At 43.7% G+C, this 576716-nt stretch overlaps 3 protein-coding genes and 1 pseudogene across 6 annotated transcripts; 1 reads left to right on the top strand and 3 right to left on the bottom strand.

Annotated features, from left to right (window-relative positions):
• Positions 1 to 95791: 95791 nt before the first annotated feature.
• On the bottom strand, positions 95792 to 346659 carry KIFAP3 (kinesin associated protein 3). Of its 4 annotated transcripts, none has more exons than XM_083156696.1 (20): positions 346435 to 346659; positions 345303 to 345434; positions 331476 to 331630; positions 290794 to 290855; positions 284841 to 284982; positions 268315 to 268414; positions 257234 to 257358; positions 255711 to 255809; positions 252779 to 252957; positions 223280 to 223442; positions 216339 to 216439; positions 188297 to 188405; positions 182594 to 182706; positions 163727 to 163892; positions 147396 to 147521; positions 146735 to 146833; positions 143999 to 144084; positions 143241 to 143430; positions 128424 to 128523; positions 95792 to 97338 (listed from the first exon to the last, which is right to left on the bottom strand). In XM_083156696.1, the coding sequence occupies exons 1-20, from the start codon at positions 346464 to 346466 to the stop codon at positions 97230 to 97232; spliced, it is 2388 nt and encodes a 795-aa protein (XP_083012822.1). In that variant the 5' UTR covers positions 346467 to 346659; the 3' UTR covers positions 95792 to 97229. The 4 variants fall into 4 exon arrangements, with proteins under 4 accessions (XP_083012822.1, XP_083012825.1, XP_083012824.1 ...); XM_083156699.1 differs by having other exon boundaries at positions 128424 to 128520; XM_083156698.1 differs by having other exon boundaries at positions 290794 to 290852.
• LOC146026230 (uncharacterized) lies at positions 303835 to 312559 on the bottom strand. The gene is made up of 3 exons (XM_083156695.1): positions 311781 to 312559; positions 311582 to 311699; positions 303835 to 311494 (listed from the first exon to the last, which is right to left on the bottom strand). The coding sequence occupies exon 3, from the start codon at positions 307846 to 307848 to the stop codon at positions 304114 to 304116; it is 3735 nt and encodes a 1244-aa protein (XP_083012821.1). The 5' UTR covers positions 307849 to 311494; positions 311582 to 311699; positions 311781 to 312559; the 3' UTR covers positions 303835 to 304113.
• LOC146029941 (U2 spliceosomal RNA) lies at positions 342802 to 342960 on the bottom strand (annotated as a pseudogene).
• A 76272-nt stretch (positions 346660 to 422931) lies between the features above and the next one.
• On the top strand, positions 422932 to 566659 carry NTMT2 (N-terminal Xaa-Pro-Lys N-methyltransferase 2). The gene is made up of 4 exons (XM_083158040.1): positions 422932 to 423131; positions 514017 to 514192; positions 547587 to 547836; positions 564814 to 566659. The coding sequence occupies exons 1-4, from the start codon at positions 422960 to 422962 to the stop codon at positions 565068 to 565070; spliced, it is 855 nt and encodes a 284-aa protein (XP_083014166.1). The 5' UTR covers positions 422932 to 422959; the 3' UTR covers positions 565071 to 566659.
• The last annotated feature ends 10057 nt before the right edge of the window (positions 566660 to 576716 follow it).

The following is a 576716-nucleotide window of genomic DNA, read 5'->3' as shown; positions in this document are numbered from 1 at the left end:
ACAGGTGGTGACCTGTTGATCAGAGAGGGAGTCCAGGTACACCCTAGCACGGTACCGACGAGAAGCACGGAGTGGTCGGGGTACCTGGATCTGGTGGGCAGCATCATCCCTCCTGCATAGCTCCTCCAAACGCCCCAGCTCACACACTAGCACCTCCAGTCCACTCTGCAAAATCTCCATCTCAAACAGCCTCACAGGTGTCCATAATCATGTGGGGGTATATGTAGGGGAGTAAGTAAGTGCTATGTGGGTCACCTGTGAGACATTTAACCTTTTCTACGCTCAAACGCTGGCGATTTTGAGCAAATCGCCACCCTCTACTTGGTCTATTTTTTTGGGGGGGGAAAATCGCATTTTGCTGCCGATTTCCAAATGCGGCAGACATTAAATTAGCGATTTGTATCTTTTTCAATGGGAAAACATCTGGATGCGATGTTGTAAATCGCCACTTCAGAAAGTGCGAATTAGCAGCAAAAAGTGCGATTTATGCCGCAAATCGCCACCCATTAAGTAGTCGATTTGGGAAAAAAATGAAAAAACTGCCGTTTTTGTGATAAAAATCGCCAAAAACCCAACATCGATCTCTAATAAATGTCACCCCATATGTCCACAGCTGGACTATTTCTAGTGCTGATCTATGACATAATTTCCTCTAGTTCCATATAGGTTGGACCCATTATTGGAGTTATTACAACTTCTAAAAAAAAGACACAATGCTAAGAATGCCCTAATTCCCATAATCAACGTTAAGATGCAAATTTTCAAATAAAAATGGGCTCTAGTTATAGATATTAAACAGCATGGGTTCCAGCATGCCCTGCTGGTGCCCATACTGCACTGTGCCATCTACTGCTATAAAGAATTTTTGTTTTATCTGTTGGTGGATAATGGATTACAATTATAATTACTTCAGGAACGGATCACGATGGACGGAGGGCTACCTGCAGACTCAAGATAGGTAAGTATCTGTATGCAAGGGCTCAGTATGTAATAAAGTTTTATTTTTATTTGGTGTATGTGTGTTTATTTAACTATTTGTATTGCTGTGGAACTACATGTTCCAGCAGGCCCTTTAATGCCCCACATGCTGTACCTTCTGGTTCTCCAAGTCCCTGCATGCAGGGGAGGCTTGCTGGGACTCATAGTTCCACAGCAATATACAATAGGTTCATTCTATTTTTTTTTACACCATTTTATCAGCCCGATGCCCACCGCTCCAGGGGCATCGGGGACAGCACCAGGCTTCAACCTGAGTAGGGTAGTTCTGGAGGGGGGGGGGGGCATTCATTAGGGGGGGGTCCTCACTCCCCTAGCCCAGGCTGACCAGTCAGGGGTTAATACTTTGGCTGGGGGGAACTTGTATAAAAAGTCTCCCCCCAGCTGTGGCATTGGCTTGGGCCTGGTTCTTAAAATACGGGGGACCTCTAGTAATTTTGGTAACCAGGACCGGCCCTTGAACCCTGTGCTGGTTGTAAAAAATAAGGAAACCCCTATTTCAATTGTTCCCTGATTTTTTTACAACCAGGACCGTCTCTTTGAGCCTGGGGCTGGTTACGGCCATGAGGGAGGGGGGACGGACCGCACGCTGTTTTTTTATTATTTATTTATCTATGTTTTACACACTGAAGCCTGCACGGATCTGACTGATCCGAGCAGGCTTCTGCCAAATACGCCAGGAAAATTAAGTATATTTTCCTGGCATATTTGGCTGGCAATCAGCGGCCATTCACCGCTAATTAGCGGCTGTATTAGTATATTAGGAATCACCATTCTTTTGAATGATGATTCCTAATCGTATCGTATCGATGGCGTATCCATTCGTATTTGTATATGCAAATATGAACGTGCCATCAATACGAATATGAGTTTACGTATTTTCAGGATAGTAAATCCTGAAAATACGTATACGCATCAAAAATTCATATTTCACTATACAAATACGAATTTTTATATGATTTTACCTTAGTCAATTTCCCCCAAGTTGTCCAGGATAAAGATCAAGTAGGATTCCCTCCTCGACAAGGTCAGATCTCTATCGCCTCCTCTGACATCTGGTTTATCGTGTTCTAGTATGGAAATGTGTGGGGAGACTGATTCTGCACCTTTTCACATTCTTGAGGTGTTCTTGTATTCTAAGTTTAATGCACTTATTAGTTTTGCCCACATATTTAAGGTTGCATTGCATCTGATCAAATATACCACATAGTTTGTATCACACATGATCAGTTCATAAATGTTTGTGTTTGTATTCTTCCACTTATGATCAATGTGTTTACAACAGCTGCATTTATTACATGGGACCAGGCCCTGTTTACCTACAAGGAATCATTCTATTCTCTGCATTGTATCAATAGGTCTTAATTTGATTGGAGCCAACATCATTTTAAGATTAGAGGCTTTTCTAAAGATCACATTGGGTGTTAATCTATATTTACAAGGGTAAATGTAGATTTATAAGGGTACCTGATAGACATTACTGTGTTTAATGTAAAATGTATGCTGTAAAGTGATGGCAAGGTTTAGAAGGACATGAGGATATCTATAGGGGTTTTATATTTAATTTGACTATAGACGCTTGATCATTTTCATTATATTACATCAGCGGTTCTCAAACTGTGGGTCCTGACCCCAAAGTGAGTCCCGACCTTCTCAGTATGGTGCGACTCCATGTTGCTAACCATCATTCTGATGACTTTTCTAATCTCAGTCAGTAATTCAAGGAGTCTGAAATAACAGACAATTCAATAGATTTTTCAGACTCCTCACATAATTTTGTGCCTCCAGAGGACTTCCGGTGGGCGGAGCATCTGGAATGGCCGCTTTTTACCAGCTCCCCAGGCAGAGATCCAAAGAATCAAACAACATCCACTGAGATTGTTAAAACTTTGGAGAACTATCTACAACATCTGAAAGCCCTAACAACAAGGTTTCTGTGGATACCACTATCGAGCCTGGGGACCAAGATTTCACCGAAGTCTGTCCACAACCAGTGGATACTGGCTGGCGGGCCACGCTACTGGCGTGAAAACTGGCGCGGCGCCTCACCCGCCAACAACCAAGCCTCCACAGCGGCGACAGAAAGGCAAATATACTGCTGTGCACCCCGCATACCTACCACGAACATCCCCTTCACCTGATACCTTCATCCCGCGGACGGTGAATGAGCGGCGGCGGGAGTTGCGGCCGTGACTGAAGGTGAGAGACCCGTTGTACTGGACCCCCCCTGCCCGCTGCGCTCCCGGCGAACACAGACTCTCCGCCCGATCCCCGATACGAGCCCCGCTACGAGCCCCGCTACGAGCCCCGCAAATCAACACCGGCATACCTGTTAACGCCGTCCCCTGCCTGTCAGCGGAGAGGAGGCGGTGCGGAGGCCGGAGGTAGAGGCTTTGCCCGGCTGCCAGATAGCTTCTCCCTCCTTCTGCCCGTCACTCCGGCCACTTGGAAATCGGAGGGGACTCCCGACAGAAGCGAGGAATCTGCCAGACCATAAGGCAGCTGCGGCCAGATCGCAGGACAGCGCTAATACTGCAGCGCTGGTAGCTGGGGGGAGGCATAAGAAAATCCAAGTCGCGCACACCCACCTGCACAAAACCCGCAGTAACACCAGCGACACAGACTGTCAGCCTCCGCAGCCATTCACCTGATTGAGGGGGTTCCCGCCATACGGGTCCCCCTTGGGGTGAGTTAGTGGTGTCCCCACGGCACCTAAGTGAAGTCTGCCGCTTCCCTGCTCCTCTCCATACCGCTGTCACAATCTTGGGAAAAGGGGTGACAAAATCCAGAAATCACCAGACCCTACCGCGGGGTTAATAGGATGCCCAGACGGAACCCAACAGAGCAGCTATAGTTTCAGAAGAACTGATATAAAAAGCCAGCGACCCTGCCAACACGCAAGTTTTGGATCCTGAACCCTCGACTGGTGGCCCTGACAGGAGAAAGAACATAAAGCATCGCAGCTCTGACCTGACCAAGCGTCCACACACTGCAACTCGTCCTCCAGAAACAGCTGAAAAGACCAGAAAACCTGGCACTGCTGCTTCCAAATCCAACACCCGGTACTAAACTTGTTTGTGACGTTGTCCCCCTCTACTAATTCCTTACTACCTGCTACATACTCTTTCCCCCCAGCTTCTTCCCTACCCTCCTAGTGTGTTCCCCTCTCCCCCCCAAACAATACCCTCCTGCTTATACCGTCCCACTATCTGTGCTCCCTCTTCACATACCAAACGCAGACTTACTGCCCTGCCAGAATTCTTCTACATACAGCCAACAAAAACGAACTCACTTCAGACTGGACTTCTACAATCAGAACATTTATAACTGCTGTTACCTTGAACATTCTAACATGCACTTGTCTTTCCAAATGGCTATGTAAGTACACTACATGTACACTGTACACTTTATGCTGGCTGTCGTTTTCCTGCATGTTGCTGCCATCTGGTGGCCAAACTCATATCACACAAATACTTGTTCTATCCTTTCCGCAATCCTTAGCTGATAGATATCCAGATTTAACATTGTACTAGCCATCCCACATAGAACAGCACTATACTTCTAGGGGGGAAAGATAATATAGATAAAAAAAAAAAAAAAATATACAATAAAAAAACAACAACATACTATTGAGAGGGAACTTGTATATTGCTTCTTACCCTTTGACTTTGAAGTTTGATATCATAAATGTAAGGTTTCGGTCCACTTGAGAGCGCCGCTCCTGGAACACCATCTCATAACCATTTGAGCATCTTCTTTGTTACATATAGAGTACTTTATTCCAATTTCTCTGATTGATGAATCTGTGACACTATACCACAAATATTCTGTCTGAAACACATAACCAAGTGTACTCACACCTGGGTATGGACAAATTTCTCCGCAGTTCTACCCCAGTTAAATCAACACCCAATTCCAAATCCGCAAACATGGGGAAAAACAAACCCACTCAGGGGAGGCCATCCCCTCCCTCTCCCCCATCCACGGACACAATGCAATCCAGCTCTGAAGGCCCTTCACACTCAGAGTACACTCTGCCTGGTCCCACGGCCATTTCAGAAATGGCACAGGAAATCTCAAAAATAATAATGCCTCAGCTAGATAAGAAGTTAGATTCTCTTCAGTCATCCTTTGATGCAGCACTTGCTAAAATAGACTCTAACTCAACAAGAATAACCAATGTTGAGCAACGAGTCAGTGATGTAGAGGATCAATTTCAAGGTATACAACAAAGTGTAAGATCACACACTGATACTACTCAAGCCCTGTTGGCAAAAATAGACGATTTGGAAAATCGTACTAGAAGATGTAACCTCAGATTTATAGGAATCCCAGAGCAGATATCCGGTCAATCCCTAAATGACCTTATCACACATACTATTCCTAGAGCACTCAACATCCAGACTGATACCGTGCTACCCCACATAGAGAGAGTGCATAGGATAGGACCAGATAGAGCAATCGCAAACGCCAGATCTAGACCGGTGATTGCAAAATACCTAGACTTCCGAATGAAGGAAAAGGTCCTATTGGCATTTAGGAAATTACCCTCACTGGAGATAGATGGTTATAGAGTCCTGATATTCCAGGACTTTTCGGCCGCAGTCTCACAGAAGAGAAGAGATTTCTCGGAAATCTGTAAATGGCTCAATGACCATAATGTAAGATTTGCCTTGCTGTACCCAGCAAAACTTAGAGCTGAAGACAATGGTAACACTTTGTACTTCACGGATCCTAAGGCAGCAAAAACTCATTTTGGTATTGATAACAATCGAGACAGATCTCCCAATAGATAAAATGTGGCTTGGAAAGATGTTCACATTATAGAAAGCTCATACTTGTTTTTAGGAGTAGCGCTTCTCTCACAAAGGTTCTTTTGATTGAAACAATGCTTTTTTGTTGGTATATATGTATGACTGTGTTTTTCACTGTCCCAGACACGTATCGCAATATTCTTGCGATGCCTGTCTCAGGACTCTCGTTAGGAGGAAAATTTAGAAAAAGGAGGTTAAGGTACTGTGTAGTTTACCAAATATTGTGTGTTTTTGCTCTCTCTCTCTCTCTCCCCCTCTCCCCTGGCTGCGGGAGAGCCCACCGGGATCTAGATGCATGCACCCTGCTAGCTGGGACGGGGTCTAGCATGCTTTATTCTCATTCAGCTAAGAACAAACCCGCCAACAAAGCAGGAATTGGATAGGTATGTCAACATCAAACAATGCTAGTCCTGATACCATTCTGAACAACAAACTAAAACTCATATCATGGAACGTTGGAGGTCTGAACTCCCCTGTTAAAAGAAAAAGAGTAGTTACCCACCTTAAACGTTTTCGCCCAGACATTATATTCCTCCAGGAGACACACTGGGCAAACGACTCCAGTGCCGCGCTCAGAGCGCCATGGCTAGGTGAATGTGTGGCTGCCAATTACTGCAGAAAGGTCAGGGGTGTAGCCATTCTTTTTAATAAAAACCTAAACTACACTATATTACACACAACAGCTGACCCAAATGGGCGATACTTGATTATAGACATAGAAATATGGGGAACAAAATACACACTTGTAAACGTATATGCTCCAAATACTTTGCCCCAAGAATTTTTAGGTCAATTAATAGGGTCGCTAGCACAACGAACAAATTTTCCCCTAATAATAACAGGTGACTTTAACGCAGTAGAAACTCCATCACTGGACAGACAGCCCACCCCCCCCTCCTTTTCCTCCGCGATCTGGCGGCAATTCCAAAATCTTAAGTCCACCCTTCAAGTGGTAGACATCTGGCGACTCTTAAATGCCACGGACAAAACTTTTACCTTTTATTCAGCTGTACATCATTCATGGTCACGCATAGACGCTTTTTTTGTAGGAAACCAGTTAATACCCCAAATACACAACGCAGACATCCACTCAATAATAATTTCGGACCATGCGCCTATAACACTAACACTTACACTCCCCAACAAAACCAATGGCCCGGGAATGTGGCGATTCCCAGCATATCTATACAAATCTGACAACTTCAAACAATTTCTCATAACTCAATGGATGAACTTCCAAGACGATAATATAGAGGCCTGGGATAATCCCACTATATTTTGGGGTACGTCTAAAACAGTGTTAAGGGGACAAATCATTGACTATGTTTCCAGACAACGCAGGAAAATGTCAGAAATATATAAAAACCTATCTCTTGCCCTAACAAAAGCCCTTCAGGATTACACAACAAATCCTAATCCCTCCACTCAGAACACATACACTCAAGCTAGACAACTTCTGGACACTCATCTATCAACCCAAGCAAAAAAAGACGTGTTATATACTAAGCATAAATTTTATAGATGGGGTAATAAATCCGGAAAACTCCTAGCCTCCCTATCCAGACCCAAACATAAAAGGCCATACATCGCGGCAATCAAACACCCAACCAACCATAATCTAGTAACATCCACCACAGACATAGTCCATTTATTTCAAGAATATTACACCAATCTGTACAGGGACCAACCGTTTGATCCGCAGAAACACACAAAGTTTATACAAAATATAACATTACCCACACTATCCTCGGACCAACTAGAACAACTCAATACACCCATCAACTTAACTGAGATACTCGATGCAATCTCTAAGTTACAACTAGGCAAATCTCCGGGCCCTGATGGGCTCTCAAACGAATACTATAAGTTAGTACAACAGCAAATAGCTCCGGCCCTAGTAGACCTGTTTAATGATCTAGTAACCAATCATACTCCCTTTCCATATTTCACAGACACAGCTACCATATTACTCCCCAAACCCAACAAAGACCAGGCACTACTAGAATCCTACAGACCAATAAGTCTGCTCAACACAGACGTAAAACTCTTAGCCAAAATAATGGCAGATAGACTGCAAAAAATCATGCCAGATTTAATTACTCACCACCAATTGGGATTTGTGAGAGGACGCCACTCTGTCCTGGGAATCAGAACTGCTATAGCAGCAGTGGCAGCTTCATCCATGGCAAGGCAACACAGCAATGTGTTGCTAAGCCTAGATACTGTCAAAGCCTTTGACACTGTTCTATGGCCCCATCTATTTACAATATTACGTGAGCGAGGCTTCGGTCCCTTTTTCATAAACATTATAAAATATTTATACACATCTCCCAAGACAAACATAATAGTAAACGGCGTAAACAGCAACCCAATAGAACTACAACGAGGCACTCGACAAGGATGCCCCCTATCGCCGTTGCTGTTTAATATAGCTATAGACCCCCTGATTCGGGCACTATCGTCAGATACCATATTTAAGGGCATACTTATAGGCTCTAAAGAAGTTAAGCTGACAGCATTCGCAGACGACATATTACTTTATATATCTAACCCGACTGACTCACTGCCTCATATTCTAAAAATTTTAAAGAACTTTGAGGAAATCTCAGGGTTCGCAATTAATCTAAACAAATCCACAGCCTTACTTCTTGGTAACGTAATCAGAATGAGTCAATTTATGACCAACATATCGATGCAATGGACAAAAAACAGCTTTACATACCTAGGAGTGAAAATCCCTAGCCAAATCGCAAAATTATATATGCTCAACTACACACCCCTAATTAAACAAATATCAGACGAGTTAGAAAGCTGGAAAAATCTGCCGATATCATTCCTAGGCCGTATAAACCTAATAAAGATGATCTCCTTCCCGAGATTGATGTATCTCATCCAGGCCCTTCCGCTACATATAACCACAAAAGACTTACAATATATATACAAACTCTTCAGACACTTTATTTGGCACGGTAAGCGACAAAAAATCAGCCTGGTAAAATTACAACAAACGAAGGAGAATGGAGGAGTAGGTTTCCCAAACATACAGCTTTACAACAATGCTGCAATGTTTCGATACCTTGCAGATTGGGTCTCTGGACAAAACAATTACGCAAACACCACATTAGAAAAGGAATTCCTAGAAGGCGGCAGTCTGGTGTCTTTTTTACATCTCCATGACCAAGAAGTCCCAACGCATATACAAAACAACCCTTTATTATGGAATATTAAGAGAACCTGGCACTGGGTTAGACATAAAGCAGGCCTGAATTCTCACAAGTCCCTCCTACTTCCCTTTATTGACAACCCTGAATTCCAAAATGGGCTAGCCTCATACCCCTTCACGATATGGAGAGTGGGAGGAATAGCTAATCTGGGCTGCTTAGTTGACAAAGACTCACAACAGGCCCTAACCTTTACATCCGCAGTTGAGAAATTTGGCACCTTGGAGGCGTATCCCCTGGCCTTTCTGCAGGCGCGGCACTACATATCTTCGGTAATCAGATCCTTCTCTAACAAAGACTGGATAAATCCAATAGACGCACTATTAAATAAACCCCCCATCTTACAAAAAGCCATCTCCCTTTATTATAGATACTTTAGAACAGACTTAGACTACACAAAACTAAATGGCGGAATGTCAAAATGGTTGTCCAAATTCCCGGACTATGAAATTGAAGATCTACTGAAAGCACTTGTAAAATCCTGCAAAATTTTGTCCTCTACCACTTACACAGAAATGTTTTTAAACATCTTCCATGGTGCATATTTATCCCCACACAGAAGCTTCCTGATGGGCCGTACCACATCCCATACATGCTATAGATGCGGGGAACCATACGCAGATTTATACCATAGTTTTTGGTCATGCGCAGTAGTCCGAACATTTTGGCTACAGATTAAACAGTACGCAGAAGCATCTTTAGTCAACTACATCCCATTTACGCCAGACTGGGCAATTCTTGGCATTGTCCCGCCCTCTCTGAGGACTTCGAGGGGAGGTAAACGTCTATTACTAGCAATTAGCGCAGCTGCCCGGAAGACCATTCTTCATGAGTGGATCTCTCAAGCACCTCCAACGTTCTCCTTATTTAAATGCAAACTATTTCACCTGTTCAGGATGGACTGGATAGAAGTCAGCCTGGACAAGGAACACAAAATTAAGGCATTCTTTGCAGCGTGGGAAAGCTACATTACCACACTATCAGCAAATATGAGACAACAAATCCACCAAAGTTTGCAAAACACATCCTGGTACTTACTACGCCTAGCAGCTAACGACCCTCCCATTGTAATTGAGGGGATGTGACCTAACCTCTTGTCGTTCGGGGGCTGGGGCCTGGGGGGGGGGGATTTGGAGGGAGAGGAGAGAGAGTAGCACATTAATTTCAGCTAATTGCTACAAAACTATATCCATTTTTGGAACTATGTTATACTAAATACAAGTTTTATATGTTTGCATTATAGACGCAGGCGGTTGTTACAAAATTATATAGCCTATCTCAACTGTTACATATAATTAGTACTGTCATGCTGATCACTTGACCTGTTATTGTAAAACTCTGAAGAATACTATGTTACATTATGGTAAAGCATCAGACCATGTTTACAAATGTATAAGGACATTAACCTTGTTTGATTGAAATGAAAAACGAAACATGACCTGCGTGTCTAAAAGTTGTATTTTATTGCACAGTGCCTTAATAAAAACATTTTTAAAAAAAAAAAAAAATTTGTGCCTCCACAATGCTGCCATGCAAGTGCTGTCTGCTGACTACACATGTAATGACGTTCTGCGCAAAGGAAGTGACCTGTCAACTAATGACCCTGTATCTGTGTGGAAAGGAATGCAATCTATAACAAGAAAACACCCAAACCCACCACCATGTACCAAAACCTAGCTGATGAGCTGAACAACTTCTATTGCAGGTTTGAAAAAGTAGTCCACTGTGAACCAAACCATACCCTCTGTGCTGCCCCAAATGTCGACAGCCAACTCCAGTCACTCCAGGTAACCCAAGTAGAGGTGGAGCAGATGTTCAAGAGGGCCAAACAAAGGAAAGCACCAGGTCCTGACGAGGTGTCACCATCTGCCCTGAGAGTATGTGCGGGTCAACTTTCCCCCATATTCACCAGGATCTTCAAAAATCAGTGGAGCTACGCAGGTAACCCTCCAGTTTGCCTACCGATCTAATCGATACATTGTGGATGCAGTCAACCTGGGCCTGCACTACATTCTGCAGCACCTGGATATGCCTGGTACCTATGCAAGGGTCCTGTTTGTCAACTTCAGCTCGGCTTTCAACACAATCATCCCCAACATCCTCCACCCCAAACTACTCCTGAAGCTATGTGTTCTATGATTGTGGACTTGCTGACTGATAGAAAACAAAGTTGTGAAAGCGGGGAAATTCACCTCCCAAGTGCAGTCCATCAGCACAGGAGCCCCCCAGGGCTGTGTACTCTCACACCCGCTCTTCTTCCTGTACACCAACGACTGCACCTCAGAGGTGCAATCAGTAAAGATAATCAAATTCACGATGACACTACCGTCATTGGCCTTTTCAAGGATGGGGACGAATTATGCAGCAGAAACCATCTAGAGCTCAACCCACTCAAAACCGTTGAGATGGTAGTGGACTTTAAGAAGAAGGCTGTGTTCTTCCACTAACAATTGCTGACAGTGTGGTGTCGCTAGTGGACTCCTTTCAAGTTCCTAGGAACCACAATCTCCCGGGACCTTAAATAAGGGCCCAACACTGATACTATTGTTGGACAAGCGCAGCAGAGGCTATTATTTCTTAGGCAACTGAGGGAGTTCAACATACCACAGAAGCTTTTGCTCCTCTTCTACTCCACAATTGTGGAGTCTGTAATGTGCTTTTAATGCTGGGCTGGTACGGCTCTGCCAGCGAGAGAGACAAATGCAGTCTCCAAAAGGTCAGAACTGCAGAGAAGATAATCGGGACGGACCTTCCCTCTGTCCAGGACCTGTACCTGCCCAGAGCAAAAAAGCAGGCAATGAAGATAGCCAAGCACCAACTACATCCTTGCAATGGATTGTCTAACGTGCTGCCATCAGGCAGACGCTACAGGGCTATTCCCACCAGGTCCACCAGAAGCCTAAAAAGTTTGTTCCCTCAAGCAGTTCACCTGTTGACACGTGAACTCATAAACACCACACTGTCTAGTCGCGCCATAACCCTTTGCACATAATCTAACACGTTGTCCCCTCGGCATAACTTTCTGTATGACTGTACATGTTCCCCCACCTGTTTATATTATTTATTGTTTATACTGTATGCTGTTTACTTGTTACCTGGCTGCTGCACAGCAAAGCGAAACCAAATTCCTAGTATACGCAAGTATACCTGGCCAATAAAGCTGATTCTGTTTGACCTCGCTGGGGTCCTGTAATTATTTCTATTGTCTGATTGGGTCCCAAAGCAAAATACTTTGAAGACCCATGTATTACATATTATTTGATGTGAATTAATTTACACATATTCATGACCAAAAATCACACCAAATCACATTTCTGCCCTTAGACTTGCATTCTACTACATTTGTGAATTGGTCAAAAAATTCTAAATTTTTAGACATGTGATTTAGGACATGTGCAATTTTGGAACTTTACCAAAAATCGCACCCTATTACATATCCCCCAGTCTATGTTTACAAATTATTAACAACAACTTGCCCCCCAGGAGTCTTACAGTTTTGGGAAAAAATTATGTGCTGATGACTACATCAGTAACTGAACTGATTATTTTCTTTGATTAAAGTATTGCCCAAGAGTCAATCCCCAGGACCTGATGATTTTGGGACAGAATATTATCAAATCTTGTCAACACACGGTCTCACATCTAGCGTGACATTTATTAGAGATCGATGTTGGGTTTTTGGCGATTTTTCCCCAAATCGACAACTTAATGGGAGGCGATTTGCGGCATAAATCACACTTTTTGCCGCTAATTCGCACTTTCTGAAGTGCCGATTTCCAACATCGCATCCAGATGTTTTCCCATTGAAAAAGATACAAATCGCTGATTTAATGGGTAGCAAGTTTGGAAATCGCCCGCAAAATGCGATTTTTTCCTAAAAAAAAAATAGACCAAGTAGAGGGTGGCGATTTCAGAAAAATTGCCAGCGTTTGAATGTGGAAATGGTTAAATCTGTCACAGGTGACCCACATAGCAATTACTAAGTCCCCTACATATACCCAAAAATGATTATGGACACCTGTGAGGGTGTTTGATATGGAGATTTTGCAGAGTGGACTGGAGGTGTTAGTGTGTGAGCTGGCCCGTTTGGAGGATATACGCAGCAGGTATGATGCTGCCCACCAGATCCAGGTACCCCAACCACTCCGTGCTTCTCGTCGGTACCGTGCTAGGGTGTACCTGGACTCCCTCTCAGATCAACAGGTGGTGGACATGTTTAGGTTGAACCGACAGAACCTGTTGAACTTATATGAGAAGGTGAGAGATGATTTGGACCCTTGTGGGGGGACAACTATGCAGTGTCTGGGCTGCAGAAATTAATGTGTGCCCTCCACTTGTTTGCCACAGGCTCCACTTAGTCTGTGAGCTCATGGGCCTGGCGGTGTCACAAGCCACTTTCTCAAATCATTTTTCTCAGGTGTTAAATGCATTAAAGAAGCTGTGGCTGACATATATCACATTCCCATGTTGTGAGTCCGAGTGGCAGGACCTGAAGGTGGCATTCTATCGTCTCTCAGCATTTCCAAATGTGCTGGGAGCCATAGACTGCACCCACATTGGGATTCGGGCCCTGCACGTGAGGGAGCATGTCTATGTGAATCGCAGGGGCAGACATTCCCTCAATGTGCAGGTGGTCTGCGATGTCAACCTCAGAATTCTCAGTGTGGTTGCAGGCTATCCTGGGAACTGCCATGATGCCTATATCCTGCGGCACTCAGCTCTCTGGGACCGTTTCCACAACCACACCACGCCAGAGGGCTGGCTAATTGGTAAGTCACTTAGCACTGTTTACATGATGTTTGCTAACCTATGTCTTGCCCTTTAAGATCCATGTTTGTAACCTTATATTAAAGAGTCATTTTTGTTTTAATTGTTTATACCAGCCCTAAAAATATATTGTGTCCTGCTGCTATTATGTGCAAATTACCCACATGATATGTGACCACACAAATCCCTTTACATGTTTGATGACTCAGGATATGGGTGTCAATCGTGGCTCATGACACCTCTGCGGGGGATGCGGTCATCTATTAGAATGAACTTAGGTCTACAGTCATTAGGTCGACCCCACTAGGTCGATTGGCAGGAAGGTCGACCTGACTTAAGGTCGACATGGGCCAAGGTCGACATGACTTAAGGTCGAATTTGCATAAAGGTCGACATGAGGAAGGTCGACTGGTCATAAGGTCGACATGGGTTTTTCACTGTTTTTTGAGCTGACATGTGCCGACAGGCGGTATTTCATGCCCTACCATCCACTAGGGCGTGGTGGGAGAATAAAATAGTGTGCCGAGCGCAGCGAGGCACCATGCCCGAAGCATCGCGAGCGAAGCGAGCGATGCGAGGGTTAGATTCTCATTGCCAACTGTGTCCATGTCGACTGTGTCGACATTCGGATCAAAAAACTGTGAAAAACCCATGTCGACCTTAGGACCAGTCGACCTTCCTCATGTCGACCTTTATGCAAATTCTACCTTAAGTCATGTCGACCTTGGCCCATGTCGACCTTAAGTCAGGTCGACCTTCCTGCCAGTCGACCTAGTGGTTGCAGCAAGGTTGCTGGCTGCAAATAATTTTTACTTGCGGAAAAATTTAGGCTTTGCCCATTGCATAGAAACATTACAGAGTAACAAACACAGCATGACTGTAGAAGGATAAAACAGCACATGTTAAATGTAAATGCACACAACATTACTCATTTTTTCCTTGAGGACGGGTGCCACATCCACCCCTAGTACGGATACTACGACGTGGGGGAGTAGTGGGGGACCCACTAATGGGTGTGGAGGACACTCTACTATTTTGCATAGATGTGGTTTGGTGCTGACCTAACAAACTAGTAGCACTGAGGCTGATTTGGGTTTGTAGGGACATCAACGCAGTTGTTTGCCCATTAATAGCTTGGGTCTGTTCCACCATATTAGCATTTAGTGATCGGAAATTAGTAGTTTGGCCCTGAATGGCTTGTCCAATCTCGGCTAAGCATGTGTCTAATGTGGAGACAAGACAAATTTGTGTCCCTACATTAGCACACCTACTTTGGGAAATTCATCTCATTTGTTGACCTATGTTATGCACATACCTCTTAATGGTTTCAATTTGGGTGGTCTGCATCTCCATAAAAGAGATTTGTTTCCCTTTAAAGATATGGATGGATTGATCCAACTCCTCCGCATTAGCGGGGGTGTTGGTGGCTGGACTGATTGGGGGCTGCTGGCTATGTGACTGCGTATAGGGGGCCACATTGACTGGGTGTGCTTTGTGTTGTGCAGGATCCAACGATGACACCGGCTCCAGGATAATTTCACTCATGTCCTCCATTGCTTGAATGGGATCAGTGGGTTCTGGCATCGGTTGTGAAGGTCCTACAAATGAGATAACAGTGGTAAGTATGCTATGCAGAATGCTGTTTGGTGGGTCATGGTAACTTATTTGGAATGTTGATGTTTCGCTCATGCATTGTGCATGCAGGGGGTGGTTTTCAACTTATTTCCCTGAGCAATTATTGCTGTTTTGGTTTCTGAGTCCTTTGTGTGGTGTCCATGCATCCAAACAATCATCATGTGTGGTAAGGTCATTTTTTAAGGTAAACATTGTTAACTCTATCATCGGCCACTGCAATGTAATGTGATGTGACATCACATTATAGGCATAGCAGTCATATGCATGTGTTAGGCAGTTTACATGGCTGAGTACATATTATTTTTCCTTTGGAATTTGATTCGTGTGGAGCTGCCTGTGTTTTGTTACAGGCTACTGTGTTGGCGGCAGGCATGTGTGAAATGTGCAATATCTTTGTGTAACAGTATGATATCTCACCTGCAGACTGGACATTGGGAACAATCGGATGCGGGTGATGGCGCACAACAGCTGGCTGGGACTCCACAGATGCTGCTGTTTGAAAGAGAAAGACATTTTGCAGTGTTAACATTGGCACCTAACTGGTACTATTACAAAAATGTGGATAATACATTAAAACCAAGACATAGTTCTCTTGTGATATTTTGAAATAAGGGTTTTGACATATTTGAACTTAAGAGCTCATTTAAGTATTTGGACAGTGCAGGATCTTTGTCCTCCATTTAGGAACACACAGGAAAGAGCATCAGGTTACACATGTAAAAGTGTCTGTAAATTGATTGTTCAACTACCCTGAGGATTGATGTGGATTAACAATCATCTACACTGCAGGCCTACAGTGATAAGGACAGCACACATGAATTGGTTGTGTGGAACTACAAAACCCAGCAAAATGCCCAGTCCATTAGTTAGCAACCCTAGCTAGAAACATGTGGTTTTGCTCGGATATGTAGTTCCACAGACACAAATCAATTGGACACATAAACCATTTCCCCATAATTGCATGCGCACATGACATAGCAAAATGTGTAGTTGACATGTGTGGACACTTACCAGTTGGCGGCGGAGTGGGGGGCCTGTCTGTGTTGGCAATGTGAATGCTGGGAAGCACCTCCGGTGGGATGATTCTGCGAAGCAGCCTCTCATAGGCCTTAAAGCGGACTTCCTGCCTAGGTCCACCTCCTGTGCGACAGGTCTCTTTCTTCTCCAGGACAAGCTTGGCTTTGAGGAGGCGCTTGATGTCATTATATCGCTTCTTGACGTTGCGCACACTCCTCTTGTGTGTGCTGACTGCATTGACCGCGGACGTTATATTGTCCCACATCCCCTTCTTCCTTGCCACACTTGTGCGGTGGTCATACAGGGGCAAGAGTGCAAGCACCAGGGCCATATTCTCCTCGTATGAGAACCTGACTTTACTAACACTAGCTGTACGAGCTGCATCATCCTCCTCCTCCACATTTTCCGGGCCACCATCCTCCTCCTTCTGTCCTGCTTCTTCCCCCATCACCTCCAAGTCTGCTTCATCTTCCTCCTGCAGAGGCCAGTCCACCTCAGAATAATCTCCCTCCTGCAGCTCCTCCTCTGTGTGCCTGGCACTCTGTTCCTCCTGTGAGGACACATGGCTTGTGCCTGCTTCCTCCTCATCCTCCATAGCCACCTGCTCAGCTTCCACCATGTGGCCTCTCCCTGGCGCAGCTCTTCCTGGGAGCATGCTGGTTCTCCATGTCCTGCCTCTGACAATACTGCCTCTCACTTCCCTACCTCTCCCAGTGGTTGGGGTATTTGGGCCCAAGCTGGCTGTCCCTCTGCCTCCTCTGCACCTTAGCACTCCTCCTCTCCTGTCCATATGAAACGCCTTACTCCCTTTCAAAGGGTAAAATGGAGCCTGTGCCCCTTTATATAGGGAGTGTGATGCGTATTGCAAGGGACTAAGGTGGGCCAATAGGTTTGCATGTTGTATGAGCTGATCAGGTGTAAATCGCATTCCGGTTGGCCGCAAATACGCACATGACTTAACCCGGAAATCGCACTTTTATGGCGTATTACTGCGGCTCAATTCGCACAATATCGCCGTTTATCGCCATATATCGCACTTTTCGAGCGGCATTACGCCAGCCATTAAATATGCGATTTCTGACAAAAAATGTGATTTGAAAAAACGGCGATATAGGGCGATTTGTGAAAAAATCGCATTTTTCTGCAAAAACGGTAAACCCACTAAATCTCACCCCTACTTTCCCTTTTTTAACTCAATAATGAAAGGTATTGGTCCCCCTCCCAGTGTTGAAGACCCCAGAATGTTTTTTCCAAAACCTTGGAAGGACCACAGACGAATGCAGTCATATATAATTATCTCAATCTTCAACAGGTCCTAAAATTATTTACTAAATTGTTAGGCCTTCAATGTACAGTATCCTCCCCAAGCTGCCTCACCTGACACAAAAAAAATTGTTAAAAATTGCTATTAGCTGCTATGGCCTGCATCAAATGAGAAGACATCATAGTCAGCTACAATGCTGACAAAGCTGGTCAGATATTTTGTATATCTTAAGGCCCATATACACTTGAAGATTTTCAGCTGAAAATCGGTCAAAGCAGCCAGTTTGTATGTCCCAAAGATTGCCTATTAGCGATGATGCACACTCCCGCATCATCGCTAGTTAAGTGGTTCATCTGCTGGGTTTTATCAGCAGATCTGGCAATGATGGATGATTTTTCATCCATCATCGCCATGTGTGTACGCTGCCGGGCTGAAAGCCACTTTCAGCCTGGCGGACCATACCGCTGCCTACCCCTGCCCCCCCCCCCGCCTGTCATGCTCATCCTGTGCTAGTCCACACCGCTCCACTCATTACCAGGCTCCGTCTGGCTGGCTGCTGCAGAGCCCTGCTCCCCCAACCAGCTAAACACCAGGCTTTCCCCACCCTGCTCAACATGGAGCAGATAGCACAGCTCCCCTCTCTGCCAGGCAACACGACCTGCTGGCCCTGCCCCCCACCCTGCTCAACAGCTGGCCACCAATGTGTAATATTTAAGCCAGTAATATATACATTGCTGTCACAGGCCAGCAATTTATATATTATTGGCACCACTGCCCACCAATGTTTATATTTTTATATGCCCATTGCGACCAATGTGTTCATTTAAATGCCAGTGAATATATATATTCACTGAGGTGGATCCAAGCTGTATGCACGTTCCCTCTGGACTTCACTGTTGTGTGGGTCTCATTTAGTTGAGCCTATCACCTTTTGTTTCTGGAGAAAATCAAGCTCTTTGGCTACTGTTGGAATTTGCCTATCTGGTTATCAATGAGAAATTCATTCTGGAAATTTTTTGACTTCATCAGGAGCAACGGAGCAACTGATACAGCTATGTTAAATAGCTGTATCAGTTGCTCCGTTGCTCCTGATGAAGTTGCCCCTGATGAAGTCATGAACATGACGAAACGCGTTGGGTATTCCGCTATCAACCCACCAGAGTTGTGCATTTATTTGTGAACATCTTTTGAGCAATCTATCTATCCACCTAAGCTGTATATTTGTATAATACTTGTGTTTATTTGCTACACCCGATTTAGGGTGATTTTTATGTGAAATTACATTCTTTTTTGTATTAAATACAATTCTTTTATCAAAGTTGATGTGTTACTCTAACCTCAATAATGCATTACCCCTGTCACCACCCTGCTTCAATGGTGGTACGTGATCGATTAATTTACTCTGCAGGCTTGCCACTGAGTGTCCCATTACGGCACAATGCTGGGCTACCGGCTGGTCACTAGACCCCACTGCTATCACCGCCCAAATGGCAAATCTATGATTGGCCATCCTTTCATGAAAGGTGGTCTCAGTTTTGCCAACGTAAATATATCCACACGGGCGGTATATCAAATACACCACATACTTTGTGGTACACGTAAGGACATGATTGATGTATAATTTCTTTCAAGTATATGGATGTGTAAAGAAATCACCCGTTAATAATGACCCACATGTGGTGCAGCCAATGCACCTATAACACCTGTTAGGTCTGGTCATAAAATTGACTGGAATTTTAGGTTTTGTTAGATCACTAGCGTCAATTTTAACCAGTCTATCACGGAGGTTGCGACCCCGCGTGTAAGCTGGCATTAAATGGTTACATAGGGCAGGTAGATCTCGGTCAATGTTTACAAGCGGCCATAAATTTGTAATATATCGATTGGTATTGGTGCTATTAACAGTAAATTTATTGATCCATGGGTTTACTTTATTAGTCTTTTTGTTATCTGTCGGTATGAGGCATTGTTGTCGGGTACGTCCCAATACCTTATTTTTGGCTGCCACTAAATCAGTATAATGGTAGCCACGTTGTTCAAAGCGTCCAATCATATCATCCAGGGCATCTGATGCGTAACATCTGTGAAAATGGCAACCCTCTACGCAGTGGTAGTGGATGGCAACTATCATGCAATAATACAAAATTGAGGTCAGTGTCTTTAATAAACAATCCCGTCCTGATTTTTCCATTCATGAGTCTAATCCTAACATCCAAAAAAGCAGACCATTTCAGCACTAGTCACAAAGGTGAATTGTACCCCATGTCCCGTCATGTTTATGTCTGTGGATCAGGCCAGTCAATTCTTCTATAGGGTATTTTCAAGAGAAGAGGGGAAAGACTCTCTCTTTGTTGGGGCACTCTTTGTACAATAGTTTGTAAAATTGTAAGAAAAAGTTTATAGATCAATTGTTTAAGGGTGACACGGAAGGTCCTCAAATATGCAAGGGTTGTTAGGTTTAGTAATACATTTTTGGCATATTTAGGGAACTTACCCTGGTGTGAAATAAACATTTAATAAAATTTAACTTTTAATTAGGATATCTTTAAAATAAGCACTAGACACACAAACAAATAACATAAAGAAGTTGTGAAAAAGGTATTCTTATACTTATTACCCCAAAATTTACAAATGTCTATGGGATAGAGTCCCTCTGATATAACTTCAGGGGATGCGCTCTCTCTGACAATGATGAGTATCTTATCCCCACACACTGGGAACAATCACGCATACAGATCCTATGTAAGGAAGGAAAAAATGCTGTGGCTGAGATGCCTATTGTAATGAAACATTCAATACATAGTTGTTTGTAGAGATACTAATGTTGCAATTTCCCCAGTATAGGATCAAGTAAGTATATCCATTTTAGCTGTATACATTAGTGTCCCTGACATCAGTAACAGATAACGTGTGTGTGTTCGAACTGATCATCCAATCTACTTCAGAATGATCAGATTAATCAGTTAGAGAGAATAATAGTAATAGCAATACTTTTTAGCATGATTATTATCACAGTGATAGTAAGAGTATTTTTAAGTATAATAATTTTCACAGTGAACAATTCCTGTAAAGATTAGTGAAATATGGGTAGCTCTATGTTTGTAAATACTATTGCCTCAAAGGCAATAAGATAGAGATTTTTTGGTCTCCACCCTCAGACAAGGGAGAGAGAGGAAAGAGAAAGGGTTGTAGGAGCAGAAAGCCAAACAAAACTCCTAGGTGACGGTTCACAGACTGTATATACCTATAGTATGGAGGTGAACACGATTATTCATATTCAGGTCTCCCTGAATGTTACTGGTCGTGTTCAGCCATACCAGTTACCACTTGATGTATTCAGTGGACTTTTAGAGGTATTGTGGGAAGTCAACCTAAATTCCCTATTGATCCCCTTGAGGTGGCTGCTGCCCAGCTATATATACCTATAACAATTTTAGGGGTACAATGATTTCCTACAGTGGGGTCACCCCCTCTGTGTACTCAAAAGGCCCAAGTTTTGTTAGCTTCCGTCAGCACATAATCATGCTGAGGGGCTTTTAGGTATTGGGGGTGAGCGGACCTCAAAATTGGCCTAGGGGTCTAGGAGGGATGGAGGGGGGGTGGCTGCTGCCCAGCTACATATACCTACAACAGTGTTCTGGGGATCATAGGTTTCCTTCAGAGGGGTCACCCCCTCTGTGTACTTGAATGGCCCAGATTTCTGTCAGCTTCCGTTAGTGTCAATTGACACTGAGGGGCCTTAAGGTATAGCGGGTGAGCGGACCCCCCAGATTGTTGGTTTGGAAATGAAGAGGAAGAAAAGGTTCAGTAGAAAATAATATAAAGACAAGCAAATAGCCACGGATTACAGGTGTTATGTTTATAATTCCATTTTTTTAGACATATATCTAGGTAATATATGGTCGATACTTAATCTATGTTTCCCCAGCTGTTAGTATAATATAATTAGGTACGTAGGAGAAAGTAAAAGGGTAGAAAGAAAGAGGATTGGAAACGGAGGGGGGCAGGGAGGAGGAGACCAAGGTTACCTCACTTTTTCACCCCGGGGGTCAGGTTCTAATACCTCGCCCGGGTATGCCGCTGTAGGGTTGCTATCAGCATTTTGGACTTAGTCCACAGGTTGCTGTAGCAGAAGTATATCTCCGGAGCTCTGCTGTAGACCAGCGTGTCAGTTTATATCAGGACTGCAGCGGGAGTGTGTCTCAGGAGTCTGCTATGGCTCAACGTATCGGCGAGGCTGCTAGAGCAGGAGAGTGTCTCCGGAGCCCTGCTGTAGTCCAGCGTGTCGGCTTGTATCCGGGCTGCAGCGGGTGTCTTACGGCAGCGTGTCTCATACATGCCGCTGTCGGGTTTCACCGTCGGGTTTCAAAATGTTGCTGTCAGCGTCTCTGTAACACAGACGATCGTTTCGCCGTCGGGCTTTTTCAATGTGTAAGGGTAGGGGAGGTTTGTTGCACTTAAATGGCATGCTATTGCAGGTAGATCTAGTGCTGATTGGTTGGATGGGGGGAAGGGGGAGTATGCCATTTTCACCTACACCTGATTTACTGGGAGGGAGGGGTGTGTACGCCATACAGATTGTAAGGGAGAGATAGTCTAATTTGCAGATTGGTGTAGTCCATATTATAAAGCTGGAAGGATGTTCCATAGAAGCGTTTGATAATAATATAATATTAGGTAGATGGAATCCCTAATTAAATAGCTCAACACCTGATTCTATGCGCATGCGTATTCAGGAGTGGGAGGAATAAATTTCCTCAATTGTATTAATGAACGTGTTGTACTCAAAAGGAGGAAAAGGGGCATCATAATTGGAAGAGAAATATAATAAAGTATATTGAGATCATTTAAGCTAACGAAATGTCTTAGTGCGGGAGACATGGTGTCCCGTTTTTATAGCATAAACTTCTTCATGAAGAGATTAGACTCGTTGGGGCAGCTGATGAATAAAGACATAGATATATGTCCCATTATGTCAGTAAACAGAAGAGATAATATGTAATTGATACCTGTGTGGCTTACAGGTACTGATGAAAAGGAACTTATTTTTTTCGGATAATAAGTAGGTATCTGAGGTATGATAGAGCCAGGGGAATGATGTTCCCTGGTATATTCTAGACCTGCTACCACCTATGGGGAAAAAAACCCTGTCACTTATATCGGCAAAATAGGTAAGACGCATTATTGTATGTGTATTATGAACAAGTTTAATAGCTGTTTATCTGAGTCTTAACTCAGAGAAGAATAAGACCTTAACTGGATGTTATTGAAGCCAGTGGGTTATAGGGGGATTAAGTAATTGATGATGAAGATTATCGTTCCGATAAATCTTGTGGTGTATTGAGGTTTATTAGATGTGTATAACAATATTTAGAGATGGGTCTGACCGTGCTACCAAGGTTATCAAATTACTGAGCTAATGTTAGCTATCTAGAACCTCTCCGAATATTGAATTCCATTGGAATTGGTGGGGGACAGTTAACAAAAGATGAGGGGCGGTGACAGGTATCCATGGTTATTTCTGAAGGATAGAAGGAGGTAACAAAGGTAACAGCTGATAATAGTAATCAGGGACATAGAAGAGAGAGGTGTCTGTCAGAGAATCCACTGTCCTTGTAGAGGAATGTGAGTTACTGAGTGTTTTAGAAAAAGCAGTGAATGTGTCCGATAATTAATGGAAGTTTTCACTCCAGAAATGATCCAAATGTGTTATTTTCATTAAGTCCCCAAGGATTGGTGGTGTTCAATTCAAAAATCCATTTGCATTCCTTTCTGAGGAGTTCCTTTGTGATGTCCCCACCTCGAATTCCACGTCTTATACTCTCCAGACCAAATATTTTCAATCCCTGAGGGGATCCTCCATAATTGGTCAGAAAATGTCTGGCTACCGAGGTTAGTTTCTTCATTTTGCGTCTGTCCGACTCTGCATTGCGGATGTTGCCTACATGCTCTAGGAGTCTTTGTTTAAGTTTTGGGCTGTTCATGCCAACGTAGTTCATTCCACATGGGCATTCCAGACAGTACGCTACTCCTAGAATAGAAAAATGGGAAACAACCAGCGCAGGATAACTCCGGAACTTGCGTTGTGAGCAGGAGACAGAGGCAGAACTCTGGGAGGCAATGGAGTCATCTGCCGCCGGGCTCCTGCTCCCAAGGGGGCACCTCTCCTCCCCATGCAAGTTTAAGTCAGTTATTTAAAAGCCAACGTATTGCTTCTGTGGCTAAGTTCTGAAATATATATGTGTTCTCTATGTCTCTATATTTATTAAAATAAATGTATATTTTATATAAGGTTACTGTATATAGGGTTGTGTGTGAGTGTGTGTGTTTGGGGGGGGGGCACCAATATATATTTTGCCTCCGGGCAACTAGATCGAACTTACGCCACTGGCAGGAGACATAGGGTACAGATGAGGCAACTTGGTGGGCTGTAAGAACCACACTTATTTAGTACTCCATTCTTGTGTTCACATAGCAGTTTCTTTAACAGGGATCAGTGCCCTCACGTACATCCATATACCTCGCAGTATAAGTGGAAAACCAGAACTTACTTTATAATACTGTCACGCGTACCCGTAACAGTATCTTTAAATCCACAGTCCAAAGTCCAGAAAAACGGGTTTATTCACGATATCCAACAGACAGGTAAAACAAGTAAAAACAGCAAACAGGACTTCCGGCTCCGCCCCCGAATGCTGCGGTAGTGGGAGAGGAGAGCTCCGCTGCCAGGGCGCCCCCACGCTGGATTAAACGCGGCTACACAGTGCCGCAAAGCCCGCCCGCCACCTCCTACCTTCTCCCCCAGCGTCGCGCCGCATGAAGCGCTACTTGGACGCCATGCCCAGCACCTCCAGCCGGCAAAAGAGAGAAAGAGAGCGGGCAGCCCCGGGATCCAAGATGGCGCCGGACGCCATACCCCGGAAGGCTCCCCCTGCTTCACCCTCCACAGCTGCAAAATCCACTGCTGCAAGCAGCAATCCCTGCTCCCCTCTGGCTGCCATGGACGATGAGCACAGTGAGTACTCTCCCCCTGATGCCCCACTGCCCCCGCTTACAGCCCCAGTCACCTATGGAGACATGCCCGCCCGCCACCTCCTACCTTCTCCCCCAGCGTCGCGCCGCATGAAGCGCTACTTGGACGCCATGCCCAGCACCTCCAGCCGGCAAAAGAGAGAAAGAGAGTGGGCAGCCCCGGGATCCAAGATGGCGCCGGACGCCATACCCCGGAAGGCTCCCCCTGCTTCACCCTCCACAGCTGCAAAATCCACTGCTGCAAGCAGCAATCCCTGCTCCCCTCTGGCTGCCATGGACGATCAGCACAGTGAGTACTCTCCCCCTGACGCCCCACTGCCCCCGCTAACAGCCCCAGTCACCTATGGAGACATGGTGATGGCCATAAGGGCAGCCATAGGCCCCCTCCTGAAGGAGCAGACGGCTGACATTAACAGGCAGATCTCCCAGCTGCAGCAGAGGGCACAGATTACAGAGCAGACTGTTGGAGCTAATTTTGCAGACATTGCTGAGCTGAAAGAAACTGTGCAAAACGCCCATAAAGAAATTTCATACCTGCACAATAAAGTACAAGACTTGGAGAATCGCTCCCGCAGATGTAATCTGCGTATCATTGGACTCTCTGAGAAAGTGCAGGGCCAGGAACTATTTGACTTTATTAGAGTGACACTCTCCGAACTTCTGCAGATTGCTGACAAATGTGAGGATCTGGTCATAGAAAGGGCTCACAGGCTAGGCTCCATTAAACCACAAGATGGGGCTAAACCACGTGCAGTCATTTTCAAACCCTTAAACTTTCTCCACAAAGAACTGATTTGGTCAGCTTCCAGGAAACAGAGAGACATCACGTGGCAAGACCACAAAATTCAGATTTTCCAAGATTTCTCTGCGGAGCTCTCCAAAGCCCGGAGAGACTTTGCCCCTACCTGTGCAAAACTTATAAGAGATGGAGTGAAATTCGCCATGATATATCTAGCCAGGCAATACCTTCAAAGACTTCAATTCCCACCTGGACGCTGAAGCCTACCTCACTGATTTAGAAGAAGAATCCAGACCGACCCACTCATGGGCTGACGATGTCTCCTGAATTCATCTGTTTAACACACCTACCACAAGTTACCCTGAAAGTTGTTATGTTCGCAACATTTTCACAGCCGTGAATTTTCCCCCCTCCCTTCCTCCCACTATGATCACTGGATGATCAATCCCCTTTCCCCCCTCATACCCCGAAACCGAAGTGCCCTCAGCCACGAATATCGATGGTGACTCACCTCTACCTTATACTCTGCAACCCCTTTGCTTCCGCCAGTTCCCACCCCATGTCTCCACAGACACTTTCCACCTGATGCAGGAAGACTTCCCCCCAAGCAAGACAAGACCATCAGTTGCTTATAGCAACAGAAAATGATTAACAGAAAGGTTGCATTAGTGTACCCTAAAAGCAGAACTCCAAGGGGTCACCAACTATCCCATCGCTACGAGGACACTCCCCAAAGTTACTACTATTCCTCCCCCCTCATACCTGACCCGACCCCCCCTCTTTTTACGCCTATGGCGGGCGTGGTATTTGCTACCGTTTACCATTTATGTAAAAATGATAGTTGCTGTTATAACCCAATTGTTATGTTTTGTGGAGCCAGCGCCCTGGTGGAGGCGCCTCTCCAGCTTCCCCCGTTCACTGACCAGAGCCTCCTGATGTTTGACAGGACTGCTTGGTCCCCTTATCTGGAAGTCCATATGACACTGTGTTCCCCCTCCCCCCACCCCCTCTCCCCACCCCCTTCCTCCCACTATTTTGCAGTTGCGAAAGTGTTACAGTAAAATCTCCACTGGTTAGAAATGTACTTACTATACAACGTCTGCTTCCGCCCACTCCAGCCGCGCACCAATGTCTACTTTGACGGTGGGTAGCTGGAATGTGGGCAGGATAAACTCGCCTCAGAAGAGGAAACGCATTTTAATGTATATTAACAAATTGCATGTTGATGTTATGTGCCTGCAGGAAACCCATCTTACACAACCAGAAACGGCCAAGCTCCGGATGCTCAACTGGCAGGTCCTTTCATCAGCCTCCTTCAACTCCAAATCCAGGGGTGTTGTGATCCTCGCGAGGAGACAGATCCCACTAACAGCTGAACCTCTACTCTCAGACCCACAAGGTAGATACACACTATGCAAAATAACACTGGCCCAAACCCAATACATAATACTCAATGTCTACGCCCCCAATGTCTACTCTAGAAAAAAATTTCTAGACATCATCCATACACTCTCCCCCCACCTCCATCTACCGATTATCCTCTGTGGTGATCTAAATTTAATCTCCGACCCTGACATGGACAAACAATTCCCGACTAAGAGATCCCTCCCCAAATTGGGGGTCCCGGCCTTGGCGGAGAGACTTCAACTGATGGACATCTGGAGAATTTTTCACCCTGTGGACAGGGAATTTACCTGTCTCTCCGCCTCGGCCAGAACCCTCTCTCGGATAGACTACATCCTCTTATCCTCCTCCCTTTTCAATAAGATAGAGACATCGTTCATTGAACCTATAGCCTTGTCAGACCATGCGGTTACATGGATCAAGATCCGCCTATGCCCTGAAAAAAGTCCTATAGTCTCCTGGAGATGCCCATCACATCTTCCGGTTTCCCCCTCCTTAAAGAAAGTCATACAAGATACTTGGGACGATTATGGCTCCCACAACCACTCAGTGGCACAGACTAACCCAGCTCTCTATTGGCAGGCTTCTAAGGCCACAGTGAGAGGAGCTATAATTTCACATACTTCCTTTCAGAAAAAATCTATAGCCAAAGATTTTGCTCAAGCACAAGCTGATCTCTCTGCCAAATACATATTGTATAAAAACAACCCCTCTACCTGTTCCAAATCAGAATACCAACAAGCCCAGTTAACATTTGAAGGCCTTTTTATCAAATCTGAAGCTCTCCACACGTTTGCCTCCAACGCCCGTTTTTACAAATATGGGAACAAATCCAGTAAGCTTCTCTCAAATCTGCTTAAGGGACACCAGGCCCCCTCGATAATACACCCTCTAAAATGCCCAGATGGTACTACCACCACTTTAAACGAGCAAATCGCTAAAACACTATGTTCCTTTTACTCCACACTATGGCCCTTATTCTGAATCGGACGGTACGGCCCGCGTGCGGCCGTACCGCCGATGTTTTTAGTCTGCACATGCGCTGAGGTCAATCTGCGCATGTGCAGCCCCATTCGCCGCAGACGTATTTCGTCCGCCGCAAAGGGGGCGTATAGGGGCGTGAGGGGCTTCATACCCTCATTTCCCTATGTATACGCCCCGCGTTTCATGGGCGTTCCCATGCAAACGCGGGGCGTATGCATGCTAATCAGGGTATGACGCCACTGATGGGGGCGGAAAGCTGACGTCGCCGGATGTCAGCTCTCAGCCCCCATACAAGCTATCACACGGACGATTGTCCGTGTGGTCTCAGCTTGCGGGAGCTGCTGTGGCGTGCGGCCCTGCCTTCGATGGTCGACGACCATCGAATGCAGGGGGCAGCTCCCACCATGGTGGAGGCGTACGCCCCACCATTTTTATGCGGATCGCCAGCCGTCCGTGTACGGACGGCCGTGGCGATCCGTCTCGTGGGCGGGGATTGGTTTGTGCGGCCGGAGCACCGTGTGCGGCTCCGGCCGCCCCAACCAGAATAAGGGCCTATATGCAGCCCCACAACCAGATAATGTACAAGCCAGAATTTTCTGGGAAAACCTGACCATCCCCCAACTATCTAACAAACAAGCGGATACCCTCTCCAGCCCAATCACCCTAGACAAAGTTCAAAAGGCTATATCAGGCCTACACTCTGGGAAAGCCCCGGGCCCAGATGGCTTCACCCCAGACTATTATAAACTTCTATCCCCAAAAATCTCCCCTATCCTAGTTGAAGTGTATAACCAAATCATAGATACAAGAAGGTCCCCCCCCCATTTCAACTTAGCCACCATTAAGGTACTCCCAAAGGCAGGTAGAGACCTAACAGACCCCGGGTCATACAGACCCATATCCCTATTGGATTTAGATTACAAGATCCTAACCAAAATCCTAGCCGAGCGATTAAAAATATTAATGCCAACATTAATACACCCAGACCAAACTGGATTCATATCAGGTAGGAATCCGGTAACGAATATTAAAAAGGTGCTCGCTGCTCTTCAAGTCTCCCAGGGGACTATGTCGGACGCCACTCTTGCAATCTTATCTTTAGATGCGGAAAAGGCGTTTGACATGGTCCTCTGGGACCACCTATTTGACACTCTCCACAGATTCGCCATCCCAGAAACTTTTATTAACCTAATACGATCTATATATAAAGATTCATCCTCATGAATTATGTGTAACGAAACAATTTCTGAACCCTTCCCCATATCCAGAGGTACTAGACAAGGCTTCCCCTTATCTCCCCTTCTCTTTGCCCACAGCCTTTCGCCAAACCCCCACCTTTAGAGGCATTCAGATCGGAGAAAAAGACTTACGTGTCTCGCTCTTTGCCGATGACATGCTCCTTTTCCTTACCTCCCCAGAACATTCCCTACCTGAAGCCTTGGAAATTATTCAGCGTTTCAGCTCATTTTCAGGGTACAAAATAAACATTACAAAATCTGAGCTTATGATGCTAAGAGGCCCCCCTCCGCTCTTCCCTGCAGGTTCAGACCTACACTCGATTAAAAGGCAAAACTCCCAGATAAAATATTTGGGAATACAAATCCCAAACCGTATAGACCGACTATACTCTAGCAATTTTGAACCGCTGATGACATCCATGACAAATTCCATGGAGGCATGGGCGAACTTACCACTGTCCCTGCTGGGAAGAGCGGATGTAACCAAGTCAGTCATAATTCCAAGACTGCTTTACGTCCTTCAGATGCTTCCCATGAAAATATCAAACCCGGACGTCAAAAAGATTAACTCCGGTATCTCCAAATTTCTATGGAATGGGAAAAAAGCTAAAATTGCCCTCCACAAACTTCACCTCCCTAAGGCCCTAGGTGGCCTCAACATACCCGATCTTAAACTATACTCTAAAACACTGCTATGCAGATTTGCCCTGGGCTGGTTGACTGAATTAGGAACCTACTCTGACTACACCCTTGACTGCGCACTACTCGCTCCCTTTTCCCCTAGTGCCCTCCTACATACCCCGAAAACAAAACTACCAAAACATATTTCTCAAAATACACTCTTCATGGATATCCACACGGCGTGGTGGTCTGTCTCCTCAGCGCTGGGTCACACCCCCTCAATATCCCCTTGGATGCCCCTATGGGGTAATCCCATGCTACCCCCAGGCCTGGACTGCACAGGCTTTAGAAGATTGTTCCACAAAGGACTAAAAAGCATATCCCAGGTATTCGATCCTGGAGGACGTCCATATTCCATTGCTGAGCTACAACTCAAATTCAACTTGCCACAATCCTCCTCATTTCCACTCCTCCAGCTCAGCCACTTTACTCGCTCCCTTCCCCCAATCAACGCCAAAGGACCTGCCATGTTGCTGTTAACCGGAGCTGCGGCCAAACTCCAAAAGGGTAAGTTCAAATCTAAAATGTTCTATGACCCATTAGTGACCCTGCCAGGAGCTAAAATCCAGAAACAAATGGAGGACACGTGGGTAAAAGATATTAATTTATTAGAAAACACGCACAGCATATTTAAATACCACAACAAAACTATAAAAATACTGAAATCTTCTGTACTGCAGGAGGTTCACATAAAATGTATTCACAAGGCATATGTATCCCAACATCAGCGCAGCTTCTACGTCCCTGACGAAGATGGCACCTGCCTGAAATGCCGCTCTCCGAAGGCCTCTCTGGTTCGTAACTTTTGGTCCTGCAGGCACATAGCCAGGTTCTGGAACAAGATGGTAACATATATTAGACAACATTTTCATTTTCATGTTACCCTTGACCCCCTACCCCTGCTATTCGCCAACTTTGATCCATGGCCTATACCCTCCCCGGCCTCCAGGCTAATCCCCATCCTCACGCTTATGGTCACTGTGGCCAAAAAGATCATCCTTAATGCCTGGATCAAACCCCATCTGCCCAAGGTATCGGAGATGAAGACATTACTACTGAAGTAATTATTCTATGACAAATATGACCTTCAGAGGCACTCCACCCCCTCCTCCACCTCAAAATTCTTGGCGACTTGGGGCCCATTCATAAACACCCGCCCTCACCACCAAAAAAACGAAATATGCAAACACTTGGAAATCGCGGTGACCCCGTCTTAATCTCAACCAGGTAGAAGAAATTCCTCATACAATTTCCTTGGTTTACCCTAGAAGAGTTTAACTGGTAGCAACTGCATTCCCCATTCCCCCCCCCCCCCCCCCTCTTTCCCTTTCCACTCCACCATTTATGTATAAGGAAAAATAGAAAAGATTAGGATAAGAAATGTATAGTTGTATGCTACCAGTTGCAAATCTGAAAAATATATAGTTCATATATGCTTAGAGATCCCTAAATTCCGAGGCAACTGGAATACTATTTGAACCATATATCTGTAAGTTGTGCTTAACCTTCCACATGTTATGGTTCCCTCGGAAATGGGAGAATTGTGAGTCTATGCAAATGTTCAGTTGCAGCTGTTTTATTCTGACTGTAAATTCATTTCTTGTTCGAATAAACATATTTAAAAAAAAAAAACAGCAAACAGAAAAGTTCCAGAGTCCCTTCAAAGAGCTGATGTTACCGTCTCCTATTCGGCGCTGCAGACGCTAGGCAGGAGGGCTCTGTTCCGGGACCTGGTACACACGCAGACCACTGGCGGGGAGTGACGCCAGGGATACGTCACGTCAACGTGTTTCAGAAATGATTCCTTTGTCAAGACGTGCTGTTTCTTCTCCACGGGCCGGTATTTGAGGTCTCAATTCTAATCACCTGGTTGGTTTTCACCAATCAGGGTTAAAACCTAAGAAAACCCGGCTAATACTTCTACTAAAAGGCTGTACAAATACATGCTACATAATATAATAAAATAGCAACTATATGATACATGCTTTTGTTCATTCAATTACAAATAAAGTGCTGAAATTTATTTAAATATAATAAAATACTTAAACATAGTTATAAAAAATTCATTAACAATCCAAATAAAAAAATATATGATAATAGATACATGTTTAAAAAGCATAGCTATCAATTGGTCTAAAGTGCCTCAAACCGGGGATAAAAAAGAGGACAGACAAACATAATAAAAACAGAGATTAGTACAAATCCATACATAAAGTAATCACCTACGGAGAAAAATATTATTGTAAAAATTAGGCATATGAGGGCATAAGGTCACCCACTACAGAGATCAATATATTATGGAAAAACAATGGGAAAAGTATCTAATATCAGTAAAGTGCAATAATGTGGGATGAATTAAATAAACCATTTGTATTCAAAATCTACGTTAAGTCCTCTTGGGACCAACATTTTCAATTTGAATATAGTTTTCATTTCTAGCCTGGCTAGATCTTGTTCAGTGTTTTTTACTATCCATTTTTTATTGCAGACTTTAATACCACAGAAATCTCTCAAACTCTTGGTTTCACATGCATGGCTATTTCTAAAATGAAGGGACACATTGTGTAACTCGTAACCCTTTTTAATATTAGGCACATGCTCCCCCAGGCGTTCTTTGAGCATCCTCCCTGTCCTTCCCACATATTGTGCTCCGCAAGCACACTCTAATAGATATATCACATTTTTGGTCCCGCATGTGATGAAATCTCTGATTTGATATTCCTGATTAGTAACATTGGATTTATATTTAGTTATTTTTTTTTTTTTCAAATATATTTATTGGGTTTTTTAGCAAGTATTACATGAATTTTCTAAGCACAAGGTGTCTATTTGGCGTACATGACAATAACAACGCCGGAACGAGCATCGTCTGTAAAAACCATAACAATAACAACAGGGCATGGTTTCCACTAAAAAGGGGGGGGATATCTTCTGGGTCGTTCATGCCCAACGTCGTCCTGCCCGTACTCCAGTATTCTTGTAAGTAGGAACTTGCTTTTAGTTTTACATAACTTAACACAATAAAAGACATGACATACAAATATATATATATGGGGGGGGGGGGGGGAGGCAGAGGGTGGAAGTGGGGGGGGGTACCTTTTTGCTATTTGTCTATATTAGACAGTAGGTGTTATAGGAAGTGCACTTTATCATGGTGCGGCATCACTTCATGGTAGTAGGGTTATAGATCTTGCTGGAAGGTGATGCTTGAGTTGGGGGTGCTGTTACTTATGGGTAATGTTGCATGATGTTATCTATACCCTTGCTATGAGCATTCAATTGTGGTGTTTGTGGTTTCTTCAGACGTCACCTCCTCCCAGAGTGGTCCCCATCTTGCGGATAGTGTAGGTCGTATAGCAGTTTGTAATTGAGCATCATACAGTTCATAATTCATTGTGCGTGTTAGAAAAGTGATAAGGTATTCTAGCGAAGGTGATGATTTGCTCAACCAATTTTTCATTATAAGCTTTTTTGCAGCTGTAACTGTCAATGTCAAAAAGGGAATGAATTTGGTATCTGTGTTTTGCAGGTCCCATATTTCAAAGTTAGCAAAAAGTAAGGGGAATGGGTGTATGTGTATTTTTGTGTTTAGTATAGATGAGATATAATTGGTTACTTTGTGCCAAAACTTTTTTATTTTTCCACAGGACCAGACATTGTGGAAGAAGGTGGCTGGAGACAGTCCGCACTTTTTGCAGGCTCCTGACTCTTCAGGGACGAAGTGTTTCCTTTGAGCAGGAGATATATATGCTCTTTGCATGATTTTCACATGTGTTTCCTGCAACAAGGCAGACTTTAAAATACGTAAAGTGGAGTCATAGTATTTGAAAAGTGTGTCACATGACAGTAATAAAGGAATATCTCCAAGCCACTGTCTCCTTGTCTTTTCTGTTATCTTGGGGGCTTGTAATTTTATGAGTTCTCTGTAGAGAGTTTTAATTTTGTAGTTTGGCCTTTCAAATCGAAGTATAAGTTGATGTAGTGTATTCGTTTGTGAGGTGAAGTGGGACCTATCTGGGAGGGACGCTGCATAGTGTGATAGTTGAATAAGAGGGAATGTACTGATAGGGGATAGATTATATTGTAATGTTAGCTGAGCTGACGTGAGTTGTGTGCCTCCGGGGTCAAACACTTGTGACACTAGCTTCAGGCCCCTGTTGAAGAAGTGTTTGAAAACTGGGTTATCCATACCGGGGGAAAACATGGGGTTTCCCCAGATAGGCAGTGTGTGTGTGGGCGTTTTCAGGGATTTACATATGGCCTTCCATGCCAGGTTGGTGTCTTTAAAAAGTAGATTTTGGGCGATATTTTTGGGGATTTTGGGAGTCGGTGTATGGAGGAGGGCCCCTGGGGAGAAAGGGTGGAATAAGGCACAATCCAGTTCATATACAACAAATCTACTGGTTTCGAGAAGCCAATCCATAGCATATCTGGAGTGAAGTGCTCTGGAATATTGTGGCAGGTTGGGAAGACCCAGTCCGCCCACCGGTCTAGGCAACTGTAGTTTTGCCATTGATATTCTTGGCTTCCCCGATTTCCAGATAAACTTGGTGCATGATTGCATGAATTGGTGAGTGTCTTGGGTGGTAAGTTTCAGGGCCCAACACTGATGTCAGACATGGGGCAATTTTGTTTTGCAACAATTTGTAGTATTCTGATGTGAGGCCATCAGGTCCCGGTGCTTTGTTGGGTTTTAATGAAGAAATTGCCTCCTGCACCTCTTTTTGGGTAATGTCTGAGGTCAGCGCAACTCCCATCTCTGTTTGTAATTGGGGAAGATGTAGGTCTTCCCAAAAAGCCTTTGATTGGTGTGTATCTGACACTGGTTGGGAATATAGGTGTAGGTAGAATTTTTGTAATTCTTGGGCTATTTCTGTGTTTGATGAAGTCATAGTGTCGTTTGATTTTTTAAGAGGATGGATGACCGCTGGGGGTCTCTGTCCTTTTAATAAATTGGAGAGAAGGCGGCTAGATTTATTTCCATATTTATGGTAGCGTGCCTCTTTTTTGAAAGAGTACCAGGACTCCAATTGTGACACTATGGCTCCATGATTGGTGCGGGCTCTAGTGTACTGGGTTTTGGACGTGGGGTTAGGTGAGACTGTATAGTTTTGGTACGCTTCTGTGAGTAATCTTTGTGATTCTACATAAGTATTAGTGAGGCCCCGTTTCTGGGACGAGGAAAAGGAGATTATCTCACCTCTGATTGTGGCTTTTGATGCCTGCCAAAATAGAATAGGATCTGTTGCAATAGTGGCCTTATTGTCATTGTGGTAGTGGTCCCATGAGGCCATAATCTTTTCTTTTAATTTTGGGGAGGTAGAGAGGGCGGACGGGCATCGCCATGAGATGTAAGTGGATTGTTCCTGTGTTAGTCTTAGTGTGAATCGTAGTACTGCGTGATCTGAGATCGTGATCGGTTCTTAACATTTTCAACCCGTGGAAGAAGTGTGTGGGACAACAGAATATAATCTATTCTAGATAGCTGTCCTGTGGAAGCGGATAAGCAGGTAAAGTCTCTCTCTGTGGGGTTGAGTACCCTCCACAGGTCAACTAACTGTAGATGAGCTGCTAGGGCCTGTACTCCCAGTTTCGGCAGTTTCTGTCTGTTTTTGTTGGGGATTTGTCTGTCTAGCACTGGGGATGATATTAGGTTAAGGTCCCCGCCCAATATCACCGGTTCATTGAGGTGGGGTGTCAGCATTGAGATTATTTTTGTAAAGAATGATTTAGAATATATATTAGGTGCATAGACATTCATGCATATAAAGGATTGGGAGCCATGTTCCATTCTGCACATACCAAATATCGGCCTTCTGGATCTGCTATCACATTAGTTACTTGTATGGATATATTAGCTTTAACTAGGATTACCAAGCCAGTAGCTTTTGAGGTGTAGGGGGCTGCCGCCGTCACCTTCCAGCCCATTGCGTTTAGTTTAAGGGTTTCTGGTTCGGTCAGGTGGGTCTCTTGCATAAGGGCTATATCTAGACGTAATTTGTTTAAATAAATCAGTACATTTTTGCGTTGTTTTGGGGGAGTTAATTCCCCCAATGTTCCAGCTACCTAAAGTTAATGCCATCTGTCATGTCTGTGTAAACGTATTCTGTCAACATGAAATGAAAACCATCATATTAAATTCATCACTTAAATTCAAGCAATATCTACATCCTGTGGGTGCTTTTCCTATACACGGTCTCAAAGTAGGTTGGGAGGGTTTGGGTAAGGCAGAGGGTAAGGGGGGAGGGGGGGAAAAGAACAAATATAACAGTGAAATTAACTTCCGAATTATAATAATTCTGTTGGTAAAGGTCTGGCTCCTAGGGCCTTATTTTGGTTCATTCTTTCTGACAAAATCCTTCTTAGATGGGCAAAACCATGTGCACTGCAGGTGGGGCAGATGTAACATGTGCAGAGAGAATTAGATTTGGGTGGGGTTTTACTTCAAAGTGAGATCTATATTGCAGTGTAAAAATAAAGCAGTCAGTATTTTCCCTGCACAGAAACAAAATAACTCACTCAAATCTAATTCTCTCTGCACATGTTACATCTGCCCCCCTGCAGTGCACATGGTTTTGTCCATCTAAGAAGGATTTTGTCAGAAAGAATGAACCAAAATAAGGCCCCTAGAGTCAGCCGCCCTTATACTACCATTTAATTTAGTAGAAAGACAATATACAACTATTAATAGTGCAGGTGCAAGCTCAGCTAACTCGCTCGGCATAAACTAAATATGAACAAGTGTAACATATTGCGAATGAGATAAGGCAAAGTTATGGATCTCTCTTATAACTTTCGGGTGTTAAGGATATAAGTCCTCGCATCCCCATCTGTGGCCTTGGACCAATTCTGGGGACTAGCCCCGAGTTCTTGCAGGAGGGTGGGTTTGCTAGTGGTGCCGTTTTGAGGAGTAACTGTTAGAGTTAACACTGTGATTATCTTGGTGGAAAGGGAATGGTGGTGGAGGGGGTCCCTCTTGTGGGGGAATCTGGAACTGCGGAGATTAATTGTAATTTAGCATACACTGGTGAAAATAGTTAAGTGGACTTGGACTAGTCACATTCTGACATGTTTCTGGGGCTGTGTTGTTGGAAATTGGCTTCCTTCAGATATTCCTCAGCATCACAAACATTCATAAAGTCCTTATATGAAGAACCATCAAAGATCCTGAGACGTGCTGGGTACAGTAGTTCAAACTTGCGGCCATCGCGGATCAGGGCAGAGCAAACTGGTGAAAAATCTTTCCTTGCCTTACTCAGTTCCGCTGAATAGTCCTGAAATAACAGGATTTTGTTTCCTTCCCATGTTATATCTTTAAGTTTGCGGGACGCTGACCAGAATAGCTCTTTGTGCAGGTAATTCAGAGTGTGAGTCTAATGAAATCATATAGTTCCTGGCCTCTTACTGCTTCTGGGAGGCCTATTATGCGGAGGTTATTCCGACGGGACCTGTTTTCAAGGTCTTGGACCTTATTCTGTAATTGCTGGATGGTTTTAGTGTGGTCTGCCGTTACTTGTTTTAATTCACACACTTCCCCAAAGGTCTCCACCACCCTCTGCTCCGTTTCCAGCACTTTCTGCAGTAATTGGGATAACTGCTTGTTGATGTCTGCAGTTTGTGCTTGCAGTAGGGGCTTCATAGCTGTGCGCATTGCCTCTACCAATTCCCCATATAGTACTGGGGAAGTTAGGGTCTGGCGATTTGCGGGGCTTGGGAGCATGGGTGAGGGGGGACCTAGAGCCCGGGGGTACCTGTGTGTCATCGATGTTGTCCTCGTCTGAGGCGTATGTGCTGTGTGAGGGCGATCCTGGTAGGGACACGCTGGAGTTGCCGGTCGGCGCCATCTTGGACGCGCGGTCTCCTCTGCTTTTGTTGCGCTGGCCACGTGGTTTAGCGCTGGGCATGTCAGGGCACTTCTCTCTCTCCGGTCAGGTGCTGGGGTCTTTCTGCGAGGCTTGGTGCCTTGATAAAAGGTGATAAGGGCGGATGGTAGAGCGGAGCCAGCTCTCCTAGCTGCTGCTCACCAAGCCGCCGGAACTGGAAGTCTTAGTTATTTTTTTTATCAGTAGTAACTTCTTTACAGATAGCGCATTGACCACATCGATAAAACCCTTTTGAGGTGATCCTCGATGGTCTGGTATCCATCGGTATGGCACTCTGAACCAACATACTGCGTAGATTGTCGGCTCATCTGTAGACAAATTTCGGACATGTGCCCAGATAAGGTTGGAGTACAGGGTCTTTAGTTAGGACATTCCAATGTCTATTAATTATTTTTTCTATCATTTTATGATGTGAAGTAAATTTGGTGATAAACATGACTTCATTAACATTAGTATCTGTCTTCTTCTCCTTTTCTACTAACAGTATATCTCTTGGTAATTCCTCACATCCTTTTAGGGTTTCCTCTATTACATTAGGACAGTACCCCTTCTCCAAAAAATTCCCTTTCATTCTTTGGGCTTGTTCTTTATATACTGTCACTTCTGTGCAGTTCCGACGTAGTCTTTGGAACTGCCCCTTCGGGATGCTGCGAGTCCAATTTTTGTGGTGGTTGCTATCACAGCTAATGTATGAATTACAATCTGTATGTTTTATAAAATTTTTGGTTTTTAAAATATCATTTTCAACATAAATTGTGAGGTCCAAAAAATGTATTTCTGTGTTACTGATAGTAAAGGTAAGATCAATATTGATTGGATTGTCATTAAGATATATGCAAAAACTTTGTAAGGATTCCATATCACCCCTCCACACAAACAAAATATCGTCTATGTAGCCGGTCCAGAGTGCCAAACTGGCAATCCAGGGATGTCCTGTCCAAACCCACTCATCCTCCCAATGGGCCATGAAAAGATTTGCGTATCCAAGTGCCAGTTTGGCACCCATTGCTGAACCCGCTACCTGAAGAAAAACTCTCCTTCGTACCAGAAAAAATTGTTGTTTAACACAAACTCTATACCTTCTGTAATAAAACTTTTTGTTTTTTCAGTGGTATGATTTTTTTCCAAGTGGTAATTTACTGCCTTGATGCCATCTTTATGCTGAATGATAGTAGAAAGAGACTTCACGTCTGCTGTTACCAAAATAAAGCTGGATTCCCACTCCACTCTACTAAGTTTGTTAATAACTGAGATGGTATCTTTTGCATAAGACTGGGTTTCCTTTACTAAGGGTTGGATTTTGTGATCCAAAAAACAAGACAAGTTGGATGTGATAGACCCTATACTCGCCACTATAGGTCTCCCTGGTGGGTTGGTGGTAGATTTATGTACCTTAGGTAGCATATAAATGACAGGAATGGCGGGATTCTCAATTTTCAAATATTCTGCTTCCTTTTTGGTGATGACTTCAAGAGATAAATATAGGTGAATAAAGGCATCTAGTTTTTTTTGTATCTTTCCACTTGGATCTGGTGTCTTTTAATTGTCTCATTACCTCGGCGTGATAGTCATCCCTATTCAGGATGACTATCCCTCCGCCCTTATCGTCCGGCTTCACAACAATCTGGCTATTATTTTTCAAAGAGTCTATAGCTTTCCTTTGTGCTTTTGTTATATTAGGATCCCTAATTTTATTAAATGACGCTTTTTCAAGGTCTTCTTTGACTAGGTTTTCAAATACGTCTATGAAACATCCCTTTTTAAATCTGGATAAAAAGTTGATTTTTTCTTGAAAACCTTCACCTGCTCCCCTATTACAGTGGGACCGGTGTTGGCATCTTCTGTTTCCGCAAAAAACTTTTTTAAAGTCAGCTTGCGGATAAATTTTTGTAAATCAACGAATATTTCGTATTCATTCGCATGATTGGAAGGAGAAAATTTAAGGCCCTTTTCCAATACATTCTCCTCCTCCTTAGTTAGGACATAGCTGCTAAGATTGAATATATTAGATTTTTTCTCTATTTGTATATCCTCAATTGTTGGGTCATTATTTTCATTACTTTTGATTTTATTTCGTTTCTTTTTTGACACATTAAGGTGGGTCCCACCCCTTTTACCCCTTTTACGGGAACGGTCTATTTGAGGATGTTTTTTCTCCAACTTCTCTCTAAAAAATGACTCTCATCCTGTCTTTTAGATGTATTTGGAGTATTTTGGGGGGTTTTAATTTCCCGACGGGTACTAGGCACCCTCAGTTGCTATCTCTCTCTAGATTTTTCTCCCGCCTAATTATGGGATGGGTATCATTATCTGATGGATGGGAATATTTAAAGTTACGGTATCTGTCGTAGTTGTCCCATTTATTAAAACCTCCTCGATATCTCCCGTCATGAGATTTATCGGGTATATCCCACCTATTGTCTCTTACTTGAGGATTATTCTCATATCTATATCCTGAGTTATGATAGGGTCTATCACGGAAAGAAAGAAAAAAAAATGTTTTTTTTATAAAACCTACAGATTGTAATTCATACATTAGCTGTGATAGCAACCACCACAAAAAATTGGACTCGCAGCATCCCGAAGGGGCAGTTCCAAAGACTACGTCGGAACTGCACAGAAGTGACAGTATATAAAGAACAAGCCCAAAGAATGAAAGGGAATTTTTTGGAGAAGGGGTACTGTCCTAATGTAATAGAGGAAACCCTAAAAGGATGTGAGGAATTACCAAGAGATATACTGTTAGTAGAAAAAGAGAAGAAGACAGATACTAATGTTAATGAAGTCATGTTTATCACCAAATTTACTTCACATCATAAAATGATAGAAAAAATAATTATTAGACATTGGAATGTCCTAACTAAAGACCCTGTACTCCAACCTTATCTGGGCACATGTCCGAAATTTGTCTACAGACGAGCCGACAATCTACGCAGTATGTTGGTTCAGAGTGCCATACCGATGGATACCAGACCATCGAGGATCACCTCAAAAGGGTTTTATCGATGTGGTCAATGCGCTATCTGTAAAGAAGTTACTACTGATAAAAAAAATAACTAAATATAAATCCAATGTTACAAATCAGGAATATCAAATCAGAGATTTCATCACATGCGGGACCAAAAATGTGATATGCGGAGCACAATATGTGGGAAGGACAGGGAGGATGCTCAAAGAACGCCTGGGGGAGCATGTGCATAATATTAAAAAGGGTTACGAGTTACACAATGTGTCCCTTCATTTTAGAAATAGCCATGCATGTGAAACCAAGAGTTTGAGAAATTTCTGTGGTATTAAAGTCTGCAATAAAAAATGGAGAGTAAAAAACACTGAACAAGATCTAGCCAGGCTAGAAATGAAAACTATATTCGAATTGAAAACGTTGGTCCCAAGAGGACTTAACGTAGATTTTGAATACAAATGGTTTATTTAATTCATCCCACATTATTGCACTTTACTGATATTGGATACTTTTCCCATTGTTTTTCCATAATATATTGATCTCTGTAGTGGGTGACCTTATGCCCTCATATGCCTAATTTTTACAATAATATTTTTCTCCGTAGGTGATTACTTTATGTATGGATTTGTACTAATCTCTGTTTTTATTATGTTTGTCTGTCCTCTTTTTTATCCCCGGTTTGAGGCACTTTAGACTAATTGATAGCTATGCTTTTTAAACATGTATCTATTATCCTATATTTTATTTATTGGGATTGTTAATGAATTTTTTATAACTATGTTTAAGTATTTTATTATATTTAAATAAATTTCAGCACTTTATTTGTAATTGAATGAACATAAGCATGTATCATATAGTTGCTATTTTATTATATTATGTAGCATGTATTTGTACAGCCTGTTAGTAGAAGTATTAGCCGGGTTTTCTTAGGTATTAACCCTGATTGGTGAAAACCAACCAGGTGATTAGAATTGAGACCTCAAATACCGGCCCGTGGAGAAGAAATAGCATGCCTTGACAAAGGAATCATTTCCGAAACGCGTTGACGTGACGTATCCCTGGCGTCACTCCCCGCCAGTGGTCTGCGTGTGTACCAGGTCCCGGAACAGAGCCCTCCTGCCTAGCGTCTGCAGCACCGAATAGGAGACGGTAACATCAGCTCTTTGAAGGGACTCTGGAACTTTTCTGTTTGCTGTTTTTACTTGTTTTACCTGTCTGTTGGATGTCGTGAATAAACCCGTTTTTCTGGACTTTGGAGTGTGGATTTAAAGATACTGTTACGGGTACGCGTGACAGTATTATAAAGTAAGTTCTGGTTTTCCACTTATACTGCGAGGTATATGGATGTACGTGAGGGCACTGATCCCTGTTAAAGAAACTGCTATGTGAACACGAGAATGGAGTACTAAGTAAGTGTGGTTCTTACAGCCCACCAAGTTGCCTCATCTGTACCCTATGTCTCCTGCTCACAACGCAAGTTCCTGAGTTATCCTGCGCTGGTTGTTTCCCATTTTTCTATTTGAAGTTCCCGATTTATGCTGGACGATTGATGGTCTCCGGGGGAATAACCTAGCTGCATATGTGATAGAAGCGCCAATTGCAGATCTAAATACAAATTGTATAGTACACTACTCCTAGTGTTTCACAGCTCATGAAACTTTGGATTTTCAGAGTTTTTCCGAATCGATTGGTGACACTATTCTTTTTTTGTAATGTAGCTGCATCCTTTGCATTTGCCGCATGGGAAGGTTCCGGTTATTTTGGGTATAAATTTAGAGCCTTTTGAGTACACAGAGGGGGTGACCCCACTGTAGGAAATCATTGTACCCCTAAAATTGTTATAGGTATATATAGCTGGGCAGCAGCCACCTCAAGGGGATCAATAGGGAATTTAGGTTGACTTCCCACAATACCTCTAAAAGTCCACTGAATACATCAAGTGGTAACTGGTATGGCTGAACACGACCAGTAACATTCAGGGAGACCTGAATATGAATAATCGTGTTCACCTCCATACTATAGGTATATACAGTCGGTGAACCGTCACCTAGGAGATTTGTTTGGCTTTCTGCTCCTACAACCCTTTCTCTTTCCTCTCTCTCCCTTGTCTGAGGGTGGAGACCAAAAAATCTCTATCTTATTGCCTTTGAGGCAATAGTATTTACAAATATAGAGCTACCCATATTTCACTAAGCTTTACAGGAATTGTTCACTGTGAAAATTATTATACTTAAAAATACTCTTACTATCACTATGATAATAATCATGCTCAAAAGTATTGCTATTACTATTATCCTCTCTAAGGCCCTTATTCTGATCTGTGCGGAAATTCCCGCATTCTTACGGAGCGGTCCGCACGCCACGGTGTTTTGCCGCATGCGGCCATCGTCCGTAGAAACGCCCACGTGTCCTCCGCATTCGGACGGACTCACTCTTTAAGAACAGGGCGTGTTTACGGACGACATACAAAGCATGCGTGTGCGGGAGAAACACTCCGATTCGGCACGGTATTACAGAGTATTACAGTGTATGCTCGGGAATACCGCATCCGAACGGGAGCCAAGCGGTGCTACCGCACGTAAGCGGAGTATTTACGCCAAACAACCCACTATGAAGTATCTTCTGCAATACATCACATGACCCACTTATTCAATTACCTATCCTCAGAAAAAACAGCTTATTTGGAATTGGAATCAATTAGATTCCAATATATCCTTACAAGCATGCCTAACACATGCATTGCACACATTAACCCTTACAGCAATTGAAGTGCAATGGTTTCAATTAAAGCACTGACAAGCGTCCTATTAGTGAGTAATGAGTAAAGGAGTCGATTCTATTGGGTTCAGGTGTTAATGGTTGTAGTCATTAGGCGTACGTTCGCCTACCGCATGAACGAGTGGTGTCCGCAAAGCAATAGTACACTTGTGGACACCGCACATTTCTGCCCTTTTTGATCGCGTGCATTCGGAGTGGTTTCCGAATGTACGCCCCCCAACATAAGTGTACTCCCCCGTGTCCGCCCATGTTTCCGCCCCGTTTTGCCCACTTTGAAACTACGCCCATGTGTCATTCCGCATGACGCCCATAATACGCCCCTATTTCCCGACTGATAGCGGTGAACAGTTTTGGACGGGATTTGGCCGAACTGGTACCGAGTCAAGGCGTGGCACATGCGCGTTGCGTTCTCCACGCATGCGCAGACGCCATAAAGACGCGATCCGTAAGTACGCGGTAAAGTCCGCGTCAATCAGAATAAGGGCCTAACTGATTAATCTGATCATTCTGAAGTAGATTGGATGATCAGTTCGAACACGCACACGTTATCTGTTACTGCTGTCAGGGACACTAATGTATACAGCTAAAACGGATATACTTACTTGATCCTATACTGGGGAAATGGCAACATTAGTATATCTACAAACAACTATGTATTGAATGTTTCATAGTTACAATAGGCATCTCAGCCACAGCATTTTTTCCAGGATCTGTATGCGTGATTGTTCCCAGTGTGTATAAGATACTCATCAGAGGGACTCTATCCCATAGACATTTGTAAATTTTGGGGTAATAAGTATAAGAATATCTTTTTCACAACTTCTTTATGTTATTTGTTTGTGTGTCCGTGTCTAGTGCTTATTTTAAAGATATCCTAATTAAAAGTTAAATTTTATTAAATCTTTATTTCACACCAGGGTAAATTCCCTGAAAATGCCAAAAATGTATTACTAAACCTAACAACCCTTGCATATTTGAGGACCTTCCTTGTCACCCTTAAACATTTGATCTATAAACTTTTTCTTACAATTTTACAAACTATTGTACAAAGAGTGCCCCAACAAAGAGAGAGTCTTTCCTCTCTTCTCTTGAAAATACCCTATGTTTACTCTCTAGGGAGCACCTCCACATTTCTAATTAAAACAAGTTTTTTTACTTGCATTTGTATCCTGACCATATTGTGGATTTGAACATACATAGTTACATAGTTACATAGTAGGTAAGGCTGAAAAAAGACTTGCGTCCATCTAGTTCAACCTGGTATAGATATCCATTGCTGATTTGGTAGGTTCTGGTATTTTACAGACAAATTATATTTCTTATTTGTACCCATGGATGTTTTTCTCCAGTAAATGTTTGTCCAACTTTGCCTTAAACGCATTTAATGAGCCAGCCGTTACCACCTCTCTGGGAAGAGAGTTCCAGAGTTTGACTGTTCTGACCGTAAAGAAATTCTTTCTACTAGCTGAATGAAATCTTTTTTCTTCTAATCTATACTCATGCCCTCGTGTCCTAGATTCCTTTCTAGTAGAAAAGAGGGTATGTGACAGTTCCTTATATTGGCCCTTGATATACTTGTACATGTTGAGCATGTCCCCCTTAAACGTCTCTCTCTTTTAATGTAAATAGTCCCAAATTGCTTAATCTCTCTCCGTAGCTTAAATTCTCCATTCCCCTAATGAGCTTTGTTGCTCGCCTTTGGACTTTTTCTAATCTATGATGTCCTTTTTATAGTGTGGGTCCCAGAACTGCACTCCGTACTCGAGGTGAGGTCTCACCAATGCTTTATACAGTGGCATAATTACCCTTGAGTCCCTAGTTTCCATTCCCCTCTTAATACATGCCAGAATTTTGTTGGCCTTTTTTGTAGCTGCATTACAATGGGCACTACATCCCAGTTTGCTGTCTATTTGGACTCCTAGATCCTTTTCAAGTATGGAATTACCCAGTTCCTCTCCGCTAAGGTTGTAACTTGCACACTGGTTGTGTCTCCCAAGGTGCATAACCTTACATTTATCTACATTGAACCTCATCTTCCATTTTTTTGCCCACTCATCTAGAATTGCAAGATCATTTTGAAGCATGGTGACATCTTCTGATGATTTGATGACTTTGCTAAGTTTTGTATCGTCCGCAAAGATGGATACATTGCTGAGTAACCCTATCCCAATATCGTTAATAAAAATGTTAAACAAAATGGGCCCCAAAACCGAACCCTGGGGCACTCCACTTAGTACCGGTATCATATCTGATACGGCACCATTCACAACCACTCTTTGTTCTCTATTACATAGCCAATTCCCTACCCATCTGCACATATTTTCACCCAATCCTAGGTTCTCCATTTTATTAATCAATCTCTTGTGTGGAACAGTATCAAATGCTTTAGCGAAATCTAGGAAAATCACATCTACAGCATTTCCATTATCAAGGTTTTTGCTAACCTCTTCATAGAACTCTAGTAGATTAGTTTGGCATGAACGATTTTTCACGAACCCATGTTGGTTAGTACTGAGTAGACGGTGATGGTCTAAATATTCCTGGATACCATCTCTTAAAAATCCTTCAAATAGTTTCCCACAATTGATGTTAAACTAACTGGTCTGTAATTAGCGGGATCCTCCTTTTTTCCTTTTTCCAGCAATGGCACTACCTCGGCTATTCTCCAATCTTTTGGTACTATACATGACGATAGTGACTTGCTAAAGATATATTGTAGGGGGGTAGCTAGTTCATCCCTTAATTCCATTAATACCCTCGGATGAATCCCATCTGGCCCTGGTGATTTATTTGTTTTGAGTTTGCTTAGCCTCAGTGTTATTTCCTTCGGCGTGAAATCCACAATGAGATCTGGCTTATTTGTCCCGTTTGGTAAATGTTCGTTCCACAGTCTGCTCTCCCTTAGTAAATACTGATGAAAAGAACTCATTTAGCAGTTTTGCTTTTCCCTTGTCCTCAGTAACACTTTTTCCACTAGTATCAGTTAGTGGGCCTATGTTTTCCTTAATTAAACATTTACTATTTATGGATTTAAAAAACTTCTTTGGGTTGGTTTTGCTTTCAGTGGCTATGCACTCTTCATATAATATTTTAGCTGCTTTAATTACCCCTTTACAAGTTTTGTTTGATTCTTTGTATTTTGCGAACGCCTCCTCATTCAAGTTATTTTTATAGAATTTAAAGGCTCTGGTTTTATTGTTGATAGCTGACCTTACTTCTTTGTCCAACCATGGTGGCTTTTTTTTGTTGAATTTACCTTTAGTTACTTTAGGAATGTATTCAATAGTTAGTGAATCAAGCACCACCTTTTTATAGGCTTCCCTGAATAATTCAAAGTTTGCTTTTCTGAAGCTTAGTATTTTTGCAGATCCTTTTTGATGTAATTTACTGAAGTTGATTTCCAGTGAAACCATATTGTGATCACTGTTCCCTAATTGTTCAATTACTTTTGTGTTTGAAACTAAGTCTGTGTTATTTGTTAATACTAAGTCCAAGAGTGTCTCATCACGAGTTGGAGTTTCTACCGTTTGTGTAATAAACTGGTCTTTAAGTAAGCTTAAGAACCCATTGCTTCTTGCTGATTTACCTGTTTCGTTTTCCCAATCAATGTCATACTACACTTTACTATCTATAATTCTACACCAGTGCACTGGTTTATCCCCATATCCCCTTTTCCCTTACAGCAAAATTCTTGTATAGGCCCTGACCAAATAAATAGTAAATCGTCAATGAAACATACGTACATTAACAGGTGGCCTTGGTCTTGAAGGGGAGCAAACAATTGGCTCTCAAGGGCCCACATAAAGAGTTGTACTTTCATCAATACCATCAATAGTCTGTAACTTAAGCAGCAAGTCATTGGTATCTTTAATATATGAACTTATAGCCTGCACACATGGGTTTAACAAACTGTCCAGGTACACCGAGATTGGCTGAATCAATGACCTCCTGGCGGAGATAATCGGCCAACCAGGGGGATCAGCCAACCCCTTGTGCACCTTGGGCGGAGTGTAAAACAAAGGAGCGATAGGGTATTGCACCGTGAGTGCCATCAACAATTCCTGTGAGATTAAGCCATCAGTAAATGCCTGTGAGAATACACAATCAAGTTCGTTTTTATATTGCATAACTGGATCAATATCCAATAGACTATAGACTGTGCGATCATTCAACTGTAGATGACATTCAATTATATATACTTGGGTGGATTGGACTACAATCCAGTACAGTAGTTGCATCGCAACTATATTATATATACTTGGGTGATTTGGACTACAATCCAGACAGTAGTTGCATCGCAAACTACTGTCCTTGCACTCACTTAACGATTGAAGTGCAGATCTCTCATCTTTGGACAAATTAGAATGGAATCTGTCGTTTGTAGGACAGTCCTCCACAGCAGTGGACATCATGTGCATGTTTGTAACTTGTTCCCTGATGATGGTACTACACCGAAACATATTGTAATAAAAGACTGGTTTTGTCACAAACTTGTGAAGACTGACGAGTGCCATCTTCTTTCTGAGGTTTATATTTATTTATATTACTGCCATTTAAATAAATACATAGAAGGGCAGTTTGCATTTAAATAAATATACATTGGTGGCAGTGGGCATATAAATATATAAACATTGGTGTGCAGTGTTGTCGGGAACGTATACATTGCTGGTCTGTGCCAGCAATGCATAAATTAGTGCCAACACTGCCCACCAATGTTTATATATTTATATGCCCACTGCCACCAATGTATATTTAGTTAAATGCTCACTGCCCATCAATGTTGCTCGCCAGAATGCCCCTGCTGGCAGTGAGTCGGGAAGGGTTGGGAGTGGGGAGGTGGGGGACGGGCGGGAACTGGCGACGTGGACCCGGAGGGAGCTCCATTAGCAGGAGATGTGTGTGCGTCTCGTGCGCGTGCATCCCCTCCTGGTGGCGGGTGATCCATGCCGCTAAAAGGTGATAAAATTGCTGGTGCAAGCCAGCAATGAATACGTCATGTGCCAGCAATGTATATATGGAACCCTTGGAATTTAAACCCAGACCATTATGTAAATAGCCTTTTATAATGAAAGATTTTCAGCAAAGTCTTTAGGCCCATACACACTTGAAGATTTTCATTTCAAAAGACTTTGTGCCAAAATCTTTGATAGCTATATCTTTCACCAAAGTAGTGCGTACACACTGAGCTATTTTCCCCAAAGAGCAAGAGATTTTCAGGAGACGAAAGACTTTGCTGAAAATCTTTCATTATAAATGGGCTGGGTTTGAATTCCAAGGGTTCCATATATACAGTACATTGGTGGCAGTGGGCATATAAATATATAAACATTGGTGGGCAGTGTTGATGCTAATTTATGATTTATGCATTGCTGGCACAGACCAGCAATGTATACGTTACTGCCAACACTGCCCACCAATGTTTATATATTTATATACCCACTGCCACAAATGTATATTTATTTAAATGCAAATCCCCCCCCCATGTGCCCCTGGAGCGACTCGGCGGCCATCACCGCATCCCCCTCCAGCCCCTTCCCTCCCTCGGTGAGATGTGGCCGCATAGTTCCCCTGTGGAGCAAAGCGGGTAAGTGCCAAAGCGACCTCCCTCCCCGCCTGGGGCGCCCCGTGCCCTACACTATCCATAGCCGTCCCCAGTAGATAGCGACGCACACAGCTGCCCACCAATGTTTATATTTTATATGCCCACTGCCACCATTAAATGCACCAACAAAATATTATAATATATTATCAAACCCCCTGGACGTCCCATCGTTGCTGGGATTAAATCGGCTACTTCATCTTTGTCAGAATATATCGATCTTCATATACAAAAATATGTGATAAAACTTAGCTCTTATACTAAGGATTCTACCCAGATCCTCATGATGCTAGAGGGTCTTGAGTGGAAACATACTTATAGATGGTGTACTATAGATGTAGAGGCGCTTTACACCTCTATTCCCCATGAGGGAGGCCTCCAGGCTATTAAATATTACCTTGATAATGACACCTCTTTAAATGAAGGTTTTTGTACATTTATTCTAGACAGTATTAAACTAGTTATGAGTAATAATACCTTTGTCTTCCAAAATGAATACTATCTCCAGTTATGCAGGGTTGCAATGGTGACTCCTTATGCTCCCAGCCTCGCTAACTTATACTTAGGACAATGGGAAGAATGTAATCCTGAGATTAACCTGACTTATAAGAAGAACATCATTCGATATAATCGTTATATAGATGATATCATCATCGTGTGGGATGGTGATGAAAATATTTTTAATGACTTTGTAATTGTTAATGTTAATATCTCTCACAATCTTAGATTTACTTCTAAAACTAATAAAAATAAGATTGAGTTCCTTGATCTGCTGCTTGACACGACTGAATGGTCCGAAGAAAATAAAATGATAGAGACCAGCACATATATAAAGCAGGTTGATAGTAACAGCTATGTTCACTATAATAGTTGTCATCTTAAAAAATGGATCAATAATATACCATATTCTCAATTTATACGTGTGCGCAGAAATTGTGCGAATGTAGCTAAGTTTGAGGAACAGGCTAACATATATAGCAAAAGGTTTTGTGAAAAAGAATACCCTTGCGAACTCGTTCGTAGTTGTAAGGAGAAAGCACTTAAGCGTGATAGAAAGGATTTACTTAAATATAAGGAGAAAATAAGTGACCAAAGATCTATGGTCCCTTTTGTCACGAAATTTAATAGTGACAGTATTAAGATCAGACAAATCCTTACCCAACATTGGGATGTACTTCTATTAGATCCTATCTTAAAACCTCTGTTGCCTGTAAAACCACAGGTTATATTTAAGAAAGCCTCCTCCTTAAAAAATGCGTTAGCTCCTAGTATGTTGAGAAATGTTGAAGATCATAAAGAAGGCTGGTTAAAAACTGCTAATGGCTTTTTTCCCTGCAGCTTTTTTCTTTGCTGACAAAGAGAGATCCACGTTTTGGAATGCTGAACACACCAAATCCTTTAAGATTAAAAGTAGGATGTCTTGCCTTACCACACACGTGATTTATATGCTTAAGATGTGGTAAGAAGATTACCTTAAAAAACATCGGCTCATTAAAAGGCAAGAGGATACTCAGGATATATCAGACATTGTGACAGACTGAGAGGCTATTATTACTTTAGTGACAATGTTGATTGTCACGATGTTTCCCCATAATTTCTGTAGCCTATGCAGGACAAAAAGGGTTTTAAAATTGCGTATATTGGAGCATACCAGGAGCATTACCAATAAAGTGCTTTCACACAGTGTCCCGAGGCACTTTGCTACATGCTGTTCTTCAGATCTTCAACACTTCTCCTTTAAGGCATTAGAACACATAAGCCTAGATGAAAGAGGTGGCGACATCCTGATAAAACTCAGTAAAAGGGAGACATTCTGGATATACACTCTAAATACCATGTCCCCTATGGGTTTGAATGAGGGGGTGGACATTGTACCCTTTTTGCACTAATGGCTGTGTGTTTGGATCTCTTGCACTGGTCCCGTGTTGTTGTTGGGTTGCGGCCCCTTCACGGTACCTATAGTGCTGAGGTCCCGACACTAGGTCTGTGCAGTTCATGGTACACCTGCCTCATTAACCATTGCTGCTTTATTATTATTATAATCTTTATTGCTGCTAATTGTATGTTTGTATCTCTCTATTTATAAAGTTATGAAAATTTGCTGCTATGTGATATTTAATAATATCGAAAATGGGGACTTCCGGTTCCGGCATGGAGGAGTGAAGAGCTTCTCCGTGTAGCTCCGTCTCCCCTAACAGCATTTAAAACCTTAAAGCTGTCGGGCACACATAGAGGTCGCTCCCGCTCTCCCCGCAGGAAGGCACACGCCATGGAGAGAGAATCTGGAATACCTGCTGCCGTCAAACAACCTCCGATGCCTCAGCCACAAAGGCAGGAGAAGAGACGCGTCGAACAGAACATGGCGCCGGGAACCAGCAACGCCCCAGGAACGCCTGCAGCTAAAAAGCCCATAACGGAGCTTAGCCCAGCTGAAGCAAGCAGCGCTACAGGTTCTGCAGGTATTTACCACTATCAGCACGAGGAGCTGATCTCTATTATACAAAAATCCATGTCCCCCCTCATTCAGAAAGCTGTTACGGACATAACAGTCCAAATCAGCCGTCTCACTGACAGAATGTCCATTGCTGAACAAAAGATCAGCGATAACGCTGATGAAATCACAACCCTGACAAAATCCGTGCAAAACCTAGAGTCTGACAATAAAAGACTAGCTGACAGGCTAGAAAATATTGAGAACAGGACACGAAGAAACAACTTAAGAATCACAGGAGTACCTGAACATATTAAGGGGTCACAGCTAGAATTTTTTGTGCGCAACACCATACCAAAGCTGCTCAATATTGAATCTGCTTGTGCAGACATGGCAGTGGAAAGGGTCCATAGGATGGGAACCCTAAATCCTCAATCTCAACACAGACCCAGAGTAGTAATACTTAAAATTCTAAATTACCTACACAAACAACTAATTTGGAAGGCGTCACGCAAAGTTAACCCCCTAATGTGGGAGGAACACACGCTAAGAGTATTCCAAGATTACTCAAGTGAGGTATCAAAGGCAAGACGTGCTTTTTCCCCTATATGCTCAGCCATGATTAGATCTGACTGCAAGTTTTATATGTTATTCCCAGCCCGCTTGAGAATAATAACTGACAACGGTTCTCGAGACTTCACTAAGGTGAGTGAAGCAGAAGATTACCTTAAAAAACATCGGCTCATTACAAGGCAAGAGGATACTCAGGATATATCAGACATTGTGACAGACTGAGAGGCTATTATTACTTTAGTGACAATGTTGATTGTCACGATGTTTCCCCATAATTTCTGTAGAGGATTGGGATATATTGACTAAACTGAAGCATATGCCGACTGGCTATTCAAAAAGTTCAGTTCAAGTTTACTTGAATGTGTTTATGATTTTTGCTGAAGGGGAGGGAAGTTATGCTGGTAAGCATATATTGTTCTAACTTTAAAATTAAAACACCACTGCTATGGCAGAAGGCCATTAGCAGCGGATTACTGCTGGAAGCCCACAAGTTAGCTCTTATAGGTTTTTTCTTAAGGTTTTTTCTTAGTATAGTTGTAGGTTTATGTTTAGGTTTATGTCGTATGTGTATGTCATGTCATACCCCTGTCTTTGTGTTGAATGTTTTCCTCCTGTGTCCCATGTACCAGAATGAAGGTGATTTAGAAGCAAGGGTTTCCTTAATATCCATAAAGCAATTAAGTAATGTATATCACGGTTGGATCACTTAATGTTCGGGGAATCCACACACCAGCCAAAAGGCGGAAAGTATTAACATACCTCAATAAGCAGGAAGTAGATATTGCATGTTTACAAGAGTCCCATTTATTATCAGGAGAGATAAAAAAGCTTAACATGCTCAATTGGACCGTATTAGGTTCTGCCTCTTTTAATTCAAAGTCGTGTGGAGTAGTGATCTTGGCGAAAAAGTCTTTGGCTGTGAGTGTGGTTTCCTTAACTAGTGACCCTAAGGGAAGATATGTGATTGTTAATATTATTTTAGAAGGACAGATGTTTAATATTTGTAACTTATATGCCCCTACCCCATATAAGAAAGCATTTTTTATTGAACTCCTGACCCATTTGTATAAGCTAGATCCAACTACATTATTATTGTGCGGAGACTTTAATTTAATTGTATCAGATATGCTAGATAGGACCCCCCCTCCCAAAAAACATACTACTCCTCCGAAGATAGGTATTCCCTATTTAATGCAAACATTAAACCTAATAGACACATGGAGAGCGCTCCATCCTCTTGAAAGGGAATTTACATGCACTTCCATGACTCATAACACTTGTTCTAGACTGGATCATATTTTGTTGGCTGAACCAATGTTCCCAAGAGTAAAAGGGGCATGCATAGAAATCCCCTTTCTGTCGGATCATGGTCTGATCACGATAAAAGTGGAATTAAAAGCCTCTAGTGCTTTGAGACCTACTTGGAAATTCCCATCCCATATGTCCCAAAACAAAGGTCTCCAAGATAAAATCAGACAGACGTGGGAAAAATATTGTATAGAGAATTCAACTACTAGATCTGAAAACCCTATTCTCTTTTGGCAGGCTGCGAAAGCAGTTCTGAGAGGGGAAATTATAGCTTATATCGCCAGCATAAAGAAAAAAAGAAATAACAAATACCTGGAATTACAAAGTAAATTAACAGAAGCATATCACCAATATAAACTCAAACCCAGCCCAATAAATAAATCAGATTTTCAAAAAGCTAAAGTTCATTTTGAGGAGCTTATTCAAATGGACGGAGATAAATACCTTTTTAATGTAGAATCTAAATTTTACAAATTTGGAAATAAGATTGGACCCATGCTTACCAATTTGCTGAGAGGATCAAGGCATCGTACTGTAATACATCCACTAAAAACAGAAACAAATAAACTCACCGAATCAGACGAGCAAATAGCCGAAGTTATGCAGGTTTATTATAAAAAATTATATACCCCTCCTATGGCCTCCTCGGACGAGTCGATTGGCACAGAAGGGTCCCCTTCCCAACCTCTAGGCCCAAATACTATACCGCTACCTTCCTCTTTTTGGAGCTCTATTAGGCTGCCGCAGGTCCCAGATTATTTAAAACAGTCTCTTGATGTGCCAATTACCACAGATGAAGTATCCTGGGCTATTGGCCAGCTAAAACTGGCCAAGGCACCGGGTCCAGATGGATACTCAAACGAATTCTATAAAATCATGAAAAGTGAAGTGGCTGAGCCAATAAGAGACTGTTTTAACTGTATCATAGAACAGGGTACCCTCCCAGCTTTCTTCTCAGATGCCATAATCAAAGTACTGCCGAAGGCAGGACGAGATTTGAATCTGGCAGGTTCATACAGGCCAATCTCTCTGCTAAATATAGACTATAAGCTTTTTACCAAGATTTTAGCAGAGAGATTGAAACCTGTGATGCCTGTCATTATTCATAAGGACCAATCTGGCTTTATATCCGGAAGACACTCGGTTGTGAACGTGAGGCGGGTCCTTGCCGCTATACAGCACGTGGAGGGGCTCTCTGCGGATCAGCGTGGGCAGCACATGGTGCTCACGTTGGACGCAGAGAAAGCTTTTGATTTGGTTTTGTGGCCACATCTGTTTAATACTTTGCATAATTTTGGTTTCCCCCCCCTTTTTGTAGATATAATAAAGTCCCTATATCAGGCACCTAGGTCAGCAGTGGCATGCAATGGAATATTATCAGATTTCTTTACCCTTGGGAGGGGGACGAGACAAGGTTGCCCTCTCTCCCCCATGTTATTTGATCTAGCAATAGAACCTTTAGCTGAAGCTATAAGAATATCACCTCAAATACATGGAATCCGCATTAGATCAGAGGAACTAAAAATCGCTCTGTTTGCGGATGATACTCTTATTTTTATCTCACAACCTTCACAAACTATCCCAGCCCTGATGTGTCTGATCGGCTCGTTCGGTGAGGCCTCTGGATATAAAATAAACACTGCAAAATCAGAGCTACTTTTGTTGGGAAATAATGACCCACTCGAAATTTCTGAGCTCAATATCCCATTTACTATAACAAGGTCTAAATTTAAATACTTAGGCATTTACGTTAGCGCAGATTTAAGTAAATTATACTCTTTAAATTATACCCCAATTATAAGTTCCATAGCAACCAAGTTGGAGGCATGGAAAGACCTTCCAATTTCAACGCTGGGTAGATTGGCGGTAATACAAGCTATCATTTTTCCAAAAATTTTTTACCCCATGCAGATGTTGCCCCTAGCCTTGCAGAAAAAAGATATACAGCAGTTGGAAACTCTCTTTTCGAAATTCATTTGGCGAAACAAACCGCCTCGTATAGCTAAAATTAAACTCCAGAGCCCAAAGGCAAGGGGAGGTATGGGTTTTCCCAATATAGGAAATTATTCTGCATCTATCTTCTTTAGATACATTGCTGATTGGATACTTGGTGGGTCAGCATATACAGATACATCATTGGAACATGATATATTTTATCCTTACGCCTTGGGGGCATTGGTTCAGTCAGGGAAATCACTGATTCCAGTACAAATAAGATCACATATTCTGTTCAGAGATATGTATGAGACATGGACTTTGATAAATAAGAAATTTAATAGGAATCTATGTGTCTCTCAATTTATCCCATTATGGGGAAACCCATCATTTACACCATCCCTGTCAAATTCTCTTTTTAAAACGTGGAGGGCCAAAGGCTTAGATTTATCAAACAAGATGTTTGACCCTGGAGGAACTATTGACTCCTTCTCCAACCTGGCAATAAAATATGCATTACCTAATAGTCACCAATTTATGTTTTTTCAAGCTAGACACTATCTGAACTCAATTAAAGCCCCTGGTTTGGATACCTCACCTTCTCCACCGATAGCTCGGATAGCTTCGATAGACCAACTCTTAAAATATTTACTATGCAAAAAGTATAAAGTTAAATATATGTATACAATGTTATCGGAAATGGAGCATCAAGACTGAGATTAATGGGCCTTACTCACGGAGAAATGGAAAAAAGATCTCCCAGAGATATCCGCACAGGAGGATTTAATGAGCCTGCACTTACTATCATTAAAAGTCCTGCATTCGACTTATCTCAAAGAAGTATATATACTAACTTTGAACCGGGCATATATCACCCCTTACAGAAGAAGACACATGGTCCCAGAGGAGACGGGCCAATGTATGAAATGTAGATGCACGGTTGCAGACTTTAAACACTGTATGTGGGACTGCTTTAAATTGAGACATTTCTGGCATAAAGTAGCTCACTATCTTTCCCAAATCTTTCACGTAAATATTCCTCCTGATCCTCTCGCGATTATGGGACTCAGTTTTGAAAACTGGCCGATGGATACTATTGAAAAAAGCACATTGCCACTCCTTATCATCATAATCACAATTGCAAGAAAATGCGTACTTATATACTGGACCAAAAAATCCGCTCCACAGCTGTCTTTAGTTCAACAAAAACTTTTAAGGACTCTATATTTCGAAAGAAAATACGCCAAGATGGATCTGATAAATGGTGCTAAAACATTTTATAAGAGATGGTCACTCTTTATCGATTCACAGGATTTACCGACAAGAAATCTTATTATGTCAGTGTTTGATACCGCTTAGCCATATTGAGTTGATAAGTCTGTGTGTCAAGAGACTACAAAAGTCTCTAGGGTATATGCGATAAGGTGGGACCATAATAATTATAGTCTGTTGACCCAGGTCTAGATATTAAATGCATAGCATGTTAAGGTATAAGATGTATCACATGGTAACCTAAAGAAATTGATTAATTCAATGTCTGGGGAGCCCTTGAATCATTGAATCATCGAATCACTGTTTCCTCTCACTTTTATATGATACTGGTATTTCCCCCCCCCCTTCCCTCCCTCCTCACCATTATCTCCCCTTCCCAACCCTTGCTTGTTATCCTATTGTATCTGTCTATGTCTTTGTTTATGTCCTTGTATTTGTCTCTGTTTATGTTTTAAAATATTCATATTTTAGAGTATATGTTAGCATCTTAGGTTTAAGCCTAGAGGAATTTAGACCTCAGAAGTAAGGGGATTGTTCCCCGCAGTAAATTGTGGATTGTGGGATACGCATTGGCCGGTTACCCGACTCTACCTGATTTTTACAAATTGAAGTTAAGGACATGCGGCACATTTAGACATTAAGCGTCAAGATGCTATTTATTCTCATACATCTAGCACATGTAAATAAGGAGGGGGTCAATGCGTGACCTACAACTCATTTCTATAAGCATATATTTGAACTTGATAGTACATGCTGCGGAGAATTGTAACATAATTCTGGTTTCAAGCATGAGGTCCATAAAACAGGCTCACACATGTTGATTTTTATTTGAATTTTATTCATTACTGCATTTACAACCATATACTCTGTATTCAATAATCAATACTCTATACTGTTGTTACATTTAAAAATGCAATAAAAAGATTTAAAAAAAAAAAAATAATATCGAAAATGTTACGTTATACTAACATATGCATTCTTTCATTTATTTTTCTCCATCATAGTTTGCCTCTTATCTCCGCTAATAGTAATCATCCAGTCATCTTTTAATATGTATTTTTGTATCTTATGTAGATATAGTATACGCATTTATTCGTGTATATATATATAGATATTTTTAACTATAAATATTTTAATTGTCTTTATATATTTTGTACTTTGTATATTTTTTGTATATTTCTTTTTTCATATTGTATATTTATTATTAAATAATATTATTGTCTAATGAAATGTATGTAATTCCAACTGGGGCGTATATTTGTTTTTGCTGCCAGTTTGGATACTGTTAATTTTATGTGCCTTCACTCTGTCTCTCCTTTGTGCATGAATATTACGTGCAATTAGTATCAGCTGTTTGCTTTTTATTGATTGAGCCGGCGTAGATAAAAACCCCTACCATACGTACCTTAGACACGCCTCCTGACGAAGTCATCAGTGACGAAACGCGTTGGGGCGTGGTCACCCGACGTATCAGATTCTGATCTTGTGTTACCTGTCCGTCTTGAGTCCGTGTGCCGAGAACGCCGCCGCCGCCGCTGTGTCCATCTTGCCGGTCTTCTGGATGTCCTCTGGGGTCCGTGCTATCCGACGATGTATTGACGGTGATTCCCGCATATGCTGACTATTGTTTTCTATCATGTATGTGAGCCTGCACTTTTCCCAGTAAACGCTGTTTCATATCTTGCTCACCTGTGATATATATATATATATATATATATATATATATATATATATATATATATATATAAAAAGTAATATATATATATTATAATTATATATATATATTATATAACATATATATTATATATATATTTTTTTATATATATATATATATATTTTATATATATATATATATATTTATATATATATATATATATATATATATATATATATATATATATATATTTTATATATATATATACAGTCCAAACTCCGGCACTCCCCAATCTGCTGCTAGCGTTTCTTACCCCGGTGCCTTCCTTGGGAATAAATTCCCTATGTAGACGGTGATTGTAGGCAAATAAGGCGTCACTCAGGGATTTGGTGCAAAAGATCAAGACGGCAATTTATTCTTCCGACATGTTTCGAGCGCACAGGCTCGTCCTCCCTGAGGACGAGCCTGTGCGCTCGAAACATGTCGGAAGAATAAATTGCCGTCTTGATCTTTTGCACCAAATCCCTGAGTGACGCCTTATTTGCCTACAATCACCGTATATATATATATATATATATATATATATATATATATATATATATATATATATATATATATTATATTGGTGCATTTAATGAATACATTGGTGGCAGTGGGCAGAATAATATAACCATTGGTGACCAGCAGGGTGTTAGCAAGGAGCAGTGCTGTCTGCTCCGTGTGTTTAGCAAGACTGGGGGCGGGGCTAGCCTGGCCGGGGAGCAGGTCTCTGCAGCAGCAGCATCCAGCCGGCCAGCCAGACGGAGCACAGGGTGAGTATGACGGGCGAGGGGGCGGGCGGGCGGTCCGCCGGGCTGAAAGTGGTTAATCTTTCAGCCCGGCAGGCGTACACACACAGCGATGATGGATGGAAAACCATCCATCATCGCCACATCTGCTGGTAAAACCAGCAGATGACCCACTTTCCTAGCGATGATGCGGGAGCATCATCGCTAGTCTGCAATCTCCGGTGCATACACACTGGACGATTTTCGGCCGAAAATCGCTCAAAACGGCTGTTTTGACCGATTTTCAGCTGAAAATCGTTAAGTGTGTATGGGCCTTTTGACCTCCTTGCTCTTTGGGGAAAATAGCTTAGTGTGTACGCACTACTTTGGTGACAGATATACTGTATCTATCACAGATTTTGACAAAGTCTTTTGAAATGAAAATCTTGTAGTGTGTATGGGCCTTGAAGTACAGGGTTTTGGCTCAGAATGTATTAATATATTTTGTAGGCATGTGCGCCAGTAATTTGGGTCTGGATTTCTGACCGTGTTTTGTATCTGTCTTGAACCACCACCCTTCCGTGTTTTGTATCTGGATTTTGGGGAAAAAAAACAAAAAACAAAAAACGCTAAAATTGCAGAATTTCGTTTTTTCCCCTCCTACGCTTATACAATGCTAATTTCCAGTCTATCCTGAACATCTCCCATATTGCTTTTAGGCCAAAAGGTTGCACCGAGTTAGCTCGATGACTATGCTAAGTGACAAAAGTGGACAGCACAAACATGTGGCCCATCTAGGAGTGGCACTGCAGTGGCAAACAGAATGGCAGTTTGAATAATTAGGCCCCAAAGAGCACATAATGCAAAAAAAAAAGGTGCAAGATGGATTTGGCCTTGGGCCCTCCCATTCACCCTTATGGTGTATAGTAAACAGGACATGCACACTCTCTTTAACAAATCAATCACTCCAGCGACAGGGTCTGCCACATGACTGTGGCTGAAATTATTGGTTTGCTTGGGCCCCCACAAAAAAAGAAGCATATTCAAGGAAGGACGCTCTCTTCATTACAAACCTGCCAGACGCTGAGCCGACAATCTACACTCCCTCCAAGCCGCTAATTATACCACCATCCACGGACGCTGTGGCAGAGCGCCGTGTGAGCCTCCAAGCGGAGGAGACTGCAGGAGGAAAACGGCTATCGCTATAACAAATTACCGGCTGACCGGCAACATTCACTCTTAAGCCGAGCGGAGAGCAGAGAGAGCGGGCGCTGCAGTGCTGATTTATCCTTCCAGCGCAAGTTTGTGGATTAACCAGCAGATAACGACTGGTAAGAACCTGCAAAGGGACAGGACGGACACTGTTTTTTTCACGCTGCTTTTTAAAACAGAAGTCCTTGTTCCCTCATTTGTTTTCACTATACTGACGCTTATGCCAAGCTTTATCTGCAAACTTTATTTAGTGTGCACACTAGCTACTTTATATCAATTGGTCTCAGTCACAACTCCTGGACACTTAAAACCTTAAATAAGGAACTGTACTCCTATATTCTTATATATCCACCTGCTAGACCCTAACAAGGGGCTAAGAAGAATTTACATTGGTGGAATACGCTGAGCTGATGTGCTGCTATATACCTATTGTGTAGTCAATATATACGCACTTTTTATTCTTTAAATTACCATCCATTGCAATTCTTTTTATTCCTTTATTTTTTATTTTTATTTTTTATTTTTATTTTTAATATTATTTTTTTGTGTGTTTTTTATGCATTAATGTGTATTAATTATGTATACCTTTTAAATTATGTGTGTTGAATAAAACTTTTTTCATCCTGATATCCAAGAGCGCCCCACATCTCTGTTTGTATTTTTTGTAATTTTGGAGGTTGGCAACCCTCTTACGTGGTGGCTGCTGGGTATTCAGTTACACCCCAGTCATCTCCAGCGCCTAAGGCACATTCTCTCCTGCAAACAGAATGGCAGTTTGAATAATTAGGCCCCAAAGAGCACATAATGCAAAAAAAAAAGGTGCAAGATGGATTTGGCCTTGGGCCCTCCCATTCACCCTTATGGTGTATAGTAAACAGGACATGCACACTCTCTTTAACAAATCAATCACTCCAGCGACAGGGTCTGCCACATGACTGTGGCTGAAATTATTGGTTTGCTTGGGCCCCCACAAAAAAAGAAGCAAATAATCTCTCCCTATACAAACTGGCTCTACAGAGGCAAGATGTTGTCCTCATCCTCCAATTCCTCACCCCCTTCAGTGTGTATATCCTCATCCTCATAGATTATCAATTCATCCAACTGGGCACCACAATCATATGTTCCTCTGTTGTCTCTGGAGGCAATTGCTGGTCTTCATTGTAGAATTAGTGGTACTTGTTTCCTAGCAGGCGCCCATTGCATCGCATACCATAAGCCATACAATGGTATGCGATGCGATGTTACACGATGGCAGCCGATGTTATACAATTTTAAATCATATACCATCGAATTGTATGCCATTGTATGCCATATACAATAGTATACGATTTAAAATTGTATATGCACTCTAATGGGTGTTTTCAATGTTAAATGGGCCCCCTACAAGATTATTAATTGTATAAGCACCGTAATGGGTGCTTACAATGTTAAAATATAGAATAGAGATAGAATAAGATAGGGAATAATTTCTGCTTTATATAATTTAATAATACACTTGTCAGAAGCCCCTGCTCCCATTTTTGAACATCAATGGGAAATAGATCTAGGGGATCCCCCAGATGAAAATTTTTGATCCCTTATTCGTGAGAGATTATCTAAAAATTCAATCTCTACTCTGATTAAAGAGGATGCATACAAAGTTTATCATCGATGGTATTTAGTTCCAGCTAAATTACATAGAATGTATAGCTCTGCTTCACCTATGTGCTGGAGAGGCTGAGGAGAGTTGGGCACTTTTTTACATGTATGGTGGTCTTGTCCCAAAATTGCAGCTTATTGGGAAGAAGTGGCAAATTTACTGGGTAAAGTGTTACTTACTAAAGTAAATAGGGACCCGTGGTCCTTTCTTCTAGGACATCCCATAACTTCCCTAGACCCACTTTTAGAAAAATTGGCATCCCAGATACTCAGCGCTGCTAGGTGTCTGGTTGCCTCGCACTGGAAAAACCAGAACCCCCCTTCTCCACAATCATTGATTAATAAGATATGGTTTATAGCTTCAATGGAAAAAATAACAGCATAACAAAACCATAAAATTTATTCAAATATGGAATCCATGGTTTGACTTTACCCAAACTCTTTGTGATAGAAAAAACTCTGAGCATCCACAGAATTGTGTATTCTAAAATTTTAATTTGAGAACATGTCTACGGTATTTCTATAAAAAATACATTTCTAATCCCCCCCGGGCAAATATAAATAAGTATATGCATATGTATACAGGTTGAGTATCCCGTATCCAAAATGCTCGGGACCAGGAGAATTTTGGATAACGGATTATTCCGCATTTTGGAATATTTTAATATTTCAATTATGTATTTTGAAGTATCTTGCATGTATGCTGTATAAACACATAAAATACACACAAATATATTTTATTACCACATAAAATACACACAAATATATTTTATTTGTTCAAAAAACAAGGTTTCAAAACATGAAACAAAATTTGTGTACTATCTCAGATATTGAATTTGAATGCCAAGCAATCATTTTCTTGCACATATATAGTGCCAGTTACATATCATGTCACCAGTAGTGCTGTTACAAATGTCCCCAGTGAGTTTTTAGCAAAAAAAAAATTTTTTTTCACTTTCTGGAATGTATGGTTTTCGGAATAATTCGGATAACGGATACTCGGATACGGGATACTCAACCTGTATATATATATATATATATATATATTTATATTATTGTTTTTTTATCTTTTTTTTTTATTATTTACACCTTTATAATTAAAAATGTTAAGTAAGAGTAAATATGTTTGTAAAGATTTGGACAATTTTGGGGAACATGTCTAAAAACATATAGTATAGGGTTAAGACTGGTGTCTTTCCGCAATTTTAGCTTTAAAAAAAAAAAGTTGGATTTAGGAACTTAAAGCTCGATCCTCTTGTTCTAGATTTTGAATAGTCACTGTGTACTTAGTAATATTTGGAAGGACAGTGTCCCTTTAACAATAAATTTACGTATTACTTGAAACTCTTGTATTGTAAACTATATGTCAAAAGTTGAATAAAATATATTAAACAGAATAATAATTTATTGTCACTACAACATTAAAAATGTAAAGTGAAATTCACAAGGAAGAAAAGTAGAGAAGAAGGGAATACTCATATTCAACATTCATATATCACAATTCAAACACAAAATAACAGATGGGAAAAAACTGTTCCGCAACCTACTAGTGCGGCAACTTAAGCACCTGTAACGCTTCCCAGAGGGCAACAGGGAGAAAAGAGAATAGCAGGGATGACTAGGGTCTAAAATGATTTTTTTAGCCTTTGCTTTCCCCCTTCTTAAAAAAATGTCTGCCATCCTAGGCAAAGGTTGGCCAATGACCTTTTCAGCAGCCTTAATTATCCTATCTAGGGATCTACGATCAGATCACTTTGAATTCCCATACCATACCGCAATGGCATAAGTCAACAGACTCTTGATTACGCAGCAGTAAAAGTTCTTAAGCATAGGCCTAGATAGGCCGGCTGCCCGTAATCTTCGCAGAAAAAAAAGGCGTTGCTGAGCCTTAACAACTGCTATTGCGGTATTTGTGGACCAGGACAGATCTTCTGAGAATGTAATGACCAAGAATTTTGTATTTGTAACCCTCTCCACCTCTTCACCATTTAAAATCAACGGATTAATAATCAACCTTCTTGATCTTCTAAAGTCAATAACCACCTCCTTGGTCTTTTTACCATTTAGGAGAAGGTTATTAACCTCACCCCATTCAATTAATTTCTGCACCTCTAACCTATAGCTGTCTTCCTTTCCTCCACTGATCAAACCCACCTGACAATGAGGTTAGACTCTGAATTTGAGAAACAATCTGAGGTATACAAAGAGTACAAAAAAGGACTTAGAACACACCCTTGAGGGACACCTATGTTTAGGACAAGTTCTGACGAAGAAGTGGAACCCACCCTAACTGACTGAGGATGATTCGTCAGAAAGTCCAACAGCCAGTCACATATGGGAGGATTGTAACCTATCTCCCGAAGCTTCGTGATCAATACCGCAGGAACGACGGTATTAAAAGCGGAGCTATAGTCCACAAATAATAATCTAACATAGGAGTCCTTAGTTTCCAAATGACAGAGAATCTTATGAAGGACAGTAAGAGCAGCATCCTCGGTGGATCGATTTGACCTATACGCAAATTGATAACGGTCAAATTCCACCTGGATTACATCCTTTAGGTGATGCAAGACCACTCTCTCAAAACACTTCATCACTAATGAAGTGAGGGCAATCGGGCGGAAGTCGTTCAAACAGGATACTCCCGCCGATTTAGGGACAGGAATAATTGTAGTGACCTTAAAACATTGTGGAACAACACAATAGACTAATGATAAATTAAAGATCTTTGTAAAAATTCTTGCTAATTGATCATCACAGGCACGTAAGACCCTACCTGGGATACCGTCTGGGCCAGGGGCTTTCCTAACATTAGTTTGCCTTAGGCACAACCTGACTTCAGATTTTGTTAACTCCAATGGGAAATCTGACCGCTCAAAATTTTTAACTGCAGGGATCAGATTCTCCTCCTCAAACCTGGCATAAAATTGATTAAACTCGTTCGCAGAAGGCCCATTGGATTTACAAGCACCAGAGCTAGAACCACTACGATTTGCAATATGTTTAATCCCCTGCCACATTGCTCTAGCATCCCCAGATTCTTTAAAATGGCCTTCTATTTTTGCCAAATAGGCCTTTTTTGCTGCCCGGATGCCCCTCCTTAAATTAGAAGGGGCAACTATGTATGCTGCTGTATCTTTAGATTTAAATGCCCTATCTCTTGATCTTAACAGGGAAAGGACCTCACTGTTCATCCATGGCTTCTCATTAGGAAATAAACGTATTCTCTTTTCCCTAGTAACACCCTCTATACAAAATTTGATGTACATCAACACCATGGAAGCCAGTGAGTCTACATCAATGCTGGAACCACGGATTGCCTCCTCAACAAATAGGTCCCAATTCGTGCATTCCAAACACCCCTGCAGACTCAACAAAGCCCCCTCAGGCCAGACCGTAACATTCTTAATAACTGGCCTAGACTTCTTAAGCACTGATAGATATTTTGGGACTAGGAATAATGAAGAGTGATCCGACTGCCCAATATGAGGACACAAAACAGTCTTGTAAGCGTATCTGATGTTAGTATACACATGGTCCAAGATGTTGTTGCCACGCGTCGGGACCTTCACATTTTGAACAAATTTAGGGAGCACCAATTTTAAATTAGCCTGATTAAAGTCACCGGCAACAATGAAGGCGCACTCCGGATGAGAAGACAGTAGTTTGGAAATAACATTGAACAAGGAATCCAGTGCTATTGAAAGATTGGCCTGGGGCGGGATATATACTGCGGCTACAAAGACCACAGAAAACTTCCGGGGCAGGTAGAATGGTCTACACCTTAATACGATGAATTCCAGATCAACTGAACAATAAGATTTAATCAAACATACATCCAAACACCAGTTGTTATGAGTGTATATACATAGGCCACCTCCTTTCTTTTTGCCCAATTCAGATGTTCTATCGGCTCTAAACAAAGTCCTCCCAGGTAACTCAAATGGGCCGACAGGGTCATTCATACCCAGTCAAGTCTCAGTGAAAATCAGTAGGGAGCAGTTACTTAGCGGCTGATAGCAGTCTATCCTCAGCCTAATTTCATCTAATTTGTTAGCAAGCAATCTAACATTAGCTAAGAACACACTAGGCAGGGAGGGTTTAAATGGCTGACACCGCAATCTAGCCACAGTGCCAGACCTCTTACACCTCTTCTGCCTTCTTAGCCTCCGTGGGTGCCGTGGGCAGTGCAAATGGTGGAATAGTTGCCTCCTCTGATCACCAGCTCCACTCCGGAATGGAGCTTTCCGCCCCCTGCCATCGCCATGTTGGCTTCCTCTGCTGCCGCCTCTGTCTCCCAATCTCCAGGCCCCCTGCTCGGCGCCAGAGACAGCAAGCCAACCACAGCCTCCGTTTCTCTATATGGGACCCGGCATGCAGCCCGATGACCTCATCTCCCCATGTGTCACCACACAGCGACACGCCAGGAAAGCCGCCGAGGAAGCCCGATGGACCCGCCGAGCCACCAGCACTCCACCGCAGCCGCTCATGCCGGGAGTAGAAGATCCGGCCAAGGCACCCCTGGACTCCAAGAAGTACGAGGATCGTCCACTGCAACACCCGCCAGCTCGTCCGCACGGAGCCTCTCACACACAGCCTCTCGCACACAGGTGAGTAGGTTTTCTCCCCCTCCTCCTTCCACAGCCACTGCAACATAGTGCGCCGCCTATTGGCCGCATATCGCTGGTGGCTGCAGGAAGCTACAGGCAGGGTACTGTGGTATTCCACAGTACCCTGCCTGTAGCTTCCTGCAGCCACCAGCGATCCTTATCATGCCAGTGTTCAAAAAAGCACCCCTACACCACCCCCACTATCAACGCCAACCTGAAGTGTGGCGAGTGCAGCGAGCCGGCGGTACGTGTCCTCCGACCTTTTCATACCCCCACCATCCACGTCGGCATGGAGTTGATTTTATATAGTGTGGTGAGCACAGCGTGCCACCGAGCCCAAAGCGTGGTGACCACAGCGAGCCCCGCGAGGGGACGCGGAATACATGTAAAGTAATATGCATGCGCTCGCCATGCTTCGGGCGCGGTGGCTCGCCACACTAGATAAAAATGAACTCCACGCCGACGTGGATAGTGGGGGTATGAAATGGTCGGAGGACATGTACCGCCACCCCTCGCGGGCTCGCTGCACTTGCCATGCTTCGTGTTGGCGTTGATAGTGGGGGTGGCGTGGGGGTGCATTTAACATTGTAAGCACCCATTAGGGTGCTTATACAATTAAAAATTGTATTGGGGGGCCATTTAACATTGAAAAAACCCATTAGCGTGCTTATACAATTTAAAATCGCATCGATGCGATACAATGCATAAGATGCCATACGACTGAATATCGTTGGCGCCGTGCTAGGAAACAAGTACCGAATTAGTAATTAATTATGATGAACATCATCTTCTCAAAAAAGCAACCTCCCACGCTGCTCGATGTCCAGGTTCCCGGCTGCACTGCTCTTTCAGAGTACACACTGGAGGGGAGACAAAATAAAGCCTGTTGTCCACGGTCCTCCAAATTGCCTCTTTTTCTTGCCAGTACCGACTGTCTGACATGCCTACTTGGATGGAAATTTAGTTCTTTGAAATACCACAGCTGCGGCACGTAGACCTTGTCTGAACCAGCCCCCGACCTCTTTGGCTCCTAGATCTTGCAGTTCTCTTTTATGAACCCTTATTTATTTACAGTTCCTTATATAGCGCAGCAGATTCCGTTTTACTTATGGACTTTTTTACGAACACCTACAACCCCCTGGATTTTTTTAATGCTTATTTATATTACAGTTCCATCAATATTAACCAAATTACTAATATAGTGTTATCAACTCAAACATAATAAAAAAATTAGAACAATAGTTGTAGGTCTAGCGCTAATAAGGTACGACGACAGCACACTTGATGGTATATGTGCTGATTAATTCATTTAAAGTACTCTAACCAGTGCTGCTGTTTGTGTGGGATCGCCAGTGGTGCAAGTAGGAATAATGTTATAGTGGTACTGTGCCGCGCAACGAAAAATGGGCGTGGTCATGGCCATATGACACTAGTGGGAGTGGCTACGTGACAAAGGGGGCATGCATAACCAAATTTACAGCCCCTTTTCTTTGCAAACTGGACTATGCAGAGAGGTATTTTATGTACTTTGTGATTTACCATCCCTGAGGATTTACATCCAATATTTTTGTTATTGATATCTGAATTAAGAAAAAACACAAGACACATCAATTGCAGGTGCTCAATATCTGGGAGTGAAATCCCAGGTATACCCTTTCAGACATACGCTAGTCCCGTGTTTGGGCGTGTTGATGTGAAAAAACCCGGGATTTTCGCGTATGTCTGAAAGGGGTATGAGCAAAAGGTCAGTCCACACAGCCTTGAGCGCTCTTTCCCCTGCAGCTGTTAAATCCCAATCACAAATATTCAATCCTGGTCAATTTCAAAAGCGAGTTAAAAATTAATTTTGCAAGCAGGGATTGTCTACAGCGCTGGGTCAATATGTTGCTTAATTTTTATAGGGTTCACAAGGTTAATTATTTCTCTTGGGCACCACAGAAAATGACTTTCATAGATTCCTTTTTAAAAAATTTGTAAAAAATACAGTACAAAAACAAATAAAAAGGGATCCCCTTATACGTCTCTCTATTTGCTCTAGGGATCCCCTTCACATCTCCTATCCACCAGGTCACTGGTGGATTCAGGGGGGGGGGGGGGGTGCCCCCGGGCACGTGCCCCCCCTGTCATTTCAGACGGTTTTTTTTTCTGCTGCCAGCTCCCCCGCTGTGCCCGCTCCCCCACTGTGCCCGGCCGGGAGAGAGATGTGCTACTGTATAAAATTCACTTCTCCTGCTGGACCGCTAGCCAATGGGCGCTTGCGGTCCAGCAGCCAATCAACTGGACCGCGAGCGCCTATTGGCTAGCGGTCCAGCGGGAGAAATGAATTTTACATAGGATAGGAGCACATTTATCTCCGGGCAGGGCACACTGTGGAGCGGGCGAGCGGGGAGACGCGGGCGAGCGGAGCGGTGCGAGGGGGGGATGGCTGGCTGGCTGTCAGCACAGGCGGGGGGGGGGGGTGCACACACAACCCTCCCACCCTACTGCACCCACCCTGCTGCAAGCACACTCCCACCCTGCTGCACCCAAGCAGATTCAGTCGAGCATGAAGCCCCTTGGCATCGAGCATGAACCCCCTTGGCATCGACCATGTAGGTAAGTGGCACTTATGTGTCAAATGTGTAATGGGCATAATGGTGTAATATATAGTATGTAATGGGCATTATGGTGTGTTATATGGGCATTATGGTGTGATATATAGTATGTGATGGGCATTACGCTGTGTTATATAGTATGTCATGGGCATTACAGTGTGTTATATGGTATGTAATGGGCATTATGCAGTGTGTTATATAGTATGTAATGGGCATTATAGTACTGTATGTAATGGGCATTACGGTGTGTTATATAGTATGTAATGGGCATTACGGTATGTTATATAGTATGTAATGGGCATTACGGTATGTTATATAGTATGTGATGGACATTACGGTGTGTTATATAGTATGTAATGGACATTACTGTGTGTTATATAGTATGTCATGGGCATTGCGGTGTGTTATATAGTATGTGACGGGCATTACGGTGTTTTATATAGTATGTAATGGGCATTATGGTGTTATATAGTATGTAATGGGCATTACGGTGTGTTATATAGTATGTAATGGGCAGTACTATGGGGTTTATTCTAGTTCATTCTCTCTGACAAAATCCTTCTTAGATGGACAAAACCATGTGCACTGCAGGGGGGCAGATGTAAAATGTGCAGAGAGAATTAGATTTGGGTGAGTTATTTTGTTTCTGTGCAGGGAAAATACTGACTGCATGATTTTACACTGCAATATAGATCTCACTTTGAAGAAAAACCCCACCCAAATCTAACTCTCTCTGCACATGTTACATCTGCCCCACCTGTAGTGCACATGGTTTTGTCCATCTAAGAAGGATTTTGTAAGAAAGAATGAACTAGAATAATCCCCTATGTGTTATATAGTATGTAATGGGAATTGCGGTGTGTTATATTGTATGTGACGGACGTTACGGTGTGTTATATAGTATGTAATGGGCATTACGGTGTGTTATATAGTATGTAATGGGCAATACAGTGTGTTATATAGTATGTTATGGGGATTACGGTGTTATATAGTATGTAATGGACATCATGTGTGGGCTTATGTGTAATTGGAATTACAAAGTTCACTAAAATGTGCAATGGGCATTACGGTGTGTGGTATAATGTTGGTCCATGCCCACTTTTAACTGAGCAGGAGCCTCACCTACTACAAATTGATAGGGAGGGGGGCGCAAAACATGCCCTTGCTCCGGGCACCTAGCTACACCACTGCCGCCGCCTTATAGGAGACAGACACTAGAGGTACTGCTATACCTCTAGTGTTTGTCAGAACAGAAGAGTGCGGCCAGCGCTACCCGGAACTGTGGATTTGGGTAGCGCTGGCACGCTATTTAAATGGAACCCTTCACAAGCATGCACCCTGGCTCCCCCCTGGCAAAAAAAAAATACCAATCCCATGGCATGGCAACAAGAATAAAACCCCTGGCAAGAAGCATGTAACCCCTGGCAACAAGTGATATTCCTCTGACAATAAGTATGTAGGTAAGCAGCAATTAAATGGTATAATATGTAATAGGCATTATTATGTTTAATGGGCATTTTGGTATTGGCATTATGTTTAATGGGCATCACAACGTATGGCATTGTGTTTTATGGGCATTACTTTGTTGCCATTATGTGTAATGGCCATTACAGTGTGTGACATTATATTTAATTGGTATTACGGTGTGTGACATTATGTGTAATGGACATTACTGTGTACATTTTTGGCTCGCCGACGGCAATGTCCCTATTTATACATCATTATCTATACTATGGCTTAATCCATGTGGCATTATGGAATTTTGTCTCATTCTTTTTGGCATCATGTGTAAGCGGCAAGTATAATAGGGTCCACTATTTTGTTGCATAATGTGTAAAAGTGGTATATGGTGTGGTACACTACACTCAAGGACACGCCCCCTTTGGAATGGCCACGCCCCCTTAAAAATCGACGACTCCATCCTTCACTTCACTCCACAGTGGGCCTGTGGACTTAAAATGTCAGGGCCTATTTCTAATCCCATTCCTTCCCTCTCTCTCTGCTCTCCTCCTTTCTATCTTGCTTCACTCTGTGAGAATGCACACTGGCACTACTAACACCGCTCACTCCCATCCTCCCTGTCATGGTGCCCCCCCTGTCATTTTCTCCTGGATCCGCCCCTGCACCAGGTAATACTTTCTCCAACACAGGGAAAACCCGAAGGGGTACCACAGTGGCAGTGTGGTGCCCTAAGGGAAGAGTACCAGTGAAGGAGCAGCAGTTGTCCTGAAGTAGAAATCCCACTGAAACATCTAAGTGGAGGAGATATCTGTCCTTGAGAGTTCAGGTGAGCCTATCTATCTATTTCTTTCTGCAAGGAACTATTTTTTTGTATTTTATTTTTTAGATATTTTTGCATTTTTTTTACACACATTGATTTTTTTAAAATAAAATAACTGTTTTAAAAAGGAATCTATGAAAGTCATTTTCTGTGGAGCCCAGGAGAAATAATTAACCTTGTGTACCCTATAAAAATTAAGCAACATATTGACCCAGCGCGGTAGACCAGTGGTTCCCAAGCCTGGTTCTCAAGTACCCCCAACAGTGGACGTTTTCCAGGTCACCCTGCAGGCGCATAGATTATTCAGACACATTTTAAAAGATCCACAGGTGGAGTTAATTATATCACTTGTGATTCTGTGTGGAGACCTGGAAAACGTGCACTGTTGGGGATACTTGAGGACCAGGGTTGGGAACCACTGCTGTAGAAATTCCCTGCTTGCAAAAAGAATTGTACAGAATGTGTCTATATTTATATAGAGATCCTTCTTTAGATTATCAGCTACATAAACTCTGTGTCATGTACTTGATCACATCTCCCCACACAAATGAGTCATATTAATAGTGAATGTGGATTAGGGATGCAGTGTAAATCCCGGCGGTCGGGATCCCGGTGTTAAAAATCCCGACGCCGGAATCCCGACCGCCGAAATCCCGACACTTTCTCCCTCCGGGGGTGTCCACGACACCCCCGGAGGGAGAATAAATTAGTGTGCCGAGCGTAGCGAGGCACCGGGCCCGCTGCGTGGCGAGCGCATCGAGCCCGCAAGGGGGGGGGGGGGCGGCAATCCCTGCCCCCCCCCCCCCGTCGGGATTTCGGCGGTAGGGATTCCGGCGTCGGGATCTAATACTGAATCCGTGGATTATATGTGTGGATATACATAGTGTGGTACATATACTGCAGCTGGATCCCATGGAGTGTTATGGTTGGCTGTATACATCATCCTCCACTTGCTGCCTGACTGTACATGCACAGTGCACAGTGCACATTGAACCCTTAAAGGCATTACCCTGATGTTATACCCAACTCCTAATATGCCAGTCAGTGACAGTAGTATGCACCAGGCATTACCCTGATATTATACACCACTCTTATATACCAGTCAGTGACAGTAGGATGCACCAGGCATTAATACACAACTCCTATACCTCAGTCTGTGACAGTAGTATGCACCGGGCATTACCCTAATTAGCATATAGCATACACCAGGCTACTGTGACAACAGTATACACCAGGCATTAACCCTTGTCCATAGCAGTGATTTGTTCTGCTTTCCCATGATCTATGAGATTATACCACAGATAGTATGGGTTAGCTTTGTGGCTCTCCCTGATTCAGTGTACATCCCAGCACTGTGTGCAAGCGTTTCCAGCACTTATTTTTTTTTAAATTGTGTAGTTTTTTATTGCATAAAAAATGTACATTAAGCACAAGCATACAGTTATAACAGAGGTACATTAATATCTGTTAGGAACAATGATAATAAAGCATCTCATTCTCAATAAACATTTCCTGTGTATTTCTTGTATAGTCCATCCGAAAGATTGAGTGCTTAAATAATATATTTGTACACTTCGTGCTTTGCATATGAGATCCAAATTATTTATTTTTTCAACTTTATATCTAGATAGCTAAACTGCTTTAAGAGCTTACTTTCTCCTTTAAGGAGGAGAGAGAGATAGAGGGAAAATAAGGTATTAGAGGAGAGAAGAGGAAGGAGAAAGAGAAAAAAAAAAAAAAAAAAGGGAAGAGAGGGAAAAAAATAAATAAAAAGAGAACAATTGAAAATCCTAGGATAGTATCATGCATATGGCAGTTGTGCACTATCATGATTGAAAGATGTGCATAGTCGAGGGTGAATGGAGGTGCTGAGTCATCTTTATACTTGACACACTAATAGCCAGCTTTATCAGTTAATTCAGCCGTTATTGAGATTGTGTTGAACGTCAATGGCTGTGGCAAATCTAGATGACGTCCATCTGCTCCACTTGTTCAGGTATGAGGCAGGAGAGCCCCTAGATTTGTAGGTGAATCTCTCGTGCCCGGAGACCTCATTCACCAAGGCTCTCCAATTATAGATATTTGGACACGTAACATCGAACCACTTCCTGGCGATGAGGACCTTAGCCAGAGTTGTTAGACAGAGGACATATTTATATATTGCGGGCGATAGATTTTCTTCAAGGTCAAGGGCGAACATGCAGTATTTGGGATCAAAGGCTGGGATTGAGGGTTCAGTGGTACCTATATCTGTCCAAACCGCTTCCCAGAATGCATAGATCTGTGGGCAGGACCAGAGCATGTGCCAGAAGTCAGCCGCAGGTGAGGTACATCTAGGGCACATGTCATCTGATCTAAGCCCCACTCTGAACATGGATACAGGGGAGCGGTAGGCTCTATGTAGCACATAGAATGAGATTTGTTGGTATCTCATACATGGTGTAGTATATTTGACAGAACTAAGAATCTGTAACCATTGCTCATTTTCTAAGGTTCCTATATTGGGTTCCCACTTAGTTTTCAGGGAGTCCAGACTGTCACACTCTATTTGTCCGATAAGGTAGCTGTATATAGCAGACACCTGGCCCTTTGTAGACAAGTTGTTAAGAAGGGTTTTAATTGGGGATGTGGAGGTGGGGGGAGGGAGATTACTAAACTGGGCCTGAGCGGCATGTCTCAGCTGTAGGTATCGGAAGAAAAGCCTGTTTGACAGCTGGAATTCTTCAGACAGCTGTTGGAATGTTTTAATAGATCCCTCCAGAAACAGCTGGGAAACAGATTTTAGACCCACCCCCATCCAAAAACCCTCAGACGAGAGTCTCCTGAATTCAGGGTAAGTTCTGTTATACCACAGAGGGGTCTCCACCTCCACACCGCCCCAGCCGCACATCTTATGTGCCTGTCGCCACACCATTAGCGCCTGTCGAAAAAGAGGAGAAGTGAAAGGACAGGAGAGGAGGAATTGAATTGGAGAAAGACGGGACCCCACACACTCGGCATAGGCGCACTCAAAGGTAGACCCACATCGTCCCAGGATCCAGTCTGAGAGGTGCGCTAGTTGGGCTGCTATATAATATGCTTGGATATTCGGAAGACCCAGGCCTCCATCCACTCTTGATTTAGTTAGTGTTCGGAATGCAATTCTAGGTGGTCTATTCCCCCAAATAAAAGATGAGATTAGGCTATTTATACTCATAAAGGTATGCTTGGGTATATGTACCGGGGAATGTTGCAGCAAATATAGATACTTGGGGAGTATTGTCATTTTGATAAGATTGACTCGTCCCATAACTATGAGGGGGAGTTTCCTCCATTGGTGAATATGCCCCTTAAGTTCAGTAGTGACCGGGTCAATATTAAGCGATCTGAAGTCAGTCACCCTAGGGGTGACCCAGACCCCCAGATATTTGAATTTTAGGACCCACTGGAGGGGGGAGGAGGAAATCAATTCATTTGGAATTATGCCTGATATAGGAAGGATGCTAGATTTCCCCCAGTTTATCAGGAGGCCCGAGAACGCCCCAAATGTCTCTACAATTTCCAACATAGCCTGGAGGGAGGTTTCAGCGTCATTAAGAAAAAGGAGAGTATCGTCTGCAGACATCAGTCTGTCCCCCCAGGGGGATACCTTTAATCAGTGGGGATGTACGGAGCAAGATAGCCAATGGTTCTATAGCTAAGGCAAAGAGGGTGGGGGATAGAGGGCATCCCTGTCTAGTCCCTCTGTGAAGTGTAAATGCCGATGTCACGAACCCATTGACCAACATACGGGCCTTCGGGGAGGAATAGAGGAGACGGACCCAATTAATAAAAACAGGACCAAAAGCGAAACGCTGCAGGACCTCCCATAGGTAACCCCATTCAACGGAGTCGAAGGCTTTGGCCGCATCAAGTGACACTACCACCGCCCCCTCCCCGCAGTTCGTACCCCCCCGCAAATGACAAAAGAGCCGCCTAAGATTTCGGGTTGTGGACCGCCCCGGCATAAAGCCCGATTGGTCTTTGTGTATCACCGTGGTGATCACTGCGTTGAGTCTAATTGCTAGAATCTTTGCTAGTATCTTCACGTCTGTTTGGAGGAGTGAGATAGGGCGATAGGAATCTGGGAGGGTAGGGTCCTTTCCAGGTTTTGGGATCACCACTATTATTGCCTCTGACATAGATGGGGGGAGACCACCACACCGTATAAGATCGTTATATAACTGGAGGAGATAAGGGATGAAATATTCCTTGTGTTTTTTGTACACCTCTAATCGGGATGCCATCGCTACCGGGGGATTTTTTGTTTGGGAAAGAGGCAATAGCTGCCTCAACCTCCGAGGCTGTAATATCCGCTTCTAAGAGGTCAATAGAATTCTGGGAGAGGGTGGGGATTGGGATCTGTGAGAGGTATTGGGTTAGTTGGCTCGGGGTGTATGTCGCCCGAGACAAGTACAGCGAGGAATAGAATGACAAGAAGGTCTGAGCGATGTCAGGGGTAGTGAAGTATTCCATACCCCGAGGATTGCAGATTTTTTGAACACAGTTCATTGTCCTGTCATCTCGGGCTAGATATGCCAAGTAGGTGCCACTTACATCCGACTGGGAGTATCTAGCATGCGAGGAAAAGAGGAGGCTACGTTTGGACTTATCTAGTAGGTAGTCAGTCCAAGCCTTACGTGCCCCATCCCACCTTTCCCTATCCCCAAGTAGTCCTGACTCTAAATATGTGGCCTCACTCTGGGAGCATATTTTCTCCAGCTTCACTTCCTCCGCCCTACTAGCTTTTTTAATGACTGCTATATTTTTTATAAGGGATCCCCGCATAACGGCTTTAAACGTGTCATGTCGTATACCAGAGTCTGTACAGGAGACATTATTCTCCTGGAAATCCCTCCACTCCCCAACCAATCTCTCATCATCCGCCATGAGGGTAAGCCAGAAGGGATTCAGTCTCCAAGTAGCAGCACCCTTTGGTGGCATAAGATCAAGGGTAATCACTATAGGAGAGTGGTCTGATATCCCTCTTTGTAGGTATTCAATTGCCATCGTTTTATGTGTAAGGTCTGGAGAGACAAGTGCCAGGTCTATTCTGGAGAATGCCTGATGTCCCGCTGAGTAACAGGAGAATTGTGTTTGCTTTGGGTGTCTATATCTCCAAGCGTCGACCAGATTGAGTTCGTTAAGAAGTTTTGCAAACGGGGTGGGGGAAGGGGCAGAGGGGAGTGCAGGGCGCTCTGAGCCTGATAGTTTGTCCAAGTGTTTATCTAAAATATTATTGAAGTCCCCTATACAGACAATTGGGAAAGAGGCCAAAAACGTTACCGCCTTCCTGAGCACCTCATTACTATAGGGGGGGGGGGGGGGGGATATATACAGCAAGTATGTTCATAAGGGTATGGTTTATGTGTGCCCTAAGGAAAATATATCTACCATATTGGTCTATTTGGTGGTGAGTGAGGTGAAAATTAATGGTTTTCTTGACCAAAATAGATACGCCTCTAGCATTGGGCGAAAAGGTGGAGTGGAACATGTGGCCCACCGAGGGTTTTTTAAGTGACATGGACCTAGTTCCCACCAAATGGGTTTCCGATAGGCACACTATGTCTGCCCCGTGTTTTTTAATCTCTGAGAGGACCAGGGAACGCTTGATGCGGTCATTAAGTCCACGGACGTTCCAGCCGAGTATGCGGAGCCCCGCTAAAGGTTGAGACTGAGACATTTGTAGTGTAGAGCAGATGGAATAAAGGGATGAAGAAAGACATGTTAGCTAGAAAAGAAGATGAGTCTTTTCGGGCCATAAGGATATGGAAGAGGGAATACACCCATAGTCTAAGTCCCTTTGCTTTAAATTTCGTTAATGCTAGTGTATCTTTTGTGAGAGTCGTCAACACCCGATGTCTATACCTGCACGTATATTCATTTTTGCAAGCACATCTTAGTAAAATTGTATAGATTGCCATTTCACATTTTAAAATAAATAATGGAGAAAAGAAAAAGGAAAGGAGAAAGAGTACAGGGAGAAAAAACAACCCCAACATCCCAGCCCGCCCGGTATACCTATCGAACATTAGATATACTTTGGATCCCTAGTAACCTAAACAAATAACCTAACTAACAAATAACTATAAAAAGAGAGAAGATGAGAAAAAAAGAAAACCCTCGGGGTATAGAGACCAGCGGTCACCTATCTGTTAACTATTTCCTAGCATTAAGCTCCATTTGGGAACACATTTCCTGTATGAGGATTAGATTTAGAAAAAAAAAGATTAGATAGCCTGAGTTGCTTGCATAGAACACAATTAAGCATTGATATGACAAAAGTCCACCTCTTAGAGAAAACAGAACATTTATGCTCACATGTGGAAGGTCAGTCAGAGCGTTATGGCCTACGATCAAGCCAGTGTTCAGCCTCTTGTGGAGTGTTAAAGAAGTGAGAGTCTCCATCCAATACAACCCGCAGACGCGCCGGGAAAAGCATGGAGTATTGGATCTGGCGGTCTCGGAGTTTTCTCTTGACCTGGAGAAACTGGGCTCTTGTCTTCTGGATGTCTGCGGCGAAATCTGGATACGCTGCCACGACTTGGTTGTCAAACTTTAGGGGACCCTGTACACGGGCAAGACGGAGGACGGCATCTCTGTCCCTGTAGTGCAAGAAGCGGGCGATGAATGTACGTGGGGGTGCACCCGGAGGTGGGGCCCTAGCAGGGAGATGATGGGCCCTTTCGACCGCGAAGTGTTGGCTAAAGTCTCCATCTGGAAACAGGTCCCGGAGCCACCTCTCGAGGAACTTCTCAGGGGCAGAACCCTCCGCTCTCTCGGGGAGGCCCACAAAGCGTACATTGTTGCGACGCAGCCGCCCCTCCATATCCGAGAGCTTAGACTTGACAGCTGACATCTGTGTGGTTAAGTCAGCGACCGCAGTCTTAAGGGGGTTGGTTGTATCTTCCAGGTCAGATATGCGATGTTCCGCTTCTCCCACTCTCTCTCTCATTTTTTGCATATCATGACGAATGAGGGAGATGTCTGACTGCACCTGGCCAATCTTATCGGTGACTCTCTGTTCAGACGCCGATATGGCCAGCAGGATCTGTTGCGTGGATTGGGCAGGATTCTCAGGAGGCGGTGGTTCATCTTCTGCCTGTGTGTCAGCGCAGGCGGGTTTTGTGTTCCCGGCTGTGACCGTGGTGGACCAGTGGAGGGCGCTGGAGAGCCAAAGGCAGAAGGTTTGATGTAGGACATACACGGGGAGATCAGGGCACAGCGAACCAGAGAGTTGACGGAGACCAGGGACAGGGGCGCGGAGTCTAACCTGCCAGCGGTATTCACCAGGGAGCCCCGCAAGGAACTTTGGACTTAGCTGCGTCTGACAGGCAGGTCGCGGCCCCCTGCCCTGGTCCTCTGGACGCAGGCAAGGGAGATGATACTGGAGAAGGAAAGGCAATCTGGAAACTGCGGAGGACTGCACAGGATGTCGACAACTGAGGTAGACTGTGGTGCCGACAATGGTGCCGACGGCTGGTAGATGGCTCAGGTATATGCTGGAGCAATAGGACGTGGGTGGTAAAGTCTCTATAGAGCACAGCAGCTGAATGTCGACGCTGGTGTCGACGGAGCCAGTCGCTAGTTCAGGACAAGATGGAGAATGTCGCTGAAAGGCTTGGAAGCCAATGGTGGTAATGGCGAGGCACCTGTACTCGACTGCAGATGTGGAAAGGCAGGAGTCTTCTGGAGATGGATAACCCAGGAAGGTATAGCGGGTGCAGGTAACGCTGGAGAGAATCACAGGGGAGCCTGGAGATCTCGGAGTCTTGGGAACTTCTCTGTCACAGGAGAATACTGAGAGCAGGTAAGCAATTGTTCAAGACAAGGAAGGAAGGCCGCAGGCCGGCTTTATCCCCCTTGCTTGTCTGTGATTGGCTGCCAGCTGTAGCACCAATCAATGCTGGGAAAGGAGCACACACCTTGATCCAGGTACAGGTGTGTGGGTCAGAGGTGACGTGGATGGACAGCGGGGATTGGTCTGGGGAATCAGCTGACTTGAGAGTGTCATGGCGGCACCCATGCTGCCCGGGAACGGTGTGCGCTTGGCAGGGAACTATGGCAACTGACCGCGGGGACACAGGGGACATCGCGCCACACATCAGAAGCCATGCGGATGACAGGCCTCTCACGCAGTACCGACCATCGAGATGGTAATGAGCGATGTTTCCGATGGTAAGATCTGCGGTTTGTGACAGTACCCCCTCCTTTTAGGGTGGGCACCGAACACCCTTTGGGCTTGGAAGGATGTTCCTGATGGAACTTTTCCCTTAGACGAGGAGCATGAACGTCTTCAGCATTGGTCCAACTTCTCTCCTCAGGACCATATCCCTTCCAGTCAATGAGATACTGAAGGCGTCCATAACGATGGCGAGAATCCACGATCTTTTTTATCTCAAACTCCACTCCTCGCTCAGTTCTGACTTGTGGTGATACCGGGGATGAAGACTGGAAGCGATTAAGAATTAGAGGTCGTAGCAAGGAGACATGAAAGGAGTTGGGAATGCGTAAAGACTTGGGTAATTTTATTTTGTATGCTACCGGGTTGATCTTCTGTTCGACAATATATGGACCTATGAATCGAGGCGCAAATTTCATTGAGGGGACCCTCAGTCGTATGTTTCGGGTAGACAGCCATACTTTGTCACCAGGACGGAATTCTGGTACTGCACGTCTCTTACGATCCGCAAAGAACTTGTAACGAACCGAAGCTTTCTTTAGATTGAAGTGCACTTTTTTCCAGATTTGTGAAAAGTGTCTCAGGGCTGCGGTAGCTGCTGGCACTTCGATGGTTGCTAATGCCTCGAAGGTGGGTGGCCTGGGATGTTGGCCATAAACAATGAAGAAGGGGGAGTGACCTGTGGATGAATGGTACCTGTAATTATGGGCAAACTCAGCCCAATGGAGTAGCTTGGACCAATCATCCTGGGAAGATGAGATGTACAGCCGTAGGAATGTCTCGAGGTCCTGATTGACTCTTTCTGTCTGGCCATTGGACTGCGGATGATAAGCAGATGAAAACTTCAATTTAATTTGAAGGGCTGAAGACAGGGCTCTCCAAAAGCGTGCCACAAATTGCACTCCTCGGTCAGAGACGATTTCTGTAGGCAGGCCATGGCTTTTGAAGATGTGCTGCACGAATAACTGCGCCAAAGTAGGAGCGGAGGGTAACCCGGAGAGAGGTATGAATCGGGCCATCTTCGAAAAACGGTCAACTACCACCCAGACGGTGTTGTATTCTTGGGACTTGGGTAACTCTGTGATGAAGTCCATTGAAATGTTCGTCCATGGACGCGTTGGAATAGATAAGGGGCAAAGTTTTCCAGCAGGAATTTGACGAGGGGTTTTATGCTGGGTACAGACAGTACACGATGCCACAAAGTCTTTGACGTCTTTTCTCATCTGGGGCCACCAGTAAGAACGTTGGAGGATTTCAAAAGTGCCCTGAATGCCAGGGTGTCCGGAGAATAAGGACTTGTGAGCCCAGGACAGCAGTCTTTGGCGGAGCTCAGGGGGTACAAGAGTTTTGCCAGGAGGAGGTACCGGAGAAAGTTGCGTGGGAGCAAATGCGATGGGGTCAATGATGGGATGATTCTCGGGTACTAGAGGATCCTCTTCCATGGAGCGAGATAAGGCATCGGCCTTTACATTTTGAGAACCAGGACGGTACAGGATCTTGAAAGAAAATCTGGAAAAGAATAAAGACCACCGGGCCTGACGAGGATTCATACACTGAGCTGACTGCAAGTACAGGAGATTTTTATGATCAGTGTATATGATGACTGGAAACTTGGCGCCTTCCAGGAGATACCTCCATTCTTCGAGTGCTAATTTAATAGCCAGTAACTCCTGATCGCCTATGGAATAATTTCTCTCTGCTGGTAAGAATTTGCGTGAGAAAAAACCACAGGGATGCTGTTTCCCATCCTCGGATGTCTGAGACAGTACTGCACCTACCCCTATGTTGGAGGCATCGACTTCTAGGGAAAAAGGTCGTTCCATATCAGGCTGGGACAGAATGGGTGCAGAGATGAATGACTGTTTCAGCAACTGGAATGCCGACAAGGCCTCTGGGGACCAGACAGACGGGTTGCTACCCTTGCGGGTGAGAGCTGTAATAGGAGCAATCAGAGTGGAGAAACCCCGGATGAATTTTCGGTAATAGTTGGCGAAGCCAATAAAGCGTTGTACGGCTTTCAATGTAGTGGGTTGAGACCACCCAGTGATGGCTTCCAATTTCTCGGGGTCCATGCTCAATTGTGACCCGGAAATTAGGTATCCTAGAAATGGGACTGAGGGTACCTCAAATGTGCATTTGGAGATCTTGCCGTAGAGTCGATTTTTTCTGAGACGGAGGAGGACCTCTTTGACTTGGGAGCGGTGTGAATGTAAGTCTCTGGAGAATATTAGAATGTCATCCAAATAGACCACAAGACAGATGTACAGCATGTCCCGGAAGACCTCATTAACGAATTGTTGAAAGACAGCTGGGGCATTGCAGAGGCCGAAGGGCATCACTAAATACTCGTAGTGACCATCCCTCGTATTGAATGCAGTCTTCCACTCATCACCCTTGCGGATACGTATCAAGTTGTATGCCCCACGGAGGTCCAGCTTGGTGAAGACGGTGGCACCTTTCACTCGATCGAATAATTCTGTGATCAAGGGGAGCGGATAGCTGTTTTTGACTGTGATGTTATTTAACCCTCTGTAATCAATACAAGGTCGCAGACCACCATCTTTTTTTTTTACAAAAAAGAATCCTGCGCCCGCTGGGGACTTTGAGGGCCTGATGAAGCCTTTCTGTAAGTTCTCACGAATATATGTAGACATGGCTTGAGTCTCAGGAACCGATAGAGGGTATGTACGTCCCTTGGGAGGAGTCTTTCCAGGAAGGAGGTCAATTGGACAATCCCACTGACGGTGGGGCGGCAGTGTGTCGGCTGATTGTTCACAGAACACATCAGCAAAGTCTCTGTAAACTTCGGGGAGGCCAGGCACAGAGGTGGCCACGGCAGAGCGCACAGGTATCACAGGGTTAATGCAATGCTGATGACAATGATGACTCCATTGCTCTAATTGTAAAAGCGACCAGTTGATGGTGGGGTTGTGGAGCCTGAGCCAGGGAAGGCCCAATACAATATCATAAGACGCCTTAGGAATGACAAAAAATTTAATGTGCTCTTGATGTAAAGTGCCTACTTTCAGCAGAACCGGTTCGGTACTGGCACGTACCTCACTGCCCGGAATTTTACTGCCATCCACTGCTGTGACAATGAGATGAGGATGTAGAGGCATCACGGGAATTTGTAACTTGGTAACAAGATGCTGAGAAATGAAATTTCCTGCCGACCCGGAGTCGACCAAAGCGGAGCTTGATCTGAGTCCAGCAGGGGTCTCTAAGGACACTGGAAGGGTAAAGTCAGTACAGGGAGGAGACTTTGAGACATGACCTAACCTAACTCCTCCGTTACAGGTTAGGCCCTGGAGTTTCCTGACCGCTCGGGACAATCATTGATGAAGTGACTGGGAGCAGCACAGTAAATGCAGAGTTTGTTGTGCTGTCGACGGGAACGCTCTTCAGGAGTCAGGCGTGATCTACCTATTTGCATTGGTTCTTCACTCGCAGGGGACTCTGAGCGTACTCGAGGAGTAAACTTGGGAATTAACTTCTTTTGTTTCTCTAGACCTCTTTCTCTGATGCGGAGATCAATCTTTACACACAGAGAGATTAAGTCTTCCAAGGAATCAGGAAGATCGCGGGTGGCCAGTTCGTCTTTAATGCGGTCTGATACCCCTAGCCAGAACGCGGCTGTCAGGGCTTCATTATTCCATTGTAACTCAGAGGCCAAAGTCTGGAACTGGATCACATATTGTCCCATGGATCGGGACCCTTGTTTGACCCGTAGTAAATCTGTGGATGCTGAAGTAGTGCGTCCAGGTACATCAAATATACGGCGGAAAGTCTGTAGGAATTTGCCATAGTCTGACAAGAGGGGATCAGATCTCTCCCATAACGGTGATACCCAATTGAGGGCGGAGCCAGTTAGCAAAGACACCATGTAAGCTATCTTAATTCTGGCGGTAGGGAAATTGTGTGGAAGAAGTTCAAACTGGATCTGACACTGGTTGATAAACCCCCGGCAGAGTTTAGGATCGCCGTCATATTTGCTGGGGACTGGTAGCTGGAGACGGGAAGGTAAAGCAGCGGGTGGAGATAGATTCCCCTGGGTAGTTGACACAGGAGTCGGCAATGACTGCTGCAATGTGTCCAAGCGATTGGATACTTCTTGAAGGAATTTTATCACTCGCTGCTGCGTGGCTTCTTGAGTCTCTATTCGGGCGGTAACATTTTGAATGACCGCTGGTCCCACACTGGGGTCTTGAGCCGAGTCCATCGGTCTTGAACAAACTGTCAGCGCAGGCGGGTTTTGTGTTCCCGGCTGTGACCGTGGTGGACCAGTGGAGGGCGCTGGAGAGCCAAAGGCAGAAGGTTTGATGTAGGACATACACGGGGAGATCAGGGCACAGCGAACCAGAGAGTTGACGGAGACCAGGGACAGGGGCGCGGAGTCTAACCTGCCAGCGGTATTCACCAGGGAGCCCCGCAAGGAACTTTGGACTTAGCTGCGTCTGACAGGCAGGTCGCGGCCCCCTGCCCTGGTCCTCTGGACGCAGGCAAGGGAGATGATACTGGAGAAGGAAAGGCAATCTGGAAACTGCGGAGGACTGCACAGGATGTCGACAACTGAGGTAGACTGTGGTGCCGACAATGGTGCCGACGGCTGGTAGATGGCTCAGGTATATGCTGGAGCAATAGGACGTGGGTGGTAAAGTCTCTATAGAGCACAGCAGCTGAATGTCGACGCTGGTGTCGACGGAGCCAGTCGCTAGTTCAGGACAAGATGGAGAATGTCGCTGAAAGGCTTGGAAGCCAATGGTGGTAATGGCGAGGCACCTGTACTCGACTGCAGATGTGGAAAGGCAGGAGTCTTCTGGAGATGGATAACCCAGGAAGGTATAGCGGGTGCAGGTAACGCTGGAGAGAATCACAGGGGAGCCTGGAGATCTCGGAGTCTTGGGAACTTCTCTGTCACAGGAGAATACTGAGAGCAGGTAAGCAATTGTTCAAGACAAGGAAGGAAGGCCGCAGGCCGGCTTTATCCCCCTTGCTTGTCTGTGATTGGCTGCCAGCTGTAGCACCAATCAATGCTGGGAAAGGAGCACACACCTTGATCCAGGTACAGGTGTGTGGGTCAGAGGTGACGTGGATGGACAGCGGGGATTGGTCTGGGGAATCAGCTGACTTGAGAGTGTCATGGCGGCACCCATGCTGCCCGGGAACGGCGTGCGCTTGGCAGGGAACTATGGCAACTGACCGCGGGGACACAGGGGACATCGCGCCACACATCAGAAGCCATGCGGATGACAGGCCTCTCACGCAGTACCGACCATCGAGATGGTAATGAGCGATGTTTCCGATGGTAAGATCTGCGGTTTGTGACACTGTGAAGGTGGAGGGGGGTTAGGGGTCTGGGGGGGCTGAGCTGAGGATGAGGCTTGGGAAGGGCGGGCATATTTTTCCAGTTTAGCCGCAGCTGTTGCAGCAGTAGATTTTCCCATTGCTGCTGGGATGTCTGGAGCTTGGAGTGTAATTTCTTAGAAGACCAGCAGGGGGAGCAAGCTGTGCAGATAATTGGGAGTACCCCGTGCCTCCAAAATGGCTCCTCTTGAAAAAAGAGCAATAATGGGGAGGGTGAGAAAAAAAAAAAGGCCAGGAGTTTCAGGCCCAGTCTCAGGTGTATAGGGCTTAGGACCTGGAGTGTATACAGGGCTCCCAGACAGATAAGAGTGTCCAAGGCAGGGGTTTAGGAGAGGTGTTGGTTCTGGAGGTTAGAGTAGGGCGTTGGGTATGTTTCAGCCAGAGGAAGGGATCTGGGGTGAGGGATAGGGGGAGGATGCCGCCTCTATGTCCTACCCCGCTTCCTCCCGTATCGTCTCCAAGCTGTCCAGTGGCACTGGCAGGCTCACCCGTCTCTCCGCCGATTCTCCTGAGGGAGCCGCCACCTCCCGCGGGGTGTTGAAATGGAGGGCGGCTAGCTCCCACGTCCAGCCGGCCGCTCCAGGCTGTGTACGCCGAGCGGGGGGACGGAGCTGCGGACGCACGTCACACCCGCTCTCCGGGTTCCGTGCAGAGCAGTCAGGCGGGGAGATGGGGTGAGTCTCACCCCGCCGCTGTTGTCTGTGGACGTCGGGAGGGGAAGAGGGTCCCGTCGCAGGCACTGAGTGTGTCAGGATGCAAGATGGCGGGTCCTGTCTCGGGGTGAGTGTCCGAGGCTGCACTGAGATCAGGTGCAGGAGTTCTTTTGGAGCCTTCAAGCTGGCACAAACGATGTCTCTATGCAGCGGTGGGGCTCTGTGCTTGGTTTGGGGGCAACCCAGGCGTGTATAGGGTGCAGGAATAAGGATTTTCAGGAGGATTATTAGGGAGCTCACGGAGTCAGCGTCTACTCACATGCCCGGCCAAGCCCGCGTTTCCAGCACTTATTAATAAAATATTATATTTTATAGCTATATAATACCACGTGGTTGCTTTAAATCAATTAACCATCCCTGCTATTCTCACTGCTACATCCATACATAGCATACAGGCTGTTCCTGAGCAGTGCACTGCCCCATAGAACAGACCTGGGCACAGAATGGATGGATGGAGATCCCCCCCACACCTGATTATACAGCACATTATAAATTGCTGTGATGTAAATTAATATACATACAGGCAGTGGTCGAAGTGGAAATTTTGAAGTGGGGGTATGGAAATTTTGAAGTGGGGGTATGGAAAAGTAAAGAGTGAATATAGTGCGCACCTTCGGACACCCCCCTGTCCATCAACGTCCCCTGCCAGACTGCCCCGTTGTACAGGGGTATTACAAAAGCACAATATGCGCTGCTGAGTGATCAGAGAGCATCCTGAGGGGGAAAAAAAACTTTTTTTTTTATCTTCAGATTAAAGTGGCGGTATGGCATACCCCCGTATACCGCCCCACTTCGACCACTGCATACAGGTACATCTGTACATATCACCATATCTGTACATATCACCGCTCCATACACTATGGGGAGAGTGCACTCAGCTCTGCATAAACTCTACATTCACTCACTTACACACACTTAAATGACCTTTGCAAATGAGTTGTAACTGTACTTTAACCTATTCATTGACAAAGTTGGGTGTAAGGGTTGAATTGAGGTGGTAGAGTGGGTGGCTACACTGAAATACTATGGGTTAATTTTAAGATAATATAAAGTTCACTGTTTATAACCTTAATTGAATTTCTTTTTGTTTATTCCGGTATAATAACAGGACTCAAGGTGGCCAAAAAAATAAAATATAAAATAAAAACAAATTTCATAAAACATCTGCTTTTGGAATTACATTTATTTTGGCACAAAGTTTTTTCCCCTTTGCCCAAGGCATGAAGTACCAATGCCGATTCTGTACCTGTAATCAGCCCTGCCCCTCAGATGTATGTACTGGCCCAGAAGTGTGGTGAAGGCATCGTTGCAGAAATGTTTAAGACAGATATATTTCTGGGCTTACTGGTAAAGGCACTAGGCTAGCACTGCAGCCTAGCCTATTACATACTAATATACTAAGCGTGGCACACACTCCGGGGGCCACAGGCTGCGTCACAGGCTGCGTCTGCAGTGGATTCCCGTCGGCGCCAAATGGTCTGGCCGCGGTGACGTCCTCCGAAGATGTTAAGCGCCGATGCGGCACGCAGGCCGCGCCGGTGCAATGACGTCATTGCGCATTCTGGCGCATGCGCAGTCAGCGCTGCCCGTGATTTTCTTATGGCGGTACGGGGTACCGGCGGTTTATGATATAGCGGTACGCTGTACCACCCCGTACCGCCTCAATTGCACCACTGGGGATCGCTCAAAAAAATCCCCAAAAAAGAAAGCAAGAAATAGTAGTAACAAACTGCTTTTTAAAGGAATAAATACAAATTTAATTGATTTAAAGCAAAACAAAACCTAATAATATATTTACAATAATATTGTGGCCACAATTGATATATAAAATTAATTCAGAAAAAAGACAGACAGACACATAATATATAATAAAAAATCCTTCTGGATAAAAAACAAAAATGCACTACGAATTAGATGCTTGTTAGCATATGGCGATTAGTAGTTAGCAGCTCCTCCAGTTTTCAAATAAGGCACATATTAGTAAGTTGGTCCATAATCGAACCGATGACAGTATGAAACAGTCTTATATTGTCACTGCTGTGACATAATCCTGATATTAGTAATTATGGCGAATGCTTTTTTGCATGCAGATGTTAATAGCAAGCTACAGATTACCTTATTACAGGTGCAATATGTTCGTGTCTGGCCAGACCATATAGTCCAAATACCTCACAAGGTTCTGATGTAGGTAGTGAACCTCCGTGCCTCCCAGCTGCTGACGCTGATAGTCTTTATACTGGCAACTTTATCCGGACACAGGGTCCACACACAGGGTATTCATCAAATTCATCAGATGCAAATTTTGCAGATTATATAGCAATAGGCTTTGATGTAACTGTGAAAGATGTCCTTTTTAGCACTAACGCATTTCCCCGCCTTCTGCTAGCATCAGCGGCTTCCTCAGAGAGCAATTCAAATAGTGCAAACTGCAGTTTACCATGTATATATATAGTGTATTGACTTCTCATTCACGTGGACGTGCGCACAGCGCACAAAAAAGGGATTTTTTAAAGAATTTACCATTCGAATCCCTTTCTCTGATATGGTCCTGGTGACACAGCTTCACATTGGTATGTAGTAGAGTCCACAGGAGCCAGGCACCTATACCAAAGCTTTAGAGAGGTAGGCTCCTCCCACTGCATCCCAGATTCCTCAGTTCAACTTTCAAAGCCACTGGAATACATTAACTCGTATAAAACGCCTGAACATATTATATGCACAAACGATTTAATTTTACCATCATAACATGACACATCATGAAAACAGCAATACCTACTGAGCGTAAGGGAGGGATCGCTGTGTCACCAGGACCATATCAGAGAAAGGGATTCGAACGGTAAGTTCTTACAAAAATCCCTTTTTCTCTTTCAGTGGTCCTCGTGGCACAGCTTCACATTGGGACGTTCAAGAGCCGGTACTTTGGGAGGGTACGCTCAGGTCTGCAGCTCTCATCACTGATCACCGAATGAAGCGTCCTCCGACGCGAACTCATAGAACCTATAGAATTTGGCAAAAGTGTGAACAGATGACCAAGTGGCAGCCCTGCATACTTGCTCAGCTGTAGCCCCAGGGCGCACCGCCCAAGAGGTAGCAACAGACCTGATGGTATGTGCGTTTATTCTGGCCGGTACAGGGAAATGCAATAACTGATCTCAGGCACCTAGCAATGGTCTGCTTTGAAGCAGGCCAGCCTATCTTGTGTACATCATACAAAACTAGTCAAGTATCCGTCTTCCGAAAAACTTTCAGTCTGTCCACATAAATGCGCAGAGCGCGAACCACATCCAAATTTCTCAATTTGTCCTTTTTCTTAGACCCCTCAGGGGGTTGAAACACAGGAAGAACAATATCCTGATTTAAATGGAAAGAAGAAACCACTTTCAGTAAAAATTTAGGTACTGTTCTCAGCACAGCACATAGTTACATAGTTTAGGTACTGTTCTCAGCACAGCACATAGTTACATAGGTAAGGCTGAAAAAAGACTTGCGTCCATCTAGTTCAAACTGGTATAGATATCCATTGCTGATTTGGTAGGTTCTGGTATTTTACAGACAAATTATATTTCTTATTTGTACCCATGGATGTTTTTCTCCAGTAAATGTTTGTCCAACTTTGCCTTGAACGCATTTAATGAGCCAGCCGTTACCACCTCTCTGGGAAGAGAGTTCCAGAGTTTGACTGTTCTGACCGTAAAGAAATTCTTTCTACTAGCTGAATGAAATCTTTTTTCTTCTAATCTATACTCATGCCCTCGCGTCCTAGATTCCTTTCTAGTAGAAAATAGGGTGTGTGACAGTTCCTTATATTGGCCCTTGATATACTTGTACATGTTGAGCATGTCCCCCCTTAAACGTCTCTTTTCTAATGTAAATAGTCCCAAATTGCTTAATCTCTCCCCGTAGCTTAAATTCTCCATTCCCCTAATAAGCTTTGTTGCTCGCCTTTGGACTTTTTCTAATTCTATGATGTCCTTTTTATAGTGTGGGGCCCAGAACTGTACTCCGTACTCTAGGTGAGGTCTCACCAATGCTTTATATAGTGGCATAATTACCCTTGAGTCCCTAGTTTCCATTCCCCTCTTAATACATGCCAGAATTTTGTTGGCCTTTTTTGTAGCTACATTACAATGGGCACTACATCCTAGATTGCTGTCTATTTGGACTCCTAGATCCTTTTCAAGTATGGAATTACCCAGTTCCTCTCCGCTAAGGTTGTAACTTGCACACTGGTTGTGTCTCCCAAGGTGCATAACCTTACATTTATCTACATTGAACCTCATCTTCCATTTTTTTGCCCACTCATCTAGAATTGCAAGATCATTTTAAAGCATGGTGACATCTTCTGGTGATTTGATGACTTTGCTAAGTTTTGTATCGTCCGCAAAGATGGATACATTGCTGAGTAACCCTATCCCAATATCGTTAATAAAAATGTTAAACAAAATGGGCCCCAAAACCGAACCCTGGGGCACTCCACTTAGTACCGGTATCATATCTGATACGGCACCATTCACAAACACTCTTTGTTCTCTATTACATAGCCAATTCCCTACCCATCTGCAGATATTTTCACCCAATCCTAGGTTCTCCATTTTATTAATCAATCTCTTGTGTGGGACAGTATCAAATGCTTTAGCGAAATCTAGGAAAATCACATCTACAGCATTTCCATTATCGAGGTTTTTGCTAACCTCTTCATAGAACCCTAGTAGATTAGTTTGGCATGAACGAATTTTCACGAACCCATGTTGGTTAGTACTGAGTAGACGGTGATGATCTAAATATTCCTGGATACCATCCCTTAAAAATCCTTCAAATAGTTTACCCACAATTGATGTTAAACTAACGGGTCTGTAATTAGCGGGATCTTCCTTTTTTCCTTTTTTGAATATTGGCACTACCTCTGCTACAGATGGGGCAGGTCCCATCTTGGCAGGGGATGGCGCTGGCATCGCCAGCCGCCATCCCCCGCCAGCGCCATGGCGATGGTGAGAAGGGGACGCGCGCGCACGAGAGGCGCGCGCGTCCCCTTCCGACGGCGCTTCCATCCGTTTCCCCGGGTCCCCGCCGCCTGCCCGCATCCCCCCTAACCCCCCCTAACCCTGTCCGTCTCCCTGAGGCGGAGACGGACAGGGTTTCCGTCGCGCTGGCGACGGAGACTGAGACGCGCGTGCGCGTGAGACGCACGCGCGTCTCAGTGTATTCGCTGGCGCGGCGGCTGGCGGGTCGCCAGGGCGGTCGTTCTGGCGATCCGCCAGCCAGGATGGGACCTGCCCCATCTGTATTCTCCAATCTTTTGGTACTATACCTGACGATAGTGACTTGCTAAAGATATAATGTAGGGGGGTAGCTAGTTCATCCCTTAATTCCATTAATACCCTCGGATGAATCCCATCTGGCCCTGGTGACTTATTTGTTTTGAGTTTGCTTAGCCTCAGTATTATTTCCTTCGGGGTGAAATCCACAATGAGATCTGGCTTATTTGTCCTGTTTGTGGTAAATGTTCCACAATCTGCTCTCCCTTAGTAAATACTGATGAGAAGAACTCATTTAACAGTTTTGCTTTTCCCTTGTCCTCAGTAACACTTTTTCCACTAGTATCAGTTAGTGGGCCTATGTTTTCCTTAATTAAATGTTTACTATTTATGTATTTAAAAAACTTCTTTGGGTTGGTTTTGCTTTCAGTGGCTATGATCTCTTTATATAATATTTTAGCTGCTTTGATTACCCCTTTACAACATCATGAAAAATTAAGAAAGGAGGCTTACAAGACAACGCTCCCAACTCTGAAACCCTCTTTGCAGAGGAAACAGCCAACAAAAATACCAACTTCCAAGTAGAAACTTGAGGTCAGCCGACCTTAACGGTTCAAAAGGAGGTTTTTGAAGGATCTCCAACACCAGAGACAAATCCCATGGTGCCACCGGTTGTTTGTATGGAGGTTTTAACCTAGTAACTCCCTAAAGGAAGTATTGCACCTCCAGAATCAAAATTCTCTAAAAGAAAATTGATAAAGCCGATATTTGGACTTTAAGAGACTGGAGACTCAGTCCCAAAGAAAAAACGTCCTGAAGGAAATCAAGCAAATTAGATAGCCTGAATTTAGATGTGTGAGACTTCTGGCGTTCACACCACCGAATATAAGTCTTCTAGACCCTTTAGTAATTAGCAGACGACACCGACTTTCTAGCCTTGATCATCGTATTCACGACTGCCTCCGAAAATCCTTTATTCTTCAAAATGGCGGTCTCAATAGCCAAGCCGTCAAAGTTAGTCGAGCTAAATCCTGATGGAAAAATGGACCTTGACTTAGAAGGTCTGGCCTTAGAGGTAGACGCCACGACTCTACTGACAGTCTCTGAACACTGGAATTTATACATGTATTTAAGTGCATATGCCATCAGGCTATTGCTGCATAAGGTATACATTGTCTGCCCATTTACATATAATACAGAACTGGACAATAGTATCAGCGTCAAAAATACGTAGTGCAATACTCACTGATATGAACTGTGTGCCTGACCCCGCCCACTTACCGGAGCCAGGGATCTGAAGCCAATCACCATTTCAAATCACTAACCAATGAAATAGAACCCTCAGGAACTGACCCCCATACCTGGCCCCACCCTCGTGCCAGAGTCAACACTGATGAACCAATAAGCATCCAGAACCCGCAACCAATCAGGAGGAGGGTCACTGAATTTAAAGACAGTCCTGACACCGGCACTGACATCCTTGAAAAAGGCTCCGAAGAGAGCCGAAACGCGTTGGTTATCCACTCACCCATTATAATACATCGCACCCTAAAGCCATCATTGACAAGCCGGCACCAGCCTGTAACCAGGGGCCGTAGCGTATGCAAGCACAGTTGCGGCTGAAACCGCGGCATCCCGACGTCCAGCTCCCCATCTGACGGTGACGTCATCCATCGGCGCCCCGCAGACGGAGTGAGAAGGCCGGAGAACGCCGGGACACAGCCGCCTGGGAGGCCGGATCTGGGGACACCAGAAAGAAAGGTCTGGGTTATAACGAGCGGTGAACGGAGGAACTCCCCACCAGGAGCCCTGCGAGTCTTCCGCCGTGGTAGCTAGCAGCCTTCCAGGTGAAACCCATTCCGTGCGCAAACCCCAGTGTACCTCCACCCACCCCGCTGAACACAAGCGTACACCTAGAGACATCCCACTCCACCAGAAGAGTGGCATCGTGGGACCGAGCAGCTACGTGGGACTTTTACGGAAAAGACTTTACCCCAAGAACTGTGAGTGCTGAGAGGGACCTGTGCACTGAGAGGGGACGGGACGCCAGCCCCTCTCACCACAGTACCCCCCTCATAACATCTGCAATATATGGACTAAGAGATGTCAATTTAGACATAACATATACATATATTTGCCCAATAATCAAGTTTGTTTTGCATGCACTATTTTTACTATTAAATCTCTTTATGCACTTATCTTATATACATCTATTTGATTTGCTAACATTACCCTTCAGGCAGGCAGCGCCAAATTGCACAGTATTACTGGAATACCAAGACCTGCTCAGCCAATCTGGTGCTATCAGTATTACCGGAATCCCTTGGGATTTGATCCTCTTCAGTACCCTGGCAATCATTGGAAATGGTGGAAAAATGTAGGCTAGACTCCCTGACCAAGGCTTCGTCATTGCATCCACTGCTGATGCCAGAGGATCCCTTGTCCTGGAAAAGAATCTGGGAACCTGACGGTTGAACCTGGATGCCATTAAATCCACCTCCGGGAGCCCCCACCGAGACACAATCTCCTGGAATATCTGTGGATTCAAAGCCCACTCCCCTTCCAGCAGTTCTTCCCTGCTCAAGAAGTCGGCCTCCACATTCCGCACTCCTGGTATAAATACCCAGGGACAAAGCAAAGCCTTCCTCACTGCACGAAGTTCTAGGACATTGATCGGGAGAGTTGACTCCACTCTGGTCCACAGGCCCTGAAGCCTTAAGTCCAGGACTACTGCCCCCCAGCCCCTGAGACTGGCATCGGTAGTAACTACCAGCCAGTCCCAAGACTGAGGAGACCGACCCCACTGAAGGGAATTCACATCCATCCACCATTTTAGAGAGGACCTGGTTTCCAAAGTCAGCTTCACCAATTCTGTTTTCATGGTCTGCGTGTTCCCTGACCAGGATATCAAAATGTTCCACTGAAAGGCTCAAGAATGGAATCTGGCGTACTGCAGGTTCTCGAAAGTCGCCACCATCTTGCCCAGCAACTTCAGACATTTCCAGACCGACGGGTCCGGTAATTCCAGAATCGATGATACCAGAAGACAAATGTGCATGGCTTTCATCTCTGGGAGGAACTCTCGATGTAAATGTGTATCCAGCAGGACTCCCAGGAATTGTATCCTTTGGGCAGGCACCAGTTGTGACTTTTGAAAATTCAACAGCCATCCGTGAGCTTGCAAAAACCGAATGGCCTCTGTTAAATGCTGTTGTAATGTTTCTGCTGATTCCGCCCCTTCGAAATCATTATCAAATCTATCCAGCAGAGCATTAAACCTGCTGATACCTTTTGCAGTATCCTGCATTACCTGCAGCAAACCAGGATCTGCTTGAGTTAATGGCAAGGAACCTGAGGAATGTTGAGAGGATGACATATGTCTAGGGGAAGAAACCACAACATCTCTCTGCTTGTCCAACAATTGCACTAAGGCATTCACTGACCTGCCAAGGGCACTAGCCCACGCAGGCTCTGTCTACTCAACCCTCTGAGGTACACTTTCCATGGGTCTCACAGCTGCGCAAGCAGGGCACAATCGCCCTTGGCCACCTGTTCAGGGGTAATTTGGAGTGCACAAATACTGCACGCGCTCAATGTAAATGGGGCTCGCTCCCCCAAAGCCACAGACTGTTGCTCTGTCATGATAAAAGCAATTCACACAGTGCAAAATGACAGGCGTTTTGTACTGAATCAATATATCACAGCACTTATCTGTCTGAAGCTCCGGAATTCTCCTCCAGATGATAGGGGTAGCGATGCCCAGGAAAATCCACCACTCAGCCAGAAACAGCGCTTTAGCACCGCAGTCAGCATCTCCCAAAGCGGCACCAAGCAGAGTGAGGGAAGAGACCAACTGTTCCTGCTAATGTGGGGTCCATGGAGTTTTGGTGTCAAACAACCCCCAGTAGCCACTCCCACTTCTGGATCTCCTATTCCTAGTGTCTCCCCTTCGAATGGGGACCACTTGGAATCGCCCGCAGGCCCTGTGACAAGCTGCTGTCTTTTTGTATAAAGAGCTCAGCTTGTAAGCCCCATTAAAATGGCCGCCGCCATAATGGAGTGCCCACCCCCCCATGACCCTCACCTGTGTGAAGCCATTTCAGGGACACCCCGGGGCCCAGGCAGCCTCATAAAAGAAGCTGAAAGCACCGCACAGAGAGAGCAGAGAGTGTCTCCTCCGTGTGCAGTCAGCCCCTGCTGCGCTGGCAGTGTGAGGATTCTATGAGAATCCTCAACACTGCTTCCTACGTAATAAGTGTAAAATTAATAAAATAAAAAACACCTATCTCTAATCTTCGACTGCACAGCAGCCTCTTCAGTATAGCACCCACTCCGGTGGGCACCTAAAACGAACTGAGGATTCTGGAATGCAGTGGGAGGAGCCTACCTCTCTAAAGCTTTGGGATGTAGGAGGGTCCGCAGGAGCCAGGCACCTATACCAATGTGAAGCTGTGTCACCAGGACCATTAAAAGAGAAAAATTGTTTATGTTTGAAAGACATATGGAAGGGCTTTTTGAGTGAAAAGTTGTCAACAAATACTCATAATGAAAATCATAACTAACTGAGCAGTGAAAGCTCATTAAGAATGCAGTGTTTGAAAAATGTTGGTTAGGAGTTAGTTCTTTATTGCTGTCCATTTTTTGGGGTATTCAATCTCGACCACGATTTCTGCTTTCTGACACTCAACAGCCAGACCATTGAATTACGGCTCTCGAGTTACAGTCGAGCTGAGCAAACACTGCCTGGGATTGTTCTATAGGGTGAGCCTTATTTTGGTTTAATGTTACATCTGCCCCACCTGCAGTGCACATGGTTTTGTCCATTTTTAGAACAAATTTGTACTGCGATCAGATCTGAATAAGGACCCTTATCTATATATTTATTTAAATATTTTCATTAATGTTAGGATTATGCCATGTAAGATTACTTTGCAGATAATTGGGACAAATAATTCAAACATCACAGTATATACTTGGTGAATATTTTATTCCAGGAATGTGATGATACAGAATGTTATGCTATTTATACAATATATATTCCTATTGTAAACGTTAATCTGCACAAACACATATACACAAGACACTTGGAAGTTCATGAAGAAGTATCTCCATCTTACATTTTATTTTAATTTTGTTATGTTACTGTAGCTCATGAAGCAAATTAGTTTCCAAATTAAAAATGATTGTTAAAGACTTAACCTGGGACTGGCAGCTAGCCGTGTTTGTACTGCATGTTGCCAAGACATCAACATATGGGTCTCTGTGAAATTGAATACATTGGCCAGTATTCAATGCCTCTGATTCGCCATATTTTCTGGGGAATCAGGCAATTCGCCGGGTTTACAGGGAATTCAATGGACACAATTCTCTGCAAATGAAGAGCGAATGTCTGGCGATTCTCTGTTTGTGATTCTCCGCGATTCGCCAGTGGTTTTCAATGGGGTTTTTAGTGGAATTTGCCGAGAGTGTATTCAATGCTGAAGTGGAGAACTGCTTTCTCCAGTGATTTTCCCCCAGATTCTCCATTTTACATTTGTCATCTTTTTCTGGAGAACTGGAATGTGATTTTTTTTTCTGTGAAGGGGCATCCTATTTTTATTAATGTGCTTGCAGCACATGAATATATAAAAAAAAAAATTTTTAAACAATATATATATATATTTTATTTACACATTCACCAGCAGGGGGCCGAGCCGGGAGCCGCTCATTAATATTCATAGATTCACTGCACACTGATCCCGATCATTACACATGCACGATCGGGACCAGTGTGTAGCGGCTCCCTAACACAGCCCACTGCCAGCTCTGGGGGGCTCTCTCTGTGTCCCCCCAGCCCTCCTTCACCCCCACAGTGTCCGGCGCAGGCAGAGAGCCCCTGACGCGTTGAATAGGGCGAACGGGCGGCTGCCCGGCGAAATCGCCCTGCAGGGAGAATTGGGGTGAAAGTGCAGCGAATCCTACACAGGATTCGCTGCCTCCCCCCAATACAAGCATTGAATACCTGCCATTGTCTGAAGAAAGTAGAATAAAGTACGAAGCCATTCACTATTCAAATATTTTACACGTCTGAATAAAAGGTTGAGATATTTAAATAATACAGGAATCTTTCATGAGAATTAAGTCAGTGAGATATAAATATGAAACAAACAGCCTGGCAAAAGTTATTCTGTTACAATAATTATTCAGAATTTTTAGTCTCCAGAAGAACCTACCGTTACTTATTACAACTCCTGTGTTCAAGTTATTCATGTCTGTCATGAAAACCAAATGGTTTGGTAATATATGGCAAGTTTAGGTATCATTTATTAAACTTAAACAATTCTCATAAGGACTGCACATGGTTGCTTAATAACAGATCTTAGGCTGTTGTTAGCTTTAGCAGGATCCAGAGGTTTGGGTTATTAGTCACTATCGTGTCCCGTGTCCATAATAGTAGGGTTCATCTGGACGATATCCATATGCTGTTGCAGGTCGCCCAGTAATACTGGCAGCTTGCCCAAAACTATCAATGCCAATCCTATGGAAAAAAAAATACAGTCTGTTATACACTATGTGCAATGAAAGAGACATTAAAGCGGTATAGAAACATAACTTTTCACTTTTTGCAATAGTTTTGTTTCACTAATGCTACGTAGGAGCATGAAAAATTAGGTAGCGTTCATTTTTAAAGCCTACACCTAATCACTATTACCCCTTTTACATTGCAAATGCCGGGTCGCATCCGGGATTTGGACACAAGTCGGTCCCTGGACCAACCCGGCACCCGGTATTTGTGATGTAAGTCCCCGACAGCGACCTGGCAATAAACTGGGTTGCTGATGTCAGGAGGGGGGGCAGAGTTGTGGTGCTTCATCGCGGGGTGGGGGAGGAGGCAGCACTTAGAGCCGAAGCTGCCTCCTCCCTATAGTGTGAACGGGACCTGGGTCCCGCAACCCAGTATTCTGACCCAGGTTAAAAGAAGGGTTAATTCCAAATTGGACCCTGGTTAATCCCAGGTCAGACCCGATCCGGGTCCTGTTCACACTGCACAACTCCCAGGGTCCAGCCTGGGATTAACCCTTCTTTTAACTGGTGTGGGAATGCTGGGCTGCTGGACCTGTGAAATGACTCTTTCAGACCGCATGTGGACCTGTCAACAACTCTGGTTGGACCTGGGTTAATTGTGCGATGTAAAAAGAGTATATAAGAGCCAGAGAGCTTCACACATGCTACAGAGAAGAAAACAAATGGATAACAACACTTAATGAATTGACAGTGAGTTCCCGAATGGAGTTCTGCCATCATACAAGGAACTGTCTGTCAATTCATAACCAAAATCGTATGGGTGAATTAATAATGGAAGTACAGTTCTTTCAATATAAACCATTTGTTAGAAATCTCTCCAGTGACGGAACTTGTGAGTGGTTGGTCCAGGTGCAAAAATATGCTTTGGAACCCCTCCACATGTTCATAATATGCTGCATGGCAGAGGGGGACAGCAGTGGGTGACAGGGAGAGGGTGATGCCAGAGTGACAGCACTGGGTAATAGGGAGGCGGTGACGCCATGGAGGGACAGGCAGAGGGTTTTATAGACAGAAGGGGATGCCAGGAACAGATGACAGCAGTGGGTGATGCCAGGGAGAGGGTGACAGCAGTGGATTACACTATGAAGAGGATGCAGCATGGGGAAAAGCAGCTACTTTCTGGGTTTAATACCGAAGACGGTTACAAGATTGTGATGTGAGATCCCCAGCAACAAGGAAGGAAGGTTGCAGGGTTTTGTCTGTGTCCTCTTCAGTAAATGTAGCCGCATAGGGAATCAGACCAGGTGAACCATGGGACTATCCAGGTCACCATCTATTTCCTTGCTGCGCTTTCCACTGAGCCTAAAGCATGGCAAAAGTAGCAAGTCAATCAGGGTACACTTTGGGTCCCATGAAATAGATGGTGACCTGGATAGTAAAACTACTAGCCCATCAACTTTGCTCAATAATATATCCTGTAGGTCACGTGGCCTGATGACATTAGAGCCTACATTCAGTGAAGGGATTGTAGCTGCTTCCAAAGCAAGGGTCTGAACAAATGAGAGAGGTATGGACTCAGCTCAGTCTCAGGCAGCTGCTATACATTACTAGGGGATGGGCAGGAGCCATACAATATCAGGTCGGCGAGACCCGATGTATTGCACCAGCAGCACAATAGCTACAGTGCTTCAGCCTCTGAATCTCCCTTTTGCAATAAAACTCCACTTTGAAAAGATTATCTGACATGGATTTTCAACAAATCATTTCTTAATTAAAACAATGTTTAATTGCACATTTATAACATGCAGAGTTATTATCTACCCCTTGCTTTGCACTTGTGATAGAGTTTTCTGTAAAGCTCTTTGCTTTATAAGCATGTGTGAATTACAAGTGTGTTCTGGAAAGGATTATAGTTCCATATGTACACAGTTACTCAATTGTTAATATTATACAATGGATACCTACCATATATTTGGCAAAGTTACTAACTAAAAAGTATTTATTGTTGCTGTCTGCTCAGCTACTGTAGTTAATTTGATTTTACAATGCCACCAACATCCACAAGATGGCACTATGTAATGACTAATCATTATTACCAATGTCAAGACTGAATTACCATTAGATCATTTAGAATATATTTTTCAAGCACATGACATTAGAAGAAGCACATTTCTGCTGATTAGAAACACTCTTGTAAACTTCAGACATGTTTTCATGAGTGTTTACGTGTTTTTTTTTTTTATTCTGCTACAGAAAATACTTAACGTACCATCCCTACAAGCAGCATGTAATTACAGACTGTGTGACAGGCTATGATATTTAACATTTATTTCAATATAACTAGATTTCAAGACACTTTGTAAACAATTATTGTGCAAGTAAATACAAATGCAAGAGACTAGATATAATAAGATGTAGCCAGGTCAGGGTGCCGGCGTTCAGTATACTGAGGTCGGCATCCTGAATGCAGTCAAAACACTGACACCAGAACTTTGAAAGAACCCATATGGCGGCAGGTGGAATCCTGATTGGTAAGAATGCAGGCTGGGTTAGGGTCAGAACGGGAAAGGGTGTGTTCAGGCCCAGGGCACTTAAGACAGAGGCCCTCATGTCAGCACCGCACCCCTGGCTGGGCCAACTTTGAAGAGATTTTAATGTAAACAGTAAATGACAACTAAGTTGCCCATACAGTGTTTAAAATCCTGACGAAGTCCCAGTGGACGAAACGCATTAAGGATATTGAATGAGGGACGGTGACTGACCTAATTTATGCTATGTAAAAATGCACCAGATAAGCACATTTGATTTTAAACACTGTAAGGGCAACTTATGCTGCTTTCCCACTGCAGACCCGTTTTAAATTACAGGTAATCTTAAACGGTATTTAGCATTCCCACTGCAGCAGATTACAGTTTTAAATGCCATTTAAGTACCATTCCCATTGCAGGTAAAACGTTTTAGCTCTTCAAAACGTTTTTACAACACAAATGAGTGCCTGTGACTTTAATGGGCTTTTCAGGGATAAAAAGGTGCACACCCACAGTTGTTTTCACATAATAAAAGGTGGGGGAGGGGCCAGTGGTGCGTACAAATCCCGCAGCCGTCGACATTTGTGCTATGTGTCGGCTCAATTTAACCCATGGTGGACAGTAATATATACATTGGTGCCCAGTGGTGCCTGCAATATATAGATTGCTGGCATGTGCCAGCAATCTATATATTACTGGCTTATGAATGTCATTGGTGCCCAGTGGTTCCAGAAATATATAGATTGCTGGCATGTGCCAGCAATCTATATATTACTGGCTTAGGTTTGTCATTGGTGCCCAGTGGTTCCAGAAATATATAGATTGCTGGCATGTGCCAGCAATCTATATATTACTGGCTTAGGTTTGTCATTGGTGCCCAGTGGTTCCAGAAATATATAGATTGCTGGCATGTGCCAGCAATCTATATATTACTGGCTTACAAAATAAAACATTGGTGGCCAGTGCTGCTCCGTGTGGAGCAGGACGGAGGGAGGCGGGGCATGTGGCCGGACCAGCGTCGCTAACGGCATCCAGCCGCAGCAGCAGCCAGACGGATACAGCGGGGCAGCGTGGACAAGTGAGTATAACAGGAGGGGAGGGGGGGGGGGGGGGGGGGCAGCGGGGCGTACCGCCGGGCTGAAAGTGGTTAATCTTTCAGCCCGGCAGCGTACACACACGGAGATGATGGCTGAAAAAATCAGCCATCGTCTCTACCGTTTAAGATGCATTCCCATTGCCTCTTAAACGGTAGATTACCGTGTAAAACTCTGCTTTGGAAACGGGTTGAAATACCGTTTAACTTTAAACGGTATTTCAACTCTGGCGCTTTCCCACTGCAGCCTTAAACAGTATTTTGCCCTCAAAAATCGGCAATATACCGTTTTAAGGCTGCAGTGGGAAAGGGGCATTAGTTGTCATTTGCTGTTTACAATACAATTGTCTAGCGGTATTTCACTAGACTGTTCTTTTATTTTTCTTCTCTTATTTGCTATTATTGGATGAGTTGTGGAGGAGATGACAAACTACTTGTGAGGAATGAAAGAAGATCCTGGGTACTTGTGTATTATCACGGCGCCCACCTTTTCCATCATAGGGCATTGTACAACAAAAAATTGCGTCGCAGCGAGGGGCCGCAGATGACCACACATATATTCCGCTGCGCTCGCCATGCTTCGGGCTCGGTGGCTCGCCACACTATATGAAATCAACTCCACCCCGTAGTGGATAGTGGGGGTATGAAAATGTCGGAGGACGCGTACCGCCGCCCCTTGCTTTCGGGTTGGCGTTGATAGTGGGGTGGCGTTAACAATGGGGGGCATTTAACATGGTCATTACCCATCAGAGTGGGTATACAATTAAAAATCGGGTCTGGGGGGGCATTTAACATGGGAATAAGCCCAAATCGGGCATGATCGCATCGCATCGCATGCCATTATAATGGCATGCGATGCGACACGATATTAAAATTGTATGCTCACGTTTGGGGAAAGGCTCAAATCGCGTCCCATCACATACCCTAATTAGTGGCATGCGATGCGATGGGCGCCGTGATAATATACAAGTACCAGTTCCTGTTATCCAAAGATATTAGAGACTCATTACATACTGGTTGGGAACTACTATATATGGTACTCCTTTAATTCTTGGGGTGCTATTCAACTGGTGAAGGGCATCACTTGTTGTTATAATTAAAATACTACACTGGGAGGTATATATCTTCATATTATAGATAGATAGACAATATTTCCCCTCCCAGAGCAACTCATCCACATCCATTCCTTATATATTAATTCCCCCCCCCCCCCCCCAAATTTGGCTCACCCCTAACTCATATATAATCCCCAAGCCTTAAATATGTATGGATCCCACTCACCTCCCACCCTTTATATATATTTCACTAACTTTTCCCACTCCACCTTATAAAATATATTTAATGATCCACCTTAAAAAATATATTTAATGATTCGGTACTTGTGTATTATCTGGGCGCCCGATTTAAAGTAAATTGCATACGATATCGCATATGATTTATCGGCCGATCTGATCCGTGATGCGAATTAGCGGCTGATTTTTTGCCATTTCCTGACGATTTGCATGCTTTTCCATCCTTGCACATACCCAGGTACTTGTTTCCTAGCACGGCACCCATCGCATAATATGGCATAACATATGCCATGGTATGCGATGGTATGCGATGTGATTTTCGGGAAAATGCCCCTGATTGTACAATTAAATATCGCATATCATCGCATGCCTGCAAGTGGCATGTGATGCGATGCAATTAGACGTTTAATTACTTTACATGTATTCCGCTCGCTACACTTCGGGCTCGGTGGCTCGCTGGCTCGCTGTGCTCGCCACACTAACTAAAATCAACTACACGCCGACGTGGATAGTGGGGGTATGAAAAGGTCGGAGGACGCGTACTGCCGACCCTCGCGGGCTCGCCAAGCTTCGGGTTGGCGTTGATAGTGGGGGTGGCGTTGACAATGGGGGTGCATTTAACATTGTAAGCACCCATCAGGGTGCTTCTACAATTAAAAATCGCATCACATCGCATGCCGCTATATTGCATGCGATGCGATGCACTATGATGGAAATCGGGGGAGCCATGCTAGGAAACATGTACCCACCCCCATTATCCAAGTCAGCCCAAAGCATGGCGAGCGGACGCGGAAAACGATCCCGAAGCGTGGCGAGGGGACACGGAATACACGTCAAGTCACGCCACGCTTTGGGCTTGGGGGCTCGCTGCGCTCGCCACACTTTGTAAAATCAACTCCACGCCGACGTGGATAGTGGGGATATAAACCAGTCGGGAGGACGCGTACCGCGTCCGCTTGCCAAGCATCGGGCTGACTTGGATAGTGGGAGTGTGCAATGACGGAATAGCATGCAAATCGGCCATAAAACGCAGAAAATCGGACGCAAATCGGCCAAAAATCGGACGCTAAATCGCATCCGATTTTTGCATGCAATTTGCGGCCGATTTCGCGGGCGCCCTGATAATACACAAGTACCAATGATTCCTCCCCACCACCTGCTATGTCTTTAGAAAAGGACCTTTCCGACAGCTTCCCTTCGACCTCCAGCTCCCCCAGCAGCCCCAGTGGCAACGTCTATAGTAAACACCAGCTTCTATGTGTCTCAGCAGCCCCAGTGCATATATTAGCAGCAGGAGCTTCCCACCGACCTCCAGCTCCTCAGTAGCCCCAGTGCCCAGTCCTGGCATCTATTCGTAATAACCAGCAGCAGGAGCTTCCCGCCAGCCTCCTGCTCCTCGGTGTATCAGCAGCCCCAGTGCTGGCATCTATTAGTAATAACCAGTAGCAGGAGCTTCCCACCAACCTCCAGCTCCTCAGTGTCTCAGTAGCCCCAGTGCTGGCATCTATTAGTAATAACCAGCAGCAGCAGGAGCTTCCCGACAACCTCTAGCTCCTCGGCGTGTCAGCAGTCCCAGTGTTTTACTTTTCCCCGAGCATCGTTATCAGCAGCGCTGCTTGCTCCTGTACTGCAAGGTCAGCAGAAATCTACTGCTGCTGGAGACAGCAGCTGCGGTGAGGGATCCATTGTGACAGACGGGGCTGGATGTAGTAACCCTCTGCCCCCCCCCCCTTTAATCCAGGAGGAGTAGAAGGTTAGGGTTAGGCTGTGGGAAGGGAGTTTAGGTTTGGCCACTTAGAAGGTTGGGTGCGGTGGTTAGGCTTAGGCTGCAGGAGGAGGGGATCAGGGTGTTATTCTGTAAATGAACAAAATATATTTTTCTAAATAATTGGAAAATTTGAATAACTAGAAAACAAGTTTGTGAAGTGTGAAAGTATATTTCACTTTATAAAGCAATGGAATTATATATCGAGATACTGTATATCTGCCATAATGCTTACTCAATGTATGTATATTTCAAGCACTACTGCAGTGGTTTCCAAATCTGTCCCCAAGGCACCCCCTCAGTTCAGGGAATTTGTAAGGGCAGTGATTTGCTGGAGTCACTCTATGGTGGAAAATGACTAAAGCATCTAAAAAATGAAAAAAGGTGATATGCACATAGTAACCAATCAAATTCTGTCTATCATTTCTTAATTGCATCCTGAAAAATCATATGGTTGCTATGAGCAACATCCTTTGTTTACTTTTAGAAGCTTTAGTAAATGTACTCCTATGCTATCTGAGCACAGCAGTCCCTAATGTCGACTCTCAGCAACCCAATATTGAAGGCAACAATGTTATTATCAATACTTGGTAAATTGACCAAAATATAGTTAATAAGAAGCTTTAAAGTAAATATGGTACTTGTGTACTAGCACGGCGCCCACGATAATTAGTTGCCCGATTTTTTATCGCATGCCATACACCCGATGGCATGCGATGCGATTTTGCCCCATATATGATGTTAAATTGAATAAGCACCCTAATGGGTTAAATTGAAATTAAAACCTAATGGGTTAAATTGAATAAGCACCCCCACGCCACCCCCAAGTATAAACGTGAACCCGAAGTGTGGCGAGCTTGCGAGGGGCGGCGGTACGCGTCCTACAACCTTTTCATACCCCCACTATCCACGTCGGCGTGGCGTTTATTTAATAAAGTGTGGCGAGCGCAGCGAGCCATCGTGCCCGAAGCGTGGCAAGCGCAGCGAGCCCCGCGAGGGGACACGTATACCTGTGAAGTTCTGCACGTCCCCCTCTCGGGGCACGCTGCGCTCGCCACGCTTCGGGCTTGGTGGCTCGCCACACTTTATATAATTCATTCCACGCCGACGTGGATAGTGGAGGTATAAAAAGGTCGTAGGACGCGTTCCGCCGCACCTCGGGGGCTCGCTGCGCTCGCCACGCTTCGGGTTCACGTTTATACTTGGGGGGTGGCGTGGGGGTGCATTTAACATTGTAAGCAATACAAGTTATAATCGCATTTCATTGTATGGCATTATATGCCATATACAATGCCATGCAATTTTAAAATTGTATGACATTGTGGAACACAATGCGATATGGTCTGCGATGCGATGGGCGCCGTGATAGTACACAAGTACCGTAAATATCCACCCATATATGGAACTAGACACACCCTTTGGGTGGAGCATGACACATCCCCTCAACGCTAAAATGTCCAAAATGTACAAACTATAATCTCCCTGAAACGATTTTTTAAAAGAAGTACCTATACGGAAAATACAGATTATATACAAAGTTATTTGATGTCAAAGGAATCATATACCTATAGTATATTGTTGTGCTTTTATCAGGTCGCAGTGCTAATCTGTGACTTCCAATGTCTACTTTATGTAATTTACAGAAGGGAATACATCTTCCATTACCGCTCTAACCTACATATGGAGTTGCTCTCATTAGAGCGGCTCCTTGTGATCTGATCACCATCCCCCACCAACAGGTGCCACCCCATCCGCTACAATGGTGTGCGTTTGCGCGTCCCCATCCGGTGGGTAAGCACCCACCAATGCTATGGCAGCGCTGGCAGGCTGGCTCCAACTGTATTCATTTTCATTTATGTGGGAAAAGTAAGAAATGTATTTTGGCAGTCACTCAGCGCTATAGCAAAAACTATGGGGGTTATTCTGATTCACTCGGAAAGGCACAATCACACTCTAATGGACAAAACCATATGCACTGCAGGTGGGGCTGAGTTGAGCTGCATGTGCAGAGAGAGTTAGATTTGGGTGTTTTATTGTTTCTGTGCAGGGTAAATACTGGCTGCTTTATTTTTACACTGCAATATAGATATCAGTTTGAAGTACACCCCCACCCAAATCTAACTCTCTCTGCACATGTTACATCAGCCCCACCTGCAGTGCATATGGTTCTGTCCATTAGAAAGTGATTGTGCCTTTCCGAGTGAATCAGAATAACCCCCAATATGTGAATAAAAACATTGTTTAAATATATTGTGCAACAATGAAAAAAAGAGTTAACAAGACAGAAGTCCTAGTGAGCAGACACGATAACAGAGAATCTCTGATTACATATCCTCCACTGATTTGTAAAATTAATAGAAAAGAGAAATCATTTTTGCATTGAGTACATAGTTTCATAAAGAGTAAAAGTGATATGTGCCAAACTGCTTACTCAATTTATATATACAGTATTGCAAGCATTACTGCAGTGGCTCCCAAACTCTGTCCTGAATGCAACCCAGAGTCCAGGTTGTATATATATCCATGCTTAAGCACAAGCACACGTAATATAATCAGTATCTTGGTAAATTTACCTGCATTACATGAGAAGTATAGTAATTGTGTGTAACATACTTCAGCACAACATACAAGTCAACAAGGGTACTTCAAAAACAACTATCAAAACTTGTCATATATGTTTGAAAGGAATAGGTTCAGTCTGCACTAAAATGAACATAGGCAATCAATTACAATGTAAAACAAACCCTCGGGTGTACTAGTTAGTTTTGAGTTCCTATAAAATGGAAGCTGTGTGCTCTAAACCTCTGCAATTTCATTCAGTTGTTGTTTTTTTGTACTGAAATCATTTCCAGGCATCAGTAATACACACAAGCCCTTGCATATGTACTTCTAAAAGCCCAAATATTTATTTTTCCCATTGGCTTACCAGACCTGTCAGAGTAGATTTCACTTGAGATGCTGTGGCACTTAAACGTTCTTGGATTACCCTGGCTGATGCAGTGATCTGTGACCTTCATGGAGTGGCAGCTGAACTTGCAGCATGTTTATATTCTGGGAGGGGTTTGTGGACCAGATGTAAAGAGAGAATATATCCGAGGTACATATTTTGTTCGATTTTCAGTAAAGAAACACAATCAGGCAAATGCCATATGCCATTGTGTTCACTAAAACTAAAAATGATTAAGTGCATGTATATTTTGCATGAACTGTCCTATCAAGATAAATTAAGTTCCTTCACTGACAGATGCCATTGGACCTTGACTCCCATACTGTATGTTTGACCCTAGTTAATAAGCCTAACATATGGGTTTACCACTGTACACTACATAGAAGTGTACATAGAAAGTTAAATTAATTCACAGCAGGGGGTGTAACCAAGATTAAAGTCCCATGACACAATGGATCTAACACAGGATAACATACGTTTACTAGACTATATACGTACTAAGGCTCTCAAGAATGAATGAAGGTTGGCCACAATTTACCCGCAACACTGACATGTTCAGCAATAAATGTATGTAGGTCAGTACGCCAGAATAAGGATACATATGTTATAATCACAAGATATCCAAGAGATTCCATAAAGCTTTCAAAGAAACTGGTAGCTAAAATGAGAGAAAAAAAGCTTTGAGAGAAGATTTTGCCAATGGCCTGTCAGTTGGACAGCACTGGATAGGAAGGGATAGTCCTATGGCAAACAACACAGACATGAGCTACACATTGGCCCTTATTCTGGTTCAAGAAGGCAAATTCCTTCTCAAATAGACAAAGCCATGTACACTGCAGGTGGGGCAGATGTAACTTGTGCAGAGATAATTCGATTTGGGTGGGGTTTGCTTCAAAGTGCGATATACTGTGTATTGCAGTGTAAAAATAAAGCAGTCAGTATTCACCCTGCGCTGAAACAAAATAACTCTCCCAAACCTAACTCTCTCTGAACATGTTACATCTGCCCCACCTGCAGTGCACATGGTTTTGTCCATTTGAGAAGGAATTTTTATTTGCGAGTGAACCAGAATAGTCCAGATTCCCAGCCTGTTACAGAGAGCCGGCACCTTCCTTCCTTGCCGATGCTTAATTTGGTTGCTAATTGACTTGTCAGCTCTGAGTGTGACAACAATGTATATATTTTATAATGTATAGAATTTAAATCTGTATCTGTGAAAAGTTGATTTTATTTGCAATGTTTTATACATAATTTTGTATTAATCACATGAAAGTGTTTCTATTTTATAATGGATGATGATGATCTCAGAAGAATGTTTTTTTAAAGAAAAAGTGGTAAAAGGAATTAATGGATTATCCGCATCATTAAATTAAATACTTTTAAATTACAAATTCATTATTATTATTAATTATTATTAACAGTTTCTTATATAGCGCACACATATTCCGTAGCGCTTTACAGAGAATATTTTTGAACATTCACGAGTCCCTGCCCCAGTAGAGCTTACAATCTATATTCCCTACCATATGTACATGCACACACATTCTAGGGTTAATTGTGTTGGGAGCCAATTAACCTACCAGTATATTTTTGGATTGTGGGAGGAAACCGGAGTACCCGGAGGAAACCCACGCAAGTATGGTGAGAATATACAAACTCCACACAGTTAGGGCCATGGTGGGAATCGAACCCATGACCTCAGTGCTGTGAAGCAGTAATGCTAACCATTACACCATCTGTAATGCCCGACACCATCCGTACTGCGCCAAATGATAGGAGATTAACATCAATAAGGTTTGGCGCTCCCCAAAAATGAATGTGTCTATACACGCATGCATGCATGCACGCACACACACACACACTAAACTCTGTTGTTCCCTTATGACATTTGACTATATGCTAAAGAGGACACTATACATGGCACGTTTGAGCATCCACTTCATCAAGAAATAGTGAGCTACAACACTCTTATATGGTAAAGGGCCATTTAAAACGGGATGCAGTTTAAATCCCGGCGTTCAAAATCCCGACGCCGGAATCCTGAACGCCGAAATCCCGACACTTTCTCCCCCCGTGGGTGTCCACGACACTCTTGGAGGGAGAATAAATTAGTGTGCCGAGCGTAGCGAGGCACCGGGCCCACTGCGTGGCGATCCACGTCCCCCCCTTGTCGGGATTTCGGCGTTCGGGATTTCGGCCTTCGGGATTTTGAACGCCGGGATCCCGACCGCCGGCTTTTCATGCCGAATCCATTTAAAACACATCAGAATACTATGAGTGTCTTTGAGGACAAATTGAGTCACGAGGTCAGGAACAGCTGTTCAATTTTGCTCTGATTATTTTGAAAAGCCTTCTCCAACTTTCCATTAGTTCTGTTACGGTTTAGCTTTTAATAGTTTGCCAAGAAGGTGAGTGTATGAAACTGAACTGGTGACTCTGTTTAGGTTGCTATGTTGAACAGAATCATTTTAAAAGTCAATGATCTTTCTAATGGTTGCTATTATTATAGTTTTACTTTAAAAAGCATCTTGCTTTAATAGAAATGGTCTTCCCGTGTGAACATACTCTACTATGTGATAAAGGAATGCCTTAAAGGAAGGTCACAGCAAAAATTCCCATGTCTGCCTCAGAGCAGCAGGATGACAATGCTGGTATCATTAATTTCTTGTTACCAACTTGGATGATATTACATTCAGATTATTGAAACCATATTTTATTTTTAATAGCTTTAAACATGGAGAGGCAGTTGTAATCACTGATCCCAGTGCTGATTTGAAAATACACATCACGTGATCATGTTTCTTTAGACATAATGTCTGGAGAATTGAATTTCAAGCTTTTTATTAAAGGAACATTAAACAAATGTATTGGCAGCAGACAAGAGGTTTGTTGCATGATAGCTGGATTCCACCTGACTGGAGCTTAGGTCAGTCCTCTGTTTAATAGCAAAATAACTGGTTCAGAGAACACCTCAGTAATACAAATCTATGTATTTTTCTTAGACGTGACACTAATGTAAAAGTGAAGAGCAGCCTCTGGTTAAAAAAGACAAGATGTGATGACGAATACTGAATCGGGGCGAGGGAGTATATTTAATAACAATAAGGTTTACAAAGTCACCAATGACCGATTAAGTTGAAAGGGCAAGAATCATTTCTGTTAAATATTATTTTGCTGTAAAGCTGTGGATTTCAGTTTTACAGTATTACTATATGTGACAAAATATAAATATGACAAAATGCGTTGGGTAGGCGCCAAGCGTTCGTGGAGTCCAGGAGATTGCAATCAGCTCCAAGGGTAAAAGGTGCAGTGCACCGATATTTTATGCTGTATGAATGCGGTGATCTGAACTGTGGCACTTGACCACAACTTCTTATGCAATTTATGTAGAAGATTTTTATTTTTAAACTGGTACTTGCACTATGGAATGCTTGATCTTGTTCCTACTAGATACAGTTGTGCTCATAAGTTTACATACCCTAGCAGAATTTGTGATTTTCTGGCCATCTGTCAGAGAATATGAATGATAACTCACAAACTTTTCTTTAAATAATGGTTAATGGTTGGTTGAAGCCATTTATTGTCAAACAATTGTGTTTACTCTTTTTAAATCATAATGACTACTCAAATGACCTTGATCAAAAGTTTACATACCCCAGTTCTTAATACCGTGTATTGCCCCCTTTAACATCAATGACAGCTTCAAGTCTTTTGTGGTAGTTGTGGATGAGGCTCTTATTTTCTCAGATGGTAAAGCTGCCCATTCTTCTTGGCAAAAAGCCTCCAGCTCCTGTAAATTCTAGGGCTGCCTTGCATGAACTGCACATTTCAGATCTCCCCAGAGTGGCTCAATGATATTGAGGTCAGGAGACTGAGATGGCCACTCCAGAACCTTCATTTTATTCTGCTGTAGCCAATGACAGGTCGACTTGGCCTTGTGTTTTGGATCAAGTACGTCCCATGCACAGCTTCCAGGCTGATGAGTGCAAATTTTCCTCCAGTGTTTTCTGATAACATGCTGCATTCATCTTGCCATCAATTTTGACCAAGTTTCCAGTGCCTTTGTAGCTCACACATCCCTAAAACATCAGCGATCCACTTCCGTGTTTCACAGTAGGAATGGTGTACCTTTCATCATAGGCCTTGTTGTCTCCTCTCCCAATGTAACGTTTATGGTTGTGGCCAAAAAGTTAATTTTTGGTCTCATCACTCCAAATGACTTTGGGCCTTGTTCTGGTTGGATCGGGCGGATGCGTGTGCGTACGGACCGTCCGAACGGATCCAGCACTCTTTCGGTGAGTGTGAGTCCGCCCACAGAACATCCACACGCGGACGGTGGGATAAGCAGACAATGGGTAGTGGCGTGCATATGAGCGTATGCTACCGTGCTCGGACGGTTCTCAGCCTTTTCGCACGGAGAGTGAGCTTGTTTTTCCGATCGTGAGAGGAAGCGTACGTTCGAGGACAGTGGCGTACGCTTCACATATATGGTCCTGCAATTACTCCCTTTGAAGTTACCTTCTGATGATTTTTTTTTGAATAAAGTCTTTTTTATTAGACAATAGAAAAAATAATTGTACAGAACAATATAGCACATTAGTTAATCATATACAAAATGAATCACACATATCCAAGTTGAAATACAGATGTAATTCACATACAAATGCAACAAATATATTATGCTATACTCTGGATATGAACAAATAAAAAGATATATCAAACCTTTAATGGCTGAGTCCTGTACTTGTTAATTATCTAAACCGTAATATCATTTTATATTACTTAAAAAAGAGAAGAAAAATGGAAGAAAGGAAAAGAGAGAAAATAATAGGAAAAGAGGTATCATGCAAATACAAATTAGGGGGTATAACCCACATATATGAGAAGCATCGCTTTGATATAACATCCTCTAACATACAATAGGCAGTAAATAGTCGACACAAAACAGCATATAATACTTCTAAGACACATCCCTATTTCAGTTTCACATCCCCAAAGTGGACTCTAGAGATCAGACCCATTAAAATTATGAAGGAGAGGAGGAGTGTGGGGACTCCAACCATCTATTCCAAATTTTGCCAAACTTAGGCATGTATACATAATTTTCATGCTGTACAGTAGTATTTACCAGGGCCCTCCACTCCACCAACGTAGGTCCCGAATTAGCCATCCAATGCCTAGCTATCACTACCTTAGCAAGAGAGCAGAGGTTTATGACATACTGGTATTCTGTGTTATTAAGAGGAGTGTTTTCCTTATTCCTAGCATGCATACTTTGGGCGTCAGTGCCTGACCAGGTATCCCAGTGGAGACTATGGTCACCTTGACACTCGCCCAGGAGGAGGAGACCAGAGGGCAATCCCATAAAAGATGCCAAAAACTCCCTTGCAGGGAGTAGCATTTAGGACAGTCCGGAGTAGCTTGTCCTCCAAAACTCACAAGCTTAATTGGGGTCAGGAACCTCGCAGAGACCGTAGCATGTCTTGGAAGTGCCACCGCCTCCTCCCACTCCTCATCCTCAATTTGCCCAATATCTGCCTCCCATTTGGACTTCAGAGTGGGCAGGGAATCTTTATGTAAGTAGGACAGTAAAAGTGAGTATGTCAAGGAAATAGCTTTAGTCTGACCCAGGTTGCTTACAAAGTTCTTTGTTGGGGAGGGTGTCAATACAGGGGGACTGTTGTAAAAATTGCATGCCAACAGTCCCCCCCCCTCCCGAGAAGACCAGAGCCGCCTACCTGATAAATAGGTGGTTTCAAGTAATTGCATGGAGTGCCAGAGGGGAGTCTCCGGGTCAACACCAGTGTAACCCATTAATCGCTGAACCTCTTGCCAAATCTTGACAGCCTGGACAACCAGTGGGGGAGCACATCTGGGTAATTTGCCACCTAGCAACAACTGTAGAGGTGTCACCATTGGGCAAATATGATGTAGGAATACAACAGGGAGTGATGACTGATCATTATCTTGTACCCACAGTCTAATATGGGAAAGCTGACAGGAGTGATAATAAAGTCTAAACTGTGGCAAGGCCAATCCTCCATCTGTTCTAGGCCTGGTGAGTGTACCAATGCTAATCCTAGGGCGTTTGTTTGCCCATATCAGAGAGGGCAACAAACTGTTCAGATGTCTAAAAAAAGAGTCTGAGACATAAACTGGTGCCTGCTGCAACAAATACAGTACCTAAGGTTGTATGATCATTTTAATCAGACTAACCCTACCAAGAACGTTTAAGGGCAATCTACTCCATACTAGGGTTTTGTCTTTAATGTAGGATAAGATCGGAGTTAAGTTCTGGGGAATAAAATCACGGCTACTATTAGTAATAAGGATCCCTAAATATTTGAACTGGGAAACCCAGCACAGTGGGAGAGGGATTCCCGGGTCAAGAGGCGGGGAACCCCGCAGGGGCATAATAGATGACTTGGACCAATTCATGGTAAGGCCTGAAAATTTACCAAATTCCCCCATCACTTGTAGGATAATTGGCATAGATGACCTATAGTCCTTTAGAAACAACAACAGGTCGTCTGCATAAAGTGCCACAGTATCAGTTCTTTGTCCCAGTGTTAGCCTAATTATATCAGAATGATTTCTGAGCACACATGCCAACCAGGGCTGGCTCTACCATTAGGCAGCTTTAGGTAGCTGCCTAGGGCACCGGAATCTTGGGGGGCGCCATTAAGTCTGCCTATCAAAAAAAATCAAGGCTGTCTATGAGGATCCTTGTACTTAATGCGGGTGGCTGCTGTGGGACTTCTAAGACTTCACCCCCATACTTTCCCTTGAGGCATGCTGCTCCCTCTTCCTTGTACTCTGTTGTGGATGCCAAATAGGAGAATGTAGAGGGCTCCAGGGAAAGCAGGGGACTACCCAATTTTGGGAGCATCCCTGCCATTCCAGAATGTTAGGCAAGTAGACATTAAGAGGTTACAAAGTAGGTATTGGTGGCAGTATGGGGGTGCAGTAGGTTGAAGTTTTGCCTAGGGTGCTGAGAAGCCTTAGGCTGGTTTCACACACTCCGGCTCCTGCCGGACGGTGAAATCCCGCACGGCCAGGGAGCCCAATAAACTCTGAGGACAATTAAGTAATAACTACCAGTACAAGCAAGGGAGCCCCCCCAGACACATATTTGTATACGTAAGGTCCCTAACCCCCCCCCTTTTCAGAGGATATATTGTAAAGTACTCTAAACCCCCCCAACATATAACATATCACTCAAATAATGCAGATTCATAAGAGCAATACCAAAAATATATATAAGGCAATGTCCATGGCAACTATTCTTGAAAGCCATTCCAGACTATTGGCATAGAAAGTAAAGCTTTGTAACACTTTCCAAATGTTGTAACCACACTTTACCACATAATCAACACGAAGAATCAGGCTGGGGCCAGCTGTCTAGCACCGGGTGCAAAGCGATCCAGCCATGCTGCCGCCTCGCTGAAGAATTTCGTTTCGCCTTCTGCCACCACCCGCAATCTGTCCGGAAACAACATGGAGTAAGGAAGGTTCAGATCCCTCAGCCTGTGTTTCACGGGCACAAATAAAGCCCTTTCCTTTTGCACCTCCATGGCGAAGTCAGGGAATGTAGAGATAGTCACTCCATTTCTGGTCATAGGGCCCTTAGTGCGGTTCAACCGAGGAGGAGCCCCAGGTGGAAGTAGGGACCCTATGTGCTCTCTCGACCACTCGATACTGTGGAGTAAAGGATTCTTTGCCATAGGTTGCCAGGAGACAATCTTCCAGGAACGTTTCTGTTGCGGAGCCTTCCTCCTTCTCTGGCAGACCGACAAATCGCACATTGTTTCTTCTCAAACGGCCCTCCATGTCCATTAACTTGCTCTGAATAGTGGTGACTTTTTGCGTCAGAGTAGACACCGTGGCCTTTAAGGGGTCAATCGCATGTTCAACTGTAGATACACGAGTCTCAACCTCCCCCAATCGTTCACGAATGCGTTGCACATCTTGTCGGAGCAGTGACAGATCGGTGCATCAGCATTAAGGTCTTTGGGGTCAGCTGAATCGCCAGAGTCGGGCGGGGTCTCTGCATTAGTTGCGGACTGATTCTGCACCTCAGAGCCCCTTGCATATTTTGCAAGCTTGGCTGCAGGAGTATGGTGATGTTGTTTCACCATGGTAGATGGAGATAATAATAAAAATCTCCTGTATGATCACTGGACAGCTTCCACAGCAGCAAGTAGAAGGAGGCTAAGTTGTAGTGGTATGCGGTGCAGCACAGGGTCCAATGTAGTAGATAGAGTGTGCTGAGTGACAGTGATCTTACAAATTTGTATGGTAGGGATATGCCGGGGTTAATGCCTTTTCACTCACAACAGCAAGCGGCCAGACAGCAGGTAACAGCCAAGCAGTATGCCACCCCTCACCTTTCACAGCCGCGTGGTGTGAGGCTTCCTCATGCAGTGTCCCGCAATCTGCCTCCTCCAATATGGCCGTCGGAGTGCCAGCGTCTATGAGGGCCTGTATCTAGTCCAGATATGGGGTCACCACCTGGTTGTCGCTGGATAGAAAGCTGCCACTCACCGGGAGGAGGATTCCGGCACACTCCCATCGACCCGCTGCTCACTCCAATCCGTCCGGCACCAGCAGCAGGGAGCGCGCCCAACCGGAAGTACCGGGGACGCCCGTGAAGCTAGGCCGCAGACTGCCCACCCGCTCCACAGGCAGCGTCCGTGGGTCACAAGTGGTGCGAAGGGCACAGCGGGTATCAAGACAGGCTTGTGCGGGCACAGGAGAGTGCCACCCCGGGCACAGGAGGTAAAGTCAGGATGGGTGTCCAGGGAGCTCCGGCTCCACACGTCTAGTCCCTTGCCGCCGTAGCTACGCCCCCCTACCTTCTGACAATTAACCAATTTTCCTAAGTGTGATTTTTGAATTGCTTTCTATTACCTCATTTGTCTACCTTAATAAATCTACAAATGAAACCCTCATTACATGTATATTTCTTCTGTTCTAATGTGCCACTTTCCTCACTATCTGTGTGTACCTCCATTGGTTTTTGGTTATATTAAATTGATGTGTGTGTTTGTGTGCATGCTGTAAATAATGTGATTAATTAATATGTTCCTATTTATTTACATGTCTCGCTACCCTAAAGATATGTGTGATGTTTTACTACACCAACAACTAACATTCATGCATTTACATTATTTGTTATTTAACCTTAAAACCCACACAACATTCATTCCTTAACCTTCACTTTAAATTACAAATAGAAGTTACATTACACAAGTTACATGTACCTACAGTATGTCCACCTGCCCTCAGAAACACTCTAACATGTTACTAGAAAAACCACATACAACTTTAACTTTTCAAAAACTTTTATTTGAAATTATAAATTTTTACAGAGGAAGGCAGAGGAGCGGAGGAGGAGGAGAGAGAGCCGTGGCCAAATGACCCAGTCAGCCCAATGGTCAGCCTCACAGCCAGAGCCAGGCCCAAGTTCTGTGGCTCAACCAAGGCCAAGTGACCAGGCATAACAAGATGTGCCATTACTTGAAACATCTGAGACCCAGCAGGTGTGTGCTGAGGTGACTGGTCACCCCAGCAATCGGCCTGCATCATCTAGGAAGCATGCTAGCCAGGATCCCAGCAAAAAACACAAGAACCCTGCATTTCAGGAGTGTGAATTACAGATTTTGGTACCCCGAGCATGGGAATGGATAGAGTTAACCACCAGGAAGCTGACCCCCTCTGCAAAGGAGAAGATTTGGGAACACATTACAGATGAAGTCAATAAGGTGGCACCACTGCAGAGGTATGTGAAGTCTGTGCGCAAAAGGCAAGCGTCTTGTTTCACTTGATATGTAGTTAATTCTCTTAATCTATACAATTTTTAGATACCATTTAGTACTTAGGTGTGCTTGTTGATATATCATTACTTCATTGACACATGTAAGCACATTTATAGAGGGGAGTGGTGGCCCGGTGGTGTCATTATCACACCTGGCACCATAGACAATAATTGTAGATGTCATTGGTTTCCAAAGGTGCTCCTCAAGGCAGCCCAATGTTCCAGGTATTAAGTATATTCATGCTTGGGCAGAGGTCATTTTAAAATAATTTAGTCAGATTTAACCATCTGTGCTGTGTATAGGTAAAACCTGGACCGTTGGGGTAAGTTGAGGGCCGCGTTTGAGTTCTTGTGGTGTATGTGATGGTTCAACCATAATTGTGCTTCACAAAAACAACAAAACAAAAATGTGTGGCATGAATACTCTTACTGAAACTTGTTCAAACATGTTGATGTCATGTTCCCTTCAATAGCGGGAAATATGTGATAGTGTGATGCTGTTTTATGGATGTAAAAATGTGTCAGCTGTAAACTTATAAAGATTTATACCATACCAGCCACAATGATTAATTTTCACTAGTAAAGCTGTGTGGTAGCAGAGCCCATGAGATATGTAGTAATTATACATTATTGTCTTTGGCTTTTTTAGGTGGCAGGACTTTAAATCTGGCCTGAAGAGGAAGCTGAGTGACAGGAGGATCCACAGCATGACCACCGGGAGTGGCCCTATGCCATCACACCTGGAGATTACCCCCCTGGAGCATACTGCCTTAGATGTCATCGATGAGGTAGAGATCAGGGGAGTAGCTAACATGGATAGTGAGCTCCCGGAGGAGGTTTTTGCTTCAGAGTTAGCAGGTAAATGTGGCAAATGCATTGTTGTTGTTAACATACATTGGGGCAGATGTATTAAGCCTTAACAAGAGATAAATGCAAGGGTGATAAAGAGAGATAAATGTGTAGATGGTTACAAGAGACCTAATTCCACATATTCTAACATGTGTATTTGGCTTAACAAACAATCCAAATAATCATACCTTGGTGACATGTGTAGAAAGTGAACCTTCCAATGTGTTTCAGGGCTGTGCATGGCTTGCAGGTACTCAAATTAGCTATTTAACTAAATTTCCTGCAGCATTGCTTAATATTGCGTTCAGGTGTAAGTATTTTAGGTGTGTTTCATGTTAATTAGCCAACCGTGTGAGGCCGGACTCAGACAGAAGAATATTGCAATAAAAGTAGCTACTTGGGTCTGGATGCAATATCATCATGACGGAAAAATATCCATCCAAAATATATGTGCCAATGGGATCATGGGGCCCTTGTCAAACCACGAGTGTGGACCAATGGGAAGTGAAATAGTCAATCTAGTAAGCAGCTCCTAACCCTTTTGAGTGTCAACGTTGCTGTTAGAAATCCTCAAAATATCTTCTAAAAACGCCAGCATCGCTCACAGCGACTGTTCTTTTTTTGGGTGCAATCTTTAACTAAACTTCACTTAATTAACTTGACTTGTATTTATTTCTACTGAATAAACAGTCGCTGTGAGCGATGCTGGTATTTTTAGTGAATAGTTTGAGGATCTCTCACATCAGCGGTAGTATTTAAAGGGTTAAAAATTTACAGACACAGATTGTAGAAAAATACCATTAAAAAGAACAGATCGAAATCTCCCAGAATAATTGACAGTAGGTGAAATATAAAAAGCTACAATGGGGAGAAAGAACAGCCCACAAAATAATTAAATAAGTCAGCTGCACCACACAGATGCAGTTTTCGGAGTTGGACAAAGGTACACATCCTGATGGCACACATCCAAATGTCTACCACTGGCAGCGGCGTAGCTAGGGTGGAGCCGGCGGAGCACAAGCTCCGGGCGCAGAAATATCACAAGGTGCCAGAGCCTTGCACTCTGATGCCGGCTCCCTTGCCCTGCTCGCCCGCTCCCCCTGCTCACCCCGCCGGCGCCACAGTCTCTGTTGGTCTCTGCCAGCTCAGGCGAGCAGAGCAGGGGCCGGACGCACTTGCAGGGCTGGCAGAGCGGCGTGTCATTTCCTGGCTTCTAATCTTTTACACTGACACAGGCCGCTGGGCTGCCTGTAGGGAGAGCTCCAACGCACAGCTCCTCCGGCATTACTGCGCTCTCTGCACTGGCTGGGTGAAGCGTTTGACACTGAAAGTATGTGAAAATGCTGGAGGGAGGGGGGCTGTATCTATAAGAAAGAATACTGGGCTGGCCCAGTGAGCCCTCTCCATGACTTTCTGTCTGGGGGCTCTGGAAGCCAGGAGATTTATGTGCTGTAATAAATGATGCTGGTTTTCATTTGTATGTGAAGCAGGTGTGTGTGTTACTTATGTGTATGTATACTGTGCATGTGTGTGTATGTATGTATACTGTGCATTTGTGTGTAGGCTGTGTGTATACCTTGTCTGTGTGACAACTGTGTGTATACCATTTGTGTGTTTTTGTTAGCATTGTTTGTATACAGTGTGTGTTCTTAGCTGTTTGTATGTATACTAATATGTGTGGGTGTGTCAGCTGTCTGTATGTATTCTATATGTGTGTCACCTGTATGTATACTATGTGTTTGTGTGTGTCAGCTATGTGTATGTATACTATATGTGTTTGTGTGTGTGTAGGCTATGTGTATGTATACTATGAGTGTGGCTGTAAATTGGTGACACTCACATACTCTTAAATCACTTATACTGTATATAAGGACCAGTGCAGCATAAGTTGCGGTCATATCTGAAGATGGTAAACTAGGCAAAATGCTGCGACATAATTTTAGAATAACTTTAATGCGGGTTTTTTTATGAGAGTGTGGACAGAACCCCCCCCCCTCACGAAAATCCTGCATTTGCTCCTGTTGCCTGCAGTGGCCACTCCAAAGATGGCCTCCACCTTGCACTTGACAGACACTACGGTTGGTTATAGAGTATGTAATGGGCATAATGTGTTCATGTGTGGCCTTACGTGTAATTGGCATTATGGCATGTGGCTTTATGTGTAATGGGTATTACAAAGTTTGCAAAAATGTACAATGGGCATTACGGTGTGTGGTATAGTGTTAGGCAGCTCCCCCCTTTCGCTGCGCAAGAGCCCCACCTACTACAAATCAAGGGGGGGGGGCGAAGCATGCCGAGGGCACCGGGCACCGTGGGACCTAGCTACACCACTGACCACTGGTGGACTCAAAACTGCATGGAGATCCTGGCAATTGTGTTCTGCTTTTCTGGGGAAACACAGGGAGTGGGGTGGGGCCATGACTACAAGTTGCGGATGTGTCTGCGACTGTGTCTAAAGACATCACTGCACTAACATTGGAAGCTATGCCGAGTTGGACATTTCGCTCCTGCAGGTACAATGACTGATGGTCAGGCCAATAGTCTTTGTATGCACATCAGTGAAATTTCGCTGCCTTGTAAATCCACCAGACGTCGCCCCCTCTTGGAGGCTGCGATCCCCGCACGGCTGCGAATGGATGATTTGCATAATCATCCATTCGCAGCTGGGGAGGAATCATTCGATGGTCGCCGACCATCTATTGATTTCTCCATCGCTCACAGATTAGTAACACCTCTATGGTGCCTCTGGTCTCCGAGCACCCTGTGCGGGAAGCAGGTGGGTAGCTGACATCAGGTGATGTCAGCTGCCCACCCGCATCACCGGGTGATTACCACGGGAGCACCCAGCATTTTCATGGGAAGGCCCATGAAATGCTAGCCTTTCCCATGGGCCGTGTCCCCCAACGCTGACCCGTGCTGCTAGGTGTGAGCAGGACAGTGAACAGGTAGTTCATGGTGTCCGCTCGCACCCTGCATCTTCATGCGCAGGAGCAAATCATCGTTCCCCCGTGTGAACGATTATTATTCATAAGTGCTTATGCTATGCACCACCCACAGAATATATGGTACTTATATGTTAGTTGGGCGGTAACGTAGGGAAATCGCATCGCATGGGCCATTTTAAGGGCATGCGATGCGATGCGATTTTTTTCATGTAAAATTATCATTTTTATTTTGCACCACAACATCGCATTGCATCACACCTCCCGCAAAATCGCATGCGATTTTATCGGGTGTGCGATGCCATTACATTAGGTATACAATAATATGATTGTATGTACTAAAAATAGCTTTAACGCAACCCCCCACTTCCACACCACCCCGAAGCGTGGCGAGCCCCGCGGGTGGCGGAGGAACGTGTCCTTCGACCTGTTCATACCGCCACTATCCACGGCGTGGAGTTGAATTTATATAGTGTGGCGAGCGCAGCGAGCCCGAAGCATGGCGAGCCCCGCGAGGGGACGCAGATTACTTTACATGTATTCCGCGTCCCCTCGCTGCGCTCGCCATGCTTCAGGGTGGCGTGGATAGTGGGGGGGTGCGTTAAACCTATTTTTGGGACATACAATCATATTATTGTATACCTAATGTCATGGCATCAAACATCCTATAAAATGACATGCGATCGTATGAGATTTTAAATCGCATGCGATTTTGCGGTAGATACGATGCGATGGCCCGGGGCTGAGAGAGCAGTGAATAAATTACATAGGAAAATCGCATCGCATATCGCATGGCCCATGCGATGCGATGCAATTTCCCTACGCAGAATAGCCCACTAAGCAAATTGTGTAGTGGGCGCCCAACTAACATATAAGTACCGAATATATATTTCCATTAATGAATGCACTTCAAATAAAGGAAAAAAAGCGCTGAACTAGTGAATGCCTACCCCACATTAATGTTGATGGAGAATAGTACTGTGTAATGTCTGCACTTTAAATTATCATTGTTCTCCCAAATCTTACACAAATCTTTGGATATATTAGTCTGCTAAGTAACAGTATCTGTTGATCCAATTACAAGTACACATGACTACATTATACCTAACCAGTTTAGGTAATCCCTTAATGCATTGTACAGGAAAGGCTGAACATTTAAAAAACACAAGACAAAAAATCCCACATGAATAAGCTTTCATTTTAGAATTCCCAGTGTTGGCATTAAACAAAAGTTATGACCCCTTTATTTTGTGAGGGTCTTAAATCTATCCACAAATGTTGGCGTTTAACCACTTCTCTTTAATAAAGTGGGTCATGTTAAAAAAACGAAGGGGAGGTGGTGGAGGAATACAATAAATTACAAAGACAACAAGATCAAAACTGGACACTGTGCTTTTAAGCTTTAAAATTTGAGCCTTTAAGGACTTGACTGGCTTAACATTTCACAGTGTGCCAGTGGTGAAAAAGGAGGAAATTTTGTTCTCATTAACTGCAGCGAAAAAGCGCTATGTAATTCGAGAATTGACAGAGCCATGAGATCAAAGTCTGCTCAATCTGGAAAGCCAAATAAACCCCTCTGGCTACTTCCTGCAAGGAAAATTCACTTTGACAAAATAAAACAGTAGAGGAAAGAAAAAAATATCTAGGCTTGGTTTTATGGGCTGTCATAGTAACTCACGTTATTGGAATGCCTAAATTCTGAACATTAGTATTTGTTTTTAGCCTATGTGCCTTTAACTTTTCCAATGTAAAAAGTATATCTTACCATCAATATGTCTGAGGTGTGTTTAACGAATATAAAATTTAGCTTATTATTTACAAAGCAAAAAAATGTTAGTTTAATACGGAAAGTAGCTGAAGGGGCAGATCAAGACACCTGTGGCCCAATCAGCAGGGCTAATGTACCTAGAGACTGTCAGCAATAGCAATAATGCATTTTTAATAACGTCCTGATAAGATGTTCACCAGGATTATGCAGAATAACAGGTGCTTCTGCAGTTGAAAAAAAAGGTGGTAGGCAGAATTCCTGTAATATTTTATACCAAATGTCCCACAGATAAGCAATAGCTGCGCATTTCATGGGACAAATACAGTTTTCCTACCTGGACATCAAGATCCCATCCTCCCCCCTGGGAGCTAATACATACAATTCTAAATAATAGAAATTAAGGGGGACATTTACCAAAATGGATTCGTAGAAAAAAAGTGTATTCGTAGGGAGAAATACACCTTTTTTTTACGAATTTGTATTTTCGGGATTTACAATCCCAAAAATACAACAATTCGTAGTCCTAAAGATGGAACATTCGTATTTGTATTTACAAATACGAATGTCCTACACCATCGATAGGATACGACAGAAATCACCATTCAAAAGAATGGTGATTCCTGATGTACTAAGCAGCCGTACTGATAATACGGCTGCTAAGTGGTGTGAAAATCAGGGAGCCCGACAAATAGGGGTTCCCCGATTTTTAACAACCAGCCCCAGGCTCCTGCTCTGGGGCTGGTTCCCAAAATACGGGGGACAAAATGACTAGGGGTCCCCCGTATTTCAAGAACCAGTCCCAGGCACAACCAGCCAGCAGGGTAATGTCACAGCCGGGGGGAGACTTTTTATACAAGTCCCCCCGGCCAAAACATTAACCCCCTGACCGGTCAGCCTGGCCAGGGGCCCTGGGGGAGTGGGGACCCCCCAATGAAGGGGTCCCCCCCCTCCAGGACTTACCTGACCAGGCTGAAGCCTGGTACTGTCCCCGATGCCCCTGGGCGGTGGGCATCGGGCTGATTATGGTGTAAAAAAAAAGACTAATCTATTGTTTTTTACTGTGGCACTACAAGTGCCAGCAAGCCTCCCCAGCAAGCTGGGACTTGGAGAACCACAAGTCCCAGCCTGCTGGGCATTAAAGGGCCCGCTGGCACTTGTAGTTCCACAGTTAAAAAAATAGTACACAAAACACACTGACACACATTTGAAATAAAACTTTAATACATACATTACACACATACTAATACTTACCTATCTTCTTTCCGTAGGTAGCCCTGGTCCTGATGTCCTCCAGTCCTGTGTCGGCATTCCTCTTCATGTCGACGTCCTTCTTCAAGTCGACGTCCCTGTCGGCGATGGCGTCCGGTGTCCGGGTCGGACGAAATCCATGGAGGAAGCTGTGGAAGGAAACCATACTCACATGTCCCAGCGCAACGTAGTCCAGGTAAGTGTCTTGTCAAAAAAACAAACCGAACACCCGAAACCAGACCGAACAGCTGAGCCGCACGGTGTTTGTTTACATCGTGCGGCTCCGCCTCCCGAATGCCGCTATTGGCCGCCTTGCGGCCAATAGCGGCCAATAGCGGCAAGGCGGCCAATAGCGGCATTCGGGAGGTAGAGCCGCACGTTTTGGCCGGGGGGACTTGTATAAAAAGTCTCCCCCCGGCTGTGACATTACCCTGCTGGCTGGTTGTGCCTGGGACTGGTTCTTGAAATACGGGGGACCCCTAGTCATTTTGTCCCCCGTATTTTGGGAACCAGCCCCGGACCTGGAGCCTGGGGCTGGTTGTTAAAAATCGGGGAACCCCTATTTGTCGGGTTCCCTGATTTTTAATTACCGGCTCCAGGCTCTGTCAGCCTGGTGCTGGTTTCGGCTGTGGGGGGGACCCCACGCCGTTTTTTTTATTTATTTATTTTTCTATTTTTTTTTACACTCTGCAGCCTGCACGGATCTGACTGATCCGTGCAGACTGCTAGAAATAATTCGTATTAGCAGCCGTATATATGGCCAGCTAATACGAATGGTTACACAATCGGAGGGTTACAAAGCAGTCGTATCTGACTGCTTTGTAATTTCCCCTCCGGAACACGACTTTGCATACGACTAAAACAGTCATATGCAGTCGGAGGGGAAATACCAATACGAAAAACTAGGTTTTTCATATTGGTAAATTTCCCCCTAAGTTTCAAAAGCAACACCAATTCATGAGATCATGGGCAAATATACGGAAACTGGTAAACTTGTGGTTTGTGTAAATCCTCTGGGCACTAAGGGCCTTATTCTAGTTCACTCTTAGAGGCAAATTCCTTCTTAGCTGGACAAAACCATGTGCACTGCAGGTGGGGCAGATGTAACATGTGCAGAGAGAATTAGATTTGGATGGGGTTTTTCTTCATAGTGAGATCTATATTGTGTAAAAATAAAGCAGTCAGAATTACTCCCTCTATGGGTGTCCACGACACCCATAGAGGGAGAATAAAATAGTGTGCCGAGCGTTGCGAGGCACCAAACCCGCTGCACGTTGAGCGCAGTGAGCCCGCAAGCGGGGGCGCTCCACGGCACCCTTTGTCGGTATTTCGGCGGTCGGGATTCCGGCTTCAGTATTTCGACTGCCGGGATTCCGGCCGCCGGGATTTCGTACTGAATCCTTCAGTAGAGGGTGTTGCAGTGATATAGCAGATCACTGCATAATAAAACAAGTTCCATTTATAATCAAATTGGAGAAAAGAATTGACAGTAGTGTCTAATCGTACCCAGTATGTGCTGATGGTGTAAAGCAGATTGTTCTCTAGCGTGACACCCAGCTGGGCTTCAAAGCTTTTGATGAGCGAAAGGTAGGATGTTCTGGTGAATGAAGTCACTGCAGGCATTCTGGTGTCTTACCTTTCTCCTGGTTACAAGCTAATACTGTAAATCTCACTGTGGTAGGTCCAAATTACATGAGTTTTGAGGTTTTCATTAATTTTAAAGGAAATAAACAAACACTTGAGGATCTGCACAGATTTGTAATAAAAAAGGATGAAACACTGTATTCTGAAAAAATGATGGGCCTCATTCAGAGAAGGACACAGTGCAGCTACTACATCTTTAGATTCCCCATCCCAACAAGCTGCAACTCAGGGGTCACTGTATGCGACTATGTAGGATGCATTGAAGATGCAGCAGAATGGGCCCTGTGCATGCTCAAGTTCCCAACCATCAAGTATGTACGCAAACCAGAATTAGAAGAACCACAGCAGCTCTTTGCCTGTGATATATTTGCATTAATAGGAATAAATTAAGATTCAATTTTTTGTGATTATGAAATTGAGTTCCTAAACCAAACACAAAATCACTAGTTAAAACCAAACCAAATTGATTTCAAATTTGATGGATTTCATGAGTGAATAAGAAAGTCAATTTGATTTGATTTCATTCAATATTTAATATTTAATCAAATTAAAACTTTATATTCACCCTTATATATCATAAGGGGGTATGCAATCTGCCGCTGCTATTTCCAACGGGGAAATAGCAGCGGCTCCCTATACACTGCTGTCTTTAGTGACAGCATTGAAGCGGGATCACGGCAGAACGGGCCCGACTTTAGTAGCTGTTGGGCCCATTCTGCCAATAACGGCCATGGATTGTCGCGATCCCAGCCACAGATCGCCAATCCATGGACGTTTTCGTGGCCACGCCTCCTTTGCGCTGATCGGCAGGCGGGACATTGAATCCCGTCTGTCGTTCTGCAGTCCATCAGACCACAAACGGGACAGGATCACAGCTGTCGGGAGGGATCGACAGCCGTGATTCTGGATTGCATACCCCCTAAGTATCTTATACTTTATTTTAAGTATTTTGGAAAGTGTTTATGTGTAAGTTCAATGTATCGCAATTGGTATCGCTGTCTCTGCTGACTACTAAGTACTGTAAAAACAGTATTACAAGGGACTAGAAATTAAGAGTGCCTATCACTAAATAGGGTAGTCCCCAAGGCTGGGGGAAGATTATGGGTGACATTCTATGGGATAAGATTTGTGTTTTTTGGCGAAATTTTTGCAAAAGACGGCCGAAATCCCATTTTCGCATATTGAATGAGATGCGAAAAAATGGCAAAAATCGCAGATTTTGCCGCGAAATTGCACTTTTACAAAGTGCGATTTTAACTCACGCCGGAACTCGCATCCAGATGTTTTCCCATTGAAAAGTATACAAATCGCATATTTAATGAGATGCGAATTTGGGAAATGGGTCTTAAAATCGCCAAAAAATCAGACCAGGTTCTGATATGCGAGTTGGCCAGAACCCTGCATAGATCATTGAGATCTGTGCATGGTTCTGTGGTAAAAAATGTGTTTAGTTTTTTTGAAAAAAATTGCGTGGGGTCCCCCCTCCTGAGCATAACCAGCCCCGGGCTCATTGAGCCGGACCTGGTTCCAAAAATACGGAGGACAAAAAGCGTAGGGGTCCCCCATATTTCTGAAACCAGCCCCGGACTCTTGGACCGGTCCTGGTTCCAAAAATACGGGGGACAAAAAATCAGGGGGTCCCCCGTATTTTGAAACCAGCACCGGGCTCCAACACCCCGCAGTATCATGCCACAGCCGGGGGACACTTTTTACATAAGGTCCCCCGGCCGTACCATGAGCACCATGGCTGGTCAGTCTTGGACGGGGTACCTGGAGGAGTGGGGACCCCCCAATAAAGGGGTCCCCCCCCAGGCTTCACCCGTCCAGGGCTGAAGCCCGGGGCTGTCACCGGCGTCCCTGGCCAGTGGACGCCGGCCTGATGGGGTAAAATCTTTCAATCCTAACATTGCTTTATACAGGAGAACTACAAGTACCAGCAGACCTCCCCCGCAGGCTGGGACTTGGAGAACCACAAGTCCCAGCATGCGGGGCATTAATGGGCCCGCTGGGACTTGTAGTCCACCTGTAAAAAGAATGTTAAAAGAAAACACACACACACAGAGAAGTATAACTTTATTACATACACACACATCTCACTTTTACACCAAACCGATCCAGGATCCAGTGCCGGTCTCCCTTCTGCAGCAGAGCCGGCTACCCCCGCACTGACAGCGGGGACAACCTGCTTTCTCCGATGGAGCTAACAGCTTCTGTCGCGCTGTCCCAGCGCGACACAGGCTGAGAGGGTGATTGGGCGATGCGTCTCCATGGAGACGCATAGCTCAGCCCTGATTGGCTGAGCTATGCATCTCCATGGACACACATAAGCCGAAGACGCTCTCAGCCTGTGTAGCGCAGGGAGTCAGCGCGACAGAAGCTGTTAGCTGTAGTTTTTTTTTTTTTATACAAACACAAAATCGCACATAACCTCAAATTCGCACATTTTCATGCCTAAAAATCGCACATTTTCATGCCGGAAATTCGCCCATTATCGCACTCAATCGCACTTTTCTTGCCGGAACACGCACCTCATTAAATATGCGAATCCAAGGCAAAAATGCGATTTGAAAAGTGTGATAATGGGCGAAAAACTGACGTGCGAAAAACGCTCATCCCATAGAATGTCACCCTATATGTCTTAAGATTGACAGCCAAAAGGTTTTTCACGTTTTTTTTTAACCGACTAGGGTGTGGTGGGAGAATAAAATAGTGTGCCGAGGGTAGCGATGCACCAAGACTGAAGTACGGCGAGTGCAGGGAGCCATTCGAGGGGATGCGGTTCTACGTTTCAGTGTCCATGTCGAATGTATCCACATACCGGACAGAAAACCCCCGTGAAAAAATCCATGCCGACCTTTTGATTGTCGACCTTCCCCATGCCGGGCTAATGCTTATGTCGACCTAATGACTTTGTCGACCTAACCCATGTCAACTTTCAGTCATGTCGACCTAGTGGTGTCGACCTAATGCTTGTCAACCTAGTTGCTGTCTATCCAATGATCCATACCCGAGAAAAATATATTAAGCTTTACTATTGCATTACGCTATGTATTCCAATGACATAGCACTACATTCAGTAATTTATGATAAGGAAGTTACCCATCCATAACATGAGCAACATGGAACTCCCCACATTCTGTAAGAGCTGAATCCAGGGAAGGGCACAAATCAAAATAAAAAAAATATATAAAGTATATATAGTTACCCTGTGCTGAAAGAGTGTTGCCCAATAAGGTCACCATTTTGAAGTTGATAGTCATTGAAAAAGTCTGGGCTCACTGCGCCTTCAGGTGGTATCAGTCCTTCTAGGAGGAATGCATGAAAAGTGATCATTTAGTTGTACAATATTTACAGATTTCATAATTAACACATTATAAAGCTTATTTACTCACACGTTTAGTTTAAAAAGAGAATTAATTTGGGAATATGACAGGATACTACAGAAACTACCTAGAAAGGCAAAACACTTGATTTATTGCAATGCAAAAAGAAACAGTACTTATGTATTATCTGGGCTCCCATGTTAAATGCACCCCATTTTTTCATACCCCTACTATCCAACTACGCATGGAGTTGATTTTATACCTACATTGTCCACATGACCACCCAGTGCCTCCTACACTGTCCACATGGCCACCTAGAGCCTCCTACATTGTCCATATGGGATCTAACAATCTCCTACACTGTCCATATGGCCACTAACAGCCTCCTACACAGTCCATATGGCCACTAACAGCCTCCTACACTGTGCTTAGGGCCATGCTATCTTATCTACCATGGGGGGGAGGGGGGGATTCAGTGCAATATCACCACTCTTTTTTACGCAAAACACATACTGTAGTTTTCAGACTGAAGAGTTAATGAATCGCAGTTGCAACCGGGCATTTGTTATTGGATTGTGCAAGACTTTTTTTACCCAAAAATATCATGTGTTCATTTTATCTGACACTTGGTAGGTTAATATTAGTAATGTGACTTAAATGTTGGATAAATTCCATTACAATTTTAATTCTGTGGAGAATATATATAAAATCAGTGTAAAAAATGTAACCCGGGAGGCCCCCGAAGGGAGGAGGCTCCAGCAACTGTGGGGCAGTGGACCTCAAACCAGACTCCGCCCCCGGCCTCACTGACTATCCCCCCCCACCTTACTGACTCTCTCCCCTCGTCCTCCCCCCTGCACTGGCTCTCCCTCCAGCTGCAGCCAGGGCCCCTGACACGCTGGCCCACCCCCAGCCCTACAGCAGGTCAGCCTCTGGATCCATCCATGCTGGCCATGGTGTACTGAAGGGGAGATGGCCTGTTGAGCCCTTCCACTGCTGCCTTGTGAGTAGCAAAGTCAAGATGACGCTGCTAATAACTGCCTAGTACATGTGTCACCCAGCCAAAAGTATGTACCCTGTGTCCCCTGTCGTGTTTTGTTTTTTACTTGTTTAACTAGCTGGCTGTTGCACCGTTGAATTGCTGCCTGGGTGCTCTGTAGCTCAGAAAATATATGTACCCTGTGTCTCCCCTGTCATGTTTCATATTTGTACTATTTTACTTGTTTACCTAGCTGGCTGTTGCAATGATCAAGTGGCGCCGCTGAATGGCTCAGCAAATATATGTTCCCCATGTCCGTGTTCATCATCACCCTCAACAGGACACATCTAGCGCATTCATTAATTTAATATGGGGTGGCTGTGTATTATGTAATATGGGGGGTTGTGTATTAGGTAATATGGGGTGAGATGTGTATAATTTAATATGGGGTGGCTGTGTATAATGAATTATGGGACTGATTCAGACACTTTCGGTAAGGTCTGAATGCGGCCACATTTTCGTTGGTGGGGGTCTGTGCATTTGCAAGTATGAATGCACATACTATAAGGTGTTCCCTCTATAAGGGTAAGGAAGGAGGTAGGCAGGGTTCTGGAGCAGGGGAATGGCAAGCGATTTATGGGCATTCCCATAAAAATGCTGGGTGTTCCCCTGAGAATGCAGGCGATGCCTGCTTGGGGCATGAGGCTGACATCAGGTGATGTCAGCTCCAGCTCCGAATTCAGCAGATTGCTGCTGTAGTAGAAGTCAGTCTAGACTGACTTTTATTACAGAAGGGTAGAAAAATCATTAGATGATCAGAGACCATCGAACAATTTCTGCCTCATGTTAGGGGATGTGTTCACGTACAAATCCCCACGCATGCCGAGCGAGGGAAAATAGAAGGTGGCCGTCGGGAACCCGGCTGTCGGTGTTTTGACAGTCAGGATCCCGACGTCGGGTAAATGCCTGCCAGGATCCCGACTGTCGGGACCCCGTCCGGCACCCGACTGTTGTCTCACAAACCGGATTTATACATTGAACAAAACAAATGTACTAAAACTTGTCTATACTCTTGTCAACGCATTGGTTGTATGCAAAAATCGGCAACGCATTTAAAATGTGTTCAATCCTGTCTCATATATCATTTCAGTACAGCTAAGAAGATGCTTGGGACACACTGCTCTAATAAAATGTGGTTGAATATATGTTTGTTGCTATTATAATCTTAACTGATGGTGATAAAACTTAATATGTCTTAACCTTGTACTATCAGAAATTCCTTACAATTCCTTGGTATTCCCTTCAAAAGCAAGAACCCTAAGAAGAAGAATTAATTCCACACAAACTTATTTGTCAACATATGTATCAAATAAAAGCAATGCAGAATAGAGTACATCAACATGATACAGATTCATTTATGTCACACACGCAGCAGTGTAGCTAGGTGCCGTGGTGCCCGGAGCAAGGGCATATTTCGCGACCCCCCCCCCCCCGGTAATGAATTGGGGGCGTGGCCAACATGTGTTGGCATGTTACATTTGAAAAGAAAAAATTTAAAAAAATCTAAATGGATGAAAGGGTCCATTCTTTTTTTATTATGCAGAAATACAACAGTGAGGTGCAGTAACAAGAAATACAATAACAATAGTGCAGTGCGTAGTATAAATGGGCTCAAAACAATTTGTGAACAGCTGTATGTATGTATCTACATATACACACACACACGCACGCACACACACACACACACACACACACATATGCTCACAGATCCCAACGTATTGGAAAAACCAGCACCAGTCCAATTGCAAAAAAATTAATACATGTTTATTGTCCAACAGACAACAAAAAATCAGCCATGATCATGTCAGAATAACAAATACCCAACAGGCTTAATTGAGGCTATACTTAGCATCGTCAGCATAATCAGGCAGCGTCTCCTCGACGGCCGTTTCGGTGCTTCCGCACCTTTATCAAGAGGGGTGACCAACCAGCGGGTCCAATCACGTCGCATCGCATGCGATATGATCGCATGAGATGCGACCATTTTTTTTGTTGTACAATGCCCTAAGATTAAAAAATCGGGCGCCCAGATAATACACAAATACCTTTTGTTCTGTGCAGGGTAAATACTGGCTGCATTATTTTTACACTGCAAATTAGATTTCAGTTTCAACACATCCCACCCAAATTTAACTCTCTCTGCACATGTTACATCTGCCCCACCTGAAGTGCCCATTTTTGTCCATTAGAGAGAAAATTTGCTTTTTAAAGTGAACCAGAATCAGGCCCATAATATAGTTTATAGTTTCTAAAGTGCTGACATATTACACAACACTGCACATTGAGAGGATCACAACACAAGAAAACTATATACATTAATATAAAACACAAAGCAATAACATTACAATCTAGTAGAATTGGAAACACTTCATACATAAGAAAGTAGAATAACAATTGAAGCAACTAGGCTCCCCCAAATGCAATGGAGAGATTTCCACAAAATAAAGTAGACAGCACAGTGCAGCTAATGTGTGTGTGTGTGTGTGTGTGTGTGTGTGTGTGTGTGTGGTACCAATTGTGTGTCTTGAGCCAGACTCAAATGGGCACAAGGACAATTTGAAAAACTAGGCCCCAAAGAGCACATAATACCACCCAAAAAAGGAGGTGCAAGATGGAATTGTCCTCCCATCCTTATGTTGCGTCAATAGGACATGCACACTGTCTTTAACAAACCAATCCTTTCAGCGACAGGGTCTGCCACAACTGCGGCTGAAATGATTGGTTTATTTGGGCCCCCACAAAAAAAAGAAGCAAATCATCTTTCGGTGTACAAACTGGCTCTAAAAGGGCAAGATGTTGTCCTCATTCTCATTTTCCGATTCCTCACTCCCTTCAGTACGTACATCCTCATCCTGAAAGATTATGAATACATCCATGCTGGAATCCACCATCACATTCTTCATTGAAGAATTGATCATTCATTTTGATTAACATCTTCTTCACATTTTGTGGAAGCAACCTCCTATGCCACTCGCTGACTAGGTTCTCGACCGCACTAAAAACTATTTCAGAGTACACACTGAAGGGAGGACAACTAAGGTGGCCTCAGGTGGCCTCCAAACTGCCTTTTTTTCCTGCCAGTACAGGTATGGACTGCTTGATATGTCTACTTGGATGCTGTCACCAAAGTAATCCTAGACCATTTTTTCAATGGTGACAGCATCCAATGCAGCGACAGTAGACATGCCGGCAATCGTTGGCAGGTCCTTCAGTCTGGACCAGATGTCCAAACTCGCTCCTGCATCACCGCCGGCAGGTTTGGTAAGAAATTTGAGCTGTTTCCTTGCAGCCACAGGTGTGGGAGAAAATTAAGAAGGAGCTGTTGCCATGTCACTGACCACTTCAGATGACAATCTCCTGACCAGCAGGTCTTTGCAACGATGTAGACTTATGTCCGCAGGAAACAGAGACACAACATATGCTTTAAACCGAGGATAGAGCACGGTGGTCAGAATGTATTCCTCTGACATTAATAAAGAAAAGGACCAGTGGGCGCCTTCTGTACACTAAAACAATTTATTAAACAAATAACAAAAGAGCATAAGATAATAAAACAATAAATTTGCATGCATGCAAAACCACAATTATATATTAAAAAGCCATTTTAATGCAATTGCATAGTGGTAAGAATGTAACTTATAGTTACCAAGTCCTGATTGGACAAATTGGTTGCGTGAATTGGATAGATGTTTCAGTCACACGATTGGAGGGATATTTTTCAAAGCACAATTGTGGGGTGGGCGATGATTGGTAAGTCCTCTCAAACAGAACAGATGGTAGGCAAATGGATCCCTTGCTATCTGTCAGATGTGAAGTGACCAATAATGGTTAGTAGTGTTGGTCATTTGATGATAATCGGCACTGTCTCCCACAATCTTCACGGTGTGTGCCAAATTGCTTGGTGTGTACACTTTGCCAATCGCCTTGCGGCGTCAAGTGCTCATCCAGCTACTGCACCGGCCAGCGAGCCGACTGTAGGCTGAAGTGCACAAGCTCCGGCGGGTGTAGACTCCTGTTGGAATTCAGGTGTACACTGCTCCTGTTTGCAATGCCGTTGAACACAGTCCTCCGTATATGCGGCAGCTGCTGGGGAGCGCTCTGTGCCGACTGTGGATGCCTGTAAAGGGGACCAGATTGCCGGGGGGAAGATTCAGCCAGAAATCAAATCTTATGTCACAGATCAGATGCCGTAAGTGTGCCCCTCAGGTCCTCAGCTACCAGTGCTCATAAGACTCCTCACAAAGACGCGTTTCGCCGCGCTCAGGCGGCTTTGTCAATTTAGGAATCGTACAGCAATCTGTACACAGCACGGCACACCTGTCCCTAGCGCTCATATCTTGCTACCACCTCTGACATTAATAGACTGATCACCCCGGTATCCTGGCAAAGCGCATGAAGATCATCATCCACAAGAGCTGCATGCTTTATATAATCGCAGCGCTTTAGCCCCTCCTGCATGTTCTCGAGCTGCTTCTGCAACAGCCTGACCAGGGGAATAACCTGACTCAAGCTGGCAGTGTCGGAACTGACTTTATGTGTGGCAAGTTTAAACAGCTGGAGAGTCTTGCACAACTCGGAAATAGGTCTGCACTGTGCTTGAGTCAGGTGCATCCCCTCTCCTTGTCTCTGCCTATGTAGTAGGTGGCTGTGTAGGCTTGAATGGCCTTCTGCTGCTCCTCCATGCTCTGCAGCATATAGAGGGTGGAGTTCCAGCGCATCACAACCTCTTGTTTGAGGTGATGGCAGTGCAGGTTCAGGAGTATTTTATGGCGCTCCAGTCTTCGGTAGACAGTGGCAGAATGGCGAAAGTGTCCCGCAATTTTGCGGGCCACTGCAAGCATCTCCTGCACACCCCTGTCACTTTTAAGAAATGCTGCACCACCAAATATATGGTGTGGGCAAAACATGGCAATGTTGGAATTTCCCCATATGTAATGCCCACACAATGTTACTGCTGTTGTCCTATACCACAAATCCCCAGGAGAGTCTTAGTGGGGTAAGCCACTGCTTTATGATTTCCCTCAGTTTCTCTAAGAGGTTGTTGGCACGCAGCAGTGTAGCTAGGTGCCGTGGTGCCCGGAGCAAGGGCATATTTCGCGACACCCCCCCCCCCGGTAATGAATTGGGGGCGTGGCCAACATGTGTTGGCATGTTACATTTGAAAAGAAAAAACTTAAAAAAATCTAAATGGATGAAAGGGTCCATTCTTTTTTTATTATGCAGAAATACAACAGTGAGGTGCAGTAACAAGAAATACAATAACAATAGTGCAGTGCGTAGTATAAATGGGCTAAAAACAATTTGTGAACAGCTGTATGTATGTATCTACATATACACACACGCACGCACGCACGCACGCACACACACACACACACACACACACACATATGCTCACAGATCCCAACGTATTGGAAAAACCAGCACCAGTCCAATTGCAAAAAAATTAATACATGTTTATTGTCCAACAGACAACAAAAAATCAGCCATGATCATGTCAGAATAACAAATACCCAACAGGCTTAATTGAGGCTATACTTAGCATCGTCAGCATAATCAGGCAGCGTCTCCACGACGGCCGTTTCGGTGCCTCCGCACCTTTATCAAGAGGGGTGACCAACCAGCGGGTCCAATCACGTCGCATCGCATGCGATATGATCGCATGAGATGCGACCGGTTTTTTTGTTGTACAATGCCCTAAGATTAAAAAATCGGGCGCCCAGATAATACACAAATACCTTTTGTTCTGTGCAGGGTAAATACTGGCTGCATTATTTTTACACTGCAAATTAGATTTCAGTTTCAACACATCCCACCCAAATTTAACTCTCTCTGCACATGTTACATCTGCCCCACCTGAAGTGCCCATTTTTGTCCATTAGAGAGAAAATTTGCTTTTTAAAGTGAACCAGAATCAGGCCCATAATATAGTTTATAGTTTCTAAAGTGCTGACATATTACACAACACTGCACATTGAGAGGATCACAACACAAGAAAACTATATACATTAATATAAAACACAAAGCAATAACATTACAATCTAGTAGAATTGGAAACACTTCATACATAAGAAAGTAGAACAACAATTGAAGCAACTAGGCTCCCCCAAATGCAATGGAGAGATTTCCACAAAATAAAGTAGACAGCACAGTGCAGCTAATGTGTGTGTGTGTGTGTGGTACCAATTGTGTGTCTTGAGCCAGACTCAAATGGGCACAAGGACAATTTGAAAAACTAGGCCCCAAAGAGCACATAATACCACCCAAAAAAGGAGGTGCAAGATGGAATTGTCCTCCCATCCTTATGTTGCGTCAATAGGACATGCACACTGTCTTTAACAAACCAATCCTTTCAGCGACAGGGTCTGACACAACTGCGGCTGAAATGATTGGTTTATTTGGGCCCCCACAAAAAAAAGAAGCAAATCATCTTTCGGTGTACAAACTGGCTCTAAAAGGGCAAGATGTTGTCCTCATTCTCATTTTCCGATTCCTCACTCCCTTCAGTACGTACATCCTCATCCTGAAAGATTATGAATACATCCATGCTGGAATCCACCATCACATTCTTCATTGAAGAATTGATCATTCATTTTGATTAACATCTTCTTCACATTTTGTGGAAGCAACCTCCTATGCCACTCGCTGACTAGGTTCTCGACCGCACTAAAAACTATTTCAGAGTACACACTGAAGGGAGGACAACTAAGGTGGCCTCAGGTGGCCTCCAAACTGCCTTTTTTTCCTGCCAGTACAGGTATGGACTGCTTGATATGTCTACTTGGATGCTGTCACCAAAGTAATCCTAGACCATTTTTTCAATGGTGACAGCATCCAATGCAGCGACAGTAGACATGCCGGCAATCGTTGGCAGGTCCTTCAGTCTGGACCAGATGTCCAAACTCGCTCCTGCATCACCGCCGGCAGGTTTGGTAAGAAATTTGAGCTGTTTCCTTGCAGCCACAGGTGTGGGAGAAAATTAAGAAGGAGCTGTTGCCATGTCACTGACCACTTCAGATGACAATCTCCTGACCAGCAGGTCTTTGCAACGATGTAGACTTATGTCCGCAGGAAACAGAGACACAACATATGCTTTAAACCGAGGATAGAGCACGGTGGTCAGAATGTATTCCTCTGACATTAATAAAGAAAAGGACCAGTGGGCGCCTTCTGTACACTAAAACAATTTATTAAACAAATAACAAAAGAGCATAAGATAATAAAACAATAAATTTGCATGCATGCAAAACCACAATTATATATTAAAAAGCCATTTTAATGCAATTGCATAGTGGTAAGAATGTAACTTATAGTTACCAAGTCCTGATTGGACAAATTGGTTGCGTGAATTGGATAGATGTTTCAGTCACACGATTGGAGGGATATTTCCCAAAGCACAATTGTGGGGTGGGCGATGATTGGTAAGTCCTCTCAAACAGAACAGATGGTAGGCAAATAGATCCCTTGCTATCTGTCAGATGTGAAGTGACCAATAATGGTTAGTAGTGTTGGTCATTTGATGATAATCGGCACTGTCTCCCACAATCTTCACGGTGTGTGCCAAATTGCTTGGTGTGTACACTTTGCCAATCGCCTTGCGGCGTCAAGTGCTCATCCAGCTACTGCACCGGCCAGCGAGCCGACTGTAGGCTGAAGTGCACAAGCTCCGGCGGGTGTAGACTCCTGTTGGAATTCAGGTGTACACTGCTCCTGTTTGCAATGCCGTTGAACACAGTCCTCCGTATATGCGGCAGCTGCTGGGGAGCGCTCTGTGCCGACTGTGGATGCCTGTAGAGGGGACCAGATTGCCGGGGGGAAGATTCAGCCAGAAATCAAATCTTATGTCACAGATCAGATGCCGTAAGTGTGCCCCTCAGGTCCTCAGCTACCAGTGCTCATAAGACTCCTCACAAAGACGCGTTTCGCCGCGCTCAGGCGGCTTTGTCAATTTAGGAATCGTACAGCAATCTGTACACAGCACGGCACACCTGTCCCTAGCGCTCATATCTTGCTACCACCTCTGACATTAATAGACTGATCACCCCGGTATCCTGGCAAAGCGCATGAAGATCATCATCCACAAGAGCTGCATGCTTTATATAATCGCAGCGCTTTAGCTCCTCCTGCATGTTCTCGAGCTGCTTCTGCAACAGCCTGACCAGGGGAATAACCTGACTCAAGCTGGCAGTGTCGGAACTGACTTTATGTGTGGCAAGTTTAAACAGCTGGAGAGTCTTGCACAACTCGGAAATAGGTCTGCACTGTGCTTGAGTCAGGTGCATCCCCTCTCCTTGTCTCTGCCTATGTCGTAGGTGGCTGTGTAGGCTTGAATGGCCTTCTGCTGCTCCTCCATGCTCTGCAGCATATAGAGGGTGGAGTTCCAGTGCATCACAACCTCTTGTTTGAGGTGATGGCAGTGCAGGTTCAGGAGTATTTTATGGCGCTCCAGTCTTCGGTAGACAGTGGCAGAATGGCGAAAGTGTCCCGCAATTTTGCGGGCCACTGCAAGCATCTCCTGCACACCCCTGTCACTTTTAAGAAATGCTGCACCACCAAATATATGGTGTGGGCAAAACATGGCAATGTTGGAATTTCCCCATATGTAATGCCCACACAATGTTACTGCTGTTGTCCTATACCACAAATCCCCAGGAGAGTCTTAGTGGGGTAAGCCACTGCTTTATGATTTCCCTCAGTTTCTCTAAGAGGTTGTTGGCATTGTGCCTCTTAGTGAAACCGGTGATATGCAACATTGTCTGCCTTGGAACGAGCTGGCGTTCTGGAGATGCTGCTACTGGTGCTGCTGCAACGGAAGGTTATGCATCTACCCAATAGGCTGTCACAGTCATATAGTCCTTAGTTTGCCCTGTACCACTTGTCCACATGTCTGTGGTTATTTGAATAGTGGGTACAACCCCATTTTTCAGGGCACTAAGGAAAATTTTTCAGCAGTCGGGATCCCGACAGTCGTTTACCCCGACGTCGGGATCCCGACAGTCGTTTACCCCGACGTCGGGATCCCGACAGTCGTTTACCCCGACGTCGGGATCCCGACAGTCGTTTACCCCGACGTCGGGATCCCGACAGTCGTTTACCCCGACGTCGGGATACCGACAGTCGTTTACCCCGACAGTCGTTTACCCCGACGTCGGGATCCCGACAGTCGTTTACCCCGACGTCGGGATCCCGACAGACGTTTACCCCGACAGTCGTTTACCCCGACAGTCGTTTACCCCGACAGTCGTTTACCCCGACGGCGGGATCCCGACAGTCGTTTACCCCGACGTCGGGATCCCGACAGTCGTTTACCCCGACAGTCGTTTACCCCGACGTCGGGATCCCGACAGTCGTTTACCCCGACGTCGGGATCCCGACAGTCGTTTACCCCGACGTCGGGATCCCGACGTCGGGATCCCGACAGTCGTTTACCCCGACGTCGGGATCCCGACAGTCGTTTACCCGACGTCGGGATCCCGACTGTCGAAATGCCGACAGCCGGGTGCCCGACGGCCACCCGCTATTTTCCCTCGTGGGGGTCCACGACCCCCATAGAGGGAGAATAGTATAGGTGGCTCACGTAGCGAGCCACTGTGCACGCAGCATGGCGAGCGCAGCGAGCCTGCAAGGGGCTTTATGCGCTCGCCATGCTGTCTGACTCCGGGCAGTCGGGATAATGACTGTCGGGATCCCTACTTTCGGAGTCCCGTACCACACCCATCGCCTGCCTAGTGAAGTGGAATCTAGATGGAATTTGGTATCAGGGACAAAATTCTTCCATCAATTGTCTAAATCCCAATACACTGATGGCCGATACCAGATGCACATCTAACACCAGGGCCGCATTTATCCTCTTTGCCATAGGATGACCGATGTCGTACTTAGTCTTCATTGCAAACAACTGTTGGACAGTCAATTGCTGACGTAGTGGTGTTCCGACTTCCCCTCTGGGGTGATGAATGACTCCCAGCAGCAGCAGTAATAGGCGTAGCACTGCAGGATAGTCTGGAGGAATCCCGGATAAAAGAGAAGTCAGTCATGTCGGTGACATGGCCTGCAGGACTACCTCTGATCCGGATCGAGGAGGAAATTGACGAGGAGTGACTTACTGGCAGGGCCGGTGCTAGGGTGTTCGGCGCCCCCCTGCAAACTAAAAATTTGCGCCCTCAATGCCTGCTGAAGGCGCACAATCAAAAAACACATAATGGGCTTAATAGCAGCAATTCCATATGTAGATATGTAGACATTTTGATTCCCTGTGTTAGAAAACGAATTGGTACCCCCCCACCACACACACATACACCAAAACCAGTGATAGTGATGTAGGCGCGCAGCAAAATTTACACCGTAAATCCTATTACACACGATTGCCACACACCGTAGCGCCCATAACACATTGGCAACCACCATAATTCCTATTACATGTTTTAACCCACTGCAATGCCTATTACACATTATGCCACAAACTTGAGTATAGGAGAGCTGTGAGTAAATGTGAAGAGAAGAGGACTTGACAACAAGAGGGAAGAGGGTCCTGCTCGGAGGAGCTTACAATCTAGGGGAGACAGACAGATTACAAGAGGTACAAGCAAGTGGGTGGTGGCTAGATAGCAGGATATAAACAGACAAGGGGTCGAAATACCAGCTAGTTCATGCAGTGGAAGGGTATGCTTTGATGAATAGGTGAGTTTTCAGTACAGGAGGCACCGTGTCCCGGCAGAAGCAGAGTGCCTTCGGTCTGGCGCCTCTTCAGTGTGCCTTCAGAAGCTTGAGCGCCTCTTCAGTCTGGCGCCTCCCTGCACTGGACTGCTTATGGTCCTAGCCACAGATTCTGAACTAAACAGTGATTTATGAACGAACTTCAGGTGACATATAAGCGAGAATGTCCCTAATTTGCCAAAAGCCTTACCCCTGCTTATTGCAACTATACATAAGACAATTGTTGTCCGGATCTGGATAAAAATAATTCCAGAGCAAAGAGTTGGATTTTTTGATCTTCTGCCCAGGCTTGGCGATGGCCTTTTACATACCACGGACAACAACTGTCTCGCTCATGTCTCATTTAAGAAACCACATCACCATCAGCAGCATCCTCCTCGTCAACTTCCTCTTCAGCGCCAGCTACATCAATACCCTGCTCCTTATGTACAACATTGACACCTTCAATCAAATTCAGGAATTGGGCTGTGGGTGATCCCTCCAGCATATGCAGAGAGTGTGCAAATGGTGGAAGGAGCTACCTCTTTCCGTACAGTGATGGGAAGGTCACGGAACGCAACCTCCAACACCATTGGACTCTTCTTGGGGATTTGCGATACCATGTCTTTAGAAGGCACAGATGTTTGTGTTTTTGATGACAGTTTAACTCTCTTAAATTTTGTAGCGGGGGGGTGGGGGGCTTAGATCATCATGTGAAGCTGAACCACTATTCATGATGAACATAGCTCAGGGTCTTGGCCGTTCGTTGCCACTCTGTGTCGTAAATGGCATATTGACAAGCTTAAGCTTCTCTTCAACCGATTTACATTTTTTTTTTTTTTCTTCAAGTTACTGAACGTGACATTGGGTATCGGCCTTGGCAGACAACATTGATGGCATTTCATGTTCTATGTCATCATGACTAGTGGCAGCAGCTTCAGCACAAGGAGGAAGTGGTTCTTGTTCTTTTGCTAGTTTATCCTCCAAATTTTGGTTATCCATAATCTTTAAAGGCAGTATCATTGGACTGGACTTATGCAGTATAATGGACTTTGACGTCAGTGCCACTGGACTGGACTTGTGCAGCAATATCATTGGACTTTAACGGCAGTATTACTGGACTTTTGCAGCAGTAGCAATGGACTTTAACGCCAGGGCTACTGGACTTGATGCTAATGAGATCAGACAAACATTATTTAGACACAAATCTTTGCATATGCAGTTCAATATAATTGTGGCAGAGAGGATCTCTTCCACAGGGCCAAAGCTAGGTCATACAAGTGGTGCCACCACACAGATCTCTGTTGATAGCACAGTCACTGCTTTACAATCCCTGCATCTGGCTAGGGGATACAGTCACTACGTCACCAACCATTAGGTCACCAACTGAAGGTTGACATGGGTTAGGTCTACAGGTCATTAGGTCGACAGAATCGTTAGTCCGGCATGGGGAAGGCCAACATGTGGTTTTTCCCTTTTTTTTTTTTTTGAACCGACATGTGCTGACGGGCGGTATTTCATGCCCTACTATCCACTAGGGCAGGCATGTTCAAACTATGGCCCACCAGCTGTTGTGAAACAAGTCCCATCATGCCTTTCCAGAGTTTTGCTATTAGGGAATGCTAAAACTATGGCAAGGCATGATGGGACTTGTAGTTTCACAACAGCTGGAGGGCCATAGTTTGGACATGCCTGCACTAGGGTGTGGTGGCAGAATAAAATAGTGTGCCGAGCGTATTGAGGCACCATGCCTTAAGCTTGGTGAGCGTAGCGAGCCAGGCGAGCAGACGCAGTGCCCATGTTGACATTCGGGACAAAAAAGTGAAAAACCTCATGTTGACATTTTGACTGTCGATCTTACCCATGTCGACTTAATGACCTGTCGACCTAACCCATGGCAACCTTAGATGATGACCAGGCCTAGCTAGTAATGTTTTATGTGAATCATTTTCCCTTTGGAGAGGAAGAAAAATTGAAGGTGTCTGCAAAGTTGTTGGTGATAATAGCAGTGGTGGAAAAGCAATGTGCAGTTAGCAAAAGGTTAAATAGAGGAAAACCCAGGTTTGTTCCCTCGGAAAACAAGTGTTTGAATCTGCATAACCAAAGTAGGAAAGCAAAAAAATAAACAAAAGGACAGTTCTAGTGGGTACACACAGTGCGATTTGTCTTGCGATTCAACCAAAATTCGATTGGGATCGATTCAGGATCGTATCGAATGGTACCCAAAATGCAGATCTGTACTATATAGTCTTGCCTGCCAAGACTATTTTTCTATTTGATTTACACTACAAAGGAGCGCGCAGTGGGATCGAATCTGCATCGAATGTAGAAAAAACATTCGATTTTCTTTTCGATTTTGCTTCTAGAAGCAAAATTGAATAGAAAAATAGTGCATATCTCACCATGTGAGATACTCTACTACTACTGTGATACATGTTGGTATTTGTAATCCCAGAGCTGATGTGTTAAGTAAAGTTTTGTTGTTTTGAGAAGATGCCTGCTAAGGCTGATTTAAGAAGGATCAAGGGAAAAGCCCTTGTCAAAATGAGGTCTAAAAAAATGTACTTTCCATACAGGGTGTCATGATGTTGCCCCCCATAAAATGAAAGCAATATATCCCTATTCTGTATTGCTAAAAGCCCCCTAAATCCACCACTGGGGGTCATGTTTTAGCAGTTAGTGATGCCTAACTCCTTCAAAAGGACAATGGCAAAGTGACTGTCTCATGTTCCTTGAATCCCTGCCCAATAGTAGGGGTCCCCATTCATAAAACAGTGGCTACTTAAAGGGGGCCATAAGGTCCCAATAGGCTTTCAAGTGAAATTGGGCCTCAGGTGATGTAGAATTTTACTGTAATGTGAAGCAATTTAGTCTCCAGTGGTCACTTGATATCTATTTGTTACAATATTTTAATTTAAGCTTTATAATGGAAGAATAATTTCAGATGAATAGCACACTATATTATCACCTGCACTGTAATACAAGTCAGGTCTTTCCAGTAAGTCTCCTTCGTGGATAAATGGTTCAATAGGTTCATCTCCATAAAGATACTGCTCCTTTTCATCCATTTGTCGGCTCTCAACCATTTCAAGCCACTGAGAGTTGTGCCAGCGGAATTTCTCACTCTGTATCTTTTTTGCCCATTCTTCATCATATTCCTGCAAGGAAAACTATTAAAGTTTAAATCTATAACAAAGAACATGTGTAGGGAAAAAACACATTGGAATACTATATAACAGGGGTGGGGACCCTTTTTTGTGCCAAGGGCCGTTTGTATGGGGAAAAAATCCTTCGGGGGCCATATGTAAAAATGTCTCTTACAAATTGTCCTGCTGCAGCCGTCCCACGCTCCGGCGGCTGCCGCTGAATAGGACTGACAGTCTCCGGGTGCTGTTGATTAAGAGGAATCTCGCGAGAACTACCGACCTATCGCTAGAATTCCCCTGTACTTGACTCCCGGCAAAGCCGCTGTGCGGGTGGGAGGGCCACTCAGACCGGCTACGGGGGCCGCATATGGCCCCCGGGCCTGAGGTTCCCCACCCCTGCTATATAATATGGTCAGTTTAATTTTTGTATGTCCAACTTGAACACCTTCATTAATGCATGGAAATAATTTACAATATCAAAATCTAAAAAACTCATTTGGAACCAGAATTCTCATTTTCCAATTTTTTCCTTTTCAGAAATAAAATACAAGATGGGCAAAAATGAGGCATTTTAACTTACCGCTATAATATCAAGGGTGTTATCACACACTTTTCGGATCTCTGCATTTTTATCATGCATTAAATCTATCAAATAAGCAGGAGCCTCTTCAATGGAGGGATTAAGGAAAATACATAAAATGGTCTGTTTTTTCTTTCATAGAGAACAAAAAATATGATTAACTACATGGGCCGGACTGGCCATCTGGTCACACAGGGCTGAGCGATCACTTGCACTGCAAGACCAGGCCCCCTGATTTATAGTATAACCCCTCAGCCATTTTTAAAAAGTGGAATCTGCATGGAGGAAAGACATCTGAAAACGGCTGAGATTGAATAGATGTGCATCAATATTTCCGACTGTTGGAAATATTGGCTCATTGAATACCCCAATAGTCAGGATTGAGCTGCATGTACAGACAACAGGGGAAGTCGCTGACTGTGTGTATGTACCTTAAGATACCCACTTTTAGTGCCATCCTTAAAACACCAATATCGGTCGCTCAACCCAAATTTGAGTTTGGGATCAATCTTCCTGAAATGTTCACCCTTGTTTCTTCTTCAGCACCCTGGTAGATGGCAGAAGATTTTTCCATCCATCCTTCCTTCAGTTACATAGGTATGCCAGTACCGTATGCTGAAAAACAGGCACATACCATGGTCTTCCCACCTCCAAACTTCACTGTTGGTATGGTGTATTTGGGTTGATTTGCAGTGCCAATCCTACTCCAAACATGGGGCCAAATGTAGTAGGGTGTGAGAATCAGAAACTGAGAGATTTTGGGAGAGTTTTCCCATTCTTTTAAAGTGGCTATCATTTACACAGCAAAATCAGGTTGATTTTGCCATGTAATTAATTGCCGCTTTAAAAAAGTGGAAAACCGCTCCAAAAATCTCTCATTTTCTGATTCTCACACCTTATTACATTTGGCCTATGGTGTGTATTATGGCATCCAAAGAGTTACATTTTGTTCTCATGTGACCAATGGCCTCTTGTGTGTTGAGCGTGTATACAGGCCATGGCAGCTGAGTACCTGCTAATTCCACATCTTTCTGAATCTCTCCACAAGTGGTCCTTGGCTCTTGGACAACTTTTTTGTTACATATTTTCACTCAGAAATCTTGCAAAGAGCTTCTGGTCGTATCTAATGTATGATTCAAAACTGTTCACTAAGCTGCGTATACTCATCAGTGAAAACAGAGTTTTATTTCAGGTGGAGATGACCGAAGAGGGAGCGGACGCTGATGTCATGTGACATCAGCTGCCCAGCCCGAGCAGGCATCTGTGGTCCAAGGGGAACGCCCAGCATTTTCTTGGGGACGCCCTTGAAACACCCAGCGTTTCCCTGCTCCAGCTCTATGTCCACACCACATAAAAGGGGTTTCCACATGCACATAAACATGCATGCGCAAACCTCAAACATCAGGGAAGAGGCCGACTTGGCCCCTTAATTGAGAAGCACTCTTGCTCTACAGTTGAATACTTGCAATTTCTGGGCAGTAATTTTTGGCTATGGTAGAGGATCGGCTTCTCCTCGCCAATGCCGTTCTTTCCCGGGGTTTGCACATGCTTTGGTAGGTCGACACAAGCATTAGGTCGACAATGGCAAGGTTGACAGTCAAAAGGTGGAAGTGCGTTTTTCATATTTTTGCCCCGAATGTCGACATGGGCAACATGAATACTGTCAAAGTGAAATGAGTCCCTTACATGACTCGCTGCTCTCAGCATGCTTCGGGCACACTATTTTGTTCTCCCACCATGCCATAATGGATGGTAGGGCATGAAATACCGCCTGTGGGCACGTTGGCTAAAAAATGAAAACATGAAAAACTCATGTCAACCTTTTGACATTGTCGACCTAATGCTTGTGTCGACCTTCCAACCCTGCCGACTTTAGCCATGTCAACCTATTTCAGGTGTCCACTTTCCAAAGCATGTCAACCTAAACAGGGTCAACTTAGTGACCGTATCCCCTCTATACAGGGGCTCACATTATAAAGATACTAGATTTAAGGCTACTTTAAGCAGCAATTTAATTTATTTTTCCTTTTTAACAAATTTTCTTCCCCACCCTTTAAATAACAAGTAATAATTTGAGGACATTTTAAAAATGTAAATGCTACTCATTGTTCTTCTGATAATATAATATATAGGCAATTATGGCTGCAACAGACTCACATATCTCAGTAGGTCATGTGAAGGAAGAGTCAAACTGTTCAGAATTTGACTACCAGACATAGACACAATCGGTGTATTATAAAGATATTATACGCTAACAGTCTAAAAGCTCCCTGTTAAAATGGAGCTGAAAGGGGTGTTCCAAAGCTGCTCTGCTCACTACACCAAATGCTAAGTGACAGTAGTTGACATGCAAACACATAACAGTGTAATAATCAGCAGAATTATCATTCAGTAAAATACGTTTGAAAAAACAAACTAACAAGATGAGGTAATGACCAAGCGGTTTCCTATAGTCTGTCACAATGATTTCTGTTAATACAATATTGAAAAATGAGAATTCGTTTTTTTTTTTAAGTATTCACCTTAAATGTAAATTACATTTATGCGGTGTATTTCTAGATGAAAATGAACACTGGCTTAAGGTATGAAAAAAAAATTAACCCTAGAGTGAATGTGTGTGCGTGTACATGTGTTAGGGAATTTAGATTGAATGTTCAACTATTCTTTGTAAAGCACTAAGGAATGTGTGTGTGCTATATAAATAATGGTTAATAATAATTAAGATAAAAAGGATACGTGTTTCTTTTATGATGACATCCCTTGTTGCTTGGTGGAAAACCATTTGGTAAAAGACGTAAACAATTTGGCATACAAACTCATCATCTTCTTGCTGGGCTGTAAAGGAGAACAACTATTTAATTATATTTACAAACCATATTTGGCATACTAGAATACCATGTCTACATAAAAAACATAATTTATCTTTGGTTTTTACACTTTTGTGTTTTTCTCAGTTCAATTTCAATTTGTACTGATTTTTTTTACTTTCTGCAGAATGCTACAGATGAAAAAAAGAAACAAACTTGAAATTGCAATAAAGGAAATTATAACCGTCTTACAAAAAGAACTTGCCCCTATATCTTTATCTACATCTAATGTACATTAACAAACCTTAAGTAGTATGCGGCTTATCTTAACACCTGTTGAAAATTATTATGTACTGCAAACATCAATCGCATATGTTTGTTTCCAATTAATGCTAATGCTATAATTTATTTTACAAATTAAAATACATTGTGGATTTTAAAGCATCATAAAAATCTGTATTTCAGTGTACAAATTCAGAATATCACAAAAAAGTGTAGAAATAAAAAAAATAATGTGGAATACTACTAATATTGTAGAAACAAAAAAGGGCAATTTATGTGATTTTATTTAGAATAATGTTAACACTTACCATTCAGTAGCTCAATAAGTGCTGGAATAATTCCAGATTTTGCCAGTAGGGCAGCACAGGAGTCATCCATGGACACAGTTCCTATCATTATAACCACTTCCAGCACAAGATCATCCTCTGCAGATCCTGAATCAAACAAGTGAAAACAGTTGAAAATAAAACTGACTGAAAAGACTGATACAAAGATTATAAAGAGAAATCCTGCATAAAATGAGTGAACTAACATACAGCAACTTAAACAATTACAAAACAGAAAAAATTATTGTATTTCAAAACGTTGTGCTAAAAGCTGCCCCTTAAGGCACATACACACTAGGCGACTTTGAGCTGAAAGCCGCTCAAAACTGCCTGTCCATACCAGTGTGTATGGACCTTTAATTCTCTTTAGTTCTGGAAAAACAGGTTTACACTGATGTTCATCATTGTGAATGGGGAATTGCCACTTCTTGATCTTGATCCACATCATTAATTTACACTTCTATGAACACTTCTTTTCTGAAAGATTTTTTGTGACTTTACTACACATTGTTTGTTTACAATTTCTGCTTCATATACACTAAGGAGATAATCTTTCCGACTGAAAAATGTAATTCAAGAAAAAAATCTCTGGGACATTTACACCATCAACATCACGAGGGATGTATTGTATAATTTTTTTTAATGTATTATTGTAGATTACGTGCCTAAGTTTGTTTCTATTGTTTATTTTTGTTGTACAACTTCAATAATTACAATTGTAAAACTAGAGCAGTAAATGTTACGCAACATGCACGGCACATTAGAAATAAAGTGTGGGTTACAATACGGGGTGTATTCAATGCCTATGGCGAGCTGTGACAGCGAGCACTGCTGATAGCTTACCTTCACAGCTCACAGGTCAGTATTCAACTGACTCACTCACCGTTTCGAATTCCCTGGGTTTTGCCAGCGAGATGGAAACGGCAAATGTGTGGCCATCAAAAAATGGCGAGGGTTGCCGTTACATGCAGCAGGCTGACTTCATTAGCAGCGGACCTTGCCGTTCGGGGAATCCTCGCCGGCGAGGATTCCAACAGTACATAGAATAGGGTGAGGGGCCGGTGAGGGGTTAGATGGTAAGGATGGCTTGTTTTTGGTGATTCTCGATGGAAACCAGTCGCCCTCGCCACAGAACCTCACTCTCCGGTCGCATTGATTACTGTGAAGATAGTCTCAATGGAATGGTGAGCCAGTATGGTCCTCTTAGGAATCACTGAGAAGTTATAAAAGCACACTCATTATATGGAAAATGTGTGGAGAAGTAAAAATGATAACTGTAGTTATCATTTATACTTCTTTTCACTGCTAGGTTGAAACAAAACTATGAAACATCCCACAAAAAAAAAAAAAATCAAGTGGACAAATATATTACCTTACTAACTTATTTAGCACATCACATTGGAGGAGAGATGTATCAAACCTTCTAAATAATGGAGAAGAGGACATGTGGAGAATTTGCATACTGGCAGAAATCGCTATTGGGCTGTTTCTGCACTTCTGTGCAAGTGTGAGCCTAAATCACAGACAGTAGCGGTTTCAGAGCCGGAATATTTAGCTATTTTGCAGGACATCACAGGGAGGGACCCAGCAAGCGAAACAGCCTTGCCCTCATAGCCTAGCGCCAGCAGTTTCGGCTTGTACCTCTCAGTTAATAGAATGAACTTAATAAATGTTAGCTAGAATCTGAATGGTTGCTCATCCTTTCTTAAAGAGTAATACATTTTCCCCATACGTATCTGTCTGTGTGCTTCACATACCTAAGGATACTGGTGGTGGTCTTGTTGTAAACCCATTCCGGTACCGTTAGCTCCTGGGATCCTTACTCCTACAGACATGTATACAGGTAATGCCCCGACAGCTGTTTACTCACAAGCAAGTCCCCAGGTCCGGAGCCCCCAGTAACCCTGCACCCATATACTATCTAAACCCATAAGCCAGACACAACCTCGGCAGTTACGACAATAAGAACACCGTTGCCACGTACTATCCGGCCCACAACAAGGCTCAGGAATTAATCTCACCAAAGGGCGAGAGTAGTAGGACGCCACACTCCAGCAACAACTTGCGGTTTTTAAGATTCGGGGGAAATTTACTAGGATTACGGCTGATCCTTGGTACAATAGGCCCAAAAATATGACCTAAGAATTCGGCAATTTACAAAGTTGACGAATTCTTAGGATTTGTATTTTCTGATGGAGAAGTGATTCGTATTTGGTTGCCAAGTTTCCTGGCAGTGAAATACTGACAAGCACGAAGTTTGCACGGGGCTTCTCTGTGTACAAAATAGAGAAGTAATGAAATTATTATAAAAAACTGCATGAGTTCCCCCCATGAGTATAAACGGCCCTGGGAACTTTGAGCCTGTGCTGTTTGCAGAAATTCGGCTGAAGTTGCCATTTGTAAAAACGGCAAATCAGCTGAATTTGGCTGATAGTAAATTAGCCGAAAGTAGTAAATTAGCCGAAATTAGCCGAAATTATCCGGCACTCAGACAAAACTTGAACACTTGAACGGGTGCCCCCAGTATATACCGCACAAAGTCTTGTTTGCCCAGCAATTACATAAACCAATTTTCAAAGTGGCACTCACGTTACTGAAGAATAGACAAGGACTACTGTAGTTAGGTCATCTACAGTACGTTTCGGTTATTTATTAACCGTCATCAGGATACAGTGTATACAAATGTAAGTTACCTTAAATAGAAGAACACCCTGTGGATTCAGTCTGACGGACCAACCACGCTGACGCCGCTCAATTGTGGTGGCGGGATAGCGATACGGTGTCTTAGACAAGACACAAAGTAACCGCTAGCGCAACATAAACGGTCGCTATGATACACAGCGTCCGCGGCGCTCATAGACTACTGATTGTACGTGTCGGCACAAATGTCGATCAGTCAGACCAAAGAGATTTATATCAAATAAGTGACATGCATATATATTACAGTGTAAAGCATATAATTAAAAAAAGAAAGTGCAACATCTGCAAATCAATATACAAGTAGAGAACACAAAAATAAATCATGTGTATATGTGATAAAAATCAAACACACACAATGAATCATTAGGGATGCGTTAAATATGCATATCAATTAATAAAGAGAAATTACAGATAGTCAAATACACATAGGGGGGAATTTACTAAAGGAAATTTAAAAAAAAATAGGTGTATTTGTATCCAGAAATACACTTATTTTTGACATTTACTATACCGAAAATACGGCAATTCGTAGTCGTATTGATGTGCTATCAATACGAATATGAATTGCCGTATTTTCGGGATAGTAAATGTAAAAAATAAGTATTTCTGTATACAAATACACCTATTTTTTACAAATTTCCTTTAGTAAATTTCCCCCATAATGTTTTAAGAAATTACTAAAGATGTATGCCAGTCGGCTGCATAAATGTAATCCTTGATCAGTTATCTAAGGCATTATGTACTAAACTTTACAGATGGCAAGTAAGTGACAGATACTCATTCAGCCCTTTCGGACTGATGGTATCCATTCTAGCAATCCACAAGCTTTCCAATTTTAACAGAGCTTTATTGCGGTCACCTCCTCTTTTCATAGGAGGTACGCAATCAATCATACGATATTTAAGACTATTCAAAGGATGTTTATGAGCCATAAAATGGCGTGCAACAGGTTGCTCACTAGAGCCACTAATAAGGGCTGCTTTTATCGCAGAGCGATGGGCGGCCATCCGCTCCTTGAATTTACATTGGGTCTTTCCAATGTAGGAAAGCCCACAGGGGCACATTATTTGATATACAGTATATGAACTATTACAATCAAATCTGTGTTTGATTTTGTACATTTTCCCTGAGTATGGATGGAAAAATTGATCTCCTGTTATTAATTATTTGCACATAACACATGAGCATCTGAAACATCCCATTCTATTTTTGGTCAAAAAGGTTTCACGTTCTCTTTTATCAAAGCCTGTAATGTCGGATTTGACAAGATAATCTCTTAAATTTTTGTTTCTTTTGTAGCAGGGCATGATTGAATGGTCAGTGAGACCAATTGAAGGATCCGTTTTAATCATTGGCCATGATTTCTTTATGGCCCTAGTGATGTCTTCAGATTGAGTATTATATCTAGAGACAAAAGGTAAATGTTTATTCAATGTTTTCTTATCCTGCTGTTTAAGAAGCTGCTCTCTAGGGATTGCTAATGCCTTGGATTTATTTTTTAATAATTCTTTTTTGTCGTAACCTCGATCACAACAATTATCAATAAATTCATCAATTTGTATACCTGCTTTAATGGGGTCACTATTAATGCGACACATTCTCACCATCTGGGAATATGGTAATCCTGCTTTTAATTTAATAGGATGGCAACTTGTTTTATGCAGGAATGTATTCCTGTCTGTGTTTTTGGAATGGACCGTAGTGGAAATAATACCCTCATCGCAAATCACCAGGACATCTAGAAAACTAATTTGATGCTGTTGCATATTGATGGAAAATTTGACTGTACTTGAAGATGCATTTTGTTTATCTATGATCGACATCAGTGCTTCCTTGGAGTCATTCCAAATTATAAACAAATCATCGATAAATCGACAAAAGAAAATAATTTTAGATCTTATAGCCGGATCTGAGAAAAAAATATATTTTTCGACATCAAACATAAAGCAATTAGCATAGCTGGGGGCCACAGAGCTACCCATAGCACACCCAGCTTGCTGTAAATAATATTTACCATCAAATAAAAAATAATTTTTGGTAAGAACAAAGGTAAGCAACTGTAATAGAAATTCAACAAAAGCAGAAGTAATGTTATCACTTTTCATAAGGATATTTCTGACCGATCTTATGCCCAATTGATGAGGGATTACTGTGTAAAGACTTGTAACATCTAAACACACAAGCCATGCCCCTGTGGGTATTGTACCTGCCATTTTTAATTTAATCAAAAAGGTCGTGGTATCTAATAAATAGGATTCTTCTTGTTGGATCAAAGGTTGTAACACAGAATCAACCATTACTGAACCCGGTTGAAAGAAGCGACCCACGGGCCGAGATGATCGGGCGTCCTGGGGGAGGGGTTAAACCCTTATGAATTTTAGGGAGAGTATACATGAGGGGGGTAATAGGAAACTCCGGGAGTAGAACATCGAACAGTTCTTCAGTAATAACTTTCATATCCCGGGCTTGTACCAAAAATTCATGAAGTTCTTTTTTGAAAGAAATAGTAGGATCTCCCTGTAGCAACAAGTAATTTGTAGTGTCCGATAACTGACGATATATTTCACTTTTGTAGTCTGTTAGATCTTGGAGCACGATGGCGCCGCCTTTGTCGGCAGGTCTTATGATTAGGTTTTTGTTATCTGATAACCTTTTAATCGCATATCAATTAATAAAGAGAAACTACAGATAGTCAAACACACATAAAGTTTTAAGAAATTACTAAAAATGTATGCCAGTCGGCTGCATAAATATAATCCTTGACCAGTTATCTAAGGCATTATGTACTAAACTTTACAGATGGCAAGTAAGTGACAGATACTCATTCAGCCCTTTCGGACTGATGGTATCCATTCTAGCAATCCAAAAGCTTTCCAATTTTAACAGAGCTTTATTGCGGTCACCTCCTCTTTTCATAGGAGGTACGCAATCAATCATACGATATTTAAGACTATTCAAAGGATGTTTATGAGCCATAAAATGGCGTGCAACAGGTTGCTCACTAGAGCCACTAATAAGGGCTGCTTTTATCGCAGAGCGATGGGCGGCCATCCGCTCCTTGAATTTACATTGGGTCTTTCCAATGTAGATCTCTTTGGTCTGACTGATCGACATTTGTGCCGACACGTACAATCAGTAGTCTATGAGCGCCGCGGACGCTGTGTATCACAGCGACCGTTCATGTTGCGCTAGCGGTTACTTTGTGTCTTGTCTAAGACACCATAGCGCTATCAGGCCTCCACAATTGAGCGGCGTCGGCGTGGTTGGTCCGTCAGACTGAATCCACAGGGTGTTCTTCTGTTTAAGGTAACTTACATTTGTATACACTGTATCCTGATGACGGTTAATAAATAACCGAAACGTAGATGACCTAACTACAAAAGTCCTTGTCTATTCTTCAGTAACGTGAGTGCCACTTTGGAAATTGGTTTATGTAATTGCTGGGCAAACAAGACTTTGTGCGGTATATACTGGGGGCACCCGTTCAAGTATTCAAGTTTTGTCTGAGTGCCGGATATATCACTTTGCTATATTTGGATATATTGCTTGGGACATGTGTTTTAAGTGATTGTTCTATCAAGGCACCTCTACGATATTGTGTTCCAGGAATCACCCGCTGGTATAAGGGACTATTTCCACTCTACATCTGTGCAATCAACTATAGGGTGTGGACACAATTGTGGCTGCTTTATGTGAATGGACTTCACTATGGCAGAAATAACAGGAGATGAAATTCCCTTTAACCCTCTACTTTTCTCTGTCAGTGACACCTTTGGGTTCTCTGATACCGATATTGAAGGTATACTGAATAAACAATGTTTGAGTGATGCAGCAGAGAGTACACCTGCTGATCTAATCTTCCGTGAGCTTACCAATCTAAAAAAGAAGGAAGTGGACTTTTTGGATCATGCCATATCGCTAAGCGATTATTATAAATCTAAAAAAATCCCACGGGGGTTTCGCATTAAAAACTGCCCCACAATTGGCAGATATGATCCAGCCTTCTGTAAAAAATGGATAGGTATTTTAAATCGCTGTTCATATGACCTAATCTTGTTAGTGATAGACCAGTCAAACAAAGAACTGGCTATCCTACAAGAGAAAATTGAATCATATGGAAAAAATCCATTTGCCTGCATTGTCCATAGATACTGAAACAGATTGGATCGATAAATTGAACAGGTCGATTGCTACACATAAGAAAGATTTGATCAGATTCAAGAAAGAAAAACTTCATAAAGTAGAGCTTGATTATGAACATCATCGTGTGTACTCCTGGCTGACTGGGGCTCCCCAAGGCGAACAACGTCGGGTACCCCATAATAAGAAATACTGGCAGAACAGGAACCGCTTTGACACAGATTCATCTCAAGATCTCAACAGCTCGGCCAGTGGCTCAGACTCTAAAGGCAAAAGAAACAAATATAAGGGTGCCCCTTTGGATCCATTGCCCAGAATTACACGCAAAAACGCTACTGGAGTGAGAGAAGAACAAGGGGCCTTATTTTGGTTCATTCTTTCTGACAAAATCCTTCTTAGATGGGCAAAACCATGTGCACTGCAGGTGGGGCAGATGTAACATGTGCAGAGAGAATTAGATTTGGGTGGGGTTTTACTTCAAAGTGAGATCTATATTGCAGTGTAAAAATAAAGCAGTCAGTATTTTCCCTGCACAGAAACAAAATTACTCACCCAAATCTAATTCTCTCTGCACATGTTACATCTGCCCCCCCTGCAGTGCACATGGTTTTGTCCATCTAAGAAGGATTTTGTCAGAAAGAATGAACCAAAATAAGGCCCAAGGAGAGGTGGCCAAGGGAAAAGGCAGAGGAAGAGGGAACAAACCTCCACTGCCACAGAAGAATTAATCTTAAATTTATCGTCCTATGACTTATCGGATTGTGAAACCAGCCTGCTGCAAAAAGGGTTATCCTTTGTACCGTCGGTGCCTATGGATGACTTTGAATGGCAAATTGATGAATTCAAACTAGTGCGGCAATTGAAATGAAAGGAATATTACCACAATAAACCAGCAACAACATCTGCACTAGTGGTTAAACCTAGTATACCTCTGCAAATGAAAAAATTTAAACCCAGCTCAACTTTTGATCCCCACTCTACCAATGCCTCTATCAGGACTTTTGGGCGAATGGTAAATCAGGATGTGAAACGTATTTCTGCATCACGTAAATCTACACAGAATTATTCTAATCTATCTAAATTGGAGCGTTGTGCGATTAAAAGGTTATCAGATGACAAAAAACCTAATCATAAGACCTGCCGACAAAGGCGGCGCCATCGTGCTCCAAGATCTAGCAGACTACAAAAGTGAAATATATCGTCAGTTATCGGACACTACAACTTACTTGTTGCTACAGGGAGATCCTACTATTTCTTTCAAAAAATAACTTCATGAATTTTTGGTACAAGCCCGGGATATGAAAGTTATTACTGAAGAACTGTTCGATTTTCTACTCCCGGAGTTTCCTATTACCCCCCTCATGTATACTCTCCCTAAAATTCATAAGGGTTTAACCCCTCCCCCAGGACGCCCGATCATCTCGGCCCGTGGGTCGCTATTTCAACCGGCTTCAGTACTGGTTGATTCTGTGTTACAACCTGGTCCTAAGGACGAGCAGTCATCCAACACATATGAAAACATTGCTTAGGGTCCGTACCCTTACTACGGTGTCTTTCCTGCATACCTCCAACGGTTTTTGCGCCACTCAACCCCTTTCTTCGTTATGCCGAAGAGCAACAAGAAGCAACAGGGGGCGGATGTAACCCAAAGCCTTAAAAAATACGCTTTCTCCTCGGACAAACCTCCAGCTGACTCCACTCCTTCACTTTTAGACGCCTCGGACTCTGAGGATTCCGACCACTCCCCTCTAACCCGAAAAGACCTACATTCCTTCTTCCGAGAGATTCAGGAGACAAGAAAATCAGTACAAGCCGTGCAATCCGAGGTTCGTACAGCAATTAACTCTATGAAAGCGGACCTAAACGACTCGGGCTCCAGAACTGACCACCTTGAATCAAAAACAGATGAGATCGTTACCGCTCAACAAGATCTAGGTGATGACCTCCAAGCATTAAAACAGGAGGTGCAAGACATAAAGGACCGCCAGGAAGATCAAGACAACAGAGCGAGACGTAATAATCTCCGCATCAGAGGTATTCCAGAAGAGGTGGAGCTCACCTCTCTAAACGACTATCTCAAAAAATTATTCACATACATTTCCCCGTCTACTCCTGAAGATCATCTTTTACTGGATAGAGCCCACAGGGGTCTCCGCCCCCGCTCTCAAGATTCCACTCAGCCTAGAGATGTCATACTACGCTGCCACTACTACACAGCCAAAGAAGACATCATGAGAGAATCCAGGAAAATGCCAAATCTACAATTCCAAGGCCACACACTTCAAATTTACCAGGACTTGGCACCGGCTACTCTTCTCAAAAGGAAAGACTTTAAACTGATTACCTCAATCCTCCGTGAAAAGGGTATTCGGTATAGATGGGGATTTCCTTTTCGTATTCTTGTATGGCATCAAAGTCGTCTACACTCAGCCAAATCGCTGGAGGAAGCTAAACAACTCTTAATCAACTTGGAATGCCCTCTACCTTCATTGATGTCTACCCCTCCACCTCAACCACGTAACGCTTCATCGTCAGACCCGTCTGTCACCCCGAGACTTGAACCTTGACTGGACGAAGATACCGAATTCCAGAACGGCCTCATCGGTACATTCACCGACCTGAGACTAACAGACATTACATCTATGTATCACTTTCCTTTTCATCCTCAGGATGAAATTTATGAAGGGTCTGGTAAAGTATTATTCCATACTGTTTATACTTTTCCATGTTGCCAATAATGTATCTTACCAAGGCCCCAATACCGTTAGACATAATTACCATTGGAAGTTGTCTTAAAAATACTATTTTTACATACAGCTTTAATGTTCTCCCTATGTTATCGAGGAACTAGTTATTTTAACTTTTCACTAGTTTTCATTGTTTTCCAATTACAAATTGGACCCGGGGTAATAGCCCCTTCTACATTCACCCGACAGGATGTCGGCAGATGGCCCAGGCCATGCCCCTCCCATTGGGCGCTGTGCCCACGGTCGGTCACGGTCACTAGGTGGCACTCCCTTTTCCTCCCCCGACCGACATGCTAGACCAGAGTTACATTCCTCTGGTCCCCAACTTCCCCCTATCCCCCTCATTACGAAATACCTCCCCCCCATTCCTTTAGTCTGTTCTTATTCTTTTGGACGATTGTTTAATGCAGAGTCGATATACTATCTCTCTATACATTATTTATGCATGGTCCCATATGTTAAATGTGGATTTCGAGGGTTCACGAACAGCATCCCATTCTTAATATTCCATGGCTCTTAAAATCCTTTCCTTAAATGTTAAGGGTTTAAACACCCCTACTAAACGAACAAAACTCTTCATTACCCTTAAGCAATCCAAGTGTGACCTAGTTTTTTTGCAGGAGACCCATTTTAAGAAAGCTCTCCACCCAGAGTTAAAATCAAAATATTATCCTCTTACTTTTCATGCCTGTGATTCCAAACAAAAGAAAAGGGGCGTCTCCATCCTGTTAGCCTCCCATCTTACATTTGATCTTATCGATTCTCAAGTAGATAAAGAAGGTAGATGGCTTATCTTAGTGGGGAAAATTAACCAAACCCTATGTACATTGGTAAATGTGTACGCTCCTAACCAGAACCAAACAAATTTTTTAGGAAGATTGGACTCTCTCCTTTCCAAACACCATAAAGGAGAACTAATAGTAGCAGGTGGCTTTAATGAGGTCTTAGACCCTTTAATAGACAGGTCTACCCCCACTTTACCCTCTCCACCTAGAGCCACATCGCCGGCCTCTGTAGCTTTAGCCTCCTTGCTAGTAAATCACTTACTATTCGACTCCTATAGGTTACTAGAACCTTTGACCAGAGACTACACATTTTATTCTAATGTCCATAATTCCTATTCCAGGATTGATATGGTTCTGCTCAGCCGGGGTCTGTCCTATCAACTTAACTCTGTAAATATAGGCCCTATGGTGTGGACTGATCATTGCCCAATCACATTGGAACTAAAATCCCTTGCCTCTCGCCCACCTCCTGCCACCTGGAGATTGAACGACTCCCTCCTGCACTCACTAGAATTCTCAGACCTAATTAAAACCTGCCTTACAGACTACTTTCTTCTTAACGATCTACCTGAGACGTCTCCCACCACATTATGGGAAGCCCATAAGGCTGTCCTACGCGGTCATTTGATTAGTTATGCCTCCAGACTTAGAAAGACACAGGAATCTCGCTTCCTCTCATTATCAGTAAAACTTCAACAACTTGAACGCCAACATAAATTAACCCCTACACAAGCCAACCTAGAACTTTTGCAGAAAGCTAAATCAGAAACAGCTATTTTTCTCTCCGAACGCACAGCAAACACTCTGAAAAAGCTTAATCAGACTTTCTATGAAAAAGGGGACAAAGCAGACAAATTACTTGCAAATAGGCTTCGTTCTAAACTATCTCAAAACAATATTCTGGCCGTTAACACCAAATCAGGGGGGGTCTCTTATGACACCGATACTATAAATAAGGAATTCCAGGATTTCTACTCTTCACTCTATAATCTAAAAGAGGGGGTGGGGGAGCGAGCCTCTCCTGAGGCTCTGATCTCTGACTTCCTACAGCGCGCCAATCTGCCTAAACTGTCGTTTTAGGTCTCTGATGACTTAAACAAAGATATATCAGAAGAGGAAATCACTGCAGTCCTGAAAGGGTTAAAGACCTCCAAAGCCCCGGCCCTGACGGGTTCACTGCTGCGTACTATAAAAAATGTGCCACTATATTGACACCGCATCTTAGACGTCTATATAACGCAGTACTACATGGAACCCCCTTTCCCAGTACCATGTTAGAAGCCAAAATAATTGTAATCCACAAGGCGGGAAAAGACCCTCAAAATTGTGCTAGCTACAGGCCAATATCACTACTCAACCTGGACATAAAACTCTATGTGAAAATCCTAGCCAATAGACTCAACGATGTTCTCCCTGGTCTGATCCATTATGATCAAGTCGGTTTCATACCAGGACGCCAGGCCAGGGACAACACCAGAAGAACAATCGATCTCATACAAATCCTTAACAATAGACATACACCATCCATCATTCTATCTCTAGACGCCGAAAAGGCATTTGATCGTATCTCATGGCCTTTTTTATTTCGCACACTTCAGGCATTCGGCCTCACAGCAGAATTCCTAACAGGCATATCAGCCCTGTATTCATCCCCCATTGCTAGAGTTATGACCAATGGAATTATGTCCAACCCTTTCCCACTGACCAATGGGACCCGTCAGGGATGCCCCCTGTCGCCATTAATATTTTCGATGGTCATAGAACCCCTGGCAGCTCTAGTTAGAGCTTCAGATAAAATTCATGGCGTCCCTGTGGGCCCCCATAATTATAAAATTTCCTTGTTTGCTGACGACGTTCTACTAACCCTTAATGACCCGCAATTATCCCTCCCAACTCTATTTGATATTATAGCGGAGTATGGAAGAATCTCGGGCTACAAAATCAATTATTCTAAATGTGAAGCTATGCTATTGCACGCTCCTGATAACCTGAGACGCACTCTACACTCCTCTTACAATCTTACCTGGCAAGAGAATAAGATTAAATACCTGGGAATTTCTATTACCTCAAACTATAAATCTCTGTATTCAGAGAACTTCCCACGGCTCTTTCAAAAACTTAAACTGGACTTAGTTAAATGGAAATCCCATATCATCTCCTGGCTGGGCAGAATCATAGCAATAAGAATGACACTTATGCCCCAGCTCCTTTACCGCTTTCAAACCCTGCCCATTAACGTTCCGGATATAGCCCTTAGGGACATTCAAACTTCCATCAAAAAATGTATATGGAAAGACAAACCTCCGAGACTAGCATTTCATATACTTAGACGCCCGCGCTCGGGCGGTGGCAGAGGCCTCCCCGATGTTAAATTTTACTTTCTAGCATCTCACCTGAGTCAAATAGCTGCCTCTTTTGCACCACAGGGCCATACATCATGGTTAGACCTGGAGACTTCCTACTTAAGGATTAACTCCTTAGCCTCCTTATGGGGCCTGCCCAATCCAACACGAAGCTCCCGGGGGAACTCTCTCCCATCTCTCAGCTTCCACCTCTCTCTCTGGACTAAATTCCTAGGGAAATATAAACTGTCCTCACCTCGCTCACCCCTTACCCCTTTATGGGACAATCCCAAATTCCCTCCAGGAATTTCACCCCTTCGATTCCAGCAGTGGAGATCGGCTGGAGTGTATAAGGTCTGCGACCTTAGATCTGGCAATTCTTGGGCTTCCCTAGATGAAATTAAAAATAAGTTTCATTCTCTATCCCCTCCCCTTTTCAAATTTTTCCAGATACGCCACTTTCTGCTTTCACTTCCGCAAGCAGAGGTTAACCGAGAGCTTACCCCTTTTGAAAAACTATGTAATGATAACCCATCAAAGCGGGGCATGATTTCTTCTATTTATTCTATGCTAGTGGAAACCTCCTCTGCCCCTTCCCCCCGCCATGAGCGGGAATGGGAGACAGACCTGGGCCCCCCCGCCGGACGACTCATGCTGGGAGGAGATCAGAGAAAATATTGCAAAAAGTTCCATCTCTACCAGGCTTAAGGAGACCTCCTACAAGCTATATTATAGATGGTATTATACCCCCGACAGGTTATCTAAGATGTTTCCCTCTTCCTCCTCTGTTTGCTGGCGAGGATGTGGGCAGCGTGGAACCCTGCTCCATATCTGGTGGAACTGCCCCCAGATTACCCCATTCTGGCAAAAAGTTCTGGACATACTGAAGTCCCTATCTGGGATATCATTGCCACTAGACCCGTGGTCGTTCCTACTATCTCGCCCCTTCCCTAACCTAGATCCATCTATGAATAAACTCTTATCCCATGTACTAACAGCAGCTAAATCGCTAATTGCCAAAAACTGGAAGTCTCCAGCAGCCCCAACCATCCCCGCTTTGAATAATTATATATGGTTTGTCGCAAGTATGGAAAAGATCACGTACTACTTACATGACCACCCCCGCAAATTTGACTTAATATGGGAACCCTGGCTCCTCACTAAGGATGACCACACCCCACCCTCACATTCACTCAGCAGTTAACCCCTCTCCTTTTGGAAATCTCTAGCTATGTATTTACCCCTCAATGCCTTGCATAACAACAATACAAATGTTTACTGCATTAATAATTTCTGTATTCCTTCTCATTGGTAAACGCTCTGCTCAATCTCAACCCCCCCTACCCCCCTCAACCCCAATGTTTTCTTCTTTTTTTGTTTCTCTCTTATGTTACACATTTGATTGTAAAATATGTGGAGAAATGCATTTGTCTCTTTTATATTGATGCCGTCTGTTTATGTTACTGTTTATTCTACAATGCGCTCTCCTTGAAATAAATAAAGAGTTTAAAAAAAAGAAAGTGAGAGATTTGATAAAAAACTGGAACAGGGGATCAATTCATACAACGTGGTATGGGTTAATAGTTAATGGAAACAACATGCATAAGGGTATGCATGTTGTTTCCATTAACTATTAACCCTGTGCACCGTTAAATCATACAATGTGTCAACTGTAACTGCTGAATAAGGGTTCATGAAATATATATAGAATATATATATATATATATATATATATATAGATATATATATATATATAGAGAGAGAGAGAGAGAGGGGGGGAGATAGAGAGGGGGAGAGAGAGAGATACTAAAGTACCAACACACTCGCCATTCCTACGAATGGGGTGCAAACAGCACCCACACTTCCCAGGTTGGGGTGCAGTGGCCTGTGACCACACACTCTAGTAAATACAAATACAGGGGGCCCAGCAATCACTACAACAATCTAACTCACCTTAACATTCAAATAATCAATTAAATAAATAATGGGGTTTTAGTTCATGAATTGATCAATGCATTTAAGCTTGCAGCCCATTGCCAAGGGACCCCATTTCATTGCAAGTCCTACACTAACAACTGGTTTTCTTAGGAACCTGGCAATTATATATATTCTTTTTATATTTCATGAACCCTTATTCACCAGTTACAGTTGACACATTGTATGATTTAACAGTGCACAGGGTTAATAGTTAATGGAAACAACATGCATAAGGGTTCCCATACCACATTGTATGTATTGATCCCCTGTTCCAGTTTTTTGCTAATAAATAACTTTTTTTTAAATTATTGACCTACTGTACATCTTTGACTTTACTAATAATGCATAGAGCAGGTAAAACTGGTCATTGAGATCTACCAAGTTTTCCAAATCACCTAGCTGGTGCAGAGGTGTAGTCATTACAAACTGACACATTTTCAAACATGTGCTGCATTCATTCCTAACTGACACATTCCACAGATCCACAGGTTGCCTGAAAAACATGAACTGTTGGTAAATCTTGAGGACTGGTTTGGCCACTCCTGAAATAGAGAGAGAGACACCCCTTTCATGACCCCCATCTGCTTGCTGGAACTGCACCCCCCAAATACTACAGTTAAATCCCTTGGAGCCCCAATATTCATGCCCTTTCTTTTCTTTTCAATAGAATATATATCTTCCCCTAAATCCTTTTGTTATTACTACGTGCTGCAGTCAAACTCTTCATTCCAAGCCAGACTGCTACTCTCCAGTCCAAATTTATGGAGTTATGTGTTACTTGTGGTGCAATAGGGTTTGATCAAATGACCAGCCCTAAATTCTACTTCAAATAGTACTGTGTTACTACACTTACATTCAATACATGTAGTTTCCTCACTGCATCTGTTATTTACAGAATGAAAGGATTTGTTGAAGGTCCCTTGAATCCTAGTGCTCTCCCCTACATGACCTCTTGAGTAAAGGGAGTAGTGCAAGGGTTCCCAAACTTTTTGGAATCACAGCACACTGGCGTATCCGAATTTTTTTTGTTGGCACCCCTAGGCCATAAGTTTCTTAATGAGTACTTTAAAAAAAAATTATATTAAATAAAATAAATTGTGTTATATGTGATCCTTAGGTCCAGTTATATTGTGAGGAACAGTGTTCACTTCGGTTTGTTCAGATATTGTATGATTGGAAGCCACAAGCACTGATTTTCCCTATTACATTGACCATAAATAAAATAAATTGGTCCTGGACCACCACCCCAGGGTGCCACGGCACACAGTTTGGGAACCACTGCAGTAGTGGCATTAAAAGAAATGGCGGCACATAGAGCACCACTCAGCAGAGAAGTGAGAAGAAATGTTCCTTAGAAAGGAAATGGTATACAGTTTCTGATGAAGTATAATTAGGCATAGCTAGGGCCATTCATATTGAGCCCTACTTGTGTACTTTTTCCTGCTACTTTTTCTTCAATGTTGCATCTTAAGTAACAAAGTCTGTGGCACAATAAACGGTAAGACTGCATGATGACCTTACAAACTGCTGCTGGGTTGAATGTTTGACAACAGATAATAAATAGCCATATTGTATAATGTGCATTTTCTTTTTTTTTGTAATCATTGTATTATTATAAATACCTGGCTTCAGTTTATCCTTGAGGTATGGCACAAGCTTGTATTCTTTAAGAACCAGTTCCCAGTCCAAATCACTAATAGTGAGGTTTGCAAGTGTTCCAAGACATTCTATCACAAATTCTTCTTCTTCATCATTTGATATCTGAGCCGCTAAATCTCCAACATAGTCCTGTGGTAACCATTAAAATTGCTTAAATTATTCAATTATAGAGGCATACTAAGACTCCCAAGATACTTCCTATAAGAGAGCAACTTAATATATGCAGGGGAGGCTCCAGAGAAGAGGCTGCAGCACAATTCAAAATTCAAACAGGGGAGCCACACCAATTGCCACCAACTGCCATTCCAAACTGTCTCACTGGCGATTTGAATTTTGAACTGCGCTGCAGCCCCAGCTCTGGAGCCGCCCTGAAGAGATCTGTTTATCATACTGTACATCAGGGGGAAAAACATTCACTTAAATTGAATTCTGAAGCAGAGCTGATGCAGAATTGAATACATTGAATTAAAAGTCATTACATTCATGTTTTTTAAAAGTAATTACATTAATGGTTTAGCAGAGTTGAATGTAAATGAAGTGTATATATTGGGTAACTGTGCCTGTAACTTTGGGATTTTTACATAACAAAATTTAATAACAGTCAAGAGGTCTCTTGCATCGGACATGCCCTTTTTTAATTCAAATCAAGGAGGAATCGATTACAGCCAAATACGATTTCACTCAGTATCAAACCTTGGATTGAGATAAAGTGGAGAGATAAAGTACTAATAAAACAAGCTCGTCATTTTTCAAACACAATATGTAACCTGGCATTTAGAGGCTGACTGGTTGGTACTTTGGGCCTAATTCAGACCTGATCCCATAGCACTTTTTTTCTCAAATGGACAAATCCATGCTGCAGTGCCTGGGCGAGTTGCATTCAAATGAAAATCTAAATTGCAGCGTAAAAAAAAGGATGCCAGTATTTACCCTGCACAGAAATGAAATAAATCACCCAATCTAACTCTCTTTGCACATGTTACATTTGCCCCACCTGTAGTGCACATCGTTTTGTCCACAGACCCCAAAGTACCAACCAAGCAGCACCTAACTTCCACTATAGCAGGATGTCTGAAAAATGAAAGTTACAAACAGATTGGTTGGAACTTTTATCGCTGAGCACTTTATGGTATATATTCAATTGATGCTGGATCCATTGCAAAATTCTTTGCCTGAATGGATCCTTCATCCAATATTCAATGCAGCGTGCAAATCCGACATCGGATTTGGCCGGTGATTGATGCTCACCCAGATGGCATGGGGACCGGGTAAGCGCACCGGTGGGAGGCAGCGGAAACATGAAGGTGGCTGGGTGAGCTTCTCTCATCCAGCAGGTGGAAACATTTTGACTTGCCGAAAAAAACCCAGCTAGCATTGAATAGATCGGAACCCCGACCCTTTTCGTCAAGACGGCAGTTTCGACATGCATTGACTATACCCCTATGTCTCTACTAGCTTTGATATACTGTACACTGCCCTCCCCATGATGTGTATAGAATCTTATGGATGGATAACATATATACTGTACATTCTGGACACATACACATTTTACTATGATCTGCTAATGGAACATACACAGAGAAGATTTGGAGGTAAAATGAAAATCTGGAAGGGAGGCAAAGTCCTAGGATAGGGGGGCGGGGTCACGACGGCGTGTGCATAGAGGAGGAGGTCTGTGCTCTCCGGCGGCTCCATGCTTGATTGATAGCCTCCCACGCTCCCTCCCCGCTGGTGAATTATGATCCCGGGGTTACTGCTCTGACCGGCGTTACCTGGTTCCCTAGCTCCTCTTTCTCGCCGGACTCTCGCTCTCCCTCCTTGGAGCTGGTGCGAGGTGGACCTGCTGCTGTGTGAAGGGCGGCTGTACGGCGTGCCAGGAAGGAAGGAAGGGGGTGACGTCAGAAAAACCTCCTGCCCCGCTGTATCCTGGGTGCCGGGACGCGCGGCTGGACTCGACTGAGCGGCGTTTGGAGCCCTCTCAGGAGAGAGAGAATAAGTGCGCGCTGATCAACCCCCCTCGCAAAATCCCCGGCACCGCAGACCGAGCAGAGAGGCTGTGGGTGGCAAGTGGTCGGTGGCCTCCAGCTAGCAGGGACTGCCTGTATGAAGAAAGGCTGTCAGTGCTGATTTGTGTTTGGCCCCCTATTGACCTCACATAAGCTTGGAATTGTAGTTTCACAACATCTGGAGGGCCGCAGTTTGAGGACCCATGCCCTAAGCTATCTGGGTAATTGCCGGCAGGGTGGCATAAGCACCAGAAGAGTTATATGGAAAGGCTGGCTGGAGAAGTCAAAGGAAGGATTGTGCGTGATTCAACATCCACACTGCTGGTAAGTCCACACACACTTGAATAAGTAAATGGACTGTTCGCTGATTAGATAAGAAATCGGGGCAAACTGAGCTGCTCCTTTTGTTGTGACTGTCCACTAAGGGTAAAACAGATCCTGTTATGCTCTGAAAGGAGTTCTTATACCGAGCCTAATTGTCTGTCTATGCTGGTTAAAACAGCTGAAAGAGCTGTGAGCAGTTGAATTGGATGAAGTGACAACCATTCAGGGAATATTCTGTCACTGAAGCACGCCAGGGGTTTAGACCAGTCTTTTTGCTAGAGGTACTAGCATCTTGGTAAACGGTATTAGATTTTCTGTAACATCTATCAAGTGTGTGTGGTGAAGTGCAGTATAGTAGATTCCTTCAGACATTTTACTAAGCACATTTCAGAAGCATCCTCATGGTACAAACTAAGTCTTTATAAAACTTTCTTATATGCGGGACAGTGCATTGCCTCTACACAATACCTGGTAGCGGAAAAAATTAAAGTATAAACTCTTCTAAAGTAGCCACCGCTGTAAGTGCAAACTCAGAATTTTGGTACATCTCCCGCATGAGTATGGGAAAAACAGGCGAGAACACAGCAGCCGCTAGGCTGGAGAAGTATGCACGTACGCAAGCAAAAAATCCGAGTGATTCCCAGGAAAATACTCCACAATGTACCCCCACAAAGAGGGGGGGGGGGGGGGGGGGAGTCCCCCCGAACAGCAAAAAGAGGTCACTTTACAACAAGTTCTGGAAGCAGTTAATGCTTGTGAGACTCGTTTATCTGAACAGCTCAATAAAGTCCAGTAGGACATCATGCTTCTGCGAGATGACGTGCAAAAAATGCGAGTCAGGGTATCTGAGGTGGAAACCCGAGTATTGGAGCTTGAGGACACGATTGGCCCGATACAGACACAGGTTAAAACCATGGCGGGTAAACTATCGGAGATCCAAAATAAGATGTCAGACATGGAGGGGTGGCTGTGTCGCAACTAGGGTGGCCAATCCCGGGATCGGGAACGGCGGGATCCCGGGATTTGGCCCCCAAAACGCCGGGATTTCAATCCCGGGATTGGAGTTTCCAATCCCGGGATTTCGGGATTAGATTGCGCATGTGCAGTCTAATGCCGGGCAGCGTCTGAGCGGGTGCTCAGCAGCTGCCCGGCTTCTCCCATCCCGGGCAGCGCGGCTCTGCGCAGCGTGTCGACGTCAGAGGTCACGCTGCGCAGGCCGCATAGGATTTCTCCATGTTGTCTGTGAGCTGTGACTGACCCCGGGCACGAACACCCGCCCAGCCACAGACCAGACCGCCGGCGCCCACCCGCCCAGCAGCAGACCAGCCCGCTCCCCATCATCAACACAGCTCGTCCTCCCACCCGGCTCCATCTCCTCTGCTCGCCCACCCACCCGGCCGCACCACGCAGTAAGTACATATGTGGGGCGGCCGAGGCATGTTTTTTATATTAGGGAAGCCAATCCCGGGAATCCCGGGATTGGGCATTTTTCAATCCCGAATTCCGGGATTGAAAAAATGCCCCGGGATTGGCTTCCCTAGTCGCAACAATATCCGCTTTGTAGGGTTCGAGGAAAGAGTGGAGGCAAGCTCACCAGAAAAATTCATCGAAGAGTGGGTAAAACAAAATCTGGGGACAGAGGCTCTCTCCCCCTTCTTCACAATCGAAAGGGCACATAGGGGCCCATCCAGGGCCACGATACCTGGAGGTCCTCCACATACTCAATTCGCAAAGATATTGCACTTCAGAGATCGAGACAATATTCTGAGATTAGCGAGAACCGCTGGCAATCTTTCCCACAATGGAAAAAAAATCTCTTTATTCCCCGACCTCCCATATGAGGTGCAAAAGGAGAGAGCTAGATATCGAGATATAAAAGCGAGATTCAGAGAACTGAATATAAAATATTCTATGCTCTATCCCACAAAATTAAGGATCGTGACCCAAGATGAGACCAAGGTCTTCCTAGCACCTGGGGAAGCCGCGGCCTGGTTCGATAAGAATCATCCATCCACCAGACAACTGGCAACTAGCTAATACATCGGGGTGAGGTACAGTTCGGAGCTTGAGGTCGGAGATAAGAAAAGAACTGATCCATTTTCGGACACTATGCTACAGTCCTTATAATTGATACGGTCGTTTTTGAATAATAGCCAGGGAACGTAAAATGGCTAAGAATGTTCATTCGTACACTATGCTACAGTCTTTATAATCGATATTGTAGTTTTGAATAATAGCCAGGGAACGTAAAATGGTTAATAATGTTCATTCTTATACACGGGCAGAGGAAGGGGGGAGGGGGGTAGGGGCTGGGTATAACTAAACTAAATAACAATAATAAGTAAGGAGCCCCCGGAGGGCTGGGCCAGCCTAAGGTAAATGTGACCAAAAGTAAATTGCCCCTAGTGAAAGTTGGAGGGATGAAAGGATCATTTGCTTGGGAGGGGGGCGAATTCAGTATGCCTAGCTGGGTAGGCTATACAGGGTGGGGGACGGTCAGTGGGTATATGTTATATGTTGTGTGTTTATGTGTTTGTGTACTTTGCATGCAGCCTTGTGAAATTGTGGACCGAAATATACAACAACCATGCTACCATAGCTGGATTCAAACAGATCTTGCGGTGCAACTATCACTGAAGTCTTGCGGGACATGGAAACCCCCAGATGAAATACCGGGAAATCCGTTAGAAATTGTACTTGAGACGAAATGGTGACATTTTTTACTTGGAATGTGCGTGGGCTAAATGAGAAGGTGCAGCGTTCCTTGGTACTTAAACAATGTAAGGCCTTAGCGGCCGATATAATCTGTCTTCAAGAGACGCATCTATATGGGGATAAAGTATTGGCGCTGCGGCGTCCTTGGATTGGAACGTCTTTTCATTCTCTTTTTTCCCCTTCCTCTAGAGGGGTCTCCATATTTATTTGGAAGAATATTGTGTTTGAACGTATTGCATCTAAAATAGGGGTAAATATACCGGTGGACGGACACTATAGCACGCTTCTGAAGCAGGAAACCATTTCCGAAACGCGTTAAGCATGCTTTTATGGACTCGTGGATCCTGAAGGGCTGACCTGGAGAGTGGGAACCCCGTCTGTGGCTGCTTTTTCCGGACTAAGGAACCCAGAAGGGAGCTCTTGGAAACCATCACTTGCCTGCTGTTTGCCATTTGGGACACCTGTCTAATGCTCTTTTAAAAGTCACTTGATTGTAAGTGCAATAATTGTATTAAATCTTTTTAAATGTTATTGACCTGCACTATGGTGTATTCTATTGTTTCTCCCCTGCTTGTACAATAGGGGAAAGGAAGGAAGCTGTTGAATATACAGGATTATGATCTTTCCAACAATTGGTCAAATTGGGGTTTGTTATCCCCTGATGTAAGGTTTTATACACCTTCTCACATTGTTACCTATGAGAGCTACCATTTGAATTCACCTCTTTCTATTTACCTGCATTTCTTCAGTAGTTATTGGTGTTTCTACTGGGTGTATTCAAGTGTGGCTGCATTTAGGTTTAATTGCGCACCTCTATAGTCAATATTTTTCTGCTTTTCTGCAATTCAGTAATACACAGGAATTGAGTGTTGAAACCAATGAGTTTTTTAAGGTGAATACAGAGTCTGCAAGCCCCATAGTGTTCTCGGATGCGTATAAGGCAGTCCTTAGAGGAAGTCTCATGAAAAAAAATAGCAATAGTAAAAAGGAAAACTTGAGAAATAGCTTCAACATTGGAAACTAAAATGGTAGAGATGGAACAGAGATACTCATCTGAAAAAACTGAACCAATAAGATTAGAATGGCTGGCGGCACAACGAGGGTGGGTTGAACACCTCCAAATCATGACTAATCAAAGATTACTTAAACAGTCACATCAGTTCTATGGGAATATCGATAGAGCAGGTAGATACATGGCCTACCTCTCCAAAATAGATAAATCCTCAAATATAGTAGCCAAAATATATTCAGATAATGGAGAATTGCGGATAACCTCATCCGAAATAGCGGAGACATTCAAGGCCCATTTTAGTAAAGTATATCAATCTAGATTAAACTATGGGAGTAATGATATTGAGAACTATTTAGGTAATATCGACCTGCCCACGTTGTCACCAGAAGATAGTACTCTATTGGAGTCTCCGTTCACCATTCAGGAGGTGGAGGATGTGATTAAGTCGCTTCCGTCTAATAAAGCCCCAGGGATAGATGGGATACTGGGAGAGATATATAAACAATCGGGAGGGACCCTTGCCCCAAGGTTAATACATCTTTTCCAAGCAATGGAACTTGAGGGTAAATTAGCAAACTCAATGTCGGAAGCCATCATCACTGTCATTCCTAAAAGCGGTAAGGACCCTGCAATGGTCGACTCTTACAGGCCAATTTCCCTGATTACTGTTGATGCCAAGATCTACGCCAAGGTCTTGGCAAACAGACTTAATAGTGTAATCAGCAAAATTGTACATCCGGACCAAAACGGATTTATGAGTGGAAAATCCACTGCCATTAATCTGCGTTGAGTTTTTACATATCTCCAGATATACAGGCAGAGATGTACGGTAGGAACGCAGCGATAGCATAATTCGATGCCAATAAGGCATTTGATTCGGTGGAATGGCCTTATTTGAGACAAGTTCTGATGGCTTTCAAATTGGGTCCTAAGTTTATAGACCGGGTATTTCTGTTATATAAATCTCCTACGGCAAGAATTCTTTGTAAGTAACATTCTCAAATCCTTTTTGCAACTACAGAGTGAATTTGACCTCCCTAAAGAGATGTTTTATAGATATCTCCAGTTGAGGAGTGCAATAGGGCAAAATAATAATAAAATAATATGGATAAACAATCAAATTAAATAAAAAAAATAGGGATAAACCTATTAGTATAAGTGAGTCCCCGATTAAAAAATTCATTAAAAAACTGAGCTGTAATAAACGATTATCAAATTGCTACAAATTTTTGTTAGAAAATTCTCAAAGCGAGGATCTGGGTGGTTTAATCCTGAGATGGTCCAATGATATACCCAAACTGAATGAAATAAACTCGAGGCTAGCACTGTCGGCTCCCGGGCAGGCTACAAGCTCGGCTAAAATCCAGCAGATACAATTAAATATCTTATATAGAACATATCTAAATGCCTGTGATAGATGCCCAAAATGTAAGAACAGGTGGTGCAACTTCTGGCACCTTATATGGGATTGTCAAAAATTGCAAGCATATTGGTTTGAAATAGGGAAAATATTGTACAATATGGGGGTTCCAAGGCAGTGCATACAACCCTTAGCGCTCATTATGGGGGTCTGGCCCATTAATACAATGACTTTAGAGCTTAGAAAGCTTGCAATAAACCTTTGTGCAATAGCTAAGGTGGTGGTTGCCCGTTCTTGGATGGCCCAAAAGGGCCCGAGAATCCAAGATTGCATTAGCTTAGTAAATAGCATTATGGAGCATGAGAAGAACATGTCCCTATCAAGGAAATCAATTACTAAATTCTATGGGATTTGGGGGAAATGGTATTACTCAAAATATAATAATGCACTTTAGCACTTTAAAATGGCACACCTCTTTGAGGATCTGATACTTATGAATAGGCACTTGGATTTTTTTTTTTTTTTATGTGTGGTTTATTTTTTGTAAAGTATTTTTGTTGATATGTGTTATGTAACTCGGTGTGAAACTCACAGTGTGGAACTACTGTAGTTGTTCTGCACCTCTAAAGAAGATTAACCACTGAACTTAACTTGATGTGAAATTCACAATGTGGAGACACTATAGTTACTCATCACCCTTTAAACAAGTCTAATCACTAAATGGTAATGAGTAAGAAGAGACATTTTTGATATATTACATTTATTTAGATTTTGAATCACAAAACTTTTGATACGATAAACTGAGATGTTTAAAGGAAAGAAGTATGGGTCTAGTGGTGGGCCTAAGCTCCCCTTCTACACGAATATAAATTGGGATTATAATGGTAATGCAACATTTAATTGACACATAATTGGTACGATGTACAACCCACCCCCCAACCCCCCGAAAAAGTATAACAGTAGGAATTGATGAGAATATGCGGTACCATGGAGGATAATGTCTAGAACGTAAAGAAGGAAAATTGAAAAGTCCACAATAGTAAACTGGCTGCTGCTTTAATGTATATGTATGTTTGTAGGTATGTTAGGTATGTCATATGTCATGTCTCTATGTCAAAGTTTTGTGTAATTTTATATGAAATTTCAATCTACTAGAAAGGAATCTAGGACGCGAGGGCATGAGTATAGATTAGAAGAAAAAAAGATTTCATTCAGCTAGTAGAAAGAATGGTACTTGTTTCCTAGCACGGCCACAATCTTATGGATCGTGTACCTTTAAGTTAAGGTACACGATCCATAAGATGGACCCGATTTCCTTTGAAATCATGTCCATTTTGCCGGCTAGGACACAATATCGGGGGCATCGCGTCGGTCGGGACCATTAACATTGGTCCCGACGCTATGCCCCCGATTTTTCCATAGGCTTCAATGTTAAAATATTTTTTAACATTGAAATCGTGAAAAAATTTGAAAAATGTGAAATGGGCCAATATGACCCATTTCACATTATAGATGTCCCCGTCGTCACCCCACGATAGACGCCAACCCGAAGCGTGGCGAGCGCAGCGAGCCCGCGAGGGGCGGCGGTGCGCGTCCTCCGACCTTTTCATTCCCCTACTATCCACGTCGGCGTGGAGTTGAGAATAGAATAGTGTGGCGAGCGCAGCGAGCCACCGAGCCCGAAGCGTGGCGAGCGCAGCGAGCCCCGCGAGGGGACGCGTATAACTTCACAGGTATACGCGTCCCCTCGCGGGGCTCGCTGCGCTCGCCTCGCTGCGCTCGCCTCGCTGCGCTCGCCACACTATTCTATTCTCAACTCCACGCCGACGTGGATAGTAGGGGAATGAAAAGGTCGGAGGACGCGCACCGCCGCCCCTCGCGGGCTCGCTGCGCTCGCCACGCTTCGGGTTGGCGTCTATCGTGGGGTGGGGTGTACGCCGTTAAATTTGGGGGGGTTGGGAATATTTTACATTGAATCCAATGTAAAATCGGGTCCCAGGGACCCGATTTACATTTCATTCAATGAAAAAATCGGGTCGAAAATCGGTCGGTCGCGTCGATCGCATCGCATGCGACCAAATCGCATGCGATGCGATCGACCCGATTTTTCCGACACGACCACTCCGATGTAAATCGGTGTGGCCGTGCTAGGAAACAAGTACCGAAAGAATTTCTTTACGGTCAGAACAGTCAAACTCTGGAACTCTCTTCCCAGAGAGGTGGTAACGGCTGGCTCATTAAATGCGTTCAAGGCAAAGTTGGACAAACATTTACTGGAGAAAAACCTCCATGGGTACAAATAAGAAATATAATTTGTCTGTAAAATACCAGAACCTAACAAATCAGCAATGGATATCTATACCAGGTTGAACTAGATGGACGCAAGTCTTTTTTCAGCCTTACCTACTATGTAACTATGTAACTATGTAATAAAGATGAATAGAAAAAAAAATGAAAATCTAAAGGTCAGAATTCGCCTTTTGTTCAGCTACAGTAAGTCACCACATGTACATGTTTATATTTGTGAAATGTGGATGTAAATGGCTAGCAGTATGGCCGAATATCCCAGCAACGTTTCTGTTTCCTCCTCCCCAAGTTCTATACTAATCAGAAATGATTACATTTAGAGTTTAGACTATATTTAATCACAACACAATAATTGGCATATATTCACATTGTACAATAGCTAGAACTCATTCATTACAGCTAACTAATGTTCTCACAAAAACTATAATCAATTAACTATGTTGATTCTGTTTGAAACTGGTGCATGTATTGTATTGCATGTATTGGTAGAAAAAATACCCTCTCCAAAAAAAAAGATATCTGTATTTAGTTAATTCCTATTCATTCGGTGCTCCTATTTGTCAGAAATTGTGACTATTATATCAGCATATAATATTGCATGTTCATAGGTTTACGAGTTGTAAAAATCTTTGAATCATTATAGTAAAACAAAAAAGTATATGCCTTTAGTCATTAGAACATAAAGCTTTCAAGAAATACTTAAAAGCATATGTGGAATATAGATTTTTTTTTCATTTTAGATTTGTCTTTCAATTGTAATATGCTTTACCACCATGTTTTAATCCTTAACAGTAAGGTGCATTCTTAATTTATAGGCATTCTAGTTTTGACTTTAAAGTTTCCCTGTTGACAGTTAAACCATTATATTTTATTTATTTATTAACAGTTTCTTATATAGCACAGCATATTCCGTTGCGCTTTACAAAGGGAGACAGTGATACAACAAACAGGGTATTTACAGACAGCCAAAAGGTACGAGGGCCCTGCTCGCAAGCTTACAATCTATAGGGAAACAGGTGTTGATACATAAGGATAGATACTGTATTCTTTATTGCATAGATTCCACCAGAATGCAAAGTTCCGTGAGTGGTTCTGGAATTTGATAAGCTTGCCTGAAGAGATGAGTTCTCAGGGAACGCTTATAGGTTTGGAGACTGGAGGAGAGTCTTTTTTTGCTTGGGGGGGCATTCCACAGAGTGGAAGAAAGAAGGTGCAGGCTGAAGAAAGTCCTGCAAACAGGAATGGGAGCGAGTAATGAGTGTGGATGAGAGACGCAGATCTTAGGAGTAGCATAGAGGTCGGGTTGGAAGATATTTTGAGATAAGAGACGACATGTATGTTGGTAGTTCGGTTTATGGCTTTGTGTGTAAGTAATATAATTTTGTATTGAATATGGTAGAATACAGGTAACCAATGAAGTGACTGACAGAGTAGCTTTACAGATGATGAATGTCTGGCTAGGAAGATTAGCTTCGCAGCTGCATTCATGATGGATGACTATTGCAATAATCAATGTGTGAGATGATGAGAGCATGGATTAGAATTTTTGCAGTGTCTTGTGTAAGGTAAGGGTGAATTTTGAATATGTTTTTTAGGTGCATGTGGCATGATTTTGAGACAGATTGAATGTGGGGTACAAAGGAAAGTTCACAGTCAAGGATAACACCTAGGCAGCGAGCTGGAAAGGTAGGAGTGATTGTCATATTCTCAAAAGCAATTGAGATATCAGGTTGGTAACTACTATTTATTGGCGGAAATATAATTAATTCTGTTTTCGAAATATAAAGTTTGAGGTGGCGAGATGACATCCAGGATGAAATAGCAGAAAGGCATTCAGAGACACGGCTCAATACAGATGGGGACAGGTCTGGGGAGGATAGGTAGAGCTGAGTATCATCCGCATACAGATGATACTGAAATACAAAAGAGCTGATGAGGTATAGATTGAGAAAAGGAGAACCTAAAACTGAACACTAAGGTACTCCAACTGAAAAAGGTAGCGAAGAGGAGGTAGAATCAGAGAAATAAACACTAAAGCAGCGGTTAGATATATAGGATGAGAACCAAGAGGGGGCTGTGTCTTTAAGACCTAGGGATTGTAATGTTTGTATGAGAAGTGTGTAGTCAACAGTGTCAAAAGCAGCAGAGAGATCTAGAAGAATTAGTAGTGAATAGTGGACTTTAGACTTAGCAGTGACCAGATCATCCACAACTTTAGTCAGTGCTGCCACTGTGGAGTGTTAGGCATGAAAGCCTAGCTGATGCAGATCCAGTAAGTTGTGCGAGTTAGGAAAGTGTGTGAGGTGAGTTTAGGCAAGTCTTTCAAGTAGTTTGGAGGTGCATGGAAATTGAGAGATTGGACGGTAGTTTGAGAGAGAGCTTGGGTCAGAATTCTGTTTTTTTTTTTTTTAGAATTGGAGTAATAACTGCATGTTTGAACAATGAAGGAAAGACACCAGTAGAGAATGGTTATAGATTTTAGTTACTACAGTACATCTTCATTTGTGGGATCAAATTAAGTAAATGCATCAGAGGGCTACGGTATAGAATTGAGCAGATCACTAACTGAGTTGGAGCATACCAATGCATATCTGATCTTGTCAATCTTATCCCTGAAGTAGGACGCAAGATCTTGTGCATGGATAGTGGCTGGTGGCTTGGGTGAGAGAGGTTTGAGAAGGGATTTAAAAGTATTAAAAATACGTTTTGGGTTAGAAGCTTGAGCAGAAATGAGAGTTTGGAAATATGTTTGTTTGGCAGTTTCCAGGGCATAACTATAGGACTGGTAGATAGTCTTATATGTAAAGAAATCCATTCAACTGTGAGATTTATGCCATTTACGCTCAACTTTGCATGAGAGATTTTGTAGGTGTCTTGTTAATTTAAAGTGCCACGGTTGGCGTCTAGGCATATGTGGAGTGTGGTGGGTAACTGGAGCCACTTCATCCAGGGCTGTTTTGACAGTTAGATTTAGGTGTGATACAGCCATCTAAGGAATAGTGAATGCAGAAATAGGAGCAAGCTGTTGTTGCAGAGAGGAGAGTGCTTAATAACATTAATATTTCTGCGGGCTTGACGTGGATTAAGGGATTTCAGTGTTTTTGAAGTACTAGAGGACAGCATGCAGGTGATAAGGTTGTGATCTGAGAAAGGGAAAGTAATATTGGTGAATTCAGACACTGAGCACAGCTTAGTGAATACAAGATCAAGGCAGTGGCCCTCCCAATGAGTAGAGGAGTCAGTCCATTGAGAGAGGCCGAGAGAGGAGGTTAGAGAGAGAAGTTTGGAGGCATGAACAGAAGATTTTGGACTATCAATAGCAATGTTGAAGTCACCCATGATGATGGTTGAGATGTCAGAGGAAAGGAAGTGAGGGAGCCAGTTAGAAAAATCTTCCAGAAATCATGCTGGTTGCCCAGGAGGGCGATAGATAGCTGCAACACGCAGTGATAAAGGAGTGTAAGTTCTGATGGAATGTACTTCAAATGATGTGAATGTGAGTGATGGAAGAACTATGGAAGAACTGTGTATGTGAAGGATTGGGATAGTAATATTCCAACCCCACCTCCTCTGCTGTCACCAGGCCTGGAGGTGTGTGTGAATTGGAGACCACCGTGTCACAGGGCTGCAGGCGAGGCCATCTCTTATTGTGAGAGCCATGTTTCTGTTATAGCCAGCAGGTTGAAGTTGTTTGAAATGAAGAGGTCATGGATAGAAGTTAATTTGTTGCCAACAGAGCGTGAATTCCATAACGCACATTGTGATTTGGGGGGTGAAGGGAGGCAATGATTTTTATTAAATTAGCTGGATTACTACGTTCCTGAGAGTTAGATGTCTGCGAGCAGGGCAAGCAGCTGGGGCCTGGATTAAGTGAAATGTCACCAGCTAATAGAAGCAGTACAGAGAGATAGGTATAGCTGCAGCTGGAAACATCAAACTCACCTACCAAACCCTGTCCACCATGTCACATGCAGAGAGGAGCAGGAATTCCTGTAGACCAGGGGTCCTCAAGCTATTTTGCTCTGGGACCCCAGCAGACAATAAAATTAATAACAGGACCCCAGCAAGTTACAGCAGAAGGTCATCACATCACATGTTGTCAGCAGACAGCACATGCATGGCAGCATTGTGGAGGCACAAAATAATGTACAGAGTCTGAAGTAACAGACAATTCAACAAATGTTTCAGACTCCTTGAATCACTGATTGATTTTAGAAACATGGAGTCATGACCCCATACTGAGAAGGTCAGGACCCACAGTATGAGAACCGCTGCTGAAGGCTAACCTCACCTTAACATAAAAAAGTTGTAGTGACAGCATACACAGGAGCATCAGCCTGCAACTGACAACATAAACATTCCACTGAAGCACAGACCTTGTGGAGAAATGCCACAAATTACACCTCCTACTCTTCATCACATTGCTGCAGGTCACTGCAATGGACCCCCTTTACCCACATACTATTCAAGTTACTTTCTGAAAATGAATGTTGTTTCACCCTTCGTGCTACACAGAAGCAGTTTAGAGTTTTGGTTTCTTTTATCAACCAACTTGATAGTCTTAAGGCCCATACACACTGGGCGACTTTGAGCTGAAAGCTGCTCAAAACAGCCTGTTTGAGCGGCTTTCAGTTCAAAGCCGCCCAGTGTGTATGCCCCAGCGGTGAGCGCTGCTGCGCGCTTCCGCATCATTGCCGGGAAAGCCGCTCATCTGCTGGTTATATCAGCAGATGAGCGGCATTGAGGACGGCTTTGCATAGCTCTGCACTATGCAAAGCCGTCATCCCCCCTCCGTCAACGACGGGCAGGGGGGAAGCCACTCAGTGTGTATGCACTGAGCGGCTTTCCCCGCATCGGTGATTGACATCTTCGCTGTCCATACACGCTGGGCATAGTCGCCCAGTGTGTATGGACCTTTAGCTTCCCTTCCCACCTCTCCCACCACCACATATGGCCTCTCTCATTCCTGAAGTCCAGAATTGTTTACTAAACACTTTCTCTTGGCCGATATTTCCACATAGCCCTTTCAGAACACCTGACCATTTTACCTCAACTCCATCCCCTACTTCTACATACACTACAAACTTACAGTATGTATCTCTTACAGTTTTATAAGTCTCTTACAGTGTTAATCATTGTAGTCTTGTATAGCGTTTTTGTTGCAACTTATCGTGTTAAAGACGTGCATTCAGGCAAAAAAAAAAAAACTCAGTCACTGCCAAGTCGCAAGGGGTTTGCACAACTGCAGCAATAGTGTATGTGGTCACAACTGTAGTAAGAGATTGAAGAGTAGTAACTGGTGATGATCAGCTTTGTCTACCTGTATTGTTCCTTTGTACGGCGCTGCAAAACACTTGTGGCGCCTTATAAATAAAATTATAATAATAATAATAATGATGTTCAGGATATCATTTACATGATAAAGCATTTTGTCTGAACCAATTGTTATGAAATACCAGCAGTCCAGATTCTAACAGTCAGAGGACCTACAGCAGGATACTGATGGCCGGAATCCCATCACTTCCCTAACTTTAACCTTCCCCGCTGTCTAGCCCTCCCAATAGTGTCAGAATTTTAACCACATTTCTCCTGAAAGACCAATGTCTATATTAGTTTAAGTACATATTTCTGTCCCTTTACGTTCGTATTTTTTAGAAATCCATATTTTTTCAGGTTTTAAAATAGAACACGTTTTTGATGAGAGGTTCAAATGTGAACCAAATGAACAATCATGTGTGCTCAAGTGTCCTGCCTATATGAGGCCATTAAGCACAGAAATACCTTACTCTTGCCTTTTAAGCAGAGCACCAAGCACATAGCATGTCAAATGTATTAATGTATAAAGTGTACCACAAATGTATTTTAAAAGTAAAATGCACTTTGTCAATTATGAATCCAGCAGCTTCTGTGACGAGGAGATGAGATGCTAATTGTCATTTCCCAGCAGAATGACCACTGCATGGTAGGTAGCGGGCTGGGAGTTTGCTAGCCTGTGTGCAAAGTGTTATTAGTAACAGGAGACTATTGTGTTTCTTTATTTAAGGTGTCCAAGATATAATCAAATGATCTCCAGCTTTCTTGGAAGTTAAATATTCTAAGGAAATTGGATTAATCTTTTTGTCATGTAATCTTGATTTAGTTATGCATTGCAAGTAAGATAGTATTTATATGCGAACGCCTAAGGTATATGGGGGAGGCCCTGATTGGGTGGAGAGAACAGGGTGGAATTACCCCCTGCGAGATTGTGTGTGGAATTGGGATAAAAGGCACAAGTTTTACCTGTAAAGTTGTACATCTACCTGTATCTGATTGCTGTAATATCTTCTATATGCTGTGCCTTCTAGAGATAGGAGATGAGTTATTTTCAGAACTTTGAGCAAATAAACACCTTTTGCCTCAAGACAACCTTTTTTCATCTTGCGACCAATGGGATTATTGCAATAATCCCGTTCTGTGGCTGTACTGGGTAAAGGATCCAGCGTCTCCAAGCTCCGGTCAGTGACCAGTGGGGAACCAGCCGACGCCAGTCGTGGGGGGTGTCAGCACCGTGTCAATGTATACACCCTAGCAGGTAGTACTCAGGTGCCCTTGAACTGCCCAGGAGCTTCCAAGGCAGCAAGATCACATACGATAAATCGTATGCAGTCATTTTGCATATTATGTATGATAAGCAACCCCAGCAAGGGCTGCGGGATCAAGAAATCTATAGTACAGGCCTTGCACTCTCCGATCCAATATGCACAGGGCTGTGCATTGGATCGGAATCAGAGGTTAAACGTATGCGATCTGGCACTTTTTATCAGATTTTTCAGCTTGATCTCTCTGAATTGGATGAAAAGGGTCCAAATCACACTGGTATATGGGCACATACGGTCATTAGGTCTACAAGCATTAGGTCGACACCACTTGGTCCACATGCAGTAGGGTCAACATGACTGATGGTTGACATGCAGGAAGGTCGACATGACTGAAGGTCAACAGGGTCATTAGGTCGACAGGGTCATTAGGTCGACAGGGTCATTAGGTCAACAGGGTCATTAGGTCGACATGGGGTTTTTCACTTTGGATCAAATAATGTGCAGAGCGTAGCGAAGCATGGCGAACGCAACAAGCCATAAGAGGGGACGCAATGCTACATTTCAGTGTCCACGTCAACCAAAAAAAAGTGAATGACAACAAACGAAAAACGAATACTTAGTAAACTTACCCCTTAGTGTCCTCACTACATGCATTGGAACATAGAGCAGCTACAGTACCAGGAAGAAAAGACTGAAGCCTTAAGGTGGCCAGATTTGGGCCCTTTTTACCTGACTCCAAGGCATTGGGACTAGAAATCAGGTGAAAAGTGCAAAATTGTATGTGCCTAACCTCCAGTTCTGATCCGATGTGCAGTCCCATTGGATGCAGCACAGTGGATCCCATGAACTCTCACGCCACCGGCCCCCAGGCTCTCCTGATCACTGACTGGGCTGAAACACAGCGCAACTCCAGGAACACCCTGCGCCATCGGCCCCTGGGCTCTACTGCTCGGCAGCACAGCATGTCCTCAGGGACCCACCCATTTTGTAAAATTAAGTCCTGGCACTCAACTGAGGGTAAAATACATGCTACAGCATGTATTTCGCGTTTGAAAAATAGTTTTTTTCCAAGCGGCAGTTATCGATTTTAATCAAAATTGTTAATTTGCATTTCGCTGTGACTAAGAATATAATTTTGTTGTTTTACAATTTCTTTGTTGTTTCACAATGACAATGACAATAAACTATTATGTTATCTCATCTATAGTGTTGGATATTAAAACTGTATTCCATATAGTATCCAGTGTATAAAAGACCAGTGTTTAGATTAATGTCCAGAGTTGTTATTATGTTCTTGTACCGCTCCCCCAGACTCCTGCACTTGCTCCATTTTTCCACAGAATGGGAGATTGTAGATTCAATTTAAGAACACCTTCTAGATATCCTGTGTTTGCCACTGCCTGTAGTTATTATTCTGAGCCAGATGCTGCAGCATTATTTACAAATGTTTAGAAAGCTTTCTATAATAACATGGGTGTCATTTTAGTGTTACCAGAAAGAAAAGAAAAAACAAGGACTTTATATCATATTGCCATTATTTCTTAATCTGTGCGACCTGTAAAAGAACAACAGAAGTCGGAACAAGGGACTCCATTTAAAAACAGCTAAAAAAGCTAGCACACAAAGTCCCTGATTCAGGTTCACTCGTAAAGCACATTTGGTTTGCTAATGTACAAAACCATGTGCACAAGGTGGGGCAGATGTAACATGTGCAGAAAGAGTTAGATTTGGATGAGTTATTTTGTTTCTGTGCAGGGTAAATACTGGCTGCTTTGTTTTGACATTGCAATATAAATATCAGTATGAAGTACAAACCCCACCCAAATCTAATGGTATGTACACACGGCCGACATGATGCCGTGCGATGCGAGTCCCGATGCGACCTGATCGCATCGGGACTCGCATCGCACGGCATGAAGGAGAGAAGAGGAGCTGGACAGTACCTGTCACTAGGTGCCGGGCAATGGCAGATAGCAGCGTGCTGCGACACACGGGGCCGCGGCACAGCAACAGCTTCCTCCCCACCGTGCCTACATCAGAGGCCACACCCCTTCCCTCCTCTTTAGGGCAGACTTCCGGGTCATCAGCCTTGCAGCGTGCAGCCCCAGGAGAAGCCCCCTCGCCGCCGGAGCTATAGTGAGTATTTAGGCACAAAGACTATATAGTGCAGATCTGCACTATATAGTCTTGGCTGCCCTCACTAGGTCGCTGACGATTTGCGCTCACTCGGGAGCACGCATCGGCAGCGCATCGGGCTCGCAAGCCCTACAAAGTACACAATCGGCTTGCGATATGGCTTCCGATGTGCACTATATCGGCAACATCGGAAGCCATATCGCCCCCGTGTGTACACATAACTCTCTCTGCACATGTTACATCTGGGGATGTGGCCATTGGGGCGGGGCTTGGTGATGTCCGCCTCATCCAGCCCCCCTTACATGAAAAGTAGGCAAGTATGTCTTAGGTTAGAATACTACCAATGACATTTGTACATAGAAATGGGAGCAAAAATAATATAAAAAACTTACAATGAACAACAATTTTGTTGGTCCATCATGCTGAGAAATATTCCTGATCATCTTCATCAGCAATGGATCCTTAAATTTCAGAGCTTTTTTCATCAGCATTTTCAGACCATTTCCTAAAATACATATTTAATTATTACAGATAGGCAAATATTAAAATATTTATAAAAAAAATTATAAAAAAAATTATAAAACCAAGATATATGTTTCACAAGCACCTAATTAAATGTTAACTCCATTAAATCAATATGCTCCTTAATAATAATTATGAAAAAAGATCGGTACTTGTTTCCTAGCACGGCGCCACCGATTTTGATTGTGAGCATCGCGTCGGAAAAAATCGCGTCGATCACATCGCATGCCAACCAAATCGCATGCGATGCGATCGACGTGATTTTGCATTAATTTTAATGTGAAATGACCCAAAACACCCCATTGTAATAGAACCCCCCCCTGATGTTTGAAATGGCCCCCAATTTTAATGCCACCCCGCTATAGACGCCAACCTGAAGCGTGGCGAGCGCAGCGAGGGGCGGCGGTACGCGTCCTCCGACCTTTCATACCCCTACTATCCACGGCGGCGTGGAGTTGAGAACAGAAAGTGTGGCGAGCGCAGCGAGCCACCGAGCCCAAAGTGTGGCGAGCCCCGCGAGGGGACACGGATACCTTCACAGGTATCGCGGCCTTCACAGGTATCCGCGTCCCCTCGCGGGGCTTGCCACGCTTCGGGTTGGCGTCAATAGCGGGGTGGCGTTTAAAATTGGGGGAGCCATTAACCATGCTTTTTACACATATTTAATGTTGGGCCATATTGGCCCATTTAACATTGTCACCTATGTGAAATCGGGTTGATCGCATCGCGGGCCATTATAATGGTCCGCGACGGACGCGATCAACATGATTTTCACTTTAACATTGCTCCCTATGGGGAAATCGCGTTTATCGCGTCGGTCGCATCGCGGCCCCTTATTAGGGTCCGCGATGGACACGATCAACGCGATTTTCACTTTTACCGGCAATTGAGCCAGTTAAAGACAGAAAATCGGGTCCATCGCGTCCATCACATGCCTTAAGTACCTTAACTTAAGGCATGCGATGTACCACGACGGGCGCCGTGCTAGGAAACAAGTACCAAAAAATCTTTGATTTATTGAAACTTACTTTTAAATAATGGAAGCATACCGTTGTTTGCTATTATTATTACTAGAGACAGGATTATATGCATTTGCATATTTGCATATGCATTTGCATATTTTGCCCATTCTCACTGGTTATTGCATATTTTACCTAAAATCTAGTAATGGTGCATATTTTAGGCCCCGCTACTTTGCACTACTGGTGCTGGCCAGGTAGTGGTAGTGTGTGCAGCCTGGGGCAATATGTGCACAGAGTGGGGAACCTTGGATGTACGCTATGTCTGACACTGCTCTAGGCTGCCAACCCATGTTGATAAAAGTCAGTCGGGGCGGATGCCATTACCAAGCTCCTGAACCTTTGCCTGCCCCTGACCTGGGACTTTACACCAAGAGACAGACTTCTGCAGCAGAGGAGGCGGGCACAAGGGTTGTGACATCACGCGGCGCGGAGAAAATGCTGTGACACAGTGAGTATGTGGCGCAGGGAGGAAGCCTTCCACTGCGCTGCCCTCACATGCTATGCTAACATTTGATCCATCTGCGCTGGAGATGAGGGTCCGTGCAGTTGATGCAAGAAGAGCTTTGGATGCTGCAGTATGCTGTAGCAGCCAGCATACTGACATCTGCAGATGCTGTGGGCCTATTTTTGAGGTTTATTTGCAACTAATTGTATGCTGATTTTTAAATAAATAAGTTAAAATTACTGTTTTTAAATTATTTAATGTAGCATATTTTAACACTTTTCATGCATATTTTAAGTATTTTTCATGCATATTTGCAGCTTTTTTCATTGCATATAATCCTGTCTCTAATTATTACTACATGTCAGTGGTCGAAGTGGGCCGGTATGCGGTGGTTTGGCATACCGGCACTTCTTCCACAGTCCTGAAAATGTTGTGCAGCATCCTGCTGCATGTGCAGGATGATGCTATGGGGTGCTGCCGCTGGTTAGTGCTGCCGCCAATCTCCCAAGCCGCCGGGGCCCTACTGGACGGCTCTCATTCCCGCGTTCTTTGTACCTCTTTGTTATCTATGCTGCCGCCGGGCAGCTCTCACCCCTGCTGTGGCCGGACTAGGATGGAAGGAGCGCCCGGCTGTATGCCACACTTGACACCTTGGCGGGTGTAAGCAGCAGCGGGCAGAGCGGGGGAGGATGGCGCAGCAGGAGGCACCGGCTGGGAAGGAATGGGAGCGGCAGTTGGCACAGGAGTCTCAGGCACGGAGGTCAGCAGCGCCTCTACTTTCAGTGCTAGGGACCCAGCTGATGTCAGCTGCCGGCGCTTTGTGTTACTCCGGCTGACGCTGTCTGAGCAGGAACAGGCCATGTACAGGTCAGATTTAGGTAATGAAATCTTGACAATTTTATTGTTATTACAGAGGAGATGTGTGATTTCATGCTCTCTGTGGGCACAGGGGCTGGTGAGAACGGCAAGTGGAGGTACAGGGGTGGTTGACTGGCAGGGAGAGGTGCGGTGGGTACTCGGGCTGGTGACTGGCAGGGACAAGTGCGGTAGGGACAGGTGCAGAGGGTACAGGGGCAGGTGACTGTCAGGGACAGGTGCGGTGGGGACAGGTGCAGTGGGTACAGGTTCTGGTGACCGGCAGGGACAGGTGCAGTGGATGCAGGGATGGGTACAGGGGTGAGTGACTGACAGGGACAGGTGCGGTGGGTAAAGGGGCAGTTGACTGGCAGGGACAGGTGCGGTGGGTACAGGGGCGGGTGACCGGCAGGGACAGGTGCAGTGGGTACAGGGGCGGGTGACCGGCAGGGACAGGTGCAGTGGGTACAGGGGTGGGTAACCGGCAGGGACAGGTGCAGTGGGTACAGGGGTGGGTAACTGGCAGGGACAGGTGTGGTGGGTACAGGTTCTGGTGACCGGCAGGGACAGATGCAGTGGGTGCAGGGATGGGTACAGGGGTGAGTGACTGACAGGGACAGGTGTGGTGGGTACAGGGGCGGTTGACTGGCAGGGACATGGTGCGGTGGGTACAGGTTCTGGTATGATGGGTACAGGGGCGTGTGACTGACAGTGAGCACTATTGTGTGGTGTAATGTGAATTGGTACTATTATATTGCCACGACCCTTCCCCACAAAGCCATAACCTAAATTTTTCGGCGCGCAACTGTCTCAGTTTCCATATTGTCTTTTCTAGAACATGTGTATCTTACTTTATGTGAGTGGGCTATTTGATACTCCTCCCCCCCCCCCCCTCGATCCCCAATAGCCACAGTGAGGGGCACCCAAATCTGTGTTTGCTTACCCCCCAAAAAATAGGCTCAGACCCGCCCTCAACTCAGGGTATATGCCATGTGGGGGAGAAGAGTCTGTATGTGCCATGCTGGGGGGAAGGGGAGAGACATTGCATTGGGACCCAGAAAAGGGGTCAGGTAGGACCCCAAGTTTTGTAAGCGACGGGTCCCAGGGACCAACTATGTTTTTGGGTTTTCTTGATCACTGCATGCACAATGCTTGCTACTTTAGCACACCGCATACGTTTTTAACTAGATGCGATGCAATCTAGTTCAAAATGTATGGAGCACATCACTACGTGTATGGGCACCTTGAAGTGAATTTTTGCTCCATCCGGGTGGTATAATTATTATGGTATAAATAATTTTTGGCTCATTCCATTTTAATTTTGTCTCATTCCGTGTGGTGTAATGTGAGTATGGGTCACTTTGTGTGGTGTAGTGCAATTGACCACGCCCCTTTTCTGGAGCGCGCGCATGATTTCTACCTTTATTTTTCCCTACCCCCACTTTAAAATTTCCACTTTGAGCACTGCTACATGTTATTTATAACCAGAGTTCCTTAGCAAATATAACTACAAAAACAAACTGTGGGCAACATTGTTTCTATGATTATAGTTACCAAGAACAATAATCTGACAATTGTCTGCAATAGTTTATCATGTTAAAGAGATTTTTCCCCGGTAAAATACTAGTAACACAGCATAAGGATTTTAAACAGAAAAAATATTTTTAAACAGAGACATCTAAAGTATTTCCATCTGAGCATAACCATATTCAACTGTATACATTTTAAAAAAAACATTTTAATAAAAATTATTGTGGTTGTTTAGGAACTGGTAAGAGGAAAAAATGAATCAAATCCTAAAACAGAAAAGCATTACAATTGTTTATTTAATTTGAGCGACCCCTTAGACCAGTGTTTTTCAACCAGTGTGCCGTGGCACACTAGTGTGCCTTGAGCTGTTCTCAAGTGTGCCCCCAGATCTAGAGATGCCCAAACCCATTTACAGCCACCACCAGTTCAAATGTTATTTACTGGTCTCTTCTTTTCATGTAAAGGACCAATGTATTTTATTTTTGTTACCTATGGGGATCAGTGTGATTGTTTTTAATGTGGGGGCCAATAGGTTTGTTTTTTTCCTGTGGTGGCCAATGTGTTTTGCCCTGTGGGGATCTCATGGTATGCCTTGGCAATTTTAAAGTCCTATTTAGTGTGCCGCAAGGTAAAAAGGTTGAAAATCACTGCCTTAGACAATGTGCTCATTATGACATGAAGTTGTTTATTTACAAAGAAGGTATTGTATTCAATCCCCATTGCTATTTGACAGGGGAATTAGCGGCAGGCGCCTACTCAATGCTGTCATTCCTGACAGCATTGAAGAGGCAGCATGATAGAAAGGACTCAACTGCAGTCGGGTCCATTTCGGCGAAAATGGCCGTGGACTGTTGAGATCACTGCCGGATCTCAACAATCTACATCCGTTTTTCGCCTACATGCCCCCTTTTGACCCCATTAATTTACACCTGCCGATAAACTGGCGAGCGGACCGAAAACTTGAATACCCCACTTAATGGGGTATAACTTTCTGAACTTTCCGACAGTCGGAACCCTGGCACATTCGTACGGGGATCAATGTTTTCCGTGTCCCCATGCGCATTTCCAAGTCCCCCGTCCCGTTCGCACGTACCAGTGTGGGCAGTGGGGTGGCGGCGATGGGCTGCGCACATGGGAACGTCTAGCGTTTCATGGGTGTTCCCATAAAAAGCCTGGGTGCTCCCAAGCAAATGTCACCGTGACGCGGGTGCCAGGGGTGGGCAGCTGACGTCACCAGATGTCAGCTGCCCGCCCACTTTCCATACAGGGAGCACACAAAGCTGGCACCAGTCTTAAGGTGCCTATAAACTAGTAAGATTTATCTTCAGATCTGACTGATTGGAACAAAATCATGGTTATGGATGAGTGACAGTTTGTCAGTTTTCCAGCATTTCCAAGCACATGGTCAACTGTCATTTGCTCTCAGCCATAACCATGTTTTTGTTACAACCAGCCAGATCTGAAGATAAATCTTCATGTGTATGGCCACCTTAAGTTTTGCGTTCACCTTCCAAATCATTCGCTGGTCGGCGACCATCAAATGATTTGGCCCTCACACGCAAGTGCCAGAATAAGGCCCAATATGTATACATAGGGTATACACATTTCACAGCAGATTAAGTAGTTAAAAGTGATAGGAAATTCATGTATAAATTAGTCCATTACATTTCAGTATTCAATAATTGGCTTCTGATAATAAATCTTAAGTGATTGGTTCTTACCTTCAGAGATTAACTGAGCATTTCTTTTATTGGCAGCAAGGTTTATGCAGAAAGAAATTAGTTCAAGGTCAATGCGTTCATCAGAACTCTCAAACAGCATCTTCATTAACTAAAAAAAAGAAAAATGTTTACAAATGATTGTCTATAAAAAGGAAACGTGCAAATTTCCACTGCATCTACAAAAGCGGCTGTAAACCATACATCACAAGTAGGGATGGGAAATAGTAAATAAATAAAAAAAACGCAACAAATCCCAACTAATACACCCCCAATCCTCCCTGCACTGCACTGTCACTTACACATCATTGGTGACAGGCAGCAGGACCATCTCTGGTCTTCACAGCAGGCTGAGTCGGGTGTCTGGGAGCGGCACAGCAACGGGGCGGGGGGCATGGCGACTGAATACAGCAGAGCTCAGCAGACACAGAAACGGCATGCCGGCGGCTGGGCTGCGCAGCGTGACCCTTGACCTCACATCATGCTGCACTGCTCTCTGTGCACAGCCGTACCACCGGGGGGGGGGGGGGGGGGGGGGTCAGTAATAGCAGCCGGGCAGCACATCTGAGGTATGTATTAAAAAATAGGTTAATTTTGCATTGCCGCAGTAATCCCGGAATTAAGAGCTTCAAATCCCGCCTATTTTAGGCCAAAATCCCGGGATTCCGCCGATCCCGGGATTGGCCTCCCTAATCACAAATCAGGTCAATTTTCTTCCCATAACGATCAGTTCATAAGTATGTGGTCTATTTACTAAACCTTGGAGAGAAAATGGATTTAAATAATGTACCAACCAACCAGCTTCTTTTATTTTTTAAACACAGTCTATAACATGAACAGCACAAACCAAGTGGCGCTTAAAAATACATCACACAAATTTAGATAGTGGAATATTTATTAATATAATCTGAAAAAAAGCGGGAATAGTAAAAGTAAGTGAGACTCAGGATTAAAGAAGAATCAGGATTAAATCCATCATATCCTCCTAAACCATTTCCTTTGAATAAGGACACAGTGAAATTAAGAGAACTTCCAACTATCCACATCACATTGGTGAGCTATTTCAATCAAATACCACTCACCTATACACTTGGGTGCCAAATTATAGGTATACCTTGGTCGGCCTGCCTTCATAAATATTCTAATAAACTACTTGGTTTGTGCGGTTTATTTTTTCTGATTGGGGGCTGGTATCATTGCCACAAGTCTCTGCTAATATAGATATACATCTTAGACCACCATCCACTCAAGCGCTGAAGACACAACATACAGGTGAAACTCAAAAACAAACAAAAGTTCATTTATTTCAGTTATTCAACTTAAAAGATGAAACTAATACATTATATAGACTCATTACATGCAAAGTGAGATATTTCAAGCCTTTATTTGTTATGATTTTGATGATTACAGTTTATGAAAACCCCAAATAAAAAATCTCAAAAAATTTGAATATTAAATGGTCAATAAAAAAAAAGAATTTAAATACAGAAATGTCAGCAATCTGAAAAGTATAATCATGTACTCAGTACTTCGTTCGGGCTCCTTTTGCACAAATTACTACCTCAACGTGGTGTGGCATGGATGCAATCAGCCTGTGGAACTGCTGAGGCGTTATGGAAGACTTGAAAGCTCCAACTGCGGCCTTCAGCTCTTCTTCAGTGTTCGGTCTCATGTCTCTCATCTTGCTCTTGGCAATGCCCCATAGATTCTCTATGGGATTTAGGTCAGGCGAGTTTGCTGGCCAATCCAGCAAAGTAATCCCAGAGTCATTGAACCAGGTTTTGGTACTTTTGTCAGAATAGGCAGGTGCCAAGTCCTGCTGGAAAATTTAGTCAGCACCTCCATAAAGCTTGTCTGCTGAAGGAAGCAAGAAGTGCTCTAAAATGTCCTGGGAGACAGCTGCATTGACACTGGATTTAATAAAGCACAGTGGACCAACAACAGCAGATGACATGTTTGTTGTTCAGGAGCGGCTTGACAAGAGAAATTTGACATTTGAAGCCCATATCCAGGATCAGTCTCTGTGTTGTGGCTCTTGATTAAATACCTCCAGCCTCAGTCCACTCTTTGTGAAGCTCATCCACACTTTTGAATGGCCTTTTCCTGACAATCCTCTGCAGGCTGCGGTCATCCCTGCTGCTCGTGCACCTTTATCTTCCACACTTTTCCCATCCACTTAACTTTCTATTAGTGTGCTATGATACAGCACTTTGAGAACATTCAACTTCTTTTCCAATTTCCTCCTTGTGGAGGGTGTCCATGATGGTTTTCAGCACAACTGTCAGGTCAGCAGTCATCCCCATGATTGTGAATTTTACTGAACAAGACTGAGAGACCATTTAAAGGCTCAGTAACACTTTTCAGGTGTTTTGGATTAATTAGCTGATTAGAGTGTGACACTTGCACCAGCAATATTGGACCTGTTCACAATATTCTAATTTTCTGATATCTTCAATTTGGGGTTTTCATAAGCTGTAAGTCATAATCATCAAAATTAATGCTTGAACTACCTCACGTTGCATGTAATGAGTGTTTACAATATAATTGTTTCACCTTTTCAGTTGATCTATTGAAATAAATTAACGTTTGCACAATATTAAAAATTTTTGTGTTTCACTTGTATACAGAGTTGTTTTGCTGACATTTTATCTGCATCCACTTTCTCTCTCTCCAAGGCTTAGTAAATACATCCATATGTCCCTATTCAAAATGAAGCACCCACTTTTGTCATAAACTCTGCCCCTGTAATGGCCCAATAAATTAAACTGTCCTACAAAAATCAATTTGGATGTACAGTTAAAAGCATACCAAAAGCTTTTACAGAGGGCCTAATTCAGACATGATCGCAAAGCACATTTTTTCTTAAATGGACAAAGCCATGTTGCTCTGAAGGTTGTTCAAGTGTAACATGTGCAGAGAGTGTAGTATAACTGCATAAGCAGTTATACTACACAAAGGTGCAGCAAGATGGCCAAATCCACAGGCTGTTAGCAGATGGGAGGAAATGATGGTATAAGTGAGGGGGGAAAAAGCTTCCAATCTAAAGGGAGTGGGAGACAGGGATGGCACAGAGTGGAGAGACAGTGATCAAGGAGCATGTATTGGTGGGTTAGGCCAGTAGTTAGAAAGCTTTGATAAAGAAGTGGGTCTTGAGGGAGAGAGTTCCAGTGGAAGAGAGTAGCTCGGGCAAAATCTTGGAGGTGTATATGGGATTAATGAATTAGTTGTTGAGTGAAATGGGCATCCAGGAGTTCTGAGATGTAAATTGTAAATATATGTATTGGAGTTAGTTTTAGGAATTGAATTGGGTTTTGAAGGGGAGCCAGTGATGGGTTTGTAGGAGAGAGGAGGCATATGAACTGTTTTTGCAAAGGAACATGATGCGGGCACCAGCTTATAGGACAGAGCAGAGTGGAGAGAGGTGTTAAGCCAACTAAGAGGAGGTTTTAGGTCCAGTCTAGAGATGACCAGTGAGTAGATGAGAATCCAGTGTGAGAAAATCTGGTTTTGGATATATTTTTTATAGACGGAAAAGGCAGGACTATTAAAGATGCTGAATCTGAGATTTGAAGAAAAGGGAGGGGTCACTGCAAACTCCAACACTTGCGGGCTAAAGGATATTGTGGTGCTGTCAATAGAAAGTGAGATTGGTAGATTTCATGGTATTTGTAAGGTTGGGAAAAACAATAACTCAGACAGGTTATACAGTTGTGCTCATAAGTTGACATACCCTAGCAGAATTTGTGATTTTCTGGCCATTTGTCAGAGAATATGAATGATAAATCACAAACTTTTCTTTCACACTGGTTGGGTGAAGCCATTTATTCTCAAGCAAATGTGTGTACTCTCTTTAAATCATAATGACAACAGAAACTACCCAAATGACCCTCATCATTCATATTATCTGACAAATGGCCAGAAAATCACAGATTCTGCTAGGGTATGTAAATTTATGAGCACAACTGTATGTAAGAAAGCGCTGGGAAATTCCCCCCAAAAAAATAGGAGACAGCAGAATATACGAGTGAGGAGAGAAGGGCAAAGGTCAGGGGAGAATAGCTAAATCTAAATGTGATAAGCACAGAATATATTAGATCCCAAAGGAGCTGTTGAGTTCACCTAAATGGAATGCATAAAGGGAGAATAGAAGTTGTCCATGAACGGAATATTGGGGAACACATACCGATCGTGAAAGTGGGAGCAAGTAGAATCATGAGAGAGAAAAATAATGGTCAGAGAGGTAGGAGGACAGGCAGGTGAGGAAAGTGCTACACAGATCAAGGAAGTGATGGATCTGCATGGGGGGAAGGGGAGTCAAAAAGAACAGGACGTTCATCCAGCGATAAATTTCTGAAGCATGCTTGCCTTCAGCGTGAAGAAATTGGATAACAGCTCTTTGCGCTGATCTGAAGGAATCCATCATGCATCTGACCACACAAATCAACTTTCCAAGGCAATGCCGTTTACTACACATGTGTAACTGTGAAAAATGCCCCGTCATCTATCTGCAAACGAATTAAACCACTGCATTTAGATACAATGCCACTTCAACAGTCTCCTTTTCATATGGGCACAAATTATATATGGAGACAAAATTGATTTAACATTTAAAAAAAATAAACACTGCAGCACATATTAAACTACAGTTACAAGGGCAAACTTGCACTTGTAGTTCTCCAAGTGCCAGCTTGCCTTTGCAGCCAGACATGTTGAGATTTCTCTGTAGAAAAAAAAAAGATAGAAATATAGCCCACTTTTATTGAAATAGACATACAAATGTTTAAAACTTTTACGACAACAACATTGTCAGCCTACTTCTATGATAACACCACAAGAGAAGTTGGCTGGTCTGCTGAAAAGTTGGCTGGTTGGATGCTCTAATAAAAAAGTTGGTTAGGGGTGTGGGACAGCGTTTTTTTGGACAGAGAAAAGTTGGCCTAGTGTATGGCCAGCATATAGGCCCCCGTACACTATACCAAGGTATGTCATGCAGCCTCGCATGGGATACCTTGGCAAATGGACCACATAAAATACACTGCATGGGGTCCTTTAGCATAAAATGTAACCCCAGAAAGAGCTGCTGAATCAAAAAAACCTTACATGCAGCACATGCAATCTCCACATCGGATGCTCACGGGACCACACTTTGGATCGGAATGAAAGGTTAAGCACATACAATTTGGGCACACTTTAACCTATTTCTCAGCCCAATCCATCAGAATCAGGTGAAAAGGGCCCAAATTATATGTTTATGGCTAAGATTTTCTGTTGAGAGAATTTAGGCCAAGGGTCAGGGAACTTTTTAACCTTTTATCCCAAAATATATTTAGATACGCTGATGTTACCCCCTTGATTTGAAAGGAAGGAAATAATATAATTGTAATATATACGCTATACCCCAGAAATTGATGATATAGCCTGCTAGTACTGTCTCCTTTTGTAAAGCGCAACGGAATATGCTGTGCTACATAAGAAACTGTTAATAAATAAATAAATAGTACGGTACACAGCCTAGCCGCAATTGATGATGATGATGATGATTACCATGTATGGCTGTGTGTGGTGCAAACTTTGTACCACACACAGTGGCAGTTCAGACTGCGTGCTGACAGTACAGACAGACTGCCACAGCGGCAGTACAGACTGCACGATGCCGAGATGGCGCACCAACTAGTTGACTCGCAGACTTGAAGGCGGGGAATCACACAGGGAACTGTGTTGTACACAAGGGCCTGACGCCCTGCACTGCACAGCGTCAGGTCCTTGTACAGTACAGTACTGTAGCACACACAGCCGGGCATGCATATATATAATCTATATATAGATTCTATATGCAATTAAATGAAATTCCTTAGGGTAATGGACGGTCACGCTGCCGAGACACAGCCAGGCATGCATATAGATTCATATGCATGCCCGGCTGTGTCTCAGCAGCGCGACCGTCCACTGCCACCAGGAATTTAATTTTTACCTCATTTGGGGTAATTTACCACAGTTCCCTGACCACTGATTTAGGCTGTATGTTCCAATCAGGCAGTTACTAATGTGAAATAATACATTTTTACCTCAACTGGTGCATAAGATCAGTAACACTGTAGAAATGTGAGCATAAATGCCTAAGGCAGTGGTTCCCAAACTGTGCGCCTAGGCTCCCTGGGGTGCCTCGGAGCGCTTGCAGGGGTGCCTCGGTTTGGTTGTCCAAATCCAATTCAAATAATTTATGGTCAATGTAATAGGCAAAATCAGTGCTGGTGGCTTCCAGTTTTAAAATATGTGGATAAACAGAAGTGAAGTTTGTCCCTCACCACATAACTGGACCTAAGGCTGACATATAAGCACAACTTATTTAATATAATATTGTTTTCTGAAATTCTCGGTAGCAAAATTTGCACCTAGGGTGCCTTGACAAATATTCTGATAATCTAGTGTGCCGTGATGCAAAAAAGTTTGGGAACCACTGGCCTAAGGTTTTGCATATTTAGGTTGTTTGACACACACAAAAAATGCTGTATCTTTATTTTCTTTTATTTATTACTGTTTCTGGCATGTCATTATACATTTATAGAAAATAGTTTAGAATACTAAACTGCTAAAATTAAGCTTTGCCTGAATAAGTGCAGTGAGATGAACAAAACAAGCAGTAATTAGCTAGATTTAGCTGAAATTGCAATGCATATATTAAAGGAAAAAAGTCCATTTAATCATATAAGCCTGATTTTACAACCTGGTGCAAATTTAAAGTGCTAGGTATGGTCTTTGCGTTACTTATTACATACTTATTTAAAATAATTGGAAACCATGGCACATCAAAAGCAGCAATAATTTTCACCCAATAGGAAATATTAACATTAAATTTGTTCTGCTTTAACGGTACCCACTGTCATCTTTTACTAATTTAGCAGGAAGGCATTAAAAAGGGCTGCAGGCATTCTGAAGATGTAAGAAGGCGCTTAATCAGACAAGTCCCATATTGAGTATCAGATAGCACAAGGGCTGCTCTAAAAATCACTGTGTCTAGACTGTCTGGCACCTGACTTCACGTATTTACCAGTGACCAGAGGCTAACCACTAAAGCTCTCTCTCTATGCACACACACCTCTTCCCTCCTCTATCCTGAACATCTTTAAGTGATTATGTTGTGGTTCTGCCTGGCTTAAGAATCAGTCCACAAACCAACTTGAAGTTCTGCTCTCTGCCAAAAAAAAGAGTATGGAAAGCAAAAGGGTCCAAACTGAGAGAGATGCTGAGACAGAGTTAGCCTTAAAAAGTCTGACAAACAAAAAAAAACAGAAAGCTGCAGAAAAATACAAACTACCCATGGAATCCTTTGACAATGTTTAGGTATACAATTATATTGAAATCACAGCATTGCTATGTTGTTTATAAATGTTAGAAGAGCATCTGGTTGGCATTTGCATTTATTTAAAGAGAACACAACATGCATTTTCCAGAGGTAAAATTAACAATTAAGTGTTAATGTTTTAACTGTGCTTAGGATAATGTTATTCTTGTTTGACCTCTGGTACTTCTGTTCCCTTTCAGAAAGTTAAAAACATCAAACTAGATCACACTTTGAAACAAACCAAAACATAAAACTGTTAGTAGCAATACTGACGGTAGCTGGTGCTGTATACAGAGTGAAATGCAAGCACTTAATAACAGCATGGTTACTTTATTACAAATACTCAATATACTATATATGGTTCTATCCAATTAGGACACTTTTTTACATTTAATATAGATGTGTCTATTCATGCCCCACAATGGTGGAAACAGGGTGTGGCCTCGCGAGAGCCGCGAGTATAGGTCACAGGCCCTTTTCTCTAGGCCATGCCCCCAAAATTTCCAAAGCGGCTTCTGCGCACATGCGGGCATTCCTCCTACCCCTGCTTGAAAGTTGGAAGGTATTATGCTACATACCAAACTCTAGGGAAGTACCACCAGGTATATTATTACTTAATCACAGATAGACAATAATTTTATAGCTATTCTGTTTCTATATTACATTAATCTGTGCAGCAAACTATCCTGTACTACTATCTTGTTTCCTCTTCCAGCTTTGTCTGTTATTATATAGTCTTTTGTTTTATTACTGTTCTAGTACAGTGTTGTTCACAACTGTAAAGTGCAACAGAATATGCTGGCACTACAGAAGTAATATACTAACAGAACAGACAGAATTAATCTATACTTCTTCCTAAGCACACAGCTGTTGAAATGACAACTGAGGCCTTCCCGGATGTGTGGCCATTGACTGTATGACATCCCTGAATTAACCACCCGAAGTTGAGAGTCTAATAAATCAATTATGTATAAGTCAACTGCTGTGCATCAGCACCGGAGAATTTTGTGTTCCCGGCTGTGACCAGGGTGGGCCAGTGGGGGGCACTAGGTGGTTTGAGGAAGTGTGAAGACATACACTGGTACACCAGGGAACAGCTGGACCAGAGGGTTGGCAGAGACCAGGAACAGGGGCACGGAGACTAACTCGCCGGTGGTTTTCACCAGGGAGTCCCACAAGGAGCTTTGGACTTTTTATCAGGTTGTGGCCCCCTGCCCTAGTCCTCTGGATTTGGCTGACTGGTGAGGGAGAGCACACTGGGGAGTGTATACTGCAGATCTTGAGAATGACAAGACTAAGAGTTCAGTGAGTGTCAGTCTGGGGACGGAGAGTATCAATGGTCATTGGCCTGGAAGCTGGTGATGACATGAGGCAGCGGCCTGGAAGCCAGAGATGTTTACTGATGGCCTGGGTGCTGGAGGTAAGTGTCGAAAGCCTGGAAGCCGGAGATGAATATTGGCGGCCTGGGAGCCAGTGATAGTTGTCGATGGCCTGGGAGCCGGATATGAGTATTGGCGGCCTGGGAGCCGGTGATGGTTTTCGACGGCTTTGGGAGCCGGAGATGAGGTGTCTGTCAGGATGCAGATGGTATTAGACACTGACTTGGCACAATAGTGGGTAGTTGGCCTGGGAGCCAATGGTGGGCAGATGGCCTGGGAGGCAGTAAGAGGTAGCTGGCCTTGGAGCCAGTGGTGACCACTGAATGGATGAGACTGGATGAGACTCAACAGCTGAAATGGAATTGGCAATTTGTCTATGGCCTTACTAGGGGCATTTTGTCTATGGCAGGGGTTCCCAAACTTTTTGGAATCACGGCACACTGGAGTATCTGAATTTTTTCGTGGCATCCCTAGGCCAAAAGTTTCTCATTGAGTAATTTAAAAATATATATATTAAATTAAATAAATTGTGTTTATATGTGATCTTCAGGTCCAGTTATGTTGTGAGGGACAGTATTCACTTTGGTTTATTCACATATTGTATAACCATACAATATGTGAATAAACCAAAGTGAATACTGTCCCTCACAACATAACTGGACCTGAAGATCACATATAAACACAATTTATTTAATTTAATATATATATTTTTAAATTACTCAATGAGAAACTTTTGGCCTAGGGATGCCACGAAAAAATTCAGATACTCCAGTGTGCCGTGATTCCACAAAGTTTGGGAACCCCTGCCATAGACAAAATGCCCCTAGTAAGGCCATAGACAAATTGCCAATTCCATTTCAGCTGTTGAGTCTCATCCAGTCTCATCCATTCAGTGGTCACCACTGGCTCCAAGGCCAGCTACCTCTTACTGCCTCCCAGGCCATCTGCCCACCATTGGCTCCCAGGCCAACTACCCACTATTGTGCCAAGTCAGTGTCTAATACCATCTGCATCCTGACAGACACCTCATCTCCGGCTCCCAAAGCCGTCGAAAACCATCACCGGCTCCCAGGCCGCCAATACTCATATCCGGCTCCCAGGCCATCGACAACTATCACTGGCTCCCAGGCCGCCAATATTCATCTCCGGCTTCCAGGCTTTCGACACTTACCTCCAGCAAGACCCAAGCTAAAATATTATATGAAGAGTGCATAGCCACTGAAAGCAAAACCAACCCAAAGAAGTTTTTTAAATACATAAATAGTAAACGTTTAATTAAGGAAAACAAAGGCCCACTAACTGATACTAGTGGAAAAAGTGTTACTGAGGACAAGGGAAAAGCAAAACTGTTAAATGAGTTCTTCTCATCAGTATTTACTAAGGGAGAGCAGACTGTGGAACGAACATTTACCACAAACGGGACAAATAAGCCAGATCTCATTGTGGATTTCACGCCGAAGGAAATAATACTGAGGCTAAACAAACTCAAAACAAATAAGTCACCAGGGCCAGATGGGATTCATCCGAGGGTATTAATGGAATTAAGCGATGAACTAGCTACCCCCCTACATTATATCTTTAGCAAGTCACTATCGTCAGGTATAGTACCAAAAGATTGGAGAATAGCAGAGGTAGTGCCAATATTCAAAAAAGGAAAAAAGGAAGATCCCGCTAATTACAGACCCGTTAGTTTAACATCAATTGTGGGTAAACTATTTGAAGGATTTTTAAGGGATGGTATCCAGGAATATTTAGATCATCACCGTCTACTCAGTACTAACCAACATGGGTTCGTGAAAAATCGTTCATGCCAAACTAATCTACTAGGGTTCTATGAAGAGGTTAGCAAAAACCTCGATAATGGAAACGCTGTAGATGTGATTTTCCTAGATTTCGCTAAAGCATTTGATACTGTCCCACACAAGAGATTGATTAATAAAATGGAGAACCTAGGATTGGGTGAAAATATCTGCAGATGGGTAGGGAATTGGCTATGTAATAGAGAACAAAGAGTGGTTGTGAATGGTGCCGTATCAGATATGATACCGGTACTAAGTGGAGTGCCCCAGGGTTCGGTTTTGGGGCCCATTTTGTTTAACATTTTTATTAACGATATTGGGATAGGGTTACTCAGCAATGTATCCATCTTTGCGGACGATACAAAACTTAGCAAAGTCATCAAATCACCAGAAGATGTCACCATGCTTCAAAATGATCTTGCAATTCTAGATGAGTGGGCAAAAAAATGGAAGATGAGGTTCAATGTAGATAAATGTAAGGTCATGCACCTTGGGACACACAACCAGTGTGCAAGTTACAACCTTAGCGGAGAGGAACTGGGTAATTCCATACTTGAAAAGGATCTAGGAGTCCAAATAGACAGCAATCTAGGATGTAGTGCCCATTGTAATGTAGCTACAAAAAAGGCCAACAAAATTCTGGCATGTATTAAGAGGGGAATGGAAACTAGGGACTCAAGGGTAATTATGCCACTATATAAAGCATTGGTGAGACCTCACCTAGAGTACGGAGTACAGTTCTGGGCCCCACACTATAAAAAGGACATCATAGAATTGGAAAAAGTCCAAAGGCGAGCAACAAAGCTTATTAGGGGAATGGAGAATTTAAGCTACGGGGAGAGATTAAGCAATTTGGGACTATTTACATTAGAAAAGAGACGTTTAAGGGGGGACATGCTCAACATGTACAAGTATATCAAGGGCCAATATAAGGAACTGTCACACACCCTCTTTTCTACTAGAAAGGAATCTAGGACACGAGGGCATGAGTATAGATTAGAAGAAAAAAGATTTCATTCAGCTAGTAGAAAGAATTTCTTTACGGTCAGAACAGTCAAACTCTGGAACTCTCTTCCCAGAGAGGTGGTAACGGCTGGCTCATTAAATGCGTTCAAGGCAAAGTTGGACAAACATTTACTGGAGAAAAACATCCATGGGTACAAATAAGAAATATAATTTGTCTGTAAAATACCAGAACCTAACAAAACAGCAATGGATATCTATACCAGGTTGAACTAGATGGACGCAAGTCTTTTTTCAGCCTTACCTACTATGTAACTATGATTTCCCCTATTACATTGACCATACGCACTTAGGGGGAAATTTACTAAAGGAAATTTGTAAAAAAAATAGATGTATTTGTATCCAGCAATACACTTATTTTTGACATTTACTATCCCGAAAATACGGCAATTCGTATTCGTATTGATAGCACATCAATACAAATACGAATTGCCGTATTTTCGGGATAGTAAATGTCAAAAATAAGTGTATTTCTGGATACAAATACACCTATTTCTTTTACAAATTTCCTTTAGCAAATTTCCCCCTAAGTGCGTATACTGTATAATTAATGGTATTGCAATTCTTTCAACAGAGCGCTCTTTATTTTTAAATCAAACTATATTATCTAAATATAGGCAATTATTATTTTTTTATTATTATTTATCATCATCATGATGTACAGTAGGGAATCCTAACAGGGGTCAGGTAAGTATAACTACCTTTCCCCTGACCCCCCGCCACTTAACCAAACCCTTCCTCCTGGCAGCCTGATCCTAACTCCCTGCAAGCTAACCTTAACCCTCCACGCTGGTGCTTCACACTAACCCCCCCCCCCCCCTTCACTGCAGCCTAACCCTAAGCTTCCCCATCACCCGAAACCTGAATCCCCCCCTTAGTGCCTAAACCTAACCTTACCACTCGCCGCATGCTTGAGTTCAGGATGGCGGTAGTCTGGATGCAAGTGTCGGTATTGTAACTCCTGGCATCCTGTCCGCCGGAATGCTAAACACATCCCTTATATACCACAAATGAAACCAAGATTTTTTTTTAGATCACAATAATATAGTCTGTAGAAGAGCATACTTATATCATTTTTGGGGATTTAGATTACAAAGGAAGTGATGCAAATGAAAACCAATTTACAATCTTAAGGTGCCCATACACTAGTAAGATTTATCTGCAGATTTGGCTGGTTGGAACAAAAACATGGTTATGGATGAGTGACAGTTTGTCAGTTTTCCAGCATTTCCAAGCAAATGGTCAACTGTGATTTGCTCTCATCCATAACCATGTTTTTGTTCCAACCAGGCAGATCTGCAGATAAATCTGCGTGTGTATGGCCACCTTAAATATTCAAATCTCTCAAATTTTGAGATTGGAAATAGGCCTAAAACAAATTAAGGGCCTCAATAAATAAACTTTGTTTTTATAGTAATGCTTTACTTTCAAGTAGAAGTATGGGTCATTCATCACTACCTAATATAGGGGTTTATTCTAGTTCATTCTTTCTGACAAAATCCTTCTTAGATGGACAAAACCATGTGCACTGCAGGGGGGCAGATGTAACATGTGCAGAGAGAATTAGATCTGGGTGAGTTTTTTTGTTTCTGTGCAGGGAAAATACTGACTGCATGATTTTACACTGCAATATAGATCTCACTTTGAAGAAAAACCCCACCCAAATCTAATTCTCTCTGCACAAGTTACATCTGCCCCACCCGCAGTGCACATGGTTTTGTCCATCTAAGAAGGATTTTGTCAGAAAGAATGAACTAGAATAACCCCCATAGTAACAGCTGCAATGGTGCTGCAATTTATGCTATTACAAGTGCAAATGGAAAAGTATTTTATATTGGGTACATGTAACTTATGAAAGTGAACAGACTGCATGTGTAAAGCTAAAGTATCATGTTAAATCAACATAAATATCCCATAATCATTTAAAACATAGCTAAGACCAGAAAATCGGCGTCAGACAATGCAAACATCTTATGCCACTAGTGGGGTTATGCTAAAAATTTGGTGCTGTGTGTGTGTGTGGAGGTCTATTACCACCAGTGTGATGCAGGATGATAATGCAGGGGAGCATCTTGGGCCTTATTCTGCTTCACTCTCAGAGGCAAATTCCTTCTCAAATGGACAAAACCATGTGCACTGCAGGTGGGGCAAATGTAATTTGTGCAGAGAGAATGAGATTTGGGTGGAGTAGGATCTATATTGCAGTACACAAATAAAGCAGCCAGTATTTTCCCTGCACAGAAACAAAATAAGTCACCCAAATTAAATCTTTCTGCACATGTTACATCTGCCCCCCCCCCCCCTGCAGCACACATGGTTTTGTCCATTTGAAAAGGAATTTGCCTCTGAGAGTGAACCAGAATAGGGCTCCCTATGCCACTAGGTAGAATATTTTTAATCAGAGTGGGAAGGAAAATTACAATGGAAGCCTATAGACACCGAAAATGGGGGTGTGGAGAGCAAAAATCCCTTATATAAATAAACTATTTAAATATATTTAAAAAAAAAACTTTTTAAACAATTTCTGCATGTTTTTAGCAGAAAATAATAAGGTGTTAACTGCCATTTTTTCAGACATACATTGTAACATTCCAGATAATAGTTGATTTATTTCTATTGTTGCTATTTCTATATTGTTTCTTATACAGGTTCACAAAATCCATAACAAAAAATTTAAGCAAATTGTATCTCAATTTATAAAAACAAAGTAGAATAATTACGGCTAAATTCCAAAAAAAGATGCACAGGTTAGCTGATGTTAATATGGGATACATACAGATGACAGTGTTCAAAATACCAATGCTGGCATCCCGATTAAGGGAATCACGACAAGAGTCAGTAAACGGACATCCTTATCCTTACCCACATACTAACATTCTGCATCCCAGCAGTCAAGATTCTAGCTTCTGGAACCAAGGTTCTCTGGTGTGCCAGGGGTGGGTGCCAGGAGAGCACCCACCCCTGGCACACCAGAGAACCTTGGTTATAGCTCCAATTAACTCCTTGGCAGATCTATTTTCTCCAATTGTGACTACATCTCCAATTACATCATTGCTGGAAACTTGGCCTCACACCAACAGGCCCACCTATTGCTTAAGTGTAATTGAATCATCTGGAAATTTGCTCCCTTAACCATTGGCGTTTGGGACCTCACAATCATTTAGACTGGATCCCATGTACCCACCTACTAACGAGGACCCCTAGTGCCATCTATTATCCTCCAGCAGTGTCACAGTTTTCACATCTTCATACGGATTCCAGTGGTGAAGACGATAATGGCATATCAGCACCGTATACAGACTCCAGTGGTGAGGACAATAATTGTTTATCAGCACTTTATCTCATGTCCATAGGCGAATTTAGAATTATGGTAATGGGTGGTCCCAGATCTAGACATAACAGCTGCAAAAGGGGGCGTGGTCTCATGGGAAGGAGGTGTGTCATCACAAAAAGGGGTGTGGTATTACACTTTAGACCATACACAGTAATGCCCATTATACATTTTAGCAAACTCCGTAATACCCATTACACATAAAGCCACACGCCGTAATGCCAATTACACATAAGGCCACACACCATAATAGTAAAACTATAAGAACAACAATCGGGCGCAATGACACTAATTATGCTCCGCTAATTAGTCTCTATACCAATTTGTGTTGGTTTCTATGTAAAGAATATTATGGCTGCTCCCAAAGGCAATTCTCGAGATTGCCACTTGAAAATGGAGATTTAGTTGGGAGTTTAACAATCAGTTAGCTTTATGTATAGGAATATACTATAATATTACTAACTCAAAAGAGAGCGCCACACATCTGAATTGTAATATCAAATACATATAAAAAAAAAATTATTATATAGAAGAGAAGAAAAACAATAAAATTACATAAAAAATCATAAAACACAATATCGCAATAAAATTAAGCCTCAATAGGATGCAATAAAGGCAAAAGCCAATAATAACTTTTGTTAGTATTCTGGTATAACCCAACTCTGGATGATATTTCTGCACAAATATATACTATTTGATATGTAAACAAAGTCAATTGGTATCGGCCCTTTTAACTCCAAAGGGTTAAATTGATTTAGGATGGTTTTTAGTTGAAGGATAAGTATCCAATACAATGGAGTATTCCTTATTTTGTGAAAAGGGCTTGTAGGAGATGTTCTGCACCGATGGAAATAATAATAGGAACAGTACCTCTTGTAATGTACACAGCAATTTGTGTGATCTCCGCCGCGGACCTCTGTGTGGGTTCGCTTCTACCCGCCCGGCTCCAGCTGATGACAGCGAGCCTTTGATGTTTGTAGTACGGCGGGGAGCAACCTCACTGACCTGTGTTGTTTATGCAGGTTCTCCGTGTCCAGCTTCTCAATTAAGCAGATTTCTATGGCCGGCTGTGTGCTGCTTGTAAAAAGGAGGTGCTTTCGTTCCAAATATCTAGATAATAAAATGATTCCTAGAGGACTAAGAATTTTTAAATCTTGTTCCTTCCAAGATAATGTAGAACTGACCTCCAAGTGGAATGAAACATTAGACGATTGTTCCTTCAACTTAATTAAATTGCTGATTTCATATAGAGATACTAAAGTCTCTGAAGCAGCTAACGAGATTAATTCAATTCAAACTCAACTTAAATCTTTCAAATCTTACCCAGAATTCTCTGATCTGGATACAAGATTGAACCAGAAAGTTGAAGAATATGAACAATCGCTGATTAATTCCAAAAATGGCAAACTTTCCAGAGATGTGGCCGATTACAAAACTAACCAAGTTAGGACATACAATAGAAAGATTAGAAACCCAAGCCAAACACCAAACAAGTTTGGATACCAATATTCATCCCCAAATAGGGGTAGATTTCAGAACAGAGACAATAGCAATTCCAGGTATCAAAATAGAGATGATAGTAATCCTAGATACCAAAACAGAGAATATAGTCATAATAGACAGTACAGAGGGAGAAGAAACTCCTCTAACAGATCTAATAGATTCCACAATAGATCAGAAAACACTAATTCAACACAAGGATCATTTAAAACGAACTCAGATTACGGACAAGAAGGGGCCATACCAAAACAGTATCCTAATAAAAGTGCCAACCTCCCCTCACAGGTTAGTTTTTTAGGGAAAGATCTTTTTCCTCTTTGGAAAACTCAGAACCGTTACGAGCTATTACAAACAGAATCCCCAAAAATAAAAGGTTTAGAATGCGAGGAACAAGAGGAGGGGTCAAGAAATCAATCCAAAATAATAAGAAAAGACTGAGGAACAAAGGTCTTTTCAACCTTTCATCTAAAATCTTAACCGAAAGTGAAAAGGCTATAATAGCGAAAGGCCTTAAATTCGCACCCTCTAAACCACCCAAATTATTTGATCTATATGTGGAGCTAAACCGTTATACACGTGATCTGTGCAGACAGAGACATTTCATCTCCAAAAATTATAGAGACACCAATTGTATTAGCACTCCAATTGCTTTGGATGGAGATGATAGGAGGATGGTATCCATACTGGAGGACCTGGAAAATGAAAGCAATGTAGATTCTGTCACAGTTCCCCTGTATGACGTTTTGGCTCCTAGTGTTAACAAATTAAGAAAAAAATCAGAGTTCTATCCGATCCAACAAAAGGATGGCTGCATTGAAGCCTTCTATTCTCTAACACTTAGCGATTTTAAAATATTGTGCGAAAAAGCTAATGATAAAACCACCAAATTTAAATATGACAATCTTCACCCAAATGAGAGGGCTGCATTGAAAAACCTGATGGAAGATAATTCCATAATAATTAAAACAGCGGACAAAGGGGGGGGGGGGCACCGTAATACAGGATAAAACGGATTACCTTGAGGAAGCGTTACGGCAGCTTAATGATAAAAAATTCTATCAAATCCTCAAACAAGATCCCACCCCCTATTACTCTAAGAAACACACAGGACAAAAACAACATAAATATGGTGTGTTTAAAAACGGTGGTTCACTCTCTCAGCAAAGTGTTAAATTTATTTTTATGATACACTGTCGACAGGTACTTTCCGTCAACACCTGTATTTATTTTATGTGATTTGGATAAATTTCCATGTACAGGTGTTTTAATTCGGACTCCAGGGTAGGGTGTGTGTCAAATTTTGTGAGGTATAGAAATTATGCTAAGCACGGATTTTATTAAGTCCAGACAAATTTGAGTGGCTGGTATTCCCCAACCAATTCAATATTTGTCACCCACCATCGATCATCACACTGAATTATATTACAGCAGTGTGTTTATTATGGATTCTAGGTATTTATAATTATATAATTTCTCTTAGGTGCGGCCGCACTTTATTCAAGAAATACCCAAAAAACACACATATAATATTTCTGGGTGGGTTTAAAGCTGTGTGCCAGATACCATGTGCATTAAAATTTAGTAGTCACCCAGAATTATACAAGAACACTGTTACTCATATGTTGTTTATTTCAAAATCAATTGTGGCCTTGAAAAAGCTAATAGCGAAGCGTACGCCGGCTAGCGGTGACGCTCACTTAAACTCAGCATTTAGGATGTATTTTTGATCTGTATTAACTTAAACGGGTACAACCAGGGGGGAGCGCGGTGTCATACTGTGTGATCGCTCATCTAGTTGGAAGCTATAGTAGCTTAGCCACGCTGTATTAACTGTCACTACCATACCATGTGCAGACAGAGTACATAGTCATTGACTCTGCCTGCTGCTATTGGTCCATAACCACTGTGCACTATAAGGAGTGATTACTCCTGTGTAAAACTGCCTGACCGATTTAGCAACTAATAACTGTAGCTAGTCTATATAATAGATACAGTCACGCCAATTATTACAATACTGTCTGATGCCAGCATACCGACAGTAATTGTCATTGCTTATATACTTTGTTACATATTAGCCAGCGCTGATCTATGCGGATAGCGCTGACTCCATATACTGCATCTGCAGAGAAAAAATAAGCAATCCAAGAACCCAACATATGAGTGTGGACACAAAGGTCGACATTCAATCTGGTGATCCTCCAAACTTCATACGTAGCATTTAAGCGAATATGTATACACAATTGATTTTGAAATAAACAACATATGAGTAACAGTGTTCTTGTATAATTCTGGGTGACTACTAAATTTTAATGCACATGGTATCTGGCACACAGCTTTAAACCCACCCAGAAATATTATATGTGTGTTTTTTTTGGGTATTTCTTGAATAAAGTGCGGCCGCACCTAAGAGAAATTATATAATTATAAATACCTAGAATCCATAATAAACACACTGCTGTAATATAATTCAGTGTGATGATCGATGGTGGGTGACAAATATTGAATTGGTTGGGGAATACCAGCCACTCAAATTTGTCTGGACTTAATAAAATCCGTGCTTAGCATAATTTCTATACCTCACAAAATTTGACACACACCCTACCCTGGAGTCCGAATTAAAACACCTGTACATGGAAATTTATCCAAATCACATAAAATAAATACAGGTGTTGACGGAAAGTACCTGTCGACAGTGTATCATAAAAATAAATTTAACACTTTGCTGAGAGAGTGAACCACCGTTTTTAAACACACCATATTTATGTTGTTGTTTTTGTCCTGTGTGTTTTTATATTTCGCCTGTTTTATACTACATAATAAAAGTTAATTTTTATGTGTAAAAATTCTTAAAGGTGCACCACACCGAGACACTTCTTTTTTCTTCTGTTGTTTGTATATTCTGTAATGTGTCCAGTGGTAGCACACCTCCCGTAAACTTATTTACCAGGAAGTTTCCAATATATTGATATTCCTGGGGGGTCCAAAAATTTTCCTCAAATACTAATGAGGGTCCTGTGCGACTGACCAACCTTTTCTGTGGTTACTCTAAGAAACTGAAACATATGTTGGATAACGCATTAGCCGGTGGTGCAATATCCAAGAAAGAGTTTCTTTTCTTACACAACCCATTTCCAGTCACTCCCACGTATTATCATTTACCTAAAATCCACAAATCCATCACATCACCCCCTGGCCGTCCTATTATTTCAGGTGTTGGGTCCCTCACATCCAATCTATCTGCTTTCGTTGACACTCATTTACAAAAGTATGTGGTATCGCTGAGGTCATATATCAAAGATACCACCCAGTTTTTGAGTAGAATTAAAGATCTTAACTGGAGTCAGGAATATCTTTTTCTGACTTGCGATGTTGAATCGCTTTACAGTAATATTCCTCATGAGGGTGGCATCGAGTCCTTGCGATACCATCTCTCCAGGGACAGTGGCCTCAGTGATACCACATGCGATTTCCTAATTAATTCTGTTCACTTTATTCTTTCTCACAATTATTTCACATTTAATGGTGGTTATTATTTACAGATTCTGGGTACCGCCATGGGCACCAAGTTCGCCCCCAGCTTTGCCAACCTGTATATGGGCCGCCTAGAGGATGAATTGATCTGGGGCGGTCCATATGGGGCGAATTTGGTGTACTATGGGCGGTACATAGATGATTTATTTTTTGTTTGGAAAGGGGATTCTTCTTCAGCTCAAAATTTTGTTTCATTTCTTAACATGAACCAATATGGCTTAAAATTCACCAGCACCCTTCACCCCAAGGAGATTATTTTCTTGGATGTTGCACTTTCGGCTGAAGATAATTCTATACGCACAACATCATTTAAAAAGGAAGTAGACTGTCAAAATTTTCTTAGTTTTACCAGTGGACATCATCGCCCCTGGATTACCAATATCCCTAAGAGTCAATACATTAGAATTAGGCGCAATTGTTCGGAAGACTCTGACTTCATTAGACAGGCGGAAGACCTGACTACAGCATTTCTTGAGTCAGGCTACCCAAGTCAACTTCTATGGGAAGCCAGAGAGGAAGCTATGACTTACACACAGACATCCATTCTTAATAAAACAAGAGATAAAGGTGAACCGAAGAGTCTAGTCTTTGCGGATAGTTCTACACCCATTTTTGTCTCCAAATACAATACTCATTCAAGACAATTAAGAAACATTATAACAAAGAACCATGAAATTCTTAAAAAGGACAAATTTTTAAAAGACACATTATTGGAACATCCAAAAATAGTCTTTAAGAAAAATACCACTCTAAAAAATTCCCTGGCACCCAGCCATTTTTCAAATAAAACCTCTGTGAATAACCCATTACTGACCCTAAATAAAAATAAAAATAAAGGATGCTTCCATTGCTCAAGACCTAAATGTATTACCTGTAAGTTTTTGAAGATTGGTACTCAATTTGTATCCACAGCCACAGGAACAACTTATACTATCAATCATCATACAGATTGTATGTCAACCTTCGTCATCTATTTAGTTACCTGTATCTGTGGGGCACAGTACGTCGGCCGTACAACCCGTACTCTAAACACAAGATTCCTAGAACATAGGAGGAATGTGCTAAAAGGTGTTTTGACACACAGCTTATCCCGTCATGTAAAAACTAAACATCAGGGAGACGTTAACTACTTAAAAGTACAAGGAATAGAGAGAATACAAATTACCCCGAGAGGAGGAGATAGATTTAACCATCTTTGCAAAAAAGAAGCATACTGGATTTTTGCTTTAAATACATTACATCCTGCTGGTCTTAATGAGTGCATAGAATTAAATAATGTTCACTAAGTATATATAAAAATTATCTATTTATTTATTCAAACATTTTTTCTCTCTTTTCTCTTGATAGAGGGAGGGTGAGGGGAGGGGGGGGGGGGGGGTTTGATTGGGAGGAGGAGGAGGAGAGAGGGGGGTTTTCTTTTTTTGGGGGGGGGGGGGGTTTTCCTAAAAAAAAAAAAAAGGGAGATAATTATGTACTAGGAATTATAATTATAATTATTATTATTATTATTTTATAACTTATAATCCTTTGCTGATTTCTGCTAATTAGGAAGATCTAATATGATCTAAATCTTGAGATATTTATATATCATAGCTCTTTATTTTCACTTATTTTTTATTTCCCATCTATTCATGAATAATGTACACATTTCACAAACCTTACATACCAACAATTGTTCCTTGTACATACAATATGTCTATTCTCTCTATGTAAAAGCATCTGCACTATACAGATACATATTCTGCTGATTATGCCTTATTTCTGTATTCCTAATCCCTTAAGGAGTATGTTTGGTCTTCTAAAAAATGTTTCTTTTTTTTCACTTTGTCTTTCTTTAGACTTAAGAGTACAAATAAGTAATTTAGAAACCATACAAAAAATAAAAAACCTAATCTAATTTTCAGACTCCTTCTGGACTCGAACTCACACTACTGTGGACCCACTGGTTTTCTAGGCAGACGCCTTACCATATGAGCCACAGATCTATACCAGTACATAGACAGTCATTTCTATGTTATTTATCTTTCTAAAGGACAAGTCTTGTCATGAATATACAAATGTAGCGATGCCATTCCTTATCAGCGAGTATTTCTCCATGCTGTTTTAATATGTCTGATACTTAGATGTTTGAAATATAATGTATCAACTCATTTTAATCTAAATTGATTTGCACACTCATTGCCTAAACCTATGCTCCGTTTCTGATACCTTAGCTCTTGATGAGTTAATGACACATCTGAATATACTAATGAAGTCTCCACAAGTAAGAAATCCGATTGGTTGCTTAGCCTTTTAAATATTGGAGACACCTCTCCACTATCATGCTCCTTCTGAAGAAACCGCCGTGTGTAATTTGCGGAGAAACGCGTCAAGGATCCGATATCTGGACACTCATTAACCCAACTACTATCTGCAGAGATTCCCTCATACCCCGGGAGATTGCAAGCTAAAGGAACGAAAGCACCTCCTTTTTACAAGCAGCACACAGCCGGCCGTAGAAATCTGCTTAATTGAGAAGCTGGACACGGAGAACCTGCATAAACAACACAGGTCAGTGAGGTTGCTCCCCGCCGTACTACAAACATCAAAGGCTCGCTGTCATCAGCTGGAGCCGGGCGGGTAGAAGCGAACCCACACAGAGGTCCGCGGCGGAGATCACACAAATTGCTGTGTACATTACAAGAGGTACTGTTCCTATTATTATTTCCATCGGTGCAGAACATCTCCTACAAGCCCTTTTCACAAAATAAGGAATACTCCATTGTATTGGATACTTATCCTTCAACTAAAAACCATCCTAAATCAATTTAACCCTTTGGAGTTAAAAGGGCCGATACCAATTGACTTTGTTTACATATCAAATAGTATATATTTGTGCAGAAATATCATCCAGAGTTGGGTTATACCAGAATACTAACAAAAGTTATTATTGGCTTTTGCCTTTATTGCATCCTATTGAGGCTTAATTTTATTGCGATATTGTGTTTTATGATTTTTTATGTAATTTTATTGTTTTTCTTCTCTTCTATATAATAAAATTTTTTTTATATGTATTTGATATTACAATTCAGATGTGTGGCGCTCTCTTTTGAGTTAGTAATATTATAGTATATTCCTATACATAAAGCTAACTGATTGTTAAACTCCCAACTAAATCTCCACACACCATAATGCCTATTACACATTGTGCCACACATCATGATGCCCATTACATACTATATAACAAACCGTAATGCCCATTACATATTTGCCACATAAGTGCTGCTTACCTACGTGCTCATTGCTAGGGGGTTCTTGCTTGATGGCAATATAGTACCCATTACACATGATGCCGCACACCATAGTACCCATTACACATGATGCCGCACACCATAGTACCCATTACACATGATGCCGCGCACCATAGTACCCATTACACATGATGCTGCACATATAATGTCCCTTACACATGATGCTGCACACATAATGCCCCTGACACATGATGCTGCACACATAATGCCCCTTACACATGATGCTGCACACTGTAATGCCCCTTACACATTAAGCCACACATTATGCGTAATGCCCCCACATACCGCCACTTGTAGCATCCCTTAAGCAACGCCCCCAAAAGTGCCACTTACTGTAAATTGTTATATGAGCCTTCGCTGCTGCTGCTGCAGGGAGAGATGGAGAGCGGTGCAGCTGCTTCTATGGGGAGAGGAGCAGAGCGCAGTGCAGAACACACTCCCACTCCCCTCCTGGGAAATATTATGTGCGCTGTTGTTGTGCGTGATGTCGGGGGAGCAAGCCACGTGCCGGCACTACACGATTAAAGGGGGGGTGGGCTGAGGTGAAAGGGGGGAGAAGAATTGGAGCAGAAGCTGCAGGGGTGACAGTCATTGACAACTGGGCAGAGAGCAAGGGGCTGCCCGGCTGTATTCAGAGCACTGCAGGTCACAGCTGTTTGACATAATACCCCTTTCACAACAGAAAATGCAGGGAATATGGTCCCAGGATCATTCAGGGACATTCCCAGGCTGACCCCTTATACACCAGCCTAGTCCCTGCATTTTCTGGTGTGAGGGGGAGAGACAACCACTCCCCTCTCCCTACCCCCCCCCCCTTTAACCAACCAGCTATATCTTCGGAACCAACTGACCCATTTACATGAGACCAGTATCATATTGAAGAACTTTTGAGTTGGCTTCGAATGATTTTGGTCCCGTGAAACTGGGCTGTTTGGTTCCAGAGAAATCTGCCCATAAAGTACATAAACAGTCATGAAATTACATTTAAGAAATGAAAAAAAAAAAAAACGGTTTAACCTCAATATCCCTGGAACCAATTAACCCATATGGATCCAGCCTGGTATCAGATTAAAGGCCCAGTGATTTGGGTTCAACTGAGATCAAGCTCTAGCTTCAGTGATGCCAAAGGGGGAACTGGCAGCCGTTGAACTGGGTGGGGGTCGGAATTAGCGGGTCCCATGTTATCCTATAGGGAAAATGTTCCAGCTTTGCCTGGCAGTATCTCAAGTTCCCAGGGGGCTGGGCTAGTTGGAAAGCCCCATCCCTCAGCTACAAAATGGGCTAATGGGTGGTCCGGTGCACCCCCGGACCACCCCCTAGATTCTACTATGCTCATGTCACAATCCTTAACCCAGGACTGAGCACTTCTTATATAACCATAGGACTTTAAATATTTATCGAAGTGTGCCACATTTGTTTTTATGTTACATATATAATATTTTATCATATATTTGCATGTCTAAAATTGATCCAACCACTTCATTTCATTAGCGCTGTCTTTTCATGCTTCTTTTTGTGTTTCTGGATCAGGGAACTGACCCTTCCCTGTGACTAGCTGCTTTTTTTGCAAAGTAGACCCACAGGCGCCTGGTCTTTAGGTTGTTCAAACCCCCTCTCTGCAAAGACCAGTCTTTTCATTGGAAAAACAATCAAGCAACAGCACATATCTTTGCAGTCTATTACTGAGATCCAGATGACAAAAAATACAATTATTTAATATCAATTGCGGAATTCAACTCTTTCATAGATTCTGTGTGTTAATGCCCATTAACCCATGTTGGCACCCATTGACAGGCTACTTTACAGGTGCTACCAAGGCTATTGGTAAAAGGCATCCAACTGAGTAGCACTGGGTATTTAAGTCTGAGCATACATCCATTTTTTTTTATCTGTGGCAATTTAACATTGATAATTGATTACCAGCACAAAGGTGCCCATAAACTAGTGTGATTTGGGCCTTTTCACATGATTCTGATGCATTGCGCCTAACAAAATCAGTAACACAGAAGAAAAAAATGACTCTCTTTGTTGGGGCACAACTGATTAAAATACTGTATATTAATCTTTTAATGATATGCATTAAAATTAGAGCTCACAGGTATACATCAAAACTGTCACTCAGCAAAGGAAATAGAGAAGCTTAATTAGCTTTGTCTGAAGTTTTATTAATAAAGGATATTAATAGTGGAAAGTTATTATTGATGATAAATTATTATAAGTGAAGAATTATAAGTGAAAAATTATATATGTGTCAGAAATGGTCTCAATATGGGGATATTCTCCCATGAGGCATTGTAATAGCCTGGGCTGATGTTTATTTGAAGTGACAAAGGTGTAAAAAGTTATATATAATTAACAACTATCAATTGTGTGCAACTAAAATTTTGGCGAAATATAACAGATGATATTCAGGTGACTATCACGGATGGGTTAACACAGCATATGATCCTATGTTATTTTTAAGCACATACTTGTAAGATTATCCGGTGCTATGTAAATACATATGAAACTTAGAGATACAATTAAACAAAATGGCGACAGAGAGGAATACAGTAAAAAAAAAAGCTGCTCTTGATTCTCAAATCATTCCTGCTTTCCGGCCGTGTGTCTCTCGGACAGTGAACGAACCGGATGAGGGGGTGATTTTTATTGAGATCAAATGTTGAGAGCAGTGGAAGAAAGATATATAGGGATCTGCTGTTGAAGTTCAGCATCCAGTATCACCCCTGTTGGTTATATCCAGTGCAGGGGATTAATCAGGAGCTGAACACAATGAGAGTCCCTTAAATGAAGATAATAAGAATCCCTTAGTAGGGAATGTTAGTGGAAGATATATCTTTTTAATACCATATGCACATATATTCTATTGTAAACAGATAGATTCTTATATAATAACAAGCCTCTTCTTCCGAAAAAGATAACACATATAGTCAATAGATCCCTTTTTCTCAATATATATCTGCACTTTCAAAGATACAGCCTATGCCAATATGCATTGCGCCTAAAGAAATCAGGTGAACAGTGTGGATTTGCATGTATTTGACCTCAGATTCTGATCCGATGCACAGTCCCATGCGCATCAGATCGGGGCAGGAAATTGCAAGGGCTGCCATAAAGATTTGGCTGGGACTGCAGGAAATACATTGAATGCAAAAGGACTGAATACAGTGTATCGTATGCGACCCTGCCATCCGAGAAGTTGCATAAGTGTATGGGGGCCTCAAGTCTTCTTCATTTTATTAGAAATCAGTTTTCACGTTTGTGGCCAAATGTAATCTTCCACAAACCTAGGCATGCAGTGTATCAATTAGTCGCTTACATTCTGAAAACAATGTTGTCTTTTTTAATCTTTGCATGAGAAAATAAGGTTTATTTTAAATACAAACTTAGCAAAATCTTGAAACAATCATAAGCTAAGCAAAAATAATAATAATAATAATAATAATAGTATTAATAGAAAACCCCCTATAAATGTCTGCACAGGATAAAAGCAATAGAAAATGTAATTTGCATTGGATTACATCACATAAAATGACCCAACCAATATTACCTCATTCCCACCAAAATGTATTATTATTATCGTTTACAAGGGTTCCGCAGTGCCTGACAATGCATAGATGATCAAAAGAAAGTTGCAGCAGCGGACACTGAGGCAATTATAACAGTGGCAGAGATATATTCTTAGAAAACCACATGAGGAGAGAGGGCCCTGCTCCTTAGAGCTTACATCTTAAGGGAAGGGAAGGGGCAGACAAACTGGGGTGACACAGCAGGGATAGAAGTGAGCATAATAACAGGGTTAGGATTAGAAATGGTTAGATTTAATGAAGAGTTGGGTCTTGAGAGCCCATTTAAAGTTGGCAAGTCTGATCGGGAAACCTATGGAGCACAATGAGCAAAATCCTGGAGGCCTGAATGGGAGGAAGTAACCAGTTTGCAGGAGAAGCGACGAGCATTTGTGGAGCGGAGAGGGCGGGTGGGCGTGTAAAGAGAGACAAGGTCAGATATGTAGGTGGGAGAGGAATGGGTGATGGCTTTGTAAGTGAATATAAGGAGCTTGAATGATATTCTGAAGGGAAATGGGAGCCAGTGCAGGGCTTGTAAGAGAGGGGAGGTGGACATAGTACATTTATAGAGGAAGATGAGCCGTGCAACAGCATTGAGGATAGATTGCAGTGGAGAGAGGTGTTTTACAGGGAGGCCAGAAAGTAGGAGATTACAGTATCCAATCTGGATATGTGTGACAAAACCTTAAAGTTGCTCTAACATATGCTGCAGATAGTTCAACTACGTACTGACGACTGTATATTGTATTTCAGTCTTTTAAATACTTCATGATTTACCATTATATTTTTGGGAACTACACTAAAGATAAATAAGTATTTGAGAGAAAAGTAAAATGTTATTCAACATGTAGGCTGTTTAGCATAAATCTGGAAGTGCAATACCAAAGTACATACTGTTTCTATGCATTTCATTAGCAACCACAGATGCACTTTTCTTTTTTTAGGTGTCGCTCACTATGGAAGTATTCATATTTCTCTGCATGTTTATAATGACAAACTGCAAGCTAGAGTACAGCATATTGCAGGTTTACTTTTCAGGAACACATCTTTAGGGCTAGGACACATTAACCAAAAGAAATAAACAGCGTCAACTGTACAATAGATTTCCAATGCTACTGGCTTTGCACATTGGTCTTCAAAATCCCCAGGCAAAAATGCAGAACAAAATGGCTAGATTAATCTATCATTGACATAAAATCAATATATTTTTACTTCTAAATGTATGAGTGGATTTGTAAATTTTCAATCAAAGGGAGGAAATGTACAGAGATCAATAACATTTACCTGAGGTATGCAGTCCGTGTAAGCAAACATAGATTTACAGCGATCCTCCATACTTATATGATAAAGAATACACATAACAACTTGCTTGTAGTTTTCATTTTCTAGCAAAATAAAATCAAGTATTATACACTGGCTTAATATATATATATATATATATATATATATATATATATATATATATATATATACACACATACACATATATATATACACACACACACACAAGTTATTAAAATGTTTATGAACCCAATCAACTTGAATTTATACTAGAATAATGGCAGGTATCTCAGAGACCAAAGTTTTTACTGTCTTTCATTTGAACAATAAAATATCGGATGTGATACAGGAAAAACAAAAACACTTGATTTGGGTTTAAACAATTGTATTGTTCACAAAAAAACAAAAACACCAGCTGTATAGATAGAATGAATTGAGACAAACAGGGTATTCACAAAGAACTATTAAAAGCATATGGTCATATAGATCTCCAGTACGGAACTCCTCAATTTAATTGAGTAAGCACGAGGAAGCATACATTTTACTGTCTGTAATAACTGCAAGCAATGCCGTTAAAGCTTTCAGTTAAGTTTGCCGGCAGGACATGTGCTTCTCATTTGGTCTTCTGCCCTGTTTGACCTTCATGCTTTACTCAACTGATCAGGAATTAAAGACCAACTGTGGATAGTTTCAGTCAAAGCAGGGTAAAATATGCTGTACAAAATTTCTACTGTACATTGGATTTCCTATAAACTGGCTAAAACCATTAGTTCAATCTACAATAGCCAAAGTAACTCAGTTTGTCATTTTGAAATACGAATGGAATGTAATTAGATGTTCATTTATTCTACTGTGACATAATACAGGTATACTGTAGTTTGTAAAAACGTGTATTTGAAAACACTGCCAACTACAGATGTATCCTCATACTGTATATCTAGCCTCAATATGTCACTTGAGATGCCTAGCATGAGTGACATGCTAGGTTCCATTCAACTCTATTAAGATCAGATATTGTTGATGAAAATACATTTTAGCCACTACACAATGTGAGACTGTGCTGATTAATTTGCAATTTGGCCCTTATATATTTGAATGCGACTTAGGAGAGTATCCTATTAATTTATGGCATGGTTGAAACAGGCTTTTTTTGTGTGATAATACTATTGGGCTATCCATTTACAGCCCATTTTTTACCATGAGGTAAATCACTCATTATCTGGCAAAAACTTATGGAATCCAGAGTAAGTTCCAGCATGAGATATCAGAAGAAAGACAAGTCTCCTGGGGTTGCTTATCGGAAATGTCTTTAGCTGCAGTAATAGGATAGGATAATATAGCAAATTGGATACCACCCTTAAGCCTTATACACACTAAGCGATATTACAACATCAATTGCTAATTTTGGTACATCTGAGCGACACTGTTGTAATATCGTCTAGCGTGTATAATCAGTATCATTTGGCTATGTCGTTGAAGACTGTATGTGTGGAGTGGGGGCATTGGGGGCGTTCAGTGTGTTTGCACTATATAGATTGCAAGCAGGTTCTGAGGAAATTGTTACCGATATCGCTTGTGGAGTGAATCAACTAGTGTGTAAAGGGCTTTAGTCTCTGAATCTGTATATGAAGTGATTAAATGTAGCAGCCATATATTTTTTCCAATACAAGATCTGTTACACTTAGTCACAAGTGTCATATGAAAATAATCAGCCGTCCTGGTCGCATTGCATGGTCAGGTTTTTGCACCTGATGTTTCTTCGCACGTACGGCATGATTTAGACCAGATAGCTGGGCTGCTAATGTTCTGAGCCCAGTAATCAGGTAAATGCTGTACCCACCCCTGTGCAAGACTGCGAATGCGGTCACAGTCGTGCACACAGGGGAAAACCATTCGCAATCATTCACCATCTAATGGTTTTCCTCCATGTTCTCAGCCAATGATGGCAAGTTTATTGCTGGCTTCGTTCGCAGGGGACCCTGTGCATGTGCACTGCGTTCCGTGCATATGCGGGTTGTTCAATAATAGCTTGGGCTGTGAATTCGCAGCCAAGCTATTGTATGTATCAGGTACTTAATTGAATACCATCTGAAACATCCTGCAATAAATTATACCCTGTAAGTATTGGACTCAGATTTAAAGCAGTTACACATATTCATTTTAGGCAGCAGATGTCACTATTAACCAAGAAAAAAACAAGAACAAATTTAATGCATTGTCTAAACATAGTTCATCCATTTTGTTCACTGCTTTTTTTCAAAGATTTTTATATGTACGACTGCTACACATATATACTTTTGTGAGGTTTAACGGAGGAGCAGTTCCTGTCTGCACAATCATGTTACTTTAGAAAACGTTTTACTGCACACAGTTTTTTTTTTTTAAAAGAAACTCCTTACTCTACTGTACAGTATATTGTTAAAATGTCTAAATAACATTTAAGTTATATTAATTATTACTAATAAGAGGGACTGTACACACTAGAAGATAAAGTGAAAGATATCTTTCACTTTATCTTCTAGCGTGTATGGGGCTTACATTTAGGGCCTAATTCAGGCTGGCTGTTTAGGCACCGGTTGTTCGCAGCCTAGCGAGCCCATAAATGCCGTCCAACCCCCAGGCGGATGCCTCCCCAAATTTCCTTGGTACTGTGCGAAGGGATGTGTACACGAACACATCTCCTCTCATGCGGCTGACGGGGATAGAAAACATTTTACTTTTATTTCAGTCGTAGTCCACTGAAGAGGGGCCGGGTGTTTTTATGGGGATGCACATAAAATGCTGGTTGTTAACCAGCTTCTGCCCCCTGCACTCCCTCGCCCTACAGTGAACGGTCCAGTGAGTGTGTGACTCGCCGAAGCTGCTCGCTGCTGGGGTTTGCATGTGCACAGAAATGTGCCCCAACCATTGGGGCTGGGGCCGAATTTGGAATGCAATGAGTTATCCTGAATCAGCCCCTTAATGTAGATTTCCACTAACTAAAAAGAAGTTCCCCAAAAAATAGCATGCAGCTAAAATGAGAGAACTGCAACTTGAAATTAGTAGTAAAATTAATTTGTAGGTGACCTAATGTAAATGATTATTTTTTTCTTAACATTTATTTATGTACTAATTACTATCTTACTATACTATTTTGCCCTTACAAAAATTGATACCAATTTAAAGATGTATTATGCAATAAACATCAAATGTGAGTTTAGATTTATTCTACCATGCATAATAAATATAAAAAGTAATGACTTGAATAACGGACACACACTACTTTAGTTGTATATGTCATCTTCATTTAACCTAAAAGATGCACAAGATTTCTCATGCCACAAAAAAAAAAAAACGTTTGTGGGCAGCCCTATGGCTGCAGAATAAACATTATAAAAGGATAATTGGGTTGGCCAGATGTGCACCAGTTAGAGACAGTGTATAGAGTATGAAGGGAAAGCAAACATTTGGCTGACTATTTTTGAAGTAGTGAATAAAGCAATTATCAGGTTACACTGTGTGTATATGTGTATATGTTACCATTACAATACTATTTAGTCTAGGAGACATACTTCTGGAAGCAGGATTATTTTAACCTGGGTACCATACTGGTTTTTCTTTAGTAATTAAGTAGGTCAACATGTAGAGACAGTTACTGTTTTGTGTACCATAAATTACATATATGGAAGCGTACAGTATATTAGTTTGGAATACATATGGATGACCGGTGGACAGGATGCCCGGTATCATGATCATGGTCAGAAATTGACATGCTCCTAACCCTAACTAACCCCTAACTCCCCTCAACCAGCAGCTTAAAAATAACCCTTTCATTTAGTGCCTAATCATAACATCCTACCCAGCAACTTAATCCTGAACCTTCTGCCCCATAGCTTAACCCAACCCCCCCCCCCCCCTCTAAGTGCCTATCCCTAACTATTCCTTTTCATAGCCTAAATCCACCCTTCCAGCCTAACCCTAAGCCCCCAAATCCTGGGATATTTACACTCAGAATGCCAGCATTAACTTCGCCATTGATGTTGGGATTCTGGTGGAAGTATTCTGACTGCTGGCATTCCGATGACTGGGCAGTTAACCGTATCCCATTGGGATACGGTTGCTAGGACAACATTCATTAGGCCTACCACTGATGGTCGACAGGGCTTAGGTCAACAAATTAAATAGTTCGAAATGCCTAAGGTTGAGACAACCGTTATGTCGACAATGGTAAAGTTGACAGTCAAAAGGCCAACATGAGTTTAAAAAAAGATGTTTTTCTTACCCTACCATTTACTAGGGAGTGGAGGAAGAATATACTAGTGCCCGAAGCATGCATGTTACTAATACGGTGTCCATGTCAAAAATGCGGGACAAAAAATTGCGAAAAACTCATGTCGACCTAATGCTTGGGTTGACCTTCTGACCTTAGCCATGTCGACTTTCATAGTGTTGACCCTATGCCTCATACCCATCTGACAAGCCTATAATAAAATCTAAGAAGGATAAACACTACATATCCAGCATTCTAGACAGTATGTACAGCTCTCTGCTTTCACATTTAATTATTGCAGGTTGGGAGATTTGTTCATCATAGAGGATAATAACATGCAGTATAAGTAAATACAACAAAGAGCCCCTTACTGTAGACACTGCTGTTCCCAGGAGGTGGCTGCCTAGTGTAATCTGAAGTTCTCATCCTAATCCATCCAGCAGAAGACCCTGAACATGCTCCCCATGCCCACTGTGTGTCCGGCATACAACGATTTGAGGTCGGCTCCTGGATCTGCCCACATTTTTTTCTTAAACCCTATGTCTTCTACCTACTCTGTGTTATGCAACTTTGTCATATCTTGCTTCCCTAACCTACTTTGTGTAGTGGATGGACCCTTTTTGGTTCCTGGGATCCCCACGGGGTCAGGATTGGGTGGCCGTGAACCTAATCTGGACCAAATCATGTCACTTAGCATTGGTTTTGTCCAAAACAGTCCAACAGTGTCCGAATACAAAGAGACAAATTACAGACCTCAAATATGTAAGAGATACTGGGGGAAACTTACTAAGATGGGAGTTTTATTTCACATGGCATATTGCTATGGACAACCAATCAGATACTATTTATTATCTTCTAGAAGGTGCTAAATGAGTACGAAGTAGATTCTGATTGGTTGCCCATAGCAACATCCCATGTGAAATAGAACTCCCATCTTTGTAAATTTCCCCAACCAGGTGTTATCACAGAATGTGGATTGGGGAAAATCCCACTTTGTATCAATGCAAGTTGAAATATGAATCAAATCATCCTACTAGTAACTCCTGTGATGCTTTTTGTGATGAAGGAGTCTTTTTCTTTTCTTTTCCTTTCTTTTCTTTTTTTTTCTTCTTTCTACTTTATCTCTCTTTTCACTATATTTTTTGCCCTGCAAATGTGACTAAATACTTCTATATATCATCTAGTATAACTGATCTTATATTAATCAAGTGTGTAAACAAGTCGCAATATATGGCACGCTACCTATAATCAATAGAGAGGGAGTTTTTCACTATGTCCCAAACAAGAAAAATGGATAATTGATTAACAGGCATTTTGTGTACTGATGCCATAATTAGTTAATCTCTCCTGCATATCTTGTACTGTGATATTCAATCAATCAGCAAGAGGGATAACCTTAATAAGAGATTCACAGTAATGTGTCTCTTGATTGAGTGTCTTGGTGCTAATGAAATATGAATACTCTTCCTACACAATGTGTATATTGCTATTTTACTAAGACAATTAGTTAAGGAAATTATTCAATTAAAGGTCTTGTATTTACAATGATTGGCTTATAACAAAGCCGTTTGTATAGGAACAGTTGGACACTGCACTGCAGGTTTAATTGCAACATTAATAGAACTGTTTGATAAAATTGTTGCAAAAGAGACTACTAACCAACAGTGTTTCTTTCACTCTACTTGATACATTGCAAGTGTAAGAAAATCACCTTATAGCACGCCAGACACCACACCAGCAAGGTGATATTTTTGCTAGTTTGCTATCAATTTGATTGCGCCCCTCTGCTCCAGACTATATTTGAAGCAAGGGCAATCTTATTTTACAATTGTTTTGTTTGTCCTGTCAAAGAAAACCCCCCTTTTTTCTTGACAACTTTTGCACGTTCAATGTGATGTTTGTCGAAATATTTATGTACTCACAGTTGGCTCCTCCATATTTTAATTAAATAACCAAATAAAAGATACATTTTAATACTATCAATTTTTCAAGTTGTGCCCCCAAAAAAGAGAGCGTTCTTTTCTTTCTTTTTTACTTTTACTTGTCTCATATCACTCTCTAGGGAGCACCTCCACTTTCAAATAAGATCGACATGTTAGTATCAATTATTTCTGTTATTGTGGAACCAAATATATTAACAAATAAAATTCTTATAAAATTTCCCTTTCCCCCTTCCCCAATACTACTAACTCCTGTGATGCCTCAGAACATAGTAGTTTGGTCTGAAGTCCTATTGAGAGATGCACACTACAAAAGTGTGACTTTTTGGTATGGATAGAAAAATGGGTACTTATGTATTATCTGGGCTCCCATGTTAAATGCACCCCATTTTTTCATACCCCTACTATCCAACTATGCATGGAGTTGATTTTATATAGTGTGGCAAGCGCAGAGAGCCACCGTGCCCGAAGCGTGGCGAGTGTAGCGAGCCCCCCGAGGGGACGCGGTCTCATAAGAAAAACGGGAGCCCAGATATTACATAAGTACCGAAAAATGTTTCTTTCTGATATGTACTAGAAGGCAGCAGAGAAAAATACCAAATCACCAACTGATAAAACTAGATAAATAATACGAACTTTCAATAGTTTAAATAGACACAAAAAAAGTTTGCATGAAAAACCTTTTAAAAAGTCCAGCATAAAAAAAATATATATTTTGTACACTATCTTGTACAAAAACATGTCAACATATTTACCTAAAAGCACGGTGAGCTTGGGGAGAAGTCCAACTTGCACCATTTTGTTTCTCAGGCCAGTGTCAAAGGAGAGGTTCAAAAGAAGCCGCAAGGTAATGTTCAGCAGGTCTTCATGCTCACATGGTACCATTTTAGACAATTTTTCTATAATATCCATTTCAGCCTTTTTCGGGAAATAGAAGGAAAAATAATCACATTTCAAAACAGTATTTATTTCGCATCAGATATATTGCATGCAATTTATCAACCTGTGACAAATTGCATGCAATTTAACTTACTGCATAAGGCCCCCAAACATTGATTAGTCCTGCTAGTCCCGGCAGCTCCCCGGGAGGGATCACATGCTATTAAGCACTTCATGTGCCAAGTTTTGCATGTGATAAAATCGCACGGGACCTTGCAACAGGTCGGGATGTCTAGATGTGCGATTTGGGGCAATTTCACAGCCCGATTCATTCGAATCCGATGAAATCGTGCCCAAATCGCATATTGTATGGGGGCCTGTACAGTTGTACCATACAATTTATCTAACAGGCTGTACTACAGGGTGTTAGGGGCACAGGCATAAATAGTGCTATTTAAAGCTATGTAGAAGAGACTAGTAGCTACCCTACCCATGGGATTCGGGATTGAAAAATGCTCAATCCCGGGATTGGCCTTCCTAAAAAAATAAATAATGACCCAGTCCCCAAATGTCACTATAAATGCCCCCCCCCCCATGTCATTATAACGCCACCGCCAATTCTCCTTTCCCTGTCCTGTAATTTACGGCGGTGGTGGTGCTGGACCATCTCCAGTGGGCAGGCGGCTGGTAGCGGAGCAGCACAGCGTGCGTGAGGCCAAGCGTCTGGGTTTGGGACAGTGTGCTCTGCTGAAAGGCATGTGGTGGCTGGGCTGCACAGCTTGAAGTGATGGTGGCTGGGTTGCACAGCCTGGGCGCCACCTTGCCTATCAGCAGCACAGTACACTGCCCCGAACAGCGGCGGCAGCAGTCAGCCGTGCAGCAATATACTAAGGTGCTCAGGCACGGGGGTACTAAACCTGAGATTGGAAGCTTCAATCCCGGGATTCAAATCCCTGCTAAATATGGCTGGTAATTCAGCAGAAAATACGACTGGAAATTACTTCTCATTTTCAAAGCGTATTTGGCTGAAGCCTGCACGGATCAGGCAGATCCATGTAGGCTTCTCTGTGTAATAAAATAGAAAAATAAATAAAGGTACTCTTTACCTAGAACGGCGCCCATCGCGACCATCGAATGCACTAAAAAACGGGTGCGATGCGATGGCCGCGATTTCCCATAGGGATCAATGTTAAAAGTGAGATTGGACGCGATTTTAGTGTTCAATGCCTCAATGCCCGCGATTTTTACATAGGAATCAATGTTAAATGGGCCACAGAGCCCTAATAGTGCCCTTGAAGTCTGAAATGGCCCCCACAATTGTTAACGCCACCCCACCATCAACGTCAACCCGAAGCGTGGCGAGCGCAGCGAGCCCGCGAGGGGCGGCGGTATGCGTCCTCCGACCTTTTCATACCCCCACTATCCACGTCGGCGTGGAGTTGAGAATAGAATAGTGTGGCGAGCGCAGCGAGCCCGAAGCGTGGCGAGCGCAGCGAGCCCCGCGAGGGGACGCGGATACCTTCACAGTTATACGCGTCCCCTCGCGGGCTTCCCAGGTGTCCATGGCGACGCGGACACCTGTGAAGCCCGCGAAGGGACGCGTTTACCTGTGAAGGTATCCGCGTCCCCTCGCCACGCTTCGGGCTCGGTGGCTCGCTGCGCTCGCCACACTATTCTATTCTCAACTCCACGCCGACGTGGATAGTGGGGGTATGAAAAGGTCGGAGGACGCGTACCGCCGCCCCTCGCGAGCTTGCCACGCTTCGGGTTGACGTTGATGGTGGGGTGGCGTTAACAATTGTGGGGGCCATTTTAGACTTCAAGGGCACTATTAGGGCTCTGTGGCCCATTTAACATTGATTCCTATGGGCAAATCGCGGGCATTGAGGCATTTAACAGTCAAATCGCGACCAATCACAGTTTTAACATTGATCCCTATGGGAAAATCGCGGGCATCGCGTCGCACCCGTTTTTTATGTGCCCGCGATGCCCGCGATTTTTTACCCCCGACGCCCGCGATGCCAATCGCGGGCGCCGTTCTAGGTAAAGAGTACCTAAATAAATAATAAAGAAAACGGCGTGGGGTCCCCCTGCCCAGCTATAACCAACCCCAGGCCTATTGAGCTGGTTCTGGTTACAGAAATACAGGTGGAAAAAAAGCAGGGGATCCCCTTTATATATATAACCAGCACAAGCCTCTTGGCCCGGTCCAGGCTCACAATATACAGGGGACAAAAGGAGTAGGGGTCCCCCGTATTTCAGAAACCCCTACCGGGCTCAAACAATCAGTGGTGTCATGCCACAGTTGGGGGACACTTTTTACATAAGATCCCCCGACTAAAGCAGGATCACCATGGCTGGGCAGCCCAGGCAAGTTCCCTGGGGGAGTGGGGACTCCACCCAATAAATGGGTCCCCCTCTCCATGGGAAGCCTGGGGCTGTACCCGCCACCCCTGGGCTGTGAGTTGCGGGTTGATGCCATTGTAATAAAAATATAAAAGCATTGTTGGGCAGTGGAAGCAGCAGCCTCATGAGAATTTTCTACTGTGTCTGAGAATGCTGCTGCCGCTGGGTAGTCGGAGACACGGCCACTGAGCAGGGAAGGAGGAAGGCGCAGGAGAGAAGGTGGCTGGACTCGGGGGAGACCTCGCAGCAGCAGCAGCAATGTTTCGCCCAGCCAGCTGCAGATGTCTGATGACCGGTGGCCTGCAATGGATTTCACCGACTGCAGGTGCGACCTAGAAGGTGAGATGCAAAGCACACAGGAACTTGCAGTGCATCGCACCAAAATCTGGCCACTGTACATGTGATTTATCACTGAAATCACTTGTAAATTTCCCAAACTGCATGTATATCGCCCTAGTGTATGGGGGCCTTTAGTCTCTGGCATGTTATTTTTTATTGTACTCAGCAATAGTAAATGTATTCCTATCATGCATTCACAAGCTAATGGTTCACAGCTTTCAGACTGCTAACAGTAACAATAAAAATATTCTATACATTAGAACATACTTTTATAGAATAATTACTAAAATTGTTGTCATGTTTCAGCCAAGTTTTTTGTGCATAAGGTTATGAAATGGTCCATATGCCACTAAAAATATTTTTTTTAACGTAAACAATGAGTTTAAAGTGAACAGAACTTTAGGTTTGATAATAGAGAACTCTAGATCACATGCCAAAGGCAACATTTAGTAAAGGCAATAAATCTATTCTTGGCACAGGTGGAGCACTGATTTTTTCAGCCCTACAAATTTAAATCCAGAATACACTTGTGTTGACCTTCATACACTTACAACAATCCAAAAAGTCATCTTCTACTTACTGCAGTGGTGTGCCCACCAGCTTAAGTAAATTAACATCTCCTGATACCACAATTTGGGCCAGATTCTCTAAGCATGGCGAGCGCAGCGAGCCCCGCGAGGGGACACGAATGTTGTTTCAAAGCAAGTCACCAATATCGTGTGCCATTTGCATGCAATTCCATAAAATACATTCAGTGTATGCTCGCCATGCTTCGGGCTCGGTGGCTCGCTGCGCTCGCCACGCTATATAAAATCAATTCCACGCCCTAGTGGATAGTGGGGTAATGAAATGGATAGTAAATCTTATACTATATCTTATGCGATATCTTATGTCAAATTGCATACTAAATCGTATACGATCTAGTATCCTATCTATCCTATCTAGTGGCACCGTGAAACTACACAAGTACCGAAAAAAGTTACCAGTACTATGAAAGAAAAGGTACAGTACTAGTTTAGTGTCTCCTAAGTCTATTAAGAGGATATGATACATACAGATGACTGGATACTGAAGCTGGCATCCAGATGAAGGTAATTCAGCAGGGGTAAAGTAAGTAGGTACTTATGTAATATCTGGGCTCCCGTTTTTTCTTATGAGACCGCGTGCGCTTGCCACGCTTCGGGCACGGTGGCTCGCTGCGCTCGCCACACGATATAAAATAATAATAAAATAATAAAAATCTCACTGTAACTTCCCCTTAAATGTGCTTAACCCTATCCCTTGCAGCCCCCCACCCCCCAGCAGCATAACCCTAATTCCCCCACTAGTTCCTAAACCTAACCCCCTAATCCAGTACAGCCATGGTAACATAGAAACATAGAAACATAGAATTTGACGGCAGATAAGAACCACTTGGCCCATCTAGTCTGCCCCTTTTTTAAACATGTTACCTCAAACCATATTTGATCCTTATTTTTTTGTAAGGATATCAATATGCCTATCCCAAGCATGTTTAAATTGTACTACTGTATTTGCCTCTACCACCTCTGATGGGAGGCTATTCCACTTATCTACTACTCTTTCTGTGAAGTAATTCTTCCTCAAATTTCCCCTGAATCTTCCTCCTTCTAGTTTCAGTGCATGTCCTCGTGTTCTGCTGCTCCTCTTCCTGTGAAGAATGTCTCCCACCTGTACCTTGTTAAAACTTTGATATATTTGAAAGTTTCTATCATGTCCCCCCTTTCCCTTCTCTGCTCTAAAGTATACATATTAAGATCTTTTAGTCTTTCCTGGTACGTTTTGTGATGTAGGCCATGCACCATTTTAGTTGCCCTTCTTTGTACAGTCTCTAATGTATGTATATCCTTCTGGAGATATGGCCTCCAGAACTGAACACAATACTCTAGATGAGGTCGTACCAATGACCTATACAGTGGCATTATTACTTCTTTCTTTCTACTGCTGATACCTCTCCCTATGCAACCAAGCATCTGACTTGCCTTCTTCATTGCTTTGTTACATTGCCTACCTGCCTTTAAGTCCCCTGAAATAGTGACAGCCAATATCCCATCTGTCGGAATGCTGATCGCATCCCCTATTATAAATCTGAAATGGACTACTCTGGTGAAACAAATTCCATCATGTAGCATTAAAATATACCAGAAAGGACAAAGAATAAAAAGTGCCAGTGCACAACAATATATATTAAACTTGTAGACTGTCCCAAAAAAACAACTTTAAATTGCAATTGGATCTCATTAATAATATAAGATGAAATCTAATACAATCAAATAAATCTTTGAAACTTCAACTAAACAATTACGTTTAACCTATGGTTGAACAGAACCAGGTGTAGTTAGACACCTATCATACAGTCAGTAAGGAGCACCTACTTCTGAACCCATCTTTTAAAAAAAAAAAAAAAACACAACATTTAGGAAGTCACTCAGAAATATTTAGCATTGTCGTATTGTGGATTACAAGCCTTTCTGGTAGCAATATTGTTTTCACAATTTTTGTTTTCTCTCCCCGCCCCCAGGAGCGTACGCATTCACAGCACATAGGGGGAAAATTATTCACTATTGCATGATTTTTTCCCCCTGCTCACAGCACTGAGTAAATGCCCATACACACTAGAAGATTTTCATTTCACAAGACTTTGCCAAAATCTTTAAAAGATATATCTGTCACCAAAGTAGTGCGTACACACTGAGCTATTTTTCCAAAGAGCAAGAGATTTGCAGGAGGTGAAAGACTTTGCTGAAAATCTTTCATATAAAAGGCTATTTACATAATGGTCTGGGTTTGAATTCCAAGGGCAAGGGCCATTTTATTCATTGCATTTCTGCTCTGATTCAGAACTGATCGCTGGGCTGCATATATTTGGAGCCCAGCAATCAGGTAAACGCCACCCCACCCAGTGCGAAATGCTTCCCATGTGCACAGCTGGAACTTCATTTGCAGCCGTGCATGTAGGGAGAAACCATTCACCATCAAATGACTTTCCCCCTGCACCAAGTAAGCCAGGAATAACTTAGCACTGTGATGGCCATGGGGGGAGGGGGGTGGAGGTGGGCACTGATGATGGGCACTGGTGACTCTGAATCGCTGGGGAACACCTGCATTTTCTGGTGAACTCCCAGAAAATGGTAATGGCATGCCCCAAAATGTCTGTCTGCAAACGACCAGGGATCACTGGCGTTTGACAGTGGCGGCGGTAACGCATATATTGCTGACGCAGACCAGCAATGCATGTGTTACCCCTATAACATAATGGGTAGTATTCAATGCCGCTCGCCGCGGCCGGCGAGGGCGTTAAACAGCGAGGATCGCAGAAAACCCGCGATCCTCGCTGTTTAACCCCCTCGCCGGCTGCTCGCCCTATTCAACATTCCGGGGGAATCCTCGCCATCACAGGACGGTAAGGATTCCCCCAAACAGCGATACCTGTGGCTAATGCAGCGAACCCGCTGTATTTAGCAGCGAATCTCGCTGCTTCTGCAGCCGCATACACCAATTCCCCCTCGCTCAAAAAATGGAGCGAGCGGGAATAGGCGTGTATGAGGGGGGTGAGTTGAATACTGACAGGGCGAGCGGTGATAGCGAGCAGGAAGCCCTAGAAATATATACATTGCTGGCATGTGCCTGCAATGTATATATTACCAGCTAATAAATAGTCATTGGTGGGCAGGGCTACCAGAAACATATACATTGCTGGCATGTGCCAGCAATGTACTGTATATATTAACAGCTAATAAATATTGGTACTTGTTTCCTAGCACGGCGCCCGTCGGGGTTGATCGCATGCTTTAAGTTAAGGTACTTAAGGCATGCGATCGACACGATGGACGCGATTTTCTGTCAATTACCAGCTTTAATTGGCCGTAAAGAGAAAATCGCGTTGATCGCGTCCATCGCGGGCCATTATAATGGCCCGCGATGCGACCGACGCGATTTTCCCATAGAGTACAATGTTAAATGAGTTAAAGTTAAAATTGCGTTGATCGCGTCGGTCGCATGCCATTATATTGACGCGCTCAACGCTATTTTACATAGGGAAAAATGGGAAAAGGGCCAATATGGGCAATTTCTCATTGTATATGCCCCCTCATGGGTATTAAGTATGGTTAATGCCCCCTCATTGTTAACGCCACCCCACTATTGACGCCAACCCGAAGCGTGGCGAGCGCAGCGAGCCCGTGAGGGGTGGCGGTACGTGTCCTCCGACCTTTTCATACCCCCACTATCCACATCGGCGTGGAGATGATTTTATAAAGTGCCCGAAGTGTGGCGAGCCCCGCGAGGGGACGCGTATACCTGTGAAATTATGCGCGTCCGCTCACCACGCTTCGGGCTCGGTGGCTCGCTGCGCTCGCCACACTTTATAAAATCAACTCCACGCCGACGTCAATAGTGGGGGTATGAAAAGGTCAGAGGACGCATACCGCCGCCCCTCGCGGGCTCGCTGCACTCACCACGCTTCGGGTTGGTGTCAATAGTGGGGTGGCATTAACAATGGAGGGCCATTTCACTCATCGAGGGGGGGGGGGGGGTTGCTATGAAAATGGGGGTTTTGGGGGCTTTTTACATTGAAATCAATGTAAAATTGGGTCTCAGGGACCATTTTACATTTATTTCAATGTAAAAATCGCGTCGAGCGCATCGCATGCGATTTGGTTGGCATGCGATGCAATCAACGCGATTTTTGTGGCCGCGATCAATACAATTAAAATCTGTAGCGCCGTGCTAGGAAACAAGTACCTAAATATTCATTGGTGGGCATTGGTACAAGTAATATATACATTGCTGGCATGTGCCAGCAATGTATATATTACCAGCTAATAAATATTCATTGGTGTGCAGGGCTACCAGAAATATATACATTGCTGGCATGTGCCAGCAATGTATATATTACTGGCTAATCAATAGCGCTCCTGCGGGCAGGGGAGTCGGAGAGCAGGCAGGCAGGCGGGTGGGCGGCTTTTTCTCCCTGCTCCATGAATATACAGAGCAGGGGGAGAGAGAAGGGAAGCAGGCGCCGGCGTACTGACAGGGGGACACGGAGCTGCTGCAGATAGCTGCTCGAGTGAGTATACCGAGCAGAGTAAGCTGGGGAGGGAGAAGGGGACTAGAGGTGCTGGCGCTAATGCGGATGGGGCGGGGTGACGGCAGCGGCTTTTACCTCCCTGCGGCGCTATATGGAGCTGATAAAACCAGCCATCATCACTGGCATGCTGGTAAAACCAGCAGATTAGAGATTTTGCTAGCGATGATATGGGATCGCGCATCATCGCTAGTCTACCATCTGTGGCCCATACATACTGGGCGATTTTCAGCTGAAAATCGCTCAGAATGGCCAAAATGAGCGATTTTCAGCTGAAAATCGTCTAGTGTGTATGGGCCTTGAATCAGGACTCATTCGGTGATGCGAAAGCTGTGGGGAGGAGGCCGCTGATGACGTTAGGTGCCTTACCTCCCAAAGGCCGGAAATGCCTGCATTTTCAGGGGGCCGCCCAGAAAACACTGGCAGCATGCCTCCAAATGCCTGAAGGGTGTCAATCACCCTGTGAGCAGTGAGTGAAGGCTAGCCTTCGGGCAAATGGCTCACGCATGTGCACTGTGTACCACGCACATGCACGGTCATTCGATAATTGCATTCTGAATGACCCCTTCGGTTGTCCAAACTACCAATGTGTGTCAGTTATTTTCACTGTATTTAACAATATGTAATATTCTCAAAAAGTTCTTCTTTAGACTTCTTTGGGTTGGGGGAGACTTCCTATACTAAACACGTTAAGAATCATCACCTTGAACTCATCAAACATTTAATTCTTTATTTTATGTCACTCCAGAGGGTTTGGGTTGGGTTGGCTTGGCTTGGGCCAGTGTTGGATGTTGAATCTGAGAAAACTGGTGAATAGAGGTAGCATGGATGATTAATCCAACTCTTGCTCAAAAATAGACATACACAATAGAGATAGATTGATAAAGCACTTTAGTATTCATGTTGGTGCTCTAGTGGTAGCAGACATGAAGGCATGAGAATGGAAGATAAACTTTATTACACAGTAGAAGACTGCTTGATTGAGCAGACACTTCAGCTGGGACAGAGTTTAACTGCCAAATACCTTATGGCTTTTAAATGTGAAACAATCACCAACACAACTCTCATGCACCTTAGGTAAGCTAATTTATCCTAAACCTGTGACAGCTGCTCCCTTAGTGCTAATTCAAGAGTTGTGTTGGTGATTGTCTCACTTTTAAAAGCCATTTTCTTTAAGAGACTGGTTGTTGGGGGCATGGCTTTTATACTTTATTTGCACTAGTTTTGGCAGCCCATCTTCTGCTGAGTGTGGCGGTATGTGGTGATCATTTATTTGGTCACTGCGGGTGGAAGCCTGCCGTTACTGCTGAGCCAGGACATAAAGTTTAAGGCCGAACTGTCCATCGAGCTCCGCGGCGCTCCCACGCACTTCTCAAGGTCCCCGCGGGAGTATTCTAGCCTGCCGCATCCTCACCCTACGGGGTAGCCACTACTCCTGAACGCAAGTTCCTGTGCAGCGGCAGTGCTGCTAAGTGCTGTAGCAGCGCTGCCGCTGTAGTCTTCTCCCAATGCCACCAATGCCTGCTTAACATAGGCACAGTCTAACAGACGCACCGAGAGATCTCAGCCCTTGCCGCCCTACTGATTACAAGGCCACTAGTGGGCACCCGTTCCTCCCCTATATCTCAGCCACTGCCTGCTGCCGTCCTTCATTGAGCTTGAACCTCCCACTTTGCAGAGCCGCAGCTTCCAGTATGTGCCAGAAACCCGCTGTGCCCCCTACTGCAAGCAGCTAGCATCTCACTTCCACACTCTCCCACTTGGCTGATGAGGTGCTTGGACACCTGTCCTGGACCCCACACATAGCAAAAGAGCCTATACGCTGCAGCTGCTGTTGGGTACATGGGTTCCACCTGCTTTTTTTAGGTTTTTGACCCAAGTCAGCCCCACACAGGACTGTGGATATAGTCCTGGTCTCTAACTTCTTCTCTACTCCAAGTACAGCTCCTGGAAGCCCCCTCTCATGACCTGTAGCTATAATCCCTGGCACTGATCTTCCCTGCCAGAAATACCCCTCTCCTCACTTACTACATTTGCCTGGCATTAGCTGCTGCTGTTATGGGCTCTCTCCTATAAAGCTCTCTGCTACATGCTTCTATTCCACTAACTGACCCTACTGACTGTTATGCTGGTCCATATACAGCTCCTGGGTCTGCTAACACTGGTTGTTTATTGGAGGCACCATGGCTACCCATTTACCTCTCCCTTGCTGGAGCCATCATTGCTGCCCCAGTACTAGTAGCCATCGCTGATCCCTGTTCTCCGTCAAAACACAGTGATTTGGCTGATAGTCAACAGCGTGGGCTTTGGGATGAATGTGAAATCAAAGAGAAGACGTACACCACATTTCACCTTCAGCCATTGAGCTCAAGACAATGATTATGTAGCCGATTGCCACTGGGGATCTGTGCACATGGTTGTCTCCCTGCTTTAACACTTAACACTCGAGTCCTGAGAAACCAGAATCCTCACCTGCTTCTTCTAATCCTCAAGACCTCCCACAATGGAAGGTCCTCACTCTTCTTTGTCCAACAAAGTAGGTAAGGAAATTCAAGTAATTCTGACATGCATCAAAACCTTGCCCACCAAGGAAGACATCCAAACCACCATCAGGTAAGAGATTGTTTCTGTTAAACAAAGATCTCTCTACTCTCTCTGACTGTCTTGTTGAATTATAAAACCATCAGGAATCAACTGACACAGCCTTCTACAAACTGACTAACATTATCACTTTCAATCTACAGAGATAAGATCTATGAAAGCTAAGATTGAAGATCTAGACAACAGAGGGAGAAGAAACAACATAAGGATTAGAGGCCTCCCAGAGGATGTACAGCCCCCATGATCCCAGCATTAATGAAAGTCTTCAACGAAACTCTTGAAAAAGGATCCGAATGAGGATGTGGTCTTTGACAGAGCTCATAGGGCCCTCCATCCCAGAGGTGCTCCCACTGACAAGCCAAGCGATGTCATCTGCAGACTACACCACTACTAACAAAAAGAGCAGATCATGCAGAAGGAGCGACAGCTCAATGACTTCAACGGAAGACTTGTCATGGTCCACCTTACAGCAGCGTAGTCCACCAACCGATGAGCTCCGCAAGTGCCAAATTAAATACAGATAGAAACATAGAATTTGACGGCAGATAAGAACCACTTGGTCCATCTAGTCTGCCCCCTTTTTTTAAACATGTTACCTCAAACCATATTTGATCCTTATTTTTTTGTAAGGATATTAATATGCTTATCCCAAGCATGTTTAATAGGGCGGAGTGAAAAAACTGAAATTGAGAAATTCAAAATCGGCTAGTGTGGGAAAGTTGTGACTTGACCTGAATAAGAAACGTGCAAAAGCATTTTGATCTGAGTCAACATCTTCTGTTCTGGCAAGAGGCCTAAAGTTTCACTTTTTAGGTGAACATAGTGAAACCTATGAAGATGCTCCGATCTAGTTATAATTATGTCAGGATGTCTTAAGAGTGGTTCATTAATATACTTTAGCATAGTAAAAAACAGTACGAGCTTGTCCTAGTGCAAAGTGACTGACTGGCGGGAGAAAAAAATCCCTAATAATTGACCCATTTTCATGGTCACAATTGTGAATATTGTGTGTTTTCTCCTGAACGTGTTTATAATAGAAGAAGCACAAATACTGTAAATGGAATTTCAATGCCACTGTGTGAAATATAACACCGCATAATAGCCCTTAATCAGACCTGATCGCAGTACAAATTTGTTCTCAAAATGGGCAAAACAAATGCTGCATTGCAGGTGGGGCAGATGTAACGTGCTGAGAGAGTTACATTTGGGTGGGGTGTGTTGAAACTGAAATCTAAATTGCAGTGTAAAAATAATGCAGCAGGTATTTACCCTGCACAGAAACAAAATAACTCAACACAAATCTAAAGGTGGCCATACATCTACAGATCGATTGTCAGATCTGGCTGGTTGGAACAAATACCTGGTAATATCTGAATGACAGTTTTTTGCAGTTTTCCAGCATTTCAAAGCAAAGTGCTCTCATCCATTACCAGTATTGTGTTCCAAACAGACAGATCGGACAATGAATCTGTAGATGTATAGCCACATTAACTCCCTCTGCACATGTTACATCTGCCCCACCTGCAGCTGCATTACAGCATATAATTATGCCAAAGATAAGCCAATATATTAACAGTTAAATACATTAAAGTGCATTATGCTGTAATAAGTATTGCTGATCAATCCGGCCGTCTTTTTGTAAGGGCTTACTGGGCACTTGCCCAGGGGCCCCAGGCGTATAAGGGCTCTATGTTGATAGCTGTGGATCCCCTTTTTCCAGGGATACCAGAATTTTGAAAATCGGCAATGGGGAACTGCAGATATCCAACTTCAAAGCAGCAGTCCACATCCGACCTGTTAATTACAATTTCCAGTCATATTTCTCAGGTTCTCTCTGACACTAGCGGCTTGTCTCTATCATGCCCAGAACCAGAGATATCAGCCTTTAGGCAGCCGGTCCCTGCTCCAGCTCCAAACGTCTGGTGTAGTTTTATATTTTTGTCAATGGATTGCTCTGGCTCCTGATCTCTGATACCCAAGTTCCCAGCACCTCCTGAAAGTTGGGACTCTAGGTTTTTATCCTAGGCTAAGAAATCTATTTACAGATAATGGCGATATCTGCAGTCAAACAAGCTGCCCTTCCACCGGAAAATGACGAATATTAAGCCCACTCCATTATCCAACCATCCCCTGTGTATAAAACACCCATTACCTCCCTGGAAGTCATTTACAAGGGACCCTTTATACAGCTCAGTGCCCCCTTCCACACGTTAGTGTTCACCCTCCCACCACCTGTGCAGTAAAGGAGTAATTAGCAGAAGTTACTGCTCCAGGTCCTACATGTTAAATGGAAGATAGAGCACCCCTGCCACCCGTGGGACATCAAAGCTGCTGCTGATACCACCCCCCACCCCTAGGAGGGGAGAATGGGTAAAGGCCCCAGTGCATTGCTTTGCCCAGGTGCCCACACTGCTGTTAAGACGGCCCTGCTACCTAGAAATGAACACAGTGATTGGCATATATGTACTGCTGGACACCACTCATAGAATGATTAACCTGTTATTTTTTGAATCAATGTTCTTGTTTTTTTTCCCCTAAACATTAGATGTATTTATTTATTTACTTACAGTTTCTTATATAGCTCAGCAGATTCCGTTGCGCTTTACAATAGTAGACAGTGATAAAACAAACTGGGTAATGACAGACAGACTTGGGGGTTAGAGGGCCCTGCTGCAAGCTTACAATTTATTACATCATAATACACTTCAACGTATTTAACAGTTAATATATTGGCTTATCTTTGGCATAATTATATGCTGTAATGCAGCCCAATCATGTTCCCAGTATAGGGGATGCAACACTCTTTTTCTGTCAATAAACAGAAGTGAAATGTAAAATGATACATTAGCCAGTTTACACTTACTTGTAATACTTATTGTAACAGTTACTGTTTTTCAATAACCGACTGCAACAGTTATTTCTTATTTATGTACACAGGATTGTCTATCTTTGTATATGCACTGCAAAGAGAGCAGCATAAATCCAATTTCATGTATTTCAGTGACACTGTGTGAAATATAACACTGCATAGTGGCCCTTAATCAGACCTGATTGCAGTACAATTTTGTTCTCAAAATGGGCAAAAAAATGCTGGACTGCAGGTGGGGCAGATGTAACATGTGCAGAGAGATTTAAGGTGGCCATACATCTACAGATTTATTGTCCGATCTGTCTGGATGGAACAAAATCCTGGTAAAAGATGAGAGCAAATGACAGTTGACCATTTGCTTTGACCATTTGACAAAATGCTGAAAAACTGTCATTCAGATATTACCAGCTGTTTGTTCCAACCGGCCCAATCTGACAATCGATCTGTAGATGTATGGCCACCTTTAGATTTGTGTGAGTTATTTTGTTTCTGTGCAAGGTAAATACCGGCTGCATTATTTTTACACTGTAATTTAGATTTCAGTTTCAACACACCCCACCCAAATTTAACTCTCTCAGCACGTTACATCTGCCCCACCTGCAATGCAGCATTTGTTTTGCCCATTTTGAGAACAAATTTGTACTGGGATCAGGTCTGATTAAGGGCTATTATGCAGTGTTATATTTCATACAGTGTCACCGAAATTCCATTTAGAGTATTTGTGCTTCTTCTATTATAAACACGTTCAGGAGAAAACACACAATATTCACAATTGTGACCATGAAAATGGGTCAATTATTAGGGATTTTTTTCTCCCACCGAAGTCATTCACTTTGCACTAGGACAATCTCGTACTCTCTTTTACTAAGCTAAAGTATATTAATGAACCACTCTAAGACATCCTGACATAATTTTAACTAGATCGGAGCATCTTCATAGTTTTCGTAATTTTCACCAAAAAAGTGAAACTTCAGGCCTCTTGCCAGAACAGAAGATGTTGACTCAGATCAAAATGCTTTTGCACGTTTCTTATTCAGGTCAAGTCACAACTTTTCCACACTAGCCGATTTTGAATTTCTCAATTTCAGTTTTTTCACTCCGCCCTAATGTTTAAATTGTACTACTGTATTTGCCTCTACCACCTCTTATGGGAGGTTATTTCACTTATCTACTACTCTTTCTGTGAAGTAATTCTTCCTCACATTTCCCCTGAATCTTCCTCCCTCTAGTTTCAGTGCATGTCCTCGTGTTCTGTTGCTCCTCTTCCTGTGAAGAATGTCTCCCACCTGTACCTTGTTAAAACCCTTGACATATTTGAAAGTTTCTATCATGTCACATATTTAGATCTTTTAGTCTTTCCTGGTACGTTTTGTGATGTAGGCCATGCACCATTTTAGTTGCCCTTCTTTGTACAGTCTCTAATGTATTTATATCCTTCTGGAGATATGGCCTCCAGAACTGAACACAATACTCTAGGTGAGGTCGTACCAATGACCTATACAGTGGCATTATTACTTCTTTATTTCTACTGCTGATACCTCTCCCTATGCAACCAAGCATCTGACTTGCCTTCTTCATTGCTTTGTTACATTGCCTACCTGCTTTTAAGTCCCCTGAAATAGTGACACCTAGATCCCTCTCTTCCTCAGTAGTTTCCACTATAGTGCCATTTATACTATATTTAGTATTTGGATTTCTGAGACCCAAGTGCATGATTTTGCATTTTTTGGCATTAAACTGTAGTTGCCATGCTCTTGACCATTTCTCTAATCTACCTAGATCCTCAATCATTTGTTTTAGCCCTCCTGGAGTGTCTACCTTGTTGCATACCTTTGTGTCATCTGCAAAATGGCACATTTTACCCTCAATTCCATTTGCAATATCACCAATAAAGATATTAAAAAGCACTGGTCCAAGTACAGATCCCTGGGGTACTCCACTTGTAACCTTTCCCTCCTTTGACTGTACTCCATTTACTACAACTCTCTGTTTTCTGTCCTGCAACCATGCTCTTATCCATTCAACTATCTTAGAATCCAATCCCAAGCTTTCAAGTTTATTTAACAGTCTGCGATGTGGGACAGTGTCAAAAGCTTTACTAAAGTCTAGATAAGCTACATCTACAGCCCCACCTTGATCTATTACTTTAGTCACCCAGTCAAAAAAGTCAATAAGATTTGTTTGACATGATCTTCCCCCAGTTTTGGATCCTGTAAATTGCTGGTTTTAAGATATTCTACAACTCTTTGTTTTAAGAGTGTTCCTATCAATTTCCCTACTACTGATGTAAGGCTCACTGTTCGATAGTTGCTTACCTCTTCCTTGCTTCCACTTTTGTGCAGTGGGACTACATTTGCTGTTTTCCAGTCCTCTGGGATTACTCCAGTAGCTAGTGACTGGTTGAATAATTCTGTTATTGGTTTTACCAGCTCCCCTTTAAGCTCTTTTAGTATCCTTGGATGTATCCCATCTGGCCCCATTGATTTATCCACTTTCAGTTTTAAAAGTTCTGTGAGGACTTTCTCCTCTGTAAATGTACTTGTCTCTCCCTCAGTTTTCTGACTATACTTGCAACTTAACTGTGGCCCCTTCCCCTCTCTTTCAGCAGTGAATACTGAGCAGAAATAATTATTAATAGTATCTGCTATTACATTGTCCCCCTCAAGAAAACTTCCACTCTCTGTCTTCAGTCTAATTATTCCACTTTTTGCTTTTATCCTTTCACTTATATACCTAAAAAAAGTTCCCCCCCCCCCCCTTTACTCACTGACTGGGCCATTTTCTCTTCAGCCTGTGCTTTTGCACATCTGATTACCTTCTTAGCCTCCTTCTGTCTAACAAGATACACCTCTTTGTCCTCATTCTTCTGTGTCGGCTTAAATTTCTTAAAGGCCAACTTTTTTGCTTTCACAATACTTGCTACTTCTTTTGCAAACCATAATGGCTTTCTTTTTCTTGTGTTTTTCCTAACTCTTTTGACACAAAGTTCTGTTGCTTTTAGAATTGCACTTTTTAATTTTTCCCACTTATCCTTCACTCCTTCCAAGTTCTTCCACTCTGCCAAAGAATCCCTTACAGAGTTTCCCATCTCTACAAAATCAACCTTCCTAAAATCTAACACCTTTGTTTTTGTGTGCGATTAGTCAGTCTCTGTCTTTATTTTGAACCAAGAAAGAGACAGAAAAGGATTGTCTTTTTGGCTGGAGCACTGAAGAGAAGATATGAATATTATTTAAAAAATTAACTTTTAATAATGTCGATAAAAAGAAGGCCATTAAAGTGAAATATAAGCTACGTACATGACTGACAAAAACATTGAACAATTATTTAAAATGCACGTGCTGTGTGTGTGTCCTATGTTAATAGGTCGTGGCGTGAGATTCCTCCTCTTGATTGTCACTACAACAAGTGGTGAATTATGTCGTATCTTTGCAATGTATGTTGCAATTGGGTACTTTTATAGGGGAGATTGGATGGGTGGTCTGACCATGTGTATGCAGTCAGATACCTCTATTGGGTTCCAATTAATCTTAGATCGTGTACCCTGAAGCCATATCTATTCAAATATATGTTACCATTGGGTGTGTTCACAGGAGAGATTGGATGGGTGATCTGTCCGTGTGTATGCGGTCAGATACCTCTATTGGGTTCCAATTAATCCTGGATCATATGCCCTCAGAGTGTATCGCTGTTATGCACTATTGTTAGAAAGATTGGGGTGGTGTGTATACAGTACTATGTTTTGCTGTAAAAACACCTAGACAGGCGTACGGGCCGTACCTTCCGGTGTTGTAAACAACCGTAATTTAGTAATGTGCACAGGTAGAATTCCGTGCTATACAAAAATTACTATAGGGAGGATTGCATGGGTGATCCGACAATATTTGTAGTTGGATCCCTCTATTGAATTTCCAATCCACAGGTATCAAAAATGCGTAATTGTTGCAATATTTGGCAGTTTATGTTACTGATATACGCTTCCTACCCGTTAGCACAAAATAGAACATGCAGCGATTCGTGTGATGTTTATAATGTCACATTGGGCTTTATTTTGGTTCATTCTTTCTGACAAAATCCTTCTTAGATGGGCAAAACCATGTGCACTGCAGGTGGGGCAGATGTAACATGTGCAGAGAGAATTAGATTTGGGTGGGGTTTTACTTCAAAGTGAGATCTATATTGCAGTGTAAAAATAAAGCAGTCAGTATTTTCCCTGCACAGAAACAAAATTACACACCCAAATCTAATTCACTCTGCACATGTTACATCTGCCCCCCCTGCAGTGCACATGGTTTTGTCCATCTAAGAAGGATTTTGTCAGAAAGAATGAACCAAAATAAGGCCCATTATTAGGTGATGAGGGGATTCTAGGAAAAATTGCATGGGTGATCTGGCGGTGTGTGCAGCCAGGTCCCTCTATTTATTTGCAGTTTATCCTTTCAGACGGTGGATATTTAAATAGGCAACTGTTATATTATATTAGATAGGCTCCTGTTAATCTGATAATTGCAAATACATGATTGATACAATTGGTTGATGTACAGTTGTTGTAGTTTATGGGAATATCACGCTGTTGTTTAAAGTATGTACCATGCAAGTGGTTATTCGTGTTATTTTACATTATAATCCTTCGCTTATCTGGGGTACATATAGAGAGGTCTCAGGAGGAGTTTCTTCTGTTGAATTACAGGCTCAGTTACGGGGACGGGGATTTTTATTACAGTTCCAATGGTGGTTACACTGTGTCCAATCGTCCGGTGCTCTATCTGTCAGAGCACATGTCACATTTGACTGGGTACAGACGGAGAGATTATGTGTTGTCTCTGCCTGCTATGTCGACTGGTCTGCTAGGTTTCAGACCTCATTCCCTGCTGATGACAGGTATATGTGGGCGAAGTATAACACAGTGCGCACTTATATTGAACATGCCCTGTATTTCGCTGAGCGGTGCAGCCTGCTACATGAAATGTAAGTTACAGCGCTACTTTTAAGACTCACTGATTATGTATGCGGTCTGTGTGCTGTCAAAATCTAGTGACCGGCATAAGCGATATATGGCACACATCCAGGTTGGACAACTGTGAGAACTCACGCTAGACAGTGTTTTACACTGTATGGTGATTGTACTAACTATGGCTTGTGCAGTACACACAGCAGGATAAGCAACTGTTGAGTCCCGCTGAGCGGTATGTTACAATGTACGATAGTTGTGCTAATAATAGCTTGTGCGATACACATCCAAGTTAGACAATCATTAAACCCCGCTGAGCGGTGTGTTGCACTGTATATAGATTATGCTAGTTATAGCTTGTGCAAGTACACATCTGAATTAAATAACCGTTAGGGCTCTGCTAAGCGGTATATTACTTTGCATAATAATTATGCTAGTTGCAGCTTTCCTTCGTGGGACTAAGCGAACCTCCGCTGAGCGGTATATTGGTACTGCACAATAATTGTGCTAATTTACGGTTACAGCTCCATGAGACTAAACAATTTCATTAGTTAATACACAATATTGACACACATTTTTAACAGCACGTGCATACGGCCGTATGCACGTGCTGTTAAAAATGTGTGTCAATATTGTGTATTAACTAATGAAATTGTTTAGTCTCATGGAGCTGTAACCGTAAATTAGCACAATTATTGTGCAGTACCAATATACCGCTCAGCGGAGGTTCGCTTAGTCCCACGGAGGAAAGCTGCAACCAGCATAATTATTATTAGCAAATTTTCTGCTTGTGAGACAAATAATCATACCACTCAAAATAGTTAATAACTAACAAAGACCATATGTCTACTTTATGTTGCCATCATTATTTCAACCTCCTTTTAATTTTTTTGGACACTAGGAGGCTTAAAATATGAATAGCAAATTCTCAAATTTTCAAGAAAATTTCCAACACTGATTTTTTTAGGGACCAGTTCAGTTCTGATGTGACTTTGAGGGACTTGTATGTGAGACACCCCCATAAATGATGCCATTTCAAAAACTACACCCCTCACAGTATTCAAAACAGCATTTTGGAAGTTTGTTAACCCTTTAGGTGTTTCACAGGAATTAAAACAAAGTGTAGGTGAAATTTCAAAATTTTATTTTTTTAGCAGATTTTCAATTTTAATACATTTTTCTAAGGAACACAGTAGATTTTACTAGAGAAATGTGACTAAAAATTGATTCCCCCAATTCTTTTGTTTTCATAAATATCCTATATGTGGCCCTAGTGTGCACGTTGACCAAACCACAGGCTTCATAATAGAAGGAGCACCTACTTGATTTTGGAGCCTCCTTTTTATGAGATTATTTTTTAGGCACCATGTAGGTTTCTAGGCACCATAAGATGCTAAAAGTTAGGAACCTCCCCCACAAGTGACCCCATTTTGCAAACAACACCCCTCAGGGAATTCATCTAGGGGTATAGTGTACATTTCAAACCTCCAGGGGTTTCAGCAATTTTGGTACAACTGGGCTGTGAAAATTAAAAATTACATTTTTTACACAAAAATGCAGTTCTGGCTCAAAATTTTTCATTTTCACAAGGAATGAAGGAGACAAAGCACCCCAAAATCTGTGCCGCAATTTCTCCCGAGTACGGCAATGCCTCATATGTGACCAAAAAATACCATTTGGGTGCATGGCAGGACTCCGAAGGGAAGGAGTGATATTTGGATTTTGCAGCACAGATTCTGGTGGAATGAATGGTGGGTGCTATGTCGCATTAGCAAGACCCCCGAAGCACGGTGAAATGATGAACCTAATAATCCATAGATGTGTGGTATATTTTAAAACACTCCTTCATACATAGGCCGGGTTTGTCGGGGCAAGTTTCACAGTGGAAAATAGTTTGCTTTCTTATTCCCTTTTTATAGCAAACTTTGCACCTTTTTTGTGTCCTGCCCTTTTTTCCAGTGGAGGGGATTTCGGAAAATGCTGCCCTGATACAATACGGGGGCCAGTACTAGAAGTACTGGGGCCCTCTGCCTGCTGGTTCCCAAATATTAGGCCCTTTATGACTTCCTCTTGAAAGTGCATAAATGTCCCCGTCTGGCTGGTAGAACGGAATAGTACGTAAGCGTTATAAAGTGCCATCTGGATGATATACACGGCCAGCTTCTTATACCATATTTTTGTTTTCCGCAGGGCACTGTACGGCTTCAGTACCTGATCTGAAAGATCCACTCCGCCCATGTACTTATTGTAATCTAGGATACAAATAGGTTTTGAGGTGTGGGTACTGGTACCTCGTACAGGGACGGAGGTGGTACTGTCTCCGTGAATTGTTGTCAGTATAAGGACATCCCTCTTGTCCTTATATTTGACCAACAACATATTTTCGGTGGATTGTGCCCTGCTTTCACCCTTTCTCAGTAATTGGGCAACGTGCGTTTTTGGGAGGCCTCTTTGGTTCTTGCGCACAGTACTGCAAGCTGCTGTACCTCTTGAACCAAGGGCCTTAAACAGGGGGATGCTGGTGTAAAAGTTATCCACATAGAGGTGATAACCCTTATCCAGGAAGGGGTGCACTAAATCCCAGACAGTCTTTCCACTAACACCTACGAGGGAGGGGGGGCATTCTGGCGGTTCAATTCTTGTGTCCTTCCCTTCATATACCCTAAACCTGTGGGTGTACCCTGAGGTACTTTCGCACAGCTTATTCATTTTTATGCCATACCTTGCCCTCTTATTGGGAAGGTACTGGCGGAATTTAACCCTTCCTTTAAAATGTATAAGTGACTCGTCTACACAAATGAATTTTTCGGGGATGTACATCTCAGCAAATTTGGCACTTAAATGATCAATGACCGGCCTGACTTTGAATAGCCGGTCAAAGGTGGGATCATCTCTGGGCATCATCTCTACTGCATCTACAGGGGTCCACCTAGCAAATGATGACGTGGGGTTTTGGGCAATAAACTGCTGGGCATATAAATTACTTTGGTCCACCATTAAATTTATAAAATCATCAGAGAAAAAGACTTTGAAAAAGTCAATTTCTTTGAGGCCTGTAGTATCAAATTGGATTCCTGGGTTGGCCAAAAACTCAGGGGCTCAAAATTGTCTGGTGGTGGGGTCCATACGGGATCAATCATTTGAGGGGGGGGGGGGGTCTCAGCTGCTCTACGGGGGCGTCTTTGAGGGGGTCCCTCATCACTAGAGGAGGAAGAGGAGCTTAAGACGAATGCAAATTCATCGCTTACATCACTGGCTGTGTCAGTGTCAGAGGCAATAAGGGCATATGCCTCCTCCGCTGAAAACAGTTTTTGGAATGATTGGGACATTTTTATTATTTTTGTGTTTGTGTAAGTGTAGTGTTTCAACACGTGTATAGTGTAGGGGGGGGTACAAACTTTATTTCAACACGGGGGGTATGTAGTGTGTATGTAGTGCTTTAACACGTGTAAGTGCAGCAGCTTCAAGGCAGCTTTTGGTACAACCTTGAAGGGGTTAAAAGAAAAAAAGCTCCTGCGCCAAAAATTGAGCACAGATGTTGGTCAGTAACGTCCGTCACTGATCAGCGCTCAGCGGCCACAGGACACCCACAAAATCACCATGGGTGTAAAAAAAAATTTAAAAAAAGACCCCACAACACCCTCCAAAAAAAACTGCTGATGAGTCAAAGGCAACAGGAATTTGATCCAAAAAAAAAAAATTAGATCAACCCTGTGCCAAAAATGCTGATCAGTGATGTACGTCACTGATCAGCCCTCAGCGGCCACAGGACACCCACAAAATCACCGTGGGTGTAAAAAAAAGACCCCACAGCACCCTCAAAAAAAATAAAAAAAACTGCTGATCAGTGATGCAACACTGATTAGCAGTGAGGGGCAGCAGGCACACAACTTTTGGTGCAACCTGACGGGGTATATATTAAAAAAAAAAAACCTGCACCCAAAAAAAGTTGCTGATAAGTTAATTTATACTGATCAGCACAAAAGGGGGGCAGCAAAGACAAAATTATATTACACAATATTATATTATATGACACAATGATGCCGCAGCAGCAGCAGCACAACAAGCAGCAGCAGCACAAGCAGGAAGCACCAGCAGCAGGCAGCACGGATGCCACCACACCACAACGCTGATCAGGTCAGTATAAGAGGACAGATGGGCACGGAGACCGCTCTGCACGCTGTTCCTGACCGGAATGCCGGCTGCAGGGCTGTCTCCGTTATTTCCTCTGAGGTGTAATGGCTGTGATTGGTCCGTCGGTCCGACGGACCAATCACAGCCTTGGGGGCAGGTGGGGTGACCACCAGTGACCCCTTTACACCCGGTGGTGATTGGTGCTGTACTTAACCGATCCCTGTGTTACCGAGCGCTGTTATTCGCCGGTACACAGAAAACGCTGCAATTGGCTGTTCACATTTGAACAGCCAATCACAGCGATCGCCGATGGGGGGGGGCATCGCTGCCCCCCCTGGGCCACGAGGGAAGATGTCTGCTGTCAGGGACAGCAGCCATCGTCCCTCTGTCACCGCGTCTATAGACGCGGTGACATTTTAAAGTCATGACGTACATTTATGCCATGCGCCGGGAAGTACATCCCGACCATGACGTAAATGTACGTCAAATGTCGGGAAGGGGTTAAACAACAGCGTGATATTCCCATAAACTACAACAACTGTACATCAACCAATTGTATCAATCATGTATTTGCAATTATCAGATTAACATGAGCCTATCTAATATAATATAACAGTTGCCTATTTAAATATCCACCGTCTGAAAGGATAAACTGCAAATAAATAGAGGGACCTGGCTGCACACACCGCCAGATCACCCATGCAATTTTTCCTAGAATCCCCTCATCACCTAATAATGTGACATTATAAACATCACACGAATCGCTGCATGTTCTATTTTGTACTAACGGGTAGGAAGCGTATATCAGTAACATAAACTGCCAAATATTGCAACAATTACGCATTTTTGATACCTGTGGATTGGAAATTAAATAGAGGGATCCAACTACAAATATTGTCGGATCACCCATGCAATCCTCCCTATAGTAATTTTTGTATAGCACGGAATTCTACCTGTGCACATTACTAAATTACGGTTGTTTACAACACCGGAAGGTACGGCCCGTACGCCTGTCTAGGTGTTTTTACAGCAAAACATAGTACTGTATACACACCACCCCAATCTTTCTAACAATAGTGCATAACAGCGATACACTCTGAGGGCATATGACCCAATGGTAACATATATTTGAATAGATATGGCTTCAGGGTACACGATCTAAGATTAATTGGAACCCAATAGAGGTATCTGACTGCATACACATGGTCAGACCACCCATCCAATCTCCCCTATAAAAGTACCCAATTGCAACATACATTGCAAAGATACAACATAATTCAACACTTGTTGTAGTGACAATCAAGAGGAGGAATCTCACGCCACGACCTATTAACATAGGACACACACACAGCACGTGCATTTTAAATAATTGTTCAATGTTTTTGTCAGTCATGTACGTAGCTTATATTTCACTTTAATGGCCTTCTTTTTATCGACATTATTAAAAGTTAATTTTTAAATAATATTCATATCTTCTCTTCAGTGCGCCAGCCAAAAAGACAATCCTTTTCTGTCTCTTTATTGTACCATACCCATTGTCTTTGGCAGCACCCCCGTATATGTATCCATTGCAATTGTAGCACAGCAATAGAAAATCGGGGAAAATAACTAATACTCAATCAATATCCTTGTGCAGAACTAACTTCCCAAACCCCTTTTCCCTTTTTGATATATTTATTTTGAACCATACTGATAGGATTATCAATTCAACCTACAAGATTCCCATTGTGGAAAACAGCACTTTCTTTCTACACCATCAGAGCTGCCTTCATTTTGGGCATCTTTAGATCTCCCAACGATTGCCACACCTCATTGGATGGACCCACTCGCTCATCAAGATTTTCCCCAACCTCTTGGAGAAAAGATCCTCCTGGCAGACAATTCGAAGAAACCGTGAAAGGGCCATAAGTATCTCACACTGAATGGCTCTAGACAAGACCTGATTAAAGATCTCTGCTCTCTCTTCCTTTCAACCACATTGACTTGGACTTCAACATATTTCTTATGCCCTCCATATCACCCTCATTGATGTGATAAGTATTTTACTGCAAAATAACTTTCTCTGATCAGTATTTGATATACTGTTTTCTCGCCAAAATTTCTGAATATGTTATTTTTCATATGCTTAAACTTAAACTGTTTTGTTACTACCCTGTTTTCTCTATACATACAGATAGAGCCCCTCTCAACTATCTTCTTTAGGTTTTGGCTCACCATGGCTATCCTATTGTTCTCAGCAGCAAATACATTACATAGAACAATACAATAGGGGGATAAGCAGAGTAATACTATTACTCAATCCTATTAAAGGGTTGGATGAGGAGGGCTCCATCTGTAGGAGACCGAATCTCACAGATCCCCTCCACCCCCCAATTACTCCTATTGCTGGACTTGTGGAGCCAGTTACAGGCTTCATGATCTCAGGCATGGGTCTTTCTTTTGAGATGCTATCTGTATTTTATTTCTTGACTGTCCTTCTCTGCTGACTCCCATAACCCCCCCCCCCCCGCCCACCCAAACCAGGATCATTACTTTAGACGTAGTTTGTCCTCAAACCTCTCTTTAAATGACTGTCCCAATCAATCTTATAATTTCTTCAATTAACGCTAAAGGCCTGAAAATCCTGGAGAACAGTACAAACTGTTGCAATCTCTCTGCTCTGATAGAATTGACATACTGTAGGCTTAATCGAGGAAACTCACTTCAAGTCAAACACACGTCTTCACTCTTTAGTAATTATCGCTAGCCGATGGGGTTTTTCAATAATAATCCTGATGGGAAGTCACTGGGTGTTGCATTCCTATTTTTGCGCCGGTTCCCTCTGTCAGATATTAAATTACACACACTGATCTCTGGCAGACTCCTTTTATTGTGTGATATTCCAACAATATCACTCAATTAGACAATAGAGGGAGAAGAAACAACATAAGGATTAGAGGCCTCCCAGAGGATGTAGAGCCCCCCATGATATATTATATACTATACCATGATAATAGGATATACTATAATTAATGTTTATGCCCCCAACCACTCACCAAAACAACTTTCTTTAAAAATGCTTTAGATTTGTCGGCTCCGCATTTCAAAAATATTGGTGTCTTTGGTGGAGATCTCAATTGGACCCTCAACCCCCTTATAGACATCTTTAGCAATTCCACTAGGTTCTCCCAATACAGATTCCTGAACCTTGCTTTAAATCTCTTATTTCATTAGTAAAGTAATTTGTCTGGGCCAGGAAATACCCCAGAATTAAATTTTTCTTCCTTCCTTTCCACCCACTAGTCCAGACTAGTGGGTGGCCTTCAGCTCCCAGATTTAAACTACAGTATACTATCAAGCAACTCAGCTAAAGAGGATTTTAGAGTGGACTAGAGATAGAGACAACAAACACTGGGTAGCTCTGGAAGATTGTTTTACACCTACGTCGATAGAGATTATGCCATGGCTCCCTAAACTACATATACTTTCGTCTTTTCATCTAAACATTGCCACCACCCTGTCAGTCTGGAAAACTATCAGAAACTCACTGGGGTCGGGAGGGCCTTTTTAGAGTGGGCCAGCTGGTGACTACTACTGGATTTAAATCATTCCAAGAACTTTGCGATGTTCCTCAGTCTGCTTTCTGGAAATTCTTACAGATTAGACACTTTTTATTGATGGCAATAGACTAAATTTGTCTAAGAGAGAACTCACTAGCTTTCAAAAAAATTTGTACTGCTACTAACTCCTATTCCTACAGAAGTTCAGCCCTTTTCAAAATTCTTTTACAGAAACATGACTCCCTGACCCCCTCTTGGGTCAAATCTTGGGAAAAGGATTTGCGAATTTCCCTTTCAGATAAGGATTGGCAGAACATTTCTTTAAAGGCTCATTCTAGTTCCTCTTGTATCGCAATAAGGAAAACACCATATAAAATTCTCATGTGGTGGTATATACACCCCTACCTATTACATGCAATCTACCCCTCAACCCCCAATACTTGTTGGAGATGCCTGTCTAATGTTGGCACTTTAAAACACATTTGGTGGGGCTGTCCTAAATTGAGGGATTACTGGTCTGATGTTTTCAATGTTACACAGCGTATCCTGAATCATCCAATACCAACTGACCCCTCTTTCTAACCTGTTCTCTGGAAATCCTAGGTTCCTCTGTCCCGCAGACTGGTTTGTAAGATTACTTTATGTCAATGCAAGACCTATTGAATTAATCACCGGTTAAACTACTCGGCTTTTCTGCCAATTGGTACCTGTGGTTGAAATATAAATCTTCTGATGATTATAAGTCATACTTCCACGCCAAACTTGTGACTATTGAAACGGTTTCAACGAGATGCCCCCTTTCCTCTTTCCTTATTCTTCTCTTCTTATATTACTTCTTTCCTTTACTCAGCGGTTGTCAAACTGTGGGTCCTGACCCCAAAGTGGGTCCCGACCTTCTCATCATGGGGTCGCGACTCCATGTTGCTGACCATCAGGCTGATGACTGCTCTAATGTCAGTCAGTGATTCATGGAGTCTGAACAATCTGTTGAATTGTCTGTTATATTAGACTCCTCACATCACTGTGTGCCTCCACAATGCTGCCATGTATGTGCTGTCTGCTGCCTACACGTGTGATGTGATGACCTTCTGCATCAACTTGCTGGGGACCCGTAAATATTTTTATTGTCGGATGGGGTCCCAGAGCAAAATAGTTTGAGGACCCCTGCCTTTACTTAATCTTTATGTGAATTTATGATTGTTCTGTTTGAATTGATTTACATAACACACAGTTACTTGATCTATTTGGAGACTTGGGAATACTCTATTTTTCTTTATAGCAGTCTTTATTATTCTGATGTTTAAAACAGATGTATGCTCTTTTTGTGTGTCGAAATCAATAAAAATTGATTACACAAAAAAGAGAGTGGTTTTTAAAGTAGGGGCAAGTGGTCTGGTCCACATAGTAAAGCCCACAGGGCTATACCTGCATTCGTGGTATACATTATAGTGTGCCCCTGTGGGCTTTACTATGTGGGCCAGACCACTTGCCCCTTCAGAGTGCGTATGGGGCAACACAGATCGGCGATCGACCTGTCACTACGTGGCAGGAACATAGACCAGCCTGTGGCGCGCCACTTTAAAACGTTGTGTCACCCATTGGCATCCCTCAAGTATTTTATAATCGATCACATTAAAGAATCCTTGCGCAGAGGTGATCGCGCCAGACAACTCCTGAGACTTGAATCCCAATGGATTCTTAGATTGGATGTAACTCATCCACGAGGTCTAAATGACAAGATTAATTGGAATGCCATCATGTAACCATGCTTGTTGTAAATAGCTTTTTGTCTCATATGTGTAATTTTGTGTATATGTGTATTTTTTTATGCGCATGTACATTTTTGCATATACGTTTTTTTTATATATGTTTTTCTTTGCAATTTGCTTTTGTTTTTCCATGTCTTTTTATATGTATTGATAATGTGCCTTGTTCTCCACAGCCTGGGCCCCCCTCGCCGCTTGCAAGCAGCTCCTTCCTGATTATGCGTCTTCACTTTGTTCTGTGAAACACAAGCTGCTTCGGTTGCCAGGCAACCACATCCATTACTGGCCGGATACTTGATGACGCGCACTTCCTGTGTGTGCGCCGGAACTGCTGGCAGCGTGCGGGGGCGGTCGAGGCTGATGGTGACTATATAGAGGTGAGTGTTATATGTCACTGTTGTTGTCTGTACCTGATGAAGGGGGTCACACCCCGAAAGCTAGTCTTTTAATACAGACGTTTTCTGCTTCACTTACAACCGCCTCCTGAGTGCTGTCTCCATTGGATTTGTATCGGCTTACTGTGTCCGGGCACCGGTGCTTATTATATTGAGAACACACTGAGTGCCGGCTGACTTGGACTCATATATATATATATATATATATATATATATATATATAAATAATATTGGCATATGGTGCACCTGCTATTCTGTTTCTGTGTTATCAGTGTCAACACTAATAATGTGCGTCAGTTCTTTCCACTGTATTCAGTATCAAGATCCTGCCGTGAGCTCGACAACACACGTCTGTTCTCGGAAAAAACGAGCCCGACTGCTTTTAAAGTCAGGCTCGTTTTGCAGAGATGCTTGTTCAATGCTGACGTGAAAGACAGCAATGAATAGGCACCCACCATTATTTCTCCCGTTGGAAATAGTGGCGCGGGATTGAATAACAATATTTTCCATTGCCACAGTATGCCAAATTTGTGATTTTTGGGCAGGAGAGGAACAGTGAGCTACGTACGAATTACGTACTATTAATTTTGGCAGCTACAGGTTGAGTATCCCGTATCCGAGTATCCGTTATCCAAATTATTCCGAAATACGGACATTCCAGAAAGTGAAAAAAAAATTTTTTTTTGCTAAAAACTCACTGGGGACAATTGTAACAGCACTACTGAGGACATGATATGTAACTGGCACTATATATGTGCAAGAAAATGATTGCTTGCCATTCAAATTCAATATCTGAGATAGTACACAAATTTTGTTTCATGTTTTGAAACCTTGTTTTTTGAACAAATAAAATATATTTGTGTGTATTTTATGTGGTAATAAAATATATTTGTGTGTATTTTATGTGTTTATACAGCATACATGCAAGATACTTCAAAATACATCATTGAAATATTAAAATATTCCGAAATACGGAATAATCCGTTATCCAAAATTCTCCTGGTCCCGAGCATTTTGGATACGGGATACTCAACCTGTACTAGTAAATGGGACAAGAGCTTCGCAAGATCCCTCGTCAGTTCAGAGCTTCAAATAAATTATTTATGCACTAGAGCATTTCTAATGATTAACAGATCAGAGATTTTCAGGTCTGCTTAGAACCCTTTATTTATTTTTGAACATTGTGGATGGTAAAAAGAGTTTGCCTGAACATTTTCTTGCCGGCTAGCAATTTTTGACATTGAAACACTTGCACATTTCATTAAACTCACCATATCATTCTTGTTTTCCAGAAATATGCTGAGCTTTTTCAGGAATGATACCACAAGTATAAGAAGTTCGAAGTTATCTCTGTCCAGTGCTTTAACTAACATATGAACAATGTTCTTGTTTCTCATTTTCAATTCAGTGCGAGTGTCTTCAGCAAGATTTAGCAATAAGTAGAGGGCCACTAAAGAGATGACATGAAAAAAAATAAACGCTTACAATTTTGTAGCAACATTTAATGAAGTAAGCATATCTAATGAGCTCAAATAAAACAAATACATATATAGCCCAATAAAAATATAGGTACTTGTGTATTATCACAGCGCCCCCCCGATTTCCATCGCAGGTCATTGTACAACCAAAAATCGCATCGCATGCGATGCGACCGATTTTAAGTTGCACATGCACCCAGATGCCTAATTCCTATGTTAAATTCCCCCCAGACCCGATTTTAGATTGCACACCCACCCTGATGGGTAAGGACTATGTTAAATCCCCTCCCCCCCCATTGTTAACGCCACCCCACTATCAACGCCAACCCGAAGCGTGGCGAGCGCAGCGAGCCCGTGAGGGGTGGCGGTACGCGTCCTCCGACCTTTTCATACCCCGACTATCCACGTCGGCGAGGGGACGCGTAATACTTGTGAAGTTATGCGCGTCCGCTCGCCACGCTTCGGGCTCGGTGGCTCGCTACACTATATAAGATCTACTCCAGGCCGACGTGGATAGTGGGGGTATGAAAAGGTCGGAGGACGCGTACCGCTAGATTCATTTTTATCTCTGTATCACTTGAAATGTTACGGTTAGCGGTTATTCCTACAAAAAACAGTCAGTCTCAATAGTTCTTGTATTTTTGCAAATACCTTTTACACTAAACAACATATTCCCCATGCAGGGGATAAAGACAAACAAGGGGCTTAAAAAAGGTTAACATGACTGGGGCTTAAACAAGAAGATCGGCCAAACGCAATAACCAGCTAAACTCAGAAAAGAACGTACTAGTTAAATAATATTGATAATCTGATTGGTATGTGTGACACCTTCACTTGTCCTCTTTAGAAGGTATGGAAGATTTCTTTCTGCACAGTCAGTGGAATCCATTGAATTTCACCCTGCATTGCCAAAGTCAGCTCAGTGAGGAAGATCTGCATCTCACAGCTGAAGGATTTGGGTGGCAAGGCATAAAAACTAGACCAAGCTACAGGCAGGAAGCTTGCAGTCGTTACTCTAGCTCACAGGTAAATGAGTAAGTAAAATGTTAACGAGTAATGGAGTAACCTGGTACTACGCCTGGATAATGTCACAATATGAACCCAATTCTAAGGAGGGAGCAAATCAAAATAAAAATTAGTAACTTTATATCTGGAACCAACCATGGTGCAATGCTAATTGAGTATTGCACCATGGTTGTTCCAGATATAAAGTGCATATTATATTAACATCTAGCCTCAATATGCCATATAATGGGTGATGCCTGGCTTGAATGAGCGGACAGGCCCCGTGAAACTCTGTTACTGTTGGGAGTCTTTTTCCTCACAGAAAGATGCCTTTGTCACAACATGGCGCAAATTAATATGATATGTAATACTTATATATCATTGTACGACAGTCTGTATAGAAAGCACAACCGAACTCAGTATGACAAAAAGGCTGCTACTGTACATACTTAATATGCAGATTCACAGACTAAGTCGCACATAGATATACAAGCGCTGAATGTAAAATTAATCAGCATAGTCTCCTGGCCTTTCTAGTTGCATTGTGACCAAAACAAATTTTTGGCAAAATTCATGCTTAATGCTAGCAGAGTCTCACAATACATGGTTTGCCAAGAGGGGCAATTTGGGCACGCTATATACAGTATTCTTGAGCAACTGGCTTTGGATTTCAATGACTCCTGGCCTTGATTGAATGACTAGTACACCAGACGGCTGCTGCTCCACTGCAAAGTAAACTTACCATATTGCAGCTGCATATTTACTGTTGAAATTCTGCAGTATCCCAGCTACCAGCTGCACTGAGGATTTCTGTGCCTGTCTTGGTCATCACAGTTCATTGCTTTGAAACAACGGTATTTGTGGAATTTGGCTTAAACTGCTGTAGCCTATACTGTAACTACCATACTTCTTATAGTATTACGCCTATGTTCAATTAGGAGAGTTTTAAGAGGGAGTGAGGCTGCCGGCTTTAGAGTCTGAACAGTAGAGGGGTCATGTTCTAATGCACATCTGCAGATCTCTGTAAAAATGGAGTAGTTGCCATTTTCACAGTGATTGCTCTACAGCACATGCACAACCTGCCATTGAAAATGGGCACAAATCTATTTTTCCTGTTAATTCTGCAGATCTTCTGCTTCTGTTAATTCTGCAGATCTTCTGCTGTCAGCATGGGAGTCTGGAGCAGGAAGTATTCAAGAAATGGGTGTAGTGTATGCAGTGTGGACCCACCAGGGGCCCGTGTGATCTTCACTCATAAAAAATATAGATCCTATATTGTTTGCTTAATTATTTCTTTCATCATTAGTGTCATCCAGTACAGTGCTTTTTACAGTTGTCTTTACTGCTTTTGTATTTTAGATCATTTTTAATTCCTGCAAATAGCCCCTGTCATCCTGGCAGGGGCTGGCTAGCCGCCAGCTCCCGCCAGGGGGCGCGCACGAGATGCTTTCGTGTCCCGTGGCAACAGACCTTCCCCCGGGTCCCCATCGCCTCCCCCACCACCGGTCCCCCTGGATGCCCCGACCCCCCCCCCCCCAACCCTGCCCGTCTCCCTGAAGCGGAGACGGTCAGGGACGCACTGCGCTGCCGTCAAAGACTGGGACGCGCGTCCCAGTTTTAATGGAGTCGCTCTCCGTGGGCACTCGCCAGAGGGGAAGTGCTGGCGGGCTCCGGCACTGAACGAAGATGTTAGTTAGGGCATACAAAACTACATACATACCTCGCAACAGCTGTTCCTGCTTGATAAGAAGTCCTTGGTATTTTTTATATGTTTTTTCATAATCTTTTTTCAAAAGTGGGGTCTCTGGCTCATCATCAAGTATTCATTTTAGTTAAGGAATATTTTTTGCTCCATTTATAAAATTGAAGACCTAAGAATACCATCTAATGCTAATACATTTTTAAATAAGATGTCTATGTTTATCACACATTTTTAAAATATTTTAACAGGTTACAAACCAATGTCAACAAAATATAATAAAAAACATAACAAAAAACATAACTATAAGGCATGTAAACAAAAGCTTTAAAATCGATGCATTGGGGCAAGTCTGGTCTATTTATTGCTCGCTATGGAAGGAAGGTATAAAAGCAGCATGGTTATGTTGACACCCTGTTATTATTACCCTTTATTTGTATGGCTCCACAACGCCCAAGTACTGTACAGAGTACATATACAAATAAGCAAAACAGTACAGGGCACATAACCATAGCTGCATCAGCAGGGGACACTGGAATAAGGATCAGGGTTAGCTCACACCAAAGATGGTTAAGTAAGAGAAGGAAAAGCAGATGAGGGAAGAGGGCCCTGCTCGTGGAAGATTACATTCCCATTTAAAGGCATAAATGAGTGGTTTACAGATGAAACTTCAATGTTTGTTTTTATGAATAACAAAGCTTGCAGTGAAAGCAATTCAATTTATATATTCACTGATAAAGCCATGGATATACAACCACTCCTAAATATTTTATTGCCATAGGGGTATATTCAATGCATGTCGAAAAAAAATGCAGTCTTGCTGAAAAGACGGCAGTTTTCGAAATTAATAAATCAATGCTAGCTGGGTTTTTTCGGCAGGTCCAAATGTTTCGACCTGCGGAAAACCAGGTGGATTGACGGAATAGCCGCTTAACCACCTGTTTTAGGTTATGGCTGTGTTTTTGTCACTCAATCCGACATAAAAATATGCCGGATTGAGGCAGAACGGCGTTGGGTAAGCAGCAGCAGCAGCTTATACGGTGCCGTCCTCCTGTCTGCCGCTGCCCGCACCCTCCAGCGGACTCCCTTACCTCCTCCCCAACAGGCTTGGTGAGAGCAGTTGACCCGGACCATCAAGGCTCCGTCCCGGCTCCCGCCTGCGCGCTCGCCTTGTCCCCGCGACGGCCAGGTGACCATCAATCAGCGCCCTAATCCGTTTTCGGATTTGGCCGCTGCATTGAATAATGGATGCCGGATCAATTCCGGCAAAAGAATTTCGGAATGGATCTGGCATCAATTGAATATATGCCTAAAACTGAATTAATCTGATAAATGAGGAGTATCATAGGAATACAGGTAGGTAATGCTTGGACACATCATTTACAGACAGAACAGGTAGCACGATTGTACTGTATTTGCAGCAGGCATATATACATATATATATATATATATATATACACAAATGAGCAGAGATTTGCATTAATGCATACTTTGTACATGTTATTGGAAAATAGATAAAGAAAGAAGATCATTTCAAAGGATATCTGCTTTCTTCTTTTTGGCCAATTCTTCTTGCCAGAGCTCATGTCGTTTTAACTCATGGTCGATGATGTTCATGCAAAGTGCTCCAATCTTATAGTGAGTTATTAGCCCATGAAACTGTGAGAAACTGGTGGGGGAAGAATTTGGAAATTTAAGATCTGGTTCATTTCCATTCACTACTTTTACTTCTTGCTCTCAATATATTCTATATATACAGTAATAGTGCATAGACGTTTGGTAAGATTAGTGGTAAATGAAACAAACAGCACATCTGTACATCGTATCAGATAACCAATCTTTTTTTTTCTCAAAATTGTTTTTATTGCAAAGGGTGAATAAAACAATATGAAATATCATTGAACATCAATGTATAACATTTTAAATTTTTCCCATCTCTTTACATTAGATATAGGTCACATCTATGAGTCTGAGATTTTACAATAAAGACATTGTATATAAATGGATTATGTGTATTAACACTTATGAGGTTTTGAAGATATTAGGGATGCATTTTTAGTATATATACAATATATTAGCCAATTCCAGTAAATATTGGTTCTGTGTAAATGTTAACAAATGAAAACAATAATTAAAACCATGGTGTGTATCTGCTTTTTTTGGAATTAAAACATTCGTAAAATCTTTTTTTAGTGTTTACACCATAATATTTTGAACAAATGAAAAATAAATAAATAATAAAAAATAACTATATAAACAGAAGGAAAGGAAAACTTAGGGAGGGAGGGGAAGGGAGGAGGGGGACTATGCGTGTCAAAGATGTCCATCTCCTTAAAAAATTGGTGGGTCATGCAAAAGTATTTTGGTCTCATACCAGAGAGTTGTGCGGAAGCACTTATGTATTTGTTGTTTAGTCTCCACTGGTAATGTGTCTATGTTGCTTTCCCATACCTCGAAAAAAAGTTTTGTTTGAGTTTCCTTATGGAGAATTGTTTCAGTCCATTCGAGTTTAAATATTTGAAATAATTTTTCTTTAAACATAAGAAATGAAGGAGGTGTGGCAGATATCCACTGCTGTAATATGCACACCGAAGAATTAGTAAGACCCATTAAACTGCAGCGATCGGTAGATAAATATCCCCTGTAATATATTTTAAAAAAACATGTCTTTATAAGACGTGGCTGATATTGTTTTAATGGAATACAATAGGGTTTTTAAAATAGTCTTTTCATCTAGGTTGGGGAAGTGTGACCGCCACTTTGTGATACCTGTTTGAAATTGGCCAGTATAATAAGGCTCTCTCAGTATTTGATAAAAATAAGTAATAGCTCTTCTGGAGTAACCTACATTCAAAAGAGCTTTATCAAGTTGGTTATCCCATTTGGCTGCACTTAGATATGTTATCACCTTTTTGGTGTACTGTTGGGCTTGAAGAAAAGCTAGATTACATGGTGGTAAGAAATCATAGTGGTATATTGCCTGTACATAAAGGGATTTTTGTTAGAACTTACCGTTCGAATCCCTTTCTCTGATATGGTCCTGGTGACACAGCTCAACATTGGGATGTAGGAGGGTCCGTAGGAGCCAGGCACCTATCCTAAACCTTTTGGAGGGTAGGCTCCTCCCTTCTGCATCCCAGACTCCTCAGTTCAATCTTTCAAAGCCACTGGAATACATTAACTCAGTACAAACGTCTGCACATATTACATGCACAATTTCAAAGTAACTTTTAACCATATATAACATGAAACATCATGAACCTGGCATACTGACTGAGCGTAAGGGAGGGATCGCTGTGTCACCAGGACCATATCAGAGAAAGGGATTCGAACGGTAAGTTCTTACAAAAATCCCTTTTTCTCTTTCAATGGTCCTGGTGACACAGCTCAACATTGGGACGTCCCAGAGCCGGTCCTTTGGGTGGGTACGCTCAGGTCTGCAGCTCTCATCACTGCTCGCCCGAATGATGCGTCCTCCGACGTTAACTCATGGAACCTATAGAATTTGGCAAAAGTATGAACAGATGACCAAGTGGCAGCCCTGCAAACCTGCTCAGCTGTTGCCCCATGTCGAACCGCCCAAGAGGTGGCGACTGACCTGGTGGTATGCGCATTAATCCTGGCCGGCACAGGCCTACCAACGTTAGTATAAGCAAAAGCAATTACAGAACGCAACCACCTAGCAATGGACTGCTTAGAAGCAGGCCAACCAATTTTGTGTACATCATACAAAACTAGCAAAGTATCAGTCTTCCTGACACTCTTTACTCTGTCCACATAAATGGCGCAAGGCGCACACAACATCCAAATTCCTCAATTTGTCCCTTTTCCTTAAACCCTCTGTGGGTTGAAACACAGGCAGAACTATCTCCTGATTTAGATGAAAAGCAGAGACTACTTTTGGTAAAAATTGGGGTACTGTCCGAAGGACAGCCCTATCATCATGAAATATAAGGAAGGGAGACTTGCAGTACAATGCTCCCAACTCCGATACTCTTTTTGCTGACGCCACCGCCAACAAAAATACCAGTTTCCATGTAAGGAATTTAAGGTCAGCCGACCCTAACGGCTCAAAAGGCGCCTTTTGAAGACACTCCAGAACCAGAGATAAATCCCATGGCGCTACTTGTTGCTTGTAGGGAGGTTTCAAATCGAGAAACCCCCTGCAGGAAGGTCTGTACTTCCGGTAACAATGTTATCCTTCTTTGGAAATAAATTGACAAGGCCGAGATCTGCACTTTGAGTGACTGAAGGCTTAACCCAGATGAAAAGCCATCCTGCAAAAACTCCAGCAATTTAGCCAATCTAAACGCGATGTGTGTGACTTCTGCCTTTCACGCCACCTAATATAGGTCTTCCAGACCCTATAATAATTTGCAGAAGACACTGACTTTCTAGCTTTAATCATGGTGTTAACCACAGCCTCTGAGAACCCTTTGTTCCTCAAAATGGCGGTATCAACAGCCAAGCCGTCAAATTTAACCGAGCTGAATCCAGATGGTTGAACGGTCCTTGGTTTAGAAGGTCTGGCCTCCGAGGAAGACGCCACGAGTCCACAGACCATCTCTGAAGCCTCGAGTACCAGGACCTCCTTGGCCAATCTGGGGCCACTAAAATCACCGGAATTGCCTGGGCCTGGATCTTTTTTAAAACTCTTGCCAGCATTGGAACTGGCGGAAAGACATAAAGTAGATTCCCCTCCCAGGGGATGGTCATAGCATCCACTGCTTCTGCCAGTGGATCTCTCGTCCTGGCATAGAACCTGGGCACCTGATGGTTGAACCTTGATGCCATCAGGTCCACATCCGGAGTTCCCCATTTTAGTGTAATCTGAAGAAATACTTGTGGGTTCAGGCTCCATTCTGCTTCCAGCAGCTCCTCCCTGCTCAGGAAGTCGGCCTCTATATTCTCCACCCCTGGGATGAATATCGCTGACCACGCTGGAACATTCTGTTCCGCCCACAAGAAGATCCGGGACACCTCCCACATAGCCAGCTTGCTACGTGTGCCTCCCTGGTGATTCAGATACGCCACAGCTGTGGCGTTGTCGGTCTGAATCCTTAAAGGGAGCCCTTGTAATCTTTCTTCTGCCAGAAAGATCACCTTCCACACAGCCCTCAGTTCCAGGATATTGATCGGCAAGGCAGACTCCTCCGTGGTCCATAATCCCTGCAGACGCAGGTCCACGACTACTGCCCCGCAGCCCCTGAGACTGGCGTCGGAAGTGACTCCCAGCCAGCTCCAGGACTGCAGAGACCGACCCCATTGAAGGGAATCCACCTCCATCCACCATTTCAGGAAAGACCGAGTTTCTGGAGACAACACTATGTGTTCTGACTTCATGGTCTGAGTATTCCCCGACCAGGCTGTCAGAATGTTCCACTGGAACATTCGAGAGTGGAACCTGGCGAACTGTAACGTCTCGAAAGACGCCACCATCTTCCCCAGCAGCTTGAGACACCTCCAAACTGATGAGCTCTGAGACCCGAGGATCTCCTGGACCAAGGCAGCCAGGTCCCTGGCCTTTGCCTCTGGCAGGAATACCCGATGTATATGGGTATCCAGAACAACTCCCAGGAACTGGAGTCTCTGTGACGGCACCAACTGAGACTTTTATAAATTTAAAAGCCAACCGTGAGCCTACAAAAACCCGATGGCTTCTGCCAAGTGACTCTTTAACTTTTCCGCTCACTCTGCTTTGAACAGCAGGTCGTCCAAATATGGAATCACAGTGATTCCCCTCAGTCGAAGCACTGCCGCCATTACTGCCATTATCTTGGTGAATGCCCTTGGCGCTGTAGCCAGACCGAAGGGCAACGCCTGGAATTGCAAATGCAGGTCTCCTATCGCAAACCTCAATAGAGTCTGATGTTCTGGATGGATAGGAACATGAAGGTATGCGTCCTGGACATCCATGGACGCCAAAAATTCTCCCTGGTCCAGGCTTAGCAGCACTGACCGTAGAGACTTCATTTTGAAATGGTCTACCCACAGATGGATATTTAATGATTTGAAATTGAGAATCGGTCTGAAAGACCCGTCTGGTTAGACAGAGTGGAATAAAAGCCTTTTTTCCCACTCCGCTCTGGGGACCGGGATCACCACACCCTTCTCTAAAAGAGAGTGAGCCGCTCCCAAGAGAGCCGCACGGAGCCGAGCCTCCTTTGGTAGTGGTGTGAATGGCATGAATCTTCTCGGAGGAAGACCTTTGAAGGGAATTCTGTAACCCTGCAATATAATGTCTAATACCCAGGAATCCCGGTCTAAGAAAGCCCATGCGTCCCTGAACTGTGTCAGACGCCAACCCACCTTGACCACCGCCGGGCAAATCCCCTGGTAGTCATGCGGCGGGCTTGTCCTCTCCTTTGGTGTTTGGTTTCTTATGAAAGGAACCGAATTTAGACTTTGGGGCCTTGCCCCTGGAGGACTGAAACTTTTCCCTAAAGGACTGTCCTCGAAAGGACGCACCTCCTCTAGGGGAGGGCCGAAAGGACGGCCTAAAAGCAGAGAACCTTGATGTCTGCTTGGCTGCAGGGGCCGGCAAGAAGGTACTTTTACCACCCGTGGCCTGCTTAATAATTTCTTCTAGTTTGAACCAAACATCAGTTTACCTATAAAAGCCAATGCCTCTAAGGCCTTCTTAGACTCGTTATCCGCCTCCCAAGCTTTAAGCCAGAGCACTCTCCTGGTATTGACGGACACTGTGGAAACTCTGGCAGCCATTTTGAGAGCTTCCTCCTCAGCCTCAAGCACATACTCTGCAGCTGCTTTTAAGCTTCTCCGCAAGTAACAACACACAAGGATTAGCATGTCAAATAGTGCACAGGTCATTGGCCCACACAATCATGGCCTTAGAGACCCAGGCTGAAGCAATCAGAGGGCGGAGTGTGTAGCCCACCCCTTCAAAAATTGCCTTGAGGTTACCCTCCAGCTTTTTATCTACGGGGTCCTTAAAGGCTGCTCCCCCCTGCACTGGTAGCACAGTGGCTTTTGACAAGCGTGCCACAGAGGTCTGCATGAGCCTCATGCATGGGATACAGGCTTAAAAATCTTTTAGGCATCTGAAGCCTTTTATCAGGGGTTTTCCAGGCCCCTTCCAATAAATCTTGTAAACCCTCGTCTGCAGGAAAAGTATCAGCTTCTTTACGCTGTCTCTTAAAAACACCCTTTGCAGGAGTTTTATCCTCCACAGACAAATTCAATGCCTGTTTAACAGCCGTAATCAAATCCTCCACCCATGAGGCTGAGGACTCTTCAGAATCATCACCCTGATCCCAGGGTATGTCTGTGTACTCTCCTTCCTCATCAGCAGCTAACAATGGCACTGAATAAGACCTTTTAGGGGTCCCCACAGAATCCCATCAAACTTGTCCAACAAGTAATTAAACCTGCTGATTCCCTTAGCAGTATCCTGCATGACCTGTAATAAGTCAGGATCTGTCTGGGTCAGAGGCAAGGAGCCAGAAGACTGCTGAGAGAATGGCAATGGTCTAGGGGAAGTTACCAGCACATCACTCTGCCTGTCCAGCAATGCACCAAAGCATTAACAGACCTGCCCAGGGACTTGGCCCACGCAGGTTCCGATAGCACTACCCTCTGGGGATTACTCCCCATGGGTTTCACAGCAGCGCAAGAATTACATAAGCCCCCCCTGGCCATCTGCTCAGGGACAAATTTCAGTGTACAACCACTGCAAGCGCTCAATGCATTTAAGGCTCCATCCCCCAAAACCACAGACTGTTGCTCAGACATGATGTTCTCAAATAACACAGTCACAGCGCATTAAATGTACAGGCATTATATACAGAACCAATGTACTCAGTCACTTAGCTGTCAGTAGTCTTCAGAATGGGGAAAGCGATGCCCAGGAAATCCAATCACTCTGTCAGGATCTGTCGGCCAGCTCAGCTCCGCTGCAAGCGTTCCGAATGGCGCCAAAACAGAGTGAGGGAAGAGACCAAGTCCCTGCTGCTGCAGGGTCCGTGGCTTTTGGCGCCAACTACCCCCAGACAGCCGCTCCCATTGCAGGATCTCCTAGTTCCAGTATCTCCCCCTCAGCTTGGGACCACTCGGAACATGCCTGTAACACACTGCTGTCCTCTCATATAGGAGCTCAGTGTGTAAGCTCCGCAGAAAATGGCCGCCGCCATCACGGAGCGCCTGTCCCCCATGATCCCCACCTAGCGTGAAGCCGGTTTCAGAGCGCTCCGGAGCCCAGGCAGCTTCTTAAAAGAAGCTGCACATGGAGGCCAGACAGCGTCTCCCCTGTGCACAGCGAGCTGACAGGACGCGCTTCTGTCAGCTCCTGCTGCGCTGTCAGTGTGAGGATTCACTAGAAAGAATCCTCACACTGTGCCTACCTAGCTAGTGTAAAAGTTAATAAAATCCCTAACTAACTCTAATCCTTCGGCTGCTCCGGCAGCCCTTTAGAATAGCACCCACTCCAGTGGGCACCTAACACGAACTGAGGAGTCTGGGATGCAGAAGGGAGGAGCCTACCCTCCAAAAGCTTTAGGATAGGTGCCTGGCTCCTACGGACCCTCCTACATCCCAATGTTGAGCTGTGTCACCAGGACCATTGAAAGAGAAAAGTGTTTTTTTTGTTTCTTGGTTTGCAAGTTGTCTGATGGAGTGTAATCCCTGGGAGCTCCATGACTGAAATGGTTGTGCTGCCTCTCCATGTTGAAAACGATCGTTGCCCAAAAAAGATGTAACGAGTATATTTATTTATTTATTTACAGTTTCTTATATAGCGCAGCAGCTTCCGTTGCGCTTTACAATAGTAGACAGTGATAAAACAAACTGGGTAAAAGACAGACTTGGGGGTTAGAGGGCCCTGCTGCAAGCTTACGATCTATAGGAATATAGGAGGGAAATGGTATGTAGTTTAGCTTTGTTACGTATTGTGTGCCATGTGGACCATGTTGACATGAGGAGAGGATTTTCCAATAGCTGTGTAGGTGTAAAAGACATGTTAAGTTGAGAGTTGGAAGGAGCTGTTGTTCTAAAGTATAATTAGCATATTGGTCTTTGTGATGGATCCAATCTTTAATGTATCGACAAATGGCTGCTTGATTATATACTTTTTGTGTAGAGGTTGTAGCGCTCACCTCCAAGGGACTCTATTGAGACTATGAAGCTGCTGGTCTCCCAAGAGGGGGCCCACCCTCTAGAAAATAGAATTGCAAAAGGGATGAGGGGACCTGCGCTAATATAGTCTCTAATAAGTGATGTGCTACTGTATTGTACCTTATGACAAATAAGATGAGACAGGTGTGTGCTGCAAACAATGAGTATGGTTTATTGCACGTATCTAGTCAATCACTAATAGATGCATACATACGACAGACATTGGATTAACACACTGCTCCGTGACCCCAGCAGTGTATCTCTGCCATATACACGAGAGACTATCCGGCATTTGGCATACCCCCACCCCCTTTTGCCACGTGACTTTGCCCACCCACAACCAGGACTGAGCCTGGTTACCTGGATAACCCGTTCCCACCCTGCACAAGCCCCACTAAGCAATTTCGTATGTATGCATCTATTAGTGATTGACTAGATATGTGCAATAAACCATACTCATTGTTTGCAGCACACACCTGTCTCATCTTATTTGTCATAAGGTACAATACAGTAGCACATCACTTATTAGAGACTATATTAGCCCAGGTCCCCTCATCCCTTTTGCTTGATTATATAGTTTGATGTTAGGGAAGTTGATCCCTCCCTCTGTTTTGGTTCTCTGTAATATTTTTAAGCTGATCCTCTGTCTTTTTTTGGACCATATAAAATTTCTGAAAAGATCTGTAATTTTTCTTTCATCAAATAGAGTAAGAGTAAGTGGGAGAACTTGTAGAGGATATAGGAGTTTTGGAAAAGGAATTCATTTAATTGGCTCTACCTAAGTATGATAATTGTAAAGGTTGCCACCCCTCAAGCTCCGCTCCGATTTTTGTAATAAGTGAAGTTATGTTTGTGTAGTAAAGATTATGAATATTTTTGTTAAGTGTAATTCCTAAGTACTGTATCTGGATTGTGATATAAATATTTGATTAATTTTATAAATGAAGGTCCAAAACCTCTATATTCTAAGATTCTGAAGAGATATTCCCACAGGATTTTGTAGATAACCAATCTTTACAATTTGGTTTAAGTATATACCATATTTGCCGGCGTATAAGACGACTTGGCGTATAAGACGACCCCCAACATTTCCACTAAAAATATAGAGTTTGTTATATACTCGCCATATAAGACTACCCCCTCTTCCGCACACCTTCCACACTCCATCTCACTAGCAGCAGCAGTAGTACCAGTATTAACCCCTTGAGTGGTGGGTTTTGCTGGGGCAGGACAAACCTATCAGGGCAGGTTTGTCCTGCCCCAGCAAAACCCACCACATAAAGTTGTAAACCCCCCTCTCCTGCAGCTTCCCTGCAGTGCTGCCGCTGTCCCCCCTGCCTAAGCCGCCTGGGGGGACCCCCCCCCCTTTCTTATGCATACCTCGATACTCCAAATCTCTTATAAGAGACATGTCAGTGCTGCTGCTGTCCCTCCTGCCTAAGCCCCAAGGGTTACACTTTTATACGTCATACACTCTCTACTCGCCCCCCCTTCTTATGCATACCTTGATACTTCAAATCTCTTTTAAGAGACATGTCAGTGCTGCCGCTGTCCTCCTTGCCTAACCGCCTGTCACATTCTGCAGTGACGTCGGCGGCAGGCTCGGGGATGATCGCGGCGGCTCGGGAGGACTCGGGTGCCTGAGAACTCCTGAGTCCCCCCGAGCCGCCGCGAACATCCCTGAGCCTGCCGCCGACGTCACTGCAGAATGTGACAGGTGGTTAGGCAGGGAGGATAGCGGCAGCACTGACATGTCTCTAAAAAGAGATTTGAAGTATCAAGGTAGGTCATACACGAGGAGAGTGTATGACATGTATAAAAGTGTAAACCTTGGGGCTATATGTACTATAAGTGCACCCGGCGTATAAGACGACCCCCCACTTGGAGGCATGTTTTTCAGGGGGAAAAAGTCGTCTTATACGCCGGCAAATACGATAAGTATAAATATAAAATAATCTATTCTGTTTTACTACACTTTCAAAATGCAACTTTGATTTAAACTTTATATTATAAAGTAAAATGTAATGTGTAATGGAGTATTTCCTTCCATGCATCAACAACAACAAACACCATTCAGTCTTATTTTTCACTAGATTGCCATATGCTAATGAAGAATTAATGCTACCCATACACTTGAGACATTACATGCAATCATTCGATTTTGAACACATAAATCGAAAGATTGTGTGCATATTTTAGGGACCATTGAACCCGATGCGCTGGCCCGCCGTCGATTGTTGCGTCGATAGATAGTATGTGCTGCACATAATGGCAGGTATTCAATGCTGTGGGCGAGCGGCGACAGCAAGCAGGACTTCCTGCTCGCTGTCACCACTCACCCTGTCAGTATTCAACGCACCCCCCTCATACGCCAATTCCCCGTCGCTCCATTTTTTTGAGCGAGGGGGAATTGGCATATGCAGCTCCAGAAGCAGCGAGACTCGTGGCTAAAAACAGCAAGTTTTCTGCTTTAGCCGCAGGTCTCGCTATTTTGAGGAATTCTCGCTGTCCTGTGATGGTAAGGATTTCCTCAGAATGTTGTACAGGGCGAGCGGCTGGCGAGGGGATTAAACAGCGAGGATCGCTGGTTTTCTGAAATCCTCGCTGTTTAACCCCCTCGCCGGCTGCATTGAATACCTGCCAATATCTATCGAATTGCAGGAGCAATCGCATGTGTTTTTTAACCACACGCGATTGCTCAAATGCAATCTGACTGACAGCATTCTGATTGGCTGAGCTCTCTCAGAGGGGCCGCCCAGTGTATTAAGTTTTTTTTTCCAAATACTGCTGCCGCGCTGACCCCTGCAGCTCACTAGCGCTACTTCATAGCGCTATGCTACTCCACCGCCCTCTGCCCACTCTCTTCCATCACCCGATGTGCATGCAAAGTCAGGTGCTGAAAGGGGGCACTTTTTGCCCCATAAGATGTGATTGGATGCAATGGACATCGCACTTCAATGTCGCATTGAATCCGATTGCATAAGTGTATGGGTAGTATAAGCCGTAATTATTAGGGGCTTTTACCTAGTAGTTTAACCTATGCATAACATTTTTGGCATCCTAGTTACCCACCATATTAATACTGCATATTTTGACCATCGCTGGTCGGCGATGAAAACGTCTCACTTAGCAATTTTGTCAATGAGTTATTTAACGCTGAGTGACCAATCGCTTTGTGTGCACGGAGCTTAAGGATAGTAGCAGGGTACTCCCACTCCATGTGCCATTTTGACATTACAAAAAAGACCTGTAAGTCCTAAGTCCAAGCAACACTCTAGGCTGCAGGGTGTGGTTACAGGTGCCCGATAAGCCAAAGAAGACTTCCACAGGTTCAGCAGTGGTGATACCCCATCGGCCTTGCACCTCAGATGGTGGCACTGGTCAGACATAACCCATCTTGCTTTAAGGATCTCTGAACATCATAAAATTTCACTTTTCAGCTATATTTTATTCAATATGTAAATGAGCAAAATACATTTTTCCATCCAACACCTACCTGGAGAAACAGAAGAAGATATAAATTATATTAGTAGCTAATTCTACACTTTGCTTCCAGTCTTCTCTTAATACTCTAGCAAGAGCTCCAAGGGCAGTTTCTAAAATAGGAAAAAAAGAAAACATTAATTGCGCTTTTCAAGGAGTTGGAATTATGAGCACAATGCATTTACTGGCAAAGCCACAATGCACTGAAACTGTAGTCAAAACACAACATCAGAGATGTTACTGTAACATGACAGTAGCAAAACAAGTTGTGCAATTCCTTTACTATTCAATCCCAATACAATCAATTCGCACGGCACATACAAAATCCATGTTGTTATAGAAGTGTATTGAGCAAATCAAGACAATAGCATGTTCATTCTAGCACCCGCCATCTTTGAAAACGCATGCAGTTCCTGTTCCCTGCCTGGGGTGTCGCTGTCTGCTGTTGTGTTTCTAGCACATATCTGGTTTGCATATCAGTGCTGATATACAGACCACACTGTGCTAGAAGCACTACAGCAGACAGGGACACCCCAGGCAGGAAAAAGTGCTAGAATGAACACTAAGCATGAAAGATTGTTTTATCATTTTGCCAACAGTCTTTACTGTCACTCCATGTTCCTAAATAATTATATCTTCCTTAAAAACTAAAAATAAATGTCAGTGCTTATAAATTATTAGTGACCCTGAACTTTCACTTCCATGGAATCATACCTTTCATATCACTGTTTAAGCTGCTAACACGCGAACATAGAAAGATCCAATGTACATAATTTAAGGACACCGTGGGACATTCTGTGTCAAATCAACACACTTTTTGTTAAAATTTTACCTCAATAGCTCAGATTTTGTTTACATTTGGTATATGGAGAGTATATATGTAGTCTATAAAAAAAATGAAAATTGGATTTAAATATTGCACACTGTTTCCAAATGATGGCTATTTAACGTTTTAAAAAATCTGTCAAAAATGCATATTTTGAATTCGCCATAGCAGCTCTCTAATTAAGCTACAGAGGTGGGAGTTGTGTCATTTTGATGTGCTTTTATGCCCTTTTGAATACACGCGTTCGCCCGCCACTGGGCGGTGTTGAGGGCGGAGCCAAAGTGCTGAACCCGGCAGCAGGAAATTTAGATATCTCCAGGAATGGATTAAGAACACTAGGGTGGGTGCTGCTGCCAGACAGCAGCAGAGGAAAAGGTATCAGCAAGCAGGGGATGATTGGGGCAGAGGAAGGTCCACAGGGACAGATGTGGCACTGACTGGGGAGATCTCCAATGACAGGGACATTGCAGTTACATAGGCTGCCACATTCCTGCTCGCAGTCATACATTCTTTATGCTAGCAGCTCATACAGGAAGCTTCTCAAGTGCTGTGGTCAGCAAGGACGGTCAGGGTCTTCATGATGGGACTTGTAGTCCCACAAGTGGAGCAGTGTCACTGGTTACAAATAGAGTGCACATACCATACTGTGTGCAGTTCTATTTTATTAATATACAGCATATTAACTACAACTGCCATGGCAACAAGCATGAAACCCCTGGCAATAAGCATGTAACCCCTGGTAACCAACATGTAACCCCTAGCATTGATCAGAAAAAAAAACCTGGAAATAAGCATGTAACTCCTGGCATCGAGCATGGAGGTAAGCAGTACTTGTGGCATAATATGTAATACGCATTAAAGTGTGTGTTATAATATGTAATGGATATTAAGGTGTGGCATAATGTGTAATAGGAATTACAGTGTGTGGCATAATGTGTAATGGGCATTACGGTGTGCATAATCCTGGTGCAGTGTGTCCAAGGGGCTCTATCTGGCACAGTGTATAAGGGTTGTCTAGGGCCATACCTTAATCTGGATCTTATGTTAATTTTTTGTCCATTTATAAAAGTGCAAGGATAATGAGTTCATAGTTAAAAATTATTTTAACGAAAAGTAGTTTATTTAAAAAAAAGGTGGGTGTATTATAAGCAGCAATAGGTAAGAATAGATTTGATGCTTCGTTAGTTTAATTATATAAATCAAGTTGAATAGAAATACTTGACATTGAATTATACTGAAGATAGTTTGATAATGGCTCAGTGGTTTTTAAAGTGTCATCAGGAGACAGGACAATGACAAACTCTTCCAGTTGAAGTTATAGGATAGACTTTGCATAAGACATCTATTAAAGTAGTAAATCTATGGTCAAAAGTTTTGAGAATGACACAAGTACTGGAATTTACTAAGGTTGCTGCTTTAGTGTTTTTAGACCTTTTTTCTGATGTTACTATGGTATACTGAACTAAAATGACAAACATTTCATACGTGTCAAAGGTTTTTATTTACAATTACATTAAAGGCCCATACACACTATAAAGGCCCATACACACTTGACGATTTTCACCTAAAAATCGGTCAAAACAGCAGTTTTGACCGATTTTCACCTGAAAATCGCCTACTGTGTATGCCTCCCAGACTGCAGACTAGCAATGATGCGCGCTCCCGCATCATCGCTGTCAAACTCTCTTATCTGCTGGTTTTACCAGCATGCCAGAGATGATGGCTGATCATCTCTGTGTGTGTACGCTGCCGGGCTGAAAGATTAACCACTTTCAGCCCGGCGGTACGCCCCGCTGCCGCCCCCCGCCCTCCTGTTATACTCACTTGTCCACGCTGCCCCGCTGTGTCCGGCTGGCTGCTGCTGCGGCGGCTGGATGCTGAAGAGCCCTGCTCCCCCGCCTGTCTCCGCCCCGCTGGTCATCTTTGCTTGTCCTCCCGGGTCCGGCCACATGCCCCGCCTCCCTCCGTCCTGCTCCACACGGAGCAGCACTGGCCACCAATGTTTTCTTTTGTAAGCCAGTAATATATAGATTGCTGGCACATGCCAGCAATCTATATATTGCAGGCACCACTGGGCACCAATGACAGTCATAAGCCAGTAATATATAGATTGCTGGCACGTGGATAGTGGGGGTATGAAAAGGTCGGAGGACGCGTACCGCTGCGCTTACCACGCTTAGGGTTCACGGGAGAACGTATGAATAGATGACCAAGGTGTTGCTTCACAAATGTCCTTTCTGAAAACCTGAGTCTTCCTAGGCAATGAAGTCTCCACAGCTCTGGTTGAGTGTGCCTTGATTAACACCTGAACCTCTCAACCCTCATTTTTTTATATGAATATAATCAGGTCTCTAATCCATATAGAGATGGTCTGATTTGTGGGAACACAAGCTTATTTCCTTCTATGATCACAAATAAATGTTTTGATGTTTAATGTCTGTTTAAGTAAATGCCAATACTTCTGACCAGTCTTCATCTCTCTGTTCTTAGGTTCAGGATGAAAAAAACAATAGTACTATATCCTGATTCAGATGGTACCAGTAATCACCTAGGGTAGAAAAACGAGGATGTTTCCTAGGTACAACTTTATCCAGCAACAGGTTTAGGTATGGTTCCAATCGCAGACATAATTGTTACTAAAAACGCAATCTTCCAAGTCAGGAATTTGAGAGGATTTTCTAGTAATGGTTCAACAAGTTGTTTCATTAATGCATAAGACCTAAATCAAGTCCCAAGAAACCACTAAGGATTTGATGGGCAGACACATTATTTTAATGGTGTAGCAGTAGTGTTCATTATAGCACCTTCAATCTTTGAAAACCCATGCAGTTCCTCTTCACTGCCTGGGGTGTCGCTGTCTGCGGTTATGCTTCTAGCACAATGTGGTCTGTATATCAGAACTGATATGCAAACCAGACTTGTGCTAGAAACACCACATCAGACAGTGACACCCCAGGCAGGGAACAGGAACTGCATGGGTTTTTAAAGATGGCGGGTGCTAGAATGAACACTATAGCAGAATTTCTTAATTACAATACCATCTGCCAATCTCCTATCTAGGAGTACACTTAGGCCACTATCTGTCCTCTAAGGGTGAAAGAGAAACCATTGCGCAGGCAATGTACGACTTGCGCCATCGTATAGTTAGTAATCTTTCAGAGGTTCCCCCTCCAAAGGATAAATCTTTGTCAAACCTCACAGGTGTGTGAAAAAACGTCCTTTCTTGTAATAGAATCTGGATTACTTGCTCTGACAAAAACTTCAGTCTTAACAGGTTCCCTTCAATCACCAATCCTCCAAGCATAATCTTGCTGGATCTGGATGGTATATCTGACCCTGATGAAGAAGGTCTGGCATAATTGGTAATGTCCAGTGTACCTGCGTTGCCTTTTTTAAGGCGGTTGTGAACCACATTCTCCTTGGCCAAAATGGGGAGGACCGCTTTAACCTCCCCTGATCCTATTGGCTTTAGGATGCGACAGAGGAAAAAAGGAGGAAACACATATCCTAGGCGAACATTCAACCAAATTAAAAAAGGTGTCCACTGCATATGTTCTGGAAAGATAAAATCTGTAATAGAGTGCGTCTAGCTTCTTGTTGACATGAGTTGCTATCATGTCCACATCTGGCTGCCCAAACTTGTTAATGAACCACAGGAAAACTGTTGCTCAATTCCCAAAAAGGATTTTGCTTCTGCTGAGAAGTCCGGCAATGTATTTTCTCATCCGGCCCTTGATTGTTCATATATACTTATGACCGTAACATTGGCTGCATGATCTCTAAGATAAGCGTTGATCTATTCTTTGAAGTAATATTTGCCTCTCTTAAGTTTGAGGACATCAGACTTTCTTTAAAAGACCAGTTTACTCATCCTGTGCGATGTACAATGTGCGCTCCTCCTCCTGATGAACTTGTGTCTGTTGTCAGTATAAGAAACCAAGGTTGATCTGGATATGTAGCGGTTTGCCAAGTCTGTTTGCCCACAAGGCTAGAGATGCTTTACCTTTGTACAGTTACTTCATATATTTAAAGGGGCAGACTAGATGGCCAAGTGGTTCTTATCTGCCGTCAAATTTTAGGTTTCTAGTTTCTGGACAACAATTACTCTTATAAATGTAAAAATACTCCAACTTCTCAGCTTCATCCTTCCTAGAAGTTTGATACCAAGATTTAAAAAAAATCATTAGCACCTGGGTTAGACTCTGGGTCCTTGAACATCTTTCTTTTTTTTTTTTTTTTAAAGAGTACTTTTCTTTGTGTCTATATGTACACCCAAAAACTGACTGTCCTGAGTTGGATGCAACTGACTTTCCTCACAGTTTATGATTCAACCATGGCGCTGCAGGAACATTGGGGCAGATGTATCAATCTCCCCTTAACGTTTGTATTTTAACGTTTGCCACTTCTCCTGGCATAACGATCAGAAGCAGGGACTGATTTTACCCTAATGTATGAAGATGGTGCTAGTGAGTAACGTTAATCGTTAACTCACCTGTTCTCTGTAATCATTTTTTTTTTTACGATCCCAGTTTTTCGTCTTGGTCTGTCTTCACTGCGCATGTCCTCCCCCCTCCGATGTAAGCTCCCTGCTCCTCTTCCCTTCTCTGTGCACTGCTGATAGCTGGCCTCTGCACAGGTCATGTTCCGATTCTTCATTTTTTAAAGTATGTTTTTTTTTTTATTATGTAGCTCCCTGTTCCTGTCTCCTGCTTTCCCTCTTCTCTGATGCTGCCAGTTTGCTCCCCCCTCACGCTGCATACGCCGCCTGCTACACAGCATATGTCCCCATTTTTTTGTGAGTTTTATTTATGGTGTTTTTAATTAAAATGAGCTCCCTCCTGCTTTCACCTGCAAACTGGAAGCATCAGGACAAACAAGGAGCTACTATGTAGCTATATGGGCGCTGACAGTGGATGCTTTGTGAAGCTGCTACCACTGGGACTGAGTGGGTCCCAAAAAATGGAGAAAGAACAAAGAAAAAAGGTAGCGCTTAAACCAATGAGGATTTACAATAAAAAATTGACATTTATTAGTGCACATACATATTATAACACTTTAAAAATATGAAGTAAAAACAATTTCAAAGTTCACTGCCCACCAAGCCACTGGTGTTTTTGGTTTTTTCTTCCCCCGAAAAACCCATTGACACCAGTGGCTTGGTGGGCAGTGAACTTTGAAATTGTTTTTACTTCATATTTTTAAAGTGTTATAATATGTATGTGCACTAATAAATGTCAATTTTTTATTGTAAATCCTCATTGGTTTAAGCGCTACCTTTTTTCTTTGTTCAAACTGGAAGCATCAAACAGAGAAGAGGGAAAGCAGGAGACATGAACAGGGAGCTACATACCTCCCCCCCCCCTCCCCCTCCGATCCCGACGGCATGCTGACACCTGCCTCTCCTATCAGCATGCTGGCGCCGCCGCCTGCCCTGCTCGAATCCCACCCCCCCTTCTAATTTTTTTTTTTTCCATTGGGTCCCTGCTGCTTTATTAAAGCTCTCCGGCACGCGGATATATTTAAATAATTGAAGTGCTCTGTAGGGACCCCGCAGGGTTCCCAAGAGAGCGGGGACGCTGCGGGAGAGTAGACAGAAATAAAATGTAAAAGTCCGGGCGGGCATGCTGTGCTGTCTCTACAGCGGAGAGGAGAGCCGGAGACGCGGCGGGAGAGCCGCCCGGTCTTTTGAATATGAATTATCACAACTCTCCTGCTGCGTCCCCGCTATACAAAAGACCGGGCGACCGCTGATTGGCTGAGCTCTCAGCCAATCATCATCCGCCCGGTCTTTTGATTTCTCACAACTCTCCCGCCGCGTCTCCGGCTCTCCTCTCCGCTGTAGAGAATGCACAGCATGCCCGCCCGGACTTTTACATTTTATTTCTGTCTACTCTCCCGCAGCGTCCCCGCTCTCTTGGGAACCCTGCGGGGTCCCTACAGAGCACTTCAATTAATTAAATATATCCGCGTGCCGGAGAGCTTTAATAAAGCAGCAGGGACCCAATGAAAAAAAAAAAAAAATTAGAAGGGGGGGTGGGATTCGAGCAGGGCAGGCGGCGGCGCCAGCATGCTGATAGGAGAGGCAGGTGTCAGCATGCCGGCGGGATCGGGGGGGGGAAGGGAAGGAGTTAAAAAAAAAAAAAATAACACCTAACGCCAGCCTGAGACTGGCGAAGAGAAAAATCTGGCTTAACGTGGGAAGGCAATAATACATTGCCTGCGACGTTAAAGCTTATAACTCAAAGCAGGAGGACAGCGCCTGAACGTTAAGTTCAGGGCTGCCTCAGGGGGACGTTAGAAGCCCCCTTCATACATTTCCCCAAAACGTTAAAAAGTACATTTAGTGGCGTTAAGTGCTACTTAAGCACTTAACGCTGCTTCGTACATCTGCCCCTTTATTACATAATTTTTTACTTCTTCTGGATTGGCTACAACCAGAACATTGTATAAATATGGCCAATCTGAATACGCTGCTCCTCCAGATGTGCGATAAAGGTAATTAGAACCTTTGTAAATACTCTTGGCGATGTAGCTAGGCCAATGGTAGGCAGGTAAATAGGAAGCATCAGTCCTGTATACAGAATTGTAGGAACTTCTTATCTTCTTGACTGATTGGTATATAATACAGTGTAGTATATGTCTTTCATACTGAAATTTTCTAACTCTGACAATGTATTTAGGAGCTTTAGAGCCAAGATAACTCTGAATCCTATTGTACCTATCTTCACTAAAAACAGGTTGGAGTAAAGGCCTTTCTTTTTCTGGGTAATGATTCTATTCACTGTGATATTCTCTTCCTGGCAGTCTTGACTCCAAAAAAAAAAAAAAATCCATTTGGATACTGTAGAAATGATGGGTGAGATTTAATAGGGTGAGAGATTCCGAAAGTGAGAGATTTTGTAAGAAATCTCCAGTTTTTTTAAAGCGGCAATCATTTACACTGCAAACCCAGTTTGATTTTTTATGTGTAAATGATTGCCGCTGGATTCTTACCAAATCTCTCACTTTCTGAATCTCTCAGCCTATTACATTTCACCCGATATGTTGTAGTCTTGTTGAATTACACCAATGACACATTTGTCATGAATAGACATTTTCCACTTTTCTACAAAAGTCAGAACCCAGGCTCCTACTAGAATAGAGCTGCTGTTAACATTATCTGGGTTCTTTCTATATGACTGGCGAAAGGAATGTTGTGATGTTCCAAAAGATCCTCATCCACTATCTTGTCAACCTGGTCTATAGCTCGACATCCTTAAACTGTTGTCTGGATGATTTAGGTAGCGGGATCTATTCCGTCTTTCTGGGATAGTCTGACAGACTGTCCCGTAAGCTTAAGAATCACAGCATTCTGCTAAGTAGCAGAGAACCTTCCAAGGGTAAAGTAGCCATTCTGCTTTTTTAAAAATGTGCATCTGCACATCACATAAGTAACTACTATACTCTTCTTGCAATAACTCCAGCAGTCATGGACCAAGCTGAGAACAATATCACATCCAGAGAGGCTTTACATAGAAATTATGCAGAGAGCGGTAACATTTAAGTTTTCATTTTTTTTTTATAAATCCCATCCTCTAAATCAGTTTGCATATAAGAGCTCCAAACTCAGGGCCTTATTCTGATCGGTGCGGCCGGATCCGAATATGCGGCCAGGACCGTGCGTGCGAAACCCCGCCTTCCATACGGATCGGCAACTCCGTCCGTACGCGGTAAGAAGCTGGCCGAATGGACCGCACGTGTATTTTTCATGGAATACGCCTCCTCCATCTCAGGGAACCTCCCCCATCATTCGATGGTCGCAGACCATCGAATGCAGGACCGAGTGGTATAACAGGTCCCGCAACCTCAGACCACACGGACATTTTTCTGTGCAAAAGCAGGATCTGGGCGGGCAGCTGACATCCGGCGATGTCATATGTCCGCCCCCTACACGTGCGTCACGGCCGCATTACCATACGTACGCCCAGCGTTTGCATGGGAACGCCCATGAAATGCGGGGTGTATGCATATGGTAATGAGCCCAAATAGCCCTTCACGCCCCTCTCCACCCCCTGTTCGGAGTGTTCACATTTCATGCGGGATTTGGCCGTACGCCCCACTCGCACATGCGCAGAGACGCCTCTGCACATGCGCAGACACAAAACATCGGCGGCACGAACGCACGCGGATATTACCGCACCAACCAGAATAAGGGCCTCAGAGACCTAGATGCTGAAAATGGATACACCCAATTTAAACCTTTTGAGTGCCAAGTGAATTAGTCAAAATAGGTGACTGCCAAACATTTTTATTCATCACAACAACCAGTAACGCTTGCCCCACATAGGATAGATATATAAAAATATCTATCATTTTTTTTAAACAAATGTGAGCTGGGCTTTTTTTTTTTGCAGATATTTTGCACATCTCAGATGTTAGCAATCAAAGAGTTAATGGCCACTGCAGAAGGAACATGCAGTTTCTTTAAGGGAATTCTCCAAACTTCTAACAACAGTGACCTTAAAGGACACATTCTCCTCCAAAGGTATAGTAGTTCCTGTTCAGCATTCAGCAGCAGCATCTGCTTAAGGTACAGTATAATACACCAGTTCAGGATCTGTTCATCACCAGATCCTATGCAGTGTGGTATGGTATGGTTGTAGGTCTTAGGATCTATATTCAAATAAATAGGCCTGATTTTCTGAAGGCCGTATCTTTATAGTTTATGGTTTTACAAAATGTTTTCAACATACTTTCTACCATAATGATATTAAACATCCTGGTAACTTTCCTTAACTGGAAACCTCTATTCACCAGAAAAAAACAGCACCTTCATAGTTAAGACTAGCCTGAGATCTTGACCTCTTATAACCCTGCAGCTCCAATGCAATAGATTAGGTTGACTAGACACAGCTGCAGCTTGTTCCTCACAGTTATCACAGAAATGCAGAGAAAGGAGCTGGATTTCTCTTATGCTGTGTACACAAGGGGGCGATAGGGGCTGAAATCGCTGGGAATATGGTCACTGAGCGACCATATTGCCAGTGATTGGAGTGTGCACCAGCGATAAATCGACGGGTGCGCGCTCCAGTTTTCAGCCCCTGAATGGTCGCTGGTCAGAGGAGCATGCTCCTCCGACCAGCGACATCCCCTGCCTCTTCACCCAGCAGTGTTTAAATTTTCATCTGCGACCATCTCTGGTCGCAGATGAAAACGGGACACGGGGCAATCTGATTGCTGAGCAATATATTGCTAGCAATATATTGCCAGCGATCATATTGCCCCGTGTGTACGCACCTTTAGGTGCAGAGGTTGCAGACACATTAACAAAAATAGCCTATCACTAACCAGCTAAATAAAAAGTAAAACACTAATGCCATTAAAAGGGGCTTACCTCATTTGGGCATTTTCAGGCTTATTGGGAAAGGGGGCTATTTTAAAATATGTATTCCTTCTGCACATGCTTACCCCCTGGCACGGCCTTCTGGACTTAGGGAGACCCCAAACATAGTAAGAATAGTGCTGATCAGAAGTGCCAGGGACGCGACACAGCATCTGGCACCTGGCTGTTGCTGTTCTGGGGTCATGCTGCACACTGGCCATTCAGTAGCAGACATGTGGCTCTTAGCACTTGGTGAACTGCAGATACATAATGGTCCTTGATGCCATCATGGCTTGGCACTCTCGGCATCCACAATGGGTTTGTCCACAACCCTTATGGTATCTGGCAATTTGGAGAGGAATGTGCACTCTGCATGGGGTTAGGGTGATGGTGGGGGTGAGGGGGGGGGGGTGTGGGTGCTTTGTGTGTACTTGAGAAACTTGATGCTTGGTGTGGTCAAATAAAAAGGTTTTATTTTTAAATGGGATAAATGAGGATGCCCCTAACGGGTGTGAGGGTGTCATTTTTGGGGGTTGGGGTCTGAGGTTTCCACAGTTTGGCCACCACCGTGTCACACTTGAGGGACCTAGGAGAGGTCCTTTAGGGAGCCATTTGTCATAGGATCCTAACCTGTATCCTATGTTCCCAGTGGTGATTTGATTGGTGGCCTTATTTTTGGGGGGTGGGTCAGTCCAGTTCAAATTATGCCAATGAGCCGCTACCAGGTGGTAGATGGGGGAAATAATTGAAAGTCCACAAATCAGTGCAAATGTCTAAAGGTGTGTATGCACAGCGGCATCCCGCTTGTATACACTTTCCCTTCTTGTGCTTGTTTTTCACATTCCAGTCCTTTGGTGGGAGTGGTGGGTCATCGGTACTTCTTGGGGGTTGCCGTTGGTGGTGTAGCGGTAGGGACTTGTCGTCCTCTGTCCCCGCTTCCCATAGGTGGTACAGTGTGCGGCGTTGGTGCCAGCCGCCACTGTCCCAGCGTGTGCGCTGGTTTCGCCGGTTCCCTTCTCCTGCGGCACTTCCAGGTTTCACGAAATGCTGCCACACTCTTGCGATGTCGTGCACTGGCTGTGCTTTGTCAGACGGACCATGTGGTGTGTCTTGCCGGGAACTGTTTTTGCTTCAGTCCCTGCAGTGTCGGTGTTCAGTCTTCCAACGTGTTTAGGTTAGGATCTTATGACAAAGGGCTCCCTAATGGACCTCCCTTTCCCCTCTCCTAGGTCCCTCAAGTGTGACACTGTGGTGGCCAAACTGTGGAAACCACAGACCGCAACCCCCAAGAACGACACCCTCAACCCCGTTTGGGGCACCCTCATTTATCCCATTTAAAAATAAAACATTTTTATGTGACCAACCAAGCGTCAAGTTTCTCAATTATAAACGAACCCACACAACCACCCACCCTCACCCCATGTAGAGTGTGCATTCCTCTCCAAATTACCAGACATTCTTGAGCGTCCTGAACTTTTTAACAACTGCTGAACCTCTCCTTTTAAAATTCTTTATGATTTGATAAATGTTTGATTGAGGTGCAATTTTACTAGAAAGCAATATATTTGAATGTGAAGCCCTTTTTGTGTACTTAAATATGATAGGCTTGCCTGAAGAGGTGAGTTTTCAGACAGCTCTTGGAAGTTTGGAGGCTAGTAGAGTTTTATTGTGCTTGGAAGGGCATTCCATAGGGAGCCTGATGAAAGTCCTGAAATAGTGAATTCGTGAAGACAGACGCATATCTTGTGCAGAGCGGCGTGGTCAAGTTGGGAGATATTTAGAGATAAATAAAGAGGTATACAATGGTGTAGTATAGTTAATAGCGTTATATGTGAGTAGAAGTATTTTATATTGACGGCATATTGTGTTTTCTACGGAAAACACAGGCAACCAGTGGAGGGACTGGCAGAGCCGATCAGCAGATGATGAACGTCTTGCTCGGAAGGTCAGCCTGCAGCACCATTAGTAATGAACTGCAGTGGTGAGAGTCTGTTCCTGGGAAGCCCAGTAAGGAGACTATTGCAATAATCAATGCCGAATATAATATAATATATAAAACAGCATATATCATAAAGCAATGATGACTGCACGTCAATTCTTAGATTTGGGTGAGATGTGTTCAGCTGAAATCTAAGTTTCAGTATATATTTATATATATATTTATATATATATTGGGTGTATAATGCTGTGCCCTATGTGCTCTACCTGAGATGCGAGCTGGGCTGAATAAATCCACTATATGCATTTGAATTGAATTGAGTACTTCCATTTGATTGGTGCGGGTCCTTCTGAAGTCCTTCTGGATTAAGGAATCTACCTATATATATATATATATATATATATATATATATATATATATATATATATATATATATATATATATATATATATATATACACATATACACACACACACACACACATACTCCACGTTTGGCCGGCACTCCCTTGGCCTCAGTAGTTTACTTGCCCGGTGCCATCCGATAGGTCCCCGTGGCGGGTACAAAAGTATATCATACATGCACGGCAGCACTCTCAGACGAAATGATGACAATGACACGGCTGTCTAGTGTCCAACGTTTCAGTGCTGTGTGCACTTTTATCAAAGTTACACTGATAAAAGTGCACACAGCACTGAAACGTTGGACACTAGACAGCCGTGTCATTGTCATCATTTCGTCTGAGAGTGCCGCCGTGCATGTATGATATATATATATATATATATATATATCCTGATATATTATATCAGTGCTGCTGAGATTTGGGGATTGCAGACACTGTCCTGTTATATTATATCAGTACCATGCTCCTGAGTCACATAGTTACTGCTAAGTATATACAACTATGGGGTAGCACAAGCATCCACCCAGTGCCGCAAAACTACTTGAGAGGCTTGCCAGACCCCAACAGTCGCCCGATTCTTATAGTCAAAGTATACCTTTGCCTCCCTCTGCTCAGATTGATGATGCTGCTGGAGACAATAACCCCCGAACATTCTACTCAGAATGTTACTGACAAGATTGGCCAGGTTCAGAGCGATGTATCTCTGCTTTGCCATGATCTACAAAAAAATTAGGGAACATGTTGAAGAAACTGAGTACCAGATCTCCGACTTGGAAGACGTTACTAATCCTTCAAGTGTAAAGTGGAAGGTCTCTCGTCTCAGATGGCCAACATTCAAGCTAAACTATCTGAGGTAGAAGGGTGACTGAGATGCAACAATATTCAATTTGTGGGGCTTCATGAAAGGGTTGAAAGCACTGCTCCTGAAACGTTTTTGCAGGATTATCGGTTTCGTCTTCGTCTAGAGATGCTTTTAGTCCTCAATATGCGGTGGAACGGGCTCATCAACTTCCCCCACGACCTCTCCCACCTGGAGTCCCCGCTCGGACTGTTATTGCTTGCTTCCATCATTCAAGACACTGTTTTGCATTTGGGGTGCACTGATGGTCCTCTCCAGTTTGAAAATCATGTTGTACAACAATCTTGTGCTCAATTTGTCAAGCATAAATTGAGAGACCGCAACATTCACTACTCCATGTTGTTTCCGGCCAGACTACGAGTAGTTCACGACAATAATACTCATTTCGTTACTAATCGTGGTGACACTGAAGACTGGCTCAAGAGACAGCCTTGTAGTCCATGCTGCTCATGAAAGTATTAGACTTCCAGGTTGGCAATGACGCGGTGAAAGCTAATGATCGAAGGAATAACTTAAGCCATGAAGAATGGACAGCCCTAAAAAGTTTAAGAAGATATGATGATATGGATTCGGTATGAAATCCCGACGGTCAAAATCCCGACGGTCATAATACCGACAGCAATTGACAGAAAGTCAAAATCCCGACATGGTCAAAATCCCGACATTTAAAATCCCGACATGGTCAAAATACCGACAAGGTCAAAATACCGACATTTAAAATCCCGACAAGTTCAAAATACCGACATATAGAATGTAGACAGGTGAAAAAGTCAACATGACTTTCGGGCGACAGCTCGCGAGGTCGATATGGGCTTTTCACAGTTTTTTTACCTGAATGTCGACACAGTCGACATGGACACAGTTGGAAGTCAACCGCAGCCCCTCGCATAGCTCGCTGCGCTCGCAATGCTTCGGGCACGGTGCCTCGCTACGCTCGGCACACTATTTTATTCTCCCACCACGCCCTAGTGGATGGTAGGGCATGAAATACTGCCTGTCGGCACATGTCGGGTCAAGAAACAGTGAAAAACCCATGTCGACCTCGCGACCTGTCGCCCGAAAGTCATGTTGACTTTTTCACCTGTCTACATTCTATATGTCGGTATTTTGAACTTGTCGGGATTTTAAATGTCGGTATTTTGACCTTGTCGGTATTTTGACCATGTCGGGATTTTAAATGTCGGGATTTTGACCATGTCGGGATTTTGACTGTCTGTCAATTGCTGTCGGTATTTTGACCGTCGGGATTTTGACCGTCGGGATTTTGACTGCATCCCGATGATATATGAGGATCTGTGGACAAAGTATCCATTGACATGGATACTTATTGTGAAGAAATTTAGGGGCAATTAAGTAATGTCGAAGTCTATCAGTTATTGAAAAGTAACCCTACGGATAGCTTTTAAAAAGAAGCTGATTTAGTGTTGATGGAAGCATTTAAAAAGTAATTGATCAAAGAGTGCCATTATTGTATACATTACCAAAGGATCTGTTGCACCTATCCACACTTGATTCGTTGTTTAGTAATATTAGTAATTTCTAAATATTTAAATTTTTATATTCAACCGTGTGTCTAGGTGGGTGCAACATATCTGGGAGATCTGACTGAATTATTGCTGTTGTTGGAGGGGCTAGGTGATGTTTCATATAATACCTGGTTGGTGACTCTGGACATCACCAGCCTCTATACTAGCATACCACTTGAGGAAGGGCTACAGGCAATTAATGATATCATAAATGTCAAAACCATCATATGCTGGACCATACCCAGATTTTTTTCTTGAAGCTGTTAGAACTCATTTTAAAAAGAAACTACTTATTTTTTAATTATATGTAGTATTATCTACAAAAGACAGGAGTCTTAATGGGGTTGAATGTATCCCCGACAGTTATATGGCCCATATGGATAAAAGATTTTTCCTGACTAAAGTAACAAGGGATATGATTTTATTTTACAGATATTATATAGATGATGTAATATTACTTTGGAAGGGGAGTTATGATGACTTCCAAACGTTTATGAACAATACCACCCAAAGCTTACCATACTCTCAGTTTTTAATGATCAAGCGTATTACCAGTGATCCCGCAACTCTAAATTCCACATTGTAAGATATGACAGCTAAACTTAAGAACAGAGGATATACTGATAAAGTTATTGTCAGAGCAAAAGAGAAAGTGGACAGAATCCCACGATGCGACACTCTAAAACCCAAGGTACGGGAACCTGAGGATTCCAAAATAAAATGGGTACAAAGATTCAAAGTTGAATCTAAAACTGTGTGAGAGGTAAATAAAAACAACTGGGCCGTTATACAGATTTAATTTAAGAGTCTGAAACATACTAAGATAAGGCGCTGTTACCAAAGGGGTAAGAGCATTAAAGATTGGGTTGTCCACACAGATATAACGAGACAACTCATGAGCAGCAAAAAGAAAACAAGAAAAGTGACTGGCTACCATAAATGTACAAGCTGCACAAAATGCAGCCATTTGATAATGGGCAAAAACTTTTTTCATCCCTACACAGTGCATAAATACATTTAACTATAGCCTAACATGCGCAACCGCTTTTGTTGTATACCTGGATTAGTGCCCTTGTTGGCTCAATTATGTGGGCAAAACCATGTGATCTTTTCTGACATTGCATAGATCTGCAATCAGAGATGGCAAAACAGTGGATAAACCGATAGGGAAACATTTTGCTGAGGACAGACATAATTTGGCAAACTTCAGACCTATGATCATCGATAATATCCCTGACGATGGTCGGGGAGGAGATAGACATTTGAAGTTACTACAGTGTGACTCCAAATGGATTCACAGACTTGGAACCTTGAAGCAAAGAGCATTAAATGATCAGTTAAATTCAAATGTTTTCTTGAGATTCGGCTCAGCAATAGGAATGTATTGAAGCAATTATTCACTTATTCAAATGTGGGTGTTCCCCCCCAGCCTGCAAACGGAAGTTTATGTTAAACATCCATTCACAGCCCAAGCAAGAATACACGGTGTGTGATCGGCCGTACCGGCATTCGCAGGGCGGCATCTGGTGGACTTGCAAGGCTGCCTTGCGAATCAACCAGAATAACTCCCATAATTCCCAATATTATATGACACACTAGTAAAAAATAAAAAAAAAAACATTTACCATTTAGTAGCAATTCCTCTAAATTGTCTGGGTTCCTGGCGAGCTGAAGAATGAGGGCAGATCCTCGAACTTTATCTGCAATGTCTTCATACAGTAATTCAATGTATTCATCCATGTCATTAATATTAGCAATTTCATCAATCTGAAAAGATGAAGTGCATAGAGTATTAAGGGCGAGCAAGTGAATACTTCTCTACAAGTCACAAATTAAGAAGTTTGGGCCAGATGTATCAAGCTTGAAAAAGTGATAAAGTGGAGAGTGATAAACCACCAGCCAATCAGCTCCCATCTGTCATTTTTCAAACCCAGCCTGCAACATGGCAGGTAGGAGCTGAATGGCTGGCTGTGTATCACTCTCCATTGTTATCACTATTTGAAGCTTGATACATCTGGCCCTTTGTGTGTGTTTAATAATAGGCAGTAAGATCCATTGACTCCCTGCAACTCAGCACAAGGCATAACTTCCAAAAGTTGGGACAATCTTAAAACTTAAGCTCGGCAGGGTTTAGGTTGCTCATTTTACCTTGATTTTTGCTGTAAAAAAAAAAAATTATGCAGGTGCTCATACATGGTACAATTGATGGGTGCGATGAGATGCGCGCTCCTGCACATACTTTATGTACTAGACTGCATCTCATTGCATTGCAAAACTTATGCGATGCGATCTAGTCCAAACTGCATACAATTATTGCACCGTGTATGGGCAGCTTTACTGCTGTTCTCTCCAGCCGTCAGGTTTCTTGTGGCACCTGTCAGCTTAAGTCTACATGCAGGCACTTCCACAATCGCCACATCTATCAGATAATGTCAATTTGCTGCCCAGACAGTTGGTCTACCACCCTTCACTTTGCCACAGAGCCTTCTTTTTATGAATCTCTGTATTTCCCATGAATGGAATTGAGTTTCAATAAGCTCATATAAAACTTGGCTATGAAAAAAAACACTGGTGGACCATGTGGATCAATAACACATCCACAACACCAAGCCACTCATACACTGTAGTGGTTAGAACTTTCCTGCACCATTATATAAGCATACCAAACCACACAATATATCCATCTAGTTATCGATGCAAAATAAATGAAAAAATCCTTCATCTGTAGAAACAATTCCTAACTAATACCACAATGCAATATCTTGATTAAAGTGAAAATTAGAAAACACATGATTGTTGCAAATATGGTTTCATTCATGTCCTAAATTCATGGGGAAAAAAATCAGATATGAACAACATGTAAGAGAGTCTGATGGCCACAGAAAAAGCCAGGAGAAGCATCACATATACTGTACCAAGTAGTCAAAGAAAGAGTTGTTTAATTCTACTAACATTACAGTGGGAATCAAAAGTTTGGGCACCCCAGGCAAGAAAATTATCAGACAGAAAACTTGCAGGATTGTGAGAAAAGCAAGTCAAAATCCACGTTTGACTGCACGATCCCTCCAGGAAGATCTGGCAGACACTGGAGTTGTGGTACACTATTCCACTATAAAGAGATAATTGTACATATATGGTCTTCATGGAAGAGTCATCAGAAGAAAACCTCTTCTACATCCTCACCACAAAAATCAGCGTTTGAAGTTTGCAAATGAACATATAGATAAGCCTGATGCATTTTGGAATCAAGTTCTGTGGACCGATGAGGTTAAAATAGATCTTTTTGGCCAGAATGAGCAAACGTACCGTTTGGAGAAGGAAGGGCACAGAATTTAATGAAAAGAACCTCTGTTAAGCATGGGGGTGGATAAATCATGCTTTGGGTTCTATTGCAGCCAGTGGCTCAGGGAACATTTCACGAGTAGAAGGGAAAATGGATTCAATAAGATTCCAGCAAATTTTGGACGCTAACTTGATGACATCTGTGAAAAAGCTGAAGTTAAAGAGAGGCTGGCTTCTACAAATGAATAATGATCCTAAACACACCTCAAAATCCATGGTGAATTACATCAAGAGGCGTAAACTGAAGGTTTTGCCATGTCCTTCACAATCTCCTGACCTCAACATAATTGAAAATCTATGGATAGACCTTAAAAGAGCATTGCGTCACAGACAGCCCAGGAATCTCAAAGAACTGGAATACTTTTGTAAGGAAGAATGGGCGAAGATACATCAAACAAGAATTGAAAGACACTTGGCTGGCTACAAAATGTGTTGACAAGCTGTGATACTTGCCAAAGGGGGCAGTACAATGTATTAACTCTGCAGGGTGCCCAAACTTTTGCAGATGACATTTTTTGTTTTGTTATTTTGAAAGTGTAAATGATGGAAATAAAATCAAACTTTTTTTGACAAGTTATAAGAATGTCTAATCTGTAATTTGATGCCTTTTACCATCTTTCCTTGGCCTCCTTTTGCACATTAAAATGAAATTTAGCCTGGGGTGCCCAAACTTTCGATCCCCACTGTACATGGCTCGGGAGGACGGCTCTGACCTCCGTTAGCGATCAAATTCATGGCACTGCTCCCCCCTGTGATAGCCGCCAAAGCCCCCAGTACGAGCTGAGACTGACTTCTTCCATATGTGAAACTGCAGCCTGCGCTGTAACTGGCTGGCACTAGATTGCAGGAAAGAAGATGGGAAAAAGCCGCAGGAGCTAGTCCGGCAGAGAGGGAGTAGGGGTACTCTACTTTCCCTCCCTCATCTGCCCGCCCCATCTGCTTCCTGCCGCTTACCACCCACCTCATCGCCCCCTGCTGCCTGCCTAGAGGTTAGAAAAGTGAAAAAAATTGGGGCAGCATTTTTTATGGTTTATATGATTTTATTTGCATACCATACAGAGGTGCAGGGGGGAGGAGTGGGGCTGGGAGGAAATGGGGATGTAGAGGCACAGGGAGTAAGGAGAGGTACATGGGGGCAGGGGGACAGAGAGGTGCAGGGGGCAGAGGGACAGAGAGGGGCAGAGGGGAACAGGGCAACAGAGATGCAGGGGAGAACAGGGCAATGGAGAGGTGCTGTGGGAACAAAGAGATGCATGGGGGACGGAGAGGTGATGGATGATTGAGACGCGAAGGGAAGGATGGTGGGAGAGGTGCAGGGGGACAGGTAAGTGTAGGGGGAAATAGAGGTGGAGGGAAGTAGGCATTGAGAGGTGCAGGGAGGACTGGGGGATAGAGAAGTGCAGGGGGGACAGGAGGAAGTAGAAGTGCAGCGATGACGGATGGAGAGGTGGAGGGAGCAAAAGGTGAAAGGGACGGAGAAGTGCAGCATAGACAGCGAGTAAGAGAGGTGCAGGAGTCACAGGGGAACAGAGAGGTGTAGGGAAGGAGGGAGTCAGGGGGACAGAGAAGGGGGTAAGTGAGAGGTGCAGGGGTGACAGGGGGATGGGGAGAAGGAACTGGTTTGAAGAAAGAGAAGAATTTGCACGGTGGATGCACACCAGAAAGGATGGTTTATTTTGTTATTTAAAACTTAAAGTTTATTGTTTTATTTCTATAAAATATGTAGAGAGGAACCAGATATCTGCGTTCTTTGTAGTTTGTGGAACTACAGGTCTGGGTCCACTCAGCTTTTATGTGAAATTAATACGGGGTTAAAATTTAGACATACAGGTCACAGGGTTAAAAGTGTTCGCTGGACATGTTACTATGTTCTAATATTTTGATGTATAGAGAGTGTCTTCTGTTTTTGTTGTCGAGAGCAAGAGGTTGTGTCGATGTTAGATTGGCAACTCTTGTACCTTTACTCCCGGACACTTGAGTTTGGATAAGAAGCAGTTTATCATTGCTTAAATGAAGTGTTAGCTTTCTAATAGTATCAGATATATTGGATTTTGTTGTTCTCTTTTTTACCCTCTTTTTCCACAGTTATGTGGTTATGTGCAGTTCTATTGTCACCGTATATCTTTGAGTGCTTATTAGGATACTAATAAGCACTCAAAGATATACGGTGACAATAGAACTGCAGCCGAATAAAACACTGAATAAATGCATATGTAGAAAGGGTGGTGGAAATCAGCCCAGCCAAAGTGAAATTCAATCTGCAGATAATAAATAATTGCTATAAGCCATTTACAGGGGAATATAACCCATGTATGTCACACCAAAAAGAACACCAGACAGTGACAAATACTATGTAAAATAAGGCTTAAACAATCAAAAAAAAAAAAAAGGTGTTTAAATATATTCAGTGCAAATACAACTGCAGCCCAGAAAGTACCAATCACTTGGATAAAGTGTCAAAATAGGACACCAAGTGACATCACCACCACATAACTGTGGAAAAAAAGGGTAAAAAAGAGTGAACAACAAAATCCGATATATCTGATACTATTAGAAAACTAACACTTCATTTAAGCAATAATAAACTGCTTCTTATCCAAACCCAAGTGTCCGGGAGTAAAGATACAAGAGTTGCCAATCTAACATCGACACAACCTCCTCTTGCTCTCGACAACAAAAACAGAAGACACTCTCTATACAGCAAAATATTAGAACATAGTAACATGTCCAGCGAACACTTTTAACCCTAATAACACACTTTCCTACTTTAATAGTGCACAAGCACTTCACTTTATATGTGTGTGTGACCTGTATGTCTAAATTTTAACCCCTTATTAATTTCACATAAAAGCGGAGTGGACCCAGACCTGTAGTTCCACAAACTACAAAGAACGCAGATATCTGGTTCCTCTCTACATATTTTATAGAAATAAAACAATAAACGTTAAGTTTTAAATAACGAAATAAACCATCCTTTCTGGTGTGCATCCACCGTGCAAATTCTTCTCTTTCTTCAAACCAGTTCTAAACCAAATTGCCCGGATAGCACCCCCGCCACATTACTCTAATGAAATGGCGGCTATATCTTCCATGAAATAAAACCCTATATTTATCTAAAACCAAGGGTATATCCAATCTGTGTGCGGACCTCTAAAAAAAACCCTCCCCTCGAAAAGGATGGGCAGAAGGAACTAAGAGATGCAGGGGTGACAGGAACAGAGAGGAGGAGGGAATGAGAGATGCAGGGATGACATGGGGACCGAGAGGTGCAGTAAAGGAAGAATTGAGAGGTGCAGGGTTGACAGGGGGATGGAGAGGTGAAGGAAAGAGGGACTATATAAATTGATATCAAATTCCGTAAGGCTTCTGTAGTTATAGGTGCACCCTAGGTCATTGGCCATTCTATTTCATTTTTCATACACCACTTCTAAATTGCCACTTCGACCACTGTGTGTGTGTGTATACACACACACACATACATACGAGTGTATAATATATATTTATGTAATGCTTCCTCCTAATGCCATATACATAATGTCCCCCGTAGTGCATAAATGTACTGTCCCCCATAGTACCATATACGTAATGTCCCCCGCAGTGCCATATTAGTAATGTCCCCCATAGTGAATATACATAATGCCCCAGGTAATACTCACCACCTCTGCTTTTGCGGATCTCCTTCTGCGTGGGTAGCTCCACCCCCTCTGTCGCTGTTCGCTCTGCTCCCTCTGCTGCAGGTAAGTCTGTCCCCTTTTCAGCATACGCTGTCACAATCACGGGGGGTGGTGCGAGGAGCTTTCAGATGCTGGCGATGCTGCCTTTCAGACACTGACAGCAGCAACTGGACAGCAGCAGGAAGAATGCTGACCCTGGTGATGGGGGTGCCAGACATTAGGGTGTACCTGGGCACACCAGGCACACCCTGTGGGCATGCCTATGCAGATAACTGTCCCATTTTTTTATTTAGCTTAATATTAATCTGTATATCAAAAATGGCCCCCTTCCGTACTGGAGACATAAACTTCTTAATAATGGCCGCCGTTTCCCCTGTACTCTTTTTTTTTTTCTCCAAATATATTTATTGGGTTTTTTCAAATATTATAAATTATGTAAAAATACACAATGATGTATGAGAAAGCTCCTCATATATTTCCATTATGGGCATATATTTATATATGCCCATAATGTCTTACCTCCATTCCCTCAAAGGGTGGTTATATGCCCATAATGTCTTACCTCCATTCCCTCAAAGGGTGGTGGATCCTTTGGTTTATTGTTCTTCTTTTCTTTATTTTCTGCTATAGAACAAATGACAATAGAGTACTTTAAACGATATATTTTAAAAGTCAAATATGTAACAACCAAAACAATTATACAGTACATCAAAACTTGAAACTTTTAATATCTTAAAATACTATAGATTGTAAGCTTGCAAGCTGGTCCCACCTACCTCTATGTCGGTTTGTTTCTATGCAGTTTGTTTCATCACTGTTGTTTCCAATTGTAAAACACAACAGAATATTCTGCGCTATACAAATGTGTTCATAAGTTTACACACCCTAGTAGAATTTGTCATTTTCTGGCCATCTGTCAGAGAATATGAATAACTCACAAACTTTTCTTTCACTCATGGTCAGTGGTTGGGTGAAGCCATTTATTGTCAAACAACCGTGTTTACTCTTTTTAAATCATAATGACAACAGAAACTACCCAAATAACCCTGAACAAAAGTTTATATACCCTGGAGATTTTGGCCTGATAACATGCACACAAGTTGACACAAATGGCTACTAAAGGTAACCATCCTCACCTGTGATCTGTTTGCTTGTAATGTGTGTGTGTGTGTGTGTGTGTGTATAAAAGGTCAGTGAGTTTCTGGTCTCCTGAAAGACCCTTGCATCTCTCATCCAGTGCTGCACTGACGTGTCTGAATTCTGAGTCATGGGGAAAGCAAAAGAATTGTCAAAGGATCTGCGGGAAAAGGTAATTGAACTGTATAAAACAGGAAAGGGATATAAAAAGATATCCAAGCAATTGAGAATGTCAATCAGCAGTGTTCAAATTCTAATTAAGAAGTGGAAAATGAGGGATTCTGTAAAAACCAAATCACGTTCAGGTAGACCAACAATAATTTCGGCCACAACTGCCAGGAAAATTGTTTGGGATGCAAAGAAAAATCCACAAATAACTTTAGCTGAAATACAGGACTCTCTGAAAAAAAGTGGCGTGGTTGTTTCAAGATGCACAATAAGGAGGCATATGAAGAAAAATGGGCTGCATGGTCGATTCACCAGAAGAAAGCCTTTACTACGCAAATGCCAAAAAGCATCCTGCTTACAATACTCCAAACAGCACAGAGACAAGCCTCAAAACTTCTGGAACAAAGGAATTTGGAGTGATGAGACCAAAATTGAACTTTTTGTCCATAACCATAAATGTTACATTTGGAGAGAAGTCAACAAGGCCTATGATGAAAGGTAAACCATTCCTACTGTGAAACACGGAGGTGGATCGCTGATGTTTTGGGGATGTGTAAGCTACAAAGGCACTGGAAACTTGGTCAAACTTGATGGCAAGATGAATGCAGCATGTTATCAGAAAATACTGGAGGAAAATTTGCACTCATCAGCCCGGAAGCTGTGTATGGGAGGTACTTGGATGTTCCAACATGAAAATGATCCAAAACACAAGGCCAACTCGACCTGTGATTGGCTACATCAGAATAAAGTAAAGGTTCTGTGGTGGCCATCTCCGTCTCCTGACCTCAATATCATTGAGCCACTCTGGGGAGATCTCAAACGTGCAGTTCATGCAAGACAGCCCAAGAATTTACAGGAACTGGAGGCTTTTTGCAAAGAAGAAAGGGCAGATTTAGCATCTGAGAAAAAAAGAAGAGTCTCATCCACAACTACACGGTATTAAGAACTGGGGTATGTAAACTTTTGATCAGGGCCATTTGGGTAGTTTTTGTTGTCATTATGATTTAAAAAGAGTAAACACAGTTGTTTTACAATAAATGGCTTCACCTAACCATGAGTGAAAGAAAAGTTTGTGAGTTATTATTCATATTCTCTGACAAATGGCCAGAAAAATCATAAATTCTGCTAGGGTATGTAAACTTATTAGCACAACTGCATAAGAAACTGTAAATAACTGTAAATAATAATAATAAACTATGGGGGGAATTCAATAAGCTGCAGTAAATTAACATGGTTAAATGAGTCTCCTGCAAGATAATTCAATTGTTGGCAATAGCTGGCATTATTGGGGATTTCTTTCACTTGCCCAGAGACATGAAAAACAAAACCTGCGATAAGGGACTTTGTGGCCATTATTGCAAAGATGCAGGAATCTGGGATGAAAACAGAAAAATTTAACATGCAAAAAAAGGTGCATCAATTGACTCCCCTCCACCGAAAAAAAAAAAATGAAGCATAAAAAAATAAATAAAAACATAATGGTAAAATCTGAAAACCCCCTAGGAATGATTACAACACCCAATAGCAAACTGAAGAAAATCCTTCTACTAGTTGACTGATATAGCTTAGTGCTCATTCTAGTACCCTGCACCTTATCAGTGAGGAGGACATATTTTAAGTTTGAAGGGCAAGAATGTATCCATGATGTATTGCTACTACATATGTTCTCATTCATTAGGTACGAAGTGCTAGAATGAACACTATAATTATTCACTTTGTTACTTTTAGCCAGGATCACTGTAGAAGAGTATTCTGAAGGCCACAACGTGTGATGTATTGGTAGATATATTTTCTCATACCTCAAAGTGTACAGTAAAAAGAATATAGGCAACTATATGGCATCTAGTGGAAATGGTATACGGAAGTTAGGTCAACATGCATTGGGTTGACCACTGAAGGTTGATATAAGCAAAGATTGACACATGGGAAGGTCGACATGTCATTGGGTCAATACAAGCATTAAGTCAACATGGGCAAAAATTTCAACATTCGGGCATAAAAAGTGAAAAACCCCATGTAGACCTTTTGACTGTCGACCTTGCCCATGTCAACATAATGCTTGTGTTGACCTAATGACATGTCGACCTAAGTCCATGTACAGCAAACATATCAGCTGAGAGACCCGTCACCGTGAAGTAGTCTGCAGAAAGGTTTATATACAAATTACAAAGGTATAAAACCTATCATTTGTAATATTGTACTGCAATGCATAACCTATTTTAGTAACATCAGTAAACCTACAGAAAATAAAATTCACATCTAGAGGATCAAGTACAGTTGAATGTATCTGTATCCCAGCAGGCAATTATGCACATATGTTCAGTTGGACACATCTCACAATGCATCCAGCTTTACATCAGTAGCATTTGCAGACATAAAAGCAACTCTACATGAACCTCAAAGTGTACAGTAAAAAGAATATAGGCGGGGGCGTGGCTTAGCCGGCACTGAAAGCGGGCGCGGGGAGTGCGAGCTCCGTGAACATCCTGCATACATATCCTGCCCTGGGTCCCGCCGATAGTATACACATACCCCCGTTGTCTACAGTGACACTTCTGTGTCTCCTGCGCTGCCCGCGGCTCTCCTGGACGGCTTGTGGAGCCCTGGATCGGTGGGGACTGCTGCACCTTGTACCTCTGCTCCGGCGGCCCTGGCTGACTGCGGAGGTCTTAAATGTGAGATCCCGGTGTCCGACTGTGCTGCTGCCACGGGCCGGGTGACTGGGTGGGTGGGTGGCTAGGGTGCCCGGAGACTCTCTGGAGATTAGCAGGAGTGAGTGGGAGTTGTCTCCCTTGAGACGTGCCGCTCGGGCCACACGGAGGGGCAGCGCCATCTTGCCTGCCTGTCCCCATGGCTGCAGTGCTTATATAGCTCTGATACTGTGCTGGGCTCGGCAGGTACCTTTGCCATACACCTGCTGGAACCAATAATGTGGGCTAAAACTTCAGTGCTGTGGTAACTTTTGATACATAAAAAACACAAAATAAAGAGAGCGCACTGTGTTGATCTTTTGTTATTAGATTTTTTACTTGATTGTTATTTTTAATATAATAGGTACACCTTAAAATACACAATTATGCATACATGCACATACACAATAAAAAATTAATTAAACACTTTCAAATAGATAATGCATTCCGACTAGCACCAAAAAATGGCCCAAGTTCATGATATGTGCACACTTAATATATAACTCCCAACTGTATTTTAAGGTGTACCTATTATATTAAAAATAACAATCAAGTAAAAAAATCAAATAACAAAAGATCAACACAGTGCGCTCTCTTTATTTTGTGTTTTTTGTTTACCAGCAAGGCTCGGTAGTCTTTTGTTGGGAGCAGCACATAAGCTGTGGATTTAAGTTTTTATTTAATTTTTTACTAATAATTTACATACATAAGCAAAACTGCGCCTGATTTTCCCATCTGGGCAACCCCTACTTTTGATACATGCTGGACTATTCTTGTGCCGCAACTCAGAGTGATTAAGTGAGGAATATTGTCACCATATCCTTTGCATGGATATCTAGTTACACTATCCCATTGAACCCTCTTTCTGCCGTTGACTTTCTATATACATCTGGTGACGTGCTAGCCGTCGCCCTTCCACGTGTGTGTGGTTGCTTTACAACCGAGGTCTTATTGAATTTGAGACTATAATATTTCTGCCCACTGAACGTTACACCGAATTATGGAACTCTCCACTCAAAAAATTATTTAGGCAATTCAAGCCTCAACTACTAGGCTCTTAAGCAAGTTTGATGATGTTAACTATGGTGGCCCGTCTCCTGTCTATTCTCCTGATGGTGCGGTGCAGGCTGCAGAAGAAGTGGAGGGCAGCCTGCCTATATACACTGCATATGTGAATTCTACTGTTTTTGTGTCAGCCCCGGATACATATACCTCTAAGGCCCTGTCTGCTGCAAAACCTGCCTGGGTCACTTTAATGCAGCCCACACACGCGCCGATGCCGGCGGTGCGATGCTGTACGATGGGGTGCGCGCTCCCGCAGCACCTCATCGTACAGTACAAAAAGTATGTGCAGCACATACTTTTTGTACTAGCTTTTTCTAGCACAGCATCGCATCGCATGCACATCGTATGCACAAGGCATACGATGCGATGCTGTGTGTGCTAGTTAAGCCCACAACGCACGCTGGAATCGGTGCGTGTGTGGGCTGCATAAGTCTTTGGGAAACTATGTTCATATGTCCTAAACTCTGTTTGGATTGTCCCCGAGATGCTGAGGACGAACACACATTCACTTCTATACCAGTCCAAGATGCATATAGCCATGTGGCTTTGTCAGTTGTAATAATTGCCTTGGATGCTTTGTGTGCCCTGAATGCTGCTCTGACTATCCAAGTGAGGCTGAGGTCGAACACTGCACTGCTACTTTCTCTATATTATATGGACTTGAGGACTGGCTGGATTGACGACTTATACTGTATTGCTTTATGAGATATTACTTTCACCGTTAATACTCATGCTCCTATAGCAATACTAATTTTTCTCTTTATTAATACCGTTGTTTGTGAATATACATATCCTGTTTATGCACCTGCCTTGGGCACTTTTAGTGTATACTATTTCTTATATAAACATATTTCCATCATATCTAATTTTTATTTAGATAAGGCAATAAAACATAAGCTGAACCATTAAACTCTGAACATATCTGAACATGAGCTCACGGCCTTTTTTAATCAACACCCGGTACATCATTTCTGTTGTTTTTTTCAAATGGAATAATAAAGTTGTTGACAGTTTTTTATTTCAAATGTGCCCAGACAGATATCCTTGGCAGAGTGCAAAACTCAGGACAGGAAGTGCCATACACCAGAAGTGACATCACCACCACTTCCAGCCAAATGAGTGGTGTTGTTCAGGGAGAATAATACAAAAGAGAAATGACCTGTGCCAAAGGAAGTAAGGAAGGATAGGGACAGCTAGTCAGGTACCTGCCTCCACATTAGCAGAGCAACTATACTTATGATTAACAGACCCCTGAATGGCTCCTACGGGCTTCCCAATGACAAAAAAACTGTCCCAAAAGAGCTTAAACATAAAATTATTTCAATTTTTCTTTGCACTTGATTGACACAGTACTGCATTATTCTTTCGGTACTTGTTTAGTTTCACGGCGGCCGATATATCGGATACGATATTGGCCGATATATCGAGCGATCCAATGCGATTTTTTACCTGTTCATAACCCCACTATCCACTACGCATGGAGTTGATTTTGTATAGTGTGGCGAGCGCAGAAATCCGAGTCCCCTCGCGGCGCTCGCTACACTATATAAAATCAACTCCATGCGTAGTGGATAGTGGGGTTATGAACAGGTAAAAAAATCGCATTGTGCCGATATCGCATCCGATATATTGGCCGCCGTGAAACTAAGCAAGTACCATTCTTTCTTTCTGATCCAAAAACTCTACCATTGAGAAGTCATTAAGAAAGTTGAAAACATAATGTATAGGAACATAAGCAGCATTTTTTGTGTATGCACACAAAAGCATTATTAAAAACATGAAATGGCTTATTGACACTTTTTAAAGTTATTTTGTAATAATAGAAAGAGCCACACTTATAATATTGAAAAACAGAGCAGGAATGATTTTTTATTATTTCATATTTAAAATGACAATGTATCTGGCTTTAAGGACCCCCCCCCCCCCCCCCAAAAAAAATAATAATAATACATCAGCCTAACTAAAAGTTAATGCATCATCACTCTTCAGACTGCATTATATTGAACAGGAAATGAAACACTGGATTATATTAAGCTGGTGCAAAGTGGTAAAACATAAAAAAAAAGCAAAAGCATGGATTAAGTAAGAAATGCCGTAGTATTTAGCAGAATAGGAACACACAGACTTCTGAGTTCAGATGCAGTACATAAATAAAATAAAATGCAAACATAACAGAAAACCTAAACCGGCTATTTAAATATCAATTGTTTTCCAGCTGGTTTGAACAAAAATATTAAACAACATGTTTAATATTTGTCCATTTCTTTAAAAATACGAGCCTTCTGATACAGCATTTAAATATAGTTTAGCTGACCTTATTAACTTCAAAACGGCTATTTGTTTTATAAATATAAAAACCTCAGATTAATTTTAAACGATAGCATAAATTGATTTGTGCTCATCTTTCGAATAGATTGGATGGAAATATTATGCTGGGTACACACCAGGACGACTAGGGCCCGATCCCCACAATCTAGATCCAATTCCGATCAATTGGATGTGAGATTGTGTGCTGATTGGGCCCTTTTCTGACCTGGTGTGGACCGATACCGATCCGATGCGCGGTCCCGCGGGTCGGTCGGTCGTTATTGAGATCCTACCTACTGCAGGTAGGATCTCAATGACGACCATACAGCCGGGTGCGGGTCGCCATCGGATCGGACCCGCTCACGGTGCACATCGTGAGAGCGGGTCGTGCCCCCCGCGTCATCGTGAGCGGGTCGGACGAGACACTGACGACCCGCTCACGATGTGCATCGTGAGCGGGTCGTCCTGGTGTGTACCCCGCATTAGTGTTTAAAGAAAAAAAGGTAGCAAATGTCTTATTCCTATGGGAACCTTACATAGACACTATACCGCTTTCTGTAAGAAAACAACGGCATGGTAGTTTCGAAAACACTACCTGGTATCTCAGGTACTACCAGGTATCTCAAGACTTGCGATAAACAATCCCCCAATCAAGTTATACTGCTAGAAAGAATAATAATGACAACAACTCCACATCGGTAGCATTCTGTAATTCTGTTTATTGTATTGTTGTATGTTAATTTAGAACTGACAATAGATATATAAACTATGACACTATGTGTATGTTTTATTGTGGAAGATTTGTCTCAAGACTGAACGGTGTACTTCACATTTGAATGCATTGTTTGCATATAAATGACTGATGTATCACATTTCATATTGATGTACTGTTATTTTATATTGCCTCAATACAATAAAAAATTGAATTGACAAAAAAAAAAAGTTGATTTGTGCTTTCTATTTATCATTACAAAACATTTTTTTCCTTATCACACATGCAGTCAAAGCTCCAGAAAAGGTCTATTCAGAGCTGAACCAACTTCCAGTCAAGTTGAAAAAAAACTATCTAGGTTTGGATTGTAAAGAAACTATTATGTAATTCAGGGCTCGACAAATACCGGTCGCCAGGTCGCCATGGCGACCAGATTCTGCTTCCTGGCGACCAGATTTTTTGGGAGAGAGGAAGCAGAATCTGGTCTGGGCAGGTCAGTGGCAGCATTTCCTAGCCCCCACCTGCTGGAGGGACCAGCGGCAGCGCACTGAGCAGCGCCCGCCCCCTGGAAGTCAGCAGCGCGGGCTGGGTGGCCGCCCCCCCCCCCTCAGGTAACAGTGGTAGCGCACTGAGCGGCGCCCGCCCCCATCCCCTGGAAGTCAGCAGCGCGGGCTGGGTGGCCGCCCCCCCCCCCCCCCCCCCTCAGGTAACAGTGGTAGCGCACTGAGCGGCGCCCGCCCCCATCCCCTGGAAGTCAGCAGCGCGGGCAGGGTGCCCGACCCCCCTCTCCCCCCTCCTAAGGGACCAGCGGCAGCGCACTGAGCGGCGCCCACCAGCGTCTCCCACCTGCTGGAAGTCAGCAGCGCGGGCTAGGTGCCCGACCCCCCTCTCCCTCCTCCTAAGGGACCAGCGGCAGGGCACTGAGCGGCGCCCACCAGCGTCTCCCACCTGCTGGAAGTCAGCAGCGCGGGCTGGGTGCCCGACCCCCCTCTCCCCCCTCCTAAGGGACCAGCGGCAGCGCACTGAGCGGCGCCCACCAGCGTCTCCCACCTGCTGGAAGTCAGCAGCGCGGGCTGGGTGCCCGACCCCCTCTCCCCCCTCCTAAGGGACCAGCGGCAGCGCACTGTCGACCCTTTCAGTGCGGCAGCTGCTGGTAAAGAACTCGGCGCCTCCTCTATGCCCCTATTAACCCCTGCAGAGAACACATGTTAACCCCTGCAGAGAATGTTAACCCCTGGCAAAGTATGTAACCCCAAGGGGATAGGGAAGGGGATGGGGATATGGGGGGGGTAATGCACACTACCTCTACTTCCAGTGTGTCATGTTTTGCTCTAACCACCAGCATACATATGTCGTCGCCCCCCCCCCCCTGTGTGGGCCTGCACCACCACCCTACCCTTGCAAATGCCAGCCTGCCCCACCTGTGTAGTCTGCACCCCCCTGCTAGTGCCAGCCTGCCCCACCTGTGTGGCCTGCACCCCCTGCAAGTGCCAGCCTGTCCCACCTGTGTGGCCTGCACCCTCCTGCAAGTGCCAGCCTGTCCCACCTGTGTGGCCTGCACCCTCCTGCAAGTGCCAGCCTGTCCCACCTGTGTGGCCTGCACCCTCCTGCAAGTGCCAGCCTGTCCCACCTGTGTGGCCTGCACCCTCTTGCAAGTGCCAACCTGCCCCACCTGTGTGGCCTGCAAGTGCCAGCCTGTGCCACCTGTGTGGCTTGAACCCCCCCTGCAAGTGCCAACCTGCCCCACATGTGTGCCTGCAATTGCCAGCCTGCCCCAACTGTGTGATCCCCCCATACTGTCTGCCCATTTGTCCATCTTTGCCCCAGTCCATCCATATATTCATAGATGCAGCATATGGTGCTCATTCCAACCATTTTCCCCAATCTGTACTGTACCTCTATGTCCGTCCATCCTACCTGACTGTCCTGGCAATGTCTCTCCTGCTCACTCTCTTTCTCTCCCTCCCTGATGCTGCCTCTCTCTCCCAGACACCCTTTCTTTTAGTTACGCCCCTGGCCATGGGCATTACGGCGTGTGGTATTATATGTAATGGGCATTACGGTGTTTGGTTTACCGGGTAATGGGCGTTACGGTGTGTGTGTGGTATATGTAATGAGCATTGATGTGTGTGGTATAGTATGCAAAAGGTTTTTCGGTGTGTGGCACAATGTGTAATGGGCATTGTGGCATGTGTGTATGTGTAATGGGTATGTGACATGTGTAATAGGCATTATGGTTGTTACTTTTTGGCGCTCACTGTCACTAGTTTTTTGTGGCTCCTACATTTTCATCCTGGCTCCTAGATTTTTTCTAAATTTGTCAAGCCCTGATGTAATTAATTGACTGTGAACAAAACACAGGAAAATTGTGCACCTTCTGTTTTGCCTATATATACCTACACGATCGGATGGCCTGGATGACATGAGCTTGTGCTGCTTTTACAAAGCCTACCTGACTTCAACAAGAGCTTAAAGTACAATAAATAGTGAGAAATTTGTTTTAGGAATTTATACACAGGGAGAAAAGAAATGTCATCCTCCTGGTGCACCACCAACTGACATTTCTTTTCTACGTGTGTGTGTGTGTGTGTGTATGTGTGTATTGCCCCTTTCCCACTGCAGCTAAAAAATGGTAAATTGCCAATTTTCAGCGCAATTTACCGTTTTAAGGCTGCAGTGGGAAAGTGCCAGAGTTGAAATACCATTAAAGCTAAATGGTATTTCAACCCGTTTTTAAAGCAGAGTCCTACACGTTAAAATAACGTTTAAGAGGCAGTGGGAATGCCTCTTAAACGTTATTTAGCCTCCAGGCAGTCCCAGTGCCTGATGAGACCTAGTAGTTCTCACTTTGTGCATGTGTAATGAGTGCACGTGCATAATAAAGAGCCACTCATTACATATGCGCATATGTAATGAGCGGCTCATTATTATGCACGTGCACTCATTACATATGCGCAAAGTGAGAACTACTAGTTCTCATCAGGCACTGGGACTGCCTGTACCCTGCATGGACCCCCGCTGCCTCCCCACTGCCCTGCATCCCCGTGCAGGTAAGTACAAGGGGAGGGGAGGTGGGAGCACAGGGCAGGTATGGGGGTTAGGCACTCTTTACACTTGGGGGGGGGGGGGGGAGGGATTAGGCACTCTTTACACTGGGGGGGGGGGGGGTTAGGCACTCTACATTTTACACGGTTCACTGCAATGGGAATGGTACTTAAATGGTATTTAAAACGGTAATCTGCTGCAGTGGGAATGCTAATACCCGTTTTAAATACCATTTAAGATTACCAGTACTTTAAACTGGTCTGCAGTGGTAAAGCAGCACATGTGTGTGTGTATGTGTGTATGTATGTATGTATGTATGTATGTATGTATGTATGTATGTATATATATATATATATATATATATATATATATATATATAGAGAGAGAGAGAGAGAGAGAGAGAGAGAGAGAGAGAGAGAGAGAGAGAGAGAAGAGAGAGAGAGAGAGAGAGAGAGAGAGAGAGAGAGAGAGAGAGAGAGAGAGAGAGAGAGAGAGCGTGGTAGGCGCGGCGGCACTCAAATAATTAGACACAAAACGACCTGGATAAACCAACGTTTCAAGACCTGGTGGTCTCTTTATCACTCCTTGATAAAGAGACCACCAGGTCTTGAAATGTTGGTTTATCCAGGTCGTTTTGTGTCTAATTATTTGAGTGCCGCCGCGCCTACCACGCTCTCTATCGATACCCCCGGGGATCTTCAGCGGGGGGCACAAGCTATACATGCACAGACCCAGGAGGAGTGCCGCAGCCATCCAATCGTTTTATATATATATATATATATATATATATATATATATATAATATATATATATATATATATATATACACATACACACACACACACACACACACACACATATATACATACATACATACATACATACATACATACATACATACAGCAGTAAATCAGTAAATGAGCAGAGGGCACTCGCAAGATTTATAAAGCTGCACAGTGCCAAGCTGACAACAAATTCAACAATTGACACAAGGGTTTGTGAGTCAACGTTTCGGGCTGGTGGCCCTTTATCAAGATAAAAGGGCCACCAGCCCGAAACATTGACTCACAAACCCTTGTGTCAATTGTTGAATTTATTGTCAGCTTGCCGCCGTGAAGCTTTATAAATCTTGCGAGTGCCCTCTGCTCATTTACTGCTACATCTCCTACCAAGGATTGAGGGACACCCAAGTCTTTGCAGACTCAGCCCGACTGCCAGGATTACAAAAAAAAAAAAAATATATATATATATATATATATATATATATATATATTATTGCCTGATGACGATGTGAATAAACATTGAAACGTTGCAGAACCTTTATCTACGTTTCTTTACCGTCCGAGTGCCGCTCCTATGTGTACGTTGATTATATATATATATATATATATATATATATATATATATATATATATATATATATATATATATATATATGACACAAAAAAGACAGAACAATAGTGCGCAAGTCCTTAATCTTTTTCTATAAGGAACAACTTCTGGTCCCAGGTGGTAATAATCAAATGCACTCAGACCACTGTTCTGTGATCGGCAGCTCCCCACAGTCACTTGGATTGGTGAATAAAGCTTTGGAGAATCTAGTGCGTGTATCAAAAGATATAAAAGTGTTTTATTCTTTAAAAGCCACGTACAGGTACAGGTCATAAATCACGTACCATTTGCAGTGGTTTCAGACAACCGCGGCTCACTAATACCCCTTTTCCACTAGCAAATTCTACCCGGGTTTTTGCTCGAGGACGCGCACCGACACGGGTTTTTTGTCAGTGTGAACGTGTCCTTTTCACAAAACACGGGTAGAGAGACCAGGGAATTCTACCCTGGTATCTACCAGGGTAAAACACGGCAATGACACGGGTCTGTGCGCAGTGTAAATGCACATTACCCGTGTTTTAGATCCGGGTAACACTCTGAGGCCGTTAATTGGTTCTTCAGGGGCACCAGAAGATGATGTCATCTGCTGGAGACGCGCCGGAAGACGCTGGGAGACGCTGACCACGAGGAGGCTACCCAGCAGCAGCTCCTCCGGCGCTGGCCACAAGCAGCCATCGCAGCACATTGCCTACGCTGGGCACAAGCAGCCATCGCAGCACATTGGCCACGCTGGGCACAAGTAGCCATTGCAGCACATTGCCTCCTACCTACGCTGGGCACAAGCAGCCATCACAGCCACAATCCCTGCGACGCTGGGCCCAAGCAGCCATCACAGCAAATTCCCTACAACGCTGGGCACAGCAGGTATTTGGACAGCAAACCATGTCTAGCCATAGTTGGACAGACAGTGAGATAAGAGAGCTGCTTAATATTAGGGGAGAGGAAGAAACACTGAGTTATTACCTGGTAATGGGTTTTCCTCTACTCCACCATGGCAGCCCTCACTCATGGGTTTCTCCCTTCTGGGTAGTGCAATTGGAAAGGAAAGAAAGACACCAGCCCCCATAAAAGGGCTCCTCCTTCCTCCAGTGTCTTTAAATTCTCCAGCTAAAAAACATAACAGATTAGTACACAACACATAAATAACAACAAGTGAGGGTAGGGAATATATGCTGCCATGGTGGAGTAGAGGAAAACCCATTACCAGGTAATAACTCGGTGTTTCCTCTACCTCCCCCATGGCAGCCCTCACTCATGGGTCGTACCCAAGCAGTATGCCCACACAGGGGGGGTTAATACTCACGTAACTGAAACATGAGCCTACTTCGGCTATAACAATTAAATAATAATTTTTCTTCCACTTGTTTCACAAGACTGCCGCGCTCAGGATTCTTCTCCCAAACTTGGCATCTGCTGATGACATCACATCGACTCTGTAATGCCTTGTGAAGGTATGCACCGACGACCATCCTGCCGCTTTGCATAATTCTAAAACTGAAGCGGATTCTTTCTCCGCCCAGGATGAGGCCACCGACCTTGTGGAGTGAGCTTTAAGTCCTTCAGGCGGTACCGCGCCTCTTATTTGGTACGCCTTTAAGATGCACTCCCTGATCCATCTTGATAGCGTTTGCTTGGACGCCGCCTGACCTTTTTTGTGTCCTTCCATCAGTATAAACAGATTCCTTGCTTGTCGCACTTCTGCTGACCTCTGTTTGTACACTGTTAGGGCCCTGACAACGTCCAACATATGAAGACGCTCCTCCTTGCTGTTCGACGGGTTGGAACAAAAGGATGGGAGCACAATTTCCTGATTTACATGAAATTCTGATGCGACTTTCGGCACAAACTGTGGATTTGTTCTTAAAGTTACTTTATCTTCATAGAAATTCAGATAAGGTTCATCTATCCATAGTGCCTGCAACTCCGAGACTCTGCGGGCTGAAGTTATGGCCACCAGAAATAGCACTTTCCATGATAGTAACTTGAGTGGTATTTCATGTATTGGTTCAAAAGGGTCCTCCATGAGAACACCTAGTACCAGGTTTAAATCCCACGGTGGTAGCGGACTTCTGACCCTTAGTTTCAGTCTTTTCACCGCTTGCATGAACCGGCGCACATCCCTGTTGTTTGCCACGTCCCAGTCTAGCATGGAGGCTAGCGCTGATATTTGCACCTTCAGGGTACTAGCTGAGAGGCCCATCTGTAGGCCTTTCTGTAGGAAGCTTAATATCGTCGCCACTAATTTTGGGTCTTTCTGCTCGCTTCTTGCCCAGTACATGTATCTTTTCCACATTCGATAGTATGTTTTCATTGTGGAACTTTTCCTGGCTTGGAGTAGTGTCCCGATAACTTCCTTGTCAAATCCTTTTGCCTCTAATGCCTTGGTCTCAGCAACCAGGCCATCAGGTTCCAAGACGGAGGTTGTGCCCTCGTTACTTGTCCCTGCGATAACAAGTCTGGAATTGCTGGTAGTCTCCATGGGCCGTCTACTGCCAGTCTGCACACCGTGCTGAACCACGGCCTCCTGGGCCAGTATGGAAGAATCGTTATGACCTGTACGTTCTCCCTTTGAATTTTCTTTAGCAGTCTTGGGATTGGAGGAAAGACATAAGCCGTGTGCATGTCCCAAACTGCCGTCAGGGCGTCGACTTGAGCGGCCTGGGGCTCCCGGAATCTTGAAAAGTAGACTGGTACTTTCCTGTTCACTTTTGTTGCCATCAAATCTACTTGTGGCCTGCCCCACTTTCACACTAAACTGTCGAAGATTGTGCTGTTGAGGGCCCACTCGCCTGGCAAGCATTGCTCTCTGCTCAGCTGGTCTGCTATCACATTGTCCTTGCCCGCAAGAAATACTGCCGAGATGGCTACCACCCTGGTTTCTGCCCACTCGAGGATTTTGGAGAGCTGTTCTAATAGTGCCCTGCTTTTCGTGCCCCCTTGATGATTTATATAGGACACCACCGCCTGGTGGTCGGATCTTACAATCAGTTCTCTGTCCTGCGCTTGATCCTGGAAGTGAGTGCATGCCCGATACACCGCCTCCATCTCTCTCAGGTTGGAGTGGGATGCTTGCCATTCTACCGACCAGTGGCCTTGAGCTATCTGGCCGGCACATGTTGCCCCCCAACCGTACTGGCTGGCGTCTGTCGTGATCACAACCTGCTCTCTGGTGGCAAAGCTTCTTCCTTGTACTAGACGTTCCGTATCGGACCACCAATCCAAATCTTTTTTGGCGGCCTTTGACAGTGTTATCCGCTGGCTCAATTCCTTGCTGTCTTTGTCCCATTGTAACAGAAAGCACACCTGGAGCTTTCGCATGTGAAATCGGGACCATGGTATTGTCTCTAGGGCTGCTGACATGAGCCCCAAGGTTTCCATGCAGTCCCGAGATGAGACCACTGTCCTCTATCTCATCCATTCTATTTTTTTCAACAGCTTGTTTCTCCTGACCTCTGTCAGGGATACCTTCAGGTCTTGAGTATTTAGGATTACTCCCAAATACTGAATTTTCTGAGTCGGGGCGAGATGACTTTTTTTCTCGTTTATGAGCCACCCATGGTATTTTAGGCAGTTTACCACTTCCGCTGTGTGCTGTATTAGCAGGTCCTCTGATTCTGCCACAATCAGGATGTCGTCCAGATAAGGGTACAGCCTTATCCCCTTTCTCCTTAGCCATGCTATTATGACCACCAGCACCTTGGTAAACGTTCTGGGCGACGTTGCCAGTCCAAAGGGAAGCGCATTGAACTGATAGGTGACCCCTTGCACCCTGAACCTCAGAAACTTCCGATGTCCTTCGAAGATCGGGACATGAATATAGGCGTCCTTGAGGTCTATTGAGGACATGAAGTCGTTTTGATTGAGATCCAGCATAACTGATTTTATTGACTCCATCCTGAACGACTTTATTCTTATGAATTTGTTCAGTCTGCGTAAATCTAGAATTGTCCGGAATCCTCCTGTGGCCTTCCTCACCACAAAGAATCAGGAGAACCATCACTGAAACTGTTGCGGTTTTGCCACTACGCTGACTACGTCTTGGTCCAGCATTTCCTTCAGGCTGGATAACAACGCTCTCCTCTCTTCCAAATCCTCTGGAATGGGAGACTGAACCAGGAAGTCGCCTGGTTTCCTTAAAAAGTCTATTTTGTAGCCTGACCGGACTACCTCTAGAACCCACTCGTCCGATGTGGATTCCTGCCAGGCGCTTTGGAACTTCAGCAACCTGGCTCCCACTTTTTGTGGGTTGGCGCCATTGGGGGTCTTTTTTGGAGGTGAACCTGCTCTCTTTGTTCCCTTGGCCTCGAAAATTGGCCCTGGAAACCCAAGATCCCCTTCTGTACGGCCTTCCTGGCCTATAAGCCCGTGACTCTCTGAACTCCTGCTGATATCTATTGAACCTCGGGGGAGGTGTCTTCTTAGCAGCCTTGTCTTGGGGCAACCATACTGATTTTCCCCCTGAAATTTTGGACACTAAATCATCTAATTGTTTCCCAAAAAGATAGTCCCCTTGAAAAGGCATTGACAGTAGTCTATTCTTAGACTGTACGTCCGCCGCCCAGGGCTTTAGCCAGAGGGCTCTTCTAGTGGCAGCCGCTGTAGCTCCGGCCCTTGCCGCCAAGCGCACCGAATCTAATGATGCTTCGCATAGAAATTCAACAGCAAGTTGTACATCCTGCACCATTCTGAGCAACTCAGATCTCTTGAGGCCATCCAGCATGTCACTTTCAAGTTGCTGGCACCATCCTCTCAGCACCCTGGATGTAACGGCCATAGCCGCTGCTGGCTTTAAAGCGGTGCCTGCCACCAATTGTTGTTTTCTAAGACCCAACTCGATCTTTCTTTCCATTGGGTCTTTGAAAATATTAGCCTCTTCAAGAGGCAACGTGGTTTTTCTGGACAACCTTGCTACTGCTGCGTCCACCTTCGGTGGTACCTCCCAAGAGGCCACCTGCTGCTTATCAAACGGGTACATCTTGCTAACTCTGCTTGATGTCACAACCCGTCTGTCTGGGTGTTTCCACTCCTCTGAAATCACTTCTTTCAGTGTATTGGACAGGGGAAACACTTTCCCTTTGCGCTTTTTGTCCTTAAACAACATTTCCTGCAGACTGAGATCCTCTTGTGGATCATCGATATTTAATGATTAATATATCAAATTTAGCAGATTATCGATCATGTCGGGGTTAACCTCAGCCTCCATTTTATCCTGGCTAGGCCCCTCATCCCCTTGATCCAGATCAAACTCTAGTATAACTGCACTGGTAGATTGCCGGACTGAATCATCAGAGTCCTCACTAGCAATAATATGCTTTCTTTTGGATGACTTTTTCTCCACATCCGCTTTAGCCACAAACTTCTCAGCTAATGCAGCAGTTAACATCTCCACCAAGTCTGCCATTTGAGCTGGCTGCAGTTGCTGGGGGGCCTTACACCCGTCGCACAGTATGCCGACATGCTTTTGAGGTAACCCTTTCTCACATGCTGCACATTTATCCAAATGCGGCTTTTTATGCTTAGATCTGCTCTCTTTATCCTTGCTGGTCTCTGACCTAAAAAAACAAAATAATTTACTAAATAAGCTAGACCAAGCTAACCCTAACCAGGTGGACACACACATCACTAACAGCTTACCCTGACTTCCTTATATTACGCTCTTCCTCCATGGCAGCAGCGCACAGTCACTGAAACAAACCCACTGACAATCTGACAGGAAGAAACAGCACTAGTAAAACTTACAGCCATTGAAACACCTATCACAAATAGCGAGGCAAACTGTGAGGCAGCGTGCGCCACCGGCGCCTTACCCGGTTGTTGCGAGACCTCAGATCCTGTGGCAATATCCGCGCTGACTCCCAGGTACCCGCTGCATGCGCCGGCTAATGTACGCTTCCGCTCGCGGCGGAAATGCGTCACTCGCCGGCGCCGCGCCACGCTGCCACGTGCTGCTGCCGACGTCCGCCCGCTCTGTGCAACGCACGCGGGCCAGGTAGTGACGCGGCAACGCTATCCCGCGCCGCCACACGCGTCACTCCTGCGGACGCCACCGCCTGTAGCTGCCCCCGGGGGGGACCGCATGCGGCCATGAATTCCGTCTCACCTAAGAAGCAAGGGAGACCTGGTCATCTGCAGGGGGTAAGAACCGCCACAGAGACCTGCTGGAAGCTTTTTCCTTTATTTAGGTAAGCCAGTGTCCACCTCCTACACCTGCACTTACCTGGAAAGGAAAAAAAGACACTGGAGGAAGGAGGAGGAGCCCTTTTATGGGGGCTGGTGTCTTTCTTTCCTTTCCAATTGCACTACCCAGAAGGGAGAAACCCATGAGTGAGGGCTGCCATGGGGGAGGTAGAGGAAATAAGAAGACAGATGACGGGTACAGTAAAGGATACCTTTGTCTACAAGAACATATCCCTTATACTGGCCGACAGAGGCATAAAAAAAACACAGCAGCAAGTGGTGAACAAATTAAAGGCACTACGAAAGCAATTTATGAAAACACACGACCATAATCGTAAGAAAAGTGGCGTAGGACGTATTGATTGGCCATATTATGAGCTATGCTACAGTGTCTTTGGCAAAAGTGCCCTAACTAATCCCATCGCACTATCATCATCCAGCTGTGCCAATAGTCAGATGTCAGTAGAGGAGGACCATGCCGAAACACAGCACAGCCTCCCCAGCTCACAATGTGGACCACCATCCCCGCTGCTCGTATCTGACTGCAGTTTGGAAGAGTCAAGCATATAGGATGATTCCGTCAGCGCTGTCCTAAATGAGGAGGTAGAGGCTTCTCAGCCGGAGACTTCACAGGCACCCAAGTCGACGGAGATTTCCCAGGCACCCAAGCCCACAACTTTGCGCTCCAATAGTAAGTATTAAATTTGCACACAGACAAGCACATACACAAACATTATGTAGTGGTGTCAAAACTATCACAATTCAAGCTCCTTTGGTACTACACATCCTAGCATGCTGTGTCATAGTTGCTGCAGTAGTCCATACGTAAGACCAAAACTTATGTTAACACATGGTGGGATATGTGGATAGTTGAATGGCAACCTCGAACAATATTACACCTCAATACCTTTAAACTGTCTTTGAAAAAGGATTGAAAACATAATGGGCAATGGATAGGTAGTGTGCATGTGCCGGAAGGCCGCAAACATGTGTTGGTTAAACTATGCAATGTTTATATATCATCAGTGTGTAACAAATCATTTTTTATCCCTTTCACAGTCTATAACGTTCCCAAAAGGAAGCCGAAACCAAACAGAACAGAACAATCTGTGAGAGCAATGACAACGATTATTCTGGAACATCTACGTGAGGCGGATAGCGATTTGAATGCTCATGAAGATGCAAGAATTGCCCGTTTTTTAGCATCTGAAAAAGAAATGCATGATTCTTTTATGTCACAAATAGCGGATATGCATGAGAGGCAGATGACATTGTTTGAGCGTATGTTTAGCCTTATCCCTGCCAATACACAAGCACCACAAAAAGACCACACACAAGTGCCATATGGCCAGTACAACTATGACCATGCTCAGTATCCTAACACATCAACCCCACAACCCGAACAATATCGGGTTTATAGGCAATTGAGTTAGGCCTGTTGTTGCTACAGCAATGTTTGTATGTATCTTTTCAGGTTGTTAGGTTTCTGCACAATGTAGGTAGAGAAGCCAAAGTTGGGCCAGTTGGTACACATTTTTTATATATAATTTTAAAATACATAACAAGTCCATATTACAGGTACAGGTAGTATAGGGCACATGTATAAGATATATATATATACATAGAAGGGCAAGTAAAGGTCGCAGTACTAGGGTGCTCATTTTTTTTTTTTTTTTATATATAGTATATATATATATATATATATATACATTTTCCTACCTCAAGGATGTACGTTCTTAGGCCTGAAATAATTAGGTCCACGTGATAACTTAAATGGCCATAGCAGAGGGGAAGATGTATGGAGCAGTGATAGTGCTTTAGGCCCTCCTATCAGCTCCAAACTGTTAAGTGTATGAAGGGTTTCTGAAGGGACAGTTTGGAGCTGATAGGATTGTCAATTTATGACTTCTCTCCCCCCCCCCCATCACTGCGTCATACATCTTCCTCCCTCTTGTGTTCTCTTTGCACTTATATTTTTGCACTAATAAATGTTTACCAAGCCATTTTGTACCTGTATGTGAAGTTTTGAAAACATACAAGAAAGTTTTTTGACATGTTTTATAATTATACTTCAACTATACAAAAAATGAATTAACACAAACTGTTCAACCAGCAATATTTCTCTGTGTCACCTACTGCAACATTGATGTAAGGTTTTGAGTTATTGTGGCTCTTATCCGCTCTGCGGCAACGCTATGCACCCCCTCATAGCCTGCTGCATCATGTACGTTTCCCAAAAACTCCTGGTCCAGCACATTCCACTCAGGAAGAAAGTTTTCCTTTTGCAGCTCACATATATTGTGCAGAATGCAGCAAGCTGCGACAATATCTGGCATGATTTTTAAGTCCACATCATTCCTCTTCATGAGGCAACGCCAGCGTCCTTTTAATCGGCCAAAAGCATTTTCAACTGCCATACGGGCAGAACTGAGGGCATGGGTATATGCAATCTGTTGTGGCGACAGTTGAACATGCTGGGTGTAGCCCTTCATCAGCCAGTGCTGCAAGGGGTAGGCTGCATCACCAATGAGGTGGACCGGAATTTCCACACCATCAACAGTCACCGATTTCTGTAAAAATAATTATATTTATTCCTGGTTCAAAACATAAATATTGGTTTATGGGTGAACATAAAGTGTAGGGTACAAATTTCTTACCTCTCTAGGGAACAGACATCCACCTAGCTGGTCCTCCGCAATACTGTACAGATCTGAATTGGCTAGCACCCTCGCATCATGTGACCTACCGGGCCAACCTATGAACACATCTGTGAAACTAAAAAGAATGGTATATTACATATTGTTCCTCCAAAGAAAATGCCCACCCTTACAAAAAAAATAGTAAACTATTGCTTACCAGTATTTATGGTCCACTACAGCTTGCAGGACAATAGAATGCCACCCCTTGCGGTTATAGTAGTCTGCGGGGTTATCACGGGGGGCAATGATGGGAATGTGGGTACCATCGATTGCTCCACCACACTGACGATATCCACGCCTCTTGAATCCCTTGACAGTGTCCTCTAGCCGCTGTCCTTGCGGCAAGGATATAAAGCGCTGGTATAGGGTTTTCAGCAATGCCCGTGTGACTTGGTATACAATCTTGCACACTGTGCCAATTCCTACACCAAATAGACAAGAGAGTGTTCTATACTCTCCAGGGGTAGCGTACCACCAAATAGCAATTGCTAACCTCCTGCTGGGCTCAATAGGCTTCCTGAACTTGGTGGTCTGTTTCGTGATGGCAGGGGACAGTAGTTCCAAAATATAGAAAAAATGTAGCACGGGACATTCTGAAATGTGCCATCCACTGCTCATCCTGGAAACTTAGAACTGTCTGCATGAAAGCCTCCCCATGTCTGCGATCTCTCATCCACATTCTTCTGGTTGGTGCAGTGCTCATTTGCAGGATGGTGGAAACACTCGCTGATAACAGCACTCTCCTCCTCCTCAAATAATGGCGACGAGCACTCTCCCTCTCCGCAAAGAATTGGGTTCTCCTCCTCCAGCGCAGCAGTAGGTAGCAGAGTGTTATAAGCTGCATCAAGCTGTCCATGGCAGAATAGTACAGCAAAATACTGCAAAATGTCTGCAAGCCCAGCATAGACACAGCTACTCTCTCTGACTCCATTGCTGCAATGCTGTAAGAAGTCCCCACCCACCACCCCTCCCCTTTGTCCCCTTTGTGACTTCAAACTGGTTTGGACTGGAAAAAAGCTATGTCTTGTGGGCATTCTTGGGATTTTTCAAAGTTTACCCGGGTTTAGTGTAAAAGGCTCCGACACGGGTATAACACGGGTCTGTGCGCAGTGTGAACAGTGTTTTTACCCGTGTCTTACACGGGTATGATCCGTGTTCAAAAACCCGTGTTTCAGATGGAAACACGGGTTTCAGATGGAAAAGGGGTATTAGCATGAAACAGACATGGCGGTCTTTGTTGGAGTGGTTACACTTACTCACGATCGGCGCCAGGCCACGCCCCTACGCATTTCGTCACGGAGACTTCGTCTGACGAAGTCTCCGTGACGAAACGCGTAGGAGCGTGGCCTGGCGTCGATCGTGAGTAAGAGTGTAACCACTCCAACAAAGACCCCCGTGTCTGTTTCATGCTAAGTGAGCCGCAGTTGTCTGAAACCGTTGCAAATGGTACGTGATTTATGACCTGTACCTGGCTTTTAAAGAATAAAACACTTTTATATCTTTTGATACACGCACTATGGAGCGCTTCCTTTCTTCCTCCTAGATTATATATATATATATATATATATATATATATATATATATATATATATAGAAAAAAAGGGGTATAGAGAGCGCTTTTACCACCAAATAGGAATTCCACCAATTATTGTCAAATACAATACAGTACAAGTATTATAAAACCAGAGTGCTTTTTATAAAAAAACATTTTTGAGAATCACATCTGGAAATTGTATCCTTTTCGGAAATATGAGTAACCCGACACGTTTCGTCTTGAAAAAGACTTCATCAGGGGTTTAACACAAATATAATATTAAAGCGCTTATACCGGCGTGTATTTCTTCAAAATTGCGCAGGTTGTAATAACCTCCCTCAATGGGGCAGACTCCAAATATCCAAAATATAGTGTCAAACACATACACTGACGTGTTGTTTCTTCTATGGTTTGTGGGCTGTAGAAGCCTTCCCTTCAAAGGAATATGTTCCAGATTTTCCCCTTATGGGGTCAGGGCATACGAGGTGTGTCACCAATCTTTTAAGCCAATCTTTGGGCACGGATATATGCAGTTTTTAGATTAATACGGGAGGGACCATCCCATTACAAGGGGCTGTCAGCAAGGTCCATTCAGTGTGTTTGGCCTGATCCAACAACTCAGGTCCACAATATCTATTTATCCGCTGTGAAATGGATTAAAAGCACGTAGGAGGCAGCACAGTGTGTTCAATCACAGTTCAATTTCTGATCTGAGTTGAAAGTACTGCAAAGAACTGTCTGCCGATACGAACACCCGCAGGGGCTCACAATCTGTGGGAAACGGCGTGCCGAAGGTCCAGGCAGGAACAGAGGAGGCAGGGGAGACCCGGTGTGCAGAGAGCTGACGTCACCAATCCCCGCCCTAACGCGTTTCGTATAAAAACTTCGTCAGAGGGCGTGGCTGGTGACTAGCAGCTCCGGGTTTATGACAAGAAAGTGTGACCAATAGGAGTTCGTTGACACTTTAGATGGGCGTGCACAGACAATGTAATTGGCCCATATTTACATACACCATACATATGGAGAAAATTACGTGCAGGTTGTACATTATAAAAACTTTTTCTCTACCAAAAAAGTGCCCAAAGCACGGACACTATACATAAAATCTGTTTAGACACATAAAATGCGTGAAACAATACAGGCTCAGCCTCAAGGAGACCAAAAGTGCATACATCGGTACTGAGCTCCGAGAGACCATATCAACACAGAGCAGAGCAATGTCGCCCTTTTCCCATATCTCATTGGGCACTTGCAAGCATGTCGGCACCTTATAGTGTCGATTGTATAAGTTGCGTTAACAGCTCTAAATGGCGTGATCTTAATCGCATTTGTGATAGATCCTACAACGGCCATACCGATGGATGCACAATGGTCTTATAGTTACATAAAATTTATTTAAAAATACAGGGTTAGATTTATATACATTCTTAAAGACACAGAGATATATTCTTAGAAACATGTAGGGTCCATTGGTTAAAGCATGGAAACAATGAGGTTGGACTAAGATTGAAACTACCAACAACTTTTCAAGCCAGTAAGGGGCAAGATCATCACCAGATGGTGTCGACACAATATATTGTTGATTTTACTCAAATTGGTTGTTATTAAAAATCCTGAGATATACACAAAGTTTTTTACATGAAATATCACAATCGATTCTATAGAAAAGTGGTGAGTATTTGATAGACACCAATTTCTTATTTTTATGGTGCCACAGAAGAAGAAGTATAAATGTCGGGTAAACAGCAAATACAGATTCTTAATGATCAACAAAAGGACTTTTTTGTCTCCTTTCTTACTCCTCTCCCATAAAAGAGAAAAAAGGGATTATCTGATGTTATTCTAATGATGTGGTATTGAACGTGATGGGCCTAGAGAACACCTGTTCATCTATTGATAAACGGAGTGATCTCGTATCCCTCGTTCAATCCGGATGGTGTGAGAGTGTTCAGGGTTAGGATCCAGTATGTTTCTCGATCACCTCCTCTCTTATTTATGGGGACCATTTCCAAACCTCTGATTTTTAAACCATTTGGGTCACAATTATGTTTGTCCCTAAAATGTCTAGGGACACTGTGATTTGTAATGCCGTGTTTTATATTTCGTACGTGTTCCAATATGCGGGTTTTTAAACATCGTTTAGTTTTGCCCACATATTTGTATCCGCACGGACAAATCAATAAATAAACAATAAATGTGGAATTGCAATTTATGAAGTGGCCGACCCTTCAAACGTTGAACCCTTCTGAATAAAAGGACAAATCTTGCATCTTACATAGTTACATAGTAGGTAAGGCTGAAAAAAGACTTGCGTCCATCTAGTTCAACCTGGTATAGATATCCATTGCTGATTTGGTAGGTTCTGATATTTTACAGACAGATTATATTTCTTATTTGTACCCATGGATGTTTTTCTCCAGTAAATGTTTGTCCAACTTTGCCTTGAACGCATTTAATGAGCCAGCCGTTACCACCTCTCTGGGAAGAGAGTTCCAGAGTTTGACTATTCTGACCGTAAAGAAATTCTTTCTACTAGCTGAATTAAATCTTTTTTCATCTAATCTATACTCGTGTCCTAGATTCCTTTCTAGTAGAAAAGAGGGTGTGTGACAGTTCCTTATATTGGCCCTTGATATACTTGTACATGTTGAGCATGTCCCCCCTTAAACGTCTCTTTTCCAATGTAAATAGTCCCAAATTGCTTAATCTCTCCCCGTAGCTTAAATTCTCCATTCCCCTAATAAGCTTTGTTGCTCGCCTTTGGACTTTTTCTAATTCTATGATGTCCTTTTTATAGTGTGGGGCCCAGAACTGCGCTCCGTACTCGAGGTGAGGTCTCACCAATGCTTTATACAGTGGCATAATTACCCTTGAGTCCCTAGTCTCCATTCCCCTCTTAATACATGCCAGAATTTTGTTGGCCTTTTTTGTAGCTACATTACAATGGGCACTACATCCCAGTTTGCTGTCTATTTGGACTCCTAGGTCCTTTTCAAGTATGGAATTACCAAGTTCCTCTCCGCTAAGGTTGTAACTTGCACACTGGTTGTGTCTCCCAAGGTGCATAACCTTACATTTATCTACATTGAACCTCATCTTCCATTTTTTTGCCCACTCATCTAGAATTGCAAGATCATTTTGAAGCATGGTGAGGTCTTCTGATGATTTCATGACTTTGCTAAGTTTTGTATCGTCCGCAAAGATGGATACATTGCTGAGTAACCCTATCCCAATATCGTTAATAAAAATGTTAAACAAAATGGGCCCCAAAACCGAACCCTGGGGCCAGGGGCGTAACTACACCTTTGTGGGCCCCATAGCAAAATCTTGAAAGGGCCCCCCCAGCCTTTAGCAAGAGTGTGTCAGGGGGAGAGAGAGATAGAGAGTTAGGGAGAGAGAGAGAATGGGAAGAGAGACACTACTAGAACACAGGTTGAGTTGTAGGCATAGATGAATGAATGGGAGGTCATGGCATCAATGTCGGATTACTGATCTGAAGTATTCGGGCAGGTTAGTATTAGGCCAGGAGTGTGAGGGATTAGGTTTAGGCACTTGTGGGGGACTTAGGGATAGGCAGGTGTTTGGGGGGGGGGGGGGGGGGGGAGTTTGTGCTGACTACAGAGATGCATACTGCAGAGGGTGGCTGGTAGCTGGCTACAGGGGAGCACACTATGGGGCAGGGGAGTATGGGGCCAGCTACAGGGGAGCACTCTATTGAGAGGGGGAAATGGGGCTGGCTAAATGTGTGCCCACTATGGGCCACAGGTGAGCACAGTACAGAAAGAGGGGTTTGTGGCTGGCTATAGGGTGTACACTTTGGGGATGAGGGTTTGGGGCTGGCTATAAGGGAGCACACTATGGGGTGAGAGGGGGTTAAGGTTGCCTATAGGGGAGCACACTATGGGGTGGAGGTTTGGGGATGGCTGTATGAGTGCACATTAAGGATGGGGAGAAGCTGGCTACAGGGGAGCATGCTATAGGGAGTGGGTATGGGGCTATAGGGGAGAAACTACTGGATGGGGGAGCTGGCCACGGGGGAGCACACTATGGGGAGAGGGTATGGGGCTATAAGGGAGACACTACTGGATTGGGGAGCTGGCCACGGGGGAGTACACTATGGGGAGAGAATATGGGGCTATAGGGGAGACACGACTGGAGGGGGAGCTGGCCACAGGGGAGCAGACTATGGGAAGAGGGTATGGGGCTATAGGGGGGACACTACTGGAGGGGGGAGCTGGCTACAGGGGAGCACACTATGGAGAGAGGGTATGGGGCTATAAGTGGGACACTACTGGAGGGGGGAGCTGGCCACAGGGGAGCACACTATGGGGAGGGGAGTATGGGAGCTATTGAACGATCTGGAAGGGTGGAAGCAGCAGAAGTGAACAGACATGGGGGATGGCTGCTGCCTGTTTTCAATAACCCATGAAGGACAATAGCAATGAGTACACAGTACAGGCAATTGCGACTTACCAGCAGTCTGTGCCTGCAGGTATAAGGAGGGATGAGAAGTGCTGCACGACTGGCAATGAAGCTGCGCACATTTTGTAGCTGCTTCCTGCAGCTTGTATGTACTTCAGCAGGGGGCAGGCAGCCGCAGCACCAACAGAAGGGGAGCCGAGGAGTGCTATGGGCAGGCAGCCGCAGCACCGAGGTAGGGGAGCAGAGGCGTGGTCGGGGCAGGCACCCGCAGCATGAACAGGAGGCCGCGGGATGTAGGTATGGGAGCCGGGTGGCTGCGGCGTGAAGGTACGGCCAGAGCTGGAAGAGGTGGTGGCTCCTGTTAACTCTGCCGCTGGGGAGTGTGGGAGCTGCTCTTCACGCTACTGGCGCACCGCTGCCTGTCATAGTGTGACAGGCAGCGGCAGCTGTAGATCAAACAGCAGCAGCGTAATCAGTGCATGAGAGAGTCTCCCTGCACTGCGGACCTAATTGAGCAGGTAGCGCCAGCGGCAGCTGTAGTTAAAAATGAAAAAAAAAAACACTTTTTTTTTCAGAGGGTGCAGGGGTTTGCCTTTGGGGCCCCCCAAGCCACCGGGCCCCATAGCAGCTGCACCCCCTGCACCCTCTATAGTTACGCCACTGCCTGGGGCACTCCACTTAGTACCGGTATCGTATCTGATACGGCACCATTCACAACCACTCTTTGTTCTCTATTACATAGCCAATTCCCTACCCATCTGCAGATATTTTCACCCAATCCTAGGTTCTCCATTTTATTAATCAATCTCTTGTGTGGGACAGTATCAAATGCTTTAGCGAAATCTAGGAAAATCACATCTACAGCATTTCCATTATCAAGGTTTTTGCTAACCTCTTCATAGAACCCTAGTAGATTAGTTTGGCATGAACGATTTTTCACGAACCCATGTTGGTTAGTACTGAGTAGACGGTGATGGTCTAAATATTCCTGGATACCATCTCTTAAAAATCCTTCAAATAGTTTACCCACAATTGATGTTAAACTAACGGGTCTGTAATTAGCGGGATCTTCCTTTTTTCCTTTTTTGAATATTGGCACTACCTCTGCTATTCTCCAATCTTTTGGTACTATACCTGACGATAGTGACTTGCTAAAGATATATTGTAGGGGGGTAGCTAGTTCATCCCTTAATTCCATTAATACCCTCGGATGAATCCCATCTGGCCCTGGTGATTTATTTGTTTTGAGTTTGCTTAGCCTCAGTGTTATTTCCTTCGGCGTGAAATCCACAATGAGATCTGGCTTATTTGTCCCGTTTGGTAAATGTTCGTTCCACAGTCTGCTCTCCCTTAGTAAATACTGATGAGAAGAACTCATTTAGCAGTTTTGCTTTTCCCTTGTCCTCAGTAACACTTTTTCCACTAGTATCAGTTAGTGGGCCTATGTTTTCCTTAATTAAACGTTTACTATTTATGGATTTAAAAAACTTCTTTGGGTTGGTTTTGCTTTCAGTGGCTATGCACTCTTCATATAATATTTTAGCTGCTTTGATTACCCCTTTACAAGTTTTGTTTGATTCTTTGTATTTTGCGAACGCCTCCTCATTCAAGTTGTTTTTATAGAATTTAAAGGCTCTGGTTTTATTGTTGATAGCTGACCTTACTTTTTTGTCCAACCATGGTGGCTTTTTTTTGTTGAATTTACCCTTAGTTACTTTAGGAATGAAGTCAATAGTTAGTGAATCAAGCACCTTTTTTAGAGTATCCCACATTTCCTCTGCATTTTTTCCCTCCATAACCGTTTCCCACCCAATTCCTGTTAGGGCTTCCCTGAATAATTCAAAGTTCGCTTTTCTGAAGTTTAGTATTTTTGCAGATCCTTTTTGATGTAATTGTCTAAAGTTGATTTCCAGTGAAACCATATTGTGATCACTGTTCCCTAATTGTTCAATTACTTTTGTGTTTGAAACTAAGTCTGGGTTATTTGTTAATACTAAGTCCAAGAGTGCCTCATCACGAGTTGGAGTTTCTACCATTTGTGTAATAAACTGGTCTTTAAGTAAGCTTAAGAACCCATTGCTTCTTGCTGATTTACCTGTTTGGTTTTCCCCAATCAATGTCGGGTAAATTAAAATCCCCCATAATTAATACCTGACCCTGATTTGATGCTTGTTTGATTTGGTTTAAAAGAAGAGACTCTTCCCTTTCGTTTATATTTGGTGGTCTTTAGCATACCCCTATTATAATTTTGTTTTTTGTTTTTTTATTATTGTCGGTTATCTCTGCCCGCATTGTCTCCGAGTTGTCTTCTTCCAGGTCTGTGCTCATATTTTTCTCACATGATGTTAAGTTATTATTTACATATAGGCACACACCCCCGCCCCTTCTATTTTCCCTATCTTTCCTGTAGAGTGTATATCCCTCCATGTTTAATGCCCAGTCATGCGACTCATTACACCATGTTTCAGTAATACCAATGATGTCGTAGTCGTCCCTACGGATCATCGTTTCTAGCTCCCCGATTTTACTCACTAAGCTTCTTGCATTAGCCAGTAAGCATTTTAATTTATGTTTATTTTTAGATATGGCTCTAATATTGGGATTAGTTTCACCCCAGGACCCATTTGAATTCTTTACTAGCTTCCTCTTTCCCCTCTCCCCTTCAGTAGACTCTCTACAGCCCTCCCCACCATGCACACTGCCTGCCCTATTTATAGTTCTGGGAATTCTTCCTCTGTCCTTCCCTCCTTCCCGTATACTAAGATCATCTGTACCTAAGAACGGTAATAGGGTAACGTGACTGTTACAACATAACATTTTATTACATGACATTCCTGATGCACCCTGGGAGTTACCCCCGATTATACCCTTGTTTTGTCCCAGGACTTTTTCTATGTCCCCCCCCCCCCCCCCCCCCATCTCCTTCCCCCCATAATGCTTCCTGATCCCAGTCTGGCTTCTCTCCCTGAAGGTCCCATAATGTCTTGCTGCCCCCACCCCCCCGTCGCCTAGTTTAAAATCTCCTCCAACCCTCTAACCATCCTTCCCCCCAGCCCCTTCCTCGTTCAGGTGCAATCCATCACGGCAAAAAAGATGGCGCCTGACCGAGAAGTCCGCCCAGTGTTCCATGAACACGAATCCCTCTTTCCTACACCAATCCTTAAGCCACACATTTACCTCCCTGATCTCCCTCTGCCTCCCTGAGCTAGCGCGTGGCACTGGTAATATTTCCGAGAAAATTACCCTAGATGTCCTCGCCTTTAATTTCTTACCTAATTCCCTATACTCTTTCTTGAGGACATCCCACCTACCATTGACTTTGTCGTTGGTGCCGATGTGCCCTCCCAACAATCTGTCGACTCGGTCCGCGATGTGCCGTACCCGAGCACCCGGGAGGCAACAGACCGTGCGGCGATCGCGGTCCCGATAGCAGATTGCCATGTCTGTTCTCCTAATGATGGAATCCCCTACCACCACTATCTGCCTTGGTACCTCACTAACTGTCATCCAGTTTGAGCTAGAGGGACCGCTCCTCTGGTTGCTAGAGGGAGCAGTCTCCTCCAGCTCTGTCATTTCGTCTCTATCCTCCCCCGAAACTTCGTCCAACCGGGCAAATTTGTTCGGGTGTGATAGATCCGAGATGTCGTTCCTGTCCCTCCTGTCCCTCTTGTTTCCCTTTCTAACTGTGACCCAGGTGGCTGCCTGATCCTCCTCCTCTACCAGTGACCCCATCTGCAACTCCTCCACCGTTCTTTCTAGGCTTTGCTCAAGATTGTAAATGTCTCTCAGTCGCTGAACGGCCCACTCTAGATCAGTGACCTGGGCTTCCAGGACGGACGTTCGCTCACATCTCAGTGCAGATGTATTCGCACTGGGACTCTTGCTCCAAGTGCGCATACATCTTGCACGACATGCACTGAGTGAGATTCTCAATCAGGGCCCCACCCATTTTATCTACCTCCCTGCGACTAACCCCCTAGTATATAATAGAGAGTTTAATTACAATGCAATTGCACACTACAAGTTAATTTCTATCAAAATATAAGAAAGTTGATACTTATCTGTTCCTGCAGCTGTGTCACACTCCTGGTGTCCTCACACCTGATGTGTCTGCAGCAGCGACAGTAGGGCTCTAATCTTGTCCTCTGGTCTCCTGCTGATACTGGCTGTCTTGCAGTCTGTTGACACACCACTCTGTATATGTCCGCTTCCTCCGTAATTTCTTCCAGTTGCACGTTTTCCTCAGTGGCCCACTCTCAGATCATGCAGCACACTGTATCTGCATTTTGTGGACCCTTAAACAGGTCAGGCACCTGGGCTTCAAGCAAAGAGAGAAAAAAAAACAACAACACAGAAACAGAAGGACAGAAGCCTCTTGCAACCTGGTTGTACCTCCTTCTTGGATATAACTCTGCACTTATTAAAAATGGCACTTAGAATAAAATGGCAGTTCAAAATTCACAAGTTCATTACATTCACTTGCCCCCTGCTGTTCTTATACTGCTGCTACTAATCAGCTACCCACCTGAGCAGATAACCACTCCCACCTTCAGCACTATTCTGAGCAGATAACCACTCCCACCTTCAGCACTATTCTGAGCAGATAACCACTCCCACCTTCAGCACTATTCTGAGCAGATAACCACTCCCACCTTCAGCACTATTCTGAGCAGATAACCACTACAACCTTCAGCAATATTCTGAGCTGATAACCGCTCCCACCTTCAGAACTATTCTGAGCAGATAACCACTCCCACCTTCAGCACTATTCTGAGCAGTTACCACTCCCACCTTCAGCATTATTCTGAGCAGTTAACCACTCCCACCTTCAGCACTATTCTGAGCAGATAACCACTCCCACCTTCAGCACTATTCTACTAAACACACCACTCCTTCTTGGATATAACTCTGCACTTATTAAAAATGGCACTTAGAATAAAATGGCAGTTCAAAATTCACAAGTTCATTACATTCACTTGCCCCCTGCTGTTCTTATACTGCTGCTACTAATCAGCTACCCACCTGAGCAGATAACCACTCCCACCTTCAGCACTATTCTGAGCAGATAACCACTCCCACCTTCAGCACTATTCTGAGCAGATAACCACTCCCACCTTCAGCACTATTCTGAGCAGTTACCACTCCCACCTTCAGCACTATTCTACTAAACACACCACTCCTTCTTGGATATAACTCTGCACTTATTAAAAATGGCACTTAGAATAAAATGGCAGTTCAAAATTCACAAGTTCATTACATTCACTTGCCCCCTGCTGTTCTTATACTGCTGCTACTAATCAGCTACCCACCTGAGCAGTTAACCATTCCCACCTTCAGCACTATTCTGAGCAGATAACCACTGCCACCTTCAGCACTATTCTGAGCAGATAACCACTGCCACCTTCAGCACTATTCTGAGCAGTTAACCACTCCCACCTTCAGCACTATTCTGAGCCGATAACCACTCCCACCTTCAGCACTATTCTGAGCAGATAACCACTCCCACCTTCAGTACTATTCTGAGCAGATAACCACTCCCACCTTCAGCACTATTCTGAGCAGATAACCACTCCCACCTTCAGCACTATTCTACTAAACACACCACTCCTTCTTGTATATAACTCTGCACTTATTAACCCCTTCCCGACGAGGCCTTTTTTGTTAACTTTTTTTTTTTCCTCCTCGCGTTCAAATAAGCGTAACTTTTTTAATTTTCCGGCTATATAGACACATGATGGCTTTTTTTTGCGGGACAAGTTGTACTTTTTAATGGTACCATTTACTATACCGTATAATATTCTGGGGAATCAGGAAATAATTCAATGTGGGGTAAAAAGGAAAAAAAACGCAATTCCACAATTTTGCGCTGGTTACGGTTTTTTGGGAGTTCATAGTTCGTTTAAAATGATGGGTTATCTTTATTCTATGGGTCGTTACGATTCCGGTGATACCAAACTTATATAGTTTTCGTTACGGTTTACCACTAAAAAAAAAAATAGAAAATTTTACGGTTTTTCTAATTTGCGTCGCCATGTTCTGCGGCTTATAACTTTTTTATTTTTCCACCTACGGACCTGGGTGAGGGCTCATTTTTTGCGGGCTGAAGTGTACTTTTTAGTTAATACCATTATGGGATATGGGCGACTTTCTGATCTCTTTTAGTTATTTTTTTTTGGGTAGGCGATGCGACCAAAAAACGTAGTTTTGGCGTTGGGAATTATTTTCCGTTTACGCCTTTAACCATGCGGGATAACTAATGTTATATTTTAATAGATCGGACTTTTAGGAACGCGGCGATACCAAATATGTTTATTTTTTTTATTTTTTATTTATTTTTATTTGTGAAATGGGGAAAGGGGGGTGATTTGAACTTTTAATATTTTTTTTTTTTTTTTTTTTTTAAACTTTTTTTTTTTTTTTTTTTTTTTTACTTTTACTACAAGGCCCCCTAGTGTACTTGACCACTAGGGGGCGCGATCGCCTGTACTAGGTTCAGCCATAGAGCTCTATGGCTGAACATAGTGATTTTCAGCACTTCCTATTACATCCTGCCACAGGCAGGATGTAATAGGAATGCTGACACGGCCAGCACAGGGGTCTACATTAGACCCCTGGCTGCCATGGCAACCGATCGGCACCCTCCGATCTCGCCGCGGGGGGCCCTGATCGGCGCCGGAGGGGGGCGCCCCCCCTCCGATCAGCTATTTAAGCACTGCGGGCGCTTTGCCCGCGGTGCTTAAAGGGTTAAACGGCCACGATCGGCGAACTCGCCGCTCGTGGCCGTGAGAGCAGGTACCTGGCTGTAATATACAGCCATTACCTGCTCTCTTTCAAGCCAGCTCACTCCGTGAGCTGGCTTGATTCCCCCGCAACCGGCATATGACGTACATTTACGTCATATGTCGGGAAGGGGTTAAAAATGGCACTTAGAATAAAATGGCAGTTCAAAATTCACAAGGGAAGCTACCCTTTAAGCTGAGAAAGGACGAGCCTGCCACAAGACTATTAGAATTTTCTGGTTCAAGTTGGCTTTTTGACACCGAGGATCTGATTGTCTTTGCCCTGGTGTATATTATTTTAGGGGCATCTTCCAACACCGGTCCCAGTACTGGGTTGCATTTCAACACATGACAGTGTTTTTTCAGGATGTTTGAGATTTGACGCTCACTGTCATTATATTTTGTTATGAATAGACAGTTATTAGTCTTGTTTTCAGCATCATCCTCTCTTTTCTTATACTTTAAGACCTCACTCCTTTCAGAGTTTCTGGCCCTAATGAGGGCTGATTCCACTACCATTGGGGGTACCCACGTCCTCTGAATCTCTGTGTGTATATACTGTACATGCCTGACTTTCAAACATATCAATATCGGTGCAGTTTCTACGTAAACGCAGAAACTGCGAATAAGGAATGTTATTTTGTATTGGTTTGGAGTGACAGCTCTCATATTCTAAATAGCTGTTGCTATCCACACTTTTAAAGAAAGTGTAGGTTTCAATGCTTCGTTTAGATGGAAAATTTTCAACACTCAGGACTAAATCTAGAAATTCGATCTTTAGAGGCTGAAAATTAGAAGTAAATTTTAAATTAAAAGAGTTGATGTTTATCTCCATCATGAACTGCTCAAAATCAGTTCTATCGCCCCTCCATATTAGAATAATATCATCAATGAAGCGACAAAAAAAATGTATTTTATGGGCCCATGCCCCCATAAGCACTGTAGACTCAAATTCCCCCATGTAGAGGTTAGCCAGACTTGTGACAGAAATCGTCCACCTAAGCCGTACCCCAAGTCTGGATAAACCACTCCCCCAAAAACTCAAAATAGTTGTGCGTGAGCACAAATCTTAAGCAGTCACACACAAAATCACCAGTTTCAGTAGGTATGTTGGGATCACTTCCCAAGGTGTTTCTAATTGCTGCAATGCCACCCTCATGGGGTGTGGCCGTTTACAGTGATTGGACATCAATTGATGCCCAACACAGGCCTTCCTCCCATTCGATGGCATTGATCAATTGTAATGCATGGGTTGAGTCCCTAATGTAGGTACCAAGTTTAGGGACATACGATTTTATAACCTCATCAACATACTCTGACACTCTCGATGTTAGAGAGCCGATGCCTGCCACTATGGGCCTGCCCGGAGGTTTATCAAGGCCTTTATGAATTTTTGGCAGGTGATAGAAGGTCGCCAGGTTTGGTGTACGGTTAAGCATATATTTGTATTCATCCAGGCACAAGACCTTGGAATCCAACCCCCTTTTTAGGGGAACTCTTTTCGGACCTGGTTAAAAAAAAGAGATCAACCATTTAAAAACAAATATTAAGAAAACATACCCCCATGGTCATAACAAAAAGAACTTAACCAAAAGTGAATATGAAGAACTAAGAGGTCTGTCAACAGACACGAATATCGTAATTAAAAGTGCAGACAAAGGGGGCGGGATAGTGGTCTTGGACCGGGAGTGCTATGTGGCTGAAGCCTATCACCTCCTGGGAGACACCAGTTCATACCAAAAACTTGAAGCTGACCCTACCCCAAACTTTATTAGTGATTTGGAAAATCTCCTAAAAAGGGGGTTGGATTACAAGGTCTTGTGCCTGGATGAATACAAATATATGCTTAACCGTACACCAAACCTGGTGACCTTCTATCACCTGCCAAAAATTCATAAAGGCCTTGATAAACCTCCGGGCAGGCCCATAGTAGCAGGCATCAGCTCTCTAACATCGAGAGTGTCAGAGTATGTTGATGAGGTTATAAAATCGTATGTCCCTAAACTTGGTACCTACATTAGGGACTCAACCCATGCATTACAATTGATCAATGCCATCGAATGGGAGGAAGGCCTGTGTTGGGCATCAATTGATGTCCAATCACTGTACACGGCCATACCCCATGAGGGTGGCATTGCAGCAATTAGAAACACCTACTGAAACTGGTGAAATACCTACTGAAACTGGTGATTTTGTGTGTGACTGCTTAAGATTTGTGCTCACGCACAACTATTTTGAGTTTTTGGGGGAGTGGTTTATCCAGACTTGGGGTACGGCTATGGGGACGATTTGTGCCCCAAGTCTGGCTAACCTCTACAAGGGGGAATGGGAGTCTACAGTGCTTATGGGGGCATGGGCCCATAAAATACATTTTTTTCGTCGCTTCACTGATGATATTATTCTAATATGGAGGGGCAATAGAACTGATTTTGAGCAGTTCATGATGGAGATAAACATCAACTCTTTTAATTTAAAATTTACATCTAATTTTCAGCCTCTAAAGATTGAATTTCTGGATTTAGTCCTGAGTGTTGAAAATTTTCCCTCTAAACGAAGCATTGAAACCTACACTTTCTTTAAAAGTGTGGATAGCAACAGCTATTTAGAATATGAGAGCTGTCACTCCAAACCATGGAAAAATAACATTCCTTATTCGCAGTTTCTGCGTTTACGTAGAAACTGCACCGATATTGATATGTTTGAAAGTCAGGCATGTATATACACACAGAGATTCAGAGAACGTGGGTACCCCCCAATGGTAGTGGAATCAGCCCTCATTAGGGCCAGAAACTCTGAAAGGAGTGAGGTCTTAAAGTATAAGAAAAGAGAGGATGATGCTGAAAACAAGACTAATAACTGTCTATTCATAACAAAATATAATGACAGTGAGCGTCAAATCTCAAACATCCTGAAAAAACACTGGCATGTGTTGAAATGCGACCCAGTACTGGGACCAGTGTTGGAAGATGCCCCTAAAATAATATACACCAGGGCAAAGACAATCAGATCCTGGGTGTCAAAAAGCCAACTTGAACCAGAAAATTCGGTACTTATGTATTATCTGGGCTGCCGATTTTTTGATTGTATGCCTTAACTTAAGGCATACAATCAGATGCGATGCGATGCGATATCGCATCGCATACGACCATATCGCATGCGATGCGATGACCCGATTTTTCCATAGGATTCAATGTTAAAATGGACTGAGTCCATTTTAACATGGAATTCAATGGGAAAAAGGGGTCCTTTTCATACCCCTACTATCCAAGTGGGCATGGAGTTGGATATAAACCTATGGCGAGTGTAGCGAGCCACCGAGCCCGAAGCGTGGCGAGCGGATGGTATTCTGTGTCCGCTCGCCACGCTTCGGGCTCGCCACAGGTTTATATACAACTCCATGTCCACTTGGATAGTAGGGGTATGAAAAGGACCCATTTTCCCAATGAATTCCATGTTAAAATGGACTCAGTCCATTTTAACATTGAATCCTATGGAAAAATCGGGTCCATCGCATCGCATCGCATGAGATATGGTCGGATGCGATGGACCAGATTTCAAAATCGGCAGCCCAGTTAGTACATAAGTACCGAAAATTCTAATAGTCTTGTGGCAGGCTCGTCCTTTCTCAGCTTAAAGGGTAGCTTCCCTTGTGGAAGATGCAAGATTTGTCCTTTTATTCAGAAGGGTTCAACGTTTGAAGGGCCGGATGGCAGCCCTTTCAGGGTCGGCCACTTCATAAATTGCAATTCCACATTCATTGTTTATTTATTGATTTGTCCGTGCGGATACAAATATGTGGGCAAAACTAAACGATGTTTAAAAACCCGCATATTGGAACACGTACGAAATATGAAACACGGCATTACAAATCACAGTGTCCCTAGACATTTTAGGGACAAACATAATTGTGACCCAAATGGTTTAAAAATCAGAGGTTTGGAAATGGTCCCCATAAATAAGAGAGGAGGTGATCGGGAACGAGCACTCCTGAGGAGAGAAACATACTGGATCCTAACCCTGAACACTCTCACACCATCTGGATTGAACGAGGGATACGAGATCACTCCGTTTATCAATAGATGAACGGGTGTTCTCTAGGCCCATCACGTTCAATACCACATCATTAGAATAACATCAGATAATCCCTTTCTTTTTTCTCTTTTAAGGGAGAGAAGGAGTAAGAAAGGAGACAAAAAAGTCCTTTTGTTGATCATTAAGAATCTGTATTTGCTGTTTACCCGACATTTATACTTCTTCTTCTGTGGCACCATAAAAATAAGAAATTGGTGTCTATCAAATACTCACCACTTTTCTATAGAATCTATTGTGATATTTCATGTAAAAAACTTTGTGTATATCTCAGGATTTTTAATAACAACCAATTTGAGTAAAATCAACAATATATTGTGTCGACACCATCTGGTGATGATCTTGCCCCTTACTGGCTTGAAAAGTTGTTGGTAGTTTCAATCTTAGTCCAACCTCATTGTTTCCATGCTTTAACCAATGGACCCTACATGTTTCTAAGAATATATCTCTGTGTCTTTAAGAATGTATATAAATCTAACCCTGTATTTTTAAATAAATTTTATGTAACTATAAGACCATTGTGCATCCATCGGTATGGCCGTTGTAGGATCTATCACAAATGCGATTAAGATCACGCCATTTAGAGCTGTTAACGCAACTTATACAATCGACACTATAAGGTGCCGACATGCTTGCAAGTGCGGCACTTACATCCCGCCTTTGGACTAATGCATGTGCTTTAAAGCACGGAGCCTATACAAACATGTCTATGCATGAAAATCCTTGATGTACTAAATACATCTATAAATGTGTTCCCAATGAGATATGGGAAAAGGGCGACATTGCTCTGCTCTGTGTTAATATGGTCTCTCGGAGCTCAGTACCGATGTATGCACTTTTGGTCTCCTTGAGGCTGAGCCTGTATTGTTTCACGCATTTTATGTGTGTAAACAGATTTTATGTATAGTGTCCGTGCTTTGGGCACTTTTTTGGTAGAGAAAAAGTTCTTATACAACCTGCACGTAATTTTCTCCATATGTATGGTGTATGTAAATATGGGCCAATCACATTGTCTGTGCACGCCCATCTAAAGTGTCAACGAACTCCTATTGGTCACACTTTCTTGTCATAAACCCGGAGCTGCTAGTCACCAGCCACGCCCTCTGATGAAGTTTTTATACGAAACGCGTTAGGGCGGGGCTTAGTGACGTCAGCTCTCTGCACACCGGGTCTCCCCTGCCTGGACCTTCGGCACGCCGTTTCGCACAGATTGTGAGCCCCGGCGGGTGTTCGTACGAGTCCACAGTGCCCTGGATGGTGGTAGGAGATGTGCCTGGCTATTGTTGTTTAACACCTTGTGGTATCCAGCCCACACCTGTTTTATTTGCGGTACGAGTCCTTGAAGGATTTACCGGAGCATTGTTTTGCTTATTAAAATTTGTCAGTTTTACACTATGGAGCGCTCCTCTGTTATTGTATTTCCACAGATTTGTCTTTGATCCCGTGAGTCCTGGGATTTTGTGGAGTGAGCTGCAGTCCGGATTGGGACTTAGTGCAATTTTTAAAGGGCGGACATTCCCTATTTTCAGCTGGTGGCTGGACTGCAATCTAGCGCTGAACTGTATCACCTGAATTTCTTCTGCATATGTATATATATGTATATATATATATATATATATATATATATATATATATATATATATATATATATATATATATATATATATATATATATATATATATACACACACACACACAACTCCAATAGAAAAAGTGGCACTCAGGAGGCAAACAACGGTGAAATGAAAGCAAGTATATTGTCAAGCTTACTTACTTTCATTTCACCGTTGTTTGCCTCCTGAGTGCCATTTTTTCAATTGGAGTTGTGCATTGTTTATCTTTGGGCACCGGGGACCGTTGTCATTTACACTGAGATTGTCTACTTATGTCCTTTTGGACAACCCCTTAACAAAGTAGCTTTTATAAAGTATTCTCAGGAATCTCATTTAAGAAAAACCCTCTTTTCTCATTAGCCTACTCTTGAGCTGAGATACCCTTGAGAAACCCTGCTGTGAATTTGCTTGCTTACATACATAATAATAGTGAACACATTTTTGCAACAGTATCAACAGAATATCGATTAACTAGTTTCACAAAAGCTGGAGAGCCACAAGTTGGCCAGGCCTGCCCTATTACAAACACTTTATAAGAAGGTTGCCAGGCTTGTAGGGAGCTCAAACTTGTGGAAACCAAATCCTATCCACAAGCTCATCAGTGGTAATAATATTACTGACTCTACGGTCATTGGGTCACCACCAAGTAGGTTGACAAGCATTAGGTCGACATGCAGATAGGTAGACATGATTTTAGCTGGACATGATTTTAGGTCAACATGACATTAGGTCAACCGGGTCATTAGATCGACAGGGGATTTTTTTACTGTTTTGTTTGAGCCGACATGTGCCGACAAGCGGTATTTCATGCCCTACCATTCACTAGGGTGTGGTGGGAGAGAAAAATAGTGTGGCGAGCGTAGGGAGGCACCATGTGCGAGGGGATGCAGTGGTAAGTTTCAGTGTCCATGTCGACACAAAATGTGCCGACAGGCGGTATTTCATGCCCTACTATCCACTATGGCGTGTTGGGAGAACAAGACTTTTTCACTGTCAACCTTACCCATGTCGACCTAACCCATGTCGACCTAGACTCATTTCGGCCTACCTGCATGTCGACCTAGACATATGTCGACTTAAATGCATGTTGACCTAATGGTGTCGACTTAATGACTGTCTAACAACTTGCTGGTGACCAACTGATCCACACCGCTCTATAGAAGGGCTGTTTGCTGCCAGGGCAAGACTCGTGCAGTTACAGAGACTAGCCATAGTAACTTTACCACACCTTTACACCTTCTTAGCCTGCAATAGATAAACTCATTACAAATTACACAAAAATCATTTTCTAGTTTTGTATAATATGTAGTGCAGCACAAATACAAATGTTATACAGTATCTTGTAACTAGAATACCAGTGGAGGTTACCAGAATGCTATTTATGCAGTATTGAAGATACAATATGATGTCCTCACCTTTACCGATTAAGCCATCCCTCCGATTCTGGAGATAATAGAGCAGCTGTTCCACTTCAGCTAGTTTGGAAGGATGGATGAGTTTACATTCTTCAACCACTTTCCGTGCCAGAGAGGAAATATCAGTATTGGCATTGAGACTTTTCAGACGAATGCTAAAAACACACAAAAAAGCATATATTATACATAGAGAAAGCTCTTAAGCTCCTGTTATACAACAAAAAGACCATTACATATAGATGTGCCCATGCATGAGCGTAAACATTATTCGTGGCACCCATGACTGGTTCCCCGCAAATAGTGAGCCTACGGATGTCCGCAAGCAACCCTTTCCATGGAAATACCTGGTGAGTACACACCCCACTGCTGGTCATTGCAGGGTGCAAGTAATCGCTGCTATGATACATAATCAGCAAGAGATCACTTGGAAGATGAGAGAGCACATGTGTAGATACAGATGTGACCACATTTGCTGATACCCTGAGGCCCCTTTCACATGCTCCTGCCGGACGGCGAAACTCCGCACGGCCAAAAGCCGTGCCGTACACAGAAGTTAATAATGGACATGATTGTGTCCTTTCACACGGGACAGCCATGACCCAGCCGCCCGGTTGCAGCCGGATGTCACCACTGGAATGGACGGCTGCCGGGCTGTGGCCATCCTCACCATTGCAAACTTCTGTGTGTGGTATGGTTTCTTGGCCGTGCAGTGTTTCGCTGCCCGACCGCTGCGTGTGAAAATGGGATTTTGGTACCTACCGGTAAATCCTTTTCTCTGAATCCGCAGGGGCCACTGGCGTTCACAATGGGTAATAGAGCTTGGCTTGCTAGGAGCTAGCACACTAAAAAAACTTTAGAAAAGACTGGCTCCTCCCCTCTATTACCCAGCAACCCCCAGTTAGGATTTTTGGGAACGAGAGGAGATAGAAACAGAAATTAACAATGAAACAACATTCAAACAACTGATACAACCCTAAACTAGAACTACAACGGACAGATCCTCCGAGCAGGGCGGGAGGCCAGTGGCCCCTGCGGATTCAGAGAAAAGGATTTACCGGTAGGTACCAAAATCCCATTTTCTCTTTCATCCAGCAGGGGCCACTGGCGTTCACAATGGGGAGGTTCCAAAGTCAATCCCCTGGGAGGGAAAGCTCGATGGATCCTGTAACACCAAACGACCTACAGCAGAGGAAGCTGAGGCAAAAGTGTCAAATTTGTAAAACCTAATGAAGGTATTTACCGAGGACCAAGTTGCAGCCCTGCAAAGCTGCGAAATGGATGCCCCTCTGTGCGCTGCCCATGAAGCGCCCACTGCTCTAGTAGAATGGGCTGACAAAGAAGAAGGTGGCTGCTTACCTACCTGCGTATAAGCCATACGAATTGTAGAACAGATCCACCTGGCTAGGGTCTGCTTGGATGCAGGCCAACCTCTCTTGACTGCGTCATGAAGGACAAACAGGCAGTCTGTCTTCCGCACGGATGTCGTTCTGGTCACATAGATCTTTAATGCACGGACGACATCCAGCAGTGCCGTCCCGCCAGATCCTTCAAGATTTACAAGACAGAGCGCCCAGCTCTGATACACGACGCGCCGAGGCCAATGCCAGAAGTATGAGTGTCTTCCAGGACAAGTACTTAAGCTCCACCCTCTCAAGCGGTTCAAACGTAGAAGATTGCAAGAACTCTAGGACCAGATTAAGGTCCCAAGGTTCCGTTGGTGGAACAAATGAAGTCTGAACTCGTAACACCCCTTGTAGAAAAGTCTGGATCTCTGGAATCTGGGCTAATTTTCTCTGGAAGAGAACAGATAATGCCGATACCTGAACCTTCAAGGTAGCCAGGCGCAGACCAGCATCCAGACCTGATTGCAGGAACAACAGGAGTCTGGATAATTTAAAGGTCCTGAAGGGACAACCTCGGTTAGCACACCATACCGCATAGGCCTTCCAGATACGGTGATAATGGGCCGCAGAAACCGGTTTCCGGGCCCTCAGCATGGTTGGAATAACCGCCGAAGGTACTCCTCTGCTCCTTAATACCTCGGTTTCAACAGCCACGCCGTTAAACGTAACTGGAGAACGTTGTGGTGGTGAAATGGACCCTGGAGTAGTAAGTCTGGACGCAGAGGAAGTGTCCACGGATCTTCCATCAGCAGCTGTTGTAGGTCGGAGAACCAACTTCTGCGGGGCCAGTACGGTGCTATGAGAATGGTTTTTACCCTTTCTCTTTTTATCCTTTTTAGTACCGGACCTAGAAGTGGAAGCGGTGGGAACAGGTAAATGAAGTGGAACCTCCATGGAATGGTAAGAGCGTCCACTGCCATTGCTGCCGGATCTCTCGTCCGAGAGACATAAGTCGGTAGTTGATGATTTTGCCATGAGGCCATCAGGTCCACCTGTGGAGTCCCCCACCTCTGTGTTATCTGCTGGAAGACCTCTGGATGTAACGACCATTCCCCCGGGTGGAGATCCTGCCGACTTAGAAAGTCGGCCTCCCAGTTGTCCACGCCGGGTAGAAACACTGCTGTTAGGATGACGTTGAACTTTTCCGCCCAGCGAAGAATCTTGGAAGCCTCTCGCATTGCTCCTCGACTTTTTGTGCCGCCCTGACGATTTATGTACGCGACGGCCGTCGCATTGTCCGATCTCACCTTGATTGGCTGATCTCTCAAGATCGTCTGAGCGCTCAGCAGTGCATTGAGAATTGCTCGCAACTCCAATATATTTATGGGTAGGCGGGACTCCCAGTCCGACCACCGACCCTGCAATCGAAGGTCGAGGACTACCGCACCCCAACCTCGGAGACTCGCGTCTGTGGTCAGTAGTACAGAGTCCCAGACCGCGAACCTGCGTCCCGCCTTGAGGTTGTCCGCGATGGTCCACCACAGAAGGGAAGTCCGAGTCTGGGCTGACAACCGCACTGTCCGGTGAATGAACAGATGTGAGCCCGACCACTGGCTCAGGAGGTCCCACTGTAAGGTTCTGGAGTGAAATCGGCCGAATTGCAGAGCCGGAAAGGCCGCCACCATCTTCCCTAAGAGTCTGATACAAAGGTGGATAGTCACCTGCCTGTGTCGCAATACCTGAGCCACCATCCGCTGAATTGAAGATGCCTTGTCGTCCGGTAGGAAAATCCTCTTGGAATTTGTGTCCAGAATTAATCCCAGAAATTGTAACCTCTGGGAAGGAATTAGGTTTGACTTTTGAAAGTTCACCATCCACCCGTGCTTGACGAGCATCTGGTAAGTCTGATTGGCATGTTCCAACAACAGTTGGATTGACGGGGCCTTGATGAGGAGGTCGTCTAAATACGGTATGATCGTGACCCCTTCTACTCGGAGGGTCGCGATCATCACGGATAGGACCTTCGTAAATATCCTGGGCGCTGATGACAACCCAAAGGGAAGAGCCCTGAACTGAAAGTGATCCCTGCCCACCGCAAAACGGAGAAATTGTTGATGTGGGATCCATATCGGTACATGGAGGTAGGCGTCCTTGATGTCCAAGGACACCATAAACTCGCCCGGTTCCAGGGAGTGAATTACCGAGTGAATGGATTCCATTTTGAACCGATGGTACACAATGGATACATTCAGGGACTTTAAGTTCAGGATAGGCCTGACGGAACCATCCGGTTTTGGCACCACAAAGAGGGTGGAGTAAAACCCCTGACCCCTCTGTTGTGACGGCACCGGCACTACCACCTGAGCGTCTAGCAGTCTTTGTACTGCCGCTAGTAGAGCAATTCTCTTTTGCTGATCTCCCGGTAGAGGTGTTGTTAGGAACCGTCGTGGAGGTCTCTCCGTGAACTCGAGTTTGTATCCTTCTCTTATCAGCTGTCGAATCCAGGTATCCGAGGTGGTGTCGTTCCACTGAGTCTGAAAGTCTATTAGACGGGCACCCACCTGAGACCTTCCCAAGAAGGCCGGGAGACCGTCATGCCACCGGTTTTGCTGGTGGCTTGGGTTCCTGTCGACGAGCGGTGGACTGTGCTCTACCACGGCCTCTTCCACCCCGAAAGGACTGCGAGAACCCACGGCCTCTGCCACGAAAGGAATGCTGTTGCGGCCGAAAGGAATTAAAGGAATTAAATGACGGGCCAGTGTACTGCCGGCGAGCCGGCGGCGCAGCTGACGGTAGAAATGCCGACTTCCCCCCAGTGGCCTGTGAAATCCACTTGTCCAATTCTGGACCGAAGAGTATGTCCCCAGTAAAGGGCAACCCTTCCACTGCCCTCTTGGATTCTGCATCTGCAGTCCAAGAGCGGAGCCATAGAGCCCTGCGGGCAGCGATTGCATTAGCTGAGATTTTGGCCGAAATCTGGGTGACATCCCTTGAGGTTTCCCCCAAAAAGGAAGCAGCTTCCTGGATATGCTCGGCCAAAAGTTTAAGTTCCTGTCTGGAGGTGCCTGCCTCTAACCCATCTCTAAGCTGTTCCGCCCATTTAAGAACTGCTTTATTTACCCAGGCAGAAACAATAGCTGGCCTTAATTGAGTACCTGCCGCAGTGTAAACTGCCTTCAGTGTCGCCTCCAGCTTTCTGTCTGACGGGTCCTTTATCGAAGCAGCTCCAGGGACAGGCAGCGTGGTCGTCTTTGACAGACGGGATACCGAGTCATCTACTGGAGGTGGAGTCTCCCATCTGGTGAATGCAGAAGCCTGGAAAGGATATATTGTTGAAAAACGTTTAGGGATAATGAAACGTTTGTCTGGGGTTTTCCAGGGCGCTGCCAACTGATCTTGTCCTGGGAAAGGAAAAACTGCCCTAGGGGAAGGTTCCTTACCAAACAAGTCAAATTCCTGAGGTTCCTGTATGGGATCCTGAGGGATATTTAAAACCTGGCGTACTGCCAGGATAAGGGAATCTACCCCAGAGTGTGTTGGCTCTGGCTTTTCGGGAATTTCCTCGGGTAGCTCCTCCCACTCTTCATCTTCCTCTTCCTCAGCCTCCTCCTGAGGACAATCCTCATCGTCGGAGGTTATAAGTGGGAGGGGCCGTTTGGCCCTAACTACCGGTGTCTTTGGGGCCGAAGTGAGAGTTGTCATTAAATGATCAACCGACCTTGTAAGGGAGGCCGCCCAAGCCGGCTCAGCCTGACGGCTTTCTGCTAACTCAGATGACAGGTTAGTCATAGCGCCTGTCAAAAGAGAGGCCCACGATGGGGCTGTGCTAGGACCCCCTTCTGTGGACAAAAGTGAGGAACAATTTGTACATACGGTGCTTCTAGTCTCTGATGAGGACTGAGTAAACTTGTCCCCACATGAGGAACAAGCAAATGCCTTCTGGGCTGCCTTTGTAGAAGACCTGCCCGTCATTGCTCCAGCCACAGAAGTATCAGTTACTGACACACTTCAGACACACACACCACAGTATAGTGAACAAAGCAGGAAGACCAGGGGCTGCTGGGCACCAGAGGGAATCTGCCTAAACCCACAATAAGGAACCCCTATAACACTCCCCACAGGATGTGTGACAGAGTCAGCAAGGAAGGGGTTACTACTGCAGCAAGGTCTTGACCTGCAGCTGTGAGATCCTCTGTATAGGAAAAGACAGCAGACTTTAAACACTATTCATGTTGTATTACATATGACAGGGATAAATGTCTATACATCCACATATACATTTAATATACATCTGCATGTATACACAAATCCCCCTTACAACAAAAGGCTGCGCCTAGCCTGCCACCTCCAAGATGGCGCCCGCCGCGTGCTCAACCTCACTCCCCCTACGTCCTGCCCCAGCGTCTCCCGCTCTGTAACGCCGCCTCCAGCCGGCAGCCAGCCAAGCGCTTAGTAGCGCTGATTTACCCAGCCGCCGGGGAGTGTGCCAGCATCCATAAGCGGGAGACGCAGAGTAGTGACAGGCGCCAGGGCTGAAGCGGGGACTGACACAGACATGGGGGCGCGTGCGGTACTTACCGCTGAGGCTGGCTGTTTTCTGTGTATGACGGTCCCCTTTGTCCAGGGGCCGCAGGTACACGCTGGCGTACAGGCAGGCACCTTTGAGAGAGGTCCTGACTGACGACTGGCTCCTGCCAGGGCGCTGCAGACCCGGACCCAAGCTTTTACTGAAGCTGGGAAGGGCTGCTTTGTAGATGTGAAAAAATTAAATTATTAAATAAATAAAAATAAAAAAAATAAAAATATATAAAATGTGCATAAGTTATGTGGAGCAGTGCTCCACTGTGACTAGCTCCCTTGGGCACAAAAATCTAACTGGGGGTTGCTGGGTAATAGAGGGGAGGAGCCAGTCTTTTCTAAAGTTTTTTTAGTGTGCTAGCTCCCAGCAAGCCAAGCTCTATTACCCATTGTGAACGCCAGTGGCCCCTGCTGGATGAAAGAGAAAAGGGCCTTACAGCACATTGAAAACAATGCTTCATTACTTAAAATGAACTTAAAATCTGAAGTTAAATTAAATGCATATTCTCCAAAGATATTGTAAAATGACCTGGACAGATGGCTTGGTAAACCTTGGAAAAAATAATACATTCATTTTAAAGTAGCATAATTTATTTCGGATTAGTCTTTCAGCCTATTTAAAGGGAGAAAATTAGTAACTGTTGATCTTACGGTGTGCACCACATGTAACATGGACCAAAAAAAGCAAAAGGGCAGAGCTATCTGTGATCAGACAGAAAACTATAGACAGACATTTTAAAGCCCTATTCTTATGACTACAATTACAGATATTATAAAAATTAATGTCCATTTGGACTGTAGCCAGCCTCCTTGGATAGGGCTGCAGGAGGACAATTGACCTTAGTAGATAGTAGAAAATTTTTAAAGCGATGCATGCAAAACTACAAGGGGTATAATGAATGCAGGCAACGAGCCCCTGATGGCGAGCTACACGGCGAGCAGTGCCGATGGCTCGCCATCAGAGTATTCAATGGCCTCCCCTTCACTCGCTGTTTCCACCTCACCTGTTCCCTGAGGTGAGGTGGAAACAGCGAGTAGGCCATCAAAATGGCGGAGCTTGCCAAAAATGCAGCGGGCTCGCATTAAAGGGAATCCTCGCCGTCCTCTGCTGGCAAGGATTTTTTTCAAAACAATGAAAACGGCGAGGAGGGGTTGGACGGTGAGGATGGCTTTTCTTCGCCAAAAGTGTCTGATCACATCATCCAGCACTTTCTGAATGACAGTGAGTTTCATGGATGTAGACCCAGGATGAGTCCATGTTTGGGACAAACAACATAAAAAAAAATCAGACTGGAATGTGCTAAAATGCATACTGACAATCCACCATGCTTCAAGGGGGATTACTTTTATAAAGATGAAAAAAACTTGAGATTGCCAAATCACATCAAGCTCTATGGGGTCGATTCAACACGATGCACAGTAAGTTGGAGAATGCTGGTACTCATTTTACTATAAGTACTATGTGCCCCGAGCTAGGGTTTAAAACAGCATTTTTGTTGGATTTCTGCATGCACCCCAGGATGGGTGCAAGGAGAAATCTACTAGTCGGAGTTAGCAGCACGCTGATCAGAATAGCGCACCGTATTGAATCAACCACACCGTTCACAGATGATAAAAATAAGCTTTCAAAAAATTTACCATACTCTACCTACTGTGAAATGGTATACGGTCACTGGGTCTACAGCAAGTTGGTTGACAAGCATTGGGTCAACACCGTTAAGTCGACATGTCATTAGGTCGACAGTCAAAAGGTCAACATGTTTTTTTTTACTGTTTTTTAAGCCGACATGCGGTATTTCCTTCCCTACCATCCACTAGGGCATGGTGGGAGAATATAATGTTGTGCTGAGCGCAGCGTCGCACCGTGCCTGAAGCATCATGAGGGAAATGAGCAATGCTAGGGGATGCGGTGCACTGGAAACTGTGTCCATGTCAACTGATGCCATTCGGGTAAAAAAACAGTGGAAAAAAACCATGTCGACCTTTTGACTGTCGACCTAGACACTGCCGAACTAATGCTTGTGTCAACCTATTGGCCTGCCAACCAAAACCCATGTCGACCTAGACCCATGTCAACCAACTTGCTGTAGACCAAACGATCCCAACCCCTGTGAAACATGGAGGATACTAAGTTGGGTTTTGATGATGCTTTGCTCCATCGGGCGCCTTAAATCTGTACAGGGCACAATGAAATCTCAAGACTATCCAGGAATTCTGGAAACTGCTCAGTATCAGAGAATTTTGTCTCCGTTACAGTTTACAGGTTTTACAACAGGATAATCATCAAAAACATAAAAAGGCAAAAGGCGTCCTGTGCAAGCCTGGGTCTCCGACATGAGATGTCCCATGAGGAGGCTGGGCCACTCTCAGCAGGAAGAATTAACCACACTGCAGTATGGGTACCCTCAGAAGCACTACTGGCAGCAAGTTGAAGTTCCAGGCACCTTGCTAGCTAGACACAAATGACACAGCAATGGTGCTGCATCAAGAGCCTTGTGCCCTGGGTGAAGCCACCACTTACAAATCTCTGCTTTCTAAAATCCCTAAGAATGCAGAAGAAAACCGCAGACTATTCTGAGCTGGCCCATGGAAAGAGCTAAAATATGTAGGCTAGTGAAGGCGCACATTTACCCTGAGATATAGCTGCAGTAGTTTGTTTTGGAAAAGAAGGCCAAACTACCTTTTAACAGGTGCAGAAATCTTACTGAGAACTTCAGAAAGTGCGTGATTACAGGGATTGCTTCTTAACAATAAAATATTAGGTTACGGGTCCCATTATTTTTGTCCATGCCAATTTTATTTGTTTTACTATTCAAAATATCCTGGTGAATCAAAATTAACTGCAGGATCTAATTTATATTACATATGCAATATACTATGATGAATGACAATTATTTTTCTCTGCCATAACTTGAAAGTGACAAAAGTATGGGTTATTTTTTTTCGTAGTAGAATACCACTAAATGTATCCATGTCTGTCTGTATGCAATATTATATACAGATGTGTCCTCATACACTGACTCCAATCACACCAAACAGCCCCCCCTGATTCCGGTCCAAGCGTCTTTTTTACTCAAAATCTGCATCTCATTCACACAAATAAAACAACTGGAAGTGACAAGATTACATTTCTAGATTGCTACATTTGTGAATGAGTCTGAATCTACAGAAAACATGGCTTTTTCTCATGCTATGATATATTGTACCTCATCTGCAACTTTGTACATGTATGAGATTAAAACAATTGCCGGTACTTGTTTCCTAGCACGGCCACAATCTTATGGATCGTGTACCTTTAAGTTAAGGTACACGATCCATACGATGGACCCGATTTCCTTTGAAATCAGGTCCATTTTGCCGGCTAGGAGACAATATCGGGGGCATCGCGTCGGTCGGGACCATTAACATTGGTCCCGACGCGACCGACGCGATGCCCCCGATATTTCCATAGGCTTTAATGTTAAAAAATATTTTAACATTGAAATCGTGTCGGGAAAGGTAAAATATCGGGGGCATCGCGTCGGTCGGGACCATTAACATAGGTCCCGAAGCGATGCCCCCGATTTTTCCATAGGCTTCAATGTTAAAAGATTTTTTAACATTGAAATCGTGAAAAAATGTGAAAAATGTGAAATGGGCCAATATGACCCATTTCACATTATAGATGTCCCCGTCGTCACCCCACGATAGACGCCAACCCGAAGCGTGGCGAGCGCAGCGAGCCCGCGAGGGGCGGCGGTGCGCGTCCTCTGACCTTTTCATTCCCTTACTATCCACGTCGGCGTGGAGTTGAGAATAGAATAGTGTGGCGAGCGCAGCGAGCCACCGAGCCCGAAGCGTGGCGAGCCCCGCGAGGGGACGCGTATAACTTCACAGGTATACGCGTGCGCTCGCCACGCTTCGGGCTCGGTGGCTCGCTGCGCTCGCCACACTATTCTATTCTAAACTCCACGCCGACGTGGATAGTAGGGGAATGAAAAGGTCGGAGGACGCGCACCGCCGCCCCTCGCGGGCTCGCTGCGCTCGCCGCGCTTCGGGATGGCGTCTATCGTGGGGTGGGGTGTACGCCGTGAAATTGGGGGGGGTTGGGAATATTTTACATTGAATCCAATGTAAAATCGGGTCCCAGGGACCCGATTTACATTTCATTCAATAAAAAAAATCGGGTCGAAAATCGGTCGGTCGCATCGCATGCGACCAAATCACATGCGATGCGATCGACCCGATTTTTCCGACACGACCACCCCGATGTAAATCGGTGTGGCCGTGCTAGGAAACAAGTACCCAATTGCCCAACTATCTCTTAAGGTACCCATAGACGGTCCGTTCCCGGACCGTCCGTTTTGTACTATGCGATGCGCGCTCCCGCGCATCACATAGTACGGTACAAAAAGTATGTGCTGCACATACTTTTTGTACTAGCTAAACATCGTATCGGATCGCATTGCATGCACTAGGCATGCGATCCGATACGATGCATGCTAATTAAGACCCAAACGGATCCGTTTAACGGACCGTGTATGGGCACCTTAACACAGTTTTTTCAATTATTGCAAATCTGACATTTTCATTCAACAATCCATGTGTGACCAATTAACAGTCAGCTTCTATTTAGTATTTAATTTAATTTAATGTGGTAGGAGCACAAAGGGCTTAAATTCCATACTGTGCACTGGTTAGGAGCATCAAGGCCTTATTTCCAGACTGTATGGGGAAATTTACTAAGATGGGAGTTTTATTTCACATGAGATGTTGCTATGGGCAACCTACCAGAATTGACTTCTTATTTATTTAGTACCTTCTAGAAAATAATAGATAGTATCTAAATGGTTGCCCACAGCAACATCCCATCTGAAATAGAACTCCCATCTTAGAAAATTTACCCCTATGCTGGATAGGAGCACAAAGAGCTTTATTGCCACACTGCATGCAAGGTAGGAGCACAAGGGGCCTTATTTCCACATTGCATGCTGGGTAGGAGCACAAAGGGCCTTAATTCCACAATGCATGCTGGGTAGGAGCATCAAGAGCCGTATTTCCACACTGCATGCAAGGTAGGAGCACAAAGGGCTTTATTTAATTTTTTTCCTGGAGCCCGAGTGGTGATCGAACACCCAGTGCAGTAACCTAAATCATGCATAGGGGGAGTACGTACATATGGACCCTCTCCCAAAGGGGAAGGGCTCCGTTACTCCCCTTACCCCTCTCAGCTAAAAGGCACAAGAGGGGAAAATAGGGATCGGTTGGTCCTCCTCGCCGAAGCTCAGAGAGACCCTTTTCCCTTAACCCCCGGAAGGGTTAGGGTAGGTGGGTGGGTCGTCCACACCGAAGTTTCGGGAGACCCTCGGTAGCCCATAAGGATCGTACACACAGCCCATAAAAAACGTGGCAAACTAACAAAAAACATGAAGTGACAAACGTGAGAGAGGAAAAATAAATAAATACGTATAGAGACCCCAGTTACTCAGTCCAGCCTTTCTCTATTCTTCTGCCAGGGGTCGGTCCATACCCACTGATAAGAACAGATACTACACTTGATCTTAGCCAAAAGGCAGAGAAGCGATGCCTTATTTCCACACTGCACACTGGGTAGGAGCACCAAGGGCTTTATTTCCACAGTGTACACTGGGTAAGAGCACCAAGGACCTTATTTCCACACCATGGCCCTTATTCAGATCTGATTGCAGTATAAATTTGTTTGGAAAATGGTCAAAACCATGTGCACTGCCGGTGGGGCAGATGTGCAGAGAGAGTTAAATTTGGGTGGTGTGTGTTGAAACTGAAATCTAAATTCCAGTGTAAAAATAATGCAGCCAGTATTTCCCCTGCCCAGAAACAAAAAATCTAACTCTCTCTGCACACGTTACATCTGCCCCACCTGTAGTGCACATGGTTTTGCCCATTTTCCAAACAAATTTGTACTGCGATCAAGTCTGAATAAAGACCCACATTAAGGCCATATTTCCACACTGTATGCTGGGTAGGAGCACAAAAATATATAGCAAAAATAGCTATATGTTTGCATAAAGGAGACTATGTTCAAATTGCTTTATAGATGGTACTATGTTCCTCACAGTTTAACCAAAATGCACCCTGAAATCTCTCATTTATGTTCAAAATCTTTAGGACTGTACTCAGCTTAAAACATTTTAAAAATGTATTTAAATAATTCATTTTGCATTGATTATACTAAGTTAAAATCAATGTCAATATTTTTCAATATTGTATTACAGTGCCACTACATGGCTACTGCTTAATGCCAACAAGCTAGAAAAAAAAATTCTGAGAACAGTTTTTGAATACTGGTGGGATGGCCATCCTGTAAATATAAATACAAAAACACTACAAGTTGGAGCTGGCATACTACAGTTTAGGGACAAATTCAAAAAAGAATCTAGCAGGTGAAACTTTTCAGATGTTCCTGCTAAATAAATGTAACTTAATTAAGAAAAAAGTCTGTTACATCTCTAACTAGTCAGTCATTTCACTAGTTTCTAATAAACTGGAGTTGAGATTACAATTCGCTACATTCCCATGGTTCAACTCACAAAGGACTATGTATGTACTATGTATGCATAGGATCTATTTAAGCTGTATTAAGGTCCATACACACTGGGCGATTATGCCCAGCGTGTATGGACAGTGATGACCGCTGTCATCACTGGGGGGAAAGACGCCCAGTGCATACACACTGAGTGGCGCAGCGCTATGCAAAGTCTTCCACAAAGCCGCCTATCTGCTGGTAATAGCTTTCCCGGCGATGATGCGGGATGATCATCGCCGGGCCATACACACTGGGCGGCTTTGAGCTGAAAGCCACTCAAACTTGCAGTTTTGAGCAGCCTTCAGCTCAAAATCGCCTAGTTTGTATGGGCCTTAAGTGATATTATTAGAAAGTGGAAGCATTTAGAAACAACAGTAACTCAGCCATGAAGCGAAAGACCATGTCAAATTAAAGAGCAGAATCAACGACTGCTACGGCACCTGGTATATAAAAGTCACCAAAAATCTGCTGATTCCATAGCTTAATAGTTTCAAAGTACCACTGCCATTAATGTAAGCACAAAAATTGTGAGTCTGGAGCTTAATGTAAAGGGTTTTCATGACCAAGCAACTGCATGCACTACTCACATTACCAAGTCCAATGCCAAGCGTTTTACATAATGGTGTAAAGCAAACAGAAACCGGACTAAGGAACAGATAAAACATGTGGAGTGACAAATCACACGTCTCTGTTTGGAAGTCAGATGGGCGAGTCATTGGTTCGGTTGATGCCAGGACAATGTAGTCCATCTGACATCATTATGCCAACTGTGAAGTTTGGTGGAGGATGGATAATGGTATGGGGCTGTTTTTCAGGGTTTGGGCTAGGCCCCTTACCTCCAGTGCTGGCCAATCTTATTGCTTCAGCCTACTAAAGACATTTTAACATTACTATACTTTCAACTTTGTGGCAACAGTTTGGAGAAGGTACTTTTCTATCTCAGGCCCAGTGCACAATGTTAAGATTTTAAAGACATGAGGAGTTCCTGTGGAAGAACTTGACCGGCTTGCACAGAGAGTGACCTAAACCAGATCAAGCACCTTTGGGATAAATTGGAATGGGGATTGCGAGCCACACCTTATTGTCCAACATCAGTGCCTGACCTCATAAATGCTCTATAGAATGTTTGGGCACAAATTCCCACAGAAACATTCCAAAATCTTGTTTAAGCCTTACAAGAAATGTGGGAGTTGTTGTAACTGCAAAAGGAGGACCAACTCCATATTCAATTTTGTGTATTTAAATACAATGTCATTACAGTCCCTCAGAGCCTTCCTATACATGTATGAGAAACACAAAGTGAACAGGATTGACATGAAACAGAGCAGCAGCTGGCAGAGTACAATATGGACTAGAACTTACATTTTTTGACACTCCTTTCTCTCACCCAGCATTGGGTCACCCATCTCCCCAAGAATAGTAGCCTCCACTTCATAGTGAACAACAAGAGCTTTCTCACTTGGATGTACATCTATGTTTCCTCCTTTCACTTTCCTAAAATAAAAATTAAAAGACATAAACCACAAAAATATTATTAATTTAAGTTGTCATGTATGTAAAAATTTCATATATTATAGGTAAATATTATTTATTAACATTTTCCTACCTAACACCACAAAGGCGCTTTAAGAAAGGGGGCCTGTATTCAAGCACTTCAGGCCATCTTTTCAACAGTGTGGTAGACAATGACATTGTGACAGACTCTACTGGTCAGGTCTCCGAGAACATGGTGCCCAAACTGCTTTTGTAGTGGTGCGTCAGCACAGCACCTGAATGGACCTCTACACTATATTTCCCATGAGCCCTAGTGAGCGTGAGGGTTCCACACTCAACAAAGGACGGAGGTGGTTGGTGGGGAGAGTCCTGCACGGTTGCTATAGCACCATAACTGCAAGCAGGACCACTGCCTTAATGTCTTTGTGGCTATTCCTTTAATCATGATGGCTATGAGGAGCCCATCAAAGGGTCAAAATAATGACAATTCGTGGCTGCAAACATTACCCATTATACTTCCCACAGTTTGTAGAGGAATACAGGAGAATTTGCAATGTTGGAGTACTGTATGAAACAGTGATCGTTCAAATGCACATCAGCACTTACTAAATACAATGATTAATAGAACTTCCATCTTAGTAAATAAACCATACATTGTGCCTAGGAATTACTGTACATTACATATTTCATGCTGTTTCAACATTCACAGCTGTACTTTAAAACAGCAAATACCATAGACGAAATACAATCCCCACCCCTCAAAAATCAATGATAAATCCTTTTCCTGTATTACATCTCCTGTACAGCCATAGGCCACATTTGATACATTCACATACATCACAAAGGATTGGGTTTTGCCCATTCAGTCCGCAAATATATGCATATACTATATCAAATCGAATGTGCAGTACGCCAGCCATGGTTACTGTCCATTAACCAGCAGTGACCACAGACACCATAATAAACGTCCTTTCCCAGGAAACATGAAAGACAAATTCACCTCTTTAGGTATCTGGCGTCCTCTGACTGCATCCCTACAGCACCAGTGACGTCCCTGCGGGGATACAATATCGGGAACGGGGTTTACCTAAAACAGAACGGGGATGTTTGTTGTTGTTACCAGGGTAAAATAAGAAACGGCTAATCTGCTACTGTGCTAGTGCTACGGCTCCATGGGACTACAGCAGCAGGAGAGGCCGGGTGACGTCACCGTCACATGATCATCATCGTAGTGGGATGGATGCACAAAGCTTGGAGGCTCGCGTCCCTGCCGGAGAGAGCTGTGTTATGTATATTCATTAATCGAAGTTTAAAATAAAACAAGTGGAATATCGTTGTTAATTATTGTATCGTATTATTGTATAACTAGCTGTAAAATACATCGTGTTATCATATGCGTGATTGTCTGTTCAGTGTATATTGTTTTTAAAAAATCCATATGAAAAGTGAATACTTTTTTTTTTTTTACTGTCTATTATTATAATTATTATTATAATTTTATTTATAAGGCGCCACAAGTGTTTCGCAGCGCCGTACAAAGGAACAATACAGGGAGACAAAGCTTGGCATAACATTGAATAAATAACAAAAATACAGTACAAATAAATAGCGCACATTACAGATTAAATGTAAGTAGTGAGGACTCAATCAACATACAGCTAGAGGCTTGATGCCAATGATGGAGAGGAGTATGCGGACAAAGATGGTCACTGAGTGTTGGAGTATAGGAGCGCTGTGAGTGAAATGTGAAGAGAAGTGGGCTTTGACAACAGGAGGGAAGAGGGCCCTGCTCAGAGGAGCTTACAATCTAGTAGGAAGGCGAGACCAGTGGCAAACGCAGGATTTTCAGAAGGGGGTTTCCAGAGGGGCGGAGCAAAGCACAGAGATGGACACTTAGGTGACCCAGTATGTGCCGGGTCAGTTAAAGTATTATAGATAGACCAAATGTATATTAATAATAATAATAATAATAATAATAAAATAATAATAATAATAAAAAAAAATATATATATATATACACAATACATGGCATAGCCATGTATTGGGGCCCCTACCGATCCTCCAGCGATAGGGGTGGGGGAAGCTTTGATGTCCCATGGGTGGTAGGGGGTATTATATCAACCGCTCAGCATGTAGGGCCTGGATCAGTAATTTTCACTAATTACCTCTTTACTGCACAGATGGTGGGAGAAGGGGGCATTGGGCTGAACGAAGGGGCCCTGATCCCTAACTTCCAGGGTGGTAGAGGATGTTTAATACGCAGAGGAGGGGTGTATAGTGGAGTGTGCTTATTATTCATAATTTTACGGTGGGAGGACAGCTTGCTTGACTGCAGATATCTCCAGATCCCAGAAATAGATTTCTTAGATTTTAATGGAATTAAAAACTAGAGAATCCCACCTACCAAATGGTACTGGGGACAAGGGGATCAGAGTTCAGGAGGCAGAGCAATTTGCCAACGAGTATATAAAACTACATACCAGGTGTGTGGAGCTGGAACAGTAACTAGCTGCTCGAATGCTGATATCTCTGGTTCTAGGAAAAATAGAATACAAGCTACTAGTGTCCATCAAAGGGGGAGAGTCCCAGCTTTCGGAATATACCCTCAGAAAAACTCTAAGTTAGACAGAATCTGAAATATCTGACTGGGAAGAGCAATTGACAGGCTTGGATGGGGACCACTGCTTTGAAGTCAGATATCTCCAGTTCCCAAGGGCCGATTTTTAAAATTCTTGTACCCATGGAAAGAGGGGACCCTTAGCTTTCAGCCTAGGGCCCTTAGATGCCCGGGGGGGTTCTGGGTACTCAGAAACCCCCCCTGCGTGTGCTACTGGAGACAGACAGATTACAAGAGGTGCAAGCGAGAGGTGTCTATCCATTTGATTTTATATTATCAGGGCCAGCTTTAGGCAGCTGACTAGGGTGCAGGGATTTGAATGCCCCCAGCATTGCTACGTGTTCAGGTATGTCCAAACTATGGCCCTCCAGCTGTTGTGAAACTACAAGTCCCATCATGCCTTGCCACCATTTTGCTATTGGGGAATGCTAAAACTATGGCAAGGCATGCTGGGATGTGAAGTCTCACAACAGCTGAAGGGCCACAGTTTGGACATGTCTGGTGTAGGTGAATGGTGCACACTGCCCATACTTGTCTATGGCCGCGAGGCTTCCAAAAATCGGTTCCCACTGCCCCCCCCCCCCCCCCCCTGGAAGGTGGGTAATTCTCCTGCATTGCCATGCAGCCCCAGCACCCCCTTCCCCAATGTACCAAACATCGGGATTCGCAGGTCCGTGGCAAGGGGGTGGGGCTAAAATGACACAAATCGTGTTATTGTACCACCTCTTCCAATCCACAGACCTGTGTTTGACTGACAAGGGGGTGGGGCTTGGTGACATCAGTCTTACCCTGACACGTACTATCTGGTCTCCTCTCCGGGAAAAATAAGCAAGTATAACGCTATGTCACCGATGATTGGAACTCTGATTGCACTGCTCCCCCCCAGCACAGGCTGGGACTACTGACTTTTTTCATATGTGAAGCTGCAGCCTACTCTGTGACTGGTTGGCACACTGGCTACATTGAAGGCTATGGGGCAGTATGGATGGAGTGGTGGTTAGCATTACTACCTCACAGCACTAAGGTCATGGGTTTGATTCCCACCATGGCCCACTGTGCAGAGTTTGTATATTCTCCCTGTGCTTGCGTGGGTTTCCTCCGGGTTCTCCAGTTTCCTCCCACAATCCAAATATATACTAGTAGGCTAATTGGCTACCAACAAATTAACCCTAGAATGTCTGTGTGTGCATGTACATGTGGTAGGGAATATATATTGTAAGCGCTACTGGGGCAGGAACTGATGTTTTTAAAGCGCTGCACTATATAAGAAACTGTTAATAAATAAATAAAGATGGGACCCAGCTGCAGCAGCTAGTATCGGAGAGAGTGCAAGAGGAGTATTCTATTTTCCCTCCCTCGTCTGCCTACCCGACTGCTGCCTGCCACCAGACCCATTGCCCACCTGCTGCTTCCCCACCTAGAGGCTAGAGAAGTGGAAGAAATTTGGGGGAGCATTTTTATGTTTTATATGTATATTTTATTTGAGTACAATACCAAGGTGCATTGGGGGACAGAGAGGTACAAGAAGGGACATAGAAGTGCAGCGATGATGGAGAGAGAGGCGATGTAAAGGAGGGAGTGATAGTTGAGGAAGAAGTGCAGAGATGGGGACAGAGAGATGCAGTGGTGACATGGGGATGGAGAGGTGCAAGGAAGGAGGGACTGAGAGGAGCTGGGAAGGAGGAAGTGAGAGGTGAAATTGATACTGCATTACCTAAGGTTTCTGGAGTTCCAGGTGCACTCTGTTCAATTTTCCATACCCCATTTTTAAATTGCCACTTCGACCACTCTGTGTATATATACCTATGTCTACCTCTGCCCCAGCCCTTGCTGCCAGAAGGGAGCCACCACCAACCCCCTTCCTCAGCAGCTGAGCCTCCTCAGGCCTCCGTCCGACGAGAATGAAGACCGGCTGCTCCCAAGTCCCCACCATCCAAGGAAAAAAAAGGGCAGAAGAAATAATGTGGTGCCACCTTATTGACTTTGTGTGTGGTTTGCCCCCAAATCTTCACCTTTGCTCTGGAGGGCCACTTCCTGTGTGAGAACTCTATTGATTCCCGTGCAAAGGGTACCAGAATCCAAACTTCACACTCTTGAAATGTAGGGTCTGGTTTTGATGTTGTGGATCCTTACTAGCATAATTCCTGGATGATGCAGATCCAATGCTGGTGTGGCCTTTGATTTCAGCATGCACCTGTTGGGTCTCACATGTTTCTTGTAATGGCACATTTTGTTCAATCTGTTGTTTTTTTTTGTTTTTTTGTGTGCAAATTTTAAAAAAGTAACAAAATGTTATTTTTTGCTGTGAAGGCTAACGGCAATAAAATCTTTAAAAAAAACTTTAATGAACGTGTTTGATGTGAAATGTTTTGTGTGCAGTGTTGAACATCAATAAATTATTTGTGTGTATGTGTCACACAGTGGTGTAGCTAGGTGCGACGGCGCCCGGAGCAAGGGCATGTTTCGCGCCCCCCCAATTCGTAGTAGGTGAGGCTCCTGCGCTGTGAAAAGTGGGCACGGACCAACATTATACCACACACCGTAATGCCCATTGCACATTAGTGAACTTTGTAATTCCAATTACACATAAGCCCACACATGATGCCCATGACATACTATATAACACTCCGCAATGCCCACGACATACTATATAACACTCCGCAATGCCGACGACATACTATATATCACTCCGCAATGCCCACGACATACTATATAACACTCCGCAATGCCCATGACATACTATATAACACTCCACAATGCCCATGACATACTATATAACACTCCGCAATGCCCACGACATACTATATAACACTCCGCAATGCCCACGACTTACTATATAACACTCCACAATGCCCACGACATACTATATAACACTCCGCAATGCCCATGACATACTATATAACACTCCGCAATGCCCATGACATACCATATAACACTCTGCAATGCCCATGACATACTATATAACACACGATAATGCCCATTACACATTTGACACATACGTGCCACTTACCTACATGCTCAATGCCAGGGACTTCATGCTCGATGCCAAAGGGCTTCATGCTCGATGCCAAGGGGCTTCATGCTCGATGCCAAGGGGGACTGAATTTGCTCGTTGCCAAGGGGGACAGAACTGTGCAGTGGCCTGCTCCCGGCCGCTATTTTCAATTCAATGCACCGCCGTGCAGCAGGGAGGGAGGGTGGGAGCGGTGGTGTGCAGCAGGGAGGGAGGGTAGGAGCGGTAGTATGCAGCAGGGTAAGTGGGTGCAGTAGTGTGCAGCAGGGTGGGTGGGTGCAGCAGGGTGGGTGGGTGCAGTAGGGTGCAGCAGGGTGGGTGTGGGAGGGTAAGTGCAGTAGGGTGGGTGCAGTAGTGTGCAGCAGGGTGGGTGTAGCAGGGTGGGTTGCAGTAATGTGCAGCAGGGTGGATTTGCACTAGTGTGCAGCAGGGGGGGTGCAGCAGGGTGGGAGTACACCTGACCTTACTCTTACTCACCCCCCACCTGTGCTGCTGTGCTACGTGATCCACCTCATCCTGCCTGTGCTGCGTGATCCACCTCCACCTGCCTGTGCTGCGTGATCCACCTCCCCCCGCTGTGCTGCGTCCTGTGGCTGTGCCCCCGGGAGAGAGACGTGCTGCTGCTATGTAAAATTCATTCATATCTCCCGCTGGACCGCTAGCCAATGGGCGCTTTCGGTCCAGCAGCCAATCAACTGGTAGCTGCTGGACCGCGAGCGCCTATTGGCTAGCGGTCCAGCGGAAGCTATGAATGAATTTTACATAGCAGCACGGCCACGGACGTCTCTCCCGCACACACAGCGGGCAGGGGAGCGGGCAAACGAGCAAGCTAGCTGGCGGTGATGGCACAGCTCCGGCGCCATGCTATGTACCTGCGCCCGGAGCGTGTGCTCCGCTGGCTCCGGGCTCACTACGCCTCTGGTGTCACACACATATTGTGTAGGGTCTTGAAGTGGATGAAGTGATGGGTTAATGTGACATTTGTAAGTGAGGAATAAAGATGTGTCAACACTTCCCAAACAGCAGTGATGGATGGTGATAATGAGTGGTAGAGGGCAAGATGTGTGTTTCCACCAAGCATGTAAAAATGGATAGTGTGAAACCATCACCTAATAAGGTTCAAAATTCCTTGTTACAGAGCGGTGGGCAGATGTAGGAATCCTTAACCAGAGATAGGTGGTGGCAATCATGTCCTACCTGCCATCTTACATACAGAGTGTATGCTTACATACCAGTGTCCAAGTTAACAATTTGTAAGGTTGTTTCCCATAATGTGTGCATGAGCAGCACTTATATCTTAAACATTGAAAGGAAAAAAGGTATACAAAAATCTCAGTGTTGTTGTGATAGAGGTGCTTAATTTAATGATGTGAAGTGTATGTTTGTGTTGCATTGTGAAAGTTGACACATGTCAACTCCTGTGAATTGTGTGTCCTGTTGTCCTGACATGACAGGCACACTTGCATTAAGGGTGTAGATGGTTAAAACAGACCTAATTCCACATATTCCAACATGTGTATTTGGCCTAATAAACAGTACAAAAAATCCTAGCTTGGTGACAAGTGTAGAAAGTGAACCTTCCAATGTGTTTCAGGGCTGTGTGTGGCTTGCAGGTACTCAAATGAGCTATTTAACTAAATTGCCTGCAGCATTGCTTAATATTGCGTTCAGGTGTAAGTATTTTAGGTGTGTTTTGCATTAATTAGACGACCGACTGCCGGACTTTTGGGGCAGAAGTGTCCTGACCACTCTCCAAGCGATGTGAATGCACCTCCGTGCAGTTTGAGTAAACACCCCCGTGTACGCCCAGGTATCGGCCCAGTTTTGCCCTATTTTCTGGCCTCTCCCGTAAAAACGCCCACATTACGCCAACTTTGTCCGTCTGTGAGCAGACAGGACTTTTTGATCGGCGAGGTCCGTTCGCGAGCAGTGTGCTGTCGTCGCACATGCGCATTGTGAATGGTACGCATGCGCACAAGAAAAAAAACGCGTTCCGTCTGAACGCAGACAGAACCGATCCAACCAGAATAACCCCTGAAGTAAGATATATACAGGCTTTTAGGACAATTAGGGTATGGTGGTGTTAGGATCTGAGGGTATCCCCGCCAACCCGAACTCCGTTGCCTCGAGCTGGAATCAATGGTAGTGTGCAAGGCTAGGCTTCACCTGGGCCCGTCTCGGCTGAAGGGCGAATTAGGTCCGCCCCACTCCGCTACAGGCAGGTCTTAGGAATGGACAACACTACCGCCGAGGCAAGGAGAGGACAAGGGGAAAACTAGCTAGCACCAGTAATGGCGGGGAAGCTCAGAGCCCCTGCGGAAGGTCGACACAGGAAGATGGCGACACAGTTGTAATTCCCCTGTTAACCAGACTAGGGAGGTACAGGTGGACGCAACAATGCGTAGTGATCTAATACAATAACAAAATATTATAGGGCTAGGTGGAATGCCCAATAGCAACAATGCTAAAAGCTGGTACCAATAATAACAATAATAATATCCAATGATGTATCAGAATAAAAGGATATATATGGGAGGACCCCAGAGGGCGTCCCACTGGGACTCACGGTGAGACGGGTGTCTCAGACAGGGACACGCAAGGACCACGGCACCACTGCTTGCTTCCTCGATATGGAACACTCAAGATGGTAATCTGTTCTCAGGATATCAGCAGCAGGTGTCACAGGAAACAAACGGTACAGCGGAACAACGACCGACAGGAAGCCAGACACGAAATAGCCAGACAGACCAGGAAGACTCACTATATCCGGCGTCGGTCTGAGGTAAGGAAAAGGTATATATATCTGCCTGGGCCAATCAACTAGAGCGGGGACCGCCCTCTGATTAATTACCCCCCATGTGTGTTTGTATTTCCCGCCTGCCGGCGGCCGCCTGGCGTCTCCGTTGCCTAGGCAATCGCTGCGGCAGCGGGGAGACAGGAGCCGGTTTGCGTCGCGGTTGCCTGGCGACCGAAGCCGGAAGTTCGGGCCCGGAAGTACGCTGACGTCCCGGCTGCTTAGCAACAGTCGGGACGCATAATCCGGGACCCGACAGAGCATCAGGGGAGCTGACGCCGCCGGTCCCAACAGTACCCCCCCCTTGAGGAGGGGTCAACTAACCCTTAGCGCCAGGTTTCCCAGGAAACTGTTGAAAAAAGGCTTCTTTTAACCTAGGGGCATGGAGGAATTTTTCCGGAACCCAGGACCTCTCTTCTACCCCGTAATTCTCCCAGTGTACCAGAAACTTAAGCTGTCCCCGAACCTTTTTAGAATCCAATATTTTTTCTACCACAAACTCTCTGTGTCCTTGAACCAATACTGATCTGGGCTTTTTAACCTGTCTGGTCCTAGACTGAGTGGAGGAAAACACAGGTTTAAGGAGGGAAGAGTGAAACACATTATTGATCCTTAGGGATTGGGGCAACAAGAATTTGAAAGATACCGGATTCACTCTTTCCAGGATCAAAAATGGCCCAATAAATTTGGGACCAAGTTTCGAGGTGGTCTGACGGAGCTTAATGTTTTGGGTGGAAAGCCACACCTTTTGACCTACCCTAAACCGACACGGTCTCCTATGCTTGTCTGCGTATACTTTGGAGACAAGTGATGCCCGTTTCAGGGCCGCATGAATCTTTTTCCAAGACCTCCTTAGTTGAGTTACAAAAGAAGAAGAAGAAGAAGAAGAAGGCATCTGAAGATACCTCAAATGCATTATGTTTAGGATGCATCCCTGTGTTGCAGAAAAAAGGAGTCTTTCCTAATGCTGCATGGCAGGAATTGTTGTAGGAAAATTCTGCCAGCGGGAGTAGCTCCGCCCAATCACTCTGGCATTTTGAGACAAAACACCTTAAGTACTGTTCTAAAGTTTGATTCACCCTCTCTGTCTGACCGTTGGATTGGGGTGATACCCGGAAGAGAGGCTTACATGGATACCCAGAGTAGTACAAAAGGACTTCCAGAATCGGGCGACAAATTGAGATCCCCTGTCTGAGACTATATCCTCTGGTAAACCATGGAGACGGAAGATGTGTCTGACGAACAGGTGAGCCAGTTCTTGAGCACTGGGAATTTTCCGTAACGCCACAAAATGCGCCATTTTACTGAACCGATCTACGGTAACCCAGATGGTATTGTAAGAAGAAGATGGAGGCAATTCAACAATGAAGTCCATAGAGACGTGGGACCAGGGTCTATGAGGAATGGCCAAAGGATGGAGCTGTCAAATAGGTGACCTTCTGGAGGACTTATTTTGAGCACAGATATCGCAAGACATCACAAACTGGTACACATCTTGACGAATGATAGGCCACCAGACAGCTCTAGACAGGGATTCCAGAGTCTTCTTTATACCAGGATGGCCAGAAACTTTGGTGGAGTGGAAATCCTTGAGGACTAGTTTGCGCAGCCCTTTAGGAACAAAAAGACATCCGGCTGGCGTGTTTTTAGGAGCCTGCGTCTGAGATGCAATAACCCGAGAGGCCAGATCTTGAGTGAGCCCAGCCATAATAATGGAAGGTGGCACAATCGGTATTTCAACGGGTCTTGGTTCTTGAACAGGCTGAAAGCTACGGGACAGGGCATCAGCTTTAATATTCTTAGGACCCGGCCTGAACGTGATTACAAAGTTAAAGCGGGTAAAAAATAAGGCCCACCTGGCTTGTCTGGGGTTCAGACGTTTGGCGGCTTCAATGTAGGCCAGATTTTTATGATCGGTAATGACAGTGACCATATGTTTTGCTCCTTCTAGCCAGTGACGCCATTCTTGAAATGCCCACTTAATGGCCAAGAGTTCACGGTTGCCCACGTCATAATTTCTCTCTGCAGATGAGAATTTACGGGAGAGATATGCACAAGGGTGGACCTTTAGGTCTCCAGAATCCCTTTGCAAAAGGACGGCCCCAGCCCCAATTTCTGAAGAATCTACTTCCACCAAAAAAGGTACCTCAGGATCAGGATGCCTCAGGATGGGAGCCGAGCAGAAGGCTTTTTTTAAAATCTCAAAGGCGGCCATGGCTTGAGTAGACGAGTTTTGTGGGTCAGCTCCTTTTTTGGTAAGGTCCACGATAGGAGCCACAATGTCCGAGAAAGAGCGAATGAAGCGGCAATAATAATTCGCGAAGCCCAAGAATCGCTGCACGGCTTTGAGACTAGAAGGGCGAGCCCAAGAGAGAACGGCCTGAACCTTATTCGGGTCCATAGAGAACCACTCAGGGGAAATAATGTAACCCAAAAATGCAACTCGGTCTACCTCGAACTCACACTTCTCCAACTTGGCGAATAAATCATTCTCACAAAGTTTTTGGAGCACCATTTTCACATGTTGCCGATGTTCCTGAAGGCTTTTAGAATAAATGAGAATATCATCGAGGTAGACCACGGTGAAGCGCCCTAGGAAGGGCCGGAGGACTTCATTAATATGATCCTGGGAGACGGCAGGGGCATTGGACAAGCCAAATGGCATTACGAGGTATTCGTAATGGCCCGTATGCGTGTTAAATGCCGTCTTCCATTCGTCTCCTTTGCGGATCCTAATGAGGTTGTATGCCCCTCTCAAATCAATTTTCGAAAACACCACCGCCTCCCGGACTTGATCGAAAAGTACAGAAATTAGGGGTAAAGGATATGAATTTTTAACAGTAATTTTGTTCAGGGCCCAGTAATCAATACATGGGCGTAGAGACCCGTCTTTCTTTTCGACAAAAAAAAAATCCTGCCCCTACAGGAGATTTGGACAGGTGAATAAAACCTTTGGCTAGGTTTTCCTGAATATATGAATCCATGGCTTGGGTTTCCGGTATAGAGAGGGCATATAGGCGGCCTTTGGGCAAGGAGGCACCAGGGATGAGTTCAATGGCACAATCGAACGGTCGGTGCGGAGGTAAAGTGTCTGCTTCTTTTTTAGAAAAAACACCTGAAAACTCTTGATATTGTGGAGGTAACATGGGAAGAAGAGGCTGAGTAAGGCGAAGGGGAAGAGACAGACACTTCTCATGACACTTTAGACTCCATCCGACTATCTCCCCTGATTCCCAGTTTATGTTGGGGTTATGTTTTTTCATCCAAGGCAACCCCAGTACCAGTTGCGCCATGGGGCAATGAAGAAGAAAAAAGGAAACATCTTCGGAATGAAGCACCCCAACTGATAACCTAAGAAGCGGAGTTTGTTGGGTAATGGTCCCGTTGACGAGAGGTAACCCATCAAGACCGCAAACTGAGATAGGAGAATTGAGGGGTAGAAGTGGAATACCTAAGGAGAAGGCTAAACCTCAATCCATAAAGTTACCAGCGGCGCCACTGTCTAGGAAAGCATTGACCTCCCTGGTGACTACAGAAAAACTAACCTCCACGGGTACCAGTACAGAGTTTAAAGGAGAAAAGCCTGCTAAACCTAAGTGAAGCTCCCCACTTTCACTTAGGCTTGATCTTTTACCGATTTGATAGGGCAAGTCATGGCCCGATGGCCTTGGCCGCCGCAATAGAGGCATAGACCCTTGCTTCTTCTGCGATTCTTTTCAGCCAAGGTCAACCGCATTGCCCCCAGTTGCATGGGTTCCTCTTCAGGATCAGAAGGATTCTCCTCCTGGGGTTTGGAAGGCCACACACCAGAGGTTTTTTCCCTCTGCCGTTCCCTAAAGCGACGGTCTACCTTAATGGTCAATTTCATTAACTCATCCAAGGAAGTGGGCACTGGATATTGCACAAGGGAGTCCTTGATACGTTCCGATAGTCCGATTCAGAACTGGCTGCGGAGTGCGGGATCATTCCAGCCGGAATCAACTGCCCACCTCCTGAACTCAGTGCAATATACCTCGGCAGGGCCCCGACCCTGCTTAAGGGAACGCAGATTAGCCTCAGCCGAGGCAGTACGATCCAGGTCATCATATAGGAGACCCATGGCTGAAAATAAATAGTTTACTGAGGATAGGGCCTCAGCATCCGCAGGGAGGCCAAAGGCCCATGTCTGGGGATCCCCTTGAAGGAGGGAAATAATTATACCGACTTTTTGTGTGTCGGAGCTGGACGACAAGGGTCTCAACTTGAAATATAATTTACAAGCCTCTCGAAAATTAAAGAACTGAGAGCGATCCCCTGAGAAACGGTCTGGGAGATTAATCTTGGGCTCTACAGCACGGGACGTAGATAGGGAATGGGCCACCTTTTCATCTTGTGCGTTAACCCGGAGGGTGAGGTCCTGCAACCTCTGTGTAAGGTTATGCATCTGGCCGGCTAGAACCTGAGCAGGTGACGACTGAGAGGGATCCATCTTCCTAGATGAGAGTGTCAGTTTGGGCCGGATATAATGTTAGGATCTGAGGGTATCCCCGCCAACCCAAACTCCGTTGCCTCGAGCTGGAATCAATGGTAGTGTGCAAGGCTAGGCTTCACCTGGGCCCATCTCGGGCGAAGGGCGAATTAGGTCCGCCCCACTCCGCTACAGGCAGGTCTTAGGAATGGACAACACTACCGCCGAGGCAAGGGGAAAACTAGCTAGCACCAGTAATGGCGGGGAAGCTCAGAGCCCCTGCGGAAGGTCGACACAGGAAGATGGCGACACAGTTGTAATTCCCCTGTTAACCAGACTAGGGAGGTACAGGTGGACGCAACAATGCGTAGTGATCTAATACAATAACAAAATATTATAGGGCTAGGTGGAATGCCCAATAGCAACAATGCTAAAAGCTGGTACCAATAATAACAATAATAATATCCAATGATGTATCAGAATAAAAGGATATATATGGGAGGACCCCAGAGGGCGTCCCACTGGGACTCACGGTGAGACGGGTGTCTCAGACAGGGACACGCAAGGACCACGGCACCACTGCTTGCTTCCTCGATATGGAACACTCAAGATGGTAATCTGTTCTCAGGATATCAGCAGCAGGTGTCACAGGAAACAAACGGTACAGCGGAACAACGACCCACAGGAAGCCAGACACGAAATAGCCAGACAGACCAGGAAGACTCACTATATCCGGCGTCGGTCTGAGGTAAGGAAAAGGCATATATATCTGCCTGGGCCAATCAACTATAGCGGGGACCGCCCTCTGATTAATTAGCCCCAATGTGTGTTTGTATTTCCCGCCTGCCGGCGGCCTCCTGGCGTCTCCGTTGCCTAGGCAACCGCTGCGGCAGCGGGGAGACAGGAGCCGGTCTGCGTCGCGGTTGCCTGGCGACCGCAGCCGGAAGTTCGCTGACGTCCCGGCTGCTTAGCAACAGTCGGAACGCATACTCCGGGACCCGATGGAGCATCAGGGGAGCTGACGCCGCCGGTCCCAACAGGTGGTCCGCCGGTGGGATATTGCCATTGGCAATTCAGACATCGGATGACTTGTTGTCCGTACGTAGGGGCAACAAGTAAAGGTGCGTACACACGGATAGATTTGGCCAACGTTTTGGGTGTTCCTGATCGATTTAAACAACCAATCGTTCAAATCGTTCCGTGTTTATGGACGATATGGGCGACGATGCGTGCACCCGCAAGTCGTTAGTAGAGGTCGCTGATCTTTCCTGCATGCAGAAAGATCAGTGGCCAATCGCTATCGATGTGTACCAATCGTTTGCATATTGTTTCCTCAGGAAACTATTTGGATTGGCTGACGACTGGCTAACCACTCCCCTCCGCCATTTCCTCATTCTGTCCCAGGCTCCGTGGAGAGGAAAGCATAAAAGACAGGTCCACATGGAGAGGAAAGCAGAGGAGGCAGGAAACAGTGAAACTGTTTACAAATGCAGCATGTAAGTACATTTTGCTTCATTTGCTGCTGTCCACCAATGTATATAACCCTGCAGCAGACACTGGGCAGCATCAGTGTCTTCTATAATCAGAGTAGTGTCTGCATATGTCCCCTATATCATGTGCCAGCGTGTGTAGCATTCAGCAGATACAGCCCACCATCATTTATGCAGCTGCAGCGGTTGCTGAACTACACATCCCAGCATGCCCTGCATTACTTTTAGCAGGCCAAATAGTAGTAGTGGAGTGTTCACTAATTTATGCCTTGCCCCCCCCCCCCCCACAGTATATGTCCCCCATAGCATGCTTGGACTTTGCTGCAGACACCACCCACCATGCTTTGTGCATTGCCCCCCATGTGTCGGCACACTATATGTCCCCCATAGCATGCATGGACTTTGCTGCAGACACCGCCTACCATGCTTTGTGCATTGCCCCCCATGTGTAAACACACTATATGTCCCCCGTATTGCAGACACTGCACACTATCTTTGCATACAATAAATCAAATAAATTTAAGAGAAAAAAGCAGAAATATAATTTGGTTTTATTTAAACAAATTTTGGTGGGAAAGAACACAGAAACATTTCATTTATACATAAACCGTAACCATAACTTTTGTATTTACAGAGATATGACCAGTGACCGGGACCGCAAGTTCCTCACAAGATTCTTTGGTATTTACCAGGAACATGAGTGCCTGTGGAAGGTGAAATCCTGTGACTATGCCAACAAGCAGAAAAAAGACCTGGCCGTACTGCAGCTCGTGAGGTACAGCCTGCAATATCACAAGGAAGCATGCCCAATTTGGATCCGCATGACGATACAGAATGTGTATTTTTAAAGGAGCACAAAAAAATTCTGGCATCACGGGCTTCTGGTGCTGGGGTACAGGACGTGTACCAGACCACTTTGTGGTATTATGAACTGCTGAAATCCGTCCTGGAACAGGATCCTGAACGGCCATCACCAGGAGCGCACGCAGGGGGGGTTTCTGAGTACCAAGAACCCCCCTTGGGAACCAGAGATATCTGACTTCAAAGCAGTGGTCCCCATCCAAGCCTGTTAATTGCTCTTCCCAGTCAGATATTTCAGGTTCTGTCTGACTGAGTTTTTCTGAGGAAATATTCCAAAAGCTGGGACTCTGCTCCTTTGAGGGACACTAGTAGCTTGTCTCTACTGTTCCCAGAACCAGAGATATCAGCCTGTTACTGCTCCAGCTCCACACACCTGGTATGTAGTTTTATATGCTCATTGGCAGATTGCTCTACCTCCTGAACTCTGATCCCCTAGTCCGCAATACCATTTGGTAGGTGGGATTCTCTTGTTTTTAATTCCATTAAAATCTAAGAAATCTTTTTCCAGGAACTGGAGATATCTGCAGTCAAGCAAGCTGTCCTCCCACAAGAAAATTATGAATAATAAGCCCACTCCACTATACCCCTCCTCTACATATTAAACATCCTCTACCACCCTGGAAGTTATGTATCAGGGCCCCTTCATTCAGCCCAATGCCCTCTTCTCCCACCATCTGTGCAGTAAAGGGGTGATTAGTGGAAATTACTGATCCAGGCCCTACATGCTGAGCAATTGATATAATACCCCCTACCACCTGCGGGACATCAAAGCTTCCCCCACCCCTACCGCTGGAGGATGGTAGGGGCCCCAATACATTGTTATGCCCAGGGGCCTACACTGCTGTTGATGTCCCTGTATGTATATGATGTCCCTGTGTGTATATATATATATATATGTATGTATATGTATGTATATATATATATATATATATATATATATATATATATGTCTCAAATGGGTCCGGCACTCCTGCTGTGCTGTATCAGCTGCTCCGGTGCCCACCGCAGAGAAGGACAAATGCAGCAGTAAATGGGCAGTGGCACTCGGGAGACTTCAAACGTGAAAAACTGAATTTAATGTAAAAATGCTGACATCTCAATATGCCGACGTTTCGGGGTCAAACAAGCCCCGTTTTCAAGGTGAGAGCAGTGTGTGTGTGTGACAGCTTACCTTATATCCCATGTGCAAACCCTCCGTGTCACCCTTCCATCCGCTCCTACTTCCGCACAGGGTCGGGAGTCCAGTCGCGTCACATCCGCTTCCGGGTCTCTCCCTCCCCTGTGACGCTTCACTGTTTTACCCCGTTGCCTGGGTAACCAGTTATGCGTCCTGCTTTCGTCTTCATATGCGGGGGGCAACCTACGTGATAAACAGCACAGTGTACATATAGACAAATAGCAATTATCATGTTACAACAATAAGTATACATTAAACATGGTGGTGCTTATTAACAATAGTGTGGTGCATGTTAAAATACATTGGAACATCATGGATCGTGGCATGCGGGTGCTTATTTGTCTGGTACATTTTTGGGTGTATGTATTGTCAGTCGACTGTACCGTGGGAGGTATCGTTGAAGACTCTGGACTCCCGTATCAAATGGAAATGTATGTGTAGCACATGCAAGGTGGCAGGTCCTCTCAGTGTGTCTGATGCTGCATGTCGACTCCTATATGTGTCGACTTCTGTAGTGGTCAAGCATGTGGAAGAGCACGTGGGTAGGTGAAGTGGCTCTGCTGTCGACTCTGGTTTGTGTCGTCTGTTGTTATAGTGGGACTTATAGATGGTACTGCCGGGAATGATGTATTATTGATGCCATACCCAGTCCTGTGACTATGTGTTAAAGGCAGATAATGTGTGCGGTTAGGAACTCATGGGGTCTCAGTGTGTGTACCTCTGCAAAAAAAGTGCCAATTATAAATAAGACAATGAAAACCGTATCATTGATGTGTGTCACTCTGTGGGGCATTGTATGGGGCATGGGTGTGATGTTGGGATGTGGGGATTATGGGCCTTATTCTGATCGGAGCGGCCAAACGTGCGTACGTTCACAATTACCGCACGCTAGCCGTACGCGGCCGTTAGGGTTAAGTCCACCCACAAATCAGCCGCTTACGTACGGGCAGAAATACCGTAGAAGGGGAGTGCCGTACAAATGAGCGTACGGCAACGTACGCGGACGGGCCAGCCCTTGCACTCCGACAACAGGCGTACAACTGAGCGTACGGCGCCGTCTACGGCCGTCTTTCCTCCGTCTCCCCACCGCCTTCTTGCGGCGATCTGAGCGTACGCCAGTTTGCACGGACGGGTCCCTATTGTTTTCAATGGAAAACTCAGCTTATGTCACCGCTCGTGAGAGTGAGCGTACGTCCGTGCACGCTGGCATACCCTTCACATATATGGACCTGCAAATCTTGCCTCTCAACTACTAATCTGACAATTGATTAATTAATCTATTTGTTATTCAATTATTGTTTTCTATTAACTCAATTGTCTACCTTAATAAAGACCTAATAAAACTACATTTTAACCCACATTACATGTATATTTGTTATGTTCTAATGTGGCATTTTAATCACTATCTATGTGTTCCCATATTGCTGTTACTTTTAAATCAAGTTATGTTGGTGTTTCTGTATATGTACTAAATTATGTACGTAATTACTTTGTCCAAAATGTGTAACATGTATACCTACCCTGATTTTATGTGTGATGTTTTAATCGAACAACATTAAACATTCATGCATTTTCACTATGTGTTATTTTACTCAAAAACACACACATTCACACATCAATCATTACCCCTCACCTCAAATTACAAGTATAACTTACAGTACACATCTGTATGTACCTACCCTTACACGCCCTCTAACATATTTATTATTAAAAACACAGGCAATTTCGAACTGTAATCAAACTTTTAATGGATACAAAAATAAAAAGGGGGGGGGGATAAATAAAAAATTAAAGGCGGGCCTCCAGAAGGCCAAAAAGTAGCTGCAGGTAGATGAGGGTGACCATTATTTCCCGCATTATTGCGGCCACCTCCTCCTGCTGCTGTTCAGTGTCTGTAATGAAGGGATAAAACAAAAAATTAATATACACAAATGTTTGTTGTATTTGTACATAATAAAAAGTTCAGAGTTATGTGTGAAGGCCACATACATTTAGAAACTACATTGAAGATGGGTCTGCTGTAAACACAGTACTAAAAAATAATATGTTAACACGCACATACTGTACATAGTAAATAACATTAATTCAATTACTCCTTCATCAATGAATGTATGCTGTATCCCAATTGGTACTTTGGTTTTGGGGGACTCTCCTCTAACCTCACAATTAGCCTGTGCTATTTAAGGGTTATGACATTGTTGTGGCTTAAGCACTCCTTACTATTTTAAATTTAGGACATTGCTGTACAAATTATAGGCCTACAGCTATGTTTGTAAAGCATGCATCCGCATGGCCTCACACACTATTACCAAAACAATCTCTACATTTAAGTTGCACCAGTGGCAGATTAAGCCTTTGGGGGGCCCGGGGTACTTTAGAGCGGGGGGCCCCCTTGCACTTGTCATTACTGGCCGCACACTGCATGGGCGAATATTATACTGTCAAAACATAGAGTAAAGGCAGAATAAACTTGGTCAATGGTTACCTGCAGGGGATATATATATATATATATATATATATATATATATATAGACAGGGGGTTGGCGGCACTCGGAATAATAATAGACACCATATATATATATATATATATATATATATATATATATATATATACACACACACCACATGAAAAGCCTGTGTTTGTCCCTCTGCCCCTTACTCTGGAGGAGACCTCACAGTCCTAGTGCTGCCTCTGATTAAAAACCCTCCTATGACTAAGCTGCTGCTGCTGTTCTCCATGGACCTGAGAAGTATGTAATGAGCTCCACCAATCAGAGCTCAGCACAAACTTCTCAGCCTCTGTCCTCTGGTGCAAAGTGTCATGGGACTTAGTCAACTCCCAGAAATGCACTGCACACTTGTGCAATCAGTGTGCCTTGCCTCCCGATGCTCAGCACCATAAATCATTGTCACATTGGCAGATAGGTGAAGCTGCAGCACTACCCCACCCATGCACAAAACATTTAGCTAAAAAAAAAAAACATAACTTAAACATTTTCTTTTTAAAAAAAAAAATGACAACCACAGGGGGCCCCTAGCTAGAGGGGGTCCCAGGGGCACTGACCCCTTGCGCCTCCATTATAATCTGGCCCTGTGTTGCACATCATGCTGGGAACTGGAGTTACCCAACACCTGGAGCCACATAACTACCACACCACTTATGTCGGATATCTCATTGGATGTACTGTTATGTCAATTATTCAAGGGGTAAGGCATGGCCACACTCAAAAAAACCACCAAGGGGACCCTTGTTCCTGGAGAAGGACAGGACACACCTCATGGTCGGCCTGCAGTGATATGTTGCAACTAATGTTGATGTTGGATACACATATGTGGTTGTTGTGATTGTTTATGTGTAGAAATGTGTAGGTCAACATTAGACACATTATTTACTTACGGCTACTTGAGCCATCCTGGGCGCCGCTGGTTGGCTGTGGAGTGGTTGGGGGGGGCAGGAGCAAGGAGGATGGTCCTGGTGTTTGGACCGAGGTAGTGGGTGTGACTGGGGAGTGGAGAGGTTTGGGGGTGGGTGGTGGAGAGGTGTAGGGGGGTTGGAAATGGGGTGGGGAGGGGGGGGTGGGGGTTGTGGAGGGGGTGGGGGTTGTGGAGGGGGGGGGTTGTGGAGGGGGTGGGGGTTGGGGAGGGGGGGGGGTTGTGGAGGGGGTGGGGGTTGTGGAGGGGGTGGGTGATGGGGAAATTGTGTGGGTGCAAACTGCACCCTGGGTCTCCTCTTCTTCCTCCTCCTCTTCTTCCTCCTCCTCTTCTTCCTCCTCCTCCTCCTCCTCCTCCTCCTCCTCCTCTTCCTCCTCCTCTTCTTCCTCCTCCTCTTCTTCCTCCTCCTCTTCCTCCTCCTCCTCGGCTGCCTGGTCCCGGGCTGCCTGCTCCCGGGCTTCAATGCGTGCCCTTGCCCGTGCTGAAATGTTCATGTTGATGGCATAGAAATCGAAGATTGGGTTTCATAAAAAAGGTCCCGGGCTGCCTGCTCCCGGGCTTCAATGCGTGCCCTTGCCCGTGCTGAAATGTTCATGTTGATGGCATAGAAATCGAAGATTGGGTTTCATAAAAAAGGGGGAAAGAAAAATTCACATTAGTCATGCTCATAACCTTCAAAATTATCATTGCTGTGAAATTTCAGACATTTATCATGCAAACTATTTGATATCCTACACCCAAAAACTGATCAACTCCTTAAACCCCCCCCCTATACACCCATATACACCCATATACCCCCCATATACACCCATATACACCCCCATATACACCCATATACACCCACATATACACCCATATACACCCCATATACACCCATATATACACCCATATACACCCCCATATACACCCATATACACCCACATATACACCCATATACACCCCATATACACCCATATACACCCCATATACACCCATATACACCCCCATATACACCCATATACACCCCCATATACACCCATATACACCCACATATACACCCATATACACCCCATATACACCCATATACACCCCATATACACCCATATACACCCCCATATACACCCCCATATACACCCATATACACCCCCATATACACCCATATACACCCACATACTCAGGGACACATTTATAAAAAGTACAGAAAACATTTGCAAAATAACGCAGGCATTCTAGTAAATAAAAACTTACATCGGGCAATATGGCGGCGAAGTGTGCTGAGCAACACTGGCTGCCGCCGGCGCAGGTCCGACCAGCGCCGCTCCAGTTGAGCCAGGCTCCTATCCACGCCGGTCCTGGCGAAAATTAGCCGGCGGGCAGCATTGTATGCCCGCCGCTTTTCTCGATTCGATACATAAGGGCCCCTGGGCCCCAGGCGGCGGTCCATGACCTCAACCAAGGCCAATAGCTCCTGGGTAGAAAACGCCCTAGCCCTGGTTGAAGTCATGGTGGCAATGGCGCAGTTATTAATTGCAGGTACATATAGCACTTTTGGTGCTTGCTGATTGGTGTAAAAAATTGTTTGTTTGGTATTAACTTTATTAATCCTTCTTACATTAACAAACTGGATGCGAATAGAAACTTACGCGGACCGTTCCGATATACACACACCACAACCAACAGCATGCATTCAATGAAGAGAGAAGTACTGTATTTACAGTGTGCGGAAAATAATACACGCAACCCTCTACCTATAACTACGCTGCCTAAAGGGGGCACGATACACCGATATGCATGAAGAGGAGTACTGTATATACAGTAGGCGGAAAATAATACACGCAACCCTCTACTTATAACTACGCTGCCTAAAGGGGGCACGATACACCGATATGCATGGAGAGGAGTACTGTATATACAGTAGGCGGAAAATAATACACGCAACCCTCTACTTATAACTACGCTGCCTAAAGGGCCACAATGCAACATGTTGCTGTATGACAATTTCATACACATTACATATGCAAGGCAAGCATGATAACGTGATGTTTTGAAATGTGACTCACAAAGCATACACGAACTCCAACAGATACCAGCTGACAACACTCATCATTGGAATGACAGGTGCACACATTTCACGATGTAGCCCACAATGCTCCACAACCTGTGTATATACATATACGGGTGATTGATCAGGTGCATTGAGACCTGCGTAATTTAAGCGGCAATTATCGGCGGGAAATATCGGCGTAAATTTGCATCTACCTTGCGGGAAAATATATACGCCCCCTTGTTCGTGGCGGGAGATTAACATATAAATATTCAGTCAGATGCAGCCCACAATTGCTGCAAACATGTCTGACTCTGACGATTCAGCAGCAGAGGACGCTCTGCAGAGAGCACAAGCAGAATCCATGCTTGAAGCATTACAGAAGAGGGAAGAGGAGCGGAGAAGGAGGGCCCAAGAGAGGAGTCGCCTGCAAGATCAAGCGGGCCCCTCAGTAACAGGCCCTGGTGAACCTCCACCAGCTCCACAAGGGCCAAGCAACCAGCCAGAACAAGAGGTTGCATCTCTCCAAACAGGTGTGACCCAGCAGGTGCATGGTGAGAGAACTGGGGCCACCAGAAAACGTGCTGCAACATCTAGGGTGATGACTGAGCAGGATACCACCACCAGAAGGAGAAACCCTGCATTTGTAGAGGCCGAAATGCGAATTCTTGTGCCCAGGGCACGCGAATGGATTGAATTGGCAACCAGGAGGCCGGGTGCCAGTGCAAGGCGAAACCTTTGGGACAAGATCACAGAGGAAGTGAACCAGGTGGCACCAGTGGTCAGAACTTGGGACGCGGTGAAGAAAAGGTTAGTGTGTTTGTCAGGGCAATTTTTCAGCAGTCTCCAGCAGGAACTGAGGCCCTTATTCTAGTTCACTCTTTCTGCCCAAATATTTCTTAGATGGACAAAACCATGTGCACTGCAGGTGAGGCAGGTGTTACTTGTGCAGAGATAATCCGATTTGGGTGGGGTTTTACACCTGCCTCACCTGCAGTGCACATGGTTTTGTCCATCAAAGAATTATTTGGCCACACATGGCAAAAAAACAGAAGATCACCCACACTAGGAAATGTCACGTAGCTAGGGGTACCACCTAGTCCCTTTAATTCCGGACACATATTAATTACACAGGTTCTGTGGCTGGCTGACTTCAAGACTCCACTTCACCTAATTTTAAACTGCCACAGAACCTGTGTAAGTAACATGTGTCCGGAATTAAAGGGACTAGGTGGTAACCCTACACGTAGCACAGTGGTGCACATATCTCATGGTGATATTTGTATTTTTAAACTTGTAGGTGGACTGACTTCAAAAGTGCCCTGAAGAGGAAGATGACTGACCGGTACAACCACAGCATGTCCACCGGGAGCGGTCCTATGCCTGACCATTTGGAGTTTACCCCCCTGGAGCTGGACTCCTGTGATGTCATCGATGTGGGGGAGATCAGGGGGATCTCCAATATGGACAGTGAGCTCCCGGCGGAGGTTTTGCTGCTGCTTTTGATGGTAAGTCACAGTAATGCATTGTATTTAGAAAGATATTTTTTATTGCGTATGTGATGGTGACATTGTTTTCAATTCTTATCCTAGCAGAAGCAGAAAGTCAGGATGTACCGGCAGCATCTTCCTCTGCAGAGCCACAGGTGGAGCAGGTGGTCCAGCCTCCAGCAAGACGTCGCCCCCAGCCCCAGCCACAGGAGACATTGAGTGAGAGCCTGTTGGTGACGCTGGACAGGATCGAGCAGCAAGGGGTGGATGCTGCGATCCGTCAGCAGCAGGTGGCGGATTTTCTGGCGGAGTGGAAGGCCACAAACCAGCTGCAGGTTGAGGCGTTGAACCGCATTAATGAAACTCTGGCGGCTGGCATGCTAAGCATTGGCCAACACCTCAGCCGCCAGAATGAACTTATTGCGGAGCAGCTGTCCACCGCCAGGTCCCTAAGGGACAATCCCCCATCTGCTGCCCCACCCCAAGCTGCTCCCCAACCTTCCACCTCGGCTGACCCTCCTGTGGCGACTAGGGGAAGACGCCGAAAGCCAGCTGACCCAAAGGCCCCTGTCCCCAAGGCCCCATCTAAAAGGGGCAAAAAAGGGCCCAAATGAGACCTGGTTCACTTCCTCTGTGGTTGGAGGCCAAAGGTTTCAATTGCACTGGACATCCGCTTCCTGAGTTGCCCATCGATCCATTTGCGTGCCATGGGCATGAAAGTTCGTATTTTGACCTCTACAAATGCAGGATATTTTTTTTTTGGTGGTGTGTATCTTGCTTAGTATTCACCCTGGTTGTTGCAGTACGTATTCTGGTGTCCCCATTTCTTTCACCATTGCATTTGCAGGGTAACACATGTTTGGAGATATGCAACCTCTTGTTCTGGCTGTTTTATTATTTGTGTGTCTATTTTATTTGTTTTTTTGATTTCTCACATTAAAGTGTCAAGCTGTGATGCTGAACAGCAAATAAATTTATTTTACAAATTAAATCAAAATTGTGGTATGTGTAATTTCTTGTGTGAAACAAATACTAGATTTATGTGTACTTACTGACCAGGGTATTTTTGAACATTTGTTGAAGTGTGGTGGAAGTTTCCCATGTGTAACCCTCTCCATGGCCATTCCCATGTTCCTATCCAACTTTTCCCTGCTAATTAGTTTGTGTCAGCACATGTGCAGAGCAACTTAATAGGCAAGAAAGCAGTTTGTGTGCAGGTGAGGTAGCTCCTACAGTAGTAGGTAAAAGCAGGTCCAGAACAATGCTTTCCTCATGGAGTGGGTGAGGCAGACAAACAAGGGTGAAAAGGTAAATTTCTGTAGGAATGCATATGTGTCCTCCCTAAAAAAAGATGTGTGAATGGGCCAAACATGATAAATTAGCTTGTGAACAAACATGCATAACTTTTAAAATATATATGATTTGACAGTGTCATAAGCAGATGTAGGAATCCTTTGTTAGGCCCTTATTCTGATTGACGCGTACTTTACCGCATACTTTCGGATCGCGTCTTTACGCCGTCTGCGCATGCGTGGAGAACGCAACGCGCATGTGCCACGCCTTGACTCCGTACCTGTTCGGCCAAATCCCGTCCAAAACTGTTCCCCGCAATCAGTCGGGAAATATGGGCGTATTATGGGCGTCATGCGGAATGACACATGGGCATAGTTTCAAAGTGGGCAAAACGGGGCGGAAACATGGGCGGACACGGGGGAGTACACTTATGTTGGGGGGCGTACATTCGGATACCACTCCGAATGCACGCGATCAAAAAGGGCAGAAATGTGCGGTGTCCACAAGTGTACTATTGCTTTGCGGACACCACTCGTTCATGCGGTAGGCGAACGGACCGCCTAATGACTACAAGCATTAACACCTGAACCCAATAGAATCTACTCCTTTACTCATTACTCACTAATAGGACGCTTGTCAGTGCTTTAATTGAAACCATTGCTGCTTCAAGGAAACCTTACTAATCCCCCACATATGCTGTACTTGTCAGACACTTAAAAACTGCTAACAATGGACATGACTGAATATTAATACTATCAATACACATGTGTATTCGACATGTACTCATGAAACCACACATTTTTGGTAAAGTAAACAAATTTATTTCTATACATGTCACAGTCAATGCCACTGTGATGCAATGACCAAAAAATACAAAATCCCAAAAATAAACAACATGGCAGGAATGTCCCAAAATAAATAATAATACAAAACAAATATAATTGCACACAGATGGACTCCAGCACCTCCTATGTGCCACTGCACATGCAGCCAGTGGGAAATGAGGAGGCTGCTGGCCCTTCTACAGCAGGCCAACCTGCACCTGACCATTCTACAGCAGGGCAACCTACACCTGGCCCTTCTGCAGCAGGCCAACCTGCAGCTGGCTCATATGCACCATCAGCAGAATCATTTGGAACACAACCGGGGACTTCACAAGATAGTACCATGGCCATCACTTCAAGTACAGCTGACAGTAATGGCAGGCAAAAGAGGGCAACAGGGGCACCAAAAAGGACATATGAAGCAAGGGCTCATCTGGTTACCCTCAGCACGTGATTGGACACAAGAAGCTGACACACACAGCACAATGGAAGATTTGGGACCACATAACGGTGGAGATTAATGCAGCCACAAGTTCATTTGCGACCACGTTTGGCCTTGGTAGGCTCCTTGGCCTGTGCAGCAGCTCTTCTGGCACGGGCAGATGCTGGGGCAGGTGGAGCAGATGATGTTGAGGGGTTGGCTGGTCTACCCCTCCTGCCAGCAGGGAGTGTTGCCGGTGGTAATGCACCAGAAACGGATGACATTAGGACCCTGTTGCTGGTAACCAGCTCCACCATAAGCTCATTATGGTGGAGGAGGAGATCATTTTGGCGGGTGGCTTGCTCGGCCAGCACCTGAGCACTTGCAGCCATGGCCTGATGTGACTCAGCCATGGCCTGCATGCTCGCAGCGATGGCCTGCTGGGTGCTGACCAAGCTCGCCAGGATCTCCTCGGTCCTATGCATCCGTTCTGATGCCAACTCTCCCTGCTGGTTGATGTCCCCAAGCATGTTGGCCAAGGCGGCCAAATCGGCTTGGTCCGATGGCTGCTGCTGCACAGGCCTACCCCTGGGGCCAGGTGGCACGGACTCCTCCACCTCCTGAGCAGAGTCGTCACCAAGCGGTGGGTTGTCTGTGGAAAAAGATAAACAAAATTAGGACACATTCTAAGATAATTACTTGCACAAGTTTATGGCATGACCAATATTTACCTTCAATAAAAGACGCAAACACTTCAGCTGGGGCCTCGCTATCCATCGTGCTCACCCCCCTGATCTCCTCAACTGATATACAGCTCTCGGCCATCAACTCCAGGGGGGTGAGCTCTAGCCCTGATGGCATGGGCCCGGCCCCAGATGTCTGGCTGTGTTCCCACCGCTTGGTCATCTTCCTCTTCAGGTTGGTTTTGAAGTCCTGCCACCTGCAATGTAAGTTGACATATTAATACATGTCACTCCAGATGTTAGCTGTTGCAGCCATTGCTCTGTGCTACATATTACGACATGTGATTAATGTCCAATAGATAATATTACATGCAACTATGATATCAACCGTTACAATACACATTCACAATCACCCTACTCTAACTCTCAACGAAATAACATGTCAATAATGTCTGTGTATCGTAACAACCTCACGGGCCATTTGCAAAATCCATCTAAGCATCAATTAAATCATTACTTGGCTATTACTGGGCACATGTATCACAAAACAACTTGCCTCTTCTTCACATGGTCCGTCTGACGAACTTGTGGCGCTACTTCATTAATCTCTGCCGTTATCTGTTCCCAAATCTTCCATCTGCGTGTGTGTGTCAGCTTCTCCGATGGACACTCAATCCAATCACGTGCTCGGGGAACCAGGATGGCAAGCTCCTGTGCTTCATATGCCTTATTTTTTTTTGGTGGTTCCTCTGTTGCCCTGGCTCTCCCCTTGCCACGTCCATGGCCACGCCCCCTGTCACGTGTCGCTGCACTTGAAGTGCTGGCCATGGTACTACCTTGTGAAGTCCCCGGTTGTGTTCCAAACAATTCTGCTGATGGTGCATATGAGCCAGCTGCAGGTTGGCCTGCTGCAGAAGGGCCAGGTGCAGGTTGCCCTGCTGTAGAATGGTCAGGTGCAGGTTGCCCTGCTGTAGAAGGGCCAGCAGCCTCCTCATTACCCACTGGCCGCATGTGCAGTGGCACATAGGTGGTGCTGGAGTCCATCTGGTCAAATAGTTGCTGCAGGTCTGGGTCCACCTCTGGTTGTGATCCAGACATGTTAGCAACAACATTGTCACCTTCTAATACACCTTTATATACTGTTTGTGTATCCTGTTTGGCGGACATCAGCGGCAGCTGCGTTCCGTGCGTGAGCGTACGTCGCTGTTTTTTCGCGCCGCATACGGTGGCGGAAATTCCATTGTGTAAAACCTGGCGAAAGTTCGACATGAAATACTGGTCACCAATGCTAACATTGCATAGAATCTTCTGATACACCTGTGACTATTGCACAATACACATGCTATTTGCTAGCATGACATGACATTTGGTTCATGACTACTGTGGTATTGTGGAGTTTGTTTGCAAGCTAAAAGTAGCCCAATCCCTTAGATAATCCAGGCCACAAGTCATGCAATACTCATCTCTACTGTTATAGACCACACATGTGAGAGGCCTATAAATAGTGAGTTGCTGCTAGAATCATTTGTCAGCAGATCTGGACTTGTCAGGGTCTAAGGTAAGCTCTTCCATGGTCCATGTAGATATGCTATCCATTAACAATGTAAGTGTATGAATGTATGCACCATTGCCTCACTGACTACAGATTGTTGGGCCAGCAAAGTGCTTGTAGCATTATTGCAACATGTCACATGTTCACTATTTCACTCACAGGTCTTAAACCTGTGTGGGTTCATCTATTGCAGGACAACATGTCCCAGCAATAGATGAAATGTCTCATAGTACATGATGTCGGCAAAAAATGCTGACACCTTTATCTGTGTGTTTAGGACGGTGTGTATTGAGTTCATATTATTGTTACATCATTATAGGGTCAAATGGATCTTCGGGATTTCACGGGGCGGCCATCTATTGTACGTATTGAAGCCTACAAATCTATTTGTAGTGGGATATGGCCATTATGTGCATAGGTGCATCAGTATTTATGTTCATTTCTTTATAGGTTGCTGAAGCAATGATGCGCTACATGGAAAGGAGGCTAAGGGCACTTGCGGCTCTCCCCACTCGTCGCCCAAGGAGGCCAGGACGTGCTAGAATCTATCGCACACGGGTGACTCTGTTTGCTATGCCCGATGATGAGGTACTTACTAGGTACCGGTTACCGCCACATGTAATTCTGGATCTGCTCACGTTAATTGAGAGCGATCTGGAACCTCTACACGGGATCACGACAGCAATTCCGCCTCACACACAGCTGCTGGCGGTGTTGCATTTCTGCGCCTCAGGATCATTCCAACAAGTAGTGGCAGTACTTGCTGGAATATCTCAGCCGGCCTTCTGCCGAATCCTGAGGCGTGTGACGTCGGCCATGTTCAGGCGCAAGGGGCACTTCATGGCCATGACATTTGCCACCGAGACCCTGCGCAGAAGCCAGCAGGCCTTCCATCAAATTGCTGGCTTCCCTAATGTGATAGGGGCTGTGGATGGCACCCATGTACCATTTGTGCCTCCATCTCGAAGTGAGAAGATATATAGGAACCGCAAATTGTTCCACTCACTGAACGTGATGGTGGTATGTGGCCCATCCATGGAGATTCTCGCCTTCAACTCGAAGTTTCCCGGAAGTGCCCATGACTCTCATGTCATCCGACAAACCGGGATATGGCAAAGACTACAAGAGCTGGAAGGCCGTGATGCGTGGGTTCTGGGTGACTCCGGTTACCCATGTACGCCCTGGCTACTTACGCCGTACAGCTACCCAGCACCGGGCCCACAGGAGGCATTCAATGGGGCGCATGTTGCCACCAGGCAAGTGGTGGAGCGCTCAATTGGCCTTTTAAAGGGTCGATTTAGAGTGCTCCACCGCACTGGTGGTGACTTACAGTATGCGCCTCAAATGGTGTCGAGGATCGTGGGCCTGTGTATATTTTTGCACAACATTGCTGTGCGGCGTGAGATACCCTTTGATGAGTGGGAGGTACCATCTGAGCCGCAAGATCCGCCCATGCGCCCATCACGCGCCCCTGAATGCCGGAGGGGATACCAGCTGCGGGACTCTGTGGCGCAAAGATACTTCAGGTACATTTTATCTAGTTGACCAGAACACACCAATTCTTGTAAAAATCACCCCTTCAAATAAGTACAGTGTGGTAGTTGTCAGTGTTACAAAACCACAATTATCCAGCCTGCCCTCCTAATGGCAAAGAAATAGTAGATATTTATCATATGTGCTTAGTTTTGGGGGAAGTACAATATAGGTGCTCATTATTATACCTTCTACAAGGGATCTTATGTGTTTGTTATATCTTCATTATTGTAGTTGATACTATCCCTGATGACTGGTGAGTACATTGATTTATTCTCTAATGTGTTGGGGATTTTTTCCTGTGTTGATGTATGATTTGTTTGCAGATATATATATATATATATATATATATATATGATATTTGAATTTATTAACATGTTTAAACATTTCAAGGAGCAGGCAGGCAGGCAGGCAGGCAGGCAGGCACCCAGGCAGGCAGCCAGGCAGCCAGCGCTGGTGTATAATGCTGGACTCAGGATACCTGCAAGTATGTGTATGTGTCTTTTAAACATAAATGTACGCATACACATAGATGCATAGAGTAAGTAATGCTAAGTACAGCTATGCGTTGCTAAGCTAGAGCACGCGTTGCTTGGCGGAGCGAGGCGTCATTGGATTTGCTAAGTGCATACACACTGTGTTTTATATATATCAGATTTGTTCATTGCCATACATCAGCACTACTGTTTTGAAGGCATGCGAATTTGTCACCATTTGTGTTGGCGCAGAGACGCTGCTCATGTAAAGATGAACAATAAAGTTATTAACACAAATAACTGTGATAAACCAATGCCACCACCTGATTGGTTGATTGATGCCATTGTTAACATGGCGGAGACACGAAGGGCAGACCCGTTTTCTCCTGCGGAGCTGAGGGTTCTTGTCTCCGTCATGGAGACAAGGCTGGGCCGTGCTGGGCCCTTTATCAGCAACCGGCATAAACGCCGGGCCTATGCTGCGGCAGGGCGCAGGATTTACGCCCGCACTCGGGTGCGGAGGAGCATCGGGCAGCTCGAGAGGCGCTGGTCGGACCTCCGCAGGCGCCAGCCCCAGCTGTTACAGCAAATTAGGGGCGAAATAGCTGCTTGTGAGTATTTTAGCTATGAAATTTCGCACTTACAACATAGCATATAGAAACAATAAAATGTGTCTCATGATAAGTGGGTGTCCATGGGTTTAAAAGTCCATAGACTGTTATGTGTGCTTCTTCCTGGTTAACATGCAGTCATGTGGCTTTTATATGTAATGACATAGCATTGATGATTCTGATGCATACAATGTGCCAGATCTAATATGTGTTACACATTGATAAATGCCAGGGTTGTAATGTTTGAACAAATTACTAACAATCACATAATATTTTAAATGTCACATTTTGGAGTCCATTAACAGTAAGGAGCTACTTTCCAGCATCGTTTGCCATCATTATCACCCTTCCATGTATGTCTTGTTATGGATTAATACATGTGCCCCAATGACCCGACATTGACCATGATTTTTTTTTTCTACCACACAGCACGAGCCCGAGCCCGACAGCCACGTGAAGAGGCCGAGGCAGCACTGGCCGAGGAGGAGGGGCAAGAGCCTGAGGAGGAGGTGGCGGCAAGGGTGGAGGAGGAGCAAGTGGAGGAGGAGGAGGAAATGTTGGAGGAGCAAGTGGAGGAGATGGTGGAGGAGATGGTGGAGGAGGTGGTGGAGGAGGAGGAGGTGCCTGAGGAGGTGGTGGTGGAGGAGGTGGAAGAGGAGTTGGTGGCAGAGGAGGAGGTGTTGGTGGCGGAGGAGGAGGTGGAGGAGGAGGTGGTGGTGGTGGAGGAGGAGGTGGAGGAGGAGGTGGTGGTGGTGGAGGAGTTGGTTGTGGCGGAGGAGGTGGACGAGGTGATGGTGGCGGAGGAGCTGGCGGAGGAGGGGGCTGAGGAGGCCACGGTTGCCCCAGAGGTGTCCAATTCCGAGGGGGAGGAGGCATGTCAGGCCCCGGAGTCACATCTGATCGGTATGTTTACATAATGCATCATTCATGAAGTAGTTGTACTGGTATTTGTTATGTAGCACTGGTGATGATAAATGTTGTTACAATACTATTAATACAGACCCCAAAGTGGGTAGCTACAGATACAGGTACGGGTTAGATGGGGTGTCCAAGGCATCCCTTTCATCCAGGACACCTCTGAATTACACAGGTTTGTGGGATGGCTTGGAGCTCCATTTTGACTGCCACATAACCGTTGTAGTTAAACAGGATCCTGGAGTAAAGGGATGAGTGGATCATTTGTGGATTAAATTCACCTGCTGCAAGCGTTGATTATGACCCATCAAATAGTGGAATCTATATTGTTGGTGAATGTTATTTCTAAACTATAGGATGTATGCTATAAATGGAGTATGGGCCGGACTACCTTGGAATGGAGTCACAAGTTGCCAGTGTCCCAGGAGCCTCCTCTACCTAAACACCCCCTGTAGTTCAGATTGTTTTTTTGCCGTCACAGAATTGTAGGTTGGTTTAGACAGAATTATGATTTGGAGGATGTGTACTGTGCATTCCTGACATTTGCATAACTCCCATGCCACGAACCATCACTGAACTTAGACTGAGGAGATTGTGACAAGTTCTTATTGACGGAGGCCATGACATGCTTGTCATTGGTTAGTCATGGGTGGGTTGTGACTGAGAAGAAACACTATGACTGTTATGTCTTCTGCAGAGTAAAGGGTAGAGGGACAAAAACACAGTATGTAGTAAATAAGTGTGTATGTATGTAGATATGTATGTGTCATATCTATTTATCTATGTGTGTCTCTATCTCTCTACATAGATATATATATATATACACATGTCACCTAGCATTTGTGCAATTTATGTAGCAGTATGTGAAATGTAGGCATGAATATCATGACTAATTTTTGCCCCTTTGACATGCCCACAGATGACACCACACCGGCAGATGAGGGAGTTATTGGGGCCCTCCTGCGGGCGGAGCACCATTTGAGGCTCTTACTAGCAGATCTGCAGGACCTTCGCGATCTCCTGATATAATTTATAATTTTATATTTTGTGATTGACATGTTAATTTTGGTTTATAATAAATGTTTTATGCAAGTTCACAGTTGTTGGTTTTCTTTGCACATTAAACAGTATATGTGTAGATTGTTTATAATCTTTTACACAGGGTCTAATAGAAACCATTGCACTTGAATTGCTGTAAGGGTTAATGTGTGCAATGCATGTGTTAGGCATGCTTGTAAGGATATATTGGCATCTAATTGATTCCAATTCCAAATAAGAAGTTTTTTATGAGGATAGGTAATTGAATAAGTGGGTCATGTGATGTATTGCAGAATATACATCATAGTGGGTTGTTTGGCGTAAATACTCCGCTTACGGGCGGTAGCACCGCTTGGCTCCCGTTCGGATGCGGTATTCCCGAGCATACTCTGTACTACTCTGTAATACCGTGCAGAATCGGAGTGTTTCTCCCGCACACGCATGGTTTGTATGTCGTCCGTAAACACGCCCTGTTCTTAAAGAGTGAGTCCGTCCGAATGCGGAGGACACGTGGGCGTTTCTACGGACGATGGCCGCACGCGGCAAAACACAGTGGCGTGCGGACCGCTCCGTAAGAATGCGGGAATATCCGCACCGATCAGAATAAGGGCCTTAGAGAGATGAGAGTGCAATAATGTGATTGGTGGCATCTTACATCCAGAGTGTAGTGAAATCCAAATCATAGCAGATGAGATAGTGGTACAGGTCATAATTTTGGGTACTATACAAAGATTGTGTGGAAAATAGTGGTCATGGGCTTCAAACATTGCTGAAACATCCTTTGTAGGTGTTAGATGTGGTTTATGTTATTGTATCCTAAATACAAAACCTATGTTAGTATTAGAGTGAACACGTTGACACATGTCGACTTGTGTAGATTGAGTGTGCTACTGCGTAAAGTCTATGAAAGCAGGTAGTGAATGTGTCTGTTTAGCAAATACCTACCTTAGCGTATAAAAAGATTCTTACCTTAAATTAAACAAACCTTTAAATGTGGAGAAGTATAGAAACATAAGCTTCCAATGTGTTTGCGTGCTGCATGTGTGGCTTGCAGGCAGTGAAATCATGGTTTGTAGTTAATAGACTGCAGCATTGCTTATTACATTCAGGTGTATGTGTTTGAGTAGTAATCAGCGTTAATTAGCCAACTCAGGCGCACGCTGGCATGCGGTATCTGTAGGGGTGGTTTTAGCTGGCGGTTGGCGGCCGCCTGTTTGGTGTCCGAAACGAACGGTGCCTTAGTCGATCGTGCGGTAGTAGCACCGCTCATTTTTGGTGCACACCCCCGTGTACGCCCATATTTACGCCCATTTTCCCTCATTATTTTGGCCGCTCCCATCAACACGCCCCTATGCCGCCCCATTACCCGTACGCTCGCGTACAGGTTTTTTCGCACGTTGAGACACCGGCCGTAAGCGTTGTGGAGTGTTCGCGCCGGCGCATTAGCGTATCTACACATGCGCAGATCGTAAAAAACCCCGGGACGTACGCGTACGGCCCGGACGCTCCAAGCAGAATAAGGCCCTATGTGTGGGAATGTAAATGTGATGGAAGTGGGGAGGGGGGGGAAAAAGGGGGGCTGGTGGTTTGTTGGGTAGGAGGGGGGGAGGGGAGAAAAGAAAAAGGGGGGGAGGGAATGAAGGGGAGAAGGGAGGGGGGGGGAGAGGGGACGATGTGAAGGAACTGGTGCACCTGGTAGTGCTGGAATTTGGACTGGGGTGGTTGCAGTTAGTCCCATCTTGGTGGTAACAGCCTAGGAGATGCTCCAGGTGATTTTTTCATTAAGTCCATTAGGGTTTAGGGTCCTCAATTTGATCATCCACTGTGCTTTTCTTTGAAGTAATGTCCGGTTTCTGTCGCCTCCTCTGTGGCTTGCGGGCACATGGTCTACTATTTGGTGTTGGAGATCTTTTAACGAATGGCCTGCCTCGGCAAAGTGTTTTGCCATGGGTTGGTCGGGTCCCTTGGATTTAGTGTTCCCTTCAATAGCTGCCTTAATGGCCGAGCGATGGAGGGCCATTCTAATGCGTAGGGTCTTGATTGTTTTGCCCACATACAGTAGGTTGCAGGGACATTTGATGATGTAGACGACATGTGTGGAATCATGTGTGCGATGCCTGTCTTGACATCTACAAACGATGGACCTCTAATCATACTGGTGCACGTTGTACAGTGTAAACACTTATAGCATCCCAAACTTTTTTGTAAAAAGTTTGCTGTTGTTTTCTGTTCTTCCATGCCTGTTACATCCGTATGGACAAGCCAGTCCTTGAGGTTCTTGCCTCGCCTATAACATGCCATTGGCCTTTTCTGTTTGAGGCCCGGCAATGTTTTGTCCGTGGCCACTATGGGCCAGAGTGCCCTAGAAGCCCTGTTCACAACTGGACTGGTCGTGTTGAATTTGCTCACCCATGTGATGGTTTCATCTTTGGTTGCCCTGGTCTTTGGTGCTAGTAGCGTCTCTCTTAGGATTTCCTGAATTTCCAACTTATGTCTTTGGAGCAGCCCTGGGTCATATCCCCTCTCAAGGAATTTGTTGGTAATCTTGTTGAGCTCCGTTGCCAGGTTTTCTCTGTCACTGGTTATTCTGGCTGCTCTGATCAGCTGAGATCTAGGGAGCCCATCTTTGAGAGCTTTGGGGTGGTGGCTACCAGCCATTAATAGTGTGTTCTTATCGGTTGGTTTCTGGTACACCGATGTGTGCACCGACCCCTCTCTGATGGTTATTAGTACATCTAGGTAGCTTATGCTCTCCATGCTGAGGTTGTGTGTAATTTTGATGGGTGAATCTCTGAGGTTGATGGTGTGTAGTAGCGACTCCAGTTCATCTTTGCTTCCCGTCCATATTAGGAATAGATTGTCTATGTATCTTGAGTAATGTAGTATGTTCTTGGTCGTCTCGGTGTTATTGAAGAACATTTCTGCTTCCTCAAAGAACATAAAGATATTCGCGAAGGAAGGGGAGACATTGCTCCCTATTGCACATCCATTGTTTTGTTGGTAGTGCTGGCTGTCAAAGAGAAAGTGGTTGCGCTTAAGAATCAGGGTAAGCAGTTGTATAAATAGATCAATATTCAGGGTTTGAAAATTTTCTTCCGTGAGGAATGTTTTTGTTGCACTCAGTCCGGCTTCGTGGGGGATACTCGTGTACAGACTGTTGATGTCTATAGTACAGAGAATGGCACCCTCAGGGATGGTAGGTAAGTCTTTAAGGCGGCAGAGGAAGCTGGTGGTATCTTTTATGAATCTATTATTTTTGAGAATCAGGGGTTGTAAAATCTGATCCAGAAAGATGGATATGGGTTGATACAGCGAGTCCCTCGCCGATATAATCGGGCATCCGGGTGGTTGGGTGCTGTTTTTATGAATTTTCGGCACCAGGAAAAAGATGCAGACTTTGGGAAAGTCCTGTTTCAACGCCTTTGTCACCTTTTCAGGTATGAGTCCTTGTGCTTGAGCTGTATCTAAGACATTATCCAGTTCTTACTTGTATTGGATGGTAGGGGCTTGGGAGGGGGGGGGACGATGTGAAGGAACTGGTGCACCTGGTAGTGCTGGAATTTGGACTGGGGTGGTTGCAGTTAGTCCCATCTTGGTGGTAACAGCCTAGGAGATGCTCTAGGTGATTTTTTCATTGAGTCCATTAGGGTTTAGGGTCCTCAATTTGATCATCCACTGTGCTTCTCTTTGAAGTAATGTCCGGTTTCTGTCACCTCCTCTGTGGCTGGAGGGCACATGGTCTACTATTTGGTGTTGGAGATCTTTTAACGAATGGCCTGCCTCGGCAAAGTGTTTTGCCACGGGTTGGTCGGGTCCCTTGGATTTAGTGTTCCCTTCAATAGCTGCCTTAATGGCCGAGCAATGGAGGGCCATTCTAATGCGTCGGGTCTTGATTGTTTTGCCCACATACAGTAGGTTGCAGGGACATTTGATGATGTAGACGACGTGTGTGGGATCATGTGTGCGATGCCTGTCTTGACATCTACAAACGATGGACCTGTAATCATGCTGGTGCACGTTGTACAGTGTAAACACTTATAGCATCCCAAACTTTTTTGTAAAAAGTTTGCTGTTGTTTTCTGTTCATCCATGCCTGTTACATCCGTATGGACAAGCCAGTCCTTGAGGTTCTTGCCTCGCCTATAACATGCCATTTGCTTTTTCTGTTTGAGGCCCGGCAATGTTTTGTCCGTGGCCACTATGGGCCAGAGTGCCCTAGAAGCCCTGTTCACAACTGGACTGGTCGTGTTGAATTTGCTCTCCCATGTGATGGTTTCATCTTTGTTGCCCTGGTCTTTGGTGCTAGTAGCGTCTCTCTTGGGATTTCCTGAATTTCCAACTTATGTCTTTGGAGCAGCCCTGGGTCGTATCCCCTCTCAAGGAATTTGTTGGTAATCTTGTTGAGCTTTTCTCTGCTCAGGTTTTCTCTGTCACTGGTTATTCTGGCTGCTCTGATCAGCTGAGATCTGGGGAGCCCATCTTTGAGAGCTTTGGGGTGGTGGCTACCAGCCATTAATAGTGTGTTCTTATCGGTTGGTTTCTGGTACACCGATGTGTGCACCGACCCCTCTCTGATGGTTATTAGTACATCTAGGTAGCTTATGCTCTCCATGCTGAGGTTGTGTGTAATTTTGATGGGCGAATCTCTGAGGTTGATGGTGTGTAGTAGCGACTCCAGTTCATCTTTGCTTCCCGTCCATATTAGGAATAGATTTTCTATGTATCTTGAGTAATGTAGTATGTTCTTGGTCGTCTCGGGGTTATTGAAGAACATTTCTGCTTCCTCAAAGAACATAAAGATATTCGCGAAGGAAGGGGAGACATTGCTCCCTATTGCACATCCATTGTTTTGTTGGTAGTGCCGGCTGTCAAAGAGAAAGTGGTTGCGCTTAAGAATCAGGGTAAGCAGTTGTATAAATAGATCAATATTCAGGGTTTGAAAATTTTCTTCCGTGAGGAATGTTTTTGTTGCCCTCAGTCCGGCTTCGTGGGGGATACTCGTGTACAGACTGTTGATGTCTGTAGTACAGAGAATGGCACCCTCAGGGATGGTAGGTAAGTCTTTAAGGCGGCAGAGGAAGCTGGTGGTATCTTTTATGAATCTATTATTTTTGAGAATCAGGGGTTGTAACATCTGATCCAGAAAGATGGATATGGGTTGATACAGCCAGGGGCGGATCCAGGATAAAATGACAGGGGGGGCACCATGATAAAAAAAGGGTTTGGGTGGGGGAGGGGCGGTGTTAGTGGTGCGAGTGTACATGCTAAGAGAGCGGCAGGAGAGGGTGGGAATGGAATTAAAAATAGGCCCTGGCATTTAAAGTATGCAGGCCCACCATGGCGACAAAAGTGAGGGATGTAGTTGCGTGCGCGTCTAAGGCGCGCTCCGGAAAAGGGTGTGTGGCCACTCAACAGGGAGCGTGTCAACACCATATACAACTTCTACACATTATGCAACAAAATACTAGACCCCATTATACTTGCCCCTTAAACATGATGCCAAATGGAATGAGCCAAAATTGACATAATGCCACATGGATTGAGACAAAATTCAAATAATGCCACATGGATTGTGTCAAAATTCACATAATGCCACATGGATTGAGCCAAAATTTACATAATAACATACACGGATTGAGCTAAAATTCACATAATGACAAATGGATTGAGCCAAATGCATAAAATGCCATACGGATTGAGCCAAAATTCACATAATGCCACATGGATTGAGCCAAAATTCACACAATGCCACATGGATTGAGCCAAAATTCACATAATGCCACACGGATTGAGCCAAAATTCACATAATGCCACATGGATTGAGCCAGAATTCACATAATGCCAAACAGATAAAGCCAAAATTCACAATACACTTCATAAACAGGGACATTGTCCACCAAAGGCTCGCATTAAACATTTACACCATAATGTCCATTACACGTTAAGTTACACGCCATTATGTCCATTATGTGTTATGCCAAACACCATAATGCCTATTAAAAATTATGCTACATAAATGCTGCTTCTCTACATGCTCATTGCCAGAGGTTCCATGCTCGTTGCCATGTGGGATTACATGCTCATTGCCAAGGGGGAATACATGCTCGTGGTAAATGGGGGACAGCCGCCGCCAGGCAGAAGTGATAGCCACTGACAGTGGCAGAGCCTGGCTGTATTCAGAGCACTGCAGGTCCCGGCTATTTGAAATAATACCCCTTTCACACCAGAAAATGCATTCCCAGGTTGGCCCCTTTTACACCAGCCTAGTCCCTGCATTTTCTGGTGTGAGGGGGAGAGAAAACCACCCCTCCCCCCTTTAACCAGTTATCTCATTTAACCGGCTATATCTTCGGAACCAACTGACCCATTTACATGAGACAAGTATTATATTGAAGAACTTTTGGTCGGGCTTTGAATGATTTTGGTCCCGTGAAACTGGGACGTTTGGTTCCAGAGTAATCTGCCCTCAAAGAACATGAACAGCTATGAAATTACATTTCAAAAATAAAAAAATTGGTTTACACGCAATATCTCTGGAACCGATTGTTCCATTTGGACCAGCCTGATATCATATTGAAGGCCCAGCGATTTGGAATTGAATGAAATCAACCCCAAGCTTCTGTGATGCCAGGGCGGGAACTGGCAGCCATCGGAACTGGGTGGGGGTCGGAATTGACTGGTCCCATATTATCCTATGGGGAAAAAACTTTACAGGTTTGCCAGGCGATATCTCCGGTTCCCGGGGGACTAGAGACACGGGGCTGGGCTCGTTGGAAAGCCCTGGTCCTCAGCTACAAAATAAATGACAGGGGGGGCACGTGCCCAGGTGCCCCCCCCCTGAATCCGCCACTGGATACAGCGAGTCCCTCACCGATATAATCGGGCGTCCGGGTGGTTGGGTGCTGTTTTTATGAATTTTCGGCACCAGGAAAAAGATGCGGACTTTGGGAAAGTCCTGTTTCAACGCCTTTGTCACCTTTTCAGGTATGAGTCCTTGTGCTTGAGCTGTATCTAAGACATTATCCAGTTCTTTCTTGTATTGGATGGTAGGGGCTTGTTTGACCCCGAAACGTCGGCATATTGAGATGTCAGCATTTTTACATTGAATTCAGTTTTTCACGTTTAAAGTCTCCCGAGTGCCACTGCCCATTTACTGCTGTATATATATATATATATATTTTTTTATATATATATATATTATTATTATTATTATTTATATACATTTGGTCTATCTATAATACTTTAACTGACCCGGCATATACTGGGCCACCTAAGTGTCCATCTCCGTGTTTTGCTCCACCCCTCTGGAAACCCCCTTCTGAAAATCCTGCGTTTGCCCCTGATCGCGAACACTGTTGGTAGAGGAGGTGCCAACAGAGGACATTGAGGATGTTGTCGTGAATTCTTCAAATGACTTGGTAAGTACATAAAACACAATGTCCCCAATTGTCTCCATAGCATTATCGCAGGCACTCCTCCTGCCACGGCACTGCACCATCACCATTAAAGTAGGCCAGATATTGGTCACGTACCGCTTTTGCACGTGCACTCCCTGTATCATGGAGGGCAGGAGCTCCCACTGACGCAATTTCTAGCACCTGACATACTGGTGCCTAATGTTTGTAGCTGCATTGCTTTGCGTCGTAAATTGTTATGCAACACACAACATGCCAGAACAACCCAGTCAATTTTATCAATCCTCAGGTTAATTGCAGTGTGTACTTTGGCACTTTGATTACATGTGACATATTTGTACCTTTGGCACTTTCATTACGTGTGACATGTTAAAAAGTTATTCACTTGTGTACTAGCACAGCGCCCACGATATTTGGTCGCACTACATATAAATCGCATCGCATTGCATGGCATACACCCGATGCACTGCGATGCGATATTAAATTGTATAGCCCCCTATACGATGTTTAATTGTATAAGCACCCTAATGGTGGCTTACAATGATAAATGCACCCCCACGCCACCCCCACTATGAACGTGAACCCGAAGCGTGGCGAGCGCAGCGAGGCCGCGAGGGGCGGCGGTACGCGTCCTTCGACCTTTTCATACCCCCACTATCCACGTCGGCGTTGAGTTGATTTTATATAGTGTGGCAAGCGCAGTGAGCCACCGAGCCTGAAGCGCTCGGACCAAATGCTTCTGCTACCTTGTGAAAAAGAGGTGTAGTTTCACTTGCTGTCAACAGATGGCAGTGTTTTGGAGACACACCTACGGACATATATCGCAGGTGCTGCCCCTGGCTTCTGCTACTGCTGGTATGGATTCTCCACATTACTCTCATCTCATGTGGAGAGATGCTGTCTCTGCCACTAATATATATATATATATATATATATATATATATATATATATAGCTAGAAGGGGGTGGTCCGGCACTCTGCTGAGTAGAACAGCTGCTCCGGTGCCTGCAGCTAGGATGAGGTAGTGGTAGTCTGTGCGGTGTTGCGGCACAAAACGGAGACGTTTTCAAGGAAGGAGATGGATCTCCTTCCTTGAAAACGGGGCACACGGGTCCCCGAAACGTTGGACATAGAGATGTTCCACAGTAAATTGATTTAAACACCCCGTGTGTCAGTCTCCGCTTTGTGCCGCAGCACGCACAGACTACAACTATATATATATATATATATATATATATATATATATATATATATATATATATATATATATATATATATATATATATATATATATATAGAGTCCACAATGCTAGCAAGAAACATCACTCCAGCGGTCTTGGTGAAGTTACTTATTTATTGTGAATACCGACGTTTCGGGTCTCCAAACGCCCCTTTTTCAAGGTGTATAAATACAAAAACAGTGTTAAATCTTACCTTAAATACAGGTATGAGTGGTGCAGAAGATCCCATGTTCAGATCCTACCCGGCAGCATCCAGCTGAACTTCCGGGATGAGGGGGTGTGGTGGTGGGGGAGGGTGGGGGGGGCGGGTGCGTGTCTACATGTGTCAGCAAGTGACTGCTAGGCAACCGCTGTGTTTGGATCTGTGTGGGAAATAAAAGTGTAAATGCAACAATCATGCCAGAAAATGCAAAAATATATAAGTGCTGCGTGACAGTTATATGCAAAAAACGCATATTATGCATGGAACATCAGTTTATAAACGCTTATTGCAATGCGCATAAAACATGCTGCTAAAACTGGGAATGCTGCTGCTGGCCTGTTGAAAGGCTTTGGACAGATCAGCTGATTTGCTAAGGGCTATACTGCTGCCACTATGCAAGATGAATGATGACTGAAAAATCCTTAAATAAACATGTTAAAGGACATTCTTTCATTTAAGTCATTTGGATTACAGGTGTTTAATATATGTATCCATCTGGCTTCTTTTTTAAACAGTTGTCCAGCTCTGTCTCCTCCTCTAATCGAATACGGGAATTGGTCAATTCGCCAGTTTATGCTTTTTATCCACAAAATGTCTGGCCACCTGTTGTTCCAAGCTTTTTCCCATTAAGGCTTCTGAAATGGCTGACCGGTGAAGTGGAAATATTTGAAAAAAGGGAGCGCTTGTTTTATGTGAATAAATGAATGTACTGTAAAAAATGATTTGAACTGCTGAACATGGTACCTGTAATAAAAATTGGTTAAAAAATATACAAGATATAAAGCAGATGTTTATCAGCTCTTTTCTGGATATTTTTATGAGGGTGTGCAAAGTCCGTTTTAAGTTGAGGTTTCCGGTATTCTAAGCTTTCCCTATCATACCTTTGTGTCCTCTTCCGGACTTGTGGGGGGATTTCCGAGTCTCACCTCGCCGCTTGTCAGTTTGTGCACTGACTTGCAGCGCGCGGTCTCTTCTCTCTGTCCCAGTTTCTCCGTCTGACTGGAAGTTCGGCTGTGAGCGCTTCCGGCCATCGGCGGTTCTCAATGCCAACGCGTTTTGAGCAAAGCTCTATGTCAAGGACTGGAAAGAAAAGACACATTTTAGAAACATATAAATGTATTTTTATATACCATTCATATATGGTATATAAAAATACATTTATATGTTTCTAGAATGTGTATTTTCTTTCCCGTTCTATATACAGATTTCCTTTATATTCTTGATCATTGCTCTCACTTCTTCTAGGTTTATTAATTGAAATCTATTCGCTAAAATATTAAATTAAAAAGTGTAGGACATGCTTAGTACAGCAACATTGTGAAGTATTATAATATATATATATATATATATATATATATATATATATATACATAGATTTTATATATATATTTTTTATTGAATATACTTTATTGAATGATGTATCTGTATTAAATTATGTATAAATATTCTGTATTAGTTAAACTTGCTTTTACCATTGATTTATTTGTATTAAATTGTGTATAATTGAACAATATATAGCAGGCATTCCCAACCACGGTCCTCAAGGCACACCAACAGTGCAGGTTTTGTAGATATCCAGGCTTGAGCACAGGTGACTTCATTAGTTTCTGAGGTATTCGGATTAAACCATCTGTGCTGAAGCCTGGATATCACTAAAACCTGCATTGTTGGTGTGCCTTGAGGACCGTGGTTGGGGGGATGCAGTTAATATCCCGGCGGTCGGGATCCCGGCGTTCAGGATCCCGACGCCGGAATACCGACCGCCGAAATGCCGACACATTCTCCCTCCTGGGGTGTCCACGACACCCCTGGAGGGAGAATAAATTAGTGTGCCGAGCGTAGCGAGGCACCGGGCCCGCTGCGTGGCGAGCGCAGCGGGCCCGCAAGGGGGGGGGGGGGGGCGATCCACTACCCCCCCTTGTCGGCATTTCGGCTGTCGGGATTCCGGCGTCGGGATTCTGAACGCCGGGATCCCGACCGCCGGGATTCAATACTGAATCCTGGTTGGGAATGCCTGATATATAGGATAAGCATTAGATGCTGGCTCCTTCTGTTTTATTTTGAAAGCACATGGATGCATGTTGAATTACAAACGGTAATTGCCCGAATTGCGGTGTTAGAATTACACCGGCTTGTAGTACTATGCTTTGAACCAGCAATATAATGAATGTACTAGTAGTGAGAGTAGAACCAGAGACAGCTGATTACTATTAAAGCCTGCTATATATACGTACCTAAGACACCCTAAAGACACGCCTCCTGACGAAGTCCTGACGTGACGAAATGCGTTGACGGCATGTGAGCAGTGACGTTGGAAACCTAGCCGGTCTGGTCTGTGAAGCCGTGGCGATATTGTGTTGCTGCCCTGCTGTGGGAGCCACAGAACAGTGGATCTAGATTCGCCCTGTCCTGATGCCAGTTACCGCTGTAGCCACACTGGTGATATGATGATGTTCAACTTTTAAAACTTTCATGTGTATATTTTTAGTAAAGTGTTGAACTATATCTGCTCATTGTGTGCGCCTCCTCCATCTCTTTTTTTTATGTGAATTTACCTTGGCTGCTGGAGACAGTGGATCCTAGGAGAAGAGGCTGCACTACATTGGATAAAGGCTATTAGAAATCACAACAGACTATTTATTAGTGGACGTTGCGCATTGGAATTCTGGTTGTATGTATATATGTATATATATATATACAGTGGCGTAACAATTAGGCCGCAGCCCCCGCGGTGGCGGGGAGGCGCCGGGGGGCTGCGGGCGCTGGTGGATCTCCGCCAGCTCCCCACTGCATGTGGGTGCAGCGGGAGCTGGCAGGGGTGTCTGTGCGGCGCGGTGGTACCTGTTTAAGGGAGAGCCTGGAGGTCCCTGCGCCTGCGGCGCTGAGTATGATGCTGCCGGGGTCCCTGCAGTGAAGTGGAAATAACGCGCTATCTCCGCTGGAGATAGCGCGTTATTTCCACTTCACTGCAGGGACCCCGGCAGCATCATACTCAGCGGCGCAGGAGCCAGGGACCCCGGCAGCATCATACTAGGCGGCGCAGGGACCTCCAGGCTCTCCTTTAATACAGGTACCTCCGCGCCGCACGGACCCCCCTGCCAGCTCCCGGGGGGGTCCTTTAACGGGGGGGGGCAGCTGCAAAATTGTCCCGGGGGGGGGGGGGGGGGGGGCGGTGAAATTGTCCTGGCGGGGGGGCGCAAAAGTTTTAGTTACGCCACTGTATATATATATATATATATATATATATATATATACGTATAGCAGGGCCGGGCACAACCTCGGGGTGTAGTTGCTCAGTCGGGTGCCCTCGTCAGGGTAGATACACACTTCTGTAGGGATGGACGCGGCACTCCAGGCTTTTGTGAACAGCAAATTTCTTTATTCGAGTGAACAAGTAACGTTTCAATGCAACAGCATTATCATCAGACTCAAAGCACACTACACTTCTAATCATTTAAATACCCCCAGGTGTACATCACGCTGGAGGTGTACTCACTCAGACCACCCCCCACGTAACAGCGTGTTATAACACGCCCACTCCTGAGTTGACCTGTGTTACCAGGGAAACCCCAGGTGAGCCTGTTTTAACCCCTAAATCGTGCTGCAAAAGTGCAACCCATAAAAATACATGTTAACTTTGTGTTTCTGTATATTGAACAAACAATTGTATCAAAAATGCATAAAAGACATATCAAAAATACATAAAAAACATATACAGTGTGTGTACATCAACATCACATATTAAAACCTACAGATTCTAAATTAGCAAGTGTAGTTGCACATGCAATGTGTGTATAGACTGGGAGTTCAGTCAGTAATAGTGCGCTACTAAGTGGTCCTATGGTCACCCTAATGTGACTTGCCTAATCATACCATGACTAGGTACCTAAATCACAATGCATGAAATAAATGTGGACTATCTATACACATCATACTACAATATGAGGACCCAACCTCGGAGCCCCGATCGGCAGAAGTAAAAGAGCCTTAGCAAAGGTATACCGTAACTTTATACTAAAACATTAATACCTGAATGCTCATTTAGACCACGAGGTGCTATGGTGTCCAATTTTGCTATCCAGCGTGCTTCACATTTCAGTAGTTGTAAGTTTCTGTTCCCTCCTCGAATCGAGGCCGGGACGTGATCTATCATACGATATTTTAATGTGGACAGGCTGTGAGGTATTTGAGCAAAATGACGTGACACAGGTTGATCGCTGGTCCCCTTTAGGAGAGCTTTACGGATGGATGACCTATGTGCTGTCATCCGTTCCTTGAATGGTCGTTCAGTTTCTCCAATATACGATAGCCCGCAAGGGCAGATTATTTGGTATATCGTATACGGAGTGTTACAGGTTAACAGAAACCTAATTGGTATAGGTCTCCCCGTGTGTGGGTGATTGAACGAGGCGCCAGGGATTAAAAAACTACATGTGGTGCATACACATTTTATGCAACCGACTCTCTTAGATGGTCTACTCGCATTGTGTGATGATGCGTCAGATTTTACTAGCATGTCCCTGATGCTCTTGGATCGCTTGTAACTCGGTAGTAAAGTAGTGTGTGACAATCCCAGGTGAGGATCTGATTGTATCAGCGGCCAGTGTTGCCGTACTATACTGGTGGTGACCGGGCTCTGGTGATTGTATGTCGACACCCAAGGCAGACGATCTCCCAATTCACTCCTGTCTGTTTGAGTATTTAACAGTTGTTGGCGATCTATTGCCAGTACTTTTTGTTTGGTGGCTTCAAGTAGCTCTGCTGGGTAACCCCGTTGGAGAAATTTAAGTATAATTTCCTCCATTTGGGATGCCGCTGTCTGTGGATCTGATACTATTCTCCTCACCCTCAATAATTGAGAGTAGGGGAGACTCCTGATCATAGGTCTGGGGTGGCAACTGTGATATTCAAGGAGATTATTTTTATCAGATGGTTTTGAATATAGACAGGTGGATATTTGGCCCTCTTTCAATTTTATCAGCACATCGAGATAATGAATCTCCTGATTGCTGTAACTATAAGTGTATTTGATAGGATGGTCACTCTGATTCTGCAGATCAATGAGGGCTATCAAATCCTCTGGGGGTCCCTGCCACAGTATCAATAAATCATCGATGTAACGATTATAATGGATAATTCTATCTGCAATCGATGGTGTGGAAAAAAATGTTGATTGTTCGATTTCAAACATAAAAGTATTAGCGTATGAGGGGGCTACCGCCGCCCCCATCGCCACCCCCATCAATTGCAGATAGAATTGATTACCATATACAAAAAAATTCCTGGTCAAAATAATTTGCATAAGTTCCAGTATGAAACCAATATTGGGACCCTGGTAGTCAGGGTGATTATTCAAAAACCTGTGCATAGCCTCCAACCCCATGGGATGCGGGATGGAGGTATATAGTGCACTAACATCAATGGTAAAGAGATGTATTTCTGTATTAGGCAGTGTCAGGTTCTGAAGTTGTCTTAATAGGTCGGTGGTATCAGATAAGTATCTGGGATGGGATTTAATGCAGGGTTGTAATAAACTGTCTACATAAATCGATAGTGGTTGCATCAGTGACCCCCTGGCCACCACAATGGGGCGGCCCGGGGGGTCCACCATCGACTTATGTACCTTAGGAACACAGTAGAATTGGGGAACCAGGGGGAATTGGGGAAGCAAAGCATTTTTTAATTTATCAGAAATTATACCCATGTCGACAGCTTTAGACAAAGTCTCGCTGAGTTCTCTGGTAAATGTTACCGTGGGATCAGCGCTTAATATCCGATATACTTTAACATCATCCAGGTGTACCATAATTTGTTTGTGATAATGACTGAGGTCCATGATCACTAGTGCCCCGCCTTTGTCAGCCGGACGGAACATTAGTGATCTGTCCTCCGACAGTGACTTTAATGCATTACGTTCCTTTTTACTGATGTTACTCCGTGCTGGTGATAAAGCTTTAACCGCCATATTGGTCTCAAAGTCTGTGACTCTGGCAAATGTCTTAATAGAGTCATTATATGACACCGGGTCAAAAACAGATTTTGGCATAACTTTACGTAATGGTTGAGGGACCCCCTCTGGGGACGAACCCAGGGTACTCACAGTCTCTGTCGGGGTTTGGGACGGTTTGTTGAAAAATTCTTTCAATCTCAGTGATCTAGTTAACCGATGATGTTCTATCTTCCACTGCAATTCATTATGTCGGAAAGACGGGATAAAGGTAAGTCCTTTGGATAGAATAGTATGTTCAGTGTCTGTTAGGGTGTGTGATGACAAATTTAAGACGATGCTTTCTTGGACTTTGCCGCCCTCTTTCCACCTCTCCCGATGCCTCTGGCCACCCCGCAGGGTGACTCTGCGGGACCTTCTGCGTGCTGTCTCGTGGTGACCCCTAAAGGGATAGGGGCTTTACGTTCTCTTGTAGGTCTGCTGCTGTTGTCGCTGCTGCTTGAATTGAATTCAGTCGAGCTGTATTGTTGGTCCGGTTTCTTGCGGCCTCTGCGGAAGAACGGCTTAGTACCCTCTCTGTCACGGTAAGGGTTTGTCCACTGGTAGACTGTCTGTAATTCATAGTCTTTGTCTACCTTTATTTTTTTCTCATTTTTAAACTTTATTAGTTCACGTTTATATATTTGGATTTGAGAATTCAGCTTGTCATACCACTGTGTGGAGGTATCCGCTACCAGGTACCTGGTAACACAGGTCAACTCAGGAGTGGGCGTGTTATAACACGCTGTTACGTGGGGGGTGGTCTGAGTGAGTACACCTCCAGCGTGATGTACACCTGGGGGTATTTAAATGATTAGAAGTGTAGTGTGCTTTGAGTCTGATGATAATGCTGTTGCATTGAAACGTTACTTGTTCACTCGAATAAAGAAATTTGCTGTTCACAAAAGCCTGGAGTGCCGCGTCCATCCCTACAGAAGTGTGTATCTACCCTGACGAGGGCACCCGACTGAGCAACTACACCCGGAGGTTGTGCCCGGCCCTGCTATACGTATATGTTGGAGGACACCGAATCGATGATTTGTTGATACTGTGGCAGGGACCCCCAGAGGATTTGATAGCCCTCATTGATCTGCAGAATCAGAGTGACCATCCTATCAAATACACTTATAGTTACAGCAATCAGGAGATTCATTATCTCGATGTGCTGATAAAATTGAAAGAGGGCCAAATATCCACTTGTCTATATTCAAAACCATCTGATAAAAATAATCTCCTTGAATATCACAGTTGCCACCCCAGACCTATGATCAGGAGTCTCCCCTACTATCAATTATTGAGGGTGAGGAGAATAGTATCAGATCCACAGACAGCGGCATCCCAAATGGAGGAAATTATACTTTAATTTCTCCAACGGGGTTACCCAGCGGAGCTACTTGAAGCCAACAAACAAAAAGTACTGGCAATAGATCGCCAATAACTGTTAAATACTCAAACAGACAGGAGTGAATTGGGAGATCGACTGCCTTGGGTGTCGACATACAATCACCAGAGCCCGGTCACCACCAGTATAGTACGGCAACACTGGCCGCTGATACAATCAGATCCTCACCTGGGATTGTCACACACTACTTTACTACCGAGTTACAAGCGAACCAAGAGCATCAGGGACATGCTAGTAAAATCTGACGCATCACCACACAATGTGAGTAGACCATCTAAGAGAGTCGGTTGCATAAGATGTGTATGCACCACATGTAGTTTTTTAATCCCTGGCGCCTCGTTCAATCACCCACACACGGGGAGACCTATACCAATTAGGTTTCTGTTAACCTGTAACACTCCGTACACGATATACCAAATAATCTGCCCTTGCGGGCTATCGTATATTGGAAAAACTGAACGACCATTCAAGGAACGGATGACAGCACATAGGTCATCCATCCGTAAAGCTCTCCTAAAGGGGACCAGCGACCAACCTGTGTCGCGTCATTTTGCTCAAATACCTCAAAGCCTGTCCACATTAAAATATCGTATGATAGATCACGTCCCGGCCTCGATTTGAGGAGGGAACAGAAACTTACAACTACTGAAATGTGAAGCACGCTGGATAGCAAAATTGGACACCATAGCACCTCGTGGTCTAAATGAGCATTCAGGTATTAATGTTTTAGTATAAAGTTATGGTATACCTTTGCTAAGGCTCTTTTACTTCTGCCGATCGGGGCTCCGAGGTTGGGTCCTCATATTGTAGTATGATGTGTATAGATAGTCCACATTTATTTCATGCATTGTGATTTAGGTACCTAGTCATGGTATGATTAGGCAAGTCACATTAGGGTGACCATAGGACCACTTAGTAGCGCACTATTACTGACTGAACTCCCAGTCTATACACACATCGCATGTGCAACTACACTTGCTAATTTAGAATCTGTAGGTTTTAATATGTGATGTTGATGTACACACACAATGTTTTTTATGTATTTTTGATATGTCTTTTATGCATTTTTGATACAATTGTTTGTTCAATATACAGAAACACAATGTTAACATGTATTTTTATGTGTTGCACTTTTGCAGCACAATTTAGGGGTTAAAACAGGCTCACCTGGGGTTTCCCTGGTAACACAGGTCAACTCAGGAGTGGGCGTGTTATAACACGCTGTTATGTGGGGGGTGGTCTGAGTGAGTACACCTCCAGCGTGATGTACACCTGGGGGTATTTAAATGATTAGAAGTGTAGTGTGCTTTGAGTCTGATGATAATGCTGTTGCATTGAAACGTTACTTGTTCACTCGAATAAAGAAATTTGCTGTTCACAAAAGCCTGGAGTGCCGCGTCCATCCCTACAGAAGTGAATATATATATATATATATATATTCAGACGAAGGTGCGGCACTCACGATCAGTCAAACAATAAGTAGTACGCTGCCACAGAGGCAGCGTACTACTTATTGTTTGACTGATCGTGAGTGCCGCACCTTCGTCTGAATATTACAGCATTTACCTGCAGTGAAGGCACTGATCGCTGAGAGATACTGTTACTGGGAGTGCCGGACCTTCTTTCCCTATATATATATATATATATATATATATATATATATATATATATATATATATATATATATATATATATATAACTCAGACACCCCGCATCATGTCACTTCCGGTGACGTCGTCCTCTGTTGTCCGGGAGACAGACGCTATGACCGGGTCATACCAGAAATGGCACCGCATCAGTGCTGGCAACTGGGACAGGTGAGTTGTTCTCTTTGTACACAGGTGGGCTATATGATTTCTAACAAGACACAATTAGTGACGCTATATATACGCGCACTGAGGTTCAGTCAATTGTGCTCCTGAAAACAGCGTACCATGTGCCGAAACAGCTGTTGAGCCTGACTGATTCTGCAGTGATGTACCCTGTATTCCATGTACCACCAACTGTGCTAAGTATGGATTGATGTATCTATCATTGTTCCACTGCAGAAATCGATCTTTTTGAATTTTTCCAACATAAAAAAAAATATATTTTTTATTGCAATGGTGAGCCTGCCTCTAATTACCAAGCTACAACCTTTTTATATGGTCTGAGCACCCACCTGGTGACCCTCAAGGAATGTGCATATTGCCTTTGTCTGGATCTACATTTGTAATTTGGCACCTCAAGTTATGTTCTCATGTTTTATTGTACTATATATTGCCGTTTATATTTGTTTGTAAATTATTGTTTTCTTTCATTTATGTGACAATTTTTTTGTTGCTTGTTATGCAAATGGTTATTGACCCAACAATGGATGATTTGTCCGGCACCAAGCGTTTTTATCAAAAGGATGCTGCTAGAATATTGTTTGCCAACACCAATGCATTGGCTTTTGATGTTGAAACACCTGGTGAAATATACACCGATTTATTCAAATTAAGAAAAAGGAGAGTTGAATTATCCCTACATGGATTAACTTTATCTCAGTACTATAAAGAAAAAATCATACCCAGGGGTTTCCGTATACGGAACCAACCTACAGTTGGGAGAACCAATGTCGGTTTTTGTAAACAATGGTGTCAAATACTTAATGATTGCTCCTTCCAATTAATGCTCCTGGTGATTGAACAAGTGAATACAGATTTATCTTTGTTGGATCTAGAAATGAATACATGTACTGATGCAGGTATTGAAATATTAAAGAATGATCCGTCCGGTGATTTAACCATAAAGCTTGAGGAATCCATTGGTGCCTTTCATGCAGACCTACTGTCTTTTAAGAAAAGTAAATACAAAGTGGTGAAGGAGGACAATAAAGAGCAAAGAGTTTATGGGTGGATATATGGTAATGAACCTAAATATTCATGGAGGGATAACATTAGGTCAAGGAAAAGGCACCCTAATAGAAATGATATATTCTCTGAGGTGGATACACATACTTCAGCCTCAGTCTCTGATCAGTCATATAGACAGGTTTTTCCAAAGGGCACAGTGAACCGCTCCAAGCACAAAGGCGACCCAATAAGAAACCCTGTTCCTTTAGAGAACTACAGGAGAAATATAATCTTCCTACAAAATGTTTCTACCAATTTCTACAATTACGGAGTTTTCATGGTTCTATAGTAGGAGGTTATACACAGGAGAATAAGACGGTAGTAGAAACATTATGCTATAAAAGATCCCCATCTAAAGGTTTGATCTCAAAAATATATAAATTGTTACTCAATTATGACAACCCAAGTCGAGTAGCACATGAAATTGCATGGGAACAAGAGCTGGGAATCCAGCTGGAAAATAAAGGGTGGGATAAAATTAAACAAAACATAGTATCGGTTTCTCCCTCAATTAGATATAGAGAAAATGCATATAAAATATATACACGGTGGTATAGGACACCTATTAAATTAGCCCAAATGTACTCGAATATTTCAGATGAGTGTTGGAGGGGGTGTGGGCTGAGGGGTTCTATGACCCATATCTTTTGGGAATACCCTAAAATTAGGGAGATATGGATATTTATACAAGAACTGATTAAAAAGGTAACGGGAGTCCAAGTACCAGAGGAACCCAGCTATTTTCTGCTACCACAAAACATTCCGGAGATTTCTAAACACCAGCAAAAATTAATATGGTTTATATGTGGGGCGGTAAAGATAAAGATTGCTTTTCACTGGAAATCGATAAATATACCATCTAAACATGCGATTTTAGCATCAATATGGGATATTTATCATCTAGAATATATAGCAAGTATTGTGGACGATACACCAGCAATATTTAGTAAGATCTGGGGCCCATGGCTTGAGCACAATGGTTTACCCCCACCATATACATATGGGCACTGAGGAGGGTAGGGGTAAGATAAAAGGTAGAAGGTAACGTGGAAAGGCCCTAATGTTGGGAGATCATGGGGGACCTATAGTTAAGTAGTTAAGGGAAGTGGAGGGAGAGAGCGCGGACAAGGAGGATCCCTTGTTATAGGAAAGAGGGGGGGATAACATATCTAACCAATCCAATATTGTGGGTTGTTTTTTTTGGGGTGTGAGGGCTGTCATAAATGTAATGAATTATGTATAAATAATTACCGGGTAGGTAAATAATGACGGCATGTAAATGTATTGTATGTATTGTGAAAAATCATGTAATAAAATTTAAAGTAAAAAAAAAAAAAAAAGAAACCCTGTAGAAGAGGAAGGTCTAGACCACAGACATACAGGGAGAAAGGGAAGGGGGGAAATGTGATTTTTAATCTATCACATTATTTCCCCAACCCCTGTGAATTGGAAGTTCTGGCGAAGGGTCTTTACTTCGTAAGGACTTTCAAGTAAAGATCGTTCAACTTTGAGGTTGAGTTCTACAGGTTTGTGCGCCTGCTTAAATTAAAGGATCACTTTAGCAAACATCCAAGCCCAAATACCATTAAATCTAAATTTAAGCCTGCTAGCACATTTGACCCGCCCTGCACCAATGCCGAAATTGAGATGTTTTCCAAACTGGTCAAAAGGGACACTTTACCTTTTATTGACTCTCAGAAAATATCATTATCTAATCTATCTAGACAGCAGAACCTAGCACTTGATACTCTGAAAAATAACACCACAGTGGTAATACGACCAGCCGATAAGGGGGGAGGAGTAGTTCTGCTCAATAGAGATGATTATATTAATGAGGTCAAAAGACAATTAAGCGACAGTGCGTGCTATAAAAAGCTGACCTATGACCCTACCTATAACTTTAAAAAAGAAATTGATGCAGTGATCAGATTAGGCTTAGTTAATGGTTGGATAGATGAGCCTACTGACTATTTTTTTATGCAAAATCATGCAAAATCATCCTAGAATTCCAATCATTTATACCTAAAATCCACAAAACTCTTGTCGCAGACTTTTGGCTACAACCAATAGTACAGAACACCAGTTACTACCTTAAGGACACCAAAGATTTTATTGTCAAATTGAAAAATCTAGGAAATCTGCCCAAATCCTCCTTACTGGTCACCCTTGATGTGTCCAGTTTGTATACTAACATTAGACACAAAGATGGACTTGATGCAGTCAGAAACTTGGTTACCGGCAGTCCCCATTATACAGGTCCTAACGTTAATTTCTTATTATTACTGATGGAGATTGTGTTAACTAAAAATTATTTTAGGTACTTGTTTCCTAGCACGGCCACAATCTTAAGTAATCGTGTCCCTTAATTAATCCGTGGCGACGCGGACACCTGTGAAGCCCGCGAAGGGACGCGTTTACCTGTGAAGGTATCCGCGTCCCCTCGCGGGGCTTGCTGCGCTCGCCACGCTTCGGGCTCAGTGGCTCGCTGCGCTCGCCACACTATTCTATTCTCACTCCACGCCGACGTGGATAGTAGGGCATGAAAAGGTCGGAGGACGCGTACCACCGCCCCTCGCGGGCTCGCTGCGCTCGCCACGCTTCGGGTTGGCGTCTATCGTGGCCTGGGGTTAACGCGCTTAAATTTGGGGGGGTTGGGAATTTTTTTCATTAAATCCAATGTAAAATTGGGTCCCAGGGACCCAATTTACATTGGATTCAATGAAAAAAATTGGGTCAAAAATCGGTCGGTCGCGTCGATCGCATCGCATGCGACCAAATCGCATGCTATGCGATCGACCCGATTTTTCCGACACGACCACCCCGATCTGAATCGGTGTGGCCGTGCTAGGAAACAAGTACCTTATTTTATTTTTGAAAATTATTTTTATTTACAGTTACAAGGTACCGCTATGGGGTCCAACATGGCCCCTACATATGCAAATCTCTTCATGCACATGTATGAGAATCAACATATTATGGGGAACGGTTTATTTTCTAGTCACATATTTTTTTACGTTCGTTATATAGATGATTTGTTTATGATTTGGACTGGCGGTGCCAAGCTTCTGACTGGATTTTTAGATCATCTGAATTCTTTCGCCACCACGATAAAATTTACTATGACTTTTAGTGATACCACCTTGAGTTTTTTGGATGTTAATGTTTCCATTAATACGGGGGTATGATAACTAAACTCTTTAGAAAAGTAACTGATGAAAACACTTTGCTAAATAACGAGAGTTTTTACCCTCTTCCCTTGAAAAGGGGCCTCCCGTTATCTCAACTAATGAGGGTAGTGAACATTACTTCCAACATTGACCAACGTTACAAATCCCTTTGTGAAATGGGTAATAGGTTTTTGGAACGTGGATACTCCAAAATTGAAATCGATAATGCTATTAACCAATGTATGAATTATACACAGGAGGACCTATTAACCGGGCATAAGGACAGACCAAACATTGAACGCTTGACTTTTGTTTCTACATATTCCATCGCATCCAAGAGAATTAATCAATTTTTTTGAGGCATTGGCACATCTTGCGCTCCGACGACAATATGGGACAGTGTTGTCAAGAAAATCCGTTATTCTGCTATAAAAAAGGAGAGCTACAATATTAACCATCATTTGGACTGCGATAGTCGTTATGTGATTTACGCTATTGTGTGCTCTTGTCCACTGGTCTACATTGGTAAAACAATACGAACTCTCAAAGAAAGAGTAGCCATGCATCGATCTTCTATTAAGAAAGCCTTATTAACCATCGATTCCAGTACTCCACCAGTGGCTAAACATTTTGCCTTAAAAAATCATACATTCAAGGACTTCCATTTTGTGGCTCTTCACCATATTCCGCCATTGCTGAGAGGAGGTGACCGGGGCAAGCTTTTGTTGCAGAAGGAATGTTATTTGATCCGCAAGCTTAATTGTGCTTCACCGTGTGGATTAAATGAAGAACTATCCCTGCATTGCTTCATATAAATTGTTTACAGCATTATATATGTACTATTTGAATTTTTATTTTTTCATTTTTCCTTTTTCTCATTTGTATATGCACTGTCACTTTAAAATTGTCACATTTATGTACACTTCTCTGCACCAATATTTTAGTGTTCTAAGTGTCTGCTCTGAATAATTGCCCTACCATTCATTCAGTGTTACTCACTCAGGAACCCAGTGTCAGTGGATGGTGCCTTACACAAAGGGAATCTCCACGACACATGGTGATCCCGTTTTGTTAGGTTTCACAGTTGTGCGATCAGCGACAGGATCGGGCTTAGTGTCAGGTCTTAGCCGCTGTGAACCGATGACGAGACCATTCAAGTTGCCATAGTGACAGACGCGGTGGGCGGATAACTCCGACCCCCTGCGTCATGTCACTTCCGGTGACGCCGCCCTCTGTTGTCCGGGAGACGGACACTATGACCGGGTCGTACCGGAAATGGCGCCGCGTCAGTGCCGGCAACTGGGACAGGTAAGTTGTTCTCTTTGTACACAGGTGGGCTATATGATTTCTAACAAGACACAATTAGTGATGCTATATATACGCACACTGAGGTTCAGTCAATTGTGCTCCTGACGACGGCATACCATGTGCCGAAACAGCTGTTGAGCCTGACTGATTCTGCAGTGATGTACCCTGTATTCCATGTACCACCAAGTGTGCTAAGTATGGATTGATGTATCTATCATTGTTCCACTGCAGAAATGGATCTTTTTGAATTTTTCCAATATAAAAAAAAATCTTTTTTTATCGCAATGGTGTGTCTGCCTCTAATTACCAAGCTACAACCTTTTTATATGGTCTGAGCACCCACCTGGTGACCCTCAAGGAGTGTGCATATTGCCTTTGTCCGGATAAAGATGGTTCCTGAGTGGCATTGGGGAGCATGCCTGTCTTATAGTTGGATCTATAAATATATAGCATATACTGTATCGGAAAGGGATGTGGTTAGCATCTCGGCAACCAGAATGTCAGCATTTAGTAAACTGACGCTAGCATCCCAACTGCTGTCAGAGAACCTGCACTGGATCTTCGAAATCATTAGCATGTATAAGCCAGAATACTGACAGCTGGTATCAAGTAAGTAAGTATGCATGGGCAGATTAGGTTTAGGCATTATTGGTGGATTTAGTATTAGTCTGCGAGGAGAGAAAAGTTAGGGTTAGGATGTATCTAATCTGGAAACTGCATTTGCCCCTTGCCCCCCCCCCCCCTGCTAGTGCTGGATGGGAGGGGGGGTGTCACAGGAGATGAGTACCCCTGGGCCATCATGTCTCTGGGATCCTCCTTGGGCAAAGCTACTGCGATCCATCTTGAGCTCTCCAGGGATGATTCTGCTTATCTGGGGGCTCCACGCTCAGCAGCAGAACAACAACTGCTGGTACAACTGCTGCTGGCCGCAGAGCCTGGAAAGAAGCAGAATTGTCCCTCGACTACTTGCATCCATGCAGGTTGGAAAAGAAGGGGGGGCTCAAAATTCTGATGATATTTTGCTTCCTCAAAATGTTCTGATGTGCCAGTTATCTGCATGTATCCCAAGCAAACACTCTCCCTATTCAGCAAATGTTATTACTACATTTCAGCAATATATATTCCTGATTCATTTCTACTTTCAAATAAGTAAAGATGCATTAACTGATTTTCAGTAGCCACTTTAATATATCATCACTGGTGTATGGATAGAGAGCCAGTGCGATTCGACCATGGGGTAAAACATTCATCCTTCGATTTATCACACAGATGTGGTCAAAATTGAAATCGAAGCATTGTATGCAATATTGCCATAGTGATTGGTCACCATTATTTGTAACCACTCTCTCACAGCTTGTAACAATTTATATGTACTCTTACAGTCAGTGCTAAATAGCACACATAACTCAATAGGATTTGCTGCATCCACTGAAATAATATAATGCAAATTACAATAATTAATCAGCTTGTGGTGCTAGGTCTGAGTTCTTATACCCAGTGTGAGCTTTGCCAGTGATCCTCGGGAGCTTTTCCTGGCTGCTGATGCTTCCTAGTATGCAGCCTGGCCAGGAAGGAGCTCTTGGGATAAATGCTTTCAGCCAGCACATTAAGGTCAACCGTATAATTAATTTTGGTGTAAAAGATTTAATTCGGCACAAACTTTGTCTTCCCCCATTCATCCATCAGTATATGGGCTATATTACAACTATATTAACATACATACTGGGTCAATTCTCTTGACCAAGGACCAACTATTCCACCTGTGCTTACTGACTACCAGATACATTATTAACTTAACAAGCAATCAATCAAGCAATCCACAGGTGATGCAATCAGTGACAATGAGATCTCATGAATATGTATGATCAAGCAGGTACTTATTGGGCTCCTTGACAATACTCAGGTGGTCCTGACGAAGCTCACTAGCAAAGCGTACGCTGACCGTACACTCCATGGTGTGCTCCCACTTCCCCTCCCTTACATTATTGCATTTTGATCTGTAATTTTTTTCTAGCGGTAACTGAGCGGCGTGCATTAAGCACTGATCTGCGGCAGACTAGCACGGAGTATATCGGTTGACTCCAGTGCTTTTTATGTAGTGGCTCACAGCCCTACAGGCTTACCCGGCCACTTCCGCACACGGTACTGAGAACCGGCCACGTCATTTGCCAGCCGACGCGACAAGCGGGCGCAGTGTATTTCACTCTGACACTGCAAGCCCCGCTGCGGTCAGGATTCCAGCACCGGTATTTTGAGCACCTATTTCCGACCGCCAGCATATCATACCAGACCCCCTCAAAGGCATAATGTTTAATAGACATGCAATGCTTTACGTTGTGTGCAACCATGTGTAATGGGCATAACGAATTGTGTAGCCTTACATGTAATGGGCATTACTGTGTGTATATGTCGTAATGTGTAATGGGCATAACATATGACATTTATTCTGTAAAGGGCATAATGGGTTGTGTAATATTCTGTAATGGGCAGTACGGTGTTTTCCGTATTGTGTAATGGGCATTACGGTATTTTCCATAATGTGTAATGCAGGGCTGGGCTATTGCGGCCCTCCAGATGTTGATGAACTACACATCCCAGTATGCCTTGCATCAGTTTCAGCATGGCCACATAGCAAAACTAATGCAAAGCATCCTGGGATGTGTAGTTCATCAACATCTGGAGGGCCGCAATTGCCCAGCCCTGGTGTAATGGGTAACGGCTCCTTTTTGTGATGCCACGCCTCCTTTCCGGGAGGCCATGCCCCCTTTTCACGGCGCGGCTTTGCTGCGCAAGGGTCACGTCTACTGCAGTAGTTAGTTCTTGGACCACCCCATTAACATATTTCCAGATCCGCCAGTTCCCACACTACGTGCCACAATATTATGAATGGACATCACAAGCAAGTGGGCCTATGTGGCTGACTACTATGTAACTATGTAACTAATGATAGAGTATAGATATGATTCTCACCTTTTATATACATGGAAGGTTTGAATAACGTAATGCCAGCAGTTAAAATGGAGTGGATTAAACATCCCCCATAAGTGTGTCACACTGGAGCATGTGACTCGGGACCAATAGGGGCATAGACTGGGCAAAAGGGGCTGATTTTAATAGGGCAGGAAGAGGAGGGATCTACCTCTTCTCCCTGCAGACTTTCCCGCCCTCCCTCCCCTTTTTTGGAGTTCTGGTGGGGGGTGTGGGTTAATCGCGTTAGCTGATAGGCGGGAAAGAACGGCAGAGTTATTTAATTAGTTCATACTTAGTGTAAGGTTGCCATTTTTTATTGGCCTATTTTTGCGGTGCTCTCACCTCTCATTGGCTTAGGCCTTCGCTGTATCACCCGTGTCGGGGACAGCAACCTACCTGGCTTGGTGGGTAGTCAATGGGGTGGTGTAGTTGGATACCGTTTGTTTTGTTTTAGGACGATTACGTCAGATTTTGGGGTGGAGATTTTGTAGTTAGCCGTTCTTTCTTGGCCACCATTAATTAAGATTAATTCAAAATAAAATAATCAATCTAGTTTAAAAGGTTGCTATAAATAAAATCAGTTAACAATTTCTGCCAACCTATGCCTCCGAGTCTTCATTTCAGGTTATTTAGATAAGTTAGAAATTTATAAGGTTTTACATGCTAAGGTACACATATGAGGTGGGATGTTTAAAGTTTTATATATGTTATTCAGTTCTATCACTGTCCCTTTAAGATGTATTTTCCTTAACATGCTTCTAGCAGAACAGATTTTAATTTCAGCATAAGATGGAAAAGTTTGAGGTGATTTCAAGAGATGTTACCAAGGTCAGAAGATATTGCACCTGCGACATGAAGATAGCGTTTTCGAATGTTTTGAGAATCAGAAGGAGTAGGCAAAGTTGCTGCTTGCTTATTAACATTGATCCAATTATTTCTATTATAAACAAACTTTTGTTTTGACATCTTATTAAAAAGTATCAATTTATTGCTTTAGCTTAAAACTTCAAATTAAATATTTAATGAGCAATGACGTGGATTGCATTCCACATTTTGGGTATAACTATGAGCACCCTAAGAATAAACTTCAGATCACTATCTGACTAGCATACTCCATTGGTGTGTGTGTGTGTCATTTCAACTGATCTCCGGCCGTCACTTAGAAGATGAATCCTCTGGCTGACATCGAAGGTTGATAAGTATAGCTAAACCCTATCACTATGTAATGGAAAAAGACATGTAAAAAACGATTGGGGCCTAATTCAGACCAGCTCCTAGGCAGCGTATATTCGCTGGTAAGCAACTCTCGCCGCCCTGACAAACTCTCTTTCAGCCTGGAATAAAAGCTTGCAATACAACATACACAGAAAGCGCTAGGAGTAGGTACATATATGTAAAAATTTATTGCAGTTAAAAAACAAACATTAATAAAAATCTTAGCTAAAAAAGCCATCTATTTGATAAAATGATTTTGCAATCTCATAACATGATTACCTTTAATAGGTCACAGTCCACATTCAAACAATATTGTCCTTATTATAGGACTCCTTGATCTTTATATTACTGAGTGGTAAGTAGTGTCCAATTGATACTAAGTATAGCTGTAGTGGACCGGCCACAGGATTGTTTATATGATCCAAAGCCGATAGAGCATATGCAATCTCATTCGCCCTCGGTCACTTGATAAATCCTCGGTGGGAACCAGTATTAGATATAATTATCAGTAGCTCCGTACCAAACAGCAGCCGGACTCTCCCACTGGTTATCGCGTCCAGCCACCAATGTGTCAGTCAGCCCGCCGTGTAACATACACGAACATTCCTTCCGACTGCGCAGAGGGACCCCGCAATAAATTCACCCGTACGTACCGCTATTGATGACGTGCGGCTCGTCCGTGCAGACCTTCTAGCCACGCCGATGTCTTGTGGCTGGATTTCAAGTCTTGGTCACCTCAATGCGCTCAAATTTATATGGTTCCAATGTCGGACAAAAGCTGACAGTCTGTCAAGGAATGCTGCTTGGTACAGCAAGTAAAAGCCGGGGCCCGGAGATAGGGCAGGCAGTGGCGTAACTTCGGTAAGGCAGCCCCAACTTTTTGGCAGGGGGAGCAAAATTTATAGTTACGCCACTGAGTGCAGGTGGTCGGTCCCAAATAATGGTAAATCAGGTATAGAGACACCTTTACATGTTTCTCCGCATCCAATATATGTCGGTTTCCTCAGAAGGTTAATTGATGTGTTACCCTAGTGGGTATTTGTAGGTGGGTATTTGTAGGACCAATGTCCAATCATATATGTCCATTCATCAAAATTTAATCAGACACTTCAGTAAACACAGATGTGTTCATCCTCCTGTTAGACAGGTTTGGTATAATCATGCACATTTAAATAGTGTATAGATTTATTCAATGTTATTATATTAATCTCAATATATAATACATTACAAAAGAAACATATATATAAAAGTATACAATGAAATCAAATAAAATACTATAATCATGGTATCCTCTATCTTTACCTACCCAAGGAGTAGGAATTTTAACAGCATGTACTAAGAGAGGTATAAAACCGTCTCTATTGTAGAGACTAAGCGCTGGAAATACCATAGCTCAATGGTAGGTCAACGGACCGGCACTTAGGAGGTTATTCTGATCGGTGCGGCCAAACGTGCGTACGTTCCATATTAGCGTACGCTCTCCGTACGCGGCCGTTGGGGTTAAGTCCACCCACAACTCAGCCGCATACGTACGGCCAGAAACAACGTCGAAGGGGAGTGGCGTACAATTGAGCGTACGCCAACGTACACGGACGGACCAGCCCTTAGACTCCGACTACTGGCGTACAACAGAGCGTACACCACCGTTTACGGACGTCTCTCGTCCGTCTTCCCACCGACTTCTTGCGGCTATCTGAGCGTACGCCAGCTTGCACGGACGGGTCCCTATTGTTTTCAATAGAAAACTCAGCTTATGTCACCGCTCGTGAGAGTGAGCGTACGTCCGTGCACGCTGGCATACCCTTCACATATATGGACCTGCAAATCTTGCCTTTCAACTACAATTCAGACAATTAATTAATTATTCTAATTGTTATTCAATTATTGTTTTCTATTAACTCAATTGTCTACCTTAATAAAGACCCTAATAAAACAACATTTTAACCCTCATTACATGTATATTTGTTATGTTCTAATGTGGCATTTTAATCACTATCTATGTGTCCCCACATTGCTTTTACTTTTAAATAAATTTATGTTGGTGTTTGTGTGTATGTACTAAATTATGTCCATAATTAGTTTGATCTGATTTTTTTAACATGTATACCTACCCTGATGTTATGTGTGATGTTTTAATCTAACAACAATAAAAAATCATGCCTTTTCACTATGTGTTATTTCACCCCAAAACACACACATTCACACATCATTCATTACCCCTCACCTCAAATTACCAATATAACTTACATTACACATCTGTATGTACCTGCCCTTACAAACCCTCTCACATATTTATGATTAAAAACACAGGCAACTTCTAACTGTAAAAACACTTTTATTTATAACAAAACTGAAAGGGGGGGGGAATTAAAGCAGGGCCTCCAATCGGGTAAACAGAATTTGCAGATATAGCAGGGTCAAGAAAATTTCTTGCATTATCTGCCCCACATCATCCTGGTGCTGTTCAGTGTCTGTAGTGAAGGGGGAAAGAACATAATAATTAATATATATTATCCACAAATGTTTGTTGTATTTTAACATAATAAGAAGTTGTGAGTTAAGTCTGAAGCCCACATACATTTTTCTACTATTTTGAAGATGGGTCTGCTGTAAACACGGTACAAAAGACTAGTATGTTTTCACACACATACTGTATATATTACATGAAATGAAATAAATTCCTCCTTATTGGATAAATGTATGCTGTATCACCATTGGGAGGTTTGTTTTGGGGGAATCACCTCTAACCTCACAATTAACCTGTGCTATTTAAGGGTAATGACATTGTTGTGGCTTAACCACTCCTTACTTAGTAAAATGTTTGCCATTGCTGTACAAATTATAGGCCTAAAGCTATGTTTGTAAAGCATGCATCCGCATGGCCTCACACACTATTAACAAAACAATCTCTAAATTTATGTTGCACATCATGCTGGGAAGTGGAGTTACACAACACCTGGATCCACATAACTACAACACCACTAATGTCGGATATGTCATTGGATGTACTGTTATGTCAATTATTCAAGGGGTGAGGCATGGCCACACTCAAAAAAAAAAACACCAAGGGGACCCTTGTTCCTGGAGAAGGACAGGCCACACCTCATGGTCGCCCTGCAGTGATATGTTGCAACTAATGTTGATGTTGGATACACATATGTGGTTGTTGTGATTGTTTATGTGTAGAAATGTGTAGGTAAACATTAGACACATTATTTACTTACGGCTAGTTGAGCCATCCTGCTCGCCGCTGGTTGGGTGTGCGGTGGTTGGGGGGGTCAGGAGCAAATGGGATAGGACTTGGGATACTGGTAGTGGGTTGGAGTGGGGATTGGAGAGGTTTGGGGGTGGGTGGTGGAGAGGTGTAGGGGGGTTGGAAATGGGGTGGGGAGGGGGTGGGGGTAGGGGTGTGGGTGGGGGTTGGGGAGGGGGTGGGGGTTGGGGAGGGGGAGGGGGTGGGGGTAGGGGTGTGGGTGGGGGTAGGGGTGTGGGTGGGGGTTGGGGAGGGGGTGGGGGTTGGGGAGGGGGAGGGGGTGGGGGTAGGGGTGTGGGTGGGGGTAGGGGTGTGGGTGGGGGTTGGGGAGGGGGAGGGGGTGGGGGTTGGGGAGGGGGAGGGGGTAGGGGAGTGGCTGGTGGAAGGGGATGTAGAAATTTGGTGGGCCCCAGCTGGACCCATTGTCTCCTCCTCTTCCTCCTCCTCGTCTGGCTGCTCCTGGGCTGCCTGCTCCCGGGCTGCCTGCTCCCGGGCTTCTATGCGTGCCCTTGCCCGTGCTGAAATGTTCATGTTGATGGCATAGAAATCGAAGATTGGGTTTCATAAAAAAGGGGGAAAGAAAAATTCACATTAGTCATGCTCATAACCTTCCAAATTATCATTGCTGTTATATTTCAGACATTTATCATGCAAACTAATTGATATGCTACACCCAAAAACTGAGCAACTACTTAAACCCCCCCTATACACCCCCTATACACCCCATATACACCCCCTATACACCCCCTATACACCCCCTATACACCCCCTATAAACCCCCTATACACCCATATACACCCCCTATACACCCCCTATACACCCCCTATACACCCATATACACCCATATACACCCCCTATACACCCATATACACCCCCTATACACCCCCTATACACCCCATATACACCCCCTATACACCCCATATACACCCCCTATACACCCCCTATACACCCCCTATACACCCCCTATACACCCCCTATACACCCCCTATACACCCCCTATACACCCCATATACACCCCCTATACACCCCCTATACACCCATATACACCCCATATACACCCCATATACACCCCCTATACACCCCCTATACACCCCATATACACCCCATATACACCCCATATACACCCATATACACCCACATACTCAGGAACATATTTATAAAAAGTACAGAAAACATTGCAAAAAAACGCAGACATACTAGTAAATAAAAACTTACATCGGGCAATATGGCGGCGAATAGAGCAAAGTAACACTGGCTGCCACCGGCGCAGGTCAGACCAGCGGCGCTCCACCTGTGCCAGGCTTCTGCGGACGCCGGTCCGGGTGTATATTAGGCGGCGGGCAGCATTATACGCCCGCCGCTTGTCCATGTTGGACACATATGGGCCCCTGGGCCCCAGCCGACGGTCCATGACCTCAACCAAGGCCACCAGCTCCTGGGTCGAAAACGCGCGAGCCCTGGTTGAAGTCATAGTGGCAATGGCGCAGTTATTAATTGCAGGTACATATATCACTTTTGGTGCTTGCTGATTGGTGTAAAAAATTGTTTGTTTAGTATTAACTTTATTAATCCTTCTTACATTAACAAACTGGATGCGAATAGAAACTTACGCGGACCGTTCCGATATACACACACCATAACCAACAGCATGCATTCAATGTATAGAGAGGAACTGTATATACAGTGTGCGTAAAAGAATACACGCAACCGTCTACTAATAAATACGCTGCTAAAAGGGGCACAATACACCGATTTCCATGGAGAGACGTACTGTATATACAGTGTGCGGAAAAGAATACACGCAACCGTCTACTAATAAATACGCTGCTAAAAGGGGCACAATGTAACATGTTGGTGTATGACAATTTCATACTCATTACATATGTAAGGAAAGCATTATAACGTGATGTTTTGAAATGTGACTCACAAAGCATACACGAACTCCAACAGATACCAGCTGACAACACTCATCATTGGAATGACAAGTGCACACATTTCACGATGTAGCACACAATGCTCCACAACCTGTGTATGTGCATATACAGGTGATTGATCAGGTGCGTTGAGACCTGCGTAATTTAAGCGGCAATTATCGGCGGGAAATATCGGCGTAAATTAGCAACTACATTGCGGGGAAAAATATACGCCCCCTTGTTCATGGCGGGAGATTAACATATAAATATTCAGTCAGATGCAGGCCAGAATTGCTGCAAACATGTCTAGCTCAGACGATTCCGCAGCTGAGGACGCTCTACAGAGAGCTACAGCAGAATCCCTGCTTGAAGCTTTGCAGAAGAGGGAACAGGAGCGGAGAAGGAGGGCTCAAGAGAGAAGTAGCCTGCAAGACCAAGCGGGCCCCTCACTAACAGGCCCTGTTCAACCTCCACCAGCTCCACAAGGGCCAAGCAACCAGCCAGAACAAGAGGTTGCATCTCTCCAAACAGGTGTGACCCAGCAGGTGCATGGTGAGAGAACTGGGGCCACCAGAAAACGAGCTGCAACATCTAGGGTGAGGACTGAGCAGGATACCACCACCAAAAAGAGAAACCCTGCATTTGTAGAGGCAGAATTAAGAATTTTAGTGCCCAGAGCACGCGAATGGTTCGAATTGCCAACCAGGAAGCCGGGTGCCAGTGCAAGGAGAAACCTTTGGGACAAGATCACAGAGGAAGTGAACCAGGTGTCACCAGTGGTCAGAGATTGGCTAGCGGTGAAGAAAAGGCAAGTGTGTTTGTCCCCCTGATAATGTCATATGTGTGTACATATGTTACATGTATGTTTTGAGAATAATAGAAAGGTGTGTTTGTAGATAGTGCTACACTTCAATGTCACATGTGAACACAACCATGTCTAATAACCCACATTGATATATGAAACATGCACCATTGGTGTGATGTGAGGTTATGGGCACAGTTCTGCTCATGTGAAGTATGTGAAGTATGTGATGGGACAAGAGAAAGTGTGTTTTTGAAAGAGTTGTTGTAACATGTTCCATATGATGCTACTGAAACAAGAATGACCAAACTGTGCACATGTAGCTGGTGAGAAACTACACATCCCAGTATGCCATCCCATAGTTAAATTACTCCATAATAACCACACTGTCAAGCTATGGTGGAATGTGTAGTTTCACAACAGGTGGAGGTGCATAATTTGGCCATGGATTATGTCATTTCTGCATAGTGATCTATGTATGTGCATTTAGTGGCCTAATGAATGAGATGAGACACTGAAATGCCTCCTAATGGAGACATTAATGTGTGTGTGGGACACATATGGCTAAAAAACATAAGATCACCCACACTAGGAAATGTCACGTAGCACAGTGGTGCACATATCTCATGGTGATATTTGTATTTTTAAACTTGTAGGTGGACAGACTTCAAAACGACACTAAAGAGGAAGATGACTGACCGGTACAACCACAGCATGTCCACCGGGAGAGGGCCTATGCCAGATAATTTGGAGTATACCCCCCTGGAGCAGGACCCTTGGATGTCATTGATGTGGCCGAGGTCAGGGGGATATCCAATATGGATAGTGAGCTCCCGGCGGAGGTCTTTGCTGCTGCTTTTGATGGTAAGTCACAGTAATGCATTGTATTTTGAAAGATATTTTTTTGTGCGTATGTGATGGTGACATTGTTTTCAATTATTATCCTAGAAGAAGCAGAAACCCAGGATGAACCGGCAGCATCTTCCTCTGCAGAGCCACAGGTGGAGCAAGTGGTCCAGCCTCCACCAAGACGACAACCCCAGCCACAGGAGACATGGGATGCCAGCGTGATGGTGATGCTGGAGAGGATCGAGCAGCAAGGGGTGGATGCTGCGATCCGTCAGCAGCAGGTTGGGGAATTTCTGGCGGATTGGAAGGCCACAAACAGGCAGCAGTGTGAGGCCTTCAACCGCATGAATGACACTCTGGCGGCTGGCATGCAAAGCATTGGCCAACACCTCAGCCGCCAGAATGAAATTCTTGCGGAGCTGCTGACCACCGCCAGGTCCCTAAGGGACAATCCCCCATCTGCTGGCCCACCCCAAGCTGCTCCCCAACCTTCCACCTCTGCTGACCCTCCTGTGTCCACTAGGGGAAGACGCCGCAAGCCATCTGAGCCAAAGGCCCCTGTCCCCAAGGCCCCATCTAAAAGGGGGAAAAAAGGGCCCAAATAATGAGACCTGATTCACTTCCTCTGTGGTTGGACCCCAAATGTTTAAATTGCACTGGACATCCACTTCCTGAGTTGGCCATCGATCCATTTTCGTGCCATGGGCATTAAAGTTCTTATTTTGACCTCTACAAATGCAGGATAAATTTTTGGTGGTGTGTATCTTGCTTAGTATTCACCCTGGTTGTTGCAGTACGTATTCTGGTGTCCCCATTTCTTTCACCATTGCATTTGCAGGGTAACACATGTTTGGAGATATGCAACCTCTTGTTCTGGCTGTTTTTTTATTTTTGTGTCTATTTTATTTGTTTATTTGATTTATGACATTAAAGTGTCAAATAAGCTGTGATGCTGAACAGCAAATAAATTTATTTTACCAATTAAAACAAAATTGTTGTATGTGTAATTTCTTGTGTGAAACAAATACTACATTTATGTGTACTTACTGACCAGGGTATTTTTGAACATTTGTTGAAGTGTGGTAGAAGTTTCCCATGTGTAACCCTCTCCATGGCCATTCCCATGTTCCTATCCAACTTTTCCCTGCTAATTAGTTTGTGTCAGCACATGTGCAGAGCAACTTAATAGGTGAGAAAGCAGTTTGTGTGCAGGTGAGGTAGCTCCTACAGTAGTAGGTAAAAGCAGGTCCAGAACAATGCTTTCCTCATGGAGTGGGTGAGGCAGACAAACAAGGGTCAAAAGGTACATTTGTGTAGGAATGGCATATGTGTCCTCCCTAAAAAAAGATGTGTGAATCGGCCAAACATGAGAAAATTGCTTGTGAACAAACATGTATAACTTTTTAAATATATATGATTTTACAGTGTCATAAGCAGATGTAGGAATCCTTTGTTAGAGAGATGTGAGTGCAATAATGTGATTGGTGGCATCTTACATCCAGAGTGTAGTAAAATCCAATTCATAGCAGATCAGATAGTGGTACAGTTCTGTATTTTGGGTACTATACAAAGATTGTGTGCAAAATAGTGGGCATGGGCTTAAAACATTGCTGAAACATCCTTTGTAGGTGTTAGATGTGGTTTATGTTATTGTATCATAAATACAAAACCTATGTTTGTATTAGAGTGAACACGTTGACACATGTCGACTTGTGTAGATTGAGTGTGCTACTGTGTAAAGTCTATGAAAGCACGTAGTGAATGTGTATAACTGTTTAACAAATAGCTACCTTAGCATATATAAGCAGGTCTTAAAAAGATTCTTACCTTAAATTAAACAAACCTTTAAATGTAGAGAAGTATAGAAAGATAAGCTTCCAATGTGTTCGAGTGCTGTGTGTGGCTTGCAGGTAGTGAAATCATGGTTTTGACTTAATAGACTGCAGCATTGCTTATTACATTCAGGTGTATGTGTTTGAGTAGTAATCAGCGTAAATTAGCAAACCCAGGCGCACGCAGGCATGCGGTATCTGTAGGGGTGGTCTGAGGTGGCGGTTGGCGGCCGCCTGTTTTGTGTCCGAAATGAACGGTGCTTTAGGCGATCGTGCGGTAGTAGCACCGTTCATTTTTGGTGCACACCCCCGTGTACGCCCATGTTTACGCCCATTTTCCCTCATTATTTCGGCCGCTCCCCTCAACACGCCCCTATGCCGCCCCCAATGCCCGTACTCTCGCGTACAGGTTTTTTCGCACGGAGAGACCCGTCCGTAAGCGTTGTGGAGTGTTCGCGCCTGCGCATTAGCGAATGTACGCATGCGCAGATCATGAAAAACCCCGGAACGTACGCGTACGGCCCGGCCGCACCAACCAGAATAAGGCCCTTAGACACAGCCCTCCGGTCCCTATTTCAAGGACCACTCCTTCCACATAGTGGACCACCAAATATATAAATATATATTTTAGTTAATATTTTATTCCTTTCTTATGATTCTTATACATTTAGTTAATTTGAGACAATGGGGGAAATTTACTAAGATGATTTAGTAGAAATAAATCGTATTTTCCTACGAAAATATGATTTTTTTCGGTGTATTCGTATTTACTATGCCAAAAATACAAATATTCATATTCATATTGATGGGACATTCGTATTTGTATTTACAAATACGAATGTCTACACCATCGATAGAATACGACAGGAATCACCATTCTAAAGAATGGTGGTTCCTGATTTACTAAGCAGCCGTATTGAAAATACGGCTGCTAATTAGTGTAAAACTGCCACGAATATACGGCAGGAAAATACACTTTATTTTCCTGTCGTATTTGGCAGAAGCTTTAGTGTAAAAAATATATATAAAAAAAATAAATAAATGAAATAAATCAGCGTGGGGTCCCCCCCACAGCTGAAACCAGCACCAGGCTGAAAGAGCCGGGGCCGGTAATTAAAAATCAGGGAACCCGACAAATAGGGGTTCCCCGACTTTTAACAACCAGCCCCAGGCTCCAGGTCCGGGGCTGGTTCCCAAAATACGGGGGACAAAATGAGTAGGGGTCCCCCATATTTTAAGAACCAGCCCCAGGCCAAACCAGCCAGCAGGGTAATGCCACAGCCGGGGACACTTATTATATAAGGTCCCGCGGCCAAAGCATTAACCCCCTGACCGGTCAGCCGGGCCAGGGGTCCTGGGGGAGTGGGGACCCCCCCAATAAAGCCCCCCCCCCCTCCAGAACTTACCTGACCAGGCTGAAGCCTGGTGCTGTCCCCGGTGGCCCTGTGCGGTGGCGACTGGGCTGATAAAATGTAAAAAAAAAAGATTAAAAACTATTGTCTTATACCGTGTAACTATGAGTCCCAGCAAGTCCCAGCATGCGGGGCATTAAAGGGCCCGCTGGGTCTTGTAGTTCCACAGTACAAGTAATAGTTAAATAAACACACTGACACCCCAGAAAAATAAAAGTTTAATACATACATTACATACATTACTCCCGGCTGCAGTGGTTCCCGCTCCGCTCGGACACTCAGAGACTGAGACGCAGAGATATTCATATTTCCCCGCCTCTACTCAGAATGATTTCTATTGGCCGCCTAGCGGCCAATCAGGAACCGAGAAAGTCGGTTCCTGATTGGCCGCTAGGCGGCCAATAGAAATCATTCTGAGTAGAGGCGGGGAAATATGAATATCTCTGCGTCTTTGAGTGTCCGAGCGGAGCGGAGCGGGTACCACTGCAGCCGGGAGCAGCGTGACTTGTACAGAAGATGCCAGGATGATCACCAGAGGACCAGGTGAGTAGGATTTCCTTCCACAGGTACCCCTTTGGATTACAACAGATCCTGGACCCTGGACTCTTCAGCCCTGGAGCCCCGGACCCGCCCCGGAACCAAGGCCCCGGAACCAAGCCACCAGACCGGACCCAGGGACCTACCGACGGGCTCAAGATAGGTAAGTATCAGTGTGTTTGTGTAATGTATGTATTAAACTTTTATTTTTCTGGGGTGTCAGTGTGTTTATTTAACTATTTCTTGTACTGTGGAACTACAAGACCCAGTGGGCCCTTTAATGCCCTGCATGCTGGGACTTGTGGTTCTCCAAGTCCCAGCCCGCGGGGGAGGCTTGCTGGGACTCATAGATCCACGGTATAAGACAATAGTTTTTAATCTTTTTTTTTTACACCATTTTATCAGCCCGGTGGCCACCGCACAGGGCCACCGGGGACAGCACCAGGCTTCAGCCTGGTCAGGTAAGTTCTGGAGGGGGGGACCCCTTTATTGGGGGGGGTCCCCACTCCCCCAGGACCCCTGGCCTGGCTGACCGGTCAGGGGGTTAATGCTTTGGCCGCGGGACCTTATATAATAAGTGTCCCCCGGCTGTGGCATTACCCTGCTGGCTGGTTTGGCCTGGGGCTGGTTCTTCAAATACGGGGGACCCCTAGTCATTTTGTCCCCCATATTTTGGGAACCAGCCTCGGACCTGGAGCCTGGGGCTGGTTGTTAAAAGTCGGGAACCCCTATTTGTCGGGTTCCCTGATTTTTAATTACCGGCCCCGCCTCTTTCAGCCTGGTGCTGGTTACGGCTGTGGGGGGGGGGACCCCACGCCGTTTTTTTAATTTATTTATTTTTATTTCTATTTTTTTTTGTACACTCTGCAGCCTGCACGGATCTGACTGATCCGTGCAGACTGCCTACACTAATTCGTATCAGTGGCCGTATATACGGCCAGCTAATACGAATTAATACAACATCGGAGGGTTACAAAGCAGTCGTATATGACTGCTTTATAAATCCCCATCCGGAACACGACTTTGCATAGAGGTATGCAGTCGTATTAATTTGTAGCAAGAATACGAATACAATTATTTGTATTCGTATTCTTAGTAAATTTCCCCCTATCCCTATGTCTTTATGTAATTTAACCCCACTCCTTGTGTATTCTTACTAATATTACCAGAAAAGTTTTGTTCTTCCCCCATATCTACAAATTTCTTAGCTATGACCCTAAAGAATAGATGGTCCTGATCATTGGAATTTTAACAAGATTTTTTAACAAGATTTTAACCCCTTCCTGACAGAGCTAGTTTTTGCGTTCCTGACAGAGCCATTTTTTTCAAATCTGACATGTCTCACTTAAGTGGGGATAACTTTTTTTTGCTTTTACTTATCCCAGTGATTTTGAGATTGTTTTTTCGTGACACATTGTACTTCAAATTAGTGGTAAATTTGGGTCGATACAGTCTGTGTTTTTTTGTGAAAAATACCAAAATGTCGTGAAAAAATGGAAAATTTAGCGATTTGCAAAATGTTAAATTTTCTGCTTGTGAGACAAATAATCATACCACTCAAAATAGTTAATAACTAACATAGACCATATGTCTACTTTATGTTGCCATCATTATTTCAACTTCCTTTTCATTTTTTTGGACACTAGGAGGCGTAAAATATGAATAGCAAATTCTCAAATTTTCAAGAAAATTTCAAACACTGATTTTTTTAGGGACCAGTTCAGTTCTGATGTGACTTTGAGGGACTTGTATGTGAGACACCCCCATAAATGATGCCATTTCAAAAACTGCACCCCTCACAGTATTCAAAACAGCATTTTGGAAGTTTGTTAACCCTTTAGGTGTTTCACAGGAATTAAAACAAAGTGTAGGTGAAATTTCAAAATTTCATTTTTTTTGCAGAGTTTCAATTTTAATACATTTTTCTAACGAATACAGTAGATTTTACTAGAGAAATGTGACTAAAAATTGATTCCCCCAATTCTTTGGTTTTCATAAATATCCTATATGTGGCCCTAGTGTGCACGGTGACCAAACCACAGGCTTCATAATAGAAGGAGCACCTACTTGATTTTGGAGCCTCCTTTTTATGAGATTATTTTTTAGGCACCATGTAGGTTTCTAGGCACCATAAGATGCTAAAAGTTAGGAACCCCCCCACAAGTGACCCCATTTTGCAAACTACACCCTTCAGGGAATTCATCTAGGGGTATAGTGTACATTTCAAACCCCCAGGGGTTTCACCAATTGTGGTACAACTGGGCAGTGAAAATAAAAAAAAATAATTTTTCATTTTCACAGCTCAGTTGTATCAAAATTGGTGAAACCCCTGGGGGTTTGAAATGTACACTATACCCCTAGATGAATTCCCTGAAGGGTGTAGTTTGCAAAATGGGGTGACTTGTGGGGGGGTTCCACTGTATTGGTGCAACATAGCACCCACCATTCATTCCACCAAAATCTGTGCTGCAAAATCCAAAAATCACTCCTTCCCTTCTGAGTCCTGCCATGCACCCAACTGGTATTTTTTGGTCACATGTGAGGCATTGCCGTACTCGGGAGAAATTGGGGCACAGATTTTGGGGTGCTTTGTATCCTTCATTCCTTGTGAAAATGAAAAATTTTGAGCCAGATCTGCATTTTTGTGTAAAAAAATGTAATTTTTCATTTTCACTGCCCACTTGTATCAAAATTGGTGAAACCCCTGGGGGTTTGAAATGTACACTATACCCCTAGATGAATTCCCTGAGGGGTGTACTTTGCAAAATGGGGTGACTTGTGGGGGGGTTCCACTGTATTGGTGCAACATAGCACCCACCATTCATTCCACCAAAATCTGTGCTGCAAAATCCAAAAATCACTCCTTCCCTTCTGAGTCCTGCCATGCACCCAACTGGTATTTTTTGGTCACATGTGAGGCATTGCCGTACTCGGGAGAAATTGGGGCACAGATTTTGGGGTGCTTTGTATCCTTCATTCCTTGTGAAAATGAAAAATTTTGAGCCAGATCTGCATTTTTGTGTAAAAAAATGTAATTTTTTACAGAAAAATGCAGTTCTGGCTCAAAATTTTTCAGGGAAGGAAGGAGTGATTTTTGGTGGTGGAATGAATGGTGGGTGCTATGTCGCATTAGCAAGACCCCCGAAGCACCAATACAGTGGAACCCCCCCACAAGTGACCCCATTTTGGTCACCAGCTTTGGGAGGGGGGCTGGCGCTGCGGCTGGTGGGGGGTTGGGAGGGGTGCTGGCGCTGCGGCAGCCGGGTGGGTGGGAGGGAGGGGGGGCTGCCGGGTGGGATGGGGGGGCTGGCGATCGGTGGTGATCGGTGCTGTACTTAACAGCACCGATCACCACCGATCACTGTGTTACCGAGCGGCTTAGCCGCCGGTAACACAGAAAACGCTGCAATTGGCTGTTCACATTTGAACAGCCAATCGCAGCGATCGCCGCGAGGGGGGATGTCTGCTGTCAGGGACAGCAGACATCTCCAAACTGTCACCGCGTCTATAGACGCGGTGACAGTTTAAAACCATGACGTATATATACGTCTTCGGTCGGGAAGTACCTCCCGACCATGACGTATATATACATCATATGTCGGGAATATCTTTATATATATATATATATATATATATATATATATATATATATATATATATGTGTATGTATATATATATATATATATATATATATACACATATATATATATATATATATATACACATATATATATATATATATATATATATATATATATATATATATATATACACACACACACATATATATATATATATATATATGTATGTGTGTGTATATATATATATATATATACATATATATACACACACATATATATATATATATATGTGTGTGTATATATATATATATATATATATATATATATATATATATTTTCTCATTCATTCATGCCAAATTGTATTTTTGTATTTTTGTGCAGCTTGATGCTGCTGCTGCTGCGGGGGGAGGGGGGAGGAGGGAGGAGGGCAGCGCTGCTGCGCTGAGCTGCCGGGGTAGCCGGGGGAGCTGCTGCTGCTGCCGGGTGAGTGCCCGGCGGGTGGGAGGTGGGGGCTGCACATCGGTGGTGATCGGTGCTGTACTTGACAGCACCGATCACCACCGATCCCTGTGTTACCGAGCGGCTTAGCCGCCGGTAACACAGGAAACGCTGTGAATGGCTGTTCAGATTTGAACAGCCAATCACAGCGATCGCCGACCGGGGGGGGCACCCCTGCCCCCCCTGGGCGGCGAGGGGGGGATGTCTGCTGTCAGGGACAGCAGACATCACCTAACTGTCACTGCGTCTCTAGACGCAGTGACAGTTACAAACCATGACGTACATTTATGCCATGTGTCGGGAAGTACTTCCCGACCATGACGTAAATGTACGTCAAATGTCGGGAAGGGGTTAACTGTTAGTCTTACACTAACCATTTCTACATTTATATCAATATAACAATCTGTATTCAAAACCACAATTGACATAGGGAATTCAAAAATATATTTATAATCTATCTCCCCAATCCATATCTCTAAATCATAAACCGACTAATCATATATTACTCCTTGATCACATTATTCAGATCTTATATACGTATTGTTTTCCAGTTAGCTTGTACATACCCCCTGAGAGTAGTAAACCAGACCCCATCTACATGACTTAATTCAAATTATTTAGATACTCTCACCCATGTTAGCCCAAATATGTGCCATTGATCTAATCAAGCAACTAAATATTGTTTAATTCTAAATTTTCATTAAGGCCCTTCGGATGCAATGTCCCCATTGAAAAAATCGAGAATGCATCTCGCTTGCAGAGGAGATTAAACCTATCCACACCTCTATCTGTGTCATATATTGATTCCAATACTTGAATCTTCATCCCCTCTACTGTGCTTGTGGGACATTGTTTCACGTGTCTAGATACACTGGGGCAGATGTATTAAGCCTTAATAAGAGATAAATGCAAGGGTGATAAAGAGAGATAAACGTCCAGCCAATCACCTCCCAACTGCCATGTTACAGGCTGTGAATGAAAAAAGTCAGTAAGGAGCTGATTGGCTGGATGTTTATCTCTCTTTATCACCCTTGCATTTATCTCTTGTTAAGGCTTAATACATCTGCCCCACTATGTGTTAAGCTCCCTTTGATAATATTACGTCTATGTTCTAAAAATCTGACATTGAGGGTCCTTGTTTTTCTACCCACGTATTGGAATAAAAGCTTACTTGTTTGAAATATCTTAGTTTCCCATTTGTCATCTAAAATGTACCCGCTACATTCACATTCAGCACTGTAGCAGAACACATTTTCACAGACGTGAAAGTTGGGCATCAGGTGTCTCCTCAGGCAGAAGGATAATCTTCAAGGCACTGAAAAAGCCAAGTGATAAGTGCCATGGTAGCAGCACTGTTATGACCCCCTTGGCCTTAAACTTTGGTCTGCAGCACTGGACATGAAACTCTAGTTATGACCTTCGATGCATTCTTCTATTGTACAAATGGCCCATTTCATTATATTAATTTTAATGGAGTTAAGATTAGATAGAAGCCAAAGAGCTTTTGAATTTTTCTGCCTTATTTTTTTTTGTCAATAGAGAAGTTGTAAATTGATACATAGGGGCAGATGTATTAAGCCTTAACAATAGATAAATGCAAATATGATAAAGAGAGATACATGTCCAGCCAATCACCTGCTAACTGCCATGTTACAGGCTGTGTTTGAATAAAGTCAGTAAGGAGCTGATTGGCTGGATGTTTATCTCTCTTTATCACCCCTGCATTTATCTCTTGTTAAAGCTTAATACATCTGCCCCAGAATTTTTATGGGCAGCCTTTTACATCGTTATTTTGAACCTACAGTATACAATATTTAACATAATGGGGGAATTTAGTTGAGGGAAAAGAAATTAGATCAGTTGAATATATGTGGCAGTGGGATCCTACTCAAAAATGGTTGCTACCCAATAGGGTAGTGAGCACTTTTGAGCACATCAGGGTGTGAATCAGCCAGGGGAGTTGGGAACGCCACACCAATGACAAATTGCATTCTTCGCCCTCAGTTGAATTCCTCCTAATAACTTTGAGTTAACATACCAGTTTTTCACATAAACATGTATTTCTAGAGGAGTTTATAGCAAACTTTATTAACATTACATGATTACAGACTGTAAACTCTTTGGACAGTAAATTATCCAGAAATAGAGTGGCCTTTTTAAATGAAGTTAAACCCATTCAAGGAACATCTCATTTTACACTTGCGAAGCAGCAAATTCTTGTCTGAGGTTTACTATCAGTTCCCTTGGACACCTGCTGTGTGCGTACAGAATATGCACTGCCAATGCCAGAGGCTTATGCTTCCCTGTTCATGGTGTAAAGTGACAGGATAAAACACAGTGGCTCAGGGATCTCTGGATCATGATTTACCTTTTCTTATGAGAAAAGACACAAACATGGAGTATCTGGGAGCTCACCTTGCCTTTAAATCACGCTGGGTCAAGACAGATGAAGAACTTTGCAGGCACAGCATGTCATTTGTTCTTCACAAAGCCATAAGGAATGATTTCTTTCAGAGCTATCTCTATTTGTTAGAGAGATATCCTCTAGGTAAGTGTAACATTGTGGCCATTTTTCTGGGTTTCTTGCCTGGGGAACTTTCCAGTTTGTACTGTATGCAATAGCATAAATCTTTCTCCTAGTCTTCATTTGTACATAACAAAAGTGAGTACAGTTTAAGAACTATTTTTATTTTTAATTCCCTAGTGTTTATGAATATATACACATAATATGTCAAGTAAGACTTTTATGACAGATGATGCAGTTATATGTATTGTACGGCACTGAAATTTACATATGCACGCCTGTGCGGTGTGATGAAAAATCTGCTATGGTGCTGGCCGGAGATGTTGGGGTACAAGCACCTCACAAAGGAAATATCAAATGCAAATTAAGAATGTATTTTCTAAAAAATATATACATTTGTAAATGTACATTGTAGAAAAAGCTTTCTATTATACATTTGCGATTTGGTATATTTTATATAATAAATATTCAATATGATGGTACATCATGCAACATAATGTGAAGAATTGGTGATGTGAAGTGCTCAGATCACCCATAGGTAACGTATACCAACATCCCTACATGAGTGCAAGACAAAATACATGAAGTTCAAGCAATTTTTCTGCTGTGCTTATCATCATTCGTGCACCTTTCAGACATCACCCACGTACATTGCTCCAAAATCACCTACAATTGAGTTTTCTCTTTAGGGTGCAATGTACAGTGTATCTAGGGCAGTATGGAAGGTGTAATGCTTAGCATTACTGCCTCACAGCACTGAGGTCATGGGTTTGATTCCCTCCATGGCCCTAATTCAGGGTTGCCGACCCTACCAGAATGTCCGTGAGACTCCCGGAATTCTGGGACATCTCACGGACTCCCGGAGGTCGGCCCCTTTCTCCCGCAGCTGCCGCTTTGCTCTTCCACAATGGCTTCTGCGCATGCGCTAGTTAACATCACTGACGCCGCCAACGCAATATCATCACGTTGGCGCGTCATCGCGGTTATCTAGCTGCTAGCGCATGCGCCGTAGCCATCGCGGAAGTGAAGGAAGCCGCAGCTGCGGCCGGGAGAAACTGAAAGAGGAAGGGATCCTCTTGCGTGCCTCTGTCTGTGTAAGTACAGTATACTCGCAGCATGGCTTCAGCACTCAGCCTCTCTCGATCATATAATATGAACGCACCCTCTTCATCCTCTGCTCTCCTCCTCTGAGATCGGTTAGTGAGAGCTGATGTAGTGATTTATTGACTTTACACAGATGGAGCCAAATCATCTATCAGCTCCATGTTGCTTGTGCCTTCCCTATGCCACATCTACCTCCCAGCCAGTTCCATAGGTCATCATATACAGTACAAGCCTTTTATCTCCATGCTGGCACCTCCCCTTCAGATTCCTCTTTAAGTGCAGCATGTATATAACAGTACCATCATGACCTTGTTTTGGTTAACACAAAAAATACAGACCATGCAATTAATTATACAAACTGTGTTGTACATTTAATAATGTGGCATATAATCCTTTTATCTGACATACTGTCATAATGCCCATGTGTGCCTCTACCCCTGCCCATGTTCTCCCCTCCTCTTGTGTGCCAGTTCCTGCCATTTGTGCCCCTGATTGTGTGCCTCCATCCCTGCCCAAGTGTATGCTTATGTGTAATGCTTATCAAAATACTGTAGGGCCCACCCCCTTGTGTCACAAGGCCCACCCCTTGCGTCACAAGGCCCAGCCCCTTGCGTCACAAGGCCCGCCCCTTGCGTCACAAGGCCCGCCCCTTGCGTCACAAGGCCACCCCCTGGCAACGCAAGGCCCGCCCCCTGGCTTTTAATTTTCTCCCTGAAATGATTTTTCAAAAGTAGGCAACCCTGCCCTAATTGCTCGGAGTTTGTATATTCTCCCCATGTTGATTGGGTCTCCTCTGGGTACTCCCTCCGGTTTCCTCCCACACTCCCAAAAATATACTGGTAGGTTAATTGGCCCCCAACTAAATGAACCCTAGAATGTCTGTGTGTACGTGTACATGTGGTAGGGAATATAGATTGTAAGCTCCACTGGGGCAGGGACTGATGTGAATGTTCAAACATTCTCTGTAAAGCGCTGCAGAATATGGGCCTTATTCAGATCTGAGCTCAGTACAAATGTGTTCGTAAAATGGACAAAACCATGTGCACTGCAGGTGGGGCAAATGTAACATGTATAGAGAGAGTTAGATTTATGTGAGTTATTAAATAGTGGCTGTTTTATTATTACACTGCAATTTCGATTTCAGTTTCAGCACATCCCACCCAAATTTAAGTCTCTCTGCACATGTTACATTTGCCCCACCTGCAGAGCACATGGTTTTGTCCATTTTCCGAACACATTTGTACTGAGCTCAGATTAGAATAAGGCCCTATGTGTGCACTATATAAATAACTGTTATTAATAATAATAATAATAATAATAATAATGATAATAATAATAATAATAATAATAATAATCTCTTTGACAACATGCTGGTTTACTTTGGGTTTGTTTTAATATGTTCTTTTTTATTTAGGCTTGCTTGAGGTTTTATATAAAGCCACAAAAATTTAAGTAATACATTATTTAGGATCCCAGAAATAAAAATTCCGTATCCCAACCCTAACATTTATTCATACTGATGGGCACACATTGAAAAAAGACATCAAGCAACCCATTTACGATGTATTAACCACACGTTTTGTCCTATTCATAGAAGATTTATAATTCGATTTTAGTAACTAATGAAAAGGCAATACATACTTCTAGTACTGTGTGTTCACTATTACTCCATTAGCTCATTCTTGGCAGCAAATCAATGTAGATACTAATTACTGTACATGATGGTATACAATATCTATTAATCATATGTGGAAGTGTTTACCATTGTCAATAGGAGTTAACATAACCAACAACAAACAAGTCCAACATTCTCAAACTGCAGTATTTTTAACTTTATGTTTAATGCAGATTGAGTCTTTATATACAAATGTCTTGGGACTAAAAGCATTTTTGATTTTTGGAATATTTGCATATAATAATGAGATATCTTTGGGATGGGTCCAAGTCCACAAAATGCATTTGTTTCATACCTTATACATGTAGCCTAAAAGTAATTTCCTACAATATGTTTTAGAAATTTGTGCATGAAACAAGGTTTGTATACATTGAAGCAATGTGTCACTATACTACAGTATATTCGTTAAAAACAGTTGGATTTTGTATATCAGATTTTCAGCTTAATCTGTATATGTGTAAAAAATGATCCTTACTTAAATAAAAGCATACATTGTGATGTACTCAAAGATTTACAAAAAGTTGCTTCTTAGAGCATATGCTTTTTTGCATATTAGTGATGTGCATTTCTGTTTCATCTTGTAGTTGATCTACTGTATATTGTGTAGTATACCACAAAGATCTTACAGATAGTTCTACAATTACATATGCACACTAGTCTAGAGCTAAAGGCAAGCAACATGACCTAAAACTGTATCTTCAAACTGTAAGGATCTACAGTATTGTCAACTACCAGTGACAAGTGGCACTGCATCCTCAACACTGCCAACTGCAACACATGAGGATCTGCCACAATGCCAACAAGAGATTGGTGATAATCTGAAAAATGGCAACTGTACATTCTTTTTCAATTACTGTAACTGTAATAAACACTTAGTTAAGGTCAAATTAATTAATATCAGATTAATCAGATTATAGCGGTTGGCAGACTTTGTAAGGCCTTCACTCCTACCAGTCTTTCCAACATTTGTGTTTTGAACATTTAAACTCAATGACATGTTAATTAGAATAAAAATAATCTAGTTGAACTAGTTATTTTTGTGTTATATGGACAGAGTACATTCCTCTCTTATTACCCCTTTTACACCAAATAAATAACCCTGGTTATTGCCGAGTCAACCCAGGTCAGGTCTGGGTGTAAATGGGCTCTAAAAAAAATAACCTAGGCCCTGTTACCTAGCAATCCAACCTGGGAAATGATCAGGGTTGGACCCGGGTTCTGTGGTGGTGTAAACTTTCCCAACATGGTTTATTTACACCCAGCTTTTGCAGAGAGAAGCTGATTGGAGCTTCTGTGGCACTGACAGATGATGTCATCTGTCAGTGCCCCGCAGACAGTGCACATGGAGCATTACAGCAGTGTTCATGCATATAATGTAGACTGTATAATATCACCAGTCTGCTCACTGCCTGATCTGCATCAAGACACACAGGGTGGGCCAGAGCTTCACCGTCAGCCAGACTTTTGCCAAACCTTAATCCCGACCTGCAGCAAAATTTCTGTTTCCAGCAACTGGTGACCTGCAGCAGAATGTCTGTTTCCAGCAACTGGCCCAATGCAGAGATCCGTGAACTACTGCTAATCAAGGCAGAAGAAGAAAACAAGCATCAGATGACCAGCACCATTAGGGACGCTCTTGTGTACCATAACATTACCAAGAAAAAATTGCTCACAACAACATGTCATAAACAAGTGAAAAGCATTATCGAAGCAGTATACTAAAGTGCACAAACAAAACCCTAAGAAAAGCGGTGGTGCAAGGCAGGATTGGGTGCAATTTATCTGCGCTACAGTGCTTTTGGTAACAGCGTTCAATAATCCAGTACCACCGTCCTTCTCAATTGCATGATCTTGCAGGCAGGCAGAGAATAACCAGAATAGCCAGGAGATACCAGCTACATAGACCACCCTGTTGTCAACACAGTTCTCACCAGCTTCCCATTCAGCCATCAACCCAACATCAGAGCTCCTACTTTCTGATGATGGTGCCAAAAATAGTGGGATGGATTCATCGCTGCATTCAGACATCATCCAAGCCACAATAGAAGGGTTAATAGAAGCAAGAAGTGAGATGACACTTTCCAAACAGATCACTCCACTATACTCTAATAGTAAGTAAAAAAAAAAAACATTGCAAACACAACAATCACTGAAATCCAAGCAGTATCTGTTGCAGACTGTCGCTAGTGTCCAGGTGGGAGAAGACCTCAAGCACATGTACACAAACACTACTGCTATCTTTCTATACCCTCAGTTCTCAAGGAAATGTTTAATGTCATTGTATTGTTTCTCACAATGGCAGTCTGCAACATTACTGCCAAAATCAAAAAGGAAAACAAATCTGAGCAAATGGCTAGAGCAATTATGTCTATGATAGTGGAACATCTCCATAAAGTGGACTCAGAAATGCAACCAAAGGAGGATGCTCGCATGGAGAAATATTTTGAAGCTGAGAGGCAAAATCAGCAGGCATTTATGTCTCAGTTAATGGCTGTGTGGGAAAAACAAATGTCCTTTTTAATTGCACGTTTGCTTGTAATTTCATGCAGCCAATACAACATTCCAACAGCCTCCAGTATACCAAGAAAACCCATATGACCATTATAGTAGAGGGATCAACTACGCCTCTAGCACTACTACTAGGACACAACAAACCCCAAAGTCTCAAGAATATACAAGCCCCAATTTTAATAATGGCACTAGCACTCCTAGCACTAGCCACCAACAAACCCAACAGTCATAAGAATATAGAGGGTCTACTAGCACTCCTAGCACTACTACTAGCAGCCAACAAACCCATGATTTACAAGATTATTTGGTGCAATTACTGTAACTTGTCATAAATGTGCCTATTCTAAAATATTTTCTATATTGGTCCACATTCTTAATATTTACATTTTGTGCTTTAGGAAGAGTGGCACTGCTTTTAAACTGTGTCCTGTGTTGTAATGTTGATTTTGTCTGGGAACTTCATACTCCCCATCGTAATATGCTGCATCACTTGGAAAGCCCCCACCTGTGTTCTGCACATCCCACTCCGGAAGGAAGTGGTTCTTTTGGAGCTCACAAATGTTGCTACTACATCGGGTATTAATTGTAGGTCCACATCAATCCTCTTCATACGGCAGCGGCAACAGCCTTTTAAATGGCCAAAAGCATTTTCCATTTCCATCTGGGCTGAACTTAGGGTGTGGGTGTAGCTGACCTTTTCTGGGGACAAGTCTACATGTTGGGTGCAAACCCTCATAAGCCTATTTTGTAAAGGGTATGCCGCATCACCGATGAAGATTTACACTATTAATACAAAGGAGACAAAAGTGTATACACATTGGGGTCATGCAGATGAGCAAAATGTCACATGTAAATTACTTCAGAAGCAAATAATACCTGGGTCTATCAGAGGAGATAAGAGAATGGTTACAATTTATTTTTACCTCTCTAGGGAAATCCTCTGCAATGTGGTACAGCTCAGATTTAGGGAAGACTGGCATCATGTGCAAATCCAGGCCACCCTATAAAGACATCTGTAAAACTAAATTGGTGTGAAGTTTTTACGTCATGTCATGCCATACAATGAACTATGTTACAGGCTGACCGTGACTACTCTTCATATATACATACACATAGGGTGAAATTTACTAAGAATAGGACTCAGTCGTATTTGTATTCATTATAGGAATGCATATGACTGCCATCAAAATATGAATCGTAAATAGGGCAGATTTACTAACCTGCCCTATTTACTGATTCGTATTTGGCCGATGGCGTAGGTGGGCATATTCTGCTGGATAGCGGCCGTATATATGAGTTGTCAGACTGCACGGATCAGTCAGAACTGGAAATAGTAAAAAGAAATAATAAAAAAAAAATGGCCATAACCAGCCCCGGGTTCAAAGAGCCAGCCCCAGTTTCATAAAATCAGGGGGCAAACAAAATAAGGATCGACTAGATTTTTTAAAACCAGCACCAGGCTCTAGGGCTGGTCCAGGTTCCCAAAATATGTGGGAAAATACTAGTAGGGGTCCCCCATATTTTGAGAACCAGCACCAGGCCCAACCAGCCAGCAGGGTAATGCCACAGACGGCGGGGGAGACCTCTCGGCCAAAGCATTTAGCACCTGACCGGACAGCCTGGGCAGGGATCCAGGGGAAGTGGGGAACCCCCAATGAAGGGGTCCCCCCCCTCCAGAATTTACATGACCAGGCTATAGTCTGGGGCTGTCCCCGGTGCCCCTGGGCTGTGGGCCAGGCTGATGGGGGTGTAAAATAAATATAAACCTATGGGTTCTGCTGTGGAACTATGAGTCCCAGCATGCTGGGGCCGCATAATAGGACTTGGAGAACCACACTTGGAGACTCTTAGTTCCACAGCAGAACCAATAAGTAAAAAACCTGACGCCATAAAAATAAAACTTCATTTCATACAGAGCTTACTGATCTTCAGAGGCGGGCTGGGCCGGGGGGCAGGGTGCCATGTGCCCTCCGGGCCACTCTTTCAGGTACTGCCACGGTCTGCCAGGTTTTTTTTACATCATATCTAGTCCTTTAGGCAGCTGTGGCAGCTTTCAAAACATGGTGCGGCTACGGGAACATGTCCGCCAGCCTCCTGTATGAGGACACGCAGTTTTTTCGAATTATTTATTAATTTTTTTTCCCAATTTTTTTCAAATAATGCAGCCAGTATTTACACTGCACAGAAACAAAATACCTCAACCAAATCTAACTCTCTCTATACATGTTACATCTGCACCACCTGCAGTGTACATGGTTTTGACCATTTTGAGAACAAATTTGTACTACGATCAGATCTGAATACCCTATCATTTGCCTGCACTCTGAAGTTCATTCCTGCACCAGCATCCTTTTCCCCTAGAAAAGTCTTAGGATACTGAAAGTGCTTAAAGGGGCGCTGGTTGCTGGGAATTTTTGAACCAGTCACTAGCTGTAGGAGTAGTTCCAGAGTACTGGGAAAGCGTGAAAGTTGTACCACTGCCCAAAAGTAGAAGCAAGGAAAACTCAAGCAACTACTGACCATTGAACCTTGCATCAGTAGTCGGGAAATTGATGGAAATACACTTAAAATAAAGAGTTGTAGGTTATCTAAAATCCAGCAATTTACAGTATCCCAAACACCATGGATTTATTAAGAGGAGATCATGTTAAACCAACTTTTTTGACTGCATAACTAAAGTAATAGATAATGGAGGGGCCATAAATATAGCTAATGAAAATTTAAGTAAGTCCTTTGACACGATTTGAAATCACAGACTGCTAAATAAACTTGAAAGCATAGGATTGGATACTAAGATGGCTAAATGGATAAGATCTTGGTTGCAGGATAGAAAACAGAGAGTTGTAGTAAATGGAATACATTGTGGGAATTTTTGCAAGTGGAGTACCCCAGGGATCTGTGTTATGTTAATCTGGGGTGAACTTGGAGTTAACCCTTGATTACAGCCTGAACTGTGCTTCTGTGGCAGAGGTGGTGAAGCCACAGCAGCACATGAGTCCGACCCTGACTATTACTTTACCCTGAGTCAGCTGGCACCTGCAGAGGTCTTAGACTTCACCGCTAGGAGCCACCTTTCAAGGTCAGACTAACGCCACAAGAACAAGGACTGAACACAGGATGTGTGGCTATAATGCAAATCTGTTGCAATAAACAAAACAAAAACTATAATCAAGGTTTGCAACCTAACTGCCTATGCGACACTGTCACAAGGCTAGACCAATGTCTCGGGCATCGGCCGTGAGAAAACAAAGAAGAGACACAAACAAGACAAGTTGTCATGCGGTTAGACCTGCATGCTAACCGCGTCTGTGACTCTGTCACAGGGCTCCAGCTGGCACTGTGAGAATACCAATGGCAAAAAGTAATGAAAGGTACAACTTTCTACACAATGTGTGGGGAAGTCGCTGGTACTCACAACACCTCCGTATTGAAGCTGGACACAGACAAGATCTTCCAAACTGGATGCAATGATTCACTGACACAGGTAGGATCTGACAGGACACATGGCAGGTATGCTACTGGAATACTCAGACACAGGCTGGAGAAATCTAGGACACAGCTGTTGCACTGAGGTCCTAGATCCACAGGCTGGAATACACTGGACTCTGGAATAAACTCAGACAGGAGTTTGCTAGGATCTCTGAGAATCTCTGGGAACATGGAAATCACCAGGAACAAGGCATATAATAGTAGTATCATAGGAATATCACAGGAGTATAACCGGCAGGATTCAGTGCTTAGAGCATAACTAAATACCAAGTAGACGCACCACACCCAACACAGACTAAGGCATACATGGAAACATGGCAAGGTGGATCAGCCAAAACCTGGAGTGCTGATCTGGTGAGTACTAAACCCACACAGAACATGAATAACAGTGACGGCTGTGGTCGCAGCCCATGACCATTTGCATTTCGACCTGTTCTATTTAATATCTTTATTGGTGACATTGCAAATGGTATTGAAGGAAAAGTATGCCTTTTTGCAGATGACACAAAGGTATGCAACAGGGTAGCTGGTGCCAGTAAATTCAATACATAGTAGAAGGTAGCACACGTGGCATCCTAAAGTGTGCGATTCACTGCTCGTTATGAAAAGCTTCCATGGTGCTGGTTTCTGACCCACATCCTGCAATATCGCATGGTGGATTATCGAAAATTGGAGGCATTGCTGGATGACATCAGCGATCTCCTCTAGCACAAATATTGGCTTGAGATCTAGCCCTATTGGCCAAAATGTGTGCCCTCTTCCAACTCTGCAGAGGTAGCACAGTGTTAGAAGCTGCTTCAAGCTCTCGGTTTCTGTATAGAACAATCGGAACTGAAACACAGCTACTCTGTCTACCATCATCAATGCAATGCTGGGAGCAGACCCCACCTCTCCCTTTTGTTACCTTTTACAGCCTCATCTTTTTAAGCCCTAAAAGGTAATTTTTAATGACATCTACAGTGAAAAGCAGGTTGACCTGGGTTCAGTGTGAACCGTGCTGAACCTGGAAATAACCAGTTAAAGTGTAAATAAGGTCTGAAGCAGGGTCCGACCTGGGAAACCAGGGACCCAAGAACGCCTGTGTTTGAAGTTTGAAATCACAAGTCAGACTTGGGATTCTGATGTAAAAGGGGTATTAATTTGCACTACAGTTTACTGCAACATGGTAGACATACTGGGAGAAGTAAAACAAATGATTCATGACGTAAGTAGAAAAAAAGAATGGTCAAGATCATGGCAATTACAGTTTAATGCTAGAAAATGCAAAATCATGCACTGAGGTCTCAGGAATCCAAAGGCTGAATATATTATTAATGGCATTATATTGGAAACTACTGAGGAGGAATGGGATCTAGGGATCACTATTTCAGGTGACTTAAATACTAAAGGTATCAGCAGCAGAAATAAATAATTAATAATTCCATTTTATAGGTCATTGGTACGACCTCATCTAGAAAAGCGCGAACACTTTTGTAGGCCATATCTCCAGAAGCATATAAATAAGCCACAAAGAAAGGTGTGCATGGCCTACATCACAAAACTTACCTAGGGATGTATAGTTTGGAGCAGAGAAGGTGAAAGTGGAGACTTGATAGAAACTTCCAACCAGAGCCAGATTAAGGTCTAAATGGGCCTGGAGCTGAAAATTAGTAAGGGCCTATTATGCGCAATAATGCAAACAACAAAGGGTTTGTGGCCAGCACCTAATAATGTGGGAGGCGTGACCAGTGTTCTGGTTGGGTGGTCTGCTCATGGGTGTGTCTCTATTTGTGTAAATACTTTCAACTAATTATATATGCCTGGAAAAGGCAGGGGGCTGGCATAGGAAAAATGCAGGGAGATATTTTGGCGGATGCCCTCCAAAGCTGCACCCACAGGATGCCGATGTCCTAAGATACTTGTGGGGTCATCCATAAAAAAATACTGAAAGCCGAAACTTGGACAACATTTCAGCACCTTTTATGTGGTCACCTAAGTTTACCACACCATATACCCCTTATACAAATCATGCAACACAATTGTAACCCCTTATACTGTACTTGTCTCTTACACATAGGGGGAAATTTACTAAAGGAAATTTGTAAAAAAATACTATACCGAAAATACGGCAATTCGTATTCGTATTGATAGCACATCAATACGACTACGAATTGCCATATTTTCGGGATAGTAAATGTCAAAAATAAGTGTATTTCTGGATACAAATACACCTATTTTTTTACAAATTTCCTTTATTAAATTTCCCCCATAATGCCATATGGAATGAGCCAAAATTCACACCGACTGAGCCAAAATTCACACAATGGCACACAGATTGAGTAAGAATTCAGGGATTTACCTGGGAATATGGTCCCAGGATCATGCAGGCCCATTTTACACCAGCCTAGTCACTGCATTTTCTGGTGTGATGGGGAGAGAACCCCCCTCCTAAAACAACCATCTATATCCTCAGAACCAACTGAGCCTTTTACATGTGGGCTTCGAATGATTTTAGTCCCGTGAAACTGTGCCATTTGGTTCCAAAAAAATCTGTCCTCAAACAACATGAACAGCCATGAAATGACATTTCAGAAATGAAAAAATGAAATCAGTTTACCCGCAATATCTCTAGAACCAATGAACCCATATGGACCAGCCTGGTATCAGATTGAAGACCCAGCGATTTGGGATTGAGATCAACCTCGAGCTTCTGTGATGCCAGAGGGGGAACTGGCAGCAGTTGGAACCGGGTGGGGGTCAGAATTAGCGGGTCCCATGTTATCCTAAGAGGGGAAAATGTTCCAGGTTTACCTAAGAGTATCTCCGGTTCCCGGAGGGCTAGCAATGCGACACCGGGCTCATTGGAAAGCTCTGGCCCTCAGCTACAAAATGGGCCTATTTAGAGAGTGGGCCTGGAGCTGTAGCTCCATCAGCCCCATTGTTAATCCGGCCCTGCTTCCAACTATGTTAAGGGTTTTAATAAGGTCCAGTAGAGAAACATTCTCAAAATCTCATCCCACTGAGCTTTAGGGTAACTCTCTTTCAGTATTTCTTTTGAACATTGTGAAATATGCTTCCACATCATCACTCAAGGTTATTTTCTGTAGGAATCATCTAGCCTGTATGAAGCAGGAAGCTACATCTGTGGAAGTATCTCCAGACCAGGCTGCTGGGTGCTGCATCACCTCTTTTGACCTCATGGTCCTGGAGTTGCTGTCAGAGAGCCTTTTTATTGGCCACTGCTGAATCTTCTTGGTTTTCTTGCTGAGCCTTAGTTGCTTCCTGCTGTTGCATCCTCAAGCTTCAATAGTTACTACCTAATGACTTCCTGCAAAGTCTTGTTGGTTTATTGCTGTAGCAAGGCTTTCAAAATGTCCTTCATGTTATTTTGTGGTGTAGGAGCGAAGCAAAATGTGGCTTGCCTAATCATTAGATTATGACATTATTATGCTTGTCACTTTAAATTCTTTGACTTTAAATCTTTATTTACATTTTTCCATTTACAAAAACAAAACAACAATACAGACAATATAGACACACATTTAAAACATCGTATGTAGGTAGTGCACCCTCTATCTCATTACTTTCCATAATGAATTATTTTCAGAACTATTATACATATATCTGTAGATATATCTGTAGATTTCATTTCAAATATAATCTGTACATTTCATTTCAAATATAATTTATCTGGTTTTCAAGTGGGTGTCGTTGTACGGAGCCAAATACCCAGCATATTCAAACCAACCATTGTGCATACGCTTGTACCCAAGCCTTAAACATTTATTATTTTGTTTCCTTGCAGTCCTTCCCTACCCCCTAAAAACCCTCCCCCCCACCCTTTCATAAGCCAACATCCATTATTCAGTTTATTTATTTATTTTATTTTCTCCCTCTTTCTTTTTATCTTTTACCACTTGTTCCATATTAGGTGGAATTTATTTTCTGTTCCCCTTGTCACATGTACATATCTCTCATGGGCAATAGTCTCATCAACCAGTGCCACCCACATGGCCCACTCTGGCCCTGCTTCCGCCATCCATTTTCTGGCTATGCATATTTTGGCCAGTGTGCATAAGTTGATGAGAAATTGTCTCTCATATTTCTCTAGTGTACCGTCTTCTACTATCGCTAGAATACACGCTTTTGGCGTACAGCAGCTTAGGGGGATACCCTTTGAGGCTATTGTGTTAATGACCTTTAACCAGAATTCAGTCACCCTCGGGCATGCCCATAGCAAATGCCAGAACGTTCCAGAAGGATCATTACATCTAGGGCAATTTGCATTGGTTCTGCCCCCAAACTTATTCATACGTTCAGGTGTCATATAAATCCTGTGTAGCAGATATAGTTGAGTCTGCTGAAACCTGACTTGATTGGTGGCTACTCTTACATTAGCCATAGCTTTTCTCCATTCCTCCTCTGATATGGGGCCCAGGTCCCTTTCCCACTTAGTTTTTATATTGGTTAATCTATCCTTCTGGTGCGCTTGAGTTAAAGCTTTATAGCAGAATGAGATTTCATGTCTTACTGGTATCCTTTTTATTAGTTTTTTTGTCATTGATTCCCGTAAGTCTGGTTTCCCTTCAAATTGTTTTTCCAGACCATGTCTCAGTTGGATATATCTGAACAGGGATTTATTAGGTAATGTATACTCCAATTTTAAATCCTGGAACGGACGTATCCCCCCTTCCACGTACAGTTGTCCTATTTCACTTATGCCTCTCTCTCCCCAAACTTTCCCGACTTGTAATTCTTTTAATTCTCTTAGTGGATGTGCATTATGCAACGGTGTTTCTGGGTCTATCCCTTGGCTTCCAAGTAGCCCTTCCACCTGCCTCCATATTGTAATACTTTGTTATTATTTGTTATAATTATTGGTGGCCACTTTCGCTTCAGGTTACCACTTAGGAGCAGTTGCAAGGGGGTGTGCCCTGGTGACACCAGTCCAACCAATTCACAGATCAGTTCGTATTCCCCCCCATTTTGCACCCAGCTCCTGATATGGGCCAGATGGGTTGAAAAATAATATAGCCTAAAATCCGGAAGGGCTAGTCCTCCCTCTCCTTTACGTCTAGCCAAGACATCCTTTCTAAGTCTGGGCCTTTTTCTGCCCCAAATCAATGAAGATATTAATCCATCTATTAATTGAAAGATTTTTTGGGGCAAGTAAATTGGTGAATGTTTAAGTATGTACACTATTTTAGGTTGAAGAATCGTTTTTACTAAATTAATTCGCCCCGTTAATGTTAACGGGAGCTTCCCCCAGGGTCCTATCCTAGTTTTTACATAGTCCAACTGAGGTGTCAAGTTAAGTGGCTCAAATCTATCAATTTCCCTTGAGACCCAAATACCCAGATATTGGAACTCACTAACCCATTTTAAATGGGTATGGGCTGCCTGTCCCGTGTCAGGGGGGTCACTTAGGGGGAGGACACAAGATTTGTCCCAGTTAATCTTGAGACCTGAGTAACCTCCAAAAACATTAATTATCTCCAAAATTTTTGGTATCACCTTATGGTGGTCCTGAATGAAGAGGAGAATGTCGTCCGCATAGAGTGCTATACGGTCTTCCTTCTCCCCTATTTTTAAACCCTTTATAACCGGACTACCTCTAATTAAGCAGGCCAATGGTTCTATAGCTATAGCAAATAGCCCCGGCGACAATGGGCACCCCTGTCTTGTACCCCTCCCTATTCTGAAGCTTGATGAAATAAAGCCATTGACAGATACCCTTGCCGTCGGGGCCATGTATAGCATCCTAATCCAGTTTATAAAAATCGGACCTATTCCTGCCCACTTCAGAGCTTCCCATAAAAAGTCCCATTCAATGGAATCGAAGGCCTTGGCTGCGTCAAGGGAGATCACAGCCAAGCCTTCCCTGTTCTCCTGCGGGGCCTGAAGGTGGCAGTACAACCTCCTTAAATTAGTCGTGGTCGACCGCCCCGGCATAAAGCCGGTTTGGTCTGGATGAATTATTTCGTTTATAACCAGATTAAGCCTTTTGGCCAATACTTTGGCCAAAATCTTAACATCGTTTGTCAACAATGAGATAGGCCGGTAAGATTCCATTAGTCTTGGGTCCTTATCCTTTTTAGGAAGTACTACGATTAAGGCCTCAGACATAGAGTCTGGTAACACCTGTCTAGTTTGTACATTAGTGAAAAGTTCCAGGAATTTTTGGGAAAAAAAATTCTTATGTCTTTTATATAGTTCCTGAGGGATCCCATCCGTTCCAGGAGCCTTACCCCCGGGGATATCCATTATCGCTGCTTCTATCTCCGATATTGTTATTGGGCCATCGAGCATATTTCTGGACTCGTCTGAAAGCATAGGGTGTGCTATTTCATTAAGATATACCTGGATCTCCTCGTGGGTACAGCTCTGTTGTGACGTGTATAGTTCTTTTAAAGAATTGCCTGAAGCCTTCAACTATTTCGGGTGTCTGTCTATTTATTCCCCCTCCCTTTCCCCTAATCTCTATTATGGTATTCCTGGAATTATCTGCCTTTACCAGCCCTGCTAAAAAGCTTCCCGGTCTATCTCCTTCTGCATATCTGGTATGCCCTGCGAATATTTCTCTGTACATTGTCTTATTTTTTAAACATCTACGCCAATCCTCCTGGGCTTTTTCCCAGGCCTCTTTATCTGCCTGGCTTTTCCCCTGCAAGTATTGTTGTTCTAAAGTGCAACAGGTTAGTTCTAATTGTTGTTCTTCTTTTTTATGAGTTGCTTTTAATCTTGCTATTTCTTTTATAAACAGACCTCTGAGGTTGGCTTTAAATGTATCCCAGATGATTTCTGCTGGCGCTGAACCTAAATTAACTTCAAAGAACTCCTGCCACTGGGGTTCTGAAGTGTCTCCCACTTTAAAATGGGTTAACCAATTTGCATTTAATTTCCAAGCTGTATATCCCCTCTCTTCTCCCAAATCCACACAGATCTCCAGTGGGGAGTGATCAGATATGCCTCTTGTCAGATATTTTACCTTCTGGATTCGGGGCATCCAATCCTTTGTGACAAGAGCCATATCTATTCTTGAGAATGAAGCATAGGAGCTGGAGAAGCAGGAGAATTTCTGCTCCTTTGGATACCTGGTTCTCCAAGCGTCCACTAATCCCATTTCTTTTACCATATTCGAGAAACCTTTTCCCCTAGTGCTACTATTTCGGTTGGACATACTTTTTTTATCGAGTGCTGGGTCAAGTATGTTATTAAAATCTCCCATTATTATTGTCGGGGTATCAGGGGATAGCGCCATGAACTCAGCCGCCTTCTTCATCACCTCATAGTTGAATGGGGGTGGAATATAAATTGACATTATTAAAAACTCCAGGTTACCCAGTTTACATTTAATAAAAACATACCTCCCTCCCGGGTCAGTTTGAACCAAAATAGGAAAGAAAGGGATACCCTTGCGCACTAGCACTGATACTCCTCTAGAATTGTTTGTAAAGGAGGAATGGTAAGCCCATCCCACCCATGCTTTTTTCAAAGAAAACAATTTCTTACCAACTAAGTGTGTTTCTTGTAAGCATATAATATCTGCTGTATATTGTCGGACCTGGCGCAGGATCAATGAACGTTTAATTTTATCGTTCAACCCCCTCACATTCCATGTGAGGAGGCTATATCTCACTGCCACCATGGTTCGAGGTTTTTATCATTACGTATATTCTTCCACCCAATAAGAATTTCCATGAGAAAACAAAGAGGCGCTATACAGAATTTTAGATTTGTTGGCTTAATTCCCCTCCCGTACCCCCTCCCCCCAGCCCCCCTCCCTGCATGCCCTCCCTCTTTTTTATTTATGACATGCTTCAGTACCCACCCCTCCCCCAGAAAACTATTCCCTTTCCCATTAATAACATATCGCATCAGGGCAATTGATATAATGGCTACGGGCTGGGTACTCTCCCCCGCTCCCGATTTCATCACATTCTTATCTCCCCATGGGGTGATTGAAAATTCTATTAACATCAATAGGAGTCAATCTCCAGACCACTTGTTACGACAACATACAAGGAGAGAGAAAAAAAAAAAAATTTTACACTTAAAAAAAATTTCCATGCCTCTTATAACTTATTTACAAGTGCTATTTGCCAGGATTTCATTATACTTTGTCTGCCAATTGCAGCTCTTCCCTACCATTTGTTTAGCTTGATATCTATTAACAAGTATACATTTCTTATGCAAAGTATCCTGCTATGTTCATAAAGATTCAGACACCCACCCCCCCCCCCCCCCCCCCCACCATCCCTCCATCTCCCGGGCCTTCCCCCTACCAATACTAAACCCTATATCACTTTCAAATATTGGCCACGGAGAGAAGAAAAAAAAAAAAAATTAACTAAATAAATAAATAAAAAATAAAAATAGTCTTGGAGGATTCCATACATCCTATGACTTATTTACAGGTACTATTTGCCAGGATTTCATTATGCTATGTCTGCCAATTGGAGCTCTTCCCTATCATTTGTTCAAATTGAAATCAATTAGTAAATATACATTTCTTTTACACAGAATCCTGCTATATACATAAGAATTCGGACCCCCCCACCACCACCCCGCCACCCCCCCCCCCCCCAGAAAAAAAAAAAAAAAAAAACCACTATAGCACTGAATTTGTATTATTCATCATATAACGTATTCATCTCCTCGCACTTTGTTTTGGACAGTTATTATGCTCCGTTGGCCTAACTGGTCAAGTCCCACACTTTACTCCTGATCCCGTTAATTAGAGTTCATTGTGCGTTTGCCTGGAAAATTGGAGTCCAGCCATGCTGCGGCTTCCTTTGGAGTCGAGAAGAATTTGGTATTTCCCTCGTGAATCACACGGAGTTTAGACGGGAAGAGCACTGCGTATGGAATTTCCAGCTCTCTCAAGCGCTTTTTTACCTCATAGTATTGTGCTCTTTCCCGTTGAACCCCCACAGCATAATCTGGGAATACCGAAACCTTTGTATTTTCCCAGAGTAGTGGGCCTTTGACTGTAGTTAATTTCAGAATAGCGTCCCGGTCTGAATAATGCAACATCTTTGCGATGAAGGTGCGAGCTGGTGCCCCCGGTGGGGGTGCTCTCATTGGAACGCGGTGGGCCCTTTCTACAGAAAAGTATCTGGAGAAGGCCTCTTGTCCATATACTTTTATAAGCCATTTCTCCAAAAACAACTCCGGGTTTGCCCCTTCTATTCTCTCAGGTAAACCCACCAATCTTATATTTTTCCTCCGCGAACGCCCTTCCATATCTGTCATCTTTGTATTAAGTAACTTTATTTGAATGGCCATGTTCTCAATTTGTGTTACCAGCGGTGTGACTGTATCCTCTAATGCTGAGGTGCGGTTCTCGACCTCCTTAACCCGCTCTTTGACCCTCTGGACTGATTGGCGGATCACATCCAAATCTTCCTGTACTTTCTCGATTTTGGTGGCCAAACGCCCCTCGCTTGCCGCCAGGGCATCTAACACTTTTTGTATGGAGGTGTCATTTTGTTCTCCTTCAGGGGGGGTAACTGGAGGGGAAGTCTCCTCTCTAGTAGTTGTCGTTGGGGTGGCGGGTTGTCTAGAAAACTTTGCGAGCCGGTTGGCTGCAGTCGCATTTTGAGTTTTCCCCATTTTTCCAGAAAAGAGAACACACCTCTGCACCTCTGTTATGCTGCTAGTCGTGCCCTTTAAGCTATGTACTGATGCACAGTCCAAGTCCTCCAACGAAGCACCCAGTAACACAGCAATAATATCCAATTCAAGCAGTGAGCAATTTATATGCAACAATGTTACTCACACTTATTGTAGGCTCTGTCTCTGCAGCTGGGGAAACAGTCCTTGGGTTATCAGCCCCGTTTTACTGTTGCAGATTATGGTGTGCCTCGAGCTCCTCTCAGTGCTCCCCTTCTCCTCCGGCCCCCTCCAGCACCTCTGGCCGCTGGTCTGGCTTTGTCTAGCCGCTGACCTGGCCGCTGGTCTGGCTCGGCGCCTGTCTCCTCAGGCACCTCCGGTACCTGCGTGAATGCTCTGGCCGCGGCTCCGGGTACAGCCCAGCGCCCGCTCAGCGCTACTACTGTGCAGCCGCGATCCTTCTCAGAGCAGCTGCGCCGTCTCACACCCGGCGTCTCCTGCTGCTCTCTTCCGGCTTCTCTGGCGCACGCTGCCACACGCTGTCCGCCTACGTCACCTTCACTTCCACTTCCCAGCGTCCCGCTCTGTCACAGTCGGGGGATCTCACCGGACCAGGAGTTACTCCTTATTCAGGCACAGCGGAGGTAAGGGAGCAAACTCCTTTTTTCATGCCTCCAGCAATCACCTCTCATTGGGGAGAGCTTAGTAGGATTGTATCCATTATTATGGAGCAGGAGAGAGCAGCGACGCACGTCTCACTCCCTGCCCTCCGTAGCCACGCCCAAACTAGAAATGATATAAGAGTCACATATGTAAAGTAATATTTATAGGTTGAGATTCACTAAATCCTCCCTTAACATGAATTATAGGAAAAAGGAAGGAGGAACCACTTGATGGTAATATAAGGTAAATAGCACAAGGCACTGTAAAGAAAAAAAAAAAAAAAATATATATATATATATATATTATAGAGCACTGAGCAAAGACACGCTTAGAAAGAGAAATAATACAGGGCCAATAGAAACTGTATAGATAATCACTAATCAATTAACCACTAAAGGGGGAAAAGTGGTGGTCGCTGAGGCGGATTTAAAGAAAGGGGGGGAGAGGAAAAAAAAAAAAAAGGAGGAATATGTTAAATGTGTGAACCGACTGTTGACCCAAGCATTTTGAATGTATTGTTTGTAATGTAAATGCATTGTTTCCTGTATTTTATAATCTGAACTTTTGTATGAACAAAAAAAATAAAAAATTTATATATAAATAAAAATTGAATTAAAAAAAAAATATATAATTTATCTGGCGGGGGGGACGATACAGTTTGTCTAACTGACCTGGCTCCGATTAATCCTCTTACTTAGCTATCTTCTGCTATCGGGGGGAGGTCTTAATGCTGATGTCTCATATTTCTCTATACCCCTGATTAATACTACCGGCTAGTGCAGTCAGGGCTCAATAGTATGGTCACATTGTGCCCATAGAGCTTATTCCCTTCTATTAAGTAATTTGATTTTATAAAATTATTATTTTTCTGTCCCCTTTCTCCCTTTTTTTTTTCCTTTCCCCTTTTCTTGAACATTGAGCTTCTCTAGCTCGAATAAGGTGCTATTTCGTGCCCAGTAAGATGGTGGATATTACCGCCAATGTGTCGATTAACTACTATTTATGTTAATATATTAAATTAATATAGATTAGGTGAGGCTATCTTGATAATAGCCAGAAGACAACCAGTTTTACTTAATGTGTTCCGTGACTTATATAAGTGTTTTTCGTGTTTAATAATATAGTTTACTAGTGACTTCCAATTATTAAAATTAAAATTATTAAAATCCGGGGCATTGTTGGACATCCATGCCCTGCCAATAATAACCTTAGCAATAGCACATAAGCTGTTTATATACATTTTTTCATTGACAGGGCACCTGCCACTCACAACGCCCAGGATACAGCACTTTATAGAGAGAGTCGCCCTAGATATCCCTGTTGCCCCAATAGTTTGTATGACCTTATCCCAAAAGTCCGCCACAAGGCTGCACTCCCAGATTAGATGGATAAACGTACCAGGGAGAATTGTGCACTTGGGGCAGCTTGATGAAGTCCTCCCTGCAAATTTCGCCAATCTTGTAGCGGACATGTAGGATCTATGAAGAATGAACAGTTGGGTCTGCTGTATGCGGAGAGAATTAGTATCTGTACTCATTGAAGACTTTGCAACTGACCATTCCTCATCACTCAAGGCTCCCACATCTGCTTCCCACTTTCCCCCTATATTTTAATAAACCATCATTATGTTTTATTTTCCTCAAGGCTTTGTATATCTTCGAGACTATTTTTTTTGTCTGGGTGGATTTTATAATTATTTTAAGTGGGAGTTCCCCAAATGTAAGGGGGGGGGGGGGTTGGGAAAATATGCTCGCTCCTTAGTTGTAAATAGCGGAAAAAGAATGTCCTAGGGAGATCAAATTCCTCTTTTAACTGTGCAAATGATTTCACCCCATCCGTGTCGTACACCTGGGAAAGGGTACTCACAGAGAGGGGATACCAAGCCTCACTAATCTCTAGGGTTTTAAATTCCGAAGGGGTGAGAAGATCTTCTATGCGGTATTCATTATCCACATAGTTTATCTCCATAATTTGGTTTGCTTCTCGACAGATTTTCAGAGCCTGAGACACTAAGGGTAGATACGCCGGGCGAATGTGGCCCTGTAGGATCCGATGCCAAGGACTTATTCCCGGTGTTGATCTCGCCACCAATGCACAGACTGTATTACTGTCGACCTCCTCCCCATTTAACCAGATGTGTAATTGCGCAAGTTGGGAGGCAATATTATACCTTCTAATATCTGGTAGACCCAAACCACCGTCCCCTCTGTCCCTCATTAAACCATTTAGCTAGATTTTCGGGCGAGCGCCGTTCCAAATGAATGCAGATATTACACTGTTAAATTTCCTAAATATCGATTTTGGGAGATATAACGGAGATTGTTGGATAACATATAGAAATTTAGGAAGGACAATCATCTTGACTAGATTAACTCTGCCCGATATTATTAGTGGTAAACGGCGCCAGGATTTTATTTTATTTCCCAGCCATTCAAATAGTGGCTGGATATTCAGATGAACAAATGCCTTAGGGTCGCGGGCAATAAATATTCCCAAATATTTGAATGTTGAGGCCCATTGTAAAGAGAGGGGGGGAATGGCAGGTAGTTGGCTGGAGCCCCTGCTGGAAATATAATTGATTTTGACCAGTTAATTCTAAACCCCGAGAAATCTCCAAATTCCTCAATTAGCTTAAGGACTAGTGGGAGTGCTGTTGCATATTGCCTCATAAATATCAGCAGGTCATCTGCATAGAAAGAAACTGCATTGGCTCGGCCGCCGATCTCAAATCCCGAAATTCCAGGATGCTGCCTAATTAAACAGGCTAATGGTTCAATCGCCAGTGCGAACAGGACAGGGGACAAAGGATACCCCTGTCTTGTCCCCCTGGCGAGTGAAAAAGAGGGGGATGTCCACCCGTTTACTGAGACCCGAGCTGATGGGTTAGTATACAATAGCTGGACCCATTTTATAAAGTTTGGGCCCAATCCATAAGCCTGGAGTACGGCCCAAAGATATGACCATTCCACCACATCGAAAGCCTTTATGGTGTCTAGTGAGGCCACCGCGGCTTCCCTCTCCCCTGCCCTAATTAACTGTAGGTGGGTATACAGTCGTCGTATATTTATGGATGTGGCCTTGGCGGGCATAAAGCACGATTGATCTGAATGTATCAATTTCAAGATATGCCTGTTCAGCCTATCAGCAAGTATTTTCGCCAATATTTTGGCTTCCGAGGAAATCAAAGAGATGGGCCGATAGGAGTCAAGCTCCTGCGGGTTCTTTCCCGGTTTTAGTATCACTATTATTTTTGCATCGGTCATCGATTTTGGAACGGCCCCCACCTTGAAACTACCAACCAATGTATCGAGTAGCAGAGGGGCGAGTGTATCAATGTATTTTTTGTACACCTCAGCCGGGAAGCCATCCAGGCCAGGTGCCTTCCCACTGGGTAGGTCGTTTATTGCTTTTTTCACATCTTCGAGTTTTATAGGGGCATCGATCTCCATCATTTCGTTACTGCCCAATGAGGGCATATCAATATTTTTCAGGTAGTTTATTGTTTCTTTTACATCGTATCTTGACCTGCTGGAATATACCTGTGCAAAATAGGACTTAAAAGCCCCACCTATTTGTGGTGTGGTATTCAGGCATAACCCTATCTCGTTTTTAATTGAGGATATTATATTAGGCGGATTCTCTGCCCGCGCTAGGTAAGCCAGGTAGTTGCCCGCGCGATCCGAGTTTTGATAGTTTTGGTGGGCTCTATGGGACATTATCTTATCATTTAACATTTTAACTTCCTCCAGCCATATGGCCTGAGCTTTCTGCCACTCCTGGTGGGCAAGATCTGTATTTTTTTTACGGAATTCAACTTCCCTACTCAGACATTCCTCCTCCTTTTCCTGGATATATTCCCTACTTTTACGTTTTATCTCTGCTATACGTTTTCTAAATGTGCCTCTCATAAATGCCTTGAAGGCATCCCATATTATTGGCATGTTGGCTGAACCCTGGTTATGAGCCCAAAACTCTTGCCATTCGGCCTCCAATTCCTCCCTTTGTCCCATATTTTGCAACCAGTTTGGGCTTAGTTTCCAGAAACTGCATCCCCTTTAGCTAGTCTCTGCAAATTCCATTAAGATCGGTGAGTGATCTGATATTCCTCTTGACTTATAGTCAATCTTTTGTACTAGAGGCATAAAGTTCCTGGAGACTAATATTAAATCTATTCTCGAGAATGCCACATACGTGGCCGAGAAGCAAGAAAATTGTGTAGCAGTCGGGTTACGCTCTCTCCAGGGATCTATCCATCCTAAATTTTGTATAAAACTGGAAAATCCCAAATTATTTCTAGCTGCTCCCAATGCTCCACCCCTCCACCTGTCCAACTGGGGATCTAAGACATTGTTATAGTCTCCCATACAAATAACATGGGAGTGTGGGGAGAGGGCGGCAAATTCCGTTGCTTTTATCAAAACATTATATGCAAATGGTGGAGGAATGTAGATTGACAATATTAACAGTGGCAATGCATTAACTACACAATCGAGAAAAATATAGCATCCTCCTGGGTCAATAATGACCCTATTACATGTAAATGCCACAGTTTTTCTTATAAGGACTGAGACGCCCCTGGAGGAGGACGTGAAAGGGGCGTGTTAAGCATGGCCCACCCACGGCTTTTTGAGGGACATCAATTTACCACCGACTAAGTGGGTTTAGGAGATGCTGACAATGTCTGCCCCATATTGCTTTAACTGGTTCATGACCAAGGAGCGTTTAACTTTCTCATTAATCCCCCGGACATTCCAGGCTAACACCTTGAACAGCCCTTTATTCTAATTTTCTCTGCCGGGCCTTCACGTCCACCAACCAGACCTCTCAACCTACTGAAATTCGTCCCGAATCCCACAGTCATATCCTTATCCGTACATAATATCATAGAAAATGGGCACAGACCTACATACCATACAAACATTACATCCCGTACATAAATTCCCACCCTAAACCCCATATACCTAATTCCCCAAGGCATACATTTATCCATCCCAACCCACCCACCCAAAAACAACACAAAACAAACAAAAAACAAACAAAAAAACACAATAATTTGAAAACTTCCTGGGGGGCTATTAAATGTAAAGGCCACCAAATTTGCGGGCGAGCTCCCTGGTGGAGTGGTTTACATTTATTTAATGGGCCTCGCCATCTGACAGTTGCCGTGTCCCTGGGGCATGATTATCCAGCCACTTGGCGGCTTCCTGTGGTGTTTGAAAAAAAAACAGCCTCATTGTTATATACCACCCTTAATTTGGATGGGAACATCATTGAGTATTTGAGTTTTTTTTCCCGAAGTCCTTTTTTGACCTCTGTGAACTTCGCTCTGTCTTTTTGAACCTCAAGGGCAAAGTCAGGAAAGACAGAAATTCTAACACCCTTATACTCCCACTGCCCCTTGGCTCGTATCAGACGGAGTATGGCATCACGATCCTGGTAATTCAAGATTTTGGCTATAAGTGTCCGTGGGGGAGACCCCGATGGGTATGGTCGAGAGGGTACCCTATGTGCCCTTTCTACTGCGAACTGTTTGGAAAACTCCTCCTGACCGAATATTGCAATCATCCAGTCCATAATAAACTTGGCCGGGTCACTCCCCTCCTCTTTCTCGGGGATACCCACGAAGCGTAAATTGTTCCTTCTTAGCCTGCCCTCTGCGTCTAACATTTTAGACTTAATTTCAGACACTTGTAGGGACAGTTTATTTACTTTAATGTACCACAGGTTGTTACTGTCCTCAATTGCCGAGATCCGCGTCTCAACTTCGGATATTCTTGCTGTTGTAGCTTTGAGATCGACCTTTATTGAGGAAATTTCTGACTGTACAACCTGAATTTGGTCAGACAGGCGCTGCTCCGAAGTGGATATAGCCTCTAGTATTTGTTGAAGCGAGATTTCTGGGATTGGTAGGGGGCTATTGCTTTAAGATGGTGTGGTCTGTGGGGTCGAGGTAGGGGTCTGTGTTGTATTCCCCCCTTGTGCCCGGGCATATCTCTCTAATCGAGCTGCCGCAGCCGTATTGCCAGTTTTACCCATAATGCGGGTGGGAGGAGTACTTCCTTACTTATCGCTCCTCGGTAGTGTATGTGGGCCCGCTGCTGGCGTAGTGGGTACGCTCACCAAATTTAAGGGGATTATTATATCTGTAGATGGTTAAGCGGGCGTTAATACCCTGCGCAGGTCTGCTGGGTGCACGAGAAAGAGAGGGCGTAGGTGTTAACTCAGATCGGGGTTATGGGCAATTCTCATTGACCATACGCAGTACTGAGCTCTGTTCTTTCAAGACTTACACTGTTATCCGGTCCGAGTTATGTACTCTTACAGGGCCCCCAGTTAATAATCCCTTGTTCACAGTAATCAGGGGGGGGACTGCAATTTATTATTTCCAAGCCCAGTTTTTCCCCAGAGACTACAGACGTCAGAGTTACTGTCCTACACCTGTAGCTACTACTTAGGTGTCTGCACAGATCCACTTAAGGCATCAACCACAGTGGTGTTGGATTTGTAGTGTCCTTAAGTACGGGGCGGCCACAAAAGCCTATTCGAGTAGCTAGCAATGGCGGAGGGTTTTATGATTCAGCACATTTTTCCCCTCTAAACTGCCACAGTAAATGTTCTTTGCCGGTATGGTAGTCCACACAATTGTCTAAATACTAGAGCAGGTGGGCAATGTTGACCCCCGGCTTCACAGATTACGCAGTCAAAAATAGCAAGAAATAGATAATTGATACTGCACCCATACATTGCTGGGCATCAGGTCCCAGAAGTCCTTGTCGCTACAGGGGTCCTTCTGTTGAATGCCAACCCGGGTATAGCCACAGGGCACCGCAGCAGCTGGAAGCTCCCGGATCTTATATCCGCCAGTACGTCTGGTCAGCGCCTATGCCGATAACTGCGCTGGATCCCTCAGTGTCTTTCAGATACCAGCCGGCATAATATGAGCTGTGTATAATGGAGAAAGGCTGGGGAGAAGGGACCCTCTCACTGTCCCACAGTCTCACGTGTGGCACGTTCACAGTCCTATAAGCATGAACTGTGTGCTGCTGGCTCGCAGGCTTTAAAGGTTTATCAGCTGGTAGGCGCTGGAGGTGACTTCTCTCACTCCCGTGTCTTCTATACGGTACATCGCCCGAGCTTCAGGACGCGGCTGCCTCTCCGATATGGCACTTGTGGAGGGGATGTCTAGCAGACTTGCGTGGATCGCAGCCCCGCCGGAAGGAGAGAGCGAAGGTGAGGGAGCCACCCCTGCCGCTCCCTATCGTCTCGCTGCCCTGCCGCCGGATACCGCCGGTATTCCCTCCAGCAGTAACACGTCACGGATGCTGGCTATACTCCTGGTCATGAAAGCCGCCGGGGTCCCACAAGTGTCAGCACGCCTCAGGTGTGGATTACTCCGTCGGGCTTTCTCACTGCTGTTGCGGGCAGACGTTCTCGCCTGTTTCCCCCGGGTAAGGCACACTACCAGCCGGCATAGACCGTCATGGATATTCAGTCTCCAGGGAGCTCACACCTCCACCTGCTCACTCCCGCCTCGCCGTGACCCCGCCCCCGTCACTTTAAATTCTAAATGTACTTCTTCCTTATTAGCACAGTTCTTTTTGTTTTCAATTATTATTTGCTCATAAGCCACTTGTAACACTTGACTATCAAATGTATTCTCCATATTATGAACACATAATCTGATTATGCTTTCATGTGTATCACACTGTTTTCAAAAGTCTTTTCAATACGACAAAACATTGTTCTTTTTGTGGCACTACAATAACCAGCATGGCACTTTCTATTTAACTGTCTTTGCAAAAGGAATGCCCACACAACACTCGATGAGCCACACCTGGCAAAGCGAGAGTAATAGTCATGAACTTTTATCAAGATAAATACTTTTTCTATGCTAATTCTATCTCTACTGGAACAAATGTAAAACTTTTTTTTAAAATACATTTTATTGTGTCAAGCACAAGTAATAACAATACATGTTTCAATGTAAAAACAAGAATAAGATAATGTTAAATATAGTATGTTTGGCAAAAGAATTACATCACAACAATATGGTATTGCTTATCCAAGGATACAATTGGTGTTATCCTTGTCACAATTGGTGGAGAATGCAAGCAATGATCCATCTAAGCAGGACATAGGAGGTTATTCTGGTTGGTGCGTAAATTTCCAAATTCTTTCGGAGCGGACCGCATTCCACGCTGTGCGGACATTGTAAGAAGAAACGCCCACAGGTCCTCCGCATACGGACAAACTCGCTCTCTAAGAAGAGGGTGTGTTTACGGACAACATCCAAACCGTGCGTGTGCGGTGGCCACACAAAGATTCTGCACGGTCTTACAGCATCAGAATGGACGGGAAGCTGCACGTACGCACCAATGCGGTGTATTTCCGCAAAACTCACGACTATTCTCTGAACTCATAAATCTGTCACATGACACACTTATACAAGTAGGCTACTTCATTAAAAATTGTTTGTTTGTAAAAGTGACATGTATATTTATATTAGTGATACCAAGTTCTGTCCATTGCTTGCAGTGTAAATGTGTGTAAAAAATGCAGCCGTGCTTTCAGCATATATTTGTGTGTTTAGTAATGGTCCATTTAGGCTGCAATGGTTCCAATTGAAGCAATGAAAATAGTGTAATTAATGAGTAATGAGTAGAGGAGTGGATTGTATTGTGTTCAGCTGACAGTGGTTCAGGTGCGGCCGTACTAATTGGGCCATCCGAATGCCTAGCGCATGACCGAGTGGTGTCCGCAAAGTGAAACTTGCTTATGAAGACCGCATATTTCCTGCCCGTTGTGTGTGGGGAGCATCCCTCGGTGTTAAAGGGAAAGGAATCCTTTCTCTCCATTGGTGAATGGTGGCCATCTTTTTGTAGCCTGCTATGGGGGCATCCATTTTCTGTTAGCACCTGCTTCTGAATCTGTGTCAGTGTGAGCAGTGACATAATTAGGTAGCAATCACATCTTCTGCCTGCGTCCTGCAGTCAGGCAGCCCTCGGACAATTAAATGAACTGGCCTGGGGGGCAGATGGCACCCTGCCCCCCGGCCCAGCCCGCCTCTGTCTGTGCATGTGCGAAAGGGACATACGTCCAAATTCCGCATGAATTGTTTACACTACGAACAGGGGGAGGAGAGGGGCGTGAAGGGCTGTTTGGCCTCATTAACATATGCATATGCCGCATGTTTCATGGGCGTTCCCATGAAAACGCTGGACGTACGTATGGTAATGCGGCCGTGACGCACGTGTAGGGGGCGGACATATGACATTGCCGGATGTCAGCTGCCCACCCAGATCCCTGCTTTTGCACGGAGAAATGCCCGTGTGCTCTGAGCTCGCGGGAGCTGTCTGACCGCTCGGTCCTGCATTCGATGTTATGCGACCATCGAATGATGGGGGAGGTTCCCAGAGATGCAGGAGGTGTATACATGAGAAATCCACTCCTGCTCCGTGCGGTCAGTGACTTACCGCATTCGGACGTAGTGAGCGATCCGTACGGAAGGCGGGGTTTAGGACGCACGGTCCTGGCCGCATATTCGGCTCCGGCCGCACAGACCAGAATAAGGCCCAAAGAGTTGTAGAATATCTCAAAAATAGCAATTTACAGGATCCGAAACAAGGGTTTACTGGGGGAAGATCATGTCAAACAAATCTTATTGCCTTTTTGGACTGGGTGACTAAAGTCAGATCAAGGTGGGGCTGTAGTTGTGGCTTATCTAGACTTTAGTAAGGATTTTGACACTGTCCCACATCGCAGACTGTTAAATAAACTTGAAAGCTTGGGATTGGATTCTAAGATAGTTGAATGGATAAGATCTTGGTTGCTGGACAGAAAACAGAGAGTAGTAGTAAACAGAGTACACTCAAATGAGGGAGAGGTTACAAGTGGAGTACCCCAGGAATCTGTACTTGGACCTGTGCTTTTTAATATCTTTATTGGTGATATTGCAAATGGAATTGAGGGTAAAATGTGCCTGTTTGCAGATGACACAAAGGTATGCAACACATACCAGTAGGGTAGACACACCAGGAGGGGAAAAGAAATGATTGATGATCTACAGTAGGTAGATTAGAGGAATGGTCAAGAGCATGGCAACTACAGCTTAATGCCAAAAAAATGCAAAATCATACACTTGGGTCTCAAAAATCCAAAGACTAAATATAGTATAAATAGCACAATAATAGAAGCTACTGAGGAAGAGAGGGATCTAGGTGTCACTATTTCAGGGGACTTAAAGGCAGGTAGGAAATTTAATGAAGCAATGAAGAAGGCAAGTCAGATGTTTGGTTGCATAGGGAGAGGTATGAGCAGTTGAAAGAAAGAAGTAATAATGCCACTGTATAGGTCATTGGTACGACCTCATCTAGAGTACTGTGTTCAGTTCTGGAGGCCGTATCTCTAGAAGGATATAAATACATTAGAGACTGTACAAAGAAGGGCAACTAAAATGGTGCATGGCCTACATCACAAAACGTACCAGGAAAGACTAAAATATCTTAATATGTATACTTTAGAGCAGAGAAGGGAAAGGGGGACATGATAGAAACTTTCAAATATATCAAGGGTTTTAACAGGGTACAGGTGAGAGATATTCTTCACAGGAAAAGGAGCAACAGAACACGAGGACATGCACTGAAACTAGAGGGAGGAAGATTCAGGGGAAATTTGAGGAAGAATTATTTCACAGAAAGAGTAGTAGATAAGTGTAATAGCCTCCCATCAGAGATGGTAGAGGCAAATACAGTATAACAATTTAAACATGCTTGGGATAGGCATATTGGCCCTTATTCTGGTTGGTGCGTATATTTCCTCTCTCTTTCGGAGAGGTCCGCACGCCACTCTGTGCGGACATCGTCCGTAAAAACGCCCACCGGTCCTCCGCATTCGGACGGACTCACTCTTTAAGAACAGGGCGTGTTTACGGATGACATCCAAACCATACGTGTGCGGTGGACACACTCAGATTCTGCACGGTGTTACAGCGTATGCACGAATTTACCGCGTCAGAACGGACGGGAACCTGCCCGTACGCACCGATGCGGTGTATTTACGCACAAATCACCACCACTCTTATCTGAATCCCGAAATCGATCACATGACACACTTAGGCAATTAGCCAACCTGGTACTTGTGTATTATAGCGGCGCCCCCGATGTACATCGTACGATGAACGCGTCGCATCGCATGCCATGTACCGGATGGCATGCGATGCGACGCGATTTTGACCCCCTATGCGATGAAAAATCGTATAAGCACCCTTAAGGGGTGTTAAATGCACCCCCACGCCACCCCCCCACTATAAACGTGAACCTCCTCCTCCACCATAATGAGCTTATGGTGGAGCTATTTTCCAGCAATAGGGTCCTATTGTCATCCGTTTCTGGTGCATTACCACCAGCAGCACTCCCTGCTGGCAGAGGGGGAACACCATCCCCCCCCCTCACCAGCATCTGCTCCACCTGGGCCACCATCCGAACGTGGCCGTGGCCGAAGAGTTGCTGCATGTGGCAAGGAGCCTACCAGGGCCAAACGTGCCCGCAAATGAACTTGTGTCCGCATTAATCTCCACCCTTATGTCTTCCCAAATCTTTCATTGAGCTGTGTGTGTCAGCTTCCTGTGTCCAATTCCGTGCAGAGGGTACCCACATTTGCCCTCGGTTCGAATGTGTTGTTTGGTTCACCTGTTGGCCTCTTTAGGCTACCATTACTGTCTGCTGTACTTGAAGTGTTGGTGCTATACTTTTGTTGTGAAGCCACCTGATGTTTTCCTTATGATTCTGCTGTGGTTATGTATGTCACAAATTGATTTATTTATTATATATTATTTTTGTACATTCCTGGCATGGTACCTTTTATTTTGTTACGGTTTCCATTTTATTTTTTAAGTTCTTGTAATAAATGTATATTTTTATCCCGAAATGTGTGGTTTAATTGATACATGTAGAAGTGACATGTCTATTTCTATTAGTGATAGTAAGTTCTGTCTATTGGTTGCTATTAGTGATAGTAAGTTCTGTCTATTGGTTGCAGTGTAAAAGTGTGTGAAAACTGCAGCATATATGTGTGTGTTTAGTAATGGTCCATTTAAGCTGCAATGGTTCCAATTGAAGCACTGACAAGCGTGTAATTAATGAGTAATGAGTAAAGGAGTGGATTGTATTGTGTTCAGCTGACACTGGTTGAGGTGCGCCCGTCCTGATTAGGCGTTCTGATTGCCTAGCGCATGAACGAGTGGTGTCCGCAAAGCAATACTTGCTTATGAACACCGCATATTTCTAGCCTTTTGGTTCGCGTGCATTCGGTGTGCTGTCCGAATGCACGCCGACCAGAATGAGTGCACTCCCCCGTGTACGCCCATGTTTACGCCCAGTTTAGCCCACTTTGAAACTACGCCCCTGTGTATTTCCGAATGACGCCCATAATACGCCCATATTTCCCGAGTGATTGCGGTGCACATTTCTGTACGGTATTAGTGAGTACAAGTACGGAGACCATGCGTGGCACATGCGCATAGCGTTCCCCACGCATGCGCAGACGGCTAAAAAACTCCATCCGTAAGAATTCGGGAAAGTACGCACAGACCAGAATAAGGCCCATTGATATCCTTGCAAAAAAAATAAGGATCAAATATGGTTTAAACATGTTTAAAAAAGAAGCAGACTATATGGGCCAAGTGGTTCTTATCTGCCGTCAAATTCTATGTTTCTATTAAGCCCATCCTCTACCTGAGCCATAAATTATTGCCCAGAGAGTGCAAGTACTCAACTGTAGAGCAGAAGTGCTTGGCCATTAAGTGGGCAGTTGAGTCATTAAGGTATTATTTATTGGAGCAAGAGTTTTAGTTGGCCCCTTACATTGGATGTATACAAATAAAGAATGCTTGCAGCCATTTAAGTTTGAGGTGCGGCATCATCCTGTGAAACAGCACCTAAATGTCAATGCACTTTCCAGGAGGTTTGTACTTCCTGATCAAGCGCTTTCAGGGTCGCCGCCCCGGCTTCAGGATAACAGCTCGGATAAACAGGTAACCAACAGTGCAAGTCCCATCCCCCCACATTAAATAGCAAACACATTGATTACTCACCTGTCCAGGCGCGGGTACGCCGGTATCGCAGCTCCAGGACCCCCATCACACTCACCAGCGCTTCCTGCGTCTAGCCGGAAGCTGTCACTGGAGCGCATCTTGCGTTCCAATAGATCACTTCCGCCTCCCGCTGTCAGTCCGGCAGCGTATCAGGGCTTCACACTGGGACTAGGTGCACACAGCGCCCCTGCATCTAAAACAGAGAGACAAAATCATAATACAAATAAACCATAACACTTATGTAGCTTTCACATCACACTTTTAAAACGGTATATTGCCGTTTTTTTGCCTTTTAAAACGTTTAAGGCTGCAGTGTGAAAGTGTCATAGTTGAAATACCATTTAAAGTTAACTGGTATTTCAATACGTTTAAAAAGCAGAGTCCTACCCGTTTTAAAGCCAATTCAGAGCCGTTTTTTGTGCTGTCTGAATGGCACTGAAATGGTATTTAGTAAAAAATAAAGGTTAGAGCACTGTGATAGGCTGTACCTTGTCTTGTGTCCCTTCCCTGAACCAGGAAATAAGCTGTGGGTAGAAACGTGTTCAGAGGTTAAACGGCTTGACTGGTGATGTGAATGGTACTTAAACGGTATTTTTAAATGGTAATCTGCTGCAATATGAACACTAGACCCGTTTAAAATACCATTTAAAATTACAGTTTTTCAAAACGTTTCAAAATGTTTTATGTGATATGAAAGCTACAATAGTGCACAAATAACGGTAAATAGACAAAGACCATGGTATAACAGTAAATAATCTAGTAATGAAGCAAATTTTACATACTGCTGAATTAATGGAGATTAACCCTAATGGTATATATCCAGCAACAACTGGCTGCAGGGGCGGATTGGCCCACCGGGAAACCGGGCTGTTTCCCGGTGGGCCGGCATATTTTTGATGTAAAGGGCCGCCTCCCTGCTTAACAGGGCTGGCCGCGGCATCTCTGTGTATTTTGCCCTTTTTAAAGATGGCCGCGGCCGGCCTCGACTTATTCCACACAGACCACAGTCAAAATGGCAGCGGGAGGGCTGGTGCGCATGCGCGGGCACACGCAGCTGCTCCCGCGGACCAGACAGAGAGAGCAGAGGGGTTTCCTGCTCTGGCTCTGCCCACGTGATCCAGCCATCCCAGCAGTGCGCAGGATTGCTGTTGAGCTGGATCCGATGGGCGGCAGCGGCAGGCAGCAGTACCCAGCAGCAGCAGCACGCAGAGGAGCACCCACGTCCCAAAAACAAGGCACTGTCAGAATTAATATTTATCTATCTAATACATGGGTCTTCAAACTATGGCCCTCCAGATGTTGTGAAACTACATTTTCCAACATGCATTGCCACATTTTTTCCTATAAGAGCATGCCAAAACTGTCAGGGCATGCTGGGACATGTAGTTCCACAACATCTGGAGGGCCACAGTTTGAAGACCCATGATCTAATATATATATATGTGTGTGCCGGAGAAACGCGTTGGGGCGGTCCTGGATGACGTGTTGACGCTGTGACATCGTCTGATCTGTTCTTGGTCCCGGCTTGGAGTTCTCAGCTACCGCCGCGCTATCTGTGTCAGCGTGTTGATGCCTGAATCGCTTCTCCGGGTTAATATACCTTTGCATGCCTGCTGTTTTAAACCTTACATGTATGTGACTATATTACTACAGTAAAAGTGTTCTTTTCGTTTATAATCACATCGTGCGCTCTCTGGTTTTTTCTCCTATATATATACACATATATAAATAAATATATATATATTTATATATACAACCAACAACAAAATTCCTGGAATTTGCGCTATCATTAAGTGGTCGCCAAAGACACTTTGCTCCCTACTAGCGGAGCTACCTCTACCCAATACTACCACAATAGTGTCAGGCGCCCTGTATTACAATGATTATTTCTGTCTTTCCATACGCACAATACTATTCCATAAGAACCATACATATATTTATGTGTATAAAAATGCTGTTTATTAAAACATGAATTGCTTAAAATCAGGTTCTTCTTATCATAGGAGTACACTCTTTGTTTTTACAGATGAAACCCAACGCGTTTCGTCTTTTAACAAGACTTCATCAGGGGTACAGACATTAAAACAGTAATCTATAAAGATAGAATACGACAGTAAGTACTTTACATGGGAAAGACATTACATACATTATTTATATATGAACAGTTCTTCTAATTTTTTACATTTTTAATTTTGGACACCACCCAAGACATAACCTGTGGTATGGTATTTAGGGCTTTTATTAGTCCTTGCGAGTGGCCAAAAAAATGGGGGGGGGGGGGGGGGGGAATGGTGAGGAGGAATAAGAGCGATAGGATAGACTAGTTTAAAGAACCTAGTGGGTTTCTTGGTTTCTACAGAGAAAAAGAGATTGTTACCTCTGTTCAAAAGGATGATGACTTAAAAGTAGTGTCTTCTTTTTGGATCTTTCTGGTACCTCTGGATTAGAGTAGATCTTATATAGGGATATACTTTGTTCCTTCAGAGTGAAATTTTGCCATTAGTATGTATTATGTATTATGTATTATTATATATACAAATGGCTTGTTTGTAACTCCCAATTATTCATTTACCTGTAATAGGGTGCTAGATGTTTGGCTTAATTAGTGTGGTCCACCTTTTCATCTAGTCGAGACATATGGCGGAATGGACGTGACCTACCAAAAGTGTATAATATTTGCTTTATTTTAATTTAGAATAGGCTGATTGATTGAATCAGAGAAGTAATACAGTATACATACCCTGTTTATTTGTGTCGCTTCCTAATAGACTTATAGACCATTCAGGGGGTGTTTTCCTGTAGCCCAGATGTAAGAGTGGAGTGGAGTGGGTCTTAATCACTCTTTTTTATATATACTCCAATGGAATTTAGACTTATAGCCTTTTCTATGTGTCCTATATCCAGAGAAATTGGAGGGGGGGGGTGGCAAATCCATGAGTTTGATAAAAATACTTAAACCGACATTTATTCCAATATAGTGGATAAGTGTTAACATACCTTAAAAGGACAAGTTGACCATATAGTATGCCTATGGACCTGAGCAGGAAATATTGTAGTTCCTAAAAGCATACAGTATATATATTTATATTATGACGCATGGAGAGCCTTACAATACTAAGGTTAAAATACTAAGGTAAAATGAGCTTCAATATGTGTGGCAGGTTTCAATTTCTATTTACTTGGTCTGGTGATGCTAGTGTCCTCCTCAGTGTCCAAAGTGCAAGTGAAGAGGGTATGCCTCTGTGTGCCTATTTATAGGTAGGAGTGAGTGACCTCACTTCCTGTGTTAGTAATTTTTTTTTTTTTTTTATACGAATCTTTATTGTTTTAATAAATATATATATATATTTTTTTTTCCTCTAATGGTGATACTATAATATCTGATTCCATTGTTTTAAATGTGAATATATAAATATATATTTAATGTGCCGTGTAGTTTCATTCTAAAATTCCATTTTATACTTGAAATTTAGATAAATGGTGACTCCCTTCTAAAACGTTTTATAGGGATCTGTTATTAGTGATAATATTTGCAAATAAATGTTTGCAAGTGTCTACTTTTATCTAATTATATCGCTTGCGTTCCAACTATCCGATGGTGGCACGCACAGCCATCTTCCGGGAGTGAGGTTTTATCTATATTGTCCTTAGGACGTTTGTTTAAAGTGTTTAGAATGTGTGAATTAAATGTGCTGGCCTCTCCTATTTAGTAGTGATGGCGCTAGCGCCTGGGCTGCCCGTTAATGCGCACGGCGATTATCATATAGTTTAACCTAGTACCCCTTTTAGTGATGCATGTTGCGGCGTGCGTTCCACCTGTATCGAGTTGGAACGCACCGCCATCTTTATGGATGCCCGACGTGATGCGTGTTCCACCCATATCGAGGTGGAGCGCACAACCATCTTTATCTTTATATTTATATATGTACACATATATAAGGGACACATAATCACAAATACAACTAGATCACACATATATGTACATAGGTACAGACAAAATCCCCATTCCCCATATAAAACTGATTGGTCACTCACTAAGCTCTCGCAACTGGACCTCTCTCCATAATCAGCTGCACTGATTAGCAAAAAAATTAGCAATAAAGAAAAAAATATTTTTATGAATATACATTATATATATATATATATATATATATATATGCAAATACAAGGAAATACCGAAACCGCGCCCAAAGGTAAATAGCAGCACCTCTGCATGTCCCCTGCTAGCCGGGACCAAGGAAATTGATAGAGATAAAGGAAAAGCTCAGAGTGCGCTATAGAAGAATACACAATTTAAAATAGCAAATTTTAATAAAATATTGCCTCTGGAGGCTATATGACATACTGTATATGATAGAACAATCACAATATAAAATTACTGATTTAACAGGATTTTTTTTCGATCTTTCCAATAAAGATGCATGCCCAAAGCGTTTCGTCAACGAAGTGACTTCATCAGGGGCATTGGAAACATTGAGTGCGGCAAGATAAATTTGCACTTCTTGATTGGTAGAATTTCATACAGTTTGAAATAATGAGAACTGAATTCCCAAATAGTAGGCTGTACAAAAGATAGATATGTCGCTGATCAACACAATAATTGATTCAAATAAAGCCAGAGACTTCTCTACTTTTGGCGTTAAGATGAGGGTACTTTCAACTCAGAAATCAGTGTACCATCAAAAATCAATTTGGAGAACCGGATGTGTAAAAGCACTGATGCGGGAGGGTGGGCAGGCGGCGGTGACGCGGGAGGGTGGGCGGGTGTTTGGTGACGCGATGCGGCCGCTGGGGGAGCATCACATGTTTTCCCGGCTCCCCCAGCGGCACTAGCCAGCCACCTTTGTCATTGATGGTCCCCCAGCCACCTTTGCCATGGATGGTAAAAGTGCAACTGACCATCGATGGTGTATAAGTGCAATGGATGACCATCAATGTTTTTACACATCGATGGTCATCCAGGGATGGCCATCGTTGCCTTTTCCATCGATGGTTGCCATTGATGGCAAAAGTGTAACTGACCATCGATGATGTATAAGTATACAATGGATGACCATCAATGTTTTTAAACATTGATGGTCATCCAGGGATGGTGACATCGATGGTGTATAAGTGCAATGGATGACCATCAATGTTTTTACACATCGATGGTCATCCAGGGATGGCCATCGTTGCCTTTTCCATCGATGGTTGCCATTGATGGCAAAAGTGTAACTGACCATCGATGATGTATAAGTATACAATGGATGACCATCAATGTTTTTAAACATTGATGGTCATCCAGGGATGGTGACATCGATGGTGGGAAACCATCTGGTTCTCCCCCATCAATGTCAAAACTATTCGACATTGGCCATAAAGCACTGATGTTTTGTAAACATTGATGGTCGATGGCCATCCCTAAGCACTGGGACTGTCATGGCAGACCCACGGAGAGCATATCCCCACTATCCACGTCATACCCCCACTATCCACGTCATACCCCCACTATCCACATTGGCATGGAGTTACTGTAATTTTATAAAGTGTGCCGAGCGCAGCGAGCCACCAAGCCCGAAGCGTGGCGAGTGGAGTGGGGGGTTTGACATGGATAGTGGGGATAGGAAACATTATGCATTAACGTAGCTCCAAATACGTAAGTTACGTAGTTTACTTAACTAGCATAGTGGTGTATTGGTATTCTCAATACACCACTACGCAAACTACTTAACGGGCGCCCAACTAACATATAAGTGTCATATTTATTTAGTTGGTGCATTTAAATAAATACATTGGTGGCAGTAGGCAGAAAAATATAAACATTGGTGGCCAGGGGGGTGGGGCCAGCAGGGTGCTTAGCTGGGCAGTGCTCTCTGCTCCGTGTTGAGCAGGGTGGGGGGCGGGGCGAGCCGCCGGGGAGCAGGAACAGCAGCAGCAGCCCGCCGGATGGAAAGAAGATCAACTGCGTGCTGCAGACCAGCTGGGTGAGTATGACAGGCGTGGGGGCTGGGGGGGGGGGGGGGGGAGGCAGTGGGCTGGTCCGCCAAGCTGAAAGTTTCTAATCCATCCATCACCATCCATCATCAGCTGGTAAAACCAGCAGATCAACCACTTTCCTAGTGATGATGCGGGAGCGCGCATCATTGCTAGTAGGCAATATCTGGGCTATACACACTAGGCGATTTTCACCTGAAAATCACTCAAAACGGCTGTTGTGTGTATGGGCCTTAAGAACGACACTTCGGGAGTATCTGCTTGAAAAAAATCACATCACAAAAAGGAACAGATTATACAATTTCTTTATTAAACCGCTATGATTATCTTTTTGACACAAGGCACAATCACAAATAAGGAATCGTCTTTCATACAAGTCCGTGGTCCATGGGTTCCTACCTTCTAGATGTTCCCCAAGACACATAAGAATATCAAGAAACCAGAAGGGAGACTCATAGGGGGAGATTCTCTAAGAATCTCCGCCCCCTTCGCCGCCCATCGCATTTATAATTATCGCATATGTTGTAACATATGCGATAATTATAGCAAAGGACAGCTCTTGCGTTAAGAGCTGTCCTTTGCGGTGAGAGTCGCCGGGTCCCAGCAGGTCCCGGCGGCTCCCCCCTCCCTCACACACCTGGCGCTGCTGCTGCTGCTGCACCGGGCTCTCCTCCTCCCTGCACCCGGAAGAGGATCAGTGCAGGGAGGAGGTCACTGGTCCGGGCAGCACTGCGCTGTGCTGCCCGGACACAGGTGAGGGGGCGATGCGGGGCGGCGGAGGTCCATGCGGGGCGGCGCGGGGCGGCGGAGGGTTGCGGTAGAAGCCCATTGGCTTCTATGGGGCATCGCCAGATTTTTCTGGCGATGCCCCCCGCCGCGGTAACCCGGCGAGGGATGCTTACAGCATCACAAAATGCGGTAAAAACCCAGATAACGGGGGTTTTACCGCATTTTTAGCTTAGAGAATCTCCCACAATGTCTTGGTCATTGGGGGTCTTTTGGAATGTGACATCAAATTTATAGACTCACACATGAGACATCATCAGCTCCTACCTGTCATTTTTCAAACCAAGCCTGGAACTTCACAGGAGCTGATTGGCCGGTGATAAAATACAGACAGTTTATCACTTCACCGAGCTTAATAAATCTGCCCTTCAATAACAATGGTGATGATATGATATCCCATATGCTATGCCAGAAAAGGAAGCTTCTGAGGAGAGGACAAATGCTATCTGACAGACATTGCATGTGTGAGTACCAATAGGGGCAGGCCTTCAGGGCCTGAGGAAGGGGTAGGTGGCTGCAGCTAGTGACACTAGCGCTGACTGCCATTATCTATTGACTTGGGTGGTGGGGCATGCTTTTCTGTTGGAATTACTTTGCAGAGCCATTGTGAAGGTGAAACTAGTTCCACCTACCATTACAGCTTGTGGAACTCAATTCCACCCATCACCCCACTTTAACCCCTGGCTGCAGATTTTGAAACCATCAGCATCACTGACCATTCATACATTGCCTACAGCATTGGCACACTTTTACATACTATTGCTAATAAAACATAATTTTACATACTTCATACATGGGGTATCAGCTCATATAACAGCATTATTTATTTATTTATTTACAATTTCCTATATAGTGCAGCAGATTCCGTTGCGCTTATTGATACCTCTTTTCCCCCAATAAGACTGGCTCTTAAACCTACCCCTGACTTACAGAATTTTTGAAGCACATCTACAGTAGCTCAGAATAAGATGACAGTTGCCTCTCAGCAACTACACTTTTAGGATACTGTAAGGATCACATAAAAGACTCTCTGGCTTTTTAAGCTTAGCCGCTTTATTTTATTGCTAGAAGTAAGCTCTTACAGAGATAGGCATTTAAAAGATGTTTGTGCTGAGATAGGCACAAGGAATTGCGTTAAGTATATAGTATGCATACCAAAAATATGTTGGATTTAGACTTTAGTACTATTCCGAGGCAAGATGACCTCTAATCAGTTGTTGATAGGAATATCTGTCAAATTGATCCTGAATGGATTATATATGATCCCTACACTTTTAGTAAGATGAAGTAAAGTATGAATTTATTTGTATTTGTCTGTATGTATAAAGTGTATATCTTGAATTAAAAGACTGAAGTGACCTGATAAGCCTTGATCTTGAGGCAAAGTGCCTTTAAACATAATTGGAGTCAATAATATTAGGAAGAATCTCAATGTTGAATAGTGGAGCACAACATGGGAGCCTGCAGGTGTGGGAGGGTAGTTCCTCATTTATTTTAATCTTGTTTTACTGTTCAGATGAAAAGTTTGTGGGGAATATGGGGCAGATAATGTTTAGGTTTTGTTACCATACCCACCAAGGTTAACACATCTAGGTTGCTGTCATTTTGGGCAGGGCCGAAACTAGGTGTTTCGGCGCCCGGGGCGGCAGTCATTTGGTGACCGGCGGGGGGGGGGGGGGGGGGGGGTGTTGGGGGGGGGGAGACACGACACACACCAAATTACTGCCTTGGGGACAGGTAGCGGGGGTCCGGGGACTGGAGTAGGTTAACTCCGGCTCCTAGCGTTGCCGGGCAGATTTTCAATCTTCAGCCAATCAGCATCCGGCAAGTCTTTTCAAAATCATCAGCGCTTCCCACCGCCAGGCAAATAGCGCTAGGAGATGGAGTGAGTGAAAGCTGCTGCTTCACAAGTCCCTGGACCCCCGCTGCCAACATACCAGCCAGCATGTGTGCAGCCAGCGGGGGTAGGCAGCATCCAGGGGTCCAGGGACTGGTGTAGCGGCAGCCTTCACTCACTCCGTCTCCTAGTGCTATCTGTGCCTGGCGGCGGGAAGCGCTGATGACTTTGAAAAGACTTGTCGGACGCTGATTGGCTGAATTCAGCCAATCAGCGTCCGGCAAGTCTTTTGAAAATCTGCTTCCCGCCCACCGCCTGGCAGCGCCAGAGCCTCAGTTCCTCCTTATACATACTTCCAGTCAGCACTGTGGTGGATATTACTACCACGTAGTGCAGCATTCAGGACTCCCCTACGGCTGGCAGCAGCTCTGTGTATATCAGCATTAGCTCACATCTCTTAAGCGTTAGGAGCCGGAGTTAACCCACAGTCCCCGGACCCCCGCTGCCCGTCCCCGGACCCGCTGCCAGGAGTCCCAGGACCGCACACTAGCGCCCCCCCCCTAGTGTGACCCCCTAGCCCCCCCCCTAGTTACTGCCCTGTTTTGGGTACAGCATATGCAAACATATCTCTCATAATTCCCCACCACAGCAAGTTCATTTGTATATTAATTTATTTTTGGGAGAGTGATGTATCAGTGATTTATCAGGACAATTGGGGTCCACAACGATGCTAACTTGCCCTGTGCTGCTAACTCTAGGGCTTTTACAATCACCCCTGGATGTTAGGCTAATAATTTGGTGTAAAAATAGATTACAATTCTTCCTTTCTGATGTACTACAGGTCCCAGCTAGCCCTGTCATGTCCAATTTTAAGGACATTTGTGGACTTGCCTTAACTGACAGGGTCCACTGGGACTTGTATTGCATCTTTAAATTAAATACAGTAAAGACAGAACACACACTAGATTTTGGGATTCTTTAATACATAAAAAAACAGACTAATTTATCCATTTATTACTTAAAACATTGATGAAGGATTCTTTTCTTTCATGTAGCATCCAAGATGCAAGTGAAACAAAAACAAACCATATGGGACGAGGCAGCACTTCTCCCATAGGGAATCACAGGGCAAAAAGCAGCCACATATACCCTGCAATTGAAATGAATAGGAGCACTCTGGGCAATGGAGCTGCCCTTCCCTGGTTATTTAACCCCTTCCTGACACAGCATGTTTTTGCCTTCCTGACAGAGCCCTTTTTTTCAAATCTGACATGTATCACTTAAGTGGGGATAACTTTTTTTTTGCTTTTACTTATCCCAGTGATTTTGAGATTGTTTTCTCGTGACACATTGTACTTCAAATTAGTGGTAAATTTGGGTCGATACAGTCTGTGTTTTTTTGTGAAAAATACCAAAATGTCGTAAAAAAATGGAAAATTTAGCAATTTGCAAAATGTTAAATTTTCTGCTTGTGAGACAAATAATCATACCACTCAAAATAGTTAATAACTAACATAGACCATATGTCTACTTTATGTTTCCATCATTATTTCAACTTCCTTTTAATTTTTTTGGACACTAGGAGGCTTACAATATGAATAGCAAATTCTCAAATTTTCAAGAAAATTTCAAACACTGATTTTTTTAGGGACCAGTTCAGTTCTGATGTGACTTTGAGGGACTTGTATGTGAGACACCCCCATAAATGATGCCATTTCAAAAACTGCACCCCTCACAGTATTCAAAACAGCATTTTGGAAGTTTGTTAACCCTTTAGGTGTTTCACAGGAATTAAAAAAAAGTGTAGGTGAAATTTCAAAATTTCTTTTTTTTTTTGCAGATTTGCAATTTTAATACATTTGTTAAGGAACACCGTAGATTTTACTAGAGAAATGTGACTAAAAATTGATTCCCCCAATTCTTTTGTTTTCATAAATATCCTATATGTGGCCCTAGTGTGCACGGTGACCAAACTACAGGCTTCATAATAGAAGGAGCACCTACTTGATTTTGGAGCCTCCTTTTTATGAGATTATTTTTTAGGCACCATGTAGGTTTCTAGGCACCATAAGATGCTAAAATTTAGGAACCCCCCCACAAGTGACCCCATTTTGCAAACTACACCCCTCAGGGAATTCATCTAGGGGTATAGTGTACATTTCAAACCCCCAGGGGTTTCACCAATTGTGGTACAACTGGGCAGTGAAAATGAAAAATTAAATTTTTTACACAAAAATGCAGTTCTGGCTCAAAATTTTTCATTTTCACAAGGAATGAAGGAGACAAAACACCCCAAAATCTGTGCCCCAATTTCTCCAGAGTACGGCAATGCCTCACATGTGACCAAAAAATGCCATTTGGGTGCATGGCAGGACTCAGAAGGGAAGGAGTGATTTTGGGATTTTGCAGCTCAGATTCTGGTGGAATGTTGGTGGGTGCTATGTCGCATTAGCAAGACCCCCCAAGCACCAATACAGTGGAACCCCCCCACAAGTGACCCCATTTTGCAAACTACACCCCTCAGGGAATTCATCTAGGGGTATAGTGTACATTTCATACCCCCAGGGGTTTCACCAATTTTGATACAACTGGGCTGTGCAAATGAAAAATTAAATTTTTTACACAAAAATGCAGTTCTGGCTCAAAATTTTTCATTTTCACAAGGAATGAAGGAGACAAAGCACCTCAAAATCTGTGCCCAAATTTCTCCCGAGTACGGCAATGCCTCACATGTGACCAAAAAATACCATTTGGGTGCATGGCAGGACTCAGAAGGGAAGGAGTGATTTTGTGATTTTGCAGCTCAGATTCTGGTGGAATGTTGGTGGGTGCTATGTCGCATTAGCAAGACCCACCAAGCACCAATACAGTGGAACCCCCCCACAAGTGACCCCATTTTGCAAACTACACCCATCAGGGAATTCATCTATGGGTATAGTGTACATTTCATACCCCCAGGGGTTTCACCAATTTTGATACAACTGGGCTGTGCAAATGAAAAATTACATTTTTTACACAAAAATGCAGTTCTGGCTCAAAATTTTTCATTTTCACAAGGAATGAAGGAGACAAAGCACCTCAAAATCTGTGCCCCAATTTCTCCCGAGTACGGCAATGCCTCACATGTGACCAAAAAATACCATTTGGGTGCATGGCAGGACTCAGAAGGGAAGGAGTGATTTTGGGATTTTGCAGCTCAGATTCTGGTGGAATGTTGGTGGGTGCTATGTCGCATTAGCAAGACCCCCCAAGCACCAATACAGTGGAACCCCCCCACAAGTGACCCCATTTTGCAAACTACACCCCTCAGGGAATTCATCTAGGGGTATAGTGTACATTTCATACCCCCAGGGGTTTCACCAATTTTGATACAACTGGGCTGTGCAAATGAAAAATTACATTTTTTACACAAAAATGCAGTTCTGGCTCAAAATTTTTCATTTTCACAAGGAATGAAGGAGACAAAGCATCCCAAAATCTGTGCCCCAATTTCTCCCGAGTACGGCAATGCCTCACATGTGACCAAAAAATACCATTTGGGTGCATGGCAGGACTCAGAAGGGAAGGAGTGATTTTTGGATTTTGCAGCTCAGATTCTGGTGGAATGCTGGTGGGTGCTATGTCGCATTAGCAAGACCCCCCAAGCACCAATACAGTGGAACCCCCACACAAGTGACCCCATTTTGCAAACTAAACCCCTCAGGGAATTCATCTAGGGGTATAGTGTACATTTCATACCCCCAGGGGTTTCACCAATTTTGATACAACTGGGCTGTGCAAATGAAAAATTAAATTTTTTAACACAAAAATGCAGTTCTGGCTCAAAATTTTTCATTTTCACAAGGAATGAAGGAGACAAAGCACCCCAAAATCTGTGCCCCAATTTCTCCCGAGTACGGCAATGCCTCACATGTGACCAAAAAATACCATTTGGGTGCATGGCAGGACTCAGAAGGGAAGGAGTGATTTTTGGATTTTGCAGCTCAGATTCTGGTGGAATGCTGGTGGGTGCTATGTCGCATTAGCAAGACCCCCCAAGCACCAATACAGTGGAACCCCCCCACAAGTGACCCCATTTTGCAAACTACACCCCTCAGGGAATTCATCTAGGGGTATAGTGTACATTTCATACCCCCAGGGGTTTCACCAATTTTGATACAACTGGGCTGTGCAAATGAAAAATTACATTTTTTACACAAAAATGCAGTTCTGGCTCAAAATTTTTCATTTTCACAAGGAATGAAGGAGACAAAGCACCCCAAAATCTGTGCCCCAATTTCTCCCGAGTATGGCAATGCCTCACATGTGACCAAAAAATACCATTTGGGTGCATGGCAGGACTCAGAAGGGAAGGAGTGATTTTTGGATTTTGCAGCTCAGATTCTGGTGGAATGCTGGTGGGTGCTATGTCGCATTAGCAAGACCCCCCAAGCACCAATACAGTGGAACCCCCCCACAAGTGACCCCATTTTGCAAACTACACCCCTCAGGGAATTCATCTAGGGGTATAGTGTACATTTCATACCCCCAGGGGTTTCACCAATTTTGATACAACTGGGCTGTGCAAATGAAAAATTACATTTTTTAACACAAAAATGCAGTTCTGGCTCAAAATTTTTCATTTTCACAAGGAATGAAGGAGACAAAGCACCCCAAAATCTGTGCCCCAATTTCTCCCGAGTACAGCAATGCCTCATGTGTGACCAAAAAGTGGCAGGACTCAGAAGGGAAGGAGTGATATTTGGATTTTGCAGCACAAATTCTGGTGGAATGTTGGTGGGTGCTATGTCGCATTAGCAAGACCCCCAAAGCACAAATACAGTGGAACCCCCCCACAAGTGACCCCATTTTGCAAACTACACCCCTCAGGGAATTCATCTAGGGGTATAGTGTACATTTCATACCCCCAGGGGTTTCACCAATTTTGATACAACTGGGCTGTGCAAATGAAAAATTACATTTTTTAACACAAAAATGCAGTTCTGGCTCAAAATTTTTCATTTTCACAAGGAATGAAGGAGACAAGGCACCCCAAAATCTGTGCCCCAATTTCTCCCGAGTACGGCAATGCCTCATGTGTGCCCAAAAAGTGGCAGGACTCAGAAGGGAAGGAGTGATATTTGGATTTTGCAGCACAAATTCTGGTGGAATGTTGGTGGGTGCTATGTCGCATTAGCAAGACCCCCAAAGCACCAATACAGTGGAACCCCCCCACAAGTGACCCCATTTTGCAAACTACACCCCTCAGGGAATTCATCTAGGGGTATAGTGTACATTTCAAACCCCCAGGGGTTTCACCAATTTTGATACAACTGGGCAGTGAAAATGAAAAAATTACATTTTTTTACACAAAAATGCAGTTCTGGCTCAAAATTTTTCATTTTCAGAAGGTATGAAGGAGAAAAAGCACCCCAAAATCTGTGCCCCAATTTCTCCCGAGTACGGCAATGCCTCACATGTGACCAAAAAATACCAGTTGGGTGCATGGCAGGACTCAGAAGGGAAGGAGTGATTTTTGGATTTTGCGGCTCAGATTCTGGTGGAATGAATGGTGGGTGCTATGTGGCATTAGCAAGACCCCCGAAGCACGGTGAAATTATGAACCTAATAATCCATAGATGTGTGGTATATTTTAAAACACTCCTTTATACATAGGCCGGGTTTGTCGGGGCAAGTGTCACACTGGAAAATAGTTTGCTTTCTTATTCCCTTTTTATAGCAAACTTTGCACCTTTTTTGTGTCCTGCCCTTTTTTCCAGTGGAGGGGATTTCATCAGGAAAATGCTGCCCTGGTACAATACGGGGGCCAGTACTAGAAGTACTGGGGCCCTCTGCCTGCTGGTTCCCAAATATTAGGCCCTTTATGACTTCCTCTTGAAAGTGCATAAATGTCCCCCTCTGGCCGGTAGAACGGAATAGCACGTAAGCGTTATACAGTGCCATCTGGATGATATACACGGCCAGCTTCTTGTACCAGATTTTTGTTTTCCGCAGGGCACTGTACGGCTTCAGTACCTGATCTGAAAGATCCACTCCGCCCATGTACCTATTGTAATCCAGGATACAATTAGGTTTTGAGGTGTGGGTACTGGTACCTCGTACAGGGACGGAGGTGGTACTGTCTCTGTGAATTGTTGTCAGTATAAGGACATCCCTCTTGTCCTTATATTTGACCAACAACATATTTTCGGTGCATATTCCCCTGCTTTCACCCCTTCTCATTACTTGGGCAATGTGCGTTTTTGGGAGGCCTCTTTGGTTCTTGCGCACAGTACCGCAAGCTGCTGTACCTCTTGAACCAAGGGCCTTAAACAGGGGGATGCTAGTGTAAAAGTTATCCACATAGAGGTGATAACCTTTATCCAGGAAGGGGTGCACTAAATCCCAGACAATTTTTCCACTAACACCTACGAGGGAGGGGGAGCATTCTGGCGGTTCAATTCTTGAATCCTTCCCTTCATATACCCTAAACATGTGGGTGTACCCTGAGGTGCTTTCACACAGCTTATACATTTTTATGCCATACCTTGCCCTCTTACTGGGAAGGTACTGGCGGAATTTAACCCTTCCTTTAAAATGTATAAGGGACTCGTCAATACAAATAAATTTTTCAGGGATGTACATCTCTGCAAATTTGGCACTGAAATGATCAATGACCGGCCTGACTTTGAATAGCCGGTCAAAGGTGGGATCATCTCTGGGTGGGCACTGTGCATTATCGTTGTAATGCAAAAATTTAAGGATCATCTCAAAACGAGCCCGAGTCATGGCCATACGGTAAAATGGGGTGCTGTACAGAACATCTGTACTCCAATATTGCCTAATTTCTGGCTTTTTTACTATGCCCATATGAAACACCAGACCCCAAAACGTCATCATCTCTACTGCATGTACAGGGGTCCACCTAGCAAATGATGACGTGGGGTTTTGAGCAATAAACTGCTGGGCATATAAATTAGTTTGGTCCACCATTAAATTTATAAAATCATCAGAGAAAAATAATTTGAAAAAGTCAATTTCTCTGAGACCTGTGGAATCAAATTGGATTCCTGGCATGGCCAAAAACTCAGGAACCTGGGGCTCAAAATTGTCTGGTGGTGGGGTCCATACGAGATCAATTATTGGGGGGGGGGGGTCTCAGCTGCTCTACGGGGGCGTCTTTGAGGGGGTCCCTCATCACCAGAGGAGGAAGAGGAGCTTAAGACGAATCCTTCAAATTCCCCGCTTGCCTCACTGGCTGTGTCAGAGTCAGAGGCAAGCATGGCATATGCCTCCTCCGCTGAATACATTCTTCTGGATGACTGGGATGACATTTGGGATGACATTTGGGATGCCATTTTTATTTTTGTGTTACTGGTAGTGAAATGTTTCAACACGTGTATAGTGTAGGGGGGGGTACAAACTTTATTTCAACCCGGGGGGTATGTAGTGTGTAGTGTGTATGTAGTGCAGAAAAAAAAATACTTTATACAATAAAAAAAAAAAAAAATTGAAGGGGTTAAAAAAAAAAAAAAATTTAAGGGGTTAAAAAAAAAAAAAAAAGGTCCTGCGCCAAAAATTGAGCACAGATGTTGGTCAGTAACGTCCGTCACTGAACAGCGCTCAAAGGCAACAGGAATTTGATAAAAAAAAAAAAAAAAATAGATCAACCCTGTGCCGAAAAAGCTGATCAGTGATGTACGTCACTGATCAGCGCACAGTGGCCACAGGACACCCACAAAATCAGAGTGTGTGTAAAAAAAAAATTAAAAAAAGACCCCACAGCACCCTCAAAAAAAAAAAAGGTGATCAGTGATGCGACACTGATTACCAGTGAGGGGCAGCAGGTGCACAACCTTTGGTGCAACTGACAGTGCAACTGGCAGCAACAGACAGGTATATATAAAAAAAAAAAACCTCTGCACCCCCAAAAAGTTGCTGATCACCTCAGATATAGTGATCAGCACAAAAGGCGGGGGCAGCAGACACAAAATATAGCACTCTCTATCACTCTCTGTCACTATCTCTCTCTATCTCTCACTATCTATCACTCTATGACACTGCAGCAGCAGCACTGACAGTTATATATATGAAAAATAACCCCTGCACCCCCAAAAAGTTGCTGGGGGTGCACAAAAGGGGGGCAGCAGACACAAAATATAGCAGTCTCTACCACTCTCTGTCACTATCTCTCTCTATCTCTCTATCTCTCACTATCTATCACTCTATGACACTGCAGCAGCAGCACTGACAGGTATATATATATATATATAAAAAAAACCTGCGCCCCCAAAAAGTTGCTGATCAGTTAATTTATACTGATCAGCACAAAAGGGGGGGCAGCAGTCAGTTATATAAAAAATATATAGCACAATCTGTCACTATCTCTCTATCTCTCTCTATCTCTCTCTATCTCTCTATCTATAACTCTATCACACTGCAGCAGCACAAAATATAGCACTCTCTGTCACTAGCCCTCTCTATCTCTCTCTATCTCTCTCTCTCTATCTCTCTATCTATAACTCGATGACACTGCAGCAGCACAACACAGCACAACACAGCACAGGAAGTCACAAGAAGTAGCAAGATCCAGGCAGTGATCAGGTAAGTATTTTGCAAGGTTCAGGTCAGTATACTGCGGCAGCTAGGCACGGTGACCGCACTGCACGCAATTCCAGACCGGAATGGCGTCTGCAGTGCAGTCACCGTTAGTTTAAACCCCCCTCCATGGCGGTGATTGGTTCGTCGGTCCGACGAACCAATCACGGCCTTTGGGGGCGGGCGGGGTGAGGTGGGGTGACACCAGTGTCACCCTTACACCCCGCGGTGATTGGTGCTGTACTTTACAGCACCAATCACCTCCGATCCCTGTGTCACCGGCGAACGTTATTCGCCGGTGACACAGAAAACGCTGTGAATGGCTGTTCACACTGAACAGCCAATCACAGCGATCGCCGACGGGGGGGCGGCATCGCAGCCCCCCCTGGGCATGCAGGGACATGTCTGCTGTCAGGGACAGCAGACATGTTTAAACTGTCACCGCGTCTATAGACGCGGTGGCAGTTAAATGGCATGACGTACATTTATGCCATGTGTCGGGAAGTACTTCCCGACCATGACGTAAATGTACGTCAAATGTCGGGAAGGGGTTAAACATACTGTATAATGATTATGGTGGGATTAGTGGGATGGTGGTGGGATTTGTTAAAACAGAAATAAAGGGGAAATTTACTAATATGAAAAACCTAGTTTTTCGTATTAGTATTTTCCCTACGACTGCATACGACTGTTTCAGCCGTATGCACAGTTGGCTGCCTAGCGGCCAATCAGGAGCCAATAGAAATCATCCTGAGAAGAGGTGCAGAGTATGAAATATCTCTGCATCTCTCCTCAGTCCGATGCAGAGAGTGCGGGGAGCGCCGGCAGCTTAAAGAATACCTGGACTACGGCGGACCAAGAGAAGACATCTTCACCACAGGACCAGGTGAGTAGGATTTCCTTCCACAGCTCCACCATGGATTACTTCGGACCCGGACACCGCCATGGACCTGGAGGATGACACGGACCGCCGACATGGACCTGGAGGACGACACAGGACACCGGACACCAGGACCGAGGGCTACCTATGGGCTCAAGATAAGTAAGTATCAGTATGTGTGTAATGGATGTATTAAAGTTTTATTTTCATTGTGTCAGTGTGTATTTATTTTACTATTTTTATTACTGTGGAACTACAAGTGCCAGCGGGACCTTTAAGGCTGGTTTCACACAGTCCGGCTCCTGCCGGACGGGAAATTACTGCACGGCTTAAAAGCCGTGCCGCCCCTACAGTGTGTGATGGACAGCTCTGTGTCCATTCACACTGGCCGGTCACGGCGCGGCCGCCGGGTAGCAGCCGGATCTTACCACTGCAGTGTCCGGCTGCCGTGCCGTGGCCGTCCCGTTCTGCCCATTCAGTGTGGTGTGGAAGGCAATGGGCGCCTTCACACACCACGGAAATTACCGGATACTTACGCCCGCCCCCATGTGACGAGTAGGGCTGGCATACACCCCGTCAGACTGGAAATGCCAGTCAAACTGTTTGGACCCACCCCCATGTGACGAGGGGGCGGGGCCACAGGATCTCCAAACCGGACCATGTGAAAGGTCCAGAAATCCGGCTAAAAGCCGGACAAAGTGGATCCGGCTTTTTTCCGTCCGGTCAAAACCGGAGTGTATGAAACCAGGCTGGGACTTGTGGTTCTCCAAGTCCCAGCTTGTGGGGGAGGCTTGCTGGGACTCATAGTTCCACAGTTTTAAACAATAGTTTTTCAGCTATTTTTTTTTACACTGAATCAGCCCGGTGGCCACCACACAGGGCCACCGGGGACAGCCCCAGGCTTCAGCCTGGTCAGGTAATTCCTGGAGGAGGGGGACCCCTTTATTGGGGGGGTTCCCACTCCCCCTGGGCCCCTGGCCAGGCTGACTGGTCGGTAAGGTTAATGTTCTGGCCGCGGGACCTTATATAATAAGTGTCCCCAGGCTGTGACATTACCCTGCTGGCTGGTTTGGCCTGGGGCCGGTTCTTAAAATACGGGGGACCCCTAGTCATTTTGTCCCCCGTATTTTGGGAACCAGCCCCGGACCTGGAGCCTGGGGCTGGTTGTAAAAAATCGGGGAACCCCTATTTGTCGTGTTCCCTGATTTTTTATTACCAGCCCCGGCTCCTTCAGCCTGGTGCTGGTTATGGCTGTGGGGGGGACCCCACGCTGTTTTTTTTTTAAAATATTTATTTCTTTTTATATTTTTTTTTTACACTAAAGCCTGCACAGATCTGACTGATCCGTGCAGGCTTAAAGCAAAAACGACAAGGAAATCAAGGTGTATTTTCCTGCCGTATTTTCGTGGCTGTTTCACGCCAATTAGCAGCCGTATTATCAATACGGCTGCTTAGTAAATCAGGAACCACCATTCCTGTCGTATTCTATCGATGGTGTAGACATTCGTATTTGTAAATACAAATACGAATGTCCCATCTTTAGGAATACGAATTGCTTTATTTTTGGGATAGTAAATCCCGAAAATACAAATGTGTAAAAAATAGGTGTATTTCTGCCTACGAATACACCTATTTTTTACGAATTCATATTAGTAAATTTCCCCCAACGCATCAATAATTCTATGCTTTTGTTATACTCTGTTTTCTCAAATATTGTTATTTATTGCTGCAGGTGGCGTTAGCTTGTTTCATAAGGTACTAACCATGGCGTATGAGGCCTACCCTTTGCGCTAAGCAGCAGGTGTTTGTTAGAAGCAGCAACCATTTTGGCAACAATGACTTAATAAAAATATTATAAAATGGCTGAAGATACAGAACAGTGCTGTAAAAGTGATTTCTTATAGAGAATTGTTTTTGGTTTTAGAAGCTTAAGAATGTGATGTTGACAGTACAATGGGGCAAGGACAGACAGCTAGTCTCCACAAAACTTATCAATAATATGGGAACAGGGCCACACATGCGTAGACCCCAAGGCCACTGAATCTTTGCCTTGTAACAAGGAAGTTGGGTGTTGGGTTAATTATGACATCATGATTGAAAGCAGAGCTTGCTAATGTTTATGAGTAATTAATTAATTAATTCATGTGATTAAGGTTTAAATATCACGGTTAGAGAAGGAAGAGGAAGGCAGTTGAGGAAGAACAGGGGCTGGAGGTAACTATGAAGAAGGTTTAATGGCTGATCACTGTCCTTGAAAGGTTTCCATTTTGATTCAGAATTATTGTTTAAGTATTGGCTAATCAATTTCATGTTTCTTGTGTTAGTCTGCATTTGCAAATACCTGTAATCAAGCTATTTTTTTCAAGTAAAGCTTTGTCATACATTTTTTTACAAGTTTGTGTTGGTGTGCAATCATTTCAGCGTTGCCGTTATATTTAAAGGTTATAAAGTAAATATACATACAGTAAGTTTGGGTTATCAATAAAAAAGGTGTTATCAGATTGTAGGGGGATGGCAGCGGTTAGGACTTTAAAAAGTGTTAGGTCTAGATCATAGTTGGAGAAAGGACTTCATATGTCACCAGCGCAACGGGGGGAGGAGCAGAGTCCAAACACAGGAGCCAAGTAAACCCTTGCAGACTCACTTCACTCATCGCACTTCGTGCTCGGTGGCTTGCTTTGCTTGCTAAATAGTTACTAGAGGAGGTGTTGTGGATAGTGACAGTGTGAGGCCACCAGCCTTGCTCCACCCCCTGTGCGCGAAAGGTCCTTTCTTCAACTTGGATCTAGCAACTACCTTTAGAAAGTACGGAAGAGGGGGATTTGTCACTATGCACAGGCAAGAGAAAAATATTATTATAAACCAGAGATTTTAAGAAAGAGAAAATATATCAAAGTTGCTATGGAAACCCTATCCATGCTCAGTTTCATGAGTTATATAACATTTCTGGTGGTGCTCCCATAGAGTTTGTATTAGGTATAAAAAAGTAGAGAGAAAGAAACTCTTTTTGGCTGGGGCACTGCTTACTAAGTCGATTCAATAAAGTATTAAAATATTTTATTCAAATTGGATAAAAGGACATACAGAACATATAACAAAAAGGGACACACAGTGTTAGACCATGACACTCATTTTTTATACACTCAACTGGAGTGTGTAGTGCATGTCTCAAAGAGATAACCGTGCTGGCGAAGAATATATAGAATTAATTTGAACAATATGGGTAGAGGTTTATACCACTTTAATGTGTTGAGATGTCCCTATACTTTGGTATGTTTGGTGTTCAATATATTGTATCTATTATTCAGACATACGTACATCATAACACAGTACTACACAGGGGTGATGGAAAGTTGTGCTAGTTAGGGAATCTGTGATAACAAATAATATATCTATATATTGAGAGGGATAGTTGTAGTGAGAAAAGTTATAGCTTCCGGGGCAGATTACCTGCTGTGTTGCATCATATACAAGTACACCGGATGCAGCATGAGTTTCTCCTGCTGTCCGAGAAAAACTATAATGAGGAAAATAGAGAATAGAACAGAAAAGAGAGCTTGTACAGGACTAGCCACTAACACTTACTGGGTCCTCTCATGTAAGAGTACAGTGGAGGGGAGGGTTCAGTGTTTAAACTGCGTGTCTCAGAATCCTGACAGCTCTAGTGAGTTACTGCTGTCAGCACTTTACTGTCAGCACTTGGCCCTTGAATTCCAGCCGATGAGTGGACTCAGAATTTTTTGAAGGAGTAGGAGTGATAAGAGGAAAATCAAGCAGTGTAACTTATCTGAAAATATGTATATTACAGTGTAGGTTACCTGTAAATATATATACACACAGACGCTGGTCAAAGAATATTTTTATATATGTTGATTAGTGTATGCACACTGAAATATTGTATACTTAAGTCTCCCAAAGTTGAGTTTGCTCGTGATTATCCATCATACGGATAAATATTGCATACTACCATGTTTAAATCCTTGACTCCTGCCTATACCAAACTGGACCGTCTGTCTACAAGCTGAGTGTCAAAGTTCAAATAGAACTACAGTATAGTAGGCTGTGCTGCCCAATTTATTTGTATGCAATCAATTCTTAGGTTTCACCATAAAGCCAGTTGGAGAAAAAAAAAAGGCCATCTGTCAGTTATGCCCCTTTCAGACCGCACTTTTAAAACGGTAAATTGCCGTTTTTTTACCGTTTTAAAACGGTAATGTGTGCGGTCTGAAAGGTCCAGTCCCACATAACCGGTTAGAAAATGCCGTTTTTTCTAACCGGTTAAAATGCAGGGTCCTACCCGTTTCTGAACCGGTATTTTAGCGCAAAAATCGGCTCAGAAACGGTATTTAGGACCCAGCCAATGAGCTGGGTCCTAAATTCAGCACAGTGAATACTTAATGAGCGCTCATTAAGTATTCACAGCACTGGAGCCCCCCCCGCGCGTGTCGACGCCCCCCCGCGTGTCGACCCCCCCGCGCGTGTCGGCGCCCCCCCCCCCCCGTGTCGACTTACCCCGTGCCGGTATCTCCGTTGTGGTTCCCGGCACTGCAGCTCAGTATGCTCGGAAAGCACTTATGAAAAAAGTGTCTTTCAGAAAATGGCTGCCCCCTATACGGAAGACAGTTTTTTTAAACAGGGTTTCCTATGGGGCAGCCATTTTCTGGAAGACACTTTTTTCATAAGTGCTTTCCGAGCATACTGAGCTGCAGTCCACAACGGAGGTACCGGCACGGGGTAAGTCGACACGGGGGGGGCGCCGACACGCGCGGGGGGCGCCGACACGCGTGGGGGGCGTCGACATGTGCGGGGGGCGTCGACATGCGCGGGGGGCGTCGACATGCTCTCGGTCGACACGCGAGGGGGGGGGGGAGCTGCACGGAGGGGAGGGCTGAAGGCTGCACTGGCTTTGACCCTGTATTTGGAAAGTTTCCAAAAACGGGTCTGCCAGTGTCAAAAAATCGGCACTTAAACGGTAATATACCGTTTAAGTGCTGCGGTGTGAAAGGGGTTTTATCTGGCAGACCCGTTTTTGGAAACGTTTCCAAATACAGGGTCAAAGCCAGTTATGCGGTCTGAAAGCAGCATAAGTCAGAGCGGTAGTTCAGACAGTCGCTCTGTGCGCTCCAACTAGGTAAAGGTTTAAACAGTGTGATTGGAAAGTGACTGGCATATATAATAGCGCTATGTTCTCAAGTTTAAAACAGAGAGACTAGGATATATGTAACAGCGCTGTGTGCTCTAATTGGACAACAGTTTATCATATACAGTAGCGTTTGTGCGCTTGGATCAGAAAGTGACAGAGTATCTCAGCGCTGTGCGTTAGGATTTAAAGGTGACTAGTGATGTACTGTATGCACCAACGCTATGTGCTGGGTGGAACGGTATTTCTAGAATGTATGCAGAAGGGCAGTCTGTTCAAAATAAAGAGCAACTTAACTATGCACAGATATAAATATTCATGCTTTGCGGTAGTGGGTGGAAAAGGACGTTTGGGTACATATATGTAAATGAAATAGTATTAATACATTCAAGTATTCCCAAAATAAATCACATAGCAGTAGTCGTATCCCTTCTAATTTAGAGAGGAAGATATATACATTGTTTCCATCTAGAACCTTTAATCTGTGGGTCAAGATGATGATACAATATATTCTCAGATTAACTGAAAAGATAGATTTCTGGGAAAGATTGTACAATAAAGTTACACTATACCAGCTCTCAATATAGTTCTCAATATAGGCTTATGTACTCAAAAACAGGAGGGGTTTTCGAAATATAGATATGTTTAGTAGTGGAAAAAAGATTTTTCACGTTACCACTTCCCTTTGTGTAGATACGCGGGATATCGGTACTTTCAGCAATGTCCTGCTTTTTTGTAGATAGCCGCCGCTTGGTTTTCCACTCAGGTCCTGCTGGATAAGTGCTCCTGGGTCTTTCTTGAATATAATATGGACTGGAGGGTCTGTCCCAAAATTTGGGCAGCTTATCTTGGAGATAGTGTGCGCTCCCAATCCTTTCACTGGTGCGGTAGTATAAGGTAGCAGAGTTCTACCGTGACCTCGGTTTGTTTTTAGTCTGTTACCGCTGTGGGGTTCAGTGCTTCAGCGGGGAGGTCCCGGTATAGTACTCGGATGGTGTATGGCAGCGTGCGGGCAGTTGGAAGTCCGTGTATCCCGTGTCCTGTGGTAATGATGTGATTTCAAAGATTTGCGGGGGTTAACATCTCATGGGCTTGCACTGTACGCACAGTGCATGCACTTTCAACCGACGATATTGTTTCGCCTAGTGGGCTTGTTCACGGTGACTTATTGGGAGGGAGAATTTTGAATTTATAGGCACTCCTTCATGTTGATTGCTGTTAATTGGGAATACTCATTCAATGATTGCAGATCATTACTATCCATCAAGTGGCATTTCAAACGCATGGTTAGCTAATGTATTTGATTTATATGTTCACAAAGTAAAAAAGACACAGAAGGAATTGAAAATATATCTCCATAGTTGCTGTATAAATTAAAATAGTTTTTTAGACGCTATGGGTGACATTCTATGGGATGAGATTTGTGTTTTTTGGCGTTAATTAGTAAACAAAATGGCGACATCGCATTTTTCCGTCAAATCGCCAATTTAATAGGATGCACTAAAGGACTGAAATTGCATATTATGTGCGATAACGCATGCGGACCAATTCGCATTTATATCGCATCCAGATGTTTTCGTACAGAAAAGTATACAAATCGCTTATTTAATGCAATGCGTTTTCGCAAATCGCACTTTTTAGGTGTCTAATAATCACACTTATTTCAGACCAGGTTCCATTTGGAGGAGCTGCGCAGGAGGGAGGAAGCTGCCTGCCAGATCCAGGTAGCCCCCCGACTACTGCGTACCCCACGTATGTATCGTGCTCGGCTGTACCTGGACTCCCTCTCGGATCAACAGGTTGTGGGGATGTTTAGGCTGAACCGCATTAACCTGTTGGACTTATATGAGCAGGTGAGAGATGATTTGGACCCTTTTGGGGGAGGCAACTATGCAGTGTCTGGGCTGCACAAATTAATGTGTGTCCTCTACTATTTGGCCACAGGCTCCACTCAGTCTGTGACCTCATGGTCCTTGGGGATATCACAGGCCACTTTCTCTAAGCATTTTACTCAAGTGTTGCTTGCTTTAAAGAAGTTGTGGCGGACATACATCAGATTCCCCAGTTCTGAGTTGGAGTGGCAGGACCACAAGTTGGCTTTCTATAGACTCTCAGCATTCCCTCACGTGCTGGGAGCTATAGACTGCACACACATTGGGATTAGGGCACCGCACATGCGGGGCCACGTCTACGTCAATAGGCGTGGGCGGCACTCCCTGAACGTGCAGGTTGTTTCCAATGCTCACCTCAAAATCCTGAGTGTTGTTGCAGGCTTTCCTGGGAACTGCCATGACGCCTATATTCTGAGACACTCAGCCCTCTGGAACCGATTTACCGACCACCAAATGCCAGAGGGCTGGCTACTAGGTAAGTACCTTTTTACATATTACCCTGTCTGTCCTTATTTGTATCTGCTGTAATGTGTGTGTTTCCTGTGTCACAAGCATATTGTGTTTCCTGTGTCACAAGCAGAAGAACCAGTGTCTCCTGTTTGCAAAAAACACATACCTTACCATATAAGGCAATCACTTCCTATCTGTGTTTTAGGTGACTCAGGATATGGGTGTGTTTCCTGGCTCATGACACCTTTGCGCTCCCCAGAGGGCCCTGCACAGCACCGGTATAATGAAGCCCATATTGCAACCCGCAATGTGGTGGAGCGCACATTTGGCGTTTTGAAGAGTAGATTCCGATGTTTGGACCGGTCATCGTGTACGCTGCTTTACCACCCTGCGAAAGTAGTGATGATCGTCCAGGCTTGCTGCATGTTGCACAACATGTCCCAACCTGCCTAGTTGGAGGAGGAACATGCAGTAGTCGTGCAGGAAGCCCAACCTACCACACCTCGGGTAGTGAGGGGTACGCAGAGGGGGGATCTGGTGCGCACACACATCATCAGCCGTTACTTTTCTGGTAAGCACATGTGCCCTGTATTCCAAAATGTAACCTTGCTGTAAGTGTACTCATAAACAAATTATTTACCAATACCATCTGTTTCCACCCACATTTAGCCTAATACACAGAGCCCAACAGATGCAGCTGGTGGTGCTGACCTATCCCTTGCTGGTATCAAGCTTGTAAGTACATTTGATACATGTATGAATTACGTTTGCTGAAAAACATGGCTCACTGGTGTTGTGGAACTACACGTGCCAGCATGCCCTGACACACTATAACCATTACAGTCCAAACCATGAGTGTCAGAGCTTGCTGGAATATGTAACCTTTGCGGGGCCAGGAGTTACCCCACACTACTTTACAGCAATCCCATTGTCATATACCATTACACTATGTCATAATACACACAACAATTGGTTGATAAATAATACACTGACACAATGGTATGCGGTTAGACATTTTTACTGCAGTATACTATGTCAGAAGCAATCTGCATTTTTGCCAGTAAAACATTAAAACTGTCGGGGGATGTAACAAGATGTCTTGCATATTACAAAATTATCAAAAATATGACCTATCTTCTCCCACCATCAGGCAACCCTACACCACTTCTAGAACCTGCACCCAGCCCACCACGGTCCTAATACTCCGACGGGGTGGGGAAGTGGGGGATCCACTTATTGGGGTGCTAGATACACTACTGAGAGTTGATGCTGCGCCACCTCCGACATTGGCTTCCAGCTGCTGTAGTTGGGCCTGCATACCTATTAAGGCATTGGTCTGCGCTGTGCATGATTGGCTTAGTGCAGCTATACTTTGCGCAAGGCTGGCAATATGGCTATTTTGTTCCCTTACAGCAGAAGTTTGATCTGCAAAACAGGTGTCAATGCTATTAGCAATGCGCACATGAGTGCCTACACTTACCCGTACACTACGTGCAATTTTTCGTAATTGAAGAAACGTGTCACGCATGTACCCCTGTATGTTACCTATTTGCAGGCTTTGGAAAGCCATAAATTTGATTTGTTTCTCCTTGAAATTGACCAAGGAGTTAGCTACTTGGGAAGCAGAAGCTGCTGTATGGGGTGTGTTTGTGGGTGGGGGTGGGTTGGGAGACACCCCACTTGGGGGAAGATCACTCTGTGATGAGGTCTGTATTTCCTCCTCTGCCGCAAAGGTCTCCACGGGTTCAAGAATGATGTCCATTTCGTCCAACAACATCATTGAAGAATCAGTTTGATCTGTTCCTAGTTGTATAGTACATGTGGATACAGATGAGGAGGTAAGTACTGATGCATATATAGGCCAGACTCTCTTCAGTACTGTTTTAGAAAGGGCTTGAGATGCTGGACGCACATACCTAGGGGTCTTATGTACTTACACATGTACCCCGATACAGCATGTAACATTGACATTAATAATAAGTCACATGCCTAGCTCAGATTACATTCATTTCCGTTGCAATGTAGCAGCAGGAGATGAATGTAGTGTGAGATATTGTTGATGTGACATGGGTGTGTGTACTGTATGTGTAATGGCATGTTTTTTGTTCATTTACCTGCTTCCACAGATTCTGCAGCAATGGGCCTTCTTGTCTTGGATGCGTGAGCACTTCGGGATGGACAATTTGTGAAAGGAAAGATGGGCAGCCATTATGTACCTTGCAATGGATAAGCATTTATGGCAAACATGCATTGAAATGGACAATACTTCATTTGGATAAGGACTACATTATTTATTCCCCACATGATTTTTTTTTTCAAGATTATTTTGTTAGAGTATTATTAAACTATTGTACACATGACAACTATTGGATAATCTGTGGTATGTAGGCATGGCAGCTAAACCACCAGTACACCTATGTGTTTTTGGTCACATACATGTTAGGCTGCTAGAAAGAATGTTACAGTGTTGATCAATATCAGCAGTTGTGGAACTACAAGGCCCAGCATTATGAGCAATTTGAAAGTAGAAGCAGGCAATTTCTTGGGCATGACCTTGCTGGGCTATGTAGTTCCACAGCAGCACTTTACTTAGCATAACAATTCAAGTGAAGATTTAATAGGAAACTTTGAAGTTCACCCATCCCTTCCATATTATTAAAGCTTCTAGATTTTGTTCTTCAGAAAAATTATTTTACATTTGCAGACAAGTTCTACATACAGACCCGCGGGACCGCAACGGGTTCTACATGCGCACCAACCTATGCAAACATCTACCTAGGTTGGTGGGAACGAGAATTTGTCTTTGAAGAAACCAATGAAGACCTCAGCCAATATGTCACACTGTGGCTGAGGTATATAGATGACATCCTGCTCATCTGGAGTGGCACAGAGGAACAACTAAGAGAATTCATATTAAGACTTAACACCAATGACTTGAACCTCAGACTTACCTCGGAAATCAGCAAAACATCAGTCAACTTTTTAGACCTCAAAATCTGTAAGGAACATGATGGTACCCTCTCCATGGATCTATACAGAAAAAGCACAGCCACCAATAGCGTTCTGCATAGCTCAAGTTCCCACTTTCCTCCCACTATTCAGAACATACCTAAGGGTGAAGTCCTTCGATTAAGAAGGAACTGCTCATCAACACCAGTTTTCAAGCAAAAATGCAAGGATTTAATAATACGCTTGAGAAACAGAGGCTATAGCCACAGAAGCATCAAGAAAGCTATACATCATACATCAATGCTGGACAGAGACAAACTGATCTATCCTGATAATACACGCAAGGGAAACAGGGATATGAATACGCTGAGGTTTGTAGGCAATTTCTGTCAAGAATGGCGACAGATCTCCCAGATAATACAGGACAAATGGCCCATAATCCTAAGTGACAACGATCTAGGATCCAGATTAAAACCGAAAGTATCCATAAGCTGGAGAAGGTCAAGAAATCTGAGAGTCAGTTTGGTCACAAGCCACTACAACAAGAGATGCGGACGTGAACAAAACAGCAAAGGCTCCTATCCTTGTGGGAATTGTAAAGCCTGCATCAACATGCCTAAACAAACATCGATCTTAGACCGCTACAATGCAGAAATAGAAATCAAGGATTATGTGAACTGCAACACACAAGGTGTCATCTACTGTCTACAGTGTGAATGTGGACAGAGATACGTGGGCATGACCTCAAGGCCCCTAAAAAACAGGATTCTGGAGCATCTGGGTAATATTTGGAACGCCAGTCAAGATATCTCCAAAATGAAGAAATTGACCTCTGTAGCGAGACACTTTCACACAAAACACCAGGGAAAACATCACACCATCAGATTTGTGGGACTGGAAAGGATATGGCTTGGAATAAGAGGAGGAGACCTCAATAAGGAACTACTAAAACGCGAAAGTTGGTGGATCTTCCGCCTAGGCACCCTCACCCCGGGGGGGTCTTAATGAGCACATAAGTTACAGCCCTTTTCTTACTTGAAATCCCCAGACCTCTTTCTCATTCAATATTTCTCTCTCTCCTCTTTTCTCTTTCAAACCTTCGGACCAACATTATGTTCAAATAATAAAAATAAAAAATAAAAATAAAAGATACGTTTTTTTGCCACCATTAACTCAACAGTCTCTATATTCAAACATCAACCTTAGACACAATATAACTAATTTCATCATAAGACCCTTCATCAGTTATCTACTGACAGGGGCTGGCTGGCAACTTTTAGCCTAGGGGGCAAGTCCAGAGCACTGGCCCATAATCAGCCAAGTCACCGTCGGAAGGAATGCTTTTGCGCGCCGTAGTCGCGCCGAAAAATTAGGGGCGTGGCCTATCATAAGGGGCGTTGCCTGTACCATGATTGTATTGTGTACCTGCAGATTGCACATTTTAGCGAACCTTGTAATACCCATTACACATAAAGCCACATGCCGTAATGCCAATTACACATTATGCTGAACACCATGATGCCAGTTACACATTACGCCCAACACTGCGATGCTAATTACTCAATACACCGCACACTGTGATGCTAATTACACATTATGCTGCACACCTTGATGCCCATTACACCCCATACTGTGATGGCAATTACCCAATGCTCCCCACACCGTAATGTCCATTACGCCCCATACCATGATGCCCATTACACCGCACAATGTGATGTCCACAGTGCCAGATATGCCCCCACAGTGCAAGATATTCCGCCACAGTACCAAATACACATATGCCCCCACAGTGCCAGACACAAATGCCGCCACAGTGCCAGATATTCTACCACAGTGCCAAATACGCATATTCCTCCACAGTGCCAGATATGCCCCCAGAGTGCCAGAGACACATATGCCCCCACAGTGCCAGAGACACATATGCCCCCACAGTGCCAGAGACACATATTCCCCCACAGTGCCAAAGACACATATGCCCCCACAGTGCCAGATATGCCCCCACAGTGCCAGAGACACATATGCCCCCACAGTGCCAGAGACACATATGCCCCCTCAGTGCCAGAGACACATATTCCCCCACAGTGCCAAAGACACATATGCCCCCACAGTGCCAGATATGCCCCCACAGTGCCAGAGACACATATGCCCCCACAGTGCCAGAGACACATATGCCCCCACAGTGCCAAATACACATATGCCCCCACAGTGCCAGACACATATGCCCCCACAGTGCCAGATACACATATGTCCCCACAGTGCCAGATACACATATGCCCCCACAGTGCCAGATACACATATGCCCCCACAGTGCCAGATATGCCCCCACAGTGCCAAATACACATATGCCCCACAGTGCCAGATACACATATGCCCCCACAGTGCCAAATACACATATGCCCCCACAGTGCCAGATACACATATGCCCCCACAGTGCCAAATACACATATGCCCCACTGTGCCAGATACACATATGCCCCCACAGTGCCAAATACATATATGCCCCCACAGTACCAGATATGCCCCCCACAGTGCCAGATATGCCCCCACACAGTGCCAGATATGCCCCCACACAGTGCCAGATATGCCCCCACACAGTGCCAGATATGCCCCCACACAGTGCCAGATATGCCCCCACAGTGACAGAAACACATATGCTGGGGTGAGGGAGGGGGGGGGGGGGAGAGCGCTTACCCACTCGCTAGCTGCGGGCCGTGCTGCGGCTGGATCAGCTTCTCCAGCCCTCCTGCGCTGGCCGCGGCTTCCAGAACACGGCCGCGGCTACAGGAAAATGGCCGCCGGCCTCCTGCACTGAGAACATGTCCTCAGTGCAGGGGGCCGGCGGCCATTTTCCTGTAGCCGCGGCCGTGTTCTGTAAGCCGCGGCCAGTGCAGGAGGGCTGGAGAAGCTGATCCAGCCGCAGCACGGCCCGCAGCCAGTGGGTGGGTAAGCGGCCCGGGGGGCATATGGCACTCTGCCCCCCGGCCCAGCCCGCCCCTGTCTACTGATGATATAAATAATTATTTTATCCTATTGACATGGTATTAAAATAGTATACATTGCTATACCTTAGATATAGCTCATATCTTTAGTAAGTTATTGAAATATCATTACTATGATCTACATTATTGGCAGAATATACCACATCTATATAAATAGCTTCTAAAAAACTATTTTAATTTATACAGCAACTATGGAGATATATTTTCAATTCCTTCTGTGTCTTTTTTACTTTGTGAACATATAAATCAAATACATTAGCTAACCATGCGTTTGAAATGCCACTTGATGGATAGTAATGATCTGTAATCATTGAATGAATATTCCCAATTAACAGCAATCAACATGAGGGAGTGCCTATAAATTCAAAATTCTCCCGCCCAATAAGTCACCGTGAGCAAGCCCACTAGGCGAAACGATATCGTCGATTGAAAGTGCATGCACTGTGCGCACAGTGCAAGCCCATGAGATGTTAACCCCCGCAAATCTTTGAAATCACATCATTACCACAGGACACGGGATACATGGACTTCCAACTGCCCGCACGCTGCCATACACCATCCGAGTACTATACCGGGACCTCCCCGCTGAAGCACTGAACCCCACAGCGGTAACAGACTAAAAACAAACCGAGGTCACGGTAGAACTCTGCTACCTTATACTACCGCACCAGTGAAAGGATTGGGAGCGCACACTATCTCCAAGAGAAGCTGCCCAAATTTTGGGACAGACCCTCCAGTCCATATTATATTCAAGAAAGACCCAGGAGCACTTATCCAGCAGGACCTGAGAGGAAAACCAAGCGGCGGCTATCTACAAAAAAGCAGGACATTGCTGAAAGTACCGATATCCCGCGTATCTACACAAAGGGAAGTGGTAACGTGAAAAATCTTTTTTCCACTACTAAACATATCTATATTTCGAAAACCCCTCCTGTTTTTGAGTACATAAGCCTATATTGAGAGCTATATTGAGAGCCGGTATAGTGTAACTTTATTGTACAATCTTTCCCACACAATCTATGTTTTCAGTTAATCTGAGAATATATTGTATCATCATCTTGACCCACAGATTAAAGGTTCTAGATGGAAACAATGTATATATCTTCCTCTCTAAATTAGAAGGTATACGACTACTGCTATGTAATTTATTTTGGGAATACTTGAATGTATTAATACTATTTCATTTACATATATGTACCCAAACGTCCTTTTCCACCCACTCCCGCAAAGCATGAATATTTATATCTGTGCATAGTTAAGTTGCTCTTTATTTTGAACAGACAGCCCTTCTGCATACATTCTAGAAATACCGTTCCACCCAGCACATAGCGTTGGTGCATACATCACTAGTCACCTTTAAATCCTAACGCACAGCGCTGAGATACTCTAAGTCACTTTCTGATCCAAGTGCACAAACGCTACTGTACATGATAAACTGTTGTCCAATTAGAGCACACAGCGCTGTTACATATATCCTAGTCTCTCTGTTTTAAACTTGAGAACATAGCGCTATTAGATATGCCAGTCACTTTCCAATCTGAGCGCACAGAGCCTCTATAACTGTTTAAACCTTTACCTAGTTGGAGCGCACAGAGCGACTGTCTGAACTACCACTCTGACTTACTGACAGATGGCCTTTTTTTCGCTCCAACTGGCTTTATGGTGAAACCTAAGAATTGATTGCATACAAATAAATTGGGCAGCACAGCCTACTATAGTTCTATTTGAACTTTGACACTCAGCATGTAGACAGACGGTCCAGTTTGGTATAGGCAGGAGTCAAGGATTTAAACATTTGTACATGGTAGTATGCAATATTTATCCGTATGATGGATAATCACGAGCAACATTGGGAGACTTAAGTATACAATATTTCAGTGTGCATACACTAATCAACATATATAAAAATATTCTTTGACCAGCGTCTGTGTGTATATATATTTACAGGTAACCTACACTGTAATATACATGTTTTCAGATAAGTTACACTGCTTGATTTTCCTCTTATCACTGCTACTCCTTCAAACATTCTGAGTCCACTCATCGGCTGGAATTCAAGGGCCAAGTGCTGACAGTAAAGTGCCGACAGCAGTAACTCACTAGAGCTGTCAGGATTCTGAGACACGCAGTTTAAACACTGAACCCTCCCCTCCACTGTACTCTTACATGAGAGGACCCAGTAAGTGTTAGTGGCTAGTCCTGTACAAGCTCTCTTTTCTGTTCTATTCTCTATTTTCCTCATTATAGTTTTTCTCGGACAGCAGGAGAAACTCATGCTGCATCCGATGTACTTGTATATGATGCAACACAGCAGGTAATCTGCCCCGAAAGCTATAACTTTTTTCACTACAACTATCCCTCTCAATATATAGATATATTATTTGTTATCACAGATTCCCTAACATGCACAACTTTCCATCACCCCTGTGTAGTACTGTGTTATGATGTACGTATGTCTGAATAATAGATACAATATATTGAACACCAAACATACCAAAGTATAGGGACATCTCAACACATTAAAGTGGTATAAAACTCTACCCATATTGTTCAAATTAATTCTATATATTCTTCGCCAGCACGGTTATCTCTTTGAGACATGCACTACACACTCCAGTTGAGTGTATAAAAAATGAGTGTCATGGTCTAACACTGTGTGTCCCTTTTTGTTATATGTTCTGTATGTCCTTTTATCCACTTTGAATAAAATATTTTAATACTTTATTGAATCGACTTAGTAAGCAGTGTCTTTCTCTCTACTTTTTTATACCTTTAGAAAGTGACAGGGATCAACGATGGGTTCTTTGTAGAAGGTTCAAATTGTATTTAGTACTAAAGAAAACAAGAAAAATAATTACCCAGAAGACTGGTAATTATATTATGGTGCTAAAATAATAATCGGAATATATAGGAGTGTATTTAATGCTTTTTGCAAGCTGTGACAGTGAGCAGTGCTGCCTGCTCGCTGTTATTGGTTGCAGGGTCAGTATTCAACTGCCCCCTTGCACACACCATTTCCCCCTTGCTAGGTTTTTGGAGCGAGGTGGAAAGGGCGTATGCGGCCGCTAAAACAGCATGGCTCGTGGATAAATGCAGCGGGCTCCTTGTATTAGCCGCGAGCCTCACTGTTTGGGGGATTTGCCATCCTCTGAAAGTGAGGATTTCCCCTGAGCTTTGAATAGGGTGAACGGCTGGCGCGGGGGATTCGATTGTTTTCAGCGATTCCCGCCGTTTAACCCCCTCGCCGGGCGCATTGAATACGACTCATAGTATAGAACTTTTTCAGTCATAATAAGCTGGCATAAATTGCTTCTACTTTATAACAGTCTGAAAACAGAAATGAATGTGTGTTCCACTGAGCTGGTTACATACAGTAATCCCATTTGTTATTTCACATTACACGTCAGAAAAAACATTCAGTTTATTATTACAATAAAAGTGTAATCAAAATAACTCTAATAACATCATATCAATTGGAAACACATTATGGAATGAGTGGTATCACAGTTATAATGCATATAGTACAGAACTTTTTCAGCTGGCACTAGTCATTACTAATCACACAGCTAAGCAGGTTAGCTTGTATTAGTGAAAGGCAGAAATTGGTGTTAATAGCATATAAATACTAATTGCAGCCTTCTGTATTTTGGAAGCGACTGCCAGGAACTCTTGCTGTTAGGGTATTAATCCAAATGTAATTCAATTTTGAGGCCCATAGTGCATTGATGTAGGATGTGTGCCAGAAAACCCCTGGTAAGATGTACTCTACAGTTTTTTCTCTCCACACTGAAAAATGCCAGCATTTTCTGTCAATTTAGCTTTGAAAACGAATTCTGCAGATGAAGAGCAAATGGACAAAAATATTGGTTTTACCACAGCATTCAGGATGTATTGAGAGGGCATGATTAAGGGTTCCAGCAGACCTAGACTAATACAGAATTGCCCCCCATACATTATTTATAATTTGTTTACCTACAGTACTTGCTTGTTACCTTCATGCTCGTTGCTAGTGGTTACATGCCCATGATAATAAGAGAATGGGGATTGTGTTAATAAGAGAATGTGGAGATTGGGCTGGTGTTGATAGGTTGGGCTGTTGATGGGAAGATGGGTTTGGTGATGGGATTATGGGGCTATTAATATTATACATCATCTATTACAACATGCAGTAATATGAGAGGAAAGCAGTAACTTCATACCAATCCTTGCAACCCAATGAGCAGCCGCTGCACCCATTACACTGATGTTATGACACAAGGGTAGGCAGCTGTGTAATGTGACCAGCACCTGTGAGGATAGTTCTCGTGCCCCTGTTACCTTTTTTCTCAGCCTCCTGCTTATGGCCCACTCCCTGCCTCTGCTCCGTCATCTCGCAGTATGGGGTCTCTCTGGAGCCAGACTCTTATAGCAGCGATAAACCAGAGGACCCTGTAGTAGGTACAGCAGCAGCATCTGCAAGAGCCGCCATCTTGCCACTCCTGCATTAATCCATTGTGCCGTCGCTGTGCCTTCCTAGAACCCGGTGCTCTATGTTGCAGCCTGATCAGCCTATTGGTTGTGCATCAAAAGTGAGGAAAGTTTATTGAGGGGGGAGGAAAAAAATCACTGGTTCATAGAATTTGCTCATATAGGCCACAGTGGAGGTAAAGAGCATCATGTGTTTATAAGTAAATGAAGCTGTTCATAAAGGTCCCTCTATATATAAGTCTGCATAGATTTAACATAAGTAGTTGCAACTAAACTTGTGTACCACTGTGCTGAGGCTGTACTGTTGTAACACAGAGTTCGAATCCTGGGCCTGGTGGAAAAAAGTTTGCAGCATCCAGATCCAAGAGTCAGAAAGTAAGTTGATAAATGATAAGTAGTAGAATCTGATTGGTTACTGAGGGCAACTTCTCACACTTCTAAACATTCCCACCTTAGTAAATGTATGCCCAAGTATCCTTATATTGTAAATAGAGATGAGCGGGTCCGGATCCCCGAGATCCGTCAGATCCGAATATCGGGGATCCGGGCCAGATCCGAGCCAGCTCGGAAGTTCCCGCCTGAATTCCGGACCAATAACGATGCCGAACGTCATCATCGCGCTGTCGGATTCTCGCGGGAGCGGGATCTTATAAAAGACGCACGCGCGCCTGCCATCTTCACTCCAATCTTGGAGAGGGAAGAGGGTGGTTGGGAAGCTCCGTGTGCTCCGTGCTGTGCTCTGTGCCATGTGCTCCGTGACCTGACCTGTGCCCTCACTGCCCTGTGCTGTGCTCCGTGCCATGTGCTCCGTGCTGTGCTGTGCTCCGTGACCTGCCCTCACTGCCCTGTGTTGTAGACTTGAGAGTCAGTGACTGTTTATAGGCCTGAGCCCTGTAGTGTGATTTAACTAACTAGGTGCTGCAGTGCTCACACGCAGGGGCTGCAGTGTCCACTGTCCAGGGGCTGTCCTGTGGCCCGTGCCCTGTTGTGATTTATTTAGCCCTAAGCCCTGTGTTGTGATTTATTTAGCCCTGAACCCTGTGTTTTTTGTGATTTAACTAACTAACTCAGTGCTGCAGTGCTCACACGCAGGGGCTGCAGTGCTGCTGAGTAGTACACTGTGTACAGGGGCTGCAGTAATACAAGGGGCTGTGTCCAGTGTGACGGCCTATATCTTATCCATTGTCCAGTGTCACGAGTCACTCACGACATATATCCTGTGTCCTGTCCTGTGTGACGACTGACGACATATCCTGTGTCCAGTGTGACGACATATATCCTGTGTCCAGTGTGACGACATATATCCTGTGTCCAGTGTGACGACATATATCCTGTGTCCAGTGTCACAAGTCACAACATATATCCTGTGTCCAGCGTGACATATATCCATTGTCCAGTGTGACGACATATATCCTGTGTCCAGTGTGACGACATATATCCAGTGTCCAGTGTGACGACAATATATCCTGTGTCTAGTGTCACAAGTCACAACATATATCCTGTGTCCAGTGTGACATGTAATGTGTGCCGGCATATATCCTGTGTCCAGCGTGACATATATCCATTGTCCAGTGTGCCTACATATATCCTGTGTCCACTGTGACGACATATATCCAGTGTCCAGTGTGACGACATATATCCTGTGTCCAGTGTGACGACATATATCCTGTGTCCAGTGTGACGACATATATCCTGTGTCCAGTGTGACGACATATATCCTGTGTCCAGTGTGACGACATATATCCTGTGTCCAGTGTGACGACATATATCCTGTGGCCAGTGTGACGACAATATATCCTGTGTCCAGTGTCACAAGTCACAACATATATCCTGTGTCCAGTGTGACATGTAATGTGTGCCGGCATATATCCTGTGTCCAGCGTGACATATATCCATTGTCCAGTGTGACGACATATATCCAATGTCCAGTGTGACGACATATATCCAGTGTCCAGTGTGACGACATATATCCTGTGTCCACTGTGACGACATATATCCAGTGTCCAGTGTGACGACATATATCCAGTGTCCAGTGTTACGACATATATCCTGTGTCCAGTGTTACGACATATATCCTGTGTCCAGTGTGACGACATATATCCTGTGTCCAGTGTGACGACATATATCCTGTGTCCAGTGTGACGACATATATCCTGTGTCCAGTGTGACGACATATATCCAGTGTCCAGTGTGACGACATATATCCTGTGTCCAGTGTGACGACATATATCCTGTGTCCAGTGTGACGACATATATCCTGTGTCCAGTGTGACGACATATATCCTGTGTCCAGTGTGACGAAATATATCCTGTGTCCAGTGTGACGACATATATCCTGTGTCCAGTGTGACGACACATTTCCAGTGTCCAGTGTGACGACACATATCCTGTGTCCAGTGTGACGACATATATCCTGTGTCCAGTGTGACGACATATATCCTGTGTCCTGTGTGACGACATATATCCTGTGTCCAGTGTGACGACATATATCCAGTGTCCAGTGTGACGACATATATCCAGTGTCCAGTGTGACGACATATATCCAGTGTCCAGTGTGACGACATATATCCTGTGTCCAGTGTGACGACATATATCCAGTGTCCAGTGTGACGACACATATCCTGTGTCCAGTGTGACGACATATATCCTGTGTCCAGTGTGACGACATATATCCTGTGTCCTGTGTGACGACATATATCCTGTGTCCAGTGTGACGACATATATCCAGTGTCCAGTGTGACGACATATATCCAGTGTCCAGTGTGACGACATATATCCAGTGTCCAGTGTGACGACATATATCCTGTGTCCAGTGTGACGACATATATCCAGTGTCCAGTGTGACGACATATATCCAGTGTAACGGGCTGTGTCCAGGGGCAGTGTCCAGTGACCAGGGGCAGTGTCCAGTGTCACAGGCTGTGTCCAGTATAAAAAATCAGAAAAATAAATAAAAGTATAAAAAAAAGGAGGATGATGGAGGAGGAAATAGTGGGAGATCAGCAACCTGATAGAACTTCTGAAGCTGCTACCACCAGTCAGATTCATGATGGCAAGGCCGATGGTCAAAGGCCTAGAGGCCATGTAAAAGCAAAGCAGAAATCTCATTTTACAATGGTCCATAAAAAAAAAAATTAAGTCACGTGCGGAGAAAAATAAAATTGGCAATATGCCGTTCACCGCACGCAGTGGGAAGGAAAGGCTACGGCCTTGGCCTTTGTTTCTGACTGATAGTACAGCGTCTCAGAAGAATGATGGTAGCCCTTCTGCTACTACAAAAAAAAGAATGAAAGTTTTTAAGACAAAGGCGAGTTCACAAATGTCACAAATCCCAGAGGAGAGTCTAAGTGTGTCCGCGGATGCCATATGTGAGCCGGACCTTTCAAATACTGTTTGTGAAGAGGAGGTTCATTCCACCATTTGCATGCCCTCTGCAAGTGTGTGCAAGAGCATCCCCAGTCAAGATTTTGACATGGTTATTGAGGATGCTTCTGAGGAATTGGATGTGGATTCTGTTGGTGAAGCTGGCACACAGAGGGATGCGGATGATGACAATGTTGAGGATGATGTTGTTTGTTTTAAGGCACCGACGGAGACAGTTGTTGTCCGGGGTGTGGAAAAGCCCATTGTCATGCCAGGGCAAAAGACCAAAAAATCCACCTCGTATGTATGGAATTATTTCTACCCAAATCCGGACAACAACTGTCAAGCCGTGTGTAGCGTTTGCAAAGCTATTGTAAGTAGAGGTAAGGAAGTGCAGCACCTTGGGACCTCCTCACTGTTACGTCATTTGCAGCGCATCCATCAGAAGTTTTTGTCAAAAGAAACTGTGAACAAACATGTAGCAGCCCACCCAGCGTCACCGTCCTGCTCCCCTTTCTCTGTTAAATCCAAGGTCCTGCAATCTCCTCAAACAACTGCATCATCCCCATCCTCAGAGATTATGGGATTGGGAAGTAGTCCTGCACCCAATGTCATGATCCTGACTGAATCCTCTCCTATCCTGGATTCCTCAGAAGCATCCTTATCAGGTACACCTGTTGCTTCTGCTGCTGCTGCTGGTGCTGCTGCTGCTGCTTCCAGGAAGGGGACCAGGAATGCTAGTCCTGATCACTTAGCCAAGCAACTGACTGTAAGTCAATCCTTTGAAAGGGGGATGAAGTATGCCAGCAGTCACCCCGTTGCACAGCGTATTACTGACGCCACAACTATGTTGGTAATAGACGTGCGTCCAGTATCCGCAATTAATTCTGTGGGTTTTACCCAGTTGCTAGAGATCCTGTGTCCCCGTTACCAAATTCCATCTAGGTTCCACTTCTCCAGGAAGGCAATACCCAGACTGTACACGGACATTAAAAAAAGCGTTGTTACTGTCCTTAAAAATGCCTCTGTACCCACTGTCCACTTAACCACGGATATGTGGACAAGCGGAACAGGGCAAACAAAAGACCACATGTCTGTGACTGCTCACTGGGTGGATGTATTGCCTTCAGCAGCAGCACCAACAGCAGCAGCAGCAACATCATCTCCCATTGCTATTCAGAGGCAGGCTACACTGTGTATCCCCGGTTTCAGTAAAAGGCACACAGCGGAAAACCTCCTAGAAAAACTATGGGAAGTCATTGCGCAATGGCTTACCCCACTTGGACTCTCCTCGGGATTTGTGGTATCCGACAATGCCACCAATATTGTGAGTGCATTACATGTGGGCGAATTCCAACATGTCCCATGTTTTGCTCACACAGTAAATTTGGTGGTGCACCATTTCTTGAAAAAGGACAGGGGTGTTCAGGAGATGCGGAAAATTTGTGGACATTTTCGCCATTCTGCAAGTGCGTGCAGGAGATTGCAAGACTTGCAAGAAAAGATAAATTTGCCCTGCCATCAGCTGAAGCAAGAGGTGGTCACGAGGTGGAATTCCACCCTCTATATGCATCAGCGGATGGAGGAGCAGCAAAAGGCCATCCAAACCTACACCTCGACCTATGACATAGGGAGAGGAACGGGAATGCACCTGAGTCAAGCTCAGTGGAGAATAATTTCCGTGGTGTGCAAGATCCTGCAGCCCTTTGAGGCTGCTACACGTGAAGTTAGTTCTGACACTGCCAGCTTGAGCCAGGTCATTCCCTTGATAGGCCTTTTGCAAAACCAGTTGGCGAAATTGAAGGAGGAGTTGAAGCACAGTGAATCTGCTAAATATGTAGGACTAGTGGATCACGGTATTAGTTCACTTAGCAAGGATCCAAGGGTCGTCGATCTCTTACAATTAGATCATTATATTTTGGCGACAATACTGGATCCTAGGTTTAAGTCTTACATTGTGTCTTTGTTACCAATGGGAACAAATCTGCAGAGGTGCAAAGACCTCTTGCTCCAAAATTTGTCAGCTGAAGTGGAAAGTGGCAGGCACACAACTTCGACTGCCGACTGCTACTGACTATGATGCTATCACAATTGAAAGAATGGTGGATGACTACTTTGCCGATAGCATCGATATAGGTATGTCAGATTGTCCATTCCATTATTGGCAAAAAAAAAAGGCAATGTGGCGTCCTTTGCACAAACTGGCTTTGCTTTACTTAAGTTGTCCACCCTCCAGTGTATATTCTGAGAGAGTCTTCAGCGCAGCTGGGAACCTTGTAAGCGATCGGCGTAGGAGGTTACTTCCACAAAACGTGGAGAAGATGATGTTCATAAAAATGAATTTCAAATTCCACGAACTTGACCTCCTTCACCAGCACTTACGTCCTCCTAATACACACAGTCCTCCTGTATTGGTTGATTCCAGCGACGACGAATTAATTGTGTGTGAAGAAGAGGATGAGGCTGAGGAATCTGATGCTGATGATGACATCTTGTAAAGCCAGTTTGTGCAATGCCCATTGCCATTTATTATTCGTGGGGGCCCAAACAAACCAATAATTTCAGCCACAGTTGACAGTCCCTGCCGCTGAAGTCCCTGTCGCTGAAATAATTGGTTTGTTAAACTGTGCATGTCCTGTATACAACATAAGGGTGGGTGGGAGGGCCCAAGGACAATGTCATCTTGCACCTCTTTCTGCGTCGTTTTGTTGGCTGTTGTAGCGTCCTAATTTTTTTACCTCTTTGATGGATGAATGTTGGGGAGATGGGTGATTTCTCTCTCCACATCATCTATTATGGATGAAAATATGTCCTCATGGACATCCATGGTCTCATCCATTCCTATTGTACTTCTTTTTTGGATGGGATGTCCAGGATGGATGGCTGGGTGGGAGGGCCCCAGCAAATCTCCTTTTGGGATAGTATGGATGGATTGATAAATGTTTGGGAAGAAGAAGTCCCAACAGCTGCTGATGGTCAGCGTACTAGACCAAGTGCGTGGCTTCGGGAGGAACACATGTAATGTGGTGAAGTGGTGAGGGAGGAAATGGAACGCACCCATAGCCAGTCTGATCAAGTTTGATAAGGAGGTAACTTCACAAACCACGTGACCTCACGCCAGATAGGGGTCTTGTTAGATATTAAACTGATCCAATCAGATACTACCTTGCAGACACAGTCAATGCTGCAGCAAACACCCACTGCTCCTTGGCTGCACATGCCAAACTGCAAAATCAATCCACATTGGGCTCTTGGTACTTGTGTGGAGGTTCTAACAGAGGAGCGCAGCTACAAGGGCAATTTCAACTTGCACATCTTTGTATTCTTTGATCTTTTTTGGGGGGGGGGGGGGGTTTGTTAAACTGCCACCCTGTCTGCCCCTGTAGTGCTGCTCTGCTTCCAACATGTGCCAGGTTGGAAGTGTAAGGTCCACATGTATGTGATGCCCACTGCTGTCGCCTAGCTTAGTCATCCAGCTACCTCAGGATAGCCTTATGGCCCTACTACAGTATATGAAAACGATTTTGTGAGCTGTGAAGTGATCAAAATTGTCTAGAAATGAGTGGAAACTATAATGTTATTGAGCTTAATAACACTTTAGGGGCAAAAATAGGCCCGAAAACTATTATTTTAGCAATTTTTAGCATTTTTCCAAAAAAATCCAGATCCAAAACCAAAACCCGCAAGGGTGGTTTTGCCAAAACCAATCCAGATCCAAAACACGAAGGGAGATCCAGATCCAAAACCAAAACCCGAAAAAGTGGCCGCCGCACATCTCTAATTGTAAAGTATGAGTTGCATAATACCCATTATACTTTTAAATTATATGCGTAATGTTTATTATCATGATTTAAAACTCATATATTTATTGTACATACTTTTATTATAGAGTTTAGAATCAAACATATTTTTTATTTTTATTTTTGCTATTAATTAAGTTCATATTATGAATTTAGGAAATGTTCCATAATCGCCTCCCAAATTGCGGTGAATTTTGGAAAAGAGACTGTTACATGGCTTACAGCACCACATGTACTCAGGAAAATAATTTTTGGCCTGCCAACTTCCAGTTTGAAATGAAATTTGCTGACCTTGATAAATGAATCCAGACAGTATTAGTTTTCTGATGAACTGCCAGGACTCTGTCGGTGTTGGCAGCAAGATGCCAATGACACTGGATTCTGAGTCATGCTGTTTGGAATTTTAGAGCTCTATTTTGAAGTTCTGATTCAGACTGCAAAATCTGTCAAGGCAGCATCTTGTATTTGATATAGAAATGTTTAAACATTCCAAAAATCAGGCAATGTATTTTTGTGGAATGCTCATATTACTAGAATAATATATTTAGGGCCTTATTCTGCTTGGAGCGTCCGGGCCGTACGCGTACGTCCCGGGGTTTTTCACGATCTGCGCATGTGCAAATACGCTAATGCGCCGGCGCGAGCACTCCACAACGCTTACGGCCGGTGTCTCAACGTGCGAAAAAACCTGTACGCGAGCGTACGGGTAATGGGGCGGCATAGGGGCGTGTTGATGGGAGCGGCCGAAATAATGAGGGAAAATGGGCGTAAATATGGGCGTACACGGGGGTGTGCACCAGAAATGAGCGGTGCTACTACCGCACGATCGACTAAGGCACCGTTCGTTTCGGACACCAAACAGGCGGCCGCCAACCGCCAGCTAAAACCACTCCTACAGATACCGCTTGCCAGCGTGCGCCTGAGTTGGCTAATTAACGCTGATTACTACTCAAACACATACACCTGAATGTAATAAGCAATGCTGCAGTCTATTAACTCCAAACCATGATTTCACTGCCTGCAAGCCACACATGCAGCACGCAAACACATTGGAAGCTTATGTTTCTATACTTCTCCACATTTAAAGGTTTGTTTAATTTAAGGTAAGAATCTTTTTATACGCTAAGGTAGGTATTTGATAAACAGACACATTCACTACCTGCTTTCATAGACTTTACGCAGTAGCACACTCAATCTACACAAGTCGACATGTGTCAATGTGTTCACTCTAATACTAACATAGGTTTTGTATTTAGGATACAATAACATAAACCACATCTAACACCTACAAAGGATGTTTCAGCAATGTTTGAAGCCCATGACCACTATTTTCCACACAATCTTGGTATAGTACCCAAAATTATGACCTGTACCACTATCTCATCTGCTATGATTTGGATTTCACTACACTCTGGATGTAAGATGCCACCAATCACATTATTGCACTCTCATCTCTCTAACAAAGGATTCCTACATCTGCTTATGACACTGTCAAATCATATATATTTTAAAAGTTATGCATGTTTGTTCACAAGCTAATTTATCATGTTTGGCCCATTCACACATCTTTTTTTAGGGAGGACACATATGAATTCCTACACAAATGTACCTTTTCACCCTTGTTTGTCTGCCTCACCCACTCCATGAGGAAAGCATTGTTCTGGACCTGCTTTTACCTACTACTGTAGGAGCTACCTCACCTGCACACAAACTGCTTTCTCACCTATTAAGTTGCTCTGCACATGTGCTGACACAAACTAATTAGCAGGGAAAAGTTGGATAGGAACATGGGAATGGCCATGGAGAGGGTTACACATGGGAATCTTCCACCACACTTCAACAAATGTTCAAAAATACCCTGGTCAGTAAGTACACATAAATCTAGTATTTGTTTCACACAAGAAATGACACATACCACAATTTAGATTTAATTTGTAAAATAAATTTATTTGCTGTTCAGCATCACAGCTTGACACTTTAATGTGAGAAATCAAAAAAACAAATAAAATAGACACACAAATAATAAAACAGCCAGAACAAGAGGTTGCATATCTCCAAACATGTGTTACCCTGCAAATGCAATGGTGAAAGAAATGGGGACACCAGAATACGTACTGCAACAACCAGGGTGAATACTAAGCAAGATACACACCACCAAAAAAAAATATCCTGCATTTGTAGAGGTCAAAATACGAACTTTCATGCCCATGGCACGCAAATGGATCGATGGGCAACTCAGGAAGCGGATGTCCAGTGCAATTTAAACCTTTGGCCTCCAACCACAGAGGAAGTGAACCAGGTCTCATTTGGGCCCTTTTTTGCCCCTTTTAGATGGGGCCTTGGGGACAGGGGCCTTTGGGTCAGCTGGCTTTCGGCGTCTTCCCCTAGTCGACACAGGAGGGTCAGCCGAGGTGGAAGGTTGGGGAGCAGCTTGGGGTGGGGCAGCAGATGGGGGATTGTCCCTTAGGGACCTGGCGGTGGACAGCTGCTCCGCAATAAGTTCATTCTGGCGGCTGAGGTGTTGGCCAATGCTTAGCATGCCAGCCGCCAGAGTTTCATTAATGCGGTTCAACGCCTCAACCTGCAGCTGGTTTGTGGCCTTCCACTCCGCCAGAAAATCCGCCACCTGCTGCTGACGGATCGCAGCATCCACCCCTTGCTGCTCGATCCTGTCCAGCGTCACCAACAGGCTCTCACTCAATGTCTCCTGTGGCTGGGGCTGGGGGCGACGTCTTGCTGGAGGCTGGACCACCTGCTCCACCTGTGGCTCTGCAGAGGCCGATGCTGCCGGTACATCCTGACTTTCTGCTTCTGCTAGGATAAGAATTGAAAACAATGTCACCATCACATACGCAATAAAAAATATCTTTCTAAATACAATGCATTACTGTGACTTACCATCAAAAGCAGCAGCAAAGACCTCCACCGGGAGCTCACTGTCCATATTGGAGATCCCCCTGATCTCCCCCACATCGATCACGTCACAGGAGTCCAGCTCCAGGGGGGTAAACTCCAAATGGTCAGGCATAGGACCGCTCCCGGTGGACATGCTGTGGTTGTACCGGTCAGTCATCTTCCTCTTCAGGGCACTTTTGAAGTCAGTCCACCTACAAGTTTAAAAATACAAATATCACCATGAGATATGTGCACCACTGTGCTACGTGTAGGGTTACCACCTAGTCCCTTTAATTCCGGACACATGTTACTTACACAGGTTCTGTGGCAGTTTAAAATTAGGTGAAGTGGAGTCTTGAAGTCAGCCAGCCACAGAACCTGTGTAATTAATATGTGTCCGGAATTAAAGGGACTAGGTGGTACCCCTAGCTACGTGACATTTCCTAGTGTGGGTGATCTTTTGTGCCATGTGTGGCCAAATATTTCTTTGATGGACAAAACCAAGTGCACTGCAGGTGAGGCAGGTGTAAAACCCCACCCAAATCTGATTATCTCTGCACAAGTAACACCTGCCTCACCTGCAGTGCACATGGTTTTGTCCATCTAAGAAATATTTGGCCAGAAAGAGTGAACTAGAATAAGGGCCTCAGTTCCTGCTGGAGACTGCTGAACAAATTGCCCTGACAAACACACTAACCTTTTCTTCACCGCGTCCCAAGTTCTGACCACTGGTGACACCTGGTTCACTTCCTCTGTGATCTTGTCCCAAAGGTTTCTCCTTGCACTGGCACCTGGCTTCCTGGTTGCCAATTCAATCCATTCGCGTGCCCTGGGCACGAGAATTCGCATTTCGGCCTCTACAAATGCAGGGTTTCTCCTTCTGGTGGTGGTATCCTGCTCAGTCATCACCCTAGATGTTGCAGCACGTTTTCTGGTGGCCCCAGCTCTCTCACCATGCACCTGCTGGGTCACACCTGTTTGGAGAGATGCAACCTCTTGTTCTGGCTGGTTGCTTGGCCCTTGTGGAGCTGGTGGAGGTTCACCAGGGCCTGTTACTGAGGGGCCCGCTTGATCTTGCAGGCGACTCCTCTCTTGGGCCCTCCTTCTCCGCTCCTCTTCCCTCTTCTGTAATGCTTGAAGCATGGATTCTGCTTGTGCTCTCTGCAGAGCGTCCTCTGCTGCTGAATCGTCAGAGTCAGACATGTTTGCAGCAATTGTGGGCTGCATCTGACTGAATATTTATATGTTAATCTCCCGCCACGAACAAGGGGGCGTATATTTTTCCCCGCAAGGTAGATGCAAATTTACGCCGATATTTCCCGCCGATAATTGCCGCTTAAATTACGCAGGTCTCAATGCACCTGATCAATCACCCGTATATGTATATACACAGGTTGTGGAGCATTGTGGGCTACATCGTGAAATGTGTGCACCTGTCATTCCAATGATGAGTGTTGTCAGCTGGTATCTGTTGGAGTTCGTGTATGCTTTGTGAGTCACATTTCAAAACATCACGTTATCATGCTTGCCTTGCATATGTAATGTGTATGAAATTGTCATACAGCAACATGTTGCATTGTGGCCCTTTAGGCAGCGTAGTTATAAGTAGAGGGTTGCGTGTATTATTTTCCGCCTAATGTATATACAGTACTCCTCCCCATGCATATCGGTGTATCGTGCCCCCTTTAAGCAGCGTAGTTATAAGTAGACGGTTGCGTGTATTAATTTCCGCATACTATATATACAGTACTTCTCTTCATGGCAATCGGTGTATTGAGCCCCCTTTAAGCAGCGTAGTTAGGAGTAGACGGGGTGCGTGTATTATTTTCTGCACACTGTAAATACAGTACTTCTCTCTTCATTGAATGCATGCTGTTGGTTGTGGTGTGTGTATATCGGAACGGTCCGCGTAAGTTTCTATTCGCATCCAGTTTGTTAATGTAAGAGGGATTAATAAAGTTAATACCAAACAAACAATTTCTTCGACCAATCAGCAAGCACCAAAAGTGATATATGTACCTGCAATTAATAACTGCGCCATTGCCAATATGACTTGTACAAGAGCTAGGCCCTTTTCGACATCAGAGCTTTTGGCCCTGGTGGAAGTGATGGATCGTCACCTGGGGCCCAGGGGCCCATATGTTTCTAATGCGGACAAGCGGCGGGCGTATAATGCTGCCCGCCGCCTGATATTTTCCACAACCGGCGTCCGCAGAAGCCTGGGGCAGGTTGAGCGGCGCTGGTCCGACCTGCGCCGGCGGCAGCCGGTTTTACTCAGCAGCCTTCGCCGCCATATTGCCCGATGTAAGTTTTGATTACTAGTATGTCAGCGTTTTTTAGCAATGTTTTGTGTACTTTTTATAAATATGTTCCTGAGTATGGGGGTGTATATGGGTGTATAGGGGGGGTATATGGGGGGTATATGGGGTGTATATGGGGTGTATATGGGGTGTATATGGGGTGTATATGGGTGTATAGGGGGGGTATATGGGGGGTATATGGGGTGTATATGGGGTGTATATGGGTGTATATGGGGTGTATATGTGGGGTATATGGGGGGTATATGGGTGTATATGGGGTGTATATGGGGGGTATAGGGGGTGTATATGGGTGTATATGGGGGTGTATATGGGTGTATATGGGGTGTATATGGGGGGTATATGGGGGGTATATGGGTGTATATGGGGTGTATATGGGGGTGTATAGGGGGGGTATAGGGGGTGTATATGGGTGTATAGGGGGTGTATATGGGGGTGTATAGGGGGGGTTTAAGTAGTTGATCAGTTTTTGGGTGTAGGATATCAAATAGTTTGCATGATAAATGTCTGAAATTTCACAGCAATGATAATTTTGAAGGTTATGAGCATGACTAATGTGAATTTTTCTTTCCCCCTTTTTTATGAAACCCAATCTTCGATTTCTATGCCATCAACATGAACATTTCAGCACGGGCAAGGGCACGCATTGAAGCCCGGGAGCAGGCAGCCCGGGACCAGGCAGCCGAGGAGGAGGAGGAAGAGGAGGAGGAAGAAGAGGAAGAGGAGGAGGAGGAAGAGGAGGAGGAGGAGGAGGAGAAGAAAGAGGAGGAGGAAGAGGAGGAGGAGGAAGAGGAGGAGGAGGAAGAAGAGGAGGAGGAAGAAGAGGAGGAGGAAGAAGAGGAGACCCAGGGTGCAGTTTTCACCCACACAATTTCCCCATCCCCCACCCCCTCCACAACCCCCACCCCCTCCACAACCCCCCCCCCTCCACAACCCCCACCCCCTCCACAACCCCCACCCCCCCCCTCCCCACCCCATTTCCAACCCCCCTACACCTCTCCACCACCCACCCCCAAACCTCTCCACTCCCCAGTAACACCCAGTACCTCGGTCCAAACACCAGGACCATCCTCCTTGCTCCTGCCTTCCCCAACCACTCCACAGCCAACCAGCGGCGCCCAGGATGGCTCAAGTAGCCGTAAGTAAATAATGTGTCTAATGTTGACCTACACATTTCTACACATAAACAATCACAACAACCACATATGTGTATCCAACATCAACATTAGTTGCAACATATCACTGCAGGGCGACCATGAGGTGTGTCCTGTCCTTCTCCAGGAACAAGGGTCCCCTTGGTGGTTTTTTTGAGTGTGGCCATGCCTCACCCCTTGAATAATTGACATAACAGTACATCCAATGAGATATCCGACATTAGTGGTGTGGTAGTTATGTGGCTCCAGGTGTTGGGTAACTCCAGTTCCCAGCATGATGTGCAACACAGGGCCAGATTATAATGGAGTCAGTGGGGACCCCCTCTAGCTAGGGGCCCCCTGTGGCCCCCTGTGGTTGTCATTTTTTTTTTAAAAAGACAATGTTTAAGTTATGTTTTTTTTTTTTTAGCTAAATGTTTTGTGCATGGGTGGGGTAGTGCTGCAGCTTCACCTATCTGCCAATGTGACAATGATTTATGGTGCTGAGCATCGGGAGGCAAGGCACACTGATTGCACAAGTGTGCAGTGCATTTCTGGGAGTTGACTAAGTCCCATGACACTTTGCACCAGAGGACAGAGGCTGAGAAGTTTGTGCTGAGCTCTGATTGGTGGAGCTCATTACATACTTCTCAGGTCCATGGAGAACAGCAGCAGCAGCTTAGTCATAGGAGGGTTTTTAATCAGAGGCAGCACTAGGACTGTGAGGTCTCCTCCAGAGTAAGGGGCAGAGGGACAAACACAGGCTTTTCATGTGGTGTGTGTATGTATATATATATATATATATATATATATATATATATATATATATATGGTGTCTATTATTATTCCGAGTGCCGCCAACCCCCTGTCTATATATATATATATATATATATATATATATATATATATATATATATATATATATATATATATATATATATATATATATATATATATCCCCTGCAGGTAACCATTGACCAAGTTTATTCTGCCTTTACTCTATGTTTTGACAGTATAATATTCGCCCATGCAGTGTGCGGCCAGTAATGACAAGTGCAAGGGGGCCCCCCGCTCTAAAGTACCCCGGGCCCCCCAAAGGCTTAATCTGCCACTGGTGCAACTTAAATGTAGAGATTGTTTTGGTAATAGTGTGTGAGGCCATGCGGATGCATGCTTTACAAACATAGCTGTAGGCCTATAATTTGTACAGCAATGTCCTAAATTTAAAATAGTAAGGAGTGCTTAAGCCACAACAATGTCATAACCCTTAAATAGCACAGGCTAATTGTGAGGTTAGAGGACAGTCCCCCAAAAACAAAGTACCAATTGGGATACAGCATACATTCATTGATGAAGGAGTAATTGAATTAATGTTATTTACTATGTACAGTATGTACGTGTTAACATATTATTTTGTAGTACTGTGTTTACAGCAGACCCATCTTCAATGTAGTTTCTAAATGTATGTGGCCTTCACACATAACTCTGAACTTTTTATTATGTACAAATACAACAAACATTTGTGTATGTTATATATTATTTTTTTTTTTTTATCCCTTCACTACAGACACTGAACAGCACCAGGAGGAGGTCGCAAGAATCATGAGGGAAATGTTCCTGACCCTCCTCTATTTATTAATTCTTTTTGGCCAACTGGAGGCCCTCATTTAATTTATTTTTATCCCCCCCCCCCTTATTATGTTTGTTACAAATAAAAGTTTCGATTCTGTTATAAATTGCCTGTGTTTTTACTAATAAATATGTTAGAGGGCTTGTAAGGGTAGGTACATACAGATGTATACTTGTAATTTGAGGTGAGGGGTAATGATTGATGTGTGAATGTGTGTGCTTTTGAGTAAAATAACACATAGTGAAAATGCATGAATGTTTAATGTTGTTCGATTAAAACATCACACATAACATCAGGGTAGGTATACATGTTACACATTTTGGACAAAGTAATTACGTACATAATTTAGTACATATACAGAAACACCAACATAACTTGATTTAAAAGTAACAGCAATATGGGGACACATAGATAGTGATTAAAATGCCACATTAGAACATAACAAATATACATGTAATGTGGTTTAAAATGTAGTTTTATTAGGTCTTTATTAAGGTAGACAATTGAGTTAATAGAAAACAATAATTGAATAACAAATAGATTAATTAATCAATTGTCAGATTAGTAGTTGAGAGGCAAGATTTGCAGGTCCATATATGTGAAGGGTATGCCAGCGTGCACGGACGTACGCTCACTCTCACGAGCGGTGACATAAGCTGAGTTTTCCATTGAAAACAATAGGGACCCGTCCGTGCAAACTGGCGTACGCTCAGATCGCCGCAAGAAGGCAGTGGGGAGACGGAGGAAAGACGGCCGTAGACGGCGCCGTACGCTCAGTTGTACGCCTGTTGTCGGAGTGCAAGGGCTGGCCCGTCCGCGTACGTTGCCGTACGCTCATTTGTACACCACTCCCCTTCTACGTTATTTCTGCCCGTACGCAAGCGGCTGATTTGTGGGTGGACTTAACCCTAACGGCCGCGTACGGCTAGCGCGCGGTAATTGTGAACGTACGCACGTTTGGCCGCTCCGATCAGAATAAGGCCCTTAATCATTTCTGTAATCACTGTATTACCTAAAGTACTTACAGTACTAGTCATATATTTCTCATTATTTTTGCTTTACCTTCCACAGATGCCATGGTAGTGATTTTGTAGGAGGCCTTAACCTCTGACCTTGAATGAATGAGAAGAGAATGAAATGTATTCTCTTCTGTTTCATTCTCTTCTGTATGTACATGATTTAGTATATAAGCAAGTGTTAGCATTGCAACATAGCTTTTGGAAAATGCTTGTATAATTTAATGCAAATACTACAATTGAAAATGTTCTATAGACAGAAAGTGTTTAGAAAACTACATTATGTAGTGTCCTTGTAAAAAATAATATCTATGTATGTCTAGTGTCCTTGAGTCACGAAACACTGGCATCTGCTGGCAGAGTGTGAAACTACATCTCTTTCTCACACATGCACAAAAACAGAAGGTAGCAGACTAGCTTTCAAAGCTTTGAGCAGGCTTACGAGTTTAACCCCTTCCCGACATTTGACGTACATGTACGTCATGGCCGGGATGTACTTCCCGACACATGACGTACATGTACGTCATGACTTCAGTCTACAGACGCGGTGACAGAGGGACGATGTCTGCTGTCCCTGACAGCAGACATCTTCCCTCATTGCCCAGGGGGGGCAGCGATACCCCCCCGTTCGGCGATCGCTGTGATTGGCTGTTCAATGTGAACAGCCAATTACAGCGTTTTCTGTGTACCGGCGAATAACGTTCGCCGGTGACACAGGGATCGGTGGTGATTGGTGCTGTAAAGTACAGCACCAATCACCACCGGATGTAAGGGTGACACTGGTGTCACCCCACCTCACACCACCTGCCCCCAAAAGGCTGTGATTGGTCCGTCGGACCGACGGACCAATCACAGCCATTTCACCTCAGATGAAATAACGGAGACAGCCCTGCAGCCGCCATTCCGGTCAGGAACAGCGTGCAGAGCGGTCTCCGTGCCCATCTGTGCCCTATACTGACCTGATCGTTGGTGGCATCCGTGCTGCCAGCTCCTGGTGTGACTTCCTTGTGACTTCCTTGTGTTGCTGCTGCTGCTGCTGCAGCAGCGTCATTGTGGCAGAGATTTAAATTGTGTGCTATTATTTTGTGCTATAATTTTGTATCTGCTCCCCCCTGCTGCCCCCCTTTTGTGCTGATCACTATAAACTAAGTGATCAGCACCTTTTTTGGGGGTGCAGGTTTTTTTCTTTTATATATACCCTGTCAGGTTGCACCCACAGTTGTGTGCCTGCTGCCCCTCACTGCCTAATCAGTGTTGCATCACTGTGTTGCATCACAGTGTTGCATCACTGATCAGCAGTTTTTTTTTTTTTTTGGAGAGTGCTGTGGGGTTTTGTTTTTACACCCACGGTGCTTTTGTGGGTGTCCTGTGGCCGCTGAGCGCTGATCAGTGACGTACATCACTGAACAGCATTTTTGGCACAGGGTTGATATAATTTTTTTTCAGCAGTTTTTTTTAATTGTTTTTTTTTGGGAGAGTGCTGTGGTTTTTTTTTTTTTAAATTGTTTTTACACCCACGTTGCTTTTGTGGGTGTCCTGTGGCCGCTGAGCGCTGATCAGTGACGGACGTTACTGACCAACATCTGTGCTCAATTTTTGGCGCAGGAGCTTTTTTTTTTTTCTTTTAAACTTACACGTGTTAAAGCACTACATACACACTACATACCCCCCGTGTTGAAATAAAGTTTGTACCCCCCCCCCTACACTATACACGTGTTGAAACACTACACTTAACAATAATAAAAATGTCCCAATCATCGCAAAGACTGTTTTCAGCGGAGGAGGCATATGCCCTTCTTGCCTCTGACACTGACACAGCCAGTGAAGTAAGCGATGAATTGGCATTTGTCTTAAGCGCCTCTTCCTCCTCTAGTGATGAGGGACCCCCTCAAAGATGCCCCCGTAGAGCAGCTGAGACCCCCCCAATGATTGATCTCGTATGGACCCCACCACCAGACAATTTTGAGCCCCAGGTTCCTGAGTTTTTGGCCAACCCAGGAATCCAATTTGATAGTACAGGCCTCAAAGAAATTGACTTTTTCAAAGTCTTTTTCTCTGATGATTTTATAAATTTAATGGTGGACCAAAGTAATTTATATGCCCAGCAGTTTATTGCCCAAAACCCCACGTCATCATTTGCTAGGTGGACCCCTGTAGATGCAGTAGAGATGATGACGTTTTGGGGTCTGGTGTTACATATGGGCATAGTTAAAAAGCCAGAAATTAGGCAATATTGGAGTACAGATGTTCTGTACAGCACCCCACTTCATCGTATGGCCATGACCCGGTCTCGTTTTGAGACGATCCTTAAATTTTTGCATTAGAACGATAATGCACAGTGCCCACCCAGAGATGATCCCACCTTTGACCGGCTATTCAAAGTCAGGCCGGTCATTGATCATTTCAGCGCCAAATTTGCTGAGATGTACATCCCCCAAAAATTCATTTGTGTGGACGAGTCACTTATACATTTTAAAGGAAGGGTTAAATTCCGCCAGTACCTTCCCAATAAGAGGGCAAGGTATGGCATAAAAATGTATAAGCTGTGCGAAAGTACCTCAGGGTACACCCACAGGTTTAGGGTATATGAAGGGAAGGACACAAGAATTGAACCGCCAGAATGCCCCCCCTCCCTCGTAGGTGTTAGTGGAAAGATTGTCTGGGATTTAGTGCACCCCTTCCTGGATAAAGGTTATCACCTCTATGTGGATAACTTTTACACCAGCATCCCCCTGTTTAAGGCCCTTGGTTCAAGAGGTACAGCAGCTTGCGGTACTGTGCGCAAGAACCAAAGAGGCCTCCCAGAAATGCACGTTGCCCAATTACTGAGAAAGGGTGAAAGCAGGGGAATATGCACCGAAAATATGTTGTTGGTCAAATATAAGGACAAGAGGGATGTCCTTATACTGACAACAATTCACGGAGACAGTACCACCTCCGTCCCTGTACGAGGTACCAGTACCCACACCTCAAAACCTATTTGTATCCTAGATTACAATAAGTACATGGGCGGAGTGGATCTTTCAGATCAGGTACTGAAGCCATACAGTGCCCTGCGGAAAACAAAAATATGGTACAAGAAGCTGGCCGTGTATATCATCCAGATGGCACTGTATAACGCTTACGTACTATTCCGTTCTACCAGCCAGACGGGGACATTTATGCACTTTCAAGAGGAAGTCATAAAGGGCCTAATATTTGGGAACCAGCAGGCAGAGGGCCCCAGTACTTCTAGTACTGGCCCCAGTACTTCTAGTACTGGCCCCCGTATTGTATCAGGGCAGCATTTTCCAAACGAAATCCCCTCCACTGGAAAAAAGGGCAGGACACAAAAAAGGTGCAAAGTTTGCTATAAAAAGGGAATACGAAAGCAAACTATTTTCCACTGTGAAACTTGCCCCGACAAACCCGGCCTATGTATGAAGGAGTGCTTTAAAATATACCACACATCTATGGATTATTAGGTTCATCATTTCACCGTGCTTCGGGGGTCTTGCTAATGCGATATAGCACCCACCATTCATTCCACCAGAATCTATGCTGCAAAATCCAAATATCACTCATTCCCTTCTGAGTCCTGCCATGCACCCAAATGGTATTTTTTGGTCACATATGAGGCATTGCCGTACTCGGGAGAAATTGGGGCACAGATTTTGGGGTGCTTTGTCTCCATCATTCCTTGTGAAAATGAAAAATTTTGAGCCAGAACTGCATTTTTGTGTAAAAAATGTAATTTTTCATTTTCACAGCCCAGTTGTACCACAATTGGTGAAACCCCTGGGGGTTTGAAATGTACACTATACCCATAGATGAATTCCCTGAGGGGTGTAGTTTGCAAAATGGGGTCACTTGTGGGGGGGTTCCACTGTATTGGTGCTTCGGGGGTCTTGCTAATGCAACATAGCACCCACCATTCATTCCACCAGAATGTGTGCTGCAAAATCCAAATATCACTCCTTCCCTTCTGAGTCCTGCCATTTTTGGTCACATATGAGGCATTGCCGTACTCGGGAGAAATTGAGGCACAGATTTTGGGGTGCTTTGTCTCCTTCATTCCTTGTGAAAATGAAAAAGTTTGAGCCAGAACTGCATTTTTGTGTAAAAAATGTAATTTTTCATTTTCACAGCCCAGTTGTACCACAATTGGTGAAACCCCTGGGGGTTTGAAATGTACACTATACCCATAGATGAATTCCCTGAGGGGTGTAGTTTGCAAAATGGGGTCACTTGTGGGGGGGTTCCACTGTATTGGTGCTTCGGGGGTCTTGCTAATGCGACATAGCACCCACCATTCATTCCACCAGAATCTGTGCTGCAAAATACAAAAATCACTCCTTCCCTTCTGAGTCCTGCCATGCACCCAAATGGTATTTTTTGGTCACATATGAGGCATTGCCGTACTCGGGAGAAATTGGGGCACAGATTTTGGGGTGCTTTGTCTCCTTCATTCCTTGTGAAAATGAAAAATTTTGAGCCAGAACTGCATTTTTGTGTAAAAAAATGTAATTTTTCATTTTCACAGCCCAGTTGTACTACAATTGGTGAAACCCCTGGGGGTTTGAAATGTACACTATACCCCTAGATGAATTCCCTGAGGGGTGTAGTTTGCAAAATGGGGTCACTTGTGGGGGGTTCCTAACTTTTAGCATCTTATGGTGCCTAGAAACCTACATGGTGCCTAAAAAATAATCTCATAAAAAGGAGGCTCCAAAATCAAGTAGGTGCTCCTTCTATTATGAAGCCTGTGGTTTGGTCAACGTGCACACTAGGGCCACATATAGGATATTTATGAAAACAAAAGAATTGGGGGAATCAATTTTTAGTCACATTTCTCTAGTAAAATCTACTGTGTTCCTTAGAAAAATGTATTAAAATTGCAAATCTGCAAACAAAATGAAATTTTGAAATTTCACCTACACTTTGTTTTAATTCCTGTGAAACACCTAAAGGGTTAACAAATTTCCAAAATGCTGTTTTGAATACTGTGAGGGGTGCAGTTTTTGAAATGGCATCATTTATGGGGGTGTCTCACATACAAGTCCCTCAAAGTCACATCAGAACTGAACTGGTCCCTAAAAAAATCAGGGTTTGAAATTTTCTTGAAAATTTGAGAATTTGCTATTCATATTTTAAGCCTCCTAGTGTCCAAAAAAATTAAAAGGAGGTTGAAATAATGATGGCAACATAAAGTAGACATATGGTCTTTGTTAGTTATTAACTATTTTGAGTGGTATGATTATTTGTCTCACAAGCAGAAAATTTAACATTTTGAAAATTGCTAAATTTTCCATTTTTTTACGACATTTTGGTATTTTTCACAAAAAAACACAGACTGTATCGACCAAAATTTACCATTAACTTGAAGTACAATATGTCACAAGAAAACAATCTCAAAATCACTGGGATAAGTAAAAGCAAAAAAAAGTTATCCCCACTTAAGTGATACATGTCAGATTTGAAAAAAAGGCCTCTGTCAGGAAGGCAAAAACAGGCTGCGGCGGTAAGGGGTTAATCATACTTAAGGAGCCCATACACGCTCAGTCCTGTGCGTCCGTTCTGTACTTTTAAAGTGCGCATCGTATCGCATTGCATGCCTTGTGCATTCAATGCGATAAGATGTAAAGCTAGTACAAAAAGTATGTGCAGCACATACTTTTTGTACTGTACGATGAGATGCGGGGAGCTAATAGTGTCAGCAGGCTCCTCCTCCATGCATTCACTTGGCCAGAATGCAGGAAGGGTGCCACCTTACGGGGATTTGGGGGACATCCGCCAGATCCGGGAGCATAGGTAACTATGGTAATGCTAAAAATGTGTGTTGAACTTTTCATAGTAACAGAGGATTAAGGTTAAGTGTAAAGTAAGTGTGGATTAGATAATACAGTACACTGTTCTTGTTTTATGATATTAGAAATCAGTTATTAGTGATGGCTAGTACCTGACCTTTTCAACCCCTTAACTCCTGACCATGGAGACAGACAGCTACAACCAATTACAAACTCACACAGTATCTACATCCAGAAATGTATAATCGTATAGAAGAAAGTAAATGGTCACACAGGGATTCAAAGACAACATAAAGAAAGAAACAAAAACACTGTAATGGAGGACAGCCAGCGATGGCTCCTACCTTTGTGGAGGATGGGGGCTGCTGCTGGACATAGTTCCTGGTCTGAAGGAGGAGAGCCACAGCTGCCAGCTGTTTCCCGGGACCTGTACAAAGGAGCTGACAGGTGTTGGAGCCAACACATGCTTGATCCGTAGACCCATAGCTTTTATTACAGGTATATTGATCAGCTTCTAGGGTTAATGATCAGGCAGGGAGTGGCTTCCTACTGGAAGCACAATGGGGCAGATGTATTAAGCCTGGTGAAGAGTTAAACTGGAGATAAAGTGGAAGGAGATAACGCACCAGCCAATCAGCTGTGTTTGAAATATGGCAGTTGGGAGTTGATTGGCTGGTGCGTTATCTCCTTCCACTTTATCTCCAGTTTAACTCTTCGCCAGGCTTAATACATCTGCCCCAATGTCTGCTAATTCAGCCCAGAGAAATCACCTCCCAAATGGACTGTACTGCAGCTAAAATGTCATTTTCTTTGTGTACAAAATTGGCATTTTTTCAAAACTATTTTCACTTATATCAGGCATCTAATTGAAATCCTTATTCTATTTTCAAAGTGAAACTCTTTGCACTGACGAGCGAAGTGATTGACGGTGAGATGCAGTTTTATGCCAGAGCAAGGAACTTTTACAAGGATGTCCCAGCAACAGATGAAGGAATGATGGGTGATTTTTCTGACCTCTCCCACATAGACATTGAATCATCTAGAGAGTTTCTAATGAAATTTGCTGGGGTAAGTAGCAAAGTTCCCTATCATTTTTGGAATGCAATAAAACAAATATATACTACTGCTATACTTACTATATTCATATTTTTATTTATAGACCCTTATAGCATAACATGAATTTGCCAAATCAATTAGAATAAATCTAACTTGAATAAACTATAAATAAAATCAGTGGCAATTAGGCCCGGGTCACTTTACACAGGCTGCAAACTGCACAGGAGAATATCATACTGTCAAAACACAGAAGAAAGGCAGTATAAACTTACATTCCATAGAGTCACTAAAACAGCAGATACACTAAAAGCAAGTGGCAATAATAGCAGCAAATCCTTGCATGTAGATCATACATATGTATAATGTCACTGACACTGACCAATTCAAATACACAAGGAGGCAAGTTCAAATGTAAGGACATGTTATAAAGCAAACATGGCTGTCAGACTACATGTAAACTCCATGGGTAAGCATGCAAGTTAGGGCATCTGGATTATCAGAGAGTTGTACCCATAATATATGTGGGCTACAACTGAAGGTGGTCATGAGGTGGGAGAGTACATACAAACCTGATGGTATTAGATACAGGGCCGGTGCAGGGTACTGGAGCGCCCCAGGCGCGCGGGGTGCCCCGGCGCTCACCTTCTCCAGGGGACGGGGGATCGATGTGGCCGAGACGAGGGTGTCGGGCTGCTGCCGGGCCTCTTCAACCCCCCGGGGGTTTGATGCGGCTGGGACAGAAGACGGGGGTGCAGGGCTGCCGCTGCTTCCGGGTCTCTCTCCCCGCTGTTGCCGCCGGGTACTTGATGCGGCCGGGAGGGGTGCCGGGTTGCTGCTGAAGTAACGGGCACGCAGCGCAGGTGTGAGATGTGTGGGTGCTCCACGTGGGGGTGGGGAGGGTATGGGCGAAGTCGCTCCACGGGGGGGGGGGGAGCGGGGGGAGCTACACCACTCACCTCCATCCCATCCAGCAGAGTCCCTGCTCCAACTTACGCCCTGCAGTGGCCGGCGCCCTAGGCAAATGCCTAAAGCTGCCTAGTGGTGGCGCCGGCCCTGATTAGATATCTTGCAGGATTTAGAATGTACAATAGGCTGATAATCTGAAAGATTCAATGGGAATGTGCCCATAAATGGCTCAGGTTAAAGAGTCACTGGTTAATGGGTAACTGAAGGGATATAATATATATATATATATATATATATATATATGCATATATATATATATATATATATATATATATATTTATATTATGTGTGGAGCTGGTGTCGGCACTCATTGAATAATACGTAATCAACTTGCACTGGTGCCTACCTTCCTTTAGGAAAATATAGAGTCACTGCCTGCTGGCACTCAGACAGTGGCGGATTTAGGGGGGGGCACCCGGGCATGTGCCCCCCCTGTCATATCATTTTGTAGCTGAGGAGCAGGGCTTTCTAACGAGCCCAGCCTTGTGTCTCTAGCCCACCGGGAACCGGAGATATCGCCTGGCAAAGCTGTAACATTTTTTCCCCATAGGATAATATGGGACCCGTCAATTTTGACCCCCACCTGGTTCCCATGGCTGCCAGTTCCTGCCCTGGCATCACAAAAGCTTTTGGTTGATCTCATTCAATTCCAAATCGTTGGGCCTTCAAGGTGATACCAGGCTGGTCCAAATCGGTCAATCGGTTCTAGAGATATTGCGTGTAAACCAATTTTTTTATTTTTGAAATGTAATGTCATGGCTGTTCATGTTCTTTGAGGTCAGATTACTCTGGAACCAAATGTTCCAGTTTCACTGGACCAAAATCATTCAAAGCCCACTCAAAAGTTCTTCAATATGATACTTGTCTCATGTAAATGGGTCAGTTGGTTCTGCAGATATAGCCGGTTAAATGAGATAACTGGTTACAGGGGGAGGGGTGGTTTTCTCTCCCCCTCACACTAGAAAATACAGGGATTAGGCTGATGTAAAAGGGGCCAACCTGGGAATGCATTTTCTGGTGTGAAAGGGGTAGTATTTCAAATAGCCGGGACCTGCAGTGCTCTGAATACAGCCAGGCTCTGCCACTGTCAGTGGCTATCACTTATGTCTGGCGGCGGCTGTCCCCCATTTACCGCGAGCATGTATTCCCCCTTGGCAACGAGCATGGAACCTCTGGCAATGAGCATGGAACCCTTGGCAATGAGCATGTAGATAAGCAGCACTTATGTAGCATCATTTTTAATAGGCATTATGGTGTTTGGTATAATACATAATGGACATAATGGCGTGTAACTTTAACGTGTAATGGACATTATGGTGTAAATGTTTAATGCGCGCCTTTGGTGGACAATGTCCCTGTTTATGAAGTGTATTGTGAATTTTGGCTTAATCTGTGTGGCATTATGTGAATTCTGGCTCAATCCATGTGGCATTATGTAAATTTTGTCTCAATCCGTGTGGCATTATGTGAATTTTGTGAATTTTGTCGCAATCCGTGTGGCATTTTGTGAATGTTGTCTCAATCTGTGTGGCATTATGTGAATTTTGTGAATTTTGTCTCAATCCATGTGGCATTATGTGAATTTTGTCTCAATCCGTGTGGCATTATGTGAATTTTGTCTCAATCCGGGTGGCATTATGTGAATTTTGTCTCAATCCGTGTGTCATTATGTGAATTTTGTCTCAATCCATGTGGCATTATGTGATTTTTGGCACAATCCGTGTGGCATTATGTGAATTTTGGCTCAATCCATTTGGCATTATGTGAATTTTGGCTCAATCCATTTGGCATTATGTGAATTTTGGCTCAATCCGTGTGGCATTATGTGAATTTTGGCTCAATCAGTGTGGCATTATGTGAATTTTGGCTCAATCCGTATGGTATTATGTGAATTTTGGCTCAATCCATTTGGCATTATGTGAATTTTGGCTCAATCCATTTGGCATTATGTGAATTTTGGCTCAATCCGTGTGGCATTATGTGAATTTTGGCTCAATCCGTGTGGCATTATGTGAATTTTGGCTCAATCCGTGTGGCATTATGTGAATTTTGGCTCAATCCGTGTGGCATTATGTGAATTTTGGCTCAATCCATTTGGCATTAGGTGAATTTTGGCTCAATCCGTGTGGCATTATGTGAATTTTGGCTCAATCCATGTGGCATTATGTGAATTTTGGCTCATTCTATTTCGATCATGTGTAAGGGGCAAGTATAATGGGGTCTAGTATTTTGTTGCATAATGTGTAGAAGTTGTATATGGTGTGTTACACTACACTTAAGGACATACCCCCTGTTGAGTGGCCACACCCCCTATTCCAGAGCGCGCCTTTGGCGCGCGCACAACTACATCCTTCACTTTTGTCGCCATGATGGGCCTGCGTACTTTAAATGCCAGGGCCTATTTTTAATCCCATTCCCACCCTCTATCTGACGCTCTCTTAGCATGTACTTTGGCACCACTAACACCGCCCCTCCCCCACCTAAACCCTCTTGTGTCATGGTGCCCCCCTGTCATTTTATCCTGGATCCGCCCCTGCACTCAGAGACTTTCATTCAATAAAACACTGCACAAGTGTAAGTTGAACTCAACAATTTGGGCTGCTGTGTCCTTTATCAAGACAAATCAATTTGTCTATATATATATATATATATATATATATATATATATATATATATATATATATACACACACACACACACACAACACATGAAAAGCATGTGTTTGTTCCTCTGTGCCTTATTCTGTAGGAAACCTCACAGACTCAGCACTGCCTCTGATAAAAACCCTCCCATGATGACGAGGCTGCTGCTGTCCTCCGTGGGCCTGAGAAGCATGTGATGAGCTCCACAAATCAGAGCTCCAAGTGTTCTATACAGTGACTATTAGCACCACTGCAGCTATTCTTTTCTGCATCTGGGAAACATGTTCATTAACTGTGCTATTGGGGCTAGGTTGCCCTTCCCATGTCTCCTTTACAATATCCAACAATCCTCTGGAGTGTCTCCCATATAGTAAGTCAAAAGGCAACAACCCAACTTCCAGTTCCGGCACAGCGGATGTAGGGCAGCTTTTACTGCTGCTCAGGTGCTTTCTTTCTGCAATACCCTGCTGGAGTCCTCGCAGCTCAACCCCCGAGTGGCCACCCCACACTCCTCCAGAAGGTTGCGGGCAGCATATGGTCAAGTTCTTGTCCAGCCAAAAGCAAGGGAAACACACCAAACCGCGGGTGGTTGGGGAGCACGACATAGCCCACAAGATGGCCACCGTAAATGCTTCAGATGCGAGAGGTGTAGTTCTATTAACAGTACGGATGGTGTAATGGTTAGCATTACTGCCTCACAGAACTGAGGCCATGGGTTCAATACCCACCATTGCCCTTACTGTGCAGAGTTTGTATATTCTCCCCGTACTTGCGTGGGTTTCCTCCGGGTACTCTGGTTTCCTCCCACAATCCAAAAATATACTGGTAGGCTAATTGGCTCCCAAAAAATTTACCCTAGAATGTCTGTGTGTATGCACATGTCGTAGGGAATATAGATTGTAAGCTCCACTGGGGCGGGACTAATATGAATGGTTGTGCGGAATCTGTGTGCGCTATATAACAAACTGCTAATAAATAAATATTAACGAAGAAGCAACTACCCATAACAATACTACACTCAGATATAGACCCCAAGGGTAGGTTATTAGTTGACCTTAACCTGTTTAACCAATTTATATATTTTTTGCAACATTTATGCTCTTCCTACACCGCCCCTTTCTTCAAAATGGTGTAGACTAAGTATGGATTCCAACTAACCCACAACGAAAAGACCTCCTCTGAGAATTGGCATACCATTTCTCTTCCAACAATTAGCTTTGATGGATGCAGGGAGGGTGTTATACCCAATTGACAGAGATTAGACGTGTCTATCTGCCACTTATGGCTCGCTTTCTAGAATTGTTTATTTACTACTATCTGATCCTATTTTTACCAACATTATAGATGCCAATACTGAGCCAATGTTTCTCTCAACATACTCTTATCTGGGTATCATTTACAATCTCTCTAGATGTAGGTTCTTATAAGCTATGCCGCTTCCCATCTCACTTTGCCTCTTCCCTAGGATTCCACAGCAAACTGGAGTCATCCTGGGAGGAGTTTAGACTTGATAATTTGGTGGTATTGGAAACAGACCCCATTATATTCTGGCAAACATCCAAGGCTGTACTTAGATGCCGCTACTTAGTTGTACTTAGATCCAATACTTTTCCCAAAAGAAAAAGAAAATCACCTATGCATATAAATTATCCCATTCCCACCTAACAGAGGCTTTTCAAGCCTACAAATCGGACCCATCTCCAATTACCAGATCTGAGTTTACTCAGGCAAAACAAACATTTGATGACAAACATACCTCTATGGGAGAAAGACATACAGCACTTTCCATAAAGACCATAGGTTTTACAAATTTTGACACCGGACGGTTAACTTCCAATATGTTAAAAACTGCTTCACCTTCAGCTCTCATCTAGGCCATCCAATGCCCAGATGGCACTTTTGCATCCAGTGGCAAATACATCTCAGCCCTATTACATGGTTTCTACAAAGACATTTATACACAACCCCCCAGGGACACCACAGATGAGGCCTCTTTTGGGGAATCTATAACAACCCCTTCCATCCCTGCTGAGTCAACTGCCCCCCTTATTACCCCTTTTACTACCCAGGAAGTGGAGGCGGCTATCAAATACCTGAAACCAGTGCATAGGCGTGCACAGCCCATTTTCTTAGGGGGTGCACTATTTGAGGGGCGTGTCCATCACCGCCTACTGGGCGTGTCCATCACCACTTACTGGGCGTGTCCATCACTGCCTATTGGGCAGCAAAGTCAGTGGAGGAGAAAGGGGAGACACTGAACTGAATGGAGACAATGAGATAGGGGGTCGGTGAGGTTATGGGTGACAATGGGCTATTAGGAAAGGAGGGGCAGTGAGATAGGGGTGGGAGAGGGGACACCTGGCCTAAGAAAGGTGACAATGAGCTGAATGAAAGGATGGGGGGCATTGTGACTGAACTGGGTAAGTGTCTTGAGGTGGTTGGGGGTGGAAGACACTCTGCTGGCATGGAGAGGACAGTAATGGTGGCATTGGTGGGAGACCCTGGAATGGGACAATGATAGACAATGTGATAGGAGCACTGACCTGTGTATGCTGTTGGTGTTTTTTTTTCCTGGCATGCCTGCAGCAGCACTGCACACTTACACAGCCTCCTGACCAAGACTGTCTGCTGCTGGGGGGGATCTGGCAGGCTGATAATGTGCCTGACAGTGAATATTGCCTCACACTGGCATGCTGTGCACCCCGGCAGGTTCATTGAGAGAAGAGGCCAAGTCTCTCTTCAGCCTGTATGTGATGAGGCCAGGGCTGACTTCCGATCAGCGTTGTCCAGTGCACTAATAAAGACATTAGCTGTGAGTGACAGGATGGGTGCAGGGCAGGGCAGAGGAGCACCCCCCCCCCAGCTACCGCATTAGAGCTGTCCTCACAGAGCTGCGCAGCCGCTAGTGCCAGCAGCACAGCGCAACAGTACAGAACCGTCCCAGGCAGTGCAGCATACCTCACACAACGAACGCAGGGGATGTGAAGAGCAGCACTTAATTTATTGTCGGCGCTCCCCACAGACCCCACGGTATTGGCTCCTCCAAGCCACCATGGTAGGGTATGTATGGTAGTTACGCCACTGCTTCTCTGCCTTGCTATGCGGCACGGGGGGCTCAGCTGTCACTCAGCAAGTCAGGACAGCAGGGACTGGAGCAAGGTGCGTAGGCTGCGGCTGTCTGTTACTAAGAGGCACTGCTATCGCACGGGGGATGCCGGTCATTAGGAGGTGCCTGTGCACCCCCGGCACCCCCCGTGCGCACGCCTATGAACCAGTGCAGTCACCTGGTCTGGATGGATTCTCCGGAGAGTACTATAAAATCCTGTCAATAAGAATCTTAGAACCCCTTGTATCAGTCTTTATTGCTATTATTTTGACATAAACCAAGGTTGAACTCGATTGACGCAAGTCTTTACTCAGCCATAACTACTATGTTACTGTGTTACTATGTTCTGTTCCTGTTACACTCACCATGGAGTGTTGGTGAACCCTAGCAGGGTTTTCCTGGGGAACGCCTGGAGGGAATGGAACAGATGAAATGGCAGGAACACTATGGATACTGGACTGCAGGTCTTCAGCTGAGGGGCCTCTGGATGTCTTCTGGGTAGCCACCCAGGACACGCATGTCTAAGTCCACAGAGCATACAAGTGATCCTTCTTGCCAATAACAGACATTTTCCCATAAGACTGTATACATCTACCGGTACTTGTATGCCGCCTGGTCTTACATCGGCAAGTGGCAGTGTAGACTTAACCCCAAGGGCCCCAGGCAGCTATCGGTAGGGAGCAGCAAGCATGGAACTACACTGCCTACAGAAACTAACTTGAAACTAAACAACAGGACTTAGAGATAAGAAGGGGTACAAGAAGCAAGGACTGGTATACATAAACTCAGGCAAACTGAGACAGAACGCTGCACAATGACAAAGGGAGCAAGACTTAGAGAAGGAAGGTGCAATGACTAATAACAGGAATAAATGCAAATGCAGATTATAGAGACATACACTGAACTGTGTGGCCTAAAGCCACGGCCTAAGTACAGGCCCAAACTGAGAAGTTGAACTCACACAGCGAACTATGAATGTCTGCTAAACTCCCTGCCAATAAACAGTATAATTAAAGCTAGATGGTACTTGCTTGCAGGGGAGAAGGGAATGAGCAGCCTGGAGGTAGCCAGAGGTAGCTTCCAAGGGATTCCGGTAACAAATGTAGGGATTCATGTAACAACCAGCAGGACCGGATATAACAGCAAGATAAGAGCAGTCTCCAAACACTTCTATAACCGGCATTGGAGTAGCCCAAATTAATCCCTTATAAAGGCTGCTTCCTGTGTATCCACCCCTGATTAGTAACAGAGAGCAGCTGCATGCTGCCACAGGTGTAGTGGCTAATTACCTCTCTGCTGCAGTGGTGTTGCTGGCAGGGAGAGACATGCCGAGCGTCTAGCAACTGTTGCCGTGATGCCGTCCCGGATCGGAAGTTCGGGACCGGCAGTGACGCGTCGTCCCGGCTGCTTAGCAACGGCCGGGACCAGCGCTGCAGGACCCGCTGCGCCAGGCAAGCCCAGCAGATGTGGCCTCTATCAGTTCCTCAATATTTTACATATGCTAAAATTAGATTAATACCCAAGCCTGGCAGAGATTCACATCTGCCTGGCTCATACAGACCACTTTCACTCCTTAATGTCGACTACAAATTATTTATGAAATTGTTGGCAGACAGAATGAAACCCCTTTCTCCCCACTGTAGTCCGTCCAGACCAGATAGGCTTTACTGTAGGCAGACACTCCTCAGCTAATATCCATTATCTCAGCCTCGCATTGGTTACACACATCCTCTGACACATCCATCTCCTATTAATTATCCCTCGACGCTGAGAAAGCGTTTGACATCAGAACCAGAATCAACTTTATTGGTCATGTATACTCGCATATACTAGGATTTTTTGCGGTTGCAGTGCAGCTTCAAGCAAGGGTACAGGAGGGAAGACATGACATACATTACATTACATTACATCTGTGTCGCATACAATACAGTTCACATGTGTTATGCTTTGCATAGTTAGACAATTTGGTGAAGGGATTAGCATTAGATTAAAGTACATTGTTCAACTGGTGAATAGCTATCGGAAAGGCTGTTTAGAATAACTGGTTTGTTAGCAGTTAGTGATGTACACTATGTATAGACATTGTCCAGGTCTTAGGTCTGGCCAGACACTTAAAGGAGTACCTTACAGTTGCCACCTGCTTGTCCACGGGCTTTCCAGTTGCTAGTGCTGAATCACCTTTTCCGGGCAACTTTGTCTGGAGTAGCCTTAAGTGGATAGTGTGGGTCCGTTGGGTAAGGATGTCTCCCTGGTGCGGTTATTCAATGGTTTCCGACGCGTTTCCCCGCCTCCTATTGTCGGGATCGGCTGCTTTCTCAAGGAAGGAAATGGGTATGTAGAGCTGGTCTGCTTATGCAGATATTTATACCATACTGTCAGGATGGCGTGAGCGGCATCGCTCGCCTCCGTTTTGCTGTTTCCGGCTTCTGCTGCAACGTCCGCATAGTCTGACTTCCGTTTCCGGCATCTGCGTTCCACAGAGCCGGAAACACGTCATTCTGCGTTCCATTTTATCGAAGCGCACTTGCATATGCGCATCCGGCATCTGCGTTCCACAGAGCCGGACAGTTGTCTTTTTGCGTTCCACCATGTTGCTGTTTGTGGATACGCTTTTAGGTATACGGAAATACTGTATCATAAAGTCTGTATACATTTCCTGCTCTCTCTGCTCTATAGATGAAGCTTATAGGGACGGCAGACATTTTGGATATGGGCATTGTTGGCAAATTATATTTTATTAATAAACAGAACTTCATACCACATACAGACTATTGCTTTACTTATTTAGCTATAATGCTATTTAGATAATAAATTTTAATTAATTATTCTAAGTATGAACAGATACATAATTGCACATATTAATGACGATCAGAAGAAAGTGATTATTTTTCTAAAAAACACTTAAAATGACGTTAAGGGTTATAAAGCCTCAGCTTATATAGCACTAAGTCAATTTATACACATATAGTAGTCAGTATACCTTTCTCCAAGCCATATTATTAAAACCTATATAATTCTAGAGGTGACAGTAATTAGGTATTTGATGGTTAACCATAGTTCGAAACGTTTAAAAAAAAAAATGCTTTACAGCTCTTCTATCTATTACTCCATTACTAGAAGGAGTCTATATCTTATATGGCATTTGTCGGGTGTGAAGCTCACAACCTCAGAAAAATACATATAAATACATATACATAACAGACGGTTAAATAGTTAGACATAATTAAGGGTTTCCCATCTGCTGTGGGTAAAATATTATTTTACATGCATAGGTTCACAAAGATCTATTTGAACAGCAGCAATAGACGGGAAAGGTTAATAACTATTGATGTGGTCTGGCAAGTACATTTTAATTGTAAATCTGTTCATCTGTCTGTGGCGCAGGGCTACACACTCTTGTTGTTTTTTGTTTACTATTGGCTCTAAGTGGCCCAGCAGCCGCAAAACAGATCAACAGAAAATATGGCATCCCTTAGGTGCATTTCAGAGAGAATAGAAAGAAGGAGTCTATATCTTAGAGGTAAACCGAACTGTATGGCATCTAGTACAAAAGATGACAACAGTCCGACTGATATGCATAGGACCTTTAATGAGATGGAGGATCTCTGCATGGCAGAGACAAGACACTGGTGGGATCAGGTCACGCTCCAGAAGTATCTGGATAGTGACATGATACCGAGAGGCCTGAGGGTTAACAAATCCCCCACATTTGGAGAAAATCAGGCTTTCACTGAGGAATGGAACGATATCCTTAAAAAATGCTCAAAAAAACTGATAAAATTGTTAATCAAATACAGAGAAGAACAGGTAAAAAAATCGAGCTAACCCATCTCTCTCTAAAAAAATTTGAGAATAACCAAGAATTTAAAGAAAGAGACAATAAAGTAAATGAAAAAATAGAAAGATTTGAACAAGAATTAATTGCACGTAAGGATAACAAAATGGATTGTGATAGTAGGGATTACGAAAGAAATGAGATATATACCTATAATAAAAAGTCTCAGGAAAAAAAGAGATTAAATTCTTATAAAACAAGAAAAGGACCAGCGAAAAAAGTGAGATTCCAACAAAATGTGAGAAGGGATCACTATCAGACGAACTATAGAGAGTACAAAAAAGGACGAAGGAGAGAGAGAAATAACTCATATAATAACTATAGAGAGGATTATACTAACAGATTCTCAAGTCTAAGTGACTATGAGTCCCCAAGGAGGTTTTATTATAAACAAAAAAGGGACAGATACAACAGTGGCCCGTCAGAAACCGAAGATGAATATGAAGCCCTCCTAAGACAAAAGTTTTTTTTAGGACAAAAAAAAGCCAATCTAAGATCTATAAAACCCCCCCTAAAAAGGAATCGAGAAAAAGACGAAGGGGATGTAGAGGAGGGAGAAGAGTCCAGACCAAAAAAAACTATAAACATGAGATAAATGCAAAAGGGAAAGGGATATTTAATCTCTCATCAAGAGAATTAACGAAAAATGAAATTACACTATTGGAGAGAGGATTGAACTTTGCCCCTGTAAGCAAGCCTAAAATTTTCAAACTATTCGTAGATCTAAATAGATACACGAGGACACTAAGTCGTAAAAGATTCTTTGCAATCAAAGCACTAAAAGAGACTAATAATATGTATGGCTCCCCTGTCGTCCTAGATCAGGACGATAGAGAAGCCATAGAGACGCTAGAAACGCTACAAATGGAATCAATGATAAATACTGAAACCAGTGAGAGTGAAACCAAAATATATGATATAAAAAGGTTTAAAAACAAATCAGAATTCTATCCCCTCCAGTACAAGGGCCCATTTGTTGATTGTTTTTATAACACTACGTTAAAACAATTTAAAGATATGTGCGACAGGGCTGACAAAAAAAACCCTTAAGGATAACTTGAGCCGGGGAGAAAGGGAAGCAATAAAACTTCTATGTGAGGAAGATACAATTACTATCAAACCTGCAGATAAGGGCGGTGGGATCGTGATACTAAATACTGTGGATTATATAGTCAAAAGCATGCGGCAATTGAATGATCTTAAATTCTACAGTAGACTCTGTCACGACCCCACCGCCCTCTATCAGAAAAAAATTGCATATCATGTTGGATGAAGCTTTTACGGGGGGTGCGATATCCAGGGAGACGGTGCACTTTTTATTTAACAAACATCCTATCACACCTACATTTTATTATTTGCCCAAAATTCACAAAACACTGAGCACTCCACCAGGGCGACCTATTATTTCGGGTACAAATGGTGGGATAACCAGCGCTTGGTGGAAACTTGATCGTGAGCTGGAGATCAGAGCACAGCTGACGTTGTTAGTGGGCTGATAACCACACTTACTTTCTTGTTCTGTCTCGAGTTCACGTAACAGTTTCTTTAAGCAGGGGGGTATAATCTCCTGGACACTTACTTAATAATTCTGTCACGAGTACACTACAAGGTATCTTTGTTCTTCAAACATCAAATAGCGGTAATTGGCAGATTCGGTGCATATGGGGTATAACTTACTTTTTATTTCTGACCCGAGTTAACATAACGGTATCTTTAAAATCACGGTCCAGTCTCCAAAGAATGGTCACACAGATTTATTCACAGAATACACACGATAAAAAACACAGAAGGAGATCCGGGGCGCTGCTGCGGGATGGAAGGTTCTTGTCTCAGGCACTGCAGACGCGTAGGACAGAGCCGCAGACGGTTCCCGTTCACCTTGTTTGACGCGCTGGGATGAGGTGACCCAGCAAGCAGTACAGACGTCAGTACTGCTTGTTGGCTGATGATTTATTTATTATTTGGGATGGGGACTTAGAATCTTTTCAGCTCTTCACTACTCAACTTAACTCTAATAAATTTGGTTTAAAATTCACGAGTACACACAGCACGAGTCACATCAGCTTCCTGGATGTCGCGCTTCACGTTAATAACAACTGAGACATATGTAAAACCTGTAGACCAAAATAGGTATCTGAATTACCAAAGTGCACACGCAGAGGGATGGAAAAAGAACATCCCAAAGTACAACTAATTCATATTAAAAGAAACTGCACCACAGAGGAGTCCTATTCTAGACAAGCAAATACCCTATTAGAATCTTTTAAAGAACAAGGCTACCCGGAATCTATTCTCCTTGAAGCACAGCAAGAGGTAGACAAAATTAACAGAACAGAGTTGCTCGAAGAGAAAAAAAGAAAAGCCAATCAAAGAAAACATGGGGGAGAATGAGAGGGAATGACAGGTTAATTTGTAACTCAATTCAATGGATGTGCAAGAGAAGAGAAATAAGGAGTATAATTAAGAAAAATATAGTTATGCTCACACAAGACCCCTTCCTCAAAAAAGAAATTAATCAAGAGGGTAAAATGATATTTCGCAGAGCTGATAACTTAAAATCAAAATTAACACATAGCCATTTTTCAAAAGAAGGCAATACTAATAAAGGTAAAAATACCAGTAGTGAAAAAAACTGGCTACCACAGAGACCCAAAGGCTACCATCAGTGTGGTAAAGACAAATGTCTAGTTTGCAAAATGGCCCCGAAAAAAACTATCAGTTATCAGACAACAAACAGTGAAGAAACCTTTCAGATAGATAACTTCATAAATTGTGGCTCTACCTATGTTATATATCTGCTTACCTGCGGATGCGGGAAGCAGTACATAGGTAGGACCACCCGTACATTACATGTACGAGGAATGGAGCATAGGAGAAATATACTGAACGGAGCGAAGTCACACCCAGTTTCAAATCACATCCATAAATGTCAAAAAGGAAGAATCGAAGATGTCACACTGATACAGTAGGTATCGAAATCATTAAAAATACCCATAGAGGAGGAGATAGGTTCGGCAGGCTTTGCCGCCGAGAAGCTAACTGGATATACAGAATGAACTCACTGATGCCTAACGGTTTAAATGATGCGATATAACTGAATAATATATGATCTCAGTATACTCCCATAGTTTACAAATTGCTTCCTGTCTATAACCCCCCCCCCTTCTCCCCCCCCTCCTCAATCCCTATCCTCTCAACCATATATATTTCCCCTTGACTTCTGGTTCATATAAGGGTATGGATTAGAGATATGGATATCTCCAGCTAATATTGATCATGGAACCTATTGATGTGGGACCGGAGGTCTATCCGGGCCATATCTTAGGATCCATGAAAAAGGTTTTAAGAACTTTATATCAATATATTAGGTTTTATGATTAAGGATAAAAATTCTATGAAGCAATTGATGTCAGCACTATGAGATGTGGGACCGGTGGTCCATCCGGGTCACATCTTTTGTAGTCTCGAAAAGGGGTGGCAAGATGCCATATTTAGATTGACGTCAGCACCACGAGTGTTAAGTGCTAATAATGCCCATAATAATATAAAATCTTTCTGTCTATTCCTTATACTTAGGGTATGTAAAACTCTCTATAGAAACGATATACATTTATATATGTATAATCCCTCTATCTGGTATAGTTCTCGTGCAGGTATTTTGCACATGTGCAGCGGTTTTGGTCCTTCTGCGCACATGTATATAAACCTGTAAAACAGTATTAATAGCATCGAAAAGTATATATAATAATTTTATAAGATCCATTTTGGAGTAATTTTTGTCCTATTAATGAACTGTTGATTATGTCATTATAATCCTTACTACATCTTTGTGAACCTATGCATGTAAAATAATATTTTACCCACAGCAGATGGGAAACCCTTAATTATGTCTAACTATTTAACCGTCTGTTATGTATATGTATTTATATGTATTTTTCAGAGTGTGAGCTTCACACCCGACAAATGCCATATATGATATAGACTCCTTCTAGTAATGGAGTAATAGATAGTGATAAACCAGATATTTATCTGATAAGATTAGATATGATTAATAACCCAAACCAAATTTATTTACTTTATTACCTTTAAATATAACGGCAACGCTGAAATGATTGCACACCCACACAACCTTATTATAAAATGTATGGCAATGCTTTACTTAAAGAATAGCTTCATTACAGGTATTTTGCAAATGCAGACTAACACAAGAAACATAAAATTGATTAGCTAATACTGAAACAGTAATTCTAAATCAAATCAAAATGGACACCTTTCAAGGACAGTGATCAGCCATGATTAAACCTCCTTCATAGTTACCTCCAGCCCCCCCGTGCTTGCGTGTTCTTCCTCAACTGCCTTAACCACTCCCTCTTTATGCCCAATATTTATACTTTATTCAGCTCAGTTATTTCATTATTCATATGGCCTAAAATGTGATTGGATCAGTCAGTATTGAATTAATGATATTATAATCAGTCACGTCATTTCAGACTGGTAACTAGGAAGAGAAATTTCGAGGTCTCGTTGACCTGGAGGCCTTGGGGTCTACGCATGCGTACCCCGTTATCTGGTTAGTTCTCATTTCTAGACAAAACTGTGCAGACTGGCTGTCTGCCCTTGTCCTCTGTTACATCAATAAGGCATTCTTAAACCCAGAAATCCAAAACAATATCTCATAAGAAATTACATATTTCAGCAGTATTCTGACTCCACACGCCATCTTGTAACGAGATATGCAAGTCATGCCTAACAAAATGGCTGCTGCTTCTAACATATAATAACTGTTTAGCGCAAAGGGAAGGCCTCATACGCAGTGAATAGTACATTGTGCAACAAGCTAAAGTCATCTGCAGCAATAATAACAATATTTGAGAAAACAGAGTATAACAAAAGTATATAATTATTGATGCGTTATTTCAGTTTTAACAGTCCATCCTCTGAACTTCTCCAAAGAAAGTTCATATCTCTTGCAAAACGCATCATTTGTTTCTCTCTTAATACATCGGAAAACCTTCTTGAAGCATTTCACTAGTATACAGAAAAATCAATAATATTATCTTGGCAAAAACATTAAACTTCTTAAAGCATATATAACATTGACTTATGCGAACCAGTTATTGGGGTTCAACCAAATAAACCAACTGTAGGGAATCACATCACTCACACCTGTTCAATAAACTAAATTTTTTCAACCCAAATAATTTAATTCAACTTTCCTTTTAACGTCACCATCAGTTTTGTACCATATTTTAATTATATTCACAAATTCAAATACAATTTTATAAACTTGGGATAATGTAAATAAGTGTGTTTATTTAATATACCATGTGTTACTTTCAAATCTTCATGTTGAATCACCACTGTATTAATTAGTAAAAGTACATTTTATTACAATAGATCTTGTTTGTAACCATTTAGAAACCTTATAATCCTTGTGGTAATGTCCATGGCTTATGAGACAGTATGTTTGAGAAAACATCATAAGAAACAATTCAATGAGTACACTTTTTATCTATCTAGATGTTATACTAGCACACCCAACTCTGTCACATAACTACATGTTTTGTGGTACTCCAAAATATCTCCTGTTATTACACTCTTTACCAATTTTAAACCTAGGGAGAGTCAGTAACCTTATAAGATTCACTTGTGTAAATCCTACATAGAAAATTAAGTGTTGTTTGATTTGACTGCAAATATAAGTAGCCATTAACCCAACATTACCAGAGTGATACCGTAGATGACAATATAACCAACAATCAGTTTACCTTATTGTTCTTTCTATCAGCTCATGATGAGCGTCTTAAAGAAGAAATGTCAGTTTGCATATAGATATTATGTTTGCACCATTGTTACCATCCTTATTTAGAATGCCTCTTCTTTACTGATACCTTAACTAGATGTATTCTATCAATGGTTCTGGTGTGGGCGTTCTTAGTTAGTTATTACTCATATATTTATTTTAAACCTTCTAATTAGTTTAACATATTGGCTATCAGTATTTTATTACCATCCTCTGATGCATACCGAAACCTGGGAGCATCAGTAGTATGATGTATATGTGTGTCTGTTATGATTATAACTATACTTGTGGGATTAAAATTAAAAGCAGAAGTAGAATACACCACCATGACTCTAGTAATACCTCTTTGATAACTATACACACTGTCCTTGCCAGCAACCAATCCCTGGTAACCCTCATTCACTATAAAAATATGAAAACTTAAAAAAAAAAAAAAAAATGACTTCTTCAGTTAGTTAGTGTATGGGAAACTTGGTCACTCATGGGAATCATTGTTTTACACCTTGTCCACAACCCGCAGGGACACCACTAAGGGTATCCCCCGATTCCGTGGACCTCTTCTTGCCCACAACCCGCAGGGACACCACTAAGGATGCCCCCCGATTCCGTGGACCTTGTCTTGGTCTGTGTGGGGGCCCTGGACAGGCCCATCATCAAATAAGTTTATTAAGTTAGAATCACAGTCACAATATTTATCTGCATCAGTTTCTATTTCTTTCAACTGATATCACCACCAGGTCGGAAACCTTCTTGCAGTGAGACGCATTAATTCAATCGGTTTGTTTCACAGGGACGGGTCTTGCCTTTGATCTACGAGACCTTTAATTGTAAGAATTTTCTCACCATTGCATAGTCTCCAGGCTGGACCTTATAACAACATCCCTTCATAAGCTTGTTTGCTTTTCTGGTAAAGTATTTAGATGATGTGAGAATTAGAGTGACAAGTCTGCTGCTGGATGTTGAATAGGAATTGATGGTCTCCCAAAAAAATGTATATATCAATTAAAATAATGATCTTATAAGGGGACAGGTTCAGTGGCTGCTGAGGAGTAGTGTGAATGTCATACAAAACCGAAGACAAAACTTCAAGTCAACTCATGGTAATTTCCTCACCCACCCTAAATAATGTGTTCTCAATGTGCATTTGTTAACATGTTCAATTTTGACTAAAACCTTTTAGTGAATGGTGAGTGCAACCAACCTTCAATACCCATATATTGACTTATTCCTTAGAATACCTTTCCTGTCAAATATGTACCTCTATGATTTTTTTTTTTAATACCATATACCTTATGGGATAACATGTCTGAACACTAATTTCTCAAAACATTTCTTTGCTGTAAAGGATGCTGTACATGGGACAGCTGGGATGTTCCTTCTAATCAAGATAACATATCAGATACCATTTAAATATAATGACAATTTTAAATGCATGTAAATTCCCCAAAAAATATTTTTAACCTTAGGAATGGACCAGTGGTAGGAGAAATGTTTGATGGTTCTATAGGAATAATTTTCCTGAGTTCATTCTTCTGCAGATGCGTTTGGGCCTCTGCATAAGATGAAATCAACATACATGCCCTCTCTCTCCTTACATGGGTCATCCCATGGGCAGCTTCCGCATATGCCAGGAGGAGGGGTTTGAGGAGCTACTGATCTGCCCCCACCATCTTTACATAGGCCATTAGCCTTTTGACTGCATCCATTCATCATCCATTGGCACATTCCTGTTGATGCTTTATGAGCTTCTGCTAAAAAAACATTAAATTGTATAGTGATGTGATTCACAACAGTGGCAATCTTATTTTTGTTACCAAGTGCAACAAGATCACTTTATAACATGTGAGCTTGACACTTAACAACTACTGCCTTTGCAGGGAGTTGCACAGCCTCAATGAGCTCCTTTACTTGCTGTGATATTAGCGTATTATATCATAGCAAAATCACGATGGAAAATGAGGATCTCTAAATCCAATACTACCGCATATCCCGTATATGGCCATCCTGAGTCTCCTTGTTGGTGACAACTACAATCTTTGTAGATGGTAGTGGCGTGTCAGAGATATCAGGTCTAATTGGAGAAATTTTGCTTTAAATATTCCTCACAATCTAAATGTTCTAAATCCTGCCTCTCATCCATCCTCTGGGACTCCCGGGTCCCACCAGGTAGCAGAGTAGCAGGATTTAGCGTACCACACCTGACAATGGTCAGGTCATGTGGCGCTGGGAGCAAAAGTTCCCAACGAGAGAACCATGCACTGGAAATGTGTCTTGTCCGTGAAGAGTTCAGTAAGAAAAGATGTAGAATTAGAGACACATAATGTGCGGTGTTCTGTCATTTCTATACAAAGGCTGCAGCAGCCGCCACAGTCCTTAAACATGTTGGTAAAGCAGATACCACTCGGTCAAGTGTGCAACTGTAGCACCTGATGGGTCTATGTGAACCCCCATGTATATGTTTTCAAACTCCCAAGGCCTCTGCTTGTTGTTCATTACAGTAAAGACAGGTATATGATAAATCTGATATATCCAGTGCTGTGGTTTCTGTCAGTGCGTGTATCAGAGCCTCAAATGAAGCAATTATGTCAGTATTTTGTACTTTGTCAGCTCTGTGTCAGTTAGATTTAGTAGTAGTAATAGAAAAGGTGTCAGTAAGAGAATCCTGTAAAGAATTTAAACACATCATTATATCATAAACATATTAAATCAGCATGGTGGTAGCAATCATGCAACTCATTGTGGGACATAGTGGGGCTGTCCATAAAACTTTGGCTTAATTAAGTCCACGTATATTGGACTGTGCTGTAAATAAATGTATTAAGTACTGACTATTTGCTATATGATAGTAAGAGATATGCAGATCATAAACCAATGACTAGATGACTGTAATACTTCCATAACTGTAAAATGAATTGATTTACACTAAAAAAAAATAATACGAATAATCGCATTGGGTAGATAACCTGCAATAACAGAGTGTTGCAAATACTATGGGTATTAAATAGTATGCGTTGTTGTAAAATCTGGAAAAAACTATTTCTTGTGGTCCATAGATGTTTAGAAACTTGTGACATGATTAGTAATGAAAAACTCATCAAAATCCTCTAACCCCGTGAGGGTCCTCATATCGGTTAGTGCCTTCTGACAGCCGTCTCTCATGGATTCCTGTTAATAATACACAATTTCTTCCAAACCACTCTGAGAAAAAACAATCATTAAATCATTACAAATATTTGAGAGAATATCATGATTAGTTGTGCAGCAAATGCGATTTACTAGTAGCAGAACCCAGTAGTGCTGCACCTAATTGTGACCTCCATTCCTTATTTGTGGGCTCATATGCATGACCAATGGATCTAGTAAAGTGGCAACATGCAATCAGATAAATCAGTAAGCATAAAAATGCAACTCAATATGCATCTTATAATAATCACTATAAAATCTGCATTTTTCAATAAGGGCTTTAATAAGGATTCTGCAGAGGTACCTGCAGACTCAATATTTTTTCTAAATAATTTCTAGTGGCTCAGTAATAATAATAATAATAATAATATTTTTTTTTTTTTTTAAAACACTTGCTTTTTCTGTGCAAAATGAAATGCATCAATTTGTAAATTAATCTTTTCTCTGGAATAGTCACACCTCTATTGGCTGTAATTTTTATTTAAATAAAACAAGCAAAAGCAATAGCATTATTAAGCTCAGACATCATATTAGCATTTGTCATTTGGAAAAAAAAAATGGCAGTTTTTAAACAGATGTTGACAAAACAACATTATCACTTGAGGGAAGCAATGGGGAGGGGGCTGGAGGTCATCCTTGGGTATGGCTGATCACTGTCCCATACAGAACATTGCAATAACTTTAATCTATTCATTGTGCTTTTTCAAAAGGGTAAACAATATCTTCAATTCTAAAATCTTTCATGTCCTTGTTATGGAAAACAGTTCTGTGACACTCCTTGGATATTTCACATTATTTAGGAATAAAACTTTACTCTCTTATCAATCTCATTAACCATTTCCTGCCTTTAATCTCCTACAGAGTTATTTCTGATGTTACTCTCACCTCATCACTGCAAAAAAACTTCTTCCCTTCTGCTTTTTCAAAAATAAACAAAAAATTTCAAAATTATTCTTTTTTTCCCCATTTTTTTCTTTTTCTCCCTAAGGCTCTAAAAGACATATCACCTCTCCTCACTTCTCACTGAACAGAATTAACCCCTCAGTGGGACAGTACAATCTTTCCAAACATATGTGGGTTAGTGGGATATACTATCTCAATTCTTGAAGCTTTCACCACCTGCCACCAGACCATTGCGCGTTCACTCTCATCAAATAATCATTACCTCACAGGTGCATCATCATCGCCAATTCCAACTAACTATGACCAGCATAGTATTTTCTATTCCTTCTCACTTGCTCACACTAGTCACATACTCAGAGAACTTTCTGTGATCCCATACAAATGCCTAAAACGGTGTTACCTCTTTCAAAGACAAAAATGTAAATAAAATAAATGAAAAATGTCCCCAAAAAACCTAACCATGCGTTATGTGTCATTCACTGTTACCACACCTACGCCTTCCACATCCTGTCATTCCTTGTTACCAGTCTTGTGGGTCTCTACTGTCATTCTTTGTTACCAGTAGTCACGTGTCCCACCCCCACCCTTTCTTCTCTTGTTATGTTTCCCCATATATTCTACCTTGTACGTAGGTGGCAGATACCCCCTGTGAATCTCGCTACCGGTCAGCACTCTTCACAGGAAAAAATCAACTCATCAAATCAGAAAAAAATTATATGCAATATGTCATTCTTTGTTACCATATCTGCACATTGTCTAAGTGATCATTACACGTTTAGATCACTATCTCCCTTGGTTATCTAGCTAACTGTGGCCACAGTATTAACCCCTTAAGATACTCTATAAATTTAGTACCCTCCCCCTTTCAAAACAAACAAAATTAAATTAACACAAATCAAAAACAAAACAAAAATTGGCTTAAAGAAAACCCCACAGCCTTGAGTCAGTTATCACTGATTACCTTCCATTCATAAGAATAAAAATAAATCCAGGACTTATCTGCGCATTACTCAAGGTATATCTGATTCAATATATGTATCCAGATTAAGCAAATAGGCAATAGAAATTGCCAACAGAAAACACGGTCTAATATATCAATATGAACCTTTAAGAATAGATGTTATATTGGACTTATATCTCATCGATATATATCACTTTTCTTATCCAAAATGTATTACTCATTAAATGAAAAAAAACATTGAATTCACATGATCATTTCCTGTTTCTTCACCTAACATGGACAACTCCTTATCTCGCATTACATCAACTGAATCCATCACTTTAGAGTTTCCAACTCACAGCTGCTTTGTTTAATAAACCAAAAAAAATTAAATCAAAAACCCATAGCAGAAAAACATCAGTCCTACATTACGGACTTCATCTCCGCAAGACAGGAGACCAAAAAAACTTTACAATGAGATAAACTCGATCTTTCTTTGTTTGTTATAAACAATATTCCAATTAACTTTATTTATTCTGGTGGTAAAAATGAACTGTTACTTGGCTTACAATATTAGCATCTACTCCTTTAAACTCTGTATTTTAACGGACCTCTGTCTATGGATATAAAGAAATTAGCTCAAACTGTTATTGTAATCCGACTGCTTGCTAGCTCTAACAATGCAACGTATACTTAATTATTTATTAACATTTTCTTATATAAACCATATACAGTAGACAATCCGGAGGTTTCCAAACAATACAGATTATGGATAAATCATGCATTCCATTTCTTCCACATGTTGCTGGCCAGTCAACCAGAAAGAGACGTAAATGCACAATCTCCTCTACCTATCTCTAATCACCAAATTATAAGCACGGGAAAACCTACAACAAATATATGCAACTTCTTTAAAATTTATAGATTGGACAAACAAAGAAACTCTAATTATCAAAACAACCGCTACAGATTAGTTACTTCAGCAATATCCTCAGCAGACAATATACACCAAACAATCCAACCGCGGTCAAAAAATAAAAACAAACAAAAAAATACTGTCATTTAAAGAATATTTTTTTTTTTTTAAAGTAGAAAATTTATTGCCAGCATAACCTTTATACCAATATGCTTGCTATAGTCCGCATTCTTTGCAAATAAACTAAAGAAATATTCTTCCTGACTCAAGCAACGTTGTTTACAACTTCTTGCCAAGTTTCTCGCTGCTCTCCTTATCTATTCTCTGACACAGAGAAGAAATGGGCGATGCGGGGGGGTTTAGCAAGCTGACAGTCTGCAAAATGCAGCATTGTCTTTCCATGCCTTAAATTACGATCTATTTGTTTTATAATTAAAGATCGAAGTTTCTTCAAGCAATATTGGATTAGCACACTTTAACAGATGTTGAGAAAGATAAGGGTACACGAAATGCACCGACTTTACAATTTTTTCTACACATTTTTTTTTTTTATTTATTTATTTATTTTTTTAAATAGCTAATTTTTTTTTTTTTTTCAAACTTTGATTTTCTCAACTGACAAAATGTGAAAACCAACATCATTGAATCTCGCTGGGGCCTCCAACTGATAAACCAGATATTTATCTGATAAGATTAGATATGATTAATAACCCAAACCAAATTTATTTACTTTATTACCTTTAAATATAACGGCAACGCTGAAATGATTGCACACCCACACAACCTTATTATAAAATGTATGGCAATGCTTTACTTAAAGAATAGCTTCATTACAGGTATTTTGCAAATGCAGACTAACACAAGAAACATAAAATTGATTAGCTAATACTGAAACAGTAATTCTAAATCAAATCAAAATGGACACCTTTCAAGGACAGTGATCAGCCATGATTAAACCTCCTTCATAGTTACCTCCAGCCCCCCCGTGCTTGCGTGTTCTTCCTCAACTGCCTTAACCACTCCCTCTTTATGCCCAATATTTATACTTTATTCAGCTCAGTTATTTCATTATTCATATGGCCTAAAATGTGATTGGATCAGTCAGTATTGAATTAATGATATTATAATCAGTCACGTCATTTCAGACTGGTAACTAGGAAGAGAAATTTCGAGGTCTCGTTGACCTGGAGGCCTTGGGGTCTACGCATGCGTACCCCGTTATCTGGTTAGTTCTCATTTCTAGACAAAACTGTGCAGACTGGCTGTCTGCCCTTGTCCTCTGTTACATCAATAAGGCATTCTTAAACCCAGAAATCCAAAACAATATCTCATAAGAAATTACATATTTCAGCAGTATTCTGACTCCACACGCCATCTTGTAACGAGATATGCAAGTCATGCCTAACAAAATGGCTGCTGCTTCTAACATATAATAACTGTTTAGCGCAAAGGGAAGGCCTCATACGCAGTGAATAGTACATTGTGCAACAAGCTAAAGTCATCTGCAGCAATAATAACAATATTTGAAAAAACAGAGTATAACAAAAGTATATAATTATTGATGCGTTATTTCAGTTTTAACAATAGAAGAGCTGTAAAGCATTTTTTTTTTAAACGTTTCGAACTATGGTTAACCATCAAATACCTAATTACTGTCACCTCTAGAATTATATAGGTTTTAATAATATGGCTTGGAGAAAGGTATACTGACTACTATATGTGTATAAATTGACTTAGTGCTATATAAGCAGAGGCTTTATAACCCTTAACATCATTATACATAGTGTACATCACTAACTGCTAACAAACCAGTTATTCTAAACAGACTGTCTACTAACCAGTCACTGGACTGATCTAACAAAGGGGCAGATGTATCATAGCAGCACTTATCGCGCCGCTATGATACTTCCTGCTTTTCCTCAATAGCGAGGCGAAGCAGGAAGGGACATCGACAAGATGTATTAACATCTTGTCTGCCGAAGCAGGGGAGCGTTAACTCCCCCCTTCGGCGATGTCCCTTTATGGAGATAGCGCATCAGTTAATACTGATGCGCTATCTCCTGTCCCCCGGCCGGCCGCACTGGGCATGCGCGGGATCTCGCTGTTCACGCGAGATCCCCAGCGCAGCCCAGACCTAACAGCAGGGACAGCGCTGTCCCTGCTGTTTAGATAGGGCTTCGCCAGCCTGATGCTGGCGAAGCCAAACCCGGCTTCGTGCGGAACGGTCAGCGATGCTGACCGTTCATACATTCGGCCTGCTATCATTTTGATAGCAGCGCCGATATGTCCATTACCGCATCCCGGCCGCTTCATACATGGGGAGAAGCGGTATCAGTGCACATAACGTGCGCTGATACCCCTTCTCCCCCATAACGACGGATCATACATCTGCCCCAAAGACCCTAACCCGACGGCTATCTGTTTCCCTCAAAAGAGGTGTTCACCTGAATAACAGGATAAGTTTTTAACCAAAAATAACCCCCCCCCCCCTTTTTTTTGGGGTTCTTGCATGCAATATAGTCACAACCGGTTGTGTATATCTCTTCTTAATTATGTTTTATATCTAGATTGTATGTAATTATATTTTGATGTGCTATATGTTTTTATAAGTGAGCAACTAAATTGCCATAAAATATTTTCTTTCCCTTAAATTGCGCAGTTCTATCATTCCTTGTATTGTTCTATTATATCCCCATCTTTGAACAGCAGCAATAGACGGGAAAGGTTACTAACTATTGATGTGGTCTGGCAAGTACATTTTAATTGTAAATCTGTTCATCTGTCTGTGGCGCAGGGCTACACACTCTTGTAGCGATCGGAAAGAAGCTTCTTGCTGTTCTGGATGACTTGGCAGAGATGGACCTGAATTGTCTGCCTGATGGGACAATGTTGCATACTGTAGGTTATGACAAGGATAGAGCTTTTCTGCCATGATTTTCCTTGCGCACTACTGCACCCTGGCTAAGTATAGTTCCCTTATGGGGGTGGGGGTGGGGGGGGGGTGGGTTAATTACAGGGGGGGGTTTCATTCCCGATGATCTTTTCTGCCGACCTCACCACCCTTTGAAGTCTTCATTTATCAGTCTCATTTACTCCTCCGTACCAGATTGAAATAGAGGAGCATAAGACAGACTCCACGATCACTGTGTAAAAAGACATGCACCAGCAATTGTGGGATGTCAAATTTTCTGAGTTGCCTAAGGAAGAACAACTGCTGCTGTGCCTTTTTGACAGTAGTGCTTATGTATGGCCCCATCTCAGGTCATGGGAAATTCTTGTCCAAAGGAATTGGGTTGTCTTTTGAAGTCTACCACCATCTCAACTGTTTTTTCTCGGGTTAAAGTCTTGGTTGTTCCTGTCGCACCACTTTGTTAGCCTGACCACCTCCCATCTGTATGCAGACTTGTCCCCCTCCTTGATTAGGCCAATGACTGTGGTGATCCCGCAAAGGTTAGGATTTTTACTGACTGCTCAGTTGAGGAGCAGTTATTGGTGTAAAGGGAGAAAAGCAGAGGGGAGAGTACACAACCCTGGGGGGCTCCAGTGCTTATCGTGCAAGTGATGGTTTAGAAGGTACCGGCTTTCACCACCTGTTTCCTAGGAGTTAGAAAGTCCACAATATAGGAACAATTTGTTTCCGGAACTCGAAGGTAGAGAAGTTTGGGCTGCAGGGTATAGGGGGCAATTGGTTAAATGCTTTATAATGCAATGGTGGAAGTGCTCCAAGAATTCCTCCTTTTGGCAAGATATCCAAAATCTATTTAAAGATATATTACAGACATGAGTCCCGCTGAGTCCTTGGACAGTTCTCTTAGGTCTGCCTATCTCTGGCCTCAGCAAAGCATATTCAGTATATATATATATATATATATATATATATATATATATATATATATATATATATATATATATATATATATATATATATATATATATATGGAAAACAAGGGGGGTATCAGAGTGCGCTAGAATACAACAATGGTAGATTTAAACAATCAATGTTTAATAAAATATATAAAATGGTACAAAATATAAAGAGAGCCCCTACAATTAGGGGTATCTCAAAAAGTACAATTTGATGAACAGATATGACTGTAGTTCAATTCAAGTGGTCTTGATCACAAATAGCCCAACGCGTTTCGTCAAAACATGACTTCATCAGGGGCGGATATAGTAATCAGCAATAACCATATAAATCACAAGAACAATAAATTTGTCGCTCGGCAATCTCGAGTCCCTTTTGATATGACAACAGCAATCGTGAAGAGACAGGTGAAATGTAAATTCTATAAACAAAATTCAGTTTTCATCGTGATGTTTTCAGTAATATTCCAATAAGATTTTAGCGGTCACAAATGCAGGAAATATCCAAAAAGAAATATCAAGGAAATTGCCAGATGTATGAAAATTATCAGAGAGCTCAGAGTCCAACAACCAGTCAGCAGGGATTCACCAGTGCAAGTCCTTCACAGGTAAACACGTCCCTTCGCGGGCTTCACAGGTATCCGCGTGCGCTCGCCACGCTTCGGGCTCGGTGGCTCGCTGCGCTCGCCACACTATTCTGTACTCAACTCCATGCCGACGTGGATAGTGGGGGTATGAAAAGGTCGTAGGACGCGTACCGCCGCCCCTTGCGGGCTCGCTGCGCTCGCCACGCTTCGGGTTCACGTTTATAGTGGGGGGGTGGCGTGGGGGTGCATTTAACATTGTAAGCACCCATTAGGGTGCTTATACAATGTTTAATCGCATCGCATCGTATGGCATTGTATGCCATGTACAATGGCATACAATTTGAAAATTGTATGCCATCGCACACTATCGAACGAAATCGCGTCGCATCGCATACCATCGCATGCGTTATGGTATGCGATGCGATGGGCGCCGCCAAAATACACAAGTACCTAAATACCTTTGTAGTGCATTAATACTGGAGCACACCTCTCATTCTCTTGACATCAACCATATGCAGCCACTTTCCTTTTTCCCTCTTTTTCTGATTCTACTATCATCCAAAAACACAACTGAACAAAATACGCTTTGGCCCATAATTCATTTTCTGCTATTAGTGACTATGCACATTGGGCCTGAGTCATGTTTGTATGTATATGTCTTCAGAAACCCCGCTGCAATGCCAGGGGAACAAATATGTTTATATTATTTAGCTTTATTTTAACACAGCAATTTACATATAAGTTTGATCACACCCTCCTAAATATTAAGGGGTGTACACACAGCAGACAGGCAAAACAATTTTGACAAAGCTCATTTTGCCCATCTAGTCAAAATTGCCTAGCACATTGCACCATGTGTACCAGTGGCGTAACTATAGCACCGCAGCCCCCGCCACCGTGGGGGGGGGGGGGGGGGCGCTGTGCATATGGGGGCGCCGGGGGCTGCGGTGCTATAGTTACACCTCCCCCCAATCCCCCGCAGGCTTACCTATTTCGCTGGTCCCGGCGACTCCGTTCTTCTGCTGAGGACCACCACAAAATGGCCGCCCCCATACAGCAGACAGAAACTGTGAAAGGTAAGGCTGCGGGGGATTGGGGGGGTTTGCATGGGTGGCGGGGGGCGCCCCCCCATAATGCCCAAAACGTAGCTACGCCGCTGATGTGTACATTATTCAACTCTCTCTGCACATGTTACATCTGCCCCATTATGGGTTTGCACAATTGCTTGCAGGGCCGGTGCAAGGCACCGGAGCGCCCCAGGTGAGTCAGTGTGGGGGCACCCCGGTGCCGGGGGGGGGGCGGTGGTGGTGGTACCTGTGTAAAAAACTTGCGGCGCCGGCGTCCCTGCAGTGCTGGAACGGGCAGGGGTGTCCGTGCCGCGGAGGTACCTGTGGCGCTGTCATTGTGTATAAAGCTGGGGGCGGCCAGGGGGGTCCCTGCAGTGAATAGAAAATAACTAGCACTTCCCACGCCGCCGCGCGCATAGTGCTAGTTATTTTCTATTCACTGCAGGGACCCCGCCGGCCGCCGCCAGCTTTATACACAATGACAGCACCACAGGTACCCCCGCGGCATGGACACCCCTGCCCGCTCCAGCACTGCAGGGACGCCGGCGCCGCAAGTTTTTTACACAGTTCGCTAACCCTCCATGCTGGGGGTGAGGGGCGAACTGCCGCCCTCCAGGTGCCGGCGCCCTAGGCAAATGCCTAGAGCTGCCTAGTGGTGGCGCCGGCCCTGATTGCTTGCTTTTTTTACTTCATAATTGTAGGATACGGCACCCCCAAAAGTCCAATTTTCTTGTCCAAGTCTTTAAAGTGTGAGCAAAACTTGTCAATGTTGGTGGTTGTATGAAGTGAAAAAACAATGCATATACTAACTGTATAAATCTTTAGCAGTCTTATGTGTAAATATTAATTTTCACCAAAAATATTGGAATTTCTAAAGTCAAACATTACAATTGTTGCTATTGTGCAAAACACTATCGCACAATTATGTAATAAGCTAATTAGTATATAGGCAATTTTTCCTTACATTTATAGAAATGTAATTTGAGGTTATGGTTAATAAAGTGATATCAATGTAATCAAACACGGTGTAATTATAAGAACATATGGTATGAACTAACAGAGGTGACAGATTTATTTTATAACACTGACAGCAGATATCAAATGTGAAAGCACTATCTTAATCATCAAAACAGGATACACACAGTGACTGAGGCCAGCTCTGCAGTATTTTTACTTCAGAAGTTGAAAGACTTAATAGCCTGGCTTTTAATTCAACACACATTTACTGTGTGTCACGGAAAGTGTTTATCTTTCTTAAGTCTATTAATGATCGGTAGTAATATAACCAATATCTGCTACTGGAAATTCTCCTTACTCATTCATTACTTACTAAACAGAGCCAGACTATATTATAATGGAAGACAAAGACCTTTTTGAATAACCTATTTATTTACTTTATTAACATATATAAAACATGCATTTGTATATTTTGTTTATTTATTGGCAAGAACTCCCTATTCATTTTGTAATGGGAACAAATGTGTCCTCTTATTTAGAGCATCTTTATGCCATATGACACAACACCGAAGATGTCCGTCAGGACTGAGGTGATCTGGATGTGTAGCATACTACAGTGTCCAAACAGCGACACTGCCCAATTACAGCATTGCAAGTTTTCCATCAGGCTGCAGATGCGAATCATCTTGACACCGAGCGCACTTTACGGTGGGCTGAATTTGTTGAAAAGTGCTCGCACCTCCATAGGGATGAAAGCAATTTTCAGCGAATTCGTCCCTGCAAAGACAGTGAGTTAGGATTAAATCGGGTGCTGTTTTCAGCGTTAAAACGGCACCTGAACGGCAAGTTGCACCCTTCAGGGTTAATAGGATTGGCCCCATAGCCTTCTTAATGCATAACACTCCAAGGATCCCTAGGTTAATCCCCACATTCTCCACTGCCTATTGTCCAGCCTCTAAAAGGCATTGAGAACACTGACCTGACCCTTGACCCTATAAACAAATGGGGGCGGCAGCACTCACCCTCTCAGGTTAAATGAAGCAATGTTTAAAAAACTGTGCCCACCATGGTAATGGCTTCAATTACATACAGTATCAATGATAGCGGCACTCAAACAGACACATCACCCGAGGCATAGTTTGCAAAGATGCAAAGCCTTTGTTGGCTTTTTCATCATATATGCTTTTATCTTTTTATCATTGTGAGTTGTTTGCACAAATTAAAAATACCTTTGAATCAAAATACTGTACTACACAATTATCTTCTTTTATTGAATACCCCTAGGTGCCAATCCGAAAATTTGTGAAAAGTAGATTTTCTTTTTCTTGCTTTATTTCAGGCAGAAACCCTCCTGTGGGATTTATTTCTTCAATTGCATTCCTTTACGAAGCTATGTATAATTGATTACATTACAATTATTATTGGCACCGTTTGATGTGGTGTAAGGTATTTAAACATGCAAAGTTAGCGCTATATGGTATCACAATTCTTCGATTTTTCATCAGGACATCAAGAACTTGGCCCCCCATAGTGCCATATATGTAATGGCCCCTGTAGTGCCACTTCCGTTATGCCCCCATAGTGCCACATACATAATGCCCCCATAGTGCCATATACATAATGCCACCTGTAGTGCCATATACGTAATGCCAACCATGGTGCCATTTATGTAATGCTTCCCATAGTGCCATTAACAGTACTTAATGCAAACTGTAGCACTGTATGCTTAATGCCCCCAGTAGTTTCATACACGTAATGACCCCCATAGTGCCATATACATAATGCCAACCATAGTGCCATTTATGTAATGCTTCCCATAGTGCCATTTACTTAATGCAAACTGTAGTGCCATTTCTGTAATGCCCCCATAGTCCGATATATACAATGCCCCTATAGTGCCATAAAAACAATGGCTCCCATAGTGCCATATACATAATGCCCCTGTATTTCCATATATACAAAGCCCCCTGCAGTGCCATATAAGGAATACCCCATGTAGTGCCATAAACGTAATGTACCCAGCAGTGCCATATACTGTATGCAAAGCCCCCAAAGTGCCATATACGCAATGCCCTGATAGTGCCACATATGTAATGCCCCCATATTACCATATATTCAATGCACCCCGTAGGGCCATATACCACTGCTTCTGTATTTCTCTTTATGACATATGTACAGCAGCCCTAGCCTAGACTCGTGTAGCTTGGCTCTGCCCCCAGTGCTAGAGGTAGCTCTGCCTTCTTTTTAGAACCTGCTACTGTCACAGGGGGGTGGTATGAAGAGCTTCTAGCTGCCAGGGCTGCTTCTGCCTATCAAACACTATGACAGATGCAGCACCAGCAGCTACAGGACAGCAACAGGGTGCAGAGCAGGAAAAGTGTCTCTCCTGACCAGTGTCTCCCTGCTCTGCATCCTATGGTGCATCCACTGGCACTGGTGAAGCACACCCTGTTTGCAAGCCTATGGTGTAGCATGTCAATACATGCAGAGTGTGGCATCCCACTAATCTGCATGTAAAATGGTGTTGGTGGGTGCTAAATGTCTTTGGATCACTTCCTGGCGGTGCTAGCATATTCATGGTACCAGATTAGCTGGGTGTATAGGGTTTAAGAGTTCTGAACCTATGGTCTTGGTCATCTGGACGACTGCTGTTCTGTTGTTGGGGGCATGCCCTGGGGGTCTTTCTCCATGAGATGCACTGACTTTCGGTCTAGGAATGTGGAGTGGTGGTTAAGGTCTGTTGCAACATAAAACCAGTCTAACGGGAGTACTTGGTCCTGATACTTACCAACTACTGCTAGGCTGCATGTACCCCAACTGAATGTGCATTACCAGGATGCTGCGGATAGTTTCTGGGTCATGTGATTGCGATGTTTAGGTGGTCTGGCAGCAAGCTGTTTGCCAAATGTATTAAGAATTAACAAGTGTAGAATGATAAAGAGTGATTGAGAAGTAGATGTAGGAAGCAGTGATAAGAGTGGCCCATGCCAAACAATCAGCTGCTCTGTATAATTTTATATTATGCAAATTATAGATGAACTTTCAGTGCTGATTGGTTGCCATGGGCCACTTATACTCTGGCTTACTTCTCCATTATCACTGCTTCATACATCTACCCCAAAGTAACAGCCAGTCAGCTCGTTAACTGTCATTTCTCAAACACTTCCTATACCATGGCAGTAGGGAGCTGATTGGCTGGTACTTCATTACTCTTTATGACTCTACACTTTATCACTTGTTAAGACTTAATGCATTTGGCCCAGTGTCTTGCTTGGTTGTGCTAGTACATTCGGTATGTTAAAGCTCCAATGCTTTTCCAATTAATCTTAAGGAGTTCTACCTGTTTGCTGGACTTCAGGTATTAAATCATCATCACACACACACACACACACACACACACACACACACACACACACACACACACACACACACACTAGTTTTTTAGCTTTAGTTTTCAGGGCCAAAGGGGAGGTTGAACTAGTTCCACATCACCATTACAGGTGGTGAAACTGTGGGCCAGATTCAGACCTGTTTGCATAGGGCCGAATTCAGTTGCCATGCGAACAGGTCTGCATCCACCCTCTGCCTTGCAAAATCCTGCCTTGCAAATAGGTTTGCAAGGCCTTTGAATGTAACATGTACAGGTTCTCCTCCATTCGCATCCAGCCAGCTAAAGGAAAAGTTATTCGATTTTTACTCATAATCAAGTGATTTTTCCTCTTGCCCCTGATGTTTGCAGAGTCGCGTAGCCCAGGACTTGCCTGGCAGCTGCGAACAAAACAGCTACTTACTGCTTTTTGCAAGTATGCCCATGGAATGGCCAGGATCCATCCCCACTCCCTGTCAATCATGCTTAGTGTGATCTGTGCATGGTTCTGATGTGTAAAAGTAAAAAATTCATAGGAATCCCCCATACTATGGAACAGCCAGGAGTGTCATGCCACAACCTGGTGGACATTTTTTTCGCAAGGTTCCCCCAGCCATCACATGAACACCATGGTCGGTCAGCCCTGGGCAGGGTTCCTGGGGGAGTGAGGACTCACCAATAAAGTCGTCCCCCCAGTCTTCACCCTTCCGGTGGACGCTGGGCTAATGTGTGTAAAAGATAGATCGAATCACATTGCTTTTTACAGGAGAACTACAAGACCCAGCATGGGGGGCATTAATATGCCCCTGGGTCTCGTAGTTCACCTGTAAAAAGAATGTGCAAATAAGGAGACAAATACCCAGAGCCGAAAATTGCAAATGGTACATGTACGATATGGTGCGATTCTTTTAGACACATAAATATCGCACCCTATTACATTTCACCATTTAAATGTAAAAGATGCTCAATGCTGCCGAGTCACATGGGACCAGACGACCCAAGATGGGCTCTTTAGCGCAATTAAAACCACTGTACAAAAGGACACATTTGTACCACAACCTATTAGATAACAAGGGGTATTGAACGAAGTACCGGATGCACCTTTATGTGTGATTGTGTTGATGACTTTTTTATTTTTAAAAACATTCAAATTTTCTTTCACTTCTTTACCCTACTGACAGGAATTTTTCATAAGTAGGATTTTGATTTAAGGCATCTAATTGAGCATCTTATAGAAATCACTAACTTCAGTGCTTTTATTTTCATACAGGGTCCAGGAAAGGCTGGCACAGACTTTGCACTTGATTGCGGGTCAGGAATCGGAAGAGTAAGCAAACATGTCCTCCTGCCAGTTTTTAATAACATTGAACTGGTTGATATGACAGAGTCTTTTCTAGAAGAAGCCCAAAACTATCTGGAAGAGGAAGCGGACAGGGTGGAAACGCTTTACTGCTACTGTCTGCAAGACTTCACTCCCGCCACCAGAAAGTATGATGTAATCTGGATGCAGTGGGTTTCAGGTTAGTTCTGACAATCACTGCACAATGTACAAAAAAATCACACTAAGGAGAGTTGTTTTTAAACTGCTAAAAAAATTCAATATATATTTTTTTCTAAAATGTCAAGTAAATATAAAGGTTTGGCAGAGAAACTATAAGAACTACTGAATAATTAAGTTAACCAATCACTGGACAGTATTCAATGCTGTTGATTTACTGCTTTTTCCTGTGAACAGGGCTATTTTTGGGCGAAACAGCAAATTTTTTTTACCAAAAATGATATTCGCCATATTCAATGATCACTGTTCGCTGCAAGTGAACAGCGAATGCCGACCAATTCGCGGTTTCATAGTCGCCGCTATTTGCTGTTGTATTTCTATGGGGATTTTTGCATAGTTTGCCATAGTGATCCCTTTTCTTTTTGGGTGAAGGTCCGGTTCTGCTTTCGACATCTTTTTTTAGGTGAACTGAAATTTGTACTTATAAAATAAATGTTTTTTTATTCATATTTTTGGTGTCTACAAGTCAATTTATTGATTATTTGAAGGATCTTGCTTATTTTATTTCTTTACAAGCACCACATTAATATATTTAGATTTTTTTGTTTTATTTATTTATTTCCATTACATATGCGGTGTATGGGGACCCGCTCATTAAATATGCACTGCTCATTACATATGCATGGCAAGGGACCAGCTCAGCGCTGGCTGCTGCCTGGGTCACCCTGCCCTCCCTACTGCTCTGGGCCATGGATGAATGTGAGCTGAAGCCCTCCCTCTCCGCAGCGGCTGCCCTGTCCTACTCCTGCCTGTGCAGCGCCCGGAGTCCGCCATCCTGCTGTCACTGCTGTGTGCGCCGTATTGTGCTATTTTCGCTGTCAGGGGGAAGGGAGCCCCTGAGGCGTTGAATTTAGTGACCGGGCGGGCCGGCAGCGAATTGACCTGACGGAGAAAGCACGGTGAGCGCAGGTGAAACCAAGACAGCGTACGCTACTCCTGCGCTCGCCGCAGCAATGAATACCAGCCACTGTCTTCAAGGCACCACATTAGTCCAGATTTTTAGGATATTCATTCTTGAGGACAGATAGTTAAATGAAACGGATCATGGTACCAATTATGCAAAATATATTGAGCATGGATAACCTTAATACCTGTACTATTAGGCTGCCTTGAGGACTAAGGGCCTGGTTCAGACCTGATTGCACGACTATGAATTTGCAGGCCAGGCAACTATCGATAGATTGCACATGCATAAGGCCCATAGTATGCATGCACAAAGCCATCCTACAATAAATGCCTGCTACTGTCTGTTTACTAGGGGATCGATCCTGGGTGTTTTCTGGGAGTGTCAGGTAAAACGCACGTGTGCCAAGGTATGTCATGGCCCTGAACAGCCTGTTTCTATCGCAGCCGCTGAGTAAGTCCTGGACTACTTACAGACTGCACTATGTGGAAAAATCATTAGATGATGAGCTGTTTGTGAATGGATTCAGAGGCGTAAATCTGGTAGGCAATGGAGTCATCTGCCGCCAGGCTCCTGCTCCCAAGGGGGCATCTCTCCTCCCCTGCCTGTTTGAATCCGTTAATTGGAAGCCATCGATACCGCTTCTGGGGCTGACTCCCTGTCCAAACATAATTTTTGCAAGTGTCACACACTGAACCCATGACCTGTCTTACTGTAGACAGACACCTTACTTATTGAGATTTTGAGGGGCACCAATATTTATCTTGCCTCCGGGCAACTGGGACAAACTTACGACACTGAATGGATTTGCAGCTTTTCACAGTCCAGCAATATTTTTGTAAGCCATGGTAAGCAATTCACAGGTTTGCACGGGGCGGGATTCCACTCTGGCTGGGCAACGTATACCTGATTGCTGGGCTCTGAAAATCAGCCATGTGATCAGGTCTGAATTAGGCCCCAAGTTTGTGAAACACTGCCCTACATGATTCTGATATTGGAGTAATTTTTTCACACTACCCTAACCAAGTAGGGACACAAACTAGGGACCCTGATCTGACATAATTTTGCTGAGAAATCACATTCAGATAGATAGCAAATTTTATAAAAATAAATTATTATTATTATGTGTGATATATTTAGACACACTCCCCAGTGATGCACACAAAAATAAACAGAAAACAGGCGCATAATATTTCACACTTATCAATGTGCTTGTAATAAATTATAGTAACACTATTAATATCAACTGCTGCTCTCAAGAAGGGATTTTCTGTAGCCCACAAATACAAATATAACAAATATACAGAAGCAACAGAGAGCGCATATGACTCAGTTTAAAATTAAACAATGTATAATTTTTTGACAACAAACAGTCACGATTGATTTTTTTTAAATTGTAATCAATTAAGCCTTAATTGATTACAATTTTTTAAAGAAACAATCGTGACTGTAATTATTAAGGCATATGCCTCCTTAACCCCTTCCCGCCGCAGCCTGTTTTTGCCTTCCTGACAGAGCCCTTTTTTTCAAATCTGACATGTATCACTTAAGTGGGGATAACTTTTTTTTGCTTTTACTTATCCCAGTGATTTTGAGATTGTTTTCTCGTGACACATTGTACTTCAAGTTAGTGGTAAATTTGGGTCGATACAGTCTGTGTTTTTTTGTGAAAAATACCAAAATGTCGTAAAAAAATGGAAAATTTAGCAATTTTCAAAATGTTAAATTTTCTGCTTGTGAGACAAATAATCATACCACTAAAATAGTTAATAACTAACATAGACCATATGTATACTTTATGTTTCCATCATTATTTCAACCTCCTTTTAATTTTTTTGGACACTAGGAGGCTTAAAATATGAATAGCAAATTCTCAAATTTTCAAGAAAATTTCAAACACTGATTTTTTTAGGGACCAGTTCAGTTCTGATGTGACTTTGAGGGACTTGTATGTGAGACACCCCCATAAATGATGCCATTTCAAAAACTGCACCCCTCACAGTATTCAAAACAGCATTTTGAAAGTTTGTTAACCCTTTAGGTGTTTCACAGGAATTAAAACAAAGTGTAGGTGAAATTTCAAAATTTAATTTTTTTTGCAGATTTTCAATTTTAATACATTTTTCTAAGGAACACAGTAGATTTTACTAGAGAAATGTGACTAAAAATTGATTCCCCCAATTCTTTTGTTTTGATAAATATCCTATATGTGGCCCTAGTGTGCACGTTGACCAAACCACAGGCTTCATAATAGAAGGAGCACCTACTTGATTTTGGAGCCTCCTTTTTATGAGATTATTTTTTAGGCACCATGTAGGTTTCTAGGCACCATAAGATGCTAAAAGTTAGGAACCCCCCCACAAGTGACCCCATTTTGCAAACTACACCCCTCAGGGAATTCATCTAGGGGTATAGTGTACATTTCTAACCCCCAGGGGTTTCACCAATTGTGGTACAACTGGGCTGTGAAAATGAAAAATTACATATTTTACACAAAAATGCAGTTCTGGCTCAAAATTTTTCATTTTCACAAGGAATGAAGGAGACAAAGCACCCCAAAATCTGTGCCCCAATTTCTCCCGAGTACGGCAATGCCTCACATGTGACCAAAAAATACCATTTGGGTGCATGGCAGGACTCAGAAGGGAAGGAGTGATATTTGGATTTTGCAGCACAGATTCTGGTGGAATGTTGGTGGGTGCTATGTCGCATTAGCAAGACCCCCGAAGCACCAATACAGTGGAACCCCCCACAAGTGACCCCATTTTGCAAACTACACCCCTCAGGGAATTCAACTAGGGGTATAGTGTACATTTCAAACCCCCAGGGGTTTCACCAATTGTGGTACAACTGGGCAGTGAAAATGAAAAATTAAATTTTTTACACAAAAATGCAGTTCTGGCTCAAAATTTTTCATTTTCACAAGGAATGAAGGAGACAAAGCACCCCAAAATCTGTGCCCCAATTTCTCCCGAGTACGGCAATGCCTCACATGTGACCAAAAAATACCATTTGGGTGCATGGCAGGACTCAGAAGGGAAGGAGTGATATTTGGATTTTGCAGCACAGATTCTGGTGGAATGTTGGTGGGTGCTATGTCGCATTAGCAAGACCCCCGAAGCACCAATACAGTGGAACTCCCCCACAAGTGACCCCATTTTGCAAACTACACCCCTCAGGGAATTCAACTAGGGGTATAGTGTACATTTCAAACCCCCAGGGGATTCACCAATTGTGGTACAACTGGGCAGTGAAAATGAAAAATTAAATTTTTTACACAAAAATGCAGTTCTGGCTCAAAATTTTTCATTTTCACAAGGAATGAAGGAGACAAAGCACCCCAAAATCTGTGCCCCAATTTCTCCCGAGTACGGCAATGCCACACATGTGACCAAAAAATACCATTTGGGTGCATGGCAGGACTCAGAAGGGAAGGAGTGATATTTGGATTTTGCAGCACAGATTCTGGTGGAATGTTGGTGGGTGCTATGTCGCATTAGCAAGACCCCCGAAGCACCAATACAGTGGAACCCCCCCACAAGTGACCCCATTTTGCAAACTACCCCCCCTTAGGGAATTCAACTAGGGGTATAGTGTACATTTCAAACCCCCAGGGGTTTCACCAATTGTGGTACAACTGGGCAGTGAAAATGAAAAATTAAATTTTTTACACAAAAATGCAGTTCTGGCTCAAAATTTTTCATTTTCACAAGGAATGAAGGAGACAAAGCACCCCAAAATCTGTGCCCCAATTTCTCCCGAGTACGGCAATGCCTCATGTGTGACCAAAAAATGGCAGGACTCAGAAGGGAAGGAGTGATATTTGGATTTTGCAGCACAGATTCTGGTGGAATGTTGGTGGGTGCTATGTCGCATTAGCAAGACCCCCAAAGCACCAATACAGTGGAACCCCCCCACAAGTGACCCCATTTTGCAAACTACACCCCTCAGGGAATTCATCTAAGGGTATAGTGTACATTTCAAACCCCCAGGGGTTTCACCAATTTTGATACAACTGGGCTGTGCAAATGAAAAAATAAATTTTTTTACACAAAAATGCAGTTCTGGCTCAAAATTTTTCATTTTCATAAGGTATGAAGGAGAAAAAGCACCCCAAAATCTGTGCCCCAATTTCTCCCGAGTATGGCAATGCCTCATATGTGACCAAAAAATACCAGTTGGGTGCATGGCAGGACTCAGAAGGGAAGGAGTGATTTTTGGATTTTGCAGCTCAGATTCTGGTGGAATGAATGGTGGGTGCTATGTGGCATTAGCAAGACCCCCGAAGCACGGTGAAATGATGAACCTAATAATCCATAGATGTGTGGTATATTTTAAAACACTCCTTTATACATAGGCCGGGTTTGTCGGGGCAAGTTTTACAGTGGAAAATAGTATCCTTTCTTATTCCCTTTTTATAGCAAACTTTGCACCTTTTTTGTGTCCTGCCCTTTTTTGCAGTGGAGGGGATTTCGTTAGGAAAATGCTGCCCTGGTACAATATGGGGGCCAGTACTAGAAGTACTGGGGCCCTCTGCCTGCTGGTTCCCAAATATTAGGCCCTTTATGACTTCCTCTTGAAAGTGCATAAATGTCCCCCTCTGGCTGGTAGAACGGAATAGCACGTAAGCGTTATACAGTGCCATCTGGATGATATACACGGCCAGCTTCTTGTACCAGATTTTTGTTTTCCGCAGGGCACTGTACGGCTTCAGTACCTGATCTGAAAGATCCACTCCGCCCATGTACTTATTGTAATCTAGGATACAATTAGGTTTTGAGGTGTGGGTACTGGTACATATTTTCGGTGGATTGTGCCCTGCTTTCACCCCTTCTCAGTACTTGGGCAATGTGCGTTTTTGGGAGGCCTCTTTGGTTCTTGCGCACAGTACCGCAAGCTGCTGTACCTCTTGAACCAAGGGCCTTAAACAGGGGGATGCTGGTGTAAAAGTTATCCACATAGAGGTGATAACCTTTATCCAGGAAGGGGTGCACTAAATCCCAGACAATTTTTCCACTAACACCTACGAGGGAGGGGGGGCATTCTGGCGGTTCAATTCTTGAATCCTTCCCTTCATATACCCTAAACCTGTGGGTGTACCCTGAGGTGCTTTCACACAGTTTATACATTTTTATGCCATACCTTGCCCTCTTACTGGGAAGGTACTGGCGGAATTTAACCCTTCCTTTAAAATGTATAAGGGACTCGTCGATACAAATAAATTTTTCAGGGATGTACATCTCTGCAAATTTGGCACTGAAATGATCAATGACCGGCCTGACTTTGAATAGCCGGTCAAAGGTGGGATCATCTCTGGGTGGGCACTGTGCATTATCGGTGTAATGTAAAAATTTAAGGATTGTCTCAAAACGAGTCCGAGCCATGGCCATATGGTAAAGTGGGGTGCTGTACAGAACATCTGTACTCCAATATTGCCTAATTTCTGGCTTTTTTACTATGCCCATATGTAACACCAGACCCCAAAACGTCATCATCTCTACTGCATCTACAGGGGTCCACCTAGCAAATGATGACGTGGGGTTTTGAGCAATAAACTGCTGGGCATATAAATTACTTTGGTCCACCATTAAATTTATAAAATCATCAGAGAAAAATAATTTTAAAAAGTCAATTTCTCTGAGACCTGTTGAATCAAATTGGATTCCTGGGATGGCCAAAAACTCAGGAACCTGGGGCTCAAAATTGTCTGGTGGTGGGGTCCATACGGGATCAATCATTTGGGGGGGGGGGGGTCTCAGCTGCTCTACGGGGGCGTCTTTGAGGGGGTCCCTCATCACTAGAGGAGGAAGATGAGGTTAAGACGAATCCTTCAAATTCCCCGCTTGCATCACTGGCTGTGTCAGAGTCAGAGGCAAGCATGGCATATGCCTCCTCCGCTGAATACATTCTTCTGGATGACTGGGATGACATTTGGGATGACATTTGGGATGCCATTTTTATTTTTGTGTTTCTGTAAGTGTAATGTTTCAACACGTGTATAGTGTAGGGGGGGTACAAACTTTATTTCAACACGGGGGGTATGTAGTGTGTAGTGTGTATGTAGTGCAGAAAAAAAAATACTTTATACAGGAATTTGATCCCAATTAAAAAAAAAAAATTAGAACAACCCTGTGGCAAAAATGCTGATCTGTGATGTACGTCACTCAGCAACTTCAAGGCAGCTTTTGGTACAACCTTGAAGGGGTAAAAAAAAAAAAAAAAAAAAAAGGTCCTGCGCCAAAAATTGAGCACAGATGTTGGTCAGTAACGTCCGTCACTGAACAGCGCTCAAAGGCAACAGGAATTTGATCCCCAAAAAAAAAAAATATATCAACCCTGTGCCGAAAATGCTGATCAGTGATGTACGTCACTGATCAGCGCTCAGCGGCCACAGGACACCCACAAAAGCAACGTGGGTGTAAAAACAATTTAAAAAAATAAACCACAGCACTCTCCAAAAAAAAAAAAACAATTTAAAAAAACTGCAGAAAAAAAATTATATCAACCCTGTGCCAATCATGCTGTTCAGTGATGTACGTCACTGATCAGCGCTCAGCGGCCACAGGACACCCACAAAAGCAACGTGGGTGTAAAAACAATTTAAAAAAAATAAACCACAGCACTCTCCAAAAAAAAAACAATTTAAAAAAACTGCAGAAAAAAAATTATATCAACCCTGTGCCAAAAATGCTGTTCAGTGATGTACGTCACTGATCAGCGCTCAGCGGCCACAGGACACCCACAAAAGCAAAAAAGCAACGTGGGTTTAAAAACAAAACCCCACTGCACTCTCCAAAAAAAAAAAAACTGCAGATCAGTGATGCAGTGATGCAACACTGATTAGCAGTGAGGGGCAGCAGGCACACAACTGTGGGTGCAACCTGACAGGGTATATATAAAAAAAAAACCTGCACCCCCAAAAAGTTGCTGATCAGTTAATTTATACTGATCAGCACAAAAGGGGGGGCAGCAGGGGGGGCAGCAGTCAGTTGCACAGGCAGCACAACCTTTGGTGCAACTGACAGGTATATATATTAAAAAAAAAAACCTGCACCCCCAAAAAGTTGCTGATCAGCACAGATAAACTGATCAGCACAAAAGGGGGGGCAGCAGACACAAAATATAGCACTCTCTATCACTCTCTGTCACTATCTCTCACTATCTGTCACTATCTGTCACTATCTGTCACTATCTGTCACTATCTGTCACTATCTGTCACTATCTGTCACTATCTGTCACTCTATGACACTGAAGCAGCAGCACACAGAAAGTCACAAGATCCAGGAAGCATCCAGCTGCTGGCAGCACGCTACCAGCGGTGATCAGGTAAGTATCAGGCAAGGATCAGGTCAGTATATCACGACAGATTGGCACGGTGACCGCTCTGCACGCAATTCCAGACCGGAATGGCGTCTGCAGCGCAGTCACCGTTAGTTTAAATCACGCGCCCGACGGACCAATCACAGCCTTGGGGGCAGGTGGGGTGAGGTGGGGTGAGGTGTGGTCATCACCGGTGACCCCCTCACGCCCCCTCACACCCGGCGGTGATTGATCCCTGTGTTACCGAGCGTCTGATTCGCCGGTAACACAGGAAAACGCTGCGATTGGCTGTTCACATTGAACAGCCAATCGCAGCGATCGCCGACGGGGGGAGGCATCGCCGCCCCCCCCGGGCATGCTGGGACATGTCTGCTGTCAGGGACAGCAGACATCGTCCCTCTGTCACCGCGTCCCTAGACGCGGTGACAGTTTAAAGTCATGACGTATATATACGTCATGTGTCGGGAAGTACATCCCGGCCATGACGTATATATACGTCAAATGTCGGGAAGGGGTTAAAACATCATACAGTAAGGCATTCTCCCAGCTTAATAAAGTCTAGTAGACACAGTGTAGAGTCCAAGTGCACTAATATAAAGTACTCTTATTTAGAAGATTTGCAATTCTTTTTTGAGCCTAATTGGTGGTAATTGACAAATTGGTGTAATTCTCCAGTTATTCAAAAGGACATATACAGTGGCGTAGCTATAGCCACGCAGCCCCCGCGGTGGTGGGGAGGCGCTGAGAAGGTGTGGGCACCTGGGGGGCTGTGAGGCTATAGTTAGCCACTGCTGTCTGCCCCTGCCGTGGGCGATTCTGTCTTGCGGGTCCCGGCGGGTCCCGGCTGCTTATAAAAAAAAGTGACATTCGGAAAATGGCTGCCCCCATACGAAAGACAGTTTTTGAGGATGCTAGAGGAGGCGGCTGCCTCCTCTAGCAACCTTAAAAACGGTCTGCAGTATGGGGGCAGACATTTTCCGAATGTCACTTTTTTTATAAGCAGCAGGAACCGGGAGAGCCAGGAAGTTAAATCCGGTAATTAAATCTGGCCCGGGAGAAATCCCACAGCAGCCGTGGGGGGTGTGTGTGTGGTTGGTGCTATTGGATGCGGTGGCAGGAAGGACAGCAAGCGTGGACGTCATCTTTATCCTTGCCAGCCAGTCCCAGTCACAGCAGCTATCCCTGGCAGCCAGTCCCAGTCACAGCAGCTCCGGCTGTGGCAGGGAGGACAGCACGCAGCACGGCTCTGGCAGGAGGGGGACAGCAGGCGTGGCTGCCATCTTTATCCCTGGCAGACAGTCCCAGTCGCCCTCCTGCTGTTAGCAGCCGCGGCTTGCCCAGGGGAGACAGCTGTGGCCCGGTCAGGGGGGGAGAGCGGTCAAATCCGGACTGGCCCACCAGGAAATGGCCTGGTTTCCCGGTGGCCCAAACCGCCCCTGGAACCGGAACCCGCAAGAGAGATGCGGCAGGAGGTACTGGCCGCACGGGGGGGGGGGTACGTTTAACCCGATGGAGGGGTTTGTTAACACTACTGGGGGGTATGTTAACCCTATGGGGGGGTTGTAAACCCTACTGGGGGGAGGGGCGATTTTCAGCAGGGGGTTGCATGATTAATAGTTACGCCACTGGACATATACTGTAGTTGGTGGTAGTTACCAGCTCAATGTGTTTCTCCAGTTGTTCAAATGGGCATATGACCCATTTCTGGATTTAAAGCACCTGATTGATTTATTATAGGTCTGGCTGATTGAACACTGAGAGTTTTTATTAATGAATGAGCAGTAGTTATATGATGGAATGATAGTACTTTGAATTGACACACTTGTGTGTTTCACAGGTCCATAGATCTACTGGACCACGCTGACCAGTGATCTAAATAACGCTGTATCCCAGTGTAAATAGGGCTGTTCTTTACCTTGTCCAGGGGAGGGAAATCCACTGCCAGCGGGCATTCAATGAAGTTGCTGCAGTCTGCGATGCCTCTTGTCACAGAGCAGAATCCCGGTGCAGCTTAGCACGTGCCCCGTGACCGGGCTGTCCGCAGACTGAGATGCCGGCTTGAGATTTTTAGCGGCTGACTGCAGGTGACGCTACTCCACGCTGAGAGCCAGGCACTCTAGTTTACAGCAAAGTGCCGCTTACCAATCCTGGATTCCTATTTTACATAGTTACATAGTACCTGAGGCTGAATAAAGACTTGCGTCCATCTAGTTCAACCTATGAGCTGGAGATATGTGTATGTGGGGGGTATTAGACATGTAATTTTAGGTCCACAGCTTCCAGTTGTATAGCACAGTATGTTGAAAGCATTTATTGCTTTCCAAATAGATTTGAAAACCTAAAAAGTCCTATTAAATCATTAAGTACTGAAAAAAGAACCCACTGATTACAGAGAGAGACAGCAGCACTGATCCACTATTATATCATGGGTGCAAGTCTAGTGGTATGCATGATCACCTTGTTTAAACAAACAATCATGGAAACTTTGCATGCACCATATACTGTATACTGTGAATACTCAACACTGCATTCTAGGTCATATAAAATCAGGGAACATTGCAATACATGCTGTCAACTGCACTAAAATCTTTCCATTTGGTAAATTCTACTAACACTCAGGGGTCATTTTACTAAGATGGGATGTTGCTCATAGCAACCAATCAGATTTGACTTATTTCTAGAAGATAATAGTACCTGATTGGTTGCTATGGGCCAAATCCTATCTATTATCTTCTACAAATAAGTAGAATCTGATTGGTGGCTAAGGGCAACATCCCATCTTAAATAAAAGTATTATCTTAGTAAATGTACCCCTCAGAGTGTTAAAGTTGGAAAATGTTATCCAATAAATTGACATGAGACCTTCCTTCATGTTTGCTGGTTACCTCAGCTAATTAACTTAACAACCATTTAAATCACAATATAGTGGGTTTTGAGGTGCCCACTCCTACCCTAATCTCTTCACAATTGATGGAAGCAAATGCAAGCAGCACACTTAGATATTCAGCTATAGCAGGGTTTCTGAATCATAGTCCTCAGGATCCCACACAGTTCACATTTTCCAGGTCACCCGGCAGGTGCACAGGTCCATTCATTACTTATTTACACATTTTAAAAGATCCAAGGGTAGAGCTAATTATTTCACTTGTGATTCTGTGAGGAGACCTGCAAAGCATGCACTGTGTGGGGTCCTGAGGATTGTTGCACTCATGCATCTTTTCAACGCAAGAAGGAACATTACCAATTTACCAATTCATTAAAAATATATACTTACCTGTACAATCAGGTTGTCACAACATTCAAGTATTTCAGTGTTACCTGCTTGTAAAATCCTGCTGGTTCTGTCTCATGCTGCTGACAGCTCTGTGTAGTTTGAACTCTGCATGCTGATTACAGCACCTGGTCCACTCCATGCTGCAGGAAAGTTCTGTGTGATCTGAGCTCTGCTAATTAGTTACAACACCTGGTGAAGCTCTCCAGCAAGGAAGTTCTGTGTAAACTGACCATGCTCAGCCCTCGTTGATTAAGGCACCTGTGAGTATCCAGCTCCCTGTGCTTCCTATAAAAAGGCAGTCTCTGGCAGACAGAGGCTGCCAGAGTATAGGTTCACACCAGCTCCAGCGTTCCTGTGTCTTGTCCTTTACTAGACTCCTGATTGTTATATTTGACCTCGGCTTGTTCCTGACTACTCTCCTGCCTTATCCCTCGGTACCTAACCTGTGTTATCCGGTGTTGATCTCAGCTTGTCCAGTGACCATTCTGCAGCCTCATCCCAGTGTACTGTGAACTGTGCCTTCCTGTGTATGACCCGGCCTGACTCTGACCATTCATTGCTGCATCCCTTGGTACCGTATCTGCTCACCTGTTATCGACCCGGCTTGATCTCGACTACCCGCTTGCTTCAGTCCCTGACACCGCTTCTGTCCGACTGTTACCGACCCAGCTTGACGACCATGCTCCATATTCCACAAGCTACTACCACTCATACGGGGAACCTGACCAGGGGGCCGCGACCGACGTGTCGGGAGCCGCAGAAGCCCAAATCCCGCTTGTAGCGGTCACTGGCAGAAAACCCCCGGCACGGTTAGACTCTGCGCTCCTGTGTCAGGTCTAGCCAATCCCCGAGTGGGTAGCGCTTCTTGGAAGTTTGTGATCGAATACTCTGGCCCTAACTGGAATATGGATTCCGCCAGTGGTTTGTCTCATAAAGAACTCCTGGAACTTCTGCTGGCCAGGGTTAACAAGCAAGAACAGGACCAGGCTCTGATTATTCAAAGCTTGCAAACTCTGCAGCAGCAAATGGACCTCGCTCCATCCTCTCCAACACCAGTGATTTTTTATCCAGAGTCTATTAGGTTGCCTCGCCTGCTAATACAGCAGTTACAGGAGCTCCTGTCTAACGTCCTCACCCTTGTCACCAAACTGCTCGGCGAGTCTACTCTGGGTTTGGTGCTTGCGAGACCCTCAGATTGCACTCTGTGTACCCTATTGGCAGATACATCTGTGCCCTTTAAGGACAAGTACGTGAGTCTGCCTCGTCCCCAGTTGTCAGATGAGGAACGCCCGCGGCGCAGGTCCTTAAATTTATGATTTTATTGTGGAGGCCAGGATCATTTGATTGAGATTGCTCCCTCCGAGAGGCCAGGAATAAGGTTATTGCTTCTGTGCCCACTCAGGAAGAGTTTCATGGCTATCACTGGGGTCCAAGAACTAAAACCAGTAAAATTCAGGTCCTGAGTAGGGGTCCACCGTCTCCAGCCGCAAGTAGGGGTCCACAGTCTTCATTTCCAGCCCCAGGAGGGGTGCCTCAGAATGTCACAAGCCCCAGGAGGGGAATCCGAGTATCAAGACCCGAGATGGCAGTCCAAGTATCAAACCAAAAGATGGTATTCTGTCCAGCCAGCCCCAGATGGGGGTCCTGTCAGTTCAGCCCAAAGAGGGGCTTCCGAGTATTGTGCTCCAGGAGGAGCTTCCTAGTGTCTTGCCCAAGGAGGGGCTTCCGAGTATTGTGCTCCAGGAGGAGCTTCCTAGTGTCTTGCCCAAAGAAGGGCTTCCTAGTGTCTTGCCCAAGGAAGGGCTTCCTAGTGTCTTGCCCGAGGAGGGGCATCAAAGGGTACTTGTTTCCTAGCACGGCCACACCGATTTCCATCGGGGTGGTCGTGTCGGAAAAATCGCATCGGTCGCATCGCATGCGATTTGGTCGCATGCGATGCGACCGACCTGATTTTTTAATTGAATTAAATGTGAATAGGGTCCCTGGGACCCGATTTTACATTGGATTCAATGTAAAATATTCCCTAGACCACCAAATTTAACCCCGTGAACCCCACCCCACGATTGACGCCAAACCGAAGCATAGCGAGCCCGCGAGGGGCGGCGGTGCGCGTCCTCCGACCTTTTCATTCCCCTACTATCCACGTAGGTGTGGAGTTGAGAATATAAAGTGTGGCGAGCCCGAAGCATAGCGAGCCCCGTGAGGGGACGCGTATAACTTCACAGGTATACGCGTCCCCTCGCGGGGCTCGCTGCGCTCGCCACGCTTCGGGCTCGGTGGCGCGCTGCGCTCGCCACACTTTATATTCTCAACTCCACGCCGATGTGGATAGTAGGGGAATGAAAAGGTCGTAGGACGCGCACCGCCGCCCCTCGCGAGCTCGCTGCGCTCGCCACGCTTCGGGTTCACGTCAATTGTGGGGTGATGACGGGGCCATATATAATGTGAAATGGGTCATATTGGCCCATTTCACATTTTTTACTATGTGAGATGGACTTAATCAAGTCCATCTCATCTTGTGCCATGATGCTCCAGATTTCAATGTTAAAAATTATTTTAACATTGAAGCCTATGGCAAAATCGGGGGCATCGCGTCGGTCGCATCGAGGCCAATGTTAATGGTCCTGACCGACGCGATGCCCCCGATTTTTCCTTTGCCGGCAAAATGGACCTGATTTCAAAGGAAATCGGGTCCATCGTGGGCATCGTGTACCTTAACTTAAAGGTACACGATGCCCACGATTGTGGCCGTGCTAGGAAACAAGTACCCATCAAAGTGCTACACCCCAAGTGGACTCTCACAGTGTCGGGTTCCGAGAGGGGTCTCAGAATGGCGAGCCCCAAGAAGTTGGGGGTTCCGAGTCCGTCACCCCAGTTGGGGGTTCCGAGTCCGTCACCCCAGTTGGGGGTTCCGAGTCCGTCACCCCAGGTGGGGGTTTCGAGTCCGTCACCCAGGGTGGGGGTTTCGAGTCCGTCACTTCTGGTAGAGATCTATCTGCCCTTGCCTCCGGGCATGAGGACCCATCTGCCCTTGCCTCCAGGCATGAGGACCCGTCTGCCCTTGCCTCTGGACATAAGGACCCGTCTGCCCTTGCCTCCGGGGCATGAGGAACCGTCTTCCCTTGCCTCTGGGCATGAGGAATTGTGTGTCGTGGTCTCCGGGCCAGTCTCTGTGGCCTCCGGGCCAGTCTCCTTGGCCTCCGGGCAAGTCTCCGTGGCCTCTGGGCCTGCCTCCGTGGTCTCCGGGTCTGCTTCCTTGGCCTCTGGGCCTTCCTCCATGGCCTCTGGGCCTGTCTCCATTGCCTCTGTGGTCTCCGAGCCTGAGTCTATTGCTTCCTCTGGGCCTAAACATGTCAGCAAAGAAAAAAATTCTAGAGTGCTGATGCCTACTGTACTGGACATCCATGATGCTTCAGCAGTGCCTCAAGTTCAAGAGACATCCGTTGTGTCTAAGGTCCCACCAGCGTTGGCTATGACACAGAAGCCAGCTGAAGAGTCTTCTGAAGTAATTTGCTTAGATGGAAACATTGCCCATTACCAGGCTTTAGCTGATTACTACTTAGATGCCATGAACTTTGATCCATCCTCCGGGGTTAATCTGGCTAATATTGTAAAATTTATGATTTTATCCTTCCGAGGAAAAGCACTAGAATGGGTTAATCCACTTGTTGAAGCCAATGATCCTCGACTACGAGATCTCATATCATTCTCCAGGGCCGTGATTGACAAATTTGGATTAAAGACTCCTTCATCTTCCTTGGTTGAAAGTCTGTCCATGCCTATTCAAAACCATGGGTCATCTAGACGGCATGCTGAGAGTACTAGTGCTTCTGGGAATTTTATTTTACCAAGATCTGAATCAAAGAACTCAACAGTTAGGGGCATTCGTGTCGGCTCTTTAGCACTTCATGGTCCCAATGAATCATCAGCCAAAAAGTCTTTGATCTGCACCCCAGAACTAGACTCCAACTCAGATTATGTGAACACGATGCCGCTCCCTTTCTGGGTGGTCTAGTGTTGGCCAGAGCCCGTTTTGAAGAGCCAGAGGTGTCACCAGCCTTGAAAGGATCTAAGTGTTCTTCTAAGAAAAAGAAGCGCCGCAAGCGACCTGGAAAATTTACTTGTGGGGTGTGCGGAGCCCACCCCTAGAGGGGGGGGGGGGGGTAATGTCACAACATTCAAGTATTTCAGTGTTACCTGCTTGTAAAATCCTGCCGGTTCTGTCTCATGCTGCTGACAGCTCTGTGTAGTTTGAACTCTGCATGCTGATTAAAGCACCTGGTCCACTCCATGCTGCAGGAAAGTTCTGTGTGATCTGAGCTCTGCTAATTAGTTACAACACCTGGTGAAGCTCTCCAGCAAGGAAGTTCTGTGTAAACTGACCATGCTCAGCCCTCGTTGATTAAGGCACCTGTGAGTATCCAGCTCCCTGTGCTTCCTATAAAAAGGCAGTCTCTGGCAGACAGAGGCTGCCAGAGTATAGGTTCACACCAGCTCCAGCGTTCCTGTGTCTTGTCCTTTACTAGACTCCTGCCTTATCCCTCGGTACCTAACCTGTGTTATCCGGTGTTGATCTCAGCTTGTCCAGTGACCATTCTGCAGCCTCATCCCAGTGTACTGTGAACTGTGCCTTCCTGTCTATGAGCCGGCCTGACTCTGACCATTCATTGCTGCATCCCTTGGTACCGTATCTGCTCACCTGTTATCGACCCGGCTTGATCTCGACTACCCGCTTGCTTCAGTCCCTGACACCGCTTCTGTCCGACTGTTACTGACCCAGCTTGACGACCACGCTCCATATTCCACAAGCTACTACCACTCATACGGGGAACCTGACCAGGGGGCCGCGACCGACGTGTCGGAAGCCGCAAAAGCCCAAATCCCGCTTGGAGGGGTCACTGGCAGAAAACCCCCGGCACAGTTAGACTATCCCGAATGGGTAGCGCTTCTTGGAAGTTTGTGACACAGGTTCATAATGCTCATTGCAGAACAGTACATATCAAACAGTGCTGCGATTTTGAACATTTTCCTAAAACTGCTCTACTGAAAGGAAGGGATCCTAGAGTAACTAGACTTTCACGCAGCAGAGAATTCCTAAAGCGGGAAACTCCAATTATCTTTAGCTAAATGGATACCCATGGTATTTATTCTATTAGTTTCTTTCTAATACAATACATTTGAATAGTGCTATATTTTCTGTTATTAATTGCTTCTCTAAGCTTAGTTCAATCAACTCTATGGGAACAGTATTGGCAGACATACAATGAGATATTCTAGTTATTCTTCATTACAAAGAGATATTATATTATATGATATGTAATGTATGTATGTTAAACAGTTATGATTCCATGAGATATATATATATATATATATATATATACAGATTTAACTATTATTCTCAATATTATAATGCATTTACCTTTATTTTCATATTTCCTAAGGTCACCTGACTGACAAAGATCTATTGGTATTTCTTCTTCGGTGTAAAAACAGTTTGAAAGACAATGGAGTGATTATTATAAAAGATAATGTAGCACGGCAAGGCTGCCTACTCGACCCCATTGATAGCAGTATGATTCGGGAAATTCAAATATTAAGAAACATCATTGAGAAGACCGGGATGTCAATTCTTGCAGAAGAAAGACAACCAGGATTTCCAGATCTCTGTGTTCCAATATGGATGATTGCAATACAGTAATAATTCCACATGTGTGTGATTTCTCTTACAGCCACTCAGTTCATGCTTTGGAGGCAGGTGCAGTATATTTTTTCTAAAGCTGACATCTAACACTAGTAAAAACTATGGTTTATAGATTTTTATGGAACAGTAAAAGCAAATATTGGAAATGTGCAAGACTTTCATAACTGTGTGATCGAAAATTATAGTAAGGAAACCATGTCAGGGAGGCACTATTATTATATGTACAAATGGTACATCTTACACTATGGGGGGAATTCATTTAAACCTTGTGACTAATAACACCCAACTGGCCAATTTCATTTACTAAGTTTTCCCTGTGCAGTAAGCTATAGAGGTGGATGATTCCTCGCAGCCATAGAGATGGATGATTCCTTGCCATTTAAGAAGCTATAAGTAAATGGATGCACTAAAAAAATATCCTCTGGAGTTTAAAGAGTGGAGAAACCCATTGACTCCATCAATGAATTAGCGAACGTTAACCCAACATTTAACGCATGGGGAAAAATATGTTTTATGGAACGGAACCGAGCTAAAAGCTCAGAGATTTTCTTAATGCTCCAAATCACGTGGCAAATTGATTCCTCTATACGTTTATTTACAGCTTCAATTTTGAACTTCAATGAAACCAACTGGAAATTAACTATTTAAATCCAACTTAAATCTTCCATCAGTCCCATTATGCTCTTTTTCCCTGCATGGTAAATAAACCTTGTAATGAGACTGGAGTAATGATCATTGCCCATATGGATAATGGTGTGTACCTGACTATGGAAGTAATTGGAATGAATGGTGTAAATAACAAGAATAGTTCATCCAAATACTCTTTACACTATTTTTGTGCCTATAATTTCTACATTTCAATAATAATTTTAGCAATATAAAATGTAACATTTTTCTAGACACTTATTGAAGATGAATTAGCTTCAACAAATGTGCATTATTTGTCTTATACAAATTAAATCCATATATATTTGTGTACTGCAGGTTGAATATCCCTTATCCAAAATGCTTGGGCCCAGAAGAATTTTGGATAATGGATTATTCCGTTTTTTGGAATATTTTTATTTTTGAATGCGGTATCATGATGTATCTTGCATGTTGTATAAGCACATCAAAACACATTAAATTCACACAAATATATTTATTTGTGCATGAAACAAGGTTTTAAAACATGAAACAAAGTTTGTGCACAATCTCAGACACTGAATTTAAATGGGAAGCAGTCATTTCCTTGCACATATTTAGTGCCAATTACACATTATTTCCCCAGTAGTGCCAGTTACAGATGTACCCAGTAGGTTTTTAGCGAAAAATAAAAAAATGAAAGTACATTTTGGAGACTATGGTTTTCAGAATAATTTGGATAACAGATATTTGGATAAGGGATACACAACCTGTATTTTTCTGTAAAGACTGTATTTGTACTTTACATTAAATCAGAATGACAGTCCACACAAATAAAGGCACTTATCTAATTTTAGTCTATCAATTCTCCTATTGCTCATTTACATAATAGGCATTAAAAGTGTGTTATAGCAAAGTATGGGGGCCTGCGCTAAGGGAGAATAGGGTGTAATGGGTGACAGGCACCCTAGAGTATATCAAATGATGCGAGTAACCTGCTGTTTCTATTACAATGCAAACATCCTACAGTATAGAGAGAGACAATGTATAGTGCACATATAGCATTTATTATGCAAATATTCATACTGTAGGTCACAATGCAGTATCAGATGCATAATTCAGGGTGATATGTTGGTGAAATAGGGGGTTAGGGTGGGTGTGTGTGACCACAATAGAGTGGCCGCAAGTCTGGGGGTGGAGATGATAGTCACAGTGGGGATAAAAGATAAGTCACGGTGGTGCATCTGATACGGCATTGTGACTTATGAATATTTGCATAATAAATGCTATATTTGCACTATACATTGTCTCTCTCTAAAACTGTATGATGTTTGCATTGTAATAGAAACAGCAGGTTACTCACATCTTTTGATATAATATATACAGTGCCTGTCACCCATTTTACCCAATACTCCCTTAGTGCAGGTCCCAATACTTTGTTATTAATTATATTTTGGAGACCTGTAGCTTAAACCAAACAGAATTCACAGCAGGTGATCGCCCACCAATATCTTATTAAATGTGTGTTGCCTACAGGGTTCCTTCAACTGCACAACCTCCCCTTAGCCATTCCTTTACCAAACCAAATTTGTGTGAGTCCAAAAAGCCATCATCATAGGTGTATCTCTGTTTGCTGGTAGAAACTTACCCTCTTGTGATGTAAAGATTATAGTTAGACTGGTAATTATATCACTTACAGGATCATCTCTGCCTTATAGTTGCTGCTACATAATTCCACCACAATGAAGAATGTTGGCAGTAAATGAAATTGCACTGTAGGTAGATTACATTTCATATAAGGTGAGATTGTTCATTGTGCAAATTCTGTGGCATCCTTAAAATAGAGATTAAACTATTCTTCATATTATCAGTATATTTTGTTATGTTTCCATCAGACATCTGTAACCATGTCCTTTTTTGAGTCACTGTGGACCCAATACACATAAAAAGGGGCAGACTAGATGGGCCAAATGGTTCTTATCTGCAGTCAAATTCTATGTTTCTAATACATCGTATATGAGAAATGTAAACATACACAAGTAGCCATTGCAATGATATTAAGTCAATACTACAGTGGACCCATCAATGTTATTTATTAATACTAAAAAAAAATATTTTGAAAATATTTGTAGTGAGCTTTTTGGAGAATACTATTAAACATTTTCTACTCATAACATAAATTGTTATTTCCAAAATTGTAGTAGTTCACATGAATTATGTGTTTGCCAAGCTGTACCATAAGTGTAAATGTTTAAGAATGTCATTAAAATGTCATAGAGGTTATGTAAAGGACAAAGATGTAATTACTGTATATTTCTTCTGAAGGGCTTAAACAAAAATGAACACCTTGTGATGTATGTTGATTCAGTGTACAAATAAATATTAGTAATGTAGTAAACAGTAATCCAGTTAATGTGTAGAGAACATCAGGCTATTGGTGAAATGTATGTAACCTTCTAATGAGTGGACAAGTGAAGCAGACGAGAAGTTGTCCATAGTAACCAATCAACTTCTAGCTAGCATTTATCAAGCACATTCTATAAAAATTATAGGTAGAATCTGATTGTTTGCTATGAACAACTTCTCTACTATCAAATTGATTTGATATAGCATTTATCTTTATACAGAAATGGAATTGGACATCAGTGAAACGTACCTGGCAAAATAGGTTGTGCTATTACTATGATGTAACTACAAAATTTGCACCCCCCCTGCCCGAAAATTAAGACAGTAAAATTAAACCCAACCTTACCCCTCCACTTGCTGCTTAGTGCTGCTAGGTCTGCGATTCCTGCGCTCCTCCTGGCTTATGTTGCTAATGAAAAGGACCCTCACAAAATTGCTGCCCCTAAAAGCAGACTGTTTTTCAGGGTGCTAGAGGAGGCTGCCTCCTCTCCTAGCATCCTGAAAAATGGTCTGCTCTAAGGGAGCGGACATTTTGTGATGGCCATTTTTCAATCGCAGCAGGAGCCAGGAGGAGCCAGGAGGAGTGCCGGGACTGCAGACAACTAGATCTATGGGTCCAGGCCACAGACCCAGCGACGACGTCGGCAAGCGGAGGGGAAAAGCAGGTCAGTGCAGTGCAGCAATAGCCCCACAGACCCAGAGCACCCACACTTACTCAGCACTTCCCCGCCACCACGGGGTTTGCGGGGCTATTATTACGCCACTGTGCTAACATCAAACCTTGTGGTGACTTCTTTGATTAGGTACTTTCTGATGCCCCTGTCATTCATAGAATGACAGAATAATTGACATAATAAATAAAAACTGTATAACTAAATTTGAATAAGAGAGATTAGATATATAGTTATTGTCACGGTTTTAAACTCGGAATGGTGAATACCAGACCGGGAATTGGCTTGACCTGACTCTGGGGTGCGTACTGGTGGTTTTCGCCAGTGACCCCTCCAAGCGGGATTTGGGCTTCGCTGCACCTGGTACACCGGTCGCAGTTCTCTGGTCAGGTTTCCCACATGGTGTTGGTATACACTGGGATTAAGACAAGGTAAGCTCTGGAGTACTCACTGTCAAACTAGCCAGGTCAGGAACTTGCAGACAGATATAGGTAACAAGAAGCAGGTGTGAGCGAGTGTCCAAGTACTAGCCAGATCAATCACAGGGAGTCACGAATGCCATACACTGGGAGCAGTCAATGGAATGGTCACAAGGCAAGCTGAGGTCATACACCAGATATCACAGGTATGCAGTACACTTGGAGCAAGCAGCAGAATGGTTAGAGGAATAGCTGTAATCATACACTGGAAACCACAGATGCAGTACACTGGAAGCAGACAGGAGAATGGTCAGAGGAATAGCCGGAATCATACACAGGAAACACAGGATATCTTACAAAGCACTGGGAATGCTGGAGCAGATTAGTGAACCTATAATCTGGCAGGGAATACCTGCCAGGAAGTGCCTTTTATAAGGGGTTAATGAGCTCAGCTGTCAGACACTGGGCTATTACCTCACAGGTTGCTAATCAAGGAGACTGTGTAAGGTTTCACCCAGGTGCTGCAATCAGCCTGCAGTGTTCACACTAACACATAACTGTTTAGCAGCATGGAGCAGAGGAAGGCAGAGCAGAACCAGCAGGATTTCACAAGCAAGTAACACTAAAATACAGAATATTGTGACATTACCCCCTCCTGTAGGGGTGGGCTCCGAACAGCCCACAATGAATTTTCAAGATCGTCGGGAGAGCCTTTTTTTCTTAGAAATACACTTAGATCCTTTTGAAGTAGGTGACACTTCTGTCTCTACAAAATGGGCTCTGGCCAACACTAGACCACCCAGAAAGGGAGTGGCATCATGTTCAGAATAATAATCTGAGTTAGTGTCTAGTTCCGGGGTGCAGATAAAATACTTTTTGGAGGAAAAATGTTTGAGACCATGAAGTACTGAGGAGCTGACACAAATGCAAAACATTTTTTTTCCAGAAGCTCTAGTACTCTTAGCATACCGTCTAAATGACAAATGGTCTTGAAGAGGCATGGGCACACTTTCCGCCAAGGAAGATGAAGGAGTCTTTAATTCTTTAATCAGATCTTGCAGTCCAGGATCATTGGCTTCAACGAGTGGATTGAAAAATTCTAGTGCTTCTCCAGGTGATGGGAAAGCTTCTGTATCACAGCCAACCCTGGTGGGACCTCAGACATGACGGATGTCTCTTGAACTTGAGGCACGGCTGAAGCCTCAGATAAGACCGCCACCTCCTAGAAAATTGACACCTCTCGAACACTGTGCATGGCAGGCGAACCCTCTCGGATGTCCGGTACAGTAGGCATTGTCACAATAGAAAAAAATGTGTGGCTGACATGTTTAGGCCCAGGGTCATGGAAGAAATAGACTCAGGCCTGGAAACCATGGAGGCAATGGAGACACGCCCGGAGGCCACCAAGGAAAGTCCGAAGGCCATGGAAGCAGACCTGGAGACCACAGGGGCAGGCCCGGAGGCCTCGGAAACAGATCCTGAGACCACGGAGGCAAGGGTCAACAGATCCTCATGCCCGGAGGCAAGGGCAGATGGGTCCTCATGCCCAGAGGCAAGGGCAGATAGGTCCTCATGAACCACGTTCAGAGACCCCTCTTGGGGTACAGTGCTCAGGAACCTCTGTAGGGTGCGATGTTCAGAGACCCTGTCTGGGGTGTGGCACTCTGAGATCCCGCTTGGAGCCTGACAGTCTACTCTTGGCGCACAAACCCCTTCCTGAGGCTTGAAACTCTGAGAACCCTCCTGGGAAATGACAGTCTGAGGCCCTTCCTGGGGTATGACCCTCCGAGATCCCTTCTAAGGTGAAAGACTCTGAAACCCTTTTTGGGGCTCGTCACTCTGAGACCTCTCTCGAAACTCAAAATTGTGGGATTCCTCTTGGGGTACAGCACTTTGATGCCCCTCCTGTGTCATAACACTAGGAAGCCCCTCCTGGGGCAAGGCACTTCCTCCTGGGTCTCCAGGATAAGCTGCTCCATATCCTGCCCTGCCGTCTGCAGCTTTCCCATGTCCATCACCAGGGGAGCCATGAAGAACCGCCGCCGGGCCAGGTCATCCCCCTTGGTCAACCGCCATCTCTGCCCGCTGTACCCCAGTACCACTCCGACTAGCACAGCAGCCCCGGCGGCCATCAGCAAGGAGGCTCTCCCCGGGGAGCGGGTGGTGAAGCCATGTACAACACGGACACTGCTGCACAAGAACGGGGAGAGTAACACCTTCCTCCGAACCACCGTCCAGCTATCCCACACCGCCAGCTCCAATCCCTTTTTAGAGGTTTGTGCTGCACTGAGCTGTGCTGCATCCGGGAGGGGGAGGGGGGATTCGTGGTGGTGGAAGAGAGAGGGTGATTGATAGGAGAAATTGGTGAGGGGGGGGGGTTTAGTTGGGCGAAGATAGGTGGGGGGGTTTAGGAGTGGGAGAAAAAAGTGGAAGGAGGAGGGTTAGTGCTGCTTGTTTGAGGGTAGTCAACTACTCACCCAAATCCCTGGCAACCTCTGGCATCCATAGGGAAAACCCTGAACCAGGTTCAGTATAAACAGTGCAGACCTGGGTCAGACCCAGGTCGAAGTGCTGTGTAATGGGGTATGAAGCAGGGTCCGACTCTGGATACTCCCTTGTTCAAAGACCAGGGTCCGACCAGGAATTTTGGTGTAAAAGGGGTATTAGTTTCTGTGCAGGGAAAATACTGACTGCTTTAATTTTACACTGCAATATAGATCTCACTTTGAAGTAAAAGGGTGTGGACCCCCACGAGGGAAAATAGAAGGTGGCCGTCGGGAATCCGGCTGTCGGTGTCTTGACAGTCGGGATCCCGACGTCGGGTAAATGCCCGTCAGGATCCTGTCCGGTACCCGAAGTAAAACCCCACCGAAATCTAAATTTACATTTTTATTGAATGTCACATATCAATATAAACAATAAAACAATTCAAGCATTAGTTATGACTGTTTGATTTTTTTTTTGGAAAAGGGTACAAAATAAAGACAAGGGTGGGGGGGGGGGGGTACGGTGATAATACAATAATACAATAGAATGGTCATATTCAGAGTATACATACAATATACACTAAAAGGCTTGCCTGCATCTTAGCCTGCATCGTAAGCATGGCAACTGAAGCATGAGTTTGACTGGAGAGAAGTTCTAAAACCATCTCATCTCCTATTTTACAGGTACATGAATCCCATTTTGAACATCTGATGCTTTTCATTTAAAGAACAGTCTGCATTGTGAATTATTTTGTTACTTGGAGCCTGCAACTTCCCCCTTCCACTAATTAGCCTGTTGAGGAATATGTGCAAACACCAGCCCCTCCCCCTGTACCAGCTGACCCAAACTTTCCTTTAATATTGGACATTTTTGGAAGCCTGCTTTAAAGGCTTGCCTGCATCTTAGCCTGCATCGTAAGCATGACCACTGAAGCATGAGTTTGACTGGAGTTTGGACTGGATTTGGACTTACACCCGCACATGGCATCTTTTTATTTTTCACCAATTACCATCTCTCTCAGCCTCTAAGCTGATGAAAGCTATGTATTTTTTTGTTTACTGTTTCTTTACAATGATTTGTACCATGTACCTCTGTAACCACTGTTTGCAAAGCCTGTATGCTGTACCATCACTAGTTGCACACCCTGCCAGCAACAAGCTGGCAGGGTGTGCCAGCTTTGGAAGAAAAGTGCTACATCCGGTTGAACTCATGCTTCAGTTGCCATGAAAATTAATATTATTACTGCTGCCTTTGAGCAGCATGATCAAGATGGCGCCGCTGATGGCTGCCTAGGAGCTGTGGAGCTCAGCCAAATATGTTCCATGTGTGATAACTGTACTGTCTCTGCTTGTATTGATACCTACCTGGCTGTTCAGCTTGGCGGGTATGTGCGTCCCTAAGTGATAACTGTACTGTCTCTGCTTAATGTTACCTTCCTGGCTGTTGCAGCGACCAGTGGCGCCTCTGATGGCTGCCTAGGCGCTGTGCAGCTCGGCGGGTATGTGTTCCCCACATGTAATGTCTTAATATAATGTATGTAATGCCTTCACCCCCCTTCATCCCTGCTTGATGCTGCACTGTAAATCCACAAAAAATTCCTAGTGTGCGCAAGCATACATGGCCAATAAAGTTGATTCTGATTCTGATTCTGATATCTGTATCCTACATTACTAGATCCGATTTATATTCCATCCAAGTTAGCCATAACTTAGTTGCGGAAGATGATGGCGATGAACTATAAAATATGCCAGCTGTTTCGAATTCAAAGTGAGATTGTACCGCCTCTTCTATCTCTATAAGATTAGGTATATTAGTTGTCCTCCAGTTGCGAGCCAGAAGACGTTTAGTTGAGGACAGTATATGACCAATTACATATTTATCAGAAGATGAGGCGATGTCTGGAAGAATATGAAACAATGCAATTTTCGATTGCGGGAAGATAACTCTGGCCCTTATTCTGATCGGTGCGTACTTTCCCGAATTCCTACGGTGCGGTCCGCACGCCACGCTGTGCGGACGTCGGCCGTTAAAACGCCCACCGAGCCTCCGCATTCGGACGGACTCGCACTTTCAGAACAGGGCGTGTTTACGGACGACATACAAACCATACGTGTGCGGTGGACACACTCAGATTCTGCACGGTATTACAGAGTATGCACGGTGATACCGCATCAGAACGGATGGCAAGCTGGCCGTACGCACCGATGCGGTGTATTTACGCAAAACTAGCCACTATTATGTCAACTCTGCAATACATCACATGACCCACTTATTCAATTACCTATCCTCATTAAAAAATGTTTATTTGTAATTGGAATCAATTAAATGCCAATATATACTTAAACCCATGCCTAACACATCCATTGCACACATTAACCCTTACATCAATTGAAGTGCAATGGTTTGTATTTTTCCCTGTGTTTTACGTATGATATTATATTATACTTGCTGGTGAAAATCTATCTTGCACAATGTACTAATTAGGACTAACACATACTAAAGGAAACCTTACTACATGTATAAACACAGTGTGTGTGTGTGTATTTTGTAGGTTTTATTATGTATAATTAGCTAAAATTACATGACATTTCTGTATTGCCAGGATGTGCACACACCAAAAACATACATCTATATACAGTATGTACATTTAGCCTCAGTAAAATATTATAAACAATCTACACATATACTGTTTCATGTGAAAAGAAAACCAACAACTTCTAACTTGCATAAAAAATTTATTTACAACAACTTTTCAACAGTAAAATAAAAAAAAAAAAATTACAAAAGCAGGTCTGTAAGGTCCTGCAGGTCTGCAATGACCAGCTGTAGGTGGTGGCGAAGCCGCATGAGGGCACCACGGACACCCTCATCTGCTTGTGGTGGGGCATCTGTGGGCATGTAAAAGGGGCAAAAATTAGTCATGATATTCATGCATACATTTCACATACTCCTACATAAATCGAAGAAATGCAAGGTGACATGTATGTATGTATATATATATATATATATATATATATGTAGAGAGATAGAGAGAGAGAGACACAGAGAGAGACACACATACTGTAGATAAATATATATGACACATACATATATACATACATGCATACATATTTAATTAATACTGTGTTTTTGACCCTCTACCCTTTACTCTGCAGAAGACCTAACAGTCATAGTGTTTCTTCTGATTCACAACCCACCCATAACTAAGCAATGACAAGCATGTAATGTCCTCCGTCAATAACAACTTGTCACAATCTCCTCAGTCTAAGTTCAGTGATGGTTCGTGGCATGGGAGTTATGCAAATGTCAGGAATGCACAGTACACATCCTCAAAATCATTATTAAGTCTAAACCAACCTACAATTCTGTGAGGGAAAAAAACAATCTGAACCACAGGGGGTGTTTAGGTAGAGGAGGCTCCAGGGACACTGACAACTTGTGACTCCATTCTAAGGCAGGCCTGGCCATACTCCATTTATAGCATACATCATATAGTTTATAAATATCATTCACCTAAAACATATATTCAGCTATATGATGGGACAGAATCTACGCTTGCAGCAGGTGAATTTAATCCAAAAATGATAAACTCATCCCTTTACTCCAGGATCCTGTTTAACTACACCGGTTATGTGGCAGTAAAAATGGAGCTACAAGCCATCCCACAAACCTGTGTAATTAAGATGTGTCCTGGATGAAAGGGATGCCTTGGTCACCCCATCTAACCCGTAACTGTGTCTGTAGCTACCCACTTTGTGTTATGTATTAATAGTATTGTAACAAAAATTATCCTCACCAGTGCTACATAACAAATACGAGTACAAATAATTGATGAATGATGCATTATGTATACATACCGATCTCTTCACCCTCCACCACCTCACACGCCTCCTCCTCCTCTGCCTCGGCCGCCTCCTCTACATTCCTGGCCTCCTCAATAGGCACGACCGCCTCAGCCACCTCCTCCACATCCTCCTCCGCCACCAACACCTCCTCAGCCACCTCCTCCACATCCTCCTCCGCCACCAACACCTCCTCCACATCCTCCACCACCACCTCCTCAGGCACCTCCTCCTCCTCCACATCATCCTCCTCCTCCACCACCTCCGGCACCTCCTCCTCCACTTGCTCCTCCTCCTCCACAACATCCTCCTCCTCCACCACCTCCGGCACCTCCTCCTCCACATCCTCCTCCTCCTCCACAACATCCTCCTCCTCCACCACCTCCGGCACCTCCTCCTCCACATCCTCCTCCTCCTCCACAACATCCTCCTCCTCCACCACCTCCGGCACCTCCTCCTCCACATCATCCTCTTCCATCTCCTCAGGCACCTCCTCCTCGCCCTGGCCTGCCTCTGCCTCTTCCCGTGCCTGTCGTGCTTGGGCTCGTGCTGTGTGGGAGAAAACAAACATCAATGTCAATGTAGGGTCATTGGGGCACATGTATTAAGCCATAACAAGAGATACATGGAAGGGTGATAATGATCGAAAATTATGCTTGAAAGTTGCTCCTTACTGTTAATGGACTTAAAAATCTGAAATTTAAGTTAATATGTGATTGTTAGTAATTTGTTAAATCATTACAACCCTTGCATTTATCAATGGTTAACACATAATACATCAGGCACATTGTATGCATGAGAATCAATAATCCTATGTAATTACATATAAAAGCCACATGACTGCATGTTAACGAGGAAGAAGCACACATAACAGTCTATGGCCTTTTAAACCCATGGACACCCACTTAACATTCTAAAATTTTTGAAGTTTATATATGCTATAATGTAAGTGCGAATTTTCCTTGTGTAAATACTCACAATCAGCAATTTCCCTCCTTATCTGCTGGAGTAAATCTGGCTGTCGCCTGCGGAGGTCTGACCACCGCCTCTCCAGTTGGGCGATGGTCCTCCGCACCTGGGTGCGGGCGTAAATACGGCGCCCTGCCGCAGCATATGCTCACCGTTTCTGGCCATTAGTTATAAAGGGCCCCGCACGGCCCAGCCTTGTCTCCATGACGGAGACCAGTGCCCGAA

Source organism: Crinia signifera, chromosome 8 (genome assembly GCF_055691185.1).
Source record: "Crinia signifera chromosome 8, ASM5569118v1, whole genome shotgun sequence".
NCBI lineage: Eukaryota > Metazoa > Chordata > Amphibia > Anura > Myobatrachidae > Crinia > Crinia signifera.
The sequence above is the reverse complement of the archived record's forward strand: the minus strand, read 5'-3'. Positions and strand labels throughout refer to the sequence as shown.

Excerpts from the sequence above, each read along its gene's own strand:
- LOC146026230 (XM_083156695.1), bottom strand. The coding sequence starts at position 307,848 with ATGTTGTTTAAGGACAAAAAGCGCAAAGGGAAAGTGTTTCCCCTGTCC.
- KIFAP3 (XM_083156696.1), bottom strand. The coding sequence starts at position 346,466 with ATGCAGTCAGAGGACGCCAGATACCTAAAGAG. Across the intron at positions 284,983-290,793 it reads CACCCTTTGAGGGAATGGAG|ATTGATGAAATTGCTAATAT; the intron begins GTAAGACATTAT and ends TCATCTTTTCAG. Across the intron at positions 252,958-255,710 it reads GCAGGAACAGCTGTTGCGAG|TGGCCCTCTACTTATTGCTA; the intron begins GTATGTATGTAG and ends TCATCTCTTTAG.
- NTMT2 (XM_083158040.1), top strand. The coding sequence starts at position 422,960 with ATGAGAAAAGACACAAACATGGAGTATCTGGGAGCTCACCTTGCCTTT. Across the intron at positions 423,132-514,016 it reads GTTAGAGAGATATCCTCTAG|TGAAACTCTTTGCACTGACG; the intron begins GTAAGTGTAACA and ends CTATTTTCAAAG. Across the intron at positions 514,193-547,586 it reads TTCTAATGAAATTTGCTGGG|GGTCCAGGAAAGGCTGGCAC; the intron begins GTAAGTAGCAAA and ends ATTTTCATACAG.